Genomic DNA, 576,716 nt, shown 5'->3' on the forward strand with positions numbered 1-576,716 from the left:
GATTTTTTTTGGATGTCTGAGTTGCAACAGTGAAAAAGGCTGACACTTGGAAGTATCTGTGAATCTGTATTTTGGAAAAACTAATGTAAGTGTTTGCTAATTAAAAAGTAAAATAAAATAAAATAAAATAAAATAAAATAAAATAAAATAAAATAAAAATCTAGATTGCTGGCTTTTAAGATCAGAATACAGAAAAAAAAGTGTAAAAGTTATAGAGGCTTTGGAAAAAAAAAAAAAAAACACTTTCAAATATGAGAATGTTAGAAGATATTAATATGCCAAATCAAACAATGACCAACAAACCTAATTATTCCTTATTCTCTTTTCCTCACATAGGCACACAGATGCCTAACTTCCAGCTACAAGTCTGACCTCCCTCATTATCAAAGGGAAAAAATATCCAAAATGAGCTGCAAATCACTGCAATACCAAACTAGGTCTCCCAGGGGGAGGTCACTTTTTAGAAATGAGCACTACAAACACAATTCAGATTGACTGGAAATCCAGTGTCAGAATTTCAGGCTGACTTGTAGAGTCATGCACTCATGCAGCTACAGACATACTGCTCATATGGTTTTATATTAGGGGACACTTATTTCTGTCTACAAGCTTAAATCTAAAATCTACAAACTGTCTAGCAGTTTACTGTAACACATTTTTGGTTGTATCTGTTATTATATCCCAAATTTCCATCCCTCACTGCAACATTAGATTATGGATAACTGAAAATTAAAAGCTCAAGTGACTGTGAAGACTACAAAGAACTTTTTATATCTGTATGACACTGAGAAACTGTTGGTTACTGAGTGACCTTTTATTCTGCTATCACCTCATTCAGTTGGACACAACTGATTATATCTGTTCTTCCATCTTACATTTGATGAAAGGCAGAATGGAGGAACAAGGAGAACAAGAAAACAGCCAGAATAATGACTCTCAAAAGTATATATGGTGCCTTGCAACCCACTATTACCTACTTATGGGAGGATACTGAGACCCATTAGCAAAATGCAGATACTCCTGGAGATAAATATATATTCATCCATGGAATAAGAAAGACCAGAGCTTGTTAGAACATCATTAGTTCTGCCAGCAAAGAAATGGATGTGATACATGCACACATTAACAGAAGTAGGCAGGTAATCATACGCTATTTCTAGAGAATAGAATCCTCAGGCCACTGGATAAATATGTCAGCAACAAAACCACAAAATTTTAGACACAAAATATTATTCTGAATCACACAATAGCTTTGTTTGATTTGTTCAGACTGGATAGGGCTACAGGAGCCAAAATACCATTCAGAGCTACCTTTTAAATCTTACTATTACATTTTTAAATCTCTTCTTTATTCTCCTATCACCTTTAACAAACAAAGGAAAAAAAAATAACTTTCCATCTACAATGTGTACTCAACCTTTTGTCCAGCATAAAAGAAATATGCACCTAAATTGACCTATACCCACCCCTTGATGAGAGGCCTTCTACTTCCCTGTAACTTTGACAGAATGCTGCATCCCAAAACCAAATACCTCTCAAATGACAGTGAATTACCCCATACAGTTCCCTCTCAGGCAATTAGATGCTTTGGTAGCAAATGCAGAACAGACTAGGCTGACAACAAAAATTCCTCTGATACTCAGTGCTACTGCTTTCTGTTACCTCCCTTGTTAGATAGCAAATTGATTAGAGATATTAAGCAGGCAGTGATTCACCTGGTTTCCCATCAAGCTACAGATTGTCCATGTGAGTTTAAGTCCCACAGGGTAGCTCCTGTTTCAGGTTCATGGGATACAAAATCTTCATTTTTCTGGGTCTTGGGATTCACAGCTCACTTTCCTACCTGCAGGATTGCTTGCGTTAACAAATGAGAGCAGCAGCACCACTCATCCCTATTTTTTTTATTATTATTTTTTTTTTTTTAATTTTTTGATTTCTCTGGTAGTACCCATGTAGTTGGCACGGTCATAGTTAAACTACACTTATCACTACAGTCAGTCAATCAGAAATACAAATGTGCACCTAGTGCCACGTAAGATTATAGATGGATGGATCAGAAGGAGAAAAAGGGAGCAGCTCTGAAAGTTCCCCTGTCCTGAGTTACGCCTGCTGTGAACTAATACGGCTGCAAATGTAATACCCATCTATCAATATCAACACTTCAACATGAAAATATGAGAGCCAACACCTTGAAATTATGGGACCACTTCCAATATTTACCTGTTTTTAAACTTAACAACCTTGGCAACGTCTCTTACAAGCATCACTACCTAGTTTAAAAGATCCCTTGTGAGAGAGAACAGCAGTTTAACTGCAGGGAAATACTGAAGTCACTTGGCTGAAGTGAAACCGCAAGGATGGTTTTTGTTGTTGTTGCTGTTGTTTTTGTGTTGGTTTTGTTGTTGTTTTCCCAAAGCAAATGATTCCCATCAGGATTCTTTCTTTCTTTTTTCTCCTGAGAATGGCTTTTTTTTTTTTTTTTTTCCATTGTAGTTGCAATTATGAGAGGCAAAGATTTTTAAAGAAACATTTTTAAAAAATTACATTTCAGATGTAAAAGAAGGAGGGAATTCCCCACTTAAGAAAGTGCATGAGAAAGATATTTTTATGTATGTGTGTGCATATGTTTATATGGATACACATATATATGAATTTCACCAGCTTTATGAAAGATTTTTGTAGGGTAAGTTGGCTAGAAACCAGCTTTGAAGCAGCTAAAACAGCTGAACTGATGAAGAACAAGGGAAAATTACAGCAAGAATTTGAAGCAAGAATTGGGCTCTCTTCAGAGCTGCATCCACACTCAAGAGTTTTGGAGTGCAAGGACTGTATGCGAAGCTGCACAATCTTTCAATCTTTTTTTTTTTTTTTTTTTTTTTTTTTTTTTTTTTTTTTTTAATGGCAGGCCAAGCAGCTCTGCCTGCAGGTGGTGGAACACCTCCAGATGTTGCTGTAAGGGCAGCTCTGAACACATCAGAGAGCACCTCTTCTCAACAGGCATTCCCAACGAGCAGCTGCCAGCCATTTGGCGCAGCTTGTTACAGCAGGGTACCCCAGAGGAGCTAGTGCTTTGTACCGCAGCACTTACAAATGTCAAAGCTGTGCTTGGTACTGCTTTTGTATGGTGCAGGAAGGCCCAGAATAACCCACAACCAGACCAAATCCTTTGCCAGCTCCAGCCAGTCCAGTACAAGCAAAACTTTTAGTCTTCTTAGCACCATTATTATTAATAATAATATTCTTGGGCTGTCTGAGACAGCAGGAAAAGGGCGTTTAAGATATCTTTTAAAAGAGACAAGCACACAGCTGGCTGCTAGCAGCAGTGGTGAACATCAAAGGGCCCAGGGCAGAGGTGGGGGCCAGAACCATGTGTGAGGGAGGTGTGTTTGTGGCATGCCCTGTCCCAGGCAGACGGGGCAGGGGAAACACCACGAAATGATTCAGGAATATGGCTTCAGGATGGAAGAGTGACAACAGAACCGTGGGGAGGTACCACGCTGCACAGGAGAGTCCACAAGGATCTCAGTGCCTGAACAGCATGGAAGCTCACAAGTGTGGCAGGCAGGGCAGCTGCTGAAGAAGGCGAGAGAGCAGGCAATGGACATGACAGAAATTTTGTCAGCCACACACAGCTGGGCAGAAACAAACGACGCCATTATGTGATTATGGGTTAGCCCGAAACAGTGTTAAATGAAGAACCTAAACTAAACTGGGCAGTGAATCAGTGCGTGCACTGGCAAAATGCTCTTGAGAGGTATAGATACAGCCCTGAGGTGACCTATATGCCTGTGTTACAGTCCTGCTGGTCTCTGCTTGATCTCTTCTAACAATTTGGGCATACTAAGAGACTGAGAAGATTTAACCCTTTTTGTTACCACAAGTCTGAAGATGGCCTACCTAAAGGCCTACCGCTCCCTTCCCATCCACTCCCCCACCAAGGCACACGTGCAGAACTTTTATCCTTGCGTCCCTTTCTTCCACTGCCCCTAACTCCTCACAGCTTTTGAGTCACGCTAGTTTTACAGCTCTGCCAGAAGCAGCAGCCCAGCTCTGCTGGCAAATAACAGAAGGAAACTCAGCCCAGCCACGGCATGCGCTTCTTCACTTTTATTCTGTACATTTCCACACAAGTCACAATACAGAAAAAGTGTCCAAAAGGAACAGTAACCAGCTCTTTCACTGCATACAGATTTCCTCCTTCCCCCTGTTTAAAATCTCCTTGTTTAGCAACACAGTGATCAAGATACTTCATATAAAGAGGAAATGCAAGAAAATGAGGGAAGAAAATACTTTCTTAGTTAAAAAAAAAATAATAATAATAATAAATAAATTGAAAAACACCTTCCCCTTCCCATGTCCCTCTTCACTGCTGGTTACCTGGACCCTAATTTTCTGTTAAATGTAGCTTCATTTCATGGGTGCTGCTGTGTGCCTCTGATTCCTTTTGCCAGCTGGCAGCCTCATGACGCACAGCTCCGGGGCATTATGCATGGGGTCAGACAGCATAAAAGAGCCCTTTGTGATGTTATTACTACTCCTGGAGCAGATGTAGGTTCAGATAATAGGATATGTACAAATACTGGAACTCTGGATGCCCATGAAATGTTGGCTGAATATGCGCATTTATTATTTGGCTTTACTATTCTGTGTAGGGGACTAAACACATTACGGATTCATCCAGATTCTGACCTCTGTCACACCTTCGTTCATCTGGAGCGAATTCAGATCAGGATCTATATTTTATCCTCTACCACCTCTAGGAAGCAGCAAGTGAGTATCCATTGTATAGTCTGATGGAAACAGCCTTTCCATCTTGAGCCTGTTCATCAGCATCTCTCCTGACCATAGCTCCTTCTTTGATAAACCACAGTCTTAGCCTTGTTCTTTTTTTGCAGGTGACATCCCCAGCTCTCTAGCTCTTCACTTACTCTTGTCCTTGTTCATCGGTTTTTATCTCTCACTTCCCCAGTGGCCAGAGCAGATACCAGTGTGAAGGCCAGGGAGTCTTCTCCCTCAGATGTTTGGCTTCCTTCCCTAGAAACATTTTGCATCAACAGACAGGATGGTGATTTCTGGGTTGTTGGAAAAGCTACTGTGATACCTCAATGGTAGAACAGAGGCAACAGATAGAGGTGTTTTCTGAGACAAACCCAACAAGCCCTCACAAATGAAACCCACAGTGCTCAATGAACTCAATATGATGGCATACAACTGCTCTAAAATTCAGTAAAATATCCTCTGGAGGGAGGGCCTGAATGCTTTTATTGACTAGACATGTCACCTGAGCACTCTTTACTATTGCAATTAAGTCAACCTAACTAAAAAGCATGGGACAGAGCTACTCCCACTTTCCATCAGGAATGATTCCAGATGAAGCTGGATATCATGTGGGAGCAACATTACTATACACAATGAGAAACTGATGAATGGTTAATATACATAAGTTTTTGGCCATGCAAAGCAAAACACCTTACTTGAGTGTGTGGTTGTGGGTGGTGGTGATATCATTCCCATCAGACAGAAAAGGAAACTGAGGCACAGCAAGGTTAAACAACTTCCCCAATAGAGACTCAAAGACAGTGGCAGGAATAAAACCTCAGCCCCTTGATTTGTTACCCTCTGCCCTATTCCTTTAACCACAGTACCTCTGGTGAGATATGCTGATTAATTACAACACACAGTGTTTCCCTATTCTGTGACATGTTCATGTGACACATGATCAGACTTGTAAACTACCATGACACAGTAGCATATCATTAAACATAGTGATCAATTTTTTTATAACCTTTATGTTTTTTAATAAAATAAGAGGTCGATTCTTGCTCAGAATAAATCCCCACTGAGCTAGCAGTGACAGCCTCATAAACCATCTCCAGCCCTTACGTACATTGCATTTTCATTAGCACGCATTTGCAGCCTGATATTTGTATCCATAAGAAAATAATCTTTCCTCAGAACGCATTTTAGTTTTTCCCAGTGAGAGGCTACAAAGCCATAGCTGTTGTAAGAGCTGTGCAGAAGAAAAGTGGCAATAACTGTGGCACAGAGGAAGGCCTGTAGTTTGTAGCAAAATGTTCTGCTCACTGACTCAGAGAGGACACTGAAACCTCCATGGACTGCCAGAAGGTTTGCATGGGAGACGCAGAACACAAGTCCTCAGCTACATCATTTTTTAGATTTTCCAAAATCATTCAACAGACTCCTGTTTCTAAAAGACTGGCTGCATCCAAAATGACTGGCACAGAGCTTACAGCACAAAATAATAAAGATAGAAGAAAAATAACTTTCATTTCCCTCTGTGAAAGCACACTTCACCTTGCAGACACTTCTAGAGAGATGCTGGCAGTCCCAATTCTCTCCATTCCCCTCCGCAATGCACTGCAGGCCAATGGCCAAGTCTAGCAACTCCCAAACCCATCAACCTAGAGGAGGGATTTTAACCCTTATTTATGTTGCTTTCCAGTGGAGTTGCAGGACATGGAGCACATGCAGTCCGCAGTGTGAGGGTAGCTGGATGTCACCACAAAGGGCAGTCCAGTGCTGTCTGCTGTGCAAGGAAATAGGTAAGAGACCCCACTGCCACTGGAGCTGCTGCCCTGCCCCAGCACTAGGAAGAGAAACACACTTGATGAGAAGAGCTTTGAAGAGCCCTTATGTAAAGAAGGCAGCTCCTACAGGCTTACCAATGTCCTTACGTATTTTAGATTCTGCCTGGCTCGTGGTAGGGTGCCTAGAATACGTAGCCTCCAAAGAGGTGATACTTTTGCCAGAAAGGTGATATATGGATTTTTCTGCACGTAAGCCACCCCCTTTCCCTAGATCTGTGAGGTGCAGCACTGAGCTAGAGGGATGCGAAGTTCCCAGGGGCCTCTTCAGGCTTTGAAGGCTCAGCCACTTATTTTCTTTTCTCCCAAAGCTGTTTTGTGATCAAAGGAGGCAGATGGAAGAGAATCACTCTGCAGTGACATGCAAATGGAACAGAAGAAAAAAAAAATTATAAGCCTCTGCCATCTCCCTGTGATTTTTCTGAGATGCAAGCTGAGCAGAAAACAGTGCGGCAGCAAGGCCAGCCATTTCACACCAGAGACCAGCACACTTGCTCGCCAATTGAAAGCAGCTGCCACTTCTTGCGAGTATGTCACAGAGCAGTATGGTCACATTTGCCTAGGCAAAAAATACTTAACAGAAAAGAAAAAAAAAGAAAAAAAAAAAAAAAAAGACTTTTCCCCTCTTCATATTAAAACTAAGCCTGGAAAGGTTGTAATCAACCCCACAGGTGTGAAATGCCCCAGCCTATCATGCTTCCCATCTGCTTAATCCTGGCACGTTACAGTTATCCTCAGAGGTGCCTTTAGTGCTGCATGTCTGACTCACTGCTAGCACAGCAGAATTTTATTATTCCTATCCATGTTTGGGTGTGGTCAGAGGACATCCAGCCATCTGTGACACTGGTCAAGCAAAAGTGTCCCAGAGGCAAACAACTGAGCAGGGTTTTGACCTTTCCATCAAAAATCAAGGTAACATGAGTTAAGGAAAAGTGCAGTGATAGAAGAAGCAAAGACTTCAGTGAAAAGGGACTGAAAAGGACAAAGTAGAAAAAAAAAAAAAAAAAAAAAAAAAAAGAGAGCATTCAAGATGATTTTAAATCAAATTTAAATAAAATTATGTTCCATTTCCTTCCTGCCATTAGCTGTCAGCAAGCGTACTTCTTTTCTTAGCTTTGACATGAATGTGCTGCTCCCTTGTGCAATGGAGATAGGGACACTGTTACAATGGTGGCAAAACCACAGGAGAAAACAACTCACAGCTGCACCCAGCTCCTATTAAAGTAAACGTAACTAACAACAGTTGTCCCATTCTGATCAAGAAAAAAAAAATGGTTCTGGGAAGAGGTCTGAAATGGAGAACAGTAGAGAGAAGACAGCAATTTGCTTTGTGGCCTGTAGTAGTCATATCTTTTGATGTGGCTTTGTTTACATTAATTTACAAACAAAATCTTTGATATGGCTAAGGAAAAGGGAGAGGTGATGTGCATCTTATATCGCCTCATGAGGTCTCAAGACTTGCAAAGAGAACAGTGAGCTCCAGAAGCTTGTGTGGTGATACCAGTGGGGGCAGGAACAAGATGCCCCCTGCATATGGATGACATAAATATTGGGAGCAGTGAGCTTGGAGAAGAAATAGCCCCTTCTCACATTATTAAAAGTGGATAAATCTGATTATGGTGCAAAATTGCTCATTACAGTGATCTTCAACAACTAGCACTGCAACTCTGCCCAGAAAATAACAATGACTATGGAATCCATTCTGTAGGGTCCCCATTCCCAGGTTCCAGCTTAGTTTTACTTTTCTAATCTTGCCTTCTTTCATTTCCTGTGTTAATAGCTAATAATAATAATAATAATTAATAACAATAAAAAGAGAGAGAGAGAGAGAAAGTGAAAAGGAAAGAAAAAATCCTAGAAAAGGCAGACTACCCATTAGAGCCAAACTAGCCAAGTAGAATTTGTTCATGTCTGTTGAATCATGCTCAAAACCTTCTTGAGTTTCTCCTCCATACCTACAAACCTTACTGGTTCCTACAGTTCCCAGACAGGACCTACATTCCTGAATACCTGTAGGAACAGGTGCTGTGTTCTCCCTTTGCTTGGCCACAGGCTTGAGTGAAAAAAAAAGGAAAAAAAAAAAAAAAAGAAAAAAGAAAAAAAAAAAGTGATAATTGAAGGTCGTTAAGACAGTTGGAACCAGAAGGTCATTTTTCTCATTAAAATAAAGGGTGAAGCTTAGAAATGAATTGCGGCTGTGTTTCATGCATTAGCAGTTAGCTAATTGCTGCAGCACTTGTCATAATGGAGCACCAGATTGGCACCACGCACACTTTGCTGAGTGGTAGGTTACACATCAAGCATCCTCCTAGACAGGGACTAATTGAAGAGCCAGGTGTTACACTCTGCCCGCAAAAGGAGGCTGGTCTAGATGAAGCAATTACATATGTAGTACTGTATTGCTAAAACAAATAGTGCTTATTTCTCGCATGTCAAATTGCTACAGCTTCCATGTACTTTGTATATGAGAGCTGGAGCTGTTAGCATACTTGGGAACTCTGAAATAGCATTCCCAAATCAGAGTTCTGTCTCTAGTAGATGAGGACAAAATAATATAAACCATTTTCTGAAGATTGTCTGTCATTTGCTCTCGGAGGTATTCACCTTTTGTATGTCTGTGTCAAGAGAATCACTGCTGCCTTAGATTCCCCAAATCTCCTCCACATAAGGGAGGCAGGATCATAAGCTGAATGCTTTTAAAGGGCTAAGTATAAAATTCTTTCCAGAATTATAGATGTGTTTATGTCAAAACCTGCTTTTGTTGCAAGGCACCCCCCACTTAGACTTCTTAGAAGAAGACGTGCTACATCAGAATGAGGAATTTTAAAACAAGCTGCTTGTCTTCCCCACTCCCTAGGTAACTGAATACATGTGTACTGCATAGGATAGATTGTCTTTAAAAAAAAAAAAAAAAAAATCTGGGAAACAAGAAACTGCAGCTGAGATTGGAATGTGGCACCTTATAAATAAGGCAGGAGACAAGATGCACTCTGATGGCTGAACACAGTAAGGTTATTCAGCTCTAAGCCTGCCTAATCACTGAAGTCAAATGTAATGAAGTTACTGGCATGATCAAGGCCTGAGGGAGGAATTTTCCCCCTTTGCAGTAGCGGCACCATAGGCAGGCCAGGAAATCCCTTGGCCAAGGTAGGGGGCACTGCGCCAGCACATAACTACGGGGGGCAAGAGAATGCTGCTTTCTGTTGGCACCGTCCTGGCCAGGGGTGCTGGAAATGTGCTGGGGAAAGAAAGGGGGGCCCCTGAGCTCTGGTACCTACAGAGGGCCTCAGGCAAGGCAGTCAGAAGCAGCATGGTGCCCCACAGCATAGCTTGGAGTACGCTTAACCACAGTCACTGCTTTGACTGCCGGGTAGCTCATCCCTCCCAAGCCAACTTTGAAAGAGAATTGTAAGTGAGGAACTTCCCAGCTACCTATAGCCCACTTTTGGGCAGCCTAAGCCAAGATGGTGCTGTCTGTTGGCGTTGGTAATGCCTCAGCAAATGCTGGGACATGTTGCCCCTCTGTATAATCTGTTTGCCCTGAGTGCTGGGTTAGGTTATAACTCCTCTTAAAGCATTTCCACAGGGCAGCCATGCGCTGCCTCTGGCACTTCCAAAGGGAGTTAAAGCGCTGAAGCTCAAGACCCATTCTCCATATAAAATTCAGGTCTTCATCAATATGCTGGCAAGTCACTTTTGGCACATTACTGAGTCTCCATTGCAATCAACTGATCTTGGCAGGCAGCTCTGGGATTTAAAAGCTGCAGCTATCCATTACTAAGAAAAATAGTTGTCTGCATTGTTGCTAAGAAAGCAAAATGAAAAGATGAGTACCACCGCAGCGAACCCTGTAACACTATGTCCTGTAGCTTCACAAGTATCCAGAAAGGCACAGATTTATGGTAAGGTCTTTTAAAGACTGCTGAAATAATTGAAGATACTCACATTTGATTGTTTAGATTAATTAGGAAGCAAATGACCCAATATTGTTTTGGCTCAGATTTAGTCAGGAAAATAAAGGGAGGAAATAATGTCTGATGAATGGAAAAGAACAGATATAATGGAAAAAGAAATGTTACTTTCAACATGGTAGAAGAGCTGTTATACAGAATTTTAAACTCCATTCTTACAAAGTACTCCTCCATGGATGTTAAGTCTGATGGAAAAGAAGCAAAAAAATGAGGGAAAGAAAATTACACACTCATATAGATCTGCAGGAGAACTGCTTCCCTTTTGGAGGGAAATGCAAGAACAGAATTGTCCTTGGAGTGATTGCAATGCATTCATGTTTCCAGTACATCCATAAATTTCTTGAGTACCATTAAACACCTGCAAGACTAAGGCTACTTGAGGCTACCAATGTACCATGCCCATGTCATAGTTTTTGCCCAGACAGATCTCCTCCACATGTTCTTGACAAACTGGAACACATAAACACACCCCATAGTAGGTATCTGGGTTGGCTGAAAAGAAAATAGCTACCTTCCAGGTGAGGTTGTGCGTTACTGATTTTCATTACCATGCATGTCATTGTCACAGAAAAATAATAAGTTTAAAAAAAAAAAAAAAAAAAAAAGACAAAAATGAGCAAAAGAATACAAAAAATACTGCTAAAACAGAACTTACACTTCCATACCACCAGGAAAAAAAAAATAAATCTATTCATCTACAACGGCTTCATCTCTGCAAATACAACTGGGAAGATCGATGGCAACAAACATTGGTTTTGTTCTATTTTCTTTGTGCCTATAGTGCTTCTATGTGATGGTCCTTATGTAGCAGGGGACATCTCATGTAGTCAGAAATCCAGGCTACAGCATCATGAGTGGAGACTGAGCAATTCCATGTCTGCTGGAGAAAAGGAAGGGTGACAGGTGTCAGTAAAAACATCTACAGACATCTTAAAGTGTAAAACCGTGGAAAAGCCACCATGTAAAATGGTGAAAGAGCCACTGGACTCTGAGGTACATTTTGTAAGCCAGTGCAAATATTTGCCTTGAACTCCTGTCTTATATGAGTCATTCAGACTCACACCTCACACTATTGAAGGATGCTATAATTAGTGAGAAATGTATGACACTATCGTGCCTTGGAACACATAAATATATTTCTAGCACTGAAGTGTGAAATAATAAAAGTAACTGATGCTATTAAATAACAAAAGTAAGTTTATTTTATCAACATTATAAATACTTTATTTCCCTCCATGTTACTCCAGAATGAGATAGTCAAACCAGTACAATGGAACAGTTCAGGAGCTCCTCAGTTCTACTGAAAAGGGTCCCCTTTAATAACAAATTAAAATGGAAAATGACATTTTGTCAGTCCGGCAACCTCAGTAGCTGAGCATCCCTAGGTACTTTGTCATTCAAATGGCACAGTTCTAAAAGTGTGCATGAGTCTATATATATGCATACTGATATTCATAAATATACATATATATAGCAATATACACACATAAATAGACACAGCCACAGACAATTTTAGTAAATCAAAATGTTTTACATGTAATTTAAGTGGGCTCCCAGCTGCATGCTGAAATTTGGGCCCTGCACAGTGTAGGCACAACGATACTGTACTAAGCTAAGCCCCCAGTGCTCAAGAGATTCAATATGTATGTGTCACTGTTAACTGCTGCAGAGCCACTTGTGGTGGCTGTCCAAAATTGAGAATACAGTAGCACTGGGGAAGGAGTAGGAAATAACCCTGCAGTATCCTGGCCCCAAGCTCTATCCCTTAGTGAACCACTCTCTGATATCCCTGGCTGTGTGTGAGCCATCACAGAAAAAAAAAAAAAAAGTACATGCTCTGTTATCTACATATACAATAGATTGCCAGTATCTATGCATTACTTGTGCAGTGCTTTGGGACACCTTGAATATTAAAAGGCACTACATACAGCCAGCTCCTCTCCTATCTCCAGTGCTGGGGTTTAATTTTCATCACGCAGTAACTGCCTCCTACCACATATACACAGCAGGAAGCTTTCCAGAGGCATGACCACCTCACTCTGATCATAGCATGGCACTCCAGCTGCCAGGGGAGAAAGCATGCCAGGCTCTGTTGTGTGCTCCAGCTCCTTTCAGCAGCCTGAATGGCACCAAGGAGCTCGGGAAGTCTGACCATTCCTGACAAGCTGCTCCAGAGCCAGTCCCTGCTGTGGGCACCCCCCACGGAAGAGGGATGCATCACAAGGGATGGACTACTGGGGATGGAAAGGGATCGGACCTGGCTTCATTGCAACAATTTGCACGTGGCCTCTGGAGGCTACCTGTGATCAGAGCAAGCCTTTATTGTTCCACCTTCTTCATGGGACTTCAGGACAAGGGAGCTGCAAGGTGCTCTCTCAGCATCCTCTGCTCAGGCCCCAGTCTGGCCTCAGCACAGGACGGAATCCAGCCCCCGGTATCGTTGAAGCTTCCTTGGTTTCTTACATCAGTAAAACAGCAAAAAGATACAACTGATACTAATATCATTCATATTTTTAGTCAAATATATAGAAATATTACAGTGTTGTCTTTCCTCACAGCTGGGAAATGATGCAAGGCCTACTATGAAACCACAGCATGAGGATCTTCCTTATGCAAGTTTCACATACACAAAAATTATACTCGGATGTTTTAACATTTGCCAAATTCTGTTCTAATATATACACCTTTGCCACAAGCCCCTGGATTATTATCAAGGGAAGGAATTTGGCTTTCATATTTTATTTTTTAAACAAGAAAGGTAAAGTAAAGATAGAAAATAAGACAAAATACATTTCATGTCACCATTGATCTATAGATTACAAATATATATAGTTTCCTTCCAGAGGAAGAAATACTAAAGAAATATTTTGCTCATATCAAATGAACTTTTGAAAACTGAAAAAAAATAATAATAATATATATATATTTTAGCTCTTCCCTTTCTGCCACAACAATCACTCTTGTCAAGAAAGAAAGGAGGAGAGAAAGGAGAGAAGGAGGGAGGGACAGAGGGAGAGAGAGAGGAAGGTAGGAAGGAAGGAAAGAGTGAAAGAGAAGAGAAAAGAAAAAAAAAAAAAAGAAAAAAGAAAAAAAAAAGAAAAAAGGAAAAGGAAAAAAATGAAAAAAAAATAAGAAAAAAGAAAAAAAGGAGGCAGGAATGAAAGAAGGCAGGGAGGGAAAGGAAGGGAAGGAGAAAAGAGAAGGGAGAGAGGGTGGGAAGGAGGGAGGGAAGAAAAGAAAAAGGAAGGAATCTCATTCATTTCATTTTTACAACTTCTAATAAGGAAGAAGAAAATCTTATCTGAATAATGACCTGAGTTATTTCCATGGTTTCCAAATTGCATGTAATCCTGATGATCACCATCTAATGGAGACCTTCCCCTAGCAATGCATGTGAAACCAAACACCATTGGATCTTTCAAAGCAAACAGCAAAGCAAAATTCAAAAATCTATTGCAAGAATTATGCCAAAAGTGGGCCATGAGGATCTTCATAAGAACTGAGCAAAGTGGAAGCTCTGCTATTTCTGGCAGCTGAATTGTCTTTAGTGATTGAAAACCTGAAGATGAACATTTTACGTATGTCTGTGTATGTCTGCTTTTTCTTCTTTTGTGGTTATAATCTTTGAGGTAAGACAGAGAACAGACGAGTACAGTAGACACAACTGGCCTTTATAGTGGCTAAGCAAGTTTAAGTTTCCAAGTCTATAGAAAGTAATGAGGCAAAGAGCTGCTGCCTGTCCTTCTCCAGGGGGAGATCCTCTCTTTAGAACTTTGTTCCCCATCCCTTGGGGAATCAGGTAGTTTACAGGCTCAGCCAGAGGATGTTTTCCTATTCCCAATATGACCAGGGCAATGCCTGTTCATTTGTTCATGGCTGACAGATAGCCTTCCAGGTTTCCTCTCCCCATCGTAAAACCCATCTTGCCAGAAGTAAAAATAGCTATCAGCTTTTAGATTGGTCTGAAACCTGAGCAAACCCAGTTGGTCATTATAAGCTCAACGGTGATGCAAGAAACCTTAGGGGTAGATTTCTGCTCTGTCATACAATGCTTAATATCCCATATAACTCCTTTCCAATCAAACGCCTGTCTCATGAGGATACCGTAACCACATACCCAGCAACAATGAGGACGTTCGATTTTGTTACTGCTGTAAATTTAACTGTGTCCCACACCCTAGAAAGCAAGGCAATAGGCAGAATTCTCTCCAACAGTGAGAAAACTCCCCAGTGATTGATCACTGAGGAAGCAGCTTCTGATGGGACAGCAAGGGAGGGAACACAGCAGGTAAAAATGTTTTTTCCTAAGGGCATCCAGAGCTCCTCAAAATTTCTGCTACTGCCTGACCATTTGTGAAAACACAGAGATAACAGGTACTATTTAACTGATGACAAGTGAGATGAATGGGAGAATTAAAGGTATGCAGGAAAATGTAGGGATGGAGGAGGGCCTGGCTTGGTGTTTTAATGTCCCAGTTAGTTTGGTTCCCCCACACCAACTTCTCTTTTTTCTTTTTCTTGTTTTTTAATAAATTGTACAGATGAACATGGGAGAAGTTCATGCTACTTGCTGGAAGCAATAAAGGTAAATTTCCGTGGCCCATGGATTCCACAGACCTTTGAGTGTCCCACCTCATCCATCATGGGCTATCTTATGGAACCTAACTGTTCCGTGGCAAGACTCAGTAGCCCTTAGAAACTGGTGGCATGTCCTCAGATATTTTCCACGAGGGCAAGAGACACGTTGATTCCATCAGCTTCTTCCTCACACGATGCCCAAGTGCTCAGGTGCAGCCTTGCTATTTCCAAGGATCCTCTTTGCCGCTTTCAGACATCAGACTGCTGTCTCCAGATCCTCATGGGGAACCATTTGGTAGTTCTGTCGACTCTCCAGGTAGGAGGCCAGATCTGGGTCACCAGCTTGCTGAGCCCTGTCACGAGGGGTCTTACCCTAAAACAAAGAAAGATGAAGAAAAAGTCTTGTGCCAACATATTTAGAACAGATGAGAGTGCAACCCAGAGAAATTACTACAGGAAGTACAGAAGTGCATCCAGAGAATTTACTTATTTTCCCAACAAATAAAGTTGGTATCAAGTCAAGGTTTTCTATGAGAGTCATGAGATTCTGAAGATTTTCAAAATCCTTGTGTGGTTTAGGACAAATAATTCAGCTCTATAAGGACATGCTATTTGATACCTTGCACAGAAGGACTCACATGCTGGAAGGATCTGAGTTTTCATTCAAGGGCTATAGTCCCTCTGTGAATGAATATAATGCAAAGTACTGTAGATAACACTTGAAAAGCATACTTCACAAACTACGCACAATTTTACTAAGGATGTGGAGAGTGAGATTCCTAACATTTGAGATGAGCTCAATGTGGTTCATTCTGTCTCATGTCAATTTTTTTTATTTTTCAGTGCATCACTTTGCTATTTTGTTATCCGAGCTACCCTACGATTACTGTAGAATTGGACAGTCTTGATCATGAACCATCAAAAATATTGAAAACACATTAATTTATCTCCACAAAATCATTCTTGCTTCCTGGATTTCTGCATAGATGAAAATTAACAACTTAGAAGCCACTTATCTGGATTTTAGATGTTGCAGAAATTATCTTTTACAATGTATAGTACTCTTATATGAAAAAGTGATGGTCTCTCTGGTTTATAGGCTACTCCATAGAGCATAACATGGAATTTTTTGTCTTGTTGCAGTGAAACTGCTTCTAACTCTAGAATCCAGACATCCAACCAATTTTCAGATACTGGTCACAGGTCTGTTATGTTTAGAAATGCCAGAGGGGCAGCTTCTGTACCATGTTCCCAAGCGATCAGATTGTTGTATTGAGAGGCTGTTCCTAGGATTTATTTTTTCCCAGACATCTTCCTCTGCTAAGCTTACATGGAGAGAGGGTTGTGGTTAGCTTTGCATTAATAAACACGGGGGCAAGTGAGGGCAGTAGATGATGGTTAGCCCTCCTCACAAAGCAAGTCAGCCACAACAATCAAGCCTCACAGACACTATGCAATCAAAAACCAAGACTCCCCCAGGTGGTCCCTGCCCACAGGCCTCTCTTTTGACCACACAGGAGAAGGATGTTGCTGTGCCATGGAGATGCCTCATTCACACCCAGCACACTGAATAGTTTGAGGCCAGGCTCTCACTATAGTGAAGATGACCCATGTTGGGGACTGAACTGAAGTCTCTTGTACTTGTTTCAATCAATACAGTTTTCTAAATAAAAATAGCTTGCGTAAAAAAGAGCTGCTCTTGGCACACACAAGGAAGCCTCAATCATGCACACAGCAGGGACGGATGCTGATCAGTCTCGCTTGGCTGCAGTGTTTTATAACTGGTCGACTGGGCTGGGTTACCTTGGAGTCCGTCTTTCTCAGCGAGGCTCCTGCATCCACCAGGAGCTGGCAGATGGCACGATGGCGCTGGCAGGCTGCCTTATGTAATGCCGTCTCACCCCTAGACCAAAGTACAGAAACCAGCAGTGAGATGCATCCCACCAATGTACATTTATGAAGTATAAGGTGCGATGAATAGATGATGTATTTCTGCAAAGCTGCATTTTGCCAGCAGAGGTGGACTTGTACCCTCTCTCCCTTACCATCTACATCGTTTGATTCGGTAAGAAAACTTGTAATGTGCAAATTGCAGATGGAGAACTTCTGAGGAGTGGGAAAGAAACATGCACAGATTTTTTATATTCAGAGAGCTGAACGTCACATTCCCATCCAACCAGCACTTCTGTTAACTGCTGCAAAGGCAAACCAAAGACCTTATTTCACAGTAGGCTAAACTGTAACAGCATTTTTTTCTTCCTACTATTTCTTACGTGAGCCTCTTTCTTGGAGGCATAATAGAAAAATCATGTCCATCAAAGCCATGACAGCTACCTTTACTGCCCTGGTTCTGACACCTGGCTCTCATGGATATATGAGAGGAGTTTTGTGGTTTTGTTCTCTACCGTTGGACTAGTAAGCTACTAGAGAAGCTTGAACACATGCTTTTCAAAACAGAAGGCTGTGTAGTCAGTGCAGGTTTATTGCAAAGCTCCTCAACTCAGGCCAGAGCTACATGTAACAGGATTCTGAGGCTGGCTGTGCCAACAAGGTTAAAAAAGTCTGTCCAGCTTTGACTAGAAAGAAGAGGAGGTATGCTTTGCGTGGGTTGCAAGTGGTGTCCATAAGACTAGTGTCAAACAAGAACAGCTGTTACATATCCCCTAAAATAACAAAGGACAAGAATTGCCTTTAGTAGGGCAGATCTTGCACATACCTGACCAGAAAGGAATTTCAGTCTCAATCCTTGACAGGGCAAGTTGAAATATTAATAGGCAGCATTGCAATGAATTTCTCTCTGCTGCATGAGAGCTAAATTAAGAATGGGGTGCTACCTGATTTCACACTGAGGATCAAAAGGCAAATTCATGCTGGCACATACAGCTTGAACCTTCCCTTTTAAAGAGTTAGGAGTAGAGGAACCTTTGTAAAGGGAATCCCTCATAGCTACATTCACTTGAACTTTATTTCAGTGTCTGTGCTGTTACAACTGCATGAGGAGAAGCAGGCAGTCCATCTAGACTCCATCACCCCTGGATTGCCCACAGACCCTGTGCAGAACCTTCCTGACATTCTTCATTAGCTGAGGACAACTGTGGGATGGGGAATTATAGGCTAAACCCCTATGAGAAAGGCTGTTTTGTTTCCCATATATTTCATATGCTTTCCAGGATTATTCATGGATCCCTCCCATACTCTTTGTGATATCGTGATTATACAACAAGATATTGAACAGCTGGGAATTGGAAAGTAAAGACTTTTTAAATAATATCAGAGATGACTGAGGTTCTAAGTAATTGATAGAAATCTTTGCATTTGCTCTGGCCATTTAGAACAGCTAAAGCAGAGCATTCTGGATGAACCAAAAAGGGACTAAAGAAAAGGAATTGAGCAAGAAAAGTTACGTCTTGACTTTTGGAATTAATCCTACATGTTGGTCCCTCAGCTACTAGACTCTGGAAACACTGAAGCACAATGCTGGACTTGTATCTCTCTAGAAAGACTAATGAGTAATGGGAAGCAATAGAGAGGAAAACCTTTTTGGAGCTCGAGAAACATTTGTTTTAGGCCAGAAAGCCATATGTGTTGCTGCTGTTGTTTGTGTTTGGGGGGGGAGGGTTATAGTTGATTGATTGTTTTTGAAGAGATGTGCCACTATGAAAAATGAGAGACGTCTGCTACTGTAACACATGTATTGAGGAGATAGGGTAGATTGTACTTACGTTTCACTGTCTGTCATGTCCAGTAATTCAGATGGACCTGCAAAAGACAGTCAAGTATGTCACGTAGCATTTGTTTGCATGACTTTAGGAGCACAACTATCAGGAGAAAGTATTCAGTGCAAATATGTAAAAGAAACCAACTGAAAGCTCAATTAGCACGCATATGCTAAACTTCAAGGTAATGTTTGCACAAGCCCTTGCACTAGCAAAATTCTGAATGCACAGTCACTGCTGGAGTGCCAGCGTCAGAGAGGAGCAGCCTTTAAATTATACTGGAAATGAATATTCATGGATCTTATTTTCTCACTCTTCACCTTGCTCAATTAAGTGGTTCACATAAGTACAGCGCATTGAAAATGCTGATATACTGGAAACCCTGATATATAACAAGTTAAAATCTATTGTTAGTATTAGACGGAAAATGTCATTAAGAAGTTGAAATTAGCCAAATTCTGTTGTGAATGACATCCGTGTGCTACTTCATTTAATAGCACTATATAGAATGTAGATCAGGGTGGAATATTCCCAGCGGTCTTTATATTGATATGCAAATCCTGTACTCTACTGGTCAGCAATGATCGGGAAAGTAAGATTAAGAAAAATAGAAAAGATTTTTGTTAAGTGGGACAAAATAATTCATTTACATTAATGTCCTTTTGTTCTTGATATTCACTGCAGGCAGATGTTTATAGCAGTAAATTCCATCATTGAATCACAACGATATGGAAAAGCTAGGATCTAGATTGCATTTGAAAAAAGAAGAACTTTTCCCTTTGCAGTCTGCTTTATTATTCTTCTCTCCACTGCTCTGGAGCATAGTGCCAGATGGTATGGGGCAGTTAGCAAGGGGAACAGTGAAACTTTATAGGAATTTTACTTCTTTTTCATGAATATTTCTCTTCATCACAGTGTGAGTTTCAGATTCAAGGGTCCTCAAGCTTACAGCAAAATCTCACCTGAAACTGAGGAATTTCACACTATTTACTTACAAAGACCTACACACAACTTCTCTTCACTTATTTCACTGAATATGTGTTGAAGTGGGTCAGTGCTGTTCGTCTCTCCCTCACTCCTTTTACAACATATACAGGCAGTATTGTCGGGGAAGCTGGCTGCCATAGCTCCTGGAACTGCAGATAGCTCCTTACCTTTATATTCCACCATTCTGTGAAAGAGGTGGTCAAAAAAACTAGCATGCCTAGTCCCCAGGGCACAGTGCACCTGCATGCCTACTATGGCAATTCTCCAAGCTCATTAGCCTCTCTCCTTTTTTAAAACACAGTGCATTCTAAAGAAAATCACATCACGTTGTTCAAAAATAAATGTGATTCCCCATGGCTTACTACAACACCACATCCCCCAGGTGGGTAACAAGGAATGACCTGCAATGTTAACTTAATAATAGTCTATTTCTGTTCATAGATGGGACAAGGAAGGTTGTGATGCAATGGTAGAGCACAGTGTCTGGACTGGCTGCACTGGGCATAGAGGTACTTACCCTGGTAAGTTGAGAAAAACAGAAAAAAAAGGTTAAAACATTAGGAGTAAAGGAGATAAGTTAGAAGAATATGATCTGAGAGGACAGAAGAGCCAGAGCAGAGCAGGTCTGGTGAGATGGAAAACCAAGGATAAAGGAAAACTGGTCAGGAACAGGAAGAAACAGCAACACTATGTCAGAGGAACCAAGTGCTGAGGACTGAGTGGGCAGTCCATGAGTACAAACCTAAGTAGGTGCCACATACAAAGAGGGCTCTCCAGCAAACTGTTCCAAATAAAGCATCTCATGGGAGCAACCCAGTTCCACCCCAGACATACTTAAGACCTAGATATTGGGGTTACTCAATTTGCAGCAACATCCAGAATTTGTTCATTTCATTCCCTCTGCTCTATCTCTGAAATTAGATGGTTCCAACTCACACACAGTCTGATCTGTGCCCCGCACTTCTTTATTTTATTTTTGCTTGTGCTTCTCTTAAACCATCTCACGCCCTCCTCCTAATTCCCTTTCCCCTCTCTTTTGGACCTCATTTTTACATCAGTCTCCCTGGCGCTGCCAACCGACCATTCCAAATCCCCCTCTGCCCTGGGACAAAAGCTGCACAGATGTGGGAAGGGCTGGCACTGGGAAAGCTAACAGCACTGTCATCCTGGCCCAGCAGGGAGGCGGCTGTTTTACTCTAGGACAAGAGGCAAAGAAAGAAAAGGGGACCAAGGCGCAGAGAGAGAGAGGACAAAATAACCCCATAGAAATCCGGAAGGGAAATGCATGAGTGAGATTTCTATCAAGGAAAGCAGCAGGGGGGGAAATAAAAACAAAAGATAGAAATGTGTGGAGAGGTGGAGGGAGAAAAAAAGAAAAAAGAAAAAAAAAGAGAGAGAGAGAAAGAGAGAGACATGGGGACTAAAGAGTGGCAGGATGGGGACGCAGGGGGAGAAGTTCGCATGAAAGGAGCTGAAAAGCATGACGCACTGAGGGGAAGCCCAGCTGAGATCACTTTCTTCCCTTAACATCTCTGATAGACTGTCTGTGTAGAATTATTAACTTTTTTCCTTCTCTCCTTCTATCCTCTTTCACTCCACTAAAGCCCCTCTCCAATTTCTCAGGAGGCTGAGCAGCCTAAGCTGGGGATGGGAGGAGGGAAGGGAAGGAGAAGCAGCTGCCCTTTAGCTGAGCTCACTACAACATAAAAGAGAGGCAAAATGACCATATTTCTGAGGCATTTCCAAAACATACAGCACCATGCAGTACAAAAGGCCTCCAGGCCTGCAGCACACCCTGCCCTCTCCAATGGAGGTGGTTACAGCTACCCCCAGGAGACCCACAGCTATTAACCCCTGCCAGTCCCTTGTCTTGTCAGTCCCTTCTTTGTAGAACTGAGGAAGAAGTGAATTTACCTTAAACAGCAACGTCTTCCATTAGCAGCATTTCTGGGTGTTTATCTGTCAAAAACCTCTTTGGTCAATAATTTGATTAAGGTTCTTAACTGTGGAACAAAAATGTATTTGGTTCCTTACAGCTGAAGAGAGAATATTTTTAAAACAGCAGTAATACGAAAAGGCAGAACTATTTCAGGTTTTCCCCCAACTCTGCACTCCTCATTTTTACCTGATGTGAAGATTAATAGTGTCTCTTTTGTACTACTAGTGTCTTTTGGCTTTGAATTTCCACTGTAACATGGAGTGTAGTCTGATTACAGGATCACACCTTCCATTTGAACAGTCTCTCACCCATGTTAACCTGAAATTTGGTAAATTTAGAAAATAAAATAGCCTATTTTATACCTTGTGCCTTCTAGGAAAATTGAGCTGTTTTCTGCTTAGGGCCCTCACAAATGTCCTCCCACCATAAAACACTCTGCAAATCTAGAGATAGTAGTGAATGTCAGGCATACTCACTCTCCTACAGTGTTACTTTCTGATGGCTATCCAAATTTTGTCCCTGACATACATCTCTGTCACAGAAGAATTTGCTTTCCAATCATAACAAAAAAGTAACTAAAGACTCTTCTTGCTTACTGGAGGATGCTGTCCAGTGGACCAAGGACATTGAGACCTGAGGTTACAGAAATGCTCTACCGACTGACTATCCCACTAGAAGTTTCCAACACAAAATCCTAAGCAACTGTAATTAACTTTCCTATATTCTGTTTAAAACTAATAGAGAATTCTTGCTTGTCTTTTGAGCCTCTAGAGAAGAAGATAAAAGAAGGAGAAGATCAGCCTTGGATTGTTTGTCTTGAATAACGGTTATAGATTATAAATAGTTCAGAACTGGCAGATGAAGATTCCAAGTCAAGTTTGATTCCAAATACAAATGTTGATTTAGGAGATCTTCTTAAGCCTTCCCTACTTCTGATTGTGTTAAGCAAGTAAACAGTTAACTCTTTTATAATGTGCAAGCATTGGGTTGTGAGACAGTTGCTGACTGCAGCCATAAGCAGATGTGGTTCTGATACCTACTGAGTTTGGCCCTCAGTTTCTTGCGAAGTGTTTCTTAGCCTAGCTACAGACAGATCTTAAAAGGTGACCTTCCCAATACAAGCAAAGGACCCCTGATTTATGAAGGCCCTCTTGAACAACATTTAGGTCTGTGTTTCTGCCCTTTGTACACAAAGGATAAAGAGAAACTGTTTTGCAGGAACAGCAACCAGCATGACCATTCCTGCAGCAGTAAGCAGCTGTCGTTCCACCACCTACTACATCGGTGCTTCAGCTTCTATTCCAGGCTTGTGCTAGTCCTCTGATAAGTATCTGGCAACACTGCACAGCAGTTTGTTTGTGTGACTCATCTCTGCTTTTTTCTAGCTTGAGAAGGGTTATTTTTTTCCCCTTGACATCTGAAATCATTCTGATCGAGATCACAGAATAACCTCTTGTATTAATTCCCCTGCATGTTTGCAGAAGGTGTAAAGCCATCACTGAAAAGAACAGCCTCAGCATCACAACACCATTTTTCCTGCCAGTCTTATGGATGTGGTGTGTTTGTTGGGGAAGGGGGGGGAGAGAATTTCCCACCTCTTTACCACATTTGATTCACACCAGTAGCTTCACATGAGGTAGTTAAAACTCTTGGTATGGTGGGTTTTGTCTTGCTGGTTTTGTTACTTTAAAATATATTCAGAAGATTTTCCCTGTGATTAATAATAGGTTTTCTGTGCTGTGTGCTGGAGGGTATTTTGCTGTGGAACTCCCGATGTTAATAATCTCCAGCCATGTATGGAAAGCAGACAAACTATGAGGGAAGTAAAAGTGGGCGGAGGTAATTGCCAGAACAAGCGTAAGATCCATTTTTATCAGGGGTGGGTATCAGCAGAAATGAGAAGCTAGATACAGGGAAAGACTCAGATATTAGTAGCGTTGGATTAGGTCTCATACGCTAATTAAAGTTGAGAAGATGCCAGGTGCCAGAGAACGCAACAGAAAAACAAGGACATTATGATGATGATGATGATTCAGCAAGAGGGCTCGTTTGTGACTGAGAAGTACCCGGGGTAGAAATGAGTTTCATTAATTGCTTGGTAGAATAGAGAAGGCCTCTTTCTATTACAGTATTGTCCCATGCACTCTCTGATCCCTAGAGAATGTTAAACAAACAATGCATTTGGAGAAGCCCAGAAGACATATGTCTGGAAAGCTGCAAAAGCTTCCTGCCATCCCTGGGGATAGAGGGGGGAGAGAGGAACTGAGCTGACATTTGCTCAACCTTCTGGTTTGTCTTTGTCTAGCAGCCCGTAATCCCTCACATTTCTCTATTCACTTCAAAAATTCCCATGGATATCCTACTCACATCCTTACCAGCTTAAATTACCTCATTCTAAACCTTCACCGAAGGAATGGTAACTGGGTCAGTTTGTAAACTAAGGCATATGAGCCTAAAAAAAATCCTGGAGAGGCATCCATGACAGTGAAGTGGCACAAGTCATGTGCACTGAGAGAAGAAACTAGAAACAGTAAACCAATGTATGTGTAATTACACCTATTTACTGAATTTAGAGGCACATATATGAACTGTGACTAATGAGATAACCCAGAGATGTTGATAGAGTTAGTAATACTAGTTAGTAATAATAAGACTTGTTGTGAGAAAAACAGCTAGTATTTGAATGTAAGACCAACTACACATATCTAATCTTATGGAGGTATTTACACATTAAAAAGGGCAATTCAGATCCCCCTCAGCCAAATATCTGGGGCGTAGTTCAGTTGCATACACTTTTTTGTTGTTGTTTTTTTGTGCCATTTGATCTCTTGAAGGGCAAGCCTTGGTTTGCATTTGCAATGACAGGGATGTTTTCCTGGCTCCAGCTACCAGTCCAGAAGGATATGAGCCTCCAACAGGCCTTTATGTTACCTTGTACACCCATGCAGATGTCCTGGATGTTCAGGGGCAAATTACATTAGACAGTTATTTTTAGCTAAATGAATGAAGCACACAGGTAGCTGTAACGTGGATCACTTGCTGGGCTCCAATGTCTACTGTGCCTAGGATCTCCCTTTAGCTACTCACACTGGAAGAGTACTCTATTGAAGAAGCTCATCTCACTTCCATCTGACACTGAAAGAAGACGTCTTCTCTAGTACCTCTATCATACATGGACAAATGAACTTAATCTCTCTTGACAGTATGGGAACTTACACCTATAGACTACATGACACCTGTATGTAAACATCTAAATGTTAGAAGTCAAACTGAAGCTAAATACCACCCCAATTAAAACAAACATTAACAGATGAATTATTGTCTCTTCCTTTACTATGAGGAGTGGTTTTTTCTCCTCTCTGTACAGTTTCTGCAGTAACTTTCAAGCATTAGCTAACACATTCCATTTGTCAGAGACAGTCTCTGTGTTTAGTGCTAAGACTTCTGATGAATTAATATATCTGATTCTGACACCCAAAAGTCAAAACAGCCATTGATATTTTGGAGAGGGGGTCAGAGAATACTTACAAGAATGTTTAAAGGACTCAATCATATCCTGCAGAACAAGAGGATGATCACTGGACTGTAGCTCTGCATTCAGAGCAGTGACTGTTATTGTCTGTATCATTCTCTAGCAACCATGGAACAAGATTACTGAAGTTCCAACAGGCAGAGAATCTACTGCCTCAAACATATGGGCACACACAAATTGTTGTATAGCCCATGTAAGCATGCCTGCAGTCCTGTTACTGACAAAGATAAAAAGAGTCCAAAGGAAAAAAGGAACATGGCAAGATCATAGACTATAAATATATATACATAAAATACAGATCACAATTTTTGTTACAAATCTTGAATTTAACTGAGACGTAATATTGGAAGGTTGGAGAATACACAAGGCAAATTTAGTCAAATGCACGGTTTCCTAAGCAGAGTGTTATTAAACACTGAAATAATATCTGTGATAGCCGGGGCTCTCCATCGCTGTAAATGTTTTCATAAAGATTAGATGCTTTCTACAACAGATGCTCTAATTGAAAAACAAATTAGTTCAGAGGAGTCCCATGCCAGAGATCAAGCTAGAGCATCACACTGGGTCTTCACAGCCTTACAACTGATGCAACTGTGCAAATACCTATTCTCCTCAAAAAGAATAATTATTTTAGTTTCCCTTTATCTGGAGTCACCACTGCCATTTCTAACACGCTCCAAGCCTCTTGCTCACACATGCTGCAGATGGGCATTTGGCTGAGGGTGACCATAAGGAGTGAGGGCACTCCCAACCATGCTGTGCTGTGCAATTTTACCTACTGACACTTGGCTGAAGTACAGTTCTCTGTGGGTTTGCCCACTGTGACTCACCGTGCTCCAGGATATATTTCACAATCTCTCCGTGCCCAGTCTTGGCAGCGTGGTGCAACAAGGAGCCATGGTCGGGTCCTTGGATTAACAAATTGGCTCCTTTTTTACAGCATTCTATGAACTGGAAAAAACAAATAAACAAACAAACAAAAAAAAATGCATACACACACATGGGAAAAGGATAAGGAAGGAGAAGCAGAAAAACAAATATGAAGGCAAATCATTTATCATTTTTTTGTAGGAAATCAGTACAACAATGCAATGCAATGTGATGAAGTATAATATTACTTTCAAGTCTGTTTTTAGGCCTCAATGAATAACATCTGAAACTGGAAGTATTGACAACTGTATGGGTTAATAAGACCAGGTCATATTTCCTGTATAATGAGGCATTGCTGCTTTACAAGCACTGAGTTACTGCTTGCTAGCAATGCTTGCAAACCCATGTCCAGTGAAGTTGTTGGGATATTTAAAAATATACATATTTGATAGAAAATGTTGGTTCATTTGCTGAAAATTCCATTTTTTTTTTCCTCAGTAAGGGAGGCATACCCAAGGCAAACACTTTCTGAATAAATCAGAAAACTCAGAAATCCACAGGGAGCTGGAGTTGAGCTGCCCCAGATCTCCCTTCTCACACACTCTACCTTGTCCAGGGCGCTCTGAGGGGAAAACACTATCCAGGGTAAGAAGGGACAGGGAACACCCACTGGTTAGCTCTCAGAATTGCTGCAGACTCTGTGGGGGCTTCCAGTACAGATTAATGCAGAAAAGAAGCAGCAGCTTGTCACAGTGGGGCATTATTTATGATGTAAAACATGTGAATGAAGGCAAGAAATTTCCCTGTCAAACCAAACACGGGCAAAAAGCTTTCAAGAAGCAGAAACTGGAATATATGTTTATGACTGCTTGATTGAGGAATGCTCCCTAGGTTCTACAGCCACCACAGCCAAGGAAGAGGTATGGAAGGTGCACCTGCAGGCAAAGAGTTGGGCTAACAGTACTGTCATTTTTACAAATGGCTCCAAGCTGGCTTTTCCCAGATAATATTGCAGTCATTAATCACAGCCTTCATCCAAATTCTGGAGCAAGTTTGCAAACCCTGACTTGGCTACTGAAAAACACAGCCTGAATAAATGTCAGACTTTGGGAACAAAACTTTTTAACACAGGTGCCTTTTCCTCCCAAAGCAGGGTACCAAAATCTGACAATACCAAGACATTATGTGTTTTGAGATGTCCATCAGACCATAAGACACTAAACTGAGTTTCACTCTACCTGATCCTGTCACTATGTAGGAAGAAGTTAAGATGTCTCTAACAACTCTAGTGGCTTGGTCACCAATATCACTACAATAAAATCTCATTTACCGTGTAAGGCTGCACCAGAACTACCCGGTTCAGTGCTGCCTCTGCTAGTATAGTAATTTCCCTGTTAGTAACTGACACATTGCTCCACACAGTGCACTATGGATCCTGGGCTGAAAGGTGCTGCCTAACACCAGATCCTATTCACTCGAATTTCACACCTCACCTGACTGATGTGTTCCCCTAATATTCAAGGTTTCCTGGAAAGGTTGTAAAATAGCATTTGCCAGCAGTCCCTACAGCAGTCTATTTATGTTCTGAGCAGAGGTGTGATATAATTTACAGTATATCAGACCTGCAAATAGCTGTGAAAACGTGGACACTCAGTGCTCTGTGCTTACCTTCAGCAGATCACCAGCTATGACTGCCTGTAAAAGTGCTGTAAAAGACAAACAGAAAACTAATGTTAGTCAGAAAGTATTCTGCATATGGCCTCTCAGCTGAGAACATACCTCACAGTATGTCTGGATTAAGACAAATGCCTCAACCCACTTGTGCACTCATATACTACCAAAATTGATGAGGACTCTGGACTGACACGTGAGGAAGGCAGAAGGAAGATTGCCCATGTTGAGTGAATGCTATATGGACATCAAGGCAGTGTTTCCAACGCTGTCCTGGAATTTCATGCTTCTGTCTGAATTATTGCCTTGAAGCACTTTAGGGAATTTTCAACAGTGTTCACAGGTTGGGGCTGAGTCCCTGGCACCTGAGCCTTAATTGAGGACACCTATGTCCAACACAAAGAACCCTCAGACCATTCATAGTGATGGTGACGTGGTCAGTCAGTGTCAATGACACAGAGAGTCCCAAGTGACAGATGACTGAGGGGCAAAATAGAGATTTCTTAATATTTATTTGTATTACAAGAACACCTTGATATGCCAGCTGGACAGCAAGTACTGCCAGTTGTGTAGGCAGGGTCAAACACAGAGCAAGAGTCAGTCCTCACCCTTTGTAATGTAAAGGGATGCAGAAGGAAAGAGAGACAAAGAGAGGAAAAGTAAACAAGGGCTCACAGCAAGGCAGGGCAGAGCTGTGAATAGAGCCCAGGTCTACTCACTGCCAACACCTGTTGGGACAAGTCCAGGAGAAAGAACAAGTTGGGCAAGAGCCTGGAACTCTGTATTGCCCTGGGTATAGGCTACATTCAGTAACACTACAGGTAGCAAGCAAGTAACCACCTTCTTTTCTCCTTCTCGCTATCATAATATTTATAGTAAAAACAATTATGAGTAGTCTTTCTGGGAAAGCAGTTATTTAGTTTGCTGATGCGAAGAAGAAGATTCAAAGAAAGCTTTAAACATTTGCCTCAGTTCATATCTTTTCAAGTGTGCCTAACCCCATTTCTACCCTCAAGGCTAGGCAGTGCAATCAAGTGAAGCATTTGCTCAAGTACTATCCTTGATAAAGGCGCCAAAAACTCAAGTAGAGAGGAACAAGGGGGAAAGAAATCCATAGTACAGACTTGCCCCTGAGAAATAACACACAGGAACTGCACAGTGTGAATTTCATGAGGAGCTTGTTATAGCTCCAGAAGTGACAACACATCCAAGCTAAACACTGCAGAAGAAGAAGGGTATGCAAAGATGACTCAACAAATGTCCCTTTCTCTGAAAACACCTGGAGTTGTGTGTGGCTTTCAGGGGTCTCAGCAATGCCTAATGCCCTGGTCTCACAGCAATGGGAAAAGAAAAAGAAAAAGAAAAAACAGTCTAGCTAATTCAGGAAAGCAGGAGCTGCAATCACGGGTAATTCTTGTAACATTGGATTTGGAGCTGTTTTACAGTGAGCATAAGTTAAACTAAGTCCTGTAAATCCCCTGGCATCTGTTGGGGGCTAGGACACACTGCTTTGAGGAATGGAAAAAAACAAACACCAGCAGGTAAGATAACGAACTGGAAAAATACAAACACATCTTTTCCTCAGATTTCATTTTCAGGGGGGACAGCCTTTTTTTTTTTTTTTTTCTTCCCAGCATTTCTAATACTGGCTCAGGACAAATTAATACAAGAGCAGAATGTGGCCCTTGTGCCATTCATTTCATCTTTTTCCTCCTTAATCACAGGTTGGATCTCAGAGATACAGTTACTGGGTGGGCTGCTGCAGTCTGGGATTGTATAATTATTCTGCTCTCCTCACACGTGCAGAAATCAAATGAATTGGTGACATCAGCTTTTCATTGCCATCTACATCCAGTATTTTAATACACAGTTGCCCTGAAATTACTTGTTAAGAGACAAAGATGCACTTTCTCATGCAAAACAGAGCTGCTAGCTAAGGTTATAGCTCAGAAAAGACAGCAACAAGATCTAGAAAATAGTGAAGTCAAAAGAAAAGCCTAGCAATCTATGGCAAATCTTCTTCATTGAGTACTCATAACCAGAGGATGGTCTGATGATATTAGGGTAAAACAGCTCTAAAACACATTCAACAAAATTAAACTAATCTTTTCCTATATTTTCTAAGCATCCAATCCAGCAAAGCATTTAGGCAGGTACTTAGCTTTGAGCTAATCACAGTCTTGTCACCAAGCCTACCTTCAATCTTAATTTTAAGTGCTTTGTTAGAGTAGAACCTATTGCATAAATGAATACATTACAGATCAACAAAACCAACAGGCATAACAAGTAGATTAGACTACTGTAAAATAAGCCACAACTCTGGAAGACTTGGAAGGTATTGAACTAGAAATGGGGAAAGTTTTTTTAGAACAGGGTTCACATTTGCATACGCTTATGAATATTGCTTAGCACACTAACCCAATAAATTCAGATGGGACTGCTGGGCATATTCAGGAGGAGGGTGAAGATAGCAAAAATCACCTGATTGTAAAAGAAGTTGTTAAAACAAGCAAGCAGATGGTATTGAAAAGAGAGTTGAATGAGAAATTGGACAAAAACATGGTTAACATGCAATGCCAAACTACCTTAAAATTAGAAACATTAAAGTAAGAATGGTTTTATTTCTTCTGAGCAACACTGCACCACTCATGTAATATATAACATGAATTATTCAATTGTTTTATATCATAACATACCTTCAGGTCTTAAAGAAGCCTCAGAAATTACTTGATTTAATAAATATTTAAATTAAGTCTTTTTTTTTTTTTCCTCAGCTTTTCCTGAGACAAGCATTTGTCATGACTAATAGAAATGTTTTATTACCTTTTTCATTTATTTAGCAAGCAGATTTATTGCTGATGAAATGTGACAGCTTGACAAGACTGGAGACTCAAGTGCTCTGTCCATATAACTAGGAATCACTCAGCCTGTCGCAGTGCTAGACACCCTGGGCTGCCTTCTCAGTAAGGTTCAACCCTCTGTACCAGTACACCCCTACAGACAGCCTCTATCCCTTCTCTGCAGCGTCACCAACTGCTCTGCTGAAACAGCCAGCAAATATAAATCACTGACTGGGGAGATGGATCTTGACAGAGACCTTACCTGCAAAGATATGGACAGACAGAAATTCAGTTTATGTGTATAACGGCTGATAGGGAGCAGCAACTTGGCGTGAATTTTGACACATGGTTCTAGCTACCTCCCTAGGTCAACTTACAAAAGGTGCTGCATTAAAAATAAAAACGTAACAAAACATACATTTGAATTGTAAATTAAATATTAAACCATTCAAAGTGAATAATGCACTAACAGGGAAAAAAAAAAAAAAAAGCCAGGTTAAAAAGGCTGCTAATTGAATTCTGGTAATTCTGCAAGCTAGTGAAGCTTAAGAAATAAAAATTACCTCCCAGCACATCCACATAATAATACATTTCCTGTGGTATGCCTTATTCATGCTATTTCCATGTTAGCACCCAGTTTTTCTATTGGAAACAGCTATTTTTATTTCCTATTCTAAGAATAAATTTTAAGGTCACAGAGTTGTAATAAACATTTTTGTTTCCTATTCATATAATTAACCTACTGAGCCACAGTTGCTCCCTGGTTTTGTATATGTGTTGGCAGCATTACAACTTAGCGCTGCAAAACCAGTCATTAAACACTGGGAAGATAACAAAGAAGTCAAGTATTTGCACTCAGTAACTTCAGATGCTGTGAGATACCTAGAGGAGGCTGGTCTCACAGAGCTGCCTGGATGGCCAGAAGAGAAGTAATCTTCCAGAGAAAGTAACTGGGAACCCCTGCTACAGCTCCTGTTGTGCATCACCCTCCACAGACAATCTAAGTTTTACAGGAAATGACCTCCCAGCTGGAGCAGCTAAATTAAGAGCTGAAGTAAGACAGCGAGGAGATTCTTCAGGAGTGCATTATGCCAGGAGACATGCCCAAATGCCTGCAAAAACAGCCAAAAATGGACAAAATGGAGCATCCTCATTTCAACTACTCCTTAAAATGAGGATGATACTCCTGGTACCAAGCAATGCTCAGGATATTTAGCAAGTTACATAAATAATCGTTAGTGAGACTGATAGCCATAAACACTCTCCAGATTTTAACAGTCATATTGCACATTTGATTTGACCCTTCCCTGATCATAGTTGCAACTGCTGACATTATGCAAACTAAACCCCAGTGAATGTTGATAAAATTCTGTGGCTCCTTTGAAGCTTTCACCATCTCCAAGGAATCCTTCCATGGAGGGTGTAAGGAGAGTCACTGGAGGGAGCAGAATTATTGAAAACTGCTTTAAAGTGTAAGTACTGCACAAACGAGTTGTCATGTCCATAGATAAAATGAAGCTAACTGGAGGCCTACGAATGAAATGTGCTGTGTGAGAGCAAAGTATTATTTATGACAATACACCTTAAAATGGGTTAAAAAATGCAAGACTAACTATGCATCTGAACAGTGTATAACAATAAATAAGGATTCATGCATTTAAGTACATGGGGAATTCTGTTGGGATTTACCTACTATAACTCCAACACATAACAAAGTTAGGGCTGATAAAATCTTTAGCTCTTTCAAAAGACAGAGTAAGATAGCTGATGATTTGAAGGGATCAGGACCTTGCAGAAATTTCAGTCGGACAGTGCCTACAGCTATCCATCTCATTCTAAGATACAGAACATGGAATTAATACACCATCCACATTGCAGTACTGGGTATTTCTTTCTGGTTAGAGGCAGCTAATTAATATATTAGACATTAAGGCTTTTCTGTCAATCCTTCTGAATTTGAATCTTAGTGTGCAACACCATTTCCTGCTAGATTTGCTCAAGGGAATTCTTAAGGATCACCTCCTCAAATACTGCCTCACTCAAACCTTGCTGAGCTGATAATGATAAAGAAACTGCAGCAGAAGATGACATCATCAAATTTCTTGACAGTTATTAAACTTAACTTGGCCTATCATTAACTTCCAGAACATTTCCAGCTCTTTATTACTGTAGAGGACTATGTGAAATTCATAGAACTGGAAATTTAAAGTAATTACTGTTTTACACATTGAGAAGTTAAAAGCAGACCCAGACTAGAAGGGTGTTCTTTTTACACAGCTGGATTCTTCTGAGCTATTAAAGATCAGCAATACAAAAATGGTAAGAAAACAAGCTCTTATTCCTAATTTCACACCGGTTTCATATAAATCAATAATAACGTATATTTCAATCACTCGAAAAGCTAAGCTTTCAAGTGAGTGTGAAGTCCAGATAGATTATCATTCAGAAATACATTGTTTTCTCTATAAAACAACAATTTTCTTGTAACAGCTTTGTACAATCCAGTAAAGATCAAATCTAATACCAAAAACTGACAATAACATAACTTTCCTAGAAATGTACAGAACTGACTCTTTTTCTACTCTAGCCACAATCTTCAACCTTGGCTGGCAGAAGGTGGTCTGTGGACTACTTGCCTTCCAAGATGACTATAAAAACCAAGCTTCTAAATTATACAGCAGAGCATACACATGACATATCTGAAGGGTCTGCCAGTCCCATAGACAGATTTTAGGGATCCACAGAAAAGAAAGGTTAAAAATCTCTACATTTGAATCTCTACATACAAGCTAGTTACTTCATCCTACTATTTAATCTGCTTTTAAAGTTACAGGGAAAAAAAAAAAAAAAAAAAAAAAAAAAAAACACTTTAAAATATTAAAATATGTTTGCCAAACTATCTACAAAATAGAGAAATTAAATTTAAAAAATAATAATGCTTTATTGGAATGAATACAAGCTTTCAGGTCTTTGATTTACAGAAAGTCTCAGGGCTTACCAAAGCTGGTGATGCTTAAACATTTCTCTTTGAAGCTAAGCTAAGTGGAAAGAGCAATTAAATGTTTCTTCATGTATTTTATGCACCTGCGAGTATTGGAAACAACTACTGGAGATAATGAAAAAGAAAAGTAAATGGAAAAAAGCCTTGTTGGTAGATGGGTTTCCTAGATGCTGAGACAAACAAACAAACAAAAATAAAGCAAACAAAAATAAAGCAAACAAAAAACACACAGAAACAAACAGCTCTACGTGGGTATGAGAGTCAAAAGACTAGCTAACAAAAATGTCCACAACAAATCAAATTGTCCACTAGAAAGACTTGCTTGAATTTCTGCACAAGAAAATAACTTCTATGTTCACTGAAACAGGACTTTGCATTAAATAGCTGTCTGACTCTTACAACCAAATTTTCATCAGCTGGGCCAAAAACCTGCACCAAGCCCTAGTAAGGGATGCCCACTGACTTTGGAACCTATTATTACAATGGTGCACAACAGAATGATTTTTTTCTTACTGCTGCATGTAGGAAAAGGAAAAAAAGAAAAAAAAAAAAAAAAAAAAAAAAAAGCCCACTTTCATGAGAACACACTGTAAAATCTGCCATGGGAATCTGCCTGAAAATAAAGCTGAGTAATGGTGTTTCATAGCAAGACTCTTGGGTATATCTGTCAGGTGATAACCTTGATCTTGTTTTCTTTTTATGCTGATTTTTACCTTCACATTAAACTAAAGCTCATGTATTGCAGCAGGAAAAAAATAAAATAAAAATAAAATCTTGCACCAAACAGAATAACACTTTTCTGTTGTTTTTGAACTCTGACAATTCTGATGCTGAGCAAAAAGATGGTTAACATACCAGCTTCACATTTCAATACTTGAGAATTATAACCAAACTGTTATAACCATTATAACCAAACAAGGGATATTTTGGCAGGAAATTTGCCTGTAAGCCCAAAGAGACATCAGTTTTTAAAGTTATTTATAACTAAAAATAAAAAATAAAAAATAAAAAAAAAACCCTCTCACTATCCCTTTTGAGAAGTTTATTCCTTACTGAAGGAGCAGTGTGGCATGGGAATTGGGAAGAGGCAAAGGTTTCTTGACTTCCTAGAGAAGTTACACCTCAGCCTAAAGACTGTTTAAAAACCATGATGGAAATAAGACAGGAAAAATATATACAATTTGGTGATTTCTTGCCTACAGGACACAGTGTTTCTCATGCTGACTACAGCAAGGATTGATTGATTTTGAAACTTTACAAAACGTTTCTGTTTGCTGCCACTACGCAGTACCCAAAAGAAACTGATGGTAAACAAGTTTTCCCCACAGGATTTCAGCTTTGGGAAAGGCTTAGGCTTCTTAGGGAATCTGAGAGTTTCAGCACTGGTCTAGGTAGCTCACGAGAGCAGTGCTGTGAGGCACTATTTCCATGAAAGAAAACCAGATAAAGAGCCCAAGAGTTCAAAATCTTCCCAAGAGACCAAGAAAACACAATGCAGCAACCTGCTGCAACCAAAAGCTCAAAAGCACATCAGCTGAACAGCAGCCAGACAGAAGTCTGACAACTATTCAGCAAGGGGAATATTATGAAGGCCTTCACATAGCATCTCCAGCTAATCCATCTGTACAGGAAAAACATGTGCATAAGCATACAGTCTCCTGTGGTTTAAGAGACACCTTTGAAGCATGCTGGACGCCTGAATAAGTCATACTTCAATAACATTTATTTCTAGGATTGCACAAAGAGTTAGAAAGTCTTTCTAAACATTTTGGGTTGTCCTTTAGCTACAAAAGTACCACATCCTGTGCAAATACAAAGGAGAGAACTGACACAGTTTTAACTGCAGCTGTTTGGGAATTAAAAAAAAAAAAAAAAAAAAAAAAAAAAAAACTTATCATGAAAAAAACATCCATTACTCAGGTGGTTATAAATATGCATTAAAAACCTTTTCCTTTTAAGAATTTTAGATTTAAACAACACGCAGTATCAAAACACTGTTTAGAGAGAAAAAAAAAATAATCATACACAGGCTTCATGAAGGAAAGGAAGGCCAAATTCTCGCTTACACAGAAGTTCCTTCATAAAACTCTGGAAGGATAAAGAGGCTTTCAAGCAGATGTAAATTACACTCAAACTGTCTTTAAGGTCCCATTTGCACTGTCAGACTAGTTTAAAGGTAATTTGATGCCAATTAGAGTCCACCCTGAATTGTTTATGTGGCATTGGTGCTGAGCTAAGAGTGCAATTAAAAGTTAGGAGTGGAAGTATTCAAACACTAATGCTGAACTTTTCCTGCAAGACCATTTCAATCAGTTTTACAAAGAGAAAGGATAACCATAAGGAAAAAGGACTTCCTTTATAAATGGTCAAGAAAAAAAAAAAAAAAAAAAAAAAAAAAAAAAGAGTTGCAGATAAACGTACTATCTGGCAGGCATCGTGACTTTTTTTTTTCCTTTTTCCCATCCACCATTTTTATTTTTAAGCCAAGACAGGAACAATTACTGTCATTTTCAGGAGTGATGTGGTGGAAGAGAATGTCTCTGATCAAGCAAGAACACCAGGCAGGGAGACTTCGGCTGACTAATGCAGCCACTTTATCAGTAGGGTTGTATTACTTTGGCAGGAAGGGAGTTCTAGGTAAAATGATTAAGCAGTGATTTATTTTTATATTTAAAAATAAGAAAGCATAACAAAAAAGGAACACTGTGAGTCATGCTATCCCTCCCCCTTTCCTAACTTGGTAGATCATTCCTATCCTAGGCACTCCTATCGCAATCCCTTCAGGTTTTTGCCACTGCAAGGCTGGCTGCAGTGCCTTTGCCTAGGAATATCTAAGTAACTCATCTTCAGCAAATAGGTCTTCATAGTAGGACTAAATAATCTGAAAGTCAATTCAAGCATTTATTTGCTGGAGGAGGTCTTGAGTGGGTGGAGGGAATTGTTTTCCTCTTTTACATTAATAGGTTACCACGTTTATCTGACCACAAACAGCATCACTGCCTCCACCAGAAACAAAAACCAGGAGTGAAGTACATTGCAAGATTACTCAGGGCTTCTGCTTGAAAACAGGGCCCCTGATCCAGACAACACTTTCATTGCTCCTACTTCCTTCTAAGAGGAAAGGGATAAAGATAGTGGCCAATGGGAAAGAAACATTTCCCATTTTTCCTCTGCAAGTCATTCAGATGCCCACATCTGCCAGATCTCTCCCTCCCAGCTGCCTACTGATCCCTCAGCCTGCTTAGATATTATAGGAGCTGGGGTGTGGGCACCTTTTAAAGATTTCAGACTAAGAGGATCTCCCTCATGCCTGGAGGAGTGGTTTGACAGAACACTTTCTCTTGCCATAGGTACCATGGCTATACACCAATCCCACCCTCTGCTGAGCTGAGAAGTGAGTGAACAAATTCAGAGCAGATCCCCACACAACTGTTGGCTCAGCTGGCCACAGACAGACTTTCAAAACACTGTCCAGGAGGGCTTTCTTCCCAAAGTGGCTAATTAATCAAAATAAATACCTGCAGTCAGGAGCCCCCCCACAGCACTGTCTTTGATTTGGGCAGTGAAAGCATTCCAAGACATCTTAATTTGTTGCTAGGTAAATGGCTGCAACATCACTCTGAAGAATATAGCTTCTCAGTTGGAGCTGTGCAAAACCATCACTCTCTTTTGATGGAATGATGGAATATGGTGTATAAAAGAGAGGTGCTTTTTTTTTTTCTTTTTTTTTAAATGATTCTACCAGCACTGAGAGGTTTAGGTTCCTCTGAAGTTCTCTGCTCTTCCTTTTATTCAGATAGCAGAATACTTAAAAAAAATAAAAAATACAAAAAACTCCTGAGGAGACTGTTCTTTTGCAAACTATGACTAGCAAGACTAACAGTAACTCCAAAAATAGGAAAGAATGTTGACAGCATGAAGGCCAGCCTCCCAAGGCTTCCAGGGAGAACAGGAAATCCTCATGTGCCAGTGTGTTCTCAGCTCTTGTGCTCTTTTATGAGACTCCTACAGCCTTCTTATTTTTCACGGGTTCTGACTTCTCCTTAATGGGGCAGACAGTACTGGAGTACACACCATAAAGCACAGCACATCCTGCCTCAAAGGGAGAAGTTTGTATTGGACAGCAAAGCATTTTGCTGTATGGAATGGAATTGTCACCACCTTCTGTATAAACACTTGATCACTCCCTTCCTTGTAATTCATACAGCAGCTCTCTTCTCCCAGAGGGGCATCTAGAGGTTTGTATCTCCAACCCTAAGCTTCCAGTTTGAAACTATGCCAAGCAATTCCTGTAGAAAATTCTTCAAAAAATGTTAATTTGAAGGTCACCATTTAACCCCCACTTCACTTCTAATGTACCCCTAGCTCTGCAAAAATACCTCCTAAGGACAATATATCCAGACTGGGTGACTATCATAAAAGCATTCCCTGACAGAATCTGAGAGATCTTTGGGTGTCTCCGTTTGTCTTTTCAAAAAGAAAATCACTCTTCATCTTCACCCATTGTGTCATATTATGACAATGTAATAACTGACTGTCTCCAAAATATCTCCTTTGAATATATTTGCCTCTTGCCTTAATTTCTCATTTGTGCCCTACTCCCTCATGAATTTGGAATGTAATGCAGCAAAAAGATATTAAGTTTAACATAGCAGAGCCTGCTAGAAATTATGCTGATGCAACATAAAGCTCATCTGCTAGAAGAAAAGGCAAAAAGCTCAGTTTTGTGGGCTTCCACTCTAAGCTCCTCTCTAAACTACTATGCTTTGAATTTTACTTAGCTAGTTCCATTTTGTCAGACAATTAGGGAATTTGGGGTTAGCTTTTCTATCTGTTCTTTTTGTGTTTTGGTGCTTTGTTTTGTTTAAAAACAAAGAAAGTGGATGAATTTCATTCTTTAAATACTCATTTCCTAAATACCTGTACCAAAGACAAAGACAAAAACCTTCTCAAAATCTTTGAGAGATTTTGTTTGTTTGCTTGTGAGGCTTGGGATTTTCTATTAGCACTGTTTCCCTTTCTGTGGCAATTAAAGTGTTTCTGTTTTGTAGCTGATAAAGGTGCCTTTAACACGTGTTCACAACAAGGAGCATTGTGCACTACTACAATTGTTCAATAGATGCCCAGTCCCAGACAGATGGTGCTTTATCCTCACCCTCTCCTCATACAGCACAATGCGTTGTCCTTTCAGGGATTAATGGAAGTGACATATAAGATGCTAATTCTGATAGCAACTCTGTTACTACACTACAGATGCTAAAACTACTGCTTACAACTAGAAACAGGAAGCAGGTGCTGAACACTGAACATTGAGAAACCAAAGTGATGAGCACAATGCAAGAACCTATTCACAATGCAACCAGAAGATCATAGACAAGGAGAAAGAGACATTTGAAAAGGAAGACAAGGATGATGGGAAAGAAAAACACAGAAATTTTAGGGGAAAAAAAAAATACCGAAGATTAAAGAAGAAAAAACAAAGACCAGGAACCAAATGGGAAGTTAATATAAAAGATCCAACACAACAGAGAAAGTGTCTTTTCTCGGTTATGGCCAACACATCAGTAAATCAGCACTAGAAAGGTGCCTCGTAATAGGGAAAACCAGCTGAAAAACGCGATGGCATTGACGTAGATTATTCTATGGTTGGATTTTAACCCGCTATATACCCCAAAGCAATACTGGCTTATAAATCAACTTATAACTGTTTAACATGTTGAATAAGCAGACAGTTGAGTACTGGTTATTAGTGAAAATAAAAGTCCTAATACTGATTCCTGGATCCCTACTCCAAGAAAAATATGCCAGCAGAAGTGTGCATAAACACTTTAAAAGGCAGACAGGTCAGAGAGAAATTTTCAGCTCTGTCGTGGATTAGCTCATTTTGTGCTTAGATAGATTTCAGATCAAAGACTAATTTGAAATGCTTTCTCAGTTATGCTTAAAGTGGGCTGAGAAGCACCTAGGCTCAAATCAGCTTGTGGTACAGCACATCTGTCATGTTTTCCTTTTGGTATTGTGCTCATTTACCATGGTCTGCATGTGGCACAGCAGGGCAGAGGAAATCCAAGGTATTGGTCCTCTCTTTCTGAAAAAATCATTGGGGCATGGGAAATCTTTTGTGTTTGAGATACATTCTTACATATTTAAATGTTTGACAAATCTAGCCAGATATGTCACAGTCATGAAACATAAAAATTTGAATAACTAGCACTACGCCATCAGTAATTGGTCAAGGAGACACTGGCCTTTCATCCTGCACTTCAGAGAAGGTTTCTTAAAGCAGAAAGGGAAGAGTGAGAAAGAGGAGGCTACTCTGAGATGTTTATCAAGGCTGAAAAGCCAGACCCTTCGCAGCAGATGGTAGATGGAAAACAGGAAGATTTTGAGAAAGAATAGAACAGTATAAAAATACTGGAAAGAAGGAATGCATTATGATAGTAGAAAATACTGAGGTTTAAAGTTATAGTGGGAAATACATTCTACACTGTCTGTTTCTCCATTAATAGATAAAAAATGAAGCAATAGAATAAATAGAAGGGAAATGGAAAAGCAAGAGCAGTCTATCACTAACAATCTTATCCACTAAGAAGATTAAGTCCTGATCTTGAAACAGCATAATAAACCATAATGTTTTCAAATTTATTCTGAGGGCTAGGGAAATGGTAAATACTGTTAACATCTCACACGTCTCTAGTACTTTGTATTAAGAAGATATAGTCATGATAAAACACAGATGAACTATTAAATAAGAAAGCTACCTTTCGCTCACAAAGTCAGTGTGCTGCAAATCACTGGAAGTAGAGTGAGCAGCAAAGTCAAACTGCATGCATCTTGTCAGGGGATCCACTGCTATCAGGCAGTAGGAATGGACTAGGTGGATCTTTGGTCTAACCTCTTTATCCATTCCTATAGCTTTCTTTACTAAGAAATAACATGTCAAGGAGATAGAAAAAAAAAAAATTAATGATGGTATGTTTGACAGCCACTATACTGGATTAAAAAGGTCTCAGTTGAGGCAAAGGACAATGCGGGTCAATACCTAACTAGTAACCTCCCACTCCAAGCAAACATACATCAGTTACACTCTGTAGCATCTCTAGAGTCCCACAAAACCTCAATTAGTATTTTTATTGCTCACTTGTGTAGCACTCCACACATTTCCATGCTCAGACTCCCCTTACATCTTCATATGCAATTGTCTTTGCTATTTCACATCTGGACCTTTCTTCAATAATGCTTATTGTATTGTCCGGAAATTTTGCTGATTTTGTAACTGCATATAATTTGGATGCCAGAAAAAAAAAAAAAAAAAAAAAAAAAAAAGATATTTATTTCTTTTGCAGTCCAAAATAATATTACAGATTCAGAGCTACATAATGAACTTTCCCCTCTCAGTTTCATTCTCCTCTTTTTTTTTCCCCATTCCTTGTGCAACTCTGCCAGTGTGATTCCCTCCTGACTTGCAGCATGCCTCTGGACCTCAGTATCAGTGCCACCATACTTTAATGTCCTCTAAAGGGATATATGTACAACTTAGCTCTAAGAACCTAAGTTGGTCAAGTTATTAATCAGCTAGTCACTGCATTCTTCTGCTTTAGTCCATAGGGAAAGATTAAACCCTTCAGCCTTCTTCAGAACAAGCACATTACCATAGCCTCCAACTCTTGCTACTCAAACAATGATATTTTTACATGTAGAAGCTCCTAGCTGTGCTAAATTCCATACCCTGCTACTGATTTTATTTTTGAGGTAACCCAAGATAACTTAGGTTCAAGCCTTTAAAGCATAATCCTCTCTACTCTGTTACAAAAGTACTGTCCTGTGAGCCATAAGAGATCAGTTCATCTTCACTAAAACCATGTATCGTTCTTTAAGTCCACAAATAACTTTCCGTAGGTTCTCTATGCAGTCATGTGTATGAATTGCAAACACTTCCAATGGTTCGGGTTGCTTGAGCAAGATTCATTTTACAAATAAGTCAGCATAGCCTTAGCTTCTGCCAGGCCCAACTAAATGAACCAGTACTTCATGTCTAGGTGTGAATGTTTGAGCAACATTGAACTTTCATTTTTATAAAGTCATTTTTGCCCAACACAACTGTCATTAATCTCATTTTTAATGTTATTTGTATACATAAAACAGATCTTACCTTGATCTTCTGAAGAGACGGGTGACCTGAAATATAAAAAAAAAAAAAAAGAAAAAAAAAGGAAAAAAAAAAAGAAAGAAAAAAAAAAAAAAACACAAAGTCCAATCAAACTTTGGCATGAAAAGGTCACAAAGAAGTTTCAAATTGTACTGTGGGGAATTGGATATGGAGGAATTGAAAGGTTTTATTCCTGGGCTTACTTAGAAGGAAGGAATGGAAGACAGCTAACAAAAAAAATGTGCAGAAAAATGCAAAGACCTTCTCTAGCAGCAGGTCCTGCAGACCAGAGCGGCCATATAGAATTATGTTCATAAGACCATGATCTCACTATTAAGCACTCAGGAAAATAGTTTCTTTTGGATACATGGCAAAGAACTTACCTACTACTGTTACTGTCAAAAATAGCTGATGTTCCTGTTGAGAAAGTCCTGATCCCCCAGAGATTATCAAAGGGACCATAATTAAGTGCAAGCCGGGAGGAAACCTCACAGCTAGAGGTGGTGTAAGAAATAACAGCCTCAGAGGAAATAGCAGTTACTAAGGAGGCCATTTCTCTTACTACTCATAATTAATGAATTAATAATAATAATAATAAGCCAATGCTGCTTTCACAAAGGCAACAGAAATGGACAAAGAAAAAAAAAAAAAAAAAACAACACTCTCTGGACAGATGTAAGTGCTGCAAAAATAAACTTAACAGCACCAATGCAAGAGTTAGAGGATACCCTACCATTGACTTAAACCTCTGACAATACTCCAAGAGCAAGGCATTATAAAACATGAGGGATATCTCAGTGCTCTGGCTGATAAACAGAAGGTCCCCACTAAATTTCAGGGATCTGTTTCACAGTTCCCTTCACTAAAGAACTCACTCCTCATCGTATTGCCCAACATACATGACAAAAAGAACATAAGAGGTGTAAATTATTGGCCCTTCATTTTTGCCTTTGCTGCAATAGCTTGGCTCAGAAAAATTGGGCTAATTGTACAGCCAAATCTGGATATGCCTTGCTCATTGAGACTCAGTTTGACAACACAGTGGATTGGATCATTGCCTCAGCGCCTCTCTGACAATGATTTTCAACTGCATATAAAGTCTTCCCACACAGGTAACAAGAAGTTTGTTCCTGCAGTGAATGGAACAACTCATGCTTCCTTTCCAATATATATTTAATTCTGCACCAATATACAAAACTAACAAATTACTAAAAATTTAAAACTGTTAGAGTCGTCAACAAACAGATCAAAGCTGACATCTGAAAATCAGCCAGAGAAGGGAAAATAAAGTACACAAGGAACAAAAGGGGAAAGAAAAGATATATATTTAACTGAGTCAGTGGGGGATAGAGGGAAAGCAAAGGGTTGGAAATCCTGGATTTAGAGGAACAGAGGAGCTGGGGAAGGATTCTTGATCTTATTCCATAATAGGGGTTTGAAAGGTAAGGTTGAATGATCATAGGACATCAGAAACAGATATGCACACATGTGGATGGAAAGAAGGAAAAAAAAAAAAAAAAGGAAGTTTTCCTAATGAGGTATGCAGATTTTTATTTTTAAAATATAAAATTGCAGAGAAAGAGATGAAAGAGTTACAGCATGGCTGGAGCAACAGTCACTGTGAAAGGAAAAATGTGATTACCTAATTAAGATTCTGACTGTGCTAGAAGCCAATGTATCTGTATGGATCAGAATTAATTAATCCCTACTCCTATTAAATCCTCGCACTACTGCTGCACATCATAACTATGTTTCCCACTCTGCTGCCAACCAAACCAGCTATGCCCTTCAACTTCAGCCATGTCTCTGGAAATATGGTACGAATGCAGGTAACCCAGAGGATTAGTAGGCATCACTCAGACTCCCACAGCTTTAATCAGCAAGCCAACCCTCAGCAGAAGCCCTTATGAGTCAAAACTCAAGACATAGAATTTCCTAAAAGGTTACACCATGCAGAATGGGCCATATCAAAAGGTGTAATGCTTAGGTTCTTAAAGATATTTTTACATGCAGGAGTCATGCCAGGGTCCTTAGTTCACCTATCCTGACACTAGACCCATTTCCAAACACAGTATCCCACAGTATCAGAGGAATTTATTCCTTTGTTTCATTTCTTAATTGCACAGTTTCATCACCTTTTAGATCTTTATGTGAAACAATAAAATAAACTAAACAGTTGGATTATCACATAATTTAGATCATCATTATGTATGGTAAACCAGATGTTACTTGCCCCTTAAAAAATAAAGAGATACTATTGCAATAACGTGACTATCTCCATACAAACACTGAAAAGAGAAATGAAAAATGTTTGTGCGCATTTAATGAGCCCAAAATTAGAATGTATTTTAAAAAATGCTAATCCCATGTACTTCTGATCCTTTTTTGCATTCCTTGAACTTAGTGGTTAAACAGTGAGTAATCTAACAGGTAGTACTGTCACTACTAGCAGTGTTTTCATTTGTAAAGCTTCATCAAGCATCTTTTCCATAGGCTGGTATCCTAAGAAAATAAGGTCTATGCACACACCAAGGTGCTCTGATTATGTGTATATCTCTGCCTCAACCTAATAAAATTTGAGCCCGTTGGCTGACTTAATCCATTTTTAACAGAGGGGGCAGAGACCCAATTATTGCTTTCACAAGGAAATGCAATAACATGCGCTCAAACTTTCTGAGGTAGCTTTGAAGACACAAAGAGAGGTTCTGAATACCTCAGCCACAGGAAAGCCTCAACAAGAGCTTCCACAATGTGTGATATTGAAGGATGAACCATAATAAACTAGGCTTCCTTTATTCCACTACTCACAGAAAGAGCATTTTGGCAAAGAGTAGAGCAGACTTTCAACACTCTCCTACAATTTCAGGCCATGCATTTAAGCAGGAGAGATTTTTCCAAAGCATTCAAGCACTGTCCTAACTACGCCCAGGGAAGTCTTGCTTGTAACTATAGCATAAGGAAGTGAGGCTGCTGAGTTTTTTTAGAGTCCAGGCTGATAGTGCTGGGCACTTTATGCACTGTTTGGGCTACCCCATGCTTATGACAGGGAGGAAGGAAAGAAAGAAAGCCTAATGACCTGCTCTAAACCACATCCACTCACTCTACAGTCACAGGGGGCTTGCCTGACAGCAAAAAATCTGGTGGATGCTCATATTTCCGGTCACACATCTTTCTTTCAGTTCTTTAAGAAGTGCGAGGGATATACTGTGGCAGCAATGGTCACCAAATGGGTGTCCTGAGAAGGGTGGATTCTCAGCTGCTAATGTCCACAAAGAAAACATCTAGCTAGCCTCTGGCAGCTGCCCTCTGAGTATGATTTTAGTTGTTTTACAGTCATAAAGAGTCAAGTTATCATTCTCACAACTTCCATGTCTTAAAAAAATAGAGAAAAGTCAGAGATATTTCAGAAGAACTAATATGATGTCAAGATGTTTGCCCCCACCTGGATAAATACACTTTACCAAATGAAATCAAGAAAAGACTTCCATTTGCTTAAAATAAAATAAAATTAAATTAAATTAAATTAAATTAAATTAAAAACAAACAAACAAACAAACAAACAAACAAACAAAAAAAAACAGGAAAAGCGTCAGGCACTGCAATATCCTAATCTTAGCCATTTCAGAACAGAATTGCTTATTTTCTCATATCGACAGTTACTTGCTTGTGTTCTTACCTTCTGGAAATGTAACTTGCAGAAAATTAACGGTGCTGCTAAAATTAGCTTCTAGGCTCATCACCCCACCACCCCATCCTTCCCAGAAGAGCGTAAAGAGGATAGAATGTCTATGGCTGGCTACATTTTCAGAATTGTGACATTCTTTTACCAGCAATGCACTTTCACACACTTAAGTGTGAAAGGGAAGCTCAATTTCTAATATTTTCACAAAAAGGTAGCAACTTGACTTCTCCCCTGCCCTGTGTTGGCTTTATGAAGAGTTATTGCTTTAGTGACTAGTTAGACAAATTTTACTGTGATGATAAGGAAGAGGATGAGAAGAGAGGAGGACAGAAATAATGTTACCACCTCCATTTTCTTTCCATGCTGTTTGTACCCCTCTTTTTGCTACAGGTCCTGCAGTGGCGTTCTCTTCCTGCTGCAAAGTAGCAAGCTCTGCTCAGAAGACATATCAGCCCTTGCAAGCCTCAGTCTGAAGTGGAAGCTGCACTTTACCTGCTCCACCATTCCTTATGCAAACAAAGCAGTACTTTCTGTTCGTACATGAAATGCACAAAGCCCTCCCAGTAAATATTTAGAATGCACAAAAAAGCCTGAATAACAATGTAAAAAGCCTTCTAATCATACAGTCATGAGATGCTTCCAGGAAATTGGAAGACTTATGGTACTGACGGCATGAGATGTGCCCACCTAAAGCAGCACCGTGCTTCAGAGTTCAGGGTCTGATCCAAAGCACACTGGAATCATTCCACTTTTACAGGCTTGGGATCAATTACTGGCAAAACTCTAATCCCCAGTATAGCCAAGACAGCCTTCAGCATCATGCAAACCTTCCCCAAACAGCCAAACACTTGCAGCTGTTTCCCAGTGCGCTCTCCAATGTGCAAGCACAAGATTTATTCAGCACTGGAGGGATGAAAGAGGGAATATTCATTTCCAAGGAAGGCAGGGCAGGGACTGTCACAATTTAGAGCCTAGTCAACCAAGGCTTAAGAACCTAGAGAAACACAGCCAGCCTCCAGCAGACAAATTCTAACAAAATTTCAGGAACTGGGTACATTATTCATGAAGACAAAGCCTCTGGAGAAACAAACCCAGAGCTGATGTAAAGCAGCTATTTTAATCAATAAACCTGTAGCAGAAAGCATCTGCACCAGGTCTATCTAAAACCAGCCATTTAGAATTTAAAGGCCAAATAACAATCCATGTGCAGCCTTTCTGCTGGGTTTTATGACCATTCCTCTTTTTCCCTGCTTAAGCAATGTATTTCTGCAAACTTTCTCATTCACTCTGACAATACCTGCCTGTGAGCAACGAAAGGGAAGAGCTTTTAGATTAAACCCACTCCTCCTCATTTTTTGCATACATCTCTTTGGAACTGACAGTGGCATCCCCGTGGCATTTATTCACATATTCTCCAGTTGTAATGAAAGAAAAGTTTTAGCAAATTAAGTATTTTTTCAAATAAAGGCAAAGAAACGCCCTCATTTACCACTCTGCATCAATCCCTCTGGGACTGGCAAGTTTCCTGCAGCCCTTGCTGCAGATGGTTCCTTGTATTTTACTGGCAGAAGAGCAGAACTGCTTGCTTTCCTGCTCCCTCAGCATCTCCTACTTGGAGAAACCCAATGAGAGTTAAATATAGTGTTCAGCCTGGACAACACTATTTTCTTCAACGGCACTTGATGGAAAATACAAGTCTAGGAATTACTGAGAGCTTCCCCACCTTTCAACCTACACATGCCCAATTCCAACCCTGACAGGCTGGAAGAATGGGTTAGCAAGTCCAACAAAGGCAGATTCAAAGTCCTGCACCTAGGAAGGAACAAACCCATGCAAAAAAGGCAGGCTAGGGGCTACCAGCTGGAAAATAGCTTTTCAGAAAAGGGCGTATGATGTTAGCTGACCACAAATTGAATGTCAATCAACAGCGTGATCTCATGACAGTGGAGGCCAACTGTATACTGGGCTGTACTCGCAAGAGCATAGACATAAGGTAGATGGAAAGGACTTTTCCCCTCTAGTCAGTACTTGCGAGACTGCATCAGGTGTATTGTGCTGAGTCTGGAGTTTCCCAGAAACAAGACAGACATTGACAAACTGGAGTGATTATCACAAAGATGGTGAGGGCAAGGAGAGGCTGAGGGAGCTAGAGTCATTCAGTAAACGAAGAAAAGGCTCGGGAGAAATCTTATTGATGCCTTCAGCTATCTAATGGGAAGGTATAAAGAAATGAGAGCATTCTTGAAGTAAGAAGGAGGAGGAAAAACAGGATGAAAAGCAACAGTCACAAGTTGAAACATGGAAAATTGGATAGTAGGGGAAAAAAAAAAAAAAGTTATCATGCAGATGACCAAAGGGGAAAACGGGTTGTGCAAAGAGATTGTTGAATCTCCAGCCTTGCAGACATTCAGAACTCAACCAGACCAGCCTCTGAACATCTTCATCTACAACACGACTTATTTCAAGCAGGGGTGTGCATTAGACCTTCAGAGGTCTTTTCTGACCTATTTTTTTCAACTATCTTATAAACCTCTCTACAAGGCTTTCTTCTACTATTACTCCAGCTTTTCTGTCATTCTTTTCTCTCAGATATTTCTCATATGCAATGATGATAAATAGGCAATGGCAACACTGTCTGTTGCATGCAGGAAAATTCTGACCAGCTATGCTCCCTAAATCTAAAAAATTCCATCCAAGTTTTTTATTATTTTGCAGAAATTTGTTCAGACATACCCTGTTAATCTGTACCAACAGTCTGGAGAATCTAATTTTTTTCTAATTCTGTTAAAGACAAAGATCAGCATAGCATTTTTTCTGGTGTCTCTGTAGCTTCTTCCTGCAGCCTCAGTCTATACCTGCACATAAACTGCTGCCTCAGGCTGTTCATGAACAGCCCAACATGCAGGATTGTAACCTGGTGCTTCTTACAAAAATGAAGACAGCTCTGATGTATTCCTTACTGTGTCTCAGGCATGTCTGTCCCTTAAACATTCCATATCTTGTCTCACCACTATCTAAATTTTTACCTCTTAGCATTTACTGTATTTCTCTGTCCACTGTAAAATACTTTGAATGAAGGTGTGGAGCACCACAATGCTGCTATACCTGAAATTGTACTGACACCCAGAGGAGTGTTCTGGGAATTGCTGCTTAACTAAGGAATAAAAAAATCTCAGAACAAAATGTTAAGAGAGGAGGGCAGGGCAGGGAAGAATGTTCTAATGTCCGTATTAGAATAGAATGCTTTACCTTGGAATCACCATCAAAACATAAGTTAATAAAACTGTATTGCATCCATAGAGAAGAAGGCTTTTCCAGAAAAAAAAAAAAAAAAAAAAAAAAAAAAAAAAAAAAAAAGCATGACCAGCATGATCAATGTAGGGTGATCTAGGTGATTTTTTTGTTTGTTTGTTTTGTTTTAATACTTGGCTCCTGTTTCTCTCACCATCACATGACACCAAAGTATCTCAGGGGAACATAAGACACTCGGTTTTAAGAAGGCTTATCCAAGCCTCTTTGAATAGGTATTCTTCCATTTCCAGACTTGAATTAAATCTTTAAAATTTTCACTGGTCTACTCTGACAATTGTTGAACAAATCCTGGGTGGGGGGAGAGATTGGAGGAGGAGAGGCAAAAGAAAGGCAGTGGCTGATGTGGCACTAGCCCTAAAAAAATAAAGTGAGATCTAGACAGATCATTCAATATTCAGTTGAAATGACAGACTGTTAAGGAACTGGCTGCTGGATATAAGCACCACCTTAACTTCCTACATGAAATTTAATTAAAAAAAAAAAGATGTTAAGAACAAGCAGGTAGCAAAACATCTGACTTCTTTTCTCAATAACCAATTTGTGTACTTTTACATTTCTCAGGAAAAGATTACCTCAAATGTCTTTTTTTTTTTTTTTTTTTTTTTTTTTGCAACCTTAACTTTTTGTTTAACACAAAGAAACAATTGATTTTTGGTAACTGCAAAGTCATGCCAGCCACACTGCTTGCACATTAGGTATACCCTGATTAAGTCACATCCCAGTTTTGCCCTGAGGCTGGATAAAGGGAAAGCACAACAGCAGCTTGGTATCCTGAGACACCATCCAAATAATTTCAGGCCATCTTTGGTTTCTAAACAGCTTAGAAACTGCCCTAAGTGGTATGTTTGTTACCACAAAGCAAACCAGTGACTCCTGGTAAATTGCCTTTAGTGGTTTTGGGAGAAGGGAGACTGAAACATAGGAATCCTTTACAAAAAGGTGCTTGCAATAATGTTCATAAATAAGTGGCCTGATTTTCACAAGTGCTAAGCATCAAGCAAACCTCACTTGTTTACCATCGATTTAAACAGACAAACAAACAAACAAAAAACTTCAGTTAATGAAAATAACACACAGGTCTTTCTATAATCCTAGGCAGAGCAGAATTGCTGAGCTCTTTACACTTCTGCTATGGGATAAATAATGAAGAATAAAACTTTGTAATGGGAGTTTCATATATGGTTTTGTGCTACACTTTTAGAGGCCTGGCAGACAAACAAGAATCTAGGAGTCAGGGTTATACTGGCTCTAAGCCACCTCTGGCTCTCTGATTTCAGCTCTTGGCATAATTTAGCCAGGTCCATCTGTGTCTGCTTGCCCATGGGCATCAACGCTGCCAGGAACTGCAGCTAGGCTATGTGCTACGGCCCCACTCTTCATGTATTTCACTCTCAAACACACACCTCTGTGCCAAAACTGCTAAATGCTCACTCAGTCTCAGCTCCTGAGACAAAGCTGTGGGTTTTAGTGCTCCTTTCCCAGCACAGAGGGGTAGCAGGCAAGCAGGGACAACTTTTCTCCCTCTCACTTTGAATATTTTCCAGATGTCAGGATTTTCTCCTCTTGCTCAAGATAACCTTTATCAGGCTTTTCAAGAACAGACAGTGTCTTCTACATCGTGACATCTAAGGCTGCAGCCAGGGACCTAGAACATGCAACCAAGGCATGGAAGAACAAGGGCAGCAACGCCAAGACACCCAACCTGGGAAAAGAGCTTCCTCATCCTCAACAGTTCCCAGACAAACTGGAGAGTCTCTCCTCAGCCTGAGCATGTTAAACCCAGGCCATATTCACAAGTAGTTTTTCAACAAAGCAACATTTTCCGTAGAAATAAACCTCTGGCACACACACAACTACACCAAGCAAAAACAGATCACCAAGATATTTTTCAAGCAGCCCTAGTGAAAAAAAATCACTTTTAATTCAAGATTCCAGTGAATATTCATGTCAAAATATTGCTCTCAGCCTCATCAAAATACTGTGAACTTTGTGGGTCCAAAACACTAAATTGCAAACCTCAAACAACGACCTATTTCACGTGACTGTGCTTAGCCTCTAACTTTTTCTGCATAGTATTTTGACACTTGCCTTTTCAGTTTCCAGGCACAGCTGAAATTAAAACATGTAGATATCTAAAGAGTTAGAGAAAGTTGGCAAAGGTTTAGCTTTTAGGAGTGTAACACAGTCAATTCAGACAAAGTAGTGCTTCTGTGTGATAATTTAGAGCAGCTTTTTGTTTGTTTGTTTGTTTTGTTGTTGGTTTTGTTTTATTTTGTTTGTTTGTTTTACAATATTACCTTTCTATTCTTGTTGCAGGCCTGTTAAGCCAGAACTTAAGAATATGAATAGGAAGTCAATAAATACAGTCTGAATTCAAATTATGAGATGTCCTAGTGTGAAAGATTGGACACACTATGTATTTAAATGCATGTGTTACATATGTACAGGACTATGCATCACACCCGTGCCCTGAAGCTCTAAAAGCTTATTAGCCTTGGCTTTGATAAAGCTTAGTACTGAATGAGAGCACATTAAGAACTGGTCTCCTCTCCAAACAGATGGCTGATCCTTATGGCAGGGACAGAGAACAGGGACACAAGCTTGCTGTTCCTCAGAAAACTAAGACCTAGATGTTGGTGGGTTTTGTTGATATTTTTTTTTTACTTCAACTCTTACAAATAAAGAAAAAGAATACACAAATACATACGTACATGTTACCTAAGACAACAAGGTTCACTACTTTTCCAGTATCTATTGGACTGGAATCTTATAACGCTAGAGAATATTTATCCTATATTTATCAGATTGCTTAAAGCAAGCCCAGAATAATACAGGCTCCCTTTCTGTCAATCATCCTGTATCACACTACTAAACCTAACTAGCCCTTCTTCCAGTGTCTGTAATGTCACTGGGGGCCCTGGGTCTGCTATTTCCACTCCAGAAAGCCATTTATATCCCACAGTGGCATCATCAACTCCACTCTCTCCTCTACCCATCTCTTGCCAGTTACAGTTACCACATGCCTGATATTTGCAGGACAGCAGTAGGCCCTAAAGATCAAATTATCCAATGTCATTTTCTTTTACCCAGCAAAACATAAAACAATTGTACAAGAAGTGACTGCCTTGATACAATCCCCTGTCTTCCATGCTATACAGCTGCTTTACTTCTCAGCATGGATTTTGCTTCTCACTCCAGGGGCTAAACTAAGCAAGCCAGAAGAATGGAAGCAAATGAAAAAAAAAAAAAAAAAAAAAAAAAAAAAAAAAAAAATTGAAGTGAGAAAAGAGAAAAAAAAGAAAAAGAAAAAAGAAAGAACTTTTCTACTTTGGCCTTGGCAGTCAGCCAGAGAGCAAAAACAGATTTATAGCTGTTATGGTAAACAATTTAAAACTAAGGCACCCAGCTATCTGTAGTCTGTCAACATCAATTTCATCCTTTAAACACACTCCAAAACTTCCATTCCACTTTGAAAACTCATTTCCCTTGCCTTATCTACTGGAAATATTTGGTAAGTGTTTTCAAGCTAGATGGCAGTTGACTTTCTCAACATCCAGTAGGTAGGTGCCTTTCTCAAGCACCTGCATATTCTGTTGCTTCAAGTCATATAAGAAGAAGAGAACTGGACTGCTTACATTTCTCTTTTGGAAAGTGGCTTGCCAGTCTAGAAGCAAGATCTCTCTAAGATGCCAATTTGTAGTCTCATGGTGCATAAGAACATTTTGCATGTTACTGTCTGCCAAAATAACATGTCAGCAGGGTGAATATCCTCAGCATCTCAGTTGAGATGCTACAAAATCCTTAAGAGCCCTCATTCTGAGGGCTCAGGGGCAGGTGGGTGGGAAAAGAGGAAGCTCAAATCCCACCCCATCCACTCTGGGGATCTATATCCTGAATAACAGAATTATTTGATAATAAGTACTGACGAGAGAAAAAAACATCCTACAGGATACAGTACAGGATGTACTCTATCACATACTGAAGGGGCAGAAACACAAACCCACCACCTCAGATGTGCCTGCTGTTGTTAAAACCCCTTAGCAATTCAGCATCTTAACAGCATAGGCTGGAGACTTAATTCTGGAAGAAAAAATAAGAACTATTTGCATTGCACTCACATGCACAAATAAGGTCATACACATGAAAATCAAAATCAAATTCTAGTTTCTTCCTCTTCTAATTACACTCAACAAGAGCAGAAGCAAAAGACAATGTCTTAAAGCTCAGTATTCCTGGGAAAGGGGTTGTCAGGATGATGTGTCTAGGTTGTGTAAGTACCAAATACTAATGACTATTGAAGACATTTTAGTAAGTAAAAAGCATGTTTTTCTACACAGCACAAGTTCTCTGTATATAAAGCTAAACTTTGGCAGTAGTGACATCAAAATCTTATTAATTAATGGAAGTGGTGATTAAAGAAGGTCTTCCCTGGATTCAGTCACTTAACAGAGACAGTACAAGTTGCTAAAAGTTCATATTAACAGTTTTCAGAATCATCTCATTTTCACTGTTTGCAGAGTTCCCTCAGGTCTGGTGGGTGCAATAACTGTAGAGGTGTGGTTCATCCCCTGATACAGCAGGGAAGGTATGTGGTAACAAGTTCCCAGTCCTGTATCTGCATCTTCAGGTGTCAGAGCAAAATGCCATGATTTTCCCATGCCCAGAGCTGTCATTGAATTGGTAACATCATGGCCAAGGTCATGCAAAACCTCTTGAATCTTGAGTTGAAAATGACTGTTCTCGGGTTTAGCCTCACATGCGCAGTCTGTGTGTGATACACCCAGGATACACCAAAAACATTTTGTGGGCCAGTCTTTGGAAAGAAGTATTTGGGTAATAATATTCCTCTCCATCCCCCATGATTTTAAGCATTGCTTTTCTCTCTAAACTGTGTTCTTTTCTTCTGCAGTTTGGTCAAGGTGTAGTTGACTGTATTCAGACATGTCTAGGAATCCGTCATCCTGGCTATGATAGGGATGAGTATCACTACAAGATACATTTCCCAGGGAAAGTGGACATGAATTAATTAACAAGGTTGGAGAGATTCAAGACTAACTTGTGAATTAACATTTGTCTAGGTGTAAGTCTTATTTCCAGTTTCATGACATGCCATTTAAGAAATTCATCTATACCCTGTATATACAGCTGGATATGATCAAGCTTGTTGTACAAGCAGCACTTGAAGGAAAAGGAAAAATTTTTCTAGAAAAAATGTCAGAGCTGGACAATTAAGTTAGCTTCCAGATAGTAACAGATGCCAGCAGCATCAGGTGTCATTAAAGAAACTTTTGAAATCCCACAGGCTACTAAGCAGCACAAGGCACTAAGCAAGATTTTTATTTGCTGTCAATCTGGAAGGAGTACGAATTTCACTGGGAAGTATTTCTATCCACAGTTCTACAGTCTCCAGATTGTTCTTATATACAATGACTGTACCACAAAATAAAAATAACTATCCTGTTTTTGAGAATCTCTTTACTGAACTGTCTATATTAAGAAAATAAGAGAATCAAGCTTTTCAGGCAGGGCTTGATCTTGAAGATATAGATGTCACAGAGAAAACACACTTCTTTTTGTAAGCCAAATTCAACCATTTTAAGTGTGTTGCTATTTGTCAGGATGAAAAAAAAATAATATCTGTATAGCAAGAAATGAAGCTTGAAAACAAATTACTCAAGTAATGCCACAATTCTCTTGGATTTTCATTGTTACATAGTAAGTTTTTTTAAGGAATGTGAAAGGGCATGAATATTTCTTCTCAGAACCGCAGGCACCTATCATCAAGGTAGAATTCCAAAGGAAAGCAGTAACTGCTCGTTTTTTTTTCCTACTGAAAATCTCCAGAAACAACGAAGAAGGCCAAAATATTGAAGTATATGGAGAGAATAAATATTCACATCAGGAGCATAAAGTACTTGAAATTCACTATTCACCATGTCTGAGTGCAATAGCATAGAACAATTAAGAGGTGCCTTCTTTGTCAAGAAATGGGAACAATGGAAGATTTACAGGAGCAACTATAAGATTTTAGCTACTGTGACTGCATTACACTGACAGTAGTGAGAGTTTTCAAAATACAGGACCAGACTCCACATTCAGATACATCAATTTTTACTGCTCAGTCTTACTGAGGAAACTTGCTTTCACTCAAACAATTTATTACCTATTTGCTACATTCTTATAATTACATGATTTATTTTTTTTTTTGCATTCTTCAAAGTACTTTCCTATTTAACCCACATGTACCTTTCCCTTAACCATTCTCAGCTTTCTATACAGCATTTTTCCTTTTCTTTTAGTCCTCATCTTTCTTTCGCTAACATCCTTCATTTTTAATATCACTATCCTAGCAAGAGATGGAGAGCTGATTTAAGCACACCTTTTTCATGTTCCATCTTAAGGTAATAAGAATGATGCCTTACAAGCTATTTGTAAAAGTATCTAGACAACAGAAGAAAAAGGAAATGGAGCTGAGTACAGACGCTGCATTTCATTATGTTCTAATTCTATTATAAGGACTACATGAGTGTACAGTGAAAGTGAGATGTGATCTACACCATCACTCAAATAAGGCTTCACTAAAAGTAATCACTACTCATGTAGCCTCACCTGGGACTTTAAACAATAGAAGAGTCATTTGTTTAGTTGTACACAAATAGGTGGTTAAAACATACACATTTTACTCTTATGGCTTTAGCCTGTAAACTAAATCTGAACCAGAACACTAATTCACATTTTACTATCAAAACTCACCAGGACAGACTTATTGACTATTTAAGAGCTGATGCAGAGTTTTCCAGTGCAAGAGTTTTGGGGAAACACTGGAATTTTTCTGTCCTTCGCCAACCTTTAAACCTTTAAATGTTCACTATTACTAGGCAGCTCCTGCTCATTACATTCAAATGCAAGTGACCTCTTCATATTTTCCTAACTTTCACTAGATGAGCATTCCTTTTCCTTTCTGCATGCAACCTTGTATCCCAAATGCTCTTTTCACCTTGTACCACACCAAAATTTCTCTTAAAAACAAAACAACAACAAAACTTGTAATGTCTGTACAGTCACACTGATTTCCTGGGCAATGATCTGTTTCTTGTGGTTGAGTTAAAACACTTGGCATTTAGCCTTTTTCTTCTTTCCTCTCAGGAACTAGGTTATTATTGCCTCATAAAGCAGTGCCTGGGTGGTATTACTAGCTAATTAATGTCTATTTAGTGTAAAGAGCTTCCAGCCCCTTTAGCTGCTTTTTCTTTCTTTCTCTGACAGGGCCAGATGGCACTCTGGCCAACCTTCATCCACCCTTCACGAGCCATACACTCAATTCAGACAATGAATCTAGCAGCTTTGGAACTCATTCCCTTTACATGTGTTAGGTGGGCAGACGCTGGAAGAGTGGTTGTTATTGCTCCAAACAATGGGTAAATAAGTGACTTCACTTAAAATACATAGGTTAAACATCTATGAAGCAATAGTCACCTTTTCATTTTTGTACGCCGTTGTGTTATTTGTTTTTATTTTCTATCTTTCATCATAAAACAGGGTGACAAACACATACCTACAAAAAGAAATACATGGTCAACAATGAATACTTGCAACAGGCTGTAAGGCATTGATCATGCCCACCTCACCATACCATTTGATCACAGAATAAATTAGGATGATGAATCCACTCATGTTCAAAGAAAGAGTCCAATTACATTCTTCTGTGAAGCCAGCCCAGAATACTTGTCTTTTTTCAAGATCAAGCACCAGTAATCCAAGTAACTGTCTTCCCATTGGTGTCGTATGCACCTTTCACACTGATTTGATGTTCCTATTAAGATATGATCCTCCCCAGTTCCAGATTACTGCATCAAGATGCTAATTTTCATGTCCTTTACACTCCACAAATTGGTCACACATCAAAGAGCCTTCAGAAAGGGTAAGGGAAGGAGGAACAAAATGTAAAATATCATTAACCAAATGCCATCTGAAAATTAATTAGCATGAGGCTCACCTGATTAAAAGTGTAAATAATTTTCTCTCAGAAAACCACTGCCTCAGAAACATTACAGACGAATTGTTCTTTACCCCAAAAGGTTGCGATCAGGAAAAATTCCAAATCTCACCATTATTTTTAGATAACATTCTCATCTCTACTTTCATTGAATTAAGTCATTTAAGGCATCTCTGTATTAGTAGATTTTGTCTTTTTATCTTCATTCCTCACTTCTCAGAAAGCATTATTACATCTTAGAGAGATTAAATATATATATAATAGTGCCAGAGACACTCCAAGCAGCCTGCAGCCATACTATGATCAGCTGTGGTCTAATCTGCTTTTAACATCTGAGGAGTATCACTACTGATTCATGTTTCAAAGACAAATGACTACTGAGAAAACAGCCCCAGCTGGTCAACTGACTGACGCGTTCTCTCACTGCAAATCCCATGTCACTTGCCCTAGTGACAGGATATAGGGTCTCACACTTTGAGCTGGAGGTGATGTGCAATATTTCAGGCCAAACATAAAACACTGGACAAAGATGACCTTCACAGGGTCCATGAGAACTCCATGGGTGGGAGGAGGTGTCTCCTTCATGCTCTGCCATATTCCTTTTTAGGGAACTGTACTCCAACTCATTAAGATCCTCTCTGCAAATTCTATTTGAAAAAAAAAAAAAAAAATCTGAAAGGACAAACCTCTGAGCTGCTTTCAGCTGCCAAAAATATAAAAGAACTTTCTAAGCTTTTGCTTTAAAATGCCAGGTTATAAATGCTTGACTTTCCAACCTAAGTTTGGTTGGAAAGTCAAATGCTTAGTTGGAAAGTCAAATACTCAGAAGCTTGGAAATACCAGAGCTCGTGTTATCTGAACATCATGCTCCAGCCCTGTTGCACTCATACATTACAACAACCTTTAATTACATTGCCACATGCTACTTTCTTCTATTGGACTCTTGCTTTGATGTTTAAAAAGACCTGCTTAATATCCTTTTGCATTCTGTATAAGCAGCGCACAGCCTCGAGGTTCATTTATCCCACACTACCAAAACTGTGCACAGAATGTAAAATGATTAATTTTCTCCTAAGCATCTCTGACAGAGTCTCCCCATAATATCCAAGTTTCTTGTGACTGTGAAATTTACCCTCGCTGTGTTCCTCTAAGGTGAGGTTGCAACATTATCTGTATTCCGCAGGTGGGAAAATGAGAGTCGGAAGAAAGAAGGCACAAACTTCCCATTAATTTTAGTAACACAACCTAAGGCACACAGGAAGCATATTACTCAGTTTCCAGTCCTTCACTCTGTTTCAAAGTCTCCTTGCAATGGCCTCCCAGCCTACTTCATAGCAGACATGCATAAAATGAGGAGCCTGTTGTTACTGGCCATTTGTGAAGTTTGTTTTTAATCTGCATCAGTCAGAAATTTTGTGGAGGAAACTGAGGAGAGAAACCAGTCCTCCAGAGTAGCTTTCAGCTGCCTTGAGTGTAATATCTTGCTTTCTCCACTGCAATCCTCTGCTTCATTTACAATACATCTTTCAGCTTTGCAGCAAATGAGGCAATGTCTAAACATACTTCAGAGCGTGCCCACCTGAATAACGAATAATCTGCATCAGCTCAGAACTCTAGATTCTGGAGAGAAACGGCCACCATGTCCCTAGCCTGTCTCCTTCTCTTATCTATCCTCACCCCATGTTCTCCTCCTTTTTTTTTTTTCTTTTTCTTTTTCTTTTTTCTTTTTATTTTTATTTCCCGTTGTGATTTCTTGTTCTTTGCTTTCTCTGCTTCTCTCCAACAGCCCCCTAAGCCTGCACAGCAGCCTGTCTCTTCTCATCTGTTACAGCCCAAAGTCCCTGCGGGCTGACATTTTCTCCTTCACTTCCTTTTCCTCCTGTTCCCTCTTCCTCTTCCCCAGATATCTGACTGTCCTCTGGGCTCCTCCATGGCTACTTCCCATCTCCTAATGCTGCTCCCCAAGTTGCTGCATACACTCATTTGTTTTTTTTTCTACTCCTTCTTTTGTTTTTTTTTTCGTCCTATTTTCCCTGCTCCTCCATACATCTTTACCAGCCTATCCCCATTTGACCAAGATTGTTCCTCCTGTTTTTTTCCTTCCTGCTGGAGATCAGCAGCACAGTGCCCCTCCTCAGCTTCTGTGAGCCTCCTGCAGCCAGGAGTAAGCACAGAGAGACCCCACTCAAAACCTCCCTGAGCATGTACAGACACAAATTTTTGAAAACACAGCTCCTGAATCTGAGGTCTCCAACAGGTATCAACAGCCTCAGGGCAAACTCAGGAGCACAAGACAGCAAAAGGCATTTCCTCAGTATAATGGGGATACTTTTAAATGTAAAGCCTCAAAAACTTCAGTGCACTAACAGCACTAAAACTTCTCAGGAAACAATTTCTGGATTTATTTAATTTACAGAAAGTAATTTAAAGCAATACATTTTCCCCAAATCTTGTATTCAGAAACTACTGAATTTTGTTAAACTTTAAACTAGAAGAAAAAGAGAAAGATTCAAAGACTGAGTCTTACCAAAAAAAAAAAAAAAAAAAAAAAAATCAGCCAAAACAATTACAGTTTAGAAAAGCTTTAAAGGAAACTATGCCTTACAGTAAACAGTGACAGGTACACTTTACTCTGGGCAATACTACTGTGCTGATAATTAATAAACCTACCAGATAAACATAATTGTTCCAGCTAAACAAACATTTCCAGTCACACTGGCGTAAATAAAATCATTCCTTTCATCAGTTAGAAGCAAGTCCACGTGTTGTCACCATCTCTCCACACTGCCTAGAAGTGTCTAAGCATCATTTTTCCCCCAGCTTGGTAAGACCCAAATTTCAGGCTGTCCATTCCTGTCTGATGAAAAGTGCACCTGAGTTCGCTATCCCTAGCACAAAAACAAGAACTGATCCAGAATTCCCCCAGAGTAATGGGGGAAAGCCTGGTGAGCATTTTCTGTCAGTGAAACTGCAGATTACCATTCCTTCCCACAAAAAATCCTCCTTTCAGCAGCATCCATTTTGCTGCGAAGTTTCTGGTTTGTAGCTGTGCAGCTACAAACTCCCACCCACACTGTAACTGCCCTGAAGCAGTACTCAGCAGGCACCATGCAGCCTCAGTTTGAGCACATCTGAGACAGAACACCTGGTTTCAAAAATCTAAAGTTGAAGGACCAAAAAGCTGAGAAACACTTCTAAAATGGGCTAGAAGAATTAGAAACAAAGCAAACAGGATCACAGAGTCCATAGCCTATTTTTTGAACTTTAAAGCTTTTCCTCTCCTAGGACAATGCTTTTATTCCAACTGGAGTTTTTATAATTTATTATTCCTTAAGAAATATTTTTAAAACATACTAGTGTAGAAACTGATGCTCATTTTACTGAATCTTTGGTGAAGACACAATTTTGTATACCTTCTTAAAAGGACAAAGCTGCACATTTTATTTAAACATTTAATGACCTAAGATGTCATTACTTTAAAAGCTATTTTACAAACATCTTGCTCAAGAGCTTTCATCATGGTCATGGCAGCCAAAAGGGCCAACCATACACTGGTGTGCTTCAGGCACGGCATTGCTAGCCAGTTGAGGGAAGTGACTGGCCTGCTGCGCTCTGCCCTGGTGCAGCCTCATCTCAACTGCTGTGTGCAGTTTTGGGTGCCTCAATGTAAGAAGGAGATAAAACTATTAGCATCCAAAAGAGGGTTACAGAGATGGTGAAGGGTCTATGAGGAGTGGCTGAGGCCCCTTGGTTTGTTCAGCCCAGAGCACAGCAGGCTGAGGGGAGGCCTCATGGCAGCCTGCAGCTCCCTCACGAGGGGAGCGGAGGGGCAGGCACTGAGCTCTGCTCTCTGGGGACAGTGACAGGACCCGAGGGAACGGCATGGAGCTGGGACAGGGGAGGGTCAGGCTGGGGGTTAGGGAAAGGTTCTACACCCAGAGGGTGGTCGGGCACTGCAACAGGCTCCCCGGGGCAGTGGTCATGGCACTGAGCCCGACAGAGTTCAAGGAGTGTTTGGAGAGACTCTCAGGCTTGATTTTTGGGTGGTCCTGTGTGGAGCCAGGAGCTGGACTCAATGATCCTTGTGGGCCCCTTCTAACTATGTATATTCTATGTTTATCAACAGCAAAACCACTGTTTAATCATAGAATCACAATGTCTGAGTTGGAAGGGACCCATAAGGATCATCGAGGCCAACTCCAGTCCTCCTATACCTGCAATGATATCACTGGCTAAAGACAATATGAAAATTATTGCCTACAGCTTTGAAAGTAAGCAGTAATTGTAGAAGTTTCTGCTTTTGCATGTTGCATCAGAATTACCTTAAGGGTGAGTGCATCGGTCTTTTTCATTAACAATTGTTGTGAAGGTTCCTACTGGAACATCAGACATCCTAAAATAATGTATTTACTTTTGGAAATATGGATATACATTTTTAAGAGAGTGGAGTGACACGGAGGGGGGGAAATAAATAAATAAATAAAAAGTAACAATTAAACAAATAAAAATACCAAAGGCAAGAACATATAATAATGGAGAAAGAGGATGAAACAGAAGTGATTAAAAAAAGAGAAGAATTAGAACGACTTCTGTTATTTTGGCATGTCAGCACAACTCAATAGCTTAAAAAAGCCACTAGTCTGTGGTGATGGTGACAGTGTGTCATCAAGCAGAGAAATGCAGAGGGCTCTTACTGCAGCATATGGGTCTGGCTGGCGTCCTTTTGTTTGTCAGGTACCTCGTAGTGTGGGGAAATCTTGCCGAGGCCACTGTCACTCAGCATCCTCTTTCGAACTGCAGGGTTCCATCGATCTGATATTCTAGGGAGGGAAAAATGAAGAGAAAGGCATTCAACTCCAGAAATTACTTTGCATGCACCACTTTGAAGCTCTTTTATGTCTGTTTGTCCCCACGATTTTTCAGCCCACAGCAAGCTAGTTTAGCTAAATTCACTGTAAGTACAAGACTCTTCCTACAGAAGATAAGGAACATTTCTGGTCTGCCCAGAGGATGAGAAGAAAGAGACATTTCACCACCATTCTGAGGCTCAAAGGACTTCATGGACTTATATACTGGTATCAAAGCCTTGACCATGCAGAGAACAGCTTTGTAACTTGTTAGATACAGATTTATGCCAGGGGCAGATGGTCTGTGAGGGTGTGAGGACATTGAAAGGTGCTGAAGATACCTCTTTAGTCCTGCTGTTTGCTTCAGGATGTGTAATACAGTAGATTTTACTCTGCTGTCCTTCTGACATTACCATTGCTGCACCTGATCCTGTCCCCAAGTCCCCACCCTTTACCATAACACCCCCACCCTCTTCTGAAAAGGGGACCAGAAAAGGAATGCCCAACTCTAATGTGGCTGCTGAAGGCCAGATTCTAGCACCACTCACCCAGAGGCCTGCTCCACTACCAGATCAGGCATTCCGGGTGGCGTCCCCCCCTGCTGTGACATTACCAGCTCTGGGTCCAGAATAAAAATCTCGTCCTGCGAAATTTCCGTCACAAAGTGCAAATGTTCCTGTCGGAGTGATATAAGGAACAGATAACAAACCTGTGGCATCACTGGTCAAACAGAAAGCCCAAATGGCTACAGGAAACCTGGCAGTAGATCAGTCTGAAGAGCATTCATGTGACTCTGTGTGTGTATTTATTTAAGTGCATACATATACACACACAGTAATAGCAATGCTACTGTGGTTGTAAATAAGCAATTCTTAGATTTTAAACAAAACAAGATTCCCAACCAACAAGCTTCACATTCACAGCAACACTTAAAAGGCTGTTGCTCAGTGACTCAGGCCCTGTCAACGCCATTCAGCTGAAAACTGGACGTCTACCCAAAAAGCTGAGGTTTGCATTTCCAAATGAGGACCATCATCTAAGATCTGCCCTCAGCTGACATCTGACAGGATTTTTCATAGTTTGCAGGTATTTTCTCAACCCTCAATTGCTTGTATATTCTGTTTTTGCATCTCCATTACCAAAGCTCTCTTTCTCAATCCCTCTTTTCTGTTATTGACACAGAAGTCCCATTGTCTTTCAAAAACACTGAGTGTGAGTAGGCCTGTCTAAGTAGGTGGATGGACAGGAAACTTCCGACATTTTGTGCACAGGGACCATCACATAGTATTGGTCTTTTGCCCACAGAAACATAGGGCGATGAAGTAGGAGGGAAGGATGACAATTTGTACAGAGTCAGAATTAAAGAAATGCAGAATAAACCAAACAGAATGACACTGTCCAGTTTAACCTATAGCAGCATCTTCTTCATCTTTGCTTTACAAATGTTAAAGCACAACTTCATTAAAGCATGTATATGGCTGTGTGCAAAGGCCCTTGGTGGCTATATGCAGACACTGAACCTGGGACCTCTGAGCTAAAGTCACAGCTTCTTCTGCTTGAACTAAAACACCAGCTGCATATGTCCATGTAATTCAAAAACTGCTTACATAGTTCTTAGGGGGACCAGGTGCAAATGACCAATAGGTGAAGCAACAGTTTACACTTAATGCTGAGCCACTAATTGATCTGTTCTGGCTACAAACCAGGAACACCAAAAGCTCTGTAAAATTTTCAGTGTCTTTCAGAAAATAAATTCAGATTGGCAGATCTACACCACAGGTTTGAATCTAATGAAACTACATGCTGTTTTGGGTTTCCTTGGGAATATTTGATACAGCTCTGCTCATCATTCTCAACTTGTAACATCACATTAATTTCCACAGCTATTTCATGTCACGCAGAGGATCAGGTCTTCTGGTGACCAAAAACATCATTAGTGAAAAGATAAAATCAAATAAGCTAGTGTCACACAGATACCCTTAGAAAGACATGATAAGAATGACAAATATAGAAAATCTCGATTTGTATATCAGGTTGGCAGAAAAGCACACCATCAGCAGATATAAATCTTCAGTGAGCTCAGTGAAATGATGTGAATTATATCAACTAAAAAAAAGGCCCAGAGTTTTTTCTCTGATTTTCACAAGGCATCAGCAACATCCTAGAATACATGAAAGCAATGGCAGATAATTCATTTTAAGCTGCATGTGGCATAGCTTTAGAAAAAGATTTATAGAAACAGTAACCAAATAGAGATTTACCTGAGATCTGTCAATGCGGTAAAAACGATCAGCAGAAGTTGCTGCAAGGAAAACAAACAAGAAAGCAGCAGTGAAGCAAGTGGTCTGAGCAGGACTGCATGAACAAGATGGGCTGAACTGACATCAGCACCATGTAAAGACAATCTCTGTGTCAGTGAAGTGACATGGGTTTCATAAGAATATAATTTGATTCATTCATCATTTCCATATTTCTACCCCATTAAATGATGAATTTAAATGTTGGGCTTAACAAAACAAATATTCACTGAAAGTACTGACTTGAAATAAATAGTTAAAAATGCAAGAAAATTGGGTTTCAGGCATATAAGAAGACTTAATTACATTAAAATGTGTGACAGGAAGAGATGCATTCTTCCAATTACAGTAGAGCAAGCACATCGTAGAATTTATAGGTCTAATAGTATTAATTCAAATTTTGAATCCAAAAAAAATTGTAATGTGCTTGGAATCTCCTTGTAAATTAAATGCTCAAATATTCAGCCTGAATTACCAATACACTCAGGAAAATTTATTCTGCTCATGAACAGCACATGAAAATCACACACAGTGATTAGAGAGAATCACTAAATGAAGTCCTAATATGAATTTTGGCATTGCCAAATAATCTATTTTGATAAAACCAGAAGTATTTTATCTCCTACAATTCACTTCATCAGATGCATTTTGTTGTTGTTGTTTCTGCTTTGCATTTAGTTTGGCCAGTGAAATCACAGATTTGTTCATTCTAGGCTTTTGACACAGCAGTGCAGTAATATAGCATTGTAATTTTTGGCATTTCAAGGCAAATTTTTGTTTTGTTCAAGGCAAAATTTTGTTAAAGACAAAAACTGAATGCATCTACCCAACCAGCTTTATCTGAAAACCAAACAGATCCTAAATGCATGTTTTATCAATTTCCCTCATGAGAGACAAGGAAAAGTGATTAGAAACCATCAGGGAGAAACTGGTTTTGTTTTGAACAATAAAAAATCAGTCACCACATGCTGAAGCTTCTGCAAAAGCAGATGCCATCCATTTTGGCTGCTAATTCTAGTGCTCTGGAACCTGATGTAAAGCCCAGTTAAACTGTCTGCTTTGGCAAAGTTTGGGTCAAATACAAGAGTTACATGAAGTGCACTCTTAACAGGGGAGGGCAACACTTTTCCATCACCTAAACGCTGCAGTACTTACACAGAAAAGGGAATGAAGAACATTGTCTTGCTGACAGCAGTGTGCTGCCACAACCACCTGCACTATGAGTCCAGATACTGCCACGTGATAAGGGCTGCATCACAGCATAGACGCTAATAACACAGATCCCAAACCACCCGTGGAAGAACATGACTCCTTGGGGCAACAATGCTACAGAAGACACTTTGATTGCTAAATGAAGGCCCTGTTTCATTTTTCAGAGGAGAAAGGGAGACACACAGCTCTCTTTTCAACTGCTCAGCATAGCAAGAAAGAAAGCTACCCCTTCATGGTGGTACTCTTAGATGCGTTATCCTCCACATCTGCATCAGAAGCAAGCACTATGCTAGGCACAACAGAAGGGAGATGCACTTACCATCTAGGAAGCACCATCTAGGAGAGAGCCTCTGAACAGAAAGGACTCTTGGGAAAGAGCTTTCTTGGTCCTGGATAGGGCAGGGAAATGACATAAAATAAAAAACAAATCTCTTAAAAGAACTGTTTCCTAGTATCCACTTTTTTACTTTTCTCTGCTGATATCACACGATTTGCAATACCTGCATAACTCAAATTCCCTGGATATGTTCCACACTGACATCAAGGTTTTAATGTATTATAACAATTGTTATAATTAATGTAGATAATATAACGTATTATAATAATTGTTATAATTGTTAGAATTATATTTAATGTATTATAACCAATTTAATGTATTATAACAAGAGAGCAAACAATTTACTCTTTGTAAGTAAACTTCAACTACATCCTCAGCTATCTTCCCTTCAGCTCAGCAATACCAAAAAGTGTTGCATCAAAACTAGCTTTCTCAGTTGTCTACAGCTCCCTTTATTTGTAGGGACAGGAAAAGAGAGGGAGGTGAAAGAGAAGGTCAAAGATACACATCAGTAACAAACAACAGCTATGAACTCTAATTACTATGCTTGTTTGATGTGTGCCTGTCATTTTCATTTATCCCAGAGCAGTGTTTTTATGCCCTTTCCCACCTCTGTCAATCTGCCACTCAAAGCAATTGCCCACTTTCCTTGTTCCTAGTATGTCCCAAATGCACATCAGGGTGAAAAAAAATAAATAATGTTATTCTCTGCATCCAAAATACAGACAGTGTAGGCATGGGGACCACCATCAGCCAAGACAGCAGACATCCTGCATCAATATATTCCCATTCTGGCTAAAAAGACCTGCTCCTTGGGGGCCAAGGAACATTACTTCAAGAACCAAACCAAATGTCTGGGGAGGAACAAAGGACTTCAGACCGCCTGCCCTTTGCTTTCTCAGCTCTCACTGAGCTGGAGACAAAAGGGATCTCAGAATGAAGGTGGCCATGGCTCTGTGCCATGCTGCCAGTGGATGGCCAGCTAACTTCCTAAAGCCACTGAAACACAACATCAAAACACAGATTTGCACAAGACAAATCACAACAGCATGGATTGTGGACACCCACACACAATTTGCATAGAGGGAGATTCTTTCCTTGTTTATATCTTAGGCAATAAAATCAGCGCACCTTCAAATGATGTAAATTCAGGCACATACTGGCTCAAGATTAAAGTTTATTCCTCCTGAAGACAACAGACTATGGGCAGATATACCAGTGTGCAAGGCAAAAAAATGAAAAGTGGAAGCAATGGGGAGGAAAAGTGCCTTTAAGAAAAGTACCTTTAAGAAAAGCACTGTGCTTTGCACAGAAATCACAGGATGCAAATAATCCATGTATATTCATAACACAGAGAGGTGACCACAGACTAGGATACAATCTCACTAGGACTTGCCAGAATATCGTGAACAAGGTCACCACCTTTCCTGACTGCAGGATTCAGGACAAATGACTTCTGTTTTGGAGATTGTACAGCTATATTTAGTGAGTAGTCATTTAAAGGTCTAGCATCAGAAAGCAAAGGCTGGCTGAAGGAGGAAGTTCCAAAAACAGATTTCAAACAATCATGGGTTTTCAGCTAGCCTTCTAACAGGGCTATGAACATTTAACCACTAGCATAACGCAGAAATCCACACTACAGCTCATGCTTCAAAGTTACCACTCCAGTCTGAACTACAGCAGACTTTTAGAAAGGCATCCAGCCTAGGTGATAGACTCCAAGAGACAAAAAAAAAACACCAATCCCTCAGGCAGCTGGCATCATGTCCATGGTTTAAAGGAGGAAACTGAGACTGCTTTGTATACAAGAGGGAAAGTGCAGAAACACCACAACAGAAATCGAAAGTTTATGCTACATCATGCACATCCAACACACCTGGAACATTCATACAGATTCTCAAAGGTTTGAATTATTTTATATATTTCACTCTGGTTATACTGCCTGCTGTCTATATCATCAAGAAACCCTAGAAGTATTAGCTATTTCTTGTCAATTTATCTTACATTTTGCAAATCTGACATATTCCTAATACATTTCTAATCCAAATTGCCATGCATGAGAAAAAGTTAAGAAAAAAATAAAGAATATGTCCACAGAAAAACGGCTGTTTCACTGGTTCTCTTCCCCAGACTGCCCACTCATGACTCAGTAAGACTGAGAGGAAGAAGCTAATTGCTTTCTTCAACCTGAGGAAAATCTCAGAGAATACTGAAGGAAGTTGTCATTTCCATTTGAGGGGATAAAAAGACTTCCAAACTGATTACAGAACAAATGGTGCCCTCATATGTCAAGAGACAGACCTCACTCTTTGATTTACATAAAGGTATCTGACACATTTTCAGCTGAGAAAAAAAAAAAAAAAAAGAGGTTGTGTTGACGTTGTATGGATACAAGCGAGTCTTTGGTATCCCTATATTCCCAGTCAGCAGAGTGTCTGCATGCACTAAGTGTTGTTTTCAGGCAGGTGTGATGACAATTAGCACTTTAAATTTTGATAGATACTCATTTCTCAGCCAGGTGAACTGATCTCAGTGCCTGGCATGATGCCACTGCAAAATGTTAACAATTTTATCTGGTATCATTACAGGTTTTGTATGATTCATATTATTAGCTTCTGCCACTGGGATTGACTGAAACTTCCTATTATTGCCTTTCCTTTCTGGTTATCCAGGACAGAAAAGCAAAGACAGCTCCAGACAGCTCATGTGGCTTCTTCTCAGTGCCCTAGACTTTGGAACTTGGCTATTGTCCTGGCAACAGATCTTGTCTGCAATGTTACAGCTTCTTACAGATTTTGCTCAAAACAAACAAACAAACAACAAACAAACAAATAACAACAACAACAACAAAAACAAATCAGAAGAGATTCATGAATCTATATCATGAATCTGCATCTATAGCCACTCTGACAAAAATCAAACCTCAGTTCTATCCCATATTTAGACTCACAGATTCTATTTGATCCCTTAAACATTGCCCTAATGTACTGGTTTTGTCTCCAACTTCTCTGCATTACAGGAGAGATGAAGAGGACAGCATAAAACTCAACAACGTGAACTATTTCTGCAGACATGGACCAAAAAACATATCTCAGTCGTTGAAACGTCAGGTTTAAAATACACTTATTTCTTTCTCTAGTATGGGTTTATTGAGTTGTGGGATTTAGGTCTACTTCTATCACAGCTGAGGTGTATGTTTGAGAATCAAGGGCTTTCTGAAATCCACTACATTTGCTAACTTCAATATATCTAAATGCATAAAGCTTTATGTGTCTTAATATTTACCCCACTATTTGAGTAAAGGTTTGGGCTGAGATACAAAGGAAAGAAGGAAGAAAGCACCCAAAGATAATTATTCATATGAAAATGGTAGATGATATGAACAGGAGACATGAGTAAAAGTTTTTAGAGCTGGTACAATGGGAAAATGAAGATAGTGATAATGCTGGTAAATGTAAATGTAAGTCACAAACTGCATGGGCTCTTTTGAAGAATCTCCTACAGCTCAAAAGAAGAACTAACTTGGGAAGTCTCAGGCCCATGAGAATAATATTTCTTATACATTTAGCTTGTTAGAGAAAGAAAGCAGAATGAAGAACAACTCTAGCATCATTTTTCTCATTTGCACTCAGGCTTGCTGATATTGTTTTTGCTGACTCCACATGTGTTAAGCTGCAGAGGAATCACACAAGAAAACCATGTTTATGAGACCTAAAAGAACCCGTGACACCTTATTAGTGAGATAAGAAGTTTCATCAACTCAAGAACTTTTTCATACCCTTTATCCCGTTTTTCTCCCCTTCTGTAATTTATAGAGAGATGCCAGCAAATGTGGAACAAACTTCAAATTAACCTAGCAAGACAGTTTGTAGAAATGATCTGCTGAGAATAAAACAGTATTTGAAGAATTCAGGATAAACAAGTACTGAAGACAAAACACAGAGGGGGTGCATTCAAAAAGCAGCATCATAAAAAATTGATAGCAAGTTAGGGATCTCACACTGATGAGCACCAGAGGAAATGGCTGGGCAGTTAATTTATATACTGCTGTAACTGCAGAGGTTAGAGCCAACTATGGGGCTGATTTCTGACATTTCATTCTCTGTTTTGGCCCTCACCATATGCACAGATTTAGTTCTTCATTTTACCTCAGGCAGTTTCCTACACATGGAACAGTCAGCAGCCACTCAGGTTAATTTATAGGGAGTGGAACAGAATAATACATGCTGGTTTATTAGGCAATTCACTAGACACTAATGTTGTGCTAAAACTCAGTTCCAGGGCAATGATTGACACAAATGTCAAAAATATGAGGTTAAATTTGGATGCTGAAATGCAGAAACAAACCATGAACTGGTATGAAAAAGACAACTTTAGAAAACCATGCCAAATCTGCATTTTCTCATAGTGTCTTCCTAGGTTCAGCAAATTTACTGGCAGTCCTGCCAAACTGGAATTCTGTATCACCCAGGTAATCATTAAGCCCTGAGAAATCATCTACAGTTTCACCACTATGCATTCTTATCCACTGGATCTCTGCATGTTTTCTCAGTGAACACATTCCTGCTGATCCCAACAAGACTTTCATTGTTAAACCTAGGAAAAGGCTATCAACACCATGCAAGCTTCAGTCTTGTGGTCCCAGGCACCGTGTCAACTGACCATTGTTTGTGTCAAGTCTCTGCACTAATGTCAAGTTAGCTGAGGAGTCAGTAGAGTTAGTCTAAATTAGTTTACTCCCAAATAAAGCACTGTGCAGTGCAATATTTTACTGAGAGTAATATGTGCTCTTGAACAATGCTTCCAACTATAAAGCCAAGTTCTGTATTTTATAAACTGTAGATTATAGCTCTAAAGCACACAAAGAACACAATTTTGAAAACTAGCCACCTAGAAATAGAATGTCATCACATACAAAAGACAGATTCATGTTCAGAATGGATCCAAAAATTACTCTGCAGATTATGTTAAATGAGAGGTAGATGACTGTGGTGCACAGAATTATTAGAGGTTAGGCCTTCTAGTACACCTCTTTTCTCAGTGGTAGACATTATTACTACATCTATGCAATATAACATGTTGTTCCATTTCTCAGAGAAACAATTTTACTTCTGTCATTTGTCCTAAAGCAAACATTTTCCCAATCACTTCAAGAGGCAAGGCACATCATGTTGTGTTAATTTTAAAGATTCCATAAGGTTGCAAGGAAAAGGATTGTCCTAGGGAAACCAGAATGAACTTCCATCATTTGGGGGCAAGTGATAATCAAAAATTCCTCTAACATGTTTTCTCATAAAAAGAAAATCTGGGTTCAAATGCAGAGTGCAGTTTACATTGTTTAGTGTCTTTTTTCTTTTTCCTTTTTTTTTTTTTTTCTCATTTAATAAAAAGAAAGTTCATCTTACCTGGTAGTGAACTCTCTGTGTAGTAGAAGATACCGACTGTAGGTCCTAGTAGGAGGATGAAAGACATGCCAATTATGAAAAAAATAAATTATCAGAAGTTATTTACAGTTCTGCTATATGAAGTGGTTGGGCAAACACCATAAAATAATTTTACAAGTATTTCTCATTGTTTTTAAGGGCATTAAACAACTACCAAAGAATAGCTATGGAAAGCTCACTTAAAGCTTAGATTTGCATGCATTTGGTCAAAAAAGAAAAAAAGAAAAAAAGAAAAAAAAAAGACGTCTACAAAAACTTTTACAAAGGTTATGTTAATGGATCTTTACCATATCGTAGACGTATTTGTTCTATAAAATCTAAATTTAGAAATATCAGCAGCAAAATGAAATAAAAATGCTATAAGCCCTAAATCATTTTTGGAAATATTTCTGAGCAATTAATATACTAAAGAAAACCACTGGAAATTCTCCCTGTTTTAAGACAACCTCATGCCAGAGAGGTCATATCAGAATGACTGTGCTGCTTAGCAGGCTTCAGGAATCTAATTTATTTTGACAGATATTTTGTCATACAATTTTAGCTTATGATGTAGCCTACCAAAAATCCTGACCTACAGGCTATAGCTCCCCATTTAGCATGCAAGTTGGCAGAGTGCAGAAGGCCTTGGCACCTCCATTCCCAGCATATGGGACTGAGCCAAATCAAGCCAAATAAATAAATAAATAAATTAGACCCTTGCAAAAGGCTGGAAAAACACAATTCATCCACAACCACTGTGGGTAATTCATTTTCTAGCTATGCTTCCTCCATCGCTGCAGAACCACTCTCCATCAAATACTGTCCATATTAGGCAGTTTTGAACTCAGTCTGAGATCACATGTGATTTGTAAACTGCTGTGAACATCATCCCAATTATTTTATTGTATTTTTCCATCATCAGATATCTTAAGTATTTAACATTGCTTTACAGTAAGCTTTTATGCCCAATAATAGTCATAAATCTGGTCTGAAATGCAAAAAGGTGAAAGCCTGTAGTCTATACAAAGGTCCATATTCTGGATGCAGGTGGCAGAGTTTCATAATCACAGCAATTCAGTGCCTCTCAAATAGTTTAATGGGAAGAATGAGATCCATAGCTCCCATGTCAATTGGGACAGATATTTAGAAACCCGTGTAAAGTCCTCACACTTTAAAATGGTTTTGAAAGATATCAGTAAATGATTAAGAAGCAGTGAGAGGTACTATGTTTATGAAAATACATCAGCTTTATCACTAATGCATACACATTTAAAATTATTCAGGTAATGGGGTATTTGGATTCTCCATTTTCCATACTGTACTGTAGAATGAACTCTCTTATGGCACAACATTCAAGATGATAAAAGCAACATTATTTTTAGTTTATCAGCATACATTTCTGTATATTTGGAAATTTCAAATTGATATCCACTGTTGGTGTCTCTGTTTACTCCATAGCAGTGTTAGAGAATGATATTTGCATAATTAGATCCATTCAAATACTATATTTATCCTTATATAACACACTTTCTAATATCTATTTTGCTTAGAGATTTGTATAATTTCAGCAATGTACATGAAGAATCCTAGTATTTTGTTCATGTTCAAGCATAAGCAGACACAATCATCCATGTCAATTCTGTTATCATTTAAATGGTTTCAGTGTGATCTATTATTTGCTGTTTAGGAAATGTTCTTCTTTTGTTAGCATATCAAAACTCTAAGTTTTGTTTTCAGCAGTAGGCAAACTGCAGTACTCTCAATACAAGGTTGTTTCAACTATTAGACCTCTGCACTCGGGACTAGAAGAAGCAGAGCACAGATTAATAAATGACACTTAAATTCACAAACAACTCACCTCCTGAAGACGGTCAATGTACATCCGACAGGTCTCCAAGTCACAATCTCCTCGTACAACTATAATTCCTAAGGGGATGGCTGGGAAAGCAAAAACAAAGAAAAAAATGTCCTTAAATGAGGCCTGTTGCACTTTAAAAGAAGATTTGCAATATTTCGTTGTTGTTGTGGCTTTTTAGTATCCTTACTAAAGCTCTCTGTTATCTATATCTTAACAGTCACTTAAAAACAGGAATAAAATATTCATTATTATGATGAAAAATATCATTAGTCTTACCCATTTGTAATTATTAAAGATTCTGGCTTTCAACTGCCTTTCATACTGAAGAAGCTAAAGCAGATTCAGTTAAATCCTGTACTTCATTGTCTAATGTGGACATCAATTAATTAATGCAATGAAAAGAACACCCTGCAGAACAACAGTTCAGGGAGGAGTTCTTGTGCATTCAAATATGAGTGAAATTTCATTTTCAAAACTCTTAAAATTCTACAGAAATGATTCAAAGTATAGAAAAATAAGAAAAAAATACTCAGATGGTTAAAAAATAAATATATTTTCTAATTTATTTTTAAATTCTACTAGGATTTTGTTGTAAACAGTATTTTTGGGTTTTCCTCTTTATTCTCCAGCAGATCTATCGTGGAACTACATCAACTAATATGAAAGAATAGGGCTGCTTCAGTTTTCCAGCCTGAGCTTGTTTGTTTGTTGACATATATATATATATATGTCAACAAACAAACAATATATATATATATATTATATATATATATTCTATGATTCTATGATAAGTAAGGATAGAGATTTATTTTATAATTATACAAAAAAAAAAAAACACTGCAGCATGGGTATTACTTCACTTCATTTCATACTAGTATTTAAGGGAAAAGAAAAAATACTCAGATGTTATCAGCTTCAGCTTTGTATCTCCAAAGCAATGTGGCAACCATAGAAAGCATCCATAGTAAAAGTAAACCAAAGTTAAAGGGTATCCCTGAAGTCACAGCCTCACTTAAAACAAAACTGTCCAGCATTGTACTATTTTGATGTAAGGGTGCTTTTAAATCAAAACAGGTATTATTCCATCTACAAACAACTCTGACGTATGTCCATATTTTCTCAGGAAAAAAAAAAAAAAAAAAAAAAAAAAAAGTAAAAATACAACAAATAATTTCCCTCAGATGAAAGCAGCATTTTTAATAACATGGGTTTTAGCTTTTCACAACCATTCAATTCGTGCAGCCACTAGGAGGAAAAAAAAAAAAAAAAAAAAAAAAAAAAAAACAAAGAGAGAGGGACTGAAAACGTGAAAACGTGTGAGTCTACCAGGAAGGTATCAGGAGAGCTGCCTACTAAATCTCATTAAATAAAAGGAAACAAATAAGAAAATCCTCAAGCACCTGAACGCCTGAAACTGAATCTCTAAATTACATTATTTTTCCTCCCTGGAGAGTCTTTAATCAAACAATGCCCCCAAACATAGGGAAGCAGCAGGAGAGAGATTTAAATCATCATATGAAATATTCCAGAAGGAGAGAAGAATATCATCTCATAAACAATTTTGGTAACTGAAAAACAAGAAGCAACTTCAGGTCACTGAAGGTACTGAAGTAACTAGAAAAAATAACCGTGCTGCAGCTCCTCCTGTCATTCAAAAAAAGTTGATTAAGAGGGAGCCTGAGATACTTATCTACTGAGAAGCTCTCCATTCTGATAACGGAACAAGACAGTGATAACAGGTAATGGGGAAGGTCTCTGTGGCCCACTGAGGCTGGAAGCGCACAGAGAAATTTAGTGGTCTCAGGGAGGAGAGTCAGGCAGCACCTACAGCTGCCAAGGTCATTATGGGCCTCAGAGGCCAGTGCAGGACTCCAGAGATACATCACCAGTGCTGGCAGCATCATATTCGGAAGGCAATTTAAACAGCAGAGCAGCTATGAGTCTGGGAAAAACAGAAACAGGAAACAAACAAACAAAACACCACCAAAACAACAACAAATGGCAGGGAGGGAGAAACAAGGAAATAAAGTGCTAAGTAGAAAAACTCGGAAAGAAAGGAGCTGCCTGCACATCTCCTGAAGTAACACTGACATCTAACAGTGATCCCAATCCACCTGCTCTTTTTCAGAAAGGCCAGCAGGCAACAATGCTTATTGCAATCTCTAGGGTTTTTTCATTACCCAACAGAGCTTGTGAGACAAGTGCAACAAGGGTCAATCGCCGGCTGGGTTTGTTTTACGTCTGCTGACACTCTGGGTTACAGACTGATTCTCTTTGCTTAGTGTTTGCTATTGCTTAACCTGCTCTGACAGCAGACCCTTAAGCTCTTTGCAAAGAGTACTTAATGACTATCTAGTTTCAATTCAGGAGATCCCTCTGCAGCCCTTACTGAAGGAGTGTTTGTTAAGATCTTTTATAGCTCTAAAAAGTGAATTGCAGCAGACATAGTCCTCCAACAGTTACAAAGGCACTAGGGAGCTACACCACTGACTCATAAATTGTCACCACACATTTTGTCTTGTCTATCCAGTTCCTTCCTCCATGAAGGTGTATATGCACTTAATGGGGACCAGAGCTTTGACCCACTGAAACAATGCAGCTAACACAGAACGGCAATCCTTAACCATTACCATTCCTGACAGCCCAAAGCAGAAGGACCTTAAAAACATTTGGAATTCTAAAGAAATCCACAAAAAGAAATAACAAAAAAAAATAAATCTGAAAATAAAACATTAGTATGCAATAGATAGTTTAGTTGTGGCACTTCTGAGCCTTATCTGCATGACTGAAAAAGCAAGTGATAATTCACAGGTGCAATTAAATTATATCACATCTGTTCTCGGTGGCTATAGAAGAATTTTGGGTCATGTGACCTTGCTCTTAAAAAGAGCTGTGTGACTTCTGCTACCTGGAAATCTGGAACAAGCACAGCCTCTGGTTTTATGGGTCAATGGCTAGCCAAGAGATAAAGTGTGTGAGGTGGGTCTCAGATGGTTCCCTCCCATGTAGTTCATGCTTTAAAACCTTTTTAAATGGATAACAGAATCACAGAATCATCTAGGTTGGAAGAAACCTCCAAGATCACCTAGTTCAACCTCTGACCTAACACTAACAAGTCCTTCACTAAACCATATCACTAAGCTCAACATATAAATGTCTTTTAAAGACCTCGAGGGATCGTGACTCAACCACTTCCCTGGGCAGCCCATTCCAATGCCTAACAACCCTTTCGGTAAAGAAGTAACACTACAACACAAGCTAAAATTTTGCTTGCCAAAAGTTGCTTTTGGGGAGGGTGGGATGTGGGTTGGGGATTGTGAGACCCATTTGCCTTCCAGCAAGTAAAATGTTTCCAGCCCTCATTTATATCATAAACCATGGTAAGCATGCACAATACATCGTGCAGCCAAGATTTTCAAAACACTTCACAAGAGCTGCTGTTTGGAAACAAAAGCAAGCCCTTGCTGGTTGACAATAGGATTGAAACTGCAGGATTGTTGCTCCTTCTAAATATAGGGCAACACTGTGTAACAAAGCCAAAATGGGGTAAGTTATGATGAATCAGTTAAAGGCATAAAGTTAACCTGCATACAATGCCTGGCATTCAATGTCATTGTGGACGCTTTCATTGGGGAATAAAGGGACTTCTACCTTTCCTGAATATCTCAGTGTGGATGAGGATGTGAACAATACAAAACAGTGCCATGGGACACGGTCATTACTACACGTGTCAGGTCAGAGGTGGGAGGGGAAGACAAAGCCTTGCACGTGTTAAGATCACAAGCACCGCAGATCAGCTTTCCCATACACCCACACACTGTCCGCTCCTATGACTACATGGATATATCCATGCGCGGGAATATGCCAAATATCAGATAGTCTCAGATCACGGGCCAAGCCACAGCATTCGAGTGCCAGAAATTTTTCTCCTGAGGCGCCTGCTCTTCTGGCTGCTTGCATCCAGCTCCCAGCTTCTTTGTGCTCCCTGAATGGTGAAAAGAACTCTGTCCAAGGAGCTGTGGATACAGACTAATATTGCAGTGATGAGCAGCAGTGCAAGAACCCTAGGAGATGAGACAGGCATGCAGTTGATTCATATTCTGAACCAGCACTGCGGAAAGCTTTTTTGTTCCTAGCAGTGCTAAGCACAATCAAGTATCAGCAGGAGGAGGGTGAGGTAGGTGCAGCAGTATGGCTAATGTGATGCTCTAATGACTGCAAGATTAGTAGTGATTTCCTAAGTCTTCATGAAATTAGATATGGAATTTATAAACAAAGAAGAAATATTCCTATTAACTGTCCATTATGTTGAATACCTAAAGCTATCAACCTCTTTAATAGTACCGAGAACATAAATGGAAGAAGCCTGAAAATATTGCATACTACACCATCAAGAAAAAGTAAAATTCAATTAACTTCCCCATTTATTGTTATGAAAGGATTCAATTTGTGATCTTAACACCATGATTAACCCACACAAATCCCAAACAAAACAGCCCCAAGACAGATCATTAAGGTAGATGTGAGTGCCAGGAAAACTCATTCCTATTCTGACATACCTCAAGGGGGAAAGGGAAGATTAGACATTAGACTGTAAATGTTTAATGTAGCAAATAAAGGATCCTCACTACTGAAGATGTTATAAGAATGTCATTTTCCTGAGGGGTTTCCACTGATATTAGAAGTGTGTAGAACCAAGTTCTTGTGAGAGAAATCTAAAATATTCAGACACTTAAATTAAGAGGTTTGACTTTTCCAGCATGGTTTTAATACAACTAAGTTTATATGAAAAGATTTTCTTCCCAAACAAATCTAAGCCATGTGTCTCTTCAGATCTTTTTTGTTTATTCTACTGACAGAAATTAAGCCTCATTCAGTTGGCTTGGCTGTTTGCTAGTTTTTTTCAGCACTAGTGATTCAATTTTAAAATCCTCATATGTCAGGAAGTAAAACACAATGGAGGTAGTTACCAGACCTGTTTTAGAACATTTGAGAGGGTGGTCATCCCCTCCAGGCTGTCAGTGACTTCTCCAAAACCTTGCCACACCAAGGACGAAGACCATGAAGAGCTTGGAATTGAAACTGGTAAGGAAGAGGTATTAGGGCTAAGAGCTGAAAGAGGCCTGACTAAGCAATGCATACATGTACGTGTTTAGCATTAAGAACAGGAACATGAGCTGTGAGATCTGGAGAAATATACAAAGATGGGCAGGAAGGATATGAGCGGGACAGGACACCAAAGGGGAAGACCAGGAATACGGTAAGAGGAAATCACACAAGGAAAGTGTTAGGAGACAAAACAGCAGAAGTGGAATATGCACAGAAAAATCTCTCAGAAAAGTCTATGCCATAAAGTCAAACTACAGCATGATTTCCTGTACAGTCTGCAATGGAACTCAGTATTTTCTTTCTCCTACTCCTGTGGGGTCAATATATATTTATGAAATGTATTGGAATACTGCCCATCTCTTCTAGGTCAAAGAGGAGGACAACCTACATGTGACAGTTCCCCCACTAGCTCAGAAGGCAAGAGACTGTGTTAGTTGTGGATATTGCTGCTCTATGTGGAATCAATGCCACGATGTGAGATGGAAGTTCAGTGGTTTGGGTTTATTCTTATGTTGTTGTTGTTTTTTTAATCCAGGCAATGAGATATTCTGTTAAACAAATGTTGTTATGACTACAAAACCAATAGCTCAAATTAGAAAAAGCCAAGATTAAAGTTGCCTATTTCAAAATGTGTGTGTATACTTATATACTGCCTTTAATTATCTGATCACATCATATTTTTTCTTCTGTTGGACTCCTGTGTCTTTCTAATCTTTGAATACATGTGTGTATGCACACATGCATGCGTGTGTGCATGTGTCAAAAAGAGAAATGTAATTTATTGTGCTGTCTGGACAAAGCCCACAAGGTCTCATCCAACAAAAGATGGAAAAAAAGATTTTCTTTGACACAAACAATGCCTTTGGTAACTTCATCTTTGTTTTTGTCATTTCTGTTTCATTTACAAACATTCATCACTGGTTTACATCTGTAAACACCAGCATGAGAATCTAGGAGTACAGAAACAGCAGAGTTTCCAATATTTAACTCACAGCTGACTTCTAATCCTCTTGGTTTATCATCTTGCTAAGGCAACCCATTCAACCCTCTCAGTTTCAGATCTTATTACACCACTGTGAGAGAAAAATACATGAATTAGCTAATATCTGAACAACAAATGTTGAGAAAGCAAAGCTGTTAGAGCAATATGGTGACTTTTAAGCAGAGTGAAATCTAGTAGACTTTGGGCAATGTTGCCTTTTACAGAACCTCTACAAATAAGCCACCATGTACTCTAAGACACCTCCTGACAAATAAGTGACCGTTGGTACTTATGTTACAGGGCAAAGGAGGGGGGTTGTGCAATGCATTCCACCTACACCCATCCAGATCAAAGTAGCCTCCCAATCTGAGCACATTTCCTTAGGTGGCTAATCAGCCTTGCCCTGACTTCATCTGCTAGATCAGATTTCCCTCTTTAAAATTGATGCCTAGTAGAAGATCCTATGTCCTTTACATTATGAGGATTCAAGATGTAAACACCAAATCCTCAGCACTGACCTCTTCTTATTTAGCTAGTTGCTCAAAATCATATGAAATACTCTCCAAACTGTCTTCACCCACTATATCCCTGAGCTTTAAAGAATCATAATACATTTCATAGATCTGGGATTCTCAAACTGTGCTAAGTACACCGCTGTGCTTAGGGAAACCACGTTATCTCTGTACATGTACACAACTCAAATTACCCACAACCTTGTTAGCCCATGTACTCAATAAGAACTCATCAGATGACCCCAAAACCCTCAGATAACCTACAGAAATTGAAGGCAGTGACATATGCAACATAGCTATTTGGCTAGATATAATCAGTAAGGGAAAGGTTACTGGAGGAGAAATAAGAATCTGAGGTTGATGTCACATCATGTTACCCTCCATCCCTACACACACACAAACAAAAAAAGCAAGGAGGTAAAAGAGAAAGCTATTTAATTTACTGTGCCATCTTAATCCAGAGGAGATGAGGAATGGCTGGTTCTGTGTTAAAGATGGTGGTGTGAGAGACTGAGAGCTGTCACAGAGCTGAGACTTATTTCTGATACTGCTGCCACTGTGATTGAGTGTGATTCCCTCTTAATTTTAGTGGTGTTGAGCTACTAAGATGGGATCTGCAGGACTACGGTATGCAAAACATGTAAAAGGCACTAAGAGCTGACAGGTTCTATTAAAAAAATAATTAAAATTATAAAAAATAAATTTAAAATATCCTGTGCATTTACTGCTGCTGGTGAGCTAATTCACCCCTCCATCTTCACAGTGCAAATCTACAACAATGTTGCTAGGAAGGACGAAGAAGGTGTGAGGACCTCTTGGTCACTAATTAACTTATGGATGTGTTTGGTTTTAATAATTATTTCTGCATATACCTCCATTGTCAAGAATTCCTTAGTGGCAATGGAATGGGGAAAATTGGGTATCATAAACAGAAAGATTTTGCCTTTTTTAAGAATAATCCTATTGTTCCCCCATGTTCAGAGGGTTGTGCTTCGCAGTGCAGTCTAGCTGGAGGCCTGTAGCTAGTAGTACCCCCCAGGGGTCAGTCCTGGGTCCAGTGTTCTTCAACTTAATCATCAAGGACCTAGATGATGGAATGGAGTGCACCCTCAGCATATTTGCTGATGACACAAAGCTTGGAGTTGCTGACACCCCACAGGGCTGTGCTACCATTCAGAGGGCCTCAACAGGCAGGAGGGTTAGGCCGAGAGGAACCTCATGAAGCTCAACAAGGGCAAGTGCAGTGTCCTAATGTTCTAATGGTAGGAATAATGCCAAGCACCAGTACAGGCTGGGGGGGGGTGCCCTGCTGGAGTGCAGCTCTGCAGAGAGGGGCCTGGGAGTCCTGGTGGACAGCAGACTGACCGTGAGTCAGCAATGGGCCCTTGTGGCCAAGAAGGCCAATGGTATCCTGGGGTGCATTCGGAAGGGTGTTGCCAGCAGGTCAAGGGAGGTGATCCTCCCCCTCTACTCAGCCCTGGTGAGGCCACACCTGGAGCACTGTGTCCAGTTTTGGGCTCCCCAGTACAAGAGGGACATGGAGCTACCGGTTCGAGTCCAGAGGAGGGCTACACAGAAGATCATACAAGGACAGGCTGAGAGAGCTGGGCCTGTTTAGCCTAGAAAAGAGAGGACTGAGGGGAGACCTCATCAGTGTATATAAATATCTGAGGAAATGGTGTCAAGAGGATGGAGCTAGTCTCTTTCCAATTGTGCCCAGCGACAGGATAAGAGGCAACAGACACAAAGTTAAGCACAGGAAATATTCAGCACAGCTGAATATGAGAGGGCACTTCTTTACTGTGAGAGTGAAAGCACTGGAACAGGTTGCCCAGAGAGGTTGTGGAGTCTCCTTCTCTGGAAATATTGAAAACCTGTCTGGATGCCATCCTGCACAATGTGCTCTAGGTGTTCCTGCTCAGCAGGGCCGTTGGACTTCAGAGATCCCTTCCACCTCCGGCCATTTTGTGATTCTGTGATTTATAATGCTGCTTTGGATCAACTATCATATTGGGCAAGAGGAAGTGAAACTGGTGATTAGGGTGACAAGTGCTTGGGACATATAAGGAAGGCATTAGAGTTGACAATTACATTTGCAGCAACAAAGAACATTACAACATAAAATGGAGAGGATATATCCCTTTCCTAAGAGAGTGCATGGAAGCATTCACCCCCTCACAGAAGGATCAATAAGCATCCCTTGTACCAGCATCAATCATCGCACAGACAATACTGAGATGCTGACAGAAGAAAGAATGAAGGAGAAAAATAACATAGGAGAGAGAAGGAAGGGGAAATTCAGAAACAGTGTCTTGGTTAAATGGCAGCTGCAGTGCTTTAAAAAATAATTAAATAAATAAATAGAGAGCAACAGAAGAGACCAGGCTAAGAGGAGGTTTGACCTTCAGAGGACAAAATGACATTCTTTAATTGCTCAAGTTTTCAGAATGAGGTGTCTGCCTCCAGTACAATGAAGATTAATCTTCATGGAACAGTTTGTATGATGAGTTGTTAGATGTCAGGAAGTACAATTTCAGATGAAGCAGCTGATAGAATCAAATCAGTATTTCAAGCAAACAAGGGGAGTGAAATGTATTTACTGTGAGTTAAAGTGATCCAGATTATTACACTGATGTCAGAGCTTTCAAAACTCTATTATGGAGACATGTGACAGGCAAAAACCATAATAGCTTCTTTGCTATTGTTCCTTTAGGGATAACAGCATGATTTGTTATTAACTGGCTTCCCTTTCCTTTTCAGATTGCTGTGGGATTCTGGTTTAGTTTTCAAAAGATCTGGGGAGGTAAAAGTGCTTTTAATTGGTGTGGGCAGGGAATGAATGGTAAGGCACAGTATTCTGGAATTAAGTTGCAGGTGTTCTGCCAAAGCCTTGACAGATATGCAAAGTGAGTCTCTTGTGAGTATCAAGAAAGACACACATGCACCTGAGAGCTATATTTGTGCTGTAGGAAGCTACCCCTCTTAAAATAGGCGCTGAAGAAATACTACTGTAACAAGACCCAATGTGAGTGCTTTTAGAATCACAGAATATCCTGAGTCAGAAGGGATCCACAAAGATCATTGAGTCCAACTCCTAGCTCAACACAAGAATACATAAAAAATAGAACATATGTTTGGCAACATATTGCCCAAACGAACAGTGGCAGAGGCTCCCTGGGGAGCCTGCTGCAGTGCCTGACCAACCTCTCAGTGCAGAAAATTTTCCTAACACCCAGCCTGACCCTCCCCTCCATGCCGTTCCCTCTGGTCATGTCACTGTTCCCAGAGAGCAGAGCTCAGTGCCTGCCCCTCCACTCCCCTTGTGAGGAAGCTGCAGGCTGCCATGAGGCCTCCTCAGCCTGCTCTGCTCTGGGCTGAACAATCCAAGTGGACCCAATGAAGACCTCAGCTGCTCCTCATATGTCTTGCTCTCTAGATGCTTCACCATGTCCATAGTCCTCCTTTGGATGCTAATAGTTTTATGTCCTTCTTACGTTGGAGCACCCATAACTGCACACAGTAGCGAAGGTGAGGATGCACCAGTGCAGAGCAGAGCAGGACAATCCCTTCCTTCAGCCAGCTAGCAGTGCTGTGCCTGATGCACCCCAGAATGTGCTTGGCCCTTTTTTCTGCCAGGGCACACTGCTGACTCCTATTCAACTTGACATCAAATACAGCCCTCAGATCCCTTTCCATGAGGCTGCTCTCCGGTCTCTCATGCCCCAGTCTGTACATATACCCACAGTTGCCCCATCCCAGGTACAGAATCTGGCAGTTACTCTTGTAAAACTTCTTACTGTTGGTGATTGTCAAGCCCTCTAATTTGTTGAGTGCTCTCTGCAAGGTCTCTCTACTTTCAAGGAAGTCAACAACTCCTCCTAAATTAGTATCAAACTCATTGTATTTTGCTAGCGCACAAATATTATCTGTGTTTTAATTTTAGATTCAGACTGGCAAAATTTCAATCATTAACTTGTCATGGTGATTTATTTTGGACAGCAAAACTCTTTCTCCTCAACCCACCCTGCCCATTATAGACTCCTAGGTAAAGAATGGGAGTTACTTCTTATGCCTCATCACTCCCCTCTTCCTCCTCTAACCAAATAAATTCTAGTGGCAATGCTCTATGAAAAAGGTTTGCTAGTGAGGACTGAGGTGGCATGCTTATTCCACAGATGTGTTTAGTAAATGATAGGGACAGGCAGGCAGTGATCTATAGACTTCCCATCAGAAAACCATTTAATATGTATCCAATTATCTATGTCAGAAATACAATTAAAATGGCTATCTGCTCTTCTTAAAAGGAACATTTATGTGATTTTCCAGCTTCCTTCCTCAAAAACTGAAGTTGTACAGTCCCCTAGTATAATGATTCAGCTTGATGTCTGACTACATCTCAGTTCCCAGAGGAGATACAAGCATCTTGCCGTAAGTCACAGGGAAGCTGGGATCTTAGTTCCATGCTCAGTGAACCACAGGGATTTTCCATTTTTCTGCTTCATGGAATTCAAGGAGCTCATATTTTAAACAGTTTGATTTCTGACTGTTTAGAGAGTGCTTCTCTGCCCACACAGGATTTTCTTCAGTCATAGTTAGCATTAGCTAGGAGTCTTCAAATCAAGATCAGCCTCCTGTAAACTTGTTAGTCCAACCCTTAGGTTAGACAATTCTGATAGGACACATTAAGATTTATGTCCAGAAAAACAGGCTGATGACTATCATTGTATGCTCTGAGTTGTGTGCCTTACAAAGGGCTTTCCTACTACCTGCAGAGGGTAATGTGAGATATCTTTTCTGATTTTCTTCTTGTAGGCTGATGGGATATTATTTGCTTTCTGATATTTTAATGTGAAAACAGTAATACACAATAATCATTGAGACAGGTAAAGGAGGGCAGACAGGAAAAACAACCTCATGAACAGAGTCAGGGAAGAATACTCTAGCCAAGCTATGTTATATTGTCAAGCTGACTATACACAAATTTGAAAATGATACAAAAGGATCCCCCTGAAGATAGTCTGCCAATGTCTGAAAAGAACCGTTTTAACTTTTGGTGTGCAAACATCTACTTTTTGAATGAAAACCTCTTAAACACATGATCAGCAAGTGATCAAATGCATGTGTAGTCTAATACCAAGTTTCAAAGCAGCAAGATCATTATCTGGACATTTTCTTTTTAAAATGTTACCATAATGGTTTTGAAGGTGACAAATAAATACTTATTTGCAGTTGCAGTGACAACAGTGTAAAAGGTTGTACATCTCTTGTCAGACCACATAAATAACTCATAAGGACTATTTAATGAATACTAAATAAACAAAATTTACGTCTGTAGTAAGGTTGGATGAGAATAGTCATCCTCAGCTAGAAAGGCATAGGAAGAACCACCAAAGGAACCAGATCATTTCCAACAGGGTTGGAAACATCTATCCAACATGGCCCTAAGGATACTCAAGGTCAAACTCTCAACTTAAACATTAAAGAAATTCTTCTCCAGTGAGCCATAATGCTCTTCTTGTTATTATTCCTCTCAGTCCAGAGATGAAGGCTTAGATTGCTTTAATTATGGCTCAAATGTACTAACAAACTTCAGAAAAAGACTGTCAGGACCTACATTAAAATTCAAGCCATTTCAGTTCTTTTGTTGGAAAGAGAGCAGATGAACTGAGAGAAGAATAAGGAGGGGTGGAACTGGAGGGGTGAAAGTGAAACAGTTTAACTATCTTCCAACAGTAAGATAAGCAAACCAATTAAAAGGAGTGTCATCCTGTAATTACCAGAGCACTCTATATTACAGAGGGAACTGAAGCTTTGTTACACAACAAACAGTCATGCTTATAATTTAATATGAATAATGAGCCAGATGCATGAACAAGACTCTATTAAATTGTTATCACAAGCAGACGTGTCCCTCATTGATTAATGACTGTGTGTCACCAAGGAAAGGAACTCCATTTCTAAGCATGGATCATCATCATCAGTGTTGCCAACGCAACCGTCTGTCTGCTTTTGACTTACCCCTGAATGTGGCAATTAAACCATTACATGAGGAAACAAAACAGTGATTATTTTCTTATGTGCAAAACTGAAGGCTCTTAAAGAGTAAGGGAAACCAGATTTGCTTCTCAAGATAAATGCACCTGCGCTAAAACCATGTTCAAGATCAGATTGCCCTTGCAATATGAAATTAATCGTGGTCGCTCATTCAGTTTCAAATTTGGTGCTAATCATAAAACCTTAATAAGTTTCATATGCTAGGAGAAACCCAGTAGAATCAACAGAGACACACAAATAAAATAAAAGAGGTATGAAAAACACTTATTTTACAGCAAATAAAATCAACTTGCAGAAGGCATAATTAAGTAAGAAAACACCTGAATTCTCTGCGTATGCCCTTTATACAGGCAGTATTTATATAGACAGAATGTATATATGCATATGCACAGATCTATAGATGAACGTGTAGTCCATATATGGCTCATTCAAAATGTGTACTTGACCCTGGTTTGTTTTTGTTTTGTTGTTAATGCTAATATAAGATCTATATGGAATGTTCTACCAAAAGCAGCTACAACCTGGCTTCTTCCAACTTACAAGCTTCACGCAGTTTTTCCTTGTCGTAAAGTAGTCCCTCATATTCTTGCAAATTAATCCGGTTCACTCTGATCCGCAGGCGATCTGGGATGGAATGAGGACTGTAAGAAAAGAAGAAAACTTGTTAGACAAGGTTTTCCATGGAAGAATAAAGATAAAAATAAGATATAAAGAGATTTTAATCTTCTGTAAAAGAAGAATAAGAGCAAGCCTCCTCTAAACTGGGCCAGCTCCTCCCAGGCCCATCACCATGTTTGTACAAGATTAGGACTACCCACTGTACAAAATACCTGTTACATCCTAAATGACAAGCAAGATCAAGAAGCCCATTTACTGGCTCTGTGGTCTGGAATTGTGCAGGCTTTTCTGAGCTCTTCAGTCTCTATATAAATAGCCCTCCCTGATGCAATCTGCCTTTTCGTACATATCTACAGACCTATTAAAGTCAGAAAAGCTTTGATTCAGGATGCAGATGATTTCTTGGGACATCTCTCAGGACAATTATTTCTCTGTCCATGAGAACATCCACCCAGATCTTCAGAAGATCCTGTTTCAGCAGCTCTGTCCTGGGTAGCAGGCAACAAACATGTTGCCAAGAACTGGATTTCTAAAGTAGAGTCCCATACACAAATTACAAGGGGACTTTCAAAAAAAAAAAAAAAAAAAAAACAAACAAACAAACAAACAAAAAAACTGACACTTCTTTTCTACTGATTAAGATACCTCAGCTGCCTGCATACTTTTGAAATTGTCCATGGGTTCCCATCTATAAATTTAAGTGCCCATATGTTGACAGAAAGTTGTTCTGAAGTGCTTTGTTTTGTTTTCATATTTCATCTTGCTGTTACTACTTTATTTTTTTTAACCAAATGCTATGTAAATTAACTTCATCACATTTGCATTTTCCAATTCTAAAAAGAGAAAGATAGCTTGTGTATTGTAATTCACAGATCAAAAGTCTGTCCTGGCAGGTCTGTCCCATTTAAAAGTAGATTATTCATTCAGTGCTTCCACTGAAAGACTATTTTCACTATATTTTATTTTAGTTGATGACAGAGCACCTAACATACACACAGCCTTTTAAAAGTTAGCATTCTGTGCACTGCCGTAGACAGACTTACTGTTCCCTTCGTTTCAGTTTTAAAATATTTGACCTACAGCATTTGTACTGCTAGTTTAAATACCAATGAGCACAATCCACATTTTTTTTCCTTTTTAAGTGAGCCATTTTCTTTATGGCCTGAAAATACTGCAGATCTAACACATAGTTTGGAACCATCTCTTGGTAAAGCCACTGAGATGGTAATTAGCAAATATTTCAGAGTTTTCTTAACGGCATACTTTTTGTCTGTCACTTATGGACAGCTCTGTCACACACGGACAGATGAAAGTAGAGATTAAAAATCAAATCCCAGTATAAAAAAAGCTCTACTGGCACAAGTACTCTCAGCCTAAAAAGTGATAAAGGATAATGAATTCAGGGTGCCTCAATAATTGAAGTGTAAGACAACATGTTACAAAGAGCTGCACTCCTTCTGTTCTGAACAGGAATTTCTGTATTAAAAATGAAAATAACCCTAAGATACATGGAGAATAACTTAGAAATAAGTAATCCTTAATAGTAGCTGTAAGACTGATGCACCCAGTAGCACGTAGGCTGCCCAATGTGTTTCCTTTGCTGAATGACGGGGACTGTTGCATAAAGACATAGGCACACTGTTCATATTTAAGGTAAGCTTTTGCAGTTTGCTTGACAGACACCTGGGATGGTAACTTTCAGCAGAGCTTCAGGGGCAGGCTGCTAACTCAGGTGCCATTATATCATCCTACAGATCCACAGTCTCCACCTGCAGACTCTAAAGCTGGCTCAGCAACCCAGGGAATATCATCACACACAAGCTGGAGGGAAAGGTACGTAGATGGAAGAAGACTGTAATTGCAGTGAGTCTGACACTTCTTTTTTTTTTCTCATAGATAACTTTATTGTCACATTGCCGGATCAGAAATGAACACAGTCTAAGGAACTGTGTTCCTTCCCTTCCAAATTATACAAAATGCAAGTCTCAAAAATAAAAATCATGGGGGGTTTTATTTTTAGCCAAGAAAAGATAATAAAATGTTTAAGTCAGGAAACACAGGAATTTAACTGCATAGTCTTTGTCTGAGGGGAAAAAAATGAATTCATTGCACTTAGGAGGGTTCATGAAAATGACAGACTGACAGCCTTGAAAAGTGAAATCTTTTATGCACTGGTACAACATGAGACGAACCTATGCTGCTACCACCACATATTATTATGACGGTAGCTCAGTCTTCCAGCAGATATGCTTATAACCTGGGGATTATCATTAGGTCTGGAGGAGTGACTGGTTATGAATCACCTCTTCTTTGAGCTCAGCTGGAAAGAAAGGGGATGGAGAGACAGGAGAACTCAACAATGTCTTATTTCTCCTGTAACACTCAACCATGCTATAAAGACAGACATCCTTGTTATGCCCTGAATTAAGCCAAGTGTAAATCCAAGCCAAAAATTGTCTCAAACTGTTGTTTTGTCTGAAACCAGAACCAAATCTATATTATTCTTCTGAAGTCTGAACTACCAAAACTGGAATTGTATTGCACACACACACACACAAAATAAATAAATAAATAAATAAATAAATAAAAACACACTTTCCAATCCCCACTGAAAAATAAGCATTTTACCAAAAACTCTTACCCAAATAGGACTTTCTTAGCCCAGGACTGGTGATGTTTGCACTCTGAACCAGAACCATCTGTTCTCTACTCACCCTTTTCCATTTCTTCCTTGCTACACATCTCATTAGTGTGTAACGTTCAGGCCTCCCACTTCCACTCTGTGACCACAGCACTGCTCTCCATACCAGAGGGAAAACACTTCAGTTTAATTCACAAGGTAAGCTGCAATTGCAACTCCTAAGAGATCACTTACTCCTTTTTCTCCTTGATTAATCCTTTTTGATCACCCATAGGAGATATCTGACTGATATTTGTCCTTTTACCATATATTGTTTCCCACCAGACTGGTTCATCCAGCACCTGCTGGCATTCTTCACTGTGAAAGATGATTTTTTTAATGTGTTTTTGTGTCTCTGCAATGTCTATGTGGGATTTACTAAGGCTGTGAAGTCTTTAGTACTTCGTACTCAACATTTCACTTCCTCTCTTTTCACACACTGTGGCCTTTCTTGTGTTCCTTGGTGCACGGCAGGACAGGAATGTGTCAGATACAGGCAACTGCAGACAAGCTATGCTCTACTGCAAGAAATACTGGGTGAATTTCCTGGTACATCAGTGCACTGAATATCTCTGAATTAGCATCCATGATGAAGCAAGAACACTATCTTAAATGTAATGTATTACTTGAGGAGAAATAGCTCCTTTCCAGGTCAAGTGCAGGAGCATAATCAGCTGAAAAGTGTCATCAGGGTTTCCTATTTTCTTCTCCTGCTCACCACCTTTCTTCAAAGACACGGAACATTAAGATACTACTACATAAATAAGATGTATGTGTTAAAAGATACAACTGAACTTGCCATTTTGCCCATTTGAGAAATTCAGCTATTTTACTCATAAAAGCATAACCTCAGAAACTACAGTTTCTAGAGAAAATTAGCTATTTTCAGAAACATGAGAGCTCAGAGGCCCTTTCTGCGGGGTAGAGATTTTATATACTTAGCTAAGTCCAGACACAAATAATGCAGTTGCAACTCAAATACATATAAGTACATGTATGTGTATATATGCACAAATACATACACATGCAAAAAAATTTATTCAGTGGCTTAAATCTGAACTTTTGGTTATGATTTATTTTCAAATACTCTTTGCTCTATCAGAATATAGTTGTTGGCTGACATTATACTTTCTTACGGAATTTTATAACCTATTTAAAATAGCTTTGCCTCTAAAAATTCACTATGAATATTCACTCTTTGTGATATCTGACGTGTTAAGAGTATTGTCCTCATCAACTAAATAATTGACTCATTCAGTCACACAACTCATGAGCTGCATACAGAGCTCTCTTAAACACTGTTGAGCAAAACACTTCCACCATAAATACTTCTGTAATCACCACAGATACTGTATAATAATCCTTACTATTATACAAATTGCACTATTCCTTTTGTTTAGACATATTGAGCATATTCAGAAACCACAAGGCTCAAGGACACAAGTGTATCTATGCAAAAACTAATAATACAGTGCTGAATGTCACTGAAAGCAAATGTTGACATTGTATTAATAGAAATTGATATTTCTAAATACTGCATATAACAGCTTGCCCGTGTGTAAGGACAGGAAGAAAAGCATTCCAGATAGAGCAGTAGAAAATTTATATATAAATCTTCACAAACTGCTGCACTGCAATTCAACCTAACATATTTAAATTTCTTGCACCTATTATTCTTCAAAATAGTGTATTACATAGTCAATGAAAAGTAATTTAAAGCACAGATGAAAGAATTCCATTAGTTCCTATAGAACCTACTTAAGAACCTCATTCCCCAAGCGGGTCAATCCACAGAATTACATTCCAAAGGTCATATGCCCCACAGGACCATAAGTACAGATTCAGGTCAACTGAACCATTCTGTTCATTCGTGTTGATTAGCTATAATGGTTTCATTTAAATACAAACCTAAATATCAAACTTCTCAAAGCAGGAGCATGAATAGGCTATTTTACCATATTGAATTTTATATGATGGACTTTTGATTAACATGGACCAGAAGTGCACATTTGAGACATTATTTAATAATAATCCAAATGAGCCTTGTAGAAAAACCTACAAATATTAGTTCATTGAAACAAACTATAAATTATTGTATGCAGATGTTATGAAGTCTTCTCAAAATTACTCTAATTCACCCTCATCAAAAATTATGTAATTTCAGTAATAAAGAATTATTTTCTTTCCTTTTCTGGCTTGCAAAGTAGCTGTAAAGTACAAGGAAATAGTATTAGTTTCTATCAAACAAATATGATTTCATTTTTCCACAATACAGAACATGACAGATATTGAATAATTCTTAATTTAAGGGAAATGGGATGTTTTCTGGGAACTCTTAAAACCTGTAGACAGTCATAAACATAGTTTAAAAAATTAAATGTAAATAAAGCATAAAAATTGTTTGCTTTAACATAAAAACGGCAAAAAATATATAAAAAATAAGTAGTATAAATATAAAAAATAGCATAAAAATTGTTTGCTTTAAAGCCTACTCCTCTCTAAGTAGATATTCATCAAATGGCACACCAGGGTGCACACTGGAATTGAAACCACTCTACAGAGGTAGCTCTTAGAAAGTCAATGTCATGCTGAATAAACTGTTTATAAGGTGGACTCATTTTTAACACACACACAAACCCCCATACCTGCTGCAAATTGCTTACTGTAGAGGTATGTTTGTTTCCCTCCTACACCTGAGCCATAGCATTTCTGCAATTCTAGCAAGATTGGGGGGGGAGTAAGGAGGGAATAATAAAAACAGCAAACACCTTACAAAAATGAGAAGAATGAGAAGAGCTTATTTTTTTCCCCGATTCCATTGCTTGCGGTTCAAACCCCCAGAAGCAGTCGCATGTACCTATTCTGAGACTGTGACCTGATCTATTCCACTCACCAATAAAACCCACTCAGCTTTGCCTAAAGCTGTAACTTCCTCCTCTCACCCCTATTAATCATTCAGCAACTGGAAAGAGGATACCAGCCAACTCACTTGGAGCACAGCTGTTTCTCCTAAGAAATGTACTCCTGCATCCAGTCACCCAGGAAAGAGAATACAGGCAGAGCAAGATTAGGTCCTGTCCTAGGTGCTCCTGCACAGCAGCTGGATAACACTGCTACTATGTCACCAGCCTGATACAAATGGGAAGAGAAACTTTTAAATTATGTATGTCCTAATCCACATATTAATTATTAATAAACCCTGTGAACCATTTCGTATTCTTTGTGTCTGCATAAAGGAAGTAATGATGATGATAAAAACGGTCCAACAATTCTACAGTATCCAGTGACAAATTTCTGATAGGCCTTCCAGAATACAAGCCACATCAAGCTACCCACATACAGATTTTAATTTGATTAGGCAAACAGTAAAGGAAAATAAAATCTTCTCCTGCCCCTCCCTTGCAAAAATTAAACTTTAGAAAACACCACATTCCTCTGGGGCACGTTTGCAGTGACAGATTAATGAATTGCCTATCTCCTAGAGAAGAAATAAACATGCAAAACTGATTAAGTGTTCCAGTGTTTAGAACAATTGTAAAAAGGAAAATAGCAACCAGAGGAGAAAAATAATTTAACCTTACTTTTGAGATCTCATTCACAGAGCTTGCAAATGATATATTAAAAATGTGTTTTTGACAGCTATTCTCTGCTTAATACATAAGTACTGGCACAACAAACCAGAATAATCTAGCTTCTTCTAATGGGCAAATTTCAATACTTAGCAGTATTTGCTATTAAAATAGCCGTCCGCTGCTATTTTAAAGCAAAGCTCTTTCTGAGCTTTTTACCTAAAACATATATATATATATATATTTATATATATATATATATACACATATATATAATTTTCACTGTTCCACCAGGGAAAGACTTTTTTTTTTCCTTCTGTTTGATGAGTTTTATCCCAGATAAGCCAGGTTAACCCAGTTCTACTAAACCTTTTTGCCCTTTTTTACTTCACACTTGCTTCAGCAAGAGTTCAAAAATTTTTCTGTGTAAAAGCTAGACCCACCCATACACTTAAAACACTTGCCCAGGTGCCACATAGAATCCCTGTCTTTGTTTTCCTTAATTTCACCAGGCTAGCTCTGGTCCTCCCATGCTTCCCTCCACAAGCACTGTGGATTCTCCAATAGTAACGATCCCACTAAACAGGTACCCACTTGCTAAACAGGAAAATCTGTCAAAATAAATACGAGACTCAATTTCTGATAATTCATTTAGTAAAGAAAAGGAAGATGTATACAAGCACTTTCATCTTTAATTATGCATTTGGAGAATAGCTCACTTTGTAACACTTTCTTCCTTTTGCCTCATTTCTCCCTGATCATCATTAGATTCTCCTCCTATACACAATACCCATATTCAACCCAACCCACAAAGCTGATCTCTATACACAAAAATTATTCCTTTTACCCCTTTGCTATTCACATAGCCTGCATGCCATGCATACAAACTTTCCAGGTACACCCTATTGCGATCAACTCTATTAATAAAATCTCTTTACCAATAAGGCAGTGTTCACATTCTCATTTGCACAGAGATTATATTTAAAAAAAAAAAAAATCACAGTATATCCACAGTGTTTGTTTTGATTGTAAGAAGAACTGTACAGCCTATGTGAGTCAATTTTTAAATGGGATTTTTTTTTTCAGAACTTCTTTTAATTAACCACATAATGCAGATGCACTGTCATATGTATATCCTCCTGCAAGTCTTTACCTTCCTTTTAAAACAGTCCCAGTTAAAATTTCAGCACTTGTATTTACACCCTGTACAAACATTTGAAACAGATCACACTACAGTTCTACTGTCTCTACAACAAAGACCATATGTGCCTAATAATTTTGGCTGCCTCAAGCTCCCATGCATACACTGCTGCAAAAAAAACTTGGAATTTATCTAACACAAGCTGTATCTATCACCATGACTCTGAAGAATCCATCATGCTGTTCAGTACTAACTATAATTCAGGCTCTTTATATATTGTTCAACAAACAAACACCAAAAAAAAAAAAAAAAAGAATCTCAAAGCCATCACAACCCAAATCAAATTTCCTTGATACCTCATGGGTTCTTATTTTAATTTGTCAGACACATTAATTGGCAGCCACAGTACAGAAGCATGTTTAATCTATTTTTGTTTGTTTGTTTGTCTTTTACAGATTTTAGGATAGAGAATATCTTTGACTTTCAAATTAGTTTGTGACTTATGAGTCTCTCTGTTCTCTCTTCCTTATCCTGAGAACTGATATCAACTGAGACATTTAAATGAAGTGTATCAAAACTTGGATGTCATTCTCCAAGGGATATCCCTCAACTTGGCAACAATCCTCCTTCTCCCAGACTTACAGCTTGTTTAATGTTCTGTGTAAGCAATAAGGCATATCTCAAGTATTTTTAAAGGCTTACTTAGGATACTAAATCAATGATAGAGAAGTTATTTGTATTATTTTTTCCTCAGCTGAGTACAGCCAATATGACACAATGGCACACTGAATTGGAAATCATTCCTTGTTTGCAAAATAACAAAGGAGGAACTTGCAGTTTTCTGAAATGTGACCGAATCATTGAGGTTGGACAGGACATCTGGAGGTCATCTTGTTCAACCACCCTGCTCAAGCAGGGACACCCAGAGCCAGTAGCCCAGGAGCATGCCCAGACAGCTTTTGAGTATCTCCAATAAGCCAGACTACATGACCTCTCTGGACAGCCTGCGCCAGAGTTTGATCAACCTCACAATAAAAACACTTTTCCTTATCTTCAGATGGGACCTTCTGTGTGTTAGTTGGAACCCATTGCCTCTTGTCCTGTTGCTGGAAACCACTGAAAAGTGGCTGGTTTGATGTTTACATCCTCCCTTTAGATATGTAAAGATCCTGATGAATACCCACACCAAGCCTTCTCTTCTCCAGATTGAAGAGTCACAACTCTCTCAGCCTTTCTTCACAGGAGAGAGGTGCCAGTCCCTTAAACATCTTTGTCACCCTTTGTTGGGTTTCCTCCAGTATGTCCATGTCTCTTGTACTGAGGAGCCCAGAACTGGACCCAGCACTCCAGGTGTGGTATCACCAGTGCTGAGTAGAATGTAAGGATAACCACCTTTCACCTGCTGGCCGCATTCTTCCTAACACAGCTCATGACACCATTAGGACTTCTTTGCCACAGACGCATGTTACTGGCTCATGGTGGAGGACCTTCAGGTCCTTTTCCTTTTCTGCAAATCTGAGATCTGCTTTAGAATATATATATATATATATATATATATATATATATATATATTCAATCAATTTTCCAAATAATCCTTGATTGGCTGAAAAATTATGTCGTCTATTGCACATACCCATTTTTTAGGGCAGAGAAATGTTGGTGTTTTTTTGTTGTTTGGTTTTGTGGTTATTGTTTTTTTGGTTGGTTGGTTGGTTGGTTTTGTTTTGTTTTACATAATCCATTGCTTTTCTTCTATGATGAAATAAGAATTATGCCTGGAATCAAGTTTCTGCTGTGAATATTTGGATTTATAGCTCAGCACTTTACTATTTTCCATCATGCATCTCCAATTTATTTGGTAGTCCCACTTGAAAAGATATCCAGCATAAGACTGGCAAAGCAAGAAGACAAAAGGGATGTCGATAAAAAGAAAATTTGTGTGTGTGTGGTGTTTTGTTTGTTTTTTTTTTTTTTTGACTGAATAATCAGGAAGTATTTCTGAAGACACACTGTATTGCCTGAGCTTATATATTAAGTTGGGATTTTTTTTATTTTTTTTTTTTTTAATTGCGCACACAAAGATCTTTTCATAATACAGCATGTTTCCATAAAGGGGATGAAGTAGAAGATACCTACATATAATGATAAAAGTGCCAATTCAACATATTTAAAAATATTAGTATTTTCAATATTGTAGCTGCAATCTAGCAAGTTACTACATGGGACTTGCTAACAATCAAAACATTATTGAAGTGGGGGGGAGGGGTCTCCATCTTCAGTGCAGCTGCAGTCAATATCATGACATTTATCGTGCTACTTCTTTGGTAGACCAGTTTTCTATTTTGTTCATTTCTTATCTAGAAATGTTTTATGGCTGTGTTCATACCATGTTTTCTATTTAAACCAAAGGACAAATGCCTGTCATCTAAACTTGTCTTGTGGGTGGTACCTGGCACTTCTCAGACATGCCTGTCACTATGGATTTGTCTGGCAATCTGTACTCTGGGCTGAATATAGTCACAATTACCAGACCTGCCCTGCCCCCTTTCCTTAGGTACTGTGCGACTGCACCTTAACTGGCTAGACCATTGCTCCACGCCTGCCATGCTGTGTCCTGGGTTCCCATTTCCCCTTTGTTATTAGATTTTACTGGCATGTCTTCTGGTTGAACAATGCACAATGTAAGAGCAACAAATTATGGAACTTCAAAGGTAGAAAAAAGCTGGATACTCACACAGTGAAGGAATCAGGGGGAGCTGAGACTCTCCTCAGGTCAGCAGACTGCACTTTATGGATACTATAGGCAGCAGGAAATGAGTGGCCAGGTGAAAGGCAGCACAAGTGTGGACAGACAAGGAAAAAGGAAGAAGAGAGAGAGATTGGAAAGAAAGAGCAGAAGAGAAGAAAGAAAGAGAAAGACATACAACATTTAAACAGAAACAAAAAGAATGTGTCACATAAAAGTTGAATGAGAGACATGCAGAGCTCCAAGGTCACGCTAAGAAGCCAAGAGCAACAGAAGACATGCAAATGGAGAAAAACACTTCTACACAGCACTTAGGAGCTTTCTAAAGACATGAGCAAGGAGGACCAATGACAAGCTAGGTACACAGCTGTACAAAGAAGACTAGGAGCCCCAGGATATGTGTTCCACAGGCACTGAAATATTTCAAGGCAGCAGACTTTGGAAGCAAGTCCAGAAATGCAAACGAACATCAAAGCCAAGATCCAAATGGATGGAATTGTCTACAAAGACTGGTTAACTTTAGTTAACTTTTAAGAAAGAAAAATACCCTTACTAGAGATTTTGTATCCACAATGAAAAATTGCAGTCTCCATTCTTCTTTCATGTACCTTAGGGAAACATGCATTTTATATAAAGTGTCTCCCAAGACTGACTCTTAGTGTTTATATTCAAATGGTCCCTTTGTTTTCTTCAAGCATATGAAACATCATTTTACCTCTAAGCTGTTCCTTCTTCTGTCTCTTCTACCATGCAGACCATTCTTCCTCAACCTGAACTAAAATCTATCTTTTGGGGTTCACACAATGATCACTAACTGAAACTCACTGAGCAGCATACTAAACTGTAGTTTCCAACTAGAAAATGATTCCTATAAAATTGAGCTATGGCTTCTCTTGTTATTCCACACACATTTTACTTTTAATTCACAAGACCACATTCCTTGCTTGATCGTGGAAAACCAAGCTCTCATGTTGTCTCTTTTGTAAACTACCTTCGATAATGGAGATTCAGGAATCAGAAATTAGCTGGTAAGTCTTTTTAGAGAAAGAGAGTAAGAACATTATTATTATTATAATTAAAAAAAAAAAAAAAATCTGCTGATCTGACAGTAGCAAAAACTTGCTTTTGCTGGTGCATTTAGCAAAACACGATGGGGAAAACCAACAGAAGAGACATATGAGAAGAAAATAAACCTGCCTTTTTTGCCACAACCTCACTATCTGCCTTGTTTCCATCCATAATCAAGTGTCAACTGCATCACCTCATTCTTGCACCTATATTCCTTGCATCTAAAAAGTTGTTTCTGGATTGAAACACTTTACTGGTTTGTTATTTATCTCTATTTTTAATGCATTGTAGGATAACAAAGAGATTATGTCTGCCTTTTATGTTTGATCAGCCTCCATTAGAAACAAACTAGAACAAGTATTGTAACTGTGTTCACCAAGCAATGACTGTCCTCCACTGTGCTGCAACTCAAAAATTTAAAATCGTCACAAGAGTACAAACTGAAAATAGACCATCTTCTCTTGCTCAAGAGTATGCTTATAATCTGTTTGTCATATCAAAAATCCTTTACCTTCCAAAAGGAAATATTGAGAAATAAATGCTTGATGAACAATAAGAAGAATTCACTATTTGCAGTAAGTAGCCCATAATTAATTTGAAATATTTAATATACCAAGAAAGTCATTATTTGTTTGCAGGCAATTCAGCAGTGAAAGAAAAATTAAGTAACTAAATAAAATATTAATTACTAGAAATTTGCTCAGCTCAGACAAAATTCAGCACAGCATATTTACTCGTTCCCTAATAGCTTCAACGAAGCTATTCACTCTGTTGCTGCTATCAACAGGAAAGGCATGCTCCTTCAGTTCAAGTAACCCCACAAAAACAAGTTGTTGGTTTTTTTTTTTCCTTAATTTAATTGCATAGTCACTGTTTTTATTAATTATTTTTAACAAACTAAGAAATTTTACACTGTTCTGAAGTGCTGCTTAATTTCCCTGACACCTTGAAAAGGTCAAATTATTCAGTAACAGATAAAACAGAATCAACATAAAGGAATTTCAACCCTGAAGGGCTGCGTAGAACCATGTGAGGCAATGTCTGTGCTATTATAAGGTGCTAGAAGCATAAAAGTAGGAAAGTGGAGGGAAGAAACATGTCAAACAAGGTCCAATCCTTTTCTGCTATATACAGGTGTCCTCTCTAGGAGCATCTCCACATTTGAAAGGAGAGCAGCTGCAATCAGGAAGATGGGCAACTGTTACAGTCTCAAGAGAACCGTGTTTCTAAAGCCTTCCTGCTCCCAAGCAAGAAAAGGATGTAATCTCAGTTCCTTCTCAGTTACACTAAATATGGGTTCTTCAATTTTACAATACTATTTTTCCCCAGAAACTAGAGTACATCTACAAGGCAAATGACAAACTCACTATACTCTATAAACACTTTCTCCTCAAAACTCACAGAACAAAGAAAAATATAATAAGAAAACAAAAACACAGTGTGAGGCATCTTAAAAATCATATCTTTTTCCACTTATGACACTGGATTAGATAAAACTGCAAAGAGCTCTCCTACTTATTCTCCTTATCTATCAATAACATTGTGGCCAACAATAATAGCAACTCTGAGTTACTGTGATACATGATAATTTTATAATCACTTTCCTTGCAAGGAGCTTATGAACAGCTGCCTAACAATTGAGTGAGTAGCTCCAGACCCACCTACTAATCTCAAACATATAATATTCAGATGACAGTCTTAAGGAAAAAATAAATAAATAAATATTATGTTCAATCAAATATAAGAATTTCTAGTAGATTTTAATGGAATGAGGAGACATTCTAGCTATCAAGTTAAGCATAGATAAACATATTTAATTGAATATTTTCTCTTGTGAAATACTGCAATACAGCCTCATAATGAATGTACTTCTTAAAATATTAAATGCCTCCTAGAGTTTAACCTTTAACGTGTCATTTACTTTTTGTCACACTAGAATAAGCAATTCCTATCTCTCATTCCCCTTCCACATTTCAGAGCAACGTACATAAACATGCATATATAGATATATTCACACTATTGTCAATACATGAATCTGAAACTAAAATATTCAACAGATCATTTGTACTTTTACAGAACACAGATCTACAGGGAAGCTTCTTAGCCAAATCAAAAGACTCAGATAGCAACAAAGCATGTCATCATAACTTATCCAAGTCAAGCTAAGTCAGAAAAATTATCTTCTTTACAACTGGCATACACTACGGCTGCATTTCCCTATGACAGTTCAAATTCAGACATCAAAATCCAAGCCTAGCCATGCTAATTATCAGATCAAATTATCAGATTAAAATACCAGGAATTTTCTTTTCTCATTTGCATTAGCTTGCATTGGTGTAAAAAGAGATGCCTCAGGATTGCTCTCCGTCCAATTCCAGCTTTCACAAATGATTGAGCTGTGGTGGCTGGATGAAATCAGGCATCACTGCTCACAGGCTATTCTTCACTCTTTAAGAGCGATGAGCAAGCCCTATGTATTTTCCTGACAAACAGGAATTGCACATTACAGATACAAGGATCTACTGAAGCTTAAAGCATCAGTCTCGGTAAGAGAACACTAAGTGCTAAACTGAATAGGAAGATGTTGAAAGTAACCAAGGAGGCCTTGATTACATGAACAGACTGACAAACAGAATAACAAGAATCTCTGAAGGGTTGAAGACGAAGTTTGAAGAGAAACAATATCTTTCACTCCACAACACAGACTGAAAACACAGACAACCTTTAAAATACCTAAAGAGAAAAAGGTGTATCTGAGACCTTGTTGGCTTTTTCCAACTAGATTAGTCTAATGAAAGACATTACTTCTCTTCACAAGTGTTTCCTCACTTATTCCCTGACACGATAACACCTGCAACAACAAAATCTCTCACCCAGCTCCCCAGAAAAGTGAAATCTTCAGTGCATGGATGCATGAATGAACTGTGTATCCTTCATAACTTAAAACTTTTAGGTCAGTACCTCTATGTATAATGGACAGACTATTTTGCATCACTTCTAAAATTTGATGAAAAACTGCAAAGGCACTTATCCCTCATTTTAGCACAAATGAAGACCTCCTGTATGAGTAGTATAATAATTAGGTCTACAAAAATAACCTGAGTTATTTTGTTGGGTGAACATTTTCATAGGTTAAAATGAAAATATCTTTTTTCTATTAAAATATTGCTGTAATACTTATAAATAAATTGTAATTATGAAAAGGAAAGTTAGTCTTGTACTTTCTTCTTTGCGTGTTCCTGGTTTCCAGTTGCTTTTGCTTTTCCCTGTTCATCTTTACACTACTTGTGCTACCTCCATCTCATGCTATATATTCTTATTTTCTGATTATCTTTCCTTACTTTTCCCCTAGTTGCTGGTTCCTTAATCCACCAATCTAATCTAATCTTCAATAGTACAGTCTACTGCCATTGAGCACAGGAGACTAGAGGAAGATTTCTTACTTTTAGCTAAGTTGCACTGGATTTTCTCATTTGGGTTTCTATACTGGAACAAGGTTCCCTACAAAAGTGCAAAAATCCCTTTCCAGGACTCCAGGACTCTCTCCTTTAGCAGTCCCAGGCAGCATGCTCTCACAGTACAGACTGCAAGAAGTCCTGAGTAGCTCTTGATTGTGGCTATTTGTTATAGTCTCTAATGGAGCTTAAAAAGCAGGCTGATAGAGCTCAGAAAACAAATCATAAGAACTGTAACGGCAAGTAGCATAGATAATGCAGAGCTGCCATAAGCCAAGAGGCATACTGCTGAGCCTACGCAGACTTCTCTAAATATATAACTGAAAGATACAACACCTTTCTAAAAGCAAGACAGAGGAGAACCCAGAAGGTAAAAGAACAGGAGAAAGCCCGTAAATTAATTACAATACAGTAGAGAAAAAGTTCAGGAGATGTGATTTTTTTTTCTTTTTAAACACACTGCAAGTCCAGTACATGCAAAATCTATAACTGAATACGCTGCCTCAGACAGGCTTCCTGGCATAGGACATGCACATATCCAACTCACTCATTCAGCAGAGGCATGGATGTTCTCCTCTTGCTCTTCTGCACCATGTTGGCTTGGTTCCTTAATGAAATCCGAATGAGTGAGGGAGCCAAACGACAAGGTTCGCCATCCACTTGCATGGGGATAGACTTGTATGTTAAAAGCGTCACCTCACGACACTGATGCAGCCTCTCTCCATGACCACCCACTTGGAGAGCAGCCTGGAAGAGGGGAGGGAGGAAGGAGAAAAATACACCTCAAAACAGGTATTTGAGTCAGTTAATAAAATCCAGAATACACTGTTTTGCTGACAGCATGAGTTACATAGCATATGTGTAAGACATTCCCATGAGGGACAACGGATGTACTTTGATTCAAAAATTTAAAATTTAAAATTAACATTTTACAAAGAAAAACAGTAGGCAACATCAGATATATCAGGACAGGTACTAACCATATATCACACCTCATCACCTTGTGTAAGTCAAGGATATTTTACACAAACTTACAAGATACATATACACAAATGCATGTATGTGTTCATTCCTAAGGGTTTCAATATGAGTTTTGTTGCTTTGTTTTTGACACTAACAGCAATGCTACTTTTTTTTTTTTTTTTTTTTTTTTTGTCTTTGAAACAACCACCATAATTCTGTAAATCTAGGAGACAGAAGGATGATTTCCCCTTCCTGAACAGAATAGAATCCTTAATGCGAATTAGATAAATCTAAAATCCTTAATTATGAGAGGTTACGCTGCAGCTCAACATCAAGACCAGACAGGCTGAAAAGAGCAAGCAGAAGGACCTTGTTAAAAACAATTAAATATAGTGTTCAAGAATTCATTCCAAAGAAATGAGACAATGAATGCATGGACATGAGCAGATTCTTCAAGTTTTAGGCAGACATGTTTGGGCAGAAATGTATTTTATTAGCGAGGAATATGACCGTTAGCTGTCAACTGCCATATGCAGGAAAAAACAAAACAAAACACTGTATTAGTGCACTATTAAGAGAGCAGCCTAAATACTAGTCAGAAACTTAGTGTTGTTCTGTACACATCATATTATGGAAAAAAAATATGATTAATAATACTCCTTATGAAGTAGTTCTCCACATAGGTCTCACAGACCTTCTTGGGTATGATCAAGCTCATCTGGGAGTCCTACAAAGCAAGTCAGAATTATATGTGTGTTCTAGAGTTACATCCTCAGCACCAAAAGCAATGCAGATTTGTAGATAATCAGTTCTGAACTAAGTTTCTTTTAGAGAGAAATAGCAGCTCAAAGGTCCATGCTTCTTAAAAAATATATAATAAATAAATATTCAGGAATGAAGTGATGAAAGTTAATTCCACAAGATCTATGATGCTAATAGAGTTTTTCCTACCTATAGGTTATTTCCCTAGCTCACTAGGATTGATCAAAAATAGAAGCTATAAAAGAATATATAATCTAAACAGACAAATGATTGCTGATCAAAGTGACCTTTTACTTTTTCTCACTTTGAAGATCTGATTTGTCTAAATATATCTTTGAGGAAACAAATAACATTATCAGAGGTATTCAGTCATTAAGAGCAGGGGCCTGAGCATGATCTGTACAAATTTGCTAAGAAGCCCAGATACCTGGCCACACTAAGTACCTTTGGTAGATTAACACAATTATGGAGATATCTACCACTGCATATAATCATCCTCTGAAGAGACTGACATTGTGTTTGACCACTTTGATAGTAGAACTCTGGAGCACTTTTGTAACTCAGCTTTAGATCACTTTAAGGATAGCATTGACAAAAAGTTAACTGCCAATTTAAAACTGTTGGTTGAATTTTCTTTCCATAATGGAACAAAAAGAAAAATAATACTCAATTTTCACAACATTTTGGTTGGCCATACGGAAGTTATTACTATTCTATTTTCAGTAAATGGATTTAGACAATTATATTAACAAGAGTCACATGGAAGTAGAAATGGCGATGTTTCTGGATACCAGTCCTATGTTGTCCTGTTATTTTGTACATTTATGTTATGAATATACAAGGTGATGACCTGGTACTAAGACTGATAAGGGATGCTCGTTCTTGTTTGTGTACATCTTCTGTAATAATACACTAGCATCACCTTAGGTACTGACATACAGTATAAAAACCTATTTTTAATGTCTGTTTTGTTCGAATTAAGTACAAAATATACTGATCCCATTGGCTTTATGCATGATTTATGAGCCTTGTATACCTTTAGAGCAAAGAACAAACTATTAAACTGCAAGGCAAAATAGATATACTGTACAATATTTCAACAATTTCAACTTAATATCTGTATTGGCTAAACTTATATTGCCAACAATATTCAGAAAATTCTGATTTTCTTAATGCTTTTTTTTTTTTTTTTTATTCCCCAAGTGAAAAGAAAAAAGAATGTTTTTAGGACAGTAGTACAGGCATTCAAATAGAACCAGTTAAGTTGTCAAGAATGACCCAGACTCAGTTTCAAAATGTAGACATTGCCTTCAAAGACTGCTAAGTCCCTATACTGCAAAACACTAGCAGGGTGCAGATCACTTCCACTTCTACAACTTGACAATCAACATCGACAGTACATATCTTTCAAATTGCGTCTGTCTCTTTTGCTCCACAGCAGCTGAGAATACACTCATCTGAATAGCATGCAGTCTTTCACTAAGTACCCTAACCTTCAAAAGCAGAAGATTTTCCAAAGTATTTTGAGATAAACATTATTTTAATGTGTCAAAACAACTTTTTTTTAGGAGAAAAATATCTAAGGAAAATAATTAAATATAATTTGTCATAATTGTCTCCAGAACAGAAGCCAGTTTTAGGAAAAACAAACAAAAAAAAAAAGGAACTTTTATGTCACAGATTAAATTATACAAAATCTAAAAAGAAACAGCAGTAATTATTTGACCATAGAATATTCCCACAGTAAAAACATGCCTCCGTGCTGTTTGTTTCACTGTCATGATCTTGCTGTTTAATTTGAGAGCATTTTAAAGCACTGCTAAATGTGTAAATTAAAAAATTCACTGCTTGCAAAATATTGCTATTATTAAAAAGCACTTATTATATTTATAAATTACTGTTTTTCCCCCTCATTTAAAACCTAACAGCAGAGCATATTTTGGCCTTAGCTGAAAACACAGAATTGTGGTGGTTTTTTTCAGTATTTAAAACAATTTTTCCTCTGTAATGCTGCCCATAGAATTTACTGAATCTCCTCCTACCTTCAGGAGGGGCAGCACATGCCATATACTCACCAGTGAGGCCATTGTGAACCCAATGACTTCAATGTAGCCATCATCATGCCGCTGAGGCTCGAAGTCTCTGTGATCTCCAGGGTTTCCCCAGGGCATTGTGCCAGCACAATACCTACAGAAAGTTTGGAAAGCAAGCTTTGAGAAAGCAGTTTTCCCTGATGGGTCCTGACTATTAGCTTGACTATTGGCCTGCTCTGATCTCCAGAAGAAACACTGAAACATCTATTTCAGGATGTAGTCGAGGTACAATTAAAAGTTATGTTGACACGGAATGGACAAAAGGAGAAACTTGGTCTCTAATTTCTAAGCTGGTGCAGCATCCACAAATTTAACCATCACAGTCTTTGGAAGGTTCCTCCCCAACAAGGAAGTGGGAGAAACACTAAGCAACAGGCAACAGAGCAGCAGCATTTTGTTCTCCCTATTTGCTCTGCTCTCTGCAGATCAGGATTCAGCTTCACTGGCACCTGTGATTTGCCTGCCAGAAATTTGCTTATCCCCTCTGCTAGGAAGGCACAGGGGTGCAGCAGCAGCCCCAGCCTCAGAGCATTGTTGCTTCTCTCTCTGCTGTCTCATAAGCTCTGACAGCACAAGGACTGCAAAAAAAAAAAAATGCATAGCTTGAGGAGGCAAGGGAGAAATAAACAGGAACAGATGCAGCCATCATGTATACCTTTCCTACCATTATAGAATGGATATAAAAGTGATCTAAAAGCAACAGGAGAGAACTTTGTAGAGGAGACACCAAGTGTCTCCTTGCAGAGAGGGCAGTACTGGACCACCAGGTGGTTGGGCTTGCACATGGAGTAAAGAGATAGGCTCCAAAGTGTGGGGCACAAGAAAACCCATTTGAGGCGCAGGAAGAAAGTATTTTTCTTACTGTTAATAAAATTATTATTTCAATAGTGTTTATTTCATCTTTGTGACTTCCTTTTCTAATTTATCTTTTTGTGTCTGTTTTATAATGTACATATTAGTATACTAATACTTGTATGTAAGTTGTAAATAAACATACATATTCATGCTCATTTTTTATTTTTTTAACATTAGGGGTGCACAAACAAAAGATTTTGGAGACCACTGGTCTAGAGAGCAGGAGACAGACAACTTTTAAAGATACAGACTTACTTCTATTTGGGCTATCTTCTACTAAATTAAGAAAAAACATTTATTTCAACAAATTTCATGTTTGTTTCTTTAAAAATATTGATTTTCTTTTTCCATTTCCCACATTGTTTCTAATTAGGCAGAAGACCAGTCATTCTTGTCTGGTTTGCTATCTGGTTTGCAGGTTAGGCACACAACTTTTGAAAGCCAGTTTGTTAAACAATCCCTTCTACTAATTCCATATCAAAGGATATTCAACTTTTTAAAGAATATTGTTGCACCCTGAACTCCCATCCTATTCCGTGTTGCTAATTAACAGTATTATAAGCACCTAACTCTCGGGAAAGAAGCACAGTAGCAATATGTTTCCTGCACATCCATCCAACAGAGGACAACTTGCAGATATTGACTTTATTATTAATATTATTTTCTATTATAACTCCAAGCATCTGTCTTGAGCTTACCTGGGAATATTTAAAAACACTATACACTGGAACTTCAGCTCCTGGATCTTTGGAGTCAGGTCTGTACCATCACACTACAAAGCCAAAGTGACAGAGCACAGAGAAATTGCTGAATGGAGCCACAGACAAGAGAAGTGTTGCTGCTTTGTAACAGCTTTCCCAAGACTTTCCTTGGAATGTGTTGCAAATGTCATGCTCAAAACTGAAAAGTAACAGAGCCATTAAACTCTCACCTCACTCTTTCTCCATTCCCCCTCTTTCCAAAATACTATGACACAATTTCCTATACTTACCACAACTTTAACGTGCTTGGATAAATCTTTTGAGCTTCTTTGCAGAAAGTCTGAAAAGGCTGCCTACAACAGAAATAAGAGTAGGAATCATCATCGTCTTCTCTCCTCTATTTCCTCATTTCTTATCCCACCGAAGAGCTTATAACAAAATGCCATTATTTTGTCAAACCTATTCTTTCCTGATCTCAGGAAATATGATTTTTTAAATATATATATATATATATACATATACACGCGAGTATATATATATAGTTATAGTTATAAAACTTATAATACTTCTCCTTTTGAAAGGTTAGCAAGAGAATGTCCTTGGGTAAAATATGATCAGTACTGTATCCAATACTGTAATACAATCAGCACTCTCCAACAGACATGTGTCATTGCCAGAAAGAGTACATGTGTATTTCTAAATTGCAGCAGGCAAAATGAATCAGTACAAACTGCTGGTGTGAGAATGGAAGGGAGAAAGGATACAGTAAAACATTCAATAATATAAAATAACATTATTCTGTAAAATGAATCACAACTCACCCCTGCATAAAACATTTTATTTCTAAATCGGCTGTTGAATTTCTCTGGATTCGCTTCTGTGAAAAGATACAAAAGAAAAATATGAACACCTTAATAAATTGAGTAGATTCCATTGTACTTTCAGATTTTCTATGAACACTATAGTGCTTTCAGCACATATCACTCAGTAAAAGTATTAACATGAATACATTTTTCTCGTGTGAGGTTCCTGCATCTGTGCCATTATCTGCTATCAGATTCCAAACATTGATATTGAATTCTTCCCCTTTCCTGTACAGTGAAAATAGATGGAAACATGAACAAAGGGGTAACAAAAACAAAACCAGCTTGTTTAGCACCTCTCAGACTATTCATCTCAAGACCCCTCCATACCATCTGTGAGACTTCTGTTTTCACCAACATAGAACAGATTTCTTTAAGAGTTATCAGAAACCTATGAAACACTAACCCATGCTCCAAAGCAGGACTAAACTGTTAGTAAATTATGAGATGAAAAATAAATTCTGATGCATTACAAAGAGGATATCCAGAAAGGTACTCAGGAATTGCCATCTCTACCCGAGTATTCCTGCAGCAAATTATGTGGTTATTCCAAAACCTATTTAAAGAGCTGTTCGTTTGGATTAGACTCAAAGGGATAGGGAATTTTAGTAGTCCATTAGTAACACCAGTGCAGTGGTTAATTATTCTCACAATTAAAATAAATCTGTGGATTTTTTTTTTCTTATTTTGAGTGTTTCTGGCTTCTACTGCTAACTGCTAAATCTTATCATATTTCTCTGTCTATTAGATTAAAAGGCCCTCAACTATCAGATATCTTCTCCCTGAGTAAATACTTATGGGTGGTGATTAAATCTCCTCCTAACCTTCTCTCCGATAAGCTAAATGGAGCTCCTTTGATCTTCCAGTACACAGCATATTTCTCAGAATAAAGGTCACTTTCATGCCTCCCTGGGGACTGCTTTCCAAGTCTGCAGCATCCAGAGGTTTCAGAAGCAGTTCTTATGATACTGTATACAGCAATAGAACCATTCACCTACTCTTGCTCAGTGATTTTCTAGCAAAATCATCCAAGAAATGACCTTAGTCCTTCTGGCTAAAGTAGAACACTGGTATAAACACTTCCAAATTACTTCATCTCAAATTATTATTTGTAACAACTCATCTAGTTCTCTTTGAAGTCACTACATCTCACAATATAATGCTCCATTTCATAAGAGTTACGTTATTTCTTGTGTGATTGTCTGCCCCATTATTGTATCATGCATTTGTTCTGTTGTGCAGTCAGGGTCACCTCTTCTTAAAATTATTCATTTAATTGCGTAAGTAAATCTCATCTTTTATTCACTTACTGAGCTGACAGCTCTACAGAAATTCTCAGAACCCCATGCTAAGAAGTGGGTGGCTCCCAAATGCTCAAGTGCCCATGCTTCATGTTCTCTGATGTGGTTATTCCCAGTGGCAGCAGCCACCAGGGTACTGACTCTTACACAGATCTTGTGACAAATATTGACCTGAATCAAAGCCCCGTTTGGAGGCAGCTAAACAGAAAAGGAGACTTTGTGAGGCCAGGGACTCAGCAGTCTTTCAACATACTAAACTGCTCCTACCATTGGCATGGCAGATAAACATTGGCAGGGAGGAAAGACTCTTTCTACCAAGCTGAATAGAGCCTAAAGTTGACTAGAGTGTGATTTCGATTGTAGAAGCAAATCAATGACTGCATATCCAAAGCTCACACCATCCTCACCCTTCAACACTATCAATGTCAACAGGGATGAAGTAAAATGCATAGTCCCCGCTCCACCAGAGCATAAGCATAACAAAGGGGGAAACTGTGGCTCTGGAGAGTTGCTATCCAGAATGCTTCCTGTAGAAGCAAAGCTTGGAGCCAACCCTCAAGGCTCAATCTCATTAGTCACAAGAAAAGTGTAGAGGTTGCCATGGAAATAGCCATGGTCACATACAGGTTCCTCTGAGACACTGCAATCACTGTTTAGTTAAAATATAACAATTTAGCAATCTCCATAGCATAAAATGGCCTGATAGCCTAAGAGTTCAAATCAATCTTAATTTATTTTGGATTTAGGTTTTCTGTGTTTTTGTTGTTGTTGTTTGTTGGGGGGGCGGAGGGGTTGATTGGTTAGTTTTTGTATGTTTGTTTTAACGCTACATGTGATTACAAATGTTCCACATAAGAAACTGCATACAACCACCTGTCTTATCGGGCCAAGTGCAAAGAGATCAAAATCTGTTCTGTATTGCTTAATTCCACATGAAACACAATAAAACCCATACATCAGCAACACCTCCAAAGCTATAAGCTTTTCTCTCTCCTACAACATATAGGAGTGACTTCATATCTTTTAGCATTCAAGAGGGTAAGGAAACACTAACAGAATGACTTGTGAGAGCATGCACTAGTGCTATGAAAAACTCTTCTGTCCATACATACCCACTCACAGATAGACAGCTTGCTCTGCCAAGTATTTTTCACCCACATAAATTTTTAAAGCACTGGCATCTCTGGAATAACATTCATTCTTTATAGGGCTCCATAACTTCATTATTAAGTAATGCCTCCATTAAGTGAGAAAGTAGCCGTGCATTTCATCTATACAGTATATTCACATTCACATTAGCAATTCATGTTGATATGCATGCACACACAAAAAAAAAAAAAAAGCATACAGCTGTCATCATTTCATTCGTGTGCCCTTTTATGCCCCCTCATTATTATTCCTAAAGCTTGAAGCAGTCCTAAACATTATAAAATATGCATTAGCTTATTCCATCATGTACTCTGCTCTTTATTTAGCAAGGCATTCAGGTGCTATCTTTTTGTTTTGTAATGACACTGATGATATGAAAGTGAAGATAAGGGAGGCTGCTGTTCAGAAGAAAAACATGAATATGAAGCTGAAATGATCAAAAAGTGAACACAGGCAATTGGACAAGGTCTGTTTATACAAGCATGCTTGCCTAAACCATACAAATCTAACAGTTCACATCACTCCAAGGTCTACCTGTTAAGCCACGTTTGGATTGTGTGGTAATAACTGCCATCAGCAAGGGGACAAGCAAGATTCTGCAACAGCTCAAATTGCTGGCAGTTCATTAAAGCATTTCATTTGCAGAGATACCTTCTGGGTCTGTACCAAGTCCAATGACATTATGTTATACTCATCCGTAGGTAACAGTTGTGCATTTCTAGATCAGCTATCCTCCTGCTACTTTCACATCCTCACTGATCTTATCCTTTCTCCCCCTTCACATGGCAGGAAAAACTTGCACCTGGCTTGCATTTGTTCTTTCTGCTCTTATTCTGACACTTGTATGTCAGTGTAAGCTGTCTTTATAATTGTATTTGGCATCTCCTTTAAAAGGTCAAGAATATGAAATCTCCCCATTTAGCCATTTTACTCCAGTGAATGCCATTTTTTCTTGTACTTTTTTTATTTTTAAATCACAAAATCCCTTGGAAACTCATGATACAATCATTTCCTTGCTACCTGTGGTGTGTACCTTGGGTTTGTATGTTCCAACACTCTTTGAATTATAAGAAAGCATTAAATTCAAATCCATTTGTAATTCATAAAATAACTGTCCAAGGTTAAAAAAAAAAAAAAAAAAAAAAAAAAAAAAAAAAAAAAAAGCTCCTCTTACCTCTAGATTCATGGAACTCCAGTGTAACATGTGCATCAAACCCAAGGCTGAAGTAATTATTGAAGACACTGAGTGGAAGCTATAATTGGATAATAGAAAGACATGTAAAAATAACACAAATTAAATATTCCGTGACACACCAGGCACTAACTATTTTAAATCCGGCACCTCATGAAAAACTAAGGAAATGGAATACATCAGGGAAGTGTATGCAGAAGTTGTTCTGAAGCCTAGTAATAGCTTGTGGAAGATATTCAAATACAAAAGCCTAAAGAACACAAACACATCTACAGAGTTTTATGATCATATAAGTATCTTTGTAAACACATCACAAGGTTCTTCATTTATTTTCTCATTGAGATTTCCCTGAACATTACTCCACTTAACATGTCAATACAAAGGTTTTCCTAATTGCTGGCACTTCAAGCTCAGCATTGCGAATGAAACTCAAGCTGTGTTCTTCCTGCTTCATATATAACCAGGAGCAATGCAAGTCCCAGACAAGAAGGCCTAATTCTACTGAGGATGCATGAAGCAGGGAAGAACGCATCTGGCCTCTTCATCATTATACTGACCCATCATGGCCATAGAGAGATAAAAATAACATCCAACAGATAAACTGGAAATTATAACTGAGAAGAGGAAAATGGTGCACAGAATCATTTTTTGATGATAGTGACACTTTCAACATCTCCAGTCCAAATGACGTACCACTACAAATGTGATCCCCTCACAAAGATTTTACTGTTCTTCAACTCTCAAGGTACACTAATGGAGATCATATGGAGACCCCCACAAAAAGATGTTAAATCTAAACATACACTACTCCTTGCTGAAACGAAAGGAACAGTTGGTATCCATCAGCAGAATCCTAAGGAGTATAATTCTACATCATTTTTTAGATGTGCCTCTAATGGATGGTGGTCATACTATTCCTTCTCCTGCCACCTCAGGTTAACTAGAGAAAAAACAGTGACCTTTTAGATAAGATGCCATGGGGGTTTTGCCAGAATTTGGTTCTTGAGATAAATGTTTGAAGTCTGAGAGTATAACAACAAATACGATGGCTGATACGCATTATGGTTCACATGTCACTGGAAGCACTGAGACAATAAAAGAGCAAAAGGTGAAGATGCAACTAGAAAATTAAAAAGTTTTGGAACTTCCCCACTCATACATCTTATGGTGTATCTCAAAAATCCTCTTAAGCATACTATAGTGTCCCTGGGAAAAAGAAGGCTCTAACCTTACGAGCCCCATCCTCCAACTCATCCTGCGGTAAATCTGGGTTGCGCTCAACCTGGAGATTCCACCGGTCCAGCTGGACAATGGTTCCATCTTCTACATGGCACAGGATCTTGGACACTGGTTCATCCGTGTAACCCTGGCAGTGGAATGAGTGTCACCAGAATATCAGCCATGGATAGCCAAAGCAAAGCAAGTTGTTCACCAATTACCTGGAAGACCTCCCTCTTTTCATGCAGATTTAAAACAGTGGACAAACGTTCTTTAGAACACCTCAAAATATTGCTAAATTTTGATATATGAAACATTTTGAAAAACTGTTGCTTAGGAACATAAGTCTTGGACAGGCATGGTAAGACCATAATGAGAAGAACCAGAGTGTGTTTGCCCTTTATGAAATAACTCCAGTGTGTAGTCAAGGATAAATATTGAGAGAAAAAAAAAAAAAAAAAATGTTAGATATATGCTTAAAATATAAATCTACCTATTATTCTCAGTATTTGGCCTGAAATACCAGACAGATGCGTCTATGCCCACTCTTATTACAACAATTACATCATTAATAATTCAAGCCACCAAACTGGAAATTGAACTGAGCTGTTGTGTGCAAGTGAAGCAGACCTTGCAAGAAGCCCCACCAGCTATTTTAGCCAAAAGGAAGTTCCACACTACTACACTATAAATAAGAGCAGCAAGTTGAGAACCCACATGTAAGGGTAACCCCAGTCAGTGCTTACCCCACCCCAGTTGAGGGTGCGGGCAAGGTCATTCCCAGTGCCAAGTGGAAGGACAGCCACGGGAGGCTGGGGGTTGAGCTGCAGTTCATCTAGGATGGAGAGGATCCACCCAACCTATAAAACCAGAAATGCAAAAAACTGTTAGTCATGATGATGAAGAGGGAAGCAATGAAGGAAAAAAATGCATGTTTTAGTTGTATCCCCACCACACAAAAGTTCAAATAAAGCAAAAAAGAGAAGGAAAAATTAGGATATCAGAAATTTAACTGTACAACTGCCCCATCCAAGGTTTTGCCTTCCAGAGAGCTAGTAAAGGAGTCTTCATGAAGCTCCTGTGCAAGCAGAAGCAATAGGATGTAAACACTGGCTATTGTTAAAGGCACACAGAGGTTCTAAGGAATGTCAATAGAGAAGTTGCTATTCTTAAGAAATAATAGCACGTAGAACCATGCCAGGTATTTTTAAGGCTGCCTAAAATTTTTCTTAAAAATATAGTAAGTTAAAATTAATGAAGAGTGATTAACAATGAGTTAGGAATAATATGGACAGCTCAAGCAAAATATTTTAAATTACCCTTATGCTAAAGGAAACTAAAACTTTGAGAACTGCCATGAAAGAAGACTCAAGAGATGCTTTAGAGCAGCATGGTATCTCAGAGCATGTCCTGGAATAAAAGGTCCCAGTCAGCTCAAGCACTGATTCACCCAGAGGTCTCCCATTCCCCAGATAATTCATACCTTAGTGCTGAATTATTTCACTGTGAGCAAAACATAATATAAATATATATATATTGATACAGGACTTGTCTTGATAAAAGATGAGCTAAACTATAATGCTGAGGACTGACCACTGTGGGTTGGAAAAATGAGTCTGGATCTTTTGCACCATAAGCCATTGGTTATTTTAGAAAGCTGATTCTCTCTCTTCCCCTGTTCAGGACTACATAAAACTTTTCAATACAAATCTGGCTAAAAGGAACAAAGTACCATAAATGTTTTGTTTTCTTTAAAAGGTAATTTCCATCAGTGAAAGGAGTGTTGCTGAAAATATTCTCAAGCTTTTTATGACTGAAATTCTTGCTCTAAGAAAATAGCACCATTACTTAGGTTAATTCTCAACTTAAAAAAAAAAAAAAAAAAAAAAAAAAAGCAGATAAATATAAGGGGAAAAAAATATATATTTTTTTTTCCTGATACCAGTGTTCAAAGATGCCATCACTACTGAAAATGTAAGGTTTTAAAAAGACATGAAACTACTGACTTCACCTGGAAAGGACTTCTCTTCTTCCAACTATTATTTCTGTGATTTCAAATCTTACCAGATTGTCAGAGGTAAGTAACCTTCTAAAAAATAAGTCCTCTGGTATTGAGAATGGGAGAGAGTAGAGACTTATATAATTCCAGAACTATTTGAAGAGCCCTTTGTCATTGTCACTGACTTAATCCATACATCTGCACCTCCATCTCACACTGGGACAGGTAACATTACAAATACCAAACACTTTTGTAAATGCTTGTAACTGATAAACAGAAACTTCAAATTACTAATTTATATTTACAACATTGCTCTTTAATTTGAGGTCATTTCTAAACCTTGTTTTATAAAACATCAAAGATGTTTTATAGTCAATGATGAAAAAGAGTATCACTTCACTCTAAAAGGAAAGCTCCTGACTGCTTTGAAAGCTTACACCCTAGAAAGGAACAACAAGTAGCGATAATGGAAAAGTTACAATAAATTCTGACTCACCTCAATAATGCAAGATAACATCTGGTCTCATTGAATATTCACTAAGTCCATTTGAGCCAGATTTCTCATTTCTAGATGTAATGGCTTTGGGAATAGCTAGATATTAATTTGCTTCAAACTGAGAAGCAGCAAAGGTAATAGTCGAGCGCTGCTCATACTAATGAGAAGGTGCTGCCCCCTGTTGCTTGCAATGCTCAGTGAAGAAAAACCAGGATGCTAAGATTCAATATAGTTGTATTAATTTCTATTTTAATTTTTTCAGAAAAATAAGGTTTTCCTCCTATTAAAATTCTGGCTTCCTCAGACAGCAACTGCAAACACTTTCAGAAACTGACTGAAAACCTCTCTTTTTTGCAGCTAATACCTCTTTTTTTGCAGTAATACCTCACAGGTTTTTCAAGGAGTGTTCCCAGTTCAGTGACAGTAATATCTTATTGTCCCAGGTACCAGAAAGATGGCATTCAAATCACATTTTTTCTTTATTCTTTCAGGGGAAGCACTAGAATTAATAACCTTTACATCTGGGGGTTTAAAAGAACCCACAGAAGCTGAACAGAAGCTTTCCCCAGAAATTCAAGCAGAGAGTGTTTCAGAGCAGGTTCGGCTCACTTATTAAAAACAAACAAAAATAAATAAAACCAAAAATTATATCTATATTAAAAAAATAATAATAATCTGTTTAGGTGCCCTAAATATCTTCTTATATATATATTTATATTTATATATCCTGGCCAACCATTGTACCTTTCAGTCAGAAATGCATTTTATATGGTTATGAATATTATATCTATGTGGTTATGAGTATTATATCTATATGGTTATGGTTATATCTATATGGTTATGAGTATTATCAAATGTTATGTCTGGGGAACTGAGCTTCACAGAGACTAAAGGTCAGTTTTTCAACTGTATTTTGACACTCAGTGGCACAGAGTGAGATTTATAATATTCTTAAGTACTGGCAAGATTAACACAGTTGTAATTACTTCATTATTACTCTTGGCCTCCAGGCCCCAAAACTGCAAGAGCCTGTCCTCATCTGAAGGTGCCTAAATTCTTTAAAGATCTGATCCTACTCACCTATCCAAGAACACATAGCAATCAATGGCAAGGAAACTACTGAACCTAAATCTTCCAGATTCCAGGCTGATAGTATGACCACTTCCTCACAGTGAATTTTTAAAGAAAGTGAGGAAACTTGAGGCACAGAGACCCCATTTGACAGTACTTAGACATCATGAAGACAACAGCAGAACATGACAGAAGTTAAGATTTAATGACCCCCAGACACTAATTTAACCTGTTAGATCCTCAGATCTGTGCAAATATTAAGAGAAAGCCAACAAAGAAGGTCTTTATTTTGTAAGCGTTGCCAAATCTTAATGCGTAAAGCAGACAGAACCTAGGACATTAGGACAGAATGATATAGCCCCATCACTAAGCAGGCCAGATCACATAGAAAAGACGAAAAAAAAAATTAGTAGATTTAATAAATGTAAGGTAGGTTATCTAGCTCTGCAGGCACCACAAGGTGGGAAACCCATGACTGTGACCCCTTTCATCTCTCGGCAATGACCAAAGGACTGCCAGGCACTGGTCACCTACCGTCCCATCCCCACCACAGGCCAGGATCCGCAGGTTTGGCACTTTTCTGTACAGCTCCAGCCTGGTCGAGAGAGGGGAAAAAAAAAAAAAAAAAAAAGTGAAAAAAACAAAAAAGTCAATAGAACAATGCAAGTAATATTTATGCATTTTGCTGAGTGACAGTTTATCAGCCACTTATTTCTCTCTAGAATATTATCAGTGGCATAGAGTGGAGGTAGAAAAATAAAATTTAAAAAAATGAGATGAGGCCTTCTTTCACAGCTAGACAACCCCTCCTGAGAAGTATTTTATCTGTTTAACATGGGAACATGTAGTCTGAAAGGCCAGATGCTCTTCTCCCTCTGGAGATGATAACACCTTGCATTGTCCTCTTATCCTAAGGCAACAAATGTAAACATTGGGGTTTTTAAACCAAACATAGTGTTTCTCATCAGGGCATGCTGAGCTCTATTTCTGAAGCGTTTAGAGCATGACAGCTCCTTCAACTGATAATTGTATTTCTTTAATACCATGGAAGGCAATACCACCTAACAGAGCTCCTTCTCTGGCTATCTGATATAAGATACCAAAAGGAAAGCCAAAAAAGGCCTGTTCTATCAGTTGTGTGAAAGAGAGGCCTAATTAAACATCTCCCAGTGGAGGGGATACATTCACAGGTAGAGACATAGTGAACTGAGGATCTAATTCTCCTTTAACTCCATTACACAACTCTGAAAACCATAAATCTACTTGAAAGCTTCTGTACATCATGAGAACAGAGGCAGGTGTTTCAGCAGGAAAAAAATAAATAAAAATGAGTGCTTTAGAAGTATGAATAGCAAACACTTGGTCCATTCATATAGGTAAATATATGATTTTAAATTATCAGTGTCCTTTTGTGCTGCCTAGGTTGTCAAAATATCACTGAACAGATAGTTAAGTAAAGCAAAAATCCTTATCTCAAATAAAAATTATCTCAAATAACTTTTAGCAGTGAGAATCACCCCTTTAAAGACAGGTCCTCCTGAGGGACACTCACCCTTCAACCACTGCCCAGATAAGCAGCATCAGATAGTCAGCAAAGGGAAGATAGTTGCATGCTGCTGTCATCTATGGGAATATAAAAGCAGCTTCACCCCTTCATAATGATCAGCCACTAGTCAATGGTCAGGCACTGTGGGATCCACAGCACATAGACTCTACTGAGATTTAGGCATAGTGTACTGTTGAGTGAACTCCCTACTTCAAATATATGAATCTGGTCACCCGTGCAATTGCCTTCAGTTGGTGCTCTGATGTACATTTTAAAGCTGTAACTATGAACAAGATTCAATGACGTTTTCCTAATACATGATTTTGTATTAAAGGATAGCCTTCTACAGGTTTGTCCTTCTTCTCTTGTAGACAGAATTCTTAAAACATTATCTATGTATCTGCTTACAATATGAACAGGAGATCATGTAGCATCCTTTATCTCTGCTTCTGTCACTTGCTGTGGGCACTCCCAAGTCATTTAACAAAAGGAACAACGATCAAAATCTGGCCAATAGAGGGTGCTCCTTGACAAATGTAAAAGATTGTATCTCAATAACCAAGCTGCCATACCTCTCATACATCTATTAGAATGGTGTATATACCATCCCCATCTTGTTTCATATGAACTACCTTTTCTTGAATATTTTCCTTCACCCACAATACCAGAACATCAACTCCAATTGGTTGTCTCCACATATGTATATACATATTTATTTAGATATACATCTTTATACATGAGGATGGAATTTGCAGACAACACAACAGAAAAAATGTAATAGAAGTAACCTCCTATTTAACAGATAACCTACTAACTTGTCATAGATAATTTGAGTTTGAAGGAACTTCTAGTTCAGCTCCAGCTCAAAGCAGAGTCAACACAGATCAGACCATGTTTCTCAGGGTTTCATCAAGCTGGGGCTCAAAAATCTCCTCATATGAAGAGAACCTATTCCAATGGGTAACCGTCCCCACAGTGAAAAAGTCTTTCATTATATCCAGATGGATCCCCTCTCATTTCAAGCATCTCTTTTGACAATTTGTCCACTGTTTCTTGCCCCTCCTGCCATGCTGCTGTAAAGCGTCAGGCTCTGTCTTCTCAGTAGCTTCCTCATAGGTATTTAAAACAAGTGTTAAGACCCCCAAGCCTTGTCATTTTCATTCACATGATTAAGGACCTTATCTGAAGTCATTTTAAGGGCTTAACTATACTCTGAAACTCTGATTCTAGATAACATATATCAGCATCATTAGTCTACCAATCTATCCAAGTTAGATGTTCATCTGCTTTCCTGATATAAAAAGAATTATGGTTCACATGGTGAGTGCTTGAGGACTTACGCATCTTTTGGCCCTTCCTGAGAGAGATCAAAGACTTGGCGTGGATTCAAATACCACATAAATGTTTGGAGAATCTTGGTGCCCTGGGAAAAGAGAAAAATTGAAGGAAGGGAAATTATGAATTGTATAATGATTATTAGAATTAATAGTGCTCATTATTCACTATATTTGGACTGCTTTTCCTTCCTCTGTGCTTTATAATGCAAAAATAAACCAATAAAAATACAAAATAAAAAGTGGTGTAGCCGATGACCCCCCAATAGAGACCCAATAATTCATGCAGGGTGCACATGTATACATATAAATTGAATTTAACCACACAGATCACTAACAGTTCGCAAGAACAAGAACTCGGGTTCAGACCAAAGATTCATTTCCTACAGAAACCTGTTCTACCTCTGACCACATGCAACTATAAACCTCTGTTATCCCACTCAGCCTCAGCCTGCAATCCATGACAGCAAAACGATGAAAAAGCTTGCAGGCAAAGTCACCACAGTGAACAGTGTCCTACCCAACATCCAAGCAATTATGCTTCTTCAACATCCTCCATCACCACCATGAACACTTATAACTGTAAGCTTCTACTATCTTGTGAAGCAGAAACCAAGGACTCTGTGGGCAGTAGCTGCACCACTGCTCCCTCAACTTAGTGCAGATTGGTCAACCTTTCACCGAAATATCACCTGGTTCTATAAGGTATACTACAGGAACAGAAGTGATTTATTAAATGCCATAACAATGTGGCATTTCACATTCATTGGGCTTTCCTCATAAAATTACATCATATTTTGCATAAAAGAAGTCTAAGACCGTTCACCAGGAATCTAAAATTTCTGTGGAAAGTTGAGTTCTGAAAACTTCCAAAATAATACTTCAGATTCCTTTCGGCTTGAGACAACTGCTCATATGTTCAAGTATCCTTTCCTTCCACTTCAATAGAATTAGATGGAGGTATAATGGGCATTCAACAGCAAGCACTTCTTTTAGGAGACTGCAATTCAGTTGCATAGAGTTCTTATTCATAATAGACTGAGAACTATTCTTATCTGCAGAAACACTTATTAGACTAAACCTTACCTGGTTCCCTCCACTTTTTGGATTGACAAAAACCAGCAATGGTTTCATGAGTGGAGAGGAGATAGGCTTTATCACAAATGGCCGACCTTTGTTATCCTAAGAAACAGAAGCAAGAAATAACTTTAGTAAAAGCTACATAATGGGTAAACTTCCCTGGCATAACACATGCAGAAGACCCAAAACTACTTTGGGTGTTGGAAGCAGCATAGCCATGATAATATGGTGCTCAGCTGAGACTAAATGTATCCAGCTAAGACAATTTAGTAAGAAAATAAGTAAACCTAACCATAGGACCATTAGTATGATTTTTTTCTCTGTGGCCCAACGTCAAATTTCACACAAGCAGAATATCTCCAACTGGAGATCAACCAAGGGAGACATTCTCCAACTGGACCTGCAAACCACCCCCAAACTGAGACCCTTGCAGTCGATACACTCACCATGGATTTCACAACCCCATTTTTACAATCCTGTTCCACCTAGTTGAAACCAGGTGACTAAGCTGAGTCTTTTACACCCCAAGGGAATACTGTTTCATTAGTCTGGTGGTAGTCCTGGAGTCTGCTATGTTGTTTCTTGAAAAAATTAATTCAGCAAATAAGAGACTTCTCATGAGTTTTTGACAAAATATGTCTTTTCTCACAACATATTCAGTAATATGAAATTTTGCAGTAAAAAATAATATTTTTTAAATATATATATATATAAAAAAAAAAGTGAAAAAAAAAAACTTTAAAATCTGCATTTATATATTCAAATAAAAGGAGACTGGTTTTCAAAGCTCTGAAATACTTACTTCATTGCCTCTTTTGCTGGCTTTTCTTTTAAAAGATGTTCTCTTCTTTCGTCGCGTTGAAGTCTTTAATGAGTTCTATGTTAAAGAAAAAAAAAAAAACAAAACACATGAAAAGCAAAACAAAATTGAGAAGACAGGCACAGACAGAGCCCCTTTATGAAGCTCTTCCATGCATGTCCACTTGGAGAATGATAAGAGTATTTGGCTCATGCTCAAGATTTAAATCACATGCGCTGCATGCTTTACACTTCCACACCACCGTTTATGGAGAAAGCCACACACGGAGACCAGACTGGTGCTTTGGAACTGGAAACTTTCCCACGCTGTGAGGGGGGAAAAAGATCAGATGCTCCCATAGACTCACATAACACCACATGTTGTACCTGCCAACCCTCCCAATAGGGGTAGGAGACGCCCATTTTCCCTTCGGGGCTCCAGTCTCCTGCCCAATCAGGCTCGTCTCCTGGTATGGAGACCACCTGCATAAAGATGTAATAAAAAACATGATAAATGAGATATTTTTCATGTTTTTTTGTGTGTGTTTTGGTTTTTGATTTTTTTTTATTTATTTATTTATTTTAGGAAAGAAAGCAAGTTTTATCACTGGCAACCACTATGACTCAACATAACATAGGCACTATGGTGTATGATGCTGGCACTGCAGAGATAGTTCCAGCTTGTCAGGAAGCTTGTGTGATCATCTGGTGAGGAACAGTGTGACCTGTTAACATTTAAGGATTTGTGGTTTTTGTTTGTTTGCTTGGTTTAAATAATATCACTGAACCACAGGGAGAAGGAGGGGATGGAATGCAAAATTGCTTGCATTTTTGCAGAAACTAAAAAAACCTGCAGCTAATCCAGGTTGGTAATAGCCTACTTAATAACACTGAACCATAAAGGTCTTCTGGTTGATAAGAACATACCAAAAAAGGAATTATTGTTTTTCCTTAAAATGTATTACCTGATATCATATCAGCACGAAAACCTTTCCTTTTCCATATGAATGAGATTTTGTATTATAGGAAATAACGTAAATATTTCCCAAGTATTTCAGCTCTTAGTCTATGCATTACTAGGAAAGAAAGTAACACAGGAAATTAAAAGAAAGTTAATTGATTTTTTCTGGCTTCAAGAGGGAAGCAAGATCACTCAGCTCATCCAGAAGTTAATTTCTGTCCCAATGTTATTCAAAAGTGTATTCAAAAGAAATTAATGATCAGAGATCACCAAGCCTGTAAGTAGTGATATGTCCCTACTTAATCCTGTTCACTAAGCAGTAATGCCATTATGTTAATAAGAAAAGGTACTAGATTCTCTCTTGGTATACCTAACAGCTACTTCCAGAATTTCAAAACCCCAGTACAACACATCAGATGCAGAAGTTAGTGTTTCCTGGCTTCTCTGAAATGTGGAAACATTAACAGTTAATTTAAATTGCTAAAGACACTATCCTCTTCTTTTTCAACCAGACCAAGAGAAGCCTGCTGTAGAGCAAAAGGTCCCAAACTTTTTGTCACCTCCCAACTTTTCTTGTGGACATTGATGTATTCGTGCCTCATTGCTTACTGAAAATACTGAAGAAAATATGGCTCAGCAAAGCAATTCCTTGGTATTTGCCCTCTTATGTCATAGTTTGAGAAACTATCTAAGAAGGCATTCTTATTCTTCCCTACTCTGATACCAAGTGATCTTGAAAACATGATAAATCATGAAGACTGCACTGACCACAGAAGTGGATGGACAGTATCACCTTCATAGTCTTTCATTGCCCTACATAGAAGTCAGACTGAAGGTAGACAAAAGTCTTTATATCAGTATAAAGGTACAGTACATTGGCCTCAGAGCTCCAACAGGCAGCCGCAAGCAGTAGGGTTCTTGGCCTATTTTCTCAGCTGATTTCTGTTAAAGGATCCTCCCTGAAGTGGGGCAAAATAGGACAGATGAGAGATTAGTCTATCCACAGTTATATCTTCCCAGCTACCTGCTGAAAGGTCATGGGCATATCAAGACTTTTCCTTGTGCTCCAGTCTCTCCCGGTGTAAAATTTAAAATACTTATCTTATTGGTAATGCGCAGTGAACTCTACGGGCAAATCATAGCCTGTAACTCAAGTCAGGTATTATGTCAGGAAAGTACTTAACTGTACCACTTGAAGGACTGTACATGTTATTCTGCCTCCACAATAGAAGGCCAGTTAATCTTAATTAATTCTTTAATTAAGGCCAGTGAAATTCTTCTGGAAAGAGTAAAGATAGTTCAACAAAGTATTGCCTACTTCAACAAATAATTTAAAGACTGTTTAAGTGTAATTGTCATTAAATCCCATCATAGCATAACTCTTTTCTTGCCTATGGTTGGGTTGGGAAGAGGCATACAACTATATTACAGAAAGGGTTTTAGTCTAAGCCTCCATCATAATATTTTTTTCATTTCTACACTCAAAAAGCAATAACATATGTTACCACACAACTATGTTATTTTGCTTTTCTTTTTTTTTAGCATGCTTATGTATATAGTGTTAAGAGAACCTAAATCTTTGTTATAATAATGATAACTGCACATCTATAGCAGACGAAAGGCAAAAAGCTGATTAAACATATGCAGGTTCTCTTTGCAAACATGCAGAATAACAGCCAAGAGTAATCATCAGTCTTCACACATGGAACTGAAGAAATGGATGTGTACTACCTTGTCCACATAACAAGGTGATGAGTATTTTTACAAACATATAACGTTATTCAGCATAATACTTGATAGCAAAGCATACCTTTAACTGTGCACCATAAGTAAATCCTAACTTGCATCTAGAGAGGAAACCTCTCCTTTGTGGATGTCAGTTTGGCCATCTTCAAAGAGAGATTTTTGGTATTATTGCATGGTCACTATAGTTCTAAACAAGCTTAGCTAAATGAACAAAAGAATTAGAGTCCTTGCATGGTATTGGTTGGTGCGAGGGCCACAGACTATCTTGAGCAGATTTAATGAACCCATTCAACCTTTTCCTTTGCAACATTTCAGTCTTCACTTTCAAAGGCTTTTGACATGTTGGGTTTCAAATGATGTAAACAATTAACAGCTTCTGAGAAGGTCAATCTTGACCATCTTCTGGTTGTTCACAAACTGCAGTCGGGCAAGACAGCTGTAGCCAGCAATTGAGGAAAGAAATAAACTCAGAAGTATAAAGATTCACTAACACTTTTTGAAGGTCCTTGAAGGAGGAGTAGAAGGAGAAAATATGTTTACTCACCTTGAAGAGGAAAAATAAAATAATAAAATAAAATAAAATGGAATCTTACAGTTACTGCCTTTGCCTTCCCAAACAGAAGAGAGATGGAATTATTAAGTTCATCAGCCAGATGTACACCTTCTCATTGTCTTCTTTTCTCCCAGAGCATATGCACAGATAGTCTATTCCTAGCACTAACACCACTTGCACTACCAAGCCTGACTTATAACAAAATGCGACAGGTCAATAGGGTTGACAGCTTTCACAGACTAGAAGACAGAATTGATTTGAACCCCAGGAAATCAGAGGTGGTATCAAAGTGCTGCTAACACAGTACATAAATACTGGAAATCAGTAAAGGCATTACGGAATTGGCTCACATTCTGAATAAAATGAAATCAGTACCGGGAATTTTCCATTTATGAAAATGGGTCATTACAGACAGGGCTACCACCTATCCCAGAACTATTTGAACCATTTGTAATATTCTTCTTCTTGCAATCAATTGCTTGCAAGCAGCAAAAACTCCCCGCTTAGAAAGTTAAGGGTATAAGCAAAGATTTATCCTTAACCAGTTACATCAAGTTTTACTACTACAACATTGCTGGTAATCAGAAGGGGAGTATGCTCTTTATTCAAGTCCAATATCTGAAAGGTGGTGACCCATGTTGTAGCTAAGCATGTGAAAACATTTTTCGTAGCAGTAAAAAGAAAAATCAAAAATCAGGACAAGGATTTGCTAAAAAAAAAAGCCACCTTATTTGCTTGAAACTAAAAAACAATAAAAAGGATGAAGGCATGACTAAAATCAGCTTCATGAGTAGGGAATTCACTTCAGGAGTTGCCCGTGATCAATATGAGTAGTTAATTAGAGCTGAGAAAATAATTTATAACCAAAAAGCTTCTAGCCAAATTTACTCCAATTATGGAATTATGTGAAAAACAGATTGCTCATTACACATACTTATTTACTATCTGAATTTACAAAAACTTGAATATTGTGTTTGTATTATGTGGATTGAATGCAACCATAGTGTTCACCAAACACACATATAGGGTTAAAGGGGTCACAGTACACAGAAGTAGAGCTGGCCAGAAACAGCAGGAGGAAAGAAAACTTCCTAAAATAATAATGATAATAAAATAAGAGTAAAAGCAAACAAGATTTCTGCCAAAAATCTAAAGATGCATCTGAAAGATGTATTAATATTTTCCACAGCAACAGATGCATTCCACAAAACTAATACTGCACTGGGTATTGTTGTTCAGAAATGTTGTGGAAACTTGCCCATTCTCTGTGCTACGTATCATTCCAATTTATCTAAGGCCTCAGTTATTCAAGGTAAGATTTTTGCATGCTACTGACCATGAATTTCAAAGACTTGACACATGATGGGAGGGAAAATTGGACTGAAGTACTTCCTTTCCATTCATGACTCAGGCAGACAGAACTAATAGATATTTTCATTAAGCCTAACTTTTACAACATGCATTTAAAGTACTTTTTTCCCCATGAATTATAATTAACTAGATAAGATTCTCTTTTGAACTTTTCTGAAAAAATAATGGACAAGAAAGCAAACTGTCTAAAAATATTCTAAGAAAATTATCCTTCTTTGGGCAACCATCAAATCAGGAGAAAACTACAAGTGTATTTTTTAATATAAAAATAAGACAAATGCAAAATAAAAAATGCAAAAAAAAAAAAAAAAAAAAAAAAAAAGCAAAAATTAATAGAAACCCCCAAAATAAATAAAATAGACCAAAATAAAAGCTTAAAAGATTAAAGAAAGGCTTCTTAATTAGTTCAAATATGGATAATATTGTTTTTATTAGTTTATTTTCTTTTCATTAAAATTAGTATTTGTTGTTTTTAATAACCTCTTCCTGATTTTGTTTATAAATAAAGGTAACAGTAGTGTACTGTTGGCTCACAAAAAAGGGGGGGGGGGGGAGGAGGAGGGTTAGTAAGCTAGAAATTATATAACAAATTCAATAATCTTCCTGTTTTTGTAAGGCACTATACCAAAAAGTGTATGAAAGTCGCTTTTGTTCAGTGTGTGTTTGTCTGTTTCTTTCAGTTCTACCTGGAATCAAAACAACTACAACCACCACCTATGTCTTCCATGACAGAAATCCCCTTTTAATTTTTGGCCAGTTCTCTTTTGGATACCTTCTCTCCCTATTGTGTTGATTAGTGAATTAACCTCTCTAAAACATATCACATCCATTGCAAAGCTTTGAACTCTTGTCCTTTTTACCTGCAACTAAATGAGCATGTGGGCTTACTGCTAGCAGTAAGCTGATGTGAATAAGACATGATTGTTTAAGAGTTCTTTGATGAAAAATTCAGAGGCATGTCAGATCAGTTACAGTGAATTCTTACTGCAGTTCAAGTGAATGTTTGTTAACAGTTTTCCCTGTATTTGCTCAGCTCTATTTAATGGAGCATGCTTGACCTCCAACACAGTGTATTTCTTGCAGTATGCTAGCTGAAGTCACAGTTAAGAGGAACAAACCTGAGCTGCATTGCTCAGAACAAAAGTCATGTTTGCTGGTAATCAACCCAAAGAGGGAAACCTACTGATGGCTAGATGGAAGGGAAGGAGGATACGGGTTCATAGTCACCATGGATGTATGCTGGGTATCAGGGAGAGAGACAAGGTTGAATAAGCATGCCTTAGTGGAGGACTACTGAGTGCCGAAGCCAGGCTGGCCCTGTACAGCCATACAGCTTCAGAAACAGACAGCAGCATGCAGTTACCTGAGGTTTCTTCACCTTAATGATCCAGGTGGGAGGCACAATGACAGCTGCGTGAGCCCCCAGGGAACACGGCTCCTCAATGTGATGTAGCATGAAGCAGGTGACTTTGTTGTGAAACTGGAGAGAAGCAAATGAGTACAGTCAATAAGGAGGTCACGAAAGACAAAGGAGAAGCATGGAGAGGAAGAAGAGAATGACACTGAGAAAACTGGACCAATGCTCCCAATTGTGTCATCCTCAAGTTCACCCCCAAATCCTAGGAGCTTTAAGAACATAAAACTAAAGATCACCTTTCTTAGCCATGGTTTATACCAATGGGGAAAAAAAATCTCTCCTACATAGATAAACAAAGATTAAAGCTCATAAACCATCCTGACAGTGCTAAATGTATTAAAATCCCTTTGACTCTTTGAGCTGGCAGCAGTGTTGTGTTGATGGTAGGTAGCCAGTGACTACACTGGGCAGCAAGACTCTTCTCCTGGAAGGATTCATGTGTTAATCAGCTAAAATTATGGTGGTTTTGAGCAAAAGGAAAAGAAATGGCAAAACTGGGGGTGATTCACTGAGAGAAGGAACCCTGAAAGCAGGGACAAACAGAATTAATTGCTTTGAGGCCACTCAGTGAAGCTGCTACCACTTGCCTTGAATACTGTCCACTTACCGCCAGCTTGCACCAGGAACAACTGATGGCCACAATCTCTTTACTATGGAAGGAGAACTTCTGCTGAAAGCCCTACAACAAACAGGAGAAAAAGAATTAAATTCCTCCTGACTACAACAAAATTTACAACTTAAGCTCTTGTTGGGAAACTGATAGGCTAAATCAGTTCAGTGCAGTCAGATACTTTGGTCCAGCCTCCAAGCCCTTAACCATCAAAATGATTTTGTAGGGATATAATAATAACAGGATTCATAGAGAAGGTTCTTCAGCTAAGGCATGTGCGCACTCCTCTATCTCTCTATCTCACTCCCTCATCCCCACCCTCCCCCCAATCTTTAGAGACAGAAACATTTTAATGCATTTTTAAAATTGTAGAGTTAAACAGGGAAAGGAAGAAGAAGAAACAGACAAGGAATGACTATTTTAATGGGTTTCTAGAGATATGACTAAGATTCAGATTTTCTGTGGAACAGAACATTCTTTCATTGCAGTCTTTTTTTTCCTAAATATATATATATATTTAAAAAAATGATTTTTTTATTATTGTTATTATTTATTTTTTTTTAATGCACAGTTGAATCAACTATGTTGTCCGTCTGGAAATGTTTCATTTGGGAAATTAAGTTTACTGTTTTATTAAGCTGACTCAGATCAAAATCCTTTTAGTCAACTCAAAAAAAAAAAAAGTCTAATTCAAATAAAAAAGTTATTTATATGTATATTTCTATAGGTTTAAAGAGAAAAAAAAAAAAAAAAAAAAAAAAAAACATTATCATCAAATATGAGATTTTATTCTCCTACAGAAGAGTTTAATTTTGTAGAATGCTATTTCAGCAGATGTATCTTTTTCCTCTAAATTCTAAGTCTGGAAAAGACCATTGGGTCAAATATACTCTTCTTGCACATAACACAGGTGACAAAGTGTAACTAGAGTTATAGCCTAAAAATTTGTGTTCACTTAAAGCTTATTTAACCTGAAAAAGAGTTGATCTGGGTTAATGTCCAGCACTCCACTGAACAGTTTGTCATAGACACCTTCAATGTTAAGTCTAGATTTATTTCAATTTGCAGTTGTCTGGATCCTTTTTTCTCTGTCTTTTATCAGGCCTTTCTTTACCACATTAAGTAGCCTTTCAGTACCCAGAATTTTCTGCCTAATTGAAAGTCTCTCTATCAGGTCGTGAGGTTATGAGTCAGTTTTCTTTTTGATAAACTGAGTACTACCTAAATTTCCCACATGCTGGTCAATATCCAAGACCCAAGGAAAAGAATTATAGTAATCTGATTTAGTAACATCTAGAAGGACGTTTCTTCACTGCATCCATAATTAAGGTCCTAGCTGCTGTGGAATGAGATGAATATATGCAAGACGGATACATGCAGGAAAAATGAGACTATTAGGACACTAATGGTATGCTTGACAATGACAAACAGAGCAAGGAGAAATAAACAACCAAAAACTCATCCAGAGGTACAATGCTCTTGTCAGCTGCAAGACTGAGCTACAGTCTGTCCATAAGCAGGAGCTGAGGACAGCCCTATCAGTGCACTGATGGGGAGGAGGTTCTCCCCATCTACCTGCTATGCAGAAATATACATTTCAGCTAGTTCTTCAGGTGTCCCTAGTGTGTATTCAAACCAACTTGCCAGATAGACCACACCACTAACTTAGGACAAGTCCCTAAACTTTTAACTTACGCCACTTCTGTCTAGAATTTTTTTTAAATCCTTACCCTGGTATCTAAGGTCTTAAATTCAGAGAAACTCAAAGAGCAGGTTCTTCATAATGGGGATGATTTAGTATGTTCGAGTTTAGTAACAGATCATGTCTAAATGGCTTCACAAAGACAAGCCATCCAGCTGCTTCTGCCTGGGCAGATCCAATCTTCTATTCAGTACAAAAGCATTTCCATTGCACAAGAGCAAACAGAGAGACAGTATGTATGACAAGTGCTGAAACTGGACAAAGCACTTTATTCTTATTCACTTAGTCTAGTGCTTCTTACTGTTTCTTACAAATCTTACTCTTTCTTGTCCCAAAGTATTAAAAATAATCATCCTCTCATGGTCATGAAATGTTTAGTTTTGTTCTGGTCTGTAAAAAGCAGGAGAGAAATCGTCTCCCAAAATCTATACTAAAAAACCTAAAATTCAGGACATTAATTCCTCAGCCCATCAATGATATATTTTAAACACATGGACTGACTGAGCAGCTTGTCTGGTTCTGGTTGGACTGCTTTTCATTTATTCAGTAAACTATTTGTCTTTTAGGGAGTCATAAGAGAAAATGATACAGCAATAAAAATATATTAATGGTAAGTAACAATGAAACACTTTTCACCCTCAACTTGCATTAAAAATATGAACTAATTCTTCCTAAAGATAAGTGTTTGAAGTAAGATAGTAATTATTTGAAAGCTAAATTTTCAAATAAAGAAAGTGATGAAATAAAGTGATGTACTACAGGTCACAGTGAGATTTGATGTGGACTATTAGGTTGAAACATTGTGGGACCCCATACTCCACCAAAAATTCACTCTTCCTCCTTTCCTCACTGAGAAAAACTTTGTGAGAATATCAGCCTATCAGTACCTGATTAGCCCTGATTCACTGGCAATCAATTTCTGTGCAACATATGAAATTCCTTGCTGTGAATTGTTCCTGTGTAAGTAAATATTTGTGCATACCAGAGGAAACACATTTGGAGGAAAAGAGCACCTGAATCCTCAGACTGAACTGGTTATTACAATCTGCGTAAATAATTGGGGATCAAGGCCCCCATTAATAAAGGCACTCACACACACATACATAGCACATAGGGTTCCATAGCTCCAACATATTTTGGCTATATCCTCTAACCTCTTTTAACCTCTTTATCATGACATCTGCAGAAAAATACAATTCCTTCTGAACTTCCCCCCACCAGTAAGGACTGATAGGAATTTTAGGACAGACTGGTTACACTGGCCACATTCATGTAACCAGCACAGGTCTTGATGTAACAGACAGCAAAAACTCCCCTTGCAAAATGAAATCCAAATGCCGTTAGGGGAGATCCAATGTAGAATGGCAGAGATGGCATGCCATACAAATGCTGCCTGTGAAGTGCCTCCTTGCACTGTTCACATGTCACTTTTTATAAAAGGGTACCATGTTTGTATGGTGTGCCTTGCCGCAACTAATAATCTACACCAGCATTCAGATACAAATCTGATTTCTTCTGACTAAAGTGCCACGCCATGGAGATTAGACACAATCTTTCTTACCAGTTGATGGTAAGACGGAAACAAAAACATAAAACAGTGCTAGAGAAAGAAAATAAAATCCCTGTGTTATTTAAATATCTCTCACCAAATTTCAGAGGTTCATAAAATTTCAGAAGAAATGTCCTCAGGAGATAAGGCTCTTCTTACTCCTTTTAATAGCTTTTTGGAAACAAATTTTTGTTTTGCCACATCAATAGTGAATGTGAAGCAGTCTCACAAATCCTAGTCTGCTGACAGAAAGCAACAGCCTTTTTTTTTTTTTTTCCCAGAAGCCTGAAAAAAATATGCAATCACAATTTTGGTGCAGAGAATAGTACTATAAGAGCGCAATATTGGCACAGGGTTGATTTAACCAAGAAAAAAAAAACCTCAAGGAGCCACTGACTTCTTCCTCATCATTTTCATTAGCCAGTGCAGCACAATGGTCCAGTTCATAGGATATGCTCATTCCTGCATAGGTGTAACTGCCTTTTCTCTTACCATGCGTGAATCAGGGCTGCTACCACTCAACACATCAGTCTTGTCATTTTCTGCTTAAGAGAGGTTAAGTATTTAGCAAAGAAAAAATTCCATGACGGGAAGTAGCTACTGACTACCCTGAAAGCATATGTGCCCAGAGTTGTGTTTGTGCTGCATGGGCAGTCTTACCTTTCCACACTGCTTACATTTCCCCTCCTGTCTCCGCCTGTGCACCCAGTGATGTCGGACAAAGTTCTGCATGAGAAGGACAAGGAAAATGTTACAGAAAGTGATGGCAGCTTGCATTCAGAAGGTACCACCTATGTGAAATTGATTTACAGACATCAAAGAAAGGGTCCCTTCCCCCCAGTCATTTCTGGAGTAAAATGCAGTAGTCCCCCCTTGAAAACCTCAGAGACAATCAAAACTACATGAAGCAAAAGGACAAGACAGGGTTATTTATCCATGTCAAAGTGTGTCCAGAACTACTTCTTTGTTGTCCTCCTATAAAAAGAAGAAAGCACATTACATGAAAATAAGCAGTACCTAAATAAAGAGCACAGAAGGACCAAAAGGCCAATGTATTTAGCCACAACACAGGGCCTTGTTATATTTTACTTGGAAATACACCCTTAAAAGGCAAAAATATTGCAAGTCAGTGAAGTAGTCTGGAGTCTTTACACCCTGGATGGCATCAAGAGGTGGGCAAGAGAATGGAGGATGTGCAGGATTGCAGTGCTCCTGTGCAGGCAAGGGTGTTAGAAGGAGCCTCACTTGTGCCCTGCTGTTATGCCAGCCTGCACAGCAGAACTCACGTGGCAGGGAACAGAGCTACCTCTACTAAGAGCAAGCTGTGACATGATCCTACCAAAGAAAGAGGAGGAGAGTCTCTGAGTTTCCCCATCTCTGCTTTTGGGGAAATGAAGATGAACAGTGGTTCTTTCTTAAACAAGTTGCATTATATTTCTCCCCCATAGCTACCAAAAATGAAACAGAACAAGCAACAGAAGTCACTTCCAAGTCTTCTTCTGTACTGTGATTACTCATGGAAAAAGGGCTTCCATCATACCAGACTAGCAGCCAAAACAACTATAGCAGTAAGGGTTGTGGGTTTTTTTTTTGTTTGTTTGTTTTTGTTTGTTTGTTTGTTTGTTTTGTTGTTGTTGTTGTTTTTTGTTTTGTTTTTTATTCCCTCTTTAATTAAAACAATCAAACAAAAACAACAACAAAAACCACCACCACAATCTAATGTGTAAATAAGTTTCAACAACTATCCTTTTTTGTTGGTGGTGGTTTTGTTGTTGAGGGGTTTGGGGATTAGGGCTTTTTATTCATTCGTTTTGTTTTCTTTTGGAACCACTGACTTCCAACTCTGTAAAAAATATATAAATATAGCTATAAAAACAGATGTAAGAACAGTAAATACCCAGTACCTTAAAGGGAGCTGAATTCATACAGTAGTTGGATGCAAACCATGGGGTTTTAGAATGATATTTTGACTAACAAAAACCTTTGAACACTCAAGTTGCTTTAAAGAAAATAATAATAATGATGAGGGAAATGTTCAGTGGAAGTTTAGGAAAGCACAGAAAAGCCAAAATACTAATTCAGGGTCCTAAAAAGGGACCTAAAAAGGTCAGAAAGAAAAATGAAATGCTACAAAAAGAAAAAAAAAAAAAAAAAAAAAAACAGAGAGAGAGAGAATGGCTGAGTGAATGGGAAAAGAGACAGCAGAAAGACAAAGTGGTTCCTGTCAGTATAAGTAATGTAGCGATTCAGCTAGAATTCATTTTACATTTATTCTGGGGTGAAGAACAGGTCCCACAGGAAATCAATACTCTAAGACTCCTCTGAATCTAGAAGCACTGCTGCAGCTCCACACCAGGTGAATCAGCCCACAAATCAAATGAAAAGCAACCATCATTTGTCCATTACTTACCTCTCTTGGAGACCTGGAACCCCCTTCTCGGAAAGTTGGTTTGCAGCGAAAATTAATCTGGCATTGAAATAAAGGTGTTAGAACTGAAAATGAGCTGAGAGGTTATTCCAATATGTTGATCTAGTCCACACTTCCACAGTAATTGTTACCTATTAAAATATTTATTTCACTAGTTGAAGAAAGTAACTTACCTGGATGTCAGAAAATCTCTTCACATGCCAAAATAATACTCCTTGCTAAATCTCTACAAAGCCTTCACCTTCATTAAAGCTACGGCTGCCTTCTCAGTTCCATTATTTAAACCATCTCTCCCTTGCCAAGAAGGCAACCATTTCATCTGTGTTTTTTTCCTGAAGAATGTCATTTGCAACCAAAGTGTACTTAAGTTCTCAGAAGTTTATAGGATCTGGAAATTTAACTCTTTAAGACCTTTTTGCACATCCCAGCATTATGCCTTTATAAATAAGTTCTGTGCAAAAATCATCCTAATTTACGGGGGGGGGGGGGGGGGGGGGGGAAGTGTACATTATCCTAAATTTCTACCTTTTGTTTAGATCAGGCTGCTTTTATCCACTCAATCCCCAATCACAAGCCACTTGGGGAATATAATACTGTCTCATGCAGTGGTATTGTCTCCTTCAGATGGGAGAGGAAAGGCAGAAAGAGGACAGCAGGAACTTCAATGGAGAGAAGAACTTTTTAGGAAGTCAAAAAGAAAAGGCATAGAATAATTAACAAGGGAATCTGATGAGAAAATCCTAAATAATTTACTAGTGACTGTAATTATAAGACAAGGGATAATGATTTTTAAAGTAATACAGTAGATTTAGATTAGAGTTTAGAAAGAAATTCTTTGCTGAGGGATAGGGGGTGGGGGCAGGGAGGAGGCACTGGAGCAGGTTGCCCAAAGAAGTTTGGAATGTGCCATCCCTGGAAGTGACCAAAGTCAGACTGGATGAGGCTTTGAGCAACCTGGTCTAGTGGGAGGTTTCCCTGCCTATGGTGGAGCTTTGGAACTAGATGACCTTTAAAGGTCCCTTCCAACCCAAACCCAAATCATTCTATGATTTTATGATCTTTTGAGAGAAGAAAATCAACAGAAATGTAAGCAGGGGAATATATATATACATAGACATATTTATAATATATTTTGAAGAAGGGAAAGAGCCAGGAGAAAAGGCCAAAGGATAAATGAATTCACTAAATTGAATGGATTCAAACTTAAGATGACTACTCTTTGAAGAGTAAAACTCTTAAGGATACTACACAACCATGCTTTTGTTATGGAAGTAGAAGGATCGAGTTCCCCAGTTTTGAACACAACCTCCTACTTCCCACAGAAATAAGTTTTTATTCTCATATAATCATGGCCTTCAAAATTATAGCTCAAGGGAGGAAAAAGAAAAAAATGAATGACATTACTTAAAAAGAAAACAAAGCCATAACACAAACTGTAGCCATAGTCATTTGTCTTCCTCCATTGCTCTTCATGAGGAATTGTAATCTATCATTCCATTTCTGAGTCCTAGTAGGTTAGAAAGATCTCTATTTCTTAAATTTATTTTACTTACAACTTAGACCTTTGCAGAGAAAAACAGAAGACTTATATACCAGTTTTAAACTCCACAGAGTTTAAGATGCATGCAAACTTAACAACCTTCTGCCAAGAGGTGAATTTTATGTTTTCTAGAATAGCATAGACAAGCTCAACAGAATGGGTTTTATCTAAGTGCTCATTTGCTACTGCTGGCAAAGCCACCACCTTACTGGGCTATGGAGAGCCAGCATCCCTGATGATTGGAAGTCATGAAAAATTCACTGGTAACATTTTGTGCTGAAAGCATGTGCTAATGCTAATTTCACTGTGGGTAAAAGCATTGGGGGTGGAAATGGTACCTCTCCAACTTGGTATTACGGCAATCACTGTGACATTTGTCAACACAAGCCCAAATACTGGGAAAATAAAAACCCTTTCCAAAGGGTTGCTGCTATAAATTTGTTTTGCATCAACTTCTTTTATGGAGAACAACACTGCAAAACATCTAGGAGTGAAAATGAAGCTCCTATAAAATCCATGGGTATATTCCCACTTGTTTCATCACACATACCCCACCAAGAATGAAAAACAGCAGAGGGGGAGGATTCCTTTTTCACATTCCCAGTTAGGTGTAATGAACAAGAAACACTGATGGGAAGCCTGAACTCCATAATCAATATTCTATAAGCACTTGGAGGGAAAGAGGGCTCCCTGAAGAAGTTGATAAACAGAAAAGATGTCCATAGAAATAATGGCACTATAAAGAAAAGTTTCATGTTTTATACCTCAGAAACAAGAATTTTACTTCTGAGGCTTTGAGGAGAAAACAGCATAGCCTAGTAAATACAGTGGAAAATATTCATAGTAGCACCTTATGCTGCATTGCTCATAAAAAATATAGCTGTCATAAGATGAATTATTCTGGGTTTAGCTGGGAATTTTGAAAGGCCAATTTTGCACATGACAGAATACTGCATTTTCTAGTTTCAATTTTCAATCTAGAAATAAAAGGAAAATATCTTTAATTATAAAAATGTGAAAGCATTTTTTTTCCCCTAACGGTTCACAGGGTTTGAAAAAAATCTATTTTAAAAGATAAGCTGAAATTTTAAGTCAACTTTTTAACAAATACATTGTCAAAACAGCTCTGAAAACCTAATTTGGCATATGGTGTTTTCCAGACTGAAAGCTCAGTATGAGAATTAAATAAACGTGTGTTGCCTGCATCATGCTCCAGAAGATGGCAATGTCTTACCTTCTCTAACTGCTCCATACAAGCATTGTGGACCACAATCTTGCACGCAGCACACTTCCTCCGCAGAGCAGATTTCTGCAAGAGGAAAAGAAGTATGTGGATGGAGGTGCACTATTCTCTACAGGAAAAAAAAAAAAGTTAGCTGTGAAACAGATGTTTTTCTCTTTATAGAATACACGTTTTTTCATCTTGGTGTTCTCAGCTGTCCTGTATATTGAAAAAGGATTCTGAAGCTCTTCCAGTTAAAAATCGGACTTCATGAAAGACAGAAGACAGTGGTACTCCAGCTTGTGAACTAACCGTACAAGTCTCATTTTAGGTAGCAGATAAGGAGGTTACAGCACAGATCACCATTCTAAGAGCAAGCAGCCTACAAAGAGTATTGGCAGAGCCAGTGAAAAGAAGAGAAAAAACATACAAGCAAGTCAGAGGACTCAGACCAATTAGGAAGAGTGTATCATCACATCTTTATCATACAATATTGATTTTGATGTGCTTGACCACTGCCTTGTAGAAAAAAAAAATGAAGTCATTTATCTGAGAATGATAACCTTCTCACTGAATGTTCTTAAATGTTTATGAAATGTTACAACAGGGACAAAATTCTCAACCTAATTATGTTGGTTAGTTTTATTAATTTCAGTAGGGCTTTTAAAATAATTTCCATTGACTCCCATGGGCCAAAGCATAACATAGAGAAGAGAATGCATCCAGGAGAGAGAGTACATTAATTTTTTCTTTTTTTTTTTTCATTGCATATACTCAATTTAATAAACCAGATGAAATTAATTTTATACAAACTTTAATTTAAAGACCTGCACTTGAGGGACAGAAATGTTATAAACACACAGTATATTGAGACTGGTTTAAGATTTTTACATTCATTTTTTTCAAGTTAATTTAAATTTCTAATAAATTATTTCATTAGAATTTTCAGTAAATTGTAAATAAACTCTAGAAGAAGCAGGGAAAAATACATCTTTGCCTTACATTATAGTCATTAAAATTTTTATGGAGTCTCATAATTAAGTAAAAATACCCTCATTCTGTGTGCTTCCTTGTACATTTTAATGTTTCACCAGAAGAACTGTGGCACTATATAACTCTCCAATATTTCATGTGTTTTGTGACATGTTAACTTTCCAGTCTCCGTATTTACCAAAGAGACTGAGGAATAATACACAGGAATCAATCCCTACGATGAAAAACTGCAAAAATCAAATAAAGATAATGCCTTACAAGCAGCTACTTTTGAATATCTTGATTTGAGTATGTTGCTGGTGGCACTATAAGTAGTTAAAGCCATTTATATTGAGAGAATAGTAAAAATTCAGGCTTTGTCTTTTATACTACTTCTGACTTATTTGATTTATCAAAAAATTTTAGCTCCATATTCCAAAGAATATGAATTAATGTTCTGTATAGGCTAGCATTTTTTACAAAGTCTTTTCATTTATAGCTTAGATATATTTTTGGCCATTTCTCCATTAAAAACCTCTGGTCTTACATAGGCCACAAGTAAAAGAGCTAAGACAAACAAAAATCAGGATAGACATGAAAGATTCAATGTCTTCAAATGATTGCAACCGGAGAAGCATTATCTTTTTGACAGTTCAGATTAAACCATCCACAAATAATATTAACTGCATTTCCACCTCCGTCTCTCTAAACTAACAAAAGCCTTTTGCACTGTAACATGTTATAAAAACAGATACCACTTTTCCCAAAGGGAGCCAATAGTACTTAAAATAGAAAATAATCTCAGTCAGGTCAAGCAAAGGCCAGGCAATTAAAAACTGAGCAACTTTAAACTCTGCTTCTTCCTAAATGTGACTTCCTAAATGCTGCCATGTAAAACATGCTCCAACATTACCAAATAAAAGTGCAAGTCAGTGGGTGTAATTCACCAGCTATTACAGGCAGTGTTTCCACCTTCCGTAGAGATGCTCTTCTAAAAATCTAAGTCTCAGCCTTGCAGTCATATGCAACACATTATAACATTTTCATGCTACTCTCAATAAGCTAAATCATGAGAAGATGTTTACTTGTTCTATTAAGAACATAAGAACAGTCATATTGGCAGACAAAAATCCTGTCTCCTGCCTTTGCCCAAACCCATTGCCTCAGGACCAGTGTAACTGCAAGGCAAACACATGATGTTTCACTTGAATATTACCCCACAGTATGTATCGTAATATCTGCGACTTCAGCAGTCTCTGTAAACAAGCACACACTTCCCAGGTTTGTCCTTCACGTTTTACACCATGAAGTAACTAATTTGCTTGAGAAGTTATGGGAGATGGTTATTAAATTAGAATCATAGAAATTGGAGCTACATGAATCACTGCTGGTTTGGATCAAACAATGTGCTACTAACACTGGAGGTAACTGGTAAATCAAAATACCTCAGTTTGAATCAAGTGATCTGAGTTCTTGTTGCGTTTTTTTTTTGAGGCAGGCAGCAGGGGCTTAAACGAAGCAAAAAGACAGCATCGCAGAAAAGCAGAGGCACTATTCACAGACATCACAAAGAAAGACTCCCATTACATTTTGCAGTCCAAGAGCCAGGAAACTCACTTGTGCATTAATTCAAAGCAAGGGTTTGAACACAGGATTGCCATTCTCTAATAAAATTTCTCACCTTACCAAAGGAAGTATATTTTTTTTCTTTTCATCTCTTCTGCTGAAGCAATTTAACTTAAATATTAGGAAAATGAAGAGTTACCGAAGAAAGTAGAAAGTATAACAGCGACTCCATAGTCAAAGAATAGAGGAACATGAGTTAGAGCCAATGAAAATTTTTAATATACAGCAGAAAAGCCTCAATAGAAGTCCAACTTTGAATATTCTATTCATTGCTGGTGAGTGCACTCAATAGTTCAAAAAATTCAGTTCAAATACTTGCAGTGAGAAAATCACAAAAATGTGATCAGAATCCTGCTCAGACATCCCAGCAAATGATAATGTGTGTATATATAAATGATATAGGCTCATTCATCTTAACATTTCTGAAATATCTCAGTATCTTAGTTTTTTTTCTTGCCATATTAATCAAAACTACTCATTAAATTCACTCTCATTGCGTAAATAATCTGGGTCATTCAAAATTGTTTGGGGCTTTTTGTTTTCCATGCAATGAAGTATTTAATCAGCAGTCTTTTGTCTTTTTTGCATTCTTTCTTTCAGAACACAGGCATCAACAACAGAAGCAAACAATTCAAACTACCAAGCTTCCGAGCAGTGCACCAATTCAAAGTCAGGCTCATTACATCAGAAGCAGAGAAGAAAATCTGAAAATAACTCACTGAGAATTTGACTTGGCAGCTTTCCTCCCCCAGGTAGCAGAGGTCCCCAGAAACATTTGTCTCCAGCCACAGATGCTCTCCATTCACAGCATTTTCCTATGGGAAAAAAAAAAAAAAAAAAAAAAAAAAAGATAATTGTTAAACTGGTTTGTGAAATTCAGCCATGAGGACAGAGAAGGAAAAAATGTTATATCATATTTTCACTATAAATAAAATAAATAATAAATAAGTAAACACACCATGTGTTGTTTTGATTTTCTGCAACACTAAGACATGAAAATATTAAGCTAGCTGAACACCCCTCTTCAAAGTGATGATGCAAGGAATGATTTGTCACCAGTGAGAACCAAACTATTTCAATGAACAGCACAGAAAGACTTCACCCATTTTTTTCCCACTGTGCCTAGTTTAACTGAGACTCTAAATTTCATCAATTGATGCTTATGTGTTTATAGGACGTATACAGAATTCTAAAGAAATAGAAAGCAAGAGAAATGAAGCTAAATGATGACTAGTGAGCTTTCAATTACAAAAGCTCCAAAATCCAAGAACTGCCTCTAGAAATGCAAAAATGACATATTGCTTTAGGATGACAGGATAGTTTAGACAAGGAAAAATAAAATCTTTAAAATAGATGAATCAGCACATGCTTATGAAAACATCCACAAAATATGAACTATCCAGAAGAGACCAGGCTTTAAATTTTTATCTGAAAGTATGATGCATTCAGCTGAGCAATACTCTCAGAAATCTACCTAGCACACTGATAGTTATTAGTGATTAACAAGGCAATCTGATTTTCTTCAGCAGTCTCCTCATTTAACCAAATCTGCCCCTTACTTCTTTAAAAATTCTTGGTCTGAGGAAATTCAGTTGTAGAAAGACTATGGTTTTCACTCTGCTATAATTCTGGCTCAGCTAAAAAGACTAAGAAGTTTACTGTACACTATTTGAGCAAAGTGAATAAACAGGATTTCTGCTCAGCCAGAATTAGAGCATGATGGAAAACGCTTTGACAGTCTCTGACATTTGGTTCCCACACTGCAGAAGTCACAAACGATGACGCTTACCAAACAGATGGCGTCCGACAGCAGGATGCTCTGAAATAGCCATTTTGGCTAAAATAATTTATTTTAAATTCCACTGACAGTTTCAAAGTGACTAAACGATAAAGTTTCTCTTGCCATGTGGATTTCTTAAGTAAAACAGAGAAGCAGAAGTGGCAAAATCCTTTGTGTTCTGGAGTACACGTGCATCCACAAAAGCCAAGATTTAGGCAAATCTGCACATGGTGCCTACCACAAATATGATGCTCACTTCCAATAAAACAAAAGGAAAAGAACAATACAGGTTTTTCTGGTGAGAGACCTACCTGTCCACAGGCCACCTAACTTCATCAGAAATTTTCCCATTAACATCATACTCAGTATTACCTCTCAGCACTAGGAGCTGGACAAAAACAAGATGTGGATTCCAGTCTACTGCCATTGCACTAACTAAACTTCAGTTGGCTGCACACTATTCTGTACCTTCATTCCTTCTTATCCTATCATCTGCCTGAATCACAGGCTCTTTGGGACAGAGATTTTCCTGAACTGTACTGTTCAGTACATAATAGCTTAGAGCTGAGGCTTCATAATTCAAAATAGCTTCCAAGGACTTGAACTCACTTAAAGTTTTCAAGCCTTACTCGGACGATAAAAATATATTGAGACTAGAAATTCTTTGCCTTCAAGTTTATGCTTATATTAAAGCAGTTTTCCCCAGCAAGAACTGTATCAGTTTTACAGCACTTCATGGAAGCCTAGTCACATCATGCTAATAAAATTACTATGCCCACAGTATTGATCAAAATATTAAATTCCTGTCTAGTTTATGAGGAGACAGATAGAACGAGGACCAAAGCATGAGGATATGAGCTCAGAGTGTTTGACCTGAGCAGTTTCCCTGCTGAAGTAGCAGGGAATGCAAGCTCACGTTATAACCCAGAGTTCAATTTTACAGATTATAAAAGATGGTTAGGAAGGATCAACTTGGGAAGCTAAGTAAGAAAGCTCAAAGCTCCTGGGACATAACTTTTAATCAGGAATAAAAATTCCATTAAAAAATAGATTAAATATTCCTTCATACAGACTACATGCACATAACTTGCCATCCAGGATTTTTAAAGATAAAGTGGCCTATTTCCATAACCTAGTTTAGACTGATTGAGTTTGTTCTCCATTGTTCCCAGGTTCTATCATAGATTCATGTCTGATTTTCCATCACAGTGTAAATAAAGTAAGTAGTCTACAGGGATGACCTTTCTAGTTCATGCAATGAGAGAGTTTAGACAAGACTAGATAATAAGTGTGTAAATAACCTGATCTGTGCCTCCAGATATCCACTGCCACAAACAATTTCACAACATTGTGCAAGAAAATTCACAATTTCAATTCTAGCAAACTGACATCTCAAAAATCTTTTCATCCTGAATCAGAGAAAAAAGAAAAAAGAAAAAAAAAGCTTTCCCAAAGAGCGAAACCCTCCCCCAAAGAGATTTGACTGCCAATTACTTTGTCTCAATAAGATCAAAAGGAATTATTTGGACTTCACCATTTTGAATTTTACAGGGCACTGTCATACCACAGATGGCATGTTTTGTTACTGCTTATGAAAATCAAAATTATATAGTCAAAGAAAAATGCTTTGACCTTTTCCAAGCCCAATTTTTCATTCACTTACAATAGGAAGATCTGAAAAAAAATCAATACATTTATACTATGCATTTTGACTTCAACAAATTGGTATTACCACTCAAATTTACAGGCAGTATTCCACAACTTACTGGACAAAAGGGTATCCGCCTGCCAATGCATAAGCTGACAGAGATCACTGGGATCACCTCTAGAATGAGCTTCTGCATAACACAAAACTGAAGCACAGTAAAGTCTACATCATCACATGTAGATTTTGACAGAGATTTTTCTGCAGAAGATTTGAGTTCAGCAACCTTTTCATAAATAATTTGCCAGTTTAGTTCATTTCGCACTTGATGTTTTTATGTTGGGTTTAGGCGTAAATGGCAGCTAAAGAGGCAGCCATCCTCTTTCTGTCCCTGACCCCACAGACCCTACTCTCATGCTCTTGCCATTTCCCTCGTATTAGATCTGGTGGCTGTGAAGCTATACATGAATCAGTTCTACTGCTGGGAAAAAAATAAAAAACCTACTAAAACAGATAGACAAAATGACTCACCCTGTGACCCCACAACTGCTGGATCTGACACAGGGAGTGGTGGGTTAAGTAGGACTGATGCTTTTGGTACCAACCCAGCATTAGAACAGGTTAGCTGATATGTCAAATCATGCTTTTAGGCTGATGTGCTTTGCTTTGACTTGCTCTTTAGAAAAGGGACACTGTCCATCATCTTGGATAAAACAAGAATGAGCATGGCCTGTTAAAAGGAGGACTGGGAACTCTGATTCCTCACCTGGCTTTCCAACTGTTGCAAGTGTGTGCAATGCCCTGTGATGAGAAAGAGGCCCCGCTCACTGAGGCAGAGGCAGCAGTGCTTTCCTGGCAGATGCAGCCTGCCCCACAGGGGCCATGCAGACTCAATATGCTCTCCCAGATGGAGACCTCCCATTTGATTGTTCTTGATCTGCTACCACCTTATAGCAAACTAAAATAGTTTCAGTATGACAAACATTCTTTACATATGAAACAAGAAATGTGCAATCCCCCTCCTCTCCTCACCCCCCCCCCCCCCCCCCCAGAGTGAAAGAAAAACAGGAATTCATGGACTAGGAGTCTGGGAACAATGTAATTGCATGCATCTGATCATAACTTGCTTTGCACATTTCACTACGTCAACTTGGTTTCTTCATTTAAGTGACCCAGCATGGTTAAATGACAGAGCAGGTATTACAGGTTTTTTCCTAAAGCCCTCCAGTATCTCCATACTTTACTGCTCTTCAAGCTGCAGTCATTATGGTTTCAAAGGCAATGCAAACAAACTTGAGGAATTTGCTGTTAAGGATACATGGACATTCAGCCAAACAGATTAGCCAGTCCTCCCAAAGTTTTAGTTTAAAGGACCTGTAAAAGCCCTTGTAACAGGAGTGGAGCTCTAGTCCACTCCTGCCATAGCTGGCATTTGAAAAAAAAAAAATAAAAATCTGTAAGATAGATTTCTAAGATACATTATTAAGGTGTTTGTTTTTTTTTTCCTTTGTTGACACTACAGTGACAGAGATTAATCTTCTTACACATACACATTTGGATGATAAAGTTATGATTAATATATAATTAGTGTTCATCAATACTAATGTAATTAAACATATTTGCAAGCAAAAATGATCAGATTTAGCCCTTTTCTTGACGAGGGCACTATCAAGCAGAAACAAATTTGTTTCAATGTCTTTTTCCCAACTGTCTGTTTCTTATGCTTGGCTTATGTTTTACTCTAAACCTTGAAATTTCAGAGTTGGTAATGCTCATGTTGGAAACCAAAATATCCCAAACATTTTTTGTTGTTGTTGACTTATATTCTCAGTTTTAACTCCATCTTCACACATTTCAATTTGAGAATATTTTTTTTTGTAGAAGTCACTTTCTCTTTAATTATTACAAGTGTAATGCATGAATATAAAACAAAGTAAAACCCAAAACAGAGATATGATACTGTATCATTATTAAAAAAAAAAAAAAAAAAAAAGATAAAAAAAAAGCAGCCTTGAAGATATGAATATCCAAAATTCTGAATTACTTTAGGGAGCTTCAGCTTTTAAGTTTAGGTTCACCACATTCTCCATCTGTTTTCTGCTATTCTTGTTTCCCACCCCACCAGGCTTTCCCATGTCCCTGCATCCATTGCCCACTCCTGTATTCTCTGCTGAGCTTTTGAGATTGTCATTACCATCATCTGAAAATTTATCTTTATGCAAAAGGAGAACAACTGTATTTGTCTTCATGGAGGAGCAATGTCCAGATGCTATCAACTGAGATGATGATTCCCTATGCTTTCATGAACCATTATTTTAGCTGACAGTAGCTCAACTTCAGTCTTTTTGGCAACAATGGGGAAAAATATTTTAGAAAGGGCACTTTCTGTAATATCATTGTAACCTCTATACCTCTGAGAAATTACAGATGGCCACCATTTTGAAATATGACAGCCCCCTTTTCCTCCTTTGATCTCTCTAGAAAGAGCATTAGTTCTTTTCCAGGAAAAAAGAAACAGCAATGTAGGATTATTGATCCTGAACACATTGCTTCATAAGTCATTCGTACACAAAATTTCTGCAGCTTTTTTTTTTTTTTTTTTTTTTTTTTTTTTTTTTTAAGTATGCATGAGCTTGCACTCATCACTATTTCAGGGGAACTAAAGTTCCCAGTGCCTTGTCATGTTTTTATGTGACTAATGGAATACCCATACCCCAGGGTCTTCCTTTCTCATGTGAGCATCTGATGATGTACATGTATTTTCAATTGAATTTTCAGTTCCCAATTACAAAACTTAGTCTTGCAGAAACTGTAATGAAAGGGAAATATCGTTTGGTGTAAAAATGAGTATAGCTTTTAGGAAATGATGATACAGAAGCCAAACCATTCACACGGAAAAGAAATACATTTATCTATGTTAGTGAGGGAAATACTTCATCATATGCAGAAGACATATTAATATATTAATGTGTGTTAATTATCTTAAGTGTCATATATCACTAGGCTCTTATACAAACGCTCACTGTCCATGAAAATAAGTGGTCAACACTACTGATTAATATCAAAAATATTCAGAATACAATGCAATAGATTCATTGCAAAGTCACATTCAGTGATTACAATTTTATCTCAGGCCAGCTCACTGTATTTATCTAGCCCGTAACTCCATCATTTCTACTACAACAATGTTATAGGAGACAGTGTTGAAAGCTTTGCAAAACTCAGTGTAACGTCCATTACTCTCCTCTCATCTACCATGACAGTCAATTCATTATAGAAGGCTGTCAGGTTGGACGGGCATAATCTACCCTCCATAAATCCCTGCTGCTTACTCCCAATCACTTTCTGATCCTTAATATTTTTGGAAGTGGCTTCCAGGAGGATTTGCTCCATCACTTTCCCAGGAATCAGTATAAGGCTGATCGCTGTAGCTCCCTGGTTCCTCCACTTTCTTGAAGACAGGAATAACACTTGCTTTGTTGCAGTCCTCAGGAACATCCTCTGATCACCACAACTTTTCAAAGACAGTAGAGTGGACTTGCAACGATATCAGACAGCTCCCTGCATACATTCCATCAAGTTCCTTGCTTCAGCTGCTAGTCTCAGGGGGCTGGGATTCCTGAAGGCAGGTCTTAACAGTAAAAATGGAAGAAGAAAAAAGGCATTGAAGACATATTTTTTACATGTCTTTTGTCACCACAATCCCTGACCCATTCAGCAGTGGCCCAAAATTTTCCACAGCATTCAGAATCACAGAATGGTTATGGTTGGAAGGGACCTCTGGAGATAAACTGGTTCAACCTCCTACTCAAGCAGGGACACTTAGAGAAGGTTGCCCGGAACCATGTCCAGGCAGCTTCTGAGTATCTCCAACATGGGAGGCTACAACCTCTCTGAGCAACCTGTGCCAGTGCTCTGTCACCTGCATAGTAACGTGCTTCCTGAACCAGTTCTCCAGTTTGTGCCCATTGCCTCTTGTCCTGTCTCTTGACATCACTGAAAATAACATGGCTCTGTCCTCTTTGCATGTTACTTTGTTCTTACTGTTATTGATATGTCTACAGAAGCCATTATTATTGCCCTTCTTGTTCCTACTAGATTCAACTCCAGATATATTCTAGCTTTCCTTAATCCATCCCTGTGCAATTGGGCAGTGCTTGTGACTACATTCCTCCTGGCTGGCCTGACTCTGTTTCCAACTCAGTGTGCTTTTTTATGTTTGAGTTTTTATATCTGTTTTTCTGTCTTAGTTTTGTCTAGAGCTCTTTGCACATCCATGCAGGCTTTCTGCTGCTTTTGGTTGATGTACCACATGTGGGGATGGATGATTCTTGAACGTGGAGGAGGTATATTTGAGTATTAACTAGTTTTCTTTGTTGCCTTTTCTCTTCAGAGTCATATCACATATTATTCTTCCAAGCAGGTCCTTGAACAGGCCAAAGTCTGCTCTCCTGAAGTCCAGGACTGGGATTCTGCTGTTTGCCATGTTTCCTTTTCTCAGGATCCTGAACTCCACCATCTCACAGTCATTGAAGGCAAAAATTGCCAGTGACCTTTACAGTTCTTGCAAGGTCTTCCTTGTTTGTAATATGAGATCCAGCAGAGCATGTCCTCTCATCGATTCCTCAGTCACTTATGTCAGGAAATTATCAATGTATTCCAGAAACCTCCCGGACTGCTTGTTCCCTGCTCTTCCTCTAGCAAATATCAGAGTGGTTTACATCTCACTTGAGGACCAGAGCCTGTGAACACGAGGCTTCTTCCAGTTGCCTGAAGACCTCATCACCTCCTTCTTCCTAAAGACATCCGAAGCAGGCACCCACAGCATCACCTGTGCTGGTAAGCCCTCTAATCCTGACACATAAGCTCTTCATAAATTTCATCATCCATCCCACAGCAGAGCTTCAAGCATTCTTGCTACTCTCACATGTGAAGGACAACTTCCCCTCCTCACCATCCTAGCCTCATCCTTCCTAAAAAGTCCACGTGTATACATTTTGACATTCAAGATGCAAGTGCTATTATACCATGTCTCTGTGATCTCGGTGAGGTCATAGCCCTGCAATCTTCTACTGCTTGGTAGAAAATAGAAAAAATATTTTTTTCCTTGGATGTTAAAGCATCCTATAAAACTAAATAGACCTTCTCAACCAATTAGTTTTACAGGAGCAGGTATATGTAAATCCTCCAAAACTGGTATTTCATATCACTAAATGTTATAGCTTTTAACTTCTACTCATCTGCATAGTGTTTTTATTCTTGTTAAGACCTATAAGTTTGTTCTCTTTAACATGATAATTTATGGTTTGAGGTTACAATATTTCTCCTCTGGAGAACATTCAGTTTGCACCTACATAACTGTGTTGTGTATTCACAGTACATAAAGTACAGACCAGTCTGAAGTTTTCTCATTGACTCCAAGAATGGAAGCTGCATGCTTTCAAAAACCCCTTAAGGGACATAATAGCTATGGGTCCTGAGGCTGTGTGCTCATGGTCCAATAAATACCTACTAAAAAGAAGATGAGACTTTAACCAATTAACAAATACATGATGGGCAAATATAAGAAAATAACGACACAGCTTTGGCCAGTTTCATTAATATCCTAGTGACTGTCAAGATTTTTTTGTAGACACCAAAAAGAAAGTAAAAGCTAGAAGACAGCATTTAGAAGGAAATTACAAGATGAATTCACACAAAAAGTTATGGTTATTTTCCTTGGGAAAAAAAAAAAAAAAAGGAAGTATGAAAAATAAAAAATGACCAGGATTCTCAATGATATGCAGGCACTGTATGAGGTGCCTCAATCCATACTTATTTGAGGATCTGGGCTACAATTGCTTCGAGCATTATTTATTTATTATTGCTAACTTTATTATTATTATTTTGTAGGATGGTTGCCTAAAATCGTGGAGAGATAGAGAAGGGGTTGGACATAATAAATATATCACAGAGACAAGCAGTTAAGGTGGTTCCTTTTGGTAAGGCATCTTCTGCATTGTCCTCTGGTTATATCACCTACTCTTGAGAATATATTCTGTATGACTGCTGTGAATAAATAGCATTAAATTTTAAAAAGAAGCTGCACATTAACTTGAATTAGGTGTAGAAAATATGATGAAACTAGGTATCTGTAAGTATGTGAGAGAAAATAAGCCTCAGGGATGATCGACAGTAATCACAGCAATGCAATAATATTGTTTCTTATGTAAAGGGTCTTTTATGTAAAGGGTCTTTTAAGACATCAGAATCATCACCCCCATTCTACAGCTAGATCAGCTGATGTTCCAAGAGGCAAAACAATTAATCAGCTCACTCACAAGGTCAGTAGCAGAGCAGGGAACAGAAATCCCACTCCCTGAATCACTGTCCCATTCACAAGGCCATCTGATAATGGCAAATCATTTGCAAAGAATAATCGAAAATGGAGAATATAGCCAAGAATTTTTTCATCATTACTGTGAAGACAAGGACAGATTCCTACTGCATTTTCTGCTGAAAGGTCAAGCAACAAGTTATGTTCATGCCACTTGGACTTCGGAAAGATCTCCCATCATGGGTCCTTGGAGAATCATGTTGGAAATACCAAAAGAAAGAGCAGGATGATATAGATGGAGATACAATATGCACTGATTAATGATAAGTTCCAGTGATTCAATACAAAGACTTCCTGTCTGGCTCCAATATATCTTAATGCAAACAGCCATTCACTTTACTAAATACACCTCAGGAAATCAACATCAGAATTGAAAATTTAATGTATATATATTTTTTAATTGACGTTCATTACTAATTATAAACTTCCATCCATTTTAGCTTCTTCACACCTCCAAACCACCTCCCTGTTATCTCTTTTTCTTGTGCTGCACCTCTGATTTGCAGAAGTCCATTTCTCCCCCACATTCACTAGTTACTACAGCTGGTCAGTGCAGGTTCCTCCCATCCTCTGGTATCTTCCACTCATATCCTGTGCCCTTCCCCACATGCCTCACTTCTCCAGTCAAAGTGTGAAGTAAAGCAGCAGTGCTGATGTGAGACACTGATCAACATCTAATTCACAAACCAGGAATTAAAATGCAAAATGTAAGTATTGGGATTACAAGAGGAATCACCTGGCAAAAATGAGTAGCAGACAGTGACACTCTTAAGAAGGTTGTTTTTTTGTTTGTTTTTTAAATTACAAATTTGAAAGGTGTTTAATTTAGACCTCCTGGGTTAAGGCTCAGCTTCTCAACACACACCAGCATATAACCACATGAGAAGGTGCAGACAGTGCTAAACCAGCCCCTTCTGAACTGGTCCAGAAACAGAAGCAGGAGAAGCAAGACTGAGGAGATAGAAACACACTCTCTGTGTCTATAGCCCAGCTTGGACCCAAAGAACATTTTGCAATGCTTGCAAAACATTATGAACAAAGATTTCTACTACTGCTCCTACAGACTCAGCAAACCCAACATGTATTCTGAGTCTTAAATTTTGGCCCACAAAGCAAAAATACAAAATCCTGCTGTGCTAAAATCAGTTCACCTTTGGATGTCAGACCTTGTCAAGACAGCAGTGAGCAAATGTAGCCAGACAGTTCCTAAGGTGGAAAGTCTTAACAGTTCTGTCCTGTGTTGCTCAAGTCACCACAAGTTTTCAGGTCTCTGCCATGTGCTTTGTTTCATAATAGAAGTTCCTAATAACCAGCACTAATTCTGATAGTGATGCAACATGTAATGCTGTTTTAGGGTTGGAGGGAACACTAGCCAGAGATACAGCTCAAATACATTGCCATAGAAACAAACACCTACAGTCCACTCTAATGCTGCTCTTGGTTCCTTCACAGGTCCATTGGAGACTGCAATGTTGAGGGAATGCACAGGAGCCAAGTGCTGGAGGCCTGACCTGGAGATAGCTTTCCTGCAAATTGAAAAGATAAAAAAAAAAAAAAAAAAAAAAAAGGAAATAAATGGTGCATATATCACATATAATCATCCAATATTATTATCCACCCCACCCTTCTCCAGAAATCAGAAGAGGAAGCACAGCATCTAATTTCAGTTTGGGTGAAATGGTGCTTGAATGCCATCTTCTGCTAAAGCAGTTTAGGAAAAGCATAAAGTAATCTGATCACTGAAAATTACTGTTTAATGAAGATCAGTTACTCATCTGGCACTAAGCTGAAACATCAATCCAGTGGGTTGCATATGGTTCTGTTTGCCAGTTTCAGCGGAGTCCCCATTCATTACACTTATTCTTTACATACCAGCAGAACCTGCTGAATCAATTTATGCATAATTCCAAATAGCTTTTATTGGAGGAATGAAATATGAGTTTATGCCAAAAATGCAACATCTGGCAGCTTTACTTTGTAGGCTGAGGAGTCTTCCATTCAGCATCAGAATATGTAAACATGACACTGGGACACCGCTTAGGAAAGAGAGTTATGCACTACCCTTCCTGATCGTATCAGCATGCCCTCAAGGTATTACAGCTGCTTTCCACTTATATTTCAATTCTATCTTTTTATTCCAAAGCCCTTCTTGAGACATAAATACGGCCTCCTTCAAAGGTCACAGATGTTGACCAGAAGCACTCCTGAAGCTCACAAGGACTGTGAGCATTTCCACCAAGCTGCTCCCCCAGCTGCACTCAACCCTGCAAAATGAGTCTTGAATAGCAAGACATTAGGTAGGAGAACAACGCACTGCTGATACAAAGTTCAGCTGCTCCTGGATGATAGGATTCATAAAGCTTCATAACACTATTGTGTTTTATATTTTAGCAGCTGATGGCAGCAGCCAAAACAATCTTACAGATCCAGCAATGATTTAGAACAGGACTTAAAAATAAGCAAAACCAAAAACCAAATCTCAAAGAGAGATCTCCTTTCATATGCCCCATGCACTCATCCCTCACAAAACGAAGTGACAGTCTGTTTGGGTAAAGTACATTTTTGTGATACCACTCCCACAGTGCAACAGCTATTTATGGCTATTTATAGCATCTCCTAATCTTACCACTGTCCCATGGCAATAAAGGTCAATTGAGCCAGTGATGACAATCCAGGTCAGCCATATGCTAAATAAATCTTTTCATTGTCCTGAAAATATACAGTGCAGTACATATCCATGGTAAAGGAGCTCAGAAGCATCGTTGCTCACAGCATATGTCCGGAAAAAACAAGAGGGCTGAGTCAGAATGTCTTAAATTCCCTTTCTTGTGGGTAGCATGAGCAACTCAGCACATTAACAATAGCCTCTGGTCATCCAGTGTTCCCTTTCCACTTAGCAGTGGGAAAGACATTGACATTAAAAGGTTTTTCCAAGATATTTTACATTTGACTAAAACCCATTAGAACAAGCAAGCCAATGAAAAGACTGTCACTACTTGGCAATGTATCAGGAATGAACAATTTAGCCAAAAAGATTGTATGCCATATATTTCAGCACAACATAATCTAACATGCCTTCTCAATGACCAGTTGAAGGCCTTAAAGAAATGAACCAAAAGAAACTACAAAAATACATTTTCAAATATTTCTTAAAAAGTCCAATATTTGGCAGTCTCCTTCCATGTTGTTTTGCTATCAATTTAGTTATTAATTATTCCTACACACAATGATACATCCTCTTGTCTAGTCAGTTATAACATTACAATTTGTTCTGGTGAAAATGGGACTGCATCACATTTTCCATCCTGCCTCACTGACAGCAATAAACTCAACTAGTGGTTACTTAGTCCTGCCCTCATAGCAGAGGAAGTTTCTACTTTGTGCAAAGTACTTAAGCAAAAGTGACTGAATACGTGTTAGCAATTAATCTTTATTTGATGAAAAAGACCAACATTTCAGCTAACTCTGCTCACAGCCTATCACTTGTCAGGCAATACAACCAGTAAAGTTGGATCCCTCCACTACAATAACTTAATAAAGCAAAGTTTGCTATGACTATTCCATGAATAAATTCATCTGACCAGTCTGAGGACAAGGCTTCCAGCTGGAAGGCAAATTCAGCAGACTTAGGTAAATATATCTAATGAATGGCTACAGGCATCACAGCATCCAGCTTTCGACACTCTTTCAAGTCAGAATTAGAGACGTGTAAGCCTCCTGTAGCAGAACCCACTCAAAGGCAAGCCAAGGTCAATGAGTCTTTTGGGGGAGACTTGGCAGAGCTTTATGCAAACAGCCAGCCCTTCCTTCGCATGCCAGGCTGGATCTAGGGCTTTGGCTGGAAAACACAGGCATGGAAATGCTTTTTTTTTTTTTTTTTCAACTTTGTTTGAACACAGAAGCCTTAAAATGATCTCAGGGATCAGGATATTGCATGAACTAGGCAGAAATGACACTTAGACCCAAGGGCAAGCTAAAAATGCCTACTCCCACACAGGTTCTTATCAGAATTTTGTCTTGGGACAAAGAGAGACAACACTGTGCACCACAAAAGCAAAAATAATATATATATTTATACACATATATAAGAGGTTGGACTAAAGAGCAAGCAAGTGCATTTCTAAAAATTTTAATTCAGAAGAGAGAGGGAAAAATAGGGGAAAGAAGTGCAGAATAAATTCAATAACAGAGCAGATGCAGAGTATCCAGCTGACTATCGCATATTGCCCTAACTAGCACATCACACCATCTGGCATTTTTCCAATAGAAAGGTAACAAGAGGCTTTCGGTTATCTTCCCCAGCAATTTCATCTCTACTGTGCTGAGTGCATGAATGAAAGCAGAGGCTCAACAGGCAGCCTTTCCCCATAGAAGTGAGAGTAATCACTATTCACCTGATAAGAGATAGCCAGGAAAAGTGAATCTGTATCTTCCTAATATATTCCATTCTTCAGACAATGAAGTCCACAACTTTGCTAAAATGGGCACACCAGCCTGCTTGCAAACTCAGGAGAATAAACAAACGTGGCAACAAGCAGCAAGGAAATGCTGCATCATAATGTAAAGAGTTGTATTTTCATAATTACTTTTACAGACCAAGTAGCAGTAATTTGCAATAGATGGTATTATCAACTGATTTCACACACTACTACTGTGAACAAGCATAGGTGTACATACACACGTATGTCATTAAAAATACAGCATAAAAAAATTCTGATACTAGTTCCATATCTCATGCTATTAGAGAAGCTCCAACACAGAAGCCAACTGCCTTGGAAACCAAAAGAAATCTGGCATACAAGCTAGGCAAGTATAACAACTGCATTAAAACAAACAAACAAAAACAAAAACAAAAAAAAACTTTTTCATTTTGCTGAAAAGTCAGGCAAGACACAACCTAATTGTTAAATCAAAGGATATATACTTTATTAGGGGGATATTTGAGTTTATATCACAGAATTTGGCCTTTTCCTCCAACTTGCACATAAAAAAGTCCTCCAATGTTTGGTTTATACTGAATAGTTATGCTCAAATCCTCAAAGACCATACAAGGCAACTAGTCAGTAGTGTTTGTCTCATTTAAATTTTCACAAAAACTACCTGCAAATGAAAGAGTACGGTAGAGCTGCACATGGTTAATAGGTTTGAGCATGATTTCAGCCATCACTGGGGTTGGAGCTGCTGCATTTCCAGGCTGGGGTTATTATCCTCCTTTTCACAGGAGTGTACATTAGCTATTATTAGGATAGTCTTTAAGATGGAAGGCTGAGAAATCAGAAGAACACAGGGATTGACTTCCACAGGGCCTATGGCAAGGACACCCACCAGGAGGCATATTTTGGACGTCTTTTCTCAGATGGAGATAACCTAGATATTTAGCAAGAAAAGAATAGTCCGTTGTATAACAATGTTTAAGTTACAGTGCTCTGTTTTTCTTAAATATTCAGTGTAGACAAACTCTATACTTGCAAGCTCTCAGGTCTGCAAACCACAATTAGAAAATTCCTGCACACAGCCAGCCAGTACCTGCACTCTATATGAACAATCTTTGTGCCAGAGTCTGTTGGAGGTGGTTTTCACTCCTGCAATTTGGTCCTTATGAAAGTCATGAACAAAATGTACTGGCTAAACTCTGACATTATTTCAGTTTTCCACATGCATCTCCACTGACTGCACTGCACTTCTGCAACCTGCTGTTCCCAGTTTGCCTTCAAGGCATATAATGTTCTCCTTTGCAGCTAACTACAGGGCAACATCTCAAATCCACTGTAACATTCAAGATTTCTCTTTCTTTTCTTTTTTTTTTTTTCTGCATTAGATATGAAAGGAGCCATCTTCAGTTAAATAAAAATAAAAAATAAAAATAAATAAAAACGTCTGGTCCGCTATTACTTTTCTGGCTACAGCCAGTAGCAGGTGCTTAGAGAAGCACTGGCACAAATTGGGTGATCCTTCCCCTGACATAGTCCAGTCCCAGCTTCCAGTAATCAGTAGTTTAAGGACTTCCTGAGCTGGAGGCTGCTTCCAGACCTTTGTGCTTAATAGCCTGTAATGGCTCTTTACTCTAGGAATGTGTTGGTCCTTCCCTGAACCATTTATACTCTTGGTCTCCACAGCAGCCTGTGTAATGAGCTCCACAATTTGATTATGGGCAGTGTAAAGTACTTCCTTCTGTCTGTTTTTAAAATTCTGTTTGATAATCTAATCCGTGTATCATATTGTGAGGAACAGTGAGTAATCATCTGCCTCTCTACACCTTCTGTGATTTTATGAATCTCTGTTCAGATACCCCTTCATTCATCCTTTTTTTTCCTTCCCCCAACTTGAAAGCACTCTACACCATTTGGGCTTTTGCTGGTGCTGAAATTTTTCCAACGTTATCAACATTTTCTAGCTAAATTCTATATTTTATTTATTTATTTATTTATTTTGGTAGGATTGCCAGAACAAGAAGTATTCAAGTTCTGGCTGTACCAAAATTTATTCAGTGACATCATCAAACTTCGTGTTTTGTTCTCTTTTTCTATTTCCTTCATATTCTCAGCCTTTTACTCACCTATCACTGTGAGAATAAAATTAACCATTTCATAGTACTCATTTTACTCATTTATCCAAAGATCCCTTTCCTGAGTGATAAATGCTAAAAAAAGTCCAAATTTTTAAACTTTCCCCACCTCCTCAGGTGCATGACTTTTCCCTCATCAGTCTCACTTTCAGCTGCAATTCATGGCCGCCTTCATCAGAAGATCCTTCTGCAACTTACCGATCAGCCTATGGTCACCCCAAGTGGCTGTGCAGAGCAGCAGCAAGCTTGCCCCCCTCACACTTTGCTCTTTGGCAGGCCATTAAAGTGTGTGTTGAACAGCACTGTTCCCATTACATTACCCCATGGTCCCCATAGGTAACCTCCTCCCACTTGAAAACCCATCCCCTGGTTGCATGCTACATTTTAATTGTTATTTGAGCACATGAAGATCATCCCTTTTACCCCTACTTTCTGAACCAGGAGTTTTTTCCCCCACCTCAATGGAAGCTGTGTGTACTCCCTCAGCCAGACCACCCCAGGGCATGGCCCTGGTGCCTCTGACAGTGATGTCTGCGAGGCTCATGAGCCCTGGCTTCCCTGAAAAAAGCAGCGCTGGCTCTCCTCCAGCACATCACGTTCAGTTCTGTGTTTACTAATCCTGCATTTTATCAACAGCTCTACCAGTTTACCTCACAGATTAGAACTTACTGCTGGGCTACCCACAGCAGCACCGTGTAAGCCCTAATGTGATCATCCCTGCTCATTTTGGACTGAGGATGATTTAAAAGAGAGATTATAAAGCTCTCTCAGCTATTTATTGTTTGGATTCCTTCAGAATACTTAGCAAGATGAAATCCTATCGATTAGTTATTGGCCCTTATGTCAATGTATTCTTCAGCCTCTTACATTAAGTCTCCCATTTTCCTCAGGTTCATCCACACAAATAACAGCTCAGCCTACAATACTCTCAGGCATCCTCAGCGGTGAACACTGATGCAAGAAATTCAATTAGTGGTAAGGAGAAATAGACTCCAATAAATACCCGCTTCTGCATGTCACTGACAGCCCAAGGAACAGGGTATGGAAAAGCAGAGATGTAGGTAGCTTCCCAACCACTCAACATCCTCAGCAGATCCTTTCCTCCCTCACTCTTAACTCCTCGACACACAGACCAGCACAACAAAATCTGCATGGAAACTGCTCTGTCTCCACACAATGCTGCAGCTCCAAGCAGCTCTGACCAGCTCTGCTTGCAGCCTTCAGCCTCCTCCACCTAGTAAGACAGCTCACGTCCGCAAGAGACCAACCTAGAGACAATGAAATAAATTTCACTAATTATCTAATTAAGGATTTCCAGCAGCAAGCCCAAAGCTGGGAGGCAACTACTGTATGTCAGATCCCTGAGTAAATTCTGGTAGGAGCACCCAGATTACCAAATAAAACACCATACCCAAATTTAAAATTTAAACAAATTTTAGCTGACCAAAGAGAGACAGCCAGACTTTCTGTCATCACTTCTCCATAAAACGGCAAATCAACTAGAGACACAGGTAATACATGGGACTCCTGGGAGAGTCTCCTAAAGAGGAGATAAAACAAAAGGAGTAGAAGACCTGCCGAAAGTTTGATCAGGACAAAAAAGAGCATCTACCACATGGTGTTGTGTTTTCAGAGCATACACATCCATTCCTGTGTTCTGCACATGAAGAGATACTTCTTTAAAATGTACTCTTGCTCCCCAGACTCTGGGTACAAAAGTAGTAGGTTACTTTTCCTATCCCAAATAGATTATGAAACAACCTGTGTGTGAAAAGAGGCAATTCCAGCCTGCATTATGAATATGCTGGTGGGTTCTTAAGCACGAACATGGAAATTGCCACTGCCCTACAGTTATGCTTGGAGCTTAGGTTAGTGTCAAATAGCACAGGTCAGAGTAGTGCAAATGCCAGCCAAATTTCTCCAGCGTATTAATTTCTCTACTCTCTGCTCAGCTTCACTCATAGGCATATATTAAGTGCCATTTTTTACCTTCTAAAAAGTAAATTATGGATTTAATTAGATGCAGGGTTATGCTAAATTCCTCAGTTCTTAAAATCTTTTCTTACATCAAGAGTACATCTTCTCAGAAGTCATTAAAAGCTTACATCATCTTATCAATTCTTGCCAAGGGGACACTGACAGTAGAAGACAACTAGATTTTAGGATCAACAAGGTCCTTCCCAAGCTTTTACTTAAATATGCTGTTTCTGACATAAGTACAAATGTGGTAATTCCTCTTACGGCAAAAAGCGACAGTCCTTGAAGGACTCCTTGCCATAACAGAAATGTCAATGTAAGTTTGTGCGAAGAGGAAAGGAAAGAAATGATGCGGGTAGTAATTTAACAAAGACAAAGAATGCCCTTTATCCCTGTAATTCACCATGAGAGAGACTAATAAAGGTGCCTAGGAAAGCAGGAAGAAGGAAAAAAATGCTTTCTTGAACTAAATTGCTTTGCTTTATTTTTCTGCAGTCTTCAGTGTTCAAAGCCTTGAATGCCAGGTTTGGAAAAGACCTGGAAAATTTTTCTCTGTTAGGCAAACTTATCATATGTTTGCATTCATGAAGTTGTCAAGACCCATCTATTTGGTCCAGTTGTTCCTTTTTATTATTATTATTATTATTATTATTTATTTATTTATTTATTTTTATTTCTACTGAGCATCTACACCAGTTCTTCACTCCTCTCATGATTATTTTTTTTTTTTTTGTAATTTTCATCCCATGTGTTCCCTGTATAAATCCTTAAATTACTGTTGTTAGGACTTTCGCATTTTATCCAGAGAATAAAAACTGAATCTACAAGTTCCAACTTTTACATGACCCTTCTACAGAATTAAAGGGATCAAGGCACCTTAATGCCTTGATTTAGAAATCTTGAAACTCTTTGGTCCAAACTCTTTGACTGAGGTTATGTTAGGACAGAGGCATGCATAGCGATTTGGAATCTCAAATTTCAGAGATTCTGGAATCAATCGAGCAACTGGGATGATAAAATTTAATCACCGTCTTTCCAAGTAAACAATGAGAAACACTCTAGGGAACTCTGAGTATAAATGATTTCCAGCTGTATCACAGAATGGACATCAGCATCACAGAAGATTGATATGTTTTTACTGTTTCAGAAAGCAAAGGAGTCTGAGTGTGAAGCCTTTTCATGAAAATACATTTGATCCAGACAAAATCATAGCATATTCCAGGACCTGTGTTCTGTAGTTCTACTGTAGATACAAAATGATGAGCAAATTGGATGGAGATGACTATGGTATAATTATGCTATTTATGTCTTCTATCATATGCTGAAATCATATATACTGATTTTCAAAGGGGGTACTGATAATCTATAATAGCACTCTGCCAACCAGAGGAAAATAAGTAAAGACTGAAGTATTTTTTTGAGTGAGATTCTTGGTGGCATCAAATATTCTTCATTTGATCTAGAAGATAAAGAATGGGTGGGGGGAAACAATGCAAGACAGGGAGGGAATGGTACTAAATCCTCACTAATTCGGAAGAGCAAATTAGGAAGAAAAAAAAAGAAAAAAAAAGGAAGGGGAGAAGATTTTTATTTTTATCTTTTAACATTAGTCCTGAAAATGTTTTCTTGCCTCTCAGATGCTAGCACATTGCTTTCAAAAATAAACTAATTTAAGGTGATTTCTGTATCAGACCTGGATCCTCTGCTGGCATAAGCTATTTACACAAGCTGAAATGTCATTATGACTCAAGAACTATATGGCCTCACACAAACTATGTAATGAAGTATTCTGTTTTTTTTCTTTTCTACAAATCTAATGTGTGCCTTGCAGTTTTGCACTGCAAGCTACAGACAGTTGTTACAAATGTGAACGTTTTAGAATCTATTTCCATAAGCCTGAATCATTAAGTGTTTTTCCTCTCTGTTGTGTAGTCTCTCTACATTGGATATGGAAACAATCTGAAATCTTCACTACCCATCTCCACATTTGTTCCCCATTTGCAAGCTTCCATTTAGTAAATATAAGGGATTCATGGATTAAAAATAAAGAACTTCCTTTTTCAGAGTATGAAAACAAAAATTGAAATAGGGAATAAAAATCCATAATCACTAGTCAAGTGAGAAATACTTCAAGAGTTTTTTAGGTTGTAGATTAAATAGAGGAATATTGTGTTTTATGCCAGAAGAATTTTGTTACCAAATATTGATCCAAGAATCAAATTCTCTTCCTCCAGGACACACAAATACCTAGGACTGAAGGAATGATCGAGAACAAAAGCAAGCTTTAAAACAATCTAGGAAAACAGTTTTTCTAACAAGAGATTCTGAAAGCACAAAGGACAGACAAACAGTCTTGCTTCTGAAAAGCCAATTAGACTTAAAATTCCAAATACGATTTTTACAGAAAGAAGAGAGTCTAGATAACAGAGCATGGATAGAAGCTCAGGCTTCGCCTGCATGGTTCTTGAGGAGGGAAAAAAAGAGAGAGAGAGAAAGGAAAAAAAATACATTTACTTTTCATTAGAGTGACACTTGAGAAAGGCAGATAAAAACTAAAACTATCTTCAAAAAATAAATAAATAAAAATAAATTCTATTTTCTCTCCAAGGAAGGAAGCCAGTAACTGAGATATGACAAAGCTTTTGTTCCACCCTCCCTCTCCAGGATAGTATGAGAAATAAAAACAGAGACCAAAAAAAATAAAAATCAACCAGTACCCTTTTCTTTTCATTCCTCACCACAAAGACTATACAGTTCAATATACAGTTCAACAGCAGACAGTGCTGTCCTTAGGCAACCTTATGTATTGAGCACCTGGAGCAAGAGGCCCCTAACTCCTGCTCACAGCAGTGAACAAGCTCTACCATGAATCTGAGCCTTTGTCCCCTCCACAGCATTTCTGAATTCCATTTCCTCTGGCATTGTGTGCATGGCTCAGCCTAAGTCTCAAGGAAGTAGACACATGCCCACTGCTCCCAATTCCTGCATCTGAGACAAAGTACAGCACAGGGTAGAGAAAGAGGACGGAAGGTAAGTAAAATGCAGACAAAAACAAAACAAAAGTGAGATTCCCGAGCAAGTCTGCGTAGCATCCTGCTCCTGCAGGGCCTCTGCAAAGCTCATCCAATTAAATCAAAAGGTTTCACCTATTTTTAATAAGTTTCAGGATGAAAGACTGGAGACTTGGTGATAGTTCTTCAGGTCTTTACAGAAGCAAAAAACACCTTCTTTTTTGTTCACGGAACTTGTGCCTGAACAAGGAATGAGTGATCTGGGTAGTAAAACTAATTCATAATAAGTCACCGCCTTTCTGACAACCACCCCACTCCTCAACAATTGGCTGGCAACACCAAAGTGAGAAGAAAAAAGTACACCTGATGTCACACCCGATGTGACAATATGCTCGTGGCCACCCTCTTTCATTGCAGAGAAAGCAGAAAACTTAGGAAGCTGCTTAAAATAAACTTCTAGAGCTGCAGGAGAAACAGAGAAGGGCTTGAGTCAGAGAAGCATTAACCTCAGAATACCCAGAGTGTTTATAAAACATCAATTCATACTCATTTAGTCCTGAATAAAACATGAGTTGTCTACCAAAAATACTTATGTTCTAAGCTTATTTGTGATAATCAACTTTGCAGTTACGTGTAACCATTCACAAATCAATCTCTTTGTACCAGACTCTAACATTTCTGCCCGGAGGAGCATTTCACATCAGATTAAGAAAGCATCGTCTGTGTCATGTAACGTTACAAATCTCTCTGGAATTATATGGAGGGCCTGCTGCCTTCAGCATGCTGTGGGCACTAAAGCGGTGCCCTGGTGATACTCCAAGGCACCATCAGCCAGGAGGGAAACTTCTGCACCCCTCTGACTCCAAGGGACAGCCATCATGGGGCCATGCCCAGGTCTGCTTTGAGTGTTCGGTTGGGGAAGCTTCTGGGGTGACACAATGGCGAGGAAGTGCAGATGTCCCACCTGCTAGAGCAAAGATCTTCGTGGGTGAGAAGAAAGCAGAGGTCTTCAGCAGTCATTAGCAGCTCTGCTAGCTTTAATTAAAACGATGTTGTATCTGGAGTCTTTTTATTTGTTGGAACCAATTTCAAAAATGCTCATTTTTCTCATGACCTGCCCTTTAAACAGTTTCTCTTTTTTCATCTAAATTCTGTTAAAACATACATATGGGCTTTTTCTTCCTCCCTGTTGACTCACCAGTTGTATATAAGCAAGCTAAGAGAGACAAGACAAAGCACTGTCAAATGCACATAACAAGCAAACAGCAGGGAGGAAAAGATTTATTTTCCTCTAATATCTTTTTGGCTACTGTAATGCTGGATTTTACTTCAGTAGTGCCTATACAGCTCCAGAAAAGGAGAGTAAATGGATGGTGCTCCTTCAGGGTCAGATAAATCTCAGATGCCACGACTTGACAGCAGCCTCGCAACTCCAGCACACCTAGAGCTGGGACAGATCTGGACATTAACCTCACAGTGGGTCATGCCACACTACTCGGACATTTTTTTAATCTGAAAGATTTTGACAATACAAAGGGGACTTGTAATGGCATGCTCTTGGCTCCTGTGTTAGGGTATTATTTATTTGCCAGAGTCATTTGGAGAGAAATACTGATTTGAAATGAAGTCGCTGAACAAGACTGCTGTGGGATCAAAGTAAAATAATACCCATTTATGCATTGTTTTTATTATGAAAGCAAAAAGACCAGTTTCTGAGGCTTCCTCCTACCAGCGAGCATTAAGATGTGAAGATAACAGGATGGGAGAGTAGAATCCTTTACCACTAAATTACCAGAGCAAAGAGGTGTCAACTGTACAAACATCCTGCCCACTTTCACCCTGCAGTGCCTCATCCTCAGCACAGAAGTAACACTTACAGAAGTGTTACTTCTGCAAAGTAGGTCAACCACCAAAGTCAATCCACCTTTGACCTTACAATTTTTCATCCTGTATGCCATAAAAATACACATCCCCCAAGATTTGGCCCATGTGGGAACGTCCCCTCATTTTACAACTGAGCAGTCTGGCATTCTCAGCCAGAAGAAACTCTACTGGCTTAAAATCAGCTCACAAGGCCTTGAACCTTATGGTTACTTCTAATATCATTTTCCCAGGAAAATAAATAAATAAATAAATAAAAATTTTAAATTTAAATTTTAAAAAGTAATTCTCCCCCAAGCTCCCCTCTGTATATCCTTTGAATAAAAAGAGCTTTCACAAAATAATGGTGGAGAGCAGAGATGGATTGAAGGTGAGAGAAGAAATATTGTAAATACATTTCTACTGAAGTGGTATCATTGACACCATTCCAGTAATATTACCAATATAACACAGCACAGCTCGAGCAGACTTGAGAATCAGCCCCACAGAGTACAGAGAAGGAAGACAGGGCAGCACAGTGAAGACGAAGGAACCCAAACAAATATCTCATAGCAAAAAAAAAAAAAAAAAAAAAAAAAAAAAAAAGCAAAGAGTGAACATACACATCTACATCTGCAACTGGGAATGAGAGAGGCAATTCAGAGCTTCCAAATTTTGCAAGTACCACCTAACTGGCAAAGTTACTGTGACCACAAGAGCCATCCTTACCCACCCGTCATCGCAGCAGGTTGTCCTGACAACTCCACAGGCATCACTACCTCCCAACAGCAGCGTTCAGGCTTTCAAGCCACAAAGTGATACTAAAAGGTTAAGAGAAGTTCTTACAAATTAAAATCCACCAGAAAGGCAATTACAAACACTCATCAGATCCCAGCAATTGCATGCAGGTCACTCCTGTAAAGCAAATTTCCAGGGAAAATTAAAAAGATAAAGAAAACTCTCCAATTTGTATAGCTGTTGGAAGCATGTAAGCAGATAACTTTTATGAAGAAAAGAGCTAAGATAACATTATAACCCAAACAACAACAGCAAAAAAGTACAGAACCCGGAGAAAGACAAACACCTTGTTTATGTGAGAAAATTGCAGTGCTACAACTTAAATGAGTGTTTATCTACTTTAGTCTTAGTAGTGCAAATTGGAAAGTGGAAATGACTTCCTCTTAATAACACCTTATTGTGACTGAGATCGAATCTGTGCCTCATGGATTTAAAGTAACCTTAAACAACTGCTCTGAGTGCCTACAGAGGAAGCTGTGAACTTGGATAGCTTCAGAGCACCTACCCTGGCAGGTGACTCAAGTACAGACTTCCTGCTTAGTAAAGCTTTAAGAAAAAGGAAACACTAAATCATGTACAATAAAAACTGTCCAAACTACTGTGGAATGAATACTAAGTGGCAGATTCCCACATGTCCTCCAGGACATCCATATATTTTGTTATTCTGATTGCCTGGGTTTTAAGGCATCTGGTTACAAGGAGAAGTACTGAAACCACAGCCCATCCATAATGCAGCAGCAACTGCCTGAATTTGCGGAGAAACTGATGCAGTAATTTTGGTTATAAAGGGGTCATGATTCAAATGCCAATGACATTACTTCAACACTGTTGACAATGCACTGCTAATTGAAGCATGTAGGAGAGATGAGGATGAATACCTACACAGCCTATTTGAGTGACTGCTCATTTTGAGTAGGCTTTTAAAACAACATTGCTGGTAGCAGCAGCAGTACTGTTAAGTTTCATTGGCAGGTCAGGATTCAACTTTCCGAAGTTGAGAAATGTTGCACTAACTGATGAAGACTGTAATTCCACCTGGGGGAATGTGATAAATTTGAGCTTTGTTCTTGTGGTCTATCATGTCACCAGAAACCTTTGCCGGAGCTACAGAAGTACTGCATGCAGATGAGAGTGCATTACTTCATCAATAAAATGTTTCAGGAGCTTTTCCAGAAGCAGCAGAAGAAATATAAAGAGCAATTGAACCTTGAGAGAAACTATTTGTTCTGACTTATGAGATAATTTATAACGCCAAAATATACTGTTAATTAAAATAACAGTGTATTTGTGACTTCATTTTAAGCTCAGTGACAAAAAACAACTTTATAGCACTTTAACTTGTGGAATTTCATTTCTGTAGTGTTGTTCATATTGTAGATTTCAAAATACATTATAAAGCAGGGAGTAAGCCAGCATCATGCAGACATGAACCAACAGAGATATCTGTTTCAACCACAGGCTGTTCCCACAGAGCTCTGGATCTCAGAATCAGATTTGGCCAGAGTAGCTAATATTTTCATTGGATCCTTAGGATTAGGATTTGTGGTGGGTTTTTTGTTTGTTTGTTTGTTTGTTTGTTTCCTTTTCAAACAGAAATAAAAGGAACTTTCTATCATACCTCAACTGAACTACTGCATCTCAGATGCAGAGCTGTGTCTTGACCTCCTAATCTATACAAGACCTTGTTCCATGACCATGTTCATTTTACTGTCTATTGTCACTGGCTTCAAATTCCAATGAGAAGGGAAAACGCTAACAATTGTTTTCTGAGAAGTACATTTAGGGAATATCTTTGGGAAAGGGAGTAAATGATTATTTGACACTATCATATACATCATCTCTCTCACTAACATTACCTTTTTCCAAAGGCCACCTGAAAACAAACTTCCCATTGAGCTAATCACCCCTAATTGCACAGCTCACCAACTTCATCTCTCCCCATAAATTCACCTGACAAGAGGCACTCACAAGAAAATGAGGCCAGACCCTATGCAGAGGCAACTAAACTAGAAACTTACAGAAGTAGGTTGCCCAGAAATAAGCGGTCTGTCACAGGTGCTTTGAGCCTCTCCTGCATCCCCCACATTTCGGAATTTCCCTCTCGCACTGAAGAAAAGCAGCAAACCTGGTGCTAGTCCCCCCAGCTGGAACATTTCCCCCCCAGACACCTACACAGCCCTGTCTTCTCATAATTTTTAGGAGCTGCCTGACACTGAAGCGAAAGCAGATACGCTTGCCATCTTTGGTTCAGCTCCTTATGTGATGTCCTACATTCAAGGAGCTCAAAGCGAAAATATGTTACCTCCCTTCAACAGCAAGGTTCAGGGAGGCAAAACTTGATTTTGTCAAGGTCGCAGTACATGAAGGAGTCAGATGGAAACAAAATTAACACCACTGCTGAATCCAAAGCCACCTCAGTGTTCTCATTTTACTATTTATAGGTGATGCTTCATGCAGGTATCTTGTCACGTTCTAGGTTTAATCATCTACACTGCTCCTTTGCCATGCTGGCAAGGGAGTAAAAGGACATTTATGTACATAGTTCTCATTATTCCAAACAGGTTTAATATTTGCAGTTGGAAACTTTTCTGAAGGTTGTGACAGAAATGAAAGAAGTTCAGATGCAGCATAAACAGGAACAGTTTATATTCAAGTGGAGAGAGAGAGAGGATGTTTTTAAATCAGACCAGGGATTTGTCTCAGATATGGAAGAGATTTGGTGGTTTGTGAGGGAAAACAAATGGATGTATAATGTGAAATACCTTTGGTTGAACCAGATTTCAGTTAAGACAATAAAAATATTACCACTGGCATTGACTGGATTAGTATTTTATTACTCAACTTCAGTATATGGGTTAAAATTGTATTTTTCTATACCACTAGGTTAAGCCTTTTTAACCATCTCCTTTATTTTGCCTTTTACACATTCCATCTTTCTGTGCATTTCTGTACTTTCTGTACCAAGTATGTTATACAGTATTTTATTGGTGTTTTGCAGTCAATATAATGCAAATACCCAAAAAAATGGAATATGAAAAAAATATATTCATTTGTACATCTATCGTACTAACTGGCTACCACCGTTGATCTAAAGAGGAAAAAAAAAAAAAAAAAAAAAAAAAAAAGGAGAAGAAAAGAACTGTTTGCACAGTTACTAGCTTCCTTTGACACTAAAAAAAATAATAAAAATAAAATAAAAACAATACATCTTATAGATGTTAGATTTAATCAATCTTACATCAGGAAATCAGAAAAAATGTTTTAGATGACCCTGTTCATTCTGCAGCAGAAGTAGAACTTATATTTCAATAGTTGTTGAGAGATTTACCTTTTCTAGGCTCAACTTCCAATCAACCCACAGGGTGCCGGAGCTCTGAGACAAATTCCTGGCTGTTGCAAACTGGTCTAGTACCCTTGGCCTCAATATTGCCAGACTGATTTCCACCAGCTGATACATACATCGTTACAGGATTAGGGAGCAGAGAAGTTAAATGTCATCCATTTTTATAACTGTCCACCTCATTAAACATGGTAGCTCTTAAAACAAAGAAACCTACAATGCTGAAATGTTTTAAGTGCTTAAACAGGAGACAAAATGCTACCCAATAAATAAGGGACCTTTAAGTCTCTAAAGCCATTTCCCCATGTTTCCATGGAAATAAGGACCTAGCTCCTTAACCAGGATGACATTAATGATCAGGTGTCTGCAGTCGCACAAAAGAGAGAAAGGGGACAGAAATTACCAGCTACTCAGTGGTGTGTCAATCCAACGCACAATTCCCCCAGTTAGGGGTAGGATCCGATGCTCCTTTTGTACCCTCAGAGTTCCAGCAGAAACAGAGCTCAGTGTCAGAACAGAGGAGGGTTGTTGCTTTATTTTTAAAGCTGGCTTGCTAACTAAGTTTGCTAACTATAGAATTAAAACAAATAAAAAAAAATGTCATCATCATCTGAAGGAGGAAGAGGAGGAGGAGGAGAAAGAAAGGGCAGCTTTAATAAAAGCAACACTATAAATGTGTTGCCACGCTCCAGCCCCCTCGCAATGTGTCTGTATCTTGGTTTAACCGAGCACTGCCACCCATGGCTAGATGCTGGGGACTCAAAAGGACTGCCCTAGATCACTGTGCTTGAGATTATCAGGGTTACAGCATGACCTGAAATGAAAATCAAGGATTTCTGAGCTAGGGAAACATGCTCTAAATAAAAGACCCTGCTGGGTTAAGACCTATCCATCTAAGCTGAGAATGGAAAGGGAGCAGAAGGGTCAAATGGCTCACCCAGGCTCACAGCCTTTGCCATGGCCAAGATGAGAGAACCAGGTTTCCCCAAGGCCCATCACATTTCTCAGCCACCGGGCAGCGCTGCCACAATGCTGTGCTAAGACTCACCCTGGCCAACCTGAACTCTGGATGAATCCATGAATCCAGTCATTCTTTTGCTTTGTTCATTTGCTTCAACACGTCCCGAGTCTCCATTTGTCCTAACTGGATTATCGTTGTTTTCCACTGAGCAGAACTAGAGTTTTTAAAACATTTCAAACAAAGTGCAAGATCGTTTTGCATGGTGCCCATCCAAAGGAGAGGATTTGAGTAAAGATTTGCTACCCACCATAGGGGTAGTGAAGTGTCAAGGAAACAGTCCTCCACACGTGGGTCAGAGAGTGCCTTCAAGTGAAGCCTTCAGATCCAACAAAGGGAAGAAGAAAAAAAAGAAAAAATGAAAAAAAGAGAAAACACTGCATAGGACAAATAAAAGTTGTATGTCACACACACTTGGAAAATGCCTGTCAGGTTACTGTTTTTCAGGACATCAAAATTGTATACCAAAACCTACATAAGTAAAAAAAAAAGAAATCAGACCTAACTGTGTGTGTGTTCATCTAGGTACACAAGGCCATAAAGAGATAGCATATAGAAAAAAAATATTTCCTTTGCCCTCCCCAAATCTGGATCCATAAAAGAGAGCAGCTCAAAGTCAGTCCACAAAGCAGACCTGTCCAGGGTCCCTTACATGACAACAAGTTGTGAAGTCAAACACTGGGGTTCTGGGGCATCAGATCTGGAAATCTTGGACTCTTCTTGCCAGGTCTGTACAAAATGTGGCCTTGGCCCCTGCCCATATGTGCTCAGGGCACCACAGGGTAGAAGGAATGCCAAAGGTGATTGCTTTGCATAGATTAGAATAAAACCTTGGCAACCTTTCAGAAGTTTTTAGGTTTGTTTGAACATGAAACCCTCAGTAGATCTCACTGTGAGTCAGATACAGAGAAAATATATGCAAGAGAAACCTCTTATACACAGAATTTCCCAAATGCTGCAATGATTCTACACATTAATCTGGAAAAAATTACCATTTTTCATAGGTAATTCAGAAGAGCTATATTAACCACATGTTGTACAAAGACCTGGAATTCAGAGAGCAAGACTAATTTTCGGAGTAATATGCATTAAATATGCATACAGTACTACCTGCAACAAATGTATTTTTAGCAAAAAAACAATACATTTAGATGACTCATACTACAGTTGTGTTTCCCTTCCTTCGATTTGAAATATGGTCAAGTCAAAAAGCCCTAGGGAGGTCTCTCAAACAATCTGATCCTACACTGACCATCATGATCACCTTTAAGCCTAGTCACAATGACACCAGCCCAACTATCTCACATTGAAATAGGACTCTTCGGGCACTTTGATGAAGTGGAGGACAATGCAGATGAAAAGAACAGTTAATTTGTTTCATTTTAAACCATACTAATCAAATGTAGCTATGCTTTGCCAACTCAGACTCCAAAACTCAGCTTTACAAAAAGACCAGGACCAGAAATAACTTCATGTTTTGGGTAAACTCAATGAAAACAAAATATAAACATTAAACACAATCTGTGATATTGATTACAGCAAATGTATGAATCATGGTGTCATATCTACAATGTCAATGTATTTTATGCTGGGATTGTCTTTGAAGCTAATATACCTGTAAATCAATTAAAATGTAACCATCTGAGCAGAACAACAATCAACTTATTTAGCTCTCACCACATATAACTATTTCAGCATCCTCCAGCATTTATTGATTTTTTCTAATAATGTCACCATGAGAAAGAGAAACAATAATATTTTGACTTTCAGAAATGAAAATGGAAACATTAGTGTTTTACTCAACTCCTTACAAAATCTCAAAAGCACTGAAGGAAATGAAAGCGAGAATCCCACACCATTGCCTGAAGACCCACCTGTTCTTTTTCATTTCTACAAACGCTTACCAGTAGCAGACTGCTGTGCCTACCTACCAGCTTAGAGAAAGCTGATGGATGACATTTAAATCTCCTCAAAGCTGTTCTTACAGCAAACAAATGGAAAAATTTTACTGAAGCAGGCAAGGCCAAGCACAATGTGAAAAGAGATGGAAAGCGGGCGTAACAACAACATTGTCTTTCCCGATCTTTCATATTTCTCTCCCCTGTCATTCTCTAAGCATTAATTTAGGAAGTGGCTTGGGACTTTATTCTGGTACAGATATCTGTAGAGAAGGTTTAAAAGCCACAGAGATAATAAAAAATAAAAGAAAAAAATAACAATTTAAAAAACAAGTAAAAGCAAAATGAGCAGCAGTTTAGAATAACATACAGTTTTGGGGGTGAAAATTACAAACCCACAGTCCATTACAGTAATCAGCACAGTTATGGATGCTGAGAGGTAAAGTAATAAAAAAGACCAAGCTGCTCATGAAATTCTTCTTAATTGTATTTATGAGGCAGAATCTGTGCTATCTGAGCAAAGTCGAAATTACAAAGCAGCAAAGACATTTTTCTAAATAACTTCCTTTTCTTCATGTCTAAACCTAATGCAGCTAACTGCTTCTGAAAGGCACTGCAAGAACACCTCTTGAGAACTCAGTTTAAGCCTACGCTGCAGCGTGTCATTCCATGTCAAGGTGCTCTGGCACCGGAGGACGTACAGACACGTTAGCACGACACTTGGGCTGGCATAACCCACCCTGGCAGGAAGCCCAGGGCTGCTGTGCCGAACCACAGAGGTGCTTCAGCCTGTACCAGCTGCTCGTGCCTCTGCACAGCACCGTGCCACACGTGGCAGCTGGCCACTGAGGAATCTACCAAGAACCGAAGCCAGGCAGGAGGGGAGACTAAACCTTGGTCTGGGATCTGATGTGGGAAATCGTGAAGATTGGAGGTAAGGAAATCAGAAACACTTAGCAAGGCTGACTGCCTGAGGAGACTCAAAGACACTCAGTGTTGTTCCTTTCCCAGTTCACAAATGGGGACAGCACAGCATCCAGGATGAGACGGGGCCACTGCAAAGAGTGCCCACCAAACACCTCCCACTTGTGCTGTGGTGAAGACCAGCAAAGAAATAAAAACTGCACGGCCATCAGTAATTCTACCCCTGCTGCATGGCCTGAACCATGTCACAAGAAACCACAAGGAGGAAACAAAATATTGAATAGCTTCTCGTCCAAGCAGCAGTGGACATCCTGTGCACAGAGGGACGCAGGAGTTCCATGGAAAAACAGCGTGCAACTGCGTAATTAAAGGCTGAATCATAACACATATGCGCAAGCGGGTGGGAAAATTAATGTCCTGGCATTTCCTAACTTTTGCACATTTGATTTTGCAGTCCTGATGGCACTCTTCTTCTATAGGGCATGAATATGTGTCCAGTATGTAAACGAACACTCGAGGCTGCAATTCAGCATTGTGCTCCCCAGATCAAGTGCTGCACCCTGCTGAACCACTTCCGCACAGGTGCGGCTGTCAGTCTGTGCCCTTGCATCACAGTGAGGATGGCCATGACCTGGCGTAAAGGGTACTGGGGAGAGTGCCCAAACCTGAGACGGTTTTCCCTTCATACTATGAAAATATCCTGAAACAAAATTAGAAGAACAGGTCTGTTTCGATATCTACCCCCTGGAAAAAAAAATAATATATATATATATATATATATAATATTATTATATTTTCATATTTCCATTATAAAAGCTTCACTATATATATATATATATAGATGTATGTATCGCATTGACTGGAAAGGTAATAAATGCAGTGCAAAGGGTGTGGGTACTGCAAAAACAGCCTTTAAAAGAAGACTGCAGTCAGTGCACAAAGACTATCATGCACAGGCACCTTACAGTAACTCAGGAGATGGGAACCCAGAGGAACAGAAGTCAGTCGCTAAGGGAAAAGCTTCCAACACCAAGCTGTCAAAGGATTGTTGCAGCATCAGTGAAGGGGTGGGGGAAGAAAGGAGGAAAATCTTAACAGTGCCTCCTTTTAAGGGACTTAAATTGGCTACAGCCACCTAACCCAGCTCATATGCCACACTAGTTCGGGCAAATTCTCCCCCTTCCTCCCATAACTCCCGCCTGCCAACAAAACATGTGATAATGAATAATTGGATTCCGATAGTCTATTTTTTGCCACTTGAAGCATTATGTGGGCAGTTCAGAAGCTGTTGATATGCATTGTTTCCTCCTCTTGCAGAGATATGCTTTGGGTTTAAATTATTCCACCTCAAAGCCAACGCAGTGACTCGAGGACTCCAGGGGCTGACTGTACTGTACTCACTTCCAAAGAAAGAAAGGAGGAAGGTCAGGTTTTACATTTGGATTACCTATTGAAAAACTTGTGATTCTTCCAGTCATTTGATATTAGGTGTTATTTCATAATGAGTGAACTATGATTTTATTATATAGCAAGTTTTGTAATTTTCACCTCCCCTGCCTGTTCACTGAAAGCATGTGGAGGAACAGGGGGAATAGAAAACAGCTATCAAGAAACAGAGTACCATCGTGTCCTCGGAGTAGCTGCATCTCTGCCCCCAGTCCCATCTGCTCTGACCATTCTTCCTCAGGTAGCACTGTTCACCCTCATTTCTCATGACACCCAATCCTCAAACTAGGTTCTGGGGCACACCAGCATCTCCCAGAAACTACTCCTAACATGCTGATTCAACTAGGGTTAGCTAGCTTCTCTCCTTTTTAATAATCAAGTCATGGACGACATCAGAACAGAGCATCATTTAAGATAAGTCCTAGGAACAAAGCACAGCAGAGTAAAAAGCTTGAGGAGAGGGGACATGACAAGCTGTCTTGCTAGCACGATCTGTTTACAAAGCCACAGGCAGATGTGCTTTAGCATCTGGATAATACGGGTTTCTGCTTTTTCTCCCTCTTCCCTGTGCTTCAAAGCCCATCTTAAAGCCACCCATAATACTTCTCAAAGCACCCTGGGAAACTCAGAAGAAGGTGAAACTAGATCAACAAAAATGGACGTGCCTTCGGCTCTGTAGGCATACAATGGATCCATTTCTTCCTTCCAGCACGCGCTCCATGACAACCACCTTATAACCTTCACAAAAACACATGGTAATATGTGCAATAACCCAGCCAAGACTCCATTTTAATAGACCATCACAGTCTGTTCTAAATCAACTGCACACAGTTTGCTCAGAACATTCCCAGCTAGTTCTTCCCATATCTCCTACTATGTAGCATGAAACAAAGAGTTTGCAGCTTTGTTACCAAAGCAAACCAACCCTCCATACTGTAATAATACATACAATGAGGGACAGACTAACAAATGACAGAATATGTGCTGCAAGTCAATTTAATCCAAGATTATCTCAAGAAAAACATATTTTTCCTGTGTCTTGGGAGCTATAAATTCACATTAGGGCATCAATTCTGGTGCAGAAGTTCAGTTCAGTCTCCCCAGAAACATATATCTGCAGCTGGTCCACGTAGACTGCTTCAGAGGAAATAAAGAACAGCAGCAATAGTGGATGTGATTCTTTCAGACAGCTCTGTTGCAGGTAGAAAAATCCCAGCACGACTAGAAAATTTCCATCCCAGTTCCATCTGCTAACCAATTTATGCCCTCATTCTTGAGAGTTCCTTCCCTTCAGCATTAACTCAAATTGCTGCAGTTAACTGCTTTTGGGCTACTGCCCTAAGTTATATTTATTTATACTTCCACTGCCTACCACCAGCAATTCACGCTCAGAGTTGAACTCAATATACAAGTAAATCTGGCAGTCATAATTGCTAGAAAATAATTTCCAGCAACATTTCATCTACTACCAGTTAGCTTCAGTATGAGTGAATCGTGGTTCTACTACAGCAGAGCCCCAGTACACAACTTGGTTCATTTTAAAGTACTATTTTGAAAGAGGTGTTCTTTCTCTAGTTTCAAAGAGGCTTTGAAAACTGAGAACAGTTTTCAAAAATGCTTAAGAGCTTGAAAACCTAAAAATAGCCTCAGAAATTTAGTGCAACAACTTGGCAGTCAAGTCTACAGTTAGACTACAGACTGAGGGCAGAGACAGGAGACAAGTGTCAAAGGAACACAAACTGAAGACAAGACGTTCTCAGCAGGGAATGCAGTGGGAGAGGAGGGCAGAAACCTGTGCCAAGGCCACGAGGGGAACAGAGGGGAAGCAAACACCTGGAGCAGGGCTGAAGCCAGCCCTACTGGAGGCTACACCATGGGCTCAGAACCCAGTGATGCACAGAGAGCAGTCTGACCCGGTGGCCCTAACACATCCATGTCCTGGAGATTTTACTCTGGGGACACCCACAGACAGCTCCTGAAGCTCCTGTACCTCCACCAGCTGCCTCAGAGCTGTCCAGGGAGCTGCCCAGGGAGCTGCTGGTTCCTCACCCATGCCAGTAAATGAGCAGACAGAGGCTCAACATAAAATGAAAGCTCTGAAGTCACCTAGGTATTTTTTAAACAGCTAGGAATGCTCCGTTCATTTAAAAGTGATAGGAGAACTATATGTGTATGTGTGTGCATATATATATATATCTATATGTACGCACACATATACATATATATATATATGTATATATATATATATATACACACACACACATACACAGTGTGAAGCCCTGGACTTGGATTTAAAGGGTTTCCTTTAAGCCTGGCCCTAACAGTCAGCCAAGGCTGCACTAAGAAAAGTAATGTCAGCAAAAATATTGGTGTCCAGAAAAATACTGTGAAATTAAATTTATGTCTGAAGTTAAAACATTGCATCTTCCCCTCTCCATACAATCTTACTTTGCCAAATAATTTGCCTCCTTAATCATCTCCATTTCTCTTTTCTTTGGAGATTCCAGAAAAATAAATAAATAAATAAAATACAAACAAAAACCTCCTAATATAAAGTGCATCCTACTGCATTTAGAAAAGCAGAGGAGCAAGAATGCAAGTATTTGCAATGGTAATGTGAAAGAGAGAGAAAACATAAGAGCTACTTTGACACATAACATCCATAATGTGTTGGAGTCGTGCCTGGTTCTGTTCAGCTGCTTCAGACAAATGAAGTTAGTCCATGCAGGTTGGGAAATCAAAGGGGGAGGAAATCCTCACTGCAGTGACCTGGGCTAAAATAGTCTTGATTCTCCACTTGGGCTCTAATGAACTTCTCATGCACAAAAGACTGCCAAATACAGACACCATGTAAGAGGTCTGGAATGAGCAGCATGAGTAACTTGAATATTCTTCCTTACTGTCCTGGTGATCCACCACACAGATTAGATTCTATATCCCTTGTTTACTTCCTGTCCAAGTTTAAATGATTATCCTCTTCCTTTTTAAATCCCATATGAAGGCCTATGTCTCCCGTGTTACTTTTAGGAAACGAACTCAGCATGGTCTTCATTCTCTTCACCTAATTATCGTGTGGGCCAAGAGTCAAAGCACGGGAAACGGAGCTGAAGTATAAAAAATGTTGAAAAAAGAGGAACAGGGATCTTTTTAAAAAATAAATGTATAAGTCAAACAGGGCAACAGCTACTGAACTACATGCCTATCACTTAGGGGCATCATTAACAAACCATACTGCTTGCACCACCCTTCATCCCTCCCAGGCCTTTCAATTTCAAAGCAATGATTATATTTCCCTTGGGTTTGGACAGTGCCTAGCATGCACCAGATGTTATCACAGCTTAGATATAAAGAAAAATTTAGCCATGATCCTTAAGTAGGCTAGCCCAATGAATTAAAATGCAAAATCAGCACAAATAGTCATGAAACTTTTTGAATCGATAGAGGGAATGAAATCCAGATAATATTTTTGTACGTCTACTTTAAGATTCCTAGTACACCGTCATATTATTTATTAATTTATTTCAGTTCATCTCATAAAGTATCAGTTTTCACAGGTTTTTTTTGGTTGGTTGGTGTTTTTAATAATCAAAATTTTTGCATGCATCAGATCTATGGTAAACAAAATAGAGAATATCTCAAGTATCAGAATGACATTTCTTCCATCCTCTTCAAGAAAGAGTTGTGAAAAATATCTTTCATCCATACTGCTCCTCTTCTCCCACTATAAACCAACATGGAGTGAAATGGCTTTGTGTTCTCTGCCTAAATGCCTCTTAAGTAGAAAGAAGCAGGACTTTCCCTTCTGTGTTAGGATAAAAAACCCAGGTTCTGGAACTACATTGATACTGCATGCTCTGCTAGTATAGAGTTAGCAGCTAAATTCTTTTTGTGGGATTGTTGGTTTTTTGTCGTTTTTTTGTTTGCTTTTTTTTAACGCCTAACCAAAAGAATGGAAAGCAGGAAGGTACGTTGCTTTTTTTAGTGCAGAACTTTCTGTCAAAGTGTGTATTTTCTGTTTGGTGCGTTACCTTGCGATACATTATGTGCTGGGAAGTCATTTTATGCACTGGGTACACCTCAGAAGGGTTCTGAAAATAAGCAGCCAGAAGGGCAGGTCCTTGTGTGAACTCAGAGTCTAAAAAGAACAGAGGGAACCCCTTGCAATCAATCTTTCATGTGAATATCCAGGTTGCTCATTTCAGGCAAATCAGGATACCTTTATTACTTGTATTATACTAATGACTAACAAATCCCACTCAACTGGCACCCCCACCGTGAAGAAAAGAATTAAACTCCCCCAAAACTTCATTTCCCCGTATCTTAGATAAGACTGATATTTAACAACACCTACAGGATTTTGTTTTCTTTTTTTTTTTTTTTCTTCCCTCTCTCTGAGCTGAACTGTCTGGGAGGAAAATGTCTCTCCAGCCAGCAAAAACAATAAGCTGCTCATTCACCATGCCCTTGTTGCTGGAGCTGAGAGGTGCCAAGGAGATGTACAAGATAAATGAGAGCAGGCAAAGGACACTGCTCCTTTGGCTGGTAGTTTCATCCAGGAATTTGTCAGCACCTGTTGTACCAAGAAGGTGCCACCACCTGCATCATTCCTTAGCTGTTCCCAAAACCAGGACTGGGACAGCTCGGGTAGCACCAGCCTCCACTGACCCAGTTCTTCTGTTTCCATACCACACACAACTTGCGTCTCTAAAGAGCCATACTGAGCAGGACTCACTAAGCCAAGGGGGAACACCCCAAGCCTGAGCATCCAGGTCTGCTCAGAGGCTGAGAAACCACTTGTTCCAGGTTAGGAAGGCCAGCCCTGGACCCCACAGGGAGCAAGGCAGGTAGTCTTGCCCACATCATCGCAGTGCCAGGAAAGGCCATTTCCCATGGCCAATCCCACAGACCAAAGATAATCCCTAAAAGACCAACACAAAGGTGCAAAGACCTACTTGAAAGGAGGCAATGTTATCTGACCCCTGCACCTCAATTTTGGTTCTTTATACACAATTAAGAAATTATTTTTTTCTTCAGATAGCTTTTCTTCTCTCCCCCACGTTTTTTTTTCTTTTTGTTAGACCCACTTTCTCTGTATTTTGGGGATGGGTTTTTTAGTTCGGTTGCTTTGTTTTTTTAAAGGTTCTTTTCCTCTCCCCACAAATTGCTTTGCACAGGCAAAGCAAAACATTTCTTTTTTCTAGTTTGCCAGAAAATTGCAGATCCTTGAGAACAAAGGTAGGTAGACTAAGGTACTTGAAAAATCACTTGACCCTCTCAAAACTTTTGCTTTCTTCAAAGGAGCCACATACTTCTTGGAATAGAACTGGGGAGACCACCTTGAATTCTCCTTTAACCCCTGCTACAAAGAGTCAGGGAAGAGAATCAAAAACAAAACAAAAAAAAAAAAAAAAAAAAAAAAAAAGACAGAAAAACAAGACATCTAAACTGGAAACTACAGCAAAGAAATGAGGTTTACAAAAAGCCAGTGTTTTCTTTCTTTATACTACATTACTCTTCCTTAATGTGACAGCCAAGCCTCAGAGGGCTGGTGGAGGGCACCGTGTACGCATACACAGGAACTGGAAAGCACTTTTCATTGCTTTTCCTGGAAACTATATTCCAGTTTCTGCAGAGAATCTGTTTTGGCATGGATCTCTAGGATGCCACATGCTGAAGGACAAGTGGATATAAACTGAGCTCATTGACTTCAATGAGCTATAACTTTTGACCAAAAAGCAACTGCTGAGCTCCTCACACTTCAGATTTTCAGCTGATACAAACTACAACGGCACGTCTGAGCAATAGGAGTGTGCAGTGGCCCACATTGCTCTGCACAGCTCTGCAATGAGAACTACAGCATCAGGACAGTGGGGAGACAGTTTCCATTCTTGTCTCCATTTGTAAACACAACCAAAATCTGACTGATGCGATCATTTCCCTGCCTGGCAGCTCAAGTAAACTCCTTTATTCCAGACTAATTTTTATGAAGGAAGAGGGATTTTCTGATCATGGATTACACATCTTCAGCAGCAAAACTAGAACCATGCGGGTAACACATTATTTCCAAGCTTAGTAGTTCTCTGCAGTTCCTAGTTGTTTTTAGGCTATTAAACCACACACAGGCACAGTGAAAATTTTGGCTTTCAGCACAAGTCAAAACATAGCAGGAACCATCCATTAAATAAAAAATAAAGAAAGAAAAGAAAAGCTTGAAGCATGAGAGAACTGTTTTCAAGCAGAGTTTTGCAATGCATCATTTTTAGATAACTAGCCCCAACTCAAGAAATATGGGCTCTCTACATATTGTTTTATGGAAAGGAATTAGGTTCCCCCAAGCCACATTTTGACTAAGCTGGCTAGTACAGAAAGGCCAGGAAGATGTGGCAAGGAAAGCCTCCACCTCTGCTCCAAACTCACACACGGTCCAACGCCTCTGCAGCTGCAAGCCCCTCTGCATTGGTACCACTGCACGTGGAAGGTATCAGCCCACTCAGCACCACCAACCCTGCTCTGAGCCAGCAGGATTCAGCAACCCTGCTGGAAGAGCTTTTTGGATCAGACTCAACATGGTGAGATAGATTTGGGGCACAAGCTCACAGCTAGTGCTAGCTCAGGGCAAGCAGTACAAGCAGCTCACCTCTGTGTGCTCCAACTAGAACAATCTCAATGAGACAGCCCACGTGTTTACCTAAGCCCATAGCCAGTTGGCAATGGATGCTTACAGAAAGAGCACGACAGCAAGACAAGCACAAAGGTATATCGCCTTCCACATCACCACCTTGCCTTTAGCAAAGCAGAACAAGGTTTCCCTGGGGTGTGTTGGGTCAAATCCTCCCACTGTATGCTCACCACTGGATTTGTACAGTGTTCCTTTGGCTGGTCTTCTACCATTGTGTGCCAATGAGTTCCACCGCATAATAATGAATCACCAACAAAAATAATTCCCTTTCTTTTAAAGCTGTTTGATAAGTTTATGTGATGTTCTCTGCCTCTTATGGCATGGGAGAGAATAAATTAGCAGTCGCTACCTGTCTTCTGCTTGCTGCTTATGACACAGAGGTTGGTGAAACTTTTTATATCGAGTCTTTTCTCATCCATACGCTGTTCCATTTCACTGACCAAATTACTATTGCTCTACTTGGCTTCTCTGACTTCTATTTGCTTCTGTGAGCAGGAAGCAGAAATATTCACGGAATTATCTACACTGACTACTAAATCTCTTTCCAAATGGGTAATAACTAATGCACAGTCCCTCCTTGCATGTGAGTATAGTTAACAGCAAAGTAATGCAGATGGAGAAAAGCAGCCCTATCAACGCAGGATCGCTTCCTCCATTTTACAGTCCATTCATTTACTACAAAGAGATCCTTCTGCAACTCGGCAGTTAATTTTCACTTTGAGTAGCCTAGATACAAGTTTCATCACCCTGTAGTTCATTTCCTGTTTCCAAACTGTTTCCAAGAGTGCATTTAGCAACAACTATTCTAGCTCTAGTCCCTGTGGGAATCACTGATAACATCCCTGTAGAACAAAAAATGATAGTTTGCCTCTAGTCTTATTCTTTAATCAGTTTAGGCCAAGAATCTTCACTCAGGGACTGGTACAACTGAGTTTCTTTCAGACTAAGATGAGGAATGCTGTTCAAAAAAAAGAAGAAAAGGAAATGCAATTACATTATGTCAATCAGATCATAAAATAAACAAACAGCTTTGGCAGAGGAACCAGAAATACTGTGACTAAATACTGCCACTTCAGCCCGTCATCAGCCTTGAGCATTCTTACAGTCAGGCTAAGGGATTTGTCTGCGTATCAATGGTAAATCCAAATCCCCAGAGGATTCATGGTTATCTCAAAGCTCACATGTATCGGAAATAAAGCATTAGCCACTCGCCTCTACAGCTGAAACACACCACAGCTCTCGCTCATGACAGTGTGTTAGTGGTGGTCCAGAGGAGGTGGCAGTAAAGGGGCAATGCACTTGAAGACTCGGAGGCTGAGGTGAGATGGAATAACATTTTTTAGCTACTTGAGAAATAAATCTCTCACTTTCTAAAGCACACAACTTGAATACTTTTTGCTACAGAGGTAGCAGGCTTGCTCAGCATCATCTTTATTTTTAGATTAAATACATTTAGATGCATTTCAATTAAAATGCAATCAGAATGTGCCTCAATAGCCTCTTCCACTGCTGCCACCAGACTGCTTAGAGACTTATGCTGCCTTTCAGCTGCCAGTTAACTCTGACAGAGCAACTGCCCAGCACTGCTTCACCAGCAAGGCTGGCATGTCCCATGTGCCTGCAGAAGGCTGGGAATGGCTGCACAAAGGAGAGGAGGAGGGAAGGAGTTCATGGCCTCCATGGCATGGAGCTTGATACCTTAGGAGGACCCACTAAACAAGCTTATATCATTTTAGCCCACTAGTAAGGCTTCACAAGCAGCACTCACAATGAAGAAAGAAGTCTGGGAGCTCTGCTGCATGTATTTTCTTATTCTTGCAATTCCGCTCAGTTCACTGGGCTGTGCAGACAATCATTTTCTATGCAGCCCAATAGCTCCATTTGTTGTCTCAGACTTCTTCCAATTTCAAGCCCTGTAGACCTCAGTTTTGTGTTGTTTTGTTTTAAGAGAAACATTGTAAACCTATTCAAATCCATGCACATCTCTAAACAAAGTGCGCTTCTGAAGTCTTTCTCATCTTCTCCGCTTAAGAGCATCAACATCCCTAATCTGAGACAAAGAGTACAACCACAGTTCTTCTGTATCAATGATTTTGATCACAAAAAGGGACAACAAAGATTGAAATTTGCTATCCATAAATGTATGTCTAAACACAACAAGCGAGAGTAGACATAAAAACAAACAAAGAGGTCCCTCTCTTACAAATGAATTGCGAAAATTGTCGCTGGCACAGTTTTCCTAACGCAAGCAGCACAGACATGAAAACTTTATTGAAAATTGTAATATAGGGCATAACTGCAACAGAAAAGACCACCATGCTAAATAAAACAGATAAAACCTGGGTACATCTTGTGGAACAGAAAGTACCGTGGTTAACCGTGTTTGAACTTTGCAAGGCTGAGGTAAAGTTGAGGAAGAGGTCTGAACGCAAGCCAAATCATTTGTAAGAGAACTGAACCTCATTTTAACCAGGACCAAGAAGTGCCAGGCTATAACTGAACCCCAGAACATATGGATTTGTTTTGTGTTTAAAAGCACTGACGAAGATATCAGCAGAAATGTTTTTCAGAAAACCATCTCCTTCCCATATAGGGAACGGCAGAAAAGGATGCACTTCAGAAAGTGTCAGAATAAATCGATTCAAGGGTTTATTGACTCTACAATGACAACGGTTTTGTATCTTCCCACAGAACATCATTGTGAACTGCTCAAGGTGCCGCTTTGTTTGAGTAAGACCCTTTCTGGGGAGACAGCCAGATATTTACAAGTTCACCAAAATATGAGTGGACCCCAAAAGTCGGTGGGCTTTTAAGCATTAAATAACAGGGAATATGTTTTGCTCTGTAACTAACTTTAGGCACGCTTTTTGTGTAAACCACATCACAACGCAAAGCCAAAGCTGTAACAGGGTGATTCAAGACCGAGGAGAAGAAAGCTCATAAATGATAACACTGCTACCAATTATACAGTGCTAATTTTCTCACCTAAAACATCCTGCAGAGTGTTTTACCTAAGGTGTACAACGCAGTTATAGAGAAAGGTCATCTGTCTACCTTTCACTGAAGCAGGTATAATGCACCTGAAATACACACAGGACCTTATAGGAGAGAACCAAAGGATGCCAGGCAGTACACAGATACTGTGTTGAGCTGGGCTCCTTGTTTGCCCAGAGGAGTGCCTCTCAGCAGCCACCTGACAAACCCCATGCATTCAAACAAGAGCTGACCCCACTGGGAGCCTCTCCTACACCCTCCCCCATCATTCGCCTCCCTGCCATAGCTCACCCCATCTCACACAGCCCACACACTTGATCCTGGCCTCATCTCTGGGGAGGCGAGCGGGACGCTGCTCCTACATGATGTTGCTGTGCTCAGGAGCTGCTAAGTGCTTTTAATAGCAATTTGTACCAGTCATGCTCATTTGGACACCACCTGCTGCACACAACAACATGAGACATGTTCCTGTTGGAAGCCAAGCTCAGACTTTGCTTGGTTTCTCCCCATGGGTTGTACACTGCTCTGCCTCTGGCCCTCTCCTCCCAAAAAGTTCAGATGTCTTGCTATTTCTCTCCCATGCAGAGGCATAAATCCTAACCTAGAGCTCAGTAAAGGGTTAAACATGCCAACCCCTGCTTTCTCTGTGCCCCCGCACCTCCAGTACTTCAGCTAAATGCACGACCTTCACTTTTAAAATAATCTTTTCAAACCTGATTTAAAAGTAGCAGTTTCCCACTCAAATCCAGGGCCATGAGCCGCTTTCAGTTCTTCACAATTACATACATAATTGCCAAAAAAAAAAAAAAAAAAAAAAAAAAAAAAAAAGGAGTAGAGAAGCGACAAAACAAAACATTTCAGCTGCTTTCTTTAAATTAAAATAAAAAATAAAGGTCTTTGGCGGTGCAGCACTGTGCTCCTCATAGGGACTCCTCTCCAGCCAAAGGACTCCAGTGATTCATTCACAATTCATAATGATTAGAACAACATTTACTACCCTGAAGCTGAGGAAAACCTTGAGTTAAGGGAGTTTAAGTAAATATGGAAACACCTGGAGAGTTTCATTCAAGATCTGTGCAGGCAACACAAGAGTAGGAGTTAGGCAAAGGTTTCCTACCTCGGTGCTGCTTTTGATTAATTACAGTGGAAGTGCACTCTTTCATCGAGAATTTGAAATTAGAATAAGATTATTGCAAGAGAGATTTATCCCTGAGAAATTGCAGAAGACATGGATGAACACAGATAGTCATTTATACACAAATTTCTACTTTACCTTTCCTGTGTTACTCAGAAACACCCTCCTTTTCTCTCTCTCTCTCTCTCTTTCCTTCAAACTGCAGTAACAGTGTAGATATCCTCACAGAGCTATCCGCAGTGGCTTTCATTCCTTGAGGAACCCCACAGCTTCAGAGCACATCACTGTGTGTGAGTTTAGACCATTTTTGCTAGCACACATTACCTGATATTTAGAGAAGTTACATTCCAAACATCGTCGTGATGCATAGACCCTGGTGCACTGAAATCTACCAGGAGATTTTTGTCATCCTTTACAGTCTCTACCAAGCACTTTCTCCTCTCCTTTTTTTCACATATGAATTTATTGCAAATGAAAACTGCCCTGCTGATAGGTCTATGCAATGCTCCACTTCTCCAGCAAACGCACAGGGGAGAAATGGATGAAAGTTTTTACATTCAGCCTTACCTCAGGATGCTGATAGCATCATGCCATGGGATCACTCCCGAAAGGAAGGGGTGCCCAGGGTGTAAAGCCCAGGGAGTTTTTCCATTTCCCTTGTTCCAATGCCAGTTGGATTACCGTATAACATCAGGGCTGACAGCAGGGGGCTGTGGTGGCATCCAACCACTGTGAACCATGCAGCTGCTTCCAGACTCTTCTAAATGAAGTCACAGCACCCCACATGCATTTCCGTGTGCTTGCAGCATCCTGCATATTCACAAATCCTCATCTGGAGCTTTAAAAAGTATATGTCCTGACTGCACTCATCTTTGGGAATTTGAACATGTTTGTTGTTTGAGACTGTTCTAGCATTAGTAATGTTTGATGAAACAACCCGCTGCATGCAGATCTCTTAGAAACCAAGGAATAAGAATACTCTGGTGAGCTATGTTCAGCCACCTCCAGGGTGAGATATAAAATGTAAGTACTGGTTCAGACCAAACCGATTAGGAAATGTAAGAACCTACTATCTAAAATGAGCATTTCACTGGTGGAATAGAGACAAAGCTGGCAGAAATTATACTAACTTTCTAATTGTTATCGTCAGCACTTCATGATTCATATTCCAAGGCCTGACACTTACTCAAAGTCTATGGAAATGCTAGTAACTCAAGTCTACTGCACTATATAGAGCTTATTCTGCATTTACATGCTACTTCACATCTGTGTAATTTCATTCTCCACAGTCTGACAGGTGTAAGACTCCATCTTTCAAATGCAGTGGTAATTTGACCTCGGATTCATGCCCAGCCAAGCACAGCACAACGCTGTCCTGAGGTTCTCATGCAGCCCTCCTGCAACTACAGGGCAGACACCCATCTCACGATTTCCTGTGTCTCGGCCGCTCCATTTTGGCATTAGATCCCACATTGGTGGAACTGGTGGCCAATTGTCATGAACAGCTGGTGATTTTTCAGGATGTATCCCGTGTCCTCATCAGCACCTCTGTTATTTCACACTTTACTCCCTGCAGTAACCCGAGATGAGCAGCATCCGGCCTAGATGGCTGGCTGCCCCTCGGGTTCTCAAGTTGCTTTATATAAAACACAGGCACACACAGATCAAAATCCCAGAGTACTAAGAGTATGTAATCAGGAGTAATGTTTTGATCCTGGTGGAAAAATCTTATGTTTGCTTGAAACAAGTATTTCCATATGAGGCTAGCACCTTGATTTTACTTTCAATCCTTTGGGGGGGTGGGGGGGGGATGGGGGAAACGTTGTCTCCAGATGACCACAAACACACACAAATCAGAGTGTGCTATCATGAATCCAACCATGAATTGCTGCTGTCTGAAAACTTGGAAATATAAAAATAGAATGAAGCTTTACTTCTCACGGATTCAGGAATCCCATCAGACCTCCAGCTCCCTCACTGGCATTTCTGGTCAATTCTCACAAACATTTCAAACAGCGGAAGGATGAACCAAGGTACTGGGCAACCAAAAACTGACAAAAGAGCTTCCAGCATAGGGCAATTATTGTCACCTGTAAGGAGCTGTGGCAAATCAGTTAGAGACCAGGTGAAAAAAAGCCTTCCAATTGCCTATACAGTTGCAGGTAAAAATTTGACTCCTGATTTTACTTTTGATCAGAGGAGACTGAAGCTATCAATATTCAGTCTAAAAACAACTTAAGAAATGTTTATCATAATTTTTATATATACATATATACATATGCATTTTATAGATGAGGAAATGAGCAAATAAACCCCATTATCCAGTAAGCAAAGCAATTATCTCCACTGAGAAAAGCACACCCAGCTGTAATCATCCAAACAGGCCATACTGGTGACAGCCCAAATCACTCCAAGCTTCCGGAGCAAGAAGCTCACAGAACCCACTGCTGCCCCCAACGTTACTCTCAATGTTACATGATGATGTGGGGTCTGGGCTCTCTTTGTGATTTTTGCTTTGTTTGGTATTTTGTTTTTGTTTTTGTTTTTTTTTTCTTACTGTTTCAGTCTATCAACAGAGCTGGATAAGCTTGACTAGTAATTTCACTGAAGAACCTTCTGAAACATGTACCCAAATTTCATTGCTCTGCTCACACACGTGAATTCTTTCTGGAAACTGAACCCCAAAATACTTAGATTTGTGGTTCAGGCAGACTTCCATATTTTTCCAGGAGCTTATTCTGATCGTCCAAGCTTTTGACCTGCAATATTGGTCTACATATACCAAGGGGACCAGCTTTCTTCAGAGCTCCTTGCTACTTGGCTTGTGACACCTCAGCTCTGCCTGGGTAGGTCTATGAAAACCTCAAGGGAACATAGGCAAAGGGCTGTGCTTATAATACGGGGTCCCCATGCTGAGAAGAAAGGTAGAGAGACAAAAGCAGAGAGACGAAAACAGAAAACAACAAATAGCTAAACTTTCTAGTACTGAAAGGAATGATTTCTAATTTCCTAGAGATGTTTTGGCAGTGAAAGGAGGTTTGTTTTTATCTTAGATGACCTATACATCAGTAATTAATTAGTAGTCATTAGAAAATATTTTCGACTGGAAACCAAATGTACTTGAAATAGAACTTTGTAAATGCTATGAACTCAAAATGAGGCACAATGCTTACAAACACGTAACACAGTTTTTTCCATTGCCACGTAGATCACAGAAAAATGACTGAAAGTTCAAGCAAAAACTGGCTTCAGAAATGCAGCTCCTCCATGTACTATTTTTCCTAGTCCGACAAGTACAAAATGTGAAGGACACAACATCCTCTAAACAAAACTGCAACATCCACGGTTCTGCTAGTTCAACTGTTACTTTGTTCTGGAGAGCTTGATTTCAAAAATAACCCAAAAGTTTGGAGGTACCTTGCTGCAAACAAGATGAGATCCTACACAAGAACTGGAACTAGGGTTGGAAGACAAGTCCTTCAATTGATTATTGTCTGAAATATTCTACTTTTACCAGATCAATCTTAAACCTGTAGCTGAGGGTCAAGAATTATTCCCCTGCCTCCTTTAGAAGTGAGGAATGAGAGCAATCTTCTACAGTGGGAATGAGAGAGAAGTTTTCAGGTTTCATCAATACATGTCAGTACGGTATTAATATAAACCTTTCTTTGAATACCTCCACAAGCTATCTCAAAGAGTTAACAAGTGATTTTTCTCTTCTGAGGGGAATAAAATGCACTTAGTAAAGACTGCCAACTAACTAGTTTTTTGCATAGAAATCTATTGCCAATTAATATGATGAAGTTCCCTTGCTTTCCTAATTAAGGAGCATTATTCAGTATGAAATCTTTTCTTTTTATTATTTCATTTTAAGTGCAATTGATGAAATCAAGTGCAACTGCACAACAGGATTCTTCTGGTCCTTACTCAGTATGATGCAGGAATTGTTGTGAAGGTCACAGTCAAATAATTTCCTGCCATTATTGTGCGCCTGGAAAGGGAGTTAAAAGGTCTACTCAGGCAAGTGGAGGGGGGGTGGATCCAACCACAAAGCAAAGCAGAATTTCACAGGAACCAACCTGAGCCTGACCTGAACCCCCCTGCAGATGATGGCAGGCTTTCCAGCTCCTTCAGGATGCTCTGAGTCAAACCCTTGTCGGGGCATTATACAGCAGTGCTTGGCTCTGTCATAGAGCCTGCAACAAGCAGGCAGGTTGAATTCAACAAGCCCTCGTTTGGCAGGGATGAGGATGCCTCTCCAAAGACTGTCCTCTTCTGAAGGGAGTCCTGTTCCTCTCTCCTCAGCCCAGATTTGCAACAGAGAGCCTTTCGGGTGGTGAGGATAGGGTTATACATGTGCAGGAGGAGGAAGTCACAATTCTCAGGTGTGAGAGCCACCCAGATCCTGGTTTCCAGAAGACAATTCAAACGTTGCCCTACCCCCCCAAAATGAGGAAATTGCTGACTGCTGAGGACTACAAGCAAAAAAAAAAAAAGGCATTTCTGAATGCCTACTGCGCCATCCACCCCACCCACCCTTCCCAACACCCCTCTTCTCTCCCCCCACCTCACTCCTCAAGCCATTTTCCACAGCGCTGCGTGCGCTCAGCTCGGGATGCCACGAGCAAACATGACCCAGTGCAGTCGGTGAACTGTGCTGAATAAGGTGCATCTAAAAACATCAGCAGATACAGCACAGCACCGCGCGTGATGGTAACTGTCACTCTTCATGTATTATTAGAGGAAGGAGAGAGAGAGAGAGAGCCTGAAACGCGTTCAGTGCTTGCAGCCGGCAGTCAAACAAGACTGGCCATTATGTCACTGAACAGCTCATAATTCAACGGCTCCTGCAAGAGCCCACTTACCAGCTATCCAAGGAGCCTGGCACGGACAATTTACACCTGTTCTGTTTCCTGCTGCTTTTGCAAAAGAAATCCATGCATCCCACACTCATAACTTCCAGGAAAAGACAAAAATGTGAAAATCCTGCTCCTCAGAGAGCCAGGCTAGGTAGGAAAACGGAGGTGTTCAATTTTCGAGGAAATCTTCTCCGGTGTCAGTTCATAAGCCCCTTCCCCTGCCTCCCACCACCATATGCCAAACTGAATCGGGGAAATCTAAACCAGGAGGAAGAAAGAAGCATGAAAGGCCAATTCTCGTAAAAGAAGTGGTGCTTGCGAGCTGGTCAGTGCGAGCCTGCCGAAATGATGTATGGCTACATGGGGAGCGTATATGTGCATGCACATGCATGCAGACGTCAGCCCCTTCCTTGGAAGTGGATTAAGTGGCAGATGGTGTCAGAACCTGAGCCGCTGCTGAGAGCAGAGTTCATGCTGTCCTGCTTCCCGGTGCTGAGAGAGGGGACCAACAAAGGCGAGCCATCCAAAAACGGCTGACAAATAGCTAGCAACCGGCTTTGTCATCGGCAGCGAGTGGAATGGCAGCCCTTTGCTTGCTCCCTTCTTCCCCCACACACACACACAGTCCCTGCATGCAAAATTCTCTCTGAAATGGAGACAAAAGAGAAAACAGGCGTAGATGTGCAGTCTCCAAGCCTGAGAAAAACCAGAGGCTCAGTTTTACACAGGGAAACTAGAACCTGCTATTACCAACCCAAATACCAGAACCTGGGACAGATAGTGTGGGGGGAGAACACCCAGCTTAAGCTCTATTAAAAGCAGAGGGAGAACAAAGATGAAAAAACCACTGCCTTTGATTGCCAACACAATGAAAATAAATGAGGGAAATAACATTTGGGAGGGACGCACCAGCTGAAAGCAGTCACAATGACTTTGTGCAGGCACCCCTGTTATTAATAATTATTATAGATAATAAGGGTTTTCAGACTGAGCAAAAGGATTTTTTTTCAGTTCCTGAGACCTCATCTCTCCCTGCCCTGTCACCCACCTCCCCTTTTTCTCTCTCCCCTGAGCACCTGCTTTACATAGTTTTCCTTGTATTATCATCAGCTTCATGGATAATTGATAGCCAAGCTCGTCCAGCTGATGCTAAGAAAAGAACGACAAGGTGGTTCGACACACGCCTACTATAAATAGACACACAACATGGCCAGCATTTGCCAACATCTGATGACGCTTTCCTCCCTCCTGGGTCCTAAAGTTAGCTAGTTTCTGAAAGTCAGGGAAGCAAATGAGAGCAAGGTAAAAATGCTTTCAATTAATTTTGCAGAGATTGAAGGGATAAAAATAAGAGTGGGGCTTTATATTTTTATGACGTGCTAAAAATACCCATTTTAAGAAACCTTAGGCTTAGTTTGCAAAGCATGGTTTAATTTCCAATCCCCCTCTCCCCCTTTTTTTCCTCTTGGCAGCAGCCACGAAGCTCAAAATACTTAGCTAGTGCCAAGGTCTCGGGAGGCAGGGCCAAGAAGGGTCACGAGCAGATCCTGCTGCTACCACAGCGTGCAGGAGCTAGACAGAGAACACAGCAAAGCTCACAACTGCACCAAACCCCAAGGTATCTCTGAGGAGCACAAGTGCTCCTGCTCAGCAGTTCAGAGGCCAGACTTGGAGGGCAAAGGCTGTCAATCAGCCAGTGCAAGGGAATCGCAGCTGTCTCTGCATGGCTGGCACCAGGCACAGGCTGCCGAGGGCACTGAGTCACCAGCAAAGCCTCCAGCCCCACTGCCAGTTCAGTTCTGGACACCGGGGCAATCTCCTGAGCTGTCCTTGATAGGAAATGCCAGAGGTAGGCTTCCAGCTGGAAAACCCTTAGTTGTGCTTGGCTCATACACCAGCAAGTGAGGCAAAAGCTGGGAGAGGTTCGCTATTCCTCCATGCAGTTGCTCTTCAGCTGCATCTTCATGCTGATGGCCCTCCTCATGGCCCCCTCCAACCCTTCAGTGCAGGACCATCCTTTGCCAGATGCACTCAGGCTCCCCGGCATGCTCACCCTAGCATACAGCTCACCTCTTGGCTCAGTTACAGTGAGCATACAGCAACCGGTCTTTCACAAGGCAGGTGGCACTTTCTGCCTTCAAGCGGGGCAAAAGTGATGGCCCAAAGGTCCCCCTGAGCGTTTCTACCTCTGGCCGTGGAGGCTGAGCACATGATGCTCTCAGCACGCTTGGTGTGCCTTTTACCAACAGCTAACCCAACATGGCACAGGCTCCAAATTGTTCCTGGACTGGAGCAACTGCTCATCTCTTTTTGTCTTAGTCACTGTGTCCAGTTGCATTAGTTGCATTTTGCTGATCAGATCTACTTTTTTTTTTTTTTTTTTTTTTTTGGCTCATGTGAAATGCTTATTTCTGGAAATTCTCAGCACTAACACAGGCTTTTTCTGTTTGCCAGGTTTCACTCTCTGGCAGCCAACTAAGCTTCACCAGTGCAAATAAGGCAAGTTGCAGTTTAAAATCCATCCTGCCTAAGGAAAGCAGCCACAGCCAGGCGTTTGCCCCAGCACGTACTGAGGTATCAGCGTTGGTTTTGTCCTTGCAGTAGCTACCTCTCTTTTTGGAGCTGATTGAGTTGCACGTGGCACATGCACTCAGGTCTTTCTCATTGTTTTTCCTGGTGGTAATCTCAGCCTGAAAGCCATTTTAGACTGCAGGAGAACAGCTATATGAAAATAAACAATTAGTTCTAATTCCCAATCAAATCTTCAGATGAAAAAAAAAAAAATGTCTCTCCCAATAAGACAAACTCTTTGCCTCCCGCAATTTACCATAGTCGGGCTGTCATTGCACACAGACAGTGCCCAGTCATGACAAGAGCTCAGAGTACAGGGAAGAGGAAAAGAAAAGAACCTAAACCAAACGTCAGAACAGCTCTGTGCCAGGCAGCAGGCACACAGAAGGAACAGTGGTACAAAGCCACGCAAGTTTGAGGAGTAGGAGGACTTTTTCTTAAAAAAAGCTCTAGAGATCTGCATAAGGTGGAGGTTTCATCTCGAGAAGCTCGTAGCCCAGAGCTACCAAGAAAAGCTGCATCAGGAGCAACAGAAAAAGCTCCCTTTTTATAAAATTGCTTACCTCGCCAGTGCTGGAGGGCAAGCACTGTACAGGGGAAAACAAAGGATTGAAACAATTTTTCTTCTCACCAGCCAAAACATACATACACCAAAATGGAAGCTTTAAATATTTAATGTCTAAAACAAACAAGAGAATTTCTCCCAAACGAGACTGCTGGTTCAACACAAAGCAGCAAGGCTCGCAGTAAAATTAAGAGAAGTTTTAGACGCAGCCTGCAATAATACCAATGGGAGATTGATAAAACCCATTTGGATATAAAAAAAGAAGCAGCTTCCCTTTGCAGTAGGGGAGAGCCAGGGATCAGGCAGAGAACGACTGACCTTCCCTGTCTTTGCCAGGCTTGCACGAAGTGGTTAACGCCACCAAAAGAGTGGGAGGCAGTTAGCAGGGATCAGCGCTAGGAGTCTCAATAGATTATGCTATTATTTTGAGATTCTGTAAGAGAACAAATTAACCTCCTTTATAACTCTTGGCTCACTTTAATAGATTTAATGGATGTCACAGGCTGGAAATACCATCTTACATTCCTTTAATTTCCACGCTGATTGTCCTTCTTACAATGGAAAACCACTATTGGAGACCTTGGGTGGGGACACGGGTGCTGTTAACCGCACGGTCAGGCCCTCGGCTGCCTGGCTGCTGCCTTGCTCACACACTCATGACTAAAGTAATCACCACCCTGGCACCAGGAATGCCTTTCCTGCAAGCTCAGAGCAGCAGAAGCCATCAGGATTTTTCTGCCTTCCCTTATAACAGACAGCACCGTGCATTTCCTCAAGCTCAGCTGGGTACCTTCACCTACGGATCCCCAGGACCCAGGAGGCTTGCAGTGCCTGACAGCCCTCTTGGTAGCATCTCGTGCCACTTCTGTGAGTTTTTCAGACTTGCTGCTAAACAGTTTAATCTTACCACAGGGAAATAAGAGTTCCTTACAATTCGTGATACACAAAAATTCAAAATACTTTTCCCTACAAACTCAGACTGCAGCAGCTAAATGTTTACCTGTGCTTGCAGGGATGAGTCCCGCTGGTCAGCACAGTCCTACCCAAGCCTTTGCTCCCCTCACCACACACAGACCTTTCTCTTTCCCCCTTCTGTTGTTTTCCCACCATCATTTCAAACATAATTTTTTTTAAAAAAAAAAGGTTGGTTGGTTTGTTTTTCACCTGTATACAGGCCTGAACACCTCCCACAGACAGAAAGGCAGAAGGAGGCTGAAACTAAGCCTGGGACAGGAAACCTACCTTACAAACACCAGTGTCAGACTCCACACAAATGGCTCAGCCAGAGCCCAGCAGACACCGTCTGTCTGAAGCCTCCTGAGGCCTCACCCTGCCCATCTACCACTTACTCTGTTCACTCAATTTTTGACTGTAAATACCAGAAGCTTATAAAGGTTCGGGTGGGCAGAGGGGTGGCACAGCTGCAACCCCCTCTAGGAGAATTCTTTCACAGTTCTTATGAACTGGAGCATGTGTTTGACATTTCCACAGGAGGCACTTCCCTCTCTGACAGAATTGAGCCACAAGTCAGTGCCTGGGGTACATATCACAGCTTTCCTTAATGTGCTGCTTTGCAGGCAGACCAGAAAGATGGAGAAATAGATGCCACAGGCTGCACTCGTGAATTCATTCAAAGCGTGAGATGCTGCGAGGTCTGGCGTAGAAATGGTGGCATTTTGAGACACATCACTGTTGCTGCAAGAACTCGATGGACCCGCAGGAGAATCCCACACATCCTCCTGGGTTTTGCCATTACTGGCTGTCCAGCTCCAGCTAACAGCTTTTCATCACTGCCCCTAAGCTAAGTGAAAGGGAATGATGATAATCTCCCTCCCAGGACTGTTTGGGCATTGGTCACAGGCCAGGTTTTGAGCATTGCAGGGTCACGTACTGTGTGGTTCAGTCTGCCAGCCACTCAAGATGCACAGACCGCATCTGCTTCTTGAGGCCCCTGCCAACATACCCATTGCTTCTCTGTGCAAATTGCTAAGGAGCATGTATGTAACCCAGGCAGCAAACAAGAAGGGCACTCTTTAAATGGCAGGAAGGCACAGGAAACAGGAATTAAAGTGTGCCCTAACCCTAAATTTATGTTGTAAATGTACGGGCAGAGGTGGCTTGGAGGACATTTTTCTTTGTGTGTCAAGATGGGCATACCCCATAGCCGTGGAGATTTTGTTTCCTTCGGGAGAGGCGTTGGTGCCCTGCCCTCCTATCTAGGTGGAGATGGGGTTTTTACAGACTCTGGGGGGAAACAAAGATAAGCTGGAGAAGTGAGTTCACAGCAGCGTGTCTATTTGAGGAGCTCCTGATGGCACAGCGTCTGCAGAGTAACACGCACTGTCTCCCTCGGCTCTTGCTTCTTTTTTCTTTCTCCTTTTACTTTTCCCACACTTTTTCCTTTTATAGCTCTATCTTTCTTCTGACATTTTTGATGTCCACAGCTCTCTGCAATTAACCTTATTTTTCCTCCCTCATCTTATTTTTAAATGAATGCTTTGTCTCTCTAAAAACCTTTGCTCTCCCTAGCTAATAAGACTTTCTTTCCTCCTTTTTCTTGCTGCACCTTTTGGTATCCCACCCCCCTCCCCACCTCCTGCCATGCTCCTCTTTTTAATTCAGTATTCTCATTACTTTGCACTTATTTTCTTTCCCTGCCTTCTACTTTCTACTTTCTCCATCAGCCCCCTTCCCTCCCCTTGCCTTAAAATCTCTCCCTGTCCCACCCAGCTCCTTTTTTCTGCAAATCATTCCTCCCTTCCCCTTTTAGCCTGCTTTCTTCTTACTCCCCCATTTCATTCCTACCCACACAGCGCGCATTATGCCCTTTCTCCCCCCATGTATCAAACCTGTTCATTACATTTCACTTCCCAGATTTCAGGTTCTTGCATCAGCCTCCTCTAGGCTCAGATGTTCTCTTCTTCATGTTACTGTGCATTTCCTGTCGCCTACCCTTTCCTTTCCCCATATGTTCCCCATCCACCCTCTCCCCTCTTAACTGTCCTAGGATACATCCTTTTACTACCAGGCAAGACCTATCAACGTTTTGGACACAAGTTTTTCTGATCAGGACTAAAGTCCTTGACACTGGGGGCTCTCCCAACATTCCTCCATCCCTCTATGTGTCTACAAGCTCCCCACATGTGCCTCAGCCCTGCTACAATCTTCTCCCATCAATCACCCTCCAGCTGCTTTCCTCACCTGAGGTAAACCATATCATTTAAACCTGGATAGCAAATGCTCACAAAGCCAGGCATGTACTATGCCTTACAACTCTCACAATTCTTCTTTCTGGTGGGACAAGCTTACAGCTTGCTATTTAAAGGCATGGATACCAAAATCAATTTTGGATTTTACCAGCAGTAATCTGATTGATAAGCTACCTGTCACAGCCTTACTGGCATGAAGTGATGTGTGCACATGCACATGGGGATGAGCAGGGAATGCTGCCCTGTGCCCACTGCTCAGCAGTAATGTGTGCTCTAATGGAAGCTACAACCACCACCAGACACCAAAGGAAAAATACAGTTCCCCCTCAGCATGAAGTGTGTTTTTCAGCAGACAGAAGGGCATGATTGTAATGAATTATTTAAAATTTAAAAAAAAAAAAGTTAAAAGAGTAAAAGAGTGAGATCGACAAACAAAATCCAATTAAGGAAATCTCTCAATCAACCTCCCAGGTCTGGGGTTGATCAGGGAGCCATTCAGTAGGACCTCCAGTACAGAAGCTCGAGGCTGTACAAAGATGGTTATTTTCCATGCTGTGCTGATCTAAACAAGAGCTACACTTAACCTCCTCCAGCCTCCTCTCACTCCCTGAATTGAGCGACTGCAGGCTTTGGTGCTTTAGTTCCAAATGGGAAACCCACAATACCTGGTGAGAGATGTTGTTGTCACTAGGGGGCCTGGCAGTGAGCAGACAGCGTAAGAACCAAGCACCCAGGCTCTTGGAGCTACAACAGCAATGTAGCAAAACAACAACAACAACAGAATCACCACAACAGCCAAAGACTAAGTTTTCTGCTGTAAGAGTAAGCTTATACATGCATGTATTCCTCTGATTTTGAGATGGGGTGGTGTGAAAGCCAGAAAATAAAGCTGCTCTTCAGGCATTTACTGGATCAGGAGAAGGAGCCATGGCTCCCAAGACAGTTGTGTGGAAGCACTGTGACTGAGACCTCCAGAAGGAGTGATGAGCAGACATCCTATCCACGGGCCCTAACTAATGCCCCTTCTGCACTTGCCACTCAGCCCCCAAGTTCCCACCATCTCACCTCTCATCACCTGCAATTTCCCACTCCTCCTTCAAACCACAGAGGGAACTTATTCCAGGACCACCTGTGAAATACTCTGGCTCATGATCTTAAGGCCTAGCTGAACCCACATGGAGAATGTGTCCTCTGCCTTTGGTGCAGATTACACAGAAGGGGTGTTCCTCAGCAGAGAAGCTGCTGCTGTTGCAGCTGCAAAGAGGTCTTTTAATTCACAATATTGGGGCCTTGTGCTAAACTATTTCATCATCCCCCCCTCCTCCCCAAATCCTTGAGGTACCTCTGCTGGTAGCCAGTTGCCATAGGAACTTTATCTGCTTTGCTTGCTAAATAAGCGAGCATCAGTACTCTCTTCCATGGGCTGCTCAGCCCCTCTCCTCCCTTTAACCCTCCCTCCCCCAAAATAGGGATCAAAAGGAGGAGAGTATGTTTGACAACCCTCCTTGCATCCCCTCTATCCTTCTCTGTGGCTTCTGTGAGCTTTTTAAGTCCAAAATCCAGAATGTAGCAGAGGCAGCCACCATAGTGCAGAGGAGTGAAACTAGGCCTCTGTGTTTTCCAGATTCAGTAGATAGGAAAGGAAACAAAGCCAACGCAGATAGCAACAGGTAAGGTAACACAGCTTAAAAGCCAAATGCTACAAAGACCAATCACAGTTAGTTTAGATGAAAGCTTTCCAACTCTTCCAATGACACCTCCCATCTCCTGCGATCAACACCATCAGTGTGTTCCACTTAAGCAATGCAATTTTAATGCCACTCAGGAGGGCACAGCCCTGAAAAGACATTTCGGAGCTGCAAACTGAAAAAGGAAAGCAAAAATACCTAAGCATACAAGAAACACCAAAAAGAGAAGGTGTCTGCCATGGCCTAGAGCTTTTTAACACGAAGCAGGTTTTTAGTTTCCACAGACCACAGATCCAGGCCAGAACTATGTAGGTCGCAAGCAAACCTTGTTTCAGCTGGTCTTCAGCCAGCTTAGAAGGTGATAGCTCCCACTCAAACACACCTTTTTTTCTTTCTTTTTTTTTTTCCCCCCCTCCATGTATTCACTTGAGATATACAAAGAACCGAGATGGTGAGGGATGCTGGGTGAAAGAATAAAGCTGTCTGGCTTTACATCATGTACAATTGTCTAGCCATGCTTTCTGTCTCAGTAGGCATATGCATATGGCAAATGCACTGATTCTGAAGCTGTTCTTCCCCTCAAAATGCTTTCTAGCAGAAATATATGTGTATATGTATATTACCGAGAGAAAGAATGATTTGATCTCATTCATTCATATGGAGGAGAAAAAAAAAAAAAGTCCTGGAATGTTACCAATGTCAAGATAGAAAAGAAGAGGAAGAAAAGGAAGCTCAAGAGGCTGGATTCATGCTGCATACAACATTTAAACAGGCTAGCAAACCAGAATGTTCACACCGACACACACCATGGAAGAGGAATCAGTTTCAGATCATTTGGGCACTGCCGGGCATCTTCACTGGCTTTTCACCAGTGTATGAATCCTGTCCCCATGGAAGATTTTGTAAGGATCAGCCTGCTCCCAGAGGGTAGGGGGGCAGCTCAAAGAAGTTGGACTGATGATTTCCATCTAATTCCACCTAAGACCTGGGCAGATCTTAGATTAGCTGGAAGATTTGGCAGCTCAGGCAAGCCAGAGACAGAGGAGTAGCTGCTGTTCCAGCAGATTTTACAATTAGTTGCCTCATTACTGCACATAAGGCCCCTTACTTGCCCAACACATATGGATGCTCTTGCATCTGCTCAGCTTGACTGTAGCTAGGCTTCCTCTCCTTACCCACCCCTTTTAGGTATATAATTTCTTGAATTAGACACCCTTAAATTTAAGATGCACAGTATAGGGTTTAGGTGCAGTTCAGGAGAAGAGTCAAACATCCAATTCTGGTAATGCATACTGTCTCCACCCGAGCCCATTCTCTACCAAACTGCAGTCTGTTTGGATCTGGACCTCTCAATATTCCTCCTACTTTTAACTCCCAGAGGGCTGGAAACAGCACTCAGACACTCTTCTCTGGAGATATTTATGCATGTGTGGTCAAGCTCACAAAGTGAAGAAAAAGCAAATAAAACATTAATTGAAAGTTCTACTAAGGTTCATTCTTATTCTGGCTGAGGATGTTGCAAATTTCTATTTTAAACGAATCTGCCTTCTGTCAGAAGTTTCTTTTCCTTGATAGACATGGTCTCTGTTCTTCAGAAATGCAGTTTTTCAATTCATCCTTTCTTTTCCCCCTTATTTTATTTTTTAATTTCTTTGTGAGGGTTGCCTTTTTAAAGAGGTGAACGCAGAAATCCCAAGTAGCTTTTCTAGCCCCCTTTCTGTAATGCTTATTCCAGGCTGGCAGAGTGCACGAATCAGCATTAAAACATTGTGGGGGTTCTTTCTTCTGCTTCAAATGCCATGAGCTTCCCACCTCCAGGTTTGCTCAGAGATTCACAGCTGAACAACCTTAAAAGAAACTCAGCTAATACAATTGAGCCTCCCCGAGTTCATATCTGAACTAGAAAGAGGTGACCAGGGGACAAGGGGAAAATTGGGTAAGATTTATCCAGGAAGCATTAATCATTTGCTGTTTATTTGAAATTAGACTTCCTGTCACTCTGGAGTTTTGCATGCTCTGTTTTCACAAACTTCATAAGGCAAGCAGCAGTAATGAACTAGGTGGGTACTTCAAAGAGCCTGAGGGCTTCGCTGCGAGAGCTTGGCATAGAGCTTGTTTCATTGCTTCCCCTCCCCAGCACATCCCATGCCCACTTTCACAGGGTCCTCCTCAGTTTACGGATTCCTGCTGCACTCAGACTTCTCTGCCACCACCCCCACTCTCAGTGACTCAGGCTTATTAAGATAACTTCTCTTTTTCTAGTTCCTCACCTCCAACACACACTCAATGCATTAAACCACACAGTCCTGCACATATGTAAAATCCTCCCCCGACCACCCTCTCTCATCCAACTTTCCTCCCACAGTTCTTGCACTCCCCCATCCCGGGATGACAGAGCCAGTCAAAACCCACCCAAATGAGCTCAGCTTTTACCCATGTGCATGGCTCCTCTCAGGTATCTTGGTGTGAGCTGGTAGACACCAGGACAAACAGGGCTGGGGCAGGAGTACAGCTCTCTCCTTCCCTCAGTGCAGCTCCTGGTACAGTGGAGGTTTGTCATCTGCAGAATAACAGCCGTGACCAGGCACGTGGTGGGGAGAGGACACAGCTAGGTGTGCGTGAGGCATAGGAGGTCTGGCTCTAACCTGCAGGTAGCATGCAGACCACTGGCATAATGTCCCACGGGCTGCTTTTGCAGCCTACTGCCTCCTCAGCAGGCACAAGCTTGGTGCCACACAAGAGGGATTTGTATGTCACTATTTGCTCCTCCTTTAAAGAAGATTCAGGCAACAACAAAAGCTTCTCTTCAGGTTTTAGGGCCAGCTGGTACCCTAAGCTGTCACCAGAGCATGGATGCTGTGCAGGCAGCGTGTGATCACCGTGAGTGAACAGGATGCTGAGAGAAGACAAGAAAAGAGCTGTTCCGGCCCCAGCATCCCACTGCCTGTGCTGGCAGCAGCAGGACCACGAGCTGCAAAGAAAAACTGGCACTGAAGGAAAACAGACCTTTGCCAGAGCTGGGGCTTTGCTCAGATTAGTGGCTCTGCTCACATGCTCATGCTTGCCTTTGTTTCTGCTCTTCCATGACCGGCAACAGGTGGGGGCAAGTGGGGTGTGCGTGCGGAAGGAGGATGTGGCAGGAGCCAGCACACATGTTTCTGACATTCGGGGATGTGTGCAGGGAGCCTTGTCTGCCCAGATCAGAGAGTACCTCAGAGACAGGGGCTTGTGAGCCACAGGTCACCCAGATAGAAACGGGGACAGACTGCTAATGCTGGCAGCTGGCAAGGGCATCTGCATCCTTAGCACCAAACGTAGTAGTTCTTACAATCTTCTGTCTCATTTTTGCACTGATTAAGAGGCAACATTCACATCCAAAGCATACTTCTGTGCGCCTTCATTTCATAACCACCAACAACCTGTTAGAAACACCTAGAGCAGGACAAATGGCCTCACTTTTTGCACAAATGGCTCTGCTGTTTCCAATCAGTACAGCTGCGTTTGACATGGACCATTTCTTCCTACACTAATATCAAGGTCTTTTTTCAGCAGTGACTTTCAGATCCAACTGACCTGTGATGTGCATAAGAGAGTGACCCTGCTGGAGACCTAGAAGAGGATTTGAACTGCATCTGTCTTGGGTGAAAGATCCCTACATTAATTGCATTTTCAACCACTGTCTCCAGTTGAACAGTTTTCTAATTTGCCCTGCACTATTCTGCTTTCTGGAAAACAGGAGTTGGATTCACTTTGTTCCGCACTCAGAGCATTTATCTTCCTCTCAGTGTCCAAATGTGCAGCGTAAGCATCGCACATAAAACACCATCAGAGGAAAACAGAACTAGGGAGAAGAGACCCGGGAGAAAGATAAAAGTTACCCTCTTCACTTCTCCAGGTTTCTCCAGCAATGCCACAGGAATATTTTGCTCAGAGATGTTTAAACACTATGCTTATGGGACCTCGTAAGTGGACAGCAGACTTGCAAGTTGAGTTGTTCAGAGAACAGCAACGCATCAGCAGTAACGGTGACAGCAGCTATGCCACCCTGCCATGATTTCTCGTCTTTGAGCCTGAAGATATCGCTCCTGCCAGAGAACGAGATACCGACATCTGGACACACACGAACCTGGGCCTCTGTCTGTGATGAGCTGCCAATAAGTGCCTCAGCTCTTGTTAATTATGGTGGTGTTTCTACAATGATGAGACCACTTCTCTGTGGAGAAGAGCTCTCATCAGGAAATTGGTTCTATTGCAATTAACATCTTTGAATATCCAAATTTAACATCCTCCTTGAGCCTTCTCTCTTATTTCAGGAAGTTTGTGATCAATCAAGTCCTGAAATAGAGATGGAGATCTGAGATTCAGAGGATGGTTGGAGGAGGGGAGAAGGAGAGAAGAATTGCATGGTTGGCAGGGGGGGTTAAGTAAATAACGGCTTCAAAATCAGCTGGTTGATGTCTCTAGCAGCATTTTGACCTCCCATCCCCATAGGAATTATTTCTGAGAAAGCTACCATCATCAACATGGCCTCTATTTAAAGTCAGAACATGTAACACATCCAGTCCCTCAACTCAGCCCTGTTTTCTGGTTCAGCTATAGAGCAGGCTCTGAGACAGAGCTGAAAAATCTTGTCCTTGGGAGGTTCAAACATCACCTACCAGAAAAAACAATACAGCACCCCACACAAAACACCTTCCCTCCTTTTTCCTCCCACAAAACACACAAACTCACCACTTCCTAGGGCTTACACTCCATCTGTCCCTACCTGCCACATCTTCTCAGGGAGCTGAGTGGAGCACAGGCAGACACCTAAGCAGAAAACTAAAGCAGCAACACATCTTGCTCTGGACCACAGTGCATCTGAAACATCCTATCTCACAGAAAGAAGCCAAATATATATTCCCAATATACGTACATTCTGTGATGAAAGAAAACAGGTTTTCTGTCCCAGGCATACTCAAAGAACAGCTTATAGACCTATATTCTTGTATCACAATAACAAATATGAGTAGTAAATGCATTTACTTCATATCATTATCAACGACTTTTCCCCCTTCGTGTATAGTAATTTTCCCCAGTAAAAACCTCACTGCTAGATAGCTATTACATTTTTAAAGAATAAAATTCACAACCAATGCAATCAAAAGGCTGAGTTTTATGGCTTTTGGGTCATAACTTGAATAATTTTTTGTTTGTTTTTATAATTAGGAGAAAGACCCTGAACAACTTTGCTGCATTATATTCAGTTACATAAAATTTGATTTCTTGCTAGATGGCATTAGACCTTCGGCAGGTTTAAAAAAACAACAAACACTGACTGCTTATAAACGCAGTTAAGAAAATCACTTTAACTTAGAGAAATGCTAGTTTCAGTGAAATTAAAATGTAATGCCACTTTCGAGTTCTACACAGCCAACTCTTGTCACAGCTGTACAATAAATAAGAAATAACAAAAATAAATAAGAAATGATAAAAAACACTTTGGTGAAACTTGAAAATAAGTATATATACTTACATATATATATATATATAGTGTGTGTGTGTATATATATATATATACACACACACTATATATAAGGGCCATAAGCAAGTTACAGTCTTGGGCTACAGCTAGAGCTGCTCATAGTCATACATATCTACCCAAAAATCAATAAAATATGCTCTAAAACCACAGCTAGGCAGTAAGGACCAATGTAGTGACAATGGGAATCACTGGGAGTCTAACTGTCTTAATGGACACCAAAACAGACATGACTTGAGCACAAAATGGAATAAATTGATCCTACAGTTTTTAATAATGGGTCTGTTTTAATTTTGTTTGTATGTGGCAGATGCTGCTGAAACAGAATGAAATGGGAGGAGACATGGATGAAGCCCGCTCAAACTAGTCTAAGAACCAGAGTAAGAAGTGGGCACTAGCAAGCTGATGAGGAAATAAACCAGTGTGCAGCGCGATGGTTAAATAGCTGAGAAAACAGGACAGAGGGGACTTGTGATGTTCAGTGCCTGCCCAGGAGTGGGTTCAGTAACAAATGGCCCTGAGGCAGCAGAGCAAGAGTGTCAAACCTTCTGTAGGGCTGCTTCTTCCTGCTGAGCAGGTGAGAGAAGACACTGAAATTATGAATTCACATTTATGAAGAGCTACACCCAATATTATGACTAGTCAGTAAAAATTAAGAACTAATAATTGGGGTTCCCTTGTCCCAAGTTATTCTGTTAATTCTATTAATACACTCTGTGCTGTGGTTTATTAGGAGCTTCCCTTCTACAAACTCCCCACCACTGTCTTCCAAATCACTGTGATATGGCTGCAGTAAGAGTGGAAAACAACCTGTCCACAAGGAGTTTCAGAACACATCAAAGTTTTGTGTTGTAAACTGCAAAGTTTGAGGCACTCAAACCCAGTTCATTTTAACAAAAGGAGGAGGAAAACAGGAAATCCAGCTCCGGGGATTTCCACCCGCTGGTGGAAATCAAATGGGGAATAACCATTAAACATGAGCATTGGATCTACCCAACCAAGTAACCAGAGGGACAGGCATGGAGTAAAGGTTGCTTCAGTGCACCAAAGCAGTCACAAAAGTAACCCAGCTTTCTGAGCCTGCTGCCAGCGGGTCAACAGCAGAGAGCATCTGCCGTGCTCAGAACATCACACCCTCATTGCATGGGGAACGAGAACTGCAGAAGCATTAAAGCAAACTTTATTCCCAGAGCAGGTCAAATTTGGGTCCTCTCACCCTTGACAAAACCCCTCAAAAATTTTTGCACTTGAAAGCATACATTCACAAGAGGTTATTAAAAGTGTAACATTATTCAGAGCCTGCGAAGTCCTTCGTCACACGCCAGCACTTCCAGTGTTCCACACCATCCATCTACAGCCACTTAGTCCTTGGTGACATTTCAAGAGAAAATTCCCCTTTAGCTCCTCATTCAAATTGCCTTGTCGGAAAGCAACAGGGTGAATCATTTAACCTTAAGTAACTACGTTGCTCCTCTACTACATAAACTCTATTCTGGCACACATAACGGACAGCACATTGACACCCACACTATGACAACTTGGACTATATAGATCTGCACACACAAATATATATAAAAGTTTCCAACCTCCGTGTATTCCAAGGATGCTTGTCTTTCCACCGGTCCCACATCCCTGAGGACTTTTGCCAGCTCCTGCACCTCCTGTCCCCCAGCACGTGGAGCCCAACTTTCTTGCCGACTGCATGAGCTGCCCGGCACAACAGCAGAAAAGCAGTAGACCCTGGTAGGCTTCAGATGCGTGTGCCCTGTGGCTGCCCCAGTGGGCTTGAGTGGAAAGAAAGATGGAGGAGGGGGAAGAGGTGGCTCCTGAGATGTCACTGGAACTGCTGTCATATCAACATTCCACTTCCCTTCCCATTTTTTTTTTTTTTTTTTTATATATTTAGGTCAAAGCATGAGTAGCTGTTACTTCTAAAAGGAAAAAAAAAAAAAAAAAAAAAAACCTCCTTAGCTTATTGTTTCCATGGAGGACCTGACAATGTTTGAACATCAGGACAGCAAGTAAATTAAGAGCAAGAAAAACCCACACAATTCCCAGATCCTCTTGAAATCCTTATTTTAAATAACTCCAAGGACAGTGAGCATCAAGAGTTAAGAGTACAAAATCAAGAATCCCTTGCCTTTGCTTCAGATAACAACCATTGTGACTTTGCTGAAAGCTCTAAGTGTTGTAGCCTTTCATAATAGGTAACAAGGTCTGGCAAAGCACATAACACTTACCTTTGCAATAGTGTAATAATACACTACCACATTTTGCTAGTACATCTTTACAAGAGTAGGAAGAAGCTACTATATTCGTCTTATAAACATTAGGAGCTTTGCTTACAGCCACACACAAAGTCAGATTGGACTCAGAAATAAATTTACTTAATTTGCAGTGCACAGCAATACTTCATATCCCATGTTAATGGCAACTCTTCTGCTTTTTGTCAATTTGTCCTTTCTGTTGGGAATTTGGATGGCTGTTTAGTTGGTTCATTTGCTGTTTTGTGTCACACATCATCAGTTCCTTACTGCTGGTGTTTTCCAGCTTTACAGCTGAGAATTATCCCTTTGGGCTGATAGTCCCTATTCCAAAAAGGCAAAGCTATGAAATATGGTAAGGAAAAGGTATAAAAAAAAAATAAAAAATAAAAAATAAAATGTGAAGAGTATAGTGCTTTTATAGATATCTGTTACCTCTTTAATATTTCCATTCCTTGAATACACACGTCCTGTTAACACCTCCTACCAAAATGGAGGAGCTTTTGCACACAGAAAGAAATCTCTTCCCTGGCTGTTGGTAAAACCACCGCCTCCTGCAGCCTGCCCAGATTTTGCTGGCCAAAGGGCAGCAAGAAGCTTCCACGGTCACTTGTTAACCCCCAGGCCCAGCTCCAAAGGCCACTGAGCCAGTTCAGCCAGGTAGCACTGTAGTCTTCTCCTTCCTTGGACATCCCACTAATTATAATTTTCTGACACCTCTATCATGTAAAACAAGGCACCCACTGACTTGAGCTTGCGTTGCTGACCTTGATCTATTACTTCACCTAACATATCTGCTGTTTCTGCTATAAAAGACTAACCCAGGACACTGGGCACGATACTCCCAAAGCAGCAGCTTCAATTTAGAGTGATCTCATCATTACTACTACTTTCAACACTTGCTATCATTTCTGCATGGAGATAAATAAATCTCCATTTCTATCAGAGACTGAGACTCTTCTGAAATATTTCCATTCAGCATTTTTTCCAAACTGCTTCTTTAAAATGTCTTTTTTTAAAACCAAAGCTGACTCACTCTCTAATGCACGATAGTCTCTGACTCACATTTAACACTTTGATCTCCACAGTTCATTTTGGTCAGCAGCTGGCCTAGCCATACCCTTGTACCACTTGTAAGGGGTAAGAAAGGAGAAAGCAAAGTGTACTTGAAACATTCATTTAGTTCCAGACCACTGAGAAATGTTCAGGATAAATCTGCAGAGAAAGGAAAATTGTTGCAGCACCCAGAGACCTATTACAAATTAGAACACAAATGATTTTTTTTCAGCAAGAGACAGATTTGCACTTTCATGTTCCTAGATTCAGATGAAAAGGGGGCTCAGAAGAAGAGATATTTTGCTAGAGGGGTTTCTCTTTCTCATTTAGCTTCATCAAAATCCTCCTGATAAAACTGAACAGCTCCATTTCAGAAATGAAATAACAATCCGGAAATAATCTCCTGTTCACACACAACTCGCAGTGGAATTTATTACTTAATACTGTTAAAGTACCCAAAAAGGAGAGCTCTAAAGAGTGAGGCCCAGGCTGAGGCCTGATACAAACCATCACCACAAGTCACCAGGCCACCAGCCAGAGCAGCACAGGCAGAGGCAGCATGAGCACCCCATCAGTCACACGGACTTGATGGCTCCCACGAGGTGGATCTGATCTAACAGCCTACAACCCTTTTCCAGAAGAAAGGAAGAAGCTGGAGGTGGGGGAGAGCAGATCCCACTGACATTAATAGGGAAGCCCATTGCTTCCCTTTAGCACTCGTTGAAATATCTCCAGGTTATTGTCAGTGCCTAGCCTTGACCTTGGCGTGGAGATGGCTAATAAAGCCAGAACAAGGTCTTCACCCACAGAAATAATCATTTTCTGATCACGTCAAATGAAAGATTTTTACATAGTGACTGGACGTTGATTTTATGCGATGAAAGGTGGAACAAGCTTGGCTTACAGCTATGTTTTGGAAAGCACAGTGTGCAGACCTCGAGGCACCCATGTATTCGCACACAAAAGCGGCTTTCTCACAATTATTACCTATATATCATCAGACAGAAAAAATCCCCTTACTTAACATATTTTCCCTCTGCTCAGGCTGACATCAGGGCACAGACAGCTGCACCCACGCAGATGCCTCTGGTGCACCTCTCGCAGGCACCCTTCAGCCGGGCTGTGGCCTCTTCCCCACAGAGGCCCAGTGCTGACCCCAGCACCTCTGAGCCCTGCACAGACTTTGAGAAAAGCTGTGCTAACTCGCACACACATCTCGTACCCCACCTGAATGGAGCAGCAGCCCTGCTGAGCTCCTTGCTGCCAGCAGAGGCCTGCCGTAATGCCTCCAGTCATGAGGAGCACCTCCACCACCAACCCCAGCAGGGGAGCGAGTGAGCACAGCTCAGTTTTTCTCTGGTATGAGGTAGCCAGAGGTCCAATTCACCATGTGTTTGTCAGCTGCCTGTGATCAGCCATGAATCATATTCTCCTGACGAGCTCAGAGGCATGTACCATGCCCCACTGACCACATGCCGCATGCAGGCCAGCACACCTCTCCCATTAAGTTGTGCTCACACCGTGCTTTACACACAGGTTAACATGTGAATAAGATCCACGTTATATCAGCCAGCACAATTTTCGTCTCAGGCACACTGACACTTTGCCTCCTTACCCCTCAGCATTAGGGGGTGTCTGCATAGTACCTCTGCCAGATGACAATGCAGCATGCCAGGTGACAGCCCTGCCACCACTCTAATGCCACCACTCTAATGCCACCACTCTAATGCCACCACTCTAATGCCACCACTCTAATGCCACCACTCTAATGCCACCACTCTAATGCCACCACTCTACCATCCACCCCTCCTGCCCTCAATGGGACACTTTTCCATCAAGTTTCACACATCGCCTTTGTTGTTACCAAAAGGAACATGGAAAAACCTGTTGAAAACAAACAAACCTCTCTGATTTCATAAGGGCAATGTCTCTAAACCATGTAGGACTTCAGTGGAAAAAAAACATCTTCAAGAACAAGCCAGGGCTGAGCTTGCTCCCAGACACACTCCCTGGCCTAGCCGCAAGACTTTACAGCTAAAATCCCTGCAGAGGCTGCTCCAGGTCCAGGCACAAATTTGGGGGAAGCCTGGTGCTGAGCTGAGGCATTCCAGGGCAGGGCACAGCCCTGAACCTCTGGATGTGCAGGGTACAGTTTGTAGGCTACCAGATGAGCACACATGAAGGAAAAAAAATAAATAAATAAAAATACATCGTCACTTGGGTATCACAACCTCTAAGTGACTGAAGTTGCATATCCAATGGTAGGAAACTCAACTACATCACCTGTTCTTAAAGGGAACCAGTCAGGTCAAAGCATCAGTGGGTTTTAGCTCCCAACCAAAGCCCAGGTTGTGACACCCTGTCCTAGCATCAATCATCTGCTCACCTCTAGGTTTTTAATACTGCCCTGCCCTCCACTTACTGCTCTGGGGCTTCACAACACAGAGCTCCTCAAAATGGCTGCACAGCTCAGAGCAATGGTGTTTCTACTTCTCAAAATATCTACCTTTGTGGCTAGGACTAGCCACAGCACTGTTCATGGCATTTATAAGCTGCTCTTCCCAAAGCACTGCACTACAGCAGGGTAGGATGCTCGGCAAGCAGATCCCTTGCCCAGTGGCACTAGGGCAGATTGGGGTAAAAAGCAGTATACTGGGCAGCTTCAGCTGCAAGGAGCTGTGGTCAAAGGCTTTGGGAGAGAGGACAACTGACTGTGGGAACAGTGGAAGGTGTCCCTGCCCATGGTAGAAGGGTTGGAATTAGATGATCTTTAAGGTCTCGTCCAACCCAAAACATTCTCTGATTCTGTGACAGCTGAAAGACCATACGAGGAAGGCAGCAGTAAGTGAAGGAACAGCCAAACCTGCCTGCGTAGCACCCACTGAAGTCTGCGATAATTGCAGAAAAATCCTCAGCCTGACTAACTCAACAGAGTCTCCTAAGTGCCCCAGGCTCATCTGCATCCCCAAACATGTACCCAAAAGAGCTATTCACCCCTCTAGCAAACTTTTGGAAAATTCACAGTTTAGCCTTCATTCTTGAATCTCATCTTCTGAGGTAAAAGAATAACAACTTGCCCCCCTGCCATCCCAGTGGTGCTGTGGGTATTAATTTATTTCTGTATGGTGTTTTGAAAATCACAGTAGAAGTCCCCAGAATTTACCATTCTTCCCAGAAAACACCTTCAGAGAGGGGCTCATGCCTGGCCAGCCTCAGCCACTGGTGACCCAGCAGAGCATCACAGGGATACCTGGCGTACTGGTCACTGCCTGCAAGCTCTGGCAATGGTATCCATGCACTGTGATGGAGGATGCAAGAGCAGCTATGCTTGAGCACTCAGCAACAATAACCAAGCAGTGCTGTTCTCATTCCTCTTAGAAAGAGGCAACAAGAGACCGTAGCATGGCTAAGAGCAAGGATCCCCAAAAAAACTCAGGACTTCTGTTGTTAAGCTCCCTCACAGGCAGAAGAATATGCTCTTCTCCTGCAAAAAGAGAGAGAAGGAGAGAGGCAAAAAGAGCTAGGCAAATGTCACAAGAGCAAGCAACAAAACAAAAGCACCAACTCACACCCACACACAAGCCTTCAGGCAGCATCTTGCCAGCAATACCATCCCCAGTGCTATCCTCAGCTATTCACACCACTTTCTGTCCCCTGCTAGGTATTAATAATTCTTGTCAATGGCCCTTCTGCTAATACATTACTGACCGAGTGGCTCAGGTCAGAGCAGTAAACAGCAGCAAAAAGAGTCAAGCTGAGCAGTTCCTGCCTGGCTCCAAGGGAACACCCAAGAACACCCGAGAGGGCAAAGCAGCCAGCACAGATATTAATGCAGAAATAATTCAGCATCTTCCAAAACTTTGTTCACAAATTGCATGTTGTCAGCAGCAATTAAAGACAAAACAAAAGAAAAAGAAAACCACAAACATAAAACAGAACTTCCCACTCTGTAAATGTCAGTAGACCCTCCCAGCAAGATAAGCAGTTACATAGGTGGTTAGTGAAATTGTGTGAATTGACCATTTAATCCTGTAGTTCAGATCCTAACAGCTTGGGCACTAGATTCCGATTTGCCTGATTTAGTCTGCTCCCTGCTAGGAAGCCCTCTTAGCCTTAATAGCACAGGCAAAAGCTCAAGTACCAGTTTCCCTATCCTGAAATATTCTAGCTCCAGAGATCCTGATTTTCCTGACATGAACAAGTCCAAAAAGACAAGCCACTACAATTTGAAACATCCTTAGCTAGCAAGCAGTTAGGTTGCTACAAAATTTGTTTAGCTTTTGAATTTCACTACCATCATGTTACCTATGTTTATTTTTTTAACCAGCTAGGGTGAAATATTAACCCCAAATGCACATAGTCTTCCACATTTAAAACCTCAACAAAAAATGATTCATAGAAAGAAACATTGTGGATTCACACCTAGAAAAGCCCATACAAGACAGCATATCTGTTGCTCATTCTAGCATCTCTCTACATAAACAGGATTTCTTTTATAATGCAGCATCCTGAGAGACCTAGAAGCTTAGAGCAATATCCTTTTGGATACACAACTGTTCCTTCAGTGCACATTTACTGAATTTCTCCTAACCCATCTCTCTTTATTTGGAACAATATCTTTATGCATAAAAATGGTAGCTTTCAGAGGAGGCAAGTGTTATTAGAAAGTTCATCTGCTCCAGCTGCTTATTCCTCACTTAAGCTCGTAATTAATCCTCTTTTTATGACACCATAATTGTTCCTATGGTAACCAATTATGATGTCACAAACAGGATCAGAATTTTAGATAGGGGAACAGAATTAGCTCCTTGGTTATTTGTTTAGGTCCCTAGTGGCTGTCATGGCTGATCAAATCACTGGTCCCTGAATTGAACCCCCCCCCCCCCCCATCAGTTCAATAAAACACCAATACCTGGTGTTTTAAGGGAAATCAAGCAGAAAAACAAGCAGCAGTGTGCCCATTGAAGGATGGAAAGTTGCCTTGCATGGAGATAATCCCTTTCCAGCCCTGGCAGGTGATTCATTTGCCCCCTGAAGCAAGAAAACATTGGCAACACTTGCAATAGTATGAGTATACTCAGTAGTCAGACTTGCTATGAATATGATTCATTTTCACATAAAAGCCTAATCCTTCTTTGGATCCTACTAAATATTTCCCTTCTATGATTTCCCACAGCAGTGAATTCCCTATTAAATACACACAAAACAGTCATGTATGGCAAGTAAAGGAAGAGCCCCTGGGCTCACTTATTTCATCATATTTCCTTCTACTAAAATTAAATAACCACAGTCTATCATCTCTCTTCCTGCAAAATAATCACAAATTTGCTTGAATGCCTGAAGTGGTGTACAGTACTGTTCTCTAGTCTTTTTTTTCATGTCACCTGCATATTTTTAAGCTCACAGCAAATGAAAGAAAGAAAGAAAAAGAACAAAAAAGGTTAAATATAAGCCACCCAGGTATCATTCAGCACATCATCAACATTTTGAGATGTAGCATATTCAAGACAAAGATGCTGTGTCTCTATTTCTCCCCCCACAATTTAGTCTGCCTAGCTCTGATGAGGTGAATGAGTTAGGGTGCCAGGGAGAGCCAAGCTAACATCAAAGCTCATGAAAAAAAGAAAGGGAGCTGGCCTCTAGAATGAACGCCAAGAGCTGCAGAGACACCAGATCCCCTCTAATAAATGCTCCATTCACCAGATGCTAGTATGTCCAGGTCTGCCTCTGAACTGTTAAGGAACAATCCTAAAGAACAGCATAGTCATGAGCAACGCATACATTTTACTTTCCAAGTAATTTATTGTAGCTCACAGAAAACACGACAATGTGCCCAGATACCACAGATAAGAGAGGCAGAGGGCAAGAGATTTACTTTGGTGTTCTGCACTGGGACTGAAATACAAAACAACAACTGTCTCCCAGCTGCCCTTGCAGCTGGCAAAGGAAATCCTTTTAAAGATGCAGTTCACAGCAGGCAAAATGGCAACATCTCCATTTGGCTGTAGAGCTACTGCAGCAATTTTTAAAATTGACGTACTTGCCAGCATCCACTAAAAGAAGTCACCACCTCCACTTCAAACCAGATTTATCTCTTGCCAAAAAAAAAAAAAAAAAAAAAAAAAAAATCCCCCAAACTCTCACCCTGTATTTTTTACAAACAGAGTTCCCATGTTTTGCATTTTCTGTTTGGAAACATTTGTCAGACGTTAACGAGCACATGCATCTATTCATCCTCTTTGTAGGAGGGGTCCATATAAAAACTAATTTTAGCTTTGTAAGACTGTTCACCACAGACTGCCTGCAGTCAATAGAAATGGGCTCTTCCAGAGGACAATTTGGAGCCAGAGCCTGAATTAAGCTGGCAAAATTGTCCTCTGGAGAAGACTCTCTCGCTTGCTAATGACTATTGAGGACACCAAGGGAAGGTAGCCTTCTTAGCCCCAAATTATCCCTCAAGAATAGTTCCTCCCCTCCTTATATTGACTTCTTCACACATATTAGAGCTCACATTTTTTTCCAAAGCCAGTAAGAAGTGACACTTAACATCAATGCATACACGTGGGGACTGATTCATCACAACAGAGCCATTAGAAGGAAATGCATTAGTCTTAATAGCAAGAACTGCACACACACACGGTCTCTTCCCAAGAAAGTTCTTAAATCCTGTGGGAGTCAGATGTCGGGAACAGCAAAACCAGCACAAGCAGACACTATTCTTTTGACAGACAAGTCAGCAATCTATTGCCCAGACATAATGTATTATAATAAATACCATCCTGCTATCCTGCGTTTCATCTATATTCCTTTTCATGCTGTAGTTATCAACACCCTTCGGTCTCAAACAGAAGATGGTCAGTGACGCTCCACATGTAGCCATTAAAAATATGATGGCTCCCTCCTCCTCTACTGCCCAGATAGCTGGATGGGAGCTCCTTGGTCCTGAAAGCCAAATCTGACAGCAACTTGGCTTCTACAAAACCCTGCTGACTGGAGCAGACCGTGGCACAAGCCCAGAACTGGGGGGAGACACTACCATCTAGCCAAGACCCACTACCCTGCCACCCCTCACTGAGAGTGTAGATACCAATCTGGCTGCTCTGTGGTCAGAGGGAGAAAGAAGACACAGACATGCAGGAGGAGAGGAAGCAATATTTTCCTTAGGCCTTTCCAACCCTAGAAACCAGTGGTCACTTTCATTCTCTGTATAAGGCAAGAGTTAATACCCAATAAGTGAATTCTTGGGTTTTAATGTTACTAGGTGCATTCTGCCAGTAGCTCTTGAGGCAGGTGCAGAAGAGTCTCAGAAAGAGAAGCAAAGAACAAAACAAAATAAAACAAAACCCTAACTGTATGCCTTGTGTACATTCAGCTTTCAAACCTCCCTGAAGAATGACCTCCCTGTTTATCCATAAAAATGTGAACAACCATCCAGTACCCAATATTAGCCCCTTAATATACTTTAATCATGACATCAAGCAGCTCCTGCTAGCAGTCGGAGGACAATTCATCTTTCAGGTTCTAGTCTCTGGTCCTTCTGAGGAGGCTAAGTATCATTTGGTTGATTAACACTAAATATGGTTATGACAACACTATTCTATCATAAAAGATTAATCATGACCAAGCTAGCTTCACTGATGCTAAGAGATAACAACTTTGGCTTGCCAGAACTCAGCATTTCCATTCGTTGGGAAATTTTGATATTTCAAATCAAAACAAAATAACTTTTCTTCTGAATCTGAAGGAAAATAAAAAATAACTCAGCATAAAGATATTCTAAAGAATTATAATATCAACTATTCTGTATTTCAGTTAATAGGATCAGAAGTTATGATGAATATTTGAATTCATTGCTCATCTATTTTTTGAAAACAAAATTAGCATCTTCCCCAGAAGACTTCAGTTGGAAAACATGCTTATGTCAGCAGACTAAAAAACATTTCACGGCAAATATTTCAGCTTTCTCCACCATAGAAGAACCGAATTACAAGTGAATATGCATTCTGTGGTACCTTCAGAGGTACTACCTCATATACAATTTGCCTTCTCTTTCAATTTAGAGTGAGAGGTCACTATTTTAAGGAACGGTAATAGGTTTTGCCATTGCTGCTCTGTTTGAACAGCTCTCTCACGGCAGTCTGTGAAGCCACCCTCAAGTTTTTGCATGCACCTGTGACTCAGGATTGAACCCTTCAGACACACCTGCTGGTTTGCATCACTGACTAGTTTGTATTCCTCTGCCATCAGAGTTGTACACCGACATGTACTATTGTGCCTGCGAAAGCTTAATGATACCTGGAAAAGATTCTTTAAGATGATCTCACTGTTTTGCATTTATCCCCCTATTATTTATGTTTTCACACATAATAGAAGCTGCTTTGTCTGCATGTGTAGTAAATTCGCCTCATTGTCTTACAACCTCGCTGTGAAAAGCTGTTAGATTTGATTCACAATAGGGCCAACATTTCCATCAAGAAAATATCACTCTCAGCACCTGACAAATTGTGACACTGTTTTCAGAGTGACTGAATCAGAAACAAAGCTCTGGCTGGGTGCTGGGGCGGTGAGGAAGGGCTTGGGGAAGGGGGTATCTGGCACAGCCTCTGCGTAGACACTGAGGGTAAGTGCCTGGGCACGGCTCAGACACAAGACCCAGGAGAGCCCCACATTCTTTGGCCACTATTCCCAGCGTGAGGGGGTGGAAAGCTGACTTGGCAGCCTTTTGAGACAGCAGGCTGCTTCTCTCAGTGGAGGGGATTTAACATCTTTCTCTCATTTTTTCAGCCTTTGGATCAGAGAAGGGAAAGTCGGGCTACAGTTTTCCATCCCAGCTTATTTCCTCCTCTTTTTTTTTTTTTCTTTTTTTTTTTTTTTTGTTTCACATCACTAATGGCCTCTTTTAAACGTGGGAAATTTGCTGCATTAAAGCATCATCTACCTCAGTCTAAGTGATACTTCACACCATCCCATCTTTTCCTCATCTCAATTACATGTGACCCAATGGAAATTCCTGTCTTTGGTCAGCTAAAGGCCCAAATGTATGACAGAGGCTGAAGTGATTAAAATGTATTTTAATGACCAGGAGATCCATCAAATGCAAGCATATGGGAGAAGCAAGCATAGCCTGAGCTTCCAGACCCAACTGGGAACCACATCCACATCCTCCAGGAGACTTTCAGCTGCAGCTTTCATTTAGGACATTGCACAGCTGCAAAGAATAGCAAAATAAGGTCATTGGTGGCAGAAAGGCAAGGCCATCTGGTGTCTTGGCAGTTCATGTGTGAAAGAGAACGATCTCTGAATTTCAGGAAGCAAAAAGCATGAGTAATCTCAGGATGAAGGCCAAAGACTAGAAAGAAAGTGAATTCCCTTTCTTTTCTGCTAAGTCAGGAGAGAGGTGCAGTCTGCACGTGATGGAAAACATAGCTGCTGCTCTCTGTGCTACAGCTTTCCTTGGGTAAACAAAGGCCTTTGTCAATTAGGGGGAGCTAGGAGGTAAGAACACAGCTCTTTCACAAACACGGGTTCCCAGTTCTTTCCATTTCCCTCCCAAAATTAGTCATTCCCTTTTGTCTTCCAGCAGAGAGACAGCAGGGGCTGTGAAGAGAGAGGAACCCCACACAGGGGTTCAGCAGCTGTGGCTTGCTCTTTCTCTGTATTCACTTTGTATATTTGTTTTATCTGTACAAAACCAGGTACTAATATGAATGCTAAGCTGCAAGTCTTTCTTAGAAAAAAGGGAATTGAAAATGTAAGCAGCTATTGTATGAACAGGCTGAAGCTATTTTCACAGCCCTATCAGAGCTGATGACAGGATTATATTTGGTTACTTTCCCTTCTGCACTTGAGGAGGTGGGTAGAAGGAGAGAAGACCATATTGCCCAACCCAGGAATTAAAAGAGGCTTTTCTTTAAAGTCTTCTATTATCTGATCTCTCACATTTTCACCGGTCTCGAGGTGAAAATTGGGAAGAATGCATTACTTGGTCTTGAATACACTGACACTGGGAGACTACAGCTGAGGAAATTAAAAATGTTTGTGCGTCACACTGAAGATGTCTTCTGGTTACCAGTAATTGCCAGAGATAGCTTAGCTCTGTGCTTTTTCATAAAAGAAAGAAAAGGAAAAAAAAAAAAAAAAAAGGAAAAAGAAAAAAAAAAAAAAAAAAAGAGCAGAACTGACTTCATTTAAATTATATATATGAGAGATTCTTTTAAGACATGTTCTTCAGTAATGGGAGAGCTCACAAGTTCTCTGGGTCCATCGTGCCCTGGGAAGCAATTCATAACATGCTTCCGGCTTGATTGTGTTTGTTCAAGCATGTAGGCAAATGTAATGCTTGGAAATGCAATACTTGGCTTTTGTTGATGGTCATCACGCTCCCAAGAAGGATGAGGCAGCGATATGCACAAAAACTTGCTGTGGGCTGGAAGAGTCCAGGCTATTCCCAGGGAAAAAATACTTGCAGTATCCTTTCTGGAAAGCAGAAAAGCTGTGCTCCAGCCAGCCCTTCCACTGAGGGGCAGCTAAGCCCTCCAGGCCAGACTGTCAACAGCCACCCTTGCTGAGGGTTAGCTTTTCTCCCTTTCAAACAGATAAGGTTTGTTAGGAAAAGAGATGTTACAGGACAGAACTGTCACTGCTAGCTCACTTGTCTGAATCCTGGTCAAACGGTTAGTTTCTGAACACAGCACACAAGCTTTGTGAGGGGACATCTTGACTGTTATATTGGTCTCAGTCCAGCTCATAATTGCCCCAGCATCACAGCCAACATTAGTCATCCCTCCCACTATCCACTGAAAGGAAAGAAAATAAGAGCTGACAAGACAGAGACCAGATAACCCAGCGCTTCGTAAGCTTGCTGTTTACCCCGGATCATAGCACATTTGTCAAGTGATGATATGGCCCACATCAGACTCAATGAAATGAAAAAAACATTGTTCCAGCCTGACCAGCAAAGAGCAAATCAAGATTCACAAGGCCAAAAGAGACCATCCAAGCATCACCATGATACCTTGTATTCAAGCCACTGTTAGTCTACTCCAGTACTATTTGTCATGTATCAGCAGGGTCTGCTGAGCACTTCTCAGCATTTCTTCAATGAGTTATGAAGCCTGAAAAGCTGAAGAAAGCAACTGTTGCCTCCTTCCTTTTGCTATAGGATTGCAATGACTCAGAGAAGTCCAAAAGCTGTCTGTCTTTATATCCGGTTGCACTTGAAAGATGTACTACTTTGCAGCCACTGTAACATACTCTTCCACAGTAGAGCTTGAGAAACTCCAGTACTACAGATGGAAAGGGGGAAAGGAAGCAGCATCTTGATCAGAGATGCAGCAGCAGACTATAAAGCTCACACTGGCCATGGCAGACAGGAAAAAACCTGTTGGAGCAAGCTGAATAATTTAATCTTAACCTTGTAGAACGTGAAGCATGGTGTCTATGTAGCTGTGTGTTCTTTGTTCAGCGTACATGCACCACACAGATACATAAACCCACACAAAGCACCAGCGTATCGGCAGGAATCAGGAAAAAGCCAGAAGCATGCTGCAAGGCTGAAGACAGGGCAGCAAAGGCAAGCTACAGAATGCAAAGGGAGAAAGAGCAGCTCACAAAAACTAAAGAAATCCAGGAATTCAATTTCAGCAAAACCTGGCCAGGGACAACACAAGTACAATGAGAAATGACCTGCTTCAAAGCAAAATGTACTGCTCTGCAGAAGTGACAGTTGCTACTGTTGGCTACCTGCAGAGGTAAAATGAAGAATCGCTTAAGTTGCTCTCGGCTAATGGAAGGCCACCTGCAACCAAACATGCCGGCTGCATCGCTACAGCTACTAATTCCTTCTTCAATGTCTTCTTAAATTAGGCTGAAACCTGGAGGTGACTGCAGCACCAGCAGCTAAGGATCCTATGAGCATAAGCAGCTGGCAACACACTGGTACTGGATATCCCTGAAGGCAACAGCATCAAAGGCATTTTTGTTTTGTTTCCTATCTAGACAGGTTTTTAACATGAGTCTCAGTGTCTCGACTTACAACTAACCTCAAAACTCATAATGAAACTTTATTCACATCACTGGCATTTCACTTGTTCCACAGGAGAGTCCATTGCCCTCTAGGGCATCAACTTGAAACCATAACTCAAGCTAACATCAGCAATTAATACCCAAGGACCTAGCCTTGCATGCACCTACACATGGCATTTCATTGCCTTCAGAGAACCTGCAGGATGCAGCCCTCCAGTTGGAATGAAACTCGATGTGTTTTCACAACAAAAGGATGTCCTCCTGGGATCATTCACTAATTGGATAAAAGCATAAGAACTACCCCATTACCATCCCTAGAGGAAACTCATTAGCAACCTAATGAAATAAAGTGATGACAGGAAGGTATTTTCTCATCATCTTTTAATGCTAACAGGCTTCAAAGCCATTTCACTTCCTCACCCTCTCCTATGGTGCCCAGAAACCCCACGGCACCTCTCAGGGCATCACAGACAGTCCCCTCTCCTGCATATTACACAGCATCAGGGAGCAGTTTCAGAGCACAGAGGGATTCTAAGTTGTCCAACTCATCATCTTTGATGAATCTGTGCAATTGAAGCTTAATCCCTGCCCCACTTGGAAAATGTTCCCCAGTGGGTCAAGTTTCCCAATGAGTCATACAGCTTAGAAGGCATATAATCTGCCTGTTAGGGGGTTCACTTTGTTTTTAAGGAAAGTCAAGCTCAGAAACATTAGAAAGAAATTACAAATATGAAACAAGCACTGCATAAGCACAAGATTTTTTTTAAATAAGTGTTTATATTAAATGAGAATTTCATTTTCTCCTCCTGTAAACATTGTCAGGTCATACTCCCAGACACTTGTGTATTGTAGATCTAAAGTATGTTTGGTTAGGACTGTACATATTAAACACATTTAGTAATGGAAAGGGAAAAATGAAGAATTTTTAATCCATCTGAAGAAGATAAAACAAGGCAAGACAGGGTATTCACCTACTCCTTTCCCACTATATGCACCTACACCTCTCATACCCAGACAAACAACGCCCTCCAAGTCCATGAACATTCAAAGAGAGCCCACATCTTTCCACCAGGGGCTCTTACATACTGTCAAACAACCAAAGCCATCAATATTATTCATCTCTGCAGTGGATCTATAGCCTAGCTGAGGCTATAGGGCAGCCAGCGGCACCATTCCCTGATCCCAGTGATTAAACTCATTGCTCACGGCATATTCCTCACTGGCAGCCAGAGAAAGTAACATCCTCCAGCTACTCGTACCCCATGTTTACCCACAAAGATATGCAGGAGGAGCAATGATGCAGAAAGTTAGTGTATGCCTCAATTAGACACCTCTATTCTCTGTAAATATGTGGCCATTTGTCTACAACAATGGGGATTAGTGTAATGTACTATGGAGGGCCAATGATCTGGAAAACCTTCTAGGAAGAACTGGGAACTGCTACCCCTCAAAGTGCAGACACACCAGATGATGAAACGCAGTTTCCCATCGTGAACTGTAATTTTTGCAGAGAGATAAGCTTTCGAACAGCTGTTAATCAGAAGGGGAGCCTGGCAGTGCCATTCAGAACTCCACTTGCAGGGAAATCCAGGACTGAAAGGTTCAGGACCTCATTACCAAGACTTTTTCTAGAAAGAAAAAAAAGTTGCAATCCACCGTGTTTCCTCAAAAACACAGTACAGAAAGGATGGGAGAAGTATCAAGCTCAGTCCCAAAGCATCGACAGATCAAGCCCTACACCTACTTACTTTGCCAAGAGTGCTGTAATTGATGACCACTAGAACAAATAAACTCTTCCCCACCACCACCACCCCCAGTCCTTATTTGCATTTAAGCGGAACCATTTTATTACATTAGTTGGAGGTGCTAGGAAATTCAGAACAACCAGTTAGTGCCCTGTGGCAGCCTCGGGCTAGCGTAGCTCTTTAAAAATGAACTGTCCCACTTGCTCCATGCACAATAATTCAGAGGCAAAACCTGGGAATATGGTACTTGCTAAGAAGATCCAACCACAGTATTCATGCACAGATGTCCTCTACTGCTTCCCCAGAGTTCAGGTTTTCTCTGAATTTTGCAGTTTTAATCCTTCCTCCTTCCCCTAGAAGAGCGGCTTGCTGTCAGAGCTAGAGGGTTGAGGACTGGTTCCCAGCTTAGCACGCAGACTCCACATGCCACCTTGAATACATGTAGGTCACTATCTTCCTTTGTCTCAGCTTTCCCCATCCATAAGTGGTAACACCTGCCTAACAAAGGTAGTGCAGAATTTGACTATTTGCAAATCCACTTTGAAAAACACTGTACAATGGACAAGCCGTAGATTTTCCACTTCAGGTAAGGATCTGACCAACAAACCAGATTTTTTCATGTTAAAAAAGCAAAGCATTGTTCCTTGACACTATGCTGTCTCCTACTCCATTCCCAGTTCTCATCTACAGACAGGGAGACTAAGGTCTGTTATAATTGAGACACAATTCTAGTGAAATTTAAGGTGAAATACCCCACTTCTCTTCCTAACCACAGTCATCCCAAGCCCAGTGTTATCCTCAGAGACACATTCAGGCACAGTCTGGATAGGGAAAGCTGTGCAGGATCATGGCCAACCTGTGGCATGTGACAGCCAGCACACACTAGATGAGGTGGTGTGGGTGTGAGGGCTGCACATATCTCAATCTTGATCGATGAATTCATTTAATAAGCAAAATGCAGATGGCACATTTCCAGGGAAGTTAGGGGAAGGCTTTATGAGTTGACTGGGTTTCTATCATCTTCCTTGCTGGCAGCATCAGATGGGTTGCACATGCATCAGGGATGGCCTTACCAGAAGCTCAGCACAGGAGAGCTGAGGGACTGCCACTACATGGGCCCCAGGGCAGCAACTGTACACACAAGCCAGCACACCTACACCAAGAGAAGCAGGAAAGAGAAATAGAAAGAATAGTATAAAGTGAAATGAGAGCTGAAACCAGAGAGACCTAGGGGCTTTAGATATGGCTACAGCTCTTTCAGACAGACCCAAGGCCTTAACCATGAGCAAACACCTTATTATTTTATGTTCATAAATACCTATTACCTCCACAGAAAGACACTTAAATAAAGGCAGAAAAACTGCACACAGTACACTGAATTAGTAATGTAACAGCAACCCTTCAGCTTATGTTCCTGCACATAGTCACAGAGCAGACAAAAAGAGAAGTCTCGGCCCACACAAAATTATTTACTAGAAAGTACAGGTGATATTCCCACATAAACACAACCTGTAAAACACACAGTGGAGTCCTCCATGTCCCTGTCCTGTCACACACCTTCCTTTGCCCTAAGGTTATGCACCATGACATCACCTTACCCACATAGCCAGCAAATACCCAGCACTAGCCCACATGGAGACGCCTATGGACACATACAAGCTTTTCCCAATGTACTCTTACACCTTTTCTCATACACACCACATCCCCCACAAGTGCATAACTGAGTTAACACATCTCTTCCACTTACAAAGTGTTAATAAAAACTTAGGGTTTGGGAGTGTCGGGGAGAGAGAAAGGAGCTCCAGCTTTCTGCATCCATTTTACTCCAAGGTGAGGCTCCTCGTAGTCAGTTCTGAAACTAAAAGTGGCCACAACACTGCAAGTGTCCCTTACCCAATTTCTCCCCTCCTTCTTTAATATCTGGAGAATCCTTCAGCCGATTGCCAGTGTCTCATGTCCAGGCTGTGAAGCACAAGAGCACAGAAGAGTAGTGCATGTATGCATCACCTCCCCGATATCCCATCTATGTTGCCAAGTTGGCCAAATGAAAATCTGCCAAAAGCCTGGAGAAGCTTCAATCAAATCATTTAGTCAGCCCCATGACCAGCCCTGGTAAGACCTGCCTACCTGCTCATTTCTTCCCAAGGAATAGCCAGAACAACAGCGCCTTTCCACCTCATCGAACTTGCGTGGCAGCTGATTCAGCATTTATTACCTGATAACATTTTCCATCTGCAGGAGTCCCAGGGCAATCTGAGACTACAGGTTTGTGCCAGTGCTACACAACAGCTTTGTCATGCGCTCGTAGAGGCTCCCCATTTCAAATCCCTTGTTTTTTTTTCTACTTGTGAGCACATACGTAATGCCACTGCAGCACACATACAGCTTTACTCAGAATTATCATTCACAGTGTGTCTTTTGCAAAGTACTGCTAACTTCATATAAAAAGGGAGAATGGAAGAGGCATGTTCTGACTTCAAAAAACTAGTCCTGTAACTTTGTGTGACCTTGAGACATTGATGGCCAGCCTTGCAGCCATCTCTCTAAGTCAGTAGGGAATTTTAAAGGTAAACCTGTTTTTCCCCATGGTATTAGTCTTTGTTTCTGAACTACCCTAGCCTTTCTCCGCATTTGTTCCAGCACAACACAGGGCTTCCATTTCTTTCCTCAAAGCTTTATACATGAAAGCCAGCATTACAAAGGTTCCTTCATGTGCCTAAAAGTAAGAAGTGGTGTCCTTTGGGAGAAAATGATGAAGTGGGGATGGGTGTTTTGGGTGACAAAGTAAATTGAGTCACTGTTGTGCGAGTGGGTGGTACCAACCCTGTATAGTGCATACCCGAAACTCTAACAAAAGAACGGCGTAAGCAGATCTTACAAGATTAGGCCAGAGAGCGAGCATTATTTTCTTGACATTTGATAGAAGATAAAAATACGTCCATCATCTTCATGCAGAACAACCTTGCTAATTTATAGAAATAGGACATATCAAGATGCAAGGAAACCTGAATATAAGAAATAAACAAAAATCAAAAGATCAGCGGTTTGTGTTGGATGTTTTCATTTTTACAAATGTCAGTCAGCTTTAATTATTTATAAGGCTTCACAGTACACTAGTAAATGCTGTCATATTTCATAAAATAATTAAGTTTTAGTAATAGGAGACACTTCTACCATCCTGTTCTCTATTTAACGTTTGCTGAGATGTGATGCAAGTCCTATGATCATCATCACATCTGTAAATAAATAAAGCAAAGCCCAAGGATGTTTCCTGTCCTTAAGTTTCTATTTTGGTCCAAGGATTCATCTGTAGTCCCAGGTACTCGTGTTCTCTGTCTCATCCAAACACATCAGCAGTGATGAGGCCTGTTGAATTGGGGAACTTGCCAGGATTCCTCAGCCATGACTTTTCCCCTGCAAATGCAGGAACAAAACCCACTCTGATTATCATTCTGGCCCCTTTTTGCCAGAACTACCAGCCACATATTGCTGATGGTGTGGGCGGAGAGGTCAGCTTGGTTCTTGGCGTGTTTGCAGACCTACCCACTTAACACGGGAAGGCACCAAGCAACTTTTCATGGCTGGTCAGAGAAGCACCAGGTGTGGAAGCTCAACCCACCCATTTCAAACAGAGACACCTCTGAGCGGATCTGGGCTCCAACAGGCATGGCAAGATAAGAAAACCACTGCCTCTGGCCACTTCCATTACTAAAAGTGAAACTCAGCATCTCCAGCTCAGGCAAACCACCTGAGCCAAACAAGCACACCACCAGCCTGCTGCCTACCAGCAGTGGGCCGTTCCAAGGGTCTCCTAACAGCCCCAGTTTTGGGGAATCCAAGCCACATACAAGTAAGAATCCTAAAGTCTGCCATGCACAACATCAGGCAGCATTCCTCCACTTTGTCGAAGTGAAATTACATTGCTCTAGACAAACTATCCCCTAGTGACAAATGGTTGCCAAACGCCACTTGAGCTCTCACAAGAGGGCCATTAAAACTTCAGACTTACTTTTTTTTCCTTCCCAAGGCCGCTAACCAAGATTCCCTGGATTTCTAGATAATAATTATTAAGAAATTAAAAACCGTTTGCATTATTGATGGTTTGAGTTAGTTTTTTGCTTAGGTTTTGTTGTTGTTGCCGCTGTTTGCGTTTTGGATATTTTACCATTTCTTTAAGCTTAAACAATTAAAATAACATGATTATTTTTCAGATGAATCTGCAAACACCTGCAGGAAATCTGCAGGGTGGAGCTTTATTGCCCAGGCTTTCTGTAGCAATAGCCTTTTATTGCACAGATATTCTTATTGAGCTTATCTTTGGTAATAGCTTCATTTATTGTAATTTCAAAAAATATTTGGAAGAAAGTTGATTTATACTTTAGCTAAAAGAGACTGTAGAGTTCTTCACAGCACCCCACAGTGACAAAAATAACAATAAAAATTTAAAGGGAAGAAAATTTTGCCTATTGCTCATGTCACAACACCTAGTACATATCAGCCAGACCTAGCAATAGAGGAGGTAAATACAACTCCAAGAACCAGTCAATCTGCTGAGAGCATTTCTCTTTAGCAGGGATACATATTTGATTCATTTTTTTCCCCCCTTCTCTCCAGTTGCCAGTTTCTTTGCAGTGAATTTGAGTTCTATCAGTTTATGAGAAAAACATATTTTTCACTCTGAGCCCATGGTTCAGATTTGTAAGCAGGAAAGCCAGAGTCTTTAAGATGCTTAATTCCATATCTGTAGGGTAAAAATTAGCCCTAGAAATGGCTGTTTATCTGCTGGCATTCCAAAGTTCACATGCAGCTCCTACATAGTCTGTCCTCATTTAAGTGCACGAGGATGAAAAAGGCGACCATTTCTCTGAGTTTCCATTTGGATTGCACAGAGACCAGCTCTGCAAGATGCCCCTCACCAAGGAGGGGACACCCTGGGTTTCAGACTGTCTCCCTGCTCCCTACCCAGCCCCACAATGGGACAAGCAGTAACCTCCAGCTGTGGGCTGAGCTGTGGCAGCACCGCTGCTCACGGCGTGGTGTATCGGGAAGGGCAGGCACCCCGTCTGCAAATTAAGATCCGCTTAAGTAATGTGTGTTGGCAACACATAGACACGCACACAAACAGGCACGCTTTAAAGCCATTAACTCACGCACAAGCACAGATAAGTGGCGTATCCCCACTGCGTATGTATACATAATTATATCACATTACTGGAAAGAAAACAGCAAGCAGACATCTATTCTTAAAGGAATTAAGAGTGTTTGGTGCAGGGAAAAAAGCTTTGGGAGCATGAGATGTAAGGTGCTATGTGATGGCTGGGAACACAGCGAGGTCAATGGGGCTTGGGAGCTCCCTATGAAACATACCTGTAGTATTTACAGGAACTTTTTCCTTTAAATCAGAAAAACTTATGGCATGATATGGGGGAGGTGCATGCCTAATACATGTATTTACCACACAAATCCACTACATATTTGCCACAGCCATTTCTGTATTGTAAGCTACCGGCCATGCCAGTGCAAAATGCTGTTTTCTGAACCCTGTTGCTCAGATTTTTGTACACTTCTGGAGGCATCAACATGTTATGCATATGCAATAAAAGCTATGTCATTAGTTAAATAGTTATGTATTACAATAAAATTCTTGCTTTTTAGCAACAAAAATAAGGAAAAAAAGGATAATACTTTCAGCTAAATTCAGGTAAATCATGTTTGCATGATAGGGAGTGATTAACATAGAACTGGTACGGAAAATGTGTTTTTTCCCCAACTTTCCTTTTTTTCCCCCTTGTAGAAATACCTTGACCTCTCTTTCAGCCACATATTTCATTTCTTCCGTAGTCAACAACAGAATTGTTACGTGCATTTGCAGATATCTGTATTATTTAAAGCAAGCTCTAATTATGTTTTTTGCTGTTGTTGTTTTTTCTGCTCATATAAATAAAGATATATGGGTGTTTGTCAATGTAACATATGTATGGAGAATCCTATATGAGCTGTTTGAAAGGCAGTGCAAAGCCTTGAATAGCTTCCATTGTACTAGTGGATAAGGGAGCCCAAGTACCACCAACATAAATAGATTTAAAAATATATATATAGTCATCTACATTTACAAATGTATTTCAACACCATAATTTATAGGGATAATGGTAGCAATTTGAGGAGGCTGGGGGTTGCAGGGTGTGGAGAGCTCAGCAGAGGTCCTTTATGAAAGTCTTCTGTTCTTCTATCTACTCCGATCATTCCCATGGATAAATGAGCGCACACACATAATTTGTAGAAAACCAGTTCCAGAGGAAAAAGTGTGGAAATCTAAGGATACAAAGAAAAAGTACTTTCTAGCACGTAGTCTAAGTCAAACTGCATGAGTAATGTGCATCAAGAGGCACTTAGGAAAAGACTTTCTTATCTAAAGGTTCAGGAATTGTCATACACCTGCCTAGCTGGAGGAGGAGAAAAGCAGGAGGAAGAAGAAATAAACCCTGCATTTCTCCTACTAGCATTTATTATAAAACCCTTACAAATATACACCATGCAGAAAACCTGAATACCCATGGCTGTAGCACACTTCTAGATAGTCTAGAGAGCAGGGTACTACAGATTTTAATATCCCCCACCTCTCCTCAGAAGGGGAAGATGCCCAAACTAATGAAATAAAAATGAAAACGTACAGCCTGAGTAGAAGCATCTCCAAAAACATGTGTTACAAACCCCATGACTTCTCTGCTAAGATGATACCCATTAGCAAACCTGCCTCGTTAACCATTACTTCAGTAGCCCACCTACAGAATCTGCCTTTACCAGCAATAGGCAACATGCTGCTAAGCGGTCTGTGCTAGAGAAACTAGCAGGATAGAGGTGCAAAAGTACCAAGAGGTTACTGGTGTAACGTAACGCCCTTTAGGTGTTCATTAAGTTTCTCCTTTTCATATCACTCACCCTACTGAATCCTGGATGTATCAACCCAAACTTTACACTCACCACTGAGACCATCACCCTTACGAGGAGGTCTCCCTGCATAGATGATTATATAAAACTTCAGCTCTGAAGAGTGTTTAATTACATCATTCTTAAGCCCTACCACATGCAGGGACTCGAACCATTACTAAGCTATCTCAGATTTAAGCTGACAGCATGAAAAAAAAAAAAGTAACTCCGTGTCAGAGGAGATTCTTCTCTTGCCTACCTAAGCCTAGAAGCCCTCTTTCGCTGCGGAGAGGGAACGAGGAGCAGCTCAGTGCTTCCTATCCTCTCGGCTAAGAGCGCTCATCCCTAGCACGCTCCAGCACCGGTAGCTGATGGCGTGCTGCCTCTGCAGCCAGAATTAGGTAAGACCGAAGAACTTTTTTTGCATGAAGCATCTCAGACGGCGGTGCCTGGCTGTCAGCAGCTGCTGACCGCGAGCAGATCGCCGGCGGTAGGAGCAGAGCGGCCAAACCCCCACCGCCCACATCCCCACACAGGTGCGTTCCCAGGAGGAAGGAGCCGGTGTGCTCGGCACGGCGGGCACGGGATGGAGGCAGAGCGGCAAAAACGCAGGACCCTGGTTATGAAAGCAGCGCCCTGCCCGTGCTCCAGCGCACCGCACGGGGGGACAGCGGGGGGCAGCAGGGCACGGGCACCGGCACCCACCTGTAGGACACCTGCTTCCTGAAGGTGAGGCTCCGCAGCTTCTCCTCCAGCGACTCCTCGCCCAGCCCCGGCTCCTCCGGGACCCCCGCGGCTCCCACCGCTTCCCCGCCGCCCTCGGCCCCCCGACAGCCGCCCGCCGCCCCCGGCTCCTCGCCGCCGGCCGCGGCGGGGGGGTTCATTGCGGCGGGGGGCCGCGAAGGAGGACGAGGAAGAGGAGGAGGAGGAAGAGGAGGGTGGGGGGGGGGCGGCCGGGGGGCGGCGGGCGGCGGCTGCAGGCGCTGGGGCGCGGCGGGGGCCGGGGGGGCGCCGGCGCTGCCGGGGCCCCGGGGCGCGCTGCGAGCCGCGGCGGCTGCAAATGGCAGCGCGGGCGCGCAGCATCCATCGGCGGCCGCACCGCAGCGGGGCATTGTGGGAAACTCCCGGCCGGGGCACGCCCCCCCGGGGCACGCCCCCGCCGCCGGCCGCCAATCGGAGCGCGGGGAGCCGCGGGCGGGACACGCCCCGCCACGCCCGGACACGCCCCCGCGGGACGGGGACCGGGAGCGCGGCGGCCGCTTTGGGGGGGGGCTTAATAATTAAAAAAATTGTTTTATTTTATTTTATTTTATTTTATTTTATTTTATTTTATTTTATTTTATTTTATTTTATTTTATATTCCATTTTATTTTATTCCACTTTATTTTCTTTTTCCTTTTTTTTCCTTTTTTCTTTTCCTTTTTTCTTTTCCTTTTTTCTTTTCCTTTTTTCTTTTCCTTTTTTTCTTCTCTTTCATTTTACTTTTCTTCATTTTCTTGTTCTTCATTATTTTCTTTTTCTTTTTTCCTTCTTTTTTTCTTTTTTTTCCTTTTTCTTCCCTTTTTTTCTTTTTCTTTTTCCTTTTTTTTCCTTCCCCTTTTTCTTTCCCTTTTTTCTTTCCCTTTTTTCTTTTCAGTTTCTTTTCTTTTTCTTTTTTTTTCTTTTTTCTCTTTTCCTTTTTATCTTTTCCTTTTTTTTCTCTCTTTCATTTTCTTTTTCTTCATTTTCTTTTTCCTCATTATTTTCTTTTTCTTCTTCTTTTTTTTTTTTTTTCTGGGAATCTGCCTTTACATGCTCACAGCCCAAACAGCCAGCCCCACAGAGCAGGGTACTGTTTCCGTCACAAACCTCATAGTGTCTAATAGTAAAATGACTTGTCCTCCCACCACATTAGCCCCCTAGCCCACTGGGGGAAATGAAGAAAAACTTTGGAGGTGAGTCCTGTTTAAGCACATGATCTAGCATTGGGAATGAGACTAAAAAAGAATGGAAAAGATCAAGGTCTGGGGCTATACAAAAATTGTAGCACAAATTATGCTTTAAGTGCTTTATCTTCTGCATCCAAAACCCATCCAAGGCAAAGTGATAGAAAGCATGGCAAGCTGAAAGAAGAAATAAATAAATAAAAGAGGAGAAAACTGAACATCACTGCTCTCCTGAGAAGGCAAGCCCTACAGGAAAAGATTTCATACATTTTCATGAATTTCCATTCCCCTCCCTCTTTGTGATACTTTGTGATACTGCACCAGCACAGCCCGTGACAAAGCCCAAAGGCACACAGGAAAGCAGCATTTACGTGCTGCCATAGGCACCAGAGTTATATCAGATGTTGCAACACCTTGGGTGTAAGTGAGCCAGCGTTAAGCCAGTCAGTTGGCTCTTTAAACCTGAGCTTTGCTCCTCCTCCAAGCCTATTTAAAGTTTCAGCTTATCCATACTTAGCACACATCATGTGTACATCGCTTGCTTCGACTTCAGTAATGACAGGCTCCCCGAGCTGTCCAACCAATGTTTTCCCATCCCCTGTTGGCAGGAGAGAAGGGTGATGAAAAGTATCTCTCTTTGCTACACTTCAAGCATTTTAAAAGTTTAGCCAACCTTCAAAATTATATTAGATCCATATGCACGAAGGATCTATGTGCACACGCTTCCTCCAATCTGTACGTACATTTCCTCCCGCAAACATCAGACTACTTTTAGTTACTAATGAAGCACATGGAAGAAAGCACAGTTAAACAATGTAAAACATGGCTTCGGAGAAACACAACTAAAGCTGTTGTGCAGAGCTGTTAAATTACGGTCCGGATCCTGCTCTCAGCTGCGCACAGAGATCTGCAGGGCAGCAGGAGCTCTGCTGGAAGCTTCCCTGCCTCTTCCACGGGACCTCAGAAAGCCTCCAGATGAACTTGCAGGGAAGCTAACAGCCAGTAGTGCTAGGGAAAGCATACACTTTAAGAGCATGTGGCCACCCTTTTCACAGAAAGAAGCTACAACATTTTGGGATGGAACCAGAGATCTTTTCAGACCTACCCCAAAATCCAGCTTCAGGGACGTGAAGCATTGCTATAAGCCCTGCTCCAGTCACTTAAAGCGCCTTTGAGCCTTTGGTGTTGTTGAGAGCCATATGTGCTGTTGCTCTGGAAAGATGCCAGTGGCTTGTGCAAAAACACTTCGGTTCCACGCGAATTTTGCACTTGGAGAGCAGAACAGTGTGCCCCATCTCACAGCCCTGCTCCTCTTAGCCCTCGCTCCATGGGAGAGCAGCTCCGTGGGCTGTGCCCCTGCAAACTGCTCCTGTTGCCCCCAAGCACTGGTGCAAAGCCCAAGAGCAAATGAGTTTCCAAACCCTCCTTCAGCCTGCATCCATACCAGTGAGGCACATGCTCCTTTCCCAGCAAAAAACATTGTGGCTCCTGCTCATTGGTAGCACCCACCATGTGCTGGGATTACCTGCTTTGCCTCTGACTGCTGCGATTTGCATGACTCATTTGCAACGTGAAGTCATAAAGCAACTTCCTATACCTTTTGCTGAATGTGAGCGATTGTGAGCGAACCCGAGGCTGGGGAAGGAAAGCCCTGCTCACACAGCCACACCTGCGGCACAGCTGGCAACTGTGGGGGTTTTAGGCAGGCAACGACAGCAAAAACTTCCTCAAATTCACTTGTAGGTGTGCCTGCAGACCTACTGCTGCACCAGGGGGGAAAGAGGAGCACAGAGATAGATTTCCAGCAGGTTTTGGCAATATCTGGGAGCACTGTGCTGGCAAAAGCCTGAACTCCCACAGCAGGTATCTCCTTCCTCGAGCTGGCTCAGTGGCGGGGCCCCCTGCTCATCAGGGGAGCTGGTGAACTTTGGTGTGTAGCAGGCACTTCTCTTGGGGGGATCTTACAGCAGGTGGATGGGGGAATGGAGCAGGAAATGCTGAGGAAGGAGGGAATTCAGCCTTTTGGAGTCAAGCCAGGAGAAGGAGGTTTATTCCATCATTCATGTGCCTGCTAAAGCCTGTCCTGAACACCCCAGTGTGCACAGGCTGATGAGTTTTATTCAGAAGGGGAAGGACTGAAAATCTAATTCCTAAGAGTAAAAAGGTGAAAATATGAAGAAAAATAAAAAGGGAGGGGGGAAGAAAGGGGTGAGATAACCTTACATGGTTGGTGTGCCAGGCTGGCCAGGGAGGAGTCTACTAGGAAGGCCCATACTCCTTAGGGTCATACCAAATTCACCCTCAATATAACACAAATAACAACCCCTCACTTGGGGTCAGTGCTTGAGGTTTAGGCACTGCTTATTCTGCAGGGACTGACAGTGCCTGAGGTGACACATGGAGATCTGCCCTCGCCTCCTCAGCTTCTCCTGCTGGGCAGAGCAACCTCACCAGGCAGTTTGCATCTGGTGAGCTTCGTTTTTGTTTGTTCGTTTGTTTGTTTGTTTGTTTGTTTTAACCAAATTTCAGCTATTTTGCAGCATTGCTGCTCCCCTTCCTCCACGCCTGCTGCCACAGCTAGAAGCAGGCCCTGGCTCCTGTTGCTGAGGTGCTCCGTGGCAGTGACAAGGGCCTGCTCCTGGCTTGGAAGCACCTCGGTGCTGCACCTCACAACCTCCACAGATCAAGCCCAGGAATTCACCAAAACAGCTTAAAAGGGGGGTAACCAGAACCTCAGCACCACTTTGACCAAAGGGAGACAACCCAGCAGCCGTGGATTTGCTCTGCAATATTTTTTTTTTGTCAGTTGTGTCACAGCAAAGATAAGGGCCAGGCCATGCATCTTCCTCCTTACTGGAGGTACTCAGAAAAGATAACTTTATAGTAACATCTACAGCTCTTGCAAATACAACTTCAGATTAACTCAATTATGAAAAGCTAAACAAGTCATTCCTTATAACATGGCTCCTGTGTGGAGTGCTCGAAGCCCTTGTGAGACAGCACCAAGAAAATGAGAAGTCAAATCATCCGCTTCAACTTTTTGAAGCACAGATCAGAGGGAGACAGGGCACACAAGCATTATTCACTCTACGTGAAGCAAAATATGATCTTGTTTTTAATTACTAATTCCACCAGATCTCCTTTCTTTGGTTTATCTTTATGTAGAGGAGAAAGCCATTATCCCCCTTTCACAGACCACGAAACTGAAGCCCAGAGAAGAGTCCGCCAAGTTCCCTGCACACCATGGGCAGGGCTAGTCCCAGGAGCTCCTTTCCTCAGTCCCTGCCCTTGCTCTCTACATGACTACCGCAGAATAATTTCCTTTATGGCAAAGGTGTAGGCTTTTCCTCACTGCTTTTAAATTCCCATCTAATGGGGTCTATTTTTCTAAAAAGCCCCAAGCAAACAAACAAGGAAAGAGAGCACTGCTAATGCATCCACCACAAAATATCTGCAGGGCTGAAGTCCGTGTGATTATAAAACAGGCATGAGGCTTGTACAAGAGCAAAAGATGGAGATTCGCTACCCAAACCATGCTGGGATGGGCATGTGCAAGCTGCACTGCATCCTTCCTCCTGCTTCACAGAGGGAATGAGCCTGAGGAAGAGTGTCAGTGCCCTGAATCCAAGCAGAAGCAGGCTTTCCAGGGAACAGCACGTACCAAGGGGTGAGAGGTAGCGAGCACGACAGCTCATCACCCAGTGTTTCTCCACTGGATGCGTGGGTTTCTTTTTTAATCACAGGCTCCCTGCGGCTTCGCCCGCTGTATGGTGCTGTAAGGGCGATGCTGAGACCCGGTGAGGTTTTTAACCCATTGTTAATCCCCCACTGGTGTTTGGTGTTCTCGGAGGAACTGAGCTCAGATAAAATGAGGCTGAGGGTGACTTCCACAAGCAGTCACGGTCTAACGATTTCCGTGTAAAAACGTTTTGCGAGGCTCGATGCTGCTAACAAGTGCCCCGGATCGATAGCTCTGGCCTGTGAAATTATCTGCTCAGAAAGCAAGGGGCATCCAGCAACAGAGAGACAGCGGCTGCAGTGCTCTCTGAAACAATGAGAGCAGAGAAAAGGAGCGGGATGCAGATCTGGAAGGGCAAAGCAAAGCCCCTCTCTCCCCACATCTTTCATGACAGAACCAGGCTCCACCTTGAAGACTGTTCCCGTACAGCACTGCACAAAGACAGAGTGTGAGATGGGGCAGACCAAGAGGACAGGGCAGACAAAACGATGCCTCTCGCTCCAATCTCCTTCTCTTCTGATATGAAGTGGTGGTGCCCAGCAAAGGCAGTCCTTGGGTTAAAGCACCGGTGTATGGATTAGGAGAGAAGAGCTATTTTTTGCTTCACTGCAGATTTCTTGTGCTACCTTAACCTCTCTGGCCCCAAATCAAGGCATTTCTGAAAATCTGCATCAGACACAAATTCAGTGCGGGCCAGGGTGTTCCCGTGTTCATGGTACACTGCCTGCCGCAGCCTCTACACGAGATGCTTTAAGAGGCCTCAAAAAGGAGGCACCAAACCCATTTGTCATGCTCCCATGGTCAGTTCAGCAAAATTGGAACCGTTATTTCCATTGCTGGCATTTTCTGCAGAGGATGAGCTCTGTGTTGCCATTTTAGAGATGCATGCTATTGGTACACGAGGTCCATTTCCTAGTAGAAAACTGGCAGAGCACAGACGACCACACCATTTGTGAGAGCAGCTCTGCAAATGGTGATAGTCACATCTGCACTAGGCCATCCACTGCCAAGTTGTCCCCATTGCCAGCACAGCCAGGAGGAAGGCAAGGGAAGGCAAGGGAAGGGAAGGGAAGGGAAGGGAAGGGAAGGGAAGGGAAGGGAAGGGAAGGGAAGGGAAGGGAAGGGAAGGGAAGGGAAGGGAAGGGAAGGGAAGGGAAGGGAAGGGAAGGGAAGGGAAGGGAAGGGAAGGGAAGGGAAGGGAAGGGAAGGGAAGGGAAGGGAAGGGAAGGGAAGGGAAGGGAAGGGAAGGGAAGGGAAGGGAAGGGAAGGGAAGGGAAGGGAAGGGAAGGGAAGCTTCAGCAGAAACCCCACTGCTGCTTTTGCCCTTCTGTGTAGTACTGAGCTTCTGGGTGGCTGCACCATGCTCGGCACCGCGCTTGGGAAAGCCAGGAGGCCGGACCTTTTCCAGCCAGCAGGAAAGCAAACAGGTGATACTTGCTTTTTCTACAGAAAATATTTATTTGCAAGAAATGAAGAGCATAACATACTTAACTACATACATGTTCAGGCTACAAAAGCAGGTAGTCTGTTCTCTTGTAGAACTAAGCCGACAATTTAAAAGGAAAAGAAAAAAAAAACAAACAGCAATTTCTTTACACCCAATGGACATGTTTGCAGTGTGAAAAATCAGGTGGGCACACATCCAGATGACAGTGCTTGTACAAAAATAGAGAGGCCACTGAGCACACATACACAGAGTTAAACAGGCTGTTGGAAAAGAACAGGGATATCTGCAGTCAGAAGAGGCTCCAACGCAGTTTACCAAGGATTTTGGGTGGTGGGGGTGCTTTTGTATTCCTATCACTGTCTTTTTTATTCAAAATAGATTTAAGTTGTTTGTACAAACCCATACTGTGTTCACGTGTACAGAGGGAAAGGGAAAGATCAGCTGAAACTTTTTAGGGGTGTTACACGCAGAATGACTCAGAGTCACACGGTATTGTTTTTCATGGCCCCAGGCAATGGTTTTTTACCTTCAAGAGGGTAACATCAGGTAACTTGCCCTGTGGAAGGCACAGCAAAATCTCAGCGGAGACTGATGTACTCACAACATGGACACACCAGCCCCAGAGATCAACTCTCCCTCTTCCCTGAACCTCTGGTCCCCCTGGGCCATTTTTTGGCTAACTTACAGCTTAGAGAAGAAAGCATTCGAAAGCAGAGTTCTACACAACAAAAATGACACCCGAAGACTAGATACAATTTTTTTTTTTTTTTTTTTTACCACGCCAGAGCTGTCCTACAGACAGGCCAGTCTGTGCACACACACAAAAGGGCAGCACAAGTTTCAGCTGACATTTGCTAACAAGACAGACATCAGACAGCAGTGCACAGACGGATTTACGAGTGCTTGTTGGTGAGGAATGTGAGCTGGTCTCAGTCTTGGAAAGAAACACCCGGGGTTTCTGTTGCACCAAGTGGAATGTGCCCGCGGCGTTCAGGTAAACACCTTCATTTAGGGACACTTACTGCATTAGGAAACAACTCTGCATTTGCGTGTTTTTTTGTTTTTATTTTTAACTGCTTACCATGCACACATGCACAGACACAAGCACTCACGCTCATCCCTGCTGACAGTGCAAACAAAGACAGCGAGATGCCATTACTTCAACACCAGTGAATTCAGATCTGATGGGGCAAAGTCAGGCATAAGCACAGTTCTATTAAAAAAAATCGGCCACTGCCTCTGCTTCCCCCTCTACCTCTTCCACTCCCTAAATTATGGGATGCTGAAGTGCAGAAAGATTTTTACCTGCAGGTTGGAAGGGAAAATGGCATTCAATACAGAGGTCAGATAAGCATTCATTTTACCTAAAAAGTACTGCACAGTGTTGAAGAGCAAGGGGAAAAGTAAAGATTAAACAAGGGGGGAGCTAATGTAAAAGACTGTCATTGCTGCTTTAAGGAATTAAGAACTAGGAAGTTTCCCTGGGATGTCAGGAGTCCTTTCATCTGCCATTTCTTTCATCTTTTCTGCAAGACAAGTTTACAAATCCAGCTTTCCCATGTTTCATTCTCACCTATATGGTTTTATGTCTTGGGGAAAAGTACAGAGATGGGCTTTAGGGCAGAGCAGGGACTGCTGGCAATAGCTTAAAATAATATACAAACTCCATTTCAGCATTACAAATGAGTTTTCTGAGACATACTCTTCTACGAAGGAAGTCAGTTCAGGTGTATACGCTGGTAAAGCAGAAAAGGCTCGACACGATAATTGCAAAAACAAATGGCAATCCCCCTCTCAGCCCCGTAGTTGGATGGTGATCCCCTAAGCATCCTGGCCCGTTGACTGAATCCTTACCTCTCATTTATAAAGACCTTGACATCTAAATCAGTTCTCACACCTTTGCAGTCCCTAGTTGTTTATCCTTAACACCGCAGCACAAAGCAGCCACATCACAGCACCAGGCTACTTATATAGGCTACTACAACTTTTGTAGCTACAAAGGACTGACCTACCATTTCACCTTCACAATACAAAATGTTCCCTATCTAATTAGCGACTTGAGAAAGAAATATTTTAGTCACTAAGAGTATAAAAATACTCCGTATGCTTCTGTTCTTAGCTGCATAGGCTTTGTACGACGGCCTCTTGGCATTAGCTAGAATCTGGAGCCCAAATACTCAGTGGAAATCCCTCCCAACATAGCAATTAGTATCATTCATTTACTTGACCCACATTCTAAATGCGTCTAGACAGAATTCACCGCTGATAGTTTGGGGGGATGGGGTGAAGAGGTAGGGATTTTTAGCTGAGGAAAAAAAAAATAGAAATTTTGGGATTCTACATTAAAGAAATCAAGAATAAGCTTGTATTGAAATACACTTTTACAGAGCAATATCAAAGAGGTTCCCTGCCAGTATGGACCTGCAGCCTCTGAAATTGGTAAGTGAGAAGCATGCTGCGCTGCATCAGCTGGGAGCTGGCCGAAGAACCTCAGCCTAATCCACTACTGGTTAGTGTTGCTGGAAAACATTGAATGGTATGGATGAAATAAGAGAAATGCAGCAAAGAATTATAAATAGCCTTGAAAAAAAAAAAAAAGAGCAAAAACCAAACAAAAAACAAAACACCAACACCAACATTATCTACACACTGGTAACAAGGTTAGAACTGTCACTTGCTCTGTGCTTGACACTTCTTAAATATATATATATAAAAAATAATGCCCTACATTCCATTGTAGCTTATCTCTCTAGAAGCAAAGACCTGACAGATCTAGACATGCTTTAAAGCTATGGGCCAAAAGCTAAGATTACTTGTGTGAAATCACACTGCCAAGCTGCATAGAGTTATGGCTAAAGACTCTGAGGATCGCTTAGGTCTTCTAGTCAAAGTGGAAATTGGGCAGCACACGAAGTCTCTGCCTGCCCTGTCCACAGACACATTGTTGTGCAGCACTGAGCCACCGGCCGCTGCAGAAGGCATACTGGCAGAAGGCAAAGACCTCACGTAATATTGCTGAGCTAACGATAAGCACTTACACCAGCATCGTTACTCCAGCGACAGCAGGTCCTTGTCACAAAGCAGCCTACGGATGGGTGATGGCAGGAGAAACTTTGGCCCCTACTACCTCCAAGAGAAACCTGCTCTATTAAGACCCCTGAAGAAAAAATGATCATAAACATACCAAAGTCAAGCAAAGGATTTCCTTATTCTAAAGAAGTAGTATTTCATGATAATAAATCCACAAATAATGTGTGTGCTAGCTCAAGAGATTCCCAACAGTACCAAAAAATCATTTAAAGGATGGGATGAGTTAAGATTATAGAAGTAGATTATTAAACAGTTACAAGAAAATTGGTATTGCCATACTGGTTTGGATGAATCAGTTCAGTGGTGTGACCCAAATCGTGGCCAATTTAAAATGCTTCAGATGAAAACATGACTATCTCCCAATCAGATTTGTACCAATAGGTCCAAATTAAGCAAGCAAAGGCAAAGCTCCACTGGTGACTACTGCAGTAGCTTTCAGAGAAGAAGGGGTTATTTGGGTATTGCAAAACTGTCTGTCCTTAAAGTATTGGGAAATAATTCAATTTTGTCTTTAAGACAGTGAAGTCAGCAGTATCTGCAATGAAAGGCGATCATTTAGCTGGCAGTGGGCATGAGCTCAGGCAGCTTGGCCTCCTCTTTATGCACAGTGCAAGCCGCAGCACAATTAACAGCAGTGTTGTGCTTGACAGCTTGGTGCTTCTTTTGCAGAAGACTTAAGCATTCAGTTTCATCCAGACAAACCATGGGTGCTCTGAAAAAAAATAGTAATAAAAAGACCATTTAAGGGATTTTCTAAGCTGTGACCTTGCCCACTTACATGGGCCAGCCATATTATAGTGGAAGGGTCAGTCCTGGCTTTCTCCTGTCACTTTGCTGACCTCATGTGGCTAAACTATGCAGCCATCCCTTGTGTCACCTTCAGTGGCACCCACCAGTGTCCATTATTTATGTGAAGCCATTGCTCCAAAAAAACATCCAAACACCATTGGTGGATGCTGGAATGATACAGAGGACCCAACAGGATCACTGTGAAGAGAAAGAAGCTTTAGGGAGGACACTGAGCCATGATGAGCGGGGAACTCTTGCAAAATAGACTACAGTGGCATCCTTCTCTCATTTCCACCAAAGGTAAAATAATAAAAAGGCACTTGCATAGATGAATTGGGCATAAACTAGAAAGAGTGTCTGCACACCAAAACTCACCATTAGCTCACGGAATCAGGCACACGTTTCACAATCACTAATGTGAAACACCTTTTTAAAATGGCACAGTGGGGGTTGATCCAAAGCCCACTGTAATCCACCAGATTCTTTCCACTCCCTTCACTGAGCTTTGAGTCAGGCCTAAAGGCAGGCAGCAAACGGGATATCAAAGGGAAAAGGTCTAAAGAGAATGAAGAACAAGGAAGGAGCAGGTATGGCAGCTGCCGTAATAAAATACAAATCCAATATTTTACAAAATAGAATACTTGCAGGAAATATCTACTGTACATAGTAAAAAATTACTTGTAAGGCTAGGTTAGTTTTTCCCTTATTTATCACAAGAAAAAAAAAAAAAAGCTACATTTTTTTGTGTGTGTTTTTGTTGTTTTTCTTTTTTTTTTTTTTTTTTTGTTTTTTTAATTGACTTCTGGTAAACCATAAAGTAGCTATGCTAGCCTGCTGAATTAGGATTTCCCCATTAAATCCATCCTCAATGGAGTCTGAGTGCCCTTCTGAGCAATCAGATAAAACCCAGCCCAAATCCTGGGCTAGATTTGGCTGTGCCAATCCAAGGATAAATTCCAAGAAGCACAGCTCAGACAAAGGCATGAGCAGGATACCAAAGGGACACAACCCTTAAACGCAACAGCTATATGGGACAAGAAGGAAACAGTGAAGAAAGAAGTGTACTGGACCAGGATCAAATGTGAATACCACTCTTGGCTTTTCCACTAGACTTGGGCCAGTCGCTTCACCTCCCCATGTGCCTTTCTCAGCTCTCTTTTTCCCTGTCTGCTGCGTGCATACAAAACCCTTCAGGTCAGGGACTGTCTTGCCATGCAGTCACCTCCAGGCCTGAACTGTACACATCTTTCTGGCTAAGCGGTTGGTCTGAGATCACATCTCTGGAAAAGGACATAAGAAGAGGAGACCCATAAGAAGAGGTGGGGAGGAGGTGGAGGAGGAGTGGGTGTTCAGTGATATTTGTATGTCCAATTTCAGAGCTTGCCCAGACCACGTGCAGGGTTAGGGAAGGTTAATTCTCTTCATTGTGACTGCTTGAACAAAATCTTGCAAAGCTAATAAATACTATTTACAACAGTAACAGGAAGATGGCAAGAAAAAGAAAACACAGGACAATTTGAGACCTGGTCTACATGAGAAATTCCATCAACGCATCTAGAAGCCAATAAATAAAATCCATACGGTGCTCTCAGGAGGCACTTCTGGTTTAAGCCTTATATTGATTAAGTTTGTTGGGAAGGAATTGATCCAAACTAAACAGATTAGCCTTAAGTAGACTAAAGGACATCCACCCAAAACATTGCATGAAGTTAACAAAACCTGCTTTCTAAATAGATTTAGTTAAACTAGTCTAATTCTCCCACACAGACAAAGTGTGACCAAGACAGTGACTGATCTTTGCTTGAATTCCACATGGGTGGAAGCAGTAGAGATGCCTACCAGGACTGCTTCCAACCCAAAGAAAAAGCTAACTCCACTAAATGACAAAGGGGTTGGTGGGGAGAAGAGAGGAAGATGTAAGGGAGGACAATGCAGCACCATCATTGCACACCCCTCTCCTGCCTGTGCTGTTCACAAAACAGAACTGGGGCCCGTTCTTGTGCCTTCAGAGCAGATGAAGCACATGTTTCTCAATCTTCCCCAAAAGGCTCAAATGCTACAGACCAATAGGCATGGAGCTGTGGCTAGATTCTGAGCAGCATCGTGCCGCCTCTCCTGTTTCTCTCAATTACCTCCTCCCAAGGATCCCATCACCCACATGCTCCCATCGGTTTTGCGTATTCCACTCTTTTACCAAATGTCTTTGTGCACAGATGATGATGTGTACATGCAAGCACAGGCACACATACACAAATCAATCATCAGCACACTGCTGGTATCTTTTGCAATCATAATTCAATCCTGCCCTTGCAATATCAGACAGGAAAGAAATAAAAGCAAAGAGGGATTGTGTGTGAAGTAAGGAAAGGAGTTACAAGACAAGAGATCCCATCTGCAGTCACAGCCTCACCAGTCAATGCAGAATTTGGTGAACTCCCTCTCTTTTGTGCTTTGGTTCACTGAGGATGACAAGTCAGGGGGACTTTGGTTGAAAATATGTGGGAAAGAGGGAAGTCAAGAAAAAAGGCCTTTTTATTTTTAAGAGGTGGCATTGACTCTTCTATCTATTTCAATTATCTTCAGTGTTTCATTTCCTTCTATTTCAGAGTTGACTCTGTAGGAAAAAAACAACAACAACAACAACAAAGGTTAACACTAATAGTTAGTCATTTTTAAAAGCACATATCCTGCTCAAATTAGCTAATGCTAAAAAGGCGCTCAGTATTTACCAGGTACCCATCAGTTGGAGTACGGTAACACATTGAATTAGTCATCTCTTTGGCCCTGGGTATAACTTTGACACAGATGCTCAGAAGGCACGCTTGGTGTGATATGGCTCAACCTAGGCCTCTGAAAAGCATACTTCTAAACACAACCCACCTCCACCGTTTGGTGTGCTTGCTACTGCTTGTTAGCAGAGACCAAGACTTGAGCCATCAGGATAGTGGTGGGACAAACAAAGTTACAGTGGAAGGAAAACTGCACCCACATATTTAAACCAGTAGATATGTCTTTTTGCAGAGGCTCCAAACACAAACTTACGTTAAAAATAAAAAATAAAAAAATGAAAGAACTTCATGCTAAGAAGTTCAGATAATAGATTTGCCTTTTAAGTCTGAATCCTGCAAACTTTCTGCAGCATGCATTAGTAAGATCACTGCTGTGAGAAGCTCCAGCTCTTCACACCCTAACCTCAACAAAGCCCAGTGAGTCACAGCCTCACACTTCCACCCAACTGGTAAAAGCTTATTCCTTTAGGAGACACGCAACTAAGTGCTTAAAGAAGCGGAGTGGGCATAACTAACAAGCCTACAAGGGCTAGGTTTCTGGTAGAAGCACCGAGCTTGGCAGCTTTGTTACTAAAATATTGTTGCAATCACTTCTCCAAACAAGAGCAGCAATACCTTTGTCTATAAGCTCCCCAGAGAGTCCAAACTCTTGTTTCACAAGCAGCCCATCCGGCACTCACCTGTGCTGCTGCAGGCCCAGCAGCACTGATTTCTCTAGCCTCGTCTCGTTGGCTATTGTGAACTCCATGATATCATCCCGCTGCATCCCCGGCACAGCTTCCAGAGCTAGCGCCGTGTACTTGGAGCTGTCTGCGTGCCTGTCGTTTCGATCTGCAAAGGAGATCGGGCTTGACGACTCCTCCAGCTGGTGAGGCTCTTCATATATTAGCAGACTCCTTGATCTCACTGCATATAAACAGAAGGGAAAAGAGAGGTGAGAAGGAGGCAGGTCAAAGAGAACAGCCCTGGTCATTTCAGGAAATGGAAACCATCAGAGCAGAACTAGAGCTGCAAAGGTCTTGTCATTGCAATTAACTGGGTAAGTTGATAGCAGTGGGAAGATACCACAGCAGTGGTCCGAACAGGCATCAAAAAGCTCTAAACTCTTCACAGAACAAGAGCAAAATGAAATAATCACTTTAATAACATACGTTTAAAGCAACTTGTTCTGAACTGGCATGCAATACTAACAGCTTCTCACTCAGTCCTTGGACCTTTAGTTGACACTGGCAAAGGAAGCACCAGCTGACAGCCGCTGTGTTTCCTGACAGTATGAGCAAGTGGTACAGAGCAGAAAGCAAACTCTCCTGCTACCTTTTACAGACTACTAGCCTTAACTCCTCAAACAGAAACATAAAGGCTTTAAACAGAAGTATCAAGCAGGCTAGTGGAGAAAGGCTTTGCTCATCTTGATGAAGTCTGCTGCCATCAGCACACTTTGCCAAGCTATCTTTCTTTGATATATATCCTTCTTCTATATCAATGCATGGCCAGCTAAGGAGCAGAAAAACAAGAGGCGCTTGGGGATGGCTGTGGGGATGGGGGTGAAAAACAAATGCCAAAGAGCAAGACTGAGGTGGTTGTGACTTACCAATGGAGTCTGTGTAGGACTCTGGTGAGGAATGTTGCCTGGGCAACACCATCTTTGTAGCAGAAGGATATGGCCCATAGCTCTGAGAGAAGCTGCCAAAAACTACTGCAAAGCACAGCACCACCATCTGGCAAAGGGAAGAGGCATAAGAGGTTAATTGCACCACCTCTTGGCCCATGCGTACACATCAAGACTAAAAATCGACACAAAGCAGATCTCATAGGTCTTTGAAACAAAAGACTTGAGGCTATTTTCATCGCTATCTACCATGCCTCTTAGCAAAGGCACATACACAAGAACAATTCAGTGCTTTAATGCTGGGGTTTGTTTTCAGTGTCTGCCATCATTTTGGCCTGTTGCCTTATTTACTCCCAAAGTTGAAAAGCAGACACAACCGCCATGTGTGTTTTAGAGATACTGTCGGGAATTTCCAAGGTTATTTCTGCTGCTGGCCCCAGTCTTGCTTCAAAGTGACAGAGAGGCTGGCAGCCGATGAGAACAGCATAGGCCTTGAATATCATTTCCATCAATTTATAGCACCAGCATAAAGGGAACTTGCTGGCTGGGTGTAAGGTGGGAAGAGCTTCATTCTAACCCTTTTCATATCCTGACAAATATTACTGAAATAGGAAAGAGGTAGATTTACAGCCTTAGTCATATTTTCATTTGGATGAAAAGGTTTATTTTTACTGGTATCTGAAAATCCAAGCATCAAAGGGCACCCGTGTTTTCATTTTACAACTCTAGACACCATTTCTCACATAAAATATTGTAGGAAATAATAAAACAGGTTACTCAGAGGAGCAGTGCTGCTTCTTTCATCACTGCAGCACCCCGCCAAAAGCACAAGCCCAGTCTCCTCCAGAATTTAATGCCCATTAACAATCATTAATCTTCATCAGCCAGGATTCTCACCTATCTCAAAATTAAATGTGAAATTATCAAGAGAAGTTTCCCAACCTGAGCATTTGGAAGTGAAGGGCTTCACAGAACGGAGGATGTGCCTTTGAGCAGTGGGAAGGGAATCTCATTCCCCTACAATTCCCAGTTTTAGGGAATACTCACCATAAGACAGGTCCCTGTCTGTGTGCTAGCTGCCTTACATGAACGGGACACCTTTCCAGCAACCATGGCTTGGAGTCTCTGCAGCTGCTGAAGAAGTGTTCTGGAAAGCAAAGATGAGGCATGACCATCAGACGTAGTGATCTACTTGCTGGCTAAACAGCTTTTTGCTTCACATTCCACACCTGGCAATAATGCATTTAGTTCTTGTGACAAGGTACAGATAATTAAAATCACCACCTTGATATCAGACATAAGGAGTGTTTTTAACTTTTACAAAGTTCTTGCATGCATTAGCGATGAATCTTGCAAAAATATCTTTTGCCTTTTCTTCAGCTGATGTCCCTGAACAATGATTTATTTTCCTTTTTTTCAGAAAGTTATTACAAATAAAAACTGCTTCCAGATTCTCTATGGGAAGCGACTCTGGTAAGTGTACAAACAACTGAAACTCTCTCCATGCAAGTGACTGGCTACTTATATAACCCAGTTCTATGGCATGAATTGAGCAGGAGTTTCACCATTATTTGAAGTGGTGCAAAAGCAAGCTTGTAGTTGCTGTAGTTGATGGCAGAGGTATATATGTCTACCCCCTTTTTCTGAAAATGCCCTGTACAGTGAATTGCTTCATTTTCAAAGAAAGGCATTTAAAGCACACACTTTGTTTCCCATAATTTCATTTAATAAATAAAGTATTTTATTGCAATTTGTTAAAGCCTCCAGGAGTTTACGAGAACAGTTGCTTGAAGCAGCTATTCTGACCGTGCCATTCAGAGGTAACCTCCATGGTAATTCTGTTCTGGTTGGAGTCAGCAATCATGGACCAGGAAGGTATTCTTCTGCTTTTCTGGCTATGTTTCTTCTGCTGTAGCATCATTACTTGCTACAGTCAGGATATTAGTCATTCAAGACGGCAATGATCTCAAAGAATAAATGGTATAGGGTTTTCACAACTGTTTCCATTAAAGCTTTTTTTTAACAGAGAAGGAGTAACCCAAATGCCTGTCCTCATCACAGTCAGATATAGTACTATTTTGCCTCAAGATGTTAACTTTGCTGTTTGTTTCCAATTTTACTTTTTGCTTCTCTTGTACGTCTCACTACCTATTGCTGAGGGTAACCCTCGCAAAACTCCAGGCAACAGCTTTGGAGACCATGACGTCGAACGCTAAAGCAAGAAGCAAGGTTAGGGTGTCAGAGAAAATAGAAGGTTTATTTTAAGATCAAACCAGCTAAAAGCTAATTGTAGGACAGACCCAGAGGTGCCTTTACAGCTCAATATATACTTGTCTGCCTATTATTATAGATTTTTTTAATCATCAATGATCATTGCTAATTAGGGTTTAATGAATTCAAGGACTTCAGGAATGCATTCTGAAATGAGCACAAGGCACTACAGCACATTTATCTGGGCCAGCAGATCCTTCCCAACTTATTAAGGAAGGATGTCTTGCATGCTCTTGAGAGCACCCTTTATTCTGCAACTCAGTGTTAAAAAGAAGAAAGCGGTTTCCTTTTTCCTTCTTCAGTCCTTTATTCACAGTTAGAGACCACAGGCAAATTAAGAGATGGAAACAGCATCCATCACATAGATGAGACCAGCCTAATGCACTGCTCCCAGCTAACATTTCTCCCCAGTGTCTCCCTTCCGTCCACTTCATGGCTTAGGGGTCACACAGACTTGCATACAAGCTATGTATCATCTTCTGGCACCGAAGAAACTATTCCTTCCATATGCCATGTTACACAGCAATGCCTTTTTAACCCTGCAATCTCTGAGCTATTACAGAAGACTAAATCCCCCCCAACCTGCTTCAGGCCTGAGTCACTGCGACTGACAGAGAACAGCTCTGAGGCATGAGAGGAAGGAGCTCTCCTCCTCCCCAGCTTGGGGGCTGGCAGCAGCAGCAGACTTACATTTAGCAGAAATACATATCACTCCTGCCTCTTTTTGTGGAGGTGTCAGTGAGAAAACAGTTAATGGCTGTCGAGGATATCGACAGGGAAGAGGCGATTCTCCTTGGTTTTGCTCATCTCTGCCTTTTTGTGTCCAATTTAAAAAACCTGCTGGGCAGAGCGGGCCCAGAGAGCTGACACCAAAACACTCTTGTTTCGGAAAGTGTAATTAAGCAGGTATTTGAATCTGAAATGTTGGAAGATTGGATTCCAGGATGTGAAGACCTTTCCAGCACACCAGCTGCCTTCATTGTTACTGGATGGCTACAGGGATGGTCTGGTCTAAGAAGAGAGGACCAAGGAGCAGTTCTCCACTCTGAAGAACAAGAACTTGGGTTATACCGTTTCCTCTAAATATCATCAGGAAGGCCAAGAATGCTCTTAGTGCAATGTACTGCCAATGGCTAGATCCTAACAGGAGAAAATACAATCCCACGGCAGCGTGTATAAGGGGCTTTGCACCCACAAGGATTATTTTCCACTGTGTCTGACACATTTCCCAGTGATATTCAATTAGAGGGTCACCTCTGTAGGAGGTGTGAAATGTGCTTTCACGCTTTTCCCTGCCAAGGGAAGCACCTCAAAGGAAAGCTGTAAAGTGACTGAAGACTCCTGCTCTCCTTTCCAGCACTCTCAGCAAATCCACTCTGCCCATGATGTCTTATTTTCATGTGTGAATTCACATAATTATCTTCAGAAGGACCCCTTTCACTACCAGAGTGAGGAACAAGTCAAGGCTTCCCCTCTGCTTCCAGTGACACTTTCAGTATGGAGAGGAAATCTGTCACTGCAGGACCTAGCCACCTGCGAAACTTCCTCAATACAGTATGTAAATTTAAAATCCAACATTGATTTAAATAACAGCAAATAGCTTCTAGGGGAAAAAAAACAATGTTTATTTTGACCTTTTTTACTTCAGAGAATGTATCTACTTTGCGAGGCACAAAACTTATCATAAATGATTAAAAAGCAAGAAAAATATTCTCTTTCTTTCATCTCTACACACAGAGTCCTTCTCTGCCTGTCCTATCTGTAGGACAAAGCAAACCCCAAAGTAAGGTTTTCATTTAAAGACCAGAATACCTCAAAGGAAAAATAAACCCAACAACAACAACAAATCATGATTCTTTCTGTTTTGAATTACAAAGGAAAAAAAAAAAGAAAAGAAAAAAACAGCATTTTTTTTTCATCAGTGTTGCTTCAGCACAAAAACACTGTCCTGCTGCTTTCAAAATAAAGAGTTGGGTCCAGGGCTGTCAAGCTTTGTCAGCTGTTATGGGGGTGGTCTGAAGCGAAGTGCAAGATGTCTCACTGTATGTAAATCCAGATCCTTCTCGTCTTGAAACAAGACTTGGTTAAAGGGATTTATCAGCCTCAAATGAATGAAGGGCCATGTAAATCAGTACCTTTCAGTACCCTAAAGGCGGCCTCCAGGAAAGCTGGGGAGCGATTCTAGGTCAGTGAGTGTAGTTATAGGACGAAGGGTAATGGATTCAAACTAAAAGAGGGTAGGTTTAGATTAGACAGGAAGAAATTCTTTACTGTGAGGGTGGTGAGGCACTGGCACAGGCTGCCCAGAGAAGCTGTAGATGCCCCATTCCTGGAGGTGTTCAAGGCCAGGTTGGATGGGGTTTTGGGCATGCTGGTCTGGTGGGAGGTGTCCCTGCCGATGGCAGGGGAGCTAGGATTGGATTGTGTTTAAGGTCCCTTCCAACCCAAACCTTTCTATGATTCTGTGATTGTCTATTTGTGATAATAATATTTATGTACTCAACCATATGCTAATTGCATCCTATTTCTATCTACTTCTCCAGGAGAAGTGAACATCAGTGTATTTATTTATAAATATAGACTTAACAGAATCGAAAAAGAAAAGTACATCTCACATGTCATACACATAGTACCCAGTCTTTCAATTCTGTCTCTTTAAGCCCAAAGAGCCACAGCTTCCAGTTAGACAACACTGGTGTATGGACCACAGTAAAAGCCTAGACTAACATCATTTTCTGTCTTCGGTCCCAGTGCCACCATGTGAGTGGATCAAGCCCTCTTGGTGACAGGGACAAGCCGGCTCAACTCTTGATGTCAGCCTCTTCTCACATCCTTCTGATACAGCAGTGCTCAACATGTTTGGACGCTACCCAAACCAATGAGACCCTTGCTCACTTGCGGCTACAAGGCATAAGAGACGTGCATATAATAATGTGTTCCTGTAGTTTTGAGAAAACTCCTTAGAAAGGAACTTGGATGGGTTTCTTGCAAGGCACTGAGTCACATAAATTAGGAGAGGAAACATATGCCAGTGTTCTAATACTGAAGATGCCAAAAATGCTGCTGTCACCCACTCACATTAATGAAAATTAAAAACTCCCCCGCATCTTGATCCCACAGCCTCCTGCCTTGCCTTATAAGATACATGAAAGTCAAGGAAGATTCTTCTGGATACATTTTTTTTGGACCACATTTGCACCTCTTACATCCAATCTTTTCAGTCCCAGAATTTCAAGCTGAGGCAGGTTCTTGGGAAAGATTCTTCTAAAATTTTTTACGCTGCTTTTTTTAGCAAGAAATTGTGGTGCTTCCATGGTTTGGAGCCAGACTTTGAAATGTAAGCAGGGTTTCCCTGAAGTCCTAGGTATGTATCTGTGTAAAATTTGTTCTATATATAGACTAACAACATGCTCTGAAAAACTGATTGCACATACTGAAAGAAAATCCTGCTGCTCAATAGTTGTATGTGCTGGAAATTGCCTGTCAGCTCTCCTCAACTCCAGACAGACTATAAAAACACAATAGTGACTGCACATGCATGTCCACAAACTTTTAGGTGAGCAGCTATGGCTCACTTTTCCAACAAGGAAAAAAAAACAAACATAAATTTTGTCTTCATCCACACTGAATGCAAAAGGATTTTGTACGTAATCAAAGTGCTATTTTATTGTTATATTTTTCCACTCTTACATTTTTTTGCTATCAGAAACAGCTCTAACACTTGTAGATCTACTTTCATATAAAACTGTCACTGAGGTCTTTATTTTTTTTACTACATTGAACACTCAAAGTTGCAGCTGAAGTCAACTTGGACTCTGATTTGAGCATATTAAATAAGTCACGTATGACTGCGTGCTTAGGAACTTTGAGAAATAAGGTCCTAGATATTTAAATTTGGACATCCAAGAATAAAATTGGCAATGCATAATTTGACCTTCACTTCTCTATGAGCTTCGATCTCTGACTGTAAGTATGAGATGAAAGTACCAGCTATAGGATGCTATGAAGACAAGTTCTGAAACATTTGAGTAATTTCTGGATGACACATCAAGGCAATGTACCAATGAGGAAACTGGTCATTTTGAGTTCAATGTAGAAAAATGGATTATGTATATTAAGCAAGGACCTGGAATCATTCTCTGAACAAGACGTTTACAAAGCTATACACTAAATTAAAGAAAGTGTCTCTTTGGGGTGAGGTTTAAAAAAAATGGTGTTACATAATTCAGGCTTGATGAAAGCAGGCACTCTTACAAATCTCCCCATACTTGGATTTGCAGCCTTCACAGTTTTTAGGTACAGTTTGCATCTAAATACCCAAACCAGATCACCATGAAATACAAGAATTTCTGTGAGGAGGGTCAGGAACATCTGTTTCTCTGCAGGAGATTACAAATCAGCACTGATGCTCGTGCAGAGAGAAGAAAACAATGCAACTCATCCCATATGCCCAGAATATGAAGATTTCAGAGATAATATCATGTAGGTAGGTAAATAGTTTTAGACCAGTTAGCTTTAGGGAACTAAGATTATACAATAACAGAGAAGAGGTCCTAAAAGAACGGAAAATATTATTAACAAAGCCATTCTCATGACTTCATCCGCAACAAGAGATGTAAATCTGGCCAAATTTAGCCAAACTAGGGAGAACAATTCAAGGCTTGACAACTTCTTGTCCCTGAGTGGATCATCCACAGCTGCACCCTCCCTTTTAGCAGCTGTTTTCAGCACCTACTGGGATGGATCCTAGGAGAAAGAACCCTATTCCACACCTGCAGAACAATTCCTGGCTCTTTTACATAAAGCACTGCAGGAAGATACAGGAGGGACAGAAATGGCTTGGCTCTCTTCTAACAAGCAGCAGATGTCTTTATGCATGAGCAGTGTGTGGGAGACACTCTCTAGCAAATTACAGTGCTACAGGGTCTGGCTCCATGAAATTAGAGATTGGATCCGGAGATTAGAAACAACACATGCCACTCAATTAGCAATACATTGGCTGCCAGACAAGCTCTGGGGCCATTTTTCACGATCGTGGGTCTTATCTTGAAAACCAAGTTTCCTCCCACTTCAGTGCTACCATCATGTTTAGTGGTAATATTCAGCCATCACTTCAAATGCCTCTAAACAGAAGGTGTTACCAGTGGGCTCACCTAGTACCTACTCCTTGGAATTTGCCTTCAACAGAGAACATGCTGAGCATAAGCTATGACTGACACTCCATTCTCAGCTAACATACAATTCAAAGCTCAGCTATAGATCATTTTCTGCCACGTATCCTTTGAGAGTCACCATTGAGACACCCATTTACTCAGAAATGAAAAATTGAGAAGAAGCTGATTCCCCCTCCAAAGGAAGCAGTATTTCCTAAAATGACAGATATTCTGTGGTGTCAGATGATCAGAACAGCGTACAGTAACTGCAATGGTAGCTAGTAGTCCAGAACAAACTAATACTGACTCTTGAGCTTCAACGGTAAGTTCTACGAGTGTCATGTTCCTGGTCACGGCCTCCTGTCAAAGCAGTCTTTCACAGACAAAAGACAATTTGGAGAGTTGGGCTGCAGTCTTTTGTTTGTTATGCATCACTAATCATGTTTCCTTGGGCAGTGGAAGAGCTCAAGGAAGAATACTAAAAGGTTTCTCAAACACACCACAAGCTAGGAGACAGTTTAGCAGCTGACATCAAAGGCCCTGCATTTTACATCGTGCTGCACTGTCATGGTAACTGTTCTCCATCATCTTTCTTTGACACTAATCAGATCAGATACAGCTATTCTTCACATTTCGATTGATCTCTTAACTTTAGTGTTTTCCTTTTTCCCTGTAAAATCATGCTACACTTTTGTTTTATTCCCCTCACACCGTACCTGTTAGTATTCTCCAAGACTTCGACCTTCTTACGCAGCTCACTATTTTCATTTGAACAGTTCTCAACTCTGGAAATAGCAGAAGGAAAAACGGATATAAAAAAATCAGTCCTTTATTCAAGACATTCTGAAACAAAACAAATTTGCTTTCACAGAGAGCTCTGTGATTCTGCCTGCATTTACAAAAAGTTACACCAACTGACTTTAGTCATAACCTTTAATCATGCTTCAAGGTGCAGAAGACATTGCATTAGATACTACTCGCTATAGAGCATCTGCTTACAGTGCTCAACTACAACCAAGTAGGTGCAGCTTATTCAGGGTAATCTGTAACTACTTTTTGCCCCTTGAAATAGCTACAGCAAAGACCCTGCTCCAACCTTCTCTGTGCATCAGGCCACAGGACAGATACTTAAAAGTCACTGAACATGTTCCATCTGTATTGTTAGCAATTATTTTGTGCAAGGGTGTTCCATGTGTGCATTTCATTTCTAGGATGAAGCACCGAATAATTTAACAAATACCATGCTTCTGAAATCAGATCCTTGAGTTTCATAGAGGTTCAAGTAAAAATATGGCATTCCTAAAAGACAACTATGCTATTACCTGCCTGAATAGCTTTAAGAGGAAAAAGGCAAAGGAAATACTTTCAAATCTGTTTATGTATGCTAGAATTTCACAAAAGTCTAACTCTGAAAAAGCAAGTCTCACCCATAAAGACATGAGAAGAACAATAGGAAATTTAATCAAGGATATCGCCAAAGATGGTACACAAGATTTAGCAGATTCATCTGGTGAAGTGCATAAGAAAAATACCAGGATACTTGTCTCTTGGAAGACAGATTAATTTGGGATATAAATCACTAACTGGGGATTTGGCTCCTTCTTGTTAAAGGAAGTCAATTGGTCACATGTTGTTTTCCTGAGCCCTGCTTATTCTCCCAAGCAGTCTTGACTCACCCACTTCCAATTTCTGTCTCCATCTGTGCTAGAAGACAGAATATATTCCCTCTGACCCTGCCTTTTCCTGGACACTGCCCACCCACTAGACCAACACAGTTGCACAAGAGAAAGGCTGGTAGTAGATGGGTCTTGCCTTATATGAGGTTTAAGGTCTTTGGCGGCATGTTACCTAAGCGTTGGAGATAGACACAGTTATGTACGGAGCATCTCAGCACATGTACCACAGAAGCCAGAAGAAGGGCCTTTTCTCAGTCACAACCACGAGATGGCAGCTGGCACTTTGTGCACGAAACAGTCCCAGCATCAACAGCTGGATCCCTTCCCACTGCAGCAACCAGTGCTATTGGAACGTTTGAAACAGGAAGGAGGCTGGCTTACTTTTTTTCCAGACTGTCCATGTATTCTTTCTTTTTTCTTCTACTTTCCTGGGCAGAGATCTAAGGAAAAGGGAAGAAAAACACCAAATATTTGCAAAGAAAAAAAAGCAGCAGAGATGAATTAATAAACTGGTAAAGAGCCCTGACATTATTTGATTCAAGCCTCGGTACTGTTCTCATTCCTATTCCTGGCAAGCAAAGCACTGACTTGGTCTGTTTCCACATCCTGAAGCAAGACTGCTCCCTCTCAGTAGTAGGAAAAAGATCACTCTGCTCTTACAGAACTATCCTTAAAAAGCAAATCAGATTAATCTGCAGAGAGTATCTTAGGGCAAATACTAAATACTAAAAGATGATGCCAGGAGAAAATCCTGCAACTGGGAGAAGAAAAACCCATGCATAGGTTAGAAAGCAGCTTTGCAGAAAAAAGACTTGGGGAATCCTGACGGACAACCAGACAAACATAAGTCAACAATATGCCCCCATAGCAAACAATGACAACCAGAGCTGGGGCTATGTTAGCAAGACCATAGCCAGCAGGTCAAGGGAAGTGTCTCTTCCCCTCTATTCAGCATCTGCAAGACTGCAGTTGAGAACTGTGTGAAGTCTGGGGCTCTGAAATAAATACTTTGGACATATCGAAGCAAGTCCAGAGCACGGCCATGGCTATAACAAGTATGCTGGAGCCCACAACATATCAGCAGAGGCAAAGAAATCTGGATTTGTTCAGATTTAAGAAGATAAGGAGGGAATCCTATTGCTAAAACAAAAATGAATTAAGTCTTCTCAGAGGTGTATATCAAAATGAGAAGAGCACTGAATACAAGTTACAACAAGGGAAATTCCAATTAGACATGAAGCTTTTATTTTATTATTTTTATCCAGAAAAACAGCCTAATTTGGAAATAGGTTGCCCAGAGAGAGGCTGAGGACGCAGCACTCAGACAGTAAAATGTGACTGGACAAGTCACTTAGTAACTTGATCTAAGCTGCCTGCTTTCACAGCAAGGGGTTGGACCAAAGGACCTGCAATGATACCCTTGAATACAAATGAGTAATTATATGTAAGTGGTACATAAAAAGCACAAGGAAATTTAAAATATTTTTGAAAAATTATGTTAGACCAAATTTCAATTCAGTGTGGGTAAATTTACACCTGTCTGCCAAACCAGTAACAGAATGCATTAACCTTCAAAAATGTGCTAATATCATCTAGAACAAGCAAATTTGCCAGGTCTGAAAAAATGCTTTCCTCCCCATCACTAGCCCTTTGCCATCTTGGGAGAAAGAGGACTTGCAAGGCATTTCACAGCCTTGATATCAACCATTCATCTAAAGGTCATGGAATTCAGTGATAAAAAGACTGGAGTGCTGAAATACGCAGTCAAACTTTAAAACATGAAATGGTGAAAAACACCTTCATCACCATGGAAAGGACACAGAGGTTCTTTGCCTACCCATAAGAAAAAGATTGTACTGTTTTTAAAATGGAGCCAGGCAACAGCAACTTGATACTCTACTTACTAAATACTCTATTGTTCCTGTGTTCAGGTAAATACCTAGACAGAGAGGCACTGTCACAGTGACAGACAATTTGATGGATGTGTTAAGGAGCAAAGAAGAATACTTTGTTAAAAGACATCTTACAGCATTCAGCAGTACTACAGACCATTGCTACTGAAATGTTGCAAAAATTTGTAGTGAAGGATGAGTAGGTATTACCCAGCAAAACTGCTAAACAAACATTGATTTACCTTGTTCTTTATTTTTCTGCGGATTTTCTTCAGCACTTTCTCCTCTGCTTTTGTCAGGGGCAGTTTGGTAGGGATTGGGTACCCCTCTGCTATAAGTGTCCTCTTTTCTTCCTCTGTCAGGATGAGTGGGCCAGTCCCCTGCAATTTCTGCAAGTGTCACAGAAACAAAATAACATCACAGCAAGAGCACACAGCCCTAGAGAAAGGGGGTTAGGGAACAGTGCAAGGCAGCAGCTCTCCCACTTCAGAGTGGATTCTGTCTACTAACCCAGCAGTTTCTTGCAACTGGAAGTGTGTGGAAGGGGAAGACCTTTTAGGTAGCTTCCATTCAGAGACTGAACCTTTGGGGCAGAATTGCCTCAAAACAGCTGCTTTCAACCCTGCTCTGAAGCCAATAGAAAAACTCCCCTTGGCTCAAATGGGAAGGAGACAAATGAGAAGCACTGCTGAAAACGCCTCCCTAAAAGTCACCACTTGATTTCCAAGACATAGCAACAAGTGGACAGATCTACCAGTGACAAGTTAACCCAGCAGAGCTGGGTGCTAATGCAAAACCAAACCATGATGCGAGAAATCTCCTAACACTGCTCAACCCTGCCTCAAGTCAGAGGAGAGGCACGCACTATTCCCGGTGGGAACAGGACAGACAAGAGAGCAAGAATTGCTGGATCTCCAGTTTTGACCAGAGATGGGCACATCCAAAGAACAACAGAAATTAGCAAATGTATGCAAAAACAGTAATTAAAAAACAAAAAACAGATTCTAGAAAAACTGAGCCCAACTTACATGTGGTGCAGTCAGGAGAGGGGAATTGGAAAGCGCTGAAGCTGTGCGCGATGTGACTTTAGCCGTGGCTTGCAGCTGGATCGGGCTTGAAGGAGGGAGCGATCTAGCTGGGCTCTGCCCTCCTTCCGAGTCACTGCCATGACTGCTGGGAGGGGTTGGAGGCAAATGCAGGGGGTCGACTGCTGAATGGCAAGAGAGAAATACAATGTAAGATTTGGAGGTGCTAACCTAAACTTCCACTAGAGCCACTGCCGCCACCACCACCAGCAGCTTTCCAGGGCTAGAACTGTCCGCTAAAAGATGGGTCAAGCAAAAGTGGAAACTTGAAAGATTTTCAGAGCATGCAGCTCTCTAAAGGAGGCATGAAACACAGCAGCTCTCTTTAGGTTCAACAGACAAAGCAGGGCTATGCTCATGTGCTCTGATTATTTCTACCTACCCCTTCGGCTTCTCCAAATGCCTTGAGATTTAAGTATAAACCTCCAGTACAAGTATCCTACTTGTGAAACCACATTAGCAGAGAGGGCTCTGAGCCACTAGACCTTTCCAAAAACAACAGCCTTTCCCAACCTTTCTATGGATTTAACAAATTGCCAGTATTTTTCAAGAGAAGATAACATGCCCAAGATGTTACATCAACAGTAAGAGAAGAAATATTTTAGCCCCTAAGGATCTAGTCTGGCACAACTGGCAGTTAGTGACAACCTTGTGATTGCTTTGCCATACCGATGGAGCAGGAATAGCATAGGTAGCCACCGCAGGAACCTCTTTCATATTGTGCTCTCCAGAGCTATAAGCAAACTTCTACTGCACTTGCAGCCAACAGAACTTGTGCTGCAACTGGCAAGCAAAGTGCTGCTTATGACCAAATGGGGTCTGGACCAAGAGAAACGGTGCAGTCTCAGATTACATGGACAACTTAGTTATGGCTCTTTTGGATGTCCACTAACTCATTTTTCCTCTGATACATTTACAGCAATCACAATTGGGAGTAGGAAGATACAGGGCTCCATTTTCCACCTTCCACTTCTTCTACGCTTTGCAAATTTGAGTTGAAAAGCTCAAATCAGCGTGGAGGGAAGAAGGGAAAAAAACAGTAACGAAAAAGTTATTACAAAAAAAAAAAGTTATTAGGTCTTTTTGGCTAGCATCTTAACTCTGGTTGCCAGATGTACACTTGTAAAACAGTAATGCCCTTAATTGCACAAATTGAGCAATCCCATCTATGTTTTGGATTAAGATATAGGCTTTTTTTTCCACCTGCTAAATCAATTGCCTCTCTTCCTAGAGCAGTTCTACTTGTCTACATAAACAAATTCACTAACAGAACACCAAGTGTTCCTAACTGAGATACAGTTATCTCCTTAAATTTCAGTCAAAATATTTGGCTTTTTCAAACTTTTCCCAGGTTAACAGATTGTAGGCCACAATTCCATGTTTTACATTTGGGGCAGGGAAGATCACTCCTTCCCCCTCAATTTATATATTTCAAAGGGACCCTGGTGGTTTTTAAACCTGAACTGTAACAAATATGCTAAAACCAGATGTGCCTAACTTAATTTCATATACACTCTCTTCCTTGCTTTTGCAGCAGAGGTCAAAGAGGTTAAAACCAGCCAAGTTTCCACTTGTGCTCTTCATATTTTCTGTGCCTTAGGTAAGTTCCCTCAAGTTGATTTCTCTCCTAACCTAAATAATCCCATACTTTACGGATTCATGCTCCCTCCAGCAACTGCGTTAATTGTTAGGACGTTGCAGACAAAATAGAGATCGTTTTCTTTGTGATGCGCAAGACAAAAACAAAGAAAAGGAAGATATAAATGGGTCAGAAAGGCTGGCTTTTTAACCGCCTGAGTCAAATCCCTAGAAGGCAACAGCTTCAGCCTAAAGTTTAACATGGTAAACAAGGAAGCCAAATATTTAATCAGGGTAAAGTACATTCATCACGCATTCTGGTCATCTCCTTTGCATGTGTTGGGTTGGTAATTAACAGACCTTCCTTAGAAGAGAGGTTCAGAAACTGATCCACTTCGTGGGGCTCCAATTTAATCTCCGGAAGCACTTTCTGGCTCAGTGGTTTCATCTAGAAAAGAGAAATTAACAGCATGAAAACCCAAAGCACACTTCTTGAGGTCTTTATAGAAGGATACAAGGATGATTTCTCCATAAATGGAGAGCTTTCCCTCTCATACTCTGCTACAGGCCATGCCTGAACTGCTTTACACAGTTTTGCTAAGCCACGCTACAGAGAATGCTGCCCTGACTAGTCCTGCCATGGCTTTTCTTATTACTATATTTAGCTAAATAAAAGATTACGCCTCAGAGATGACATTTCAGACTGAAAGCTAGCAGGCAACCCACTCAAATTACTTCTCTTAGCAACAGAGCTGCCGCTAGGATTTGCCGGACTGCACAGCCAGTTTGAGCAGAGACAGAAATGCTCCTGGAGGCGGGGGAGAGCCTGTTCAAGGCCATTGTCACCTGGGAGCGAGATCCAGGTGCCACTCACTGAGCCCTGGGTTGTCAGACCCAAGTTCATTTCACAGTTAGGAGGAGAAGGAACAGAGACAGCCATGGCCAACAGACTTTTGGAGGACACCTGACTTGCCCTGTTGACAGGTATGGTTCACCAGGCTGCCAAGCTGCTGGCCAATCTGCCTGAATGCTGCGTTCCCAGGCTTGAGGAAGTCAGTCTGGCACATCAGCATGCTCAGTGCAGCCAGAATCTCTCCCAGTAACCTGTGTAACTAATCCATGAGATGGTAGCGAGCCACCAGTTAGTCCCAAGATGCTCTTTGTAGTATCACAGCACCCCAAGCTACAGCAAGGCTATGTACTGGGGACAGTGCATGCAGGCTACAACAGAACTATGGGAGAGATGTGTTTCAGTTTTCCCAGTTTCTCATGAAACAGTTTATGTCACACATATTTCTGACCCACATCCTAGTGGGAATGTTTATTTCCAACATTTTCTAGCTCCAGATGGACTGGGCTGCCATCACACCCTGGGGAACAGGGATGTCACAGTACTTTCTCCACTGGTGGGGAGCTCTGGTGAGCCATCAGCTGCTGCAGTTTGTTCTCCTAAACAGCCAAACTAAGCCCTTGTGAATGCCCACTGGCTGCTCCAGCTGTGGTCAGAAAGGGATCACAAACACCTTACTAGGCAGGCTGGAGTGAAAGCAGCAGCACCTCAAAATGTCAAAGCTTGACAGGCCTGGCAAAAGTGACTTAGTAGGCAAAAAGAAAAACACTCCAGTCACGTCAAACAAGGAGTCTCACCCTGATGAAGGGAAGGTGCAGCACTAAAGCAAGTCATTGTGGAAGACATTTAGCTTGTCAGGGCAAATGGGTTAGTCACTTAAGGTGAGGAGAGGAGAAGAGAAAGTCTGCAAGTACCAGGGCATCAGCCTGCAGCTCGGCTTGCTCTCCGTCCAGCGACGTGGCCGTGACAGTGAGACTGACGGAGGGAGTAAGGCCTGACGTCTCGCACAAGGCTGGCTCAGTCTTTATTGCTGCTGGAGTCAGCTCGGTACCCAGACACCATTCCTCATTTTCCAGGTCACCTGCCAGGGAAGGAAATTGGACACCACACGTTTAGGTCAGAGACAGAGAAGCTACAAACGAAAATAATGTCATCCCTCCTGCAGAGAAGGGAAACAAACACAGAAGGTATTTCAGTCCATCAGCAACACTCTGCCCTTACTATTCAGCTCTCAGTCAATGCAGACAACTGTTTTGGGGCTGTAACCTAATCTTAGCCCCAGGATACAGAGAGGAGCAGTGAGGAAAGACACAGAGCACTAATCACTGCACGCTGCTGAAAGCTGCTTACACCGAGCAGAGCAAGACTAAACAAGCCTTCAGGTAGAGCAGCCAGGGAGCCACATCCTACACACGCTAATGCCTGTTGACTCAGTTTTATTCCTCCTTGCAGAGGTAGTGCTTAGCCAGCCCCCTGCTCCTCTCACTGCCTGCAGTCACCACATACCTGGAGTGGTGGCATTACACTTCTAAGAACAAAGGATTTCACACTTTCAGGAGCTTTCCCCAATGACTCATTTAGTAAGTATAAAAGAAGGCAGTGGTTTTGATGATTTCACAGGAGCACCAGTGGCACGGTGATGACGCTCATTTCCTCCCCAGAGCATCTGGGGGACACAGCACTGGATGCATATTTTGGCAGCAACAAAACATGCATCATATGTTGGCAGAGCTGGCCCCAGCCCCCACTTACTGCAAGCTCACTAATCAGAAGAAAGCCATGCAACCTTTAATTGAATAAAGCTGACCAGTTTGTCTTGCACTGTCAAGAACTGGAAGAAGGTTGGGCTGGTAAGTTGCTAGCTCCCTGTTTCCATTCCTGGGGTAGCGACTGGGGAGGAAAGATGTTTGGCTTGCTGAAAAGGGATTTATTTTCTTGGGTACAGAGTATGACAGAGGACCAAGAATTCAGGATTCAATCTTTAAAATAATTTCCCAAGGCCATCAAAATCCTTATTAAAAAAAAAAAAAAAAAAAGGCAGATGCATTTTTGGCAGTTGCAATTCTACCTTTAAAAAATCACATTCCCATTGCTGCTGCTGGGGTTCAGTTGTATATGGTGGTGTCTCCTCCTGTGGCAGATTACCCCACCTCATTACCCCACCCCTCCATACTGTACCCCAGCAGCACACAGCACAGTCCTCTGCCACAACTTGTCAGCAGCTGCGAGAAGCGCGTCCATAAATCAAGCAGCTGGAATCCAAGGCCAAACATACAGAAGGGAAAAGGGTGTTGATTTTCCTTTCAGAGCTCTCTCCTGCCTTCATCCTGCCTCTCCTGCCTGCAAGGCTGATACAAGACCTTCACACATCTCGGCGGACCATGCTGGTGAGATGCCACCAGAGCCGAGCTGCAGGTAGGTAACAAAAATAAGAGCAGTCTCACAGCCTCCGTGTTCGCCTGCCACTGCTGTTAGGACCACACAGACAGGCTGCAGGATGGGAGAGGTATGCACAGCGCCGGGGCTGGTCCTTGCTCTGTGGTGGGACCTAACCTCCGCCGCTGGCAGGGAAAGGGGTAATCTGAGCAAAGGCACAGCGAGGGATTAAAAATGAAAACACCTATCCTGTAATCAGACGCTCCAGAGCTGCCAGCCCAGCTCTGCCAAGAGGAGTAGCTGTACAGCAAGGGCTGAGCACCGTAGTTAAGTTGTTGAAAGGCTCACTCCCGAAGCCTTCCGGGAAACGCAGAATTACAAAAATAGAAGTATTTACAAAAAAAAAAAAAAAAGAGGTAGCATTGTCTAAATATTAACTCAGGAGAGAGGACGTTGCTCTCTTTCCACCCTCCCTCCTGCACCTCCCTCCTTACACACACAGAAACGCCATTCCCTCCCCCTGCCAGTTGTAACGAAGTATTTGGTGGACTCCCTCTTGATTGGTGTGTGTAGATCATTCAGATAAGAGCTTTAAAGGGGTAAGTTTGCCTGAAAATCCCAAATCCCTTGGCAAATGCAGCTTTCAAATGTTTATTTGGATAACTTCTGCCAAAGCCTTCCCCTCGTGGTACTGCGTGGAGGCTCCGCTTGCTGCCTGTCTCACCTCGGGGTCGAGCTGCACTGTGGCAGTGCCAGCAGCATCCACAAGCTACCTCAGCCTCCCTTTGGGAGGGCAGGCTGCTTTTAAACAGGAGTTGTCAGTGAACCAAGTAATTAGCCCTGAACTTTCTGAGATTTCTATCATCATGCAAGTCAAAGAGGCTTTTTCCAAGGCCATGGGTGCCCAGCAAAACAGGGCACATCCTCTAAGCCTGCGGGTCTTGATGTTTATCACCTCTCATCCCCTGGCTCATCATAAGGGCTTAGCTGCTGTAAGGCAGCAAGACATGCTAGCCTTCAGCCTGTCTCCGTCCTCCCTGGAACCTGACCGTGCTGACAAACCTGACGTCCCTGCCACCACCACTTAGCTCCGCACTACCTGCTCCGAGTTATTCGAGGCATTAAAGCCAGTCTAACCAGTTCACGGGGTTACAGATGGTTTTGGAGACAGCAACACAGTGCATTTGACACTGAGGTAACTTTGAAGGACTGCATTTAACTCTTCTTTGACATTGCCTTTCATGCGTGCATGGTAACAGCTGTCATTCCAGATGAACCCTCTTGAAGAGCAGAGATGGAGCAGCACACTGGTCAAATCCTACCTCGACACTCCCCTCTCCCTGCTTTTTCCAAGCCCCTACAACACAGTCACCACCTTGGTCACCAATGAATCACTTTCTTCTGACGTCTTCCAGCTCCTGAAGTCGCCGGTGATCTCTCCTCCAAGCCAGGAGAGCTGCGAGTACATTTCCCCTTCCCCTTTCCCCTCTTTCTGAGCACAGTAGTATGACACTACCCGAAAGTCATTATAAGTTTATTATTCTAACAACCCCTAAGAGCTTTAGTCTACTCTGCAAAGCCCTGTACGAGCCAAACAAGGAGCCCTTGCCCCAAACTCCTTGAGAATACCGCACAAAACAAGATACATTTAGGCACACAGGGGAAAAACTGACCAGACTACACAACACTGGTCATATTGAAAGGCATGGCACACCCTTCATGACAACATTATTTCTGATGGAGAGGTCTGAAGAACCATGACAGAAGGTTTATGGGGGATGAGAAGAAGCAAGAAGGTGCACATGAAACCTTGAAATGAAATACACATTGGAGAAGAAGGGCAGCGTCTTCTCCAAAACAAGCGAGATGTTGTAAGAGTAGATGACTGGGGTCTGGAAGTTAAAGGTGAGTATTCATCTTTATATCTGTCATAATCTAGGAGGCACACATGAAGTATTGAGACAGAGTCCAAAACAACAGGCTGAGAAAATGCCCTTGGTGACTGTATTGTGGATGGATATGGACAGGACAGCACTGCATTGCCAAGTTGAGATAAAATACGCTGCAAACCACTCAAGAATAAGAAAAGAAAGCCTGAATGAGAGATTTAGCTATCACAATGGCTAGGAAAATCCACATCCTAAAGATGGTCACTTTGGCTGTTAAAGATCTCTTCTCAGCCTTCAAATCCCTGACACCAAGATTCACTGCTGAGCAAATGATCCTGGCTGTTAGGACCCCTTGCCCAGATGAAATTTCCTATGAACTTCACAGCTCTGTCATGCAATGACTCTCTAGCTGAGAAGCATTCCCCTTCACCTACCTTCTCAGTAAGTCCACAAATGCGAGGCCTTTTGGCACATGAAATCTGTTACTTAAGCCATCCATATACTTTGTGAAACCTCAGCTAAAGATCCTACATGCAATGTACTAGCACTGTTAAATTGCACATACAGCGTATGTTAACTGAACATACTGTTACAGCTGCAAAGCACCCTGGTATTCAGAAATACCCATGAAGGTTTATTTCAGTGTGTCTTTCCATATTATATAAATCTAAAAATAGCAATGTTCCTAATGTGATTGAAAACGTTCTCTGCAGCACCTGAACCTTACCCAACACACAGAGTGCACGGCACTCCCTTAGCTGGGGTGAATGCCATGTTTTGTTATTCCCATTGCCTCTTGCACAGCCTCAACTCTCCTTTACCAAATACATTTCAAATTCAGTTCCTACAGAGTTGTTTAATTCCCTCCTAGGGAACAATCAAAATGCTTCACCAACTGGAATTAATTTCCACAGCAGTCCTGAAAATTCAACTGAGCCACAGAGAGATTAAGGCCAAAAAGTATCTATTAATTTAAAATGACCAACTGGAGACAACCGGAATTGGATTTTTAAGATGATTTAGCACTGTTATTATACTTCACTTTATCAAAACAGTATGCATTGAGTTCAGGTGCAGCTGTGAGCATCTAGCACTTCTGCAAGTTAAACTTCCATTTCAAATCAAGCATCCAGAAAAACAATTCACCACAGTACCCAAGAGTTTGTGACATGCATCTAAGATCTCCCACGTCCAAGACCAAAATTACATTTCTTTAGAAAGCTTTTATGTGCTGCTTTGGTAATTAAGCTGCCTCACTTTTCCTGCAGGCTCGTTTAGCATGCCTCTTCTACCTTCTTTTTTTTTTAAAAAAAGAAAACAAAAACAAAACACAACAAAACAAGGCAGGAGCCTTACAAAGCACCAAAGAAATTCAGTCAGTGTACTGAACAAAATTGTCACTGATAGGAACAGCTTTTAATGTGGACTTTTCTTTGCCAGCTGAGCTCATCGTGTGTCCTGCATGGTCCCAGGTACAACACTGATAACACGTTGTAAGAACCGGTGTATGCAATAGCACAGGAGAAGAAGCTCAAAATAAGATGCAATTCCCTCTTTGTGTGTTTAAGTACTACACATGGTGCATATTTACACTAACTGTCCAAGTAGCAAGCAAACCCTTTCTGTCCTCCACCTTTAGTTTAGAGCCCCTAATCCTACCCCAGGTTCAATCATCTGCAGTTAAAATGGACGATGCTAGTAGGACCTACCCAACATACCACAAGTGGACTTTCCCTTTTTCCTTTCCTTGCTCCACATCCTTATACCCAAAAGGGAAAAGGTTGTTCAACGTTTTGCTCAGTGAGCGCTTAAGATCTTTAAAATCCATTATGAAGACTGAGTCACGTCAAAGTGCTTGGCTTTTGGTGCACAGCACACCCAAATTCTTAATTTCTCTCTACACTGCTCACCACATACATTACAAAAGTAATTTGCAACAAAAATGGAGTTCACTGCTTCTCTAAGCATCACAGCTGTAGCAATAATCAGTACGTGTGATTTAGGCATACATGAAAAACATACACAACTAAAAAAGGCTGTGTTTGTACAGAAACCAAAATACCACCTCTACAGGTTCCTAACTTTGTCCTTTCAGCTGCCAATATTTCCTGTGAAGAGTCCTGGAACTAGAGGGGGAAGGAAAGCAAAATAAAGCAACCCACATGCTTTGCTATAAGATGTTTATCAGGTCCCTTTTCTATGAAAATCAGTCAAAACTCTCCCACAGAGCTCTCAGGTAGCTGCCAGCTGCTAAAGTAAGAAGCCAGGTTTCTTCGTTCTTTCAAAACAGCACTTAGGAGGCTGTGGTAACTTAGAGAAAAGGACAGAACTACTTTTGCTCCTCAATGTGCTTAAAAGGCTGTTAAGAACCTATAAAAATATGTCAGGATTAATATATATATATATATATATACACACATACTACTTCTGTATTCATTAAAAAACATGTACACACATACATATATACATTTATATATTTAGACATATTCTCTTAACAGCACCATGTGGCACTTTCTGGGATACTCATATTTTTCTGATGACCTACAACATTTTACTTCTTCCTTGGCTTTCCCTTTCCTTTTTTTTTTCTTTTTTTTTTTTTTAATTATTTATTTCTATCCAATGTATTGCTTTGCTTTTTAAATACAAATTCTTCAGTCTCACCCAACATACCAACTCCCATCCTCAGAAAATATGTGTTCTCCAGTGTCAACTGAATTTCACCCTCCACAATAGACGTGCAAATAGAGCTTATGAAATAACTGAAAAGACATCCCTTGCTCTTCACGTTCTGCACTATTCATTGAAGAGTTTAACAGAGGCACTTTTTGCATGCATAGCCAAGTTGAATCATGAACTTGCTCTGTATCTGAAATGAAATTAGAGATGCGCTACACATCTCCACCCGTACCCAGACAAGTGGTGAGAACACGAGCATTCAGCAAAACACCATCTTCTTCACCTCTTTCCTGCAGTAAAAAGGAAGACAGCGCCACTAGGCAAACTAAGCCACACAAAGCATGTACCACAGAACCTAATCTTGATGGGCAAAAAAAAGAAACCCAACCAAAAACCAAGGCATACCACCCTTACCATCATGTCAGATGGCAATCACACTGAAAACAGATGTGTGTGCTGCATCGTCACTTGAAACAAGCCTGCAGGTAAGACATGTAAAAGCATCAAGGGTTATGCTTATATGTATAAGCAGAACAAAGAGGCTGTCCTTGCCTCCTCAAAGTTCACTTTCCAAGGAAAAGATAAAATGGCTAGAGAGGGACAGAACGGGAAGCTTAAGGAGACAGCAACAGACCACTCGTCCAAGTGCTTTGCACATCTATCAGAAGAGACAACTCAGGACAGCGTAACACTAGAAGACCCCTAATGTCTCCAAGTACTCCCCAGCTCCCATTAAAAAAAATCCCCTCTTCAGCTGCTTCATGGATTTCAGCAAGAGGGCTTGAATTTGCTCCTTTCAGTCCATGACAGACCTCGCAGTGCCTCCCAACGCAGCACCCATCACACGTTAATAAGCGGCTCTCAGTCAGAGCAGGAGCTATGCTCACACCAAAGGCCTGCGTGTGCCAAGCATCCAGCCCTCCGCCTGGCCCCACCAGCAGCAGGATGACTGCTCCCTTGTCCTTACAGGGCCTGGGCTCGTGTAACCACCCGTCAGACATAAGACACCTTCACAACACCCGAAGCACTCAAATCCCACCTCCCCTCAGCGAGGCGAGAGCCCGCAGCCATGACAAGCTGACACCGGGGCCCTTGAAATGGCCTCCACAAAGAAGATGCTGTTTGACTGCCAGACTGGGGGCCTTTTTAAAACATCAGGAAGGGGAAATTAAATAAACGGGGAGAGATACAGAGCGAAATAAAGCAGCAGCGATACATGGACATCTCAATGCACGGCAGAAGCGGCCTATCATCTAACGAAGCCTCCTCCCCTCCAAGCAACCCAGAACCCACCCAAGCCCCTCACATTACTTGCAGCACTACCACAGTTGTTAGGACAGAAACAGGGACACATTGTTCCTCTCACACCTAAAGAAAGCAAGGTCAATATCCTCTTTTCTGGGGAGAACTTCATAGTTTTTAAACCAGAATCAGCTTCTCACATAAACCCAGTCAGGAGGTATCTCAGGGTTACAGGCTTTGCTTCAACCACTCTTCAGGCTGAGACTGCACAAAAACACAGTTCTCGGTAGTTTTATTTTGTTTACAGAGAATAAAATGTTATTTTTATAGCATCACCCTTAACACATGTGGGAGCGAGATGCTGAAATAGGGGCAAGCTCTCAAATGCCAGCCGCCGAGTTGATGTTCCACAAATGGGCTTTTATTGCCTCCACAGATTTGCTCATGCCTGACAAAAAAAAATGTTCTGAGAAGCAAAAGCCACCATAAAAGAAGATAAATTCAGTCTTTCTAATCATTCCAATCCCTATATAGGATCCCCCATCACCTTTCCGGGCAAAGTACACTTTGCACTGTCAGGGAGGTCAGTAGAAAAAAATTATATATATATATGTATATATATATATATATATATTTGACTTACTGACAAGAGGTGCAGACTAAGGTGGTGACTGGGATTTACAACCTTAAAGCTCAACAGTATAACGTGCTATGAAAGATTTATTTTTTTTCCAGATATGTGACAATTACCCATAGAAGCACTGTGTTCAATTTAAACAGTTCTCTCTCGGCACTCTGAATTTTTCTCCCCACACGGATGCTGTGAAGGCACATCTGCATTAAGGCAGCAATCGGGCTTTGACGCACATTAAAAGGACTTAATGCTCACAGCAAATCACTAAGTGAGCATGAGCTCCCAGTGCAACAGTTCAGCTAAAAGAGAATGAGATCACTGGTTCCAGAAACAGCAGGACTGGAAGTGGGAACAGTTATTCCCCTAATATTCATCATCTGGGACATTATTCCAGGGAAATCAGCTCCCACAGTCACTTTATACAGAGTTTTGAAAAGGAACTGCAAGCGTTCCTTTGTTTAGAAAGGAAACGCAAGAATAGCTCCCTGTCCAGAAGATACACCATATAGGGCAGCACCAAAGTGCAGTTCATTTAAACTGTATCCAAGCAGAAATCAAGAGGGAACATAATCACAGCCTACAAACACCTGGGGAAAGAGGTTTCTGAGCACAGATGGTTCCCTACTCCAGCAGGGAAAAGGCCATAAAGAGATCTTACATGTGGAGCTGGAAGCTAAAGAGGGTCTGACTGCAAATACGGTTGTCAGTTATAACAGTAAGCGTAAGTGATCACCAGAATGCCTACCTCTAAAACAAAACTAACATTTTTCTGACACGCTGATGCAGAAGTAGAAGTTCCAGCTTGATTCAGAGTGACCTATTGAGATTTTGGACCTCAGACATATGGAAGGTCAAAAGTCTTTTCATCCTTTCGAACTGCAGATGCTGATAAAGCCTGATTGTTAACCTTCCACATAAAAATCACTCAAATACAAGTTATCATCACCAAACAGCTTCCTCCCCATAAGGAAACAAACAAAAGCAAAAAATGCACATAAGAAAAAAAAGTAAAAAAAAACAAGTGCAAATCAAGTTGCATTGGCATGCACTCATAAAAATTATCGGTATGTTTTTCAAGCATCTTTTCCAATCACAAATGAAATTATTTAAAGAAAAGGGAACTGGACAAAGGCAGCGTAGAAGAGATTCCACTTCCATTGTTCACATCCCATGGATTTGGGATTGGGAGAAAAATATTGTCCGAATTGTCCGAAGCAGGACAATGCATATAAACTATATACATATAACCTATTATACATATAATAAATACATGAAATATCAGTTATACATATACTATATATAAACATATCTATTAAGTATGTATATTCGTATAAAAAGTATGAAGACCACCCTGAGCCTAAAGCCCATGGGTACCTCCTGTGCAAAAAGGTGGCACGCGGCAGATCACTGCATTGCAGACTCTACACATAAGGAAGCATTTTCCTGTACAAAGCGCTGTCTGGGATGAGGGCTGGATTTGTCATTGCCAGGCTATTTGCACTGGAGAAGTGGGAGCCATGCACAGTGATTTTGTGGGTGTTTCTTTTTCTTCTCCAAACCATGTAGGGAGATTGAGTTGAAGCTTACAAGAAAATTTTGGCTTTAAAAGCACATTGCAGGAAAACATAACCTCAACAATAAAAGTTAAAAACACAACAATACAGGTTATATTCTGGGGCCAGCCCCAGCTTTGGCACAGGCAAGCATAGAATAGAAACATGCCATTTCTGCAGAAATCACTGTCAAACCTTTAGCCAAGGCAAGCTGCTTCAAATCCAAGTGCAACTTCAAAGCATTCCTGAGAAGGAAAGCATGAACAGGAGGGCAGGTGGGGACCAAGACAGGCCTCAGAAGCAGAGCCTGCGGGGGACTAGGAAAGGAAAGCACCCAGCCACCTGGCCCCAATCTGAGGAGAAAAAAACAAGTAAAGGACTAGTCAGCTGTTCACTCTCTCACCTCTGCAAGGCTCACCAAGTGAAAAACAAACAAAAAAAAACAAATGCACCCATTGCTAGCCACTGCCTGATCATTGTAGCTTATCCCAGTGGATTAAAAGCCCCACACAGATGCTGCAGCCCCTGCCCTGTAGGTTTTCACCTACTGACCTAACAAGTCCAAAACAAGAGGCAGCTGCTGTCCCAAGGAGTTTGTCCCTTACAGCAGACAACGAATGGTGAGAGGGCAGGGCTGGACCCCAAGCCATATAGGAGGCTAATCACAATCACTGCTGAAATTTCTGGCTCACCTTGCTTGCCTTCTTTTCCAACCACTGCAAAGACAACTGGAGAAAGACATGCACCAACTGTAACAGAAAGCTTTTCTTCCCTAACCATTTACAACTACTGGAGGCAAACCTGTGCCCTGAAAGACCCCGATGGGTCCAAGAAGTTTCACAGAATCACAGAATTTCTAGGTTGGAAGAGACCTCAAGGTCATCGAGTCCAACCTCCAACCTAACGCTAACAGCCCTCCACTAAACCATATCCCTAAGCTCTACATCTAAACGTCTTTTGAAGACTTCCAGGGATGGTGACTCCACCACTTCCCTGGGCAGCCTGTTCCAATGCCTCACAACCCTTTCTGTAAAGAAGTTCTTCCTAACATCTAACCTAAAACTCCCCTGGCTCAACTTAAGCCCATTCCCCCTCGTCCTGTCACCAGGACGAGGGGGAATTTGTTTCCTTTGTTTCCTTACCCACCAGCCTTGTTCTCAGTCTCCCCTCTCAGCTTCTTCATATGTTCTTCCAAGAAGCATTTTTCACTTCATAAGAATCCACCATGCATCCTCAGAGCTACTCTGCAGTTATGTCTTAAAAGCTGGGGCTCACAACCAGAAAGCAGAAACCTGCTGTGAGCAGGGCAGCAGCCAGTGGTGCTGTCAGTACCTGGGATGCAGTCTCCTTTCTTGTCCTCCCCTGGATCCCTCCCCAAGCCAGGATCCTTACTCACCGACTGGTTCCAGCAAACAAAAGTGTATGGTCAGCCAGCTGCAAACAAGCAGACCTATAAACCTTTCTCTCAAGTATCTTTAGTCTTAAAAGTTTATGCAAAATTGAATATAAGAATAGATTCTGGGGAAAAAAAAAAAAAAGGCAACAACGTACCAGATGTCTTGCACACATCTGCTTTAAAATAGTTACACCTGCGAGCGCATTCATAAGCTGGAGATTTCAGGACTGGTGCTTTCAGAGAGTGCACATGTTAGCAACAACCTGTGAGTGCTTGAAAAAGCTCTTCTGCACAAAGCCAGGGAAATAATCTGAATACAAACAGGTCAGAATGAATAATTGGGAAAAACTGGCACCTGGACCTTGATCTTATGAACACTTATAAACATTTTCACCTTGCAGTCAATGGGACTTCTCAAAAGAGCTGAGCCTGGGCTGACACACTTGCCAGGCTTTATACCTCCAGCACTGTTTTTTTCTGTTGTTGTTGCCCTTTTTTTTCTTTTTTTTTTTGACTCTTTAGCTAAGATTGCCCAACAGGACGCTGCTCCAGCTGCCCCAAGGTGCTGCTCCCATGGGAGCCCCCAGCCTTGGCCAGGTTGCAGGACGCACACCCACAATCACCATCTGCAACACACCCATTGCCAAGGAAACAAACTTCAGGCTATTTTTAAAGGCAGGCAGGCAAGGACACCAGGACCATGTCAAAAAAGCGCCCTCCCGGCTCCCCACAGCCCTCTGTGGGGTCATCCACCTCCCTCCTGTCCCACCTGAAGGCTGGGCCAGCACAGGGCTCACCAGCCACCTCCAGCTCTCAGATAGCACCCAAGGGCTGAGCAGCAGATTAGTCTCACGCAATTAAAATGCACTGAGTTAAAAGCAGCGACGCACTGGAAGCCAGCTGGCGTCTAAATATACCGAGGCACATTGCACTTGAGACTTTACCTTTGTGGCAAGGAGCTAGCAGCTCCAGGTTACACTGACAGAACGCTGCTGGCATGACAACTCCAGCAGGGACCAAAACAGGTGCCTTTGCCAAGTACATATTCCCTACTCGTACAGGCTAAGGGGTCTGGCCCTAGAAATCCCTCCTTTTCCCCTCCCCTTGCACGTTCTCCCTATTTGCCTGCCCATAAACTCCCCCTGACAGAGGGGCCAGCAGTGCTGCACACCCTGGGGATCCAGCCACCAGCACTCATTGCTAGGAGAATTACAAAGGGTCCAAAAAGAGAGTTAGAAGAAATGTCGCGTTATTGACTTTACTGTAAAACAAGGACAAAGCCTGTTTACCACATGCGTTGTACAAAACCCTAGACCCTTAGTCCTCTGGAGCTAAAGGTGAAGCTCTGAAACAGCATCCAAGCTCCGCTTGATCACTGTGTGCCCTCTTCTTTTTTGCACCACTCCCACCGCAGGTAAGTGCCCATGCATGCACACACGCATGCAAGAACCTCACGTGAGCCTCCTCATCAGCCTGTTTCTGCCCTCAGTCCTGCAGGGCTGGATCCATGGAAATGATCATGGAAACACAACAGCAAGAGCTCAGCAATCTGCCCAGTGGGGTAGTTATTTGGAGAGGCTGGATATTTTGCACATTTTTTGTATTAGCCCCTTTGCCAAGGGAACTGGAGTTCACCAGGGTTGCCAAGAGCATTGTGTGCCTCCGCTGTCTAACAACGAAGATGCTTTCAATCTTCAGCACCAAATCCTGCAGTACTGCCACCTGCAAAATACCCCCTCTCTCTCCCTCGTGGGCTCAAGGACTGAAAAATTATCAGCATGATGCAATTTGAATATATATTTCAGACATCCACGTTAACTGTAACACTGTGATTTCCTCAAGTGTTTCTCTGAGCTTCAACATTTTGAAGTCAATACATATTGAAAGGTTCATGAGAGTCATTCCAGGGTGAAGATTAAATAAAATCCCAAACACCAAGAACAACTCCTCCTCCTCCTCCTCCTCCTCCTCTCTTACGAAACACTGCAGAATGAGCAGAAGATGAAATACTTTCCATTCATTTTCTATTTTTAAACCCACTTGTTAATGTTTCTTGGCTTTTTAAAATATCATTTGACTAGAGCTCTATTAATTACCCAGTAGTCTCAGCAGTATGAATTTCTTCAGGATTTTTCCCCAAAGGAAACTCCCCTCACTTTTAGCCTAGTTTGGAGCTTCTCTCCGTTAACTTCTGGGGAAGCTTGTTTTCTGAAGTTTCTTCTGCTTGTTCTCCTGCCACAATAAAAGTTTCTATCATCTCCTGTGTGTATTAATTTAAAGATATTCACATAAAACAGTTTGGAAATACAAAAAGGGAAGGCTTTATGTATATGATGTTTCCAGACCATCTCTAAAAACCCGGTCTCACCTTGAAAAGCCTTCTCACAGGTTTTACTTGTTGTCCTCAGCGAAACACAGCCAAACTTGTGAAATCTGCAGCAGGCCCCACCTTGTCTGAAGAGAGTGTTTTGGACTACAAAACTGTCAGCCTTTGTAAACTCATGACCTGGTGGATCTTCATAAACAGCTTAGCCTGTTAATGCTCAGACATAAGCACTAATCTCTCTCTGCCTTTTATTGCGATGTAGCTTAGTACTCTACTGCATTTCACTGTAAACCTCATGTTGAACACATAAACAGATCATTAGGAGTGCAATTCTGCCACATCGAGTACTCCTAAGAGATGCCAGTTATTCATGTCCTCACTCCTCCACCAGCACTAGCTTTTAACTTGAACTCCCCTCCCTGCCAGCAGGTATCTTCATACCAGAACAAACAGGTTGGATCCCATCCTCCCACCGTTCCTGCATTTCCATTTTTTTCCCCTCCAGATGTTTATAACAGCTGAATTAAACATGACTGCTAAAAAATGCCAGCAGCGTTCATCATATCCTGTGCATCACCATTTCCCACAACATTTATAATGCTGCAGTCACTGCCTTCACAAAATCACCAATGGCTTCTTGATGCTTTTCATTCTTTGCCTTTGTTTTCTTCTTTTCTTAGAAGTAAAAAGACAAAAAAAAAAAAAAAAAAAGAAATAAAAATAAAAAAAAGAAACAGGACTTCAGCAAGACAGCTTTAAAGACTGGAGCACCTGAAGTTGCATTCCTGCACATGTATTTAAAAAATAAAATAAGATGAGCAAGTTTTCATTTGGGGATACCAGAAAGCTCCACATACTCACTACTAAAAATAACTTTAGTTTAAAGGGAGGGGGGTGTTTTTTATTAAACCTGAAGTGATGTAGGTTGGAAGAGACCTGTGGAGATCAGCTTTCCCAATCCTTTGCTCAAAGCACAGCCAGCTCAGATGAGATTACACAGGGCCTATTCTGGCTCAGCCTTGGATACGTCCACAGACAAAGACAGACTCTGACACCTGTTCAAGCATTTGACCCACTCGTGGTGAAAAGGGTTTTCTTAGCATCCAACTGGAATTCCCCTTCTTGCAACTTCTATTGTTACTCTTGTGCTATCAGTGTGTATCTCTGAGAGGAGCCTGACTCTGTCTTCTCTGCATCCTTGCATCACAGAGCTGTAGACAGCAATAAGATCTCCCCTCTGCATTTTCTGCTGAAGACTTCCTTACATGTCCCATTCTACAGTACCCAGACTTTACTCATTTGGTTTATTGATCTCCATTTATCTTCAACAGCCACAGATTTGGACACACGGAAACAAGTGTATTTTTGGACCTTCTCCCATTTCTTTTGGATGAACACTTCAGTTTTAATTCAATACGTGAACAGTGAGAAGTTAGTGATTTCTGTTGAGCACAATTTCCTTGTGTGTGGACAAGTTTCTTTACCCACAATGCCCACAGACTTAAAGAAATCCCCTCCATAACTTCACTGTAGGTATCCCAGCTAGCACAGAAAGTCCACATGCACCCTTGGTGCATCACCACCCCACCAGGAACATTTCATTACTCCATCACCATGGCAAGCAAATGAGGACTCAGTGGAACAACATGATTTTTGCACACATCAGTACTACCTTCATTGAAGTTGTCATCGGTGGAGATGTGGGTGAGGGGAGACTGGGGCCGGGAGTCCCCACACAGGGAATAGCTGTGCTCTGCCTGGATGAGGGGCGCCGGGGATGCTGGAGACAGCTCCACCTCCATCACTTCATTCTTCTCAGACAAGAAGGGATCGTTCAAGAGCTGGCCTAGGACATCTGGAGAAAACTCATCCAGGAACTCTGTGAAGTGCTGTGGAGATAAAAGGGGGAAAAAAAAAAAGTCTATCTCCTTGTCTGTCTGTCTTGTCAACAACAGGAGAGCACTGATCAGAAGAATCCTAGTATCTGCACCAGGCATCTGTGCCAGCCAGCAGCAGGAACTACCAGCCCTGCTTACAGACCTGCTGCTACAATCACTTCTTCCAGTTGAAAAACTACAGCTAGAACAGCTGTCCTCTCATAGGCATACACTGAAACAGAAAGGTCTGTGATTAACTCACAACAAAAACGGAAAATAGAATATTTTTTAGTAGCCATACCCTGAAGCAAGCTCCTTGTTCGCCCCAAATGTACTCAGCACGCCACCACCAATGTGCTACCACATGTCACCAGACAGCATGAAAGATCCTGCAGGATTTATTGTCAGAATGCTTTGTGTGTGGAATCGAACATACTGGGTTAATGTTCACTGAAGTACAGAGAAAAAAAAAAGGAAACGTACCCCGGCACAGACCCTCTGCCACTGCCAAATGACAATTCCTACTGCCAAGACCAGGCGATGTGCTCTAGCAAAACGGGTCCACACACGTCTCCAGACAAGCAAGCAATGCATTTGCTATGCAGTAGATTTCCTGGCCAATTTATATATCTATTTCAGAAGTAGCATTCCAGCTAGGACAAGAGCACTCATCCAGTTTCTAGGCCCCACAGCTGGAGCTCCTGCCAGCCAGTACTAATTACCACTTTATTTATTACACTGGGTGCATTACACTGACAATGCATAGTATGTCTGTGTGCACCACAAATAACTTTGTGCTTGTTTCTTATTCAAAATGAGCACAAACCAAATCTCCTGATCGTGGTCTTCTTCCTTGAGACCCCAATGCAGTTCCCATCAATATCCAACAACTCTGTGGCTCTGTCTGTTTTCATTTCAAATGTCAGAAGACATCTTGGACAGACCAAGAAACTGCATTGCAAAAAACTATTCCTGCTCATCTTATTCACACAAAGAATTCTATTTTAGTACAAAAATGTTTGTACAATGAATTATAACAAGCTTTTCCAAACAATCAGGCATTATCTACCATTTTATATAGGAGTCTTTGTCAGCTGGGGCACAGTCCTAAGTCTGTTTGATTTGCTCTGTTTTTGCAGGCAGTATTGATCTTGGCTCTTCGTCTTGCTCTCTCCTGCAGAAACAAACACTGAAATTCAAGATCTGACTTCCTGTAGGCTAAATTAAGAATTAAACTAGTCAATATTGCATGAATCCACGAGGGAAGCGGTGTGCTTACACCTCTCGCATGCACATTGCACAGCTCCAGCAGCATTTGTGGCCTCAAGGCCTGATGCTGGAAAACACTGAGCTCAGTCATCTCTTACAGAGCCCATGATACATTTGAAGGGACACCAGCGCCTCTTCCAAGATGCTCACTAATACTAACTGGAACTTCTTTCAAAATTAGAAAGGCTTCAGTCAATTCTGACAGACACTGAGGGAAAGAAAATATTTACTAAACATAAGGCAACAAACAGAGAACCACAGTTACTATGCACAAACAACAAGCTGGCTAAAATAAAGCATTTACAAATGGCAAAATGGATTCATAGTCTTGTATTAGCTTGCTGTGAATGATAGCTGTACTAAAATTCTCAGACGACTCAGCAAGAAGGTCATCACCACATTAGAAAGGCATTTTTATTTTAATTTCAATACGCAAGGACTCACTCTTCACAGCCAGGACTGCTTCCCAATATCTGCAAGGCTAAATGTATAAACTACTATTCCCTACTAAGCAAAGCAGAAAGAGAAAGGATGCTCAGGACTAGCTGAATACCCTCATGTAGCAATAAGAACACTGAGTAAAGCAGGGTAAGCAGCTGTCAAAGTGTGAACAGGGGACAGTAATGCTTCCCCACCATGATAAAAGGCAAGGATGAACCTACAAAAAGCAGTGCTTTGCTTAGAAATAACTTTTTTCCCCATAGTCTACGCGCTTCTTTTCCTTCAGGCTAGTAGTAAGTGTCAATTATATTTGCTTGCATATTGTCCTAAAACTGGCTAGAACATTTCCCTCTATCTAATTCCTGCATACATTACTCTGACTGATGACTAACATAAGCTGAAAATGGGCTGCTACTGCATTTGTACACTGGTTTCAAGACACAGCTACATTACCAGCAGCAGCATCTAACCTGAGGATGTCACCCTGGAAAATATCATACCTAAGCGCTGACTTAGTCTGACACAATTCAGTTGTTCTAAATTAAAACAGACCCAGCTGAAAGACAAAGTGACCACAAGCTACTCAGCTATTTTTGGCAAATTCACACAAAGATTTCTGCTTGCTTTCTACATAACACTGCTTCAATATGGACGAAATTCGTATCAATTGCTATTTTACTTCTTCCACTTGCTTAAAGTTAGTTTAGATTTTTTTTTTCTTTCTACATGAGGAATTTTCCTAAAACCAGTTCAGGGAAAGCAACAGAGGAAACAAACATTTAACTTCCCGAAAACAGACAAAAAGAGGAGCTTGGGGTAAGGAAGGGAGTTCGACATGTTCCTCAACATGTGTCCTTTCTCCTTCTCAATTGCAGCTGCAAGGCTGACAAGCAGCAAGCTGTGAGGAAGAAAAGAAAGTGCACGTACGACAGAAGTGTCTGACAGTAAATAAATGCTCCGGCCATTTTTAAAATAGTTCTTTCATTTTGTTATCACATTTTAATCTTATTTTTAGTGATCTGTGATGTAACTTTGAACACTGACCAACAAAGAAGCCTCCAACAAGGACCACAGGCCAGACTGGTCTCAGTGAAGAGATTCAGTTTTGGGGGATCTGGACTTCTCAGTCATTAGAAAAAACAACAGTGCTTGAATCACAGGAATATTTTGTTTATACACGTCTCTACTACAGTGAACACGTGAAGCTATCTTGCTTTTTTTTTTTTTATAAGGAAAACAATAGTCTCATTGAAAGCAGCCCTGTTTGCTTACAGAATTAAAAAAGAAAAGGCATTTAAGCAGCAGCTACAGCTGAAGCTTTTAGTAGTTAGGCAGCCAGCTCCTCACAGTTTCCACCTAACCCTAAACTGCTCTCCTATACCTTTTCAAGGCACATCCTCCCATCACCAACCCTCCTCCTCTCCTCACTGTTTCCACACACACTGCAGGCATCAGCAGCCACTTCCAGAGCCGAAAAGCCACCGAACAGCCCTCCATCCTGACAGTGCAGCAACCACCCCTGCACTCAGGAAGAGGAAAGGGCAATTTCGGGAGGAAACGGAGAATTTTACACTGCCAGAAAGTGAATATACATTTGGTTGGAGAAGAAAGAAGTCCTTTGTCTGCGGCTTTCAACTTGGCATCTTTCCCCACCAAAGTTTACCTTTTTAAAAAAAAAGAGAAAAGAACACTTGCATGAAAAAAGTGCTTTTCAGAAAACAAACAAACAAACAAACAAAAGCCTCTGCAGAGAGCTCTGTTGCCAGCTTCCTGCTATCCTCACACACCACTGCCGGTGACAGCACTAATTGCAGCTACACTGCTACAAGGAGTCCACTTGAATTATTAAACTCTCCTCCCCACAGAGCAAAGTGATGTGTTCAGCTGGGATTTTAACCTCCGTAAAAAGTCGTGGATTTAGGACAGCTGTAACCTTATCTTCCACTTCCCCTTCTCCCAGAGCACTGCAAAGACAAACAAAACACCAGGGCTCGCGTTTGCAGGGGGAAAGCTGCAGCTCCACAGAGTTTCGCCGCCAACCTGCTTGGACGTGGGCTCCCGCCTATGAGCCAGGTGCTCTGGGGGAACACAAAACACCTACAGACATCGGCTCCACGGTGAGCAAACAGGAGAGAGCTCTTGCATCCGGGCACGCGGTGGATTTTGGATGGCTCTTAGAAAGTCCTATCTGGCTGCAGGCCAAGTGAGCCGCAGGCTGCAGCTCTCACAGCCTCGGACTGTTCCTGCCAGACAAAGCCCCTTTTCTCCAGCTCTGCCTAAGGGACAATTTTTTGTCTTGCTTGTCTGCTCAAATGAGCATCTCTGAGGTAAAACAGACTTGGTCAGGTTTTGGTAGTTTCGTGGGAGGGCTGGCTTCTGCAGCAGATAGCCTGAAGGGCAGAGATAGCGCTGATTATCTCAAGGTGTCACGTTATCAGGACAAAGAATGAAACAGGCGTGCCCAGGAAAATGGCTTTCGAAGAACTCACTAAAAAAGGAGTGAAGCCGAGAACCCCAGACGACATTCCGTAACTACAGTTAAATTATTAATCAAGTGACATGCTTGGCTGAGCCTGGAAAATGTACTGTGTCAAATAGGAGACCTACTACGTGCTTCCCACAAGAGTACACACAAGGTTTTCCAGCAAAGATATCCCAGATGGGAGCTGCAACAGCGGCACCTCGGCCCACCACAGGCACCAGGACCCTGCTTGCCAGCCAAGTGCTACAAGCAGGCCGTGCCCCGCACTCCAGACAAATCCTACAAGCACGCCGTGTTCTTCAAGTGTCAATCCAAGAGCAAACCGGCCTACACGCAATGTGCTGGGGCGAGAACCAGCCACAAATTTAAGATATTCCCCTCCAGGGAGTCACTGCTCCTGCCCAGCTCCCTGAGTCAGGGCAGCAGGCCTGCTGCTCCTGGAGGGATGCACAACGGGAACCCCCTGTGTGGGAGCATTGCTTCTGTCCACCAGGCACTTGGGATAAAAGTGAAGCCCACCATTGGCCTGTGGGTAAAAAACTGCCCAATATTAACCACTTGTAAGGTCTGAGCTTCAATAACAGGAGCAGGGAGCAAGGCAGAGACTGCATCCTTTCCTCTGTACCAAAGGAATACGCAGAGTGGACATCATGTACAAGGCAGTACTCACAGACAAGATATGGAGATAGGGGAGACAAATCAGTCCCCATCTGTAGGGATGTAGATACGCACCCCAGGCATGAATTTGTCCCCACCCACAGTTTCCTCTCTCCCCCTAAGTTAATTGGGAGAAGAGGGAATCATCTCTTCCACAGCTCTTTCATAGTTTGTATAATCAAAGGTGTGTAGGAGATAAAAGAGCATCACAAAAGACAGCACCATTTCCAGTTAATAGCATCAAACACCAAGAAGAGCGGCTACATGGAGATACCATCTCCTTTTCAAGGAGCCAAACACATTTCACAAGCATCTGGCAGCTGCTTATATGGTAGCTGAGGAGGTCTGACTAGGAGTCACAGCTGTTAACACAAGGCTTCAAACCCTGGGGCATCCAGGCAAGGTGCCAGTGGTTAAAGATGGCACATACGTGCTATTCTGTCTCAGTGGGCTCAGCCCTAGACTTGGTTGTATGACAAGAGCTGTCAAAGGCACCACACACAGCTCTACCTGGGTTTGAAAGTGCGGCATCTCCCTAAGTCCTGAAGCAGAGATCTGCCCTCTCCAGCTAATGAAGAACCATGCCTAGAGACGTTGCTCATGGAGGACTGCATACACAATCCTACCAATGGTGATGATGCAGCAGAGAAGTCCACGACTTTCTGCATACCCCCCCCCCCCGAAGGCAATTTCTAAAAAGCTCCCTGAACACCTGTGTTTTCTTCCCAGACATGTTGCTGGTGGTGCAGTTGGCTTTCCTGTTTCAAGTTCACCAGCAATGCCCTGGAGGTGTGAGCCAGCTTCCAAACAACCAAGACAACTGTTCTGAGCACTCATCAGCACTTGGGCATCAGTTCATTTTCACATAGATTCAAACACGAACTCTGCAGATTTTCAGGTACATTGCATCCCTCAGCTTCTTCCTCTTCTGGCAATTCTTTATTTTTGCAGTAGGGAAGCTGGCCAACACACATTTTTCTCCAAACTCAGCCACGGCTTGGATCACGTAGTATTCATCTTTGTCAGCTTTGAGAAGAGCTACCAATGGAGCCCCCTATAGCCTCACCTCCACAACTCACTCACATATACCCTTGAGGGAACAGAAAAGCTCATCTACTGGCATAGGATGCGTTGATACATCACTGTTATGAGGCACAGATCCAAGCTCCTGCTGAACTGCTCTTACAAGGATGAAAAATGAAGGACGACCTGGCAGCAACACAGTATTTTTCCAGCAGACTGATTCCAAAGATGGGGGGCTGAAAGAGAATCAAGGCCAACTCTCTCCAGCACCCCCACAAGGAAAAGAGTGGAAGAGCAGATGGCTGCACACTATACAATTTGATATACTAGAGTGCTTACCTTTGGTATGTGTTAATTTGGGGAAGGAGAAGAATAGGGGAAAAGAGAAACCAACTATGTTTGGCAGTGTGTAATTGAAAAAAAAAAGTCATCTGACTGTACCTGAACCGGCTGAAATTTCAGTTCCCCAGAAGACCTCTTGGACAGACCATAGTATTAATGAGGATGCAACTGCAGGCACATCTAACTGCTCACTCTTAAATGAGACACAAAGACCCTCCCTTTTGGCCTGATTAAGAACCAGAATAGCTGGAAGAGCGCTCTGATGGCAGGAGAAACATCTTACACACAGCCACTGCAGAGAACAGGGAGACTGAGGACTGTAAACAGTGCCCACTAGTCACGCCTCAAACAAGCTGATAAAACTGCAGAGATTGGCTTATGTACCTGCCCAGGACAAACAGAAGGAACCTCAGATTTCTAGGTGTATATCTTTTACAGTGTAAAAAAAGTCAAAACCAAGATGCAGAGGAATAGTTGCTCAATTTTTTTACTCTACTATAAAATTCTTTACTATATAGTCATTGACTACACTGAAATTGCCTCATTTGCAGGAGGATGTGAAGAGTAACATGAAAGCGGTATTTGAAAACAGCGAAGAGATCTACCATAACAGCAGATAGGATCATTTGGAGTCTCACACCAGCAATTACTCATTTTAATCACAAAAAAAAAAATAAAAAAAAATTGGATGGATTAAAAAAAATCCACTAAGTGAATAACATTCAGGTTGTGTCATCAGCAAAACAAATGCCAGGAAATTCAGAGCTAATGGATTTACATGGTAATTAAATCTGCACATCTTCCCAACTTGCTCAGGTTACACAGCTGGAAATGCTGAAGTTCATGCTGAGCAAATCTTATAATCCACCCCATTATGCACACATGCATGCACACACTTCCATTGCAAACACTCAAGTATTTCCAACCCACAATCGGCAAAGCAGCAGCCTACTTATTTTTAACTAATGGGGGATTTTTCAAGCAGCATATTTATTCCTTCGCCGTTCCTCGTTCAAAAATATTCTTCTACTTTCTGTAACCTGTCCTCCTCCAAAGAACTTTGGATTTGAAGAGGGAATTAAAAATAAAATTAAACTCTGTAATAACTAGGGGTAAAGAGGAGTTGAAAGAAAAAGGAGGAGCCCCTGCACAGTCAAGGCAAGGGTGAGAAGAGGGTGAACCCTGAAGTTCAGTGTCTCTTAAGCCCAGTGTCCGCAGACAGAGAAAAGGATGCTATTGCTCATTCCTAGCACAGGCCTCTTGGGAGCCATTCAAAATAGGAAAATCCTTCTCACATTCCCCTGCCCTCCCCCCAGTGCACAATTCTTGGACCCAGTCTAACTTTTCAATAGGCTGGGTGCATGTTTTTCTATTTCCCCTCCCCATAGGAGCTAAAGTCAGAGAGGAGTGAGTCACGGGGGGCAGCACACCAGCGCGGTGACTCAGTGAGCTGGAAGCCCTTCAGGAAGGCTCCCCATCTGGGTCCCTGGGCAAGACCTCAAAAAACATTATCAATTTTGTGTTGCAAGCGTCTGGATTATGCGCTCAGGTCAGACATATTCATTTGTTTGTTTCAACTACTGATTTTTTTTTCATTTTTAAGGGATTTTTGGTTTGAAGATTTTTTGTTTGTTTGTTTGCTTGTTTGTTTATTTTTCTCCTCTGACACCAGGGTCACTGCTATGCACTTCATTTGTCTCATAAATCAGCTCTTGGGCTGCCAGCTTGAGCTGCAGAACTACAGAAAAATGAAGCTCTCCCTCACTTTTCCCCATGCCCTTCACTCCATCCGTGAGCAGCATGGCCACAATTATTTACCCAGAGTGATTTGAGAGGCTCCGAGACAAGCCTGGCTGACAGGTCTGCCTTTGACAAGCCTCCGAAATGCCAAGAGCAGCAGCAAGCCTCCCCCTGCCACCTCCAGCTGACGTGACTCACCCTAGACAGAGAGGGTAGTTGAGCTTCCAAACCTTAGTCATTCGTGTCTCTGGTGGTTTCTGGCATCCAGGCAAGGCGTTTAAACAGACCAGTTATGTCTTTTTAAAAATCATCCAGTGAAGAGCAGATGCAGCTGGTTTTGTTTGTTTTATTTTCTTTTTGCCCCAGCTATGCTCCATGCATTTCATGCCAGTCAAAAGCATTTGCTGGGCGGGTTGGTGCACCTACTGCCTCTTCGGAAGGAACTTACATTTAACTTATATTTGCTGCAAGTTTTGCATCGAACTAGCGTCTTCTGGGCAGCCACCCAGTGTTTAGCCAAAAACAAGCAGTGAAAGAAAGCCTTCAGACAGGCTGAAATCTCTGTATACAAATTTTACAACTCACCAGTGGGCATTTATGGTCTTGTTAGCTGCCCAAGAGCTAGGCAGCGGGGATAATACGTTTTGTCATTGCACAGCTGGTTTAACTTATTGCCACTTTTGAAAGAAAACAGTTACTTTAGTTTCTTCTTAAATACACACAGAACGGCCTTAACATTAGAGCACTATTTCACAACATTTGGGCACACTGCACTTGGTTTCATTTATCACCTTCGCTCACCGGGGAGGTGGGAGGGGGGGGAAAGCAAGGAAAACTTGTCTCAGTCCTGGTGTATCAGCATGGCTTGTTGAAGGGCACAAATAAGCCCTTTGTAAAGGGCCTTGCGCCCATCTTAAAGTGTAGCAGGAAGAAGAAAAGGATAACCAAGAGAAGAAATCAGAAGCCACGGGGATTAACCAGCGGGACTACAGCGGGGCAAAACCCTGTCCCCATCACGGACTAGCACCACACCAGTCAGACAGTTACTTAAAGCAGAGATGCTGTAACCTGCCCTGCAGGCACTTGGCTCATCTGCTCACCCCACAAAGTCTCATTACCATCCCCATACATCAAAAGCAACACCTGAAGCTGCCAGCCTCAGGCCAGGGGCACAGCCTCTCAGAAACAACCACCCCAGCGGGCACACTGCACGGGGATGCTGGCAGAGCCTCGTCTACCTTCCCCTTCGTGCAGAGGGCTCCTGCAGAGCACAGATGCTCCCCAGCTCTGCCTTTTTCATGTTTAAAGTGTTCCCAACAGCCTCCTCCCTAAGGACCAAACCAGTATCTTTCAAAGGAGGATCCTAAATTAGTCTGAACAGTGTAGGTAGGAAACAACAACTTCTGCTCCATCGCTGGAGCTCGCTGCACGCTCTCGCTTGCCACTCATGACTGACAGGACACTTAACATTTAAACCAAACATCGCTATTTTAGTCTCCGAGAACTTTACTTCTTTAAGGGCTGCGAAGTTTAAATGGCAGAAATCCAGCTTGCAGAGGTTATCGTTCCTTCTTTTTTCGTAGCAACAACTGCAGACCTACATTATGACCACAGTCATCATTCAGGTCTTTAATTAAGGTTTTCTGGTTATTATAAAATAAGTAAGGCTTTACTACTGGTATTGGGCAGCTTAAGGGTAGACTTAAGGGTAGAGTGGGCGTTTTATTTCACTAAAGAGTTATCAGGTTTTGTTTTACAAATGCATTTTTAGTTGGAGGGAGGGGTGTCTTTTGGGTGTGCTTGTTTTAAGAGTAGGAGTATGGAAGCTGAGGCTGGAAAAGAAAGGACACAAAGTTAAGCTCCTAAATGTTTATTTAAATGCTTTTGATTTTTGAAGAGTCAGGCTCTCTCCAAGTGTCCAAATGTGGACTCCGTAAGTTGATTATGGAGAACACGATAGCTTTTATAAAGTGCTGCCTAATGTATGTAGACATAGGGGTTAACGTTGCAGATGCATGTAATATTTTAGAAGCAAAAAGAACACCGCACACATATAATCCTTCCTTGAGCTCAAAACAAAAACAAAAGCCAGGTGCTTGATCACAGGGCAAGGAGAAATAAATAAACCAATAAATAAACAAACAAACAGTGGTTCTGCAAAACAAATGTGAAGAAATCCACAGGTCACAGCACCTTACCTGGGAGGTGAACTGCCCTGCCTGAATCAGAGCTCAAGGACCAGCAGCCTTTGGCTGACGATGACCTCAGCTGCCACGGTGCTTAGACCCTGCCCAGCAGAAACTGCTGCCCCCTCTATCAGACAGATATCTACTATCAGGCAGGAAGAGAAACAACACTGGCAGGACTTTGTGTTCTGTGCTGCTATCGTGGAGCATTACACATTAAGCACTGTGCACTAGGACAGGCAGTTTGATGTCAAATCCCACTCCAGCATGTGATCGAGCCAGACAGTGGAAAAGCCATCATGTTAAAGAACCCCTTACCTGTAAGCAAGTCCTACACCTTGCTTCCAGTAAAAACATCCTCGGTTTTGATCTGATATACCTCTCATCCCTCCCACAACCTTGCACTGTGGCAAAGTATCGTCTCTGTATGCACCCAACACCGGGTATAATCAAACCCAGACCTTCCTAAACTTTTCCAAAACTTTCAAAAATCTTTCACCTTGCACCTATGCCCTATGCTTCGTGTCCACACAGCTACTGCCCTGGGAAGCTAAGAAAGCAGAGTAATAGGACTAGTGAAGACACCTGGGGGGGACTGCCCCTATCTTGTACCTGAAGCCATGACACTAGAGAGCTGCACTGAAGCAGCGAGCTCTGCCCAAACCCACCCCACGAAAGTACACCTTGCATTTCAAGCTGCCTCCAGTGGCCCTCCTCACCATGAGACGGAGGCTTTAAGACACCCACTGCACCGGTACACCCATAATTCTGCAGAAATCCACAAAGAAATTCACAGAAATAGTTCTGGCACCGTGCTTTGTATGGACCAGTACCTTCACCAACCTCTAAGAAGAAGATGCATTTTGCATTACATCACCATGAGAGCGGTGGGGGTCACTTGCTATTACTTGTGTCGGAGGCAGACCAGTTTGTTTTGAAACTGTACTGAAAGCTGGAGAGAGAAAGGAAACAAGGAGACAGGATGTGAACGAGATAAAATAAATATACATAGAGAAGTATGCGCAGCATTTGTCTAGACACATTATTTTAAGGCACCCCATACTTTAGAGACAGAATTCCAATTTCCTATAACAATTCCTTTGTCATGGAGCCAGAAAACATTACTTCAGTCATCTTTATTTATATTAAAAAAAAAAAAAAAAGGAAAAAAAGGAATGGTTCTGAATGAAGGTTCAGGCCTTAAAATAGCAGTAGATGGAAACATCTGTATCCTAACACACGGTCTTAAAAAACGAAACAAAACAAAAACCAAAACAAAGTCTGTAAGCTTCGTTCTCCATGCTTTCCTGAGATACAGGAACCAGGGGAACAGCTTATTTAGTAGTATGTGCACTGTCTCTCTCTCTTCACAAGTCTTCATGATACAAGGGAGACTTTTTAATTTGGCTGTGAACAGGCATTTCAGCATCTTCTGACAGCCCTCCCCCATTTAGAGCGTCATAAATCATAGGTTGGAATAAAGCATGGGTTTGAAGGGACCTCAAAGATCACCTAGTTCCAACCCTCCTGCCATAGGCAGGGACACCAACCACTACACTGGGTTGCTCAGGGTCTGATCTAACCTGGTCTTGAACACCTCCAGGGATGGGGCATCCACAGCAGAATTCCTGCTGTTCCTGCAGTTCCCTGCAGACCTCTGCATCTCACAAAGGTCTGGACATCAACATTTCATTTCCAGACCTTTGCTCCCAAGCAGCAGCACTTCTCAGGGCGTAAAGGAGTTCCTGGGAATTGGGAATGATGCTCCAAGCTACAGGCAAAGGCTCCAGGGGAGGAGCAGAGCAGAGGCATAGGGGCAACAGAGCCAGAAGAGCAGAGATGCACAGGGAAGGCAATGGGATGGGAAAGGGGAAAGTCACCATGCTTCAAAAGGAATAAAATTAAATCTACAAAAGATATGCAGCACTCTAAGGTTACACAAGAACTTCCTCTGTCCCCAGTTACGTATTTTTGCCAAGCGTCACTGACTTCTGTGCCATGATATTTAAAAAAAAAAATAATAAATCATAAAATGGTCATTCTTGCCACTGTTATGGACTTACTCTGATTTTTTTTCTTCTTCCACACCTGAAGCGAGTTCAGGAAAGAGATCAGAAATATTAGGGTACTGCTGGGGGCTCCAGCATCCCCAGGGCAGGGGGAAGCTGGCATTCTGCTGTGAGAACACCACCATCAGTGCAGCCCAAACTTGACTTCACTGAGATTTCCCTACCCTTCTGCAACAAACCACACAAAATATACACATTTCCTCCAGCCCATGCTCTGCAGTCCTGATGAGCTGGTCAAGCTCTTCAAGCTGCCCCTGTACAACAGAGGATCAAGAGAACCCAGGAGAAGGCCTTTAAACAAGAAGGCATCAAGGTAGAACCAGATGGTCTCTGAGGTCCCTTCCAAGCTGGGCTTTTTGGATTGTAAATCATTTATGAACACTTCAGTATATGCCTAAATAAACAAATAACAACAACAAAAAACCCTGCCAACTCACCGTGGCAGGTAAAGAGAAAGCCATACGAGGCAAACAACCCTGCCTACCACAGATATAAGAGCACCCACAAGACTCTTACATATTTAGGCTACTGGAAGAAAGGAGAAAATTAAGGAGAGTTAACATGTATCAGAACGTAGAAAACAAGAAAGAGTTAACAGAAAATACAATTCAGAGGGAAACAAGACCACTTCTGAGCTTGTTAGGCCCTAGAAGAATGTTAATTATATATCGGGCAATTGCTTGGCTGAAGCTTTGTGGGGGAAGGGGAGAGGACCAAAATGTTTAATTGAACACTCCTGGGAGGGGGCGGTTCTGAATTACTGCTCTTTATATGAGAAATAACAGATGATACAGCCATCCCACAGGATGGTAATGAACCGATTTTCAGCCCAACAACAACGAAGGAGAAGATAAAAACAACAGCTACTCAAAGCTGACCATTTTAATTAGCAGGCCTAGAAAGCCTCCATCTGAAAAGTCTGAGCAGAGCTGCTAAGGAGCTCTTGAAACTATTTTCAGCAAGAGACAATACTGATGGACTGGAAAAAAAATATATATATTTAAGTGTAAATAAGGCAGCCAAAGTAACAGCAAATTGACCTACCTGCTGTTCATTCCTGACTAAGGGAAGAGATGGAGAAGGAAGAGAGTAGACTCCAAGAACAAAAGGGAAAGAAGTCTAATTTTTGCTTATAATTCCAGAACCATTTATAATCCAGCTTTGCAAATGTTGTCTCTTTTTGTAATAATCTTACAAGCTTAATACACCTTTTCTTTGGTAAGGCAACTCGCATGGTTGTACAGAAAATGAAGCCACAGTGATACAAAGTCAAGATGACACATTCAGTGGGCTAAATAAATAAGAAATCTTTTGATGTGAAACATAAACCAGTAAATTGCGCCATATGTTTTCAGTGGGTTCCCTCAGGGATCAGTTCTTGGCCCCAGACTCTCCTATTTTATCAATGACCTGAGAGGAGAAGTCACAACCACTGAACTTTGCAGATAAGGCAGCTCCAGCAGGAGCAGTGAGTAATGAGGTCAGGTCACAGAAACAAAACACAGATTAGTTGACAAGTGGCCATAAACAAGCACCATGTGTTAAATAAAGCCAAAGGTAAAAAATCTTACTGCTACAAAAGAAAGGCCCCCAGTCACGCTCACCTGATGGACGAGTGGACAATCAGAAGTGGAGATCTCAAAGTGGAGTTGGGTTTGTGGGAGGAAAGTGGCCAAAGGAGCACCTGCCAGGCAGGTGCTGCAGGCTTTGGGGCCTGGGGAGGAATTCCTGCACCAGGAGAGCCCTCCCCTCCCTTCAGCCCAGCTCATGCCCTTGGCCAGAGCCAGAGCATCGCTGCCTCACACAGTCCTGGGCCCAGCCCTGGGATGCTCATGGCCATCCCGAGATGGGGGCTGGCACCCGGTCCCCACAGCTAAAGAACTGGAGGGAGGTAACAGTACAGCCTGCCATGCAAACCTCTTGCTTTTTTTTTTTTTTTCTTTCTTTGTATTAAATGAAGGAGGAATTTATTTTCTCCCTGCTCATTGTGGATGAAGCTGCTACTGGCCACAGCCACGCTCAAATCCTGTACTGCCAAATTCCAAAAAAAAAAACAGCAAAAGATGTTGATCAGCCAGGGAATTCCAGAGGATCGTCAGAATCACTGCAGAGCTGGAAATCCTGCCTCAAAACAAAAACAAGTAACAAAAGCAGAAACCAATATATTTAGCTTGTCAAAGAGGAAATGAATGCAGAACAAGAACTTCAACTACTGAAACTGGGAGTAAGCACTGGCGAATGGCACTACCAGCTTGCAGATAAGTTTATATGTTAAAGTCAGATCCATTCATAGTGGTTATAAAGGAACATAATATTAAAAAAAAAAAAAAAAAAAAAAAGAATAAAGAAAAAGGAAGGATGATCAGTCACCATTGACTTTCTAAGCTGAAGCCAGATCCATTCATAGTAGTTATAAAGGGACACAATATATGTATTTTTTTTTTTTTTTAATAAAGGTGGGGGAGGATAACCATAAAGGAATGGCACGAATTCTTTGACCCAAGACATTCCGAATCCAAGATTGGAGGTTTCCCCACAAAGATATGCAGGAATTCAAACAGGAAACAATCTGGGGAAGTTTTACAACCCTCGATTTACATAAACGTAAACTAATTAATCATAGTAGTTTCCTTTGGCCTTCTTGCAACAAAACAAGGCTGTTTACTAGAGCAGCAGCACGTATAGGAGAAACCTACACAGACTCAGAGCTGGGAAACCTGCTGATGCTGCTTTGCATTCCTACACTCCAGATAACTCGCTATCCTTATCAGGAAGGCAGACAGGGAACACAGTTCAAGACCCAAGGTTTAAGACCAAAGGTTGCTGCGCTACACACAACCCACCCACTCGGGAGCAAGCTCCAAGCGAAGTGCTCGATAAACTCAGCACTTCAACTGGCAAAGGCAAGTGGCAAACACATCCTGCGGCACCAGCCCATGGAAAGCCTTCTCCCTGCATTTATTTTTAAGGCTGGGCTCCCGAGCCCTGCTGTGGGAGTGACTCAGTGCTGCTCCCCACACCCGAGCTGGTCTGGTGAGGGCTGTGGACACCACAGGGAAGGAGAGGCAGGCAGGGGCTGTGAGAGGGAGCACTGGACTTCAGGGTTTCTCAATCAAAGAGATTGAAAACAAAATCAGCCAGCAACACCCACACATACAAACTGTTCCTTACCCTTTTGATACGGATTTTTTTCCTTAGGGGCAGCTGCAGTTGTACCAAAGCAAAAGTAAACACTCGCAACAACCTGCAAGGACTCACAAGCAAATGCTATGTGATCGTTTTCAGATCCCATACTGAATTTCCAAACACACCACACATGATAGATGCCTGTTTTCAGTGGCAATGGGAAGTTCCCAGCAGGCTGGGTGAGGGCAATGCCGGGGCACGTGGGGGAATTAAAAGGAAGCCTCCACGTGGAGGGAGCGATTTCAAAGGAACTCATTCAGCAATTGCTCTTTTCAAAGTCTCCTTTACACTTCCTAGTTAGCAAAGCTGCACATGTCTGGGCATCTCTTTAACAGCCTCTCCTCCTTTCCAAACACTGAGTTTGCAGCATCAGAAGGCTGTCCATAGCAGAGATCATCCAAGGCAAGTCATTTTATTCTTGCTTTCAACCCAAGAAGGAGCACAAACACAATCATCCCCAATTCAAGCACACAGAGAACAAGATACTTTGGGCTTTTAATAAATAAAAGGTCAATAAAACTTCCTTAACGTTTTTCTTTATAAAATTTAAAAAATAATTAAATAAATAAAAAATGAGCGAGTGACAGAGAGGAAGCAGAGGGAGCATCTAAGGGAAGAAGGAGTTTCATCCTGTTTCAAGGATTAATTACAGGATTAACTCCACCAGGCGATGCGAGTTTCTGGCACTAAAAGCAGAGCTGCGTTCTAGCCAACGCCTCCAGCCAGCACACACACACGCACGCACCCCTTCCCAATCCACATCCCTCAAATGCTAATGCACAAACAAAGGCACTTTCCCTCGCAGCGCTGTGATTTAATTAATTGCCTGTATCGAGCGAGCGCACCGCGCGGAGCAGAGGATGACTCTCCCGAGACAGCCAGAGAAGTTTGCCAGAGTCCTGGGGATAGAGACGGGCGGAGGGAAATTTCAGACATTGCATAAGCACCGGCACATGTAATCGCTCCCTGGCGCTATCCCAGCCAAGGCAAACGCAGACCTGTGCGAGCTGCAGCCAAAAGCTTACTCGAGCCATTCAGAGGCAACTCGGTGCCTGATGAGCAGGCAGGAAAGGGACCGAGAGGCGCAGCCCGTGCGGGAAGGACGGGCACTCGGCCTTCTCTCAGACATCCGCCCCAGCATCCAGCAAGCGCTGGCTCCACGTCCCCACAGGCTGACCCCTTGGCCCGTGCTTGTGTAGTGATTATCCCAGAGCTCAGAAGACAGAAAATGGTGTTCTCTTCCAAGTTCTGTCAAAATTCCCGTAAGGCATGAAATACTGCCTGGCACCCAACCGCCCCTGCCCAGCCTGCAGGGCCACCAGGCTGGGCTCCCCTCACCAGCATCCCTCCCACTGCTCAGCGAGGGATCTGAGAGGGGGCAGGCACCTCTGCTCACCCATCAGCCAAAACACCCTGGCACGTAGAAAGGATCACTGTGAAGCAACAGGCCCCTTTCCCGACCAAAGCAGCAGCAACAAGAACACAATCCGCATTTAAATGGAGGACGTCATGTTTTTTTTCCACGCATTCTGCGAGCCAGCTGCAATGCACAGCCATGTGAAACCCTGTTTATCTCCCAGCCAGCACTGCCCCCGGCATTCTGCCTTCTGCTAGCTCAAGCACAGAGCACCTGGCGGAGGGAAAACACTTTCCTGGAACCAAATGAGTCTGTCTGGTTCTAGGAAAAGAAAGGTATATAGCCAGACAAACAAACGAGGGAACCTTGCACTACCTATCTGCAATGCACAACTCCAAAGCCAGTTAAGGCTACGCACACATACACACACAGGAAGATATATACTTGTGCGTGCATGTGTCTCTGTGTGTATTAAATATAGTTTAGTTTTTCATACGGCACCGTTGGCTGCGGAACAGCTCCAGCGAGCATCTGCTACAGACCATCTGGGCCGGGAGGGAACGAGAGAGAAACGTTGCAGGACTCCTGAGGAATTGGAAACTTGCTGAGGATTTTACACACAAGGTCGTTGCGCAAGGTACACCAACAAATGTGCGATACCAGGAAGGTTCTTGTAGTTAGAAGGGGGAAAAAAAAGAGAGAAGTGATCCTGAAACTGCTACTTTCTGCTGGGGTTGGAGTTGGCTGCAGACAATTCAGCGATCTCACCGTCTCACTGTGATCTCACACCGCTGAAATTCAGCATCATCAAAAGAAACAAAAATCAGGTTCTCAGGGCACACTTCAGCATGGCAGAAGATGTAGAGCTAGACTGGGATTGTCCCGAAGAACTGAAAATGGTGCTTGAAGTTAAATGAGTTACAATGGAGTATCTTAACCTTCCATTGAAAAAGTTAAAAAAAAAAAAAAAAAAAAAAAAAACACAGTATTTTTATTCCTTACATTAAATTAACAAGCACACATGGAGATGTTATTTAGCTGTAGTCTTCTCCAAAGGCTACAGCTAAATTCAGTAACGGAGCAAGATGTTATAAATCAAGGCTCACGGTGACCATGCCTCATCTATGCAGAACCAATACAAAGACCCTTAGATGTGCCAGAACTAAAACCCTCTCATTTTCAGTCCTGCTGAGCACTCTCCTCTGGGTTTTTTGTTGTAGTGGTGGTTACAAGATCTACAAAGGATAACAAAGGAAACTAAACAACATCAAGTAAGTTCAAGTTTGCAGCGTCCACCAACTTCCCCAGAAAATTATTCAGCACACAAAAACAAAAAAGGGCTTGAAAACCACTGCTCTGGTTCTACTGAGAAGCTGCAGTTTCAGGTGGCTTGGGAAGATCAGGTACTTGGCAAGAGCCAAAATGACCACAGTTGGCACTAATGCCAAATGGGAACTCAGCATTTCTGGGATTTCCATAAGCTGAGTTGTACTTGTTCTGTAACAGTCTCAGGATGAGAGTATATAGACACCAGGAATTCCAAGAGAGGACAATACAGAGGAATAGCAACTCGTTTTTAGAAAGAGTAGTTCCCCTTCTTTTCCCCACTACCAATCATGCTTATTTTCCCAAGATTGCAATAAACTTTATCTAATAACAATTCAGAAGGGGCAGCAGAGCAGCATTTTGTGAAGGGAGCCCACAAGCCTATTTCACAGAAGGGCCTAACAGCTCCGTTCCACAAAAGGATCCAGTTACACAGGCTTCCAGTTTGAGCTTTATGGAGACAGTCAACCATAGAGCAAAAAGCCTGCAAACAGTTGGAGATAATAGAAATGTAAACGGACCAGCCAGCTCTCTCTCAGTATAACAACTGTATGCGGTATTTTAGAAGTTGCCAGGTGAGTGGGAGGGAGGGCGGGAGGAAATAGAAGAGATCATTGGTGTTGCTCCAATCTCTGGTTCACGCAGTGCCAACCAAAACTATACCCCTCTTGAAAGGGATTGCTAGGTCTGTCACGAAAGGTCAGGCTAAAACGTGGAAATAGATTTAGACAAGATGTCCATGCTAACAGCAATTCAAACTCCATATTCCTGACCTAAAATGCCAATATCAAATAAAAGCATGACATTTTGATATGCTTTTAAAGGTCTAGTGCTCTAGCCATTTTTATTTAAGCAATTTGTCTGATCTCAATGCTAACCAACGTTCAAAAATTCAAGAAGCGAGGAAGGATGCACACTGAGAGGCAACTCTTTCTCATGTGTTGAAATCTGTGTTCATGGCTTTTTGGTTGGCAAGACAGCTGCCACACACAGAGCTAAAACTGCAGGAATAAAAGCTTGATATGAGTTTTCATACCATATAATGCACTGTAAATAAAGCTTCCTATTATTAGGCAGCATTGCTACCATACAGCTCCAGGAGGTGCAACCAGAGCAATAGGAAACGAGTTGGCTTACTGACCCAGACAAACCGTGTGAAATTTCTCATTGCTGTGGGATGCCCATCAGACAAATACCATGTGTGTTCAGATGCTTTCCTAATGCACTCTGAAGCTGATGTTTTGTTTAGGGAAGAAATTAAGCAGTTAAGAAGGACTACAAAGGAGCTGCCTGCTAGTACCTGTGAGAACCATGGTACTGACCTGGCTAAGGCCATTGGTGATGAGACGGGCAAAAAAGAGGTAAAAAGGCACAACAGAGGAGCAGTTAAGGAATGCACACAGCTCCTTATCTTGCTTTTCAGTGATTAAATTTCCCTGGCAATGACTGTTTCTTATCCCAGACATCACTTGCATAACTAGCACAAGAACAGCCACAGGCAAGCCTCCTCTGCTGAGATACCCAAGTTTCATCCCAGGCAAGATAACCTGGAGCAACAAAGAGATCATGCAGTCGTTCACCTTCTTCAGCCTCTCTGCCAATAATGCCACAAGAGCACTCTGCTTGTGATGGGGAGAGCCCTGGGGGTATTGGAGACAGGGATGATACTTAGCTAAGAGCCACCCAGAGGCACCCAAGGTGCATTTTGTATGTGATACCTGCCCAGCCTTGGGATACCCACACCCTTCCATCTCTGCAGAAGAACTAACAATTTCTGGAAAAAAAACCTACAAAAACAGCCCTTGTTCAAGATGACTTTGCCCTCCTGCTCCCTGCTCCATCCACTGCCTGCAGAACTATCACTCTCACACAAGGAGGAGCACATCTTTACCCCAGTCATTTCTGCTCACAGGATGGGACAAGGTGCACAACTCATCTTCCTCAGTGGTTTAAACTAAAAAAAAGGGCTCATGAGGCCTAGGCAGCTCCTCCCAGGGAAGTCTCCAGCAGAGAAGCAAGACAGACAACCAGAGGTGGTGGCAAAACTCCCCTGCCATGGCCATCAGTAGACATACTTTAAAGTGTATTTTGAATTGCAAATTTTGTCTACTCAAAATAATACAGTCATTCACCTTTCCTCAGTCTTTAGAGCAACACCAATAGCTGCGTTTCGAAGCCATCTCTTTTAACAAATTAAGTGAATACAGCGTCTTTCATACTCAGCACCACCCTTAGTAGAATCTACAGTTTGGAAAGCAGCAGAGTGACCAGGACAGAATGCAACTGGAGTGGCTTCGGAGCTATTTTGGCCTGGAGCACAGACACAAAAAGAGCTACTGTCCTCGGAAAGAGCAAAGAGCATCCCCACAATTCACTGCACGGAAGCCCCAAGCAGAGCCCCAGCCCTATTTGCACCACGCTCGTGCTTTACGCCCAACTGACACCACCTGACGTGCTAAAACCCCCTGGTTTTAAAACCCAGAACTTACATCATCCAAAGCTAAACACGTACGCAAGGCTCAGCAGCCCCAGGATCTGAAAAGCCCAATTGTTGGCACCGAGCCCTGCTCCTTCCCCACCAACCCAAAAGGAAACACAGGCGCGTTTGTTGTGGCAGCACTGCCAGCACACAGAGCAGGGGCTGTGCGCAGGCGGCACGGAGCCCAGGGGGCTTCGCCTCCGGCCCAGCCACCCCCAGCGCGGGGTGGTGTGCTCATTTTCCCCTTCACATTGGTTTCTGAGGCTCCTTCTTTCGTTAACGCAGCCTGCCCGTGGCTTATAAACTACACACAGAGAGAACAAGTGTGAAATTCCTGCGCTGAGGTAGCTCCCCAGCACAGCTGGCTCGCATGTGCCTCGTGCAGACAAAGAGCTGGGGTCAGCCCCAAAAGGCAGGGGAGAGGAGCGGCGCCAGGAGCTTGGAAACCCAATTTCACTGCTCACAGAGAAGGAACAACACCCCTGGGAGGTGAAGCCCAGCAGTGCCTGCCAGCCCCCCAGGGCTGCCCAGCCAGGGCCCAGGCATGCACGCTCCCCAGCCAGGGGCCCAGCCACCCCACGAGCCTGCAGCTGCAGGAATGTCTGGGACCGAGCAGGCAGATTTTTTTAATTGCAGGCTCACTGGCTCAGTCTGTCCCGGCTGGGTGGTTTTTTAACGTTTCTTTTTTTGTCTATTTTTTTTTTGGTGTGCTTTGTTTTTGTGGAGGGGGAGAGGAGCGGTTATAAGGAAGGCCGCAGCACACTCCCCAGCCTATTCTTAGGCCCAGTCCTGGGGGCTTTGATGGGACACCCTCCATCCTGTTCGACCACAGTCTTATCTAACCCTCATTTTTGTGTAACGGTCTCCTTTTAAAACTCTGAGAAGTCAGTTTTCTCTGTGATAGCGGTGGAGAAAACAGGGCTTTCAGGCTATACAAACCAGCGCAGTAAAACCAAAGGAATACATTTCAGAAAAACCTCATGTGCATGAAAATCTAGTATGTACAGAGGAGTGTTATAATGGTATCAAGCTACACAATGTACATTGGGCAACTGGTCTTTTACAGCTCCAGATGCAGTGCATGAGAGCACATCTTGAAAACCAAGCAAGTCTGGGCAGTTGCATGCAAGCTACTCAGGTACTCCAGCTCTGTAACCAAAACTCGGATTGAATACAACTTAGAGGCATGTTCAATCTCCAGTATTGGGTTTGATGCCATCATACCATATTTCAGATACTGAAGGGGTTGATAAACATGCAATTTCTTACATCTTGATCTGAGGATCTGTTTCACCAATTGGCGTGGTCCAGTCCTTTTCAACATCCTGCAGCAGTGGTACTCCTCACGAGAGTATCGCCAAGAAAATCCCAGTGTTGCTGTCACTTGAAATTCTGAGATAAAGTTATTTAGCAGACATAATCTGCAGAGATTAGTACTCCAGCTAACAAAGACCATCTTGGCAGAGCAGTATGAGGAAGCTGCTCCAGGTTCAGTTATGTCAGCAGATGTAAACGGATCCTGTGTTCCCAGAAGAGCACACCTGACCAGAGTCAGTTACCTGGTTGTTTCTTGCTTTCTTTCCCAAGGATGGTTCCTGCCGTCTCTGACCTGTGTGGCTGATCAGGACAAACCTCACTTAAGAAGCCAACAAGACAGCCCGCATCTCAGACATCTCACAGCTGCTCATTAGCAGCCTAAGCATTGAGTGCTGCATTAATTCAAGCTTTTCCAAGAAAACGGGCATTTTTTTCACCCACCTCTCAAAACTGCATTGCTTACAGTGGCAGCCTGCCTCACAGAGAATTTCTGCACCTGGGGCCTGCCTTTTAGCTGTAGGCATTCCCACAGCCTTTGACCCTTCCAGAAAGCTTTCACTGCAATGTCACCAAATCCAGAAGTTGTAGCTCTGACTCATGGGAAGTGTTGCAAACACATACACTCATCAACTGACAACAGGGTAAAATCTGATCAAATCCTGCAGGGTTTGTTCTCCTTGGAAGCTGATGCTCATCCACATCCACTTTTGGACCCACTACCTGCATGGGCACCATCTCCACACCAGTTTGCTACCAGCAGAAACCAGCTTCCATATGCACGATTGCCTTGCTCTGCTCAGGCCTTAGCTCCCACCAAGGCAAACCAAAAATACCCTCTTAACAGGTGTATCTTTTGATCAAAAGGAGTTTTCCTCCAACAGAAGTCAGATCACTGGATGGGAAGAACCTCAAGAGAAATGCCCTTGTGGCTGCTACAAAGGTGGTGCTGTTCCCTATTAACAGCACTACCTTGCACAAAGCACAGCCCCCTTTACAAGTGTTAAGGATGATGCAATGTGTGATATAATTGTATCAACTAGCCCATTCTGGCTGAGATCAGCTCCACAGAACTCATTCAAAGTGTGTTTCTCACCATAAAGCAAAAATAAGAGCCATATTCTTGCAGCATATCTTTCTCAACAACTTGGGCAACCCTTCTTTTTCTGTATTTACTCAATAAAACAAAACACTGAGAAACCTCTTTATATATTTTCCAGATACAGCGATGCAAGTTATTTCCTCAAACTAGAGCAGCATTTGGCACTGGAAATGAAACAAGAACTTGAATATTCCTGTACAAGGATATGTAAATCTACCTATTGCTTTGTATGAGGCTGGAACTCCAATGTCCTCTCTTTAGCCCCAAGAAAACCAGTACAAAGAGTAGACATCTTTACAGGTTCCCTACAATTAATAAATTCCTACTTACGTAGGATGAGTGATTTGAGCTCTGTCAGCAACTTCACAAAATTTTTGTGTGTGAAAATGCACTTTACAGACCAATTTCACTGCATTGTCATCCCATGATCACTTGAGGAAATTTCATGTTGTCCAAGTTTGCGTTGTGCAATCCTAACGCATCTCCAGGCTGAACTGCTGTCTCTTACAGACCTCTGCGTGGTTCCCTTTCCTCGTGAGCTCATGGATCAGCCTGAAACTTCTCCGGCTGTGCTGCATCCTGATCGGAACATACCGTCTCTCAAAATGTTGCAACAACGACGTTTAACTGCCTAGCATGATTTTGCAGGCTACTTACCACAACCCTGAAACCCCCAATGGGTGGAGCTGTCAGAACTCCTTTAAATCAGCAGGATCAGTCCGGCAGGCTGTATTTACAAGGCTGCCACCACAAGCCCTAGGAGAATGCTAGTAATAATGCTTCTCTGAAGCGTGAGCACTCATGTGTGTCATCCCTCCCTCCTGAAGGAAACATCTGCTTCCAGCCTATGATGTTCCTAAATGCCATCGGAAAAGACTTGACTAGGTGGCAAAGTGCTTTATGATCAACACAGAGAGCCTCAAACTGAACTATCTGCTGGTCCCTAGACCACTTGCCATCCATCAAACACAAAGTACTTGACTTGCTTCTTACTACAGAAACGATCCAGACATGCTGAAGCAATTAGAAAAGAAAATTCAGCTGAGGCTCTTTTGGTAAGCAGCCTGACCACTGCAGTGTTTTTTTCTGGTATTCCATATATAGTTGTGACAATTGCAGTAAAATATTCGCTCAGCCGCCCTCCCCTAGCCAGCCGAGTCTGTAACCACCCTCCCACACCGCAGATGTACCCTAGAAGCAACAAAACCCTCCCTCGCTATTTACACAGCATGACAAACTGGGATGTCACTGCTGCTGCAGCGTTAGTGCTCCAGCCCTCTCACCAGATACCAAATCTGTGTCTCCTGAGCAAGGGCGTACCTACACAGTGCCCAAGGAAAACAGACAGGCAACTTGGACAGCACCTTCTGTTCAGCAGCAGGGTACTTCCCATGTGGTTCTGGCTCACTATAGGATCCAAGGTGGCTACCAACAACTGAAAACTTGTAACAGGAATGATTTTAATAAACAGTTATTACATCACATTTTAGTCTTAGCATATATATATATATACATATAGGGATGGACTGCGAAGTATTTCATGCCTCTATGCTTTCTTCTTCAGATAGGCTTCCATCTAGTGGAACCCCACAATATTAAGGGGTAAAATCTTCACCTTACCTTACCGCTATGCATAATCACACTAAACAAATGTGTACCAGTGGCAGGAACAGAGTGATGCCCTCTGCAGCATGGCATCAAATATGCCCCTGCGTGACACAGCATCCAGGGCAGGAGTTGGCCAACGCAACGCACGTTTCTCAGTCTCTCTTCCCTCTGCCCTTCCCTGGTGTCCCTCACCACGTCCTGCAGCTAAATCCTTTCCTAGTACGATACTAGAAGCCCTTTCTGCTCCTGGACTTGTTACACTGGCGCCTCTTTATGCGAGCCTGCTCACAAGTGAAGAAGTTGATGCTGGTCTTTAGCATTTAAATACCTTTCTGCAGACTGCTTGCCAGGTCCTAGTATAGAGGCCCTGTCGTTCAGTCCGTATGTGGGGAACATCCCTGTTTGGCTTGGCTTGGCTCCCTGGAGCGCCGCGTCAATAACTGGAAGCAGCCGGGCTTGCACGGAGCTTCCAAGAACAGGCTCGGAGGAATGATGCAACGCCAGGCACCCTCCCCTCAGAAAAAGCAGGGGGGAAACAGGGAAGGCTTGAGGAACTGGGCCTTCATCAAGTCCCCAGCTAAAGTGACTAGCAGCATGTTCTGGGAAAAGTGATATAATTTCATCGGCGTGTTTACTGACAGCTGGGGCTTAGGTGTCTCTGTGGATCGCAAATGGAACTGCTGTATAGCCACAGCCAGAAGCCTGAAAGCGCTGGTTACGTTAGTCATGCTCTTTCACTTTGCAGAGATCCTTGACAATCTGTTTAGAAATCAGAAACCCATGAGGGCTACCTCTCCTTTCTGTTGCTACGAGACACTGCATCAAGCTATATATAACCCCTGGGCTATTTCAGCTCCAGGCCCCCTCCTCTCCAGAGTCCCAAGGAAAAGAAAAGCGCCTGCATGCATACGACTTAGAGTGGGGAAAAAACCTCTCCACTTTGAGGTACGTTTCAAATAACTCTGCTTAATGCAAGTACTGAAACAAGGCGGCACACAGACACTTTTTGGGTAACTATACCATGACCTCAAAGTTCACAGACGCTGCAGCATCTGCTTGTTACAGACCTTTTCGACAAGCTGTTTCTCAGCACGCGTTTCGCACGGCCATTTCTCTCGGGTATGCTTTGCACATCGCAGGAGTTACAGCCTGGTCTGGTTTCTTCACACCCCTGCCTGGTCCAGAACGCCTCTGGAATCTGTTTCGCTCACTTCTGCTCACCTCCCGGGCCTTTGACTCACATTCCTTCCCCGCTGCTAGACTAAACTGGCGCAGCACAGTCCGCCTGGCTCAAACACCAGACCTCTAGTCAGACATCTCTGCAGAAGCATGAATCAAGATTTTTGGGACACCTGCCTGAAAGCGCCTTAAAAGGGCTCAATTAAGAGAGGGCACGTAGCTGAAAAGATTCGCCTCTAAGGCATTCTAGCAGGACTATGAAAAGTCAGAGTCATTTAAAATCATTCCCTGTTCCTAGGAAGAAGAAGAATAAAAAAGAAGAGAACTTTACAACTATCTTCTGCTTTTATTTCCATCTTTTCTGATCCGTTTCACTGGCTGTAGCCCAAGTGTCCAGCTCCCAAGTGGGTGCTTCAGCGGTGAAGGCGGCAGCAGCCCCACCATATGGTTTCTATATGGGCACATGTGCTCCAAAAAGAGATCTGTTCCTCATCTGCCAACCATGCACTGCTGTTCCTACTGTCGTGAGGAACTCAGCTCCACGACATATGCCAAGCAGGAACGAGATAAGGCAGCTTACCAAAGATAAACCCACCATGTGTCCCTAGCAGGAGAAAGCTTAGCACACATTCAGGCTACGGGCATCTAGAGGGGTTTGAGGTGTTGCATCCATCTTGTACTATTGCTCTGCTGCTACAGGTGATCATTCCACAGCAGAACGACACAGAAGCACTCCTCTGCTCCACGGATTAACTAGTGCTGAAGGACTCGGGTTGCTCATCAGTTCTGTTCTCTGGGGGCTGGAAGCGGTGATTCCCAGCAGGACACTTGATGCTGAGCAGCAAGCCAGGAAGGGCGTACTTCATGAGCTTAGCTCCCTCCACAACAACAATTTGCAGGTGCACTGGGTGCTTTATGCTGAAAGGAGAAGCAGCAACACTGCTTTAAGGAAACTGAGCATGCTTCTGGTGACTGTTGTGCTTCCAAGACAGATTTCATGCAGTTTTTCAAACCATACCTGCTGTCCACACCAAAGATAGTCTTTTTTCTGCTAGCACATTTCAAATAAAAAAAGCTAAACAAAACAGTACAACCCCTAGAAAAGATTATACCATACCATGAAAGCAGTTTAAGGCAGCAGCTTCTGTCTGCCAGCTATCTAAATACAGAGCATGTCAAGGAAGAAAAAGTTCTCCCCCTTCTCAAACATCCAGGGCACTCTCCTCCTTCTGTCTCAACCTGCATGCCAAAATTAAAATGGAGTCCCCTAGAAAATATGGGAGACTGCCTCCACACCAAAAAACCAAGCTACTCATCTCATAAAAATGATGCAAAGCTTCTGGGTAGACAGTACTAAGGTAAAGTCTGCCACAGGCAATGGATTTGAAGTCCCCTCCAGGTGGTGGTGGAGCAAAGCATAGGCTTGAAGTATCACAGCAACACAGGTGGAGGGACAATGACAAGCTTCCACCGCTACAAACTGGGGTAAAAGTCAGTACAATTGGTACAAATGTGATCACATTAGCAGCCACCTCCACTACCTTTACTTTGAAAGCTAGAAACCTTCTTTTTGTGCAGGTATTTACCCACACCTCCATATTCAGCCTATTGGCTTTTCCTCTTTCTCATCGTATTTGCTTTGTTCCTTTCCTCTGCCTTTACAAGAACAGACTTCTTCCACCTGAACAAACTGACACAGATCAGATGTATTTTAGCAAATCCATCCGAGCCAGGTACAGGGAACGCAAGGCCATTGTTGGTACTTGACTCCAACAAGGGAGCATACGTAAAAGTGACCTTTGGGACAAATGCCTTTCTCTACCAGAACGTTTTACCCTTTCCCACATGTTTTGTGTGTTGTCCCCTTTCTTTATGTGCCAAGAGATGACATGATAAACAGAAGCAGTTCTGAACAGCTCAGAGCAATTAAAACGTTTATTTGAACTTCACTGAAGTCATCGCAGTTTAGGTGAATGGCCAAATGCTGTGATGCATTTGGAGAGATAACGGGAGTCACTACGTGTGCTGCTACTCTATGTTCTGCCTTGCAGCACGCAGAGTCAACAGGTATAGCAGTAAAATTTTATAGCATTTAAGCCAGAAAGGACTATGAAACCTGCCTAGTCCGACCCTCCAACACATCCCAGTCTACTGTTTCCCTGAGGTACCCTCTTACAGGGTCTGATAATTTGCCCTTTGTTGAAATATAACCTCCAGAGAAGCACATGGGTGAGCTACAAAGATCAAGAAATGACCATTTCATTAGCTAGCCCTGCAGTTTGTTTCAGCAGTGATTGTCTCTGCTAAAATGCCAGCCTAGTTTCATATTTGAATGCAATGGGCCTTGAAGTCCAGCTGCTGATTCTCGTTCCGTGTTTTTCACAAGATTAAGGCTTTCTGCTTGGTATCTTTTTGCAGAACCCAACACATTTATCCTCTGATACCATCTATTAGCAACTACTTCGAGTCAGTCCTTTAATTTCATATATATTTTATAGTAAGTTTTTAAAAATATGTTGAAATAAGTATCCAATTACTTCCAAAGGGTTTCCATTTGCTTTAAACCTTTCATCTGAAAGAATCACAGAATCATCTAGGTTGGAAGAGACCTCCAAGATCATCTAGTCCAATCTCTGACCTAACACCTGACCTAACACTAACAGGCCGCCTATTCCAGTGCCTCACAACCCTTTCAGTAAAGAAGTTCTTCCTAACATCCAACCTAAACCTCCCCTGGCACAACTTATCCCATTCCCCCTCGTCCTGTCCCCAGGCACGTGGGAGAATAGACCAACCCCCACCTCACTACAGCCTCCTTTAGGGTACCTGTAGAGAGCAATAAGGTCACCCCTGTGCCTCCAAGACATTGTTCATCTGACTGTATGTGCTTTTCATAAAATGATTTAATCCTGGTCAGCAGGATATCTCTATCCTTCTACTTTAACTACAGGATGCTACAACAGCTTTCATATATTTTTAATACATTTGGTACCAAGTTTCCCAGTGTCTATTTTTTATTTCCTTCCCTTTACTCTTCCACTTAATCAATTTAACATTTTCAAACCTTCCACCACGATGGCATGACCTAATGAAAATCAGTGTCAACAAGCCAAACTTCTCCTTTGGGACCTTTTAGCCTATTTGGATTTCCAGACTCATTGGTTTCAAGGGGTTCTGTAACCTGCTTACTGGCAATGGTTCATTTTCATTAAAAAAAAAAAAAAGTCCCTCTTCTACACTTACACCTGCCAGCGCTGCATTTTCCCTTTGGTTTTCTTAGCTGATCATTATCAACTCCTCTCTGCTTCACCAAGTCTACTCTACATTGATAGTTATTTACTCCTTTCTTCTCTACCCTGTGAGTTTACTTGGCACAAAAAGAGAAAAGATATTTTCAGAGGATATCAACAGAAAAAAAAAGAGTAGGATAATGATAGCTTAAGATTCATATACCCCTTCACAATAACGATAATTTTATTCCAAGCACAGAGCTCTGAAGACATCTTCCTGAGAGTACAATGATATTCATTACCTTTGTGTTACAAGAAGCACATCTGAAACCAAAGCTTTTGCAGATTCTCTATTCTGGTGTTGATACCGAAAATTGCCTTATATACTTCACCCTCATATGAAACTGAGAAAGAAGCCTCTATAATATTAGTGTGAACATAACATAAACTGTTCTCATCACATCACTTCTACATCCTCTTCCAAACACCTGTCAGAGCAATACAGATTGAATGTTTTTAATCTTTCCTCGCAGACCAGCTACTTCAGCCACTTATTTTTGCTGTTCTTCTTCGAGTTCCCCCAAATTAGTCTCTCTTTCAGATATCCAGGTGTCGAGAATTACAAAACCCACAGCCAACCCGTAGCATACTAACGCCTACAAGACGCAGGTTTCCATGCATCTCCCCAAACTGTACTTTCCAACGCCGTGATCACCACTGTAACTACACCACTGCCAATGGGCCATATGCAGTTACAACCCTTGCTCCTCTGAAATACAGACTTTACAGCTTTATACACTGAATAACATTTCAGTTGTCTATCCCCTTCATCTTCAGTGCTGCAAGTTTCTGCAGATTCCCATGTCTTGCCTCTGTTTCCAACCTCCGTTTTTTTCCTCCCCCTCAAATGCCTACAAATTTGAAACACAAAATCAAATGTTTTTTTTCAGAGATTCCCTGTAGCCCCACCCCACCACATCACATAATGCCCCTCATAAATACTGAAGCTCCATCTTAAAATCAAGTAGGGTTTTTTTATCCTCAATTAATCTTGCCAGAAAGCTGCTCCAAGCAAGGTACTGAGGAGGGGGTTGCCCATATGTCTCTCTTCCACATCTATTTCATCAAAGCTAAAAAAAGATGTTCTGGACACAAAAAGCCTTTAATTTTAGTTTAAAAAAAAAAATAAGGCATTTACTACACAGTTTTCAGTATTATAGTGCCACTATTCTTTTGGTTTTGGTCTTGCAGACATGTTTGAATTTGAGAAAAAACAGCAGCATAAATCGAGTCTCCCTCTCCCCTGTGATTTCACAAAATATTTGCAGCAACCCAACAATCAAGTAAAGGCCACAGGAAAACATTCCCGATTCCTGAGCAGACTCCCTGCAGAACTTTGTCAGCAGATATGGACACAGTAGGCAGGAAACCAGCTGAAATTTTGCACAAAAGCAAGACAGCTGAAGCGGTAGCCACAAGCCACCCTGGGCAAGATCTAAGGCAAGGCTTTTTTTTCTCCTTTGGTCCTCTTTGTCCGCAAATGAGGAGCATCCCCTGAAAGCTCTGAGGAGCAAAACCAAACAGAATTGCAAGGCAGGAGAGGAAGGCAAGTTGTGCATCCAGACAGCTCACCCCTTAAAAACCATACCAAGGGAAATTTGGCCGCATTGGCTTCTCCGGGGAGCCACGACTGAGCGCAGCCTTCCAGCTGCCGGTGGTGCGAGCCGGCTGGGCACCCCGAGGGCAGGGCTGAAACACAACGAAACCGCACATCTGGAGGCCTTCTGCAGTGCAGGCATCAGCTCGCTCCCTCCCCTGCTCACTTATGAGCTTTTGTCACTCCATGGCCATGGGCACGAGCCCTGGGTACCCAGCTTCATTTCCTTCTGGGTGTGGAGGAGGGAAGGAGAGGGGTGCCGGGGGAGAAGGGGACAGGAGGAGATGCAGGTGTGGTCTCCAGAATTGAGGGGAGAAATGATTTCCACAAGTTACATCCCCAAGGCCGGGCAGAAGGCATGGACATCCCTCACAGCATGCTCAGCCCCCACATCAGCACATCAGGGAGCACCAGAGCCCCCAAACAGAGCCTTGTGTGGGCAGGTTCAGCTTTCTTTTCCTTCACATCTACGCTTTGTGAAAAAAATATGGCTTGCCAGCCTCCCCCAAACACCACACCATCCCCAGCCCCTGACCACCCGTGCTGCTGTGTGAGGGGAGACGGCGCAGAGGAGGATGAGGAGGAGAGAGGGTGAGGGACAGGAGCTCAGACAAGACACAAAGGCAGTGCTGATGACGAGGCCAGTTAAACCCGAGATGAGAAAGACAGATGTTTGTAGAAGGTCAGCTGCTGCCTCATATTACAAGGAATGAAAACAGACAATTCAGACGCCGTATTTTCCTCCATTCTCATCTTTTGCTAGCAAGGACAGATTCAAGAAAGCCAGCTATCTCGAAATAACATCCTTCTTAGCCTTGATTCCTCATGAAGGTCTCATCTCGGCCATACTACCAGAAGCCTTCCCCACAGGCGCCAGCCCTGTTGCTGCTTCTGCTGTGAAAAGGCAGGAGGAGCAGTTCAGTTCACTGCATTTTGCTCTTAAGTTTTGGTTCCACAAATACTTAGGCAAACGCCTTCTTCGTGTGCTAGAAGCGCCAGAAATGAAAACGCACATTTTCGGACAGCATTAGAGGGAAGCAGATTAACGAAGCTCACAGCAGAACCTATCGGAGGCCGGGAAAAAAGCAGCCTTGGGATAAGCTTCCCCTTGTGCCTGACGGTAATTGCTGGACTGTGGGGAAGAAGGAACAGAGACACGCTTAGTATTCCAGCCTTGGGATTTGTTTTAGGGTTATTTTTTTTCAGTTGGCTGTTTTTTTATGTCTACAAAAGTCCCTGTGAGCTAGTCACATGAACTCTATGCAGGGTGGTCTCTGCCCACAACGAGCGTTTTGGGGTTAGCCCTGACAAAGAAACAACACAGGCAGGAGACAATCCTAACAGGCATTAGGTTGGACAAAGAGCCTTGAAGCAAACGGTGCAGGCTCTTACACAGTCGTATCATACAACAGAGGAGCAAGGAGGAGTGGTGCACAAAACTTTCTGAAGAAAATTACGGGTGCATAAACAAACCCCAAGACCAACACACGACCCTGCACATCATGTTTGCTGCACAGAAGCAAAACACGCACACAGAGCAGCTGGAACTCGGTGCAGTTTCCTTCTCCCATTTCAGTAAACCCAAATTAGAAGTGCAAAAAAGCAAACACACCACAACCAAGGCACTGCTTCTGCAAAACCGTGTTCATCAGGAACATCAGCTTCCTAACAAAAAACCAGCAACACCAGGTGGTCTCCTTTGCTTAGTAGTTTAATGAAGACATGGAAAACTTGGGGATCGGACTCGTGCCTCCCAAGGCAGTATCTCGATGAGGCAGTCCCTTGGGTTCACGACTGCTGTGGAAGTGAAGGCTGGAAGGGGCCTCAGGTGGCCTCCACCCGAAGCAGGGCCGGCACTCAGCTCACCCCGGGTGGCTCGGGGCCTTATCCAGCCAGGTCTGGGAAACTCCCAAGGATGGAGGTGGTGGCAGCTCTTGGGCAGCCCGATCCAGTGCTCAGCTGTCCTCACACCAGCGCATGCTTGAAAGCATTTTGCCACAGCTGAGGGCCCTGCTTGCACTGCAGCACTCTCAACACCCTTGGTACAGAACAAGGGCATGGGAACATCCCCTCTGTGCTCTAGATCTAGCAACACCAGTTCATTTCCCTCGTGCCCCTCGCTTGGGACACACTGGAATTGGCAGAGGAAGGAGGGCAGAAGCTCCCAGCACCCAGGCGCTGCCCTAAGAGCCGCCTGGTCTCCCTCTTTCACCCCATACGACTAACAGATCGCACAGAAGGACAAGGCCAGCCCCAGCGCGACTGCTGCAGGGGAATGTTTTTTCTTGGCAGAGAGGAAAGAGATGAAGTGGGTGTCACATTTTTCCTTCAGATTTTTGCTTGTCACCACAGCGGAGCCGGATCACACACACAAGATTGAAAGCTGGTTAGTGGCAGATGGCAAAAAAAAAAAAAAAAAAAAAAAAAAAAAAAAAAAAGGAGTAGTTTCCAAGACACAGCAGAGGCACAAGAAGGTCAGTGGCACTATTAAGCTACAAATTCAAACAGGTGGCAGCTCTGGGGACAGCTCTAGCAATTCAAGTCCATCCCATTTAACCTGTCCTTATTTTCTCCCATTGCCTTCCCTGCTTCCCAAATTGCCCTCGTGAGAGGAAGCAGTCCTTATTTGACGGAGCATTAGCTCCCGTACTGCACACACGCAGCACTGAGATTACAACCCAGCTCAGCTTTCTGTGGGCACAAACTACACCTGACAGCAAGAACAGCAGCCCCAGCACCTCAGGCCACAGAAGGCAGCCTACATACCTTCACTGAGCCTCGCTAAGCCTTGTCATTTTTGACCTGCTTTCCTTACCAGCTTTTACTCCAAGTGAGATGAAAGGGCAATCAGTCTGCCAGGAAAAACGTGGCTCTCAGCCAAGATTATTTTTTGCACACCTTGTTTGTTTCTGTTGCCTTCACGCAAGACGAACAATGCTGCATCCTCTGCTTCTCACCAACACGCTGCTCCATGGCGGTGCCATCGGCCAGGTCCAGGAGGAATGCTTCTTTGAACCTCCCTTCTGTCCATTGCTCTTCTCAAACAACTTCTCTTCCTACTGACCCTTGAGCAACTGCCTCCTCCAGGTAACCCCCTTCCTTCCTGAGGAAAACAGTCCACTGGTATCAAATAAATACATAGGCTCTTATCAGGATTATACTTTGTACGCTTACCAGGACTACACCTAGGCACAGGCTCCTGAAGCTGGCCAGATGACTCCCACTGCACGTTCCTTTAGCCCAAAACACAACTCCACCACCCTCTTCCCCAGCCAAGCATTCTCACCTGCCCTCTCACCTCAGCACCAGGACCTGGGCTGCCACAAGGTAAGCTGCATTGGGAAACTGATACCACCGAAAACTAATTTCTTGCTTGCAAGAAAGACATTTTTCAACTGGATGAGCTCCCAGGGAGCTGCCACAACAGCCTGCAGTTATATCCAGGTGCAGAACTGCACTGTCAGGTCTTGTCACTCGGAGAAAACACGGCCAAAGGGCATCCAGACAGAGCTGATTTCTCACCTGCATGATTCAGGGAGAGATGAAAAGGGAGCAACAGCAGAAACGAGCATGCCTTCCCTGGAGAGCCAGGTGCAGAGCTCTACTGCAAGATGATCACTGGGGGATGTACCCTGAGTCCATATCCCGTGGAAAAAGAAAAGCTGCACCAGGGAATGGGAGGAGTTGGACCCTGTAAACTCAGTCTGAATTGGCTGTTCCCCCTGTGAAACATGCCACTGTGCTAGGAAAACCAAGAAAGGTGGCTACCCATAACCATCAAGCCTCACCTACAACATGACCCTTCTCCAAAAGGGAGCAAAGCAGCCCGGGACAGAGGGAAGAGAGGATGGCTGTTTACACCAAGCACTACAGAGCGAGTAGGGAACAACTTCAGGGAACGCAGGGAAGAAAGAGCGTGGTCAGAAACGAAGGGCAGCAGGGGTAAGCCTTCAGCCCCTCCACTTTAAAAAGAAAACAAAAAAAAGCCTCACAGGAAGCTTAGGGCAGCAGCTGTCTCCCTTCCACATCTGTCAGACAGTGGTGCAGGTGACAGCCACACAGCAAGAAGCAAGGACAAGGAAAGAGACCGCCAGAGCTGGTGGTATGCCGGCCAGCGGCCTCTTCGCTTTATTTTCATATTTATTGTATCTTTATTTGGTCTGCCTTTGCTGGCACGAGGTGATCAGCTCTGACAGAGCAGAAGCAAAAGCGAAGGCAGGGCTGCGGAGAAGGAGCACGCTAACTGCTGCGGCTGCAGCCATGCCTGGGAAGCCAGGGGGACAGAGATCCGACCAGACCGCACCACCCCAGCCGGGATCTGCAGCTAGTTGGCCTCCTCAACAGGCACAGATGCTCCTAAAAAAGTGAGAAAAGACTGCTTTAATAAAAAACTAGGTTGGTCGGTTGTTTTTTTTTTCCTTCCCCCAAAAGGCTGGCGGAAACTTACTTAACCCCAGCCATGAAAGAGCCCCTAAGAAGGGACTCCTGACAGCACGAACAAAGACCTGCAGAGAGCACAAGTTCCCACCATCCGTGCAGGAAAGTTCAGCGGCTCCAGACACAGGAAAGCACTGTCTGGTAGTACCCTGAATGAAATTCCTTCACCCCGGCTATCACGCACTATCAGCCCCGCGCTTAACAGCGGCCGACCTTCCAAAGTAAGGCAACATTTACGTAGGACAGCGCAGAGCGGCCGCTTCCACGAGGGGGGAAACAAAAAGTAGTGTTTTCATACGCCAAACACTGGCTCATTCTTATCGACCACGCTCCAAAGCCAGTCCCGGGACAGACTAACATTTTTTCCAGCTGCCGTCCTCACGGCAGATCAAGCTCTTCACTGAGACCAGCCAGCAACTCGATGCGCTTATTTTTCTAATTTTAACTGACAGAAAATAGGAGGGTACAAAAAGTAAAGTTTCAAAGCATCACGTGTGTGTTTATCTCAGCTTTCAGAGGAACTGCGGATTGCTTAAATCCATTCTGACTATCTGGCATAGCCCTTGGCAATCAGGAATGGTTTTCTTTTTTAAATTCAGGAGGAAAACATGGGGGAAAAAATGACTTTCAGCGCAAAGCACCAAGTACAACCAGTTCTGATGTTCATCAGTTGTGACCCCGAAGCTTTTAATATGGAGAGCTAGTCTCAGAACTTAACATTTTGTAGAAAGTCTGAATACAACTATTTAAAAAAAAGAATCTCACCTTCATATTTTCCCCTCTTTGCTAGAAGAGTTGGTCAAAAAAAAATCCCTGAAAGTACTGATTTTAGATAATTTGAGGTGAAAGATTTCTATCTAATCCTCCATTTGCAATTATATATAGAAGAAATAATTAGAGATTTCAGTTTTCTTATTAGCAAGCAACAGGCTAAATCCCATTTTCAAGTAAATTTACTACCTTCCCCTGCAAAAAAAAAGGATTAGCCTGTATCAACGCCAGATTTTACAGAGAGCCACCTTATGTACAGGCAAGCACTACAGAGTAGGACCCAGCCAGCTCTGCATCCACACACGCCGCGACAACCACAACTTTTAATTAAATCCACACAGCACATAAAAATGAAGCACTGTATCCCATCTAAATTAAATACTGCCACTGCCGTGCTCCGAGAACTACAGGCAATCCACGGCAGCTCGCGCAGACGCCCGATTTCTGCAGAAATCATCAGAACACGGAGCAACAGCCCCCAGTGTTTTTGTGGCAGAGGAAATGAGTCACCGCGGGCTCCCGGTGGGGCTCGGAAGCTCGCAATGGGCAGTTTTTAATCTGAAGAAGGAAGGCTGGCTCGAGGTTTTTCCTGACCTATCTTAGGGGACAGGCGACGATGAAGAGGTTGCGGGACCGACGGCGCGAGGTGTGCCACCCTGAAGCACGTGGCACACGTGTGATTTGAGGGTGGGATTCCCGTAGCACCTTCGGAGATACGGAAAGGGGTTTACTGAGCTCTAACACTGCTCAGAAAATGGCACTGGCACGGTGGTGTTTGGGGCATTTCGGTTTGCTGATGATGAGCCTCCATAGAGCAGTACTCAGGCCTGTTAGCGGGAGAGCAATAGTCTCCCGCTAACTTTGGGCTACTTTGAAGCAACAAGTAGCTAACGTGTTTAAAAACACCAAAAATCATGAAAATGGAAAGGGAAGGATAAAAAGCCTGCCTCTTCAGGATTAAATAAAGAGGTTTTAAGTGTCCAAAGCTCGTAAGAAGCATCTGCCTTTCAGCTGCCCTCTAGCAAGGGGACAGGTAGCTGGCATCTCACAGCGCGTTTGCCAACAGCCTTCTCCATCTGCACCAGACGTGGCATTTGCCCACCAGTGATGCCAGGACGTGTACAGCCACGGATCAGCCCCAGCAGAGACCTAGGAGCCATGCAGCTCTGCCACTTCGAGCCTGCTGGCACAGCACACAGGAAGCAGGCAAGAAGGTAAGGAGCCTGCAGCCTGGCTGTGCTCCTGCTCCCTCGGGGCTGCTGCAGGCTTTGTGCTTCCTTTCTGGTTGACTGCCAGGAAAAAGGAAAAAAAAAAAAAAAAACAACCTTATAATGCATTGCAAAATACTAGGGTATGGCATTACCAGCACACAACCCCAGCAAGCCACGGGCCAGATGAAGATCATACGCAGACAAGCCACGCGTGCCGTGAGCACACCCTTGGGAAGCCTTTCAGCCTTTTCTTCCATGCGAAACTCGAGCGCTCTGGAAAAACACGCTGCTGCAACCTATCTGGCAGCCAGGTGGCTACCATAAAGCACGCAGACTCCAAGGAGCTGCCAGAAGGGCTGCTGCTCGCCCCGGCCCGTTCGGAGCCCCCCGAGGCAGCGGTTTCTCCCAGCACAGGCGATGAGCTCACTGGCGGAGCAAGGCTGCTGCGGGCGCTGGTGAAGTCATCAGCTGGTGAAAGAGAAATGTAAGTCCCCGGGAGGCTGGAGTTCAGCCCTGGTAATTAGGGCTGGAATAGTTTAAAGTGGAGGCTGAGTCTTTAAGCATATGCATGCTTTCGCACTTGCCTGCCAGCTTCAAATTCACCAGATCCACGAGCAGCCTTTAGGGTTGTTTAAAAAAAAAAAAAAAAAAGGTTAAAATTTAACTTAAGATACACAAAAGGCAGCTGGCACGGCACTTCGACCCTCCCCAGCCTGCAAATGGTGGGTCCGGCTGCAGAAGGAAAGGGACCCACTCAGTGGTGCTGGTCTGTCCCATATGGTGATGTTCATCCAAGGGAGGAAACCAACTTCACGGCTTCAGTCACAGCTACGGGGAGCCACAGGGCACGTGCTCCTCAGCTGCGATGGTGATAGCGCCGGCAGGGTGTAGGAGGCTGGGCTCCACACAATAAAAACAGCTGGGGTAGACCAGTCCTCCCAGGCTGGGAGCATCAGGCGGGAGGTAACTGGTGTTTCGTCCAGAGGGTTTTTTGGGTGGGTGGCTTTTTTTGTGTTGGTCTTGCTTGCTGAGTTTTTTTTGGTGCTGTTGTTTAAGTGATCCTGTGAACTTTGAGCCAGAGGTGAATGGAGAGTTTGTTTCATGACGGCAAGCAGGGTATTTTCCGCCACACGGCGGGACGCACTTCCCAAAAGAAATGAAGTTCAACGAGCAGAAACGTGCGCTTTCTCATCCCCGAAGAGCGATCACTTCGGAACCTTTTTTCCCCATTAATGACCCCGATACCCTGCTACGCTTACTTCACCTGTAGCGCTCTGCTGCTTTTGCTTTCCTTTACCGATCGATCCGCTTGGAGTTCTTCCAAAACCAACAGAGCAGGCAAACACCTTCCACGCTTTTTATTAGGCTTTAAGGTGGCCTTTTCTTTCCCAGTGGCCCCTGAAGGATCCTCTTCTTTACGAGTACCCAAAAAAACCCAACCACCAGACCCCGGAGCCACGCTGAGGGCAGCACGTTGCTACCAAAGGAAGCGAGCCCATGGTGCTGCTGCCTCCTGCGAGACACATGGTGGGGGAACGCTCGAAGCCCCAAAACCCCAAGAAACGAGGGGAAAAGCAGACGGTTTGATGCCGTGCTCCTGCCCACGGGGCACCGCATGCTGTCACCTCCACCCGCGCCACGCCGCCGGCCCCATGAAGCGAGGCGAAGACACACGGGGTGAGCCCCAAACACAGGAGCTCATTTAGGGCGCTAATTAGGAGGGCGCTAATTAGGACGGAGGGGAGCTCCCCAGCCCCAGGGCAGCCCCCAGCAGGGGGGCAGCACCTCGAGGAGCACTCCGGGGGCCTGCAGACAGCGGGCTCCCCACGGCAGCGCCCCGGTTCCCTGCCCCAGAGTGGGGACAGCCCCGCGGCTCGGCTCCCGTCCCCTATTTCCCCCCGGTTCCCGGTCCCGTTGGCGCTCACCGTGTGTCCCAGCAGGGCGTCGGGGTCCGCGGGCTCGCACAGCTCGCTCAGCTTGCGGTCCCACTGCAGCAGCAGCAGCGGGGGCTGCTCGCCGCCCTCGCACGCCTCCATGGCGGCACCGACACCGGACCCGGCCCCCGCCCGCTCCCTCCCCGCGGCCGCCGCCGCCGCCGCCGCCACCGGCGCCGCTGCCGGGAGTGCCCGGAGGGGCGGGGCCGCGCCGCCAGCTGCGCGCCGCGCCCCCGCCCGGCCCCGCCCCCGCCGAGCAGGCAGCCAATAGGAAGGCGAAGGAGAAGGCAGGCAGAGGGGCGCGGGCCAATCGCCGCCCGCCTGCCCGCCCGGCTCCAGCTGCGGAATGCGGGCGGGGACCCGCAGGGCGCGGCGTGGGAGAGGAGAGTCGCCCCCCCGCGGCGCCGCTCGGCCAATGGAGAGGAGGGGGCGGTGGGAGCGACGGGAGCGGCAGCCAATGGGGCAGCGACAAGACTGCGGCCGCCGCGCGGAAGCCCGCCCCCCAGCTGAGGGCAGCGGGAGGGGGAGCCCCTGAGGAAAACAAAGGGGGGGGGGCGCTGTGTGGGGCAGGGCCGGCCCGAGGAGATTCGTTAATCCTCCTCTGACGTGACCAAACAGTAAAAGATTAATAAAAAAGTTTAACAACAGCTGTGTCCAGTGGTCAGGAACACGAAGGGAAGCCCCCCAGTTGTGGTACACAGTGCTGCCAAGTCCTCATAAACACTATGGAAGACTTTCTTTTGGCCACAGGAATATTTTAGTACACAGACACTACCCATTTGTGGGGCTGCACACTAACCTAAAGCATGACATCGGTAACTAATAACCAGACATTGGTAACCAGGTGTCCTGTGCCTGCCACTTTACTGGTATGGGTATTGAAGGCTACATTTCATTTGAGCTTGAGTGTTTCTAACACAACTCCCTGGGACTTCATAATGAACCGTGACCAATTGGCCCTGCAGTGGGGCAACTAACATAGACCACACTGAAGTTTTTGTGCTGCAGAAGCAGTTATTCTTGGGGAAAATAAATGTGTATTAGAAAGTTTCTGCTAAAAATTGGCAGCGCGTACAGGGCATCAAGAAGCAGGAGATGAACGTGAAGGAAAAGTAATCCTGTCCAGAGGATATTAATCAATCAACACACAGGACAGCACTCCAGTGCCTTGTGCATTACTGGTCACAAACTGACTCTACACCTGAAACACACACACTGGAAAGACAGCGCCACAGAAACATCAAGAACATTATACAGACACAACTCTCCTCCTAACTTTTCCCATACTGCTTGGAGGATTTTAAACAGTGTATTTCAACAGCTACTAGCATGCTGAAAATCAAGGCAGTTTTTCTGTGTTTCATAATTTTCCTCTTCGGGCAGATTTAGCAGCAGTTTTAAATTCCAGCTCAGCTAATTCCGTGAGCATTTCAGCCTCTCCTTTTGCATAAGACCGTTTCCTCACCACAGTCTTCTGAACTGTGTTCAAACCCACCCTACCCTCCAACGCAGGGGGACAATAGAAAACCAGACTGTCAAGCTACAAGAAGAGAAAAGGTGGGGTTTTATTGCATGCAGAGATGCAGCTGAAGGGAAGAAGGGAGAGCTCAACTTTCTTTTACTCTTCTGTTGCCTGTTTGCAAGGAGCAGAAAACCCACACTGAAAAGCCACACACAAAACCAAGCCAGCTGAGAAGGAGGTGGCTGGTAAGAAGGTAGAGCTCCAAACAAACATGACTTACTTTAAATATCAAAGAAAAAAAAAAAGCTAGCAACAATACAAGCCTGTAAGTTAAGTCTCAGAAAGCCTGGCAAAGGAAAGGTGCTCTCTTTTCCTTGCAGATCCGGGTTACAGAAGTCACTCCAGTGACTGCATCGTTACCCAGTTCTTGATCGGGTCAGTTGCACAAAGGCTCATTAAATATTTACAAGTGACATTTTTCTGACTTGTGACAACCAGGATCAAGATAACCATCCATTTTCTAAAGCCATTTTGTTCAGGTGAGTTTGAAAAGTCAACCAGCAAGAAAAGGACAAATAGCAACAGAGCCTAACCTATAAAAGGATAACAACCGTGTGCTTTTTTTTTTTTTTTTTTATCAGCTACAAATGAAAAATCATACTCCTTAAAAACCATAGAAAATGGCCATATGTAGAAAAAGTGAGTTTCTTCAGCAAAATTAGCACCTCTTAAAGAGCACAGGGCCCAAATTTCAGGACTAAGAATGACACAGAGAAAGACCAGGCTACCAACTTCTAATCACAGTGTTTTCTGGAGATTGTGCTGAACTTGCAAAGTATGGTAACAAGCTGGTTTTTTGTTTGTTTGTTTGTTTGTTTTTTTTAGGTGAGAGACAAAGCAACCAGCAGAAGAAAAAAATTTACATGCACCAACGCACGTTTCCCACAAGTGGATGTCTTGGTAGAAATCCCATGAAAGGTGATTTCTTTGCATATTTATCATCTGCAAACACATCACTTACACTAGCCAGCAACTGATAACGCACTAACAAAGGGAATTTATTGTGTAAATGAGATCTGCCATGTGAAGAAGCTCACCATCCCCAAGGGAAAACAGGACAAGACCTGGTCAGAACAGCCACCAAGTTTTAGTTTGTACACACAGACATGCTCAACTATTTGCAAAAATGCTCCCACCACAGAAATTTCAGTTAAAAATAGAAGGTGTGCTTGAGAATAGCAAAGTTTTCTTCCCACAATCCTGGCATTATTTTTTTTTTTTTCTGACATGAATACTTGTGAAAGATGTGGGATTGCCAGTACTGGAGACAGCCCACTGCTGAAACCACATAATAGGTACACTGACAGAAACACAAGATCCCTTTACCAGAATATTCCTCCCTCCTGTACCTAGGGACTTCTCAAAGCACTAATTCAGCTTTCCTGCCTTTGCAATTCAAGACCTCTCTGCGTGAGCTTTTACCAGGCTCCCACAGGCAACGCCAGCTACACTCACCCCTTCATATGAGACACCAGTCACACCTTTTGGCTGTGACAGAAGTCAAGGCAGGTTCTCGTTGGTTAAAAAAAAAAAAAAAAAAAAAAAACACTCTAGTAATTCTGTACTAGTCCAGGCCCTCAGTCACGTTTAATCGTGTTCTTATTCTGTCCTCAGAAACTGAGTCCTGAACAAGAAGCAAGAGAAGCTGGTTCAGCCAAAGACATCCATCCAGTCCTGCTTCACGAAGCAGCCCTCAAGGTACCATGTACGTTGTGGGTGGGTGGGGATTGTATCTACATTATCAAATGCACATCACACTTCCATTAAATATGTTCTTTGCTGTCTGACATTTTGAAAGCTCTTAACAGGCACAATGCCTGCGGTATTTCCCTCAAACCAGAGCAAAACAGCCACTGAAATGAGTACAGAAGAGGGTTTCCTACACCTTGCACTACAGTGACAGAAATAACTGAGTGGCACTGAGGTGCCTCACTGACCAAAGGAGCTCTGTCTCAGCTCTCTTAAGAAATACTCCAAACACGTAAAAGAGATCTGTATTTATTTTATTTTTTTTATCTCTTCCAATCTACCTGAGTAAGTACATAAAATAAATTCCTTGGGAAGGTCAAACATGTCTAAATGCCCCAGCTGTTGCAAGCAAACAGGGCTTTCCTGATCCAGTTTACACAAGAGGTTATCAGGGACAATCAAGAGCTGAACGCCATTCACCAAGGGACAGCACGGAAAAATATTGCCCAGCTATAAACAAGGTATCATTGTATTCAACTTGGTGGATACCGCTCCACTCTAACATTTCCTCACAGAAGAAGTAACTAGCCATAAAAAAAAGACCCATCTGCTAGATGAACGTTGATTTCACACCTTATTTTCTCGTAAGCCACATTACTCACTTATACATTAACTTCACCCAGTAGCTGCAAGGTGGAGTTGAACGCGCAACATTTGCCACCAGTTGCTTTTGCTCTGTCTATTGCTAGTAGTATCTCGAAGGAAAATCCACCCTAATGCAAAATAGTGGTGAACAATTAACGTTGCGTGTGGCCTCTCAAACACTGCATTCTCACTGTAGATGTGTGTTGTCTTTGTAGCAGGTACAACACAGCAATCTTTAAAAAAATTACCAGCAACTTTAAGTAGAACAACTGGAAAAGCAAGAAAAGTTGAAGCTCTTGAGCAAATATTTTTTTTGTTGGCACCCAGTCATACACCTTGTGTTTGCTCAGCTCCATCCCCATCCTGTGCCATGGGCAGAGACTAGGATGAGCCCTTTGGCACTCACCAAGAGTTGCAGGTGCAGCAGTGAAGGCAACCATTACTGCCACCTCAGTACTCTGACTTCAGAGCACACAGCCAGCTCCCAAGCTCCAAAGCAGGCAGTCAGAAGCAGCGTTGAGCTCCACTGTCATGGCAGGGTGTAAATAAGGAGGCAACAACTAAATGAACAGGCTTAGTACATTCACTCCAGGCCTCCTAGCTATGAAAAAAAAAAAAAATTAGGAGAAAGCTCAGCTTTCAGCTACCAGGAAACTTCTGCATGGACCAAACACAAACTGTGTTTGGATGATCACTGTACAAGTGCACCACAATAACCCTGTGGCAGTTCACATTCTTCTCGCCAGTGATCAGGAAGAAAACAATGCCACTTTCTACTCCAGCATCCGTAGTCAACCCTGCTATTAGTCACCCTTCTCAGAAAGTACTGTGCACTACAGGAACCTGTTATCAAGTCACACAAGCACCCTTGGAGGAGCTTATTACCTGTCACCCCTGAAACCACCTGAAGGTCTGTGTTATTAGGGGTTTACCTTACCCCACAAGGACTTGGTCTTTCTGTCCAGCACTTCCTTCAGACAGAAAGAACAAACACAGAAGAGTTGTTTGATTTTAATACTTAAGTGCTGACCTTGCATATGTCTCTCAGTCGTGAAGATCTGCCCCTCACCTTGCATGCTTTTCTGTAATAAATCAGCTGAGGGTGAAAGGAGTATCACATTCCTGCGTGACTGTACTTCTGCTGGCCTGACTTGAAGCAGGGAGAGCAACATGGGATCACACCGAAATAACAGCAGTGTTGTGTTGAACCAACTTTGTGTAGAGATGGAAGAGCCAGCAAGGAGTGGGAATTGCCAGGTTCAGCCTTGGGACAGCTATGTTTTAACGCACACTGAAGGTCTGACCACGAAATCTTTGCTCTTTTCTGCCTGTGAAAGCCTGACATACTCCTCATGCAGATAACTGCACTAAGAGAAGAGACACTTCCCTCAGTACAGATCAGAGCCTCCCAACAGACTCAGATCTAACAAAGAGTAGCTATTGGAATTCAAATCTGAGCTTTCTATTTTAAAAGATACCACATTCTCGTGTGGATAGCACAGCGAACTAAGCACTTCCAGCACATCTAACACCTCAGCATGCCAGCGATGGGGACCAGGATACTAGCTGAAGCAGTAACTCCACCCAGAAGTAAATGCCAAAATGAAAGTTTTTGGTAGTACTGCCAGTGCTCATAAAGAGGAACGTAAGACCATTCTATAGGGGGAAGAACTGAAAAAAATACACATAAGCATGCTTTGTACTGGAATCAAGGAGAGATGAAATAGCAAATCCCACCAGCTTTGAAGGCAGGAAATTGTCACCCCCTAGTTTCCTTTCCCTGTTCACGTCTTACCGTTACAGTGGGAATTTTACCACTTCCACATGTAATAACGAAGCACCTTTTAGCTTGCATATATTTTTTAAATAAAAACACTAATAATGTTCAGTCTTATACTTGAAGTCAAAGCACAATAACCTCCACTCCCCCAGTAAGAGAACCCAGGTTCGGCAATGTTTTTCACAGTACCATTGGCCTCCCTTAAGGGAGGGACAAGGCAGTCGTTCTGCCAGCTCCTCCCGATGGCAAATGGCAGGCATAGCACCCTAACACAGCACTGGGTTGGGAATACGATATCATATGGACATAGTATGTCAAAGGCCATAATAATGAAGACCTAAGCCCGTGACCAAAGCAGGCTTTGGTGAAAGATAACATCTGATTTGATCAGATGCTAGAATCAACACAGGGTCAGAATCAAACGCACAGAAGGTGTTTCTCCTCCAGGACAGAAGAACAATTAAGGCAGATGAGGATATAAGGTTTGAAAGTGAAGATTAAGAGAGGTGATTTCAACTTACATATTCATCAGCTCAATAATTAATATAGTTTCCTAGGTTATCCTTTCCTTTAAGGAAAAAAAAGGTCCAAAGTAGAGATGATGATGAAGAGAGAAAGCACACAGGAAAACAAAACAAAGCACACACATAATGGGTATCAAACGTTATTTATTTTTTAAAGAAACTACAGCAATATACATGATTACAGGATTATGAAGCACTGTGATGCACAAGGAATGAAATGGCCTCAGTCCAAGCACTAATGACCTCACACCTTTTCTTTCACATTATCGCTCAGAAAAATTACGTTATCTGAAAAGAAATAGAGAATTTATACTTCAGGATTATTTTGCGCTGTTGCACGCCTGCACATCCACAAAGACAACCTATTTCTGTAGAAATAAGCTGTAAAGACATGTATTTCAGAACAGAACATTTCACAAAACTGTCCAATACAGGGTTCCAGTTTTATCTCCCCAGAAGGCTGGGAATTCAAGACAACCACACACTATGGAACAAGTGTGCTAAACGTGATGAAAAGTTGCTGAACAAAGATATCAAAAACATTTCAAAATAACGTTTTAATTCTTTAACTACGATCTCTATCAGTTACAGCTTACTTTGTTTTTATTTTCGCATTTTCATTATGCGCTATCACATCATTAGCCCATGGGACTATAGTATTTTTTCATCATTATTTACAGTATTAGTATTTCATCAAGCCTCAGTTTCTGCAGCATCTTGAGACCAGGGATTTTGAACACTAACAAGAAATCATTAGGGAAAATACCAATTTAAAACAACAACAACAAAAAAAAGGATTTGCTTCTCTCCTCCAGCTACTTATAAACAGCAACCAATTGCTCATAGCTGCAACTGCTCATGTGAAAGTTTGATTGCTACCGTTTTAAGGAGGTTGAACTGTATAAACATCCAGAATATTTTTTTTCTTTTTCTCCTCTATTTTTTTTTTAGATATAGTTGTATAACAGAAGTGTTCGCTTTACTACCCAGTTATTTCAGCCCTTCTTCAAAAGCCACGAGACAGTTGCTCTACCCACAGTAAAGGAGTAGGACCAAGTTGTTCTTGGCTATCCTCATGCTATTTAAAGACAGTTCAGTTTCCCAGTTCTATTCTTCACTGTGTTTATTCAAGGGACAACACTACTCTGTCCATTCTGTGCTCTTCTTACCACTACTGGCTACAAGACTGAGGTCTTTTTAAGTTCTCCATTAAATTATCTCTCCATAAAAAATCTTTCACAAACAAGGGTCCTTAAAGTTGGTGAAGCCTATCTTGGAGGAAGTAAAAATTTCTGGCCAAACTTAAGAAAAAAGTACTGAATGAACTCTGCTTTGGCTAGAAGAATCTGCCTGACCTGCAGCACTACATGCCAACATTCTTAAAACACGCAGTATCTGCCTGCTGCACCAACTGGTTTGCGTAAGCAAACTATGCAATAGTCTGCAACCAGAAGCTCTCACTTTGTCCCTTCACACACAGTGCCAGAGGACATCTAGTGGCACAAGCTGGAAACTGAAGAGAGCCTCTTCATTCTCTCAAGCCTCCCCAACTACAGATTCTGAGGATGAAGACAGACTAAGCCCTGTTTCATAGGTCCTCCACCCCCTCCCTCTCCATTTTAAAGATACAAAGTGGACTTTGGTGCACTGTTCCTTACCTGCGACAATTGTTGTTGCCTGCCGCCTCACGTTGTTTTTGTCTGTATATTCACCATAGTCTAATTTCCCTTCAACGTAGAGTCGAGAACTGAAAAGTCAAGAATTTGGTTCTGGTCAGAAAACTGTACCACTCTTTTCTCCTTTACATTTGATTCTGAATCCATAGGCTTTTGCATCACTTCGATGTAGCATGTTTGCTAGCTTACTGTAAGGCACTTCTATCTTAGTACAGCTCCTGCTCACCAGAACTGGCCAAGAATGTTTGTAGCATCCTGGCTTGTACCAGAAATAGCATGGTCTGCAGGACTAGGGAATTGTTTGTCCCCCTGTATGTGGCACTGGTGAGACTGCACCTTGAGTACTGTGCTCAGTTGTGAGCCCCTCGCTACAAGGACATCAGGTGCTGGAACGTGTTCAGGGAAGAGCAACAAAGCTGGTGAAGGGAGTAGGAAACAGAAGTTACGAGTGGCTGAGGGAGCTGGGACTGTTTAGTTTGGAGAAGAGAAGCCTGAGGGGAGACCTCATCACTCTGTACAACTACCTGAAAGGAGGCTGCAATGAGGTGGGTGTTGGTTTCTTTTCTCAGGTGACAAGTGACAGGAGGTGAGGAAACAGTCTCAAGGTACACCAGGGGAGGTTTAGACTATCAGGAAGAAGTTCTTCACAGAAGGGGGTGGTCAGACATTGGAGCAGGCTGCCCAGGGAAGCGGTGAGGTTGCCACCCCTGGAGGTATTTAAGAGACATGTGGATGTGGCACTTAGGAACATGGTTTAGTGGTGGTACTGGCAGTATTACGTGACAGCTGGACTTGATGATCTTAAGGGTCCTTTCCAACCTAAATGATTTGGTGATTCTATGAATTCTTACATCAACTAATTACAAGGGCTTTATATCCTCTACCACGTTCACTTACCCTTTCTTCACATACTGATACGTAACATCCCTGAGGCCTGGTCTGAAGACTGAGATCCTGTGCCATGTTGTCTTCTGACTGATATCACCTAAGGTGATATCAAATAAGTCAGATGCCACATCCTCTTTTTCAGGCAAGCCTCAGAAATTAGTTTCAACATGTTCTCAAATTATGAAAAGTGATTTAAGAAGCAGAAGTACACTAGTATCCGATGTTCCACCCATCTGTGTCCAAACAAAAGTGCAGGAGCACAGTTCCAACCAAGAGATCAGTTTCCCTGTAAGCCAATGCTCATACTACAAGACTTTTTTGCCCCTTACAGACTCCACATCAGACAAAAGTTAGAGGAAAAAAAACAAACAACTGTAGCTACAGACTGATGGAAGAATCATAGAGCAAATGTATCATTGTTTTTTTTCCCCTCTTGGAATAGAGAGTACAGAAGCTGCTGCACCTCTGGCAACCCCAACAAGGCAGAACTGCCAAGTCAGTGCTCTTTCCTTTCCTCCAGAGGAGGGTCAACAAGCCAACCCCTGTTCAGCACACGCTGTTGAGAATGAGTCTGGGACATACAAACATCCTTACTGACCCATGAGGAACTTCTCTGCACCTCAGAAATTTACAGAGCAGCCTGAAGGCAATGCATGGTGCTACTGAATATGCAAACATGACCACAGAACAGGGCAGAAGCAGGTTGCTCAGTGCAGACTCACCTCCCTGGGCTTCCTCGTTTTCTCCTGTTCGCCACATCTCATTGGTTGCAAGAGAAAATATGGTGACAGGGTTTTTTCCATCCACTTGCCTCATGATTGGGTCCTGTCCAACGCGACCAAGTAACTGAACACGATTCATGGCTGAAACACAAGAGAGTAAATGCAAGAGGAGATGCACTACTGAGTATGGGACAGAATCCTGAAGACTCAATAATCATTTTCAGTACTAGGAAGAGATTAAAGATTTCAAAGAGGCTTACACAGGTGAATTATGATCCCTCTAATCTTGGCAAATTGTAATCAGAAACTTTTGTCAAGGACTATAACAATCACTTTCCTCAATTTCTGACCATTTTTCCAGCTTTTATCACTTTTGGCTAATCAGACCCTGCACTGGTTACTATTTTAGTATTGTTATCACTGCTGAATAACCTCATTTAGGGAGATGAAGGTGTGTGTTTTTTTTTTTGTCATCTTTTCCACAGACACATCCATACGTGCTTTGAGACTATTTTGCATTAGTTTAAAAATACCTTGATTATTTAACTATCATAAGACTATAGTATATCATTGCTGTTTTCGTAAAGAAAATGATATACTTTCAACAACATTGCATTATTACACCACATCCTCTGAATTACAGGGTCAACATTTTTAACAGATCTGGATGGACACAGGTTATTCCTTCTTGTTGAAGGCAGAAAGCTGGAGGAGATAGCGGAGCACCACTCCTACACTGTGAGCATGTGAACTGGAAGGTAAACTCTGAAACCTACACCTGGTGTGGCAGCAGCAGCACCCAGACAAGCACTGCAAGCACATGGAAGTCCAGGCAACGCACACACGATGCACATAGAGGCAGGTGCTGGGAAGCACAGCAGCATACCCACCTCACCACACAGCAGCTACTTACATCTTTCCAGGACCAAGGAGCCAACTGTATCGGACTCATGCCTTACAAACTGGCGGAACACCTGCAGGAACAGACAGATATCAGTCTCCGTGACACAAATCACACCCACCACACCGCATTTCCTGAGCCCCTACAGAGACTTTGCAATCCCATTCTCTCCCAGCAAGGCACGGGGGCTGGGGGAAGAGCTCAGCCGCACCAAACGGAGCCGGGAGGATTATTCAAAGCCTGTTTTGTTCATTTAAGAGGTTATTTTGTCAAGCTGGAGCCTGACAGCCGCCTAGGAAGAACATGAAGCTCAGAAACCCGCCGCCTTGTTGCACGCCCCCCTGACCCGCACGCACACAACCCGCGGCGGTCCCACGCCTAGCGCAGCCCTCCCCGGACACTCCACAGCCGCAGACCGCGGAATACCAAGGGCCAGGGCCCGCTGTCCCTGAGCACAGCCCCTTTTTTCCCCTTTTTCGCCCCATACCCGCCATGGGGCCGGTCGCAGCATGCCGCCGCCCGCGGGAGGAGGCCGGGGAGCAGCGGGCCCGGCCGCGCCCGGAAGCGGAAAGGAGCCGGGGGGAGCCGCAGCGCCACCCCCCGCCCGCCAAAAAGAGTCAAAAATCACAGGAATAAATAAAGATAGCCACTCGGTCTGAAGTAAAAATAAGCGTTAAAAATCTTTATTTGCACATTTCGGGGTTTGAAAAGGGGGGTAGGAGGTTAAAAGGCGCGGCTGTGCCAGCGCTTGAGTACAAACGGGTAGTGACGGAGCCATCGCTTCTCGCTCTCCCTCACAGAACAGCACGGCCACCGGGTGTCACAGCACACAGCTACCGACAGGAACTCAGGAAGCTACATTTAGCAGGGGGAATGAGATTTATCACACACTTCACGAAGGCAACTCCAAAAGAAACAGGACTGACAAGGCCTAAATGCTTTCTAGGCAGCCAGCTGGATAGCCCAGGCAGGCCATGGCTCCATGTGGGAGATACCTGCATGGAAATAGTGCCACAGATCCACCTGCCAGGACACACTGAAGTCATCCCCTCCCCGCTTGAAGCGAGAAGTCCTTTCCAATCAGCATAATCCACACCAGGCTTCAGGAACCCTTCTGCTAAAGCTTACCGACTTCAGTTCCATAATTTCATGCTGAGAGTTAAGGGAGGGGAAGTTTCCTTCAGCTTCCTCAAGCAAAGCCCCCTTAACCAAAAGCACTTCCTTCACTCGTCATCTCCCTCAGTGAAATGCTGCTCCAAATTCATCTAAAGTCCATCAGGACCATGATGTAACAGGTCTACCTCCTGACATGTAGTTAAAAATATTATTCTCACCCCCCTCAATGATGCTGTACTCCTCACACAACCAGATTTCCTTCAAAAATACACAGGTGGCCAAAGTGTTAAGACCACAGAAACATCAATAAAACATCATTAGTGGGGTCTAAACAAAGGGAAGCAGAAAAAAAATGCCATCCTTCCCTTCGTATGGGAAAATATTCTTAGTCTAGAGCAAGACCAGTTACACAAGAAGTTTAACAGGTAAGGCTGAGGAAAATACACATCTTATACTTCTGAGCTAGTCATTCTTTCCTTTCCTCAGCCAGCATCTCATCATATCTAATGAGGGAAACGAAAAAAAAAAAAAAAACACAACAGGGAGAGCTAATATGGGGGTGTTGGTCTGGGCAGACCCTCTGCTTTCACAGGGCCATTCAGCAGCCAGAATTTTCTTGGACAACACAGAAATTCAGTAACCCAAAGTAAAGCTAAATGAGCGGCAGTTCTTCCCTCCCACCAGGCGCTTGCTGTTCTGCTTAGAAGAGGTTTCAGACTCGGGTAGCTTGGCACTTAAGGGCTGGTCCTTCATGAGGCTCTGGGCAAGGCGTGCTGCTTTTAATTCCCTGCAGGGAAGAGACAAAAAAAAGAGGAAAGGAAGAGAACTACATTATGTATGAATCCCCATCATCTGTGAACAATTTTGCACAGGAGGGTTACTGCAGTACTGCTGAATGGTTACTTTTGTCACTAGGTTTGACATGAAAAATACTACAGGTTTCTCCACAGTTTCTGTTCCTGACTGGATTGACTTTAAAGGTTTAAGTAGTCCATGTCTCAGGTCATGAAACACACAGACCAGCACTAGTATGAAGAATCCTTACCTCAATCTTCCCCCTCCACATTGTTTCAGTATTTGTATTGTTAGAATCAGTGTCACTCCAAGCAGCAGGTATCTAAAAAAGGCATTTGCTTCTCCTCCATTGCTTTCCTTCCCTGATGCTTGCTGCTCTCCCATAACATGTGCTCATCTACACTGAAAACCTATTCCCCAGCTGAGTATTACATTATTATGACTATTATATGGTGGGGTGACTATCTAAGCACCTGAAAACATCACTGCCAACAACAGCAGCAAGGGAGCATGGGGAAGGAGGATGTCCACCACCACCTTGCATTTTTCTCATCTTGCTGTGCAAGACCACTATCTGTTCAGTAGACTTTTCTTATCTGGCAGCACATTGTATCAGTATTTTCCATCACCTATGCTTGCAGTAAGCGTGCAAGTTCACTGCTCTAGTTCATCCAGTGTCTCAAAGCCAGAAGTGAACCACAGCTGCCTTGGCACCACAAGTCCCTAGCTACAGCCTCACAGCCCTTCCAGCTCCAGGCCCAATAACTGAGTGTTCCTGCATGCTGGGTCTCCCAGCACTGCCTCCCTGCATTCAAGCCTGGTGATCAGACCTGTCTTCTCTCCCTCGTGCCCACACAAGCCCTACCTTTCCAGCATGGCAGTCTTACACTTCTCCACATTCAGCTGCTTCTGAAGCTGCACAGTTTTTTCAAGTGAAGGACGGAGAACTGGGTGCTTCGTAAGAGCTGTGGCAGAAGGTCTTTCCGTTGGGTCAGGATGGATCATGAGCTAGAAGGCAGAGGAGTTCAGGGTTTAAAACTCCCTTGCATGTGAACTGGAAAAATCCTTATCCTGTTAGGCTACTTACTCACCTTGAGGAGTTCAAGAAAGCCATCGGGAAGCTTCTGAGGGATCGATGGGACATTCCCTTTGCGGATGTCGTGCCACATGGCCCCATTGTGAGGCAGTGGTCCTGCACCTGCTGCTAAAGCTATCGTGAGTGACAGAGCAAAGATGTCCGCCTTCGGCAAATGGCAGTATTGCTGCAGAGAGGAGATGAAGTGTTATACAAAGAAAATACCTTGTTATAATTAGAGGTGTTGGGCTATCACCTCAAAAAGCAGCAGCTAAACAAGTACATGATACTGCCTCCACTGTCCCAGTTAGTTTTCTCCTCTTTAGAATAAGAACTTTGGCCAGTAATATTGAATTTTGTAGTATTGTTGGCTAGTTGTTAGCAGCACATTAGCTTTCACCCACTCGTGAGGAGCTTGCAGCCCACACTAGAATCACCAGAGCAAGTCTAGGGGACAAACACCTAACAAATATGTGCCACCTGCCCTTTACCACAAGGCCATAAGCCAGGCATACCTAACTCAAACCAAAAGACTGCATGTGATTTATTGACCTAACAGTTCCTAAATCCACGTGCAGCACAGGAAAAATAACATCACTTAAATACCTGAGCTGATTAACACATCCAACCTGGTTGTTACATACAGATTCCCTTTCTGCTCACTGGCCAGAGTGACAAAAATACTACAGGTTTAAGAGGACTTGCATCATTCCTCAGCTGTGCCTCCTACCTCTCCACTACCTAACTGGTGTTTGTTCCTAATTGCTGTTTGTTGTACAAAGCATTTGCCTAGATGCATATATTACTCAGTGATGTACAACAGTTATGTCCTCTGGATATGTCACATGAAGGGGACTTAAAGATTTTGTCCCCTTGACTCATTGCAGGTAAAATAGTTGCAATAATCTAAAGTTGCTTCTGAAGCACGTTAGGACAATACCCAAGCCTGTACTATTTCAATTGTTAACTTCACTGATTTCACAGCCAGACCTGGCACAGGAAAGAGGAGATAAGATGAGAAATATGCCAGAATAATGGTTTTACTATGGTTGATCTCTCCACCTGCTCACCGCCCTGTTCTCCCACCAGCAACTTTACCTCTTGCAATACCTCATTGGCCAAAAAACGTCTGTCCCCTTCCTCCACTTGGGGATTTGTTATTGATGTCACATGGCCAAGGTCACCTAAAACAAAAAAAAGTGACCCACAGAGCAGACAGAAGTAAGTCTCCAATAAAAGCCAGCTTTTTAAGAGCACCTTTTAAGAGCACCAACAGAATGATCAGAAACAGAATAAGAACAAGCCTGCTTCTACACAGGATTCTGGGTTTGGAAACACGCCAACAAGTTTTCTAATGCTTGTCACTGCAGAGGAATTAATTCTGGTAAGTACGAGAGGTATTTAGGATGATGCTATCAGTTCTGTTATGTAAATCCCTTCAACAACTAAGACATAGCAATATCAAGCAGTAACGGGCAGCCCTAAATTTAAGTCAGTTGTAAAGTAAGCAAAAAGCCTACCAATCTTATACATCACACCAGAAGAGAATTCATCTTCGCTGTCGCTCTCTTCCTGCCCAGCATGGCCTTCAACTGCCAGCTTGTGACAGATGAAGATATTGCCTGCAAGACAGTGAAGTTTAGCAACTATTATTTGAGCAACCTGACTGCAGCAGTCAGCAGTCTGACAACTCCGTAGAAATCCCACCTGTCAAGCTAGCTAAGCTTTGCAGCCAGAGAAATTATGCATGTGCCTTCTGCCCAGCTTACATATTCAGCAATACAACTGACAAGACAGTTGTATCTTATGCATAAAATATCCCAGCATAATCAACTTCTCTGCCCCTCCCTTTGCTCCACAAGCTGGGAACATGATTTCAGCATACAAGGAGATCCTCTGTTAAGGATGCACAGAGAAGAAAGCTTGTTACTATGTTTTACAGAAACTTCATCCCTCTGGGTAACTACAGAAGAAATATTCACTTCTCACTGCAGCTCTCACAAAGGTTGAGCACTGTGCAACAGAACTGCAGCAAATAATGAAGTCCCTGTCTTCTTTAGCAATCCTACTTGCTCCACTAGTAGGAAAGTGATTCCCATGAACCAGGATTATGAGGATCATAAGAATTAAAGTCTGCCAACTAACAGAGAATGTTCTGTTCTAGAGCCACAGCAGTGGAAAGCTTAGAAATTCACAAGACACATTCACTTTCTAGGGCAAGATACTCTTTCCTTCAAAGCACTGTAATGCATCCAGCCAGCAGCACTTACAGGGCAGAGGGAGAGTGCTACACTTACTAGGTTTGATATCCAGGTGTACAAGGCCAGAGTTGTGGATGTATTTTAGCCCCATGGAGACCTGTAACAAGATTTCCTTCAGCTCTGCTTCAAGGAAATACTGTCCACGTTTTGCATTTTCCAACAGTGCATCTTGGAGACTTCCACCTAGGAGAAAATAGTCAAAGACTTTATGGAGCAGCATGTTTAGAATATAAGTTATGGACCAGAGCACTTGCAGGCTTACTAGTGACAGCCCTGACCAGACCCGGATATCACCGCTTGGCACCAGCCTTCCCATTGCCTTGGAGCACCCTGCTGCCTGCCAGGCACTCAGCAACTGCAGTTCTACCTACAGCACCAGAAGGGCTGACCTAGTAGCAATGCTGCTGCTGCAAGTCTACAGGGGAAAGGTTCATTGCTTTTATCTGTACAGGCATAAAGCAGGATGTGAAGAGTGGAGCAATAAAATTAATCATGTATCCACTAGTGGTAGTTTAAAGAATGCAACATCTGACAAAGCAGGGAAATTCTGTGGGTCTCCATTAAGGCAGCTTGGCTATTTCACTTTTTCACAGGACTAGCAAATAGCATTGCCTCACTCCCCATCAGTTTCCTTTTCACCACTTCTCCTGTAGTCTCAAATGTTCATTCACTAGCACAAAAATACATCAGTGATCCCCATGTTTCATGGTTACCTCCACCGGATTTAGAGTAACTACTCCAAACTGCTATCACCAATTATCACAGCTGCCAGACTAACACCAGATAAGCAAGGCGAGCTATACACTGGCCTTCACAGCTCCTCTGGCAGTCAGGTGTCTTTTCCAGTATTTCCCAACAAACCATACAGCCAGAGCAAACCTGGATGAGCGTACCACCCTGCCTGCAGCACCAGTGGACATTTCACCCCATTATTTAACTCCATTCCTCTGCAGCTGATGAGGCCTTTCACCTAGCCAAGAAAGCTGTAAGATACTCATCTTAAGTACACCCCATCCCAACACCTCAGCCTTCAATAGCACTGCTCTTACCATTACAATGCTCGTTTTGGATAATCATGTGATCGTCCTCTGCCCACGCTGAGTAGTAGCGCACAACATGGGGGTGGTGTCCAAGGACAGCGTGAGCATAAACCTCACGCAACGCCAGCTGCCTAGAGAAGCACGCACAGAAAAAGTATTGGGGACAGGGCATCAGGGGCTGCTCAGGTTGTAGCCTGTCTTGGGAGAGGGAACGCAGATGTATTTTGGACTTTCCCTTGGGTTTTGGCAAACTGACTAGCTCTCTACTACTGAAGCAAAATCCAGCCCTTAAAAAGGATGTTCAGAAACACCTCAAACTGGTTGAGTAGCTGTCAAAAATACTGAATGAGTCTTTTATTGAAGAGGATGGGTTTTGAAGCCATCACTTCAGCACGTCAACGTGCAGGACAACTGCCTGGTCAATACAGATGCAGAAAGGCTGCACAGCAGGGCAGGGCAACGCCACAGATGAGATGTTTAACAGTTATTTTAAAGACAGACTGGCTGTATGGATCTGAGGAGCTTGGTAAGTTGCCATGTTGCTTTATGATGCCTGGGGATACTTCTCTGACATTCATGCTCAGCAGACCTAAAGCAGTAACTTTCTCCACCTTCCCACTTGATAGTGACAGCAGCCAGCTTTTGCTCCTACCACACTTCTCAGATGCCTTTAGGTCTACATTGCCTCCTTCTCCATCACACCTCCCAAAAACACGTCCATCATTTCAACCAACAGTTTCTAGCCAGCACACTCACTCATCCGAGGATCCTGCCAGAGGCCTCTTGGAGCGTTTGATGGCATAAACGCATCCATCAAGGCGCTTGATGCACTTGTAGACAGAGCCAAATTCTCCCACACCAATCCTTTCCAGCTCCAGAAATTCCTTCTTGTAGCGGGAAACCATATTGCTCTCCTTCAGAGGACATCTCTAGAAGGTCATAAAAACAGCAGAGACAGCAGGATGAGTTGGAAGTCAGGTAACACTTGCCATGTTTTTAGAGATGTGTAGCATTTACCTATACAGAGCAACCATCTTACTCCCTCTCCCATTCTGGATTCTACATATGCATGCAGATACACTTCTAGTCCTTCCACTTAAAGAGGTTGCACTCTTCCTGGCCACCTAACAAAGGCCACCTTGACCTGACTTGGCCAAGATTTTTTTTTTAATTGTTAAATCATGACCTGCTAGCCATAGTTAGAAATCACTACCATGACTACCATCACTACAGTGACTACCCTGGGCTCAGGAGAAGCTTGGTGCCCTAGCTTAACGCAGCCCCAGTAACATAAGAGCTGCTTTACTCTGTTAGTCAAGAGTGCCTGCAGCAAGGGCATTCTGCATCAGTCCAGGCTCTCATCAGGCTTGATGCACCAGCTGTGACTAACTGCATATCATCAGGTCTCAGTATTTGTATTTCCAGCTATTTCCTCACCGGGAGCCACTTTTCCACAAAGGGCTGAAAGCCTGCAGAGCAGCTGGAACATTATTGCTACAGTAATAGTCCCCAGGGAAATAGAGAATGCTGGTACTGCATGTAGAGTCATGTCTACTGGCAGGGGAGGTAAGTAAAGAAGAAAAGATAAGCAGTGGAGCATGAAGTGAACAAGAGAGAATGGGCTAAGTGGTTTTTCTTTATCATCTGCGTCCCTTACAGGGATAGGGGCTCACGTTGGACTGCTTTCCAGATAAGCCACCGCTGTGATTGCTGCTAGACTGACGTGACCTTGAAGCAAAGAGGTAAAGAGTTGGTTCCTACAGCCAGTCAGATGGGGCCCATATGAAAGTAACTCTTCACAACAGGCCATCTTTCATAAGGCAACTGTATATTACACTATCTTAACTCAGGAAATAATACAACTCCTGGTAGTTTTATACCTGTAACATGCTCATTATAATCATTGAAGCAGAGTAATATTTCAGTAAGTTATTTGAGGCTTCCATCTACAGAACACAGCAATTGTGGTAGCCCCAGATGTTGCATGATAGAAGAACTACAGCTGCGTAATAAATCTGCAGCAGTGATTTTTCTGCAGTACCAGTTTTCTCTGCTAGAGGGTACCGTTATTCTTCCAGTAAGCCTAAATATTTCACAGTTACAACAAACAGTTCCACCTACCTGCACAAGAGATGTTTACTTAGAGGTGCTGCTCAGGAAAAGTGAGCTTTTTGTCACACCTGAATACAGCTGTGATCCAGAAGCCACCCGTTTGAGTGGTTTTCCCCCAGATAAAATGGGAAAGGAAGGGGAACTGGACCCAGCTCTGCCAGCATGGCTGGGGTCACGCAAGACCTTGTTCCTGCCCCACGCAGCCAGGCCAACACAGCCTGCCACAGAGGTTTGTCAGCAAAGCACAGGCAACAGCAGGACAGTTTGGTTCTGCATTTCAAGGCAGTATCTGCTGATCTGTTGCTAAGCAAACCATAGTGGGATCTTATCATGGACCCAGAGAAGCACAGACACCCCAGCTTTCTTGTCCAGCTCAGGGCAGGGAGCAAGGGGAAGCCCAGAACCCTTTGCACAGCTCTCCCACCACACCAAAGACCAGCAGGAGCAGAACAAAGGGCAGCAGCAGGGAGAGGCCCAGCAAGGGTACACTGAGCTCTTTCTCCAGCACTGCCAGCAAAGCTTCAGCATGGAGCCAGATTAACACCCATTCACAGCTGGCCTCATTTGTGCACTGGTCAGAGTGGGATTTTCAGCCAGCAAAAACTTGTTTTCCATACTTGCTATAGCAAAGTACACAGGTCCATGGATGTAGGCAGCTCTGCATTTACTGACACTATCACTTTTCTCTAGATTAGTCCCTTTTTTTCTGTACCTCAGCTTTCCTCACATAGTAGCTGTACACAGTAGCCAAGGTAGTTAACTAGCACAATATATTGTTTGTGGTATTCAAAAATTAGAAGCATCCTCTTGGCTCACCTGACAAGAGCTACACCAAAAAAAGACATTTGCCTACTGAAGGTGAATAAAAAGTTTGCTGTCTCCTTTCAGCAGTTTGCCATTGTGACTACTGCAGTTGAAGCTCAGACCTTGACACTCATCCACACCAGAGCCATTCAGCTCAAGTCTGTGTGTTTGTGGTACAGGTACATATTATTTGCAATATAGAAACCATGTTACCTTTACATCCGAGGATGCTCAGTACAGTTGTTCATAGGTATGGTAATACACCTGCTTCTTCAAACCACAAAGGTACTCTCATTATTTACAGTAATATAGCAACACAGTAATTACTTTCTCCCAAAGGCAAGGAGCCCAAGTTATTATAGTTCCCAGAATGCCCTACTGACCAAAATAGATCAGTCTTAGGATCACTTGTCAAAGTTTCAGATCTGCTTTATCACAAGTTTCCTTTCACAATTATTTCCAAGTTCGCAGTCTCAAATGCTAACATCACACATCCAGCTTGGAACTACTCTATCAGAGGTACCTATCTTCTATCACAATGCCATGATTTAAACTCCAATAGCTGAATGAATTTCATCAAGCACCAAATCTTCGCTAGCATCTTATGCTCTCTGTGGGAGATTATGCAGAGGCACTCACCTTGGTCTGTAGTTCCTGTTTTAACTGGCTTCTTGGATCAGGATTCCTCCTGTAACGGAAGTTCAGGAAAGTCAAGATGCATCACTTCAGCCCAACAACCAAGATTTGACATGAAAACATTGCACAGAACAATCAAATCCCATCCTACATATGTATTTTGTAAAGGATTAATATGCAGTGAGGCTCTAGGTGAAGCCTGAAAGACTGCAGACTCAGGCTAGAAACTCTCAGTCAGAAAAAATCTTGCATAAGTCAATTTTTGTAGTGTCCACAGGACACAGAAGCATCATCCAAAGCACCATTCTGCTGGCTGCCTTATTTCTGGTGAAGCCACATGGAAAATGGCCTTGCACAACAAGCTCCTAGTGATGGAGAAAATTGCACTGATGTGCTTTCAAGGGGGTAAGGGGAAGCCTTTGTCCTGTTACAGCTGGGACTATGAAAGAAACATCATTATAGTGCACAGGGACTTGACTAAGCCTGTGTGTTGGCTATCCCAAATCAGATTTGGGCCAGAGCTTTTGCAGGTCAATGATGTCAAGTTCCCACCTTAACAATCTCCATTACATCCAAACATGCACATCTTCCAAGTCCCAGATATGGGCATAAACCAACCTAACTCCACCCCATCCATGGTCAGGAGACAGTTGCAGTTTTCTTCTGAATCCAGAACACTGAGGTGAGCTGTTTATCCCCCACTTGCATTTCTAAACAAGTGAAACTACTGGTTTTACTCATATTTGTTCTATTACCCTCACGTCTGGTGAGGTTTGTTTTTCATCAGTGAACACTACTGAAGTGGATGATTCATCACTAGCAAATAAGTCCGGGTACTGGATGTTTCCTTCATTACTTATCTCCTTCAAACAGACTCCTTCCCACCTGTTATTTAAGAACAGTTCACTTACATGTCTCCTCTGACTTTCCGCTTGCCATTAGGAAGAAAGAGCATTTGCCGGTATGACTCTGGTGTAAAGGGATTAATATTGACAAGAGAAGATTGGGTGGAGTCATCCGAGTCAGCGCCAGGAGTAAATCTCAGATGTCGGAAGCCTTTGGGTGGGACCTTTGACCCAGACGAAGGGAAAGCTGTCTTTGATAACAGGCTCTGTATTGAGGGGAGAAAAAAAAAACACACAGTAGATGAGCCAACAAAATGTGTTTGGTTGCTGCCATGTCAGAATAAAACCACTGCTGTCTTGCAAATGAAGGAGACCTCAGCTCCCTTCCTCAAGGCAGGGAAATCTCTAGAGCTCTGCATGCTTGACTTAGCCCTGACAGTTTTCTTCTTCCACAAAATGCTACAATCTTCACCAAGCCCTCTCTCTGTTCTCTGCTGTCTTGGGTGAGAGCTGCAAAGACACTTCTACAAGCTCAGTCCTCAAGAGGAACCAGCTGTTCATCCTCCCCACCTACAGAGCCACAGAAATTGCACCATGGTTGCATTAACACAAGACCAATTTCATCAAACCTGGACTGTTGCATCAGTTTGGTCAGGACAGGTTTGTCAGGAAGATGAAGTGGGACATGCCCTGAGTTCCCTTCTGATTTGAACCCTTCAGTTACTACCAGCTTTTTTTGAAAAGAAGTCTAGCTTTTCAGTTTGCATTCAACTTGTTTCAGCTTCAGGGTGGCAGCGTAAGGTCCGCTTTTAATACACCTTTTTCCTAGAGAAAGCCCTTAGAAAGGGCTTTAAATCCAGCCCAACTGACCCAGGAACCAAGAAGCTTGTGGCTATGTTCCAGTCTAGCCACAAGTCAAGAAAAGGATATAAAATACCATTGCAGCCTGCTGTTGCACGCTTGCAGTTCCCATCTGCTTTACTGGAGCTCTACTCCATAATCAGACTTGTCTCCTGTAACATCACCTGAGAGCAGCTACTAACACAGGGTAAGCAAGGCAGCTACCACAACTAGCTGCAGCAATTTGTTCAAGGATGGGGTATGGCCACAGCCTGTAGTTGTCTGCCTGCTCTGCCTTAGAGGAGACTCCAGAGCTCAGCTGCATGCAGTTAGATGTGGCTCTGCTCATACTCTTTCTCCCACCTTGAAGTGTTCCACAATCCGTGCTCCCAGCCACCCTCACAGGCAGATTGAAGCCTCTAGAGCCTGTCTGCTGCAGCTTGCCAGAAAACAAAGTGGAGTGAGGCCCTTTACAGCCACTGCCTCTGGAGAGGGGCAGGGCACTCTGCAGCACCTATGGCCATGTAGTTGGTCATGTGTGGCCGTAGGGCCGCCCTTCTCTCCACAAAGCCACATTTCTGGAGGGGAGCAGAAACAGAAGCCCTTTGATAGAAGCAAGAAGTACAAATCCTTACTTGTGAGGCCTGGAAGAGCTCCATTTCATCACAAGTCTTGAATGCTAGAAGCCAGTACACACAACGAGAGATCTTTAGGGGCAGAGAAGCTGGCTTCAAGCCCACACTTGCGCTCACAGAAGGCAGGATCAGCTGTATTATGTTCTATACAAGAAGCTTCACAGAAAATAGGGGGCTGAGACCATTCTCCCAACAAGCCAGATAAGTAGATAAACGACATCTTAGAAGAGCTATGCAGAGGAAGATGGGCTAAGTCTTCCTCCACAAGCACACATTGATTTGTTGCCCTGAGAACAAACTCCTGCCTTCCCCAAGATCACCGAACAGCTCAGTTACACACTAAGAGAGAAGCAACATCAATGAACAGCGAGCTGGTTGGAAGCCTTCCAGCCTCACTAGACAAAGTAAACCCCAGCAGCAACATCACTCCCAACGTGCTCTTTGAAGAGAAAACTCACTTTCATCCAAAAATGAGCTGAACAGAGCACGCAGCGTGGGCAGCTGCCTGCCTCCAAGCTCCCCCCGGGGGTGATGAGCACCTCAAAGAGGCGCATTTGTCCCGCTGGGAGCACAGCACATGCTTCCTACAGGTGATACAGATGTCCAGTGCCCCAAGCAGAGCATGGGCAGCCAAGGCACATGGCTGCTTTTTTTTTTTTTTTTTAAATTTGGCTGAACTAATACCAGTTAAGTAGTTTCAACAACAGCTTGGAAAGAGTCAAAATACCTGCTCCCACACACAGGTTTCTATTCACACTTGCAGAATAATCACTTCTTAACTAAGGAGCCTGCAGTCCATGTTTCTAACAGAAGAGAAGGCCAACAATCATTAGCAGTAAAAACATGTTTTCCACAGAGCTAGCAACAGACTCCCCACATCACACACACACAGCAGCACCCCAGGGATGCCACAGACCCTGATTGCTGAGACACAGAGGTGGCTGACATTACCTTGGGAGTGTATGGGGTGTCACAGAGCCGCAGCTTCTTCCAGGTGATGTGCAGCGGTGTCTCAGTATTGCCACGGCTCCTGGTCACACCCACAGGAGACTTCAGGGTAGGACTCACCCAGGCTTTCGTCCTGCTCAGGAAAATCTCACCGAGTTTCCTGTGAGGGGTTGCAGGGAGAGGGCTGTCCCCTTGCCACTTCTGGGAGTCGCAGCTCCTGAGAGGGCTCAAGGCCAGGGCATCCTCCTCATGTATGCTTCTGTCTTCACCCTCTTCGCCACAACTGGAGAAGTCCAGCTTCTGAATGAAATCATCGCTGCTGTCCCAGTCATCCATTTCACCATACGAAATGGAACAGATAGAGCTGATCCTGGCCTGTTTGGTTAGAGGGAGAAGAAGGCAGCATTATTTACGCAAGCAGAATAACTGCCCCCTCCCTTAGGGCACACACAACTAACATTTAATTGCATTGATTAAGGATTGTCCCAGAACTCCCAACTATAAATCCTTTCACCTATCATTCATAGGACAACAACAGCTTTGACTTCCGCTTTGCTAGTGCAAATCAAATAAAACCCAGAACTCGCTACCTTTCCCAGTGAGCTTCCAAGGGAAGTTCTCCACCTACCAGCACTTCATCAACTACTGCCATCACAGAGACTGAGCTACCAAACCCTACAGAGCAAAGCACGACAGCCCTCCCCCTCCCTTTTCCCTCTCAAATTCCTCAAGCAGAAAAAGGAGACCCCACTCCACCTACAGCTGTAAAAGCAGAGGGATCCCTAAGCTGTTACCAGACACCTTACAGGGAACCCTCCTCCTGCGCATTTATAACCACCTTACGCCTGCCCCATTGCTAATGGGAAGCAGCTGGAGCTCAGCAGCACCTGTGTATGGCTGCTGTGGGTCTGGATCTGCCGTGGGTCTGCAGCCAGCTCTGCAGGGAGCCGGGGCTCCCTCTGAGTCATCCCCTTGCTTCTGCACGCTCTTCCCTCCTCCGGCTTGCCGGCCCTGCGGGGAGGTGATGTTTGCTGACAGCCAGGCTGCTTCATGTTAATCCCACGGGGGATGCAGTCTCCGTGGGCTCAGCTTACATAAACGATCAGTCTGATGGGGACCGACCCGCTTAGGTCTGAATTTGGGCTTCCTGCATTTAGACGTGTGTTAATTTGGAAAGCATTGCCGCCTGCACTGGGAGGTTCATAGCCTAAGTTATAATGTGCTAGACTTCGTGAGGAGACCATATGTGGGGCTCACTGTGGGTTCCCATCTCGAGGTGTCACGTATGTGCCCAGGGAGAGGAGGGGGACACTGGCCATGCCAGTGCCAGTGGCACACGCAGGTGGTCTGCTGTCGCTCAGCAGGAGCAGGATGAAACCTGCATTTTGAACAGGGATCAGAACGAGCTTTAGTGAGCTGGGAACGAGGTTGGAGAAGCCTTTTCTCTTAGCATCAAGGAGGGCTGCTGGAGGGATGTGCAGAAAGTGGAGGCAGTCACAGCCCAGAAGAGACCGGGGCTTGTCAGCATTGGCGTGTAGTTACCAGTGCACAGGTCAAGGGGAAATCCCTCCAGGAAATAAAGGGACACGACAATCTGAGGTCAATCAACCCTCATAGGCTGGCCTTTAAATGAAAAGCGTGGCCATCTGGGTCTCTGAAGTTGCCTGCTAAGACCGTGGCCAGCAGTTCCCTTGACACACACCACCAAAATGGTATTAGGACGTGCCAGGCGCTCAGCCTTGTTTTCGCAGCTCGCGTCTGGCCCAGAGGTTGCAGCATTTCTTCCAGGCTCTTGCTGCCGCACAGGCCCACTTCTCCCATGGCACTTGCTGTCCTGCTGTCCATTTTTTGCCCTTTTTTGTTGTTGTTTCTGTTGTTCTCAGGGGCTGTGGGTAGCTGTTCCTCTAAGGAGGAATGGGAGGTGTAGAGGAGGAAAGTTGGACGGGGTGTGAAGAAGGCTCTACTCATTACTCTTGCATCTACCTAAAAGCCACCACATTTTCACTTCTTATTTTTTCCGAAGGACTACTAAGATATGGAGACGATTTTCCTAGCCCTCAACTGGAGGGAAAACGTGCTTGTTTTCTGTCAAAAGAGACTTTTTCTCCTCAAACAGTCCTATTCCCTCTGAGCCGAGGTCTTTTTGACGTGCGGATGACAGAGTGGGGAGAAGGGAGCTCCCCTATTTTTGCACAGCAGCTGCCGGAGATGCAGTTCAGAGGGAACAACCCCTGGGGGGGCACAAGAAGAAGGGAACAACCCCAACCCCAACCCCAACCCCAGCCCCAACCCCAGCGCCGTGCCTCAGCCTCAGGCCCCGCCCGGCCGCCATGTCCCCGCCCGCCATCCCCGCCTCCCGCCGGCCCGGCGCTGCTGGGCCCGGCCCGGCCCGGCTCGGCTCGGCGCGGCCATGGTGGAGCGGGGGGACGAGGCGCCGCTGCTCTTCTGGGCCGAGGGCCCGGCCCTGGGGGTGCCGCCGGCCGCCCCCGATGCCGGAGGAGGAGGAGGAGGAGCAGGAGGAGGCGGGCGGCGCCTGGCCGGCGGCTGGAGCGCGGCGCCCTGGGGAGGCGAGGAGGAGGCGGCGGGGCCGCCGCGGGCGGAGGAGGACCCGGACCAGATCGTGGCCGTCTTCGTGGTCACCTTCGACCCCCGCACGGGTGAGGGGGGAGACGGGGATGGGGAGGCTGGGCTGCAAGGGGCCGTGCGGGGGTCCCTGAAGCGCCGTGTGGCGGGTCGGGGTGCTGGGAGGGACGGCCCTGAAGGGTGGGCTGGAAGGTGGGCTCTGTGCCCCCGCGCCACGGGGCTCCCAAAAATGTCCCCGTCCCGCAGCCCGGGGGCTGCCGAGGTGGGGTTGGTGGCATCTCCCCAGCTGGGGGGGTTGTCCTCAGTGTCCAGAACAGCAGCAGGTTGTGTGTCGGTGAGCTGCGTGCCTGCCACGACACGGTGAGATTTCCCTGGCTGGCTCCTGGGGAGCAGCCGCTGCTTTGAGAGAAGTCCCGGGAGAGTTGGGAACTGCTCCCCTCACGTCCCGTCCGCAGTTTGCATGGGGTGGCATCGGCCTCGGAATAGTCCCTCACGTCCAGGAAGATTCGGAAGCGGTGCTGAGTGTAAGGGGCACGGTAAGGCTGCGAGGGACACACCGACAGATCGCAGCGTCACGGGTGGGAGGCGTCCCCGTGGAGGACGTGGGCTCGGAAAGAAGATTTTGGAGCTGCGGTGGTGTGGGGTTGTTGGGGCCGGGAGCAGGAACTCCTGGGTCAACTGCGTCACATCTTGGAAAGGACTTGTGCAGGGCACCTGGAGTACCTGGTCCCCGATGTGGTAACTGGGCAAATACAGACCGTAACAGGTTCCTCCCGAATTTAAAAGGGTTTGAAGCAGACAAGATCAGTGCCTCCAGCAGGTGCATGTGCTGGGCATGACCTAGGGGTCAGAGGCAGCGTCTGGACCAGTGGTGGTCACCCCACTCCCAGCATGGTAAACCTGTGGGACTTGTGAGGAGCTCTTTTCATGGCTATTACAAGGACAGCTCTTGCATTAATGTGCTGCGAGCTAAGTGCAGAATGGTGGCAGCCCGGCAGCCAGCCACGCAGCCTTCTCTTTGCTCCCTGACCATCCGCAGCCCTCTCCTTAAGGGAGTAATGAGCTGGGAATGTCCTGAGACTTGAAAAAGTGCGAGCGCCTGGTCTGTGCAAACACTGCCCCACAAAGAGCGCAGTCACAAGGTGTTTTAACGAGTTTAAACTGAATTTCCTGGTACATGTGTTCTCTCGGGCAGTGAGTAACTGGAGGCCCGAGATTATGCTGGGCAGCACTGGGGATACATCCGCTGGTGTGACCTACTTGGCATTAGGCTCCAGCCCATGTGCTCTGCTAGACTCATATTTGTCTTGGGTAAAGCAAACAAAAGTGAACAGGACAATAAATTTTGCTGTGGGAAGAAGATAAAGAAAGATAAAGTGAAGTCAATGGCCACATCCTCCCTATCAGAATACTGCAAAAGAGGCTGAACCGTCTTAGCCCCTTTTCTGCGATGGTGATGACAGACAACCTTGTGGAGGTCCTGCGCAGTCTGTTGGCTTACGGGGTGATGGGAGTAATGGGGGAGGAAGCGAGGGAAGAAATGCATTTTCTAGCAGTAAACATAAAAGTGATGGTTTTCTGTCCTGCATTTCTCCCATCTGGGAAACTGAGCCAGAATACTGCTAGGTCTCACTTGGTGCTTCTCCTGTCCTGGCACAGCACAGTAGCACTGCACGGCTGGGGACCCTAAAGACCTTGGGAAATCCTAGTGGTGAGGAGGGCCAGGTGATGACTACACTGCAGCCACCAAGTGCTAGCACTGCAAGGATATAAAAATCCAGAGGAGAGAAAGGACAAGGAAAAGAGGAAGAACATCCTTAACTTTGCACACCAGAAACCAAGAGCGCAGTTTCTGACTTGGCCTGGTGCTGGGAGATCTCCAGATCTCCAGGTTTGTCTCAGCAAAACCTCTCACCAGCTCTCTAGCACTGCTTGACTCTCACTTGGAAAGTTTCCTGTGCGCACGAGAGCTGCTCTATGCCCAGAGAAGGGAAATGCTTCCTGTTTTTCTGCATTACTCTCTCCTCCCTCTTGTTTTTCATGCAGGCTGGCAGTTGCTATTGCATCTGGGTGAAGTCTCTCCTTTGTTTGCTCTGCTGTTTCACCAGACTGACTTTCTTTTTTTTTTTTTTTTTTTTATCTCCACGTTTGCTCTCCGACTGCCACGTCGCCAGTACATTCATAGGGCAAGGTGGCGTGAGGAACTGCCAGGAGCACAGGTGTGGATTGCTTATGCCAGCTCCCAGTGACAGATCCCAGGGAAAAAAAAAAAAAAGCTACCTGCTATGCAAGTAGGTTTCATGGATATGCATAGGTTAAGGCTCTGTTTCAAGACATCTTTTCCCTCCTTGCTGTTGCAGCACACCTGTTGTTGGAGCCATGTCCACATCGATGCCTCTAATAAATGGTATAACGCTTCGCAGCAGTACTTCTGACTAAACTGAGCAAAGTTTCCTGTGCTCGATGGTGCTCCTGCTCACAGATGTATTAATATACAACCAACAACCAGTAGGTGATTCTCTGTGATGCGAGGCTTAAAAGAGGATCTAGCCCTAACCCCAGTTTTGCGGTTACGAGGCGATAGCCTTCCGGGCTTACTTCCTGGCTCTGCCAAGGAAGGGTCTTGTGCCTTTAAAAACAAAACGAACCCACACAACAAAAGCCAACATCTATATATAATATGCAAAGCCTACAGGGGACCGTGCAGGCTGCCATGATGTCACTGGCTTTCTCTGCCAGCCTTTCACACTTCTTAAAGGCGACGGTGCCTCCGCTCTGTGCCTTCCCCCGGCGGTGCCCAGGGTCACCAGGCTGCTGCTGCTGCCCCCCAGCTGGCTCGGCGCCGTGGGAGAGGTGTGCTCGGGGACTGGGAGCTCGCAGCTGGATGCAAACTCTCTCTGGTTGCCGCACTTCTGCTGCTGTGTTTTGAAGTCCTTGCCAGGCAGGGCTGGGGGAGGTCTGCTGAATACAATATCTGTGTGAGAAGAAAAATAGCCCGCTTAAATGTCAGCAGCTAAGCCCAATTCCTGTGCGAGTTTGCATGCATATACTTATGCGGGATGAGTAATAACACAAGAGGCAGGCCTCAGAAATAGAGCTATTTAAACATGAGGCATCTATTTCTAAAAGTCTGGGCTAAGCACAGGGCCCTTTCAAACGTACGTGCTGTGTCCACGCAAGCGCGGCTGCGAGGCTTATCCCTAAAGGCAGGAGGAAGGACTGGGCCAGTTGAAAGCATCTTTGTGCTGCATCTTCCATTGTGTTATATATCAAAGAACTTTGTTTTTCCATTTGCTTTTAAAAATAAGTTGCATTATTTCAAATCCATTCAAATGAAAACATGATTTCAAATACCAGGGGCTGAGCCTACAGCACACGTAGCTGCAGTAGGGGTGTCCAGAAGAGCAGGTTAGGCTTTGAATTGTATGGAAAAGCCTGAGAAGTGCCCATTTTCATCTGTCGTAAACTTGCCAGTGGCAAGGCAAGACTTTGTCAGCTCTAGGGACTTCTTGTGACCGCTCTGGTATCATCTGTTCCAGGATCAGGCCCCTCAGGTGGCCTTTTCTCTTGAACTGCGTGCTTTCTGGCTGGGCTGTCAGGTGACAGGCGTTTGCTAGTTTTGATCTAGTTTGTAATTTATGTGTTTTTTGTGTGGTTATTCTAGCATGCACAAACATGTTGCAGCGCTTGGAACTCCCCGGCCTCCAAATCAAGCTTTAGCTGACTCCTCCTTCCCTTCCAAAAAAAATAGAGAGAAATTCTAGGGAGTACTGACGATCAGGATGCTGGTTTAGGGGTTCCTGTTTGATCCTACAACGCGTAGTCAAAGGGAGATACTGATGCTGCTATGATCTGTCACATAAACTCACCCTAAAGAGCAGCAGTCCATGGTCAGGGCTCTGTCTGTATCAGATACTCAGGTAGGCAGCCTGAAGGGAACAGTATTGGTGCTACACCCTGTGCACTGTCAGAGTGCCCGGTGGGGCAGAAGGGTAGCTGCTCTGTGACACTGTATAAAGAATAAACCCATAAAGTACCACTAGGTTCCAAAACAACCGGGAAGTTTTTGCAACATCTGGGTGTTGTGCTGCAACAAGTAACATTTGCAAGAGAGGTGTTGAGTACAGTATCACTGCCTCTGTCCAAAACAGGTAAGGAGTTCAGGAGCTGTGTTGGTTCAGTGATGCTGGCATCCCAGCGGTGTAAAGGCAGCAGCTTGCAATTGCTGGTGTTGACCCTTTGCTAATGAGCACTGCATCCACGCTCACTCCAATAAATTTGCTTATTTGCAGGCAACATGGTGGAGTGGTGTTTACCTCAAGATATCGATTTGGAAGGCGTGGAATTCAAATCCATGGCAAGCGGGTCCCACAAAATCCAGTCAGACTTCATGTGAGTATCTCGGAGCTATCCTGCTGCTTCCCTGAGCTGTGCATCTACACCATCCCTTGATTCAGGACATGCAAGGAGAATACCACCTATGAAATTAAATTCCTGCACTGCTGTGCTGCCAACACATATCTAGCTAAGCAAAAGATACAGATCAGATTTGCTCAACAAGGTACAAAGTACCAGCTGTGGAGGTCAGCCAGTGAATGGGGAAGGCCAGCTTCTCAGTGATGTGCAAATTTTAATGCTTATTGGGCAAATCGCACTGCACTGCAACCTTTCAGACAGTCAGCAGAGACATGCTGTGAAGGAGAGAGAATGGCAGGAAGGATTTTGCAGAAAAAAAGAACTTAGAAATGCTGTGGTTCTTAATGCTGTCAGTGCTTTTGATCCTTTAAACGTTGTGTCACTTCTCCTCCTTCAGTGGAAAGGCTGATGGCTAGTTCTCCATTCTCATGCTTTTGCTAGCCCAGTGCTGCAATGCAGCACAGTTTTGCAATGAGTTGCACTTACACCATGGCTTTTGGTCAGGAATAACAGTTACTTTCTCAAAGACATATAGATTTCACCTTGCACTCAGCTAGAGCATGCTTCCACGTGCAGGCACCCAAAATATGGCTGGGTAGCCAGACTACTCACAACTCCATGCGCTGTGGGGTTCTCTTCCTTAAAAGAACACCGCTGTGTTGATTGGGTCCTGCATCCTCACCTGGCTTTCCGAGTTCTTCCCTTACTGGCTGCCATGCTGTGATATGGCTGCTGGGGCTTTAGTGGCAGAGGCACTGGGAACTCCTGCCTTAAATGTCCTGGCCTGTACCTTTCAGATAGCAAGGTGGGATTTCAGGGGGTTCCTTAAAGAAGGAACGGTGTTCCCAAATCAGTATTTCGGGTGATGACATAGATAGATACCTGTCGTTCATTCCCATCTTTTAACATTAACTCTTCTGTCAAATGTCTGTCCCCAGTTATTTCCGGAAGGGGCTCTGTTTTGGCCTGGCCTGCTTTGCCAACATGCCCGTGGAGAGCGAGTTAGAGCGTGGTGCCCGCATGAAGTCCGTGGGGATTCTGTCTCCTTCTTATACCCTGCTCTATAGGTACATGCACTTCCTGGAGAATCAGGTCAGGTAAGTTCCCTTGGCTGTGGGACTGGCCACTCCACCAGGGGAAGGTAACATTGCCCCGATGGAGAGTGGTTTTAGGTGAGAGTGAGGATGTGGGGAAGATGGCAAGATACAATTTGAATGACAGGCTCACTGGAGAGAGGGTTACAATTCACAATGGGGAAGGAGAAAAGGAACCCATTCAGCAGCAGCCTGCTGTTGCTGACAGCCTAGTGGAATGCTATCCAAATCCTACTTACTTTGAAGCACAGTGGGGAAAAAACTGTCAGGGGAAAGCACAAGAAGTTAGCATCCTCTTGTTGAGAGGACAACAAGTTCTCTCTCCTTTTGAAAGCTATTTTTGTGAGGGCCCTCAAAAAAGCCTGTCATGGTGATCCTGGCCAGGTGTATGCCTCAGCTGCATTGAGTACACCTGGCCAGGAAAATGGTTGTGGTAGCAAGGAAAGCTGTTCCTACCTGAACGTACTTTGGAACAGGATCAGTCCTATGCATAAATCAGCTCACTGTCTGCTTCAGTCCTGCCCGTGTTCTTTGACTGTGTTGAAAGTTGGTGTTACCCCTGATCCTCAGGCTCCCCTCCTAGATTAAGTCTGTGCAACTGAGGCACCCGGGGCTCCTTTGCCACGCAGGAAAGCAGATACTGCCTGGGGCAAGGCACTAAATAAGCAGAGTCTGGAGGTGCGACAAATCTCCCTTTTCCCTTTCTTTTCCAGACACCAGCTGGAGATGCCAGGGCACTACTCCCATCTAGAGGCATTCTACGATGACAAGAAAGGAGTTCTCCCTGATGGCAAGGGCACTGCATCCCAGCAGCCTGTCCACTGGCTGCCGTCCATCCACAGATACATGTACCCCGAGATGAAGGTGAGGCAGGGCCTCTGGGGCTTGCAGGAATGCGCAGCGTGCTGCTGCTTTTTACTGGTGTCTCCTACTTCTTTACATAAGCAGTCACCCCAGCACTTTGTAGGCTGCTTTAGATGAGATTTTGTTACTTGGGCTGCTCGAAGCTGCCGTTCCCTCATTGCCGTGTGCTGGTCTTGCTCCCACATTCAGACTTAGACATCTGTGCATGTGTCCCTGTTTCACCTCTGAGCTGTTTTCTTCCCTTTCCCTCCACCTGCAGATCACACACCCTGCTGGCTGTATGTCTCAGTTCATCAAATTCTTTGGTGAGCAGATTCTTGTCCTCTGGAAGTTTGCCCTGCTGCGCAAGCGCATATTGATATTTTCACCGCCCCCAGTTGGAGTTGTCTGCTACAGAGGTATGTTTCCAGGGACATCACGGAGCCCTTATATAGTAGGCTGAAGAACTGCAGAAATGCCTGTGGGTATTGAGGGTACAGACATCATGCAGGTCTTAAAATCCCATCACAACCATTCCTCATGGAGATACAGTTTGCCCTGCATTTACCTATTTCTTACAAAATGCTTTTCTTCGGGCCTTTTGGGTAAGGACATACCTGGGGCTGTCAAACATGGGAAAATAAGACTGCTGAACCATTCTGTGGGATCCAGAACATGCGATTCCTGTGGGAAAGCTGATTATTTCCTATCCAGGATAAGATGTTCCCACTTGAGAAGTTCTGGTGTTCAGAAGTATTTCAAAGCCTTAACCATTGTTTACATAGGAGCGTGTGGGAGAGCTGGGTAAGCGGGGTTCGTAATGCCCTTGCAGAGACTACTGAAAGCATCTCAGCACATCCTCCTCTTGTCTGCAGTGTACTGCTGCTGTTGCCTTGCCAACGTTTCTCTACCTGGTCTTGGAGGAACCGTCCCAGAGTCCAAACCGTTCTTCTATGTGAATGTGGCAGACATAGAAATGCTGGAGACAGAAGTATCATATGTGGCCTGTAAGTATGATGGGCTAGGCAGAACTTTTTTAACTTCGGGCTGCAAAATGTCTTGAGACACCGGCCTGTGAATTAAAACTGAAGATAAGATGTGCATGGAATGACTGTCTGCAAAGGCAGGAGAGAACAGTTGGTCTGCAGGGAAAGCAACATGCCGTTCTGACAAACCTTCTCCGATTTTGGCAGGTACAACAGAAAAGATCTTTGAGGAGAAACGGGATCTCTATGATGTCTATGTGGACAACCAGAATGTGAAGACACATCACGAGCATTTGCAACCACTCCTGAAAATTAACAATGCTGACAAGGAGAAGTACCGACGGCTCAATGACCAGAGGTAACACTAGAGATCTGAGTGGTCCCGGTTCTGTTAGCAGAGCAATACTGTGTGGGATAGAGAGGACACTCCTCTTTGGTACTTGCCACCTTCTCTTAATATTTTTCAAGTTTTCCACTGCTTCAGCTCATCTCTTTGATTCTGGTTCCACTGTAGCTGGCTGGTATGAGAGTCCCTGGATCCTCTGCATACCTGTGATCACTCCATCAGTGAACTGGTGGAGCAGACAGAAAGCAGGAAGAGAAGCAGAGTGTGATTCTGTGACTGATCAGTGACGCACCGCTGATCAGTAGCAGAACTGAAAACATGACCCTTCTACCCTGATTTCTAGTCCCGTGCCTTATAAAGGCTCCCTTGCCCCAGATACTGGGCCAGCGGGGCTAATCTGATTTGTCACCAAGAAATGGATGTGAGGTTTTCATTGTTAATCGTTATTTCATAATGCTTTGGGCTTCACTGGAGGCACGTGCATTTAATCCGTCTCCCTTCTCTCAGGCAGATGTTAATGTATTCTCAAGAAGTGGGTGAGGATTGTAGCTCGTGTGAAGAGGACCTTTTCATCTTGTAAGTGGCTACCTCTAACACTTAGTTGGTCACTGTTGGGCTTTGGGAGCATCTTTCACTGATTTCAAGTTGCACTAGTGTAGCATATTATCAGACACCATGGCTAACACAATTCCATGGTCAGTCCTGTGTTTCTCTAGGGATCTAGAAGCCAAACTGGTTCTACCTTTTCAGCTCATCCCTCTTGCAATTTGAGATGCTAAAGGCAGCCATGTGTGTCTCCACTGGGGACTCTTAAGTGCTGGAACAGAGAAAGAAACTTCTAAAACAAAATCAGAAATGCAAGAATCCCCTCCCATTCTTGAAAACGTAAACACCGTAGGACTCTTCATGCAAGAAACATTTGGCTCAGGAAATCACAATGTCTGTGGGAAGCAGGCACTGTACTGCACTGGGGGAGGTACAGCGTGGAGATAAGACCTGTGTGAAGGATTAGCCCATTGATGCAGCTGGCTCTGTACTTGGGACACAGAGGAACCAGAACTGGATGTAGACTGTGAGGTACAGAATGAGATGAAAACCACACCTATACCACCTCTGAAGCCCTCCACTGCCTGTTGCTATTGTTCACAGGCTGCAGCAGCTGGCGAGAAGTTCTAGGATGAAATCGTTTGAGGGACTGTCAGGGCAGAACTTTGTGTTGAGCTGCACAGCCGTAGTCAGAGCTCTTTTTGAAAAGCCTTTTGTGTTCCTAGGAAAGCACTACGTAAGAAGTAGCTCCCTTTGTTGTGTTCTGCTCCAATAATGGAGAATTTATTTACCCAAGGGCTTACTTAGATGGATAAAGCCATTGTTTCATCCTTTGCTTTACGGAGCTATAGGTCTGATATACCCACTTAATTACCACAAAGTAATTGTCAGCTCTAGCTGACATCGTGGTTTTCTTCTGAAAAGTGAAATGCCTACCATAACTCAACCAGACAAAAGCACCACTGTAAATTAAAAGTTACTGCTTTGTTTATTCCACCCTCTGTTACAGGGTGGATAGAAACCTACTACAGCATCACCTAGCAGGGTGGGATCTGTGCTTAAAGTGGGTTAAACATGATTCTGGGGCTCTGCTGCCAGTCTGGTAAATATGCTGTCTTCTTGGGGTCCAATGCCATCATCTCAGCTGACTTTACCCTACAGGTTTTTCATGGAGCAGAACAACCGGATATTTCAGACCCTGATGGAAGTGTCAGCCAGCCAGGACAAGACGCTGACAGCTGACCACGCGCGAGGCATGGGTCTGGATCCCCAAGGGGATCGAAGCTTCCTTATGGACCTCCTGGAAGTGTATGGCATTGATGTTATGCTAGTCATTGACAACCCCTGCTGCACTTAAACCAAGGGCCAGAGGGATGGGGAACAAAGATCACGTTTTAAAGACTATCAGACATTGCTTAGGGGCATCACTGGAACTCACCACAGCCACTGGGCAGATCTCTTTTTATTTAATAACTTGATATGGAAAGTATTTATAATTTTACAACAAAATGTGATTTTATTTTTACCACCTTGATTTCCCCAAGAAGTACCTGCTCCATTTTTTTGTTGTTGTTTTCGTCTCCCCTTCTTTTTTTGTTTTGTTTTGTTTAGATATGACCAGTGGCACCCCTGCACCAACCCTCAGTGGTGCCAGTGATAGCTAAGTTTTGGCCTAGTCTGGATGCCTGAGGGCTGAGGCCTTCAGGAAAGCACTTTGTCTGATGGGGACCAATGTGAAATGCTGTTGCTGAGCTCTCAAGACTTGACTGGAAAACCATCCTATCATTCCCTCCTCTACGTGGGGACTGAAGAGAGCTTCAGCACAGGCTATTAGCAGCCCAGTCTCCTCAAACATCTCCTGTCCCACCATGCTTTTGGGTGGGGACAATTAAACCAATGATAAAGAACGGGACTCCTTTAAACACCCCTCAACCAGCTTTCAGCAGCTGAATTGGAATAAAGCCACCCTTCCCATCAGTGGCAGAAGCAATGCTGGGCTGAGGGGGTGCTACAGGAACTAATGACTTTGCTTACCCGAGCGGCACGGTTTCACTTTCAGCACTGGAGGTGGTGTAAGCTGTCAGAGACTACACCTACCTGTCTCTCAGCTGGAGAAGAGCACCATCTCTACCTAATTCCTCCTTCCGCTTCCTCTGGTTTTCGGTTGTATTGAACCTGCTGCTTTGGATTCAAGTCTTGAAACCAGCAAGACGGTCTCGCATTGCAGAGGGACCACCGTCACTGAGCCACCTTGCAGTCACTATGCTCGCCAGTCTCAGCTCAGATGAAGCTGGGCAGGATTGGGTTGAATTAAAGTGTATTCCAACTAATGCCACTAGCCCTTTCTTTGTAGCAGGCAGTACTTGCCCCTCCTGTGAGTTAACACTGTCTGCCAATCCTTTGTCAAGCAGCCTCCAGCACTGCCTGCCACTGTCCTTGTCTTCGGTGTGAGACAGACAGCAGTACATGACCTTCCAGCTGGGACAACTTCACGGTTTGCAGGCGGCTCCCTTGGAGTTTGTTGTTCCTAACTGGCTAGAAGCACTGGTTAACTGCAAGCCTTTTTCTTCCTGAGCAGAGGAGCTGCAGAATCAGACGAATAGCGTTCCTCAGTCTTTTACTGTGAAAAGATAGGATTCACCTGCTACAGGGCCAGTTTCCCTCCAGAAAGGCTATGTCTGCCAAGACTTGGCCACACCAAGTCCAAGAATGGTGCTGTGGCTTGTAGGTGTGACGTACTGCTTTGTCCAAAATCCTCTGGGCAGTAGTAGCATCAGCTTTAAGCTACCTGTTCTTCCTGAACTATCACCAGGCCTACTTAGCTGCTGCTTCTACTGTAAGAGACTTCAGCACTTTGGAGCCTTTCTGCAGTTTGTAGAAATGCAAGCTGCAGTTGGTGTGTACATTTACCATAGCATTTTTATAGAACGGGACAGCACCCGAACCACAGAAGTCTCACCTGCTAATTCTATGTAAAACAGGTAAAGTAAATCTCCAGGAAGACCCCCTGTGGATTTTGTCACTCAAGGAAGGAGGCTGGCATTATTCCTTGACAGCTAGCTGCAGCAAAGGGGTAATTTTGCTTGCTCTGGATTCAGAGGTTTTAGTGAAATGTGGGATCAGAAGCTTCACAAGATTTATTGCACAGTTCACTGGTATGAGCTTCAGCCTATTATGTTCTTGTGATCTGTTTCTGAGTAGTTGCTTCACTGCTTGCTTTTTCAGTGCTTTGAATGTTTTCCTACAGGGCAAAACATGCTGCTGCTTGTATTGCCAGTTGCTCACAACTGTAACATGTTCATCCTTAAAAGGTTAGGGAAAAATCGAGAGAAAAATGGGACCTGAACATTGTGTAATGGAAGGGTCAGGTTTTGTTTTTTTTTTTTCCTCTTTTTTTTTTTCCCTTGAGGAAAGGCTTTGTTTTAAAATTGACACTTCTGGTATAAAAGCAACTCACAACCTCCAAGCCTTCCAACTTCCACTTCAATTTTAACAAGGTGTCTGCACTGAAGACCCCTGGGAAAGTGTAGTGGACACCACATTACTGTGACTTAACTTCCTTCAGATATTAAAAAAAAAAACACAACTGAAACTAGTCTCTAGCAACTCTTCATTTCCTATGCAGTTTAGCTGTGATCAGCTGTTAATGACTTTCTGTTCTCCTTGATATCAGTAATTCTTTTGCTGAACTGAGTAAGAACAAACCTTTAATATGTCATTGAGATTTTACAGCCTCAGCAGTCAAGAGTTTTTCTAACAAACTACATTACAGCACCATGTTCAGGAGCTGTCAGAACATCGTGGCTACAAGACAGCACTGCTAGAATCTATTGAGCAAAACCCCCTGAATTTATTATTTAGCATTTATCTAACCTCTACTTTTCAGAAAGTAGGTCTTCAGCTGCTAGCAAGAGCGTGGGTGCAGATGCATCAAAGCAAGCAGATTACTGTAAAAGTAACATCCACATTACATCCCAGCTGGATGGCTACAGCCTATTTTGCTCTTCCTTGTAAATCTGTTTCTCTACAGCCTTTCTTGGAAGATGACTGCCACAAAAGCCAGGAAATATCCAGACAGAAAACAGAACAAAAAAGACTTCTCTGTCCTAGCCCTTTTCTTTTTTAATTAAGTCTCTGCAAATGAACTCTATCAGCACTATCTGTCTCTCTATCACTCTTTCTCTGTCCTTTTTGAATATAATCGACGTTGCTTTTATTGGTGTTGCATGTGGAAAATCCTTGATAAATGGGTACTGAATATAAATGAATGGCTACAGCTTGTCCCATGAAGGCTTGTTTAGCAGGCTGGTTTTGTTTTCTAGCCTTTGAGCTAATTTCACTGAATGTTATCTGTCCAGGAGCTAACTGTTATACCTTGAATGAAGTACAGCTTTTAAAAATCCCCTTCTTGGAGCTTAACAGCTCTTTTTTTTGGATACTAGCAGCTGGAAGGGAGTCAGCTATTTGGTATATTTTGAATTAAAAGAGGAAGGAAAGCGTGGCATAAGGTAGGACATTGCTGATTACTGCAAGATCCTCTTCTGCATTTAAAGTACTTTGCCTTTACAGTGGTGCCTTTGATTTCTTTGGTGTGATGTCTGTGGTCTGTAGCTGGTGATGACAGGCCAGGTTAAATGGTTTTAGTAACCATGTCTATCCAGTGCCGCAGTAAACAGCCTGGTATGTTTCTCTCTAACATTTAGGCCATAGTACAGCCGTTACAGATTCTCAATTTGTACTTGCATGGGTATAAACAGGAGAGCAAGAGCTTCACAGTTGTATCTTAAGTTGGACTAGATGTGTAATCAAGTAATGAATTATTACTACTTTACTCCGGAGTGGAAGGTAAAGCTCAAGAGAGAAATAAAGGCTCGATTTTTAATTTCAGTAGTGTATATACTCTTCTAGACATTTAAATCATGAGAAAAGTCTTCCTTCCCACTGCGAGTTTAGGCCAAGCAGCACAGAGCTCAGCACAACTAACAATGATAATGGATACTAAGAGGGAGGTATTTTCTTGAATTACAGTTCAAATTTGTCTTAGAGACACGCTAATACCCTCTTTTCTGGTATAAATGAAGTAGTTACTCCAATGCATATTAGAGCTAATGATTCCATCTGTCAGAGGAGATGAGCTCTCCTACCCAGCGTCCTTAAGGGCAAAAGAAAGTACTATTACCTTTTCAAGATAAAGTAGCTTACTGCACAGGCTTATTCTGGAAAGGGAGTGGTTTCTGAAATAGTGGGGCAAAAGTATTCTGTCCTCCTGCAGAAGTCTACATACAAAGCATGCTAACCCAAATTCTCTCATCATTTTTTTTTTTTTTTTAAATCCCTCTCCCCAAAGATAATGGTCTAGTAGTGATTGTGAGAGATGACAACACGCATCTTTTGCAAGGGACTGGAATGCACCGACTTCACGGAACGATGTCTGTCTGAACCAGAGGGTGATAAATGTGATAAATGCCAGTGAACCAGGATTTCAGATCCTGGTTAATGCAACATGCCATTCAAATGGAAATGTTTAATTGTGGTTAAAATAAACAGGTGCCTTGGGCTAGTCTAATATTAGATTGTTATCCTTCATTTTTATTTATGTTATAATATTTTAAGCCATTCTAGAATGTACTGTAAGTTGAAGCCAGAATAAGTGTTCTCATGGAGTGGGACTCCTCCTTCCTGCCTTAGAGTTAATACAAAAAAAGTTGTTTGTCTTGCTGTCAGACAGAAAAATAAGAAAAGAGTCCTTTCTTCTACCCTGTAGACAGTGGGTTCAGCCTCTGCTTATTTCACGTTACAATTTCCTCACACCTTCCCCTTTGAATGTTGCCATTCAGACATCTACAACCACTCCATACTGGAAAACCTCCAAATTGTAAAGGAAGGGGAATAAGCTAATTAACTTACATGGATATCAATATTTAAATATTAGCCCGTATCTCAGCCTTTCCTTGGTACTTTTAACATCAGAACAGCATTAAGAATACCAGTTCTGAAAGGAGCTCTTAGTTACCCTTCAGCAAGGAATCATACTGTGCAAGAGCAGTCTCTCTGATGCTAGGGAAGGGAGAGAGTCATTTTCCCCTTAAAAATGGTCCAGATCAACCAGGAGCTTGTTCTTACCTTGCCCCTTCAAACAGGCTGGCTGTCACTGTAAGAGCTCTGATGTTATTTGCATCTTGCAGATGTGTGGTTGCTCCCATAGGCCTGTGGCTGTGTAGTGAAACTGCTTACTAAAACATGGGTATTTTTAAAAATAATTAAAGCTTACCTTTTTGAAACGGCTGCTGCCTTGTCTTTCATGCTACTTGAGCAAAACCAGTGCTGATTTTCCTAGAGAAGAATCAGCTTGAGGGAAAACTCTCCTGGTGAGAACTGCCCCGACCGTGGCTGCAGAGCGTTCCAGGTAACTCTGTGGCAGGCAAAAAGAGCAGAATACAGCCAATGTTTCTGAGTGACCTAGGGGTCTGCTGGGCACTTGCGATTGCTCTAGATCAAATGACAGCTCAACAAAGGCCCTTATCACCAGCACAATTATTAAGAACAACTAACAGACCTCTACTGTCCTATACCTCAGTCAAAAAAAGGTTAAGTACTTATATAATTAGTTTTGCCCCTCTAAAGCCAAGGGAAAGACAGCATTCAGTTGGGTTCCAGCATCACTTAAAAACCAAAGCAGTTCCTTTCCAAAGCATTTTTTCTCCTTAGCAAGCCTCCAAAAGAGGGTGCTGTTGCAGCAGCACGGAGCCAAGCTGCATATTAAAGAAAAACAAATGCTACTGGAAGTCGATTCTCAAATGTCCTTCGACTACAGTAACAAATCAACCAACAGATGAACTTAGATTAGACGTGGGGGCTATGTACAAACAGCAATCACATCAGAAAAATAGCAATCTATTTTTGTTCTCAAGTAAGCAAGGCAGAATCAAATAAATGTGTAAGTTATAATAAGAAGGCCAACAGATAACCTTGATGAAGTCAATAACATTTCCTTTCAGCAATTAAAAGTGAAGCTATTAAAAAAACAACTCAGAAAATCAACAAAACCGATTATGGAACTGGGGCTCAGAGGGATATGGGATACGTAAGGAATGATGAGCAGTGATTACATTAAAGAGAAGAGCAACCAGGTACAATGAAAAAAAAAAAGTTATTTGGATGCTCTCATTTGTACTGTATTACTACAGGAATAAAAGGAATACTTACAAGCTCAGTTGGCTTGTTAAAGAGTCTTTCCACCTGGATTCCATACAGCCTCAGGTCAATGAAGATATTCTCCAATTTGCTTCTGTGTAACATGCCTAAACTTAATCAAAGGAATATGTTTCTACTGTGTTAATAACTGGAGCTCTACCCTGTTGAATCTAGCAAGATGAAAAGATAACATAAGTATCTTACCAAGATACATACTGGAAGTTTTCAGTCTTCCTTTGAAGCTTTGTGTCCCTGATCTCCCATTTATTTTGCAACAGAGTAGACAACCTATCACCTGTTTCAATATGGCAATTCCCACATTTCATATACATTCTCCACATTAGTCCCTCAAAACAATTTTTCCAAGGTCCCAGCCTTCTTGAGATTTATTCATAGGTAATGCAGACAAACTCTTCCAACACAAGGACAAGTGTGCTTTCATTTTACTTTAATATACAATTGCATTAAAGCAGTAGCATCTGGCACATAGCACTTAGCCTGCAGTGCTGTAAATGGAACACTGATGACTTCTTCAGGGGAGGAAAAAAAAAAATGCCATCAAGTTAACATGCAATTCTTAGAATTTTAATTTGCATTATTAGCCCCTTTGAGGCTAGCCAAATAGCCACCTTCAGTGGAAGTTCCTTGTGCATTAAAATTGCCAAATGGCTCATTAATCTGGTAGGGTTAATCCATTTAGTGAGGATATGCCTTGAAGAGAACCTGATAAGACTGGTGAACACTGGCCCCTTTGACGTGAAGTCTCACTGTACTGCCGCACGGAGCATCTGCTCTCGCATTCGGGGATCGCAGAAGAACCGGAGTTTCCTGGGTAATAGCTTCACCTCCACAGGCATGGCTTCATACTCCTCGTTATCAATACCAAAGGATCCCTCAGCGCCCTGTGTACAGATGACAGTGGTGATTATTCCAGCAATGCTCCAATACTGATACCTGCTTTTACTAATTGGCTACAAGTTGAATGCTTTGCTGTGCTAACCAGGATGACCACCTTCCCATGCCTTCCAGCCCATTTGGTCTCAGCAACACAGTGAGAGCTATCCTTCACTGCACATACCGTATTAAGAGCCTTCTGCATAAGATGTTACCTCAGTTAGTTGCTAATTGGTGATAATTAAATGCTAGGGAGCCTTAATGACCCACATTGTTTATACTGAAAGATTCTTTGCTATTGGAACTATAATTATATGCACTTAGCTCTTGGCCTGCCAGCGGTGACACAAGCTAATCTGCAGAAGTGCCTGTTAAATAATTCCTATTAAATCCATGTTACAAACACCTTTTGGTATTTATTGATCTGAAACGTGAGATGCAAAGTAACTCGCTGGTCAGGAATTACTCAGCAGAATTTTCCCGAGCTTTTTCTTTAATGCTGATAAAGTTACCAGTGATTAAAACCATTCATCAAAATGTCATGTTGACTTTAAAAATAATCTGGTGTCTGCTTTGCACGTGCTACACTCACTCAAGGCAGGGCTATGTCACATTGATACTTAAACTACTCCAAATAAGATGGTACATCACAACAGCTCAGACTGGACAAAGTAGCATAGGTCCTGTAAATCACAGAGCCACAGCAGTCCACCAGGATCAATGTATCCTGCTTCTCTGCAGAACTGGTGAGGCTCATCTGAACTGTCTCCAGTTCCTTCATCAGATCTAGGTCAAGGATTTAAAGAACAACGCTGCTTTGAGCCATGCACAAATATTCTGAAGGTCTCAGCTGCAGTATGAAGAGTTCATTTTATACCACAACTCTTTCTGAGCCCAACACTCCAGAGTATTCTTTAAGAAATGCAAGACTGCCATGAGACTAACTGGATGCAAATATTAGGATGCTGGCTCATCATTACATCATAATTCACAATTTTTGCTTGGTAGATACAGATATTTTCACTTTTTGGCATGTTCTATTATCCTTTAATATGGAATTCTTTTTCCAAATGGTATGAGAGCTCTGTATCATTTGAAGATATAAATGATCTATGAGATTGACTTAATGCCCCTGCAAAAACAAGCAAGTCCTCTCCAAGGCCGTAACAGTCTCTTCTTTATAAGACACAACAACAGAGTAATCTAAACAACACAGGTAGATGCAGTTTTGGCTTCTTTTTCAGCTTAATCTATTCAAAGTTTCAAGACACTTCCCTATGTTAATCTGAGCCCCACTGTCTTGTGTCTCCCTCCCGTAACACTTCTAATATTTATCTTCTTCTCTACAGCATAACCCCTTCCCGGCTAAAATGTAACTGAGAAATTCAGTCTTTAATACTATGGTGAAGGCGCGCATATTCAATGCACCTCAGTAAGAGACCCTTTACAACCATCACTGCTGTACACATGAAGTTCTGTCACTATTTACTGGCTGAATGAAGCTTCCCCTCTAGTTTGCAAACCACTTGGTCTGTAATTTCAGTACTTGTGTCTTGGACAGGGACTGAATTGCTCCACTGAGGAACTGAGTGTCTCATCAACTGTGTAATTAATTTCCCAGATTTGGAGTAGAGAGTTCTTAATGCGTGGCATTAACTGGCACCAAGAAATAAAGTGACAAAGTTTCCTATCTCCCTTAACTTCTTACCTCTGGAAGCTGCAAGATGCATCTGCTGGCTTGGATGCACTGACTCCCTTCAGGGCACGTATGTGGATCATGCATCTTTTGACTTCTGTTCAAACAAAAAGAGGCAAGGTAAGGAGAAAGTTCTGTCAGAAGCAGCTATTTTTAGAGCTGACACTTCGTTATGTGTTGGTAAATCACTATGCATTTGGTAAACTTGGAGGTTATATACATATACAAATACTTGTGGGCTTAACTGTGAGAAAATAAAACAGACATTGCCTCTTCTGCTGCAATCAGTACACATCAGTATGCACTGACAGACTCCAACCAACTTCTGCTCCGAGGTTCACTGAATACATTTGCTTGTACTTTCGTAACACTTTTGTGCTCCTCGCTTACATGCAGAACTGTACAGCTCCCACACTGCATGGCTACCATCTCCTCAAATTCCCTGCACCCATGTAACTTGCCAGCAACTTAAAAAATATCTAACCAAAAAAACCCTGATAGGTATATTGAGCCACTAAACTATCATTGAGCCAAACCAAATGAAAAATCCCCTCTTCTCACATCGCTACCACTCAGCATGGCTTCTAACTGGTTCCTTTTAATCATTCTTGTGTAGAAACCTGCAGATTATCTGTTTGGAATGGATAAACTGAATGCAGTTTTCTCAGTTGTTCTCTCTCTTTCGGTGCCCATGAGATTCTTGGTTACACACAGCACTTTGAGAAGTGCTGCTTTCCTACTTTTGCTGATGTTGAGTGGGAGCACCTAGAAGGCAGTTGCTTGTCTCAGGAGGCTGGTGGTACAAGTGCAATTTGGTGTGTTTCAAGCCTGAGGTTGCTGTCCTGTCACTGCATCAACCACTGAAGAAGAGCACGGTGCATTTCCTTTTCTCAGTGCGTGCTGCTGCACAGTGCACACAAATCCTTGGGTATGCTGACCTCTCCCCGGTCTCCTGACTGAAAGCATGCAACCCTTTGGGTCACCTTTCACACAAGGTACACCACATCCCAAGCTCAATGTGGCCTCCTTTCCAGACAGACAGCAACACACAGACAGTAAAGCGGACAGCAGTTACGTGGCTAATATACCACAGCTCTCAAGCACAGTTACCACAGGTATTTCTAGGACAGGCAATGCCAGCTGTCCCCAGCTACTCTGTTCTGTTGGCTGATATCGAAGTAGATTATACATGTATTTAAATAACCTCATGTTGTCCCCATAAAAAAAATCACAAAAACATGTCAGACACACCCTATACAGCAAATAATCCATGCCCAGAGGAATGTATGCTCACTTTAAAATTCCAGAAAATCCCAGAGAGAAAGGCTGAAACAGGTGAGGATAACCAAAGACAAAGGAAGAAAAGCAAAGACACTCAAGGAAAGGGCAGGGAAGGACAAAAGCAATATTAACTATGGGAAGTTTGGTTTTAATCCAATATGTATATACTAAAAGATTAATGAGTGATTGTGAGGGAATTAAACATCCTCCTGGCAATATAAATTATAAATCATTGCTGGCATGCAATACTGTCAGTTTGTACAGTGCTGTACAAACAAGCACAAAATATTCTCTGCTTAAGGTTTAATCTGTTCAAAGTTTAACATGTAAGGTCCCAGATACTGCACTCTGGTGAGCACGTAGATTTTTTTGATTAACAGGGGTAAACGAGGCTCTACATAAATGCGAATATGGGATCAAGATAAGCTCAACAGGGATGAGATACGTAACTAAGGATTAGTCAAGGGAGAATGCTAGGAGAAGCAAATAGGTAATCACTGCAGAAGGAATTGTGTCTATCTAGTGACCCTGTGTAAAGGGATCAGGAATCACTTCCATGTGATTCAGCTCCTTACTCAAGACAAGACAGCAAAGCAAAAAACAGGAGCAAGAATAAAGCCCAATAGCAACATTTTCAATTGATCATCTTATCCTACTCCACACACTGAATTACAAAAATACAAGCAAAGAGAACCTACTGTAGATAAAACACAATTTTAACCTAGTTCTCATCTTCAAAATCAGCTGATGTGAAATTCTGTAACAAAAACACAAAAACAAAGAAGTCTTCTACACTGCAGCTGGTAACTGCACTCATGCCCTGGAGTGACTGCTCTCCGTGTTTCCATATACAGAATCTGAGCTGGCTATCAGGACACAGATTACTGGTGCTACACTTTCTGTCTTCCCTTCAGCACTTCCTAGCAGACATTACCGCATAACCACCTGCTCTTCCCCTGCCTCATTTGAAATATCACCTCTACACCTGCTGCAGATGCTCTTGTTCACACAAATCTGATCCACAGCCGGCAGGTGCTTCTATAAACTTGGGATTTCTTTGAGATTCAACAGCAGCTGCCCTCCAGCATTCTGATGCATTGCCTCCAACCGCACAAACACAATGCCTGAGCCTGCATTGTAGTTTCCCCTGCAGGATGCATGGTTTCTGTGATCTACCAGTTCTGACCAGATCATGTCAATGTCCTCTTCAACAGAAAAATAACTTGTTAACTGTATTGATATAGCATTTTCCCTGAAAACATTCTCGACTCCTCCAAATTCTGGGTGTTTAGAACTATGCTTTGAAAACAAAACAAGCAAAACCCAAACAAACAAACAAAAGCTTCATACGTTTCTAAAGGCAAACCCTGCTGGTGCTAGGCATGGGGGAACCTGTAACAAGGGCTTGATTCAAACGCAGCTCCAAAAAGGCACTCACTGCACGGTGGAGAGCCACTCTGAACACCCTGATTTTGCCTTGCAAAAAGAGGGCACTTTATTTCTGTTCTGACTCGTCTCTGCAGAAGTAACTGGTCCCTCCTGTTGCTCCACCACGTACACCCCTCTTTCTCTTTTGTTGTTACCTCCAGACAGTGGGCAGTGTTTAATCAAAAAATCTTGTTTCTTTGAACTTTGCTTGAAAAGCAGCTCAAAGCTTTCGGCACTGCCTCTGATTAGGTAGCCAGCAGGGCACGTTACCCCTCAAATGAGGCTTTTTCCGTATAGCAGTGTAACTGCAGTCAGAAGAACGTGACACACTACTGCATGAAGCATGCCCAGTTCACGTGGGAGACATTGCACACCGGGTGTACATTTGAACACCTCTCCCTTAAATCACCCCAAATCATCCACGTTTTTTCTGGTAGCAAAGTGTTCAAGAACCCCGTATACTGGAATATACCTTAAGAGGTCAAACTCCTCTTGCTGCTAATGGGAAAATCTCCTCTTCCTTTCCTTTCTGCAATCTTTAAAACAAAGATTTCACTCTCAAGCATATATGGTCCACATGGCTCATGCAACTTAAAAGCAGTTGCAGCGAGCATCCGAATCCACTGTGCATCCATACATCAGAAGATATTCCCACAGAGGCTCATGGAATGCTCAAATAAGGGGCCTGCTGCTGCTATTAATGTCATAAACAAGACACATATGCAGGAACTCTTAGGGTGATGACAACCAGGTAAAAATGTATCCCTATCTTCCCATCTGCTTTCACTAGAGGGGGCCCTACGACCAGAAAACAGAATTAGCAAATATAACAGTAACATATAAAAGAGTTTAGTAGGACTGGATTTAGTAGGAAAATCAATTGCTAATAAAAACTGCACGGAAAATGCAATGTATTTGCTAGTGAGATGGTATGCAGGAGCTGGAAAAGGCAGCTCTGATTTGTATTTGGTGATAGCAGATAAACAAGCACATTACAAGACAGCATTCCAAGCATAAGTAAGGCAATACGTGTTCACTCCTTTTCTCCATGCTTCTTCGTCACACCTGCAGCCTCCTTGCTCCACATACAGGGAGCACCAACACATTTAGTTAAAGTCACTGTTTCAATTCACACCTTCCTAAAGTTCCTCCAGCTCAGATCTCATATCTCAGAGGAGTTACTGAGCCAAGGGAGCCTTTCATTTAAAAGCTGGGCCTATCTTATCAGAGTGCAAAAATTCCAGGTACTGATAGTACAAACACATCAGCTCTGTGACCCTTCTCTTAAACCATTGAGCAGCTAGGGCTAAAAGATTCTGAAGTCTTTTGGGCTGCCTACAAAGCTCTGGGTTGTGACAGTGTTTTCGAAGCATCATCATTCAATACCAGTGGAGAAAGAGGTGAAAGGTATAGGAAACTGAGAGGCCAGGAAGAACTCAAGGTAGACTGATCTGCCTTGTTTCCAGAAAGAGGAAATCAGTAAGAATTTTGAAGAACAAAACTAGTAACCTCCATGAAGCATTACTGACTGATGACCTCTGCTTTGGAATTTTGAAGCACAAAGTAAGGGAGAAACGTAAAACTCCTCAAAATTAGCACTCTGACTTGTACGGAGATTTGGACATCTTTTTGCAGCCTTCCCATACTCACCCTCTGTTCACAAACTGTCCCTTGCTGACAGTATCTGCTTCAATGCAAATATCCATGAAGTCTTCAGTGCGCTAAACAACAACAACAAAAAAAGATTCAGAAATGAAGCAGTTAACATTTCAAAATGTCACATCCATGATACTGCAAAAATGCCCAGTTCTGAGTCTCACAAAAGGAGGCAGATGCACTTCTGCATTTAATGCTTTTTCCTTTCTCAGCTTGAGATTTGGAAAATCTTCCCTATGAGGGTGGTGAGGCACTGGCACAGGTTGCCCGGAGAAGCTGGAGAAGCTGTGGATGCCCCTTCCCTGGAAGTGTTCAGGGCCAGGCTGAATGGGGCCTTGGGCAACCTGATCTGGTGGGAGGTGTTTTGCTCTTCCACAACCACACACATTTACTGTCCTCTAACTCACAGTAGCTCCTGTCCTTTCTTTAGCGCTAGCTCTTTTTAATTCTTTTCTCTGCGAGTCAGAAGAGAGAAAACAAAAAACAAAAAACAAACAAACAAAAAAAAAAAAACACACTTCCAGGCAGTCATTCATGCCCACAGCTTCATTCCAGCACCCGCTTATAAAACTGAAGTACTTATGTATCCAATTTCCACTCTCCCATGGGTCAAGAAGGAAAGGACTGTCCACTTCGATGCCCTGTTTCCTCCTGGGTAACCCTAAAGCTTTTGTTTGCTTAGTGAAACTTTCTTGTTATATAGACTCCTTCTGATCTCACCACATTCATTTTTACGTAAGTCTCCAGTGCTTTTGCTTTTACACCAGCTCTGAAGTTTGCCCACTCCTAGATTCAATCATGGGCCTCTACTTGCACAGGGCAATGAATTATTTAGACAAAAGAACGAGAATTTAGCAAGAAACAAAACCTGTGTGGGCAAGGAGCATTTGGAATCCAGTTATGCTACAGTCTTACCGTCAGATCAAGCTGTCTGTTCTGAGTTGCAATGGAAAACTCAATGGTGGATAATTTCAGTTCTTCCCAGTCCTCTGGGGCTGCCTCCTGGGGGATTTCTGTGAATCAGAAACAGAATATAACATTAAAGGGAATTTACTTATACCGATCATCATTTCACTGCTGTGAAGCACAAAACATCAATGCCAGCCACAAAAATCACTTTGACCCATTGTGACCACTAGCTTTCCTTCTTTCAAACATCACGTGTTTGTTTTTTTTTTTTTTTTTGGGGGGGGGGGGGGAATACTGAAGGAAAAAAAAACACTGGCATTCACACAGTAACATGAAAGACTATCAAGCATATTACCTGGCAGCCCTGTAAATCCTTATGCCAAGGATTAACAAATCTCCTGAACTAGCATTACAGGAACATGAAGTGCTGCTACCAGGAAAAAAAAAAAAAAATCCAGTGTTCAGGATGCTGTGGTAACGTACCTTCTATAAGAGAAAACCCCAGGGTTCAGTTCTCACATACGGGTCACTTCTATCTAAATACTTCTATTAAATCACCTCTACTAGGTGACAAGCCTCTACTAGGAACAAGCAACTGTGAGCCCACTGCACATACTGGCTTCTTCACAAATCCACTTTTGCTTATGAGACCACAAGCACTGACTGAACTACTCGTTTCATTTCTGGCAAACGCCACTGTAACTATCTTGACAAAGTCACAACTTAAATGTTAATTAAAAAAAAAAAAAAAAAAAAGGAAAGGGAAAGTAGTAAGAGAGTGGAAAAGTAGGAAAAGTAATACAGAAAAAAAAAAAGTAAAAAGCACCCACAACTCTGATTGATTAGACAAGCAAAGGCTGTCTGTAACTTTACACCAAAATAGACCCAACTTCACCTTTTCGGGGAGGTGACCAGTATAAGCGAAGTCGCCTGTAAAGCCTCACATACAAAGGAGGCCTGGACGGTTTCTCCTCTGGCTCTTCTGGAGGTCTCTCAGTTGGACCCAGGTACATGAGATCAGCTTGACGTTTCTGAGGCCATTCCTTGGATTTACATGGAAAGGGAACACAAGAGACAGAGGGCCTTTTGTTGAGCACCTGCCTGTTTATTGTGCTTAGTCCTTCAGCCGATTTACTCTGTGCTCACAAGCACTCGTTCGGAGCTACCCAGATCCTGCCATGGCCTCAGCCTACTTTTTGGCTCTTCAGGCTCCAGATTCCTATGCCAGATGACATCTCTGCAGCTTGAGAAAGATCACCCCCAGTTCCCAAGCCTACTAATCCACTCCTTCCCTACACAGAAGCGGGGTAATTTCCCCACCAACAGCATAGGGAAGTGTTTTTTTTTGCTGCCAGTGCTGGGTAGGGTGACACAGCTGCTTCTGAGGGAACAACCAAAACTGGCAAGGTCAAGAGTAATGTCTGAAAGCACAATTGTTTTCTGCGTGGCATCAAGGCAACCTCAAAGAGAGCTGCACAACAGGGTCTAGTGCCAACAGGCAAAGACAACAGTGCTGTGCGCAGCCAAGGGGCTCAAAAATCTGGCCAGCCTTTGTCTTTCAGCACCTTAAACAACTGAGATGTGACCGTATTAGAGCACCTGACTAGACAGGTGCACACAATGGGTCTTAAGGCAAGTCAGGTGAGCTCTATAAAGATCTGAGGAAAAGAAATACCGTGTTATTCTCAGTGATGCTTCAGATCCACTGCCAGAAATTGATGACCTACAGCAGAACCTTAGCTCCTGGAAGCCTCCAGCTGCTGGCAAAGTTTATTTCCTCTCATTTAATTTTAAAACTAATTTCTGAAAATGCTTAAAATAGAGGACGTATGGATAGAATAATAGGATCTTTTTTTAAAATGTATTGCCGTTTCAAAGGAGAGCTACAGCAAACCCAGCAATGATAAAGCACACAGCTGCAAAGAAAAGCTAGGATAAGATTAAACTCAACACGTTGGAGCCATTTCTTACCCAAATTAACAAAATGATAACATAGGAGGCACATAAAGCAATGGAGAGCACAACTGGGGGAGATCAGGAAGAAACTTTTTTATCTTAATAGCAGTAAAAGTGGGCACTTCTCTTTAACCTTCAGCAGGTTAAACATATCTTTTAAATGTACAATGAATAACTCACCAGTGAGACTCACTATCAGTGCCGCTCACCGAGGCTCAGGCCTCAATAAAAGCGAGAAAGGGACTGGAGAGAGGTGAAGAATAGGTTTCTACCTAGATTACCAGCACACAAAATCATCATCTCAAATCTCTTGGGGACGGGGAGCGGGGTGGAAATCTTTCATGAATGTATTACAGCCTTAACTCCATGGCTGCACAATCTCATCTACCACTGCAGCTCCTGGGTATTTCCAGAGCCTTTTCATGAGGCTCCTTATATGAGAAGAGAAAGGCATGCGAATGAAAATGCCTCATCTTTCATGCAGGTCAAATTTTTAATTTTCCAGGATCATTTTAAAGCAACAGTTAAAGGTAAAATAAAAGCTATTAATCTTCATGTTCATTTTACTACACATGGAAGCCTGATTATCAACATTCATGAGCAGTCTAATTATGGACAGTTCTGCCAGATGAATAAATCAGAATGAAATGTTTTCGTAAGAAAGACTGTTTAGAAAAGGTGACAGAGCACTTTAATGGTTATGTTCAGCACCGCTACCGCTCTCCAGCTTCAAAAATGGTTACTGGCTCCCCCTGGTGACCTTGCAGCAACAGATCTTTAGAAATTACGTATTTTTAAAAGGTATTCTGCCTCCCCTTCATCTCTTCATAAATTAAGTCTATATCAATTGCTACATATTTCAATGAGTTGAGTTTCATTCCCAATGTATATATTGTTACCAGAACTTCAGAAAAAAAATACAGATAACATATACAAAGCACAGTCAGCCTTTTCATTTCTCATCTATACAACCATTATAAACACTTCCCCCAATTATTCTTTACCTTTAAAGTACTGAAAAAGTGAGCTGCTTTAGTTTTCAGAGGTCCAAGGTACCAGTACCTGAAAAAAGAACACAGACAGAACTCCTGAGATATCCAGGAGATGATACTGGGGAAAGGGAGAAATCTTGCTTCAAGTTAGAGCAGAGTTGTTTGCCGCTGAAGTTAGTGCTCCCCTACAGCTTTAGCTTCATGATACTACAAGTATCCACACAGCAGCTTAGCAGTGACATCCCTTTCTTGAATTACAGACTACCAAAATGCAGCATACAATCTTCTCTACAGGCAGCCTGACACCTCAGTAGCAGAATTTTACCTAGTTATGAAACACAAATAGGAATAATTTAAAAGTCTATGATCTAATCGTTGATGGGATGCACAATACCTCCACAATATCCCATAAAGAATAAGGTTGGAGGAAACAAGGAAACAAACAAAAATCATCAGTTTAAGTGGCAAGAGAACAGAACCAGAAAACATTCATCTGCCCCGAAGTACTCTCAGATCAAAATCAATGTTTTAAAAAATAAAACTCCTGTCAGCCATGAAATATTGTATACAATCTAAAGATGTGACTATGTTTAGGTAGGCTTGGTACACATTTTGATCACTGTCTTGCATCAAAGAAGGTCAACAAAGCACATTAAACACCATCAGCTCAACAGTATTGAAGATGTAAGGATATAATTAACTATTAAGGTATGCGACAGTCACACCATTCCCATCAAGCCATGAAATTGTCTGTAAAATAATAAAGCCTCAAAAACAAAGCACACCACCATGTCTCTGCCAGAACAGTACTTAGCTAAGGGATAGCCAGACAGAATTCTGGAACTGATCAACTCTCTTTGTAGTAGATGCCTTTTTTTTTCAGCTGTCCTGGAACACACTAAATGTTTATATAGCCCAATATCCCCTCTTTGACAGGCCAACAGGGACCAAAACTGTATGCTTATGGAGAAGTATAAGAAGAGGACAAGGACACTGGGCTCTTATCTCAAGCACACTGAGCCCCCATTCATTTGTGGCTGAAGTGCTTTCCAAGCTGAGCATGTATTGTGCGCATCCAAAACCATTCATGGAAAAAAAAGGTTTGAAGTTGTTCACACTGCCCCAAGTACAAAAGGTGCTGTCATACCTCCAGCACACGCTCCAAGACTCCTATGAAAGGCAACTGCTGCAGGAAAAAATGTGACTAGACCTTGCCTAGGCCAACACTAAGCAAGAAACAGGGCACAGGCAAGCCTAGTAAGAACACAGAGAGGTGAGAAGTGCTCTTCCTTAATCCTGGGGCTGCAATTAGCAGGAAAGCCCACAGCACAGACAAGTCAGCATCTACTGACATAGCCAAGGGCTATTTACTGCACCTCTCCCATCCCACATCACCTCTCAAACCTACTCAGGTATCTACCAGACTCCAGAGGCCTGCTACCGCCTGCTTCCTCACAGATAGCTCATTCTCAAAACACACCTCATTTCCTTACGGCTGTCCAGCAGCAGTCTGCACTGCAATTCCTCTCTAGCAGTCTGAGAAGTGAGCTGATTTGGCCCTGCTGCTCCTTCACCAGATAACGCCGGTCATTTGATACACAGACAGAGGCATATTAAAGGTCCATTTGGAGAAAACCCAACAATTATTAGTTTAGCATTCAGAAAACAGTCCTCAGACAGTACAATCCACGCCGCTCCTGGCAAGAACTGAAGGGCATTTCTACTGCATCTGATGTTCCTCATTGGAATTAAGTTACAGAGTCTGCATGCATCTTTTCATTGGCAATTGACGAAAAACAATGGTCAACTACTTTACTTAGACTTTCCTCAGGGGACAGCTTTTCCCACTGATCCAATCTGAATGAAGTTCCAGAAATGGGCACCAAAAGGCAAGCAGAAAGCAAATACTTTAAGAAATAGTCGGCATTAAATAAATGATTATTTCAAATGACAAAAATCCTGACATGTCTTACACTTAGTGTAACGATAGACCCAGAAGGAGGGGGTGCTTCTGCCTGTCAAAAGTCTACACTCAAAAAAGACTTCTTTGCAACAGGGGGGGTATTTCTTTTTAGACAAGATGCTAAAAGAGGTACAGCATCAAAAGAGTGGTGTTTTCTTACTTGCTAGCTTTAGCTCCTGCATCTCTATAAGATCCCCATCTTAAACCAGTCACTGCAAACACAGGCTGTTCCTTTTCCCCCTGTAAAGAAAATTAAACAGTGCAAAATTACGTCGTCTTACCTTTTTTCCAACTTTGTTTTTTGAAACTAGAAAAATATCATTTCTATATAAAAACTGATTTCTGATTAATCCCAAAAGAGAAATTTTGCAGGAAAGGTATGATAAAAAGCTAACATCAATAAAGGTTAAGCAGGATTTAAGTATTACACATTCCATTTACTCCCAGAGAGAAATACAAGAGGTAAAGATTTTAAGAGGTTGACTGATCTTGACTGCACACCCAGCAACAGCATTTAATTTCGTGGATAGCGTCAGCCAAAAGCAAGGTGCTCTTGTACAGCAACATTAAGCTCTTGCTGCAAAAATGTCTATTCTACAACACAACAGAAAAATAATAGGTATTTAAAAAAAAAGAAACATAATGGGCACAGTCAAAAGTTTTCCATTTCACATATTTCAGCTTAAAAAAGAAAGCTATTAATTCAACAATACATATGAATGTATTAAATCAGCTTAGACAGCTATTGTTATCTTTCACCATTTCCACAGAAACATCAGCGTTAGTAAGTTTTGCATTCGTCAGAACTCTCTAAGCCTCCCAAAAATACATTCAGCCATTCAAGTGTTTTCTCCAGTTTAAACCAGCTGATGTCACAGAATACAGTGAAGAAATGACTGCCAACCAAACTGCTGATATCATAAGCTAATATAAAATTCACAACAGCTTTACACAGAGGAAAATTAGTCTATTTAAACAGAACTACATGAGAGTAGGGAAGTTTTAGAAATATTGGATGCCAAACAAACGGGTGCTTTTACCTTGATCTGCAAGACATCAAGTGGAACTGTCTCTCCCTTCAAAATGGCCAATGTAGCATTAGTAATATGCCTGCAAAACAAAAGAGAAGGAAGAAAAGGAAAACAAACAGGTAGAAAGAATACACTTAAAATGAAAAAGAATACATTTTAAAATTATACTTTTTTTAATTTTATCTTGCAGGCCCCGCTACCAATTCTGGTGGAGCTTTTTCTTGTAGTAACCACAATACAGCCTCAAGAAAAGAGCTCTGACAAAGTGCTGTGCCTCTCTGAAATCAAAAAGCAAAGTAGGTGGCTGCAACATGTGACGAAACCTTCATTTTAACAAGCAGGAAAACTTCTGACAAGCAAAAGGAAATTCCCAGACAAAGCTTTCCAGAGAAGTGCCAGATCATGCAGGAACAGTTGCCTGCTGTTTTGGCTATATCTATGGATCAAAACATGGCTTTATTTTATTGGTGGCAAGTGTAATAATCTCAGAGGGAAGCAGACAGGTATGAGACTGGTCTCAATTCACTGTGTCTGGGACTGTATTACCTCTGTATGTTAACTTGAAGTTTTTAATCAAAATAAATCTACCTATCAGCAGCGGTCACGTTGTTTTGGTCTCCATTATGTTGTGGACATTAGTTAAGATTATTCTTATTTCATGTCATAAAAGGTGGCTTCAGACCTTGAAGCACGTATTTCATTAAAACCTTTGTGTTTTTTTTAAGGAAAAAAAAAAATCTAGGTTCAGTTAAATTTAAGTTCCATATTGTGCATAATTCATGTGTTTCAGCTAGAAAGAAAAACAAACAAACAAAAAACCCACAAGCAAGCGCAGCTTTGAGATCCGACTACCTGTGTGAATCAGCAACAAAAATTGCCCTTGGCTTAATCACACTTTGGATAGAGAAGGAAGCTGGTACTCCCTTGGGCCTTCTTTTCTCCTAATTCATACCTTTCTGTAAGACCTCTGCAATTCCTACACTCCAAAGGAAAGATCTAACAGTGATGAAGGAACCAAAACTTAAGAATTTCTTTTTAAAATATCACTTCTGCACTTCTTAAATCAGGTTCTGTTACTGGTGTAGGTTGTTAAGCAGCCTATTGACCAAATTCCTTTCAACTTCACCAATATGCTGCAGTCTAACTTCCACAGTTCATTACCTGGGGACAAGAAGATCACTCATTTCACACAGCTTTTTTAGAACCCAAACATAAATTATTATTTTAATCTTCGCCACTGATTACAGCCTTGTCCATCTTGCTGAGCTTCAAAGCACTCTGGTGGTTTTAATGAAGGATGTTATGCCAGTTGGCTCGTGGATTTTATGTATGATGGATACCAGCAAGGGTTCCGCAAAGAAGAATGCTAATGAGTTACTGGGAGAACCAGAGTGAGCGGATTTCAGTAGCAAGGAGAAATATATTCGTTAGTATGGGAGGAGAGGAATGTAAATTGAAAAGAAATGTGTGGGGAAAAAAAAGATTAGCCGACCAGACTTTGTATTTTAAAAGTGGACACAGCAATCTTGCACCAAACTGAAACACAAGCAACAGATACTGCCAGGCTGTGTCACATCAAGGGTGCTGATAGGTAAGAGTCAGGTTGTTGGACAGCTGCCGTCACAGTGAAGGGCAAGAAACTCTGAAGTCAGTAATGGGATCCAGCTTTTCCCATGGAGGCACTCATCTGCCTTACTATGCAGATACACAGCAGGCTACGTGGGGACTGTTTTCTAGAATTCTTTAACTGAAGAAGGGCTGGAAAAAAGGATTTTTTTGTTTTGTTTTCATATCCTGCTATTGTATTTCTGAACATTCCTAATAGGTTTGATTCTATTGATCTTTTTTTTTTTTTTATTGGTTTTGGGTTTTTCGTTTTTTGGAACATGCCAAACTGAGCATCACACAGCCAAAGAGCAGTTAGCAACAGTAAACAATTTTATGCTCTGATGATACATACTTTTCCTTCTTTTAATTTTTAGTCAGCTTTTGGAAGTCATTAACACAAGCAAGTCCAGAGAAGGATCAGGCTCCCCAGAGACTGCCAACTTCTATGTAACACAGAAGAAAAAGAAAGCATCAAACTACCAAGCTGCATTGCTCCTTGAAAACAAACAGAAGAGGCGTTTCAGAAAGGTGTAATACTTACTGAACTTGGTTCGTGCTCTCAGGGTAGAGCGTGTGGCTCAAAGTACAGGTCTTTCCAAGTGGTATGAATCCTATAGGAATCTTACTGAAGGCAGCCTGGACACATAAGGGGAGTAAATTACCATTTGCATCAGCTGAAAGAAGCTTTCTGTGTGGAGATCACAGCTGTGTCTGATATCACCCCTTTGGCACTAAGCTGCCAGGCACCTCCTTAAATGAGGCAGTAACACATAATGACTCAGAACATGGCAGCCGAGTCTCTGAGCCCAGCGCTGCCAACAGGGTACAAAGGAGCTCTCTGTAATCATTACGAGCATTGTTACATGCAGGTTGGCAGACACGTCCTAACTAATGCATGGGTTCTGTCAGCAATCTGCCATCTTTCTTAATACTGATGGTGGCAGCGCAAGCTCTGCATCTCATTTACCATTGCCGAAATCCCTATCTGATAGAATACCCTTGCATGGCAAAGACATTTTCCCAGTTAAGGAAAGGAAATTAATTGATTCCTCTGGCATCCAAGTGATGAGGCAGCAGAAGGTCTAGTTTTTGGAAATCATTGACCGTGTTATTTTTCCATGCCACATTTCAGTAAAAGGGCTTGTTGAAGGTGCAAGTTATTGCACTGCACCTCAAAATAAGCTGTGCTTTCTGGAATGTTTCAGCAAATCAGCGTGAAGCACTGCATATCACAATGTACCATCTCCCTCCGGGGTGGTGCTCCTAGCAGTGCCACGATACTGCAGATCCCCACTGGCTAGATAACATCCCTCTCACTTCATGCCCACCTGCTCTCCCTTGCTACCTCTGTCTCACCTGCAAGTGTTAACACGCTTCCAACACCCCTCTCTCATTTTCTTGAGAATTCACAGCTTATTCAGTCAGGCTCTGCTCCCTTGGCCACTAGGACCAACGCTTCTGGAATACCTTGCACAGGCTCTTCTTATCCAGACAACCGTGGTATGACACACCCGAGTAAAAAGGGAAGCAGAGCACAGAGTGAGGGGGCTGAACTACAGATCCCTACTCATAGGACAGATATGAAGGATGAGGAGAATTCCTTGGCCACAGACACGATGGCAATACTACAATGCACTACTCTACCCAAAATAGTGCTGGATGCAGAATTTTCTATGCAAATCAATCCCAACTATATCAAGATAATAAGTTAAAAATAGAGATGAAGAACTAGCCAGTAAAGCCTCTAATTTTTTTCTTCCAGAATCTTTAGATTATAGAGGTCTCAGGGATCAGCTACAATAATACTGAATTTAAAAAACTGATGCCTCAGAACTAATTCAGCTAGCACCCCCTTAAAAACACTGGCAGAGTTGCAGAGCTTCTCTTGTCACATTCAGACAAAGCAACTGCCTAAAGAGATGCAATTCTAGCTGCCAAGTATATCGTCGTAATCTTGTCTGGATCATTTAATTGAGTTTTTGCCAGCTCTTGCCGGGAGGTTTTGGGAACAATGATCCCCTCCTTTCTTCGATAACACTGTCCTCCCTCCTTGAAAAGAAAAATCTCTCTCATTTCCATTCTGAGTGTTCCACCTTGAGAGGTTACAATTTGCTTTCCATAGCCATCTACATAGGTAGGTATTCACAGCTTGAAAAAATGGCAAAACAACCATAAAACAACAGGAGCACAGCCATAAGCAAATTCAGTTTCAAGCCTCTATAAATACAAGAAAAACAAGTACTTTTGCCCAATGCTTCTGCAAAACAAAGCAGAATACAGAGCTGTCTGGATCTTTGAAAGTTGTGCATTTGGCTTCTCAAAAATCCCTGCTCTGAAGCTGGAAGCTTCCCAAAGTCGAGGCTTGGGAGCCACTGCACTCCATGAGAAAGGGAATGAAGACCAATGGGAAGAATTGCAGGACACTAGCATGGCTGACTTATCATGCAGCGCGCTGGCTTGGGCTTAGTAAGCCACAGTATCTGCAGAAAAAAACTGGGACCAAGGGTTCACAGTGGATACACAAGACACTTTCCCTAAGAAACAGACAAAATCCTAAAAGTGACAGACTTCCTCACCTCATCAGCTCTGCGGAGAAGTCCAGTTATGACCTGAAAAACATGGGAAAGTCTTAATCTTGGAGAATTTTATTTTGCAATTGCCATAGAAAGCAATGAAATTCATATCCAAATTTATTCTTTTGAAAAGATTTAAGAAACAGCTTCTCTTTTGGAACACGCGACTGTTGCTTGCATGGGAAAGGAGGCACGCTCAGTGTGCAAACATGATGGGAACAGCGGGGTTCTGAGTGCTTATGAGTATATGCTGGCACCACAACTGATGCCAGTGTAAATGCTTTAACACTGAACAAACCCGGGTAAGTCCCTTCTGTATAAATGCAAGAACCACAACTGGTCGGTGTGTGATTAAGAATTATAAATTCTAAGCTCAGGAGAAATTAGCAGATGTATTCCAACCACTTTCTTTTAAAGTCATTGTACTTCATTTAGCCATTGCCTTATGAAGCCAGTAGTTAGCATTCCTGGAAATGCTTTAACAGAAAAACAACCTGCCTTGAAAGAGAGTACTCCCCAGTTACGCTGGCAGTTTGCTCCTGTCATTAATTGTCTTGACAACAGACATTTATTAAATGCATAACATGCTTTGGCATCACTCCCACTTAATTTTTAAATTATTTGATTCCCACTTTGCAAAAAACACATTCATCCTGGGCAGTACAGATAGGCTAGTAATAAACTTTGAAAATTAAACCATTAGAGCTACATTGCACAGAAAGAAAAAGTTGGAAACATTTCTCCCCAGATATTTTTCCCATTCTAAAATGAGAAAATGTCAGACATTCCTGTTCCCCACCCCATCTCCCATCATCACTTTTAGGCAAAAAACAGCTATCGCAGTTTTCTTTTTCCCAGAAGCTCAAAATATTGAATGAAAAAAATGGATGCTAAAACAGACAAATCTTCAGGACTATCTGTTGTGACGTTGTTGTCGTATTACACAGGTTCAATCTTCTCACCCTCAGCTTGGCTATGATTCTCAACAAACAGGACAAAGCTCCTGAAGTACCTCTTGTACTGTGCCATCTCCTCCTGCAATAATGATCAAATCAGTGTTCTCCATCAGTTCCAGCAGCTTTTTGGCTTGCCCTTCATAATCAGTCTAAAGAAACAGAAATACAAACATGAGAACTCAGGTGATTATTTCTAGGATTTCTCTTCTGTAGAAAAAAAAGAAATCTACCCATTTGTTTACTAATTATTCTCATATAAGCACAAAGTACTGTGCACTTCTTACATCACATTCACTGAAATTTCTTCACCTTATGAAACAAATCCCGTACCTAGTACAATACAAAAAGTAAAAACACATACACAAAGCCTATAAGAATACCACAGTAACTCTCATTTGGTAGATCTAGATTACCCAGCAATAATCAAATTTCCAAATAGTTTTACATTTAAATAAAACCACAGGCAAACTACACTCTTGCAGATAAAAGTCCCATCACCTTTAGCAGCCAAGGTGCTCAAGTGCATCTCCTGAAATATAGGAGCAGCTACATGAAAGGCCACTGCCCAAGAGCAGCTAGGAAGCTGCTGACAGCTGCTTCAGCAGTAAAGAGTACACTGAGTTTCTAAACCACCAGAACTAGTGTTTTTTTGTGTGTGTTTTGTTTTGTTTTGTTTTGCAAAATGAATGCATTTGGCAGGTACATTTCAGTCCCAGTTACTGGCCTGGCCCTGTTTTGCTAACTTTTGAGATCTGAAGTTAGAACGTGTCAGTTTTAATTCTTGCAAAACATTTTTTGGTCATAGGCTAGGCCTACACATTTTCAATGAACAGAAGAGGGCATTAATAAAAGCAGCATTTTAACACGAAACAAAATCTTACAAAATTATTCCAAGACAGGAAGACAAATATTCGAGTACTTCACTGCCAAGACATAGTGACTACTAGACAATCCACATATCACAGCCTCAAAAATCTGCAAAAAGATCAGAATCCTTTCATGTTTACTTTTTGTTCTCTTTCCAATGAAAACTCCTCTGCTAATTCAGGCCTTTACAGCTCAGTTTTCTGCTTTTGTGATGGGGATGTTGAATTAACTAGGGATATACTGAAAAAAATATAGTAAAAGGTTATTTTTAATTAATTTGAAGAGTTCCACTGCACATCAAAGTTCCTTACTTCTGAATTCTGCAAGTTCAGGCAGAACTGACAGTTTCAACAGTGATGGGCATGCACTGTTAGCCAGCACGCAAGTATTTAGAGATTTTCCTCTCAAACATGAATTATAGAAGAGCTGCTTTAGACAGTCAGACAAGTACATGTGCTGCTTTAGCTGAAAATTAAAAAGTAAGTACAGAGTTTGTAAATTAACTGTGAATTAAAACGAAAAAGATTAAGTACTATTTTAAAATCTCAGTAATTATTTCCTCCCATCAGATGCCTGTGGGACAACTAAAAATTTCAAATATACCCCAAATTGAATTTCAGTTCTTCATGAGCAGAAAGCAAAGCAGACAATATATCTGTATTAACAGAGCCTATCAGTTCTTACCTTAACCACAGTTACATCCAAGCCAGATAAGTGCAAAATTGGAGCAGCATTCTTCTCAAAAAGGTTCCTGGCTTTACTAGTTAAAAACAAGGAAAAACTATTTCAATAATCTGGTAGTTAAAAAAAAAAAGGAAGAAACAAATGAATAACAACAAGAAATATAGTTAAAAACAGAGCATACAATCTACACAATCAGTCACCAGACCTGCCAGTCAGGAAAGACGAGATTTCATTTGTTTCAAATGTATTATATTTCTAGACTCGTATCTCAGATGTCAGCTTTTTTTGTTGCAGTTTTAATAAATGCAGAAAAGGTTATCTGGCTTTCTACAAAAATAATTTTAAAAATCAAAACAAGATCTCCAGAGAGAGATTTATTAGAAAAATTAATGACTTACAGAGCAGCAGGCTTTAATACAACAAAGAAAGTCCATTTGGATTTTCAGAAGATTAAAAATATATATTTATTTTCTTGTATATATTATTAAATAAGTCTGGAAGCAAAATTTGATCTGACCGTCTTTTGTTAAAGGACTCATGCGTTTTATGCTTGTAAGCTTTTAATGAAATAATTATTCATTAACTATATATTACTTAGAAGTGGAAATATGAGACCACAAGTCAGAGACTTTAATTTATTGACACTATGCATTTTTTAGTCATGGGTGTTTTGAATAAAAGCACGTAAGCTCAAGTCCTCCCATGTCAGATACATCATTTCTCTGATATCATTACTGAGATGCAACTGATAGCTTAGCTGATTAGCAGAAATAGACATACATCATATCCAAGATAACTGTTTTCCACTAATGAATATGCAAAAACAGCAGCTGACCTCTTCCAGGAGTCTTGCTCTCAGCCCATATTTAGCCTCCCAGTTTGTAGGCACATCCCTTTCAAGGACAGGTTCCTACAGAAGTAAGATCACTGCTGGCTAACTTCAACTCTTGAAGCAATCAAGGTCATCACTTATTTCTATAGTTTTTGCGGAGGGAAATGTGCCACATACAAAGGTATGTGGAAGAATGACAAAGACCCAAACACAGAATAAGAGAAAATTTGTATATATGTACATATATTTGAAAATCATTCTTTCAACTCAAGCATCTAATTCTGTTCTTCATCGTAATATTTTTGGTGATAGATATTCTGGCATAGTTACACAGCACCAGCTTGGCATCAGAGGGGGGCAAAAATTAGCTAAAAAATTTGGCCAGCTTTTATAGTGAATGGCAGATTAGAAAAACAGAACGAAGTGTAGGGGAGGGGGAATTTTACCCTTTGCAAGCTGCTGGGTTGAGGAACACTGTCGCTTTCTTCAGTGGCATACTGGAAGGAATCAGCTGGTTGCCAAAAACCTTAATAAGAAAAAAAGAGCACAGTTCAGTTTCTCTTTTAAGCACATTAGTAAAGCAGTTCAAAATAATGCATCTCCCCAAATGTCAGGAGGCTTTCAAGCCTCATGACAACCAAATGACTTCCATCTGCAGTCATTGTACAGGTCTCCTATCCAAAGATCACTACTCTTAGCAACAGCTGACACTATTGTCATAAGAAATCTTTATCTCAGTTTTACAATTCAACCAACATTTTTTTTTTTTTTTGTCAAATTATAGTTTTCTGGTATGGGATATCCAGGGAGAACTATCCTTGACTCTTAGGTTACTTGATTTTCCCATGTAATTCTCATGCACCTGCTTGCCACCTTCTTGCAGCTTTTTCCACTTCTGCCCTTCGTTTCTCGTATCTCCTCTGCTTATTTTTGTATTTTCTACGCTTAAGTTTTTGAAAATATGAAAGAAGGTAATCACCAGAGAGTTTGTCCTCACCTATGTGCAAACCCACTGTTTCCTCAGACACTTTTTCCTCCTCCTGTCTCTTTATTACAACCACTGAATTATCTTCATCTTTTAATCCAGTTCTGAATAGATGTCTTCACTTTAAGTTCTCTGAGAGTTATTTCATGCAGCCTCTTGTGCCTTTTAGCCATTTGTACCTATGTCCACAGCTTTTCAGCACAGGAGAGGCATGAGAAGGCAAGGCTTCCACACATTACTTCCCACTCCGCAGACCTCTTTTAGCTCACCAAAGGCATCCTCACTACCACACAAATCAAACTGGTTTGGGATACAAGGCTGACAACACTCAGCAGAACCAACCAGAAGCCCCGAAAATAAAGCAGGAACAAAAGGTTACTGTGCTGAACATGACAGTCATCTGTCCCTACTTTCTTTTTCCTTTACTTTAAAGGTTAATCCCCTGGCAGGAGTTTTTATATTGAAGAAGGCAGACACTGTGCACAAAACAGTGTAGATTTTAGTGATCATTAGCTGTTTAAAGTTGAAATTACTTCCCCTTGCCAACTTTGCTCAGGAAGCCTCAATTATTAAGTGCGCAGCTGGCTATGTCACTTAAAACATTCAAATTTCTTCTTCAAGAGAGAAGAAGGATAAGAGAAGTTGCTGAGAGTAAAGGAATGGTCAAAGAAAGGGAAATAAATCAACAGCTCCTTAGCTTTACCAAAAAAATAGCTGGCAAAATGATCTATGTGTTTTATTGCATTTAGGGGAGAGAGTGGGGACAGGATTGGGAAAGATAGGAGACCTCTGGCACGTTACAGCTGTTAAAAACAATTAATTATTTACTTGGGGGAGCACGGTGTGATGTATTTGCTTGCTCTAAACAACCTAAAAAGGCTTATAAAAATTTTAGGAGTACTGACATGATCATTTCTTTATGTAATATACTTAGACATTTATGTTACATATGGGGGCACTTCGAAGGCTAATTCAGATTTTTAAGACAGGAAATAAAAAAATAATAATGCAGCATTTTCAAAGTTGTTTTTTTTTTCTCCCAGAGCCCAACGTAAGGAAAGCCAACTTAAAGCCATTAAAAATTGTTATTAAATATATATGAAGCTATTATTTAGGAAAAGCAATTCCTTTTTCAGCTCCTTGTTAAAGCAAAACTCCAGGTGTTGTGTTTCTGGATTCCTAGCATGAAACTTACTATTTTGCAATTATGAAAAGCCCATTACACAACGGCTTTACGGTGTTTTATGAACACAAATAGAGAAACAATGTTCCATTACAGAAAACCATTCCCGCTCACAGACTGAATTTGTCACCTAAGCAGGACCTGCCTAATACAGACAGTCACTGACATCAGTCAGCGAGGCCACGTCTGCAAAGCCCATAGTCGGCTGAAACTGGTTTGTTTGGGAGAAGGAGATGTAAAAGGTTTTCAGTTTAGTACATGGGTTCTTCACTGGGGAACCTTTCTGTAACCATTTGCCACCCCAAGGCTGTCATTGCGAACCGGTATTTTAATTTGGACATGCACGGTGGAGTTTTTGCAGTAACTAGGGCTATAGGAGATGCTTTGGCAGCAAGGCAGGTTATCAGCAATTTGGTGTTGTTCTAGGCTTAAGAACTCAAACAACTTATGTAAAAATAATAGGGAGCCCCTCACATTTCACTCTGACCAAGGTTTTTCTTGAGCGAGCCTGCCTCTATTTTTCTCAGCACTTATACAGCACCAGAAACACAAGTAGCATTTTTCAAACAATTACAGATTGCTGCTATTCCAAAGATCGAACCAGACATTTAATGCCTTGATACTATATTGCTGTGGGTTTTCAAGCTGTATTTGGCACTGACACATCAGTGAGAACACAAATTACAGCATGAACTGATTACTGAACTTTCTGGTTCATTCTTTTCTAATGCAGGAGTCTTCTGCAGGATATCTTCCCAAGCTTTACCCCCTGCAATTGTAGGAAGCTTTATTTTATTTAGAAGAATAAGCTTCAATTACTGAGGTATTAACTGCTATTTCTGGAAAAAAATTAAAAGCTATTGCTTTGATATCTGTGCAGTGAAAATGACTATAGAAAACATAAAAATGAAGAACAGGCACTTTGAGTTGGTATAGTCAAATACTAAATGTATTCAGCTCTGAAGGTATCATTTTTGAAAGCAGTATTTTCTGTTTTTTTTTTTTAGTTATTACTATATTTTAACTATAAAATTATTATAATTTTTTCCTCATTCTTTCACGAGACCTGAGCTCCCTTACATCTGTTTTAGCAAAAAAATCCACAGTCCAGATCAAGCGGCTGTGAACATCTTCCCTTCAACATCTGGCAGATAAAAATTAGGATTATGCAGGTGCACCACAGCTATAAAACAGGGTAACCTCAAGCAAAGGTCTTTAATGAGAAAAATAACATTCAGCATTCTTCTGCGGCCCCAGTACACAGCAATGGGAGCAGTATCACGCCCTGCAAAATCTCCAGCATCTGGCATGGAGAAGGGGGTTTAAAATTAACTTTGTCTGAAGGAGGAAGAAAGACTTAAAATGCTGCATGACCCCACCAAGGCAACCTGAGCTATCAGCACAGCGTCCCTGATGAAGGCGCTCGGGGACGAACAGAGAAGGGTGAAGCCTGCCCAGCGGAGCGCTAACGGGAAGCAGTTTGCCCTGCCTCTGCCCCGACAACGCGCCTCGTGGTGGATCTCAGACTGCAGCCTCCTGTCTCGTCTTCTTTCTACTGGAAAATGTCAAGCCCAGAGGAATGCAGCCAGCAGAAGGAGAGGCGACTGAGGTGTTTTACCCCAGCGACAGCACCCCAGCTTCGGGCTGGAGGCCGGCCGCCCTTCGGTGCTTGAGCAGCAGGACACAGACGGCAGCGTTGTAAGGCTCGTCACGCAGAGAGGGCCTGCTGGGAGAATCCCAGGAGCCCTGCACAGCCAAGATAAGAGGGGATTTTAATCTAATTTTATCACTTTAGACGGTATTACCTCGGCTTCTTGGCACGCAGCTCTTCGTAGCAGGTTATCGCTGTTAGGTAAGACAGAACAGAGTGGACATTAGGTTGAGTAAGTTTAAAACAATTTGCTCATTTTCACAATATCGGTCTGTACCCTTTTAACACACGCTTTGACAGCTCTAAAATAAAAAATACAGGTTCTTTAAGGCCAATTTAACACATGTTTAAGGATAAAATGCCCTTGTAAGCACATGTGCATAATTTTTGATGTTTTTTTTTTTTTTTTTTTAAGTATGTGCACACAAACACAGTGTTTTTGATAGTAAAGCAAAGCAGAAAACAAAAGATGCCAAATGTGCTGAGATTAAAAAGGCCATGAGACACAGTACAGCTATGGTTTAATTTTAAATTGCTACATAACTGCACAACTGTACTCCAGATCTAAGGGTTTTTTTTTAAATGCTAATATTACCTGGTTTTTACATTGAAGGTACTTCCCACTCTGACAGTACAGAAGAGCTTTAGAGTAGACTTAAGGGTAACTTAGACTTAAATCTGTGAGCCTTACAACCCTGAGCTCCCCCATCCATCGGTTTGTCAGCTGGACATGCTAATGCAGCACATGCCGCCCAGCCAGGTCTGCGCATGGACTACAGCTGTAACCCAAGGAGGTGAAAACCACTCACCACACCAACATTTAAAAATAAAAAAGAAAGTATTGGTATTAGACATGCCACTGATGGTCGTGTCAGAAAGAGATTCCAGGCTAATCCTTGCACTTGTCATTGGTGAGGGACAGCATTAGCACAGCAGCAGGCAGCCACACTGGAGACTGAGTGCAGAACACAACTCAGTTCTTCTCCAGACCCAAAAATGCCCTTTTGGGCCTCACAGACAAAAAGGAGAGTCCTGTTGTGCAACACCCAGTCTCACCTGTCCTCTAGGTATCAAACACTTCCCTGTCCTTGCTAAAACCAAAAATCTCTATCAGTTTTCCTTTGGCAGTATCTGGCAGTACAGTCTTGCCTCAAAAATCTCCAATACAAAAAATCAATACCAGTTATAGTCAGCGTAACACATACCAAAATTAACATACTAGACCCATTAGAAGGGAAAGCAGCACACTCCCGCCCCAAACTGTGGCTCACTGGGCACAGTCTGCACCTGAAATGGCAGAAGAGAAGGCAAAGCCTTGGCCAGAACAATGGACCCAAGGAGGAGTGGGATCTGTCCCATCCCACGAGCCTAGACTATTTATCTGTCACTGGAGCCATATAAATTACTGCTTCTGACATCACCAAAAGATGCTGCAGTGTACTAAAAGGAGACGTCAGCTGACTTTAGGTGAGATACTGAGTTCTGAGAAAATAACTGTGAAGCAAAAAAAGACAGATTTATTCTTAGTAAAAGCAAAAAGACTAGGAGAGAACTCATGCACGGAAAAAGAAAACACGTAAATAATACCCCATGAAGATAACAAGTAACTGGAATGTCTAAAAAAATTTCCTTGGAGGCATACCAATGCGTTTAACTGCCACGTTATCTCCTTCACACTGAAGCAGCAAGCCATTTGTATTAACTACCTGAAATATTACTGAGAGGAGCAGCAGGCCTGTGTTTGATTGCGCTAATCTCGCGAAAGAGCACCATTAAAATAACTCTCTCTGCAAAGGTTTGTGTACGGAGCCAAAGCCGGGTGCTGCAGCTAATTCCCCTTCAATCAGGACAGCACGGGGGCTGTGCCCACACTGCCCTGCTGATTACAGGCCCTCACACACGGACTTTCCCCCCCCTGTATGGCTAGAGGAAACACAAAGCAATTGCGATGTCAATACATAAAGCTGAAATATTACGGGGTACCAAGAAAACCCCACGACCAGATGATGGCCACGCAGCTGATCCGTTTGTGAACTGCAGTCCTGACCTCGTTAACAAATCCTAGTCAAGTCTGTGCGATCTGATTGCTGCACATCGCCGCTGCTTTGCTCAGAAATCAACCTGGGTCACACCACCAACTGCTCTGCCTGCCTCCTCCCTGCAACGTTATAATGCCTGCAGCGCTAAGAACCTCTAAAATTGAGTCCAGCACAACTTTCAAAAGCACTCAGAAGATACTGCATCGTCTGTCCCAACCTACAAATACCCCCAAAATAGTGATCAAGAAGCTGTGAGAGGCCTGCAGCCACAGCCCATGGCTTGGGACAACCAGCTCCCCTGGAAGTGACTGCACCATGAGCATCTAAAGCAGCTCAGATCCCCTTTCAGGCAGGGTTACCAGCATTAAATCCAAGACTCTGAAGTATGTTCAGCCAACAGAAAGCCCAAAAGCAGTCTGACCAAAGCTGTGCACATCGGACCAGTCTCCAGAGCTACCACAGAACTCCTTCCAGAGTTTATCTTCACAGAGAGCATTTTGGCTGCTTCCAACGCAGCGAGACCATAGCATCCTCTCCGCTTGATACCAGCACTTACGTTCAGCTTGGCGTTGGAAGGACATGAAAGACAAACCTAGGTTTGAATCAGCTTTACCCAAGAATCAGACTTTATGTCCCACGTTTTTTGATGAAGTTTTGATGAAATGAAGTGGGCCGCTGAAGAAGAGAGATGCAGAAAGGTGACCAAAGTGAGTTATCAGTTGGCAAACACTCAGAGACCAACGCTCAAATTACAGATAAGAATCAGACTCGGATTGCTGGCAAGCAGTCAAAGGCCCAGATGCTTTGCCAGCATTTTCTACGGAGGAAGTCAATACTTCAGTGCATACAAAGCTGAGTATCTGAGGGGTCCACTACCTCGGCACGATGCACAAGTCCCCATCCTCACCAGGATGATCACTTATCCAGCAGTACCACTGCGAAGCTCTGGCCAAACTGGACAACCAGATAAGCTGAGATTAAACTCCTGCTGGCCTGCCGTAGCTGGTGACTCACTGCACCACCTGGACACGCAGAGAGCACCAACAGCCCTCCTTGGGAGAGCAGATCCAGGGCAGGAACTGGGCAGTGAGAGGGGATTCCAAATCTGGTGAAAGTTTTAAAATAATCATATGGTATCTTTTCTTGCTGTTTTATTCATCAGTAAGGAACCATCTCAAGAAAAGACAAAGAATATGATTCAAAAGGATTTGAATTTTATCCTGTGACTCCTTACACTAATGAATTCGATGAGCACCAGCAGCTACCACACAGAAACACAGCCAGAATTAAGTTACGTGCCCTCTTTCCATCCTATTAAGAAGAGATCCAAAAAAATAATTAAAAAAATAGCAAGTTGCTTACTTCTCTGCAATCAATATCATCTATGTTAAACAGAAGTACAGCACTGCGTATGAGCATGTATCTGACGATCTGCACACCCCCTAAGGTTGGATCTGGTGTACCTGTAGTACGATATAATATTGGTTAAAATGAAGTTAACATACACAGTCACGTAACCCAGAGAAATTAAAGGGAAACAACCTCACATGGGACAACACTGAGTTCTCATCTTTCTTCTCCAATATTACAAGCGTATTTGCTATCTCAAATGCAAGGCAACAGATTTGAGAAGCATACTCCTTTATGAGAACCAAAGGAATTTTAAGGCTCACCATGGTTTTATAAGACTAGCAATAGGGTTTTATTTAAAAGTAGTTCAACCAGACGTTATGTCTATCACTCTGCACCTGAAAAGCCTTTGCCACCTGCTGACTGATGTCTCTTTTGAAGAGGTGCCATCCATCCATTGTATTACATATCTAGAGTGGCTGAATCACAAACAGTGAAGGGGAAACCAGCACAGAGCTTCCTCTGTACTCTTCCAGTTCATCTAAAAAATTAACCTTTTAAGCCAGTCAGCGCTTGCACAGACATCTCCAGAGATGAAAGGCTAACACACTGATCTGAAACTAAACGCTGCATGAAGAAAGTCAGACTGGGCTCTGAGGCTCCCTGGCCCTTACTGTCACCGACAACCTTCAGCCTCACTCGGTGAGGAATCCTCTCGCTCCAGCGCCCCTCTCTCCTGTGCAGCCTACACAGCACAAGGGCATCCACATCAGCCCCTTGTTGCAGCCTGCTGGAAGGAGACACCCAGCTCCATTTCCCTGCAGGGGAGATACACAGGGGGCAAGTCTGGAGCAGACAACATTCTCCTTGTCCCTGTCTGCCCGTGTGGCATCCTCTGAAGTCCTACACCAATACCCCAGAGCTCTTCTGTCCCTACAGGCGTGCAGAGACTGACTACGGAGGAGTTGCCATTTATTTGCAGGACGGGCGGTTTCTTGCGATGGCTCCACTTGATGCAGACATCACAGCCTCTGCAGCCAAAAGAAGGATGAACCCTGAGAAGTCAAAAAAGCGAATTATCTTCTCCTTGCCAGAGAAATAACTTAGAAATTCCATGAGGATGAAAAAAAAGCCAAGAAGGAGGATGCAGGAGGGGAAAAAAACTTTCCTCAGCTGCAAATAAACGAGCAGGACCTCAGACAGCCAATTCCAGTGAGTCTGAGGCTAATCCGAACCAACGCTGTGCTACAGCAAGCCCCTTCGTCAGGAAACCCTGCGATGCCAGAAAGCGAAGCGCAAGGCTTCACTAAACCTTAAATCTGTGCTAAAAGGGCAAATCCACGGCTAGCACAGCATGCCTGGCGCACAGCAACTCGGCCTCGGCTGTGGGCAGCAGCAAACCCCACAGCCGGGGCAGCCCAGGCGCGGCTCCCCCACAGAGCTCTCCCCCCTTACCGGTGCCGGCCGTGCATCCAGCTCGCCCCCCAGCCCAGCAGGCCGGCCCCCAGCGCCGTTTTCTTCCAGTGGTTCCTGAGGGTGGCCAGCAGCCCGCCGGGCCCGGCCATGCCGCCGGGGAAGGGGGCCCGGCCGCCGGGAAGCCGCGCTCAGCCCGCGGCCGCCGCCGCCGCCCGGCTCGGCTGGAAACGGCTCCCCCGGCCCCGCGTTCCGCCCTGCCGAGCCCCGAAGGGAGGCCCTAAAAATGTCACCCGCTAATCCATGTCCCCAAGCACCGCGTCCAGCCTCTCCCTAAACACCCCCAGGGACGGTGACCCCACCGCCTCCCTGGGCGACCCGTCCCAGTGCCCGGCTGCTCTTCCTGAGGAGAAATGTCTCCTCATCGCCAGCCTGAACCTCCCCCGGTGCAGCATCCAACATACAAAACAGCCCCAGAAACTATTTCTGGAGGTCCAGCCAGCTGACCAGATGGCGTCTCACCTAGGAAGCACCTGGGATTTGCTGTCTAAGCCCCAGCAAGTGGGTGCACCAGGAGAAACATCTCCAGCCTCTGCTGCAGGGCAGACCCTGCTCGTGGGGATGCCATGTGGCCCCAATGCCCTGCAGAGCGAGGAGGGGATGTGACCAAGTGACAGGACCCAGCTTCTCACGGGGACAAGCTCTGGGACAACCCAGGGGTGACAGCCCAGTCCAGCCTTCATACCTGGCTTCATCGGATGCCTGGAAGAGCGCAAGCAGCCTCAGAGATGCATCAGGGAGGTGCTGAATGGGTTGATAAACAGAGATCCTCCCCGTCCTGTGAAAAAACAAAAACTGAGAATGAAACATTGGCTAAATAAGCAGGGTAAAGAAGCGCTTTGCTTTTGGAGAACGCTGCCCTCCTTCCACCAGGGCTTATAGATTTGTGGTGACAAAGGCCCTGTCTACGTGGGACCAGCTGGTTGGGGCAATGAACTTAAAGCTGGGGAGAAAAAATTGTCTCAGAATGCTTTTTTTTTTTTCTCGATAGCAAAATGCTATCTTCATCAACATCCAAACATTTATTAGAGTCTAATATAAAGAGTCTAATATGAAAATATTAGAGTCAATAAAATTATTTTTATGTAAAAATCTTCCCCAAATCTTTCTCCTTCATGATGTGTGGTTGGGATGTGGGTAGTAAAAAAAGAGGGCCGATGGAGGCCACATGTGGGACTCTGGATATGCAAAAGTCTGTTCTGAAAGAGTCACGTTGATGCAGAAGAGAGTCCAGGAGCAACTCTCTTGTTAGTGATGAGGAAAGCAGATTAAAACTTGCAGGTTGGTTTCTCTACTGTTGGTTTTGTGTGTGTGTTGCTTGTTTGTTTCCCTCATTTTGTCTAGTCGAAGATTTGGGGTTTGTTTTTCTAAGAAAAACATTAAAAGATCAGCTCCTGATGAATATTTCAGGCACATCTTTGTCCAGTAGACATTGCTTCCCACTTAAATATTCCAGATTCATCTGTCCAGTGCATCTCAGCACAGACACTTGATGTGCTGCTGCATGTTCCAGGTGGTGTAGAGTGATTAAATGTCCTACTTTTTTTTTTTTTTTTTTTTTTTTTGGTGATGTCCTACTTTCTGTAAGGGTTCAGGTGGTATTGCCAACTGCTCACAGCAACAATAGGAACAGATACTAGTACTCTCGTCCTATTCTCCTTAACTTATGAAAAGATAAACATTGCTTGCTGATGAATACTTTTCAAATTTGTAATTCTTATGAGCTGCCACAAATAATTTACAAAGACCTGTAGGTTCCTATTTCACAACCAAGTCTACTGAATATAGTTATGTTTATTAACAACGCTTCCAAAACAACCTTGAATTTTTAAAATAAAGCCTTTTTAGTATGCCGGTACATGTTCAGAGAAGTCGGAATAATGCTTAAATATGTAAGGGCCTGAATATCTCTAAGATGGCTGAATGATAATTTTCCTGAGTTCATATGCATGAAAACACATTTGATTTAATATAAATGAGACATTTTAGCTTGAATAATAGTTGTCTTTCCACATCGCTAGCGAAGGGTCTTGACCCTGCTCTAAGCAGCATGGTCGGGCTGGACGAGCTCCAAAGGTCCCTTTTCCCACCCCAGCCATTCTGGGACGCCATCTGAGAATTTGGCCTGGGAAATCTGAGATGGTGCTTTTCAAAGACAACCGCCCTTAGAAGAAACACTGCAGAGAGCAATGACAGATTGTGTGCTTATCTCATTACCTGGCTTTACTTAGGATGCAGTGTCCATTCCGAAATCCCTCCTGGCAAACATGTATGTCCTAGTTTTTGGCTGCGGCAGTCTGATCACCCTCAAGGTGGAGCGCACCTGCTGTGCTGCCGCATGTACCAGGTAGTTCCTTTTTAGCTCTCTCAGCTTTTTGCATGTCAAATCAATAGAAGTTGGTATTAGAGTCCGTGCAATGAAAAATGAGAGGATAAAGGTCTGCTTTTGAGCATCCTCCACATTATAAGCTGTAGTCATTTTTTGGCCAAGTAAAATGCCTGCTACCTTTTTCAGAAAGCTGTTTGGAGGAGGCTGAATGTTTGTTCAGTTTTTCTTTAGCTAGATGGTTTGTGTAAAAATACTTTGGTGTTCAAAAAGCTGCCCCACAGCTGTGACACCTGACTTGGGATGTGTCACCTAAAATCACCACACAAGTTGCTTGTGAAGACAGGTGTGTGCCTCAACCCAGTTACTCGTATCTGACCCATTTTTAAGAGCATTTTTTTTATCATCCCATCTGTACCATCAATGTCAAGTCTGTTAGCAGAAGAAGCTTCAGATACATGACGGTGCGTCAGGGACATACTTGTTTGTAACTTCGGTAAAGTCACGTGCTTGACCAGCTGAGCTCCCTTCTTAGCTAGAGAATACAGCAGAAACAGTAGAGTTGTTTTTTTGTTCGTTTGTTTGTTTTTTCTTTCTTTCTGCTGCTTAGCAATGCCCTGCAAGTATATGTACGTAAGTATTGTCAAGGACAGAGAATGATTTGGTCTCCTCTTCTGTGCAGCACAATCCATCCTTAAAGCCTCACCTCAGCTAACACATCTGTGTTGGTATTTTTCTGTCATGTTTGTTCCTCTGGGAATAGGATTGAAGTTACTGATTTCATCACTCGGTATGTAGTTTTGAGTGGAACCTTCCAAAACATCTAAGGAAGCTGAGAAGTCCTGTTCCCAGCCACCACTTGGTACCGCTGGGGATTTATTCAAATTCATGGCCTGAAAGCTAATTCTAGCCATGTAGTCTGTAGGTAATCCTCATACGGCTGAGTTGGATGGCCCCATCCTGCATCTCCAGGAGCTTCTGCATCAGCACTCTGCACGGTCAGAGGGGAGTTTCTTTGCATAGTGGTAACATCAAAGATATGTGCCTGTGTGTAAATAAAAGAAAGGGACACCCCCAGTCTGGTGTAGCTGTTCTGTTGTCCTTACAGCAAAGGAGACTGGTTATTTTGGCATGTGTGACTTGGCTGAGGATGGGCTGAGGGTATCAGAGAGCAGGGCTGGAAACCACATCTCCTGCCGTAGTGGTGATCCTACATGTATGTCTTCAGGTGCTTCCTTCCACGTAGAACACAAATAATCGTTTGTATTGCAGAGACTGCATTTGTTGCCCTGTAGGAGCTGTATGTCTGCCACAGCAATGTAAGTCTGTGTTCCTGCCAGACCGAGGCAGCATTGTTTCTGGTTGTGGTCTGCCCTCCCCAACTCCCTTTTTACACATTTTTGATATTGCTGTGGCCAGAGTGACATGGGGACAGCATCTGCTTTTGGCACAGAAATCCCCAACTGCAAATCTCTCCACACCTCTGGCCCAGCAAGGGAGATTATAATTTGCTTCTCTTTAATTCCGCAACACCTGAACACCAAGCATGATTTACGGAGGGGAAGAGCCCTTTTCCTCAGTCCCACAGGGTGTCTCTCCAGATCTGCCTGAGAGATGGGAGCTCCAGCCTCACAGGTGCATACACCAACTTTTCTCTCCCAACAAGCCACGGGCACGAGTTGAGCTGCAGAAAGAGAGCTCTTTCTCTCCCTGTCCAGGGGTCCCCATGCTAGCTGAAGTCTCTGGTGGGTGTCCCAGTCAGTGTTTCTTTACTTGCGTTCTCCAGCTTGTGTGCCCAGTGCCTGAAGCCGTTCTTCACCCCATGTCCCAGGTCCCTCTCCGTTCCGCCACTGGTCACAGCCCTGTGTAAGGGCAGGGAGCACTGCAGCCACTGAAGCTTATCAGAGAAACTTCCTATCTGTGAGAGCAGAAAAAGTTCATGATGGGTTCTCTTGCCCTCATTTCCAGCTCTGCCTGAAGGTGCAAGCCCCCAAGGCAACCCTGTCTGCAGTCAGCGCCCGCTCCACTGGCGTGGAGAAAGATCTGAATTACACGGGCAGAGTGTGTGGTTGAGTAACTCGGAGAAACTGCACGAGAATAATCCCATCGCTAAGCAGAACACGCTATGAGCTTCACCCTCCCTAGGTCAGAATGCAGGAGCGTGCCTAGCATACTTCTACAGCACAAAACACTGCCTCTGCACCCCGTCTTTTCTTCCCATGGCTGGACTATTACACAGAAATATTCCCTGATTCTCAGAGTTTATTAACCTATTTTTCCAAGGGAATGAATGGAGATATTCACAGCTTTTGAACAGCCACAGAAACCCATTAAGCTTCTCTGTGGCAACCCTGTCAGGAGGCTGTTCCTGTAGCAGAGACACATTTCAGAAGGCTCTGCACTTACTCCCAACCTATTTGGGCTCAGTGAATGCGGGTGCCATTGGGGCATTAGGGTGAGCAGCTCTGGGCTCTAAGCTTTAAACGTAGCTGGGCATCAGACAAAATTGCCTTTAGGCTTGCGGTCTCAGAGCTGGCCAGAGGTATTAATTCATCCCCAGCACCAGTTGGCTGTCCCTCAGGTCTGCTCTGAATGAAGGAACAAGGACAGTCCCCCAGCCTGGGATCAGTCCATGCACCAAGCAGCACAAAACCATGCACAGAAAAACCCGTAGCAACTCCTGTGTCTGCTCTACTATTGACTTTCACTGAAGGTCTCAGCTACACCAAGGACATCACTTTTATCACTTTTTTTTTTTTTTTTTTTTTTTAGGTTCCTGCTCTTTAGAAAGTCCCGCTGGCCTGGGCTAAGGTCACTCATCCCTGAGCCGGTGCTGTTACCATGGTGCTGCTGTATATCAAGGGACATAGAAAGCAGCAAATGCAGGGAGGGAGAGAGAAAGAGGGAGACCATGTGCAGTGTGGAAGTGCTCGTGGGACGTGCATGCCTCTGTAAGCAGCATCCAGCTAGAAGAGAGGTAGCTGGCACCCAGCACGCTGGTAACATCTAGCCTCTTCCTGGTGTAAATCCACAGACAGGTATTGTCACTGTCACCAGCAGAACCTCAGAGTGGATGGTTTAAAGACATGAGAATCTCACAGGGATTTTGCTCCCAGAAAAGAGTAATGCTCATTGTTTAATAAAAGTAATAAATAAGTGTGTATTTTCTCCATCTGACCCTGTTGTACAGCTGGATGAGAGAGAGGGTAGGAAATTAAGGCTTCCACAGTGGTTACTGATTGTTATGTACCACCTACCTATGGTTACATGAAGGTATCTCCTACCCAAAAAAGCAGCCGCTGCTCCATACCATCCTGGTTGCATCCTATGGCCAGATGATGCTATATGCAGAGAATCTCCCGAAAACTACAAATACATCTGTAGCAATGATTCATTTACTGAAGCGGTGACATCCTAATCTAGGGACCAGATGGAATGGGGCCTTGGGCAATTGTAATCAAAGAGCAGCAGCCAGATTTTGAAGGAAGGAGAGATTCCCAGTTGGTTTCCTATTAAATGTTTCTATTTTCATTTTGTTTTGACTCAGTTGTGTGCATCACCATGGCCCACTGCACACATCTGGCTGACATCTTAGATCGCATACCCAGCACATTGCTGCGCTTGCTAGAAGTTTCACTTCTTCCAAAGTCAGTGCCAGTGCCCTGTGACAGCGTGCTGGTTTATCCTTGGCCTTAGGCAGAGCTGGGGGACAGCAGGATCAGTTGCAGAAGAAGGCAGGATGAGAAAATCCATCACTGTAATGAAGTGCCACTCCCGTTCTTCACCAGCAAGATATCTTTGCCACTGTAGGAGCTGGAAGATTAATTTGGCTTGGATTCTGGAGCACAAAATATGGCCACTTAGGAAAAGTGTAATCCTGCTCGTTACTGTAGATTGGTCTAGTTCAGCCCCTGCCAAAAGATACATCCTGCATCTAACACTGATACTGATCTTAATGCATACCTGTAGTGTTTGTTTGTTTGTTTGTTTTTTGTTTGTTTTTGTTTGTTTGTTTGTTTGTTTTTCTTTTCTTCCTTTTTTTTTAGATTAGTTAAAAGCTAAAATTCAAATTAGAAGAAAATCTGATATCTTGCTTTTTCATTATCTCATATCTTCCAATTATCTCAAAGGTCATCTTTTCATTCTTTCCTTTAGAAAATTTGCTGGAGTTATAGATCTGTCTATCCTATCATATCTATGCTGTTTCCTTAGGCTTTGGAAGGCATCTGAGAGTTCTTCTAAAGATATTCTCTGTATAAATTCTGTGCATTTTCAGCAAGTGTATGTCAGCAAGCCATGTAGCTACTTTGTGTTTTGTACAGCTTTACATTGCATTTGTCTTCCAGAAAGTTGCTAAGGGATAGGTTTTAAAAATAGTTGTAGTTATTCTCATGTTGTTAATTTATGTGCTAATTATAACACAGACACTGGTTTTGAATTCCATGGAGTTCCTTTCATTACGTATAGTGCATTTTCTTTGAATTCGTATCACATTGTGATCTGGTGTCATTTGAAAGGCTGACTTTGCTTTTCCTGCTGCGTAGAGATTCTTCTCCCTTAATACGCTGCTTTCAGGATCTATGGTAAGCTGATGTCGGGGGCAATGTAAGACTCTGGGACTTGACTAGGCTAGATTAGAACAGACTTGTATTTTGCTTTAAATGAAAGCAGTTTGAGCCACAGTTACTAGTCTTTCCAAATGCTCAGCCGTTGTTGACTCCATTTATATGACATCTTTGCTTGCTTTGATTTCTTGCTTTCCCGTTTTAAGAACAGATGGGAAAAGTAATTTAAGTACTGAACACCATAAGGTACCTAGAGTAAAATAAATTAAGGAAATACCATGAGTGGAAGGATAAAGCAGTTAAACCACTAACAGAAGATTTACAATTAAGAATTAACAGATGATCTAAACTTTGCCAAGTGACAGAAATCACCTGGTCCAGGGTTAATGCTGCAGAGCACGGACAGGGCTCTCACATCACAGGTATGTGGAGAAACCCAAGTCGTCATGGAAGAGAGGAGACTGGAGAAGGCAGACATGGAGAACCAGCACATGGAGTTATACACACAGTAATAAGACGGGAAAAGAAAGAAAAAAAAAGGACAGCACCATTTGCTTAGATGAACATAATATAGCAAAAATGTACAATGCAGCAGCCAAAGATGAAATCGTCTAGCTGGAAGTAAATAGGACGCTTTAACTGTTATACAGAAGCAAATGTGTTGCCAGGAATAATTTTAAAAGACTCCTGTAGCAGAATTACACATAGCAGAAAGCAAACAGGGAAAACTGAGTGGACAGTGCTAAGCTTATTAAGCATAAAGAGGTATGTGAACAAGGCTGGAAAATAAATGGGAAATATATTGGAAAAGGAAGAATTGCTACTAGTTCCCAGGAAAAATCTCAGCTGAATACAGAATAGGCCTGGAAGTGCCCCCCTTCCCTTAGCCTCATACTAGCATCTCCTCCCTGCAATCCTTGAAAAAGAAGCTAAATCAGAAGCTAAATTCTGATGCTAAATCAGAGGCGAAGGGGGGATCTTATAAGGGTCATTGGCCAGAGGATCATATAAACAGGCGCTGCCCTGTTCTTTGCTGCAGGGACAAAGCACGGTATCTCCTAGTAGCAGAACTGTCAGCACAAAGCTAAGCAAACAGAACTGAAAATTCTAGATAAATGGAAATGCCATGTGAATAAACGGCATTAACACAGAGAGTCGGTGAGCAGAGGGTGAGTAGACAGAGGAGGGTCTGCCCGCATGGAGAATGTGTAAAAATTCTGTGGGAAGGTCAGCAGCACAGCAGGGACTTTTGCCTCTAGTCTAACCACTTGCAGCAAGCACCTGGAGCACTGCTGCATGGTGATGTTTAAGGGATGGGCATCGCCAACATTAATCTGGGGTCTGAGAAACTGGAGGGGTTGGTTAGGGGACTCTACTCCAATGATTCCAAGCACAAGAGGTAAATTATGCACTTATGCCTCCGAGGACACTATTAGTGGTGTTGCAAAGCTATGCTCAAAGCTGCAGAACAATGATTTCTGTGCCACGGATGAAGTTAAAACTTGACGTCAGCATATTCTAGTAAATAAAGAGATTTCGGCTTTAATACACAGAAAACAGTGTTTGCTGAAATTGGCCATGTAATGCTCGCTGAGATGGTGAAGCCAGTTCCTCCTGGGAAAGCACATTTGCTTTACTGTCTGCAGGTAAATGCTCCGTCTGCAGACATTTGGGGGGCCCAGACCCATTCCCAGCTACCTCTGTGTGAATGCAGTGGGTGCAGCTTGGAATTAGTTTTTTTGTGCAATGACCTGACTTAGAAAAACAGCCAACCAAACATTTCTGCCTACTTTGGACAAAATAAGGACTATGATTGCCAGAGATACAGCTGAGGGTGAGACGATGGAGGAAGTAAGTAACATTATTAGCACAATTCCCATTAAAACATATGTGGAAACACTAATTATTAGACAGGAACAAAATGGACATGTGAAAGTCTTTCAGGGTCTGAAAAGTCTCAGTAAAGAACCAGGAAAATCTTCCACATCCCATTAAAGGCACTGACACAGCTGGTAAAACTCACCATGTATACACAGGTGATTTAGGTGGTTTGTTTGGATGGCAGCGGACACACCAGAGTCCTCTGCTTATCTTTGTGTGGCTGTACATGGGTTGCCATCGCTTTATGCACACAGTGGGACACAAGCAGCTTGGGTATTTGCTTGAGATTGTCACATCCAGCACACGATGAGGTACGTGATCTTCTCCAAGTCCAACAGAGCAGAGGGGAAGGGGGCAATGAGTGAGATGTTTCCCCAAGAGGGGTGGGCAGTCCCTGGATCTGTGGGTCCATGGCCACACAACAGTGTGTCCCCAGTCAGCGCCACAGAGCCACACAGCATGCGGAAGGCTCCTTGCACTAACGCTGATCCTGAAATGTCACTGAGGATTGATTTGGAACAGAGGATAAGGTCTGAAATCTATGACTTTGTTAGTGAGCATCCCCGTCACTGTTGTGCTGTCAGGCTTTTGTCGCTGGTGCACACGGATGACGGGAGCTGGACAAAGCATGGAACAGAGCTCTCAAAAGCCAGTGGCTCTCTGAGTGCCCTGTTCGATCGCTTGGGCTTGTCAAAACCTCACAGTTCACACTGAAACTGAAACCGGTGGCACAGCTCCAACAAATGCATCAGGTCGTCTGAGCTCAGCTGAGTCCTGCCTTGCAAGTAGAGGAGGGAACCTTACCCAAGCATCAGTCGCCAGGTAGTTCACTGTAATTAAATGTATATCCTGGTAATTTGGGAATAATTGTATCTTAGGCTAATAACCACCAGTATCTTCCTTCACCAAGTTTATTTAATCCACGATATAGTTACTGTGTCTTAAACAGAAATCACCCTCAAGGTATCATCTAATTATCTTCTCATCATTCTGCAAATCTGCTTCGTATTACCAATAATCTTATTACTACAACTGCAACACTCATTAAGCAAACAGAGGACAATAAAAATATATACAAAAGTAGTAATCAAATTGCATTGAAATCACACAATGAGTGATGGATAATTTTGGAGCAGATTGTTCTCATAGATTATTTTCCGAAAAAGGTTGAAATAGCTCAAGAAAATCCTATTTCAACTACAGGGCTCTCTTCTGGAGTCTGGCATTATGTAACTCGATGACCACCACAAGGCACAGCTAGGACCAGAAATGGTTGCAGAGCCCACCCCATGGGAGTGGCCCACACACCAGTCCCTGCACAGGCTGGCCCCTGAGGGTGCCAGAGACAAGATGAAGCCGAACTTTGTGACAATGATCCAACATCTCGTGGGTTCCTCTCACACTTCTTGGTGGTGTCCTGGATGGTCTGGCCTGGGACTGGGAAGCCGTCACTTTCTTCTTGACAGGCAGCGGCTCCTGATGTTGCACTGATCACAGCAAAACCACAGAGAAGTTCTGAGCCATCCATGTTTAAATCATCTGAGGCCTGATCCTCAGCTCCTGAAAGGTGATGGAAATACATTCACGAAGAGCAGACAGCCAGATTTTCAAGCTGTTATTGCCTCTCATCCACGCCTGGTTATATTTAGCTGGTGCACCTGCACGGAGCCACTTGAACGTGTATCAAAACAATTCCTGTTCCTAGCTTTGATCCATACTGTCTGGTCCAACAACAGACCATCATTTGTCTCACTGGTAAAATAAATGCTGACAAATTTGAGTTTTTTTGTTTGCTTGTTTGTTTTTGGTTTTGTTTTTCAGCAGCAAACACACAAAAATATATTTGGAACATTTTATGGGTACATTGCACACCTGATGGAAACATTTATGACTTTTTCTTCCTCGGGTATATCAAAAATATCCTCATCCAACTTGACTATTTTTATCAATTCCACTCCTAAATATAATGTTCACTTTGGCACGGAATTTTTTTCCTGAGTATCACAGATGAGTCCATGAACTCTTTGCTACTCTCAGCCAAATGGCTAAAAAAGAAATCCACCCCTTGAAGTAAGTAGGTCCCATTAGATGAATGGGGAAATAGTAAGTTATGTGAGCGTATGTGTGCAAATTACTGCATGGGAGAGAGCCAAGGCAGAGAGAAGTGCCTGCATTTAGTTTGGACTCCGGAGAGGTTACCAGTCACTGCCTTTTTGTGCTGGCCCAGCAACTTTCTACTTTGTATTCATCCAAACAGTTGAAATCCCTTTCTGTTTTAATATGCAAGTTTGCATTTAACTCAGTAATTCAGTATTGCTACTGCAAATATAATAGAAATATAGAAGTGCACAGTTACATTTTTCAGTAAAGTGGGCAAAAGGACAAAAAATTTTTTTTGTTGTTTTGTTTTGTTTTGTTTTGTTTTTTAGAAATACAGAACTCTCCCTAATCCATAAAGAAAGAATAAAATGGGAAGCTGGAGGATAATATTCTATCCCTTGTGGCATAAATGCTTGTAAGTCTCTTGTCCCTTTCCCATTTGTGTTATGTGACCCACCTTGTCTGGCCACACTTGCTTAAATCCATTTTTTTGTGGAGAAATGCACCACAGGTGGTGTTTGAAGCCACCTTCAGGAGAAATGAGGGGTGTCCCAGGGCACTGGGGCTCCCACCTATGTTGTTAGATAGCAGGGCAAGTCTTCCAGTGCCTGAGGAGCAACACAAGGTCAGGGCTTGCCCCATGAACCATGTCCTGCACTGTGCACTTCTAGTATTTGTTCTGCTGTCATGTTGCCTGGGCTCAGTCAGGAGACACAAAAATGAAAAAAAAAAAAAAAAAAAAAAAAAAAAAAAAAAGCAAATAAAATTTAAAAGCAACAACAGTGACCCCGCTTTAGCGCTTGCTGTGTGATTAGCAGAGATCTGCCAGCCTGCCTCCCCAGAGCCTACAGGAAATCTCTTTCTAGCCCACTTTCCTCGCAGCTGCAGGGAGACACAGGGGCAAAGAAATACCTTGTGAGCTCCTGGTGTGGTTTGCAGGTTTAGAAATAACCCGTGAGACACTGGAATTTAGTTATGTGGTTCCTCCAGTCAGCCTCTTGGTGGGGTGGAAGCTGAACAACAGCCCATCGGGAGCAGGGTTTGCCCTCAACCTCTCTGATCTCTACGAGCAGAAGGCGGGCGTTTTCCGAGCTGGCAGGAGTGAATGTGACAGCAAAGGAGAAATGAGATGGGAAGGAGGATAAAGGCCTGCACACAGAGGTGACACCCGTGAGGGTAAAGCTTGCTAGCTGAGGCCTTCGTTTGTTGCTACAGCGTGCGCTATTTGTGACTGGATGCAGAGAGCAGGGAGGCAATAAAAGGCTTTTTATTTAAGGCTCTGACACTCCAGGAGAAAATGAGGAGAAGAGAGGTGCTAAAAGAGAAATACGTGGCTTTTCATTTGTCCGTCCTCTCTTATCTTCCTTAACTTTTATGGCATGAACTTGCGCAGTTTAAGCACCTGCCAGCAAAGTTCTGGCCCTGGGGAAGGTGGGGAACCCCCAGGTGAAGTGTGGGCAGATGCACTGGTGCTGCCTGGGGGTGTGGGGCTGCTCCCTGGTTCCTCAGGCACCGCAGGCAGTGAACCCAGCGCACACCCTGCTGCACAGCCTGGGCCCAGCCTCTGGGCCACAGAAACACGCTCAGAGTTCACAGACAGATGAACGTGTTGCTGATAAACGTGCAGCTCAAGTCTAGCTCGGCCGAGAAGTCACAAGCCTGGTGTCAGTTCACCCCTTGTGACTGGCAACATGGCAGCAAGGCGGCCCTCATCGCCCTCCCTGGTGGGCTGCAGGAGAGGCTCAGCCCTGGAGCAAGGCCTCCAGGCATGGCAGAGCCCAGCATCAGGACATGAGGCACCTGTGGGGAGAAGGGCAAGGGCAGCTGAAAGGGGACAGAGGTGTCACCCGGGACACACTGCTGCCACCACCTGTGTCAACTGACTTGGCCAGGCCTCACGGGAGGCTGTGCATCTTTGTGGAAAGAAGCTGGGCTCCGAACATGTATTTTTAGCCAGGTTTCCTAAGGAAGCGAAGAGTCTGTCACTTCTTGTCTGCCCATCTGTCCCTGCCAACCTTTGAATCTGCCGGCTACTTGCAAGCAAACCTGATGGAGCGTTAGAAGTCTGGCAATCACGTGGATTTCTCATTGTGAGAGCGGGTAGCTGGGAAGAGCTGGGGAATGGCAGGCAATGCACGAATACCCCTCTGACAGAGGGATGGACAGGAGGACTCAGAGGTCACCCCTCCTGTTTGGAAGCTCCTCTCCAGCCTCTGCACGTGGTGCTTCCTGCCACAAGCACGTTGGTAGAGAGCTCCCAAAGGGAACATGCTCGGCTAAATGAAGCAGAAACTGCGGCCTGTCAGAGACACATCCAGTGTGGAGCTGAAATACCTGCGCTTTGTTCGGTGCACAGAACGACTTGCTTCATTCTCAGCCCCCGTTCCTCTGACAAGCGCGCAGGAAGCTTGTAAGGAAACACGACAGACAAGGAGGAAATCTGCTGTGCTGGGAAGGTGGAAGCGCTTCGCCTACCAACCCAGGGTGTGTGCAACTCCACGTGCCTACTCTTGCTATAAAGGCTTTGCCTGTGTGGTTTATTCCCTTCCCTCACCCTTTGGCTGTCTCTGCCTTTCCAAAGGGCACACTCCGTAAGGCAGGGTCTCTCTCCATGTCTGTACGATGAGTTCCTGGCATGCATTTTGAGCATTGCTGTGAATGGTTGGTAAAAGCCAAGGCAAGATCCCTGGTGCCTCCACTTCTGTACAATGCCGCCCGTAATACCACCTCACCTTTGACTGAGAGGGTTGTCTGTGGGGAGATGGGGGATGGATGATGTCCCCAAGCTGAGCCGCAGTCTGTGATGTCTCTCCGAGCGTATCGCTGGCTGAACACATCTCCTGCCGCTGGGCATGCCCTCGGGCCACCAGCTCATCCCCAGGTGCAGAGCTGAGCTCTTCCAGAGGACTTTGCTGTCACAGGGCTGCTGGCTTCACTCTGCACAGCCAGCTGCCATTGAGAGCCATGCTGCCAGGGACGGCCACTTCAAACTGCAGAACTGAGAAGACCAGGGGGTGATCTGAGTACAGGAAGAAATAGCAGGGAGTGAAGCAATCAAGAGGAAAGGGTGTTTTTTATAAGGAAGCAGCCTTTGTAAGTCCACAGCACTCGTGGGGCAGTTCAGGCATGCTGGGGACAGGCACACCAGTTTGCTTGGGGTGGGCTCACAGGCTGACAACATCACAGCTGAGCTGGTGCAGCTTTTCCACTTCCCTTCGATGCAAATGAACAAAACCATGCTCCCTCTGGGCAGGGAGGGAGGGCGAATTTTAGTAAATGTGGCTTGTTAGGTGGTCTGGTTTTGGTCTCTGCAGGAAAAGAGCTCAGCCTTGACTCTTTAGAGGGCCCCTGGGGAAGAGCTTGATAATGTAATGGGATAATGAGTGTCGAGCTATAAAAGCATTTCATTACCAGCATCCTCACCCCATGCCGCCCCAGTCTGTTGCAGTTATCATGTGCTCCTGACAAGAAAGGTCACTGTGAGATCATTTTGCCTCTGAAACGGAGCAGCTGCATTTCAGCGAGAGGATCCGTGCTCCTGCCTGGGCACAAAGCATTAGCAGACACCCCAAAGCCAAGGGGATGCTTTGCTTTGGGGTGCTGCTTAGGAGCAGAGTGAGGGCATTCACTGCTTTGAAGGACTTTGGTTGTTGCCTCTTGTCCCTGCCAAGGCTCTGCTGCATGGCAGACGGGTAAATATCTCTCCTCAACCTACTTTTCATTACTTTCCTTTTTATGCCAGTAGTTATTTCCTGTCACGACCAGGTGGTATAGACAGCGGTACTTTTGTTTGGAGGTGATGGTGCTAATTCAGAGCCAGGGTTCAACCACGAGGACTGGAGCTCCTGCTGCATGTCCCAGGCTGTGGGCTGGGGAGTGCAGGTGCCTGTGCAATCAGGAGGCAGCATCCCGGTATGGCAGCCTCGGCCCCTGCGTTCCTGATGGAGACAGCTTACCTACAGGGAACTTGTGTGAGGCTGGAAGAGTTATTTAAATCCCTCCCTGCACCCTTTCCTCAGTGGGGAACTACACCTAATGAGCCTTCCCTTCTCTTTGTCTCTTTCTGCTTTGTCTACAAGGATCTCAGGCTCCTGCGCAGCCCAGGAGGGTTAAAATTCAGGCTTCACATGACCACTGTGAATCTGGTGTCTTATGCATATGTCTTTCCAGAAGCCAGACCTTTCCACAACGGTGCCTCCAGCTAACCCTTCAAGGTGCAGCTGGCTCCTTCCTCTCACGTTCTTCTTCCCCCTCCCCAAAAAACACCAAGCAGCTGAGCCCTGTGCCCCTGTGGCCACATTGACAGAGCTTTCCCTGCCATGGCTGCTGCAGAAGGGGGCACCAGGTTTCCCCCTGGCTGCAAGGGCAGCACTGCAGGCTTCCATTTTTAGCACTGAAGAGTCACATTGCTTCTGCTGATGGCAGAGAGCGAAGACCTGAGCAGCCCCAGTCACTGGTCTGCTTCTGGCCATGGAGGTTTCAATGAGTCGATGTGTTTAAACTGCAGCTGTGCCTGGCAGCACCTGCAAAGCTAGGCAAAGAGAGGAAACTTTTTATCAAAGGGGTTTAATCCTGTGCAATGATCACCATGCAGCTGTACAGCCTTCATTCTCTTTGTTTGCCTTTCAGGTTTGCCATTTCTGCACCCACTGACTGGCTCTTTCCCCTTGCTGCTCTGTTCAGCCCCACAGGGTTTATGTACAGGAGCAGGCAGGTTGCAAGTGCTGGCTCTCTCAAAACATGGCAAAAACAGGTGCATCCTCCATCTTCTGAGTTCCGTCCATCACCACCACTGTTGAACTGATTTCTCACTTCCCCAGCCACTAATGGGAAAAGCTAGAGGAATTCATGCCAGTACCAGAGAGATTTTTGACTGAAGATTTTTATGTTCCTTTATGCTTTTTATGCTCTTTTTATGCTCCTCAATTTTTGCCCTTCATTCAGTTCCTTGTTGCACTTGGTATTGGTGACAGTACCTCCCTGGTGGTGGGCAGGACTCCATCTTACAAAATGCAGGATATTGTTTTTTGTCACAACCACCCAAAATCTCTTGCTAAAACCTATTCAGCTCAGAAAGAACTATCAGGTAGAAAAGCATGCCACCTGGTAGGATGCTTTAGGTACATCCTTATATTTGTCTGTCAGGTCAAAACACCCAACACATACAACCTCAATATTTAATACTGTATCCAATAAAATAAACACATTTTAAAAATCTTTTGCCTGCCTATTTTTTTTGTTTTGTTTTGTTTTGGCAATAGTTTAGTTTTAGGTTAATTAATTTAAAACTCACTGTTTAAAAAATTAAAAAGTTGTACTTCTCCATTTGATCTACTCTTTTGCTTTCCCTCTGCTATGATAGTTGAAAGCACTTTTGTCCATTCCCCATCTGGGATAGTTTTACATCCTTACATGCTTTGAATACCCTGATCTTTGGCCATTTAACCTGGGACACCTGAGTAGTTTTACACTCAAAACTGCATAGAAATGTGCACCTGACTCATTATTGCTGCACAAGTGCAAGGAGGAGACAAGATTACCAGCACAGTGCTGTGCCTGTCGGGTTTCCCAAAGCTGTGGTTCACAGTGTCATGCTGTGTTTTTGACCAGAAGACATCAAATCATTATTATCTGTGCCCCACACCACATGAGCCCCCCACTTTCCTGCTCTGTTCTTTGTCCTTCACTGGGGGGAGGCATGGCGAGAGGTGGCTGGTCCCCTCCAGACACAAGCAGACACAGCCGCTTAAAACACACAACATGATTTTTTTATTTATTTAGTCAGTTTACATTCCACAATTGACAGTTTACTTATTTATTTTTTTTTAATTTTCCATGAACAGGTTGTTTAGTTAGTTACCAGACGAGATTTTATCAATGGAAATACAGTATTCTTTGCCAATTTGGATAAAAAACGAAACCAACCAAACAAAATCAAAACAAAAGGAAAATCGTAAGATGCAGCCAGTTTTTTGGCAAAGTCCTGTGACGCTTTCTGCAACTTTTGCCATTTCAAAGTCACAGGCTTTGTCAATTCCCCGTGTTAGTTCCCTGACCTCAACCCTGCTATAAAATTAGTTATCCTTCAGGGCCACGGTCCTGCAAACACCAATGCACATATGCAAATGCCCGCGTGTTTGCAGATTAGCACCTTGGATTAACGGAGCAAGAATTTTGGGTTTGTGTCATGTTTAAACAACTTCTGTTCATCTCTTCTGCAATAATTTACAGGAAGAAATGGAGAGTACAATACATTTGATAAGATGTAGCATTCCTTGTGAAATTAGCCAACACAATCGCATCTTACCAGAACAGCCTAACGTAGTAATCATTTGCTGTTAAGTTTTTGTTAGCACCAATGGCCACAGGAGCCACATTGCCTCTTGCAGCAGTGCAGAAGTGAGACTCCTGCAGTACATGCCACCCTCGATTACTTCCGACAGCTGGATGCTACTGTCCCAAACACATTAAACTCTTTGCTTGTTGGCTAAAGGTGGTCCTCTTGGTTGAGCTACTTCAGACAGATTGCACTGCATATGCAGTTCAAATGTCCTTGACAATGCCTGAAACATTATCAGAAATGAACACATTTTGGGAATTTCCAAAGACTCTAAAGTTTAGTACATTTTAATGTAATTCCCAGTCTAGCAAAGCAATTAGGCATGTGCCTAGCTTTAAGCATGGCGATAGCATCGTTAATAGGACATTCATGCTTGAAATTAGGCAAGTGCTTACATGCTTTGTGGGATCAAAGCTTTGTAGCAGTGCTCTGATGAAGTCGGGATCTCTCGAGTGTCCTAATCCTGGCTTCTGCATTTACAGCCACTGTAGATTTGGATAAACCAGCTACAGTCTGGATTTTCAAAAGTGCTGGAAACAGAAGGCCCACCTGCAGCTAATGGTAGTTGTGAGGGTGCAACAAACCACTAAACATCAGGTCTTTTCCCCGGCTTTTGTATTCCTACCTCTAAAATGGCTGTAACACCTACCTGCCTCTGAGAGGCCTGGTATGACTCGTATTTGTAAAATTTTCTGAAGAGAAAATATGCCAGGAAAATGCAACGTATCAGTGCATTTCTCTGAATAAGCCTGAGTTGTGTGGCATTCTAGGTCTTTTCTAATCCAGCTTTGATACATATGTATTGCACTTAGAGGAAACATAAACATCTGGCCAAGATGCATTCACATGACAAATGTCTTGTACCAGTCATATCATTTCACTTGGGAATGCCCTAGAGAAGTGCTGACATGATTCAGTTTGTAGGCATTTAAGTGAATTATTATGCTAAGTTTCCCAAACTGTCAGTTAGAGAAAGTGTGACTGCAACTTTTGTCATCACTGAAGGAAGGAGAGGTTCTGGGACTTGTTTCATTGCCTCTCAGCAGAAAGATGTTTTTCCTTAAGGAACAGAGGACTGACAAGGGAGTCACAGAAGGGGAACCCTCCAAAAATGTTTGGTCGGTTGGTAGGTCGTGTACTGTGGCAGAAGAAACTCTAAATGCCCGTGTGAGATGCACCAGCTGTGGATGGAGGAGAGCACAGCAAGTCTGATCCGAGGCCTGTGCAGAAGGCCCGTGCCTTCACACAGCTGTGCTTCTCCATGGCTGTAGGACCGTGTGATGGCACAAGTGTCAGACAGCGAGGAGTCGGCCCCACAGAGCTGAAGTGGCCAAATGGTTCATGAAACACAGTGGGATGCTTTACTGCCTCGATGTGAGACGGCCACATGTGCTGGGCCTGCTCTCCTGCCCACTGTTGGGATCACCCCGGTGCCAAGGCCTTGCGGCCATCCCAACGTAGGCCGTGCGCTCACCCCCTGCTGCAGGGTCACAGGACTGATTATGGCTTTCATTCAGAGGTGAAGTTTTTTTAAAGTTTTTTAAAGAGAAGGTAGAGCATTCTCCAAGAATGTAATCCAAATGCAGTGTGGAGAATGCAGCACTGGGGGCGGTGCACATATGCACACATGGGGGCTGGATGCACAGGGCTATGGTAAAGAACAGCAAAGAAAAGTAAACTGGGACAGAATCACCCCACAGAGCCTCCCTCCCAACAGATGTTTTGCACAGGGCCATCACTGCCTTTGAAAAGGAGGTTTTCTTTGATATTAACCCTCCATAAAATTTGCGAAACCCTCATGGGGCCCAGTGAACTCTACAGCAATCTCTGAGTCCCACATCCCAGGACCATCCCCATCCCTCTCACAGAGAGAGGGGGAGAGGAAGACGATGAAATTTTGTGACCGTTCTCAAAAGTCATGAAGAAAATGGTGCTGAATCCTTAAATTTGATTTATTCTCAAGCTTCTCCTCATTTCCAGAGTTCACTCTTAAAGCCTTTATTTCTTTTTCACAGACATCTCAAATAACAAAACAGTCACATATGCAAGAGTCGGTACGGAATGGGATTTAGAGATAAACGTCTTTACAGGAAGCATCTCTATATTCTCACACAGAGAGGAAAAGGGAGAAAGAGAGATATACACATCTGACTCCTCAAAAGAGGGAAAGGGAGAACAGGAGAGGAACGTCAGGATGAAACAGTACAGATTAGACAAGGAGGTACTGTGCTGAAAAATATCTTTTGATCCCTGGAACTCAGTTTTATCTCCCACTTTCTTGCTGAAGTCTCTCCCTAAGTATTGGTACACAATATTGAATATTTACTTTGTAGGTCCCTGCAGGCCATCTGAAGTTCTTCTTGCCATAACCCTAACAGTATTTCAAAAAATAAATTCATTCTGAGAGATGGGTGAGCATTGTCAAGTTCCTGACTTCACTTTAGCTGTGGAAATAAATAGTAGTGACCATCTGTTGCCACCACAGCCAAAGTTCACTCAGCCCTGGAGTTCTCAGAAATGGGTTTAATTCCTCCATTCCCTGACTGTGTTTATTCTATTCAGGTAAAATATGGGAATATACAAGCACTTCAAAGTTCTTATACTGGATTAACTTGCTGGTCTTTCCAACTTGGTGTCAATATGTGATTCCAGATTTCAGCTCTGAGAGACTCCCACCATGAGATGGAGATGCATGTTCAGCCTTGTCAGAGCAGCTTTCTGAATAATACAGTCACAGTTCATTCTCTTGTTGAGTCCCTGGTTCAGTTTTTTTTAGGACAACTATAATCCCAACAATAAGGGATGAAATTGCAATCTCTTTAAGCTCCATGTAAGCTGTTTGTAAAGCAGTTGTTAACATTGAAAAAAAATAAAACAAAATACCCAAACTGTACCTTGGAGGGGATTTTTTTTTTTTTTGATGCTCACTACCAGCTAGATGACATTTTCCAGGCTAGTTTGGAGATGGAGTAAGAAAGTAATCTCTGAGCAGCTTAGATTTTCAAACTTTTAGGATGTAAATTCACTCATTGCACTGGTTCAGCAATGCCCAAACTGGCAGGGAATGGTGAAGAGTTCAGACCAAAGGTCTCCGACCTCCAACATTGGGGCCATGCAGTGGTCTACAACTGGAGGCCACCATAAGGAACCTGCTACAAATGCAGTTTCCAAAGACTGGAGCAAGCCCTATCCTTTGCAGCCATGTTGCAGTTTGGGGTGGAGAAGGCTGCTGTGAACATCTCCTTTTGCTGCATGGTGCATGATTAGCACCACAACTGATCTCCTTATGGATGTTCTTCTGCACAAGGTCCTTGGGTCATCCCACTGGGATTTAAGATCTTTTAAAATAGGGGAGTGGTCACTCCATGGGGGGAGAAGGAACTCCAAAACTGGGTCAGATCTCAGTTCTCAGTTACCACGTAGAAGCAACGGTCTCTCTTCATTAACTATACAAGAAACCAAGGCAGACAAGACCATCAACACCAACAGCTCAATTAAGTGCCTAAGGTTAATTGGGATGGATTCAGGTCAGAAAATCCAGGCCTTTGTGTAATTTGACTTCATCCATGGAGATCCTCCTCACAGACATACACCTAGTGCAGAAGAAGAGCATCTGTACAAAGGACTTCTTGGTAAAGGATAAGTGAGTCTTAGAGAGCTGATGTGGAACAGAAATTCTGCCATGGCTTTTAAAGTCCATTAGAGAAGCCCTTGAGACCCAGTCCTGTGACTGGATATATGTGTATGGGTGTGCATACCACTGACTGTAGCGAGATACCCCTCCTAGACTGGTGCAATGGCAGAATCAGGGTTTTCTTGGGAAATAATACTTTTTCCTTTGTTTTGATTTGTATCTGAGATACATGAGGATTGTGAAAAAGAAACAGTCCTCTGCCTGAAATTCTGTACATCGGCCTCAGGTTCCTTCAGGCAGTCATGAATCTATGGACATTTTTCATAAATTTACAAAGATGTATACATATATATACATATATACATGTATATCTGCATCAGCCTATGGGCTACAATTACCACTGCATTATTCCAGCCACACATGAGTATAATGGTTGAGGGTTATTTTTACAAAAAGATATTGGTATAAAGTAGGAGTGACTTAGTAGTGACTGTTCCTGCATCTATGCAAAAGATCCTGCAGCAGGCTGACATACAAATACAGCCCTCCTAGCCTAAGTCCCCCATCACATCTACACATAGGTAGGACCCAGTCTTACAGTTTGAATGAAACAAACTTCTCATTGGTTCCAATTACCTGTAATCAAAGGGAATTTTACTTGAGAAGGAACTGCAAGTTCAAGCCCATTTTAGGGACAGTTTACAGCTTTCAAAGTTGTAACCTCTGCCATACAAGGTCACAAAAAGCTTTAAAATAATTTAAGTTACTGCAGAAAAATATCTTCAAAAGTCCCCAAATAGGCATTTTTACGTAAGTCGGGGAAGTTTTGTCCTGCACAAGATCAAACAACAAATACATGAATATAAACACGTTAAGTGATGGAAATTGCCAAGTAAAAATAGTAACAGTTTAAATTAGATGTATGTGATTGTTGTCGGTGCCCAGGAGTTATAAATAATTCAGTACCCTCTTACCGAATAGTCTAAGGCTGCACTTTTATTTTGTTGTTATGACTACTTGAACTTTTTTCTTATGATCTATATCATTAATGAAAAATCCTTCACAAAAAATGTGGCGTTATGCTTCAGACGGATGAAGACTATTCTTGAGATAAAATATTGCAAGAGCTTAAGCAAATCAGGAGCTTGTGGTTTTTTTTTTTTTTTTTTTTTTTTTTTTTTTTTTTTTAATTGTATCAGCACCAAGAGCATTTAGTGTTTTACTCCTAATCACTACCTGAACAGGAATTGGAGGCTGCAGCTCTTTTGTGCGCCAGACCCCAGGAGACTGAGCCCAGTCTGATTGATGCTCCTTGGTGTCTACATCGGTTTGAAACTGGAGTGAAAGCCGCAGGCCACGCAGTTTTTTGAAGACGTGACTCTTCCAGAATTGCTGTTGCTGCTTGGGAATTTCCGACCAGCTGGCAAAACAACAAGGCCACTTGAAAGGAATTGCCTTTGCAGCGCTATTCCTGTGCTCCATTGCCGCAGGTAGGGCACGGAGCCACGGGGATGTTAAGCTCCCTGCTGCACTGGGCAGCATTACCTGCGGTCATGGTGCTGCCAGCAGCCCGCATGAGCCCTCTGCAGAGGACAGAAGTAAGACTCAGGCGGCACGGCGCTGCCTCTCAGTACAGCAGGATTTCCACCTTAGGGGATTGCAAACTTTTCTGAGTTGGAGGTGATATGGTGCACTTTTTTCTCTTGCGACTAATGTGAACACTGACCGTCTGTTTTAGACAAACACCTTGCAACAGTGGGTTGCAAGAGCCAATCTTGCAAATACCAAGGCTCTCCTGGTGGGATTTCGATTTTATTTTCCTGTAGCCTTACAGTTCAGAAAGCAAATCCCACTTGTACCACACTGGCAGTGTTTCCTGCCAAGGTCTGTGGCACTAGAAGGTAGTAAGGACTTGTGGGCACAACTGCATTTTCGGAGGTAGAATTGCTAGCTCAGGACTGGCTGGATACAGAAGTAGGTCTGTAGAAACCCCATATTTAAGAGCACTGATGGTCAGCTCTGGAGAGTCTTGCTGCGATGTTTCAGGATGTTACTGCCCTGAGCTGTTGTTCCCTGCCCCCCTTTTTGCTGGATGTATCTGTCCAAAGGCAAAGCAGGCAGAAAGAAAGACATATGCTTGTCTCAGCTGCTTCCTTTCCCTGCACCTCTGGGATCAGAACAACATTGGCAACTCTTTCCTAAATATCCAAACACAGGCTAGTGGTGAATATCCAGTTCATCCCAGCTGTATGGTGCCTCCCCACTTCTCTTTAGCAGATAGCTTCTGTGTGATCTGCACACACAACCTAACACCTGAATTGCATTGCAACTCCTGAGTTAAGTACAAAAGAATAGAAAACAAAATATTATGCTGCATTTTGCAATGTATTTCCTCTCCATATAGTACACGTATTTACAGGTTACTAGCACCCACATCATGCGGGGTATGTATGTGTGTGTGTGCCTAAGGAAGGAGGGGAGTGAGGGTGTCTGTCTATATACACCCTACACTAGAAAACTTTTGAAGTTGTTTTCTGCCACTGCAGGAGTGTTAATCAGTAAAAGAAAAATACACAAGTCCCTGCCATGGCAGGGACTGGCAATTCAGGCTGCTGATGCTGTGGGTGACATCGGATCGTCCTTGTGTAACTCAGCCAATGCCCATCAGGTCTGACTTACAGCAACTGGTTTCCTTTTTTTTCTCTCCCTACCTTCCTCTGGAGATAACCTATCTGAGTCTCAGTTATTTTCACTGCCAGTCTTTCCCAAGCAAGGAAGGACAATTGATCTGTGACTCTGGAGTGCTTTACTTAAGGGGACCAGCATTTCATTTCCCTCTTGGGGTCTATATTGAGGCAGTCGTCCAGTCTCTTTCTCCAGGTTATATCCTAAATATGCACAAGGCACACTGCAGTTAAATTGACAGCATTGTATCAGGCTCCAGTTCTCCCACTGATTTCAACAGGAAGCTTGTCAGAGCCCACTGGCACCAGCAGTAGGTTCTTTGTCCTAAAAAGCATTACAATCTCTAGCTATGGCTCTGAAGAAAGCTGTAGGATTGGGGTATTAGTGATTCTGGGGGACAGTGAGGCAGACAGGATGGAAACCATAAATCACAAAACAAAACAAGCTGATTTCTTCCTAAAGCTAAACGTTAGATGTCCATGTGTGTGAGCATGCATTTCATTTTCAGTGCTAACCAGGACAGCACTAAGGTATTTTTTGAGGCACCTGATCCAAAACTCACTGGAGCCAAGGTGAAGCTTTCTATGGGCTTCTACAGAATATGAATCAGATGCATTGTATTCCTGGCTATTACTGGAAACTGGGGGGCTCTGAGTGTGGAGTTAAGCCCTGTTTTTATGAGCTTTCCAGCTCAGACTGGCAGAATCAAGATCTTATGGAGAGCCTGAAGTCAGCAACAAAATTAGGTTTCTTTGAAACTTAGCCCCTGACCTTGGATATTCACTTATCACTAACCTTTACGTGCCTCGTGCACACTTTTTGCTCCTTGTCTGTCCGTTGTGCCTGGCAATCCTTCAGCACTGTCTCAGCTTTTCACCTTGAGTCTTCCCTTGCTGACTGGATGAGCACAACAGGATTGGGCCATGGAAGTCATGCAAAACCTGAGGGCAAGGAAATGCAGTGTTGATACACGGGGCTGCTTTGTGGGAATGTGCCTGAGCTCCCCTATAGCCCTTCTGCACCTATGTAGAGACACAAAGAAGAAAGAGCCTGAATAATGCATGTTTTTATTTAAGCTATACTTGGTAACATATTATTTCCTCTCCATTTCACTCCTGGCAGTTAGCTTGGCACTCAAGAATTAAGGACAGATTACAGTGATTTTCTTCTGAGCTCTGCTTATCAGTGGGGCTCCAGGGATGAGCCTGGTTCGGAGGTGCTGCATGGTGGGTAAATGGACAGCCATGGAGAGACAGGCTTCCAGGAACACTTGGGAATCTGAGATATCCCCTGCATATCAATCCTCTCCCTTGCCAGTGCTGTTTTATTCATCACCTGATGAACCACACAGCGAATGTGCCACAGCTAAAAGTGCTCCCACATGGCTCGCGTCTGCAGGAAAGCAGAATACCTGCACTCTCGCAGGTCTCTCCTGGGAGGACAGGATCCTCTGCTTAGAGGACTCTGAGGGTTTTTTGGTTTTCTTTTTCCTTTCATTTGTTACTGTAGCTGGCATAACATTTTCAAAAGTAATGACATTTTTTCAAAAGCAGTAATTCAAAGAAATTGCTCTTGGTCACCGGTGGCTTGTGATCCACTTGTGACTGTCCCTGGGGTAGAATAGAAAGAAAAAGAAAGCCCAACTAGAAATATAACTCGAAGTACTATTCTCTTCAGATCAGGGAAGATCAGTTGTGTGTTTGCAGAGAAGGAGAAGGCAGAGATGATATATACAGGCGGCCAGCATGAGTCAGGAATTTCAACACGCAAACAGCTTTAGCTTGAAGAAGGTGTCCTACACAGTCCAGAAGATACAGAGCACACGGACTCCTGCCACGTAGCCCCCTCACCTACACAGTGCAGGGCTGGGCAGCAGAAGCCCTTGTAGCTAACTCCCTGCCATCCCGGGACAGCCCCTGTAGGAGAGCTGGAGTACAAGAACCGCTCCTGTCGGAGAGAGGGAGTCCGAGCACCCGCTGACACATTGGGCTAGGGCAAGGGCGTCACATCAGCCACAAGGACAGGGTAGGGAAACAAGGTCGGGGCTGGACTCTGCGGGAAGCTGAACATCACCCAGCAAAGCACATTCTTAACTTTAAGCATATGAATAGTCTACCGAAGTGAATGGGAGCAGTCACATGCTTGAAGTAAAGCACATGCTTAAACACCGCGCCGGGGCAGGCCAGAGAGACTGGGTCAAGCCTCTTAACGTGGGGACCACAGCTGACAGACCTCTAACTACTGCTCAAGCTAGAAAACCAGACACTAGTCAGAAAACTTGAATCTTTGCTCAGAAAGGAATTTCAAAGCCTCCCAGAAATGCAGAAATTCAGACTAGATGGGAGTGTGCTTTGGCTCAGGAGGGATGGAGACACGAACTGTCACAAATCTGGATCTGGATGTCTTTTGAGTCAGCCCTGCAAAGATGAGACTGGTGCTTGGACAAATGGTCCTTTAGGGACCCAGCTTGAGATTAAGGTTATGCATTCACCTGCTGCTTCAGGCACTTACACCCACAGTTTTTAACACAGTTCATACTCACACAGGCCTTAGGGAGCCTGTGCTATAGCGAGTGGAAAATCCCAGACCTGGCCTAAAGATCCAGGGTTAACACTTCTCTGCTGTAAGGAAAAATAAACCTGTCTTTCTTCCACCATCGCCACGCACAGACCAACACTCAGCTCGAATACAGCTTGTAAACCAACCAACACCTTCCAAGAACACTTCATCGAGGCAGAACTGCTTCCACGCCTGCCTCAGAAAGATGTGAGAGGCCATGAAGCAGCAAAATGCCTTCCATTGCTTTAAATCTCACTGCTATACCTCCTTCCAAACTCCTCCTGCAAGAGAGCACACCCTGTGCATGGTCAGGGGGCACACCAGGCTGCACCTCGTCACAGCAGCTCTCGTACTGCTTCCCATGCCACAGGGCTGGATGGACACCAGCTAGAAACCTCCGTGCCCTTCACCCAGGTCGCTCCAGGTATCAGTATTCACACGAAACAGCTTCCCTAACACATTCATAACTACAGAGGAGGAGGAAAGTTTGTGTTCAAAGATGTTTTAATCAATTACCAGTTTTCTAAAGCATTAACACCTTTGTGAGATTTTTTTTTTCCTCAAAATTGTTCATATTTTGAATTTTTTCACAAATTTTTTTACAGGTCCCTTTTGGTATTCAGTGTTTGGTTTTCTGCATTCAGTTGTAATTTAGCTTTCCAAGAGCTGTTTTTAGTTTTAATTGCCTTCTGCCCAATGGTAACTCATCAGCCTCCTTGCCTAGTGGGCACTTGCTTATTCGGTTTCAAAGCTTCCCAAAGCCACTCTGTTTGAAAACACAGCCAAGAAAAAAATAATCCAATCTACTTTAAGAGAAAGTTTCTTCAAAAAGCTTACATTTTCGACATGAATAAATACTTAGTTTCTCCAGTCAGATCTAATGGAGAATGAAATGACCAAACTTTGCTTGCCAGCAGTGGCATTTCAGTGGCAACGCACTGCCTTGGCAGCTGGCATTGGTGCGTCTCAGGAATTTGCAAACCAGAGAAGAGAAAAGCTAAGTAGCTGGGCAAGAGTGCAAGAAAACCAAATCTCGCCTACTCCAAAATGCCCTTCAGAAACTTGATTTCTTCGGGCACCGTTAATAAAGCAACATCATCACACAAGGTGTAACAGGGAGGGGAAGCAGGCCGGGAAGGGGAATGGCTGGCTATGCGACTGGGCTGCATGACAATCAGTTGTTGGTTGGATCTTTATTTATTTTTTTTTAACAAGGCAAAACGCTGTTTCTTGCCAGCTGTGTAAATAGCATGATCTGGAGATTAATGCCTTTATTTCTGTGCAGCAGGCACAGTTTCAACTGGTTGCCTCCTTCTCCCGGTGAGTTTTTTGTAGATTCAGGGGCTGCTTTTTATTGACTAACGAGGACTGATGGCATGCAGTTATCGTGGGTAAGAAAGGGTTGCTGGAACTATCCCTGAATTAAGAGCATGTTGGGTCAGGTTGGTTGGGAGGGGGATTTTTTTGCTTTGCCCTGCCTCCCTTTGCATTTGTCGGTGGTGCCACTGCTCCTGCACACGGCCACCCTGTAGTCACCTCTCCCAGCTCCCTCTGGCCCTACACCACCTTCCCCTCAGCCACAGCTCCCCTGCACAGAGCTGCTACCTTGCAGCCAAAATGCTTTGCTTCCCCCAAAGGCTCTCATCCCCCTTATCCGTTCAGTTAGCTCTTCTGGGATCTGTGGCCTGAGGGATGGGAAGAGCAGAGCAAAGGGAAAAGGAGGCAATGGGAATAGGAGCATAGGGAAAAAGAGAAAGACCAAAAGAGAGAGAGAGAGAGAGAGTCCCATTTGCGGATTCACAATTATATCATACGAAGCTTGAGCTCATGGGAAATGGATCTCCGTTCTCTGCATCTGACCCTTTCCTTTCATCTGTACACAGTTCCCCCAGATGGAGAGCGGAGATGTCCAGTGAACTGGGGTGGTTTGCAAAGACAAGATGTGGGAACGTCTCATTTGGCATACATGAACACAGCAAGAGGCGTCTCTTACTTCTCCCTTACAGACATTAGCTCCCCTTTTCTCCTCGGCAATGGCTTTTGCCCAGTTTGCTCAAACATCCAAAACGGAAACTCAACGAAATCCCAATCCAGTAGATAACTGGGAGGAACAATTGCCACGGCTCCCCCCACCTCCCTTCTCCCTGGTCAGTCTTCCCTTGCATCCGCCATCCTGAACTCTCAGATGCTCCGTGAAAAGCCAAAACCATCCAGAAATCCTCCGGAGGAGCCACGCTGCCTCAGACCTGACGGCTTTCCTCGTGCTTCTGCAGTTGCCTCAGTCTTGGGCCACAAACACAGCATGGATGGTGTAGTGGACAATCACACTGCAATGTTTTAAATTTTTTCTTTTTCTTAAAAATAAATAAATAAAAGAAGAAGAGGGAAGAAAAAGTTATACACACATGTATCACAGCATTTTCAGAAGGCCTTCGACTGCGTTTGCATTAGCAGTTCAGCCTCAGTTGTAAGCCTGGATGTAAGGCAGCTGGAAGATTAAAACCGTGTTGTTGGAGAGTCCGCTGAGATGTCCTCATGTTTGTTGTTGTTGTTGTTTGTTTTCTGTTTTTATTTCGTAAGATCCTGTTTTTTAAATTATTAGTATTATTATTTTCATCTGCTTGCTTCTTTCTAAAGTTTGGCAGGAAAGAGAAAACGCTTTTTTTGCTTTTCCCCACATCTTCTGTCCATTTTGTTTTCTGTGTTGTAAGTGAAGGAAAAAAAAAAAAAAGAGATCCCCAAAACAAGAAAAGGAAAAAAAAAAAAGAAATAAAAAAGAAAAAAAGAAAGAAAACCAACAGGGTAGGCTTCTGTCATTTTGTTTTAAGAAAGAAAAAGAAAGTGGGTGGGTTTCTGACAATGGCCTTGAGGAGGTACATCGTAGAGGTGGCTCAAATGCTTGATTTGTTTCTTTGCTTTCTGTTTGCGTTTTCCTTTCTGGCTGCAATGCACAGGCCTTCTGTCCCCCCCACCCTCCATGTCCCGTGCAGAATCTGCTTCCAGATCCCCCCACGGACCCCCTCTCCCCCTTCCCGGGTGGCAGCTGGTAGGTGCGACAGTAAGTTCGTTCGGCCTCTAAGGTATGGTGCTGAAGTTAGGAGTTGGATGGAAGAGCCACGTGAGAGAAAAGCTTTCCCACCTCTGTGAGAAAGAACGAAGCAACACAGAGTCCGGTGGAGATGTGAGTGCCGTGTTGGACTCAGCTCTACCTTGGCACTGGCGTTAATTTGAGATTATATATATATATATAATTATATATACATATATATGCATGTATCGGTATACATGGACATATATATATATATACCTGTGTGTGTGTGTGTGTGTATTTGTTTGCTATTTGTTTTAGCACACTGTCCCATTCTCAGGTCTAGATTTGGGGCAGTTGGTCCTGGGGACAGGTTGGACGGAAGGGGCCAGGGTGCAGAAGAAGCCAGAGATAAGAGTGAGGCCCAGGCCCCCCCACGCACAGAACATGGACCAGCCATAGCCGTGGCTGATGTCGTCGGGCAGTCCGTACAGGTAGCGGGGGTAACGGGAGAGCTCAAAGTTGATTCCAGCCACACACGTGCACAGTGAAATGATGCAGAAGGTTCCTGGAGGAGAGCGGGAAGGGGAGAGGGAGGGAGGAAAAAAAGAGAGAGAAGTTAGAAGAGCGACAGACAGACCGCTTTCCAGGCTGCTGAGGGTTGGTGCAGTCAGCAGGGAAATACCTCAGGGAAGGCGTTCGCACAGAAAGGGGCTTAGTCTAGCCATGGGGAATGAACCGAGTGCCACCAGTGCCTCAAATATTGATCTGATGCTGTACAAAGAAACCTTAACTATAGCATTTTTTTGTCATTATGAGCACTCCCTCGGGAACCAGAATGCTTCACAAAACCACTGATTTTGCTGGAATTTTGCTTTACACAAATATGGAGTGAATTGTCATGTTTCAATAATTTTTTTTGGAGGAAAAAGGGATCAAATTTTTGTTTAAATTCAGTTTTTCAGTGATGGATTTTATAAAGGAAAATATTACTAAATACTTGACGTTCTGGCTTTGTTGAAACATACACTTGAAATGCCTTGGAGAGTTTTTTTTTCAGACTTTTTTTCCATCAAAATCTAAAATGTTCCACTCTACTTGCCCTTTTGAAATGCCACTTCTCGAAACCATAAATACCTCACAAAATTTGGATTCTACCCTCTGCCTGACTCCAGCCCCAATCTAGATGTCCTCTGCAGTGCTGGGGAAATCTTCAAAGCATCCTGTCCTTGTTTTCCATCTCCACAGCAATATTTCATTCCTTCCTGGCAGCACTGCCAGGACAGGCTTCATAACTCTGTCAAGCCGTAAGAGTTTTGGAAAGCCACACGCATCAGATGAGGCTGAACCTTAGCCTACCCAGATGAGTCTAATTTTGCTCTTTGGCCTCCAGCTTCAACACAGTTAAACTCCGGGCTCCTGAAATGTCACGGCTGCCACCTACACACCAAATAATGGATAGCTACAGACTCTGTGCACCCATCTCAGGAGATAACAGCCGCAGTAAACATGAAGTTCGTTCCTTATTTTTTCCTCTCTAATTCCTCCCCATGTAGGCCTCCTTCAACTGATGGAAGGCCCTCGGCACAAATGGCGGCCTAAGGACTGGTGGTAGGGTGACACACACACTGTTTGTGCACGAATAATAGCGTGCGGTGTGTGTTACCTGTACAGCACGTCCCGTCAGACCTCTGTTTGCTAAAAGCTGCTGGTGAGGAGTAGCCTAGTCTTCTTGGTCCTGCCCTAAGATAGTGAAATCCCCAAAGGAATTCACGCTCTGCCTCTGAAAAGAGCAACAAGCTCTTTTCTTCTGCTACTTTTGCCTCCTTTACCCCTTTCTGCCCCTGCTCCTGCTTCTCTCCTGCAATTCTTCTCCTTTTGTTTCTCTGCTGCTTTGCTCTTTTCAGTTGCAGTTACATCGGAGAAATGGATTTTACACTCCCCTTTGAAGACACGGATAAGACTGTGTGGTGAATTCTCCTGGAACTAGGCACAGAACCTGGGGACATTTGTACAAACACATATACCACCAAAAATGTTTGGCCTTCCTACCACACCCATCTCCCTTATTTAGTAGGCACACCCTACAGGCCTAGGATCTCTGCGCAAATCTCTATCATGGACGAGCTGTGAGCACGTTGCCACATCCCTCTCTGTTCCCTCTTCTGCCCGCTGCCTCCCTTGTCTATTTGCACTCTCATTTCTCCTCCGTTGTGTTTGCCATTTGCCACTTGCAGACACTCTCTGTTGCAAAGGACAGGGGATATGGGAGCTCGGGGTGCCTCCCCTAATGCTATGTATGGCTGCCAGATGGCCCGCCGAGCACTGCTCATAAACATTCACATTACGATAATGCCACGGGGTACCAGTCTGGACCAGACAGCTGCTGTGGTAGATACTGCGCCTGTATAAATAAAGACTGCCTTATTACCTCACCTCGGCACCCAATTAGCCTGCGATCAGTGCCGTGGACTTTGCTAGAGCCTTGTGAGACCCCAGGCTCTGCAGCTGTCTTCAGAGATGTGCTGTACCACTTCAAAGCGCAGAGCAGGAGGAATGGGAGCCTCTCTCCCAGAATTCCCGAACTCAAAAATCGAGTTGTTTGACCAGAAACCACAAACCCTCCGTGTTTTACCATGTCACTGAGGTTATCCAGCAATGTGAAGCTGTCTGGCAAGAACACGGCTGTCCTTGTGTGACATGTCAACATGGCTAGTGCGTTGTCAGACCGGGGAAAAATGATCCATCAGAGCTACTGTGCTCTAAACCAAGCTCCATGGCTTGTTTCAAAGGGTTAGAAAATGACATGAAAGGCCTTTCTTTTCTAGCAGGAACATGATAATTTCACTTCTCTTGAAATACATGATTGTTAGGAGAGGTGGGTGGGAAAATCTGTGCGGCCAGACTGAAACTGCATTTGGTAAGTACAAAAGGGAAGAAAATAACTTCAGATTTCAAATACTCCCTGTGCTTTCACGCTTTGTCTTGGCTATTTTGACTACAAGCTCTTCAATGCAAGGAGTGTTGTTTACCCGTTGTATTTGCACAATGCCCCAGTATATTGGCACTCCACCTTGCTGGGGAGATTCTGCCCCGTAGCGAACAGACAACAAAGAAGAATGAGTAACAACCACAGAGAACAAAGCATATCACGAGCATGAGGCTTTCTTAAAAAAGGCTGCTCCTATCCTGCCCCTTCAGTGGAGAAAGTGCTAATCCCATGACAATAAATAACGAGCGCCATGCACGATGTCAGAGGATGCATTGAGTGGTTCTCTGCCATTTGCATCCTGTGCTTCTGCAGGATGTCTTGTACAGCACTACGGGCACAGGTTTATCAGCATCCCTATAGTGCTATTCATTACAGACACAAAAAATGCCAATTAATACCACTGGAGGAATCATTGTGGCCATTATACGAATCCTATGTGTTGTTTGTATTCAGCCAAGCAAGGAAGGTCTAGCACTTCCAGTTAATCTGGCCTCTCACCAGGAGGGTTGCTGATGGAAACTGACTACTGCTACTGCTTTGTGACTGCTCAGTAGCTTTTCCTCATGAACTGGCAATCATAACATAAAAGATTTTCCATCCAAACTTTACAGTCGTTGGCCATCACAGCAAAAGAGGCATGGGTAGAAGTGACAAAGAGACAGAGTTTGCCCTTGGAAATACAGCCTCTGCTAGGCTGGGTACACCACTGTCATGGCTTTGGCTGGAATGGAGTTAATTTTCTTCATGGAGACTCACATTATGTGGTGTTTGGGATTTTGATGGAGATAGTGGTGATAACACTGATGTTTCAGCAGTTGCAGAGCAGTGCTCACACAGAGCCAAGGACTTGTCAGCTCCTCATGCTGCCCCAGCAGCGAGGGGCTGGGGGTGCACCAGGAGCTGGGAGGGGACACAGCCAGGACAGTTGGCCCTGGCTGGCCAGAGGGATGTCCCGCACCGTGTGGTGTCATGCTCAGCAACAAAGCTGGGGTAAAGGAGGAGGAAGGGGGTGGGGAAGGATTCAGGGTGATGGTGTTTGGCTTCCCAAGAAACCATTCCACGTGCTGAGGCCTGTTTTCCTGAACTCTTTCCTGCCGATGGGAGGCAGTGACTGAACTCCTTGGTTTGCTTTGCTTGTGCACATGCCTTTTGCTTTATCTAATAAACTGTCCTTATCTCAGCCCATGAGTTCTTGCACTTTTACCTTCCCAGTTCTCTCTCCATCCCACCTGGGGAGAGCGAGCAGCTGTGTGGTGCTCAGCTGCCTATGAGGCACTAAACCACTGCAGTCCTTTTAGGCACCCAGTGTGGGGCCCAAAGGGTTCAAGACGATGACAGATTTGACTGGAGTGTGGTGTGTGCTAGACCAAATTTAGAGGTGTTTAGCTGCCTATTGGCAGGCTCCTGTGCTTGTCACAGGGCTGGGCTTGCTTGTCGTACTGTATGTTAGAGTCCAGTGCTTGTTAGTGGCTGCTTTTAACCCCTTATCACTGTGCTTTGCTGTGCCCAGGAACATTTTGGTAAAGGTGTGGCCATCTGCCTGGGCTGGCCAACAGCCAGGGCATCGCTGCTGCTCCTGTGTTGTGCACAGGCTGGAACTTCAGCCTGAACTCAGGTCAGAGGGACTGAGGCCTGTGGATGTGTCCACATGGGAGCACAGACAGCCTGAAGCCTCTCTGGCCACTGGTAAGTCCACTCCAGAGCAAAATAGCCTTGAAGCACCCGTGAGGTGGGGAAGTCCGTGCTGTAGCAGGTACACCTTGCAGTGTCCGTGTTTGTGGATTGGGACACAGCAGGACACCTCGAAGCGGCTGTGGCTGTGGGTAAGGCCGTGCTGCAGCACGTACAGCTCTGAAGGGGCTGTGGCATGTTAGTAAGTCCTCACCAGCGGAGGTAGGCTTCTGAAGGGGCTCGGGGATAAGGCCATGGCAGAGCGGGTACACCTCTGAGGGACTGTGGGCAATGGACAAGCCCAGGCTGGAGCTGAGTGAGGACAGGTCATAAGGGCTCACTGGGGATGCGCTGGTGCATGAGCTGGACGGGGGAGATAAAGACCATCGCCTTCAGCAGCCAGGGAGAGCAGAAGGCACCAAGTTTCTTGTGATGGGATTTATGCCTTATCATCCATCCTGAAACACTAACGAGTGAGACAAGGCAACAGCGGCGCTCCTGACAAAGGACATTCACATGTCACTGCAAAACGCTACGGACGGGTGAGGGATGAAATTCCGTGTCAGGCCACGTCTGCGCTGCAGGAACTGCTGTTTGACGTGTGGTCACACCTCCAGCTGGGACATGTAACATCGTTGTTGGTCCGAGCCTAATTCTGGTTATGAGTCACAGCCCTTTGCTGTCGCTGGGTTGAAGCATGATTTCAGCACACAGAGCTGTGGGCCGCTGCAAGGAGTTTTATTTTTATGTGGTAATCATCCCTTTTCTTTCTAACCAGCCTGGCTGTGCGAGGGGCTGCAGTGCTTCTGGTTGCAGCGTTCAGCCCTCACCTCCAGGGGAGAACAGAAGCGCTTGTAAATGGATTGGTTGTGCTGAGCTCAGTGCAAGCAGACTCAGAGCACCCATCCCAAATACCTCTGAATTTTGCCTCACGCTAGCACCCTCTGAACCATCCCCGAAGCCGTGCCCTCCTCCCACACCTGCACAGGAAGGTGAGCCTAAGGGCGGCTGGTTAACTGAGTGCCTTACAGGGGTGTGTTTCGTGTGGTGTTAGCACATGCTAGTAGGTGCCATCAGCAGGTGTCTTAGTGCCCACACATTCGGCCCTGCTACACGGTAGCTGATCCTAAAGGGCAGTCCTATTCTTTCAACAACCATTGGAGGCAATTCCAGGTATCTGCTCCTCTTGGTGTGGGAAGGACTAGGTCATTGGTATGGTCCTTCACTGGGTCATGTCTGGAGGGTCCTAAATCACCAGAATGCAATTTATAGGACTCCACCTCACTGCTCCTGTAGGGAAGGGGAAGGGGAAGGGGAAGGGGAAGGGGAAGGGGAAGGGGAAGGGGAAGGGGAAGGGGAAGGGGAAGGGGAAGGGGAAGGGGAAGGGGAAGGGGAAGGGGAAGGGGAAGGGGAAGGGGAAGGGGAAGGGGAAGGGGAAGGGGAAGGGGAAGGGGAAGGGGAAAGGAATTTTCTCTTTGGTGGTTCTCCTCCCCTTCAGGAGACATCATCTGTGTGAAGTCAAGGGAGATCCCAAAAGCCAGTAATTAAAATGTTCCCGGCACCACGCCCCCCTCTGAGATCCCTGGCTCTGTACAAATCATTTTCTTGTTATTTAGAAAACATTTCCTCCATGTCTGACTGGGAGACACATTCCCTCCCTTCCCCAGCAACAGGCAGAAATGACTCACGGGCTCACAGTGCTGTCAGATGTATAAAATAAACAAACCAAAAAATGGATTCTTTTCCCCTTCTGTTTTTTTGCAGAGACGGAGATGTCAAGTATTGCTTATAAACACTAGTAGATAAAAAGAAAAACACAAAGGTAAGGATTTTAAGATGTCCTCTGAAACCGAGCAGCTCTCAAATACACGCGACTCTCCTCCTTTTCAAGTATTTCTAGTGGCTGCCATTGATGGCAATTCCTGGCTAATAATGTCTTTGGAAGAAGTGCTGTTTATTTAATTATCATAACTTTTTCATTATAGGGTTATAGGAAAAAAAAAATCATAAGTGAAACAAGACCGTCTTTAGTTTCTCTCTGCCCTGCTAGCTTTTATTGTTTTCAAGGTACATCAAACAAACAAATAAAACGGGGTCTGATCCTAAAGTGGATTGTGTACCATTACCTATTTAAATTATATCACAATCAAATGAAATTATTAAAGAATAAACCAAATTCCCTCCCAACACAGTGATGACAAAAGCCTTTTGGAGGGAGCAGCTTTGCAGTAAACTCCTTCTGTGCATGGATTAAACGCCTCAGCAGCACACAGCTCTTGAGAACACTTTATTGCTCTGTGCATACATGCACAGAATATAAATTATTGCTTAATTATGTACCACTCCAGCAGGAGCAGCTTGCAGCATCACCGATAGGTTGCAGAATAGCAAGGGGTTTACTGGAAAATGGCCCTTATCAAAAAGCTGAGCTGGAAGCCAAAGTCGGACTGGGCGATGGAGGTGCAGTGCTGTGTCCACACGAGACCATAAACCCGATGGATGCGTCCCCCATCGTGACTGCAAACACTTAGAGGCGTGCTCCTTGGGTTCATGTAACAGTACAGTATATGGCAAACCACTGCAGCAGTTGAGGGCTGAGCCTGAGTTTGCTGTGCTGGTACAGCTGGCAGCCTGTACCTCGCGCTTACATGTGATTTATGGGCTTGCACACGGTGACCTTTCTGCTACCACACCCCACAGCGTGGCACCAGGAGGGGACACCCAGGCTGTCAACTGCTAGAGCAGCGATAAGCAGCTGAGAGCACGCACCCTCTGCAGCTGTGAGGTGGTATGGAAGGCAAAAGCAATGCTACTGAGCTAAAAGGCATGTTTTGGTAAAAGGGATAGGGAGAAAGAGGGGAGCTGATCAAAGCCTGAGCTGAATAACCCTCTGATTCCTTTAGCCATGACCCAGCCAAGGTGACCTAGCAATAATGAAGTGACCTGACTGCAGCCAGTCAGCAAATGGAATGGCTCAGGAACTTGCAGCCACAACAGAGAAGGCAGCAAAACCCATGCCAGGTGTAGCTGTGGGATGTTATTCAGTATCTTACTGGGAGCATAAGAGAAAGAATGTCAACATAAAGAACCATCCTAACCAAAGATTAGTGAAGTTACCACAACTCTTGGCTGGCCAGCACCATGCTTGGTGACAGGCAGAGGCTGCCAGCAGGCTTCTTGCACCCGCTGCAGCACGGATCTCCCCGGGCTGCCCGGGCAGGGCTGCTTCGTTACGCTCTGAGGCCAAGCTCTGAGACAATTCGTGTGACTCTGTCACATTTCCATCTTGTCAGATGATGAGACATGTAAGTTTATTATCTAACTTCATGCACTCACTTCTGAGCCTCAGCATTTTGCCAGAGCTGATGAGAAACCTGTAAGGCCAAGGCTGGACTTGCCTCGTCACAGGGCATCTCCCATGGCACTGGGAATCCACACAGCACTTCACATTCGGTGTTTTAACAACCAGGTCATCCTGCCTCTCTCCAGGCAGGGTCCTTTTACTCCAGTCAGGAAACTGCACCTCTCTCAGAAGGCGTGGTTAGCAGAACCTTGCATTTGTAGGAGATTTTAAGTTGCTGAGGAGTCTTCAGACTGATGTTCTTCACAGCTGAGGGATAGAGCCAGTGAGATGTAATAGCCAGAAATCAAAATAAGATGCAATTGTTTTAACAACAAAGAGCACTGGGCACAGGCCACCCCTGTGATATTTATGTGAGTGCCTGGAAGCAACCAAACCACACTGATCCCCTCTGTGCTGCCATGAAGGATCCCAGGGCATGGAGGATGCTGAAATCAACTTTCCTGCTGCAGAGGCAATACCTGTACAGCCCCCACGGCACACACAGGCACACGGGCACGGCTGCTTTCCGTAACCCCTGGAAGAGCCAGGTCAGGGCAAGCTGGGTGGAAATGAGGAGGTCTCCACTCATGCACTTTCCGCCTGGTCTGGCTGCTTTTTCTGTGAAATTTCCAGTGGCCTGCTGAGCTCCTCTGTCCAGGCAGATTAGACCAAGTGAGCGTAGCAGAGATTTGTCCAAGGGGAATGTTGTTTTTCTAAGCAGACAAACCAAGGAGCCACAGTGAATTGAAGTCTTGCTTCAGTTTCTGCATTTAACAACAAGACTTGCTGCACATACAAATTCACTCCCCTCTCCTTCTGTAAGGAATTCTTCCTGTCCAGCAAACCATGCCAGTATCACTTTTCCTTCTGTTGCCTCTGCACTCTTCTTTCCTCTTTGATGCCAGGCATGCAGAAGACTTGGTAAATATATTTTTAAAAAAAAACAAAAAAAAAACAACCCAATAATAAATGTCAGTTTTGTTTTCATTGTCTTCCTTTGGCCTTGAAGCATCTTGCCATTGGAATTCAGAAGCCAGCCACAGATCAAAGACCTGGTGATGTTATTAAGGGATAAGGAACAACCCCGGAATTTTAAAATAACACACAACTTGTTTTCCAGGACTGTGGGTGGGGAAGTCTTTTGTATTCCTATCGGATCTGTCTCCACTACTTTGTTTCTACTTTAATTCACCTTCTGTCAGCTCCCCCAAAGCCCTACTGACATCCCTGAGAAGTAAACTAGATTGCATGCCCTTCACAGACTACACGAGAGTTTTTGTTCTCATAACTCTTGAAGGTACTGACTCTTCTATCAGCATCTCCTGTCCTGGGGAGTGAGAAATTACAAGTCAGTAGAGCTGACTTTTAAAACAACAGACACAGGTATGTGAATTGTGGGTTGTTGTTTTTTTGCGGAAAAGCCAGAGTGAGCTGACCCTTTAGTTTACTGTACAGCAAGTTCAGGGAGGCAGGCTGATCCATGGTAAGACTGAAAAACAGCAAGTTTATAGGTGCACGAACACTACTTGTCCTGCCTTCTGATCCAGACTATCAGATCTCTGCACCTCCAAAGCCTTCCCGCTCCTTCTTCTAAATGCTAATGTACTTCTGTGATCAGGTACAAAGATGCTGGAATTGCTTGTGTTGGCATTTCCCTCAAAGTGTGCAAGTGAACATCTAGGAGCATCAAAAATGAGCCACGGGAAAAAATCCAACATATTTGAAGGGTGACTTTCAAGTCAGCTCCTAATGTTTCCATGGAGATCAAATGCTATGGAGTTGACAATGAGTTCTCTGGTTGTGCCATTCTTTTCAGGAAAAAAAAAAAAAAACACAAAACAAACAAACAAAAAAAACACAACGCCTCTAAGAGCCTGGACCCTGAAGTACAGCCGTGTTATTGATTTGAAAAAAAAACAACACACAACACATTTCTATCTCCCACTCCACCCCTATTCTCTTATGGAGGTGTTAAGTCTTAGCTCCCTGTTTTTCAGGGCTAGGTCTGTCAGTATTGACCTAGAGAATCAGCTCCATTCCTCAGGTACTGAAAAAATTCCCCAGGCACTGAAAAAAAAAATTAGCAGCTAATGAAAATAGTATGCTTCTGTGAGAAGAAGGACATAGCTATGCTATTCAACATATGCCGTAGGAGATGCAAAGATGTGTGTGATTCCCCTCGAGGAGTATTACGAGCTGAAATTACAAAAGAGCATTTCAGCAGAAGTTACTCAACAGCATACAGAGAAGCCCGTACAGTGAAAGGAGACAATCCTTCAGGTTTCCAGAGAGCCCCCTATTTCATTTTCAAAATGGGTGTTGGCATTAATGAATAAAAGCAAAATGTGCTCTCAGAGCACCAGTAAGCATACAGAAGTACTAGAAGTAACGATTTAAGGCAGTGCCCTAGCTCTGTCATTTAAGTGCAATACACTGTGGGCCTTGTCCCACCTTGCCTTGCAGTCAGCTGAGCAACTGGTTTTGAGCTAGGAGGCACTGAGCAGGCTGCCTTGACACCATGCTGAAACCCCAAAAGATGGCAAGGGGGGCATATGTTTACATGGATGATTTCCGAAGTGTTTATTTTTGGAGTCAAAATAGGAAATTGGATAACATTCAAAAGGGAAGTGAGACTAATTTCTATAAGATGCTTACTAAGGGTTAGTAAGGACAAAGAAGCACCTTCAGCCTCATCCATGCCTGTGGACTGAACATATATCCATATATATCTATATATATGTGGGCACATATCCACGAGAGTCCAGCTTTTGATACACACAAGAAAAGGAGAGCAACTCCTTAGGCCCGAGAAACACGGTGTAAAATGAAAACAGAGACCATGACTTGCAAGCAACCCTGTCCATGAGGGATGCCACAAGCTGTGTACAAGAAACCTGCTTGAAAAGAGAGACTGACAAGTCCTGAAAGCGAGGAGAAAAGGGCATTTTAAAGAACAGGCTAACTCTTATTATCTTCCTATGCATGTGCTCTGCGTTATGTTGCTGCCTGAGGGGCACTGAGGCCCGAAGCCTGCATGGCTGCTCCAGGCTCTGGGTCTCATTGCAGGTCCCCAGAGACCTTCATCAGCTCCTCTGTGCCCTCCCCAGCACCCTGGTAATGCATTCGACCCTTTTAAACAACCAAGAGCCTTAGAGGGGTTTAAACATTTAAAACCTATTAACGCCGTACATTAACTCAAGTTCATTCCAAGTCAAGGCCTTAAATCACTTTAAGCATAATGCAATATTTAACCAAAAGCACAAGGAGGAGCAGAAGTGTGCGTGTGTGCTGTGGGAGGTATGGGAAAGGGGGTGCTGACCACGTCTCCCCGAGGCTTCTTTCACAGACTCACAACCCATTTATGACATCTCCTGCTACAGATCAGCCTTTGTCTCCATCTGGAGGTCAATCCACCTAGGCAAGTTCCTACACTGGTCCGAAAGGAGTTTTGCTGAATTAAGTTCCTCTGCAGCCATCACTATTTTAGTGTCTCCCACAGGATGAAAATGTGATTGGCATCTCATTTCTTGCAGTGATCCAGCTTCTTTTGAATTATGAATACCTTTTGAACTGGCAAAAGGTATTATGCCTCTGCAAAAACTCTGTTTGTGCCAAGCTGCACTGCTCAGATCACAGCCACTTACTGCACACCCCTGTTTTAGCAGTGTTATATCACATGCTGCTGCTTAAGCTCTGTATGCACACAGCTGTGCATACACGGGTGCACTTGCACTTGCCTTTCCATATGGAAAAAAAAAAAGATTTTATGTAAACTTGATAAGGCTGTTCCTTTCGGGGAAGAAGCACAATAAACTGGATCTTCTGGGAATGAGGTAGTGGGAAAGAAAAGAAAAAAATATCACACAAAATGTCTTCAGTGTTCAGTGTCATGGATTGATCGTGTCACCACAAGTGCACATCCAGAAGAATGTGGAGACACCTTGATCATTCGTGAGGAACAGACATCCCAGGCTCCCTGTTAGACCCACCACATTTCCAGACGGAGCCCACGGGATGCCTTCTGATTTCTCGTTTTGTTTATCTTTCTCTTTGCCTCCTCTTGGCAGCTGCTGCGAAGGTACTTCGTAACTGCCGAGGAGACGTCAATCACGGAGCTTTGCCTCACACTTGCTGTATTAAATCGTTACGTTTTTGTTTCTTAAATTATTCAGCAGCGGGATGATTATTTTCAGATGGCAGGACCGCAGTTGTGCAGAATAAATACTCGTATTTTCTCCCGCTCTGTGCTATTTTCAAAGTACAGTGAGTTAAATTTGGGCCGCAAATGACTCAACAGCTGGTAACGATCCATGGCTGCAAATACACAGATGCTTCAGTTGTCAGCTACCAACACACGCAGAGCGCAGGCAGAGGAAGCACAGCACTCGGGCTTGGGGAGTTTAAAGACGAGGCTCTGCACGGAGGCAGGGAGTGGAAGAGGATACAGATGCATGCGGCACATCTGTACCCAACAACTGTGTCGTGCTGGCTCCCCAGCCCCATTTCAAAGCCCTCCTTTCTGATGGGGTTTGCATCCCGCAGCATCCAACCACCCAGCACCACAGCCCAACTGTGCCTGATGAGGATGAGAGGGATTTGTAAAAGGTTGTTTCTCCCCGGATTAGAGTATAAAGGCAGGCTGGGAAGAATGCACTCATACATTCGTAAGCAGGTTGTTCATTTCTTTAATAAACATCCTCTCCTGCGTGTCTGAAATAAGCATTAAATTGTGCCAGCACACCTGCATAACTTTATTTTTTCTTCTCTCTCGCACATCTTTCCTGCCTGCTTATCTCCACCACAGCAGACAGCACTGGAAAGAATAGGAGGTCACCTCTGCTGCGGGGAAAGGCTGGAAGCTTTTGTAACCCTGACCTAAGCCCTGCGAGGACAGACAGGCTGCGAAGAGCAATCTCTCTGCAGCAGTCTTGGGTGGGTCAGAAGAAACCCAGAAGAGCAGCAGAAACGGAGCTGGCAAAGGATTCTCAAATCCCTCAGACTGGCAGATCTCCACTGGAGGGGCGGAGGAGGAGAGGACACAAAATCTTCCCAAGGTTCCTGGCAGCAAGTGCTTGGACAGAAAATCGGAGAGGAAAAACTCCATAAAGCTGCTTTCTATGGCCTTTTATTACTGGTGAGGAAGGGGATTGCAGCCTCCCAGACGATGCCCCAAGTCCAACATTTCACTCAAAAATGTCACCAGGCAAAGGCAAGAAACGAGATGTTGTGGGAGACTACGGATCGTTTTATCACAGACATGCATGGTGAAGCTAAATCACATGAGTAAGGGCATTTGGCAGCTGGAATAATTTCCAAATAGACTAATTAGAGTCTGAATTATTAATGGTAAAATTTATAATTGGCTCAAAGCAAGGTTACAGCAAGAAACATACTTGACTTTGCAAAGAATAATGAATATTTGCAAGGGCAGTAAAATGATATGCTTCTCTAAGGAAACTGGCAGCAAATGGGGCAAAACCCCTAAAGTGATACTAAAGCTCGTGGCACAAGACAAAACTGGCAGAGACAAGAGAAAAGAGTAAAGAGAACAGGTAAAATAGCAAATAAGCTCAGAGATGATTTATTGCATTTATATGCAGTAAATTTGGAACAAAATAAGACAATGCAGAAGTCTCTCCCTGAAGGGCTGCCTTGTTAGGCGTGCACTAAAAAACCTAACGATTTCACTGAAATGTGTTCTCAGCGCTGACAAACTTACAAAGGGAAAATACATGAGTGTGCAGCTGAAGGACAGAGCTCTGATAAGGCTGATAAAACGTCACTCTTTGTGGGTCTTTTAATACATTTACAAAGGCAAGTGATGTAGCTCTTGCCAGGGATGTAATTTGGTCAGGGATAATTCTGTGCTGAAGCAAGTACTGGAAAAAAAAAAAAAAAGATATTAGAAGCACCATTTTATATTTCCAGTTGGGACAAGGGACAGCATTTCAGGAGGGATGTGCACCATGGTGGGCAGGGGAGGGTGCGACCACTGCCAAGACACTGGAGCATGCCCCATGGGGCTGTCCTGCACCCCACGTTCCCCATGGCAGGCATTGATGAGGAGGAAAAGGGTTCTGGAGCATTTGGGTACAAAGTCCCAAAACTAGGAACAAAGAAAGCGAAATGCTATTTCAAAACAGCTGGCTGAAATGAAATATGCACTGAACTGGGAAAAGAGCAGGCTGTCAGGGATCGCATTCAAAAGCTGATTTTGTAAAGCAAGTACAACAACAGCAGGCGGGGCGAGGTTGGGTTTGCACATTTGGGGAAGGACAGTCAACCTAGCAGAATCTGAGATACCGAAACAAGAAGATCCTATGCATGAATGTACTGGAGAGCAGGTGGAAAAGCCCCTAACTAGATGGACAGATACCTTGTGTGCTTATCATCAGCCCTTAAATAGTGTTCTAAAAGTGTTCTTAAATAACTTGATGAAGTACTGAAAGGAGTACAGAAATGTGAAGACTGCTTCCTGGGAAATGATGAGGAGGTCATGCCTGGACTTCAAAAAGCAAAGGCATGTTTTTTTGGTGCACGGAAACAATGCTTTGGTCAAAACACAATGTATAAATGCCCCGCATGCATTTCAGGTAGGTGTTTAACTGAATCCTTTTCAGACTATCACTAAGCACTTGATATGCATGAAAGCATCACGTTTGCCACAGGCCTCTGACATTTGGAAGCTGTGTTACAGATGCCTCCAAGGTTACAGAAATTATTATAAAACTGCAAAATTATTGGAGGACATGCCCAGTACGAAGCTTTTACTGGTGCACAGATTTTCAATAATTTGCATGTAGAGAAAAAGCAAGAAGCTGCAAGAGGATGTGCTCGGAGTAATGTATAATTTGAGTGTGACCCACTTCTGTAATAGAATTAAACAGTCTCAAGTAAGATGCATAAAATGAACCAATCCTAGCGAAACACAAGAGCACAATACCACATGGAGATCGCCATAAGAGAAACTCTTCCACCTTGCAGGATAAAGTCATCCTGACAACTCAGAAATGAAACTACAACAGACAGTGCAACTCGGGGTACAGGAAACTATGTAACCGTACCACCGTGCAAAATGAGGTCAGAAATACTAAGCAAAACTTGCAGTATCCATCTGGCTATGTGCAAGAGGAGGCACTAAAAAAAAATCGTACTGTGGTCCCGCAAATGTTGTCACTCGAGATAAGAAATCCAAGCACAAATCCTACAATAAATACAGCAAATTATGCAAAAGAACATTGGAAGCCATAAGAGCTCTGTGATTGCTGTTGATACAGATACATTTGGACTAAACAGGAAAGATGAATTATTAATAATTTTAACTTGTCACAAAACATGCTGAATAACAGTATAAAACACGCTCTAAATCACGGTTTACATGTGCTAGATTCCAGATGAACTAATACCAGATAAGGGCCTGCATTTCACAAACGACTTATTTCAGCCATTTGCTTGAGAAATTAGATCAAGCATAGTAAAGCAAGTCCTTATTAGGCACTGCCACATGGGCTAGCAAGAAGGCTGTCCTGTAAATATCATAAAGAACCAGAGGTCCATGGAAACCATGTCTGGTCTTGTTAGATTATCACAGCACACTTCTCAGTGCTCCACTGAGATTTCCTGTTGAAAGAATTATGGGCAACAAGGGACCAAACCCACAGATATCTGAAGCTAGGACATGTTTAACCCTGAGATCATTACAGAAGAGCTGTTTGTCTGGAAATTAAAGCAGAACAAAAGCTATAAACAGAGGCTAAACAAGCAGAAATGCAAATGGAAGGGAAAGTTATACTGATTATAGCTACCACCTTAACCTGTCGTTTGCAATGAGCTTGGACGTCATAAGCCTCAAAGCAGTTTTCCCCGTTGGACCAGAAAAAAGCTAAAGAGAACTAAGAGGCACTCTGGCTTCATGCATTTTGAGCATTGATGGGATGATACCTTGACAGCATTTCTGTGATGACAGAAGTAACAGCGCTGTCTCCTAACACTGTCCATCAAGAAAAAGGTACAAATTAGACTCATTGGCTGTAGAAGGAATGCCCACGTAACTTGTGACACACCAGAAAAACACTGATTGTGACTGCCTTTCAGATTAGATAGCTTTAAATGAGTATTTTATTAACTGGCTGCTTCATTTTCTAGATGTTACTTCGTGCACATTTGCTGTTAAGAGAAATCAGGAAAGGTGTAGCAGCTGCCACTGACTTGCGCAACAAAGATAATAACCTTTTGTAGCCCTGATCCACATGCCTCTGCTTGGAGCAGAAAACATGGTTGATCTCCTCCCAACACATCTTTATTAAAAATATCACACATCTTGACAGAATTTGGCAGATAAAATAATCTGGTGCCTCTCATTTCAATTAGTTTCAGCTCCCAACTGCTAGATCTTGTTATTATTTTGTCTACTCAGTCAAAGAGCATGCTACTATCAGATGGCTTCTCCTTGCATAGGTACTTCCACATTGTGTTCAAGTCAATTACAAACCTTCTGTTTAACATTTTCGAGCAATTGGCTTTTTGTGGCGTGCTGTGTTTTTCTTGTTTTCCAGTCCTGGAGTTATTGTTGCAGCTCTTCTGCAATCCTCTCCCAACTTTTCCATATCCTTCCTTTTTAAGGACACCAGGTTAGGATGTCCAGAAATAGTTTTGCTTTGCCCAGAGGTAATCCCACTTTACGCTCTTACTGCATATTCCCATCAAAACGTCTGAGGGATGAAGGAGCACATTTAGCAGCACCGAGAGCTCCTGTGCAGCTGGGTGATCCCAGCAACTGGGATCCCAGAGACCTTCTCAGGGTTGCTCCTTTCTGGGAGGCTGCTTCTCATCCTGCCAAGCTGGATGAGAACACGGTTTGTTCCCAGCTGCATGACCCCGAATCCATCCCTACTGAAATGTCTATGGTTGGAGCATACCAAAAGATGGCTTTGTAAAGTTATAAGTGACCCATCTCATTACATATGGTTACACCAAGTCTTGTTTCACCTGAAAACTTTAATCAGCCATCTTTCAAAATAAGCTTCTTCACTGGAACCTCCCCCATATATATTGGTGATTTCCAATTAATAAATAAGACTTAGCTAGTTTCTAATAAGTGTATTTACTTAGCACTTCTTTAGCATACTTGTAATGTTTTAATCTGAATGTCATGCTGTAGCGAGTTAAATACCACACGGATATCTGAGCATATTATAGCAACACATACAAATTAAGCCTTTAATTACTTAAGAAACACTGATCTAATTTGGCAGACCCATTGCCCGTAGAGTATCGAACACCCACAACAAACCATTTGCAGCCAGCCACAGACAGACCAGTGTGTGCCTGCAAAAGGTACCAGCAGCCTTCAAATATGTTTGTGGGCACTGAGACAGCCAGCGTCTATCTCAGGAGCACCAACAGCACTGCAACATAAACACTCCTTATCTGAGCACTTAGCTCCTCTCCTGGGTCTACGCACACTTCCCCGTATCTCACTCTCGTAGCTGTGCCCCACCACAGTAGGGGTGAATGAGTGACCAAATGAATTGAAGGATGATCAGCCAGGAGGGCAAGGACCCAGCCAAACAAAAACCACCAGCAGAGAAGCAATAGGAGAACAGAAGCAATGCTGTTCAATTTGGGACACTCAGCCAGTGCTGTGTTTGGGACTTAACTCTCACATCCCTCCTTTAAAGTAACTGCGTGCCATGAAGCCTGCTGGTGACAGACAGTGGGGTGGCATCTGTAGTGAGGAAGGCTGGGGCACTGCACAGGAAATATTGGATGACCCCAAGGGCTGGTGTGGTTGAGATAGGAAGAAGCTCAAAAGGATGGAGTGCCAGGGCATGCGTCTAGGGACTAATAAACAGAACCTCTGCTGTAAATTGGGAGCTGATCAGCAGGAAATTACGAAGGAGGAGAAAGGCCTGGATGTATTATCCAACTGAAGGATGACTGTGGGTCTCTGGTGTGACACAGCACGAAAAGGGCAAATACAATCATAAAATACTTCAGGCAAGGGATTTCCAGCACAGCAAGGGAACCTTCATGCCCCTGTAGATTGACCAGACTTATTTGGGAGTGACCCTTCTCCTCTACATCTGAGAGGCAAGTACAGCCAAGAACAGGTGGCAGAAAGGGCTGCTGGATTGACAACTGGTGTCACAGAAGGAAGTCTACAGGAGTAGGAAATTTGTATTTAGGGTAGGAAAAGGAAAGCTGAGAGGATACCGCTGCCCTTCAAAGATGTATCAGAGAACTTAAACCAAAGGCTGTATTTGACTCAAGGACCACTGACTGGGAATAAATACAGGTTAAAACTCTGAGCACGGTTTCCAGCTATCAAAGCAAAGTCTCTCACAATGAAACAGGATAGTAGTGGGAATAACATTTGCCTCATCTTCAGATTTTTTTTACTAAGTTTATTAAGCTGATAGCATGGAAGGGAGAGGAGATTCTGTGACAGCGTTACTTGTGTCAATAGGGAAGTGGTCTCAACAACTCAAGGCCTTTTCCAGCCCTCTGGTTTATGGACGCAGCTTTGTGACAGAAGTAACATGTAAATATTGTTACTATTCCTGACATACACCAGAAGGAGCTCAGCATGAAACCAAGTCCAGATCACCTGAAACAACTCTGAAAACATGTTTTTGGTGACAAAGAAAATGAGGGGCATGTGGAAAGAAGGAACGTGAAAACAGGAAGGAAAAGCACAGGTTTCTTCAGATGCCAATATCCTTACCTCCCATGAGGAAGAGAAGCCCCGCCACATACTGCATAAGGCCTCGGTCCCAGCAGCACCCCAGCACCCCGATAATCCATCCAAACAGGATGATGGCCACGGCCATGCCCATGAAGCCAGCTGTCATCCTGCGCAGATCTGCAGTGGGGAAGACAGAAAAACAGCATGATTGTGAATAGTGATAAATTACCATCATCAGAGCTTCCTGACAGTCGATCCGAAATGCTACAAAACTGCTAGATCATCAGCATTGGCACAGGATGGTTTGTGTAAGGGTGGTCCAGAGGGAGGACAACCCTTAGATTAAGACAGGCTTTATTGTCCTCTCATGCATCTAGATGGTGACCATGTCAGGTGGTTTTTGGTAAGGACATTTTTGAGTGCTCCAGGGAGCACTGGGAGTAGGAGGAGAGCACAATGCTGAAGTGAAGCATTTTGTGCTCTGCATGTGGGGACAGAGAACCACGTGTGGTCTGGGGTTGACCTATATTTATTTCAAAAATAAAGGTTAACAATCTTCAAGATCTAATGTAAAGAACCTATAAATTAAGCTTTTGCTGTATTCCGTATTTGCTTTCTGCAAAAAGGATGGGACTACTGGGATCCCTCCTACATGTGCTAGAAAAAATAAATCTTCACTGCTGTTTTGGATGTGAAATCTGAGCAGGGAGACCACCTGGAAAAAAGAGCAAGGACTATGAGAGCTGACGAGCATCTTTACATGCTCGAATAATGGAACAGATGGAGACATCTCCACTAACATTTGACTGTTCCCTGCCCCTCCTCACGCACACACACAAAGTTGAAGCACTGATATGTCAGGAGCGTGTGTGCAGAGAAAATTCCAGCCAAGTCAGCTCTCCAAACATTTGCTTCCTTCTGGAAGCAAATTCTATTTGCATAGCAATTTCATTTTCTTTCAAGAAACAGAATGCTTGTGACAGAGGGAGGACAAATTGAAAGCAGTGAAACAGCCACCAGCTTTCTCCTTGGCTGGTCTTTGACTGTTTCTCAGCTTCTGTTATTTTTGGTCCTTTTTCTGCAGTGGTTCAGAAGGACCACCAACACCACTAGTGCAGGTTCAGTGAAACTTGTGAACAACAATAAAGTGTCATAACCAGAGATTTATAAAATTCCTAAACCAAAAACAGTCTGCAAGGACTATGGGCATGTTGGAACAGAGTCATTTGATTCAGTGAAAGGACGTTTCCTCAGGGCTGTGTTCACTGTAGCATTTCTTACCCAAGATCAAGTTGCAGAACACAACCCCCCCCTTGAGGCTATGAGTTCTTGTAGATTGTCACTGATTTTCACAAGGACTCTCTCTGACAACATAAAGATGACCAGGCCTTCAGCCCATCAGTGACCAGTGCCCTTTTAACTAGATATGTCTTTAAGTCATCTTTTTATCTTCAGGTTTCTGACTATCCCACCAAAATGAAACAAGAACTCCCCACAAACTATTTTAATATGCTCAAGTAGGTCTGGTACAGGAAAAATAAATAAAAATAAAATAAAAATAAAGGCATTTCCTACAGAAACTCCTACTTCCCACAGGCAGTGCTGGTCTCTGTTCCTTGGGAATTTCTCAGAGGGTTTCCTAAAGCAAGCAGTAAATGTTTGTAAGCATTTCTGATGGCAGTGTCTTTGTACTCTGTAGCCCATAAAGGCCTGGGCTCAATTTGAAAGACAGATGAAAACTTAAAATGTTTACTGTTTCCTGTGTCTTCTGCAATAACAGCAAAAGGCATTTCAGCACCGCTGCACAGCCGTCTGTGTCAGCCCAGCGAAGCCTGTCTGTTTTAACTGGTGACTGCTGACTGCAGGTAACGGCACTTGCTCCTCCTAATGGAAACATACCCTAACACCTGCTCTTAATGAGCTGAATTTAAATAGTTTTATTCAGCTGTGAGATGTCAGTAACTCCTCAGGTCCATCCCAAAAACAAAGTGATGGAGCCGGTTCTCACAGGTCCCAGAGGGGACCACAAGTGTCCCTATACAAGTATCCTGTGCACCAAACTAAGGAATTGTTTCCACCCCACTAAAATGAGCGTAAGTTTTGCCATTTAACAGAATAGTTCAAATAGCAGGACCGAGATTTCTAGACCCAATTTCTGAGGTTTGTTTCACTAGACCTTTCTTACTGGTGGAACCCGAAATTCCCTTTCTAACAACACAGCAAAATCCATCAGCATCTTAATTCTGGGCTCACATTCTTGAAAAAAAAAAAAAAAGAAAACCTAACATCTGACCGACACTTAAACCCATCCATGATAACATTAAAAATCACAATAATTTAAGAAACCCTAGTTCTTGCAAGTTCAGCGGGCTCAGTTTAAGATTACCACTGCTTGCACCAATTGCAGTCCCTCACAAGCCCATCCACTAGGGTTTATATGAAATAAGTAAAATAAGATCTTTCTTTTCTGTTTTGATGTCTGTGCTGGGAACGAGTCTATGCAAAGTGATTCTTTTCTGGGAAAATATTTAACGTATATAATGCGTTGCAACAGCAGATCAACAAGCTCAAGCTATTTAGTGAGGAGAAGGGAAGGGAATAGAAACTCCTCTCTGCACACAAACCCACATTAATTGTGCTTTGTATGATTATTGCTCTGTTGGCATGGTGCTTGACAAGGAAAGGACAGCCAAAAAGCAAAGATTTGCATTGTATACTTGAGGCAATATATAAATTCTCTCTGCTAATTTAGGAGCAAGGGGTGCCACATAAATAAACAATAGCTCATCAGGAAAATGTGATTTTGTTTTTTATTTTGTCTGAGTTTGATTGGCACTGATAAGGCTTTTTCTGAATATATATCCTGCAAAGGTAAACAGGGTCAAGCTTTGGTCGCATAACACTACTTTGTAACATCTGAGCACATCCTGGGTCTGATTTTTTATTTTTCTTTTTTATTGTTGTTATTTTTAGATAATGAAATGTAGGATTCTCACACTCTTTCTTTCTTGGAAAACCTCTTTGAGCAACTGCAGCATCTCAGGATGACAGCATGACAATCCCAAGCAATTGAAGGAGTGATGTACCAGAAAAATGTATTGTTGAATTTTATACAGCCAAGTGGAAGCTGCAACAGCCGACATACCCTACCTTAGCTCACTCCTGTGCACTGCTTAGCTGGTTCCACACCTGATCCGCTCCTGGGTATCTACGCAGCATCCTCACTCTGTAGCAAAGTGCACAGGCTTCAGTGGTACTGTGAATTCCCCCTCTCCACCATCTAGTAACCCAAACCTTTAGGTGGCTACACTGTGCAGGTAAGGAGGGTATTGCACTGCTTGTTCTGTAGGACCCATAGTGTAGAAACTGACTCAGTGCCGTGCCTGTTTGACCAGCAGTCTCAGTGATTTACTACACGGACTTAGACAGCCCCATCACTTGTGAGTGAAAGTACATTATTAGCTTTCTACTCGTGTTTTAGAGATGCCTTCTTCATCCCATTTTATTTTTTTACATTAACAGACTAAAAGTTTAGAGTGAAAATCTTCCCCTTGGGAGTATTTTCCATGCCTAGCACTGCCACAGGTGCTGCTGCATGTAGCAGGCAGGGAACTCAATCCTGACTCAAAACCAATGTGGATCCTCAGGCCAGGAATTCAGGCATCATGTTCAAGTAGGCTAGAAACAACAAATGTCTTGATTAGTAACACTGGAGAAGGGACAGCAGATGAAATAATCCAATTCCCATGGCTGAATCTGAAATGGTAAGCTTGAAAGGCACAAGCTCCATGAATCGTGATGAAAAGAGAAACATTAGCATTTTAGACAACCTCCTTAAAATAAAGGAAGAGTCTCATAAAACAACATGCGTTTCCTAAAAGCATTTTAGTCTTCCACTGGAGAATATTAACTGTAAAGGATTTCTGAAGATAATGAAAGGCAGAAGAGCTGATTAAGATCTGCTTATTTCCAAGCAGCCTGTGGAGAAGGTTCACTCTGTCAGTTTGCAAATGCCCCTGCCCTTCATTTCACCCTGATATCTGTCCATCTGTATTTGTTATGAGCAATAAAGTATTTCATGCTGGTTGTCACATCGTGGAAGAAGTTTCACACCCCAGCAGCTGCAAACAGAACATGCTCTGAATCAGTGTTGCTTCTTGAAAATTTCAATATGCCTTTTTGACTTCTGATGTTCTGCCCTATTCTTTGAAATTGCAAGTCATCTTTCCAAAGCAAGGGCTCGGTTCCCCTATTGATATCTATCTTCTTCTCCACAGAGGAGTTTAATACTCCAAAAATATTAAGCATTTATTTTCTCTCAACACACAGAGAAAGGAAAATATGAGCCTCTTGTGAAAGATGGGGAAATCGAGACAAGATGAGAATAATCAACCTGCCCATGACTACACAAAAAGTTTGTGGAGGAGCATATAATTGAATCTATATTACCACAATTTCTGGCCAGCCCTTTAACCACACAGCCCTGCTTTTGCTTTCAGAACTGCTTGTTCTCAAGTGTTTGCTACCAGATCAAAGTACAGTGCTTGTTATCAGAGCATCAGAAAGTGCAATACTGCTGCAAACAGCTTTTCAGATAGTCCGCCCTACATCTCCCTTCTACCAACACAGAAAGATCCAGAAGGACTAAGGATCCTGAAGCCTGTATCCAGAACACCTGCAACACCTTAGGGGACATTCAGGGTACAACATCGCCCTTTCGTGAGGCGTCCCATCAAAAGGGGAAACTGAAAAGGAAATCACTAATGTATTTCAGTGCCCCTCTAGGACCAAACACCAGGATGTAATATCACATCAAGCAGAAACAGACTGGGGTAGCATTATTTTTTAGCATAATCCTTCACTGCACTTTGATGTATACTAGATCTTGATCTATACTAGATCATACTAAAATCTATACTGGATCAAAGCACTATAGTAGATCCTATACTAGATTCATTCTCAACTCTCTTTACCAGTGTGGGTTTAAACACATTTGTACTAAAAAAGAGTCTAAATCACTCCCTTCTCATCTTTTTCTAAGCGAATATGTGTATAGAAAATTGTTTAAGAACTAGCTTTCACTAGGTTTTGTTTAAATGACTTCTCTGACAAAGATTCAGCTGCACAGTGCTATCTTTATCTGACATCATCCCTCCTCTCACCTCACCCCAATAGCACAGGGGGGGTCAAGACGCAAAATTGGACAGGTGTGTCTTTCACTGAATACCAACCCAAGCAGCTCCCCGCTACCATGAAGAAGCGAGTATTAATGCAGATGATTTTGAGTGGCATCTTCTGGCTCTCATGATTCTCTCCACACAGCTTAAGATGGTATTTTGGATGAGGTTGGCAAGTGGAGGGTGAGGTTTTAATCTTTTCTTTCCACTTCAGGAATGAAGAGATAAGAAGAGAAATATGTATTAGTCTACCTGAGACTCAGCTAAAATCTCTGAGTGCTTCTCCTGAATTTTGTGGCAACCCAGTCTCCAGTTTGAAGATTACTCTAATGCCATTACAATGAGTACGACCCACTTCAACAGAATCACAGAATTATCTAGGTTGGAAGAGACCTCAAGATCATCGAGTCCAACCTCTGACCTAACACTAACAAGTTCTCCACTAAACCATATCACTAAGCTCTACATCTAAACGTCTTTTAAAGACCTCCAGGGATGTCCAGAAGTAACAGTATATGCATGTACTCTCCATCAGGGAGTGATTCAGAAATGCATGTGTCACAAACACATACACTAAAACACAACCCTCAGAAATGAGAGAAAGAGCAGCACAAGGTCCTCACAAAATTAAATACCTAAATATTGATACTCCAAAGGACTTTGGTGAGCCTTTGTTTCACAAACCAAGATACACATATAATTTCTCCTAAACCAGAAAATCCCATCCCCTTCTCTGGACTAGAGTTGTTTGTGTGATAACGTGTTTGGCTATCAGCATGTATAAACCCACCTATATGGAAATGCCAATAAGAAACTTCACAGACACTTGTCCCTGGCTGTGGTCGCCACTAGTCAACTCAGGACAGGATGTAGAATGGACATCCCGACAGACAATTTGTTCTGTCAGGATGGACCATCTGTCTGGATTTCCTCCATCACAGTTCTTAAGCATTTTATAGTTATCTAAGACAGAAACAATCACAAAAGGTTGTTGCCAGCTGCGTGCTGCTGGCACTTCAGCCTGCCTTCGTTCGTAAGAAAACCCAATGACTTCAGAGCTGGGTGAGCAGTTCATCAGAGGGTGAATGGAGTCCTGTCTTGTTCAAGGGCTGACGCCTTCAGAGATTCATGCTGAGACAGCAACCCCCGCATGGCTGTGCAATTCCTTGTCCCCGGTGAACCTTCTCATGAAGCACTGGAGAGGGAAAGGGCATCCCAAACCAGGTCACACAGTGTGGTGCTTTCTGAAAGCAATTCCTCTGGTATTTGGGGAAACTGCAGAAGCCTAAGAAATTCTGCAGTGGCTGAAAGCACCATCTGGAGCTTGAATATCAAGCCCTGACCTTACTCTTGCTTTTTGCTCGTGTAGAGCAGAGAGAAGACAAAAGAGAACCACTAGATAATAAGAAAGAGATTTAAGGAGGCAGTAGAGAAGGAAGGAAACAAACCTTGTTTAAGTGCTGGGGAAAAAAAGGTAGGTGAGAAAAAGTGTCTCATATGAGGCTGAAAAGATGGATTTGTATTCAAGAGACTTTATGATATGGATATTAGAGAGGTGGATGTGTAAAGGAGGCTTTTATACAATGGAATTTTAACGCATTAGATCCAGTTCTGATCCGATGTAGAGGTTTACTGTAGAAGGCAGAAAATTTATGTTAGGTCTTTGGAGAAAGACAGCTGTGAATATCATCATGTAGAATGGTTCAGCCTTTAGCTCCAATCTTTCTTCCCCTTCTGCTGAAAAAGAACATTTGGTCAGAGAGAAAAAGGGATTTTTTATTATCTGCTGTGTTGCTACTCATCTCTGAGTGACAGCAGGCTGGGAAGGAAACATAAGCTTTGCCCCTATAACCCCTGATGTAGTGGGCTCAGCATAGCTAAGCCTCTGCCAAAGCATTATTCTCCTCTCCTCTCCTCTCCTCTCCTCTCCTCTCCTCTCCTCTCCTCTCCTCTCCTCTCCTCTCCTCTCCTCTCCTCTCCTCTCCTCTCCTCTCCTCTCCTCTCCTCTCCTCTCCTCTCCTCTCCTCTCCTCTCCTCTCCTCTCCTCTCCTCTCCTCTCCTCTCCTCTCCTCTCCTCTCCTCTCCTCTCCTCTCCTCTCCTCTCCTCTCCTCTCCTCTCCTCTCCTCTCCTCTCCTCTCCTCTCCTCTCCTCTCCTCTCCTCTCCTCTCCTCTCCTCTCCTCTCCTCTCCTCTCCTCTCCTCTCCTCTCCTCTCCTCTCCTCTCCTCTCCTCTCCTCTCCTCTCCTCTCCTCTCCTCTCCTCTCCTCTCCTCTCCTCTCCTCTCCTCTCCTCTCCTCTCCTCTCCTCTCCTCTCCTCTCCTCTCCTCTCCTCTCCTCTCCTCTCCTGCCACTCCTTCCCTCTCCTCCTCTGATTTTGGAGAGGAGCTTCTTTTTCTTCTTCTCTTTTTTTTTTTTCCTTTTCAGAAAGTACCTAAAGTTGGTGATTTCCACTTAACCAGAGATGTGATGTTCAAGAGCTGGTTTCAAATAATCTTTCTCTCTCCAGATTTACTATCCAGGATTTTAGCACTGCAATATGTGATCATCTAGGAACATTTCCAAGCTTCAGTCCCAGCAGAGTACATTTGCAATTTGACCAGTCAACCCTTTCATCCTTCCTCTCCCTTCTTCATTCCTCAGAAATAGGGAAGAAACTCTGAGGCACCTGCATTCTTGGCCATCCTTCTGCATATTTATAACTTTAATCCTTCCTGCTCCTGCTAGGTGAGGCCACACAGAGCAAACATTTCCCAGCCTGAGTCATGCCAAGAGGCTTTTCATTACACAGCTTTCATGGATTATGCAAGTGTTGAAGAATTTCAGGCCCACTTAATAAAATGCCTTCTGCTCAATTTCAAAACGAGCTGTGGGACTTCATCAGATCAGAGCCGTGAGACCTAGAGACACTTGGGACAAGTTGTCTCTCCAGCACGCCTACCTGCAAAGGACTGTGCATCTGTGTGAAGTGCTCAGAGAGCTCTATTTTCCTTGAAATATGTGGCAGGGTTGGGTGTTCCAAAGCTTTCCTCTGAAAATCAGACTTTCTCCCTTCTCCCAGAGGTGCCATGCAAGCTGATTCACCACTGCTTTTCAGAGGAATTCAGATAATAACGATGTAGAGAGTACAGTAACAGTTGTGTAAAAATAATCTGGATCTTATACATAGTCATGGCTTTATTGTCTAGTATACAAAAGCCTGCTTCTACAGGGAGCACACTCTGCCCCGTTCCATGGCTTTGTATGTGCCAATCACCACTGCAGTATCCATGTGTCCATCCCAGCCGTGACTGCTCCAGCACTGGAAGTGGGGAGAGCACATGGAAAAGCTGTGCTACCACATCACAGTGCTGGCTCACACAAGGATGGGACCTCATCTTTGGAAGGAATTCCTTCACTAAAGAAAAATTTTCAAAATTTCACTTAAATTTAATCCTCAATTAGAATCTCTTGAACCACTTCTTGCAAAAGTGGCCAGAAGGAGGTAGAAGAAATGGAAATATATCTTGTCCCATTTTTTCTTTCAGTGAGAAAAGAGGACAAATAACAGATGGGGAATGGAAGAGAGTGATTAGGAAAATTAAAGGAAAGTTCGTATTAAAGATGACAAACGGGGTGTGACACGAAGCAAGAAACATAATTGTATGCAAAATCCCAGCATCAGGCAGTGTTAAGAGCCTTTTGTAAAACACAGATTTAGCCTAAGCTCATCCTGAAGATAAATGAGGCTGGAGGTACACAAGAGAGGACCACAAGAGGAGCAGGAGATGTAATACAGAAAGAGGCTTGGTAACACCTCCCCTGTTTTGCCACCTTCTTGCTGCATTTGACTTCCCTCCCCTGCTGCCCACCCCACCACTGAACCTTGCTCACATTCGGGAGTGACTAAAACACTGTCCTAAAGCTTTTTCTGCCCTCTGTCCCAACCTCTGGTGCAACATTACACAGCACAAGCCTGAGAATAATCCCATCAGAAAGCATTCAGAGCAGCACGTTTGATAATTATCTGGGATGAAAAAGGCTGGAGGTGAAAGGAGGATACCTCTGCTTTATCAGTGCCCCAGCAAACATACTCATTTCACAGACCCCGGCATTAAACGTTTTAATTCAGGAGCTCTGAAAGGTGTATTCTTGGTTTTTAAAAAAGAGTGTTTAAGTGAAGCTGGGCTGGGGGCTGGGAAGAGAGGAAAGAGGAGGGGGGAGAAGGAGGGAGGAGATACACAAAGACATTTAAAGCGATGAGAAAATACTCCCTTATGGAGAAATTCTGATTTTGAAGTTTACTCTTCTATTAACATTTAAATTGAAAGGCGTTTCTTCCAGGCTCCACATAGGAAACCAGAAAATCTGCATTTAAATAGATACCATTGAAAAGGGGGGGAAAATATGTATCAGCATTGAATGCTTCTCCATTTGTATGAAAAGAACTTCTCTTATAGATGATTATTAATTTTTTTCTTTTTTCTTTGTGCGTGCTAAAAAGAGAAGTTGGAAGTACATTAAAATTCCGCTTGGCACGAGAAGGAGGTGGGGGAATGGCTGCTAATTGCTCAAAACTCCAGTTTTGAGCTCAGATTTTCTGCTGGAGGGCTTCTGGAGCCTGAAGGAGGCAGCCCAGCCCAGCCTGCTGCCAGGGACGGGGCCTAGGGGACCCTCTGCGGCCTGGTCCTGGTTCTGTGGCAATGAGCCCAAAGGGCTGCGATGCCCCTGTCACTGGGGACATCACCACCTTCCCTAGTCCCTGCTGGAGAATCAGACCTTCAGCAATTTTGTTAGACCTTTCGGGGCAGCACCTAGGAAACAGGGCCATGTGCCTCCACAAAGCCACCTAAGCATGGCTGCTGCCTGTGGTGTTAAACCGGGCTGCCACAGGAGGAGAGCTCAGAGCCGAGCTGCCGGTGGGGCTCGGGGAGGCCCTCACAGGGGTTGCAGAGAAGACCTGGGGCATGAGGAGATGTCCACACACTGCCCCATGTTTCGTGTCATGCCCTCCTGAGGCTCGGCCTTGCTGTATGTTAATGCTCTGCTCCCAAGGCTCCCACATGTTGGCCATCACCTCACGTACAGAGTGAAGGGCAGGAGTGTGGAGGGAGCAGGGAAGCTCCTGCCTCATGCGACAGGGGCCTCTCACTGCCTCTGTCCATTGGAGGCCACCAAATCCCCATTTCTTGCTTTTTGTCATGAGTGATTAAATTAAATTTCACCTACCAGCAGCTTTCAGGGAGCAACAAAGAGGCACCTGCGTGTGGTGCGCGCTCTAATTCCACTACACAATGGGCTTCGTCTCCAGCGAAAAGTCCCCGGGACAATCCGATTATTAATATTCATTCCCTTTTTTTCCGCCTCATTTTCAAGAGCATTACTACAGAAAAGGTCAGGAACATACTACCCCCCAGCACTACATTGTAGGCCACCTAAACGGCCTTTTCTGCTGTGTCAAAAAGGGAGTAATCAGGAGAAAATGAAGAGTGGTGCCCCAGAGGCTCAGCTACAGATTCGGGTGGATTTCACCTTGAGGTCACTGCTCTGAATTTAGGTCAGGTTGGTGCTGGCTGCAAGCTACAGTGCAAAATCCTGGCAGGGAAACAGCAGCTCCAGACAAATCCAACAGACAAGTACCTACACTGCACTTTCGCTCTGCTTGCAGAGTAACGGGGCAACACAGATTTAATCTTTAATTTAGGTAGAATCTGGGCTCTCCTCCTCCTTCTCCTCCTCCTCCTTTTCCCTGTCTAATAGATGGATCCAGTGCTTACAGGTAGACATTAGGTTGACTTTAAAAGAACAAGGTGAAAAAGCCAGAGGACAAAAGCAAGGCATGAGAAGGATGACTCAGTGATCAAGATACTAGTGGAGAGTCTACAAAGATCCAGATACTGTCTCACAGACTTGCGTTGCAAAAAAAAAATAAATTAAAAAAATAAAAATAAAAATCAGACTTTCTGTGCCTCAGTTCTCATAAACTAAAATAAGCTCATCTCGCAGGGCCATTTTATGTTAAAGATTATGAGCTAGGTTTTCTGCAGTGACCATGACAGAAGCCACAAAAATGCCTTGGACAGATAAAATCTTCATGGTAGGATACAGAAATATTTTTCAGTGGTGATTTTGCATGGAATCTGATTAAATCTGGAAGAGCACAGAGATGAAAATCAGCAAAATGGAAGCTCTCTTCTGTATACAGGCACCTGTAGGCTTGAGGAGCGACCAGATGTTAGGCTACTTCTTGGGCCCAGCTGAAATCATGGAACCCAGACCAGGGTCTCCCAGTTTGACACCAGGCCCACACCAGACACAAGTTCTGCAGCATGATCCTGTTTCTAGTCACTGGGTCAGCAAACGGGAATGTCTCCTGCCATGCAGCACCAGAACAGATTTCACCAATTTGCGCTCATTGCCTCTCCATCTCCCCCTGCCCAGCTTCCTTGAGATTTCACAAGGAGCAGCCTTGTTCTTCCCGGGATCTCTAGCTATTATTTTTTCCCATGCAGATGGAAAGCATTTTCTGAAAACATATATGTGACAAGCAGAAATGTTTAGTAGGAGAAGCAGGTGCCTGGAAAATGGATTCCCATTTGTCCTTCCCTCCCCCTCTCCAAAACCCAATCATTTCCCTGTTAATAAGCTCGCTGACTATAATGTGGCACTAACCTTTCACAATTGATGCCAGTGACATTTTGACAGTTCTACATATGGGCCTGCTGAAAGCAGAAGGAATATAAATTTGCAATTTGGTGAAAAGCCGGGTGAGCAGCCAAAGCAGCTTGGGGGAAGGAGGAGAAAAGTGCCAACCAGCCAAACAAAAGCCCACTGCACAGATGTTATGAGCGGCAAAAAGGAAAAGCGCATCCACAGCTGGATGTACCCCAGCACATATGTGCTCAGAAAAAGAGCCGGAGGCACCCATTAAGCCCAGTCTAGCCTGAGATGCTTCCTCACATGGCAAATTTAGGGAAAGTCTTTCCTAGCAGAAGGGAAATGGGACGCGGCATTCAGTCTGTGCAAACTCTGTGGTTAGCATCAGATGTCGCAGGGCTCGGCAGTTGCTCTAACAAGGAATCTTCCAATATTTCCACCAACATGGCCAGCCCCAGGGAAACTTTCTAACTCTGTTTTGCGGAGCATTTTTGAATATACTTTTCAAGGTATTTCAACACAAAACAACACTGCCGACTGGGTCAGCAAGTCTGCTGTGTGTATCACACGCCGTACACCTTTCCCAGATGACATCTCTATTGCACCTGATAATTTGGGGCTAACGACTAACTTCCAGAAAGGGATCCAGTTCACAGAATCACAGAATCACAGAATTTTCTAGGTTGGAAGAGACCTCAAGGTCATCGAGTCCAACCTCTAACCTAACGCTAACAGTCCCCACTAAACCATTTCCCTAAGCTCTACATCTAAACGTCTTTTAAAGACCTCCAGGGATGGTGACTCCACCACTTCCCTGGGCAGCCTGTTCCAGTGCCTCACAACCCTTTCAGTGAAGAAGTTCTTCCTAACATCTAACCTAAAACTCCCCTGGCTCAACTTAAGCCCATTCCCCCTCGTCCTGTCACCAGTCAGTTGCCAAATGACAAGATGAAGATGAGAAAAATGTTGAACTTAGTGGTTTGCTCTTGTGTTTAGTTAACCCCCAGTGTTAGAAAGGCAATCCTATTCCTTTGTTTGGCTATGTCTGGTTTCTGCTTCCAGGCCCAGCTCACTGCTGCGTGTTCTTCCCACCTCCAGAAATGCAGAGCCAAATGTGGAACCTCAAAAAGCTCTAATGAACCCCAAAATGCTGGTGAGGGAGGTGGACTGGCACTGAAAGCACAACCTCAGAAAGCTGGGTCTTTGCACAGGCTGGACATAGTGAGCCTGCTGAAAAAGTTGGCCTTTTTTAGACATTTTCCCTGAAGTGTTTCTATGCTGAAGAAATAATAGTAGGGTAGCGGCTGGTTCGCTGTATTAACCACGCTCACAGGCATTGTGAAACCTAAGACCTTTCTGAAGTAATGTCACTGGATAGGCAGGAGACTGCAGCCAAGGCCAGACCACACGTGGGTGTTGGTGCAGCTGCAGGATGGAGTTGATGGCTACCAGCATGACATCTGGACAGGGTTGTGCTTGATGGACTGGGAGGATGATGGGGGTCAGAAGAGCAGTGGTGGCAGAGAGCACGGTAGATTTCACCACACCGTGCTTGCTCTGAAGTCCTTCACCTGTCAGACTCGAGGGAGCAGCATATGTTGCTCCCAAAGCCAGGATACCATTTTTAGCCCTGACTGCTTCTGGCAACACATGCTTCATCTAAAATAACTGGTAGGATCCAACTTGGCCTGTGAGACTACGTGGCCTCATCAGACAAAAAGAGCGGGACTTAGGTCATTGTTTGGCCACAGCTCTGCACGCAGGTAGGGTTTTCACACATGGAGGACAGAGAGCCCCTGCCTTGTTTCATCTGTGCTGGTAACACAGAGAGGAATAGCACATAAATGTTTGTTCAAAGCTCATTTCTGGTTTTGTAAAGGATGAGCCCAGCCCAGCAGCCAGTTCCTTGTCCCCAGAGGCCTCGTTCACTTCTCTGACTTCCCACAACCTTCTTCAAAATATCAAGTATTTGTGTACAACTCTGATAAATACTATATTCAACAGCAAAGTTTTAGGAAACCACTCAGATCTAGAAGAACTTGCTGTGAAACAGACCCTCTGGTTTTGCTGAGGAAAAAAATACCTCTGTAATAAGATCCTGTACTTGGTAGAAATGTCGAGTAACTCCAATTATGTTCCGCATGAAGTTGAATTACTCACAAGCACACTGGCATGACCAGCCAGCTAAGTGATCAAACCCTGCTCCATGAAACACACAGCTGGCTTCTGTGTGCCAGAATCGAGCCTCAGTAACCTTCCAGGTCTACAAACACCGATACAGGATTCATGGTGCTCCAACAGGTGTACCCAAGGGACCCTTCTTTGTGGAAGGGGGAACTATCTTGTGTCTCTCACTGGGGGATGGCCCAGTGAAGTCCCAAGTCAGAAAGCTTGCCATACCACAGGGGTGTCTTTACTCATCCACCGTAAAGGCTGCAGAGGTAGATCAGAGATGTCTGAAAAGCAACCTGGAAGCTGACTGCTAAACTGCCTTGACATTTTCCTGATATTCCCCCGGTGCTGTGGTGCAGCATGCAGCCTGCTCCCCCTCGCCCAGTACCAGAGCAGCCTTGAGGCTGTTCTCATTTGTGTAGGGCTCAGCCGTGACCACGGGACGGTAGCAGGATGAGGATCAGGACATCCTCCATTTGGCCAGATATGCCATCCCTTGCCCCTTACTCCAAAACTTCTTTGAGAATTAGAAGACAAGGCCCAATGTTGAATCAATGTGATCAGCTCAGGAGGAGGGCAGTTGTTAGCGGTGAGGAGTGGAGAGGTTCCCCAGAAGCCATGCCACAAAATGTCCGCGTAGTTACCTGCTTAATGCTGTTGTCTACTGGTTCTGTAGATGTTAAAAAAAAAAGCAGTAAGTTTAAGTATTGAAAAAAAAAAAATAAAAAAAAGGCTAATATGCTCCATATTAAAAAAAAAAAAAAAAGACTCATGGGAATTTTCTTGGAATACAACTTTCTGACTTTTCATTTCAAGCCATCCTTTTTAAAAATCACACTTAAATTAAAAAGAAAAAGTCAAAAGGATTCAGAAGGGTTAAATAAGGCAATCAAAGCATTTCAATTCAGCCAAAATTCTTTTGGCTGCTCCAAAATAAATTGTTGTTCATTTTGCTGAAAAAAAACTTCTGAAAGCCACCTGCAGCCCTTCCACCATGCTGTTTTATTCACTTTGCCTTTCCAGCCAGAAAGCCCTTTATTTCAGCAGCCCTGTCCATCCTGTAGCACCTGAGTGGTGGCAGAGGGCTAATAATAACCCTGGCAGGAATGGGAAGGCTAAAATTGGAAGCCAAGCTTTGATGGGTGTGTAAAAAAGGAATTAATTCTCAAATATTTTGTTTCTAAGATAACATATGGTTTCATTTTGTGCCTACCCACGAGTGATGCAATTGATTTGGGATCTAAAATCCTTGTAGCATATTTTCTCACTTTTAAGAAGCTTTTCAGCTCGCCTGTATTGGCTGGTTTGCTCACTTCCTAATGGGTCTCTCCAGATCTGATGCAGCGTTTGAAGCTGTGATGGGTACATATGCGAAGGAGGGGGGAACAAATGGAGGGAAAGGCCCACTGCGCATTGCTAACAGTCGCACGTTTCCAAAACGCTGTGCTTAGGAGACGCCTAATTCAGTTAACCTCTTTGATCTCATCATGCAGTCTGAAACACCAAAAGGTAATGAAAAGATTGCAGGCAGGTCTGCTGCTTTTGCATATCAAAACACACGCCTCAGCGCAGCACAGAGCGGAAGACAGATACAGTAAATACACTTGTGATAGATGGAAAAAAACATCTTTTGATTGGGAAAGAACGGCTTTCTTCCTGGTTGTGTAGTGCTCATGTACGTGCAATAAGAAAAAATTTCCAGAAAGCTTGTGCTCTGTCAGAAAGCGAATGCCCACAGGTGCCAGAATTCATTCCTGCTGCACTCTGCTGGGCTACCGGCCTGACTTACCTCCCTTTCCCCTTAGTTACTAGCAACAGAACAGAAGACAGATGGCTGCATCTCAACTGACAGCAATATGCCCTTTAAAATAACCTATCCTGCCCCAAAAGACGGGATCCACTGTATCAGGGTCCAGGAGCCCATTCGCCTTTCCTCTAACTGCTGCTTATCTGTCGAGAAGCACTCATGCATGTCAATGCATCAAAACATCTCTGCTTTAAGAAAATACACCACCCTTCCCCTTACAGCTGCCAACATGCCCCCCTCCTGCTCTCTCCCCATCTTTCCTCCTGTCCCTTTATAGCCCTGTCTCTGGTGCAAATCCCTTTCTTTTCTCCACGTGATCCTCTCTGCCCTGTGCCACTCTGGTTTCTCACCACCTCTCGCTCCTCCTTCCTGAATGCACACCTCTTCCCTCTCTCCCATTCCCCTATAATCTCCCATCTCCTTTCTCTCTCTAGGCCACATCTGAACACCCTCCTGGTGACTTTTAAGGCATCTCGAAAGCTGTAGCCAGGTATCAGGCTCCTCTGCAGGTCAAAAGAAAATGTTAGGGAAGTCAGTGGCCAGACGGAGTGATTACTGCTCACTGCGGACAAGAGTGGCACTGGTCTTTATGATCCCAGATGAGATTTAACCTGTAAAATGCTACATCATTGCTTTTCCACTTTTTCCCTTTGTGGTATCTCTACAGAGCTGAGGTAAGACAACTTGGGTGCCTTGTCTCTGCATTTCTTACCCTAATGCACTTGCTTTTTCTTACACATCAACTCAGCTATGAATATCCTGGACTTCTACTCTTTGCTATTGTCCTCTGCTACTTCTACCCACAAGTTACTGATACTCCTAACCATAACTCAACTTGAACATAATATTTTGATTAGAAATTTTCTTCCTGTGCTTGTTTTAATTACATGCTTAAAATTTTTAACAAGTTATATAGGAAAGCCAAAGGGAATCCTGCCGTCTGATATTACTAATGCCTTGAAGACCTGAAGTGCCAGTGTTACATCAGTCCCAATTTAACCCTTCTTAGGCCATGTACCCTGTGGCACTGCAGTGTCACACAGCCACAGCAAGCTAGTGACTTTGGCTTTTCAGCTTCAACCAACATTTTGGCCTACAAAACACGAGCCTGCCACAATAGCAAGGAGTGCGGGGGATGCTCAGCTGGCTGCCGTGCCCCAGGCCCCTTCCTTACCCTGAGCCATCCCCCAGCCATGGAGGGTTTCTGGGTCCAGGCGTGCCACTGCCAACCGAGACCTCTTCCTGCAGGGCAGGGATGTCCCCGGTGCTGCTGAGGCCCTGCAGCCCACCACTGGCCGTGTTCAATGAGCCACAGAGGAAATGAGGGGAATATTTGGGTTCCTTCCTCTGTCCGCACCTCCAAGGGACCTGAGTCTGACACAGGCTCTGATAACCACAGCGTCCAGACACAGCAATCATTGACAGCTTCGCTTAATTACATCCTAATTTCTCCACATAGAGGCTATGAGCAAGATTTCAATTAATTTCAACTATATCTAAGTTTGACGCTTCTCTATCATTCCATTAAGATGACTCGAGACAAGACAAACATAGATGTTAATGTGCTATAAAGTATGAGATTTTTAATTAATTTTAATGAAAAAATTAATTACCAATTTACTTATAAAGGCTCATAACATTCATATTCTAATCACAGAATGTATTTTCTCTACATTTGGGATAGATTTGTTCTGTCTCTCAAACAAAATGGAGATCCTGAACCCCCTTTTGATCTAATCGGGTCTTACCACGGAATCATGATCAGCAATTTTTGTTATAAAGAGCTTTGGGATCTTCAAATCAAAGACCCATCCAACTGCAAAGTCCTATTAGGGTTTTGCAGTGGACAGCTTTATTAGCATGCGAGGAGCTAAAGGAGTTTCAGCCGAGGCTGGAGCCTGTTTGCCTGAACCAGCCCTCCTCTAGCCGGGAGGAGCAGCTGGATTTATGCCAGACCCGTAACACAAAGCCCCGTTAAAGCAAAGCCCTGTCAGGGCCCATTACAAAGTCACCACATCCCCGAGACGCGAGCTGAAGCTCTGCTGGCACAGAATTTAGTAGGTATTTTCAAGTGAGGAATCCCATACAACAAACCCGAAGACAAAGCCATTCGTGGAAGAGGCTGTTTCCCGAGTCCAGACCCTGGGTTCCCTTACTAAGCAGGCAGCTCCCTGTTTTCTGGCTGTTTCTTAGTTTTAAGCACGACTGCGTTAGCAGCCAGCAGTCTCCCAGGTGCTGCAGCAGGACTCGGTGCCGTGCAGCTGCACGGCAGCTCTGCAGCTCCCGTGGCCACAGAGCTATCACCTAGAGGGACACCAGGGCAGCACCTCCTGGGCCCTACAAGGGAAAAGCAACTGCAGGTCTGCCTGCACCCACCTCAGCTACAGCTCGGGCACGACTCCCAAACCTCAGCCACATTTCTTGGGTGCTGCCCTGTGGCAGCTCCATGCTCGATGCCACCCTGGAAGGAGCGCTACTAGCAGGCTTCCCCTCCCCGGAGAGGGTGTCGGGGCGCTGCTCAGCAGAGACGAGCAAATTAAGGAATTAAGAAGGAAGGGAAAATGCAGAGGTCTGAGGGAAAATTAGCATTGCCCGTGGAAACTCCCCCCCCAGCTTTATCCTTCTGGCCGGAGCAGACCACGCACTTTCAAGGCAGCAGTCGCTGCTTGCATCCTTGTCTCCTGAGCTCGGCGTGACTAATGCAGCTAGCAAACCCAGCACGGCAGAAATGTCACCAAAGCCTCTCCTACGCAGGACCTGTGATTACCATAAGTGAGCACTCTTAACCCGCTTCCATCCTTAATTGATGGCTAAAGAAGGCGGGGAAGGAGGAGAAAACTCTGCGCCAGGTTTTGGCACCCCCTTGACTCTCAGCGAAAACATGGCTCCTGAAAAAAAAAACAACAAAGCAGGCAAGTTTAATTCCCTTTGCACCGCTGATTCCCAGCTTCCAGGCAGTGGAGAGAAACAGAGCACATCCCTCACACCACGGTACCTCCCAAAGCGGAGGAGAGAGCAAGGAGACCGAGGGAGAGATTCAGGTCCCAGCCCACGCCAAGCAGCTGCGGGGAGAAGCTGGGAACGAAAGTCTTTAAATGGTTTTTGTTCCTCTGGAGTCGCAGGGGGTGCGAATCCATAGTCTAGGTAAATCTGGATGTAAAACAAGCAGGGACCCAGCTGGAATCAGTTTAGTGATATAAAGACACATAGTCTTAATTAAGGGAATTGTGATTTGCCAATGAAATCCCAGCAGGGCGTCTGTCTGCCTGATCAAAGGCTCGATTTTCTGATGGAATCTTAAGTGCATGAGCCATGAAATTACTTTTTGAAAAGGGAACACGCAGCAGAAAGAGGCAGAGCGAGAGGGGAGGGGGTGGCGGGGAGGAGGGAGAGAGGGAGGGACAGACGGATGGACGGGACGCAGAGCTCCGAGGGATGCTACTGAGAGCCTCCCAGCAGAGCTAGAGAGGGCAGGAGGGAGAAGGAATGCGCAAGGATGCCACAGCCACCAGAGTCGGCGCTTAAAATCACTACCCAGCACCCGCTGAGTAATGACACGTCCCTAATTTGGTCTTTAAAATTGCTTCTAAAAGTGCTTAGCAGAATTTGGGGGAAAATGGTTATTTTTCTAAATAAATTCTGTTTTCCCGCTCCCACACCCCTCTTAATTTTCCACAAATGAGATGAAGGCGCCTGCTATTTCTGCTCAGAGCCGGATTTTCTAACAACCCCAGAGACCCCAAAAGCAACGCTTTCTCCAAATGTTTACTCCTTTTTTCCTTATTTATTTTTTTTTTCCAGCAAGACACAGAGCAACAGATATTCCTCCATTTTGTTAGAATGGAATGAATCGGCAAGAAATGCTTCAGTCTGCCCCAAAAGATAAGGAGCCTTTCAGTGTACCTGGGAAGAGCTTTGGATTAAATTGCAAAGGACGCAAATCCCACATCATCTGGGATTACGTTGCTATGGGGCCCTGAAACACCGAAAGCTCTGGGAATCAAGAGGGGAAGTTGACAGAAGAGAGACAAGCCACCGGCTTCATTCCTCTTGTCTGTGTTGCAGGAGCACTCTCACAGCACTCAATAACTTCCCAGATCCCACCTCCTCTCGCAGAAGACTCAGCGCAGAGCTTCGGGGCATTGATGCGGGGCATCCAGAGGACATCATATCTCCAAACATCCTTCATGGGTCTTCTTTCCTCTGACATTTAAATGCGTGTGTTTTTAACAAGCTCTCTCATTGCCGGGCTGAAAACCCGATGCAGTGATTACAGGAAGCAAGATATCAGAGCAAGCCACCTGTCACCTTGCCACGCAGCCCTCCTCAAAAGCGAGCAAAGCGAGAGCTTCAAAGGACAAAATAAAACACCCATGTGCACCCGCTGTGCAAAGCAGGCCTCTGTTTAGTGTAGGAATGGTCCCAAGCAAACACGCTGGGCTGTTTTGCTGGTAAGGCAACAGCGTGGACTTAATAAATCACAACTGGTGCACTGACACCATGCCAGGATCTGAAGTAAAAGTGAAAATAAGCAATCAAGCCCTATGAATATCTGGCTGTGTTCAAAATACCTGGGGGAAAGCAATGGATGTGGTAACATAAAAAATAATAATCATAAAAAAAATGAAACCGCTATGGGAAACCACTCTGTTTTCAAGCATCTCCAACAGTTTGTGAAGCAAAAAAAAGCCTAAGGGTTTCTGACAAGTGGCTGCACAGCACAAAGTGCAGCTCAGATCCTCACCAGTGGCGCAAGGAGCACCGTGCCTCCAACACCCCCTTGTTTGCTTTCTTCCTGTTAATGGTGCTGGACCTAAAAGGAGAGCAGGTCTGCACATCTTTCACTGAGTCAGCTCTAAAGCTCTGCTTTGGGACTGCAGAGCTCTTGAGAAAAGCTGCAGGTTGAACAACTGAAAACAAAGTAAAAGTGGGTCACAAAAACTCAAGCATTTACCTTAATTACACTATTTTAAGATGTGGGTATCTCCCTTTGTGCCCCACTCAGCCAGTGCCAGTAACCCAGTTTGATTAATAAGGCATCCCTAGCTCCGCAGTGGCTGTACACCACCAAGTTCTTGGGTCCAGTAAAGGCTTCCCCACATCAGAAACAGCCCTCCTGGGCCCAAGAGCTCTGCTTGCAATGGTGGAAGACCTTGTGAAGCTCACGTAAGTGAATGAAACATTTTCCTCACTGCTTTTCCCCCCACAATATTTGCTCTCTCTTGGCTCCCTCTGCACACCTTCACCACCCCCTTCGCTGCAGCTGCAGCCACCAGCTCCTGTTCCTTCAAGCACCTTTTCCGTTCTTCAACTCTTTTCAGATCTCAAGGAAAGCAATTTTCCGTCTTGCCTCTTTTCTCTCTCTCCTACCATTGTTGCTTCTCGCCGACTGCTCCTGTACTCTAAAATTTTGAAGAGCGGGTTTATATTAAAAATACAGTTCAGAGCATAAAGGAAGGTGTTTTCCAGGAGACCGTAATAAAAATGTGAAGGTTTTCAGGAGGATCAACAGCCATTTCACATACGTGACTTCTTCAAAACACTTCCCTTCTCACTACCAGAAGAGGCTTTGCAGAGAAGCAGCAATTCACCGGCTCGAGTTTTTTGAGTAGGTTCTGTGTCGTGCTTGAGGGGCTAATTAGAAACATGAAAATGTGCTATTACTTTGTGTATCATGAGTCATAGACTGCTGGCTCTGCTGCTTGCCCCCAGGCGTGCTTGAGATCCAGACGGAAGTATCCCAGCGTAGCAGCTCCATCCCGTCCTCATCTCAGTCGCTCGTCCTTTGTTTTCCAAGCCCAAGAGCACCCGGTGGCTGCTCAGCACCAGCAGGGCTCTCCCAGGAGGTCTCAGTGTGTCTGCCTGCCTTGACAGCATTCCCTGAACCTGGGGCTTCGTGATTTCTTGAGGTCACTGACTCAGGAGCATCTCACACCAGTGGCAAACTCACAGAATCATTGGGGTTGGAAAACACCTCCAAGGTCATCTGGTCCAGCCATCCCCCTACCACCAGTGTCACCCACTGACCATGTCCCCGAGCACCACGTCCAGCCTCTCCCTAAACACCCCCAGGGACGGTGACTCCACCACCTCCCTGCCCTGGGCAACCTGTCCCAGTGCCTGGCTGCTCTTCCTGAGGAGAAATGTCTCCTCATGGCCAGCCTGAACCTCCCCTGGTGAAATCACACAAGCCAGCATGCTGCATGCGGCTGAATCTGCTGCAGAAATAGGTTCCTGAGCCCCAAGGAAGGGGAGGTCAGCACAGCTCCCCTGACTCAGCGCAACTTAACAGCAGTTGGGCATCACACTCATGATACACGGCCAAATCCCTGCAGGTGTGGTATACACAGCAGTAGTCTACATGTAGCTATTAACGCTGAAATACGGGACTGCAGACTGTGCAGTCTTTCCTTAGGGATACTCCTCTGTATTTCCCTGAAACACTTACGTGGGCACAGTCCAGGAATGGCACACCAAGTGCCTCAATCACCCCAGGGTCAGATCAGCAGGAGGAAGGATTTCTGGTAAAGGTAAGGAATGAATAGTCGGGAGGGTGAGCCTTGCTCCTGCACTTCAGCCCTCCAGACAGGTAACAACGCCTCCCTCCATCTCTCCCTCTCTCTATCCTTCCATCCCATTGCATTAGACTCACCTCCTTCTCAAATTCTACAGTTATACCTGACCAAAAAAAGAAAAAAAAAAAAAAAAGAAAAAGAAAAGAAAAAAGAATATAGAGGTACTCCTGCCCTTTGTCTTTTTTTCTTTTCTCTCTTTTTTTTTTTTTTTTATTTTTTTTTTATTTTTTTTTCTTTTTCTCTTTTATTTATTTATTATTTTTTTCCCCTCCCAGCTCTCCTGGATGTGTACTTCTGGGCACTCCTGCTTTCTCAGAAGAGCTCTATCAGCCCCATCGGTTCAGACAGCAATTTCTCCACTGCAGGAAAGGGGATGCTTGTAGAGATGCCATCAGCAGTTGCTCCCCGCTCACAGCTCTGCCTCTGCTGGAGTTCATACCTGGGTCTGCTCATCCGCAGGGACTCCCTCTGCGGCAGGTTCCCCCTCCCCTTCCTTATATAATGAAAAACTCCTAATCCATTCCTCCCCAAAAACACTCTGCCTAAAATCAGTGCTCATTGTAGTTAGTCCCCAGTTCTCAAAGGGCATTAATTGCTTTGGGCTTCACCTCAGAGCTGCTGAATACTGATAATAACTGGTTTGCCTGGGCTTACTGCCTAAATAGCTGATAATTACAGCCCAAGAACAGCAAGGAGCATGCTGTCTTTCTGCCACAGCCGTCTGTCTATCTGGTTTGCTAGGCATCTGTCCACCTGTCTCTAGGCAATTGTTCCTATTTCTATTTGACTTTCTTCTCTTCTCCATGTCACTCTCTTTCTCTCTCTCTTTTTCCTTTGCTTTCCAATCTCTCTTTTCTTGCCTTTTCCAGAGCCCTGACATCTTTGATCTCTTGTCGACAAGGAACGCAGTGTACTGACTCCACGCTCAGAGATCCAAACATTTCATCACCCCCCAAAAGAAGCTCGGGATGTGACAGGTGAAATGTCAGAAACGATTACAGAAAGCGTGAGGCGTTCCAGCCCCACGGGGAAACCATCCGGCCTGCATCCTGTGCTTCACCTCCCAACTGCGCAGGAACCGAGAGCTGAGCCACCCGGGCACCCGTCCAGGGAGCAGGAGAAAAGAGCTGCAGGCACCCAGACAAGACACTGAAGGTCTGGGATTAATGGGAGGGGGTCCTGCCGTGGACACCACTCACCTAAATTCCTCTTCAGCTGTGGCGAGATGCAGTCGTCTCCCTGCATCCAAGAGCAATGTGCCCCCACCAGGTGCAGTTTTCATGTAACATCATTGCATTATTGTCACCATCTGCTCCCCTGCCTTTGCCAGGCTCCCACGGACTACGAGGATCACCGTACATTGACCGGGGAGCCAGGCACTGAAACAGAAGCACAACTTTACAAGGCAGAAGGGCAGTGAGGGAATTCGGTCTCTGCTGTAGCCCGCTGCACTGGAAACAGAAGGATAAAAACAGCACAAAAGCCTCTTGGGAAAGTGGGCCTTCTCCAAAAAAAAAAAAAAAAAAAAAAAAAAAAAAAAAAAAAAAAAGTGGGCCTTCTCCCCAAAAAACAAACCAACCACGGTTGCCTTGAACCAAGATTGTAGTACAGGGCCCACAGAAGAGCAGATGCTGTGTGGTGGCACATGCCAGCTGTGCCCAAAGCCTCTATAGCTCACAAAAATGCAAATAAAGAACCCCATGAAAATAAAAGCAGCCTCCACATGAATCGGTGGAGCCTCTGCTGTCTCCATGCTGTTGGGTACACACAGGAGAAGGAAGGGTTGTCATGAAACAGCTCTGCCACAGGGTCTGAAGAGTCGCAGACCACCTGGGACTGCCAGGACGTGTAAGAAATGATCTTACCTAGCTCCTGTTCCGGCCATTTGTACAAAACGCCTTACTTGCACCTTCCTCTTCCCTCTCTTTTTCCCCACAAAACTGTTCCGGTAAATAATCCTTTTGCTTCCTGACAAATGGCACCATTTGCCTCCCATGTGCGTGCACCCTGCCAGATGGCAGGGTGAAGCTACTGTCTGTACAAGGAAGCGCTCTGGCTCTCCGTGCATGGGAAAGGAGCCAAAAGGAAAAGGAAAAACACTTTCAGATGATGTGCCTCCTGACACAGACTGATGAAAATCCCGTCTGATAGTTCAGCCTCTTTGCACTTGTCCCTCACTCAATTTTTTTTTCCCGTGCTTTGATCCGGGGGAGCAAAGGATTGCCAACCAACACAGGCTGAAAGAAAAGCAAAGGTAGAGGCCCAAGCTCTTCTGGACGCTGAACTGGAGCTAGAGCTCCACATCTTGGCTGCTGTTTTCCAGTCCCTGGCTGTTTCCAAAAGATGAACAGAGAAAAGAGAGAGCCCTTCCCACTGCAGTGTGATAGACCTTTGGAAATCACAAGTACAGTGGTGGGATGGTGGCTGCCCTTTCCTGAATATTTGTTGCAACATCGTGGATGGTAACTTCTTGTTCCCTGACATCCCTTGGGGTATCTGGCACATGACAACTCTTAAATCATGTTCTTGTCACAATGCTGCTACCGTTTGCTGCCTGTGATAACAGGGCTTGTGTCTTCTAGGTCTTCTGGCTAAAACAGCCCCAGCAGATCCCGTCTCCTCGTCCAACCTGACCTTAAAGAATTCACTCAAGATTCAGAGCTGGATCCACAGCCTGCAGGAACAAGGATTTAAGCTGATGCTGCTCAGTGAGTAGATGGCAACAACATCAGTAAAACCCAAGGATTTGCACCTCAGTAACAGCCTCCAGTGTCCTGGTTTGGCCAGCTCTCAGTCACCCTGCTGAAAATACTCTCTATTTGAGACCTACCTTTGAAAATTAAGTTATGGGCTGTGTGTGTGTGTCCAGATATGACTTCTCTCTGTTGTTACTAAAAGAAATTCAGCTTGAAAGTCTCCTTCAGTTCACACTGTACCTTGGAGGACAGGGGTGGCTTACTTGGGGAGAGGAGATCTTTGTATTCCTAGACCATCTGGAGAAGAAAGCAGCCTGGCATCTCGAAATTTTGCATGATTCAACATTAAACAGCCGTGAACGCATAACAAAGAGAGCCTGACGCCATTTTCTCCGGCGATGTGCCATGGCTTATTAGGAAGGGGTTATAAGCTGCTTTCCAGCGTACTTGTTCTCGGAGAGATAAGCTGACTAGTGGGAAATCAATCACTGTGAATTTTGATCGCAGCTCCTGCTGAAGTAATTACTTCAAACATCAATAATCCTGCTCACCTGCCTGTGGAGTTTTCAGTCATGCTGAAGGTTAGATTAACGCCACAGTGCTCCTGGGGACTTTTTTGTTTTGTTTTGTTTTCCATATCCTTTACCATCTACTTCCTTAATTTTTTTCAGCACTGATGTAATTGAAATGTCACGCTGTCCACTCCTCTCTATCTCTGTCTTCTCACCCAAGTCCTCAACATGAGTTTGCTCGTATCAGTGAGATTGTCTCCACGGTTCTGTGTGCACACGGGAGCCGGAGTTGATTCTTCCTGTCAGTCTTAGCAAGTGTTGGTCGTTCACGTCACATCCCTCTTCAGCTGTTTGTGTGTGTCTTTAAGTTAATAGGTGTTTAGAGAGAAGGTCAAAACAACGTCAGTGCCAAACGCTTTTGAATCTAAAACCCTCACAGTGGCCTCTGAACAGTGTGATGTCCTTCTAATTCCTGGGTCAGTGTGCCTGCACACGTAAGCACGTCTATTCGGGTTTTGCCACACAATACACAGAGAGCGTACACAGAGATTGTATACTTGAAAATACAACTTACAGAAAATATAAGGTGATACTATACTAACTAAAAAGCCCCTGACTCAAAATTAGTTCCCCTTGAAATCAAAAGGAGAATAGTTGCTGCAACACGTATAGACATTGGACGTTCAGCAGATGGTAAATTAAAGAAGGTATTACTCCACTGAGAGGCCAAGAATTTCATCGAGTTGCTAAACACCAGGATGAAATTATAACATTAGCCCAAACATGTATCATTTTCATTTTAAATATAATGTATGAGCTGAGTTCTGGACTACTGTGCTTTACAGACTGCAACCTCCTCCATTTGCCACATCTCCTAAACTCCTAGATATCTCCTGCTGCCTTATGCTAAATACCCTCCAGGTTTCCCACTGTTGTCCCTTTCATACCCAAATTTCATACAGCCCCAGTAGTCCTGCTCTCTCTGCTGGAGTAGCAACATATTTATTACTATATTATTATTGTATTTCAGCTCCCAGCTATAGTAAATTCCACCCTGCTGTAACCCCTACCTCCATCTACCATTAGACAGCTCAGGATTCCTACAGACTTGGCAAATTTGATAGATTTGTTTATCAGCTCATCAGAACTGATGCATGCATGGACTTAACTGGCTGACTGCAATTGAAACTGGCAGAGATATGCCAGGGGGGAACTTTTGTACTCTTCTTTCCTTATCTTTCTCCATCCTGTCTGGGGAACAAACAAGTGTGATATTCCGCTGACTATTTAAAGTTATTTGCATGCAGACTCCATTCCCATAAACAACCCATTCCCTTCAAATTAAACATTTTAAAAGTTCCTCTTAATGTTAGATACTGAGCTTTGGGGCCTAGCTCATATAGATGTCATTTGTTTGTAGCAGTGATTGATCGAATACGTGTCACAGCTTTCAGCAGAGAAAGCCCTCTGCAGACCCAATTTCAGATACAAAAAGTGTCCTGCTGACAATTGCCCACATAAATCCAAGCAGAGAAAGAATGAAGACTAAAAGCAAGTGCTTTCCTGTCTGAATGACAACTCTGGCTCCCAGCAAAGGATGACATCCATCACTCCAGCACCACTTAGCAAATCACCACAGCCACGGCTCTCTGAGAGCCAGCCACAGTGGCAAGGGGAGGGCAGGGCAGGGAAGAGAGCTCACCACCACGGCTAATCAGACCTCTTTCACCAGGTCTCCTCGCTCATCACTTAGCTGAAAGCAGCTGCATGTGAGAAATAAAATGCACCTTTAGCTAAATTCTGCTCCTGTTATCTTAATAGGGCTTTGCTGAAGTCAGGAAACTGAAAGCTGAATTTGGTCCATATTCTCCGTAATGACAAATCAATATTTGATGACTGGCTGTGAAAATGTCTGTTCAGTTTATTAACAGGAAAAGTGCTCTTGGTTGATCTGACACTGTTTATCTCATTGTTATCAAATCTCTGCTGAAATTAACTGTTAGGAGAAGGGAGAACTTATCTCTAAAGAAAAAAACAAAGTGAAGAAGAGAGGCTTTTAGTGACCGAGGGGAAGGGGATTTGAACACTATCCCATCCAGTAAACAACAGGTCAGCAGAATGACTCCTAACAGGATTTTATAATGGATTTTACCTGGTTCCAAAATGCATCGTGGAATCTCACAAGTTTTCTTTTCTGTCTTTGAAGTAGCAGGAAAATTGTGTGGCGAAAGACGTGAGCTTGATGGTATTTGGTGCTTTACATCAAAATGTTCAGTAAGGATGTACGAAAAAGAGAAAAGAGGAAGGTGATTAAACCTCCAAATGATGCCATTTATTTAGTTTAATCAAGAGTGAAGATGATAAAGACTGTCAGCTGGACCTGGTGAAGCTATGGGAACAAGCACAAAGATGACAAATGAAACTCAGTGCTGACAAATGTGGGGTATCAGAAGGACTCATTTGAACTCGCTGCACATTACTGGCTTCTAAATTATCTATGAACTCTGTGGACAGTTCAAAGTGCAGCAAAGGCACTCTCCAGAACAAATTAAATAACAAAGTGTATGAAGAAAAGAACAAAGAAGAACACTGGAAACACCGTGAAGTCACCGAAGTAACCCATGGCATCCATACATAGGGAAGAATTTAGTAAAAACTATTTTGAAGGCTAGACTGGAAGAAAAGAATCAGGTGGTTCATTTCCATAAATAAATAAATAAATAAATAAATATTAGAAGACTAGAAATATTGTGGGGAAAAAAAAAAAATAGAGCCTAGGTTCAGAAGAACAAACTCCATCCCAGAAGGGAGAAAAGCAAGAAAACAAGAAATGGTGAAGAAAAACTAAGAGATCATATTTTTCACTCATCTTCCTATGAGAAGAAGGTAAATTAATCACTGGATTGAAAAATGGCTGTTGCCTGGAATCCCACTGTCATGACCTGGCTACATTCAACAAGGGCACCAAAAGATCAGCAGCTACTGGCAGTACTTACGGACGCATACCATGTGCACACAAACTATACAAATGCCTGCACATCCTCCTAAGGCTTCAAGAAAAGCTCTTTGAAGAAAATTTGAGTGAAACTGATAGGAACCAAAAATTAGAGAGGTAACATGACTGAAAGGTATAAGTACTTAAAAGAAGAAGAGTTAATTAACTACTCAAAATGCTGGAGTCTCACAGTCAAGAAACCGTACAACCTTGGATAAGAAAACAAGGCTCGGTTTGATGGCAAATAAAGCGGCAATTAGAAATAAAAGCAACATATGGCAAAATGTAAGGCAGCAGTTACAGGTAGCAGTCAACATAAATGAGTGTTTTGGGGTGTAAGAAAGTGATAAGGGAAACTGAAGACATCGGGGGTAAGTGCCTGCCTGACAGAGTTAAGAATGACAAAATGCAAGTTCCTGAAAATGCGCTGGGAACAAAGGGAATCCACGGTGAAGTAAAAGTGGGATGCTACTTAAAAATGGCAAAATTGTAAATGCTAAGGCAGCGAAATGTTTACTAACCCTTACTGTATTATAATATACAACCATTGTTGTTATTTAAGATACTTATTCTGAGTTGCAAACAATACCAATAGTAAATATTGGAGAGCAAGATGAGTTCTGCAGGCCATACCCACAACTCTTAAAAAGCTGACTACAGATAGCCCTGACCTGGTGTTAATTTTTAATATATTGTAGAATATTAAAGAATCTTAATATGACCAGGAGACTCCTAATGTTGAGTCAATAGTCAGAAAGGGCAGGGGAATAAGGGAGGTTTCTTAGCCTGACAGTGCTCCCAGGAAAGATCACAGAAGTGCTGATTCAATATTAAATGCTTAAAGAATTAATGTGCATAAAAAACTAATGCCAGACAACATAGCATTCTGGGGAAAAAGTCTTTTTCAAGCAATTCCTTTTCATACTATAATTAAATTGCAAGCTTGGTTCACAAAGGTAGATGAATACCTACAAAAAAATTTGGGGCTTCTGTAGAGCTTGTGACTTAATACCTCATATCATTGTGATTTAAATTGCATTGTACATTAACAATAAAGTGTCTGTTCAACAGATTGAGGACTGTCTGAAGGAATCTCAGAAAGGAACAATGAATGGGGAATCATCATTCCGTAGGAGGATTTGGTGTGAAGTTTTACATAGATCGTGAGTAAACAGAAGCTGATTCTACATCTCATCGCTGATGTGGAAAGAAATACAAGATACTTGAGGTGAAGTTTGCAGAGACTGGTAGGAAAGCAGACATAAACAGATCTCTTCAAAACTATTCTCATTCAAACTGAAAAGCCTTTAATTTGGCCAAATACAAAGTAATACACCACAGACCTGGGAATGCAAACCACCTCTACAAAGCAGGAGACTGCAACCTGGAAATCCTTGAAGAGGATTAAGATTCACTGTGGATATGCACAACGATGGCAAACTGGGTAAATGCAACCCTGGGAAGTGAAGCAAGACACCTTCAAACTAGAAATTAGGCATAAATTACCCTGGAAGGGCTTAACCACTGGAACAGACTGCCAAGAGAAGCTGTAACTCCTACATCTCTCAGTCTCCTCACGTCAAGAGTCTTTGAGAGAGAGTCACAAACCTTTTTGGAAGATATGCTTTCACAAAGCAAAAATTATCAGCCTTCATATCTGTAGAAGTCAATGAAAAGAAGTAGCCCATGTTCTACAGAAGGGCCCTCCATGCAGCGTCTTGGCTTTGCTGGCCTTGAGCAATTTGACTTTGTAAAAGGAGGCTTTTGAAAGAACTGGAAGGGTAATTAAAAATAAATAAATAAATAAATCAGAATGGGAGAGATTTGCAAACTCAAAATGTGTAAACCATTTCTTCTTAAGGAGTGACCATACATATAATTTCTCATACTGTAAATGCCTAAAACCCACCTGTATCTACACACAGTAAATACATGCAGCCACCTCAAATACAAATTAATTACATGTGGTTTCCACAAGTACAGTTCAGGGTATAAAGCACCAGGACAGACAGGCCTCCAGCATGCATGCTGAAAGGATGTTTTACTTGCAGTACAGAGAAGACTTATCTCTGTTGTTGCATGGGAACATAAAGTAGAGGCTAATATGAAGACAGATAGGCCAGATGGAGGAGTTGGGCTGCGATCAGTGTCTGAGGCTGATAGGGTTCATCGTGACAAGCTGTGCTGCCATATCCTACGCTGTCAGATCCACTTGACAGCCTTTGTGCTGGTACTGCACTCAGCAGCAAGGGCAGCTGGATTGCAGGGGTCCTGTCCCATGTTAGTGCTGAGGTAAACCAAGCCATTGCCACATCATGGGCAGTTTCTGGACATGAAAGGAAAATTGGGAAAAGGCACTGGAGTAACTCAATTGTGTTTTTGAGCCTAAATCCTCTAACCAAAGCAGGCAGCTCGTCAGCTGCAGTAACAACAGCACCCAAGCTTCACCTTATGCCCAAGGACAGATTAATTAGTTCCAGTCTGGAATCACTAATGTACATACAATACATTTCATACACAGCACAACAAAATTACATACACTATGCCTATCTGCATGCACAGGTATATATAAATATATGGACATGTAACAGTGGGACCCTGCCTACAGGGAACAGCAGAGCAAGAACCTCTAACAGCTGGACAATGAAGACAAGTCCAGGAAAAGAGCACTAATGGGTTAAGAAAGAGAAGTGTAAGGGAATGACGATGAAGGGAGTTGGGGGTAAAAGGGAGACATTGGCTGTGTGCAGAAAGCCTTTGAAAGGGCAGGAAGGATATGTAAGGGAGAAGGGTTTGGAAAAGGTGTTTTGGCTGCAGCAGGATATGAGGAAACAGAGGCAGAAGGGAAGTACAGAAGGGAGCTGAGCATAAAGAAGTGCCAGGGAAGCCAGAGAAGGAAAAGAGCAAATAGCAGAAGGGAATTCACTGATGAAAAATAGGAAGGGAAAAGGACATCTCCCTGCTCATTGGTGTAACTTCTCCACTACATCTCATCTCTTTATTCTCCCCCACACCCTTCCTCCTATTCCTATCAGTCCCTTATAGACGTTTCCCTTCAGAAGCATTAATCTGCACAGATTCCCTCGCTGTGCCCCTGCCCCTCTGCTCGCCTCCCACCCCAGCACACTGCCGTAATAACAGGGAAGACCTCTCACCTCTGCCTCTCCCCAGCGTGAGCCTTTGTCAGCTTATGAATCACTGCCAGGTACACGACACAAAGACAGAGCAATCTGCCTTCAGAGAGAAAGCCTCTTTCTGACAAAGCCAAAGTTTGTTTCCACCAGAAGATGTCCTCCGGGGGATGGAATTTAGCAAATCGTACGCAGTGTAATATTAATTTTTGTGTGTTATTTCAAGCTGACACGCTGTCTATTAAATGACTGTTTTTTTCCTAACAGGACTATTCCACTGGGAGGGAAATTAACTCTTAATAAGGATTTCTCCTCTCCTCTGTCAGCTTCCCATCCGTTCTTCTCCATATACCCCCTCCAGGCATTCCTCATCCTTTTCTCTGATCTGTGCATCCGAATTCCATCTTTTCCTATTCCCCCTTCATCCTTTTTCTTCATTATTTTTCTTCTTTTTTTTTTTTTTTCTTCCTCCATCTTGCCTCTTTGCTATTTGCTATCTTTTACTATTCTGTACATTCCTCCTTCTACTTTTTCCTTATTCCTGCATTTTGCCATTCTTACCTGCCGTCTCTCCTGCCCCACTCAATCCGTTCCCCACAAACTGCACCCAGAGCAGAGCAGAGCCATTGATTTCTCCTACATTTTGGACTGCTCAGCATCTCTACAAGCCAAAACCCTAACACCTCACCTGAGCTGAGGACTAATCCAGGAGGCTTGCCTTTCACCGCTGATGCTCTGGACTTCTCACCCCAAAACGCTGACTTCATGACATTTTGCACCTAACTGCTGCTGAGGAAAACCTGGAGTGAAAGCACAGAGAATTAACACTAACACGTCTCACAGCAAACCGGTCAATATCTGAGAGATCTGTCTCGGGCTATTTCCCTCACACTGCTTTCTGCTGGCATAATTTAATCTCCTGACAGCACGGGCTGTCAAGTCCCGGAAGGGATGCATGTGCGCGCACACATGCTCGTGCAGCTGTCCGCTGAAGCGGCAGCGATTTGGTTGTGCACAGCAAGTTGTCTCTTGCCCAAGCAGGGAAGCGCCGTGTCCTTTTCTTGGGGGAATCAGCGCTGCCTTTGCAGCTGGTGGGGCTTGGCATCCCCATGTGTTTATCCACCGCGTGTGAAGACAGAGGACTGAAGTCATCAAACACGGAGCAAAGCTGAGCACAGCGCTGCTCAGCCACGGTACAGCCCGGTCAGGTTCATCCTCAAGGCTTCTCTACCAGGCAGGACACAGAAGAAGCACATAGGGGATGGAGTGACAGGCAGGAGGTGGAAATTTCACTGAAATTAAGGAAGAAGAAGGCAAACATAAATCTGCCGCAGACGCTACCAGCAGCTCTGTGAATAATCAAGGCTTCCTATGTGCAGCAAAACCAAACCACTGCAAAATCGGTGGGGTTTAGATATGGCTCAGACTGAAACTACTGGAGAGAAATGATTTTCACTTGTGTTTTTGGAAGAGAGGGACCAAAGTGAGAGTAGGATGGTGCTAAAATTGTTGAGTCTGACTTGAAAACAGCATTTCTACACAGGTAGACTGCTGGCCCATCAGATACACACAAGGCATTTGGGACCCAGAAGGTCCAAAGCTCAAGAGCCTGGTGGGGAGGATGGTTGGGGCATCGCTCCGTGGAGGGTCCCTCTTCAGCTCTTCTGGTCTAACGGGCAGCTGCTGCACAGTACGTGGGGTGTGAGAATCAAACCTCTTGTCAGTATAAAATACATCTACAGAAAGAAAAGACAAGCAATTTCTCCGATTGAAAGTTGGCAGGAAGAAAAGGGAATGTAAAACATGGGGGAGAAGAAGCCTAGTGTGTTCTACATTGTTGCTTTTTTCTTTTTGCTTTTCTTTTTTAACATCACTTGTGTAAAGCAGCTTCCAAACAGCCTGCGGGAGAGTAAACCAACAGAGCCCTTTGCCCACCAAAGCTTCTGGTTTGGTTCCTGTGCCCAGTCTCAGAGCTGCTGTTGCTCTCTGACAACTGAGAGCATCAGAGCTTTTTGGGCCGACAGGCTCCAAATGATGTAGGTCATAATTGGGGATTCTGGGAGAGCACATCCCAGTAGCGGACCCTCAGCACTGGAAATCATCTTCTTCCTTGGTCCTGCCCAACCTGACCTTGATCGATGTTCATTTACATGATTTATAAGGAATTCTGGAAATCTGATTTAAGCAGAACGAGAAGGCCGTTTCCATTTTCTAATACTGGCTGGTGCATATAATGTGTGCTGTTCCTCCCACAGTTTTATTCATTAAAAACAAGAGACTTTTCTGCAATTGTCTGTTAATTTTCGCTTGTGACATTGTGTGTTCTTACATTTTTTTCTGCCATGACGAAGATTGCATCAGAGATATTTTACAAAACAAAACAATCAAGTGAAATTGAGAGTCCAGGGATGCATCTAACTACCCTGTGGTCACACATAATCTCACCTATTAAGTTACCATGCTGCTAATTACAGAACATTTGTATGACACCTCTTTCTCTTAGTTCAGTGTTAATAAATTTATATAGGAAATATTAGTCTCAGTTAAGGAGAGCTGTGGTTTGAAGGAAATACAATGCCTGGAAAATATCCCAAAGGCACGAACGAGGGTGGCACAGTAAGTGTTTGTCTCACAGGCAGTGGGCATGCGCACACACCAGCCCAGAGAAACATCCATTTTCAGTTTAATTTGTATTTCAGAGGAAGTGGGGAATACAAACAATAGCAGTGATTTCTCTATTAAACCCGCCTTTCTGACAAATTTGGCACCAACGATGGACAAGTGTGAGAGGGAAGAGGAAAAGACAGACAGCGTTTGTGCTGGGTCACCCTGCTAAGTGAAAGGAACCAAGCCACTATTTAAGTGTAGATAGTTTTGTGTTTCAACGCATTTGTTTCCCGTTGTACCTTTCCTCTCTTCATTTTAAGGTGAGGGTTAGTGAATGCTGTAGCAGCTGCGATGACGGCTAAAGGTGTAGTCAGCAGCCAGAGAGAGGCACCCACACAGCCAGCAACTGCCTTCACCCCTTGCTCATCACCCCTGTGCTCCCCATCCCATTCCAGTAGATGGGACCAGCGTACTTCTACCACGTCAAGGGGCACACTAATTAATTAATTAATTATGCATAATCTGTACTGATCTGCTGATTAAACCACACCTCCGCTGCAACCTTTGCGTACAACATGACTCAACTCAGAAGCTGCCAAGCCTTGTTCTCCAGCTCATCCCAGTCACCTCCAATAAAGAGGCAACACCTATCTGTCACTCCAAATGATGGAATTCATCATTCCCCCATTCAAATCAGGGGAAGGACCCTGAGCAGACAGAAGGTGAGGAGGTGACATGGAAAATGGAGCAGAGACAGGGAAATGACCAAGATGGAAAACGGGCTGGTAGAGAGACAAAGCTGCTATACTCAAGTCTGAGCACATCACCCTCGGGGAAGTATGTAATTTGGAGCTGTTTGATAGAATGATTAAGGAAAGAGGAGGACTATTACCTAATCTAATTTATTGAATAGAAAAAGAAAAAGAAAAAAAAATGAATAGGCTGGCTGAATAAGAAAAAGCAAAAAGGCATGTGCCTAAGGTATTCTATGTTCGGAGAGACCACAGAGGATGCCAGTCAGGTACCTGGAGCCCACTGCACAACATCCCATGATACAGACCTCAAAATGCTCCATGCACGAGGTGACCATCTGAAAACATGCAGGGAGTGCAAATGGCAAGCAAGGGGTGGTGGAGAATAAGAGGAGTTCCCCAGATGTACACAAGTGGGTGCACATCTGTCTGCATGAATTTTTTCCATCACGTGTACTTATGTGAATATTTAGTAGCAATGGGATGAAAATGAGCATAATACAGAGAAATCTTCCAATTTCCATGGAAGATATTCTGTCTCTGAAGTCTGCCTCTGACCCAGGTGTAAGCTCCCATGCTTCCATATGGACATCTAAGCTAGACTGAAGACTCTATTTGAGGAAAAAAAATCCTGAAACAGGTAATATCTAGGGAATGGACACACAGTGATCACCGAGCCCTGGAAAGGAACCCCCTAGACCTTGCTGGTTCAGCTCCGATTGGCACCATCTCCCTGTCCTCCTCCTCCTTTCGCACACAGGCTCGTGAATGATGTTGCAGCTATTAATCAGCACCAAGTCCCCAGAGCACCTCCTGCTCTGGAATGCCACTGATGAGCAGATGGGATGTTTGGCAAGGAGTGACCTGGCATGAAAATGAACAGAGGAGGAGAGTGCTGGAGGGGAGGGGAGGAGAGCTGCCTGAATATCTGCAGTTACAAGGATGGAGGGAAAGAGATTTTTCTTCTCTGCTGATACCATATCCTGATCTAGAGTCGTGTAAGGAATTATCAGAAGCCACCAGTGCTCATTAGCACCAGCCATTTTCCTTCCTTAAGAGCCTGGAGTGTCTCCATTTGTGGAGACCTATCGAACATAAGCAAAGCTAGCACCTACCTACAGTGGCCCAACATGGTTAACCCACCTAAAAAATGTTTACAGGGCTTCCTGGGTAGACTTTGCCACTCACAGCGATGCCCAGGCAGATGTCATGCTAGGAAGACTCTTGCTGACTGTCTTAAGCTGCTGTGGCCACATCTGTATGAACGGCAGTGGTAGCAGCCTAGAAAAAATGCCTGCCCCAAATTCTTTTGAAGCCCAGTGCTCATTGCCTTTCCACATACCTTTCTGCTCAAAGGGTAACAGATAAACCTCCCCCCAGCATTCCCAAGACTCATGTACAGAAGTGTGGGCACACAAATCCTTCAATCGTGGAATGGGCAAAACAACTCTAGAAGGTTTCCGCATTAAGGAGTTAAAGGAACTAGTGTCACTGTGAAAGCAAAGAAGATTCGGTTTTTGCACATCGATGGACATTAATTTTTAACTCTGTAAATCTCACTGGTGCCACTGGAAGCTGGGGAAACACATCCCAGGCAACAACAGGCAGCTTGAGTGTGCTACAATACCGAGAACCACTGTTACTTGGATTCAAATGCGAATAAAATACTTGAAAGAGCAACAACTATGTATCTCAGCCACATTTTTTCTGTTTGGGAAAGGTCGCATCCCATTGCAGTTACCAAATTACACAATGGCAGGACAGAGAGTTAGTCTGTCACAGCGACCCGTGTGCTGGCAGCCTAGGAGGTGAGCGCCTGCTAAGGGATCACTGCTGGATGGAGAAGGAAACACTTTACTGCCCCACGCTCCTGCTTCACATGCACCTTGAAAAGCCACGTGGTGCACCATTGGGTGGTGCACATGGCACGGTGATACCTCTTTGTGTGGTTCATGCCATACAAGGATCCTAAAACACTTCACAAATACTGACAAATTAAGTCCTGTCTCCACAACATCAGTGTTATCATCTCTCTCGATTTTGCTGTAGGTCTTGCATTTCTGCTTGTTCTACTCTGGTTTATGTCAACCCCTAATGCTCAAGAGTCAACTGCCATGCAAGACCTTTCGCTATAGTTGGGCAAGGGTTGGTGAAAATCAAGTTTTATGATTCAAAAACATGGGCGTAATTGAAAAACAGCTTCCACTTAAGGAAAAAAAAAAAAAAAAGTTGTGCTTCTTAAGTCAATCCTCTTGTTGCATGGCTAGCTGCTGATTTCTAATTGTTGGGCTGGCAAATTGTAACATTTCTCCACTAATGGGCAAGTACTCTTATCCTCAGCTGGCAGATCAGAAAATTACAAAGCAGCACTAAGCCTGGCCACAGTATAAGGGAGTGTTCAGCACAGATGAATTCCTGTTACATCCTGCAGGGTTGATCTGCGCCTATGAAAAGGGCAAACGATGCATATAAGAACAGTGTGGGCAAAGTCTGAAGTAAAATCCTACCGTCTTACTCTCAGTACTATGTCTCAACAAACAAGCCAGCTCTTGTCTAAATGTGGAATTCAGAAAAAAAAAAATAAAAAAAATAATCCTATTTTTAAACAAAAATCTGCCAATCCACCTGCAGGGCTATTTGAAGAAAGAAAAACGTAGTTAAAAAAAAAAAAAAAAAAAAAATGTTGGTGTTTCTCATACCTAATTAGGGAGCTGAAGAAGAAAAGGAGCACATTTTCAGAGCATCTGGAAAATATTTCTTCCTATTTAGACTGCAGTGAACAAGCAACAGTGACCTCGTATGAGCAGCAGCGAGTGCAGCAGCAGTTTAGAGACCTTTATGCCCAAAGCCAGCTCAAAGGACAGGAGCAGAGGCCAGCAGGAGCTGCCTGGGAGATAGGGAGTTAACCAGCTTCCATCTCCCCCGAGTGCACATCTTTGAAGAGTCATTATGGGTATCTCTGGCATGGCTGGGACCCGGAGGCCTTTTGTTTAGCTTGCAGTGTACAACACGAGATGGAGCCCACACCGTGTTGTTTAACGCCCGCTGAACAGGATGACACGAGCTGTGTTGTGCACTGAGAAGGTTGCACGTCGCTCCTGGTGAGTACAGGGCTGCTGACTTTTCACAGGGGATACCTTGCTGCACAGGCAAACCTGGAGTCAGGCACTCTCCCCTGCCTCATCCCGCCGTCTGTGTCAGCCCCGATTCCCCCTACAAGTGGCCAAAAGCTGGAAATCTGCAGGAAAGGTGGAATTGCTTAACGCCATCGGAACAAGAACGAAAAGAAAAAGCAAGATGAAGTTAGGGAAATGTAAGGGATAAACAACCTCTCTCTACATAAGTTTCGAAAAATAAAGAAACCTCTGCACGGAATTCAGTTCCAACACGTATTTTAAGGGAATAAGCCTGAATGGCTTTAAGGTCCATAAAACAGATTATAAACAGTTGCACAAGAGCAGCACCATTTGCGGTAAGATGCGATTTTATAGAGGCCTTCAGATGAAAATAAAACACTGGGTAGTTGGTGCTCTCTTTCGAGGCTGCAAAAGGAAGAGATTGCATCAGGAATTTATAAACTGCAGAGGAGGGAGAAAGCACGAGAGAGAAAGAGTTAGTAAACATTTCTTGTAAAATATCATTTTATTTGTTTCAAAAATATTGTGGTGGGTTCCTTCAATTCATTTCCTGGTTAAACAAATGCCTAAGTCTTTCCATGAGACCTCTTCAAGGCGTAGCTGGTAAGTAACAGAAAACAACCCCTTGAGTAATATGTAATCAAGGCAGGAAATAGGGAGGGATTTAAAAAAAAAAAGATACCCCTGCATGAATTAGCTACTAGCAATCTGTCAGATGTCTTCTCTTCTCTCTTTAACCTTGGGGAAGAGAAGGGGTGAAAGAGATAAAGGAAATAGAAACACAATTAGAGTGAACGTTTTTCCCTTTTTCACATCTGTCAGGACAAAGAGCGAAAGTTTCCCTCGCAAGGTGAAGGTCAGGGGAGGCGGCTGCAACATAGGGGTGGGCATGTCCAGGAAACCAGAGGCCTTTGGTCCTCCTGTGATGGAGGAGCTTGACCTCACCAGGTGCCCTGCATTGATCTGCTGGGTTTTCTGCCCCTCCATGACGGAGCAAAGGCCAGGACCACCCCAGCTCGTACACCCGGCTCCTGTTTGTCACGGTGCTTTCTCTGCCGTGCCGTGGCTCGAGCTGCAAACCCCAGCACTGCTCAACCCTCCGCTGGCATTTAGCATGCTGCAAAACTTGTCTTTTACAGCCTTTCGGGAGACAAAGGTCAAATGTAGGGAGAGGAAATTATTTTCTAGAGGAAATGTTGACTCTCAGCTGCCTCTGAATGTAGTGGAGGAGCCGAAACGCAGGGCACTGATTATGGCCATCTGGAACATGTGGACCAGGTTAATGAGAGGACAGCAGCCATCCATGCATCGAAGGAATAAAATCTGCCCTGCAACTGAACAGTTGCACGGGCTGAATTATTTTTTAAGAAAGCAAGTTTATCATTCCTCCTTCCCACAGTAATAAATGGCAACCTTTCTTCCTTCTTTTCTTCCCATCAGCTCCTCTGTTTCTCCCCATCAGTGGCTTTTTCGTGTGTGCAGACCACATTGCTGCCTAGTGCAAAATCCACAGAGTGCAAAACAGAAGGTGGGAGCAGAAATACCACTGGCACCGAGTGCCAAGTCCCTCATTTCCTCTGCTGCTTCTTTCTCTCCATGAGTCAAGTTCTTCCTCCCGGCTTCCACCATGCACACAGCATGGCACAGCCAGCTTTTGCATAAACGCAACGTTTTGTTCCAGCAGCCCAAATTCAGAGTGAAGTTGCTGCTCGTCTGGTACCCTCACACTACTCTCTTGTCCTAAAACGTGCAGCTTTCGTGTAGCTTTTCTCCAGGTAGGTCCAAAATAACACCACCTCCTAACTGCACCATATGGCTGACAAGGGACAGCCAGCCACAGGTCACAGTCAGACAAATTCCAGCAAAGCCTTGCTGTCAGTGAAGAAATATTTGAGAACCTTTTATTAACACTGCTGTTTGCATTAAGCTATGGGATCACAACCTCAAATAACAGGAAACATTTGCCAAGGAAGCAAAAGACGAGACCGATAATCTATCGGAGGTCTAAATCCCCCGCTGTTTTACTCCAGGTTATGGTTTAGGAGCCTTCATACCCCTTTTGAGAAAAAAAAATAAAAATAATAACTAGCTCTATACACCTAGTACCCTTACTGCTACAATTAATTTCCTTCTTTTTTTTTTTTTTTTGCAACCACCCAGTTCGGTGCTCCTAAGTGCTCTTACATAGGAAGAGGTAACTATGCAGTGACAAATCTGTCCTTTTGTTGCTCGTGTCATTTCATCTTTCACAGATGCCAGTCCTCAATATCATATGGAAGATAAATCATCACCTCCCAGGAGTCCACAAGAACGGAGCCAAGAAGCTTATTCACTTGAGACCTTGTTTATCTCCAGTTCTGATGATTAACACAGTGAGCAATGCATAACAAGCAGGGGCTGATGCTATCTGGGTTAAAACCAATATTCATTAGGTGACAGTAATGACCCTCACTCCTTCGACAGAAGCATACAGATGCTGCGGGTCAGAGTGTCATTTTACTCATGTCTTTAATTTCCAATGAGATAATGCTGGTGTAAAGTGCTATGCTGACAGCCTTAGAGACAAAAGTCCACCACCTGCATATCGCAGGTAACACGGGAAAGCAACAGGAATGATCAAACAGCTAGAAACCATGGCCAAGGAGGTCAGAGTTGGAGGGAATTCGCAGTGTTCAGTCTCAAAGAAGCAGAAAGGAGATGCAAGTCATCAGACATGTGGAAGGTAGCTGCAGAAAGGCAGGCAATAAACCATTCTCCTTCTCCACCGGGAACAGGACAAGAAAAAAGTTTTAATTGATTGTGGCGAGCAAGATGTGGGTTAGGTATTTGGAAACCCTCTCCACCGGGGGCTCACCATGGGGACAGACTGTCAGGGCTGACTGCTGAGTTTCCAAGGCTGAGCAAGTTAGGCAAACATGTGGCATGATGGGTGTGAGTGAGGCTGGTCCTGCCTCCGGACAGGGCGATGGCCTGCCTAGCTAGTGGAGATCTGATCCAGGCCCTTTGCCTAGACACCTACCTAGGCACTGTGGAGCATGTAATGGAAAAATGCTGCTGAGAATGAATAAATAAATAAATAAAAATTTGTTCGAGCTCTCATTTGATTCCAGGAATGTTACCATCAGCCTCGCCAAAGTAAAAACTGCCTTTATTTTCACCATCCCCACTGTAGTTGTTACGGGGGCTCAGTGCTGCTGGAATAAGAGCGGTGGAAACAGTGGAAATCTTTGGCCCCAGTTCCTCTGGCTCTCGCACTGCACGTCCTGCAAACTGACCTCACTGCGTTGGGAGAAGCAGGAGGAAAGCAGAAAGATGTTGGTGTCAGTGGCAATGGTCCCTGTGCCGAGAAAGATGAAAAATACAGACGATGGCATTGACACATTATGACTATGGTGATGATTATATTGCCTGGAGTAAAACAGAGAAGGGAATAAATCAGCCTTCTGTCACTGACAGGCATGACAAGAGGAGTCTGTAAAGCACATGTAAGAAGCACTCAATTTTCCATTTTGACTATTTCTCCTCTTCCAAGTTCCCCCACCTCTGAAGTTGTCTGCGAGCGCAAAGACAAGTGGCACTCTCCACTCAAGGATGAGCTGACAAAGTTAATTTGCTTTGCTTGCTCCCAAATCTCTGATTCATCCACTGCATCTTAAAAGGCAGTTACTAAGCCACTGGTCTAACTAAGACATTACCGTTATTAAAGAAGCAGAATCCTTGGCATTGTGGTGCACATTAACATAACGGCATCACACCCTGTGGGGGCATTAAAACAACTGCTTTTATCGTCCCAGTTTAGGTCTACAGACACAGAAGCCTCTGCCTCTGAAACGGCTCTCAGAAGCCTCATTGAAGTCATCCTGCTGTGTCCTATTAGGACGAACCAAACGCCAAAGACCAAATTTGTGATTTTCCTTAGATACTACTGAAAAGATCCAGCATGTTCGAGCTCTCTTAAAAACATTAAGTCATTCGCAACTACCTTGGTATTCCACTTCTGGAAATACATTCTGTCACAAATGGTGATCTGCTTGGTTACAGTGACTTGCAGTGGGCAAAAAGCCATTGTCTAAGTCCTGCATTTTGTAAACTGCCCAAAATGCAAATCAGAATTATTCCTGTACACAACGACAAGAGAGCAAGTTCCAAAGCAGCAAGTTCCCAGTTGCTAAATAGCTATATACATGTATTACTCACGCACGTTATCACTACTTTTGTTGCAAAGAATAGGAATTCCCTCCTCTGAGAACACGAATGTGAGACTGGGAGTTCCCTGCTTACATTGAGCACTGACTCTAAGGAAATGCCTCATAACCCACACAAACGGGGAAGGAGTTCTGGCTCCAGCTCCTTCTAATGATAAGATCATTAATGACAAGGTCATTAGAAAGTCACCGCCCACTTTTATTTTCTACGAGTAGACTACTTGGTTTGTGAGCGTGCAGGACAGCACTGCAGAGGCATGAGCTGGCCCCTCTAGCTCGTTACAGATCCAACCAGCTTACCAGCAGTGGTATTGTATCACAGAAACACGCTGTCCTGCTTTCAGACACCGATTCTGTGTGTGCACAGCACTTTTGTTATCAGCCATCTGTTGTGTACGTAGTTCAAAACAAGGTTTTCTCTGCCCTACCAGTTGTGTAGAGGATCCTTCTTTGCTGTTCAGTGCAACAGGTCTGTCTCTGCTCATAGAGCAGCCAAATCCACCCTACTGAACGAGGTCAATCCTAACTGCCTTCCCAAGACTTGCTACGTGCCTTTTAGGCAGCTCTTCCAGCCTGACTGCCCTGGGAAGTCCTGTCCTGGATAACCTACCAACAGCATTCCTGTTTCTACGTGTCTACGCACCTCTAAGCACTGGTTTTATCTTGGGTAGCAGGTACTGAGCAGGACAGACCAACAGGCTGGATCAAGGACACCCAAGCCAGGTCTGCAGCTGGTTCCAGTTTTGAGAGTGGGAGCTGTGATGTGGTCTTTGGTTTTCCATACCTGGAATTCTTTTTAAATAAGATAATGGGGAATTGTCTGTATAAAGTTATCATTGGTACATTGATGCAATTAGTAGGGTCAGCTTTCAGTACTGTTCCCCTGACTATTTCAACTATACCCACTTCAACACAGCTCTTTTTCAGGCCAGACTAATTCAAAACAGAATCAGGCCCTTCGATGCAGGGATTTCTCTTGAAGCTGGGGCCCTGGATCTTGCTGAGCTTAAGTGGTTAAGAATAGCAGCTGTAGCATTTATAACTCTGGCCTGGGGACTCCCTTTCCACTGCAGCGCTCCACTTCTCAGCACCACTGAATATCGCTTCTATTCCTGGCTTTCGAGTGTGCCTCCCCAAAACACTGAACTCCAGCTGTGACCCTGCTGTACTGGGAGGCAAACTCCAGCACGCAGGTTCCCCAGAGATGTGCCACAAACCACGTGTGTCCTGCTGAGCGTCAGCTCTTTGTTTGCAAAAAGCTGCCTGCTCACAGAGTCCCCACCTAAAATGCACTGCGTGCTCTGTTAAAATTACCTTTTTCTTCAACAGGGGGTTGCTGCTGCTGTCACAAGCAAATAATGCCCTCTGCAGCAGTAGGGTGGATGGCAAATTGGAAGGAGGAGCCCACAAAAGCACACGTGCCCTTTTCTTCGGTTGTGTCCTGAAGACAGCCAAAGCACACCTGAGAAGCTTCCTCAAGAAACCCCATGTCACAAACCAGCAGCAGCCCTACTACCCAGTGCTGCTAAGGAACTGCTGTAACCTAAAATCCGTGATCAAAACAACTTACACTGGCCCGTGGTGTCAGCTCGCCAGCTACTGTAATGACAGCTCAGAATGAGCTGGCACCACACACAGTCTTGATATGAAGATAGAATAAAATATGAGGCGGAGAGTGAGAATATCAAAAGGAAACATGAGAGGATGCTATGCAAGGCAAGGCTCTTTGAAAATGTGCTGAAGGACTGCATGTGAAATAAGAAAGGTTTTCAACTTCCCACTGTGAAACCTCTCTCGCTCTTGCCCTGCAATGCGGGCTTGGTAGGGACTGACCCAAGCTGGGTAATTTCTGTTCTGTGGCTTGCACAGCTCTCGCCTAGAGTCTGGCAAATGGTCTTTGTGATAGCTGCGTGAAAACAATGAAAAATTAAAAACAACAGCAACGCAGATAAAGTAGAGAAATGTTAAATTCCTATGAAGTGTGGTAGGCAGCACTAGCGGGGGAAAGGGCTTCACTAAAGGGAGCCGAGTGAAGGCTGCGGGCACGGGGACAGGAGCATTGGGTGGAAGGAGGGAAGGGAGGCACGTGGCACCTGAAGGGGAAGAGAAAAGAGCTGGGTAGGAGGGAGGAGAACAAGGGCTGATGCAGCCACACAGCCTGATTCACTGAAATGGTAGCGCAGACCTGAGCAGGGAGCGGTGAGTCAGTCTCTTGTAATCAGCCCTATTTGGCAGCATCATGGCTAAACGAGGGGGCAGAAACAGCAGAGCAAATTCTGTCCTATTTATACTGATGCAACTCCATAATAATTAGTTATAAAGCAACCCACTTTATCAGTATTTTGTCCAGCAAGACTAAGCAAACCCCATGCTGCGTAGGCAAAGGGCTTTTGAAACACATGGAGAATCCTACAACCTTGTCATTTTCCTTTTACAGCACAGCCCTTTTCAAATCTTCACGATGAACATCATGGCTAAACACACATTTTTAGTACTATTGCAGGAGACATCACAACCAGAAAGGAATTTATTTCTCACGGCACAACACAACCACTAAAAACCAACATCAAACTATTTCCCATTCAGTGCACCCTATTTCCTTGACAAGCTGAATGTTTCAATACAAGTTGAGAACTATATTTCTTGAAGACAGATTTTAGTGGGGAGTTTTCATCAAGAGCTATTTTACAGAAAAGAGGCGGCCCTGTGAGACGGGACACTGGCTTCTGGGAACCCGAGCTCACATTTTAGCTAAGCACCATGAGTCTGATTATTTCATTCTCAGCCCAAAAGGCCATTAATACATCTCACAAACACGCAGCCTTACTCAACATGAATGGCGAATCCTCCTCTAGGAGGGCAGCACAGAAGCAGTTACTGCAGGTGAAATTGCCTGGCCAATTTATTATATTTGCAGTGGGGTTTTTCTTCTGACTACCACACTGTAGCATATCAGCAATATCACCTCTGTTCCCTCACTAATCGAATGAGAACTAAATACAATCATGATGTACTTGGCAAAAAAAAAAAAAGAGACACCTTTCGTCCCTAATTGGCGCTGAGGCCGTTCAATGCCTATGATCCCTGCACACCGAACTACAGCCAATGTTCTGATAGCCGGAGTAATGGGGGCGAGAGGACAGCTCATCCCAGATAACAGAAAATTAGTCCTGCTAAATCAGCGAGGAATGTGATACAGGAACATTTTGGGGTCTCTGGATGGAGCCATTTTAACACCAAATAGGCTTTTTGCTCCAAGTGAGCGTTTTCCTTCCTGGACCAGGTTTCTTGCCGCAGAGCCCCCGAGGTGGGACGCCCCTCCCTTGTTGTTCGTAGCATTCCTGGTGCCAGGAATCCAGAAGGATTCAGGAATCCTCCTGAAGCCTCCAGCACTGGCTGTATGTGGAGCCCAGCTGGGTCTGTAGCTGCTGGATGGAGCTTCTGAAACCAACTGGAACCACAACAGCTCCACGCAGAATCGCCCACCTGCCACTGCTACCTTCTCCACCACCTCCAAAAAACAAGCAGAAGGTTGGAGCAGAGATGTGAGATGAAGGCAAAGAAAGGCAGCAACAGAGCAAGGGACGCAAATGAAGAGTCCAGGCCAGGACACAGCAACTCCCTGCTTCACTCCCTCTCTGCCTATTTCAAGTGGACAAAAATGTGTGGAGGAATATCTTAGTTTTTCCATGCTTTTGTTGTTGTTTGTTTTAAACCTTCTGTCAGTTTTTCTTTCTGACTCAAAGCCTTCAAGAATCAAAAATCAAGACGGGCTCAGTGGTGCAGGCCACTTGCCGAGCCAAGCTGACCTCCAGCCGCACGGGTTATTTACCAACTAATGGAGGCAGCAAGCAATTTCCCTGCTGCAAGGGCTCCTTCCAGCAAGAGGCAGATCAGAAGACACCACGGGCTGATTTAATAGATCATCAAAGGCCAGCGATTGAATTATCATGTCAGGCATCAATCTCACTCCTTGGTCAGTCTCATTACAGGGAAACAGTTATTGAAGGACCTCTGCGAAGAAGCTGGGGGAAGACCTGCATTTCAAAGCAGCGGGTGAGTCAAGGTGGGGAAATATAGCCATGATTCACCAGAAAATAAAACTATTCGTTTTGCTCTGGAGGAATTACTGGCCAACCTAGGCAGAAGGGGAGCACAGTGACGAGGGGAACGATGCTTAACTTCTCTCTGGATTTTTATCGGTGTGTAAATGATTTCCTTCTCCGTTACTAAAGACTCAGCAGCGTCTTTGAAGGCCTTGTAATGGGGTCTCCTGCTGGAGAAAAGGGAAACTTAATTCCATCTGAAACCCATCCTCCTCCTTTCTAATTCTCCTCATTAAAAGAAGAACAGATGTCAATAACAAATGTATCTCTGTCTCTTAAAAATACTAATTTCCTGCTTGGGCCCCAAGCCTGGGAGATAACAAATGTTCTCAACCGCTACTGGACAGTGAAGCTCAGAGAAAGGCCTTGGGGAGGATTAGACACCAAATGTCACCGGTCCTGATTATCTCCCCACAACCAACTGCTGCAGAGAGATTACAGAGAAAAGATTGGGATTGGGATACCTGGGGGCAGGGAGAAAAAGGCAGACCAAGGGATGTAAAGCAGCGATCTCAGATAGAGTAAGGACATCTTTCCCCAATCCAGATATGGTATTTTGATAGGACCAGAGCTAGTACCATCAAAAACGTGATAAAAAAAAAAAGAAATCACGAACTTCTCTAGACTATTTGGAAATCCAGGATAAAGTTGAAGAACAGATGAAGGATAAACACACCCTGTTCTACCTTCCTCCCTCCTCTTCCCACAAATACACCTGATGGGAAGAGGCAGGTACCAGACTTTCAGCTAGCTCCAGCTCCACACACTCATTTTTGATGGCAGAGAGAGAAATAAGAAATTCATCTCTCACCCACCTCCACACACCCACTGGAGATGAAAGCGATAGTTCAAATTAAAATGATGATACTTCCTTTTAGTCTCCAGGGGGGTGGAGAGTTTTGAGGGTGGGAAGAGCAATTTCACACTGCAGTCTTTTTTTTTGTCTTTTTTTTTTTGTGGACCAAGTGTGAGACAAAAAAAGCCATATTTGTTTTGTTGGGTTATGAAAGGTTTGGAAATAACCAATCCATGGGATAAGCAAAGAGCCGCTTCCCCCTTCCCATCAAAGCTCCTTACACCCACAGCCTGGGAAGAGCAGAAACCAGCAGGAATTGGGTGATGGGGTGCGAAGGGCAGGAATACCCTGTTTTTAATTCAGAAGCCGTCGTCTCCGGCAGTCTTTTGCCTCTCTTGTCTCTGCAGGTCTCCATGGAAACAGCGGCTGGTAGAAGCATCCTTCGCTCGCTGGCTCCAGCACCGACAGATCCAACCAGGGGTCAGGAGCAGCCCCTGCTTTCAGGAGAGCAAGAAATGTGCTGTCTGCCTTCCTCTTCCTTTCCGCTGCCATCCTCTTTTCTGTTTTTTTTCTTTTTCTCTCTGGTGTGTTGGGGCATTGTCTCACCTATCACGCTTGTTTTTCTACAGAGGACCTGCTTTTTCTCTTTTCACAGAGAAACCTGCTGTATTCTCAGGCATCTCTGGACAACGTGACCAGCCATGTTGTAGGCCAGTCAGGATGTCTCTGATGGAGATGCCGAGGCAGAAACATAGACCGGGACACCAGGCCAGGCTGCCAGGACACAGGTGACATGCTGTGGAAGAGCTGCCCAAGCAGCACACTGACCATATTTATGTACAAAAGCTTGGGTTGCACCTCTGAGCCATCAGTGCATACCACATTATTGTTTTGGTACTTAAATATCGTGTTTGAAAACCCAGGAAGATTAACTGACAGTGTCCAAATTGTCATCAGAAATTTGTTATTCTCCATTCTCACTTTGCCTTTCTTCCACGGAAAACATTTCAGACATCTGGTCAAAGAGCAAAAGCACCACAGGATAACCTGTCCCAGGGATGGGTTGGTCCCGCACAGGCAGCAGCAACCCCGAGTGCGCCTACAGTCCCAAACTGCTCGCACAGCACTCAGAAAGAGTGCACTAGCCATAACCAGAAACACTCTGCAAACAGAAATGAACCATATTCACCACATATTTTATCTGGAGCTAAGAATGCTCCCAATTCTTGGTCTGATTTCGCTGGGTTTCAGAAGAAGCTTTGCTGAAGACTGTAGAGACCCAAAGAAATGGCTAAACGGCTCAGGGTTTTCGGACCACCTCACCACGGGGTACTCATGAATATAAATATAAGGAAACTCCCCAACCCTCTTAATCCCTACCAGAGCCCTGTGCCAATAATTTCCAGCTGATATTATGGAGAAGGCTGCAGCCAGAAGATACGTGCAGGCCCACCCCAGCTCCAAGGCCGAGCTGCTTTACATCCCACCATAGATCCTCCCTTTCCCTCAGGGACAGGCAGGAGGAGGTGGCATTGCTGCTGAGGGATGGGACAGCCTCAGGCCAACTACCTGTCACCTGTCTGCACAACAGGGGACTAAATTGTGAAACAAACACTTCTAACACAGCCACCATGAGTGATGTGGCCTGGCTCTGCTGCCAAGAACCACGGCACCTGAGGGCAGGCCTCTCGGTGGCTGCTTCCCTGCGGGAGGGCACCGTGTTCAAATGGTCCTAAAATGCCTCGTCCCTCTGCTCCCTGCTGGGCTGGGAGGTGCCACCAGTGCCTCTCCCCATCCTCTCGTCACCTCCAGATGTGCTCCAGAGGGGACGCTGGTCCCTCACACCAAAAAAAGAGGAGAAGTGTCAGAAGTACGAACCTGTTCTTCAAACAGCTGTGGGGCCTACCCACGCTTGCTATGTTTCCACTCATCCCACCCGCTCCAAAACTTGTTTTCACATGTCAAAACCACTCCTACTCCGCATCCACAGGTCCCACATAGCCTTCCTTAGCTTCCACCTGCCTCCCCTGTGTTTCCTCTCTGTTTCCACTCCCCCGACCCACTTCCCTGCGTCATCCTGCTGGTGGTGTGGGGACGGGGTTGACAACCCTAATGCTGAGCTCCCGCAGAGTCTCCCCGCTCCCCTCCCTTCCCTCTTTCCAGCCTTGCACATATCTATTTATATTGATGATATACTTTAATCTCCCCTTAAGTACTGCCTTGATGGCCTGTTTCTCTAACAAGCATGCATAACTACTGATTTTGATTACCAGTCTGGTCTCCGTTTCACAAGCAACCCTCGCAGCAGAGGCTGTAAGAACATTTTGGAAAAGCGTGAAAGGAGGCAATATTCCCCAGCCCAGAGGTCGCTGCTTGAACACCCAGGGGTACCTTCTTTTTCAGCATTAAAGATAAGATGACCTAGCATGGGTTCTCAGGTTTCAGGTAAGGGCAGTGATACCCTGAGAGAAAATAAAACTTAGCTTTGTTTCCCTGAGATAACTGATATCAAACAAAACCACAGTGAGATGAAAGGGACACAAAGAACAAGAAGGACTGTGATGAGGTGTCAGGACCTTATTTCCTCCCTGTATGTTTGTATATGCTCTACTGAGACACACCTTTCATGGCTGGCATTTTGACTGACATCTAGCACGCCAGTTAATAACCTTAAGAACAGGGAAGCCTTGGACATTTGGTCAGTAAAGCCTTCACTCGTGGACATCCTCAAGCTGCAATGGAAACAGCTGTCAATTTACCTTGGAAGGTTTTGTTGTAAGACACTTGAGATGCCTTGAGAGGGTGTAGTGAAAGACAGGAGCACACACAAACACACACATCACCTTTCACTTTTCAATAATCACAACCGTGCAGAAGCGCTGGAGGTTTTGAGCCGTCCTGCTGTCGAAGGGAGAGGTGAGCTGGCTGGAATGAGGCTGACCCAGGAGATGAGTTTAGAATTAGAAGCCAAGATTAATACGTCTGTTCTTCTGATTTCCAAAGTAGAAAACAAGGTGGAGAATGAAGAAGGAGGGAGGCTGGAAGAGAAGTGGAGTATATAATTGCCTAATTAACAGGATTTTCTCCACTGATTATAATCACTTCCAAATTAAAGAGGGTTTAACTGCATCATAACCAAATTTTTTTCTTGTGCTTTTTTTGCATTAGAAAAGTGCCAGCAGTGTCAATGAGACCGCTGCAAGGTTGGCTCTCCAGTGACCGAGCTCTCATTAGTGACCTGGGGCCGAACCCTCACAGCTGGCCTAGCCTGGCGCTGCTCCAGTGAAGCTGACAGATTATGCAAGACCTCGGGACTTACTCACCTACCGTGCTGTGGAAGAGGGAGAGTGGAGATGCAGATCTTATTTGGGTTGTTTGGCAGCGCCCAAAAACGTTCAGTCAACCTGCAGCATTTTCATGCATACTTCTTTATTGCTGCAAAGTGGTTATCTTTGGATTTGGATAAACGTTGGGTTGCTTGCATACATGGCCACCACCTATTTATGTATGTGAAAACCTGCTCCACGTTGGCACAAATTAATTTTCAAGCCTAGTCTGGTATTGCTTTTTTTTTTTTTTTTTTTTTTTCCAAATACAAGGAGCTTATACTGAAAAATCTCTTCAAAAGTGTGTCTTTGTGAACTTTCACCTGAGTTTTAGAAAAAAATGAAAATGTTCGAAAACCAGCCAGATATTCCTTTGCACCAAATCTCTGAGCATTTCACAGTGGAGAAGAGCCTGCTTGGATGCACGTGATATCCACAAAAGGGGAAGCGTAGAAGGCTGGCTGCTTGCCCCGATTCGTTTTTCTTGTGAAACCTGCAGGAAGATCCAACGATAGCTCTTTTCCAGCCGAGAAGAGGCACTGGGCACTTTAAATTAAAATCTTTATGGGTGAAATGGACTTTCATCATTTAGACGTGAAATGATCTTATGCTGCAAAATGAAGAAGCACCTTTAAATAACAACCTGATGGCTCCCTGCAGAGAACATAATGCCGTACACTGTACTACACCGGATCTTTAGCTTCCTCTGGGAAGTTATCACAAACATTATTAACTTCCCCAGTAGAAAAGAAAATGAAAATGACCTTAGGAAAACATACTTCTTTATATTTTACAATATAAGTGCACGTGTGCATATAATAGTATTTTTACAACTCCACCATATATGTCAGCTTGCCCCATCCAAGCCCTTATCTTTGAAAAACACAAGAACCAACAAAGACGCACTTGCATGCAATGTGCTCTGTAAATAGGAATACCTTACAGGCTAAATTTTTACCTGTTGCTCAGACGCCCACATTGACAGGCTGGGATGCATCTACACGCATAACTAACATACATTTGCATTTCTGAAACATACACCTTACCCTCGTGGCCAGCAAGTAGGAAGGTCACTGTTCCACATGCTACCACATTTGGGCTCGTGCCTCACCCCTGCACATGTCTGCTGTGCACTGCATTACGATCACACGGCTGTAAGGGGAATTATTGTTACTATGCTGTGTGCACCATGGCCACACACAGACACACGTAGCATTACACTCCTGCAATGCCATGCAAGGAGTCTATGCCCTTTGCTGAAACACACACATGTGAACAATCCCCAGGGAGTAAAATGAAGATTTTGCAAATAAGAGATCTCTTCAGGTTACCTAACCCATTCTCAGCTGGTTTAGCATCGCCTCCTCTAGACTACTTCCCACTTATCTTGTGGGTGACTGACAGGCTCATCTGACCTCGCACGCAGACTCAAAGCACCTCTGAAGAAGGCTGGGAGCCCGCAGACACTGAAACCCAAGCGCACCTAACAACCCTGACAGAAGTACAAACAGAAGTATACCACCAATGCCTCACGGGTAGCATTTCCCCCCACAAAATAGGGGATACGATGAATGTCTGACCCTGGCCTCCCTGGGGAGCTGAAATGACGTCTCGAGCTGCCTGTTTATCGCCTGCAGTCCCTGACAGCATTGACGATGCCATCCATATTGCTGACACTTCTCGCCGCCCTCCCCTCACTGCCATCCCGGCTTGCTATGGCCGGCTGGTCCTGCTAATGTTGCCATTTACAAGAACAGCTGAGACAGGAGTGCTGACCGAGCATTTCTGCCGTGCCATTATCGATTCAATGGGCGTACAAAAAGCCAAGGGGTGCTCACAATTTTTCTGTGGGCTTGCAAAAAGGAGGGGGAGCCGCAGAGCACAGAGCAGCCTCCCCCTGCTCCGGCACGCTGCTTCTCCCAAGCACACATCATGGCCCGGCTCACCCTGGATGCTGAACACGTCTGCCAAGCCCATCAGCAGCTTGGCCCCGTGCCATAAATCAATAAGTTCTCTTTAGAATTCCACCTTCCAAAAATATTTACTGTACATAATTTAATATAATACTCTCCTGGATAAAGAGCTGACATGTTTAATTACCTGGCTCAAGTGCTTTGCTTCTACAGAATACTGCGCACCCAGCCAGGAGCGCGGACAAACAGGCAGCAGATTTTTAATCTGTTGGGACCTTGGGGTGGGACAATTTTCAGTCCAGAGACTCCACTCTGACAGTGTCCTCCCAGTCCCAGGCTGTTTGTGTTGGACCCTTGGAGGGAGCAGTTTCTAGCCCACAGGTCTTCAACGGGCTCTGTCTTTGCCTTGCCAACACCTAAAGAGCCCATGGAAAAGGAAGGGGTGCTGAAAAGCCCATCCTTCACTTAACCAGCTCAGACGATGGCTGCTGTCATTGATTTGGTGGTAGGACCATTTATTTGTCCCAGAGGGACTTCTTGGCCAAGCAGCTCTGGGAGAGTTCTACCACCCACTGCTGCTTTTTGGACACGACCGTCCAAGACTTCTGTCCTCAGGGTAGCCTAATCACAAAAAAGCAACCCACCACTTATTCCTCACATCTTTTAGACTTTAGTTGTGAAACAAAAGTACAATTGAAAACAATTTTTGGTATCTACACCCTGATCTACCCTTTGTTTTTACCTTTCCATCTCTGCCATTTGTCAGACCTTGCCAAATGCAATGCAGCCTCCTGTGCTTAGGACCCATCCTAGAGACCATCACCAGTACCCAGGCTTTCAGCCTTTCTTCAGCCTCCTTACAAACACACACCCCATCTGGGGAGTTTTCATTTGCAAGATCAAGTTGTTTGACCATTTATTGCATGCTATCTGCTCCGAGATGTATAATCTCAGAGAAGAGTGTGCTAGCAGGCAGGTTGGCACTGCTAACTGCAGGCATGGAGAGTGACAGTGGCTTGTGAACACAAGGGCACCTCTCACAGACTGAGCAAGTAGAGTTCACACAGCTTTGAGCAGACTGCCTCCATTCCTGAGCTCCTTTCCAACCTCTGAGGAATGCTTTGACTTTTGGACTTCCAAAAGCTCCAAAACTTTGGAAAACTCACCAATGCCCACGGACGTAAGTCAGCTCACGTTCAGACTTCTGAGCATGACGACATTCCTTTCTGCATACGCTGCTGAGAAGTTCAGAGAAGCTTCTGCCAACTGCTTCCCTTTGGTGACCAGAGGCAACATCAGCTCTGCACCAAAAGCTTGAACCAACGTCTACTGAAGCTCAGTCTATGTACGTTCAAAAAAGTAGCCCTTTGCTCCCTACTTGATACACATCAGCAAAGCTTTCTTTAAGAAATCTTTAAGATTTCCAGTTCTCCATCCCCGTTCTAACAGGCTTGTCTCATATTTTCATGAGGAGGCCCCAGTGATCAAGGAACGTCACTGCCCTAGTTTTCATTTTCATCAACTAAAATATTTGCAATTTTTTTAATGACAAAATATTTCTCCAAGGCTTATTGCTATACTGGGTAAAAATTTCTCTGCAGTTGCCAGCAACAAGGAATCCAGGGGTACAAGCCTTTGAAGTGAAAAGTTGAGTGTAGATATTATCAAAGCTGTTCTTTTGTATGTTAATGACGCTTGTTCAGCAATTCAGAATGGCAAAAAGGTTGGATTTTTTTCTGTCGTTTTGAAAATACAGTCAACTTTTCCTTCAGCTAACCTGATGCGCATCCCCTATGTGAGACAGAACCCAAATTTCACCTAGTTCTCCTAACAACCCTTTTACCTAATCCTCAATGAGTTCTGATCTCGCTCGGTTAAAGCTTGATGACCTCTCCCAAACACAATTTGAAACCTCCTCCTAAAGAGGCAGATGTGTACTTCGAGCAGAGAGTTAGAAATTTAGACCCAAAATGTTTTTTACTGTAGGGTTTTTGTCAGGTTTTCAGACCAGACAACTTTACTCCCTCTCTCAGTGATTCTGATTTTTTTTGGTTTAGTTGCTTTAGGGTTTTTCTCAGCAAGGAAAGTCCGGATGGATCAGATTGGTCCCCAAACGCAGTCTAAATCAAAATGTTAGTAGAAGTCTCTCTCCCTAGCTCCCTGAGGAAGCCAGGAGTGTCTCGCACAATGCTGTGGCTGATCTGACACCTCGTGTGCAGCGCTGCTGCACTGGGCGTGATGTTTCTGCATGTTATATTCCAGGGGGACATCAATGAACTTGCTGCAGCTCATACAGCTCTGAGCAGGAGTCACCACGGAGCTCCCAAAACGCAAGGGACGTGGAGGAATGTGGAACCCCTTCTGCTCAAAGCGAAGGCCTGAAACCTTCAGGACAGCATCTCTCTGAAATGGCTACAAATGCTTACGGCACCTGTTCTACCCAGTCACGCACCGTGCAGTTTTTCTGCGTGCAATAATAGATCACTGTCAATGGATCTCAGTCTTCATCTGCAGACTTTTCTGCTATTCTTGTCCCCAGACTGTCCTACGCAGAGGCTGCCTATCACGCCAAATTTTCTGCTACTGACAAACATCTCATGTGTAAAAATAGCCCTGAACCAAATATCTTTTTTTTTTTTTTCTTCTTTTTTTTTTTTTTTGGCCAGTTCCACCAGGCTGAGAGAATACAGATTGAGGACAAACATTCGGATTTTGTAGCTGAAGGTAAAAAAAAATAAACCTCCCATCTGAGCACTGTGAAAATTGTGTAATCTAGATTTGGATCTGTTGTCTTGAGATCACCTCCGGTGACCAGGTCTGCGGAGAAACCACAGATCTGTTTTCCCTTCTTACCTACAGACCGTCACTGAAAGCAGAGTGGTTTCCTGCTATCACCAGAGGTCTGAATCAGGCACTGCATCGGGCTGTAACACAGATCTGAGATGCAGCCAGTGCTGTCACCACTCCGTATCACTGTCCCTGGTCCTGGTGCCTCTCCGAGAGCAGAGAGCTCGGCTCCTCGGCGACTCACTGCGCACCAGCTCCCTGCTTTCCACCCACCCTCCCCGGGAGCAGCTTATCGGAGGCCCCGGCATTGTTTAGCTGGCTATAAACCAGCATGCAACTCCTGTCTCCATGGTGAATGATTCTTTGTCATCTTTTCCTCAAAGCTTTCTAATTAGACATCCTGTAATTTGCAGCTTTTCGGTAACGTATTGGCAGTGTGTGTGTGTGCACGCACGCGCGCAGGGGATGAAAATTAAAGCGTGGCAGTGAATCAGCAGTCTGTAAATAATTGCCACAAATAAACAAATATATATATTTTTTTAACGAGACATGGAGTGGATCTTCCTTTTGGGCAAGCAGCTGGTCATTTTATTGTTTCAGCCTTAAATCCTCAAAGGCAATCTGCTGTAACAAAGACCATCAGTTTCCACCTATTCTCAGCATTACAGGCCGGCGGGTCTGATGGGGGTGAGCTGTCCCGCAGGCGGGGGGAAGCAAAGAATGGAGGCAGGGGAAGTGAAAGCACAATGAAATAACGTGCCGTTTAAGAAACGTTCACCTCCAGTTTAGCATCTCTTCCCTAGTTGAGGGCTGATCACAATCTGTTAGCGTTTACTAGACATCTTGTGTCCTTTGTGAAATAAGCTGCTGATTTCAGCAGGTTCCTGCTGGACAGGTATTTATTTACTTCCCCAAAGCAACCTGTACAGCAGGTATTGCTTATCAGGCCATGGAGACTCACCACAATAAACAAAGGAGCTAAAAAGCACTGGAGGGGGGCTGTGAGACAAAGGAGAAAAGAGCAAAAATAGAACTATTGATTTAAAGGGCTGCTTTTCCCACTACCTGAGCTGATCACGAACCTGCTTTGTGGTTGTCCCCATCCCCCCTAGGGACTACTTGTTCACCCAAAACATGGGGAACTGAACACCGATGGCAAAGCATCCCCTGACGGAGCCCCTGGAGCCTGCAGCCTGGCAAATCTCCTTGGGAGTCACCAGGTGTGACACTGCTTCAGGATGCAGACATTCCTTCCCCCTGGCACACTCCCTCCTGACAGAGGAATACCTTCCTCTGCCTGGATGAATGACTGAGGAGGATTCATCCCTTATTCAAAGCCATGAATAAGGTCTCTATTACTGCCTCCTGACCTCCTCAATGCAGTATTCACATCAAAAAGTATGCTTTTATATCTGTTATATAGACTCATATATGCATCCTATCCGTTCTCTCAAACTTACTTAACATTACTAGAGAGACTGCAAAGAAAAAACGAAATTTCATCAGTCTCGCTCATTCCCTGGCCGGAGTTGTAAAGCCCTGCTTCTGATAACGCAATCAACTCCGCAAGAATATACTGTGTTTTCACAAAGAGGGGCTTACGGTTTCAATTTGGGAATAATTAGATGGAACAGATGCAAATGTCAAGAGTATCTGTGTCTGCAAATTCTGCCAATAATGCATCTGATGACCACAGAATGTTTTATGAGGTTCAAGCCTCATCCACAGCTAATGGCTCCCAGTTAATAGAACCAGTCAAAGGGCAAAGAAAGGAGAGGGGGATGTTCATGAATATTTATGAAGCAAAACGAGCAGCAGATACTCCCTTTTAGCGGGCTTCATTACTTCTTCCACTCTCCTGATGAAGTAACTGTATCAAAACCCAGACATCGGAGTGTTTCACAGCTGACACTCACAATCAGACTCAGAAAATCATTTAAAAACATATATATCTACAAATGGAGGGAGGAAGAATTGGGCATGCTCTGTTCTTTTCAAGCAATTTTGTTGCTTGGGGACAGGACCAGGCTGACAGACAGCCATCTTCTGTGCCTACCCGTGCAAGCTGCCGCGTGCCTCCTGGGAGCACTTGAGCCTTCTCGGAGCCATGAATGGAAGATGAGAGCGCTCAGCCCCTCCGGAGAGATGTCCTGGTGAGAAACCTGGTGGGATTGGACCTAAAAGTCTATAGGGATGTTAAAATTTAATACTATCAAGGCCTACCAACCCTTATCAGATCTGCCCATCAATAGCGATCACTTACAGCTCTCAGCAGGCTGGAGTCACCTCCAGCCATTTCAATCCGCCTGATGTAGGAAGCAGGCTGACACCGGAAAGCAGGTTGGTAGTTGGATTTTCTAAACTTGGTACAGCCCCTGAATGTCACAGGTTACAGGAGGACCGCCTTTACCCACCCAGTGTGCCAGGGAGCCATCAGCGTGCAGGAATGCAGAAGGTGATGGGTATAGGAGCGGACAGGCCCGGTGTGTGATGGGGTTTCTGCACAGCACTGTCATAGCTCACAACAGACTGCTGACAGAAGCTGGTAACCCATCACATCCCATCAGATCAGGCATGCCACAGACTGTCAGACAAGTGTACACGCAGCAAACATACCCCTACAGACACAGACATGTACCTAAACTCCAGCTGTAGCACTCAGAGATTTGTTGCGACTGTAACTGCAATGCACACCTCATCCTCCCTTCTGGTCACAAGCGCAGGCTTATCAGAGCAATAGCTCAGCAAAAAGTCTACTTTTTACTCATAGGATAACATACAGGCCTTCTAAACAGCCCTGCTCTGCCTCCAAACCAACTCTGTGTCTTGAGCTTGTGTCTTGTCCCACAGACACATCGCTGAGGTCCAGGCAAAGCTCTGCACTGAGCTCTTTAGCCTCGAAACTCTGCAGCATTGCAGGAGGCTGGAGCATGTGGTTTGGTTTGGTTTGGTTTTTCCCATGGACACTTTTAATTAAAAAAAAATCAACAAAAAAAAATCTACTGATTATGCAGACTTCCAAAAAAAAAAAAAAAGTTTTTAGTTTTCGATTAAATTTGTAAGCATGGGTCTATTATTTTAAGGAAGTGTATATTTTCTGAAAACAAACAAAAAAAATCATAGAAAAACACCCCATAGTTTAAGCTGAAATCAAATCTGACATCACAGATAGATATTAATAAGGTTTTTTAACCTAGCCCTGCTCAGCATTCTGTGCAACAGATGAGCGTTTTTGGCACCTCTTCCATGTGGGGATAAATTGGTACATCTTTATAGCACTTTCCCAGGGCAGCTTCTCAAACAGATTTCAGCATCCATGGCCACATAGCCAACCACTCACACCTGCTGTTTGTAAATCTTCCAGTCTTGATTGCTCCCAAATTACCAATGCCAATATTTTCTCACAAATGTACCCAGGCCTTTTAACAGCTTCTTGCCCTCAAGTCTTCACCTGCATATGCAAAACATTAATTCTGTAGATTTCTAGAAAAGAGCAGACAGTTAATGGATATTTTAAAATTGAGCACAGACCTGTAAGTCTATCATCTTAGCCTGCGGCCATTAAATCTGCAATGCCTCCACAAGATACACACCCTCAAAAATCCTACAGGACCATGGATCATATATGGTAGAAGCAAAACTGTCCTTGCACTTAAGAAAATAGTCTTTAGTTCTTTAAATCTTCCTTTAATACATGATATTTGTTAAATTATTTTTTTTTTCAAAATCATCAATTTTATCTTCCTCTTGTACTAACATGATAGTTAAATCACTCCAGTGATTTCCATGCAGCTGTTTTCAATTTATTCCAACAGAAGTGGAAAGGCAGCTAGGTTTTCATCCTGCACTTATTTCCACATACAAGGGTATTTTTTCCACATATTCATCACTCCTGAAAGCTAGTACAATCCTGATCATATCAGATGTTAGCCTAACGTGCAACTTTTTGCCAAAATAAGAGGAATCAGCAAGAATCAGTATAAACTGGGATAGATTTGGCGTTGGCAGCATGCATCTGTTGCATTACACTCAATACTGCAACACCCCAAAGCACATTTCAGTCATTAATGAATTTTGCAACATATACACATCGTCTAAACTCAAGCTGATCCATAAAGTTTTGCTCCCGATGGAAATATTTGGGGTCGAGCAAAGGTGAGAGTCAGTCACTTCGAAGCCCTCAACCTGGACAATTAATTCCAGCCTGCTCCTGGCGATGTTTGGCTGCAAGCAGTGGCGGCTTCTCAAGTACATGTGCAATTGTCTGTATTGATCCCCGAACTGCCCAGAGCCTTTTTGGTGCATTTAATAGAAGTTAAACTTTTTTGCTGAGTAAATCCAAATGGATGTTTTGCAAATTTTCCATGTGCAAAGAAAAAACTTAAGATCTTTTTGATTTGTAGTTGCTCAACTTTCAGGGTTTATTTACTGACAACATTGGAACTTATTAGGAGACAAATTATTCCCGAAATTAATAGAAAACTGACAGTCAATCTTGTTTCACTCCTGAAGGGCTTTTACAATGCACAAGCCCAACAGAAATGCTTCTGCAGGTTTCTGTGTTAATTAAAAAAGAAACATAACAGCGGAGGCATTTTAAATATAAACTAACAATCTGCTCTGGCGATTGCATCTCTGTGATGCTGCATAAAACCTAAAATTGAAACTGAGCAGAAAATGACTATAGAGGCAAAAATGAAACTCGCTAGCACCTCATTAACCGAGGAAATTGCAGAGTGGTCAAACAATACGAATACCGACGGATGGAAATTATTTTTTTTTTATCTTGACTTTTAATCTTCTAAGGGTATTTTAAGTAACAAAGTAAGTACCTTTGTTTTATTATTACTTTTAAATACAGAGGCAAATTATTTGCTGGATCAGCTCTGTACTATATGAGCAGCTCCATGATTTTTACCGCAGCCTGACCCTTTTAGCTTCCTTGTTCAAAGGGAAATTCTGCCCTCATCTTGACAGCCCCCAGCACCTCTTTAGCTGGAAATTATGTTTTTGGGGGGATTCAATCTAGGGCGCGGTTCAAGAAATAAACTATTACACATCAAGAAATTGAATGTGAGAAATCTGAGGTCAAAAGTTGCTATCAGAGCTCACTGGGTGATGCATCAAAAGCACTTCCCAGATAGATGCCTAAATTTCCTCTGAGATCTTCTTGACTTTATCGGAGAATGCTCCTATTCGCTCCTTTAGGATGTCTGTCACATCTACGTAATAATGCAGCAGAAACACTATTCCACTTAACTTTATATTCCTAAACCCTCTTTGAAACCTGGGCTGCCACCTTTGAGCTCCAGAAGCTGGAAAGTGCTACTGCAGGTAGCTGCTACACCTCATGATGAGAGCCAGAGCACTTGGAAGGGCACCAAGGACCAGTCCAGAGGAGAGTGGCTACTCAAGGCCACTGTCTGTGACTTCTTCTTCTGGCTGGATGGGATCAGAGAACATACTGAAGGCCTGTCCCAGCTGAGGTGATGGATACCTTGATGGATACCTGAGGAATTGCAAGCTAACCACTAGGCAGTTGGGTACTACAGAAACCATACTGCACATCAGTGACCTTTCAAGCCGCCAGGCTCTCTCCTCCAAGTGAGTCTGTTGTGAATCTGGCAGAAACCCACTCATGTGGGGATGCTGGATGCTGTCTGGTCACCTTTGGACCAGGACAGGACCTGCTGCACTGACGGGTGAGGGCAGGCGAAGTGCACCTCTGTTCATCTGCTGCCTCTTCTGGGGTACGTTGTCCTGTGAAGGGCTGCAGGAGGGCACAGAACCATCCCCGAAGCAAGGTTTATACACACAGAGAATATCTTTTATTAGATCAACTGGTATAGCTGGAAAAAAAAAAACAACAATGAGCTTTTTCAGGCTGAAAGCTTGTCTGTTTCTTCCAGCTATATCGGTTGGTCCAATAAAAGATATTCCCTCCCTACAAACCTTGCCTACCACTGCTTATTGGAACCCCTCCGAAATGGCTCGGGTCCTTCCTCTCAGATCAAAGACAGATGGTCACTACAGATCATTTTTTCTTCCACCTCCACAGCCCCTCGGGTCCATTTCTCCTTCCTACCCAAGCTGCTGGTATTAGTGATTAAACTCCACAGCATGAAATGCAGATGACTCCAAGGTGTATTATCTCCCCTATAAGTGCAATAAATAGCATCGTTCCCAGCTTTCTCAACACAGGCCTGCAGAAACAGGGAAGCACATCAAAGACCCTTCTTAGTTTAACACTTCAGGTCTTCTACCAACATTTTAAACCCACATGATCTCCCAGTCCACCTCCGCAACAGGCAGCCTTGCTTTCCTGTCCCCGAGCCATTCCTCCCCTTCACTGCTCTCTCCCTTCTGCCAGGCTTGAGCAGCAGGGCAATGCACAAGATTGGGAGCTGACCTGGATTTAAAAACATGCATTTAATGTGTCTTCGTACCACTGAATACCAAAATAATGAAGTCAGGGAAAGTGTAATCTAAACCCTTTGCCACTCTAAGGACTGCATCCCATCTCATCAGACACGTCTGCCTACTGTGGCTCAGGCATCCACGATGCCAGTATTTGACTGGGACAATTGGTTGTGTTTAGATATCAAGCCATAGAACTAGAAGAAGCTTTGGTGCTGGCAAAATGAACCTGCTTACTTATCATTAGCTGTCTCGGGTCATTGGGCACGTCAAAGACTCCTTGTAAGGTTTGAAGCCGGTGCCATTTTCCTGTCCTCTGCTCAAGTTGTCACGGTGCTGGTGGTAGCTGTAACCTCCAGGCTAACTGCGCTGCCCCTGCACGCTGACACCACTGACTGGCAGCGGGATGCTCACGGGACACGACGCTTACACACCCCAGCCACCACTCACGCATTCATTAGACGTGCAGGTCCACCGGCGCTCAGAGCTGAAGACAAAACACATCTCTGCTCCAGGAAATCACAATTCATGCCTTACCTGCTACAGTACGCTCAGATACATGTGCATGCACACGCACAGACTATGGAATGAAAAAAAAAAACACATTATTTCATTTTTAATACCTTAGCAGAAGCTCACACTCTTTATTCATGAGGTCATATACACATTCATGTGGTAGATTGATCACTCAACAGATCAATAACTCAACTGATCATCTGTCACCTTTAATTCTTTCAGGATTATCTCTCTTAAGACAAAAGAAAGACACGTCTCAAATACCTTATACAAAAAGCCGAACAGATGTATCAGCTGTTACTCTGGACTACACAAGTTTTAATTATCACAAGATCCTGATAAGCCTCTACCTGTCTTCTGCATCTTCAGCGTTTGCAGCAGCATATTCAGCTTCCATACAGAAATGGATGCATTCTCAATACAAACACCAAGGATTTGGAGGAAGCCACACTTGAGGTCTGCAAAAGACACTCAACTCGTGCATCATCATTTTTATTGCAGTTTCTGTGCTAAACTCAGCTCCTTAGCTGGGTTACTTGACCAGAAAGCAATCATCAAACATTGATGTTTCCTGAACTACCTCACATCTCCCCAACATGACTCAGTCCAGCTATTACAGAAGCAGAGTCTGGATTCTCAGGTCTTTCTCCCCTTTCTGTAATCAATTGCCAGATATCTTTGGAAAAAACCATCCAGCCGTATTCTGTCTCAGTTTCAGCCTGCAGCATGGGTGTGTTAAAACACACTCTGCACAGCAGGCATCACTAACCAGTGTCTGTGAAATGTAGGATGCAGCAACCTGCGTATGGAAACCTCTTGTCTGGCACACAACAGGAAATGAACCAGGGACCCACAAGCACTGAAACCATTAATCCTTCTGATTTCGGAAAGATGGGAGGTTTCCTACACCAGCACCTTACCCAAAATAGGCATGCAGAGAGGGCGCACCCCACACGTGCAGTCCATAGATCACCTTGGCACAGAAAATCCAAAGCTCCTACACTCTTTTGTGCCTATATCACTACCCACAGCCCTTTATAGGGATGCAGAAGCAGAGGCACAGTCTGGAGACACTTCTCCAAAGGCAAGTCGTGGTCTGGAGAAGCTCACGGATTCAGCGGGCAGGAGGATCTGCAGCAGAGCAGGGAGGCAGAGCGGCAGGAGCTGTGCCACAACCAGCGGTACGAGATCCTTAATGCCCGGTGACAGGAGAGCACTCGGGGCAGGGGCTGGCATTCCTCCAGTGCTGGAAGAAAATCGAAACATGGAGAAGTGATGGCAGGTCCATCCATCATCTCTGCATTTCTGACCACCGCGTTTCACATGGTAAAAGAGCCAGACCACGTTTCAGCTGGGAACGCTCGATGCCAAGGCTCCTTCCAACAGAACTGCTGCTCCTTTCGGGAGGGATCCCACCCTGCTGTGGAGAGCAGGGAGGTGAGACACCGCAGGCAGGAGTTAAAGCAGTGGGGTTTGTTTCTGGGAAATGTGTGTGAAGAACAGACGGAGCAGTAACGACAGCAAGGGAATCCTGCCCAATAAAACTTTCCCACTCCTGCCAAAACAGCCATAGGTTGCGTTTTTCAGGAATTCGTTTAGTCTGAATAAACTTAATGCAGAATTGGCCAGGTCCTCTGGACAGAGCAATTCAGCTCCCCCGACTTCTGGGGAGCCAAAGTGTAGCACCAGGTACACCCGGAGTGCCAGACACCCGGCCCTGCTAACACAACATTGCTGCTCGCTGCAGGAGGGGCTTTTGTGCTGCTTCAAGACCCACCCAACTACAGTATATTTATCTTTCCTGCTGCTCAGTTATTTCTTCTCTGCCTCCCTGAAATTGTGGTGCAGTTCTGTTAAACAATTGCTGTAGCGATGTACCTTACTTTTACTTCTGGAAAAAGTTACACTTTTTTTTTTTTTCCCTTTATCTCACAGCACATACAGATACACGGAGTGTATACCATCAGTTTGCAAACTGTCGTGTGACCCAGCGGGCTGCAAGGTGCTCTATGAGCATCATAAATCATCCTTTATCTGCCTTGGTTCTTTTTATAAATAGCACATCTAGGCTTTGTATGTCTTAAAGGCTTTGGACCATTTCTTTTGTTTAGGGGAAAAAAAACATTGATAAGGATTTGTTTATTGAGAGGGAGAGGAAGACAAGTATTAATATTTTTGTGCTGCTGCTGAAAACCCAGTCCCAACAGGGGCTGAATTTCCAACGTTTTGCATAAAAGCCATCGACAGCCCTTTTCACTGGGCTACCCAGGATGTTGTTTAAAGCTTAACGCACGCAAGAAATTTCATGTAAATTAGCCACGTGAGGGTACCAACACGGACCCACGATTGTAATAGAAACATATTGACATTGGCAGCGGAAAGGCTAATTAACTGCTTCCTCTCTGCCAGGCGCACGCTAGATCCACGCTGCTTCTTGGTATCTTCTGGGCAGCTGCAGATACACCAGCAAATGCTCTCCTTCCGTGGAGCTCAGCACATCAGCTGCTCCGCGGGGCTGCACAGAGGCACAGGGGAACAGCGATACGAGGGGATGAAAGCTCCGCAAGCAAAGGGGTAGAGGGCTCACAGCCCATCCCCTTCCTTCCCGTGGAGCAAAGCTCTCCTCGTGCATGCACCGTTTCTGGAAAATCTTCGCTTGGTGTGTTTTCCTTCCTCGGTACGAAGAGCCACTGAAATGCCGTAGTCCTGTGCAGCGTGTTTGGGGTTGATAAGGACGGCGACGTGCAGGGAATTCAGCCCTGCATTTCACACGGAGGAAAACAGACTTTGTGGCATGTTCCCACTGAAAGACAACCCCCAGCAGGATGCGACCTCACAGCTTCTTGAGGTTAAAGGCAGACAACTCACCCGGGGAGCTGCAGACTGATTAGAGAATCTTAAGGTGTTAAGTAAAAACCTGCATGCTTTCATGAATGCAGCCGAAATAAACTGCAAATTACCAGAGCAATCCTCATGCGGTACAGAGCCTGATTGCCTCGTTCCTCGTGCAGTGATTTGCACCCACACGGTGCGAGCACCAGGCAGGTGTAAAATGCCTGCACTGGAGGAATACGGAGAGAGGATTTAAGAGCGTTTCATACACACATGGCCCTGAACTTAACAGGCATGGAAGTGTCTACAAGGAAAAGTGGAAAGAATTCAGTTCCCAGAACTCAAAAAATGTGTCTTTTGTAGATGGTCGGCCTTTCATATTTGCAAATGTCCTGATGTTAATGCTTATTCTTACAATGCACTGGATATAAGTCTGTACCAAAACCCTGTGCTAAGTCCCAGAGGGATCTGGAAACCCACTCCCAGGTTTTTGTGGCCAGCCTCATTTTTTCAGATTGTGATCTTTTCATTCTTTCGACTCTCTTGCTTTCTCTGTTACCTGCAGCAGAAGGGGAGCTCACCCTCAGCGTCTTCCTTGCAGTTGTTCTGCCTCCACAGCAGCACCTCACACAAAGAAAACCTTTACCTAGGGGATATAACAACAAGTGACTGCTCAGGTCAGGTGAAGGGGAATGAGACCATCAGCCCTTCATCTGAGGTGGCCAGGAAGAATCCAAATATCTCGGTACAACGTGAAAGCGGAATGAAAGCTGTTCCACTTTGATGACTTTTTGGTCAACTGTGAGAAAGGAGTTAGCAGTTTCACAACAGGCTGAGCTCCTTGTCACAGAAAATAAACAAGAAAAATACATAAATGAAAAACAGTGCGACCAGCTGGCACCGCTGCTACCTCTCAGTCATGAAGTCAGGCCTGCAACCCAAACTTGCTTCTCGCCTTCTGCCTCCTAGGTAGGTGCTCTGATGATGAACATGTGTTTCTGCTGCCTGCGCTGCTCTTGCTCTGAAGAAAAGCACAGGTCTCAGTGTGGGGGGATGTAAAGCCAGAGTTGAAAACACCACAAAATAAGGAAGAGAAGAAGGAGGGCGATGCAGGGTGCCAGAAAGAGATTCCCTGTTCACTCCTCACACGGTTGAAGCACAAGAAGGAGCAGAGCAACCTTCCTGCAACCTCAGCACCTGCCTCCTGAGCATGTTCTTGCTCCGATATACACTTGTAGGGTACAGCTTTTACATGTCAGAGAGCATCAGAAGCAAGAAGTAATTTATAAGCAGCCAGCACCCTTACAAAGCTAGCTCATTTTACACTTTTTATGTTCTCCAAACTCGTCTTAGAGATAACACTCTCCCCTCTGGCTAGAAATTAAAACATCTTTTTTTTTTCTCTCTCTCTTTTATTCCACTGGGTTTGAAAAAAAAAGCATCACAAGGAAGATGGATGCTGTGGCAAATACACATTGAAAATGTTAAGAGTTAACAAAAACACTGGCTAGGAACAGAAGATGAGGTAAAGGGCAGTGACCTCCTTTTCGCTCCTGCAAATGTAGACCAAAGGTTAGCTGTTCCACTAACCCCGCTCGCTGCTATTGTTTGACTCCTCGTGGCCCGAAGAAGGCCTGAAAGCAAAAATATTGCCTCAAATCTCAGGGCCTCTTTGAGGCATGCGTTCTTTGAGAACCTCTGCCTTTCATCAGGCACAAAGCAGCCGATGAATGAGGCCAGCTCTCCCCACGGAAAGGAGAGAGGCGCACACACAGACGCGCGCACACAAACGAATAGGGCTCGGGGTGCTCGGAGCACTCCGGCAGCCACCAGCAACAATCAGGCGATGTGTTTGTCCTGTTCCGTCCCTCCACATTAACCACCAGCTGGACTGCACTGAAGAATAGGGCCAGCTCTTATGCCATTTGCCATCACTGACTCAAATTCAGATAAAACAGGTCAGAAAAACAGCACTGGGGGGCACACTGATACACCGCCATCCTACAAAACTGCAGCCGGTTGTAACATAGAGTAGGAAACACGCCTCTCTCCTGTCTCCCCTAGGCCTCCAGACTCATCCAGGCTGGCGTGGCAGCTCCTGTGCTGAACAAGTGGATTGTTTCCTTGGTTTATTAACAGCGGCAGCGAAGATCTGCTTCCTCTGTCTCAGAGCTCTGCTTGACACGGGAGACTCGCTTTCAAACGGCACTTCTTGTGTGAGAGGCTGGCTTGCCTCTTTTCTTCTCAGATCTCTGTCTTTAAATGAAATTATAAGGCCAGCAGGACTGGACTGAAAAAGAACCATTAAACCTCGATAATTTTCTGCTAGAAGAAACACTTTAAGCCAAAATGACAGTCAGATCAGGGAAAAAAAACATCCATTTTGATAAGCTGGTAATTAAACAGCAAGCAAGCTGGTGAGGCAATGGGATCAGTGAACCGTGCTGACCAAGATGTTACTGTCAAGGGGGACAGCAAGTTTTAAAGGTACATTTTGCTCATCATCTACTCAACAGAAAGACAGAAGATGCCACGGATACCCTACTGCAGGGGTCATGTGCAGAAAAACAGCAAGGGTCCTGCTCTTATAAGAGAACAAAAACACAGGGAACGTGCCAAAGGGAAGAGAAAACTGAAGCAGAGAAATGCTTTTGCTATTTTGCTGATTTTGTCACATGGCTTGTGATGTGTGAGCTGAGGGAAAACTGACCTGGAGTCCCTCAGACAGTGACCACGAAGCTGAAGATTTGGGAAAGGAAGGGTTACATGGGATCACAGAATCACAGAATTTCTAGGTTGGAAGAGACCTCAAGATCATCGAGTCCAACCTCTGACCTAACGCTAGCAGTCCCCACTAAACCATATCCCTAAGCTCTACATCTAAACATCTTTTGAAGACTTCCAGGGATGGTGACTCCACCACTTCCCTGGGCAGCCTGTTCCAATGCCTCACAACCCTTTCAGTGGAGAAGTTCTTCCTAACATCTAACCTAAAACTCCCCTGGCACAACTTTAGCCCATTCCCCCTCGTCCTGTCACCAGGCACGTGGGAGAACAGACCAACCCCCACCTCGCTACAGCCTCCCTTGAGGTACCTATAGAGAGCGATAAGGTCACCCCTGAGCCTCCTCTTCTCCAGGCTGAACAAGCCCAGCTCCCTCAGCCGCTCCTCGTAGGACTTGTTCTCCAGGCCCCTCACCAGCTTCGTCGCCCTTCTCTGCACCCGCTCAAGCACCTCGATGTCCTTCTTGTAGCGAGGGGCCCAAAACTGAACACAGTACTCGAGGTGCGGCCTCACCAGAGCTGAGTACAGGGGGACGATCACCTCCCTAGCCCTGCTGGTCACACTGTTCCTGATACAAGCCAGGATGCTGTTGGCCTTCTTGGCCACCTGAGCACACTGCTGGCTCATATTCAGCCGACTGTCCACCATCACTCCCAGGTCCTTCTCTGCCTGGCAGCTCTCCAACCATTCCTCTCCCAGCCTGTAGCTCTGCTTGGGGTTATTGCGCCCCAGGTGCAGGACCCGGCACTTGGCCTTGTTGAACTTCATGCAGTTGACCTCAGCCCATCGGTGCAGCCTATCCAGATCCTCCTGCAGAGCTTTCCTACCCTCAAGCAGATCGACACACGCACCTAACTTGGTGTCATCTGCGAACTTACTGAGGGTGCACTCGATGCCCTCGTCCAGATCATCGATGAAGATATTAAAGAGGACCGGCCCCAGCACCGAGCCCTGGGGGACGCCACTAGTGACTGGCCTCCAACTGGACTTGGCTCCATTCACCACGACTCTTTGGGCCCGGCTATCCAGCCAGTTTCTAACCCAACGAAGCGTGCGCCAGTCCAAGCCAAGAGCAGCCAGTTTCTTGAGGAGAATGCTGTGGGAAACGGTGTCAAAAGCCTTGCTGAAGTCAAGGTAGACCACATCCACAGCCTTTCCCTCATCCACCCAGCGCTGCCAACACCTGGCCCGGGAGGCCTAGGAGACAAATCTAGCCAGAAGAAAGGGGATTAAAATCATGTCAGCTCAGCCCATGGAAACCTAGCAGAAGAAAGGTGGGAGGGTCAGTAAGGCTCAGGTCTGCAGTAACAACATCCTCTCCTTAATTTAGCTGGTAAGCTTTGCAGATCTCCTCCATCCCACCACATTGGTCAATGCTGAAGCCTTTGCTGCCACCCCCTCTCCCTCCTTTAGCTATTTGTTCTCTTTCTGTGTATGTCCATCCCTTCCATGCCCATCAGATACTTGCTCAACAGCATGCACACCAAAGGTTCCCCATTCCTGGAAGGTCAGAGGGAAAACCAGATGTGTGGCAAAGGCACCCGGCCTTACACTACAAGTTTGGTATGTGGCTACCCAGATGTCTCTGTAATCACCTATCAGACAGGTGGAGAAATCAGCACCTTCAGCGAAAAAAAAAAAAAAAAAAAAAAAAAAAGACAAATTTTAATGGCACAAGCTAACAAACAAAATAATTGTGTTCCCTATAACAATATCAGTGCTTATAAATTCTATGTATGTAGCAAAGACCACCACAACTGGTCTATCTCCTACTTAATACGAGACACACAGAGTCCCGAATAGGTTTTCCAAAAAGCCCAAACGACAGAAAAGTACACAAACCCCCTGAAATCACTAACAACATAAAGCAATGACCACTGACATCACTGGAAATTTGTATCACCACCAATGGATACCAGATTAGACTCCTGTAAAGTTTTGTGACTTATTCAAAGTAAACGATTTGTTTAGAGGCTGACACTGTTTTTGTTTTGCTTTTGTTTGTTGTGAACAGACTTACTCCTAAAACCTCGTCTCCTCTTCAACACTGACGAACAAAGGTTAAGTGCCAACAAATCAAACCTATGAAGTGCTTTTTAAATGCCTTTCCTGGATAGTTGTCTTCCTCCTGTGATTGATGCTTTTATTCTCCATGGAACTGCCTCAGTTCTCCGAACAAGATGAACAGAATTGCTAAGGAGCAGCAAGAAGCATTGTAAAGGCAGTGGTTGGAGAGAATGAGAACTCTGTCACTGCACAAGTCTGTCTACTGACAGGTTGTATTGTCTTTCAACAGAAAATAATTTCCATCAATGGGTACCAAAATCATACTTCCCAGAAACACAGTGCACAAAGCATGGAAGAAAAATAAATACAAACCAAAGAAAAATTTGCTATTTTTTTTCTGAAAATTTTTACTAACATTCAACTGCTTCTGCTCATAAATTAGTGGCAGTACAATTCCCAGACCAATCCGAAAAAGAACAAATTGTTTTGAAGAGCATCCTTAAAAGGTACCATAATCAGATGTGACGTGTATTTATGGAACGAGCATTTTAGAGCCTTTGGATATTAACATGGCGTATTTGAGTGCTATCATTTGAGGTTACACCAAATTACTGTAATAGGCAGCATGACCAGTCACTGGAACAGCAGGGCACTGGGCAGCACCCACCCAGGTGGAGTGGTCTTTCAGCTAGGGTTCAGGACTGCAGACAGAATGACAGACCAGACAGTGTCTGAAAAGAAAATTACTGACAGAGGTAGTGACAAGAAGGAAAATGAAAATAAAACCAAGCTGTCGCTGCTCTCAGTTATTAGCACAGGCATGAATGACATCCAGTTCCTCCTCCTTTATGGTTTGCCGTCTCTGGTCAGGTCACTGCTTTTTTGAACCTTGAACCCCACTGCTGACAGACACTTCAGGAAAAGCTAACAGTGAACACAGACAGCCAAATAATAAACTAGGGTTTGGAAGGGGTGTAACGGGACATCTCTACTGACTCCTGCACATGACCACATTAAAGGTCACCTGTAGAACAACTTCGTCTTAGAGACTTCTAACATGCGTTTGTCAAATTCAGGTATTGAAAAAGATCTCAGTGGAAAATGAAGAAGAGGAAGAATAGGAAAGAAGAGGAACCACTGATGGGTCACAGATTTAAAAAATAAATAAATAAAAATTAAAAAGAAAAAGCTGGAAGCTTCTAAGCTACACGGTTAAGACCATGTTTCACGCTCTTCCAAATGCACAGGCTTTTGAATCTGTAAAATGTAGTTCCAAATTCGTAATCTAAATTTCTCCTCTAAAGCCTCCAAGGGCTTTGAGCTTTCAGGTTTGTATCCAGGTGTATGGACTTCAAAATGGGTAGATGCTTCCCTGTCTCTTCAAATTAACAGCCAGTCATATTTTCAGTATTGCTACTAGAGTTTCTTGCAGAGCAGGGAGCATCTCTCACTCCCAGCTCTCAGATGAGCCACATCTGAGCCACTTCTTGTGTGTTGGCTGCTAAACACTGGAGTTATCCTGTGGCTTCTCCCCACCTTCTCTTTTCCATCCTCCCCCTGTGTATCTGCACAGAAGACAGGATGTGTATTTTGCAGTGTGGTGTTGTAGCACATGGCTCAGCACGCAGCATGCACACTCTCGAGCCTGGTTGTCAGCACTCCCAGCATCAGGACGGAACTAAATAGCTCTCAGGATAGGGCTCATTAGGCTCCGCTGAATAGCCGAGAGGAGCAATGGATTTCAGACGTGAAAACACTCACCAGGTGGAAAATACTCATCGCTGGATTTGAGCAAGTACACATTGTTCTTAAAATACGTCCTAGTGGCTATTTAAAAAAAAAAAAAAAAAAAAAAGTAGAAAATGACATCTGAATTTTTTCTCTCTAGCTTCATCTTCGCTGCAGGGAAGGTGCGTTCTGCAGCACGCCCCGAAGTCCTGGGCTCCTGCTCAGTGAGGAACCCACCGCAGCCCCGTCCTTCCCTCCTGCCTGGGTCTGCTCCAAAAGGAAGCAGGGATGAGCTGGGGGGTGACATCTGCTCAGGCCCTACCATCATGGGCAGCTGTGGCTCTGCCAAAGCACCCCCTGCGAACAGCTATGAAGTGTTCCCAGATCCCACTGTTTAGATATAGGGGACCAAATTTTGTTCCTTTTCTATGCAGCTTTTCATCCGTGTTCAAAAGGCCTGGAAGTGGCCGTTCCAAACAACACATCTTGGCTCCTAAAATGCACAGAGAAGCACCTGAATCCACTGAGCACGTTGGAAGGTTTACGTGGAAAACAAAGGTGACGACCAGGGGTTAGGGTGCACTGAGGCTGAGCAACCGTCAGAGCTGCTTCATGACATAAAGCCACTGCAATTTCTTGATGCAGAAAGAGGAGTTTTCTGGTGCTTACGCTAAATTTAAGAATCTTTCATACCCCGCTGAGTAAATTTGCATGACAGAACTAACTTATTAAAGGCAGAGTGGGTCCTACAGATTTTATATTTGGTTACCACTAAACCTTCTCAGGAGTGCTTTAGCATGAAGCACATCCTTTTCTAAGCCCTGAGGCTGTTGAGCCGAATCTCCAGCTACCGCCAGCATGAGCACTAGGACAAACACCAACAGACAGCAGGAGGAGAGTTGCAGGAATCTCCTCAGGGGATCTTGAGGATCTCGATTTAGGTCTTCTCAGGGGATCTAGAGGTCTTTGAAAACAAAAGCAAACAAACAGACAAAGAAAACAACACAAACATTTGCCTGGACAGCCTGTGTTTGTACGGTAAGGCGGAGGTTAGGAGGTTCCTGCTGCTAGCACCTGCAGGACCTGCAGCTGCACCACCCAAGGAATTTGCCTTCAGACAGAGCCCTGCCCAAACGGAGCTGGAGCAGAGAGCGGGCTCTGACAGGGAGGGATAAATAACAGCTTGGAGACAGTCTGAGAGAACCCCGGAGAGTGTCAGGTCACGAAAGGAAATCAGTGAGCAGACCGACTGCCAAGTGACGAAAGCCACCGTGCCAGAGGCCACGGCGCCGGCGCCTTCCACAGCAGCTCGGCAGAGGCAGCACCACAGGTGCCCAGGCCCAGAGGGCACACTCTGGAGAGGGAGAGGGGCTGCAGGAGGGGGGACCTGTGGCTTCCCGGCCCTCCTTGCCGCCATCTTCGTCAGCCCAAGGGACGGGGATGGCGCCAGGGCTGCGGGCAGCCCTCCACCAGCAGTGCTCAGCGCAGCACTGCCTTCCCAGAGGAGCCCTTGCGCTGCCGCTGCCGGCGCGGGGCCGAGCCTGCCAGGCGATTACTGAGGCAGGGAAGGCCGTTTTTTATCCTGACACCGCCTCTCCTTTGGGCTTTCTGTCTTTTTATTGCTGGTGCCTGCCCTCGCTGAGGCGAAAAGTCCCATGTTCATATGACAGTGGTTTCGTTTCAGGATTTATTAAGCATGTTTAAATATTAAATAGTCAATAAATGCCAAAACAAGACAAATATTCAGTTAAAATGTAAAAAAAAAAAAGAGTCTTCAAGACAGCAAAAGCAAATGATATATGAGCTCCTTCTCAGGGGAGTACGCTGGCCTGATAGCACCAGCACAGATGCCCCGTCCCAGAAGAGCTGTTTCAGCTTCTCTGGGCAATTTAGGACTTTTTTATTTATTTTTCCTGTAGCCATGGGTTTATGGGTTTATTGTTTCAGAAAGCGAGGAAGGCCCAGGCTTTGTCCTGCCACCACCGGCTCCAGCCGTGACTGTAGCACAGCAGGAGAGCTCTGGCTCCGCGGCCTGCCTGCAGGCAGTGCTCGGCCTCTGCCACCTCGCCACGGCTGCGGTCGGTCCCACGCACCACCGAGAACCCCACGGCTGATGTGAAAGAAAAAACAACGCTTTCCAAATTGCTCTGCCTGTGGTGGTCGAGGCACCATGGTGCTGCAGCTTCCTTGAGAAGGTCCCGGAGCCTATAAAGGACGGGCACTGTACAGAAAGCGGTGTCATGTCAGAGAAAAGCCCTGCTAGTAAGGCAGAGCAGTACGGTCATCAGGTGGCCTGAACAAAGAGCTGGAGACCCACATGAGGTTCTGGTCACAGCTGCAATTACAACCTAACTCTGGGGTGAGGAGAGGAAAAACACATTCAGGGGCAGATTGAAACCCCAACAGATTAAACTCAGGCCCTTGCTTTACTATCCTCCCAGGCTTGATTTCCACACTGGCCAGATCTGTGCGATTTTGCATCGCTATGCAGCATAACGTATGAGTCAGGAGGTGTGCAGAAGCTTCCTAGAGGCTTTCTCTAAAGTGTCCAAAAAGCACCGTGCATTTAAGCCGCATTTTCTAAATCATAAACAAATAAATACATAACACTTCCTGATTTATATTCAAGTGGTTTTTGTTTGTTTTGTTAATGTGAAGGTCACCTTGAAAGCTGCAGAGTGAAGTGCTAACTCATTTTATCTTTGGTATCACAGTTCTGCCTCTGCCTACGGTAGCAAAAGACCCTCACACGTGAAAAACTCATTTTAAGCTCTTGAACAAAATCAACCTGTCACAGATTTTGAATATGCTGTAATGATCAAAAAGCACCTGCATGGCCATGTCAAAGAGCTGGCTGGGTAGAAAAGTGCAAGATCCCATGGCACGTTGTGTAGTTCTGAAACGCCTTTGGAGAGGAAATACGGGTTTGGAGATAACGGTGGTGGCCCCGGAGTTCGGGAGACCTGGATTCTATTTCTGGCTCTGCTTCTGACCTGCTGAATAACTAAAGACAAATGACTCCAACACATCTGCCAAGTTTCACAAAGCGAGGGTGAGATTCACACTCTCCCATCCCACCTCAGGCTGTCCCTTCAAGCTCCTGCACCCCACACGTTTGCAGCACTGCAGCCTCCTGACCCCTTATACAAGCTGCAGCTTATCAGCTGCAAATAAAAATTACTTGGTATGAGGGTATCGTCTCCCACTGCCTACATGTCACAAAGAGGCTCCAGTTCTGAGGACCTGAGTCCTCTGACTTCATGACCCCAGCTTTGTTTTCCTGCCCACCACACCCTCCATCCCCAAAAGCATCTCTGTAACCACTGAAGCACAGCACTGAGATCCCAGTTTTTAGGGATGCTGGATGACTTCTTAAAATTATTTTACTGTCCTCGGTCCACATATCTTCAAAATGCAAATACATCAAAGAAGGGAACTCTGTAATCATCAACTGAAATAACGCTACACGTGAACCAGCTATTATTATCCCTATTGCTAAATGTTATACATATTTCATTAGCTACTCCAGCAGAGGAGAATATATACTACAAGCAGGAGTCACTAGGGGATTCTCTGCCCAGCCTGATGTCAGCACCGTCTCTGTGAACGGACTGCCTGCAGCACATTGATTTTTGTTTACTTTTCACAATAGAGAGGTGGAGCTTTAATGGACCAGTTCCTTGATTTTTCCACGAAAAGGTGTTAGGAGAAAACACAACTACCCGTACTATTTAAATTAGGCTTCTGTGAAAAAAATAATTGATGTTGCTCTGCTTTTGTTATTAATTGAAATGAGCAGAATTCCTGGTGGGAGAGAGGGGGTGGATGGAAATCCTTCCTCCTGCCAGGGGAAGAAAGAGTCCACAGTAAGCAGAAGGATGACTGGGTCTTCTGAAAGGGATTTTAGCCACTGCTTGCATGTTCTAGTGGAAAGAGTGATAAGTCTGCCTCTTAAAGAAACACTTCAGTTTAAGTTACTTTAAGCAAAGGGTCTTCCCCCAATTTTTGGATGGTATCAACAGAGAGGAAAAGGTGTTGCACGGGGTCATCAGCACTAAGTGGTAAGTATGCAGCAGGAGAGAAGGGATAACAGAACTCACCTTGGGGAAGAAAATCCCAAGGACAACCTCAGTCATTAGTGGAGAAACCCTCTTAGGCTTCTCCCAGAAGTACGTTTGTGCTGTATGTAGTGACTGAAGTGCCAGCGAAGGAAAGGACATCACTGAATGGCCACTGCACTAACACACGGTGAGCCTGAAAAGTCTGAAAGCTACCTGATGGAGAGCCAGAAAAGGGAAAAGGAAGGGCGTGAGACATGACAGAACAAGGTCTGGGTCCAAGAGACATGAGTGCAGCATCACACAGGAAGCCTGTTCCAGGGGCAGGAGTTAGTCCCCGGGCAGTGCCCTGATCAAGTAGAAAATGCAGGTTGTCCCCGGCTGTCACCCAGCAGGGAGGAATAAGTGAGGAGCTGAGACAGGCAGCAAGTGCGCTTGCCTCTGTCCAAGATGTCTGTATCCAGGACACAAACTGTGTTTTCCTTCCTGTTAATGAAGAACACAACTTCAAGCAGCAGCTCAGAGGCAAATGCCTTGACAGGAAAAGGCCAAATCCCTGTAACTGCGAGATGGGATCAATCACTCATGTAGGCTCCTCTTAAAAACCTCGTTGTGTTATTCATCTGGGAAAGGAGAGCAGCTTTTACCACAGTTTTTACTGTAAAAGGTCTTAAATAACCCTTGGCATTTGGAAATTCAGTAACACGTAGTTCCTCCACCCTGCCTTTAAAATAAAGTCCACAACAGGACTGACTGAGAGCTCACTCCTTCGTTCACGGGGAAGCCAACACCAAGAAAACACCCCCCGCAGCACAAGCCGTCTTCCCCAAGCCCGCGTGCACCCTTTGGGAGGACTGTGCAGCCCATGCTCGGGCTGGTGCGTGTCAGCAAGGATCCAGCAGCCCTCCTCAGCAAGGTACCACCACGTAGCAGAGGATCAGACTGATCAGCAGAACCCCATCCCTGCTCCACCCCAGCCCCACAGCTCCCGGCTCGGTGCCAGCACAGCAGTGCTCTCCGCAGCCCTTGTTTCGGCATCCATCCCCAAGTGTTTAACAGCTTTCTGGTTCATGATCTTCTGCTCCTGTAACGCTGCCAACCCGCACTTACTGCAAACCGCTCTCAGCGGACCCTGCGATTTATCTGGGGAAGCTTCTGGCTGCTCGGTGTGAGAATCTTAAACCCTGACCTTGGGAAGGCCAGGAGGTGCGGCGTTAGCTTCAGCTCACGAGCGTAACAGCGGCTGCAGCCTTCCTCTGGGGAGCAGAGCCACAGAGCGCTGAGCAAAGACTCCTGCGGCTGGGTTGCTTCAGAGGGTCAGGATGCTGTTATCTCGCTGTTTACAGATAAAGACCTGTAATTAGGTTAAGCCACGCCTGCCTAGGCGAAGGGGTAAAGCAGCCCCAAGTTCCCCAGTAAAGCCAGGCAGCTGTGGGGTCCCCCGGGCAGGGGGGCAGCACTCCCCTCCAACACGCTCGAGGCTGCCGACCCTTTGCTGAAAGGCGAGTAAAATGCAGGCATTGAGGAGATGGGCATGGCAGGAAGGAGAAGGGAGGATTACCTGGCTCTAGCAAAGCCGCAGAGAAGCCAACCGCTCAAAATGTGAAATGAACAATTCACGAAAATAATGTGCTGTGGATATAGGGTCTTGTTGTCAGCCCCTCCGCTGCTAGCTATCGATTTTACAGTATTTCTAAGATTTATTCCCTTTTATTTTCACCAGGGGAAATTAGGCTGTCAGGATCTATTAACCCGAAACAAGCCATTATCCCTCCAATGATTATCGCCTTCCAGGGCTGGCTGCAAAGCGCCCCGGGCTCAGCCTGCCACGGCTTTCATCTGCCTCCCAGGGCCCCTCTGCCTCTCCCGCTCAGCCTGCGAGCGGCTCCAGAGGCCCAGGGCACTGAGGAAGAAGCAAACACACCTACCTGGAGCGATGTGTGCACCCTGCCTCCCCACTGCTCACCCAGGGGCCACAAAAAGCACCCACCTCCCACGTCCCCACAGGGCACCGTGCCCGCTGGAGCTTCGAGTGTGCAGGACCCGAGGTGATTTAAGCATTCAAACTCAAACGTGAGGCATGTTTTTCCACTTCCTTTCATAGAGTGGTTCTATCTGCTTGCTTTTTTTAGAAAAAAAGTAGAATATCAGAGAGAATCAGCCTCACAGGGACACAGCTCCCCAGGCCACAGGATGCCCTCATCTCTCTTTTATTAAATGCCACCAGCGTGGTGCTCCCCCTCACCAAGTTTTCTGTTTGCAAAGCATCTGCAGGCTCATTAGAGGCACTTGCAAGGAGATCGGGGATATCAGTCTGCGCCTGACCTCGGCCAAGGCACTTTCACAGAGCACAGCCATTCTCGGGGGCCGCGTTAATGTGCCTACTAAAACCTCTCGCTCTGCACGTTCAGCATGTGATTCTCAAAAACCCTTAAACCGGCCAAATAAAAACCAGTGGCCGTTGGATCAGAGCCACACGCTGTCCCCCAGCGGGGCCTATTTCCGTAACAAACCGCAGCTCTCGACTTCTGGCTGGTTCAGCCTGAGCTGGGCTCACTAAAGAGGAGCTGTGAAGTACAGAGAATTATGAAGCACCTGGAAATAGGATTCATGCCCTCTCGGCTTTTACAGCCGAGTGCCTTTCCCCAGGCAGCCGAGGCGTTTTGATAGGCAGAGGAGCAGGCACTACGAGAAATGCTTTTCTTACCTGAAGTTTTCCGAGCCCCGTGAACAGCAGCCGGTGCTGCTTTAGGGCCCTTTGGACACCCAGCTGGCTGCAGAGCGAAGTTATTCACTCCCGGCCGGCGCCTCCTTCCTGAGCACACACCTAAACCCAGCAAAAACCCTCTGCAGGGCAGGCCCAGCGTGCCATTTGTGGTGCTAACAGCCTGGTCAAATCAAACCCAATTTCCTCGGGAAAAAAGCCACACGTCGCTCTTCGGTGAGGAGCATTTCACAAATGCGAAATCACAACTTTCAAACAGCTGAAAAACAGCTTCAGGAAACAACAGCCACGGCCACCTAGAAGAGCTTTCTCCCCCCTTCTGCTTTTCACAAGAATAACTAAATTAATTTTCCTCTTTTTTTTTGACAGAATGGGACATGGAAAATGAAAAAAGAAAGAAAAAAGACTTTATTTCCAAAACCATGTATGACAAATTTCTGCCCAAATAAAGACCACCTCCCAAGTTCAGTCTGAACATTCATCCTCCTGCATTTCTATCATTTAAAACTCCTGCTGGTTATGGGGAAAGGGAATGGGGCAAGTGACTCAGCATGGTGGGCAGGCCCTGTCCAGATGCAAAGCCAACCACCACGATAGGATGTTTCCACACACATGACAGTGAGGGAACAGAAATACCAAGCAAGCTGCTTGAGCAAGCTCTTGTCATACACCAGAGGCTCTACAGGCTGCCTCTGCAGTCCTGGAGCCACTTGTAATGAGGTGGTCCTGACGCCACATGGAGTGTGCAGAAGCCCAGCAGGAAAGCTCAAGGGCAGCCCCTGCCCTGCCCCAGAGCCACTTTGTCCTGGGGGCATTTGGGATAGGGCTGGTGTGCTCGGGGAAGCTTGGAAAGGAGCAGCCCCTGACACGCCATTCCTCATTTAATTCCCCCTGGAGCAGGATGGTGCCAGAGCTGGCCAGGGTAATTAAGCACACCATCTGGGCCTCAGCGCCTCATGCACATGGGGAGTTAGCCCTCTTCTCCTTAACCTGTCCGCATCCACAGTCGCTCCCTGAGTGAAGTTGCATACCACCACAAACCACATTTTGGAGGAGCTGCAGAGCCTTGCGCAGGCACGCTGCGACTGAATTAGGCATCCTCCAGCTTGGCTGGAGCAAATGATCCAAGGGTGGACCAGCAAGCTGAAAGCGATCGGTCACAGTGCTGCAAACAGTGGTTATGGTCCTTCGGCCTTGTCAGCAGAGGCAGTCACAGCCTTTACACAGAGCGAAATTAAACCAAAAGCCAACAGAAGGTTGAACCAGCAAGAAGAGGAGATGGGCCAGATCACAGCTGTCTCTACCAAAGGGCTTCTTCCTAGGTTCAAACGTTGCAAGCCAGGGGATGAGGCAGTGCCCAGATGGCGTACTGGAGACAGCAAGATGCACAGGTCCTCATGAGAGGCCCTGAGTGGGAGCAGAGGATGGGCTTCCATGGGCAAAGAGCTCACCAGAAGTAAAAACTCTGTGGACTCCTGGCAAAAACTTCAAAGCCTTCCACTGTAATTTGTGTCACTTTAGTCAGAGAAACAGAATTTGGTTTAATTATCTAAAATAGAAATGAGTTTATATCAAGAATCCCCTTAATTTTTCTGATTTCCTATCCTACTAGGAATGTAGTTTCACCTAATGGGTGAAACTTCAGTTAGCCAGAAGTAGCAGGATACCATCACCCACAGAAGACACGTGGTTTTCAGGAAAACCTCAGCTGGAGACAAGATTGGAGAGGCCAAAGAGATTTTATTAGAAGGCATGCATTTCATCACACAGAGATGTCTGTGAGACACTCAGAGTGACTGGCTGGATTGACGAAAGGGGAGAAAGTGGGCAGAGAGACATGGTTTTCAGGCTATGCAGAGAGATTCAGGACTGAGGGATATGACACAAGTTATGTTAGGAGACCACTGACAGACTAAGCAGTACATGGGTACATTTAGGACTGAGGAGAGCAAGATTAAGGTCTAGCAGAAAACCCTACAGAGTCCTATGTGAGACGTGAACAGCCCTTAAGTGTGCTGATACCCCAGTTTGGTGCAGAAGTCACAGGCCAACCCAGGACAGTCTCCCACACGCAACAGCCCTGGCCACTTTGTGCAACTTTCTGGCTGACCAAATATTCCTCAGTGATTCCGGAAGGGGAAATGCAACAACATAACAGGTTTCTGTCCTGTTACCCCACGCAATAGCTGCGTCTGAGCATCTCAGGAGGCCAGGCAGCAGCAGGGTCTCCAGGAACATGGGGTACACATGCAAAGGAGGGAGAGCGCTGTCTTTGTTCCTTCTCCCAACTGCCAGGGCACACGTTAACTGCATTCTTCTATTTTAATAAGCAAAGCAGCTTATTTCCTTACAGGCTTGTTCCTTAATACCTGCTCTGCAGTATTTGCCATGCTTGGGTGCCCTGACCAAAGGGAAGAGCAAAGGAGGAAAAACAAAGCTTTGAGCAAGGGAACAAACCAACGATGCGCGGTGGCAGACACTGCTGAGGTTTCACACAAAGTACAGCCTCGCGGATGGAAGGTCAGAAGGGTGTGCATTCCTCCCGGTGTTGCCCCAAGCTGACCGTGTGCTTGTGGAGCATCCCACCCTTGTCACCTATTAAAGGACGACAGCAATGCTAACTTACCACAGGGCAGCACAAAGATGAACAATCAGTCTTTGGAGAGTGCTTTGGGATCTTGAGCTGGAAGGTTTTGTGACACAGTGTCATGGTTCTCCACAGAGGATCATGGGGGTGAGTTTTAATGGGAACAGGTATGTATATTGCCTTCGTCCGGTACACCTATAGCATGCCAGGGTCTGTTTAGATCTATTTTATTCCAGTATTCCCATATTTAGATATATATACATATATTTATTCAAGTATTCCTATATTTTATTCCAATAAGATGAGAAAGGAGATTTAACAGTGGTAGCAGAGTAACAGCAAATGAAATCCCAGTACCCTTCTTCATCACCAGATCTTCCTCTGAAATTCCTATTTATTGCATTTTCCCCGCAGCAACAAAACCACAGCAGCAGTAGCTATTACTGTTCCCATATACAAACCGTATTAGACAGCATTTACAATATTAGCTGTCAAATAATATCCTTCCTCCTACCACCCACTCCTTAATATACACCCACTGATGTGACAAAATGAAGATTTGGGTTTTGGGAAGGGGGGCATCTCTCCAGGCAGGCATGGCTGCAGACTACAGTATCATAGGGATACTGTCTGCAGGGCATGTGGGGAAGAAACTCAGAATGGAAAAGGAAAGATAAAAGGGCAAGAATTGAAGTATTTTCTCTGTAGATGACCGTGCTTGAATTTTCTAAGACATTTTTCTTTCATGCTGCTACCAACTGCCTCTTTCAAATGACATGAAAAGCTGTGATCTTTATTTGTATTCTTGCAAGAAACTGATTGCTCCAACAGCACACAATTAAAAACATCTTTCTTCTGTTTTGCAACAAACCACAATAATATATTTTATACTTACATAACAGCTTTCAGCCTGGGATCGCAACGTCATTTGCAAAGAAGCATTTGGCCTCTTAGCTTTCCTACGAGACAGCAAGAAGCCGCAGTCCCTTTCTGTCACCAGGACAACTGAGGCACAAGGACATCGTGCTACCCGGTTGTGGTGACAGAGGGAGGTGGCAGGATCAGGAGTGGAATCCACGTCCCCTGACTCCCAGACCCACGAATGAGATGGGATCACATCCCTCACCTGTGAACTCTGTTTTTCACGTCTGATTTCTCACGGAGCCTCCCTTGTACAAACAACAAAACACTGAGTGGCCTGTTTAACAAGAGAAACAGACTGCCTCCTGGCACCTTGCAGAGCCATCCACGTGAGCACGCGGTGACTGCAGCGTGTGGCCAGACCAGAAGGGTGTCCCTTTGAAGTCCTGTGTGCAGGGATGCGAATGACCACCTGGCACAAAAAAGCAAGGGACCAGTGCCTATCCCCAGCCAAGTTCCCCGAAGAATACCTCACATACCTCACACGGGGACACGCGTGGCCAGGGAAAAGCAGACACCTTCAGCGGGCAGCGCTGCTGGGTGTGAATGCACTGAGAGCCACCCCTCGTTGTGCTGACAGCTTTTACGCTCCCCCAAATTGCTTCTGCAACTGCAATTGTTCACCTTCTGTCAAAACACGAGGAAATAAGTTTGCTCTTTGATGGCAGTTTCTTAATGGAGAAGAGGAATTAGCATCAGCCTTTAATACAAAACGAGGGTCCACTTCATCATCGCCGTCAGTTCCACCCAGGACCATGGGACCCGAGCAGCCTCCTGCCCTCACTCCATTGATCCAGCTCCAACATCTTAATGAAAAACTGGACCGAGGAGGAGGGGGAAGGAGGGAAAGCAAAGGCAGAAGGTCAGAAACTATGTCAGAGATGCATTATTTCAGGGGACCCTCTGCTGGGATTTATTTTGTCTTAACTCTTTCCCTGCTGGTATTTCTACAGCACACCGGGCTGCTGTTCCTGGATGAAATTGGATGGCGTGAACTAAAAAGGACAAACTAATATTTAGGATCTTAACCAGCCATCCACACAGCACCACTGTCATCACTATTGGTTTCTCAGGATCTGGAAGGAGCTTTTCTGAGTACCAAATTCATCTGAGCCCTGGCTGGGTTACAAAGTCGCGAACATACCCAGGAATCAACATCGTGTTAGAACGAGATGAAGACAGCAATTTCAATTTTACTGGTAACTATAACATCAACTTTGGGAATCACTCCAAAAATAAGTGTTCAGGAAGTTTTAAAATGAACTGTTCATTTAGAAATGAAGTTTTCTGCAAAATTTCTTGGGGGGAAAACAACCAACAACTTTCAGTGCATAAAGCCATATTTGCAAGAATTTCCATCCATATATGAAGCTATGAAACTCGATTATTTTGCCCACCAGGGCATATTTTGATGGGTTCTCCCCCTAAAAGCTGTCCAACACCCAGGACAAGACTGTGGGGTGCTGTGGCTGTGGCACAGGCAGGAGCAGCAGTCTGAGGGAGCGGAGAGCCGGAGCCCACCTGTACAGTGAATCCACTCTCATTTTCCATCCCATTTATCCAGTGTTTTATCTTATAACATTCCCAGCATAAAAAGGCATCAAGATTCCTCCAAGCTCGCTTCCTTGCTGTTTTTTAATCCATGCACAATCCTCGAACATCCCAGTGAAAAGCGCTTTATAAAGGCCAATAAATAGAGCCTATAGATTTTGACAGCCACTTGTGTAACAGGCAGTTTTCTGAGGATGAGGAGCAGCAAAACGCTGAGCAAATTGCCACGATCTGAAAACTTCACATAATTCTCTAAAAACGCAACCTGATGTAAGAAAGACAAGACATGTTTTTGAGAGCCATTATCAGCCGCAGATCCTTTCTTTTAACCAAGAGAAAGATACTGGGCTAATGGATCTTTTATAAAATGCGCTTTCAGTACCAGAGTTTTTCTTCTGACAATTGCAAAGCCATTACAGGTGCATCAAAGTCACTTCGAGAAATTACCAGCTTAGCCTGAAAGACTCAATTCTTAAACTGAATTACTAATAATTCTTTTGAAGCACCGCTGCCTCTCTATTTACATGCCGGCAAAAATGAAGTTAAACACTTTATGCAATATTTTAAAACTTGGGAAATCACACGACAAAGGAATTTTGACTGCAGTAACAGGTAAAGTGGCTGAGTGACAACGAAGCATTTACTCACCCACAGATCGTGGATTTGAGGGTTTGAACTTGGGACAAACAAGAGCTGATATTTTCTCAAGTGTCACTCACTAAACACAACAGCGATCTAGCTGGGAACAAAGTCCTAACGTGCTCGAGACAGCAAAACCAAACATCAGCCACAAATCCTGCAGCTGGTAAAAACATTTTCGTGCACGGTCTGCCAGGCATCCCTCGGGGGAGTCTCAGGGATGGGACCGACCAAAATTAAGGATTATTTGAAACTGTCCTGTGTGTAGGAAGATTCCTGCCTGGGGTGGCAGGTGATCCTAATATGCCAACTGGAATAAGTAATAGGAAGGAATAGGAATAATAGGAATAGAAATAATAGGAATAATAGGAATAGGAATAACAGGAAGATTAGTGGCTTCCTTAAAAAAATAAAATAAAAAAAAAACAAAGGTGTGAAACTGGAGAACAAAATGCTAGCCAGGCCATTGATCTCCCATGACCCAGCTCCGTTCAGGCCCCGGGAAATAAATGGCTAAGGAGCTCATAAATTGTATTCTGCCCCTGCAATAAATATAAACACATTATTCTTATCAAGTGTGAAGAAATACCTTTCATTGCAGCTCAGCAACCCTGAAGGTGACCTGTAATGGGATCTCAAACTTGGTTTTGAGCTATTTTTTTTATTGCTTTATGAAGTATGAGGATAAAAAAAAAAATTAAACATCTGAATTTTACAAGGTATTTTCCTGTTGGTATCTTATATGAGAAGTCTGGATATTTTCCGTAAGATGTTATAATGACTTGAGAAACTGTGAAATGTTATTTATCATTATATAAAACCAGGCAAAGTGGAAGAGTGATTAGCGGAAAGGATTTTAATCAGCCAATTTAAAGTCTGGGGATTTGGGTCCCGACACAGCCGAACCTTGCACGTGCACAAATATCTTTAGAGAAGATCAGAAGTCACGCTCCTGGTATTTTTGTAGCCACTATCGCCGTTCAAGGTAGGCTCAATCAGCTTCAACACTTCTAATTCACACAAGCTGCCTGTGGTCCCAAGAGGTCAGCACGAGAGCCGAGAAGCAGTAGAAAGGGATGGCAACACCCCCTGAGCCTGCACCTCACTGTGGTCAGCTCGGACACAGGGAAGCCAAAAGGCCAGCACCACCCAGGACGATGGATCTTACATTCCTGCTGCAAACCTTGACCAGGTAGCAGCAAGAAGCGCCTGTGCCAAGCACAGGATTTAGGCCGTCATCACTTGCCAAATTCTTCATGCTTGCTTCTTCCCTTCCGAGCGCCTGCATTTTGTCTGCAATGCAGGAGACACTTTCTCAGAGCTTAACTAATTGAAGGAAGGTGGTTTTTTTTTTGGTTTCGATCTGCTTTGCATACCCAGCATTACAACCTTAGGCACTCGCAAGGCACGGGTTGCAATAAGCATTATCTTTTCCCACCAGCAGCTTGCTGACGACCTTGCTTTCCCCACCAAAGCGCGTGCACGCGGCTCAGAAGCTCAAGCAAGCAGCGAGTCCACGGGTACAACTTTCCAACAGCCACAGCCTGCTGCTGGGAAACCAAAACTGAAGTGCTCCAGGCAAAACTGCTCTCCAGCCTGCCGCGCGCTCTTGATCTATTTCGGGATTTATAAGCACAAACCACAGACACAACGCAGAGCAGGAAGAGCGCCGTTTGGATATACAGCGGGACAGGGCTTGTTCGAAGGCTCTGCAGTGAGATTTACACAGCAAGAGAGCAGCTGCTGGGCTGGGGAGGAGCTGCGATTCCAGGGGGATGGCAGGGAGCTGGAGACCCTCAGGAGATGGTGGCCCCAGGCAGGGGCTGAGAGGGAGGAAAGGAGCTTTAGGGGATCTATTCCTATGGGGTTGGCCCTTCACCCTTTGCCCTATCTCCTGTCCCAGGCATTTGGGATACAGAGCTTCCCTATAGCCTGACTTGAGACCCCATCACCAGGCTGAAGAAGTAACAAACCATGAAAGTCTGTGCAACAGGAGGCACCTCCCCATTGGGGAATATTCAGGAGATAAATGGGCAATGTATCAAAGCAGCATAAACCCAACGAGCTGCAGCTGGACTACAAGAAACCTGTGCGAAAGCTGCTCTTAGCTGCTCTGATCGAGCTTGGCTGAACGCGGCTGCAAAGCAATCCCTCCCCGAGAAACAGAGATGTAGGTATTGACAGCTCGCTGGAGAAATGAAAAGAAGAGAATGGGTGGAAAGAAGACAGATAACTTTTCCAGAAGCTCCTCTGAGTTTGTAAAGTGCTGAGAGAAAACATCGAGTGCCATATTCCTGAGCTGGGAGCTCGGGGTCAGCCATCATCCTGTCGTGGTCACGGAGGAGCTGGTGCTGGCCCCGCAGCCAAATTCAGCTTCCAGCTTCTTCTAGGCCTGCCATTGATCTGTTACAGGAGCCTGTGCAAAATGCTGAAACAATACACGACTCAGTTTCTCTAGCTCCAAAACACAGTTTGTGCCTCTCTTCTTCACTGGGACTTTTTAATTAATGCTTGCAAACTGCCTTGCCAATGTAAGTGCTAACCACCATTACTCCTGGAAGCGTACCCCAGAGGAAAACTTTCCCACTGATGGCAAAAATGCTTCTAACACAGAATCAGGCAGGGAGAAGCAGGTACAACATTCAGCACATCCTTCTGCACTCTCTGGCAGGCCATCCCCTCCCGAGATAAAGGCACCAACCTTTGGAATACCTCGCTTGCCTTCTGGCCCTGCACAAGGAGCTACCAGAAGAGCTTGTTGGCCACACGTTTTTTGCTGAGGGATGCTGAGGTCAACCTCAGGGTGCAAAGGCAGAGTTGCCTAAAAAAATCCAAGAGGAAAGCCACAAGGTCAGTTATGCTGTGCACTACCCTACAAAGTCTACAGCCCCTGGGTGTTTGTAATAAATAAATAAATGCCTGGAAAACAAATAAAAATACCCAGCTTCATCCTTAGAGTGCATATAAACACCTATCTCTACCAGTAGAGGAAAGGAAGGAAAGGGCAGTGGTGAAATGTGACATCTGTATCTGCCCTTCCACTGCAGCCTGTTCCTCCTGGCTTCCCTCTGAGGCCTGGATGTGGCAGCCTGGTTCAAAACTAGATCTCTGGATGTCCCTGAGCAAGTTCATCTAAATTTATACTTCAACCTTTGCACCTACCAGATGGAGGATATTCTGTTGGCTCCCCAATGGGTTAGCAAGCCCACGTTCCAGTTTTTGTTCCCCAGGAACCTGGACATAATTTCTTAGCTTTAAACTTACCTCAGAATGGGAAAAGTGAGCTGTATTAAAAATCAAGGGACTTACACTTCCCAGAAGCAATGCAGCCATGCCATCAGGTGGCCTGGAAACCCAACAGCTTAGCCCTGGGCAATGCTAACAGATGGCACGGCGGGGCACGCACATGGCAGAGCACAGGCACCACTTGGTCATCCCCCTGCTCTGCTGCTATGCTTGTGCTGCTCCAGAGCGGTGTTCAGCAGCGGGCATCGTCCCCAGTTTGCTCCACGGGCAAAGGCAGCTTCAACTGGGAATGGGGCAAGGACTGAAGCCTCGTACTGTCAAGCAAAGGAACACAGATCAAAAGCTGCTCTGGGACTGTTCATTATGGTTCCTGCTAAGGGGGCTATACGAATGAATTCAGTTAGTAGCCGAAGCTGCAAAGGAGCTGGAAGAGACAGGCAGTGCCACCTGGAAAGGGGCAGGGAGAGAGGGAACAACCCGGGCCATCTTAAAGGGTCACCAGTACGCAGGGAAAAGAGCAGAGCACAACGGCCCTTCAAAAGGGGGCTGCAGGCAATTTTCTAAGACAAAACCTCTGTTGAGCAGACGCTGCCTACCCACGGCTGGGACAGCCTTGGAAGAAAGAGCGTGAGGGGCAGGGAGCAGCACCTTTTGGCTGGCACAGCAGCCTGGCAGCCCAGGAAACCAATGTCCAATGCAGCCCCTTCCACCTCTTCCCTCCCAGAACAACCCGACAAGCCCCACTGGGGACAGATTTATCAGCAGCTCCCAGGGGAAGCATTCAGGTGTTTCCCCTGGCACTGCGGGCACGGGTGGCAAGCTCTGCACGCCCACTGCACCGTGGCTGAAGCTCCCTGGCGTTCCCTCCGGAGGAGGATTTCTGTCGTCGCCCGCAGCAGAGCTAATGCAGTGCCACCTCGTGGCATTTCATAATGGCTCCGACTATGTAAAAGGCCAACCTGAAACTTCAGCAGATGTCGAAATGGAGCTCGTCACGCTGCAGTGGTGCTGGGCCCTGGGCAGTGACAGCGAGCACTGCCAAGCAGAGCCCTGCGTGGGCAAACAGCAAGACAGGCCGAAGCTTCGCCACGAGCCTGTGGAGGCGGCTGATTTCTGAAAGAGCTCCTCTGCCCTGTGCAGACAGCTCACCCGGCAGGCACCCAAACAAACACAGCCTTCCACGTCACGCAGAGGTCCCACGCGGACGAGGAGCAATCACAGGAATTCAGGCGGCAGCATGGGGCAGGCTGTGGTTATCCTGAATGGTGCGGCTCCCGTAACGCTGCCTTCGTGCGTGGCACTGCGCTCAAAGCCAGCTCCAGGCATCTCTGATTACAGCCCCGAGGCATGTGCAAAACCCAGAGCCCTAGAACTGCACCTGTGCTGTGGAGAAACAGATTTCTTTTTTTCTTTTAAACCAGCGCCTTCCCTTCCTGAGGTTCTGACAATCCGGAGAAGTTAATATCATCCAGCAGCAAGCGGGGAACAAAGGCCTCATGTATAAATATCTCATCGGCACATAGGAAGACGGTTGCCCAAAAGCATAAGGCAGCAGCCTTACATGTCGTATCAAATCCCATTCAGCAAAAAGCATTTTAGAAAGCAGCTGCGATGCCAAAGATCTTCCAGAACCGCTTCTGTCCCCTCAAGATCAACGCGGGATGAGTAGGTGTGAACAAAGCAGGCTTGCACATATGCTTTGGTTATGCTCTGTTGTTTTAAACTGCTGGAAAGGTAGTAAATCCCAAATTAACACGGCCCTAGAGACTGCATCTCACCTTCACGCAGAAACCTGAACTGTGGAGCTCACAGCTAACATATGCTGCTCTTTGCTGTACCTAAACGAGAGCTCCACAGAGCCTTACGGCCTGCAGGATGCCCAGTTGTGCTGCTGGGAAGCCCACCCAGTGCTGACCCTTCCCACCACATCCCTGCAGGGTCAGGGGTCACAAACGTGGCCCCAAACAAGCTGAAGCAATAGGAAGAGTGAGCCCACCCAACCCACGAAGGGCTGTTTAGACTCACAGTTTGTCTCCTCACACCCTCACGTGCGTTCCTCGCTCCTCTTCCATTAACATATTCCTCTACATAATTTTTCAACACAACAAAAACGTGCACGCTGGTAAAACAGTGATCAATGGAGACCTGTGTCAGTGACTCAATCTTGAAAAAGCTTGAAAAGGCAATAAATATGAAACAACGGCTGCTCTGGCATGCAGCTGGAAAGGAAAACCTGAAGCTAATGTGTTAAAGAACCTTTTAAAGCAAAATTCAAACTGTTCACTGTAAATTTTCGACCCTTATAAAAGGGACAGAGCAAGAATCTGAAAACCAATAGGGGAATGGGACCGACAGGATGGCAGTAACCCAGACAGAAACACACCTGTGCTTAGTTGAGAGCTATAAAAGTCACCAAAGGGAGGACAAGGGTGGTGACAAAGACAGCCAAAATTTACAGCAGTCTTGGAAGGTGCCTAAGTCAGGCTTTACCACACATCAATGCTATATTAAATATATGTACACATAGATATACACCTATGAAATTTCAAATTAGGAGAAAAAAAAAAAAAAAAAAGAGAGAAAAACACCATGAGCATAGGTCAGGTGGAGTTTATTTCAGTATCTTTCACTAGGGGAAAACAGCTCAGCTGATCCCCTGCAGAAGACAGACAGATTTGGTCTGTGATGTATGCTAGGCACAGCTCACGCACTCCGTGCCCCACAGGGCCCAGTTTAGCCACCAAGGACCTGGACAAGTGCCTGACCCTACAGGATGGTGTTCCTCTTCTCCGCCCTTAACCAGCCTTTTGCTTATTTCTGACGGGAAGGATGAGATGCTGGACGGAGGGCTGTGCCATACCTTGGCAGGCTTTGTGGCTTTGCCCCTCCTGAAGGTTGAAGGATATGGACTGGAAAACACCTCGGGTAAATGCATCCCTTAATGTTTAACAGGCACAGAGGGAAGTATGGAACAGACAGAGCCTCAATGAGGAGATTATAGGAATTTATTGCCTGCCTGGCAGATGGCGCACCGAAGGGTAAATGATTTTTTTTGTGTCCTACCGGCCAGTAAGAATCAAAGTAAATGTGCTGTTTGCTGGCAATAAATGGCTGTAATCCTTTGGTGAGAGCAGCTCCATTACATGGGCCCAGAGTTTCATTTAACTTGAAACTGTCACATTTTGGTACACAGCCTTACGAGTTCCCTTTTGTTCACCCTGATCACATATCCCGGTGAAAAAGCAACGTGCAGATCCAGCAGCACAACACAGCTTCAGAGCAGAGGGTGCCCGAGCAGCCCTGCTGCCACAAAGCTGCTTCCTCCTGCTCTCTGCCCCATGGCATGGGTAATCTGGAGTGCTAAGGAGACACTGTAGAGGCAGGCAGGAGTGGGCAGGAGGCCATGCACTACAGCGAGAAACGTGCACGTCGTGGCACTTCCCAAGTGACACAGCCCCGCACTGCACAGCCTCCCTGCTCCAGATAAAGTCGACTGCATAGCCTACTTCCAAAACTTTACACGGTCATGTATTCTCTATGTGACGTGTTAGAAAAAGGTCTTTCTGGAATAAAACAAAGAGCTTTTTGAAGTGCTGCTCGGACTGCACTACTGCTTTATAAAGCTTAAGCACCAGGTGCCTGAATTGTGACAACCCCGACCACGGAGGGCTCAGAGGGAGCCATTAAAACTGGAGAAAGAAAGAAAAAAAAAAATTTAAAATAGCTTCCCCACAGATAAAAATAGCTTAACTCTTATCTGATACCTTCTGAAAGCTTCAGGGGAGAGTTTGTCCCACTGGGAAAAGTGGGTGACTTCCCTTCCCTGTGGCACAAAACCCTCGCCTCAAGCTCTGCACAGCTGCAAGTTAGCTGGCTTGCACCACACCACGGCATGGCATCATGGCCAAAGCCAAAACGTGCACCGTTTGGGGCCACGTCAGTAACTCTGAATGAAAATTAGGAACTCTGCACGAAAAAAGTACATGTATAAGCTTATGGCAGGAGAGGAAGCTGCTCTGCCAGGCTGGTTTTATCGTTGTTGGTATTTTAATTTAGTCCCAGGTGATTTTGATTTTTGTGTGGTTGTTTCTCTTCTTTTTTGTTTTGTTTTGTTTGTTTGTTTGTTTAGTTTTTTGAAGATGCTGGAATCCACTCAGCCAAACAAAGTACTGAAGAGAAGCCAGCTGACATGCACGTTTAATTGGCATCACATGACTCCTCCGTTTAATATCACTCCTGCATCTGTGAGGGGACATCCACCTGTACCTAACCCACGACTGCTGCCAAGAAATGTGGAAAGAGTAATTTTCTGTTTATGTAGGGCCTACCTTGTGTTATCTTTTCCTGCTTCAAAACAAACAGAGGCAGCATCTGTTAACTGGAAAAAAAAAACAATTCCCAGGGCAGAGAAGACATTATCCAACATCGTGCAGGTGTTTCAATAATGCACTAGAACCAGGTTAATTTAACACCTCCTGGAAGCAAAGGGATGTGGAAAAGACTTTAAATGACACTCGTAATGCGTCTCTGTCCTCCATATATCCCACAGCATAATGGCAAAGGATGAAAATCTTTCTGAAAGATTTTTATATCCCTCATGAAAGTTCACAAACGTGAGAAAACTTAAAATACCTAAAGTCCTAATTTTCATGCCAAAAAATCTGACTCCACTTCATACTAGTTATTTTACAGTTAAAGTTACACAGATGCTTCAAAGCCCCTTTTACATTTGAGAGTCAAAATTTCGCTACTGCCCACAAAGCCACCATTTAGGTTTTTCTCTGTCTGTCAAGTCATAGGCAGAATGGTCAGAACTCGAGTCTGAAGCATTCCTTTTTTTTTTTTTTTTTTTTTTTACCCTCACTGCATATAGTACAGTATCGTAGGTAAGAAATCAGACTGAAGAATATGCTAGCAATTTTCCATTGGATTTTTTTATTGTTGTTCTTTCAAGATTGTGTCACTTGAAGGGGAAAAAAAAAAACACTCTGCTTCTGCCTGCATTTTCCCCCCTTTGAAAATCAGCATGCGCAGCCCTGTTTCCCTGTTCTTCCAAAGCCTTAGACTCCAGCATAACTCCACTTTGGTTTCTGCTGTGTCCGTGCATAAGTATTATTGATTTAATGAGCTGTTCCTTGGACTTTCTGACGTGCCCATTACAGTAAAAGAGCGAAGAAAACTTTAATGGGCAAAGCAGCACTGTTTATTAGAGCAACTGATAGAAATGGAAAAACCAAGACGCAGTCAGGCACGCAACCCCTGCTCCAAGGCTCTTCCTAAAGACATTACCTTTTCCTTCACCACTTGACACTATTACATCCTGAAACCATTCTCTCTAAAACAGCATTATCAAGGTTATTTGGGTGCTGTTCTTAGATTATACTCACATCCCATTCATGTAGGACCGCCTATGGTTCAGCATTTTGCATCTGCCTTTAAACTTGCAGCTCGGTTTTTCCAGCTCCCCTCTGGGGAAGTTTTCAGTGAAGTGCTAAGCCCTGCAGTGAAACATGAAAGCAGCAAAACTTGGATCTCTTCTTGGCTTACCACTGGAAGCTTTCGCAGAGGATGCTCCCCACAGCCACACCGTGTGTACTGCATCTCCGTGATAGCCGGTGTTTATCTCTCGCAGCTTTGTAAGCGGGCTCTGCCTGCTGCAGTGCATTGAACAACTGCAGCTTTTGGCCAAGTCCTGGCAGGCTTTGAGACCGTGCAGCTCCCCCTTCAACGCAGGACGGGGCTTGTCACCCTGCCTATCCACCTCACGAGCACAGCCGTGGCTTCAACGCAAAGCTGCTGCAGTCCTGGATGCGATGGGGTATTTAAGTTCTGCACTTAAAACGCTTTCAGCCTCACAGTGCACTCAGCACAGCTGAGCACATTAGCACTGAAGGCTGCTTCTGTTCAGCCAAAAGAACAGACTATTCAGATGTGATTTTAAAGAGTCTGCCACTGAAAAACACACTCCGTGGTAATTCAGCTCCGCAGCACACACCGCCAGTTCCCACCACCATCCCAGAGAGCTGTGCTTATGCACCTGACAGCCAAATTTAATCCCCACGATTTAGGAGCAGGCCTATATCAAAGCAGGTTTTGAACCTCGGGCACACTCTCAGAGCCGTATTTCTCAAATAGCAATTCAAACATCAGAAAAATTAAACTGGACCAGCTAGATAAGTATTTATAATGATTTAGTGTGAGAGATTTATGTCTAACGGCCTCTCCTCGGAAAATAAGTACAGTTGGTGGGCTCCCCGTATACGTTCGCTCAGCACACCAGAACTCTGCTTTAGGCTGAGCTTCTTCCCATTCTGCTCACCTTCCCTTCGTTACGCTCGTCTACACTTCTGTATCACAGGACCCTCATCTACATAATACCTAAGTACCTTGTAATGTGCAGCATCAATCAGGGAGGCGATATTTGTCCCGGTTTTGCAGATAGCAGCTGAGGTGCTGCGGTTACACAGCCCGCGGGCAGCCACCGGCGATGAAATCTGGGAGTCGAGGCTCAAGTGGAGCCTGCCGGCTGCCTCTCCCTCCAGCCTGCTCCCATCAAGGTCGTCCTTTTCCCTGCTGCTGGACCCCCTTCCAGACTGCCAGGTTGCCACGGCAGTTTTGTCTGGAGAAATCCCCCAAGCCTCCACAGGTGTTGGTGCTGAAAGAGAGGCTTAGAGGCATGCGCCCAAGCCCTTATGCCTCCCAGATGCTGTGTGAACAGATGTGATGTGAGGCATGTAGGGCGTGGGGTTTAACTAAAAACTAATTAGTCGAGTAACCCGCACCTAAGCGCTTCCTAAGAGTGCTTCCAGTGCTCGCTGCTCTGCCCTGTTTGGCATAGAGGAGGCGATCTGAGCAACTTTAATCTCTCGGGTCAGAGACCGGCCTGCCTTGCTTAGGGCTTTTGAAGCCGAGGCTGGCACGAAGCAGGGTAATTTGCTGGCTCTCATCAGGCAAATTTTACACCACTTTCAACGCTGTCAGATAAGGGATGATAAACTCATTTTCTCCGTCTCCTCTTTACTCCCTGACTTTGCTCTCTCCCTCGCCTTCTCCTGCACTTTGACACGCCATCCACTGCAGCCATCTTTCACTCCCTTCCTGATTATTTTTAGCTTGGGCTACTGAATCTCTTCTGAGATCTCTCATCTCCCCACCTTCACTAACACGCTGAACACTGCAGAGTGACCCAGCCATGGGAGCCGCTCTCCCGGTGTTTCACGTATTTCTGTACTGCCATGAGACACCAAGGAGTGCACCTCGCTGGAAAGCAGGGACTTTTACGGTGTCCTGGTAAATTCCTCCTTCAAAGCCAAAAGCAGGAATTTTGTTTCTGTTTCGGGACACTCCTGGCTTTGCATTATTACCCACGTTTGGCACGCTACTGTCCTTAGGTAACAAATTTTCACAACCGCTTCTCACCTCCAGCCCGCCAGGTGGGGAAGTGTTATCGTTCCAATTTTAGCACTGAAGATGCTCAGAGACAGCAGCAGAGCTGGGAAGAGCCACTGGAAGCGTGCTGTCGGTGCCAGGGGAAGGCAGGAGTCCCTGCTGCCCGCAGGCATTATTCCAGCCAGCTCTCGGGGGAAGGAGGTGGCACGAACAGCACCTTATCAGCAGATGTGAAGGGAAGCTCAGGGGGAGGTACGGCTTCCTACAGCCCCTGGGGAAAGGCGAGGAGGTGACCTAGAAGAGGGAGCTACAGGGTGATATATATGGCAGTCTGAAAGCAGCCTCGCTGGAGGAGAAGATGTAAGGGTAAAGCCAGCGCAAGGATGAAGACAGGCAAGCTGAATCTCCTCATTAAATCCAGAAACAGAAATGCTGCAGAGCATCATTTGTGGTGCTCAGGGACATGGTTTAGTGGGTAATATTCTTAGCCTGACCACCTTAAAACCAAATCCCAGGAAAAGGTAAAAAAAAAAATCATCCTGAACAATACCCATGCAGCCCCTGTTAGCTTTGCAGAGCATCTGGTTGTTTATTCTTGCCATTATAGTTTGCTGGAAAGTACTGTCAAAAAAATGATTATGTTTTAAAATGGGAGCCTTTTAACTCAACATTACTCATCAGCGACTGTAAAAAAAAATTCTGTTGAAACATCTTTTTAAACAGATAATTACATTTTTGACAAAAAAGCTATGTGGAAAGCATTTACTTTCTCTGAAAAAAAAATCGTGGAGAAATAAAAGCTAAAGACTTTTCTGCATTTGTCTGCAGTTGGGTAGTTTTAGCTTATGGCAGTTATCAAAGATCAAGACCCCAAAAGTTTTTGCCTGAGCACTACAAAAGAACTGCTGGGAAATGCCAACATTTCTCTCCAAACAAACATCAAATTTTTTTGTCAGGACTTTCAATGAAAAACCATTCATGCAATCACTTGTTAATCACACCTGGGGAACTGACAGCTTGTCCCATTTAAACACGCAGTTCCAGTCCATGTTTCATCTCGTATGGGACGTTTTAGTGCCCACCTGTTCCGTTCAAGCAAACAAGTTTTGTTCTACCACGCTAACACAAAAATGAATCAACTGAGCTGAATTCTGCCTTGCACACCAAGGGAAGTATCAGCTAACCTCTCTCTGGTAGCCCTTCATGTCTTTTTCCACAGAAAGAAAAAAACAGCCACCTTGTATTTCCGAGCAAACGTTTGATTTAAAGATCCTGCAATTACATCATGTTCTAAGTAAATTCAATGGAAAAAACGGAACAGGTAAGGAACAATGATGCTCCTTCTGCAGATGCTTTTCGGTCTACAGCCTCCCCCCTCTAAGGTTCTTTCATTTCCTATCTCGCTGCCAGACACTTGTGGGGAAGGAAGGAACAAAAACCTGGTATCAGATTTTTATGAATAATAAGGTTTCATCTACAAAAAAAAAAGCTAATCTTAGAGGTGTCTTTCGTACAAAATCAGCTTAAATAAAGAATTTCAGAAGTAGTGGCAGGAGAATTTTTCTGCTCAAGTGTATTTATTAATAACTGTTTTCCTCTGCTTATTAATGTAGTGCTACTTACTGGAAGTTGCCAGATTGAAAGCTCTAGAGGCGTAAGTCCTATTTATTCACAAAATAGGTCAAAAATAGTCATTGAAGCAAACACTTTCCCACACATGCATCTCAGCCAAGAAAGCTCTGTAGTTTGTGCAGATTCAGTCCTGGCGGTTTTCTGGGCTCTGCTTCCAATGCAGATATTTGCTCTGTTTAACTGTGCTATGGACATCTCTGGCTCTTTCAAGAGGCCTTGGGAAAGGCATCGCGATGTAAAAGCTTTCCATTAATTAACAACCTAGTGCTGTACCTTGAGGCTCAAACTCCCCTGGGAAGACGTGTGATGTACCTACCACTCTTCCAACCCTCAAATCTAAGTCCAAACCTCATTAGGGTGTTGTTGGTTTGTATTCTCCTCTGCAAAACAGGTGTATAAACAAAACAAGATGCCACCCCCCTGTTCTTCCTGGTACACACCTTAAAAAGGCAGAAGAAATGTTGTGGTCATCTACGACCCAGGCTGCTCCTGAAGAATTTCCAGGCAGTAGCTAGCATCCTCCAAAGAGGCTCAGTATCAGCCTGCAGCTGACCATGGAGAAAAGCCTGTGTTTATAAACGTTCAGTTCCATCAGTCCTCAAAACACACTCAATTCAACGTTGTCGTGGTTTAACCAAGGAAAATACCACACTGTTCATCCAGTATTTCCGCCCTCACTCTTTCTGTATGTATCTTTCACATGTAAGCGCTGACGTTCAACACCCATACATTAGGTTTGGCTGTGAAGTCACAGCAGGAAGTATTGAAGTCACGGTGGGAAAGAATTCACCTCTGTTTTTAAGAAGTCCTATTTAATAAAAACAAAAACAAAATCTACTGGCAATAAAGAAATTAAAGGGGAAGCAAAAGCATACCAGAAACTGGTGCATACCAGAAACTGGTGTCCTCCATCGACAAGCGTGTGCATCAAAACTGGAGGTACCTTTTCTGCGAGGACCGTGTCAGTAATAAAAATGCAGACATCTTCATCTGTAGGACATCAGAAATGCAAGCAAGCTTTCTGCCTCCCAGGAGACAACCGGGGCCTCAGCAAATGTGCAGGGAATGAGGAAAGGATTTTGGAGCAGCACGGCACTGCGGCGTTGCGCTCTCCTCCTCTGTGTGCTCAGTGAGCTGTGTCGCTCCCAGGCTGGTGCAAAGCCAGCACAATTTTGCATGTTATTGTAAAGGCCCAGGAACAGCTAACACTGAAGAGGCTTGAATGAGGCGAGTAACCCCTTTACATAATTCCCTATGTCTTTTTTAACAGCACTAACTGCAACGCCTGCCAGAAACTTTCGGACAGATGAGATGCTTTGGAGCTGCAGACAAGCAAAAAGATGGATGATGCCTTCACACCGCGGCATCTTCACCTCTTTAATAGTTCTTTCAGCACAGCTGAGCCCCTGTAATACAGGAGCCTCCACAACTGCAGGTGTTTCAGAGTCCTGTAAGAACTCGTGGGCCACATCCAGTATGCATGGCATACACATGCCCAAGCCTGTTTTTGCCTGACAAACCCTCTTGTATGAGGACAACAGAACAAGATATCCAAAAAAAAAAAAAAAACTATCTGATTTTCACAAGACATCTTTCATACACCCATGCCCAACCTACTAAAGTTCCACTCAGGCCTCACATTTTTATTACCAATTCTATTCCCTCAGCCTGCTGTAAAACAGCCTGACCCAAACTCACCCTTCCCTCTTGCAGTCAGCTTTTCTTGTGGGGAAAAGACAACAAAACAACTACTTCAAAACTAAATCAAAGTGCAGCTCAAGCTTGCTCCCTGCATTTCAGGAGAAGGTTTGAGAACCCTCTTCAGAACCCAGTTTCTGGGGCTCATCTCAAGCAAAACCATCCCAAGCCCAGTCCTGTCCCCTCCCTTCTTGGAGAAGTCACTTCCTTCCACAAGCCAGCAGAATGAAGATAGCCTCTCCTAGCAGCAGAAATACCTGCCAAAAAGTGCAGGATGATGCCAACGAGGACTGTCAAGCGGCTGTAGCTTGATGTTTAGTGTGGGTGAAAATTCGCCGTACTGAAATCCCCAGTTCATTCACTCAGCAGAAACAGCTCACGGAGTGACAGCTTCCAGGCACAGCCAAAAAGAAAAAAACAAACAAACTCAGCTGTGACCAGGAGGGAGCTTACCTGCCAGACTGAGACCAGCTCAGTCTCTTGGCTTAAATTCACCTCTTCACCTCTCTTCTGACCACTGCAAGGCACCAGGTGTGTTGGTAAGCTGTGCCAAATGTTTGGGGAGCTCACAGAAGGAGAATGCTCATCCCTCCTCAGAGGCCTTACCCCGTCCTCACACAGAAGGAGCAATCAGGCATGCTGTATTCTCGCCAGCAGCATTTGTGCATCGGTGTTAAGGCTCCAGTTTAAAGGGCACTAACCCCTGGGACGGCACAGTGAAAACGTGCAAGATGTCAACATAGATGTGACAAAACCTACCATCAAGCTCTCACGCCACCCGCTGCACTGACTTCCACGGTTTCTCAGGCAGAGAGCAGTACCCAAAGCTAGCATTAGGAACTGCAGAACAACTGAATGCTTATTTATAGTCACCTCGTACCCAGGGGACAGCGAGGCACCGAGCTGGCTTTGGCCTCGGTCCCGTATACACGTATGTGTGAGTGCTACAGCTATACAAGGGAGGGAGCCCGAGCAAGGGTAACTGGAAAGAGAGGAACCATCAGGAATGGGAACTGAGCTCTGCAGTGCTCCTGGGGGGAGTGATTCATTAGCTACACTTCAGCTCACACGCTGGAGAAATGGTTGGAGCACTCAGAGTTGCTGCTTGAAACAACAAATAGCAGCAATAGTCCTGTGGCAAGCAGAGCACCAGGAACCAAACACCAAGCACAGAAAGCTCCTGTTGGTGGGACTGCCATCCTGCAAACCAGGGGATGTTTGGGGCTCAAAAGGACATGATACAGCAAAGATACAGGAGAAATGTCAGCACCGTGCTGCCTGGACTTGTTTAGGTAAGGTCAGTGGGAAAACCCCTCCCCTGGGAATGAAACAGGACATGAACTGAGAGGAGAAAAACCTAAATGAATACCCTTATCGTCGGTATGGCTGTGGTCCCACTGCCTGATGAGAAGTCGCGTTCAAATACCTGTAGGATGCGAAGGGAGTACTGAAGAACCAAAGAAGAGGTGGAAAAATCTCCTGCAGAATATTCATGGCATAGGGAAGGCTCGACAACTGCAACATGAGATCGCTGGAGAGCAAAGGGTTTCCTCACATGCTGTAAAGCTTCTGTCACTGGGACAGAGGCAACAGTGCTCTATGCCCAGAACCACTGGGACTGTGGCTGGCATTTTCTGCTTGGATAGGCTAGAAATGGCCTCAGCCGGAGTGTTTTTAAGAACACTCAACCCCCACACACTTCTGATGTCTGTGGATGAGGAGCTATACTTCTAAATTTATCTCCAGCCACTTAACTAATTCCAAATAAATTACCTTTGATATTTTGTGCAAGGAGTCTGTTAAATCAAGTGTCCTGAAGAAACCCCTGACTACAAATTAATCCCTGGGGCACTGCCTGGCTACGAGTTGTTTCTTATGCTCGTGCATTCTTCATGGATTTTTAGTGTATAAAGAAGTTCTGCCTTCGCTTACCAAAGGGTTAACAAAAATCCCAATAATTAAATTAACAGCAATCAGCTGCGGAGCTCCCCAGCGCAAAGCCTGGTAAATATCAATCCCGCTTCTCCTCCAGCATAACGCACCAGCCAAGAAAACCTCCGACTGTCCCCTGCAGGGCTGTAGCCAACAGTCTCAAATGTGTACACACACTGCCCAGCCTCTCTGCTTCCATCCACAGCAGGCTCTAGTTCCCCCTGGCAGATGTGACTTCTACAAAACGGGACTGGCTTCCATCACACCTGCCTGCTCCAAGGCTGAACCCAACACGGTGTGATGAGTGCAGCAAGCAATTAGAAAATAACACCCAACGTGCTTGAAAACAACCAGAATAAATGTTGGGTCCAGAAAGCTAAACTTGTACACGATCTCAGCAGGGCACTGAACGGCTCTCAAAACCCTCCCGACCCCCTGACACTTGCTTTCCTTTCACCATTCCCGGTGTGAGAGATCTCTGGGACAAGGCCACGTCTGCTCACCAAAGGGGTCCACGCTCTCTAACCAAGCAGAGAGCTTGGATGAGGCATAGTGTGGCTCACTGAGTGCCCTCAGAGGGCCATCAGCTGGGGAACAGAGCTTTCCACAGCCACATTCATGCTGGGGAGGCTCCCGTGCCAAGAGCCTGGAGCAGCTTCTATCGAGCCCCACCACCAAGATGCTCTCGATCAATGATTAAGGGAATCATGCTGCATCCTGAGCAACTGCACCACCAAACACATCGAGACTGCTTAGAACAGAGCAGGATGCAAGGATACAGTGCCAGAGGAGGCGGCGGCTGCTCCTTTCCCCAGAGAGGATAACGCACCGCTTTGCCAGACCTTGCTGCTGCCGAGGGCTTCTCAAAGCCGCACCACATCAACACGTTCACTCCTCTTCTCAGTGCTGCTGCTGCCTGAAATAGTCCCTCTTATTTGTCAGCAGCCACAGCTGGAACCAGGGGTATTTGCGTGGCTTGTGCCATTACGTCTTAATCCTGGCAGTGAATAAAATCCACAGTGATTATGAGAATAATTTGCTCATGATGTAAATTTACAAAGCACGGCGCATGCCATTTGTTTTGCACTAGGGAGTGTATGTTTGTGTTATGGAAAATATGAAGGTGAAACATTATTTGCTGATTTCAGCACGTACAAGCTGATTTAAATTTTGCATCAAGTGTTTACTAGTGACTTTGAAATTTACAGGAATCAGCGGCAATCATCAATACTAGCTGAGAACATCCACCTTCCGCATACTTGGGGGATTATTAAGGAGGTGAAGTCTTAAATTCGTCCCTAAGGGAGTGTGAGGCGACATGCCATGCGTGGTACCAGCGCGCTAGCTCAATCTTTGTCGTCAATATTTCTAACAGAAACCGAAAATTACAAGCCCTTCAGTATTAAATACTTCAAAACAGAGGTGCAAGCAAATAAAGAATGAACTATCTGTGCATTACTGTTAATAAATATGCTAATGCCATTCAGTTCATAATGCTGATATTCCTCAGATACTGCAACTGTATGACAGCTCCGTCTGAATTTTATTCTGTAAGTGATTCAACTAGAATAATAACTAACTAGTTATTTTCTCCTCTTTTGTAAGAAGAATGTAACAATGGTATCCCTGTGATAAAACTAGTACAAGGTTAAGGAAATGACACCAAAAGATTACAAAAAGTAATTCCATCTTGCAGATAACCTTGTTATTAAATGTTGCGGTGAGCACATGTCAGAAGCTCTCTCTACAGCTAACGCTCCTTTAAAACTGAGGGTCATGAACTCAGGCGAGTTTTCCTACCCAAGAAATAATCTGCCAGGCATTCAGATTCAGATCACGCCTGGTTTTACCATCCGCTTTGTAGGGTGTTGCGGCACCAGCTCCTGCAGCTCTGTATTCGCAGCTGGGCAGGCAGAGTCCTGGCACTGCTGGGGGAGTACGAGAGGGGCCCAAGCAGCATTACCAGGTGCCCACAAGTTCAATTCCGAGGTACATCTTGCTCACAAGTGCACCTTGCAAATGAGCTGCTGAAGGACAAACCCATCTTAGGTGAGCAGACACGCTGTGAGGCTTTCCTTATCGGCAAGGTGCTGCGCTGCCCCTGTACGTGGGAAGCTGCTGACTCAGCCTCTCATAGGAAAATGTGTTGAGCAAAAGCCACCCATATATAAAGCATTAAGTACCTGATACCTGAATATCAGGGAGATGAAGCCAACGGGAGCGCAGGAGCAGGGCTGATGGGACGCAGCATGAGAATTCAGTAGCCACGCTGACTGCTTCTAGGAAGGATTCGCAATGACTGTGTAAAGGAAGGATTTTAGTTGCTAGCTGTTGTGGCTTTTCCATGGTAACTTCTAAATTGTATTAGGGAGTTAGCTGCATTTTATAAGGTAATCTATCTGATTCTTTAATTGCTATAGATTAGAAGACAATAATGGAATGAAAAACTTGAGTACTAGCTCATGTTAACATATGAAGAAAGGGACAAGAGATGAGCATGGTTTCTTTTTAAGCATATAAACTTTAAAAATCAACTCACTCCAAGTATATGCTGTTTGGTATAATTCCAGTCCTCAACCTTCTCCTGAAAGACAAGTTGTTTTTCCTACAGTTGGTCTACTGGGACTTCTGAAAATAAGCCATCATCTTTTTCTAGAAATTTTGGATTACCCCCGATTTCTCTAACGTTCTCTCTCACTTAAAAGCGAAACAACAGCTACATTTTTATACAATAATGGGTGACTTGATGACGACACTGTCAAACATCTTGCTCAGGAACAGAAAACATCCATTTGAGCTCAACAAGATTGTAAAGTGTACATTGCCTGAATAAAGGAAATCTTGCCTGTGCTAAAATCACATTACATTTGGAGAAGCCTCAGAGCTTTGTGTTGCGAACTCACTCCAAAATCCTAAACAGGCCCGTGCCTGTAATCACAGTGGTCTGAAAGAGGCTGTTTCAGGCTGGAAAATGGAGAAAGGGGACAAAAGCACGTTGCCCAGACCAAAACACTAAGGTCTGTTAGTCCCTCTGCGCTTGCTCAAAGCTGATGCTGGGCAGGCTGCTCAACTGCTGCCGACAAACCCTGCTCCAAGCCCGCTGCCAGCACCTCTAAGGGCCACCACCACGCTCCAGGTTGTCCCCCACGTCCCCCTGTGAGATGTGCCAGCAAGCAATGAAGGGATAATGTGCTTTTAGCTTAATGTTGCCTGTCCAGCTCCAGCTGGCAGCTTAAACAGCTCATGCTGAGAATTGTCTTCACCCATTCCCCCTGCCGAGAAGTCAGCCCGACACCTCCCACCTCTCTCAGACCTTTCAGCCTCTTCTCTACCCTTTGCCCACCACCAGAGTTAGAGGCAGGGGATATGAACCTAAACATTTATCGGAAGGTGGCAAGAAAAAGACATTCTCACTAAAGAGCAACCCTCTCCCCAGGCAGATGCTCAAGATAGTGCTGTGAGATCTTTTGAAGCATCACTTCTGAAGGAATCCCAAGGTTTGCAATGGGAGCTGCAGACACAGCTGTGGTTATTGCTCCTAATCTCAAGACAGAAACTTAGTATTCAGTAGGTCTTCAGACTTCGGCTGCCATTTGCCACATCTCCCGAAACCAATTTACAAGAAATAAACATCACACCAGGCTTTGTGCTGGTTCATCTACCGTGGGAACAAAACAAGGGATTTTCAAGATTTACCTCAGTAATTTTCATGGTCATTTGGAATCCCACTTAATCCATGTGTTTTGAGAAATCAGCACTGGGGTAATTCCCAGAATTATAGTTCTGCTATTTGGGGCACTGATATCTGTGGCACATGCGAAGGAAACTTCCCACACGTAGCAGGAAAGATCCAGCACTACAGCTCAGTTTTGCACCCAGCCTTTTCTCCACAACTTCTTACTTTGCCCAGGTGAGGAAGCAGCATCTCCACCTGGAGCCTCAGGCCTAAGCCCAACACAGACATACCAAACGCACCCACACCCACCAGAGGAACACCCTTACTGGGCGACTCCCCATGCTAGGAGGTATTGCTGCAGATAAATACAGGCAGATGCTGCTGGTCTTACTCAGACTGCTGAGCCCATCAGGCCCTTTAAAGCATACGTCACATCAGACATCTCAGAAATTCAGGTACCTTCAAATTATTCCCCTCTGAACGAAAAAATGTGGTGTTACAGACATTTCACTGAGGTCAAACCCATGTTTAGGATACAGATTGGTGTCCTATCAAAGCTAACGGGGCAGCTTTCTCAGCATGCCTTCTGACAGCTGCCTACGGGTCACGTATTTTTCCTCAACAGCCACAAAGGATATGAAATATGCTCGTGAGGTTTTGTCTCTCCTTCACAAAAGCAGCCCAAAGTTCTGCTATACACACCTGCTCTCGGCACCGAAGCATTCAAGGAGATGGAAAAAAGTCCATCCTGCCTTCCCATTCCAAGGCTCGCCAAAACATCATGACTTCAAAAAGGCTGGAAAACAATGCCAACACTGCAGACAAAGCGATTTACAAAGGAATTAATAAGTAACTATCACTTCTCTTGCCCCGAGACATTTTCTGGGTAAATTATTGCTCTTTAAAGCAGCGTACTGGGAGCAGGCTGCCTGGCTCCCAATTACCACGGTAGCAGTGGCACGGCACAAGCTTGATGCGCCAGTTCTGCGGCTGAATCGCGGCATCGTATCTGTAGGGCACTGGCTTTGAACTCAGCGAATCTGCAACAGAACAACTCTTCTTTGTCAGACCCTTCTTTGAAGAAAAATCACAAGCAAGTGGGTGGGCTGCCTGCTAAGCTGCTTCTTAACCCACCAGCGCTTCCCCCGTAACTCCGGCAGAGCAGTCAAGCAACAAGTGGGAACGCTAAACAGCTCCTCTGCTGCCTCTCCGCTAATATTAGCCAAGGGGGGACATTTTTTATTTTTTTGGAGCAGGAAGAAGAAAGGATAAAAGAAATCACACACAAATAATGCTACAAATGCGCTATCAAGATGAGGTTTGGTTTTTTTTGTTTTTGTTTTGTTTTTTTTGTGTTGTTTCTTTTTCGTAGAGAGATGAAAGCAGGAACACTGGAGAATAATTTCCATGTATGGATTTAGAAGTCTAAAAATAACACCTCATTTAATGCATTAAAAAGCTGACAACTGACCCTAGAATAGCTGGTGATGAATGCATTCAGCATCCAATTTTCCCCATTCTCTCTTCCCTCCTGTGCTCGCTGGCACCTTGCCCCCAGCCCACCCCTCACCGCCTCCCTGTAGGGGGAGGAGAGGTGACCAGTTCTGCGCAGCCCCAGCGGAGCTGGCTTCGCAGGAGGGGGCTCCGTGGGCTCGGGGCTTGTTCTTGTTCGCCCTGTGATGCTCCAGCACACTCCTCGGGTAGCTTGCAGAAAGCCTAAATCAGCAGCTTGGCACTACCTCTGTCCCTCCTGCTCCACGGCTGAATGCGAGCTGACTGCTCCCTCCCCAGGGCTCTCGCCCTCTGATGAAGTCTGCTGGTGCAACAAGCTCTTGGGGCCATTCTGTCAGGACCGGTTACAAGGCTTGTGTCAGGGGATACAAGAGAAGCATTAAACACAGCACACAGCCGCTCTTTGCCCCAAAACTAAGTGATGGATAAAGCCGAGGACCTAAAGACTGGGGCCACGAGTTACACTCCTACCCTACAAGTGGTACCCTACAAGTGCAATTCTCACAGCAGGGCTGCAGCTGCAAGGCTGCTACATGTCAGGAGAAGCAGGGAGATGCTGGGGGGGAGGCTCGAGGGACAGAGACAAAGCTGCCTGAAGACAGGAGTGTGCCACACCACCAAGGGATCAGCTACTGCTGGAACAACAGTCTGTACGCCGTGATTAAGCACCCGGGCATGGCTGTAACTGGGAGAAGTGCCCGGTGCTTGCCTGCAGTATGCCTGGTTTTCGCCAGAGCTGTCAAGTCTCTTGGTTTCACAAGCAATACATTATTTCAGCCTCCCCCCTCCCGAAGAGAGAAAACTCATCTTTTCGCTGGCGCCAATGTTCTGTTCCTCCTGCCTGCTCATTCACACCGGAGGCCCACCAGAACGGCCGCATCCAGCCGCGTCTCATTTACTTTTATTGATGATGCCAGCTTCGTAGCAAGAGAAACAAAACAACACATTGAATTTGGGACAACTGCAAATCAGTTTTCCACTCCTCCATAAAAGGAGAGGAGCCGAGCAAGAGCTATTGATGTTTTCCAGCAGTAATATTCCACTTCCATTAGTCACCCTCCTGTGCCACCCGTTGCATAGCTCAGATGTTCACCTCCAGATAGGTACACACAGCAGCCCCACACGCTATTCTCTTGACACTACCATGTACTCAGGAGCCTTTTAAGATCACTTCAAAATCTGTCTTCTGACATTTGAATGCCCCGGTGAGCACGTCTCCTGGTACCCAGCACTTGAGCAGCAAGGAGAGGAGCCCAGCGATGCTCACGGTTTGTCCCGTCAGGCTGCCTTCGAGCTCTACCCCGAACATAAGGTTTGAGGGAGGTTCAATGTATCCCTTGGCACTTGGGTTTTGGGAGCTGCCCACTAGCTATCAGCATCAAACGTACTTTTAATTGCTGTTTGTGTATTGTCATTAAGTCGAAACGAAGAGATTGATCTCCATCGATTGGTGGAAGGGCTCAGTTTGTTTGCTCAGCCCTTCCATCGCTTATCGGGGTTGTGCCAAGAGCCTGACACACGCAGACGGAGAAGGAAATTAAAGTAATGAGAGAGTGATGGCAAACGCATGCCAATCCCATTCTCTATCAGACTCTGCTGCAAAAGGTAAGCTGCAGAGGCAACAGCTTCTGGTTATTGTCAGAGTTGTGCCAGCAGTGTCAGGAATTTGTCCTATTTCCACGTGAATCCAGTGCATCGGTATTGATGCATACTAAATAGAGGAGAGAGGTTCTCTCTATATACAGAGGAGCATCTAGGCATCACATCTTGATTTCCCTCAGCAGTTTTTCCATTATTCTGTTCTGTCTTTCTTCTCCCCAGGTGCTTATACACATTATTTTAGCTTCCTAATTCATATTCTTAAAAGGCAGCACTAAGATCTAACCCCTCTGCACCCTCAGGAGAAAAACCACCGGTGTCTCAGTCATACAAGGAGTTCATCTCTCCACTCACCGCTCTCCCCCAAGGCTGCCAGAGTCCTGCTCCTACACCTAGGATTTTCTCTGCTCATGCTGATAACACAAGAACAAGACTTGGGAGCAGCAATGTTCCTCCAGCTGCCAGTCATGCCACCAAAAAGCCACCCACCAGATGTCTTTCCCTTCCTATCAACATTAGAAAAGGAGGATGACAGCTGTCAAAGCAGGTGGCAACCTGCCCCAAACCGCTGCCCCCAACCCTGCCGAGATGAGATTGCTGTGTGGGTCCCTGCAGATAACCTGGGGCTATGTCAGCATCCCACCTACATCCTCTTTGACTCCAACTCCTTCTGCAAACCCCACAGCCAAGCTTGCAGTTCCCATCGGCAGTCACCTCCTGGGGATTGCCTCTCCCTGACCACCCGCTCCAGGTGGAAGCCCTTCAGCCAACGCATCCCTCTTCTGGGGACTGCCCCACCAGGTTTAGGGGTCTCACAGACCTCACTACAGAGATTTTGAACCCTACAACAGCATCGGCTGTTTGTTCTCGATGTCTCTCACTTCTCACATTCCTGTGTTTGCTTTTAAACAGGCTGGCTTCCAAACCTCCTCTCTACAGACACTAGCAATGTCATCTAAGCATTATTTTGATGCAGCAACAGATCAACTCTTCTGCTCCCTGAGCAAAGCAAGTGAAAAACTCACCCTGAATCCAACAGGCTGATGACAAATGGTCTTTCTTTCTGGCCAGTGAAACTCTTAGACTCCCCCAGTAGCAATAAAGAAAAGCATATCTTTAAATTACACTTGTTGTCATCTGCCTGCTGTAAAACAGGGATTTGCTTACCTCCGAAATTCTGTTCTCTCAGGCACATAGGGGATGCCTTTCTGTGGAAAGCCAATGCCAGAACCATTAATCTGAGAATCCTGTGGACTGGCAGCCAAAGAGACACCAGCTGATCTCATCCATCTATGCACCGCACATTTTCAAAGTGCTGCTGCCCCTCGGTCTATCAAAGAGCTTTGCCTACCAGAGTTGACAATTCAGCATTTTGCAGAGCCACTGATTCCTCCTGGAAAACTTCAGGAGGACTATTCCAAGAAGCAATCCTAGTGCCACATCAAGTAGCTTTTGTATTTCTCTGCCCCGTTCCTCGTTACAAAAGGCTTTTACTGGAAAGATCTGCTTCTTAAAGAAAGATACTCAACCTCTTCCCTGTGAAAAATCTGGTCCTTCCCAAAAACAGTCACCACAGACTTTTCTACTTCAACAGTGAAGTTGCTACAGAGGGCGAGTGCTCCAGCAAAGGGCTAAGCATAGGAGCCCAGGCTTGGTTACTGAAAGACAAAAAAACCTTCATGCACACAACATCAGAATCAGTCATGTAGATCCTGACACGTTGAGCTCCATGAGGGATGAAGATACTCCTGAAACAAGCCAAACATCAGCTCAGCCTGGGTTTACATCAAAGTCACGGGCAGCTGCAATAGCCCCTGGCAGTGGGTGGCTCACAGCTATGGTCACGGTGCAGGACTACGCCTGTCGGTCAGCCAGCTCCTCACCTGTGCCATTTGGGGATGAGGAGCAGAGGAGTTGCCATACAGGACCGATTTTCCCCAGGCCACATCAGAAGGGCCATTTGGAAATTACTTGCCTGCAGTTTTCCACCGTGTGTGTTTCTTCTCCCCGATTATTTCATGGCTGTGTAATAGGACTGATTATAAGTATTATTTCTCGAAGCACACTCATTTGATTACTTTTCAAATAAAATGACAGTAAAGATTACTCGCAGGTAAGACATTGACTACAAGCATTTTATTCTTGCTCTGCGTACCAGTTGTCATGACAATCACTGAGGACACTGATTTAGAGTCCAATTCAGACATGGCAGAAAATCCATCAGCACCTACATATTCTGAGGAAGATAATTCTTGAAATTGATTCTAGCTACTCACCCGCAGACTTCTCTGAAGACTTTGTTTTCAGAAGCTGCTGAGGAATCCCCACTTTGTGCACCTTAATTCACCACCAGCATTTTCAAAAGCTTTTTTTTTCCCATTATTTCTAAGAGAAAACCACCACTAATGTATGTAATGCATTCCAGTTTGGGTTAGTAAGCTTTCTGGTGGAAATTGTTATATATTTTTTTAATATCTTCAGAAAAAAAGACATTTTTACTGGTATAGAATTTCACAGTGGTCTTTTCTGGGAGATATGCTGCGTGATCTCTGGCGCTACAGGAGGCAGCATTGTCTAGCACTTAGAGCAGCGGGAGTCCAAAGACCTGAGTTCTGTTTCTGGCTCTCCCACTCGCTCTCTGCGTGACATTTGGCAGGTCAATTAACTTCCCTGTAACTCTCTTTGTCTACATGTGAAATGGGTGTACTGGGCTGCATTCCTCTTTCTGCACCCTGTTTATATCAGAAGGATACCAAGTGAGAAGCGTTGCCCAGGTGTTTCAGGATGCTGGGGTGGAAGATGCACTGCACAGCCAGCAGCAGCACTGACACCAGGAATAGGGAACTCTGGGATCTGTTCACTTCCACTGATTTAGTGCCTAAATATCAAAAAGTCCAAAATTTCAAAGGAGCGCTTTTCTGAAAAACCCATTATTTTTCACCCAGATGCTGATTTCTCTATTTTTAATCTCACAATGTCTATGCTTGTTTCAGTAGAATTGTTATTCTGGTATAAATATAAGCAGATCCAAACTCTTAGTACCCTGCTCATTACTCCCTTCTGATTAGGATCTTTGTCTATATGGATTTGTGACACTGCTGACTTCTTCCCAATACTGGAAAAAAGACAAGGCAATCCTTGGCAGTTTAACCCTCTTCTTCCCAAGACACCACAGTCAGGCAAGAGTCATAAGGAATGGCATTGCACCACGCTCACGGGTGTAACAACATATTGCAGAATGACTTCTGTAAGAGGAGGGCTGATTTAGCATGTGCCTGTGATGAGTGAGGAGCAGCCAGCACAGAGCTAGTGTATTGCTCAAGATTGTATGAGATAAAACAAGTTATTCATCCACCTCCATGTCCCCTCCCATTAAATTTTAATAAAGCCACTCTTATGGGAGAAAAGAAAGGACGCGCACCCTGCTGAATTATTTACAGCCTGTGTTGTGTATGGCAAAGAAGTCGCTCTTATGGCAGTAAATGATATTTTTCCATTGATTTTCTCTCTCAGAACACCTTGGTGAAAATCAAGTTTGGGAAGAAAAAAACAAAACCAAAAAAGGAAACAGATGCAAAGTGCAAGCCAGAAAAGAAAGTTGGAGGGAGAGATAAAGTTTGTATTTATGAAAGATATTGATCAATTTGACACAGCAGTGGCAGATACTCAAATTAGCTGTCATAATTCCAGTGATGCAGAGGGACACGCAGGCTTAAGCTCCATTAAATATAACCTACATCCAGAACAGTCAGATGAGATTTGAGAGACTGAACTCTGAAGTCCCACAGGAGATACCTGCAGTTGATTTATATTCCTGATTTCCTATTCCCTTACCAACTGTGCAATCAGTTCCTGAAGGTGGGCAGGGAATAATTTCAATAGCTAAACTGTGATTCACCCAGCCAATTAAGGAGTCCTGAGATGGGCCCTCAGAAATCCTTCAGCTTCAGTCTTCCTGGGACAGAACTACATTCAGCTCTGACACTGGGCCTGAAATCATCAGGGCTCAGTTAATAGCAGGGGAATCCAATATAAAGCTGCATTAGTTTTCGTATATCAATATTCACACATTTTAGACCTTTTAAGAGCAGCAAGAAGTAGGACAACGTCCTGGTTGTACATGAGGATCAGGTTTATTCTGTAACTCCACGTACAAATAGCATCACTGCAAAACCGTAATGAAGCTGGCAACCACTGCCTAGTCGCTACCAACATGTAAAAATCACCTACATGTTTCAGCCTAAAGCTTCTGTCAGGGTCAAAGCCAGGTTGTTTGACTCCAAGTTCGCTGGCATCTATCTCACGCTGGCTGCTGCGATGTTCCCTTGTGGACGGCGCATGGCTTTGTGAACAAATCACAATAATCTCATTTCCAAAGCGTTCCACTTAAGTCTTTCTTGCACTGATGCAAGGAAGCACTTACTCCTCATTACTAGCCCTGTATGTGGCATGTGGCATGTAATCACCTTGAAATATTTAACTGGCTGACTTTCATCTTGGTAACAGTATGGGGCGGGGCATCAGGCTGGGGTAGAAATAAACCACGATATAAATCATCATAAACCAGGCATTAAATCGGTATATAAATCAAAAATTATAGAAGTCAGAGATGAAAAAGACCCATTAGATCATCCTGTTTGTTCTTTCCTGTGTTCTCACCCTAAGAATGCACAAGGCATCATTCTTGATTAGCCAGGAGACATAGAAAAACGCCCATCTCTCCCCCTCTGTCTCTCTCAAGAGAGAAAGAAGGGAAACAGAGCACACTGTGTGCATATTAATAAAGCTATATTTTGACTGGCTGAATGACTGGAAATGATTAGTGATGGTATGTTTTACCTGTCAACATCTCCACGCTGCAACTGGCAAAACATCGCTAATGCTCTCTGGCAAAAGTCACAAGTAAGGCTGGAGGGAGGTTGTTCTCGGCTTCCCTGCACTCAGAGCTGCTCCTGCAGTACTCTAAGACCCTTTACTATGACAGAAGTAAAACAAGCTTTTCTTTTTCCTGACACGACGGGAGGCAACATAAACCATCACATAAGTCGAGGTGAATCTAGGTGCCCGCACGTACAAATAGCAAAAGCAAACAAAAATATCAAAACATTTTGGAAGGTGCAGCATCAAGCATGCCAAAGCTTGGAAGAGAGAAACTGTGACCCTTTCAAAAGGGTCAGCGTGAAAGCTGGGAACCCATGCAGCCCTCTAAGAGCAGTAGGAGCTGAGATCAGTCTGCTGACACACCGCTGCTCCTCCTCCCTCTGACACCAGCACTTTCCTCTATGCTTACCCCGAAAGTCCTCGGTGGTGATAGGCCAATTCGCTTAAACCTCTTCAGAGGCAGCCCCTAACCGTGTTTTCCTCATTTACTCTGACCGCAGCTTGAGTTGGGTGACCATTTGGAGTCTGATTTACAGGCTGTGGAGCACGCATTGCTGCCAAATACTGCAAAAAGCAAGTCTTAATCATCTCCAAAAAAGCAGTTAATTTCAATTTGCAAGCCCAGAATGGAAGCTACAGCCCACCTCAAATGAGATTGTAAAGTACAAACTTAGTATCTGTGCCACACTTTGGTACGATTATGACAAGTGCCACAAAGTTTGTGAAATAGTTTAAAATTCTCTCTGTGGATGAGGAGTTGTGTTCTGTGATAAAAGGCCAGCAGCAACACACTAAGCAATGAAAATTCAGACATTGAAGAGCTTATTGAATATGAACTGAATATCCCAAATGTATGGAACAAGGCAGGGGTCCTGTAGAAAATACAGCAGGTGTTACAGTAATTAAAGACTTGATAATGAGTGTGCTTGGAGAGGATAAATTAAGGCCAAGTATGCAGCCTGAACTGTGCCATCTCCTAACTTGACATGCTTGTGCTTGCAGCCTTAAAAAGGCTCATGATTTTGTCACCTGTATACATTCCTAAATTCAAAGGAAACAAACGACAAAAGCAGGAGTTGTAGCAAGGGGTTTCTTACAGATCCTGAAGAGCAGTGGGTGGTACACCAGAATAAGACTCTTCTCACCACCCAGAGTCCGTGGTTATGCCAGCTGCTGGAGGACCCAGCGGCAGGAACAGGATGCCACCATACAGATAGAGCAGCCCTGCTGGCCAGGGGAGCAGGATGAGACCCCCACTCCCACAGGGCATTTCATTTCACAGATGTGCTGGCAGTAGATATACAGTAAGACTCTTGACTCATGCACTTCACACAGGGTTTCAGAGGGTCTTCTTCCCTGCTCATTTCCCATCCCCATAAAGCTTGGCTGTTTGTGTACTTCCCCTCCCGCTGCCCTAGCCTGTACCCCAGTCTGTGTCCAGTTAATCCCTGGTCCCACCTCTCCACGCTCATCAGCCCAGATGAAGTTTCACCCCTTTCCTTGTCCTCATTTTCTGCCTTCCCAACCCCTGCCCATGTTTCCTCCTCAGGCATCCCTGTCACAACTCAGGATGGGGAGTTCTCGTGCCTATCCTCCTTACTCCTCCCCTGCTCTTCTGCCTCTGAGCTAGAAAGCTCATATGCAGTTGGAGAAGCTATTTGCTATTGCAGGTATTAAGGTCACTGCCATATTAGCAGAGCCTAAGATGAAACCCAGCAGAAGGCAATAAAATCCCTTAAAGGTTTCAAAATAGGTTGGGTGGGTTTTTTTGGGCATCAAAATCTAAGATCCCTTTTATATCTCAGCTTGAAATAGAAAGATGTGAAGAAAACCCTACAACAGAGAGAGCGGTAGAAATAAGGGCTGTCTCTACCACCTGGGCAATAGCTTTGGGAATGGCAAATATTACGGGGATCCAACACCAGCACGTGAGCACCTGCTGTATGACTAACCTGCGGGATGGCTGTCCCGTCTGCTTCACAGCCCACACGTTCAGGAGTGACATCATATGGCCGGTGTCGTCCCTCAGCCTGTACCTCCATCTGGGGGACGAGGTGGCTAATTAAAAATGAAACAGCATCTCCTTGTAGGGGGAGATAGGAATGGGAAGAGACCCAAGGGAATGTGGTCGAGAGTGGGGAGGAAAGGAGCAAGGAAAGTGGGATGCTGCCTATTTATTTCAAACACTGCTTTCAGTAGTACCCAGCAAAAAAAAAAAAAAAAAGTAAAAATTCTCTCGGGTCAGCACTTAATACAGATACAGGAATGAAATATTTATTGTTGCTTATAAAAGCATCAGACAGGGTCAAGCCCATGAGCCTACTGGTGTTACTAATGCATTGTCAAGCTATGATCTGAGCTTGTGCACAAATCTCAGCAGCTCGTTCCCCGGGCTCGGGAAGCCTGTAAATTCAGCAGTGCAGACACGACTGTCTTCTCCAGAGTGCTAATTGCTGCCTCTCCCATCAGCACCACAAGTGACCTCCACAAAAAGAGCTTCTTCCAGTCCCTCACACCCAGCAATAAGGAGGCAGCTGAGTGCTTCCTAGGCCTAAATCAAGAAGCCTAGGGGTAATGAGTGCCTTATTCTCCTAGAGAGCCTGCAAAGTTTGGCCCATTAAGGCTGATAAAATCCATCGAGACCTCAGCATAAGAGATGCGATACAAATTAAAATATTACCACTCTCCACATCCTGTAGAAATCCTTCATTTCCTCCAATGCTCGCTGCTCTCACAATGTGTCAGGCTATTACTTTTGTCTTCACAACTCATTTTTTATGCAAATGGCTTTCAGAGCACCACAAACAGAAGATTATTGCAATTTTCAACAGAGAAGGCAAATGTTGTCCTTCTAATTAACACAAAGCTTCACGGTTCCTCTTTTCCTGACAACGCAGCTCCCCATCTCAATACCCTAAACTCAGAGCCCATTTTCTGACCGCACAGCAGAAGCAGCAGGTAGGAGACAGTTAAGAGAGTGTGCCAGACAAGGCATGTTCAAAAAAAAAAAAAAAAAAAAAAAAAAAAAAAGAAGAAAAACAGAATTCCAAGCATTTCTCAGGAAGCAGCAGCTACCTATTTGTGAACTGGTTCTCCCCAAAGCAGCGTGGTGACAATTTCTACCTCAGCTGTGCAGGAGGAGATCAGTTTCCATAGCAATTCCAGCCCCTTTCTGCCCAGATGCAGCACGCTCCGTGTTCCTGGGCACAGAAGGCAGCTGCTGACCCAGCACTGCAGAGGACAGGCCTAGGAGCCAAAAGTAAGGTGGAGAGGAACAGACACAAACACACGTTCCCTCTTGTGTGGCCAGGTTCAATCCAAAGTAAAAATTCAGGCTTGTGACATGTAGGGAGGAAGGAAAAAATACCAGGCAGAGAAACACTGCTATCTGCCTCGCGTGATAGGCTCTGTGAGTCAGCAAAATAAACAGCTTTGGGAGAATTTTTCATCTCTCCTGATCTGGAGACATTCACGCAATAGAGCACAAGCCACAGGGAGCTGTGCCATACAAAGGCTCTGAGCACCATACAGCATTTGTCCCGTTTTAGCTACCACTGAAGGAGAAAGGGAAGAAGCACAGTTTGGTTTGTTCTCAGAAAAAGAAAAAAAAAAAAATCTCATTCTTCAAGAACACACATCAGGAAGTTGCTTGTTTGCAATGCTTTAAAACTCGTGTTTTATAGTAGAGTTCTTTGCCTGTCTTGTAGGGAAGACAGCCCTAGAAAAGCCCCTTTTCTACTTCACTTGCCAAGACTGCAGTGAGGAAGGCTAGAATGGAAGCACTAACTTTTTTTATGGCCAGCTTTCTTACAGTCATCTTACAGTCATTTCTTACAGTCATCTCATTGAAATGCTTATTCCATGATCTGAAAATGCCTTGCACCACTCCTTATGTCTGTACCATATTCAGCAGCTCAAGCCCCTGTCACAACCACTTTCCCCATGTTTTGGGAGCACAAATCCATAGCACAACGAAAGGAAACCTATTGGGAACACAAAACACATGGAACAAAAGATGCCCACAAATATAGAACTGTTTAGATTTTCATTCAAATAATCTACACCTCCATTTCTAAAAGGATCGGTGCTGCTGCTGGGTTTTTCAGAAGCCAGAACTCCAGCCCAAATTTCTGTGCATGAGGCTGGGGCCAAAGTGTGACAGGGTAGATGAGTAACAGTGACTCAATCATAGCATTACAGCAGCATCTTCCAGAAGAGACAGCTACTTGTGCTCCAAGTTGTTGGGCACAGCACTCTTTCCCTTCTCCCTTCCCCTCCCAGCTTGTACAGACACTAGTTTTGTCTAATTAGATGAACAGTGTCCCCTGACAGAAGAAAGCTGGCAATACTACAATCACCCTTCCCTCCCTCCCTCCCTATTTAACCAGAGAGAGCTGAGAGGAAGTGATTGCAGGGAAGTGAAGTCTTATTTCCCTGGCTCATGCTGCCACAGGCAATCAGTTTGGAGCTGAGGTTCCATCTTGAAAATGTCAAACAGAATGAAAAAAGACAAAAATCAAAAATGATGAAGTCAGCCCCAACCTTCCCTCCAGGTCCAGCTGCTCCCCTGGGTTATTCTAGCACAGCTGACAGCACAGCTTGAGGAATCTCTGCTTTCCGTGCCAACTGGTGCCATGGGGTCCTCAGCCTCAAGTTTCCCCTCACCCACTCCTGCAATCCAAGAGAAACTGCTGGAGCACCAGTCCTGCCTGCCAGCCTGAAGAAAGCAGCATGTTGAGCATGGCCGACTCCTCTTTTCTCTGCTCTCCAAAGCACTATGCATACAAAACAATGAATTTCCTTCCCAAACTCATGGTTTGCTTCCCATGCATCCAAAAAGGAAAATAACCGCTACTGAAATGCAGGTATGTCAAAGGACAGCAGTGGCTTCCACCTGGAAGTGATATTTTCTTTAGCAGGGGGCCCGGACACTCCAGTTTCACCTTTCCAGTTCTGCTGAAATTCTCCAGATGCCATTTTTGTCCCATTTTCCATCAGGAAATAGGGTCTGTTCTTCTATCTCATAGTGCAGATCTGAGGAGTTACCCATGTCAAGACCACGAGGAACAACAGGCCTGCTCCTCCGCTGCCTGTCCCAACGCTCAGGGGAAGGGAAGTTCTGAATGGGAAGTTATTCAGAGGAAAATAAAGTTCATGTTGACTTGGAAGCGTTATTCTGCCTCAGCATGAGCAGTAGTGTGCAGAAGTAGCTGTGCCCTGGATGAAGCTAGTCCAGAGGTACAGAAAAGCACCAGATGCTGAGGCTGGAACACTTACAGGGACTTTCTGAAGGTACTTTGTCATACTGCTTGTGGCTGCTCCATCACAAATGTTTCCTAAAGGGAGAACATTCCCCTCAGCTTGAGCACTATTTGAAAAGATTGCTCTTGTCCTTGTCTTTTAAGGAATATTGTGGAAAAAACAGCAAGGTTGCAAGCACCTTTAGCACTACATGCAACTTGAATGCAGTGGCCTGTGCGTACCCCATGTATCAAACACTCATCATTGCACCCAACTGCTCTGGAGAAGAGAGCTTTGGCAAAGTATTTTTCCTTCTCTGTCTATACAGAGGTAGAACTGAAGCCTGAATCTGGCTACCTACATCTGCCTACACTTACCTGACTCATGAACTAGCAAGAGAATCTGGGTCAGCAATATGCACACCCCCACACACTCGGTGTACCCTCCTCGGGAAAGAAACAAACAGCCTCACCCTGGAAGTGCTTCGAACCAGATCAGATATGCAAATGGGAGAGTGCCGTGTCTAGACTGCCACTTCGGAGACTGCCAAGCGTGCTCCTGAAGGCTGCTGACAACCGTGCTAAGGAACTCGCTGATCCCACCGCGGGATGCACACGCTGAGGGACTAACGTGGCCAGGCACATCAGTGGTTAACAGCCTCAGGATAGCCCTGTACCTGAGCCATTGCTGAAATGGACTTCTTTAAGGCAATAATTATTATATTAATAAGGGAAGTTCCTAGAGAAGAGTTGCAGAAGAGTCATGATTACTCAACAGCAGTGGCAAAAGCACAGATATACAGCCAAAATAATAAACTGAAGCCTCCTCCTATTGAACTCTAATAGGAGACATCCACCTCTCTCTGAGGGGTGGTTGTTTGTCCTCCTCCCTCCCCAAAGAAGAGAACTTTTAGCTTAAAACTGACACCAGAGAAGACAGGTGGTAGCAGGAAACTGAGAGGTTCCTACTACCCAATCTTCTGATTTCAGGGACAAACAAGCATAGCAAAGTATTTTTCAAGACTGTCATCTTACTACCTACCTTCTGAGAGGGAAGCAGAAGCATGATAAGTAAAAGGAATACCGAACTCATATCAAAATTAAATAATGTGTATTTAGCCACACAGACACATTTCATAACAAATAGAAGAGTTTAGCAAGATCTTCTAAAACTTCCTTAATGGTTTATCAGATTTTACCAGGTAAGCATACAAGCACCAGTGAAAGCCAGGCCTGACCTTACCAATTCAGAAAGTGAAGTATATCATTATGGCTTCTCCTCCCCAGAGCATAAGAGGCTTCCAACAGAGCAATAGCCACACAAGGCAGGAGCGAAACAGGGACCAAAAGCCCTGGAAATACCAGAGGTCTTACACATTTCTCAAGCTGATGGCTTAGACAGTAGCTGCTCACTGCCACCTTTCAAATCAGCAGAATCAGCATCCCTTCATTTCTGTCATCTTCAAAGGGCTGTTAACTACTTAGACTGAGGAGGAACCCTGAACATTCATCAGTCTCTATGACTATGTAATAGCAAGAGGAAGTGGCAGTGGTATCCTTCCTCGTGAAATCCTACCTCTTTCATCTTGTTAGTGAAAGCCCTTTTCCGTTTCCAGTATGAGGAGAAAAGCTTTAAGGCCAGCCATACATCTCGAGGCAGTTCCTTCCATCCCTGTCAGATACTGTTGGCTTCAGCAAATATTACAAGTTGGCGACCACCAGCTACAGTTATCACTGAGGGCTAAATGCTCCTTCCCTGTGCCTTAAAGGGTGCAGCATCTCTTTTTACATCTTCAAAGGAGAGTGATGCCACGCTCGCTCAGGAGCTGCAGGCAGCAGGACATATTCTACAAAGCCAGCAATGAATTCTGCTGGAAGCAGGAAACTCAGCAGTAGCATGAACTGCATGAGAATACCCTTACATAGAGAGAATTCCACTAAATTAAAAAATAGAGCATTGATCTGGTTATTCATTTTATTATTTAACTAAATATTAATCTTTGCACATGAATGCCTCTTCCCTACCACCAGTTTTTCATGCCTCAGCAGAATTTCTAGTCAGCAGCAAAAAGAGATGTAGGTCCTAAGAGCAAATCGATCCATCTGCTACAAAGACTAACTGCACGTGAGAACAGAGCTCTAAGTGGGCTGTCTGTCAAAGCCACTCTTCTCATTTACTAGCGGGTACCTCCCTTAGTCTGCACATGAGGAAAACGGAGGAGAAAGCCAGCAGTACTCACGCAAGGCATGCCACTCATCCTGGCGGATTGTCTTGGTGATGTTGTAGGTGAGGTTCTTGGGAATGGTCGCTGAGGAGTAGTGGTACTTGATGTACGTGCACCGCTCAATTGCTCCTGGAAAAGGCAAAATGGATAAGAGAGAAAGTGCTGTTAAATGAATGCAACATGTCGTCCCAGCTGTAGACCAGACAGAACTGACAAGCAAAAGCAGAGGCTGATAGCAAAGCAATCCCTACTACCAAACCACTGTGACTGTAAATGCTACTTGTGGCCCATGACAGGCTCAAGCTAGTCGTAGGGGAAGCTCGCATGCAAACTTATGATACATCAAAGGCTCAACAGTAGCTGCCAGCATCTATTTTTACCATCAGACGTAATGTGGCAAGTCACCCCTTCTTTCATTTCCCTTCTCTGAACCATGAGCTAACATCAGGCATACCGGCATTTACCTCAGAGAAACTGGGATTCCCATTTTCACTTATCCTGCCATATGTGTCTGTGTCCCTGCTCCAGGAGATATGCAAAGCAAGCACCTTTAATCTTACCATCAATAATAAAACCACCATGGGAAGAAGTATGGATTTAGAGAACATATTTTCTGACCGCTTGCAGCCCAGAGCCAGAAAACAAGCCAAGCAGATGCGGCAGGCTATGGCACGTCTCTTGAAGGCACCCAGACACTTTCATAGCAGGCTCAAACAGAATTTATTGGCACCACTGAGATAATAAGCTTCAAATGGCAACATGAATGGCTGCAATAGGCAATGTTGGTTTTTCCCCTGTAGGATTTCATCTACGTTCCATGGAAAACAGCACCATGTGCTGCTTCTGTTTGTCTTCTGGTCACATACTCCTATTTTCCTTTTATAGCCACTTTCCTTCCTCTACAATAATCACACCTCCAGGCTGTCATCTCCTGGCATCTCTCTGCACCGTGTCCTTAGAGGAATGGGTCTGGCATAGCCCGATGCTTTCTGCGAATTATAGCCCAGCCAAATTTCACATCTGATCAGAAATCTGTGACTGTGCAACCCTTCCTGCATCGGTGAAAAACAGCAAGGTTTCCTACGTCCTTTTTGCCAGAAGGGTGGCTCCGTTAGACCCTCTCACCAAGCAGTCAGGTTCAGAGCTCATGTAAGCCCTTTCTCCATGAGTATCATGGTATTTTGGATCAGGCCTCTAATAACCAAACAGGCATCCCTAATGTGGTTGGCCACACCGTTTGCTATTAGCTGCCACTGGTCAGAGGAGCAACTGCACTGGAAATGCTTTTATGTATTAAAAATACATTAAGACATGCACTCAATAGAACAAATTAAATGAAGCAATGAACCACATAAATAAGGATGAGAGAGTGATATACCAAGAGACATGTAGAGAGCACTTGCTGTCAGCCTGAACTGAAAAGGCAGAGCCATTAGCCTCACCTGCAGCTCCAAGGGGTTAAATGTGCTCTTGTGCCCCTAAAAAGGCAAGTTTCTATTCCTGGTTGTAAGGCATTGCTTGGCACAGGCTTGGCTCATACACGGCGTGAGTAAAAACCCATGCAACAAAATTATTAGTTGCAATCGAGTCAACCAGCATCTTCCAGAGTTAGTGCAACGCAAACATTGGAGGTCCTCTTTGTTTGCTTCTCTGAAGCATTCTTCACATTCTGCCTTTGACAGCAATTAGATTAGACAAAGGCAAATATTATAGGGGAAAAAGGCAAAATATTTACATATGTATCCGCCTGCCCTGACAGCGTGATGGGCTTCTGTGTGAGTCTGCACCATCTGGGCACCAAATGTACGCCCAGAATTAAAGTTTCAAACCAAGAATAGTATTTAGGGAAAAAAGAAAGCTAGTATGGAAAGAGCTTTAGAAAAAAAAAAAAAAAAAAAAAAAAGCCCCAAAACACAACCATGTCTTCATATGGGATTTCCTATTCCTTTTTGTTCGGCTGCTTTCATGGATCAGAAGCATCGGCAAGAAAGTGGAAAAATGCTTATTTGTCAGAAAATAATCTTTGTCTGATAACTGCAGAGAGAAAAGATTTATGCAGATAGACAGGAACACGGAGCCAAGGCTCAAAATAAAAGCACACAGAAGGAAGGAAGACAAGATCCTATTCCAATTGCTATCATTTCCTAAAGTAATCAGCAGAAACACCTCCTCTGACACCAAAGAGGCTAATTTCTAGCAAGGTCCATCGAGCTTCCCATTTTTTACTGCAAATACTTTTAGTAGTAATGCAGAGTACTGATCACTAGCTTATTACCAAAGCCTAAAGCACAGAAAGATTATGGCCCGAATTCAGGTCATTACCTGACCATATACACGATTTTAGACTTCTGCTTACATCCCTATAGCGTTAATGAGATCTAAGCACACATTTAAAGACCATCTAGATCTGAGAGCGTGCTTGCAGTGGCAATGGCTGATGATATCTGAAGTGCAGGCAAATGTGCATGGTAAATTCCATGCTGTCCTTTCCAACCACACCACGTACTTCTACACAATTCCTACCTCTAGATAAAATTTTGACTATTATCCTATAAATATCTTGACTCCCAAGGACCAGGAGGGAAAGCACTCAGTGCATATGGTGGGAAAAGCAGGCTGCCTCTCACCAGCTTCCCTCCAAAAGGTGAGGGCTGGTCCCTGAGGGCACTGAGCAGGGCTGTCAGAGCACGGAATTGTTCCCTGTGCTCGTCTCACACAGGGAAACCCACCCTCAGGACAGACCCTCAAGGGTGCTGGCCCTGGATTTCCATCCTTCTCCGAAGCATTAAGTGTGGTTTCACTGCTGGAACAGGTAAGCCTGATGAGTTTTGTTACCAGGCTCAAAATATTTCAGTCTAAACCAAGCTTTTAGGTGCAAGGAGGGGATCAGTGGGTGAAACAGTGGGCTTTGGTACACCAGAGGCCAGCCCACACGCTGTAATGGACCTTTGGGGCTTTAGCCTATGAACTTCCCTGTGTACACCAAGTTCAATACACTCAGGAGAAGGCAGTCCGGGCTATTTCAGAGCTATCCTCTACCAGCTTGGATTACTTCAGACTCCAGTAGCGCAGTGACCACCCAGCATTTAGATGTGAACCAGTTGTCTGCACCTGCTCCCACACCCTGCTGAGTCCCTGCAACTGCACCAGCGTGTATCTTGGAAACACTGAACAGGGCTGTGCATGTAAATACTATTCCCAGTAATTTGAACAGCAAACCAGTGAGTGGGGTTTTCACCCACACAGCGATGATAACAAGTGTCAGGGTTGGCCACAAGAAACACGAAGCAACCAAGAAGCTGCCCCACTGATGTATGTTCCAGCTTGCTCTGATTAAAGGGAAATGTTTGCTGGAAATCCTAAAGAACTGTGGCTGACAGCATCAGCTGAAAACATTGTGCAATTCCTTTCTAGCCTGTTTCAGAACTACCCTAATATTTTGACGTGAGCTCAGCTGCTGGCGAAGCTCTGCTCCCCTGCACTGCTGGAGCTTCCCCTGCTCAGGCCCCACACTGACCAGAAATGCAGGGTGGCAGCAATGTTCTCCCACTCTGGGCAAAACAGGGTCGAGATCAACCAAAAAGGGAGGTTATATTGCTGGTATCCATACTTGATTTGGCTGGTGGGTAAGCAAGTTTTCTTCCAGAACATTTTTCATCACGACTGCCACCTCCTTTAAGAATATTTCAGGCTTCTTCAAAAAACTAATGGGGATGAAACAAAATCAAAATGCCAGCAGGGTATTGGCGACATCAATCCTCAAATTTGATCTCAGCAGTGCCCGGAGGAATTTGCCCTGTGAGGTCAGCTTGACTTTTGCAGAGATGGCTGTCAAGTTTCGGGATTTTATAACATCGCTGCGACCATATAGTTGAGCATAATACAGCCTGGCTCACCTGGGAGCTGGCAACAGAAAGTCATCCTTTGCCACTTCCATGCAAGGCCACCTAATCTGCAGGAGCAGTTAGGTAGGAGTGTCATTAACATCGCTTCAGATCCAGCCTGAGATGGCACATCAAAGCTACATGCATGGGTTATCTGACTGTGCTCCCCTCCTGCAAGTCAGGACTTCAACATTCCCCACTTTTCCCCCAGCTTTCAGGGCTGCAGGTTGTGGAAGCAGCCTTCAGGTTCAGGTACGGATCAGCCTGATGCCCACCACCGAGTTACCTTCGGGCTACGCATTGCAGTTTCTCTCCTTGCAGCTTCTGTTGGGTGACAGCGGCCAGGAGCCACAGGGAGCCAGCAGCTCCTTGCCCCTGGATGAGCCACGCCTGGCGCGCCGTGCCAAACCCCATCACAAGCCAGCAGTGACACGGTGAGCACCTTGGTTTCTGCGTTCAGGTCTCTGCCTGTTGCAGGTGGTACCCGTTCCTCTCCAGCAGTACTCACGTTGATTTCTAAGAAGTGCTGGGCTGCTTCTGCCAAGGCTTTCGATATCACGAGCTCCCCTGAAAAGACTGACGTGGATGTTCTGAGCCTTTGCTGCCTCCGGGCAGCTTCTCCTTCTGTTTTGTAGATACCTCTGCACAAACTGTTCGTAGCAAGCAATTTATTCCACAAAATTCGCCCTTTGTGCTGGATCTAATTTTTACAAATCTGTTTGAGAATTACTGCACAAACATTTCCTAGTAAAAGGAATCTTAGCCTCTGGCTTGCAAGCTGCATTCACTACATATATTTGCTATTCATTATGAGAAACTGCCTTCTGTATGAGAAATTGCCTTAATCCCATGTTTTGGTTACCGCTCCCTCACGGAGTGGCTATAACTATACCCAGCAAATGGAGGCTGCAGTTTGGCCATTTAGCCCCAAATTGTTTCCCATTGTAGTCAGAAAATCTGTAGGTCTTCAACAGAAAACGTTCACAGTTTCTCAGCCTAACGTTCCAGTATGGTTTTGACAGGGCTGTAAGCACAGAGCTGGGACCAGCTTACACAAAGCAATGGCATGAGGCACATACACCTGTTCAGGCTCACTCTCAAGTCTTGTCTGTCAGAAATTTTCATTTTTAAATTCTGCTTATCAAACCTTCAAAGGGGCTCTGGCTATTCGGGCTGGTGCAGTCTAAGAGCTGCTTGCCCTGAGCTGCACGTCCTGCCCTCGCGCTCTGAAATCATTCTGGATGAATCACCAGCACTCACCTGCAGGCAGCGTGGGCACGGTTGTGGCGGTTCCAGCATGCATTAACTGGTCACACCGAAGCCTGGAGGAAGGTGGGAGGAGAAATAAGCTCTACCTTGACCAGCTGCTCTGAGAGAATTGCAGCCAGATACGCTGACTAGTTAATGAACTCACGATGAGTAACTCCATCCTTAATGAAGGCAGAGACTTCATTAGAAGGTATTCCAACACTTAGCAGGATTATTTCATTACCTCCGGAATAATGCTACCCTTGAAAATACCGGTTACTTTTTTTTTGCCCGTCTATAAATGTGAATGTTTCCATACTTTTGGCATTAATCTGCATGAATTACAGATTTCCATACGTTGGAAGGGTCCCCTAGACGTCAACCGGCCCAAATGCCTGCTCAAAGAAGGAACAATTTCCAAGTCAAAATCCAATTCAGACTAGCTCAGGTTGCTCCAGGCCTCGTCCAGTCAGGTTTTAAATACCTCTAGGAATGGAGATGCACAACGTCTTTGAGCAAGCCACTCCAACCACTGACCAGCTTCATTATGAGCTTTCTCCCCTCATAATACCTAATCAAGCTTTCCCTTGGTGCCACATGAACATCTTGAATACCAGAATACCTAAGGGTACAACTCTAAAAATGTCGGCAGAATATGCAAATAACAGCACCTTAATCAACATGGCTGATGAATATTCATTAACTCCTATGCATAAATAGAAGGCAATGTTCTAATTAATGGAGCTCAAGATAGATTTGCAGCTGCAGCATGGGCCAAATTTTGAGAACAGGAGATCGTGTTTGTTCCGGGCTGGCTCTGGCATTACCCTGAACCTCCTGAACCCCAGCTCAGCTTGCTCTGCCAGCAGGACTTGCTGCTACTTCTACAACTTTGGGTACTTTTGGTACTGACTGTTGCTTACTGTGGGCTGCAAAGACATGGGGCTGATGCTCCCCTTCGTTTGAGATCTGGTTTGTTTTTAAGATTGAGTGGCTGGCCCCTAGCTGGTATCTCTACACTAGCAGCTTCCACTCACCGTTTACAGGTTCACGGAAGAGTCAAGGGAATGATCCAACAGAGCCCTCTTCCCAATTCACATGTCCAAGGGTTACATCTTGGGGGAGAAGATGAATGTTTCTGTAGCAAAACTTGGCATTTATCAGGAGCACACTTTTGCAAATGACTTCCTAGATCATCTCTAATCACCAGGCTTTGCTTCGTAGCACAGTGTGCTGTAAGGCCATGCCAATTGGCTCACAGCTAAATTGGAAGATGAGCTAACGGGAATTCAGCTAATGGGAGAAGAGCAGAGGCAGTCTGAAGTAACAACCTTCCCACCCCAAAAATACACAAGATCATAAGCACCAACTGTTTCAGTTACAAATCCACCTCCATTGTACCATGCTAGTTGCAAATTTAGAGACGTTTGCAAATTTAGCAACAGCCTGCGCTGTGTCTACAGTCAGAACCCTCCTGGTAAGGACTGCCAAAGGAAATGCAGCCCTAAGTGACCGTGGCTCTAGAAAAGCATCTAGAAAAGGAGGCCTCACCTACCTGGATGGCTGATCTGCAGCTCCCTCCCTCCTAACGCAGGGGGAGAAGTGCTGTGGTCATCAACACCAGCCGTGCTTACAAATACTGGCAGGCAAGAGAATTCAATGCCAGGGGGGTGAGACTGGCACAACCAGGGTAAGAGAGAATAACCTGGAGTGTAAGATCAACTAAAACATTTTGTCCAGCCATAAAACTAAACTCATCTGTAACTTATTTCAACATCTTCAAAGAATTCAGAAGTCTTCTATCAGTTGAAAGTATGGGGAGATTTTTTTTTTATTTCTGAAACATTGATATATTTCTTTTTGATTTTTTTTCCAACTGAAACCATCTGCCATATTAGATTGCTTCACAAGTGGGTCTGCTTCCTTCTAAACTCTTCGCTTAGGATCTAATTTTTCAACATGAAAATTCACCAATTGCACTTACTCTAAATGCACTTAACAAGCAAACTGGGAATTTGCATCTTCCTTGTTGGAAGAAATGCAGACAGCCCGCCAGGCTGCCACTGGCAAAGGGACTCTTCAATTGTCAGATCTTGATGTTATTAAGTCTGCTTTTACATCTAAATGTCTTCACTGACCACCTGAAAACACAACAGACACAGAATTGCAGTGAAACACACTCAGAAGCTTAGAGCATCCTCCATTTCACCTGTAAGGAAAGCTCGCTTGCATTCACTAAGTTGTCAGCCACTTGAAAGCGTAAGATTTCATAAGATAAATAATATTCTGTCCCTGAAATGGCACATACCCAGCAAATACATTACAAGAATGTGGCTTAAAGATTTTCATTAGGAAGGTGATCGAAGGTTTCTTCAGAGTGACAAACAGAACCTTCCTGCTCTTTTTCCTCCCCTTTTTTTTTTTTCTTTTACTGCTCATCTCACTTGATTTCCAAGCAAAGGTCATCTCAGAACCTCGAGCTTAGTATAAACCTTGTTAGACAATGCTCTGCTGGTAAAATTGTCTTGTAAAAAAAGAGTGAAAATGTAGCAGGGAGTGGTTGAAAGGGTCCAACGCTCTGTATTATGCACTACCCACACAGAAACAGGGTGGTAAATGACAGCATGCTATTTCTATTCAGATGATCTTGGACAAAAAGCTGCCAGCTCGCTTGCAGCAGTTACCCATTAGATCTCTACAGATAGGGAGAAAGCAATCACATTCAGAGTGCATGCGGAATGAAGGCAAGGCACGAAGCCTGTGGATTTCCAGAGATATACAATTGCTTTGTCACTTGTGGGCTATTTATGGCAGTCCCACTCCACAGAAGGACTTCCACAGATTTCAGACCGCAACGCCTGCATTGATTTTCAACTTGTGTCTCTACGTGTAAATACCTAGATTTCCTTTTCAGCCAGCCTGAGTACAGACAGAGGTGCAGACGTGTGTGCATGCACTGAGCAGCCAGCAAGATTTTCAGAGCAGAAAAAAAGAAAGTGCCTGAACAGCTTCTTGCAGGCCTGTTCCCCACACGCTCCATGGGTATCCCGGCAAATGGCAGCTTGCTCAGAGTGCCCAGCTGGCAGAAAATGAATATTCCACCCAGGATAAGGCTCCAAGTATGAGACCAAAGGCTGAATTTGCATTGGAAAATGATGAGCTCACACTTTCTCTCCGGGGACCGAGGAAAGGGGGCTGGCAAGGAAGCCGGAGCAAAAGGATGGTTACAAAACATTTTTATTTCAGCTATTAATAACAGTCTCCAAGCCACAGGGCAATTGAGAGGAAGAAGACATCTCCTTCCTTCTATTAATCTTTTTGTCCACCTATTTGCATTGGGCTGGCCACAGGGGAGAGGCAGGCAGAGCACAAATGAGAAGTTAAGGAGGTTAAAAGGGCTGAAAAATATTTGCTCCTACTTGTTTGGAGGCAGAAATTAAATGATCAATAAAAAGTCACTGAGACAGCAATTACCAGTAAAAACTCACTGATGACCCAATAGCTCACGGAATAAAGCATCATCTCAGCACTGCTGTCAAGCCAAAGAACAAGCACAGCAAGCACTGTGCCATCGACAGGCTTCTTCTGGAAAAATCAAGTGGAAAGCCATCACTAGATTATGAAACTCACCCCACAAGTGCATTTATCCACAGCAATAATTACCATCAACTTCAACAGCAGTGATGATTGCACGTCTCGCACCTCTACATGATCCCTTTACCTGCTCTCTTCGTTTAGACTGCCTGCACTTCAGCATCCCAGGGCTGATACTCCCTGTGTTCACGGTGATCTTATGAATGCCCATCAGCTGATGCTGGTAGTGAGTGGTAGTAAGATACTCCTATGAAGCTTGGTATTCATTGAACCAGCTATAAAATGTTTGGGAAGCAGGGCCTACTGAGGATCAGCAATCACAGGCACCCTTAGACGTCACTGCACATCTCCGTGCCATGAAAAGCTATTCTATATGGCACACGACAATGTAAATTGCCTTCCTATACATGTATGCTCTTCTTCCTAAAAGTGGAAGAGCACTTCTGGGTCTCCATACCACCAGTTTACAGCTAGCTCCACACATTGCCAAGCTGGAGGAAGCACTCAGCTTTCTTGCAGCAGTTCGAGTTCTTGCAGCATTTCAGCCTCATGTTCAAACAGCAGCAATCACACCATGGCAGAGCCTCATTCAGGTGCTCTGCATCCCACATCGGGTAGCTGCGGTGTGCATTAGCTCCTGGCTTAACTCCTAGAAGGTCACATATATAAAAGCAGCCTCATCCAGCACCTACCGCAGCCTCTTAAAATCATTGACCTGAAAAAAAATCCATGCAGTCCATGCAATGTACCTCTATGATACTATTTTCATGTATATTTTGTCCCTCGAGTGAGCTTTGGAGGGAAGTTTCACAACTTCCACTTGAGCATAAAGCGTGGTGTGGAAAAGGGACACAGTAGGATGAAGTTCTGAAGGGGGTTAGCGTATTAGGGATTCACTGCAATCAAACTAAGGAAACTTTGGGAAGAATGCCTCGATTCCCCCCCACCCACCCATGTTAAGGATTGCCACGAGGTCAAAAAGCATTTTGCTTATATGTTGAACTCATTCTGTGGTTACATGTAAGAGCTGAAGTGGTTTTCACTGAACATTTGGCAAGTGCAATGCCATTAGTACAGATCCCCTTCTGCACATTTGAAAAAAATAGGTACCTATGGGGAACCACAGGGTCTGAGAGGACAACAGTTCCAAAACAGCCACCAACTGGAAAGAAGCACATCAAAGAAGTGAGGAAGGAATCCAGAATCAGCTTTTTTAGCAAGGCTGCTTTTTCCCCCACGTTCATTCATGCCACAGAGAAAACTACAGTGTGGATAAAGCTGGAAGGGTGCACCCTGACATGCCATGAAATGTTCTCTCACCCTACTGTGCACTGAGCCTGTAGCCTCCTTTGCTGGTGAGACAGATTGTCCCTATCCACCAAGGAGTCTGAGACTTGAAAATTATGTAAGGTTCACATCTTAAATATATCCCCTCTTCGGCTGAAAGTGTCCTTTCTTAATAAGTACATCCTTTCTTCTGCATTCTCTAAGACTTGCTAGCCTTCTTAAAACAACCAGAATGGGGTCAGTGTAAAGAAGTCTTATAGCATGGTTGGAAGAGATATTTTCAAGACAACACTTAGTCCATAACAACGCTTCCCGAAGTTACCGTGCAGTTATTAAATCCATGTGCAGCGTGAAGCTAACAGACCACATCATCCTCAACAAGTGAGGAGAGTTTCCCCCGTAAGTCCACAAGGTCTCTTGACCCATAAACTCAAAAACTGAATCTCTACTTAGTAAACACAGAGTGACCAACACAAACTACTCACAGTGACCGACACACACTACTACAACTACCTTGAAGTAAAGTCTGGCACTGCCTACTGGCAAGCATAGACCAGTAAATTATAAGGTTAATACGTATAATGACTTCAAAGTTGGAAGTAGTTTGATGTTTGAACGTGCTTTCTCTCTGCAAAGCCATTCCCTGGATTACCCTTGTACAAATTATTCATTGGCTGCTGGGTTGACATCAAATCCCATGCCAAGTGCTCCTCTGTCCTTTGTAAAGGAGCGTGCATTCAGAGGCACAAAACGTCTCAAAGCTGACTGCCCTGCCCTTGCAAGACCATGTACCATGCTATGGCTCCTCGACTTACTATTATACACGAGGGCTTGAAACTAAATAAAGGCCTTCAGAAATTCAGTCCTGTGCAGATATTTATGAGGTAGTCAAACAAAAGACAACTTGATGGAAAGAGAGCAGAAGATAAAGGTGGTGGTAAGAAGATCAGGCAACTGTGCCGTGAAATCTGAGATGAGCTAAAGCACATTTGGTCATTCTAAAACCTATGAACCACAGATATTGTTAATCTCTCTGCAGCTGTCTGAAATCATAAGTGGTTTCTCTCTTACAGAAGAAAATGATTCTTTAAGAAGGATTTGAAATAGGAAGGGTTGGTGGACGTGATCAAAAAAATATTTTTCCAATTGACTGGACTGTGCCCTTATTTATCCGGTGATGAGTTTTGCTACACCATCATATGCCCTTGTGTCCAGAAGGCTTAGACACTGAATGCCTCTTCACAAAAGCTACAATAACTCATTTTTGGTGCTAGCAGCAAGCTCCGCCTGCACTCCGATGTACTTAAGTCAACAACTTTGGGCTAGATTCTCACTATCGCTACAGATACTCTGCGCCAAACAAGCAGCGCTGGTTTCAGAGTGACTGACAGCATCAGAAGGATGCCTGCCCTTGTACGGGGGCAGAAACCCAGAAGAGATCTGCCTGCCTCAAACCCCAAGCTTCCCTCTTTTTCCCAGTATTTTTCTGGGATGAGCAGGGGATGCTGAGAGCCGACAGCTACAGGAAAGTTAGCAGTGAGAAGGCTGCCAGCAGGGTCTTCAGCTGGGAATTAAGTTGCTCTAGCCAAACCCAAGAGGCACCTAGTTTCAAAGCATGTTACTTAAGATTCATGGCTTTTTTTTTTTTTTTAAACTGATGTGTAATACACACAATTTAAAGCAGAGATCAAAATGGCAGAAGCCAGCCCAGGTTACGTAATGGGACAGCAGAGAGAAAACCCAAGCAGCTCCAACAGCATCTATTGCTTCTTTTGAGATGCCACAGCAAATTGCAAGATGCTTTAAAATCACACGACGCTAGCTTAGACCCAGAGCTGGCAAACATTGAAATGTAGAAAGCCTACTATGGGATGAGAATTTCTCACCCAGTAGGCACACCCTGCTGCTGGATCTGTGCAGACTGGGCAGCAAACTTGGCCTTTGTTGCCACTGTCAGGTTTGGGGTGGTGTTTTGTTTTGGGTTGCTTTTTTGGGAAGGCAGAGGTGGCCGTTTTGCTTCGCGACATGATGTTCCCTTGCCTGTAACATCCCCCTGTCACTTGGTACAAGCAAACTACTTCTCCTTCTTGCACCCTCCTATCCAAAATGTCAAATCTCATCAGCGGGTCAGAGCATGAAAGCCTCCCACTCCCGGCAGCGTGAGACGCTCTGGCCAGGGCAAGCTGGACTAAACATTTCTGCTGCCTGTCAACAGCGGCTCATAGCTTGAAGGAAACGCTTCCAAAGGCACATTAGTTCATGTAACATTGACAGCAGCAACAAGCAGCATCTGAAAGGTACGCACGCCACCTCTGAAGGCACTTGTCCCTGTCCGTCTTGTCCCAGCACCCCACGTCCAAAGGGCCAGCAGCCTCCCGCTGGGGCTTTCTAGCCCCAAGTGCTGTTCTGCCTCTTACAGTTCAAGAGCCTGCTTGCAGGAGCCTCAGTGTGACCTGGAGGGATCAGCCGTATCCTCAGGGACCCATCAGCAGGCGTGGAGCCAGAGAATGAAGCCCGTCCTAGCACCGTTTGCAAGGTGCAGTGTAGCCCTTGAACTCCACGCTGGAATTTTGCTCTGTTTTGGTCACTGCTTTTTATTTGGAGGAAGGGGCTAAGGAAACAGGCATTTATTCTGACCCTGGATCAGCTCAGGATTTGCTTTTAATCTTTGCTCCTAGTCCAAGATGTGATAAATGCCTGCGTCCCAGTAGCCTGTAGTAATAGCAAATCGGAGAGAGGTGCTCTTGAGGCAGAGTGCTGTATAAACAGAGTGAACAGAAGCCCTGGAGGAGTTCTGCTGTTCCCCTGCTTTGTACCTTCCATCCCTGTCTCATTGCTAATTGTTTAAAATGACAGGGTAGGGCTTTAAATGTAGTGTTTGATTTTAGAAATCATCAGCTCTGTGATTCAGCATCCTATGTGCTCCTGGACTCCTATTTTCATCTGTACAATTCATTCCAAATCCAAGTGTTATTACAGACCCGTGCATGCTATTAATTCTATACTTACTATTCAAATTACCGCTCTATCTGTACCTTTCCACAACATATTTCTTCATAACATCTCAAGGCAGGTAATAAAGGCAGTATTTCTGCCCTGCACTGAGTTACAGACTATCCCCCTTCCTCCATCCGCTGCAAAACTGGGAAAAATAAAAAATAAAACAAAACAGGCCTTCTGATTGCTGCCCTCATGCACCTACTTGTGGACCATAGCTTATGGACAGCACGATCAATCCCCTTCCCAACAGGTCTAAAAGCAGACCTCAATCCATCACTCAATTAACTGCAAGCTGTTTGCTAAGCAGCAGAACTTTGTTCCCCACCTCACCGCCAAGCATCATAATTTAAAATTAAGGCAATATCAGCATGGACAGCAGGTAATCACCGCTTGTCCCTGTCCCAAGCAAGGGACCAACGTACCACTAAAATATGGGACTCATCCTGCATGAAGTCAGAGCTTAAATATGTGAAAGAAGGACTGGGCAGATGGCAACCTACCCGCCCTAGTTTTTTCCTCTTGTTTTATCAGGAGCTGTGTGCAGCCTCTCAGAGGCTCCAAAGGCACAAGGCTCCAGCTCGCTGACTGTGGGATCAGGTGAAGAAGATCCAGGATGATTCTTAACATGCCTGTACTGGGCCATCAGCCACTCTGATGAAGGGTACGAAGAGAACATGTCAACTCCATGGAAAACGTGTTCTTTGGAAAACATCCAAACCTTTAAGAAAATATGCCATTAACCTCGTGCTTATCCCCTAAGGATCTGCGGTATCAGGTTTAATTACAACAATTGTGACAAAAATCCTAGTAAAGAGAGATCGCTGCAAGCTGATTTCACCCACAGATTCCAGCCACCGGGGTAAGAGCCAAATGCAGCACTCGAAAAAGACTGCAGCACGAGCTCAGTGAGTAGACCTTCTTCAAATCACCCTCAGCAAAAATATTTCGAAGCACAGCCCAAGTCAGTGGGAACTAGACATCAAGGTGGCAGGTGCACACTATTCCCAGGACGAGGAGACTTAGGAAGGGAGGCAAGAAGCCAGTATCACACTGCGCTGGAGATGCAGCAAGGAGAGATATCCCAGGCTCACTGGTGCAACAGTCAACACCCAAATGGTAACACAGACTTGCTTTTCACTTCTGGAAGCAGCTAAAGAAACAAATGCTATCGTGACCTCCTCCAGCAACTGAGCAGCATGGTCACGCCTAGAGAAAAGAGCGCCCGAGCTTACAGGGTCAACAGGATGGGTGCAGCACTTGTGCTTGTAGCTACACAGAGCCTGAAAGAAAAGGGAGGAGGAATAAAGTACAAAATACCTCAAAGTCCAAAATTAATAACATCCTCTTACATTTCTGTGTAGCTCCTTTGTAAGTGTGCTGGGTTTTACACCTTTGGGATTAACCAGCTTTCCTGAAGACTCTCAGAACAGGGACAGCTTTAGGACAAGGCTCCAGCCCTGGGACAGCAGAAAGGGACAAGCTGGGCTTGCACCAATGTGACCCCATGCACACAAAAGAGAAGTCTTTGCCAGGAGCATGCACGAGGGTGAGGCTTGGTGTCAGCACTTCATAATGTATTACATTAAAGAAAAGATACCTCAGCAATACAGGATCCCAGAGGTTTAATAATTATTTTTTCAAAATGAGCGAGCAAGCAAATAAGCAGGCCTGAAGGGGAGAACCCCTCAGTGGGTAGAAAACATATTTCTAGGTAATATTCCCACCTTCCAGAACACTTTTTTTCCCCCATGGCAAATAACCAAGTTATCCTAAGGGGCGAGAAACTACAGCATTCATCCTTTGCTCTGCAGCCTTCCAGCCATGGAAGAAAGAGTTGGCTCTAAAATTACATGACATTAAGTTACTTGAAAGAAGGATAATGCACGGTGGCACTCCACATTATATAGGCTAAAATATTAAAGAACATGTAGGTTGTTATCAAAAGAAGGGAGAAGGAGAGCACATCTTTGTTCTCTGCTCAGATTTCCTGCAGACCCAGTGACATGTAATGTCTTGCAGCAGCGCCGTGGCGATGCCCGGGAGCCTCAGGCTTGGACCAGATGCCCAGGAGGCCAGGTGCCGTGCGATCAGGAGTGAGAAGTGTCCCAGAGCCAATGCCTTTGCCACTTCGGAACTAGTTTAAGCACCTCTGAATGCTTCTAATGCCGTACCTAGCAAGCTGAACCTGTACTGGGGTGGGGGAGTTATATTTTAAAATCAGTTGAAGAACTGTATATATTGCTACTACCAATACACAAGGTCTGAGACATGACCAGGTAGAATATCATTACACCAACCACACGTTTCAGCTGCCTACAAGAGCTTTTTTTCCCCCTTGAGGACAAGCCTGTAATTTTACCATTCATATTATACCAGCCCAGGAAACAGTTTGAGAAAGCCTTTGTTCTTGAGAAGGTTCAGCACCCTGTATCCTAAGAGGCAGACTCCTGGGGTCCTCCCATGGGAAGCTACAGACTGCCTCCGTAGCCTTCGTTGTGTCCCATCCTCCTCCTCCAGCTTGGTCTCAAATCAGACATCAGGTTGATCCAAGTTTCAGATTGAATTTATACTAGTCAGACATGCTCTGGCCCCGCGGAACACGTTCCACGTCACAAATGAGTCCAAACTCAGCAAGGGGGTTCAGCGCACAACCCACGGCAGCAGCAAAGCACCTGAAGCACTTCAGCCACACACAGCTCTGCAGCTTCCAGCCACTGGCACCACAGAACCAGAGACCCCAATGTGCTGCTCTGGGTATCAGTATGAATACGATTGCCTCTATTACTCCAACCAGAAGTGACTTTGAGTAAAACCCTGTGGCCTTTTTGCATTATACTTGAGGACGCCAGCCCCACTTCCACAGGCCAGCTGTGCTGCGCCAGATGTGGCCACACTGTCTGAGACAGGGAGATAAGATGTCCACGTATGACCAGTACTGCTCTGCCACATCATGTAGAAGGCAGCAAAAGGGACGGTTTTTAGGGTACCCTGAATTAAGGTTAGTGCTACGCTAGGCTGCTCCCGTGAGTCAGAAGGAAACCAACAGGAGCGTGAGGGCTGTGCTGCCAGCGGCTCCCTGCTGTGCCTTGTCATGACCAGGTCTCCGGTGTCACGAAATACCTGATCAGAGGAAGCACAGCTTGTTGCAAGGCTGCAAGATTAAAAACAAATATCCCTTTCATGGGTCTAACCTTCATTTCTTTCGCCCTGCACGTCACCTCTGACCTGCAGACTATAGTCACAAGGCAGCAGATGCCCCGGGTTGCTTAGAGCTGTGAGCATCCAGGAGAAGGGAACAGCTCCTCCCTGCTCTACGGAGAGAAGTTTAGAGTGGACTGCACTATTTAGCATGAACCCACACCAGATGATTATGAAATGAATCAGCAATAAACATTTATTTCATGTTTAAAAGCCTTTTTCAAAGAGAAATAGGCCAGGCTCCGAATTACCAGTAAAATTAACTTCCACCGGTGCTCTGCCAGCACTGCTGAGCCACGCCGAGGGGATTGTTTGATGACGGTGTCAGCCAACACCAACTACTGCACTAGTTACTTCTTCTGGAGATCAAATGGATTTGACTTTTTAAGGAGAGCAGAAGAAAGCAGCACTTTTCACGTGTCCCCCCTCCACATCTCTCCGCTCCCAATACGTAGCTCCTGGTGCCCAGCAGCAGAACACCACCTGAGTTTTTGGGCTCGCCCAGATTTGGCCAGGCACACAGGCTCCATCCCAGGGCTCGGCACCACCTGAGCTCCTCTGCTCCAACGGCAAGTCCTGCTGGAATAACCGGACTCAAGGAGGCTGGTTACAAAGAGGCAATTAATAGCAGATATGGAAAGACGATAAAGGACCTTCTGGGCTCTGTTTTGAGGTGAGACCTCTCTACACCATCTGAAGAGCTCATCTACCCTTCGTAAGAAGACAACTCAAGCCTCCACCCCACTGTTCCCACCCCTCCCAGCCGCCAGACTAGCCCAGCACATTCACAGCCTCCTTGCACAGCACCAGAGCTGCGCTGTCCTGCACAAAACAGAGCAGCAGGGAATACTTTAATTACTATTTTCTCCCAAAGGGTGAAAAATGCATCCGAAATTACTATGCCTGGTAATGAGCTGCATCTTCTTCTGCTTTATTGTATATCTGGAGCAGCCATTCCTGTTTCATGTATTTGTCTTAGTTCGGTGCTGTTGTTTTTACTGTTGTTCTTTTTACACATTTGTTTCCATCGTAATGAAAGCTAAACAATACTACAAACAGAGACAGAAGGGAACGTCAATATTAAGGGAAATTGGGTTTTCCCTTACAATGCTAAAATAAGTTCATCAAGATGGGTGGGAGCAATCTCAGTGGAAATGGGATACTTGCAAGCCACTGTGATGGGGGGAATGAATTCATTGGTATAATTAGAAAGTACCACAGTAAAAAAAAATACATTCCAGTGACTGAGTGTTCCCTGCCCTCTTATATTTAACATACATACCTCTAGTAAAGTAACACTGGAGCAGGGACTGACTTTTGGAATGGAAACAGTTGTTTTAAAGGACTTCACATTTGCTAGGTGGATAGTGCAGCTGAGGTTTAGAGCTGCTCAGGTTTATAGCCTGGAAGCCTGAATGACTCCATAACGTCCTAGGAGGCAGGATTCATGCACCATGATCATTAAACCAACCTTCCCTGTTCCTTGTTTCCCCTCACACATCTCTCCCACAGACACCTCTCAGTGTTCCCATTGCTTCATTCACCAGATGACCTGGTTCATTGGCCCCAAACTTAGTGGAGCCAACTTCCACCTTCCAAAGCAGGCATCGCTCATGCACACATGCCAGCGCCAGAAGTTTCAACATGGGTTGATTAAGACATTCCCCTGCCAAGCTGGGTAGCTGGTCACCAGCCACCTCGGTTATAGCTTTCAGTGCTCTGCGTGGTGCAGGCGAGACTTCTAAAAAGATATTTAGTTATTCCTGTGATTTCTGAGTGTGCCTTTTCCTGCTATGCATTAAAGGACATTGCAGTAACTGTGTACTTCTGAAGTCTCCTCCCTTTGATGGTCACCAAAATGGTAAACATCCATTAATCACCACAAAGACCTGTAAGGTACCAAACTGCTTGAGAACTGCATCAAACAGGTGACCAGACAGAGCTAAAGGCCATTTAATATTAGGACAAGCTGATGCTGCCCTGCTGACACACAGCCAGCTTGCTGTGAGCTGTTCCAGCCCCCCAAAAATGACTTTTCTTGTAGAAAACATTCTTGGCCAACAGCACCCTTGTGCTTGTCAACCAACACAAAAGCTTCAGCCAAGAGGAGAGGGAGCCCTTCAGCCCCCTCTAATGAGTCCTCCTGGGCAGGAATGGGGGAAAGCAGGGTGTGGGGGAAGGAAGGACACAGCCGGACCCACACAGACTGCAGGGTCACAGCCTCACAGCTTTCTCTAGCTGAGTGACCCACCTTTCAGCAACGAAGAAGCAAGCCCCTTGCCATGGTAGGGCACGGTTCCCACCATGCAGTCCTGTACAAAAGCTTCTCAGAAGATCTACCCGTGTCATAAAATTTCACCAGAATTAACAAAATCCCCTACAATGCAGATGCAAGGGGCAGCCTGTATTTAAATCATCTTCACGTTATCCTTGTGAAGGCAAGATTTTTCCTGAAAAATTTATTCTAGCCAAAACTCCTGTATATGCACTGCCCAGTGCTAATACAGCTTAGTTTTGTCCCAGAAACCGAACAAGATATTCTAGTGGAAAAGTTGCAGGTTACCTAAAAAATTCAGACACCAATACGGATGAAAAACATTCGAAAGTCTAGAGGAATCTGGATGTAGACAGTGAGATACGAACTGCCAGATTTACTCCACAGCACAAGTCAGTAATCTGGAGCAGACTGAGTAATTTAAATACAACTTTGACAAGTTCTCCTTTTTTTTCTTTGTTAATTGTCTGCTAACAGGCTGCAAAAAAATCTGAAATTTATTCATTATTCTAAATGATTCATAAACACCTTCTCTTGGCCTACAAATATCTTAAGCTACGACTGTCACAACCAAGTAAACAATTTGCAATTCATGGTGTAACTTATGTAATGAATTTCTTCACCTTATGTAACTAGCTCGAACATCTTAAACAGCTGACAAACACAGCATACATTTTTAATTGTGTGCTGGCAGCTAACAGTCGGGTGGTTACAGGAATCACCCTACCGGGAAACAAGCAGTGCCTGGTGATTTAGGTTGCAAATACCAAATCCTTCATCTGAGGACGCACTTTGAAGCTCGCCTTCCTTGCCTACAGCCAGTGGAGCACGTAAGCCCTTCAAGCTACGAGCCTTCCACATCGCCTTATGCTGTAGTAGTACTGAAAAAAATAAGCATATTTTTTTGAAATTCAAGGAAATTACCCTTCTCTTTACTCTGACTTCTCTACGGTGTTCCAAACTTTGCAGTATGCACACTTACCAGGAAGCTGTTGCCTTTTTCCTAATTCCACAAAGCCCTTGCGACCAATTCCGCATCATTTGGGCTGCACTAACATGTGCCACGCGCTCCTCTGCTCCTTTCCTGATGCCACACTCCGCTCCAGGAGCACAACATGAAGCTATATTACAGAAGACAGCTTTAAGTAGTTTCTCAAGCAAATTAAGAGCCTCAGGCAACTGTGATTTACCATTTATCTCAAAATCCAGCTCTACAGCTTATTGCTGCAGTCAATTCTGTCCTGCATTGAGCTAAAATATTACATTTTATTTCATTAATAATTACTTCCTCGATGTGTTTGTCTAAACCTCTTTCACTAGGACCACGGAAAGCTTTATGATCTCATGTCTTTTCCAACCATTTTCGCATCAAGGTACCAGCCAGATTTTGATACCATCGCCCCGGTTCTCAGAAGTAACCTTTCTAATTGTGCATAAAGTCATGAGAAAGAAGGTCAATTTAATGGGACTACTACTGAACATGAATAGAAGCTCTGATATCAGGCCCTACAGATCTAGCTTTGAAAAATTTTACTCCAAAGCCAATCATCCCAGCACCCCAGTTTTTACTGCTCTTTGATTTCCCTCCGGTATTATTCTGATAGCATAGTAAAATATTTTTGTGCAGTCAGACAATAGCTATCAGCAGTACTGGGGGTACTCTGATGCTTTGCCCTCTTCTACGCTTATATTTTAAAACCCTCTCTGTTTAATATCTGTTCTTACACAGGTTACAACTCTCCAGTATTTTTTGGCAATAAGGGACTCTGCCCACCACTGAGAGCTTTACGGAGCCAAGGCTTGGAACAGCAAGGGCTACTGTGAAGATGCTGGCGGTAATTTATAAAGCACCTCCTGCCAACAGAAGTAGGGCAGTTGGGAATCAATCCCAGGATTGTTCCCTTCAAGAAAAAAATACCTCTTCCCTATTTAACTCTTCTATGTAGCTGTTCTGAGTTTTATTTTATGTTTCTGCTACTTTCCTTGACCATATACTTTTATGGAAGCATTATTGAAAATTTCAGTTAAACAATTAGAAAGTTAAGATTTCATTATAACAACTGTAACTGCTATATTAAAATGTCACTGAAATTTCTTGGGGGAAAGACAAAAGAAAATGGTTCTATCTTGAACTATCTGAAATAATAAACCACCAAAGACTTGGGCTATCTTTCCACAAGTCTTCTGATCTTTCAGACAGCTCTCACCTCCAGGACTCTATCTGTCCTCAAGGCTTTCTTTACCAGTGATAACACACTCCTGATGATTTTGCCCTGGGTGTATATGCAGCCATTTGTACTCCAAACACACTAACTTTTCTTTTCCCTCTTCCCCATGTTCCAAGGGTCTATTTTAGTCTCTCCTCTTTTCTGTCTAGACAAATTTTACAGCTATTTGTATTACTGGATTTTCCTAATAAAAATCCCCACGCTGTGCAATCAGCCATCACAGTGCCTGTATGCCATTTAAGATAAATCTAAAAAATCAAAATAAAGCTGAGAAGACACATGAGCCTATTATTGTTTGGCTAAGAAAGATTCACACTCTTATGAAGTCCAAAGCCAGGTTATTCTAACTCTCCAGACTTAGGCTTCATTAAATTCCTTGTTCATGAAAGCTCCTACAGCATAGACAATGTTCCCACCAATTCCAACAATACATCCTAGGTGAAATGACCTTTATGGATAAGACTGTAGTACTTACAAAAGGTAGCCCCAAATTCTGTCTTGCTCCAAGAGCAAAGCAGTAGCCAACCTTTTAAACTTTACCACTATTTCCCACTGTATCTTTAATTTCCTTTTACAGACTCAGCTCTACAGTTCTACACGTGGAAGAATGCTTAAAACACATAATGAATATATTGACCAGTTGCCAGAAGTAACAAAATTAAAATTAAGCCAGTATTTGCTAGTGCTATACTGTTTTTAAATGTTTTTTTTTGTTGTTGTTGTTTTTTTGTTTTGTTTTGTTTTGTTTTGTTTTTTAGCTATATCAACTTTTTTGCACATTTGAAGTGGATATTGCGAGGCAATGCACAAGACTAAAACAGAGACATAAGCAGAAGTATTAGAAGCTAGACCTTAGACAAGAAAACCACATCAGAAAGGCTGCCTAATACCTGTCCCATTTATAATATTTCTCACAGCAATTTTTGGCACAAAGTAGCAGTTATCCCAAAAAATCCCTCACATGATTTATATTATAATAGGGCTCGTTTAATAATTTCATTTATAATACATAAAATGTCAATTCAATTAAGCAGCTACCATCAGACCTTCCTGGTGACAGTTTGCTCTAGACATGCGTGACTTAGTGCTCTTGCTATTTGTTACTCTGCAAAAAAAAAAAGTGTTGTTATTGCATTATATAAGGGGCCACATGAAGGTAAGAAAGCTGTAATAGCTGTGGTTTTCCACCTATTTAAGCTTAGACAGATAAAGCTTCTCAAATAGAGGTATGAATGCCTGGATAACGAATTGAAGCTTAATGACGACAGCCTTGCTTTTCTTACAACCTTTGACAAACCCTTTGAAATAATAGTCCTTGGACCGCTGGTGGAAGACTTACGTGCTGACACGTACATTACTGCTGACCCAGTCTTAAGCTGAATAATTATGCATACAGCAGAGCAGAGACCCCTGTGACCAACTAGTCTAGACTCCCTTCTGGCATAGAGGAACAAATCTGTGCAGGGAACTGCCCCAGTTAGCAGTGTCATTGTAGTGAAAGAATCCATGACGAGATACTCATTCACAGGTAGTGATAGTTGCTGGGTACACACCTTGACAAGGATACAACATGGGAACAGATGAAAACATCAAAGCAGAAGGAAGAAAGGTGACCAGCAGGAAGTAGCACAGATTACTAAGTGCAGTTAGAAACTTCCTGTGTTTACTTTTAACTTCCACCCCCTTTCCTAGGGAGTCACCAACATCACACTCACAAGTCCCAAACTGAAAAATGCAACAGATGCTTACAGAACATGATCAGTCCTGTTAATTCAATTGAATCCATTTCTCCTTGTCCATTTTAACCCAATTCCTAACCCATTGTTAGGAAAGTGTTAGTAAATTCCTTGTTTGTTTAAATCTATATTCATTTACTCATAAGTAAACTCACTGGTCATTCAGCAGCTTCAGTAGATAGTTTTGCAGCACTCGTTCGTTATCAAACAGCATCAGATGCAAGACAACTTCATAAAAGCATAAAGGTGCCACAGACAGACAGCAGCTCTTTGATAGATCAATAGCTGTTACTTTTTTCTTCTAACTGGATGCAAGTTGGGGTATATCTGGCTACTCGGAGATGGAAATAAAAATCTTGCAGGTTTTTTCCAATACTGAAAGCCAGGGGCAGAGAGGGATCATATAGCTTTCATATAGCTTTACTCTTCACTTTTTTTTTCTGCTTTGAAGGTTTTGCTTGGATGGGATGGGATGAGATGCAAGATCAGTTCTTACTTCGTCTTAGCCTGATTCAAGTCTATTTCATAACGTAACAAAAAAGACTCATTTAATTCAAGCCATCAATCTTGCGTTCCTATAAGATAAGCATATTTTCCCACCTCAGAATGAAGAGGGATGTGTGTTTGAGGAGAGGGAGGATCTGCTGCAGCAGCCAAATTTGTCACGCCAGCAGTTTCGAATGGCACTGAGAGCTGTGACCTCCTGGCCAGGGTGGAGATGAATCAGAAAGTCAGCACATCGCTCACTGCTTGCTTAGGAGGTTCATAGCAGGAGAATATTACACATGCCAAAGGATCACCTTCCCTTAACTTAATTACTGGGTTTTCTTTTGGCAACCTCCAATCCCAAAGGCCTGCTCCCAGGTTCGGAAATACCCAGCTCCAACCTGCATTAGAGCCAGGTTTCGCCCCTCATGGCTTCTTTGTGAACTTTTATGGTGAGTTCACCACAGGCTTATTGCACACAGCTACCCGTTGTCTGGGTTTACATAGGGAATGCCCTGCAGAGTGGGAAAAGCTAGAAGATGTACTTATCCCAGGTAAAATCAGGTTCTGGGCCTGTACAGACCCCACAGCTTGAATCCAGCATGGGATCAGCACCAGGCCAACTTCAGTGGAGGATTTTGGTGCTGGACACCCCATACTACAGCCTCCCATCCGTCCCCAGACAGGGGTCACAGCAGGGTGGCTCCACACCCACATCATGTGGGGACAATCCCAAACTGAGCCAGCCCCAGGCACCTCAGGGCAGAAGACCAGTGCTGTGCCGCCCTCAGGACCAGCAGGTTTCACCACCAGGAGCACGTAAAACTGCTCTACACTGCAAACAGCTTCTCCTAAAAGACAGTGCCATCAACAAATAAAGCCTCGAGGTTTCACTGCCACTGCAGAGCCAAGCACTGCACACCACAGCCAGTCATGGCTGTCCTGCACACAACCCGCCTCAACCTCCAGGGACACCCAGCACCAGCTCCCACCAGCCCCAGGCACCTCCAGGGGCTGGAAAGCAGATCCCACAAACACCACAGCTCACAACCAAGCACATACCTTACTCAGACGACAACAGCAACATCTGAAAATGGCAGAGACTTTGGGAAGGGCACCTGCCTGGGGCAGCCCCCACCTGCCAGAGCTCACAGACCCATAGGGCTGAACGTGGTGGGCTGGTGGCAGGGCCCCTGAGCACAACAAGGAGCCAGAAGACACCCAGCAGATGAGGCTGGAGAGTACCAGTGCTCAGCAAGGCTGAGGGATGAGCTGAGGGCCAGGGCTGAGCTTAAAAGTCCCCATGAGGAGGGGCAGGGAGGAACCTGGTGAGGCTGCTCAGAGCCACTGAGGCCCCCGAGTGCCCCAGGCCTGGCCCTGCAGGGAGATGTGGCCTTCTCTTTTCCCTCAGGAAATCTTCATGCTGATATATGGCAAACAGATCCTCCCATAAGATTTTTTTTCAGGATTATTTATAATGTTGACCTGGCAGAAGCAATTAACATCTAAGGGGCCTTATGTATCTTTTCCTCTGTTAGTAAGCAGCTAACTGAAACAAATTGTCAAATGAAGAGTAAGAGAAAAGCACCCAAAATTTCAGATCACATAGCTGTCCTCGGAGAACACGTGCTTCTGTCTGTTGCTTGGCTCACTCCATTGGAAACTTTCAGCCTCTGCAGTCTCCAGAAAAGACTTTGGGCTCATCTCCTCAGCATTTTGTCCTTGCCTCCCTCACAGCCGTATGGGAGCACCTAGGGACATTTCACACCCACAGAAAATGTGGTACAGAAATATTTAGCAAGTCTGTCAGTGAGGATCAAAGTTCTGCTCTGGACCTATTCTCTTTTCACATGCCTTTGGATGTGAATAGTCTGCCATGTTGCTCCAGATGAACAAAATAAAAGCAGTCTGAATTTTAGTTCAGGAAGAAAGCAAAATTTAAGTAATTTCATTAAGACGTCAGTGTACAGTGCCAAAGGAGATGTTTCATCCCTCCCCTAGAAACGGATACATTTGACATGGGGTTTAGAAACCAGAGTCAAGAGCTACGAGGGAGCCTGCAGATGCACATATTTGGGTGCTGAGCAGAACATGGCAAGCTCTGTGCTACAAGACAAACACCTTCCTTGTTCTTAGTTGTGTGATAAGGCAGGAAGGGTTTATGATGTGTTAACTTGCTGGATTGTAATGTGTTTCGACTAGATGTTTAGATAAAACATGCAAGATGGGACTGTGTTAACAAGATTCCTGAAATGTGTAAATTCACTGGGAATGTAATATGGAAGTCATAACCACGTAGCATTAAATGAATATGCAAAGTGAATGTGTTGGACTATAATCATAGAATATCCCAAGTTGGAAGGGACCCAGAAGGCTCATTGATTCTATCTCCTGGCTCCACACAGGACCACCCAAAAATCAAACCATATGTCTGAGAGCATTAAGAGGACTGGTTGAATGAATGATGCCTTCCCAAAGATGTTATTTTTAATATTTCTTGATCATCTCGTTCTGTCGGGCCAGGAGTTCACAAATATGAAAGGGATAACAAGCCCTTACAAGGTTTTTGGCATTATAGGGCCTCTTTGATAGTACTGAAGCAGATTACTGTTACCTCTGTGAATTTCCATGACGTTTATTCTTGTCAAAGTAACTACTATTGATCAGTCTCTACAATCTCATATCTGACAGTCAGCACTTTAATTCGGACTATTTTGGTTTGGCAGAATATATGGAAAAGAAATTGATAGTGCTAGAAAAAAAAATGATGTGTGGTAGACAGAAGTTGTCTCAGACGTGTGAACAGATGATCTCTCATCTCTTCTAGGGCTTCTTTTCTAGGGCAGGCTTTCTCCATAAGGTATAGCTTCTGAAATCTTGCCAGGCCTCATTATGAAGGCCTCAGGGGCCTGTTAACCAACCTCTGGAGATACTTTACCAATAGCAAAACCCAACGAGAAAGTTAGTACTAAGTATTTCAACAGCAGAAAGTTCTTTGTAGTTTTCAGACTGATTTGTCAGTCCCTTGGTTGTCATTTCATATGATATGCCCCTTTGAATCACACAAAGTAATTCCTCTCCTGTTAGCATTAACACCCTCCAAATATTTGTAGTCTGTTATTGCATCCCCACCTTAATCACCACTGAGCCACATTTAGTACTTCTAATGTTTCCACCTAAATCAATCCTGAAGCCATCCTGGTAATTTTTGTCACTCTTCCTTGAACTCCTTTTAATCTGTGGAGATGCTCCCAGTAAAGTTCTGTGCAAGACTGGATGTGATGGTTTCAGGTGTGAAAGCATCAGGACTGTTTAGAGTAAATCTACTACCTCCATGAGCTGTGATATATGTGGTGCTTACATATATACAGCTCAAGCTGTATTGACAATTTTCTGCAAATGTCCTTCTTTACAAATGAGCATGTATTGTCCTATCCCAAGTCTCAGAGCTGATGCTCAAGCCTTTTCTTCTTTATGAGTGTTATGAGTTATAGATTATTTTACTATTTTGATTTTGCCTTTAGTAGTCAGATATAAAGCTCACAGGCTCAGAAAATCTCAATAGAAGGTGCGTCAGAATACACTGAAATAATCAGAAAAGAAAGCTTCAACATATTTCCCAAAATCTACATGACATGTTAGCCCTAAAGAGAAATTTTGGTTTGGCTAATTCCTTGTTTTGTTACTGTGTGCACAGAGAATACTCCTGCAACAGCACAGGACTGCTAAATTCCCCAGTCACACAGTCCTGAGGTCACTGCAGAGCAGCACCCGTTGTTATGTTCCCTCGGATTACGTATGGATGCATTTCCACGGTGAACAAAGCTGCTCAAGCTTCCAGTGACAGCATCTCAGGGAGACACACATAGCACAATGTCTTGCTGACAGACAGACAGAAAATTCAGGAGACAGTAAGGAAACAACACTGGAGAGGGGCATTCAGAGCAGCCCAAGCCATACACAGGACAAATCAGGACACACAGAGGAGACTCCCCTAGTTTAAGAGTGTCTCAACCTTGCTTTGGGGTAATTCCTGTTATCCTGGACTGACCGATGCCCCCTCACTGTCCTGAGGCTCCCTGAGAAAGCAGTCACCTCTGTGTTACTGCCGTGTGCTCCACACAATTCACTCCAGCTCTTTTCCCAGGATCATGAGATCTGTGCTCCCTGCTCCCATCCCACTGCACACAGAGTTGCAGACCTTCCAGTCTTCACCTGGCTTCAATGTCATGTGCTGCCTGTGTGAGCTGCTTTCCTCAGGGTAAACCAGTTCATTTAAGTGCAAAGCACCGGTGGGGCTGGGTTTTTCGCTCCCTTTCCATCGGTTTGATCCTTTTTTGATCTCTTATAAACTTGTCTTTCATCACAGCATCAATGTGAGGCTTACCATGAGATCCGTGGCACTTCAAAGATAGGGAACCTGTGCTATTTGCATGGGAAGGTGCAGGGGCAACACAAAATGGGCAGGGGATGAAGGCTGGTTTAAATAATGGGATAACCTAAAAGGCTGAGTGTGATAATAATGAAACGGGACCAGGGAAAAGGACAGAAAGGAAGGGAGCAGAGAGGAGCAGGATGAAAGGAGCAGAATGGAAGGCAGAGAAGAAAGGCTGCTCAGCCCCGTCCTGTCACACCCAGACTGCAGCAGGCCATTAGGAGCAATATCTTGTGTCACTCACACATGCAGTCCAAAGGCGGCCATGGCAGCTTCCAAAGGGACACCTCTGCATTTCAAACGCTACCATTGCAAGGCAGGGGAGCCCCAGACTGAGCCGCTAGTAGGCTTTTGAAGGCCTTTTCTCCTGAGATAAAACCCCGCCACACATCTGTTGGAGAATCTCATCTTTCTCCAGACAGAAACCATAACACCAGCAGCGTTGTAACAGCCTTCCTGTAACACAGCACTGTTCATTAACAGATTTCAAAGAGCCCTGCAAAGGAGGTGTCTGCATCACCGACAACAGGTGAGCAGGCTGGGCTCAGAGGGGTGAAATTGCATCCTAAGGGGATCTCGCAGCAGGTGAGGGAATAGAGAGGAGCCACGGCTGTCCCGTACTAGCACACCAGTTGCAAAGCAATGCTTCCTACAAACATGGTACACTCCCCTCTCTGCTCAACGGGGTCACTTCTTCAACCTGAACCATGTGCTTCCTCTGGCTTCTTACAGTTACCCTGGTGACAGGATAAAAGCCGGCTGACACCCGCTCTTCCCTTTAACATTCAGCAGCAGAAGCAAGAGAGGTAGGTGTGGTTAGGGGGAAGGACCAGAGCACTACCACGTAAAGAGAGAAGAGAGATCCGTTCACCCTACTCCAGCCCAGCTCCCTCCTCCTCGCCTGACTGCCTAGCGTGCTAAGGACGTGACAAGTGGATTAAAATAGCATTTAAGGCAAGACTTAACACTCATTAAAAAGAGGTGAGATCTTAAAGCAAGCTCAAGCTGTGTCCTGACCTCACCCCCAGGAGATGGAAGATGGCAGCTCGCTGCACAGATCGCTGGCGGTTTCTGTTACAGCCCGTGTCAGGCTGCCACACACATACATTAGCTACACACATGCACACAAGGGACAGGGGAAGGAAGGCGAAAGGGATTTCTCCCAGGGTTAGAGTCACTGTGGCCCACTGTGTACCAGTAGGTTTGTCTGGGACAGATTCTGCTAAGATGAGCTACGTTGCTGGTAGGAGAAAGCACGACATAGAAATGACTCCATCGTAGGAGGTCTGATCTTCAGATCATCCTGTTCTGGCTTGCTTTGCAGACAGCGTGCATTTAACCAATTAATGATGAAGAGTCAGCCTAGCTATGGATGAATGCCTTGGATTAATCTTTTTTGTCTTAACGTATAATAAACACCAACTTGTCAGCTAAATCTCATCTGTAGGAACTTTATTAAGGATGATTAGGCATGAGTCACAGAGGACACAGCTTGACTTTCAGATCCCAAGTTGAGTTTAAGGGCTGGCTGGTTAGGAACATCACCTTGAAAACTAAGTAAATTTGATCTGGATGCCGCTGAAGAGAATAAATATGGAAGCTGGTGATGTCATTTTTCTACAAAGTCACTTTTCTGTCCACGGCAGCATTTTGCCTTTATTTGAAGACCTTCTTGCTTAATTTTCTTGTCTTTTCACTCTATGAACTATGTAGAGAAGAAAAAGAAGGCAAAAGGCAAAGATAATTGTCAGTTTTGTGCAATGACATTCTTAGCTGTGACAGTGTGTATAGCTGCAGAGGACAGAAACCAATAAAAGTTATTTATAGGGTTTTTACGTTGAGTAGATAGAGGTCAAGATGTTTACCTGACCCATTGCTACAGTCAATGGGCTGCAGGATGTTTTAGAGGAACCAAAGTGGGATGAAATATTTACAGACGCATAACAAATTTACACATTATGAAAATTTAATGAAGTTAATTTTCATATTATTTTTAACTTTTTTTCCACTTTTAAAAATATAACTAGAAATTGTCGACCAAAAAGTTATTTAATGGAAAATTGCACAAGATCAAGCTAGCAAAAGTAAAGATACTGTTTTCATAAAGGATGACCCATTAGTTACAGCTGGCTAAATGGAAAACTCAGGAAAAATTAAATTTCAGTCAAGCTGAATAAAATCTTTAAAGCTTTTCAGTGAAATGTTAAGACAAAAAATTACATTTTAGGTCAACCCAGAATGTTCTGGTCAAACCATAATGAAATGCTCTGTTATTTTATATTTTTAACTGGATCACTTTTTTTCTTGAGAAATATTCCATAAAAAAA

At 43.3% G+C, this 576,716-nt stretch overlaps 7 protein-coding genes and 4 long non-coding RNA genes across 21 annotated transcripts in view; 3 read left to right on the forward strand and 8 right to left on the reverse strand.

Moving 5' to 3' along the window:
• Positions 1-11,188: 11,188 nt before the first annotated feature.
• Positions 11,189-224,634, reverse strand: DGKI (diacylglycerol kinase iota; the record flags this gene model as incomplete). Of its 8 annotated transcripts, XR_014685744.1 has the most annotated exons (36): positions 11,189-11,453; positions 13,890-15,527; positions 16,958-17,057; positions 18,877-18,913; positions 26,159-26,279; positions 27,867-27,904; positions 41,863-41,888; positions 61,544-61,669; positions 62,245-62,372; positions 63,958-63,998; positions 65,525-65,594; positions 70,948-70,992; positions 72,824-72,903; positions 86,021-86,121; positions 96,223-96,285; positions 101,305-101,504; positions 104,558-104,669; positions 106,129-106,202; positions 106,422-106,484; positions 106,953-107,008; positions 110,619-110,697; positions 111,865-112,002; positions 112,601-112,714; positions 115,955-116,015; positions 118,307-118,389; positions 119,387-119,482; positions 120,183-120,257; positions 120,566-120,661; positions 126,173-126,289; positions 126,834-126,905; positions 130,748-130,813; positions 132,498-132,554; positions 135,290-135,364; positions 138,595-138,690; positions 149,094-149,202; positions 224,456-224,634. XR_014685744.1 is itself a non-coding variant. In XM_084497767.1 (35 exons), 35 exons carry the CDS (start codon positions 224,632-224,634, stop codon positions 15,411-15,413), a joined length of 3,111 nt encoding a protein of 1,036 aa, XP_084353893.1. In that variant the 3' UTR covers positions 11,756-15,410. The 8 variants fall into 8 exon arrangements, 7 of the variants coding, with proteins under 7 accessions (XP_084353893.1, XP_084353895.1, XP_084353894.1 ...); XM_084497767.1 differs by lacking the exon at positions 11,189-11,453 and having other exon boundaries at positions 11,756-15,527; XM_084497769.1 differs by lacking the exons at positions 11,189-11,453; positions 120,566-120,661 and having other exon boundaries at positions 11,756-15,527.
• Positions 183,695-185,068, forward strand: LOC311423597. Its single transcript, XR_014685752.1, has 3 exons — positions 183,695-183,804; positions 184,051-184,167; positions 184,530-185,068. It is a non-coding gene; the product is annotated as an uncharacterized lncRNA (long non-coding RNA).
• A 6,218-nt stretch (positions 224,635-230,852) lies between the features above and the next one.
• On the reverse strand, positions 230,853-309,108 carry CREB3L2 (cAMP responsive element binding protein 3 like 2). Of its 2 annotated transcripts, none has more exons than XM_084527521.1 (12): positions 308,607-309,108; positions 269,411-269,627; positions 254,558-254,724; positions 253,154-253,241; positions 251,159-251,337; positions 250,373-250,519; positions 248,620-248,678; positions 247,279-247,347; positions 240,186-240,285; positions 239,121-239,247; positions 238,210-238,435; positions 230,853-237,354 (listed from the first exon to the last, which is right to left on the reverse strand). In XM_084527521.1, the coding sequence occupies exons 1-12, from the start codon at positions 308,715-308,717 to the stop codon at positions 237,279-237,281; spliced, it is 1,566 nt and encodes a 521-aa protein (XP_084383647.1). In that variant the 5' UTR covers positions 308,718-309,108; the 3' UTR covers positions 230,853-237,278. The 2 variants fall into 2 exon arrangements, with proteins under 2 accessions (XP_084383647.1, XP_084383646.1); XM_084527520.1 differs by having other exon boundaries at positions 251,159-251,340; positions 308,607-309,104.
• On the reverse strand, positions 304,360-305,256 carry LOC311440519. The gene is made up of 2 exons (XR_014695442.1): positions 304,710-305,256; positions 304,360-304,618 (listed from the first exon to the last, which is right to left on the reverse strand). It is a non-coding gene; the product is annotated as an uncharacterized lncRNA (long non-coding RNA).
• Positions 309,109-314,903: 5,795 nt separating the features above from the next.
• Positions 314,904-319,541, reverse strand: SSBP1 (single stranded DNA binding protein 1). Its single transcript, XM_084527555.1, has 6 exons — positions 319,450-319,541; positions 318,975-319,035; positions 318,062-318,202; positions 317,349-317,436; positions 316,434-316,522; positions 314,904-315,063 (listed from the first exon to the last, which is right to left on the reverse strand). Exons 1-6 carry the CDS (start codon positions 319,471-319,473, stop codon positions 315,020-315,022), a joined length of 447 nt encoding a protein of 148 aa, XP_084383681.1. The 5' UTR covers positions 319,474-319,541; the 3' UTR covers positions 314,904-315,019.
• Positions 319,542-319,618: 77 nt separating this feature from the next.
• WEE2 (WEE2 oocyte meiosis inhibiting kinase) lies at positions 319,619-332,891 on the reverse strand. The gene is made up of 12 exons (XM_084527544.1): positions 332,830-332,891; positions 332,073-332,444; positions 329,713-329,912; positions 328,805-328,853; positions 326,006-326,178; positions 325,259-325,380; positions 324,246-324,392; positions 323,469-323,570; positions 323,047-323,132; positions 321,965-322,135; positions 321,739-321,881; positions 319,619-320,865 (listed from the first exon to the last, which is right to left on the reverse strand). Exons 2-12 carry the CDS (start codon positions 332,403-332,405, stop codon positions 320,712-320,714), a joined length of 1,680 nt encoding a protein of 559 aa, XP_084383670.1. The 5' UTR covers positions 332,406-332,444; positions 332,830-332,891; the 3' UTR covers positions 319,619-320,711.
• Positions 332,892-334,463: 1,572 nt separating this feature from the next.
• On the forward strand, positions 334,464-346,069 carry DENND11 (DENN domain containing 11). The gene is made up of 9 exons (XM_084527567.1): positions 334,464-334,726; positions 338,945-339,044; positions 340,007-340,165; positions 340,876-341,026; positions 341,286-341,424; positions 341,881-342,012; positions 342,199-342,349; positions 342,845-342,913; positions 344,045-346,069. The coding sequence occupies exons 1-9, from the start codon at positions 334,480-334,482 to the stop codon at positions 344,238-344,240; spliced, it is 1,344 nt and encodes a 447-aa protein (XP_084383693.1). The 5' UTR covers positions 334,464-334,479; the 3' UTR covers positions 344,241-346,069.
• On the forward strand, positions 336,410-336,965 carry LOC311440547. Its single transcript, XR_014695460.1, has 2 exons — positions 336,410-336,543; positions 336,827-336,965. It is a non-coding gene; the product is annotated as an uncharacterized lncRNA (long non-coding RNA).
• Positions 346,070-349,170: 3,101 nt separating the features above from the next.
• LOC311440553 lies at positions 349,171-350,214 on the reverse strand. The gene is made up of 2 exons (XR_014695462.1): positions 350,090-350,214; positions 349,171-349,295 (listed from the first exon to the last, which is right to left on the reverse strand). It is a non-coding gene; the product is annotated as an uncharacterized lncRNA (long non-coding RNA).
• A 294-nt stretch (positions 350,215-350,508) lies between these two features.
• Positions 350,509-380,231, reverse strand: AGK (acylglycerol kinase). The gene is made up of 15 exons (XM_084527579.1): positions 380,067-380,231; positions 375,377-375,416; positions 371,850-371,929; positions 370,572-370,647; positions 369,077-369,169; positions 368,068-368,100; positions 366,033-366,127; positions 363,893-363,962; positions 363,013-363,092; positions 360,902-360,959; positions 358,837-358,984; positions 357,948-358,045; positions 357,027-357,097; positions 352,680-352,764; positions 350,509-350,979 (listed from the first exon to the last, which is right to left on the reverse strand). Exons 1-15 carry the CDS (start codon positions 380,174-380,176, stop codon positions 350,842-350,844), a joined length of 1,275 nt encoding a protein of 424 aa, XP_084383705.1. The 5' UTR covers positions 380,177-380,231; the 3' UTR covers positions 350,509-350,841.
• Positions 380,232-393,829: 13,598 nt separating this feature from the next.
• The window catches only part of TMEM178B (transmembrane protein 178B), a 213,762-nt gene continuing 30,875 nt past the window's right edge, over positions 393,830-576,716 (reverse strand). For 2 of the 3 annotated variants that reach the window (XM_084507286.1, XM_084507285.1), the window contains exons 3-5: positions 547,034-547,147; positions 427,935-428,072; positions 407,963-409,770 (exon numbers count right to left, since the gene is read on the reverse strand). In XM_084507286.1, the coding sequence (XP_084363412.1) occupies positions 409,520-409,770; positions 427,935-428,072; positions 547,034-547,147 (503 nt within the window). In that variant the 3' untranslated portion in view covers positions 407,963-409,519. Of the gene's footprint in view, positions 393,955-407,962; positions 409,771-427,934; positions 428,073-547,033; positions 547,148-576,716 lie in introns of those variants that run through there. The other variant, XM_084507287.1, reaches the window with a different exon arrangement.

The sequence above is a fragment of the Aythya ferina genome (assembly GCF_964211825.1).
Source record: "Aythya ferina genome assembly, chromosome: 1".
Taxonomy (NCBI): Eukaryota; Metazoa; Chordata; class Aves; order Anseriformes; family Anatidae; genus Aythya; species Aythya ferina.

What these genes read in the sequence shown, in the direction of transcription:
- DENND11 (XM_084527567.1), top strand. Translation starts at nt 334,480, where the DNA reads ATGGTGGAGCGGGGGGACGAGGCGCCGCTGCTCTTCTGGGCCGAGGGC. An exon ending in AAAATCCAGTCAGACTTCAT is followed by an intron (nt 339,045 to 340,006) that starts GTGAGTATCTCG and finishes GTCTGTCCCCAG; the next exon opens with TTATTTCCGGAAGGGGCTCT. An exon ending in CGACGGCTCAATGACCAGAG is followed by an intron (nt 342,350 to 342,844) that starts GTAACACTAGAG and finishes CCCTTCTCTCAG; the next exon opens with GCAGATGTTAATGTATTCTC.
- CREB3L2 (XM_084527520.1), bottom strand. Translation starts at nt 308,717, where the DNA reads ATGGAGGCGTGCGAGGGCGGCGAGCAGCCCCCGCTGCTGCTGCTGCAG. An exon ending in ACGCCCTGCTGGGACACACG is followed by an intron (nt 269,628 to 308,606) that starts GTGAGCGCCAAC and finishes TTATCTCCACAG; the next exon opens with CACTTCACAGAGTTCCTGGA. An exon ending in AGACAGGGACCTGTCTTATG is followed by an intron (nt 239,248 to 240,185) that starts GTGAGTATTCCC and finishes TCCCTTTGCCAG; the next exon opens with ATGGTGGTGCTGTGCTTTGC.
- WEE2 (XM_084527544.1), bottom strand. Translation starts at nt 332,405, where the DNA reads ATGGATGACTGGGACAGCAGCGATGATTTCATTCAGAAGCTGGACTTC. An exon ending in ACACCCCATACACTCCCAAG is followed by an intron (nt 329,913 to 332,072) that starts GTAATGTCAGCC and finishes CCCTCAATACAG; the next exon opens with AGCCTGTTATCAAAGACAGC. An exon ending in CCAATGAGGTATTGCAAGAG is followed by an intron (nt 322,136 to 323,046) that starts GTAAAGTTGCTG and finishes TCCTCTCTGCAG; the next exon opens with CAATACTGCCATTTGCCGAA.
- AGK (XM_084527579.1), bottom strand. Translation starts at nt 380,176, where the DNA reads ATGGCCGGGCCCGGCGGGCTGCTGGCCACCCTCAGGAACCACTGGAAG. An exon ending in CTGCGTGCCAAGAAGCCGAG is followed by an intron (nt 371,930 to 375,376) that starts GTAATACCGTCT and finishes TTTCTTATTAAG; the next exon opens with GTTTTTGGCAACCAGCTGAT. An exon ending in ACTTTTTCAGTACTTTAAAG is followed by an intron (nt 358,985 to 360,901) that starts GTAAAGAATAAT and finishes TGTAAATCCAAG; the next exon opens with GAATGGCCTCAGAAACGTCA.
- SSBP1 (XM_084527555.1), bottom strand. Translation starts at nt 319,473, where the DNA reads ATGCTGCGACCGGCCCCATGGCGG. An exon ending in AAACGAGGAAGCCCAGGGAG is followed by an intron (nt 317,437 to 318,061) that starts GTGAGTCTGCAC and finishes ATATCACCTTAG; the next exon opens with GTGATATCAGTCAGAAGACA. An exon ending in GGCAACAACAATTGTCGCAG is followed by an intron (nt 315,064 to 316,433) that starts GTAAGGAACAGT and finishes ATTTCTTTTCAG; the next exon opens with ATAACGTAATTTTTCTGAGC.